Source organism: Eschrichtius robustus, chromosome 5, assembly GCF_028021215.1.
Source record: "Eschrichtius robustus isolate mEscRob2 chromosome 5, mEscRob2.pri, whole genome shotgun sequence".
Taxonomy (NCBI): Eukaryota; Metazoa; Chordata; class Mammalia; order Artiodactyla; family Eschrichtiidae; genus Eschrichtius; species Eschrichtius robustus.
The window spans coordinates 49,076,088-49,652,803 of NC_090828.1; the positions used below are offsets into that span (position 1 = coordinate 49,076,088).

Consider the following 576,716-nt stretch of genomic DNA (forward strand, 5'->3'; position numbering starts at 1 on the left):
TTCAATTTGAGCCCTGATCAGTGATTCAAAACTGACCCACACAGATGGGCAACCATGTGGTGCCCCAGTGCATATTAATCAGAAGATTCCTATACTCCAGAAAGGAATAGATTGGACGTTTGAAAAGAAACTGTGTGAGGACAACATGTAGAAAGCTTGAGTGATGTGCCAAACAATTCTGAGACACTTTGCATATTGACTCTTCACTCTGTGGCGCCCTTTTGCCTCTAGGGAGTCAAGACCTTAAATCATTTTTCTGTGTGTGAAAGGAACAATCAAGGAATAAACATTTGGTTCAAATGATTCACAGAGATATTAGCTCTATAGAATACAAGACTTGGAGTTCCCTGGTGGTCTAGTGGTTAGGATCTGACGCTTTCACTGCTGTGGCTGGGTTCAATCCCTGGTTGGGGAACTGAGATCTTGCAAGCCACATGGAGCAAAAAAAAAAAAAAAAAAAAAAAATACAAGACATACTAACTTTCTATTTTTTGATTTTTTTATAGTGAATATAGTTAGTTTTTAGTTATTCATTTATTTTGTGCCTGACCTTCTTGATGTCTTAGGGGTATGGCGAACTGGAAGTGTGAAGTAATCAAAGCATGGATATATGTGACTTTGAGAATTCTATTTCATTTTGAATCCAAATTTAATAATGTCTACATTGGTTTAAGAAACTTATGTCTTTTTCATTATCTAATTTCGGATATCTGAAAATGGTTCCTATTTTCTCAATATGCTTTGATAAAAACAACTCTGTGTAAACCCAAACAAATGATAGATATAACTGATAATATAAAGTACAGTAAAAGTTACTTGAATATTTTCTATTCTCATATATTCTTTTATTTCCTCAATAGATACATTTATAAGAAAAGAAATAACTTGAATAATTTTATGACCAAAATTACCCAATAAGAAGAAAAAGACTGTCATATCTTCACATTATGAATAGAAAATATAATAAAACAAATACTGATTTTAAAAACTCACTTAACAGTGAGTATCTGATTCTCAGATTCTGACAATCCCTCACATTTAGACAGAACTTCCTTAAAAATGTCTTATTTGGATAATTTAAATGAGCTTTAGAGAGCAACTTTACTCTTCCTTTAATAACCAAATCAACCTTATCAAATCTTTGCCACTTTTTAATCATTTCTCTGCAACAACAACAAAACAAAGCAGCATTCTTAAATGTAAATTTTCAACCACTTTAATAAAACCTAGAATTTCTGACTTGGTATTCTATCCTGGACTTTTTTTTTCTTGTTATACCCCTTTGTTACAAGTGCAGAATCTGAGGCTAACCAGGTTTCAATAACTTGCCTACCATCACACAGCTAATCAGTAGCAGAGCTGGGATTCTAAGGTTCATATATATCTCTATACGATCTAGATAAATCTCACTCAAAAGGTCCTAGTCTTACCATCACATTAGTGTATGCAGATACAGACCATCTTTCTTAATAATGACTTCTCTCTGTCATAACTATCTAATCAATTACCAAGCCTCACTCTTTCTTCCTTCTTTAAAGCATATTTTCATCTTATTTTCTCTTTTTTAATGTCCATTTATCCAATAAGTATTTTATCTCGATAGACAGGTAACTGATTTTTTTTGCTTTATTTTTCTCTCTGATAATATAGCCAAACACAAGCACTAGTTTTAATCACTTAAAATACTTTCATTTTTGTTTTAAAACATAATTTTCAGCATAGTGTGTCTTTACACAGGGGTTCCAAATTGTACTCCATCTATGCATAGTGGTTTTCCTGGAGTGTGGTGAGGGGTAGGGCCTGAGGAGGCACAGATATAATTCCTTCATCCCCCAATTTTAACAGAATAGATCTGCTTTTGTCAGTTTCATATATTGGTTTTTTCTCTGTTTTAATTTGAAGAAAGGATTCCTTTATTGTCATTAGCACCTCTAGCAGTAGCAGTAGAGAAGTAGTAGCAGTTGCAGTAGTAATAATAGAAATATGTATATTTTAGTTACCCTAATACTTCATAATGCAAACTTTGAGCCAAAGGCTACATTTTAAAATATCAAAGTCATCATTTAAATCATATACATTCTCAAGATTTTAGGATCATTAAATCTGAGCAGATGTCATAAAAACCTATTATTTAACATAGCTCAAATGCAAGGACGCTGAGCAGTCTAAATTCCCTCTACTCACCTAACTTGTATTTTTCCTGAACTGCAAGTTTGGATTGTGTTGTTTTGGTGGTAGGTGCTATTAAAATGGATTCTCCAAGCCCTTGGTGCATTCCCAGGCCCAAATGTAAAACCCTGATAAGCTTCAAGAGTTCTTTTGATTATCTCCCAGCCTCCTTTTCCCTCTTTGCTCTTTGAGAGGTAATATGGAGAAGGGTTAATATTTAGATTTTCTTTAAATATTATGAGGAAAGTCATAATAAACATATTTAATTCTCTAATTTGAGGATGATTTTGATTATAACATAGGATGAGTTATTAAAAAACCAAACCTTTAAACTGGCATATAATACTTGATCACACCAGCATACAGTATGGTAGATAATACTATTTTCAATTTGCATCTTTAATCAAAGTAAAGCATTTAATAATAATTTGTCCCACTTTTCTGTGTGGGATTTTGGAATAGAGAAGCTAATTGTACATACAATAAACTCTGATGTAACATATAATAGACTTGGAAAAGAAAGATTAAGAAAAACCTTCATTGCTCAGACAGGTTAGAGTAGGTTAGATAAGGAAAATGCAGCAAAAGTGGAGAAGTGTTGTTAAAAGACTCCTTCTTGTCACCAGCTGAAAACTGCCATATTTGGACTACACTTACTCAGAATATGCACTAAAACAACAATCACCAGTAAACACTACCATGCTTTTGATATATCAGGCTGACTAATCACAGCAAGTCTGTGAGGAGAAAGTTCAAAGCAGGTCTATTGGAGCCTATTGTCACTTTTTAAAAAATGTAATGCCTTATAATTGGAATTTTTCTTGTAACTTTTTATTGTGAAATAATTATCAATTCACAAGAAATTGCAAAGAAATCTACATGGAGGTCTTATTCACCACCCTCCTCCAGCCATGTTTTCCTCTTGTGTAACTACAGTGCAATCATCAAAACTAGGAGATTGATGTTGGTATAAATCACAGAGGTTATTCAGATTTCACAAATTTTTCATGCACTCATTTGTGTACCTGTGTCTCTGTGTGTATAGCTCTATGTAAGTTTATCATTTTATCACAAGTGTAGTTTCATGTAACCACCACCACAGTCAAGATTCTTAACTGTACCATCATCACAAGACTCCCTGTGTTGTCTTAATAACCATATCCTACCCTCCATTCCATCCCTAACCCCTGCAATCACTAATTTGTTCTCCATGTTTATAATTATTTTGTTTCACAAATGTTAGATAAGTAGAGTCATGTAATACCTGTCCTTTTGTGACTGCCTTCAGCATAATATCCTTAAGATTCATTGAAGTTATGTGTATAAATAGTCCATTCCTTTTAATAGCAGAGTATTATTTCATGCTATGGATGCATCACAGTTTTTTTAACCATTTACCAATGAAAAATATTTGGGGAGTTTACAGTTTTTGGTTATTACAAATAAAGCTGCTTTAAGTATTCATGTGCAATTTTTGTGTGAAAATAGATCTTCATTTCTCTGAGTTATATGCTCAAGAGTGCAATTGCTGGGTCATTTGGTAAGTCCATTTTTAGTTTAAAGAGGAATTACCAACCATTTTCCAGAAGTCTGTACTTATATAAAACTTCTAAGAAAATAGAAAATTTGGGGAACTCAGGGCTAGGCAAAGAATTAACACCAAAAGAAAGATCAAATAAAAGTAAAAATACATAAATTGGACCTCATCACAATTAAAAACTTTTACTCTGTGAAAGATCCTGAGAAGAGAATGAAAAGACAAACTATAGGACTGAGAAAATCTTTGCTAATCATATAACTGATCAAGACCTTGCATATAAAATATATACAGAATCCTTAAAACTCAGCATTGTTTTTTTTTTAATCCTTGAGCCACACAAGTGCTTTCCTTGAGGTTCTCCAGAGGGTACAGGGTGTGACGAGCATACAGTTACACAGTACCATAGCATGGGCTGCCCTCTACTGAATTTATCAGTAAACTTATCTGTTTTAATTAGGCTATGATAAATATAATGGTATATTTATATACTTATATACATAAAATATGTATGATAAATAAAATATGATCAATAGCATAAAATAGGAATGATCACAGTGTTGTGAGATCACTTGCATGCTCTCTTGCCTCTTACTAATTCTAATCTTTAGGAAATTTTCTACTTGCTTCCTAAGGAACCTACTTATATACCACAAACTGGGGCATAGACTGCAAATGACAATGAAATATCTAAGCAGAAATATTAAGTGCAGAATTTGAAAAAAGAATCCAGTTTGAGAAATATATACTGAATTAGAGATAAAAAGTGATGTGGGAATTCACTGCATAGATCTAAAGGGAGATTAGATCAGGATAAGAAAATTAATAAAAATCAAGAGGAAAAAAGTCATCAAGGCTGAAAAGAATGACATAAAAAGGTTTTAGATAATTCATATTATGTAAATTATCCAATTTAATCATATATTTGTGTGTGTTGGTAATTTATGACATTATCAAGTAATTCTTGTGAATCTTTTCATGGATCTTTTTTTCAACGTTATGCTGTAATCAAAGTTCTTTGGCAGATGGTGAGCAGGGGAGAGAGCTGGCAGAAGGGAGTATATTTTCCGTCATGCAAACCATTGTGTATGCAGACAGCCAAATAATTTGCCTCCATATAAGTCCAGAACTTCAAGGAAATAAGTTACTTTTAAACCATTAAGTCAAATTATCTTACTAGAATAAAATTACTAACACAAATCACTAACAGAGAGAATGAAACAGCATGAACTAAAGTCTCTTTATAAAACTTCTAAATGGTATTTTTTTTTCACTTGTATACATACTCCCATAAATTGGTCTTTTCGAAATGACTTTCTTTTTTCAATATTCTTTACCTATTTTTCACTAAATTTCATTAGAGCATACTGACTGTATAGATAAGTTCCATATTTCCTTTGACTAATTTTCTTACATTCTAAAAAAATGCCATTAAAAACCATGAAATTGCTTGCCATATTAAAGTTATCCTAAGTAAATATTCCTCAATCAGTTTCACTTTTAGCTTTTTATGTGAGTTTGTACGAGAGTAAAACATATCACACAGTGGTGCAAATATCAATTTTCTCCCACTCAATGACTTTTTGTCTACTCATCTATAATTTATTTAAAGAATTTCATTCTGGCATAGAAACGATTCATCTGTTCTCTTAACAGTGGCTGAAGATACTCAACAAAATCAACAGATTGGGATTATTCTCCAAATTGTGAACTTTAAAATGCATGCAGAAAACTATATCAGAGATAATACTGTTCATTTGATGGTAATTTATGTAATTCTTCATAAATTTGCTTATTCTTCAATTATTTCACATTTGATATTGAATCACTCTAAATGACTACATCTTTTCAAAAATTACTGAGGGCACTTAAAGGATAAATCAATGGATAGGTTTAGTGAGTTAAGAATAAATAAAACACTTCCATTATCCTCACATTTCTAAAAATAAGCTACAAACTTCTTTTTAAGGCAATTTGTTAACAGCTCACATAATTGAAAGGATCATATATTTGACAGAGCAATTCAACTTCTAAAAATGTATCCTATAGATATATTCAAACATATATGCAAGACATGCAAATTAATAGATAGGAGATAGACTTATATAGACCTACAAGTATGAATGTTAAAATAAATTTTCCCAACAAAACAAATATATTTAAAAAATGTATGTATAACATTGTAGTGAGTTATCGTTGAAAAATTCACATTTTATATTTAATATTCAAAACATCTATATTCCTTCTGCATCTCCCACCTGTCACTCCTACACACCCCTCTTTACAAATTCATTGTTAATTACTTTCTTCTTACTAATCATTTTGTCCTGCTTCCATTCAGATATAGGTACAGGTATAGGTATAGATATAGTTACAGTTATAGATACATCCTTCTCAATTTTACACACAACAGCAGTTTTATCATTACTTTTCATTATTACATATAAAGCATCTCCTTTGAAACCAACTTTGAAACTGAACATTGCCAATGTATAATTATTTATCATCTCTTTCAGATTATTTAAACATATTTATTCTTTATATGCTCAAATCATATTTCAGCTTAGGAATGATGACTATTTTCCTACAATAAAGGTCTTCATATTCATTTTTTTGTATAGCAATGCTCTAACTTAGATGGACACCAGATTTTGGAAACCTCAATAGTTAGTGGAGAGGACTTCCAGAAAGGTGGTAAGAAGAGATTGGTGGGCACTTTCCCCAGCAAAACAATTACTGGTGAAACAAATTATCTGGTGCAAATTATTAAAACAATCTTATAGAAGGTAGACATTTCACTAATGGCAAGCAGTAAATGGAGAAATATTTATTCAAGAATATATACTAATTCTCATTAAAATAAGTGAGAGTCTGTGGCATTTGAGCCACAGCCCACTTACATTTCCTATTCTCCCCTTCCCCTCAGCAGCTCTTCACTGATCAAATGTAACCAACGGACCGGACTCCCTTTCTCCACGAACTCCTATTCTAGGGCTATAGTTTCAGTCTAGAGCTACAGTTCTACACTGGGAGGGCCAGGGTGCCAATTCTTATCCCCAACTCTGAATTGCAGGAGCTCTATCCCTAGTAAATGTCGCTAAGAAGACTGTGGTTCCCTTAACCCACCTTCAAGAACTCATAGGGCAAGAGCTCTATCCAAAACAGGCTGAGAATACTGGGCCCAGATTGCCCTTCCTACAGGTTGCTCACAAGGTAGAGGTTCCATATTGGGAGGAACCTCTGCTTGCATCACATTTGGTAATGTCTCATTAATCACACTGCTTTAAAAATTTGAATTTGTTTCCACATATTTTGATGTTGTTTTGCTACTCAGACTATTCATATGTACATTAGAGTTTGAGAAGAATTATTTAAGCTTATTAACATAAAAGTGCTTATCTACTTAAAGCTTTTTGATTTGTAGTTAATATAAGAACTGATGCTATAACCATTTATTTTATAAGGAAAGCTATAAATGTGTAATACATTGAGTGGGAAAAATGTGAAATTTTAGCATGAAATTTTACAATATACTCAATCATTACAAATTTAAAAGTGTAATATATAAAGTTTATTGTTCAAGAATATTTAATATAAATTAATATTGAGTTAATTAATATTCAAAATATACAATAAAAAAGACACTCTACAAAGATGCTTCATTACATTATACATTTTAAAAGCACTACCTGAGGGAGGAGAGAAGATGGCGGAAGAGTAAGACGCGGAGATCACCTTCCTTCCCACAGATACAGTAGAAGTACATCTACACGTGGAACTGCTCCTACAGAACACCCACTGAACGCTGGCAGAAAACGTCCGACCTCCAAAAAGGCAAGAAACTCCCCCCGTAATTGGGTAGGGCAAAAGAAAAAAGAAATAACAGAGACAAAAGAATAGGGACGGCACCTGCGCCAGTGGGAGGGAGCTGTGAAGGAGGAAAGATCTCCACGCACTAGGAAGCCCCTTCGCGGGCAGAGACTGCGGGTGGCAGAGGGGGGAAGCTTCGGAGCCACGGAGGAGAGCGCAGCCACAGGGGTGCGGAGGGCAAAGCGGAGAGGTTCCCGCACGGAGGAGCGGTGCCGACCAGCACTCTCCAGCCCGAGAGGATTCTCTGCTCCCCCGCCGGGGCGGGCGGGGCTGGGAGCTGAGGCTCGGGCTTCGGTCAGATAGCAGGGAGAGGACTGGGGCTGGCGGCGTGAACACAGCCTGAAGGGGTTAGTGCACCACAGCTAGCCGGGAGGGAGCCCGGGAACAAGTCTGCAGCTGCCGAAGAGGCAAGAGACTTTTTCTTCCCTCTTTGTTTCCTGGTGCGCGAGGAGAGGGGATTCAGAGCGCCGCCTAAACGAACTTCAGAGACGGGCGCGAGCCGCAGCTAACAGCGCGGATCCCACAGCAACAGGGGCGCAGAGGAAAAAGCGGAGAGACTCCCGCACAGAGGCTCGGCGCCGAGCAGCGCTCACCAGCCCGAGAGGCTTGTCTGCTCCCCCGCCGGGGCAGGCGGGGCTGGGAGCTGAGGCTCAGCTTCGGTCGGATCGAAGGGAGAGGACTGGGGCTGGCAGCGTGAACACAGCCTGAAGGGGTTAGCGCACCACAGCTGGCTGGGAGGGAGACCGGGAAAAAGTCTGCAGCTGCCGAAGAGGCAAGAGACTTTTATCTTGCCTCTTTGTTTCGCTGCGCGCAAGGAGAGGGGATTCAGAGCGCCGCCTAAACGAACTCCAGAGAAGGGCGCGAGCCACGGCGATCAGCGCGGACCCCAGAGACGGGCGTGAGACGCTGGGGCTGCTGCTGCCACCTCCAAAAAGCCTGTGTGTGAGCACAGGTCACTCTCCACACCGCCCCTCCCGGGAGCCGGTGCAGCCCGCCACTGCCAGGGTCCCATGATCCAGGGACAAATTCCCCGGGAGAACGCACTGCACGCCTCAGGCTGGTGCAACGTCACGCCGGCCTCTGACGCCACAGGCTCGCCCCGCCTCCTCTGTACCCCTCCCTCCCCGCGGCCTGAGTGAGCCAGCGCCCCCGAAGCAGCGGCTTCTTTAACCCCGTTCTGTCTGGGCGGGGAATAGACGCCCTCAGGCGACCTACACGCAGAGGCGGGTCCAAATCCAAAGCTGAACCCCAGGAGCTGTGTGAACAGGGAAGAGAAGGGGAAACCTCTCCCAGCAGCCTCAGAAGCAGCGGATTAAAACTCCACAAACAAGTTGATGTGCCTGCATCGGTTGAATACCTGAATAGACAACGAATCATCCCAAATTCAGGAGGTGGACTTTGGGAGCAGGATATATTAATTTTTCCCCTTTTCCTTTTTTTTTTTGTGAGTGTATATGTATATGCTTCTGGGTGAGATTTTGTCTGTATAGCTTTGCTTTACAATAGCTTTATTTTACTTCACTATATTATAGCCTCTTTCTTTCTTTCTTTCTATTTTTTCTCCCTTTTACTCTGAGCCGTGTGGACGAAAGGCTCTTGGTGCTCCAGCCAGGCATCAGGGCCGTGCCTCTGAGGTGGGAGAGCCAACTTCAGGACACTGGTCCACAAGAGAACTCCCAGCTCCACGTAATACCAAACGGCAAAAATCTCTCAGAGATCTCCATCTCAACATCAAGACCCAGCATCACTCAATGACCAGCAAGCTACAGTGCTGAACACCCTATGCCAAACAACTAGCAAGACAGGAACACAGCCCCATCCATTAGCAGAGAGGCTGCCTAAAATCATAATAAGGCCACAGACACCCCAAAATACACCACCAGACGTGGATGTGCCCACCAGAAAGACAAGATCCAGCCTCATCCACCAGAGCTCAGGCACTAGTTCCCTACACCAGGAAGCCTACACAACCCACTGAACCAACCTTAGCCACTGGGGACAGATACCAAAAACAACGGGAACTACAAACCTGCAGCCTGTGAAAAGGAGACCCCAAACACAGTAAGATAAGCAAAATGAGACGACACAAAAACACACAGCAGATGAAGGGGCAGGGTCAAAGCACACTAGACTTAACAAATGAAGAGGAAATAGGTAGTCTACCTGAAAAAGAATTCAGAATAATGATAGTAAGGATGATCCAAAATCTTGGAAATAGAATAGACAAAATGCAAGAAACATTTAACAAGGACGTAGAAGAACTAAAGAGGAACCAAGCAATGATGAAAAACACAATAAATGAAATTAAAAATACTCTAGATGGGATCAATAGCAGAATAACTGAGGCAGAAGAAAGGATAAGTGACCTGGAAGATAAAATGGTGGAAATAACTACTACAGAGCAGGATAAAGAAAAAAGAATGAAAAGAACTGAGGACAGTCTCAGAGACCTCTGGGACAACATTAAAAGCACCAACATTCGAATTATAGGGGTCCCAGAAGAAGAAGAGAAAAAGAAAGGGACTGAGAAAATATTTGAAGAGATTATAGTTGAAAACTTCCCTAATATGGGAAAGGAAATAATTAATCAAGTCCTGGAAGCACAGAGAGTCCCATACAGGATAAACCCAACGAGAAACACGCCAAGACACATATTAATCAAACTGTCAAAAATTAAATATAAGGAAAACATATTAAAGGCAGCAAGGGAAAAAAAAACAAATAACATACAAGGGAATCCCCATAAGGTTAACATCTGATCTTTCAGCAGAAACTCTGCAAGCCAGAAGGGAGTGGCAGGATATACTTAAAGTGATGAAGGAGAAAAACCTACAACCAAGATTACTCTACCCAGCAAGGATCTCATTCAGATTCGATGGAGAAATTAAAATCTTTACAGACAAGCAAAAGCTGAGAGAGTTCAGCACCACCAAACCAGCTTTACAACAAATGCTAAAGGAACTTCTCTAGGCAAGAAACACAAGAGAAGGAAAACACCTACAATAACAAACCCAAAACATTTAAGAAAATGGGAATAGGAACATACATATCGATAATTACCTTGAATGTAAATGGATTAAATGCTCCCACCAAAAGACACAGGCTGGCTGAATGGATACAAAAACAAGACCCATATATATGCTGTCTACAAGAGACCCACTTCAGACCTAGAGACACATACAGACTGAAAGTGAGGGGATGGAAAAAGATATTCCATGCAAATGGAAATCAAAAGAAAGCTGGAGTAGCAATTCTCATATCAGACAAAATAGACTTTAAAATAAAGACTATTACAAGAGACAAAGAAGGACACTATATAATGATCAAGGGATCGATCCAAGAGGAAGCTATAACAATTGTAAATATTTATGCACCAAACATAGGAGCACCTCAATACATAAGGCAAATACTAACAGCCATAAAAGGGGAAATCGACAGCAACATAATCATAGTAGGGGACTTTAACACCCCACTTTCACCAATGGACAGATCATCCAAAATGAAAATAAATAAGGAAACACAAGCTTTAAATGATACATTAAACAAGATGGACTTAATTGATATTTATAGGAGATTCCACCCAAAAACAACAGAATACACATTCTTCTCAAGTGCTCATGGAACATTCTCCAGGATAGATCATATCTTGGGTCACAAATCAAGCCTTGGTAAATTTAAGAAAATTGAAATCGTATCAAGTATCTTTTCCGACCACAACGCTATGAGACTAGATATCAATTACAGGAAAAGATCTGTAAAAAATACAAACACATGGAGGCTACACAATACATTACTTAATAACGAAGTGATTACTGAAGAAATCAAAGGGGAAATCAAAAAATACCTAGAAACAAATGACAATGGAGATACGACGACCCAAAACCTATGAGACGCAGCAAAAGCAGTGCTAAGAGGGAAGTTTATAGCAATACAAGCCTACCTCAAGAAACAGGAAACATCTCGAATAAGCAACCTAAACTTGCACCTGAAGCAATTAGAGAAAGAAGAACAAAAAAACCCCAAAGCCAGCAGAAGGAAAGAAATTATAAAGATCAGGTCAGAAATAAATGAAAAAGAAATGAAGGAAACAATAGCAAAAATCAATGAAACTAAAAGCTGGTTCTTTGAGAAGATAAACAAAATTGATAAACCATTAGCCAGACTCATCAAGAGAAAAAGGGAGAAGACTCAGATCAATAGAATTAGAAATGAAAAAGGAGAAGTAACCACTGACACTGCAGAAATACAAAAGATCATGAGAGATTACTACAAGCAACTCTATGCCAATAAAATGGACAACCTGGAAGAAATGGACAGATTCTTAGAAATGCACAAACTGCCGAGACTGAACCAGGAAGAAATAGAAAATATGAACAGACCAATCACAAGCACTGAAATTGAAACTGTGATTAAAAACCTTCCAACAAACAAAAGCCCAGGACCAGATGGCTTCACAGGTGAATTCTATCAAACATTTAGAGAAGAGCTAACACCTATCCTTCTCAAACTCTTCCAAAATATTGCAGCGGGAGGAACACTCCCAAACTCATTCTACGAGGCCACCATCACCCTGATACCAAAACCAGACAAAGATGTCACAAAGAAAGAAAACTACAGGCCAATATCACTGATGAACATAGATGCAAAAATCCTCAACAAAATACTAGCAAACAGAATCCAACAGCACATTAAAAGGATCATACACCATGATCAAGTGGGGTTTATCCCAGGAATGCAAGGATTCTTCAACATACGCAAATCAATCAATGTGATACACCATATTAACAAATTGAAGGAGAAAAACCATATGATCATCTCAATAGACGCAGAGAAAGCTTTCGACAAAATTCAACACCCATTTATGATAAAAGCCCTGCAGAAAGTAGGCATAGAGGGAACTTTCCTCAACATAATAAAGGCCATATATGACAAACCCACAGCCAACATTGTCCTCAATGGTGAAAAACTGAAACCATTTCCACTAAGATCAGGAACAAGACAAGGTTGCCCACTCTCACCACTATTATTCAACATAGTTTTGGAAGTGTTAGCCACAGCAATCAGAGAAGACAAAGAAATAAAAGGAATCCAAATTGGAAGAGAAGAAGTAAAGCTGTCACTATTTGCAGATGACATGATACTATACATAGAGAATCCTAAAGATGCTACCAGAAAACTCCTAGAGCTAATCAATGAATTTGGTAAAGTAGCAGGATACAAAATAAATGCACAGAAATCTCTTGCATTTCTATACACTAATGACGAAAAATCTGAAAGTGAAATTAAGAAAACACTCCCATTTACCATTGCAACAAAAAGAATAAAATATCTAGAATAAACCTGCCTAAGGAGACAAAAGACCTGTATGCAGAAAATTATAAGACACTGATGAAAGAAATTAAAGATGATACAGGGGCTTCCCTGGTGGCTCAGTGGTTGAGAGTCTGCCTGCTAATGCAGGGGACACGGGTTCGAGCCCTGGTCTGGGAGGATCCCACGTGCCGCGGAGCGGTTGGGCCCGTGAGCCACAAGTGCTGAGCCTGCGCGTCTGGAGCCTGTGCTCCACAACAAGAGAGGCCACGATGGTGAGGGGCCCACGCACCGCGATGAGGAGTGGCCCCCGCTTGCCGTAACTAGAGGAAGCCCTCGCACAGAAACGAAGACCCAACACAGCCAAAAAATAAATAAATAAATAAATAATAATTAAAGGTGCTAATAATTTAAAAAAAAAAAAAAAAGATGATACAAATAGATGGAGAGATATACCATGTTCCTGGATTGGAAGAATCAACATTGTGAAAATGACTCTACTACCCAAAGCAATCTACAGATTCAATGCAATCCCTATCAAACTACCTCTGGCATTTTTCACAGAACTAGAACAAAAAATTTCACAATTTGTATGGAAACACAAAAGACCCCGAATAGCCAAAGCAATCTTGAGAACGAAAAATGGAGCTGGGGGAATCAGGCTCCCTGACTTCAGACTATATTACAAAGCTTCAGTAATCAAGACAGTTTGGTACTGGCACAAAAACAGAAATATAGATCAATGGAACAGGATAGAAAGCCCAGAGATAAACCCACGCACATATGGTCACCTTATCTTTGATAAAGGAGGCAAGCATATACAGTGGAGAAAAGACAGCCTCTTCAATAAGTGGTGCTGGGAAAATTGGACAGGTACATGTAAAAGTATGAAATTAGAACACTCCCTGACACCATGCACAAAAATAAACTCAAAATGGATTAAAGACCTAAGTGTAAGGGCAGACACTATCAAACTCTTAGAGGAAAACATAGGCAGAACACTCTATGACATACATCACAGGAAGATTCTTTTTGACCCAGCTCCCAGAGAAATGGAAATAAGAACACAAATAAACAAATGGGACCTAATGAAACTTAAAAGCTTTTGCACAGCAAAGGAAACCATAAACAAGACCAAAAGACAACCATCAGAATGTGAGAAAATATTTGCAAATGAAGCAACTGACAAAGGATTAATCTCCAAGATTTACAAGCAGCTCATGCAGCTCAATAACAAAAAAACCAACAACCCAATCCAAAAATGGGCAGAAGACCTAAATAGATATTTCTCCAAAGAAGATATACAGATGGCCTACAGACACATGAAAGAATGCTCAACATCATTAATCATTAGAGAAATACAAATCAAAACTACAATGAGATATCATCTCACACCGGTCAGAATGGCCATCATCAAAAAATCTAGAAACAATAAATGCTGGAGAGGGTGTGGAGGAAAGGGAACACTTTTGCACTGTTGGTGGGAATGTAAATTGATACAGCCACTATGGAGAACAGTATGGAGGTTCCTGAAAAAACTACAAATAGAACTACCATACGACCCAGCAATCCCAATACTGGGCATATACCCTGAGAAAACCATAGGTCAAAAAGAGTCATGTACCAAAATGTTCATTGCAGCTCTATTTACAATAGCCAGGACATGGAAGCAACCTAAATGTCCATGGACAGATGAATGGATAAAGAAGATGTGGCACATATATACAATGGAATATTACTCAGCCATAAAAAGAAATGAAATGGAGGTATTTGTAATGCGGTGGATGGAGTTAGATTCTGTCATACAGAGTGAAGTAAGTCAGAAAGAGAAAAACAAATACAGTATGCTAACACATATATACGGAATCTAAGGGGAAAAAAAAAAAAAAAAAAAGCCATGAAGAACCTAGTGGCAAGACGGGAATAAAGACACAGACCTACTAGAGAATGGACTTGAGGATATGGGGAGGGGGTGGGATGAGATGTGACAGGGTAAGAGAGTGTCATGGACATATATACACTACCAAATGTAAAATAGATAACTAGTGGGAAGCAGCCGCATAGCACAGGGAGATCAGCTCGGTGCTTTGTGACCACCTAGAGGGGTGGGATGGGGAGGGTGGGAGGGAGGGAGATGCAAGAGGGAAGAGAAATGGGAACATATTGTATATGTATAACTGATTCACTTTGTTATAAAGCAGAAGCTAACACACCATTGTAAGGCAATTATACTTCAATAAAGATGTTAAAAAAAATAAAAAATAAAAAAAATAAAAGCACTACCTGATTTATGATCAAGTTAAGCACACTTGATTATTGAAGTATTTCTCTACTATTTTTTCGATCCCACTGCCATCTTTCCAGACCAATTTTTCATTACTACTCACATAAACCATTTTAATTATGTTTATCTAATTTCTCAGTATCTGGAATCAACTTTGAGATCATAGTTCCAGTGCCTTTCTCAGTCTCCAAACAGTTTCTGGGTGATGGCAATGGTTTTTGCATTCCTCTAAATGCCCACCCCTCCAAAATTTTAATCCCTAACCAGATTGCTTCCTTGGGTATCAAAAGCACAACCCAGTGCATTTTGCACATTTTAACTCAAAGTCAAACCGTTCATTACCAAATTCATTTCCCCCCATTCATCTTCCCTAGCAAGTGCCCTGACTGCCTTCCTCTTCCTCACTGGAATAAACATATTCCTTCGATATATATTAATCACAAATATTTCTTTATTACATTATTTTGCCATTATCCCTTTCTTTTCCCTTCTACACGATAGGAGAGAAGCTGTTTACATATTCGTTAAAACAATACATATTTTTAGTATATAGTATATATTAAAGGTGCTTGCATTATCTTACACATTTTATATCTTCAGTATCAAATACTATACATTTAGTTAAAACTGAATAGAGACGTGGGATAGGGAGGATGGGAGGGAAGCTCAAGAGGGAGGGGATATGGGGATATATGTATGCATATGGCTGATTCACTTTGTTGTACAACAGAAACTAACACAGTATTGTGAAGCAATTATACTCCAATAAAGATCTATTTTTAAAAAAACCTGAATAGAGCATACATGCACCTACACAATTCAAAACTCAAAAACCTTACTGGTTTTGAAGTGCCAGCTGAATAAATTATATACTTTTCTGCCTGTTTTTCTGAATTTTCATGATCTGGTTAAAACCTGTTATTACTTTATACGTTCTATTTATTTTCACTCAATCGTAATTAAAGTAACTTACTAGCGGTTTTCTCTCTATCTTGTTTTCTTTTCTTTATGCCTCATCCATTTTGTTTCCTTGTAATGTGTTCTCTATCTCCCATGTCCTATTCTCTCTTAGGATCTTAGTTCCCCAACTAGGGATCAAACCCATGCCCCCTGCAGTGGAAGCGTGGAGTCTTAACTGCTGGACGGCCAGGGAAGTCCCTCACTCACTTTTAATCTTAGTAGGAATTTGAAGATTCATCTTTTAACCAGCTTACTTTCTAATATACATGCTAAATCTACCCATGAGTGACAGTTGAAACGTTATGAGGCCTTTTTTTCTCTCTGTAGAAAGTGTCACACCATTCTTCCCTGTGTTTCTCTTTGAAACGTGTTTATTTTGATTAGGCGTATATCAGCAATGAGTTTTGCAAGTTTCTTATATTTTAACATATCTGGATCTCTTCATTTTTGTTCATTTCTAAGTCTCTACTTAGTATCAATTTTTTTTCTTTAATCTTCCTTATAACACAGATCTGTTGGCAATGAATCCTCTGTTTTCATATGGCTGAAAGTCTTTTCTTCCTTCATTTTTCAAGATATTTTTGCACAGTATAGAGTTCTGAGTTGAGAATTTTTTTTCTTTCAAAATTTTAAAGAAGTCATTCCATTGTCTTATGTTCCCACAGTTTCAAAATGTAAGCCTGACTTCTTTATTATTTATGCATGAAATATGTCTTTTTTGGTCTGGATACCTTCAATACTTTCTTTAAATCTTTAATTTTAGCAGTTTAAACATGAAATGTCTAGGTGCTGTGTGTGCGTGCGTGTGTGTGTGTTGTTCATCTTGTTTGGGTTTCACTGTGATTCTTGGATCTGAAGTTTGATGTCTTTTTCTTTACTCTTGGGAAATTTTTGGCCCTTACCTCTTTAAATATTTCTTCTTTCCCATTTTCTCTCTCTTCTCTTCCGGGATTCCAATTGTGTACATTATTTTTTAATTGTTCCACAATTTCTGAATGCTCTCTTCTATTTTTTTTCTACAATCCTTCTTCTCTGTGTAGTTCAGTATGGGTAGTTTCTAATGACCTATCTTCAAGTTTCCTGATTCTTTCCTCAACTGTGATGAGTCCACTCATGGGCTTTACAAAATAATTCTTCATCTTGGTTTCAATAGTTTCAATTTCCAGCATTTCTATGTGACTTTTATTATTTCCATTGCTTTCTGAAATTCCCCATTAGGCTATGCACATTTTCCCTAAGTCCCACTAGAGACTTTAATGCATGTGTTACACATTATACATTGTATACAGTGTAAGAGTTATTTAAATTCCCTATGTGGTTGTTCGAACAACTGGACCCATATCTGAGTCTGGTTTTATTGTTTGCTTTATCTTTTAAAAGTGGATTGACAGTTTTTCTTCTTTTTTTATAATCTTATTTGAGTGTTGGACATTGAATTCTGCATATAGAGCAGCAGAGACTGAGGTAAATAGCATTCATGCCTGGAAAAAGGCATACTTTTTTGCTGATGGATATTTCTGGGATTTAGTCAGTCTAGTCCAGAGTTGAGATGGGTTTGATTTTGTTTAGTTTTGTTTTGTTTTCCTATGGTTACTTTTAATACCTTAGTGGCATAAAATTCCTCTAGAATTACCTTGTGCAGCTAGAGATCCTAAAATATTTTTTAAATTAATATTTCCATTCCACCCTGAATGTTCAGTCTTCCGTTTACAACTTTGGCCCAGAGTGGGTTTCTGTCTCTGCCTGTGAAGTTCTCTCTGGGGTAGAGTGTGATTTCTTGTGACTCTGTTCTTAATAATTTATTGATTAGCCATAGCTGGAATTTTGTGCTGTCCACTTTCATCCTCTGTTTTAGGCAGGTCCTGTTTCCCAGCCCAAATGATTATCCAAAGTCAAAATTAAATGCAAAATTTTCCCCATGAAGATCTTTTTTTCCTTCCTTCAGATGAATTTCTACTTTCCCTTCTTAAATCCCCATAGAACTTAATTTATTCCTCTTATTGGTGATTTACACTTTTTATTTTGTGATATATATGCATACATTTATCTCTCCTATGAGGTGTTGAGACTTTAAGTCTTTGCAATGTCCTATAAGTCTTGAAATTCCTAAAGTAGGTAGAACACAGTGAGTTATCAATATTCAAAGAATAAAACCACCTTGTAATATAACCCAAAGTGTGATGCATGTTTGGAGTGTATGCATGTAGAGCTCAGTATCAACATCTTATAGTTTAAAATAATCATTCTAAAATGAACATTTTCATGTATAAAAAGAACAAAAATATTAGATGGAAAGGGGTCTGAAGATAGAATCACAGACATCCCTCCTAAGTTGCTGGCTTCATGTGTCAGGTTAATTATTTCACTAATTAAAACTTCTGGGTTATTCATGGTAGGATAAGGATCTAATTTTTTAAAAGGTATAGCCTCACAAAGTTTTGCTGACTCTGCAATGCTAATATATTTTATTTCTTTAAAGTACATTCTGTTCAATGAAAATAAAAGATGATCTAGTGGAGCTACTGGATTGATATTGAAGGGGCACTGGAACTCCCATAATAGTAAGAGCTGAGCACTTTCATTATGGCATAATGCCAGGATTCTGCATAATATATTAGAAATTATGTCTACTCTCTTAGCTCCTTTCCATTAGCATTCATATGCTATTACATTATTCATCATATAGGAAATTTAACTTTTAATTGACAGTGAAGGAATTTTTGGATTATGCAAAAACTGCTTATAATTCTTTCACAGTCAATTTTACAAGTCTGCATTATTATACTAGGTAATTCTCTCTGCTTTGAAATGCTATGGTGGTTTGAAAAATATTAAATATACTTTCTTTTTGTGGAAATTGACAGAGAAAGTCCCATGCTTAGAATATTTTCAAAATTAAAACGAGATCATTATAAAATAAGAACCAAAATATTTAAAGTAGTCAATTTATAGAATATTATTCTGTTTATTTCTTATGCAAAGTAAATGTATTCCTGGGAAATAAAATGAATGATTCTAATAAAAGATTGGTATACATACTAATTGTGATAAAAGATGAACTAATTCCTTTCCAAGACACATGAAAGACAATCTTTTGTGTGAATTTCTCAAGAGAATTTTTAGAAGACTTACAAAATAAATTATAAATTATACATAAATTATATTAATTTATACAATCTTTTATCTAACTGAAGTTATATGGAGTGTTTACTTCCAAAAAGTTATTTATATGAACCCTCAAACACACTATTTCCCTGAAGAAATGCACACATTTCCTTTTCCCTTTCTCACTATTAAAATATTTACTATAATTATTGGAGTTGCCCCATGTGGAAAGATACCATCATTGTATAACAACTACAACCATAACTTTAATGTTATTTTATATGTATAAATTTAGTTTTAATTTCTCCTGCACTTGTTCATCTGTACGTATGCTTCACAAATCCCTTTCAGTTCAAGATTGATATGTAGACCCAGCAATCCCACTACTAGGCATATACCCAGAGAAAACCATAATTCAAAAAGACACATGCACCCCAATGTTTGTTGCAGCACTATTTACAATAGCCGGGTCATGGAGGTAACCTAAATGCCCATCGACAGATGAATGGACAAAGAAGATGTGGTACATATATACAATGGAATATTAGTCAGCCATAAAAAGGAATGAAATTGGGTCATTTGTAGAGACGTGGATGGACCTAGAGGTTGTCATACAGAGTGAAGTAAGTCAGAATGAGAAAAACAAATATCATATATTAATGCATATATGTGGAATCTAGAAAAATGGTACAGATGAACTCGTTTGCAAGGCAGAAATAGAGACACAGATGTAGAGAACAAAAGTATGGACACCAAGGTAGGACAGTGGTGGTGGGGGGTGGTGGTGGTGTGATGAACTGGGAGATTGGGATTGACATGTATACATTAATATGTATAAAATAGATAACTAACAAGAACCTGCTGTATAGAAAAATAAAATAAAATTCAAAAAAAAGATTGATATGCAAATTATTTCAACATCTTGGATAAGCTAAAATGTCTCCATCATGTCTTTCTTTAGGGCACTACTTCAAGTAGATTAGATGGCATCATTATCTGTGACAATATAGTAGTGACTGTGAGTTTCCTATAGATGCAGCAGCAGTTGGTGAAATATATAATCTGCTCTTTTGTAGTTATTATTCCTTGGCATTTTTGCCCTGATGAAATGGTCCAACTAATTTATGAATAGGCAGTTTGCCACTCAGACAGATGGCTCTGACTGCAGCCCAGAGACAATGTATAGTCCAAAAATGTTGCTGTTGACAGGATTTTCAGGCACAAAAAATCAAGTGTCTGTCAGTCTCTTCTTAAGATGTGTCATCACTAATCCACTATTTATTGCATTATGTTCTAATACAAATTTTTTTCATTTTCATCAGGAGAGACTATAAAAAGAAGTATTTTAATGGGAAATTCAGAGTAGAGCTTCCTGTTCCAAACAACAACAACAAAAAAACATTTCTTCTTCACCTTCATCTTCAAAGAGTAATAAAGTATAATTCTATTCCATGACTTTTATTCTACTGGACCAAATCTGGCCATGCCACTAAAATAAATAGGCTTATTGACTTGAAGATAAAAATTTCATCATAGCCTCAATAGTTATTTGTTATGATTTTATCAACATCAACAGAACTACTAAGCTTATTTTCTGATCAATCTTCAGTTGAAGCTAAAGCATATCAATCACACACTGATACTATCGATATTATCAAACAGTATTTATAGTGAGTCATATAGACTTAAATGTCTATGTTATGGTACATAGAGATACTGATCTTATCTATCATGTTATCTTGATATAAAATATTTTGCTAAAAATATCCCTGTTGTGATGTTTGACATGGGTAACAACATTAGACACAAAATTTTATTTTGTCATAGAGTTTTCTTTAAAAAAACTTTTTGTCATGTAATGTTCTGGTGAATTTAGAGGAAATAGCTGTTTTATGGTGCAGAGAAAAAGTTACTCCATCTTAATATTGCCCCATTTAAATCCCAGACTCACTTGCAAAGTCATTTGGTACTGTTTAAGCAGTCACTTCTTCTTGGTCTTTTTAAAGCTTGATTGAAAACAAAGAGGGGTTAAATAAAATATATATATAACTTATTTTATATATATATATATTAACAATAATTATTTGCAATTTCACTACTAGTTGAACAAAACAAAGAGGACTGAATCCTGGCAAATTTTGAAGTCACACGGTAAGGTTATCAGCATTTATAGACTTGCAGCTTTAGAATAATCATACTAACAGGCAGCAGTTACAGTGACTTCTTTTAAGTAATCACAGTTTGCAGTCTTCTCCAAGAAGCCAAATTGCCAATATGGGCCAGCTTGGGGTTCTTTAGCAAGAACTGTAACATAAAGATAGATGGCTATTTGGTTAGTGATTTACGGATATTCCCACATCATCACTGTGCAGAACCCTGTGTGAGAGGAAAATGATAAATCATAGATCTTATTCTTTAGAAGTTCAATATACAATTTACGAGACAGGGCACATATCAAAATGAAGATGTAATAGAACCCAAGTGAAAAAGATGTAATATAAAGAGTTTGATAAGAGTTGTATCAAAATAACAGATTGATTAAAACCCAGGTATAAGAAGAAAGGAAATTCAAATAGCTTATGAAAAGAAAATATTAAAAGATAATTTTTTAGAATTGGCAGTTTACAAACAGTTGTTTAATGTGAGAATGATAAAATTCTTATTTGCAAAAGCAAAATTTCTTTTTTTTTTAATTTATTTTTTTATTTTTGGCTGCGTTGGGTTTTCGATGCCGCGCGCAGGCTTTCTCTAGTTGCGGTGAGTCTGGGCTACTCTTTGTTGCGGTGCGTGGGCTTCTCATTGAGGTGGCTTCTCTTGTTGTGGAGCACGGGCTTTAGGCGCATGGGCTTCAGTAGTTATGGCACGCGGGCTCAGTAGTTGTGGTGCATGGGCTTAGTTGCTCCACGGCATGTGGGATCTTCCCGGACCAGTGATCGGACCCTTGTCCCCTGGATTGGCAGGGGGACTCTCAACCACTGCACCACCTGGGCAGTCCCAAAAGCAAAATTTCTGAAAATATCTTTGATACTTCCTTTTCATTCCTCATAATATCATGTTACCATTCTTTTTTTTTTTTAATTGGAAACTGTTTCAATCTCACAGCAGAGTATAATTATGTAATATAGATGTACATATTAACTAAGATTTCAAAGAGCATGCAAATCCTACCTAAAAATTCAAGATCAAGAAGGAACCATCTTATAGCTTGTGGGAAAAAGTGGCCTCAGAGACCAATCTTCTGGATGCAATTCCATGCAATGGTAAATCTCAGAAAACTACCAGCCAGCAAGAAACATGCTTACTGAATAAAATGTGCATTATCTAAGGTAGGAAAACAGATACCTTCTTTGCATAAGTTGATTTGGGGAGTGGGGTGAGTAGAGCTGTGCCAGTTCTCCACAGACTTGATGGGATTCAAATTATTCCAGGAAACAAAGTTACATAAGAACATAGACAGACCATACTTGCAGAAAGTAGTAAAAGTTGTGACTTCTGATAACCCTTTGCTTTGTAAAACCTATCATAATGCCCGGTGATACGACTCCCTCCCAAAATGGGATATTCTAGCAAATAACTGATTCAGAAAAATCCAACTAATTCAGTAAAAGGTAATGATGAAAGGAACTAGCATAGCATCGTGTACAGATTCAATAATTTAAAAAGTGAGCTAAAGAGCATCAAAGACTACTAATAGATAAAGAATATTTACCAGAGGAAATACACCCATCTAACAAATGAGTGTTATGGTTAAACATTTCTCATAAATTCGAATTGATCAATGGAATTATAATCAATTATGCTTCCATATATGTTGGCAGGTGCCAGATTCACTTTACTGCAAAAAGAGCTATAAAAAACTTGATAGGGCTTCCCTAGTGGCGCAGTGGTTAAGAATCTGCTTGCCAATGCAGGGGACAAAGGTTCAAGCCCTGGTCGGGAAGATCCTATATGCCACAGAGCACTAAACCCGTGTGCCACAACTACTGAGCCTGCGCTCTAGAGCCCATGAGCCACAACTACTGAGCCCACGTGCCACAACTACTGAAGACCTTGCAGCTAGAGCCTGTGCTCTGCAACAAGAGAAGCCACCGCAGTGAGAAGCCCAGATGCCGCAACAAAGACTAGCCAGCACTCCCCGCAAGTAGAGAAAGCCCGTGCGCAGCAACAAAGACCCAATGCAGCCAAAAATAAATAAATAAAATAAATAAATTTATTTATAAAAAGACTTGATAAATTACTAAAACAATAACAACAAATCCAATATAAAACAACAACAAAAACAAAGGACAACTTGAAAGAAAAACCCAATCTATTTGAAGACATTAGAGAACAACCAAAAAAGTCAGGAGTTGAGAAGCCAGCTTAATTAACAAAAGAGAATCACACTGAAATGTGCTGGGTATATTCATAGCCTTCCTCTCTTTTCCTCCAGAGGAAAGAGAATATACCCATTTGTGAGGCATTCCACAGACTGTTGGGCTGCGCCCCTCAGCCCTGCAGTCTTTGCAACTGCCCAGCCACAAGACCAAAGAAAAAACCTGGAGTCAGTGGCAAAGACATCAGTGATTTATTGGACAGAGACTCTTACGGGTCAGAGGCAAAGGTCCTGGAGCAACACCCCACCATATATGGACAAAGGCAGGCAAGACAGAGCAGCAGTCTTCGCTGCACAGGGGAGGAAGAGGCTACCAGTTATAGGGGGCGTGACATCCGAAGGGCTCCTTTGTTGCCAGGGGACTGCAGGAACTCGACCACCACAGCTCTTTGGGTTTCCAACCATTGGGACGGCCGCTGTTTCCTGTTGATGACTGAACATACTGGGGCCGTTCTGGTCTGAGGGCTAGAACAATCGTTTGCCGGGGGTCAGGCCAATCATACAGGCAGCTCTGATTAAACTTTAAGCTTAGGAGAGGGAGGCAATCATGTGCATAAGAGCCAGGTCAGGCAGGGGATGTCCAGAGAGCAAGGGAGCAGCCATCTTATGGGGCCTGACCATACACTTCACCCCTCCATACCCTGTGTGACTCTCACAATCGATCTGCCTTTCTTCTGCAATATCCCTGGGGTCAGGCATGTAGAGGAATACTGCAATCAGATGCCACAAACACAATACGGACAGCAGCAGCTAAAGAGTATTAACAGTAAGATGTCAAATATATTGAAAAGAGTTATTCTCCAAGAGGTGGATAAATGTTGTAGCTAGGCACTGATGGGGTTGATTGAGATGGAGTCTATGACGGTGATGTGCCCGTCTAGGGCTTTCATAGCAGAGGAAATATTGTGAGAATTATCGAGTATATGCACACAGCATTGGGCTTTGACAAGGGCACAACTACCACCTTGTGCCTCTGTTAACGTGTCTAGGGCCATCTGGTTTTGTAGAGCAACTTGCCTCATTTGGGTAGTTTCTTTAGATGAAAGGGTGATTGCATGTCTGGTGGTATTGAAGGCAGCAGCGGTGTGTTTATCCAGCACCTCCACTTGCCATTCCACATCTATAGCAGCAGGCTGGGGAGCAAAAATAGGCCACAGGTAAAACCAACAAGAGGTGCAATATCCATAGGTGTCCACCCTATATTATGTTGGATGTCATTAGAGAAAGACCCATTATGTATCTCTAAACAATAGGCAGTTGGTTCTATTGGCTGAACTTGGGTCATCAGGAGGCAGCCAATCCCATTCCAGACAGCATAACCTAGTGGAGTTGTGTTTACAGTCTTCCAGGTCAGCCAGAGGCGGTGTTATACAGTTTCAGACAGCGGGGAAAGTCCTTCAGTGATGGATGAGATGGCAGGACACGCCCTTCCCCCAGGTTACCAGTCGTTACCACATGGCTGGGTTAATCTTCCAGGGAAGTCCAGAGGAAGATGACCGTGGTATCTCATTGCAGCCGCAGCAGTTGGATTTATTCTGCAGAGATGCCACAGTTGGTTGCTCAATCCACAAACAGGTTTTCTCTGCCTAACACAAGGATGAAAAGTGAGGTGTTTAACAGGCACTAAACAAGGGAGTTCATGGCCATTAAGTAAAGTACATGCAGTCCCTGAGTTTTGAGATAATACCACACCGGCCTATGGTTTTTGTCTGGGTCTACAATACCAAATTGTTTGCCTGCCTTTGGTACCTATGGCAGGTGCTGAGTACTGTAGGGATAGTTTTACAACAGACCACAATGTCAATATAATGGTGTTTTTTGTGAGTAGGGGGCCAGGGTTGGTTAGTTTGGTGGTCTCAAACAGAGTAGGATAGAAAACTGGAGAGACCTATGTGTTTCTTTTTAACTTTATTCCCCACAGGGTGGCAAAGCTAAACCACTGGGGACCCACTTATTAGTCCCAGAGCCATCTTATGATTTGTTCCCCTGGGGGCAGGTCCTGTGGAAAGGGCAAGGGCAGATATTGTCCTGACCTAGAGTGGGCAATGATCCTTCTGTGGTTAGCAATTGAAGATGGAGAGTGTTGACCAGTTGCCGTTGTTAACGTGGTATAGGCACTAGGACGGCTGCTACATGGATGTTCATTAATGGCTTGTAGGGCTTGTGTTAATCTTGGGCTCCACAGGCTGAGAGAGCGGGTTTCTTGTCTCAGGTGTTGTTTTAGTAGTCCATTCATTCTCTGTCAGGCCGGCAGTCGTAGGGTTACACAACAGCTGGAAATGCCAGTGTATGTCATGTTCATCTGTCCATTCCTGAGCTTCATGGGCAGTGAAGTGGGTTCATTGATCACTGTCAATGTCTGTGGGGGTTCCACATGGCATGCACGGTTGTTCTAACCCCCGAATAGCTGTTTTCTGTGTTGTCTACCAACTAGGATAGGCTTGTCGCAAGCCCATATGTGTGTCTACACGGGTGAGGGCAAACTTGCATCCATCGGATAGAGGCAAGGGCCCAATGTAACCCACTTGCCAGTGACAGGCAGGAGCAGAGCCCCATAGAATATGTCCAGTTGATCTAGGAAGAGGGCAGGGTCTTTCTTAATAGCATGTGGGACATTGTTTGCAAACACTGACAATATCTGAGTATTGCAGAGGCAGGGCCCATTCCTTTGTCAGCTGCTATAATGTTCATTGTCCTCTACGGCCAGATTTTGTATGTAGCCATACTGCCATGTCCTCCATGGGCACTTCTTTTAGGAGGTGGATTCTGGCCAGTTCATCTGCTTGTTGGTTCCCAGGAAGGGAGTATGCGTGATTAGCATCCACATGATGCACTCTGATGGTCATCTCTCTGATTCGGGTTAGAATGTCACACAACAAATCCTTTCACCAGAGGGGATGCCCTGCCACCATACAGTTCTGGGCTTCACATGGCAGGAGCCACATAGTTAAGCCTTTAAAGATAGCCCTGCTATCCATGCACAGAACATGAGATCAGGCTCATGGGTCAGCATCATCCGTACAGCCCCTAATTCAGCCCATTGGATGCTCTACCTGGTACCTGTGTCCATCCAGATGCTGTCTGTCAAGGGCTGAATGGCTACTGCAGTCCATCAGCAAGGATTGCCCGGGGCTGATCCATCCGTGTACCAGGCTTTCATAGGAATGGGGCCAGTTCCTTCCTTGACAGACGATGGTATCTCAGGGGTATCTGCTATTTCAATTAAGCTGGTGGGCTCAGCAGTGACATAAATCACAGGGTCCAGGATAGCATGCAACTTTGCCCTCAGAGGGCTAGTAGACAGGGTGCTATGTTGACTGAAATAGGCATGCCATTTGGTGACAGTTTGGAGCTGTGCATGGCCTGACTTAGGTTTCTGGAAGGTATCCATTAGCCATCCTGCTATGGGATATTGGGTGCACACTGTCACTGGGGTGCTTTTTGTGATGTCTTCTTCTTGGTGTAATGCATTATACACAGTGCACAGCTGTTGTTCCATGACACTATATCGTTGTTCCACCCCCTTCCATAATTGGGACCAAGACCCCAGTGGCACTCTCTTATTACATTGCCATTGCCATAGACCCCAGTCAAACCCTTCCAGGTAATTGGCCACACCCAATTCATAAGCCTGTCCTTGACTTAGGACCCCGAAAGCCTGTATTTGTTTTATAACCGCTTTGGCGTGGGTGAAGTTGTCTTCTCCGTGTGCCCAATCCCAGTGGGCTACCTTTTTACTGGTCTATACTGGGATTCATAAAGTTTGGGCTAAATGTGGGGTAAATGTTGTCCGGTAACCTAAGTGCCCAAGACAAGTTTGCAACTGCTTGGGAGTAGTGGGCCTCAGATAAGCCTGTACTTTATCAACCACTGCTCAGGGCACCACCTTTGTCTTACCTGACCAAATAACACCTAAATATTTGACAGACAAGCCAGGTCCTTGTGTCTTGTCTGAATTTCTTAGCCATCCTTGCACCATCAGGCCACTAATGGGGGAGTGGCTTCTCTTAGGCTGAAAAGAAACTCTGAGGTTAGCATGATATCAACAGTGTAATGGAAGAGGAAAACATTGTAAGGAGGGTCCCACATAGCCAGATCCACAGCTACTAGGCCATGACAAATTGTGGCCTGTGTAGATAGCCCTAGGGGAGCACAATGAATGTCCATTCTTTCCCCTCCCAAGTGAAAGCAAACTGGTCTTGGCATTCAGGGGCCAGTGGGATGCTAAAGAAGGCATTGGCAAGGTGAATAACAAAATGATACATCCCTGAATGTTCATCATCTGGGCTAGTAAAGAGGCAATGTTAGGCATAGCTGCATGTAAGGGCAGGGTTACTTTATTTAATCCCCTGTAGTCTACAGTCATTCTCCAGGAGCCATCTGGTTTCCCTACTGGCCACACATGGCTGTTAAAGGGGCTGAGAGAGCGCCCATGTTGCTTACCTGTGCTAGTTCTTTTATGGTGCCAGTGATTTCCTTCTTTCCTCTTGGAAGTCTATATTGTTTTAAGGCCACCACTCTTTGTGGCTGGGGTAGCTTGACCGTTGTCCAGTTGGCAAGGCCTCTTTTGATTTGTTTTATCAGGTATACTCCTAGGCCGAATTCTCCCACCATTGTTTATAAGACAAGGCCTGCTACCACATCCATTCCCAGAATGTATTTTGGAATTGGAGTTATGAACACGGCATATTCCCTGGGGGGTAGTTTTCCAAACTGTAACACCAAGGATATTTTATTTACTCTTACCCTTCCACCCCTGTACCCATCAATGACAGAGAGGGAGGCCTCAGAAGTGGTGTACATTGCCATAAATTAGGGTGCATTCTGCCTGGTATCTACCAAGGCTAGACAGCCTGTTTATTCTTCGGGGACCAATGAATGGTTAGTTCTATATGAGGCCTCCAGTCCCTGGAAACCCACATCACTGCTGCCCAGGCGGTATCCTGGGACCTTGGTTTCACTCCTAATCCACTGATAGGGGATACTGCCATATCCTTTGGGGTGGTGGGTACATCTCCTTCACTAGGCCAGACAGCACGGTATGCAGCCATTGTACAAGAGAGAAGAGAAATTACTTTTTCTTCATTAATGGCCCGTATAAGTGCTGCCACAGCACTGGGTGACCAGTCATAGAGGCCATTTTAGACATTTCTTGGCCCATGAGCATGACACACTTTCCTCTGATATCCCATATGTGGAGCAGCCATGTCGCTATCGATTCCCTTCCTTTTTTTTTTTTAATTTATTGCTTACTTTTTCCAATCTTGTTGAGGTACAGTCCCCCATGGCAGTTAAACATTTCCACTGGGAGAGGGGTGGGAGCTGATCCTCATTCATTCCCTGTGGTCTGGGTGGGTCTGATTTGTATTTAGCTGTTCACCCAGGTCAGCCCTCTGGGTGAACAGAGGGCCCTGAGGGGCCCGGGACTATTATGACTTCATTCTACTCCTCCTCTTCTTTTTCACCAGTGCTCTCAGTGGGGTCCCATTCCTTGAGGTCCCAACTGGGACAGGCCATAACCATTTTGACCCTCTGCCTAAGACATTACTGTCCCTTTAGCTGCACTGCATGACAGGACAAGGTCTCTGATTTCTCATCTTGCTCCTACAGTCTAGTCACTAACATTTCAGTACATTCAGTTTGGGCCAGCTGATTTCTCCTAAGTTTTAGATTTTTTAAAAATATCAAAACAGCCACAGAATGAAAGCCACACTAGAAATAAAACAATAGGAGACAATAGCTATGTAATAAAATGAGGGGACACATAAAGGTTAGAAAAAGAGAATGAGAAAAATAGATAAAACGTTTTAACAAAAAAAAAATCATAAAACATTTCATAAAAAAATTAATAGATAAGAAAAAGGCCTAAAATAAATCCTGACTATGTATTAATATTACTTTCTGGTAAAAGAAAACCAAAACAAATAAGGCATAATTTATGGAATGTTCTCTAAAATTGAAGGCTTGAATTTACATATTAAAATGCCACTTCTCCTGTGAAAAGACATTCAGACATTGAAAATTGGGAAATAAAAAACACACTACTAGTGGATTTCAAAGTTAAACAAAAGAAGCAGTTGTGAACAAATACATTTCGGATAGCTATGCAGATGTAAATATAAAATCACTTAAAAGGAAACAGTCTTGTGTCTCAGATTTATCCCTGGAATCATTTATCACCAGAAATTGCATTATAAAGGGAAGAGAGCGTAACTTGAGAATTTTGTATTTTACATCCAGTTAATGCGTTCTTAGTGTATAAAGGCATCAAAGCTATGATAATATATTCTTGTCAAAGTTAAAATAATAGCATTCTCCTATGTTGCTGGAGGGAATCAAATTTGGTACCAACACATTAGAAAGTAATTGGGCATTATCTATCAGAATTACAAACAGTTATGCCCCTTAACCCTTTACTAATTCCTAGAAATAAATCCTACAGTCTTTTCTAATAAAAGGTAGGCCAACATAACATAAATTGCTTAAACTCAATTGTTATTAGGGAAATTTCAGAATAACACAGAAGGCATTGTGGTTCACACGCAAGCATGTTAACTTTTTGTGCAATCAGGAACCAGCAGCTGAATGCCAAATATTCTCTGATGACTGAACACGTCTAGTCCCAAAGAAACACAGAATTAAACACAATGCCCATTTATTCTGGATCCTTCCTCTTGTTTCATTTTGTATAGTACATGTCTAATTTGCAATTTTTGCTGATTTTGCCCATTTATTCTTGTCTCAGTAACTGAACAGCCTCAATTCTTTCTTACACTCCTTCCCATTTTTCTAACTTTTTCTATATTTTAATAGGTAAGGTTATCAATTTACCATTTCCTAATTAGAGTTTTTAAAACTTCTAAATTGTATTAATATGTGGATTGTTGTTTTTAATCTTACACTTTAGATAAGAAGTTGAGTCATTTTTGAGTGGTTTGTCCTTAAAGCTGTTTTTCCCGTAAGCCCTGTTACTTTCAGTGTGCAAAGCTGTAGAACACCAGGTTCTTCAAGAGTCATACATTGCATCACAACAAAAATAGTTCTAGTTTTAAATGTGTGAAATTATGTAAATAAAATTTTATCATTTTTTTCCCAATACAGTAATCATAAATATGGGTCAGCTTAAGTCAATTTGGTTGCCCCCAAGAAAGAAACATCATACCACTGATAAAATGAGCAAGCAAAGCCCTACAATTCAATAGCAGGAAAAAGAAATCTAGTGAAAAATGGGAAAAGGTTCTAAATAGACATTTCTCCAAAGAAGACATGCAGGTGGCCAACAGGTATGTAAAAAGGTGCTCAACGTCACTAATCATTGGGGAAATGCAAATCAAGCCCATAATGAGACATCATCTCACATCTGTTAGGATGATTATTATTTAAAAAGAAAAAAGATAAATGCTGGTGAGAATGTAGAGAAAATGGGACCTTTGCACACTGTTGGTGGGAATATAAAATGGTGCAGCAGCTATGAAAGCAGTATGGAGAGTCCTCAAAAAATTAAAACTAGAGCTGCCATATGATCTAGCAAGCCCACCTCTGGGTATATATCCAAAGGAACTAAAATCAGGATATCAAAGAGAGAGCTGCACTCTCATGTTCACCGTAGCACTATTCATAATAGCCAAGACATGGAAGCAACCTAAATGTCCATTTATGGATGAATGGATAAAGAAGATGTGGTACTTCTACATAATGGAATACTATTCAGCCTTGAAGAAGAGGGTTACCCTGCCATTTGCAACAACATAGATGAAATTGGAGGACATTATGCTAAATGAGATGTCAGTCATACCTCAAAAATGTGTTTCTTTAAAGAAAAAAATGTATGTACTTATAAAAACAATATCTTTAAGCTGTATTTTAATTGATAAATGTTAATTGAGGGACAGCACGTATATCATGTGCCTATATGTCGCATGTGAAAAAAAAAATATATATATATAGCTAAACCTTTTCAAGAAAGACACAGGAGAAAGCAATATGCCAAACTATGCCAAAAACCAAATAAACATTTAAAAAATAAACTAAGTTCAAATATTAGCATTAATCATCTCTTAAAGATTTGAATTTTTAGCTTTGAGATTTTCATTGTTGCTCTGTGCTTTTATAATGTGAAATACTACAACATACCATTTAAAAGAAATAAAGTTGAGATTAGTCAGAGTTGAATTCTTAAAGGACTCTCAAATTTGAAATCCCAAGCTTAGACCAGGGATCTCTTCTTGTATATAGTATGCATTCTCATGCTGCATAATTCTAAATTGGAAAGAGTGTGCAATATCTCTTCATGTATGAATTGTACCCTCTTCACTCCTCCATCCCCATATGATCAGTCCTCTATGCTTTCTTGTATTGTTTCAAGCTAGAGACATTTTTTTTCAATCCCACTTCAATTAAAACCGTCAGGTCATGTCTCTTTCTCCCGGGGTTTTGTTCTAGTCTATCTAACCTTTGAAACAGTTTGTAAAAGTTCTCTCACAATTCAAAAATATTCAAAAAGCAATGAAATCCAGAAGTCTGAGGTTGGGGCACGTTTCTGGGCAGATGTATCACTTTACTTCAAATCTCTGTATTTGGACTGTACTACTTCCTGCATTGTCATTTATATTAATTCCCAAAAAGCATGCTTAGTCAAATGTGAGGAAGAAATATGGCAACTAGCTTTTGGCTAAATTTCTCTTTGTTCACATTTAGAAATTCTACTTAATCAGGAAAGGCAAACTTTCTCAGTGTGAGGTCCAATTTTGCACTAAGGAAGCTGGGCAACGTAATAGTTTAATTCAAACAGTGACATACAAATGTTGAAGGACAACCAAGCACATAATAGTACATTAACTTAGATGTATTGATAGACAGGGAAAGATATTTTTATACTTTAGCACTTAATTTTACTGTAATTAATGTTGACTTCCTTTGTGTTGCTTTGAATCTTTTAATTCTTCAGTTATGCACTCAAATTCTTGCATTTAAAATTGTGTCAAAAACACAAAAAAGACTGATTACCACCAGTGGATAATCAGCATCTTCCTGTTTGAATGTGAATTCTGAGAACATGATTAAGAATTTATTTGAAATCTCCAGACCAATTCCATATTGTTTGGATAATTAAACTCTCAATAGCTGTGGAATATCAAAAGCCCTGGGCATCTGTGATTTAGGTTCTTAATATGGGGTTATAAGCCTTTTCCTGATATCCACACCAGCAAAATGCCACTATCACGAAAAGTAAATCTGCCTGCTTTTATCATTGTTCTAATGACTTTGAAAACTTTTCTAACAAAAATGTCATTGGATGGTAAAGAGGGCAATTAACCAAAGTCCCTATAGCTGTGAACACAGTTAGATATATTCCAAGACTCCAATAGTAAAAAGAATCCCTATTTATATGTACTCTTGGTTACTCATCAATTAGTTTATTATACCACATTATGCTTTGGTTGACATTTGTATAAACTTCTGGTGCTCATAAGCACATTTCCTCTGCTTTTGTGGCTATGACCTCATTTATATTTTCAGCAGTACAGAATGGATACTGACTGAAACTTCTCTCTCACTCTAAGATATCCTTAGCAAAAGTTACACATATCTCATATATGTCCCCTACTCCTATCACATTATGTATGTAGAACATTTCTAACGTTCTAATGTAAATCATTTCTAATGATGCATGTATCCTGCTACCAAAACAGTGCTATTGAGATTCTATTGTCTATGTGATTTATCTTTTATTTAGGCCATTCTCATAACTGATATTCCCTTATTCTTTTTATTTTTCACAAAGATGAAAAATGTTTGGAAAAGTTGCATCTTGTCTGAGCTATTAAGTTTTACAATCATGTGAAAAAACAGCTTTTGACTTTGAGTCAAACTTTCATGTATTAACTTTTAATAGAATTATAAAGAATTTAAAGTAAACTGTATTTAACTTGCTTTTTAATGTGGTTTCACATTTTCTCTGAAAAACAGAAATTTAAAAGAACACATGTCAAATGTTTTTCAAAGGTAGGCATTTTATCATGCTTCTTGAATAAGATTAATAGTACTATGTTCTGCCTAGTGTGACTTCATGTTAAAGATAATATTAAATGTGTAAAAATATTCAGATTAATTCCCTGTCAATAGTGATTATGTTTTCAGAATTCCCAAAAGGTTACATAATCTTTTATGAACCCCACTGTAACTCAGATAGTTTTATAAATCTACAATATACATGATAATACCCAAATGCATGAGGTGAAAACAAAACACTTCAAATTTATCTAGGGATGTTATGAGAGTTTTTGAACAATATGGAAACACCAATTTATTATATTTCTGTAGGTATTTTAGTCAAGGACTTCAGTATAACATATTTGACAAATATTACGAGGGCTAATGTTATTCTGCTGTTATACTTAAGCATATGCCACCGTTCATGTATTATTTTAAAGTAAAGGGACTTCCCTAGCTGTGCAGTGGTTAAGACTCCATGCTTCCAGTGCAGGGGGTATGGGTTCAATCCCTAGTCCAGGAATTAAGATCCCACATGCCCCACGCAGTGTGGCCAAAAAAATAATAATAATAAAATAAAATACACTTAAATGTGTACAAACACACACAGTAAGTAAACTAAAAGTTGTTGAGCCTAACTAATTGCTGATTATATTTTTAAGGTGATAATTTGGAAATAAAATCCCAGAGGATATCAAAATAAAAATAAGTAGGGCAAAGGGGAAATACATTTCTAAAAATGTTAGTGTTCTTGACTAGTGTTTATATGTAGTGAGGAAACACACACACACACATACATACACACACATCTTGACTAATTCTAGAGATCATTAAAGAAACAAAACTTAAAATGTCTTAAAGTGTTAAATACAACTAACAAAAAAGTAGAAATAACATACATTACTTTCAACTACTTAAGGAAAACAACAGTACATAAACAAACAAAGCTAAGTCAATCCAGTGAAAAGTATTTTAAGAAAAGAGTCTAGAAAAATAAAAACATAAGAGTGAGAGCAAAATTAAACTGAAATATACCGGTAACATACAATGAATATGGATGAGTTAAATTTGTCACTTAAATATAGAGGCTTTAGTTTATATAAAATAAGAAAATCAATATGCTAATTTCAAGAGAAATTCTGAAACCAATAGAAAGGTAATGTAATAAAGATAACTATGAAAATGCAACAAAAAGAAATCAGTTCTAATTCTAATAACTAATCGTAGTAATCCAAATATCAGACATGATATTATTTGATTCTACTTATTCAAATATTTCTAATATCATACAGAATAGTAGTAACTGTAACATCAGATAGAATAGAATTCAAGGTTAAAAAACTGTCAAAGAGCAAAATATAGATATTAAACTTTGGTAAATATAACGGCTGAAATAGGGGAAATTATAAAACCGATGATAAAAATTTAGGACACTAATAAGAATAGGTACAGTGCACAAGTAGATACAAATAACTAATAAATATTCAATATAATCTTTGGTAATAAAAACAACACAATTAGATTGAAGCTTAGCATAGGTAGATTTGTTTGTTTTCTTATTAAAAACTTGGCAAAGTGAATTAGCTAACATAAACGATTAGTCAACGTACAGCCTACTCCATTACTTCAACTGTAAAATATAGTAATTGCACCCACTGAATGCAGAATAATCATGGTTAATATGTTAAGCACTAGAATGTTTCATTAAGTGGTATGCTTATCAGTGGTCAGAATATTTTATCTCAAATACACATGGAAATGGTATACATTGATTAACGATTATATTAGCAGTGATCTATAACTGAGGTAAGAGAGCTTTGTAGCTTTGTTTCTATGAAAACTGAGTTAAATTCTGATTAATTTTTTAAAGGTTTTGAACAAGATTTGGTCAGAAGAATTGTGAAGATTTTACAATAAAATTCAAATTATTCTAAAACTAAGATTGCTTCAAATGTATATTCAAGTGTTAACTCCACTGGGGAGAAAATGTAACTGGAAATTGTAGGTAATGTATTTAGGATATTTTTATGGAAGGTAGACAAACAAAACTATAATCATAGATCAGGTAATTGCCTGAACCATATTAAAATATTGGTGAATAATGATTATTAAATTTCTGGAAAAATAGACAAGATATAAATATTATATTTCTATGATTTTTCACTTTAAATTACGTTTAAATTAACTAACAAACCATACCATTTGAATGAGTGTTTTTATTATAATAATACTCATTGCTGAAAACAATGTAGATGATTTCTTAATATTTATAGGATTGCTGATGAGAAACACACAGGAATAACACATGTAGAAATTAACTTAGTAATATATCCCCAGAAACTTTATGTGATGTGTCGTTTGTTCTAATGCTATCCTTCTTAGAATCTATTCCTAGGAAAGTATTATGAACTTTAGACCAAATCTCATGAGTAAAGTGGTAAAACATAAAAATTAAAAACAACTTAACCTCCATAATTTGGGAAATAACTAGATAAATTCTAGATGGTAAAATAAGATGCAGTCAAATTAAACATATTTATGAAAATACACATGATATAATTCCATTTAATAAAAAAAAAAAAGAAAAAGAAAGAATTGAATGTACAGTAGCAGTTGACAAACTTTTTCTGTAAAGAACCAGATAATAAAAATGTTATGCTTTGCAGGCCGTGCAGTATGTTTTGCAACTACTCAACTTTACTGTTGTATTACAAAATTAGCCAAAAATAATACATAAACACATGGTACAGCTGTGTTCTAATAAAACTTTAGTAACAGAAAAAAAGTCAGTGACTGGATTTAGCTCCAGTCCATAGTTTGCTATCCTCTGATGACGATTATTATTTATACTATAAAAAAATTCATAGAAAAACACCGATTATCAATTGTGACTGTTCTGAGCTGTGAAGTTAGTATTGATTATTTAAACGTGTATTGACATGTAATACACATTTTTAAATGTGCACTTATCATAAGTACACAGCTTGATAAATTCACAAGCTAAATACATCTATATAATCAATTAATACCCAGATCAAGAAACAGAATGGATCAATATTTATTGTTTATATTTGCAGAACTTTCCAAAATTTACATATTGTGCATGTATTGCCCATGTATGATGCAAAATAAAATAAGAAAAATAAATATACTTTTAAAATTTCCCTACTAAATTACGTAATATTTCTATTATTCATTCCCTCAACATTTTTTTCTTTTTTTAGACTGGAAGATATTCTAATGAGAATTAATGGCATTTTTTTCAGAGAATGTATTAGTAAATAGCCTCAGTATCATAAGATGGATTTGGGTGACTTCTGTATTTCCTGGACACTGCAAAATCAAATATATTCTCTATGTGTAAAATCTTTCAAATTTGGCTACCAACACTACAAACTTGCCTATACTTAAACCCACCCTGCTGTCTCCTGTAATGACAATAACTTCATATCTATTTCCTGTAATTTTTTTCATGGCTTCTCAGAAACCTTAAATTAACAAATAATCTCTTATTCCACTTGAATATTCAAAATCTCTCTTAATTGCATCTTTCTCATTAGCTCTTAAGCACGACTAATTCTCTCCTGAATTAAATAAAATATTTATCTTGATCCAACCCCTAACCCAACCTACCTTACAGATACCACCTTATTTCTTGCATTCTATTCGAAACATTTTCCTACAGCTGTCTCAGAGAGGTATAACTTGTTCATTCACTAATTCAGATTTAGAAAATGGGCTATTCTTTATTTTTAGAACTGACTTCTAATGTCTGACTGAGTCCCCAGCCTGTCTAATGACAGATAACTTAACAGCTTTCAGTTAAATTTAGTCCAATCCAGTGATTAATGAACCAATTTGAGATGTATAAATTAGTCACAGTCTAGTTAAAAATTTCCATTTTTATTCTCTTCCTCAGGTTCTGGGTTTTATATTCAGGAGGTGGGAAGGGAAGTCATGCACCCACTGCTGACAACAGCACAGTGTCTGAGTAGTGTTTGGCCCATTTTATACGCTATAATTTATTATTGACGTCATCCTCTTCCAAAAACAGAAAAAGCTCTAAGGCATCTGTAGAGTATCGAGTCCCATGTCGTCTTCTGGTCAAGGTCATCTCACAGAAATGCATACTACTCCTTGTCCCTGCCAGCTAACCCTGTTACGTGATCTTTTAACTTAGAAGACCTCTTGAGCCCATGGAGACTTCTCAATTGCTCTCCCGGCACCAGAGCCCTCTGATGACTAAGTACACCATGCCAACATCTCTTGTATTTCCTTCATCTACTAATGTGCTATGCATATAATAGTTACTGTTTTCTAATTGCTACCTGAAAAATAGTGGCAGTGCGGGGGAGAGGGATTCCTTTTAGTTCAGAGATTCTAAATTTGGAAAGCAGGTGTGTGGAAAAAATCAAATCAATCCTCTGTTTATCTTTTTTCTAAAATTGTGCTCTGCTTTCCCCAGCCAGAAAGTGGGGAATAGGCATTGAAATAAAATCCATTCTTCTGGCTAATATAAGATATACAGTCTTCCTGTCTATCATCTCAAAGTCAACATGTTAGCATCTTTGTTTTCTGGTCTTTAGCAAGTATACATGCCAACTCATGCACATGGTGAACATATATCTTGTGCTCTGCATGGATAATGGTTACAGGAATAAAAGCAATTTAAGGCACATTCCTGAAGTGCCATGTTGCCTCATTTATCTCCTCCTTCTTTCTTTTTTTTCCTTTACCATTTGCATCTTATTAACTTGAAATGCAGCCACTGCTCTATTACATAACTGCTATAAGATGACATGAAATACGGTGCATACATTTCAGTGTCCCTGAATATATTTCGGTTGAACTTTCATCACCCCCTCTTCCATATTTTCAACTTTTATTATGGAAAATTTCCAACATATGCAAAAATATGGTAGTATAACAAATCTTCTATTATCCAGCTTCAACAATTACCAACTCATGGTCAGTCTTGTTTCATATATATCCTCAATGCTATCTCCCTCCACTGTCTTATTTTAAAGCAAATTGCAGACATCATATAATTTTAGCAGTAAATATTTTCACATATATCTCTAGAACAAAAAGACTCCTTCTGTAAACATAACTACAAAATTCTTATATTATAAATTTTTAAGATTTCTTTTGAATCAGAAGCCAAGAAAGGGACCTATTTTTCAGTTTGTTGATCCATCCCTTAAGTTTTTATTAATCTATATGTTCTCTTGTCTTTAAATTTTCTTTTGCAGTTTATTTATTGCGGAAACTGGTCACCTTCCCTCCATTTTTAAGCAATATTTTTCCTTAGATTCTTGGCACATTAGTCATTTGGGTTTCCTCCTATTTTCTGGCCACTCCTTCTCTTTGCAATCTTAGTATTTTTCCACTTAGGCTTATAGGACATTACTATTGGTGTAGTTAAAGGGGTTGCAATCATATCCAGGATCCAGGTAACAAAAAGTTGAATATGCATGTAAATGAAGCAAAAAATGCAGGCTACTCAGCAACCATGAGCCCAGGCACGAAGAAAAACAAATGGTTTGGTGGACAAATCAGCAGCATTCACTGTCTCTGCCAAATTTCAGCCAAGACTATCTCTACATACCTCTCTTCTCACACACAGATGACAAAATAGAAAAATATATGTGTGCCTCACAATGTTTATATTTCTTCTCCAAGAACAATTAAAAATAAAAAGCAAAAATGTGTGGTGTATAGATGAGTGCAATGGAGAAAAATAATTCAGGACAAATATAGAAATGACAGTGGGGAGAGAAGGTCTCACAGAGAATTTGGCATTTGAGTAGAAACAGGTGAGAGAGCGAGACAGTGTAAATCTACATAAACTGTATTCCAGCCAGAAAGTAAGACCACACTGGGCATGTTTAAAGAATAACAAGGTGGCCAACCTGATAGTAAACAATTAATGAGGAGGAAAGTCTTGGGATAAGAGATCCAAGAGGTAATTAATAGAGCAGATTTTAGGGAGAAAAAGCAGGTTCTGGATTTTGATACTAAGTTCAGGATGTCTATTAGATATCCAAGTGAATAAATCAAGTAGGCAATTGGATTTTTCTTGGCTGCAGATATCAGTTTGGAAGCTGTCAGCATATAGATGTTATTTAGAGCCAAGAAACTGGTCAAGATCACAAATAAATTGGGGGGAGAAAGGAGAAGAGGTCTAATGACTTATTCCCAGGGTAGTGCCGTGGCTGAAAGGCCTGAGAGATAAAGAAGAAACAGCAAAGAATACCGAGGAATAATTAAATAAGAAGAAAAATTAAAAATCGCTTTGCTCTGGAGGCAAAAAGGAAGAAAAAACGTTTCAAAGCACTCGCGCATGCAAGATAAATACAGAGAGAGAAGCCGATCCCCTGTGTCAAATGCTGTTGTGAATTATCCTGACTAGAGTACTGAGAATTGACTATGTGGTTTAGCAATATGGAGATTTATTTTTTTAAGACATTAAGAACAATTTCAGCAGCTTCATGCATGAGTGTGAATGGCTATTTGGAGTGGGTTCAAGTGAAAGTAGAAAAGGAATAGAAAAGCGTGAATACAGAAAATTCCTTTGAAGAGTTTTTTTCTATAAACAGAATTGAGAAATAGAGTAGTAGTTACAGAAACTGGTGGGATGAAGTGGCTTTTCATTTTAAGTCAAGAGTTTATTGTATAATAATAATATGAAAGCTCTAGTGGAGAGGGAAAAGTTGATGATTCAAAAGAGAAAAGTCATAAAATTTTTGTTCAAGTCCTTGAGTAAATGATAAAGAATGGTTTCTAGTAACCAAATGAAAGGTTTGGCATCAGTTTTGAGCACAGAGAGTTCATCCATAGTAATAGAAGAGAAAGCAGAACTTCCATGCAAGTGGGCTGATAGATCTGGTGGAGGAAATGATTCAAAATTCTTTTCTGATTGTTTTTATTTTCAGAGTGAAATAAGTCAAGAGGTGAACAGAAGTTTGAGGAATTTGGAAAACATATGTAAAAGTTATCCAAGAGTGACAAAGTGAACGGACTAGAGGAATAGAATATGATTGTGAGTCATCATGAAAGATCCACCTGAAATTAGGGGTCACAGAATAATGTGTAAGCAGTTAGTACAGTTGTACAGTTTTGTCCAGCTTGGTCAGCTACATAGTTCAAGTGTAGATAAAGGCAGAGTTGGATAATTACAACTGTAGTTTTCAAGCTAATTCTGAAAGCAAAGAAGCAATACATGGATACAAAGAAGTTCAGGGCACCCTCAGTACGTGAGTACAATTGACCACAAATATTTAACCTGGGAAAGAAAGAAAAATATGGCATAAGGGAAGTGGAGGATTGTATAAAAGCAAGAAGATTAATGTGTTGTAAGTCCCAATGAAATGGAAAGACTGTTAGATACTAAAGCAAGGACTCATTGAGAAAGTTGATTAGTAATTGAGATTATACAGAGGTTATGATGATAAATTTTAGGGCAAACTGTCAAAAAGTACTTTCTATAATGATGGAAATGCTCTATATCTGTGGTGCCCAATACATTAGCCATTAGCCATATATGACTACTGAAAATTGAAATATGCAATATCAATTTTTAAAACCAAATGTAGGGACTCTCTTTGGCCCCTTATTCAATGGCTTTGCACATGATGAAACCTGTCCTAGAACAGCTTTCCTTCTTTTTCTACACACTTTCAGAGTAAGTCTCAAGCTTTATCACAGGCACAACTTTGATTTCTCTTCTTCCCTTTTTCACAAGTGAGTTACCTGCTTTTCCATTGTGCTCACAAGGCATCTGTAAACTGCACTGTGTTTTACCCATCATTTGTCTCTCTCCTCAACTGGGCTGAAGTTCTTGGAAAGAGAGGTTCTATTTCAATCACAATGTACATATCATGGTGCCTTATACCTAGGAAGATTTATATATATATATATATATATATATATATATATATATATATATATATATACAATAAGATATATATTTTATAATATATATATGGAAGAAAGACAAAAGAAAGAATAAAAGAAGGAAGAGGGAAGGATGGAAAAATGGAGGGAAGGAGGAAGGAAGGAAGGAGGGAAGAAATAAAAGAGGAAAGGAAGGAAGGAAAAATGTAAAAATGTTAGTGCTGGGGAAGAAAAGGAAAAATAAGGGAAGGAAATTATGGGCACTTCATTATAAAAAAGAAATATCTTTTGAAAATCAGAATGTGTCAACACATAGACTAGACTGTTCTGTGAAGGAGTAGTTTGGTCACTGACTAAGGTATTTAAAAAGAAAGTGTGTGAGTGACTGTGAAGAATATATAAAAGATAGTTCTGCACTAGGCGATAGGCTTAACTGAATAAATTCCAAGGTCCTGGAAGACTCAATATGTCATAATTCCTTTTTGAAAGTTGCCCATTTTGAATGAGAGGTTATTATGCAAATTAAGAAATTCTTAGAAAATCTATTGCTCTTTTTTTTTACTTTCCTATTTTGCTACCCATGAAGGTGATGTACATTCTTATTTATCAATGACCAGCTCTAAGAGTGTAGTTAAAACTGCTAATTGGTAAAATGATAATTTAAGCTTCACTGGTATGGATTTTAATAAATGACATGAAGTAATAGAAAAATAAGTGCATATAACTTTTCTGGGTATGAAATATTAAAATATTTTAATACACCTATAAGATAACTTTTCACCATTAGAATTTAGCTAAATTTCTGATATTAAGTTTCTTATGACTCATAAATAAGTGGTTCTACACAGCTACTGTCAGTCAAACATTTAAGTCATTGGAAATTATTGAGTAGAATGCCAAGGAAAAGGAATTTTTATAAAGGTTGATGATTACACTAATTTTAACATCAGAATGACAGGCATTGGAACATTTGCACTCACAAAATAGCTGAAATGTCAGAAAAACATGTGCATAGACACAACAGAGGGATCAAGTAGGAAGAGCAGCTCTAAACAAAGCTGAGAATTTATAAGGAACAGGGTAACCTCTATTAAAATCTTCTAAGCTTCATAAGTTTGTAGCAAGCAATATTCTCTTTAGTGCAGTGAGATATTGAAAAGGGTGTTTACTGAAGACAATAGGTTTTAATATGATAGTTTTACATTTGTCATTAAATTTAATGCTACTGACCTATTCATGATGGAGACTAAAATTACTTTTTGAACAGAGGGAATGGAACTGCCCCAAACACTCTACGTTCACCTTGTCATTCTTCTTATAATTATTGGAATATGTTTGTGATAGATTCTGGAAAAGGTAAAAGTGACACAAAATGGAAAACCGAAAGACCAGTTAAACCCATTACTGTGGCATTATCAATGGCATGTTTTCACCGACGTGTGTGTGTGAGATCATATAATCATGTAGTTTTAAGATGTATGTGTATATATTAAATTAGCATTAAGTGAAAATGCTGAGTATTGTCTCAGGGTTTTATCATAACATACATGCATTCTAATACCTTTCATTCTGAGAGCCACTACTGATATCAGAACTTTGTGCTCCATCAGCATGTGATTATAGGGTGAAAAGTACTCTTAGAACCAGGGTGCGTTTGGGAGCAAAGCATGAACCAGGATGTTAGCAGGGAAGATAGTCCAGGTAAGTCAGATCCTGGAAATCATCTGAAGTTTGAGCCATTGAGAGTTGCTGATGGATTGAATGTAATGTGTTAGAGAAAGTGAGAAAACAAGAATAAATCCAATATATTAGGCCCTTGTAATGATAACTTTAAAAAAGTGCTATTCAAAGAGTTACCATTATCAAAAATAATAAAGAAACCCAGTCTAAATAAACATTTTGAATGTTGACTTACTGAACATGTTCTCAGAAAATATCCTTAAATGAAGTCCAATATAATTCTTATTCTTGTTCTATAGGTAAGGGTTTTTTGTTTTTTTATTTGTTGTTTCCCTCTATCTTCTTCCCAGATATTCTTTTTGTCCTTGGTACTCTAAAGTTTGAATATGATATGCCTAGTGTAGTTTTTTGTTATTTATGCTCCTTGTTCACTGAGTTTCCTGGATCTGTGGTTTGGTGTCTAACATTAATTTTGGAAAATTCTTGGCCTTTAGTATTTCAACTATTTCTTCTGCTTTTTTCTCTCTTTCTTCTCTCTGTATTCCAAATACATATAGGTTATACCTTTTAAAATTTTCCCATAGTTTCTTTTTTTTCTTTGCCTTTCATTTTCCTAAGTACCTATTGACATCTTCAAGTTCACTGATTCATTTCTCATTCATGTCCAGTGTACTGATGAGGCCATTAAAGACATTTTAAATTTCAGTTACAGTGTTGTTGTTTTTTTTTTTCCTAGCTTTTTCTTTTGATTCTTTCTTAGAGTTTCCACCTCTCTGCTTAAAATATCCATATGTTTTTTGTATGTTTTCTACTTTTTCAATTAAAGGTCTTATCATAATCATAATTATTTTCAACTCCCTATCTGATTGTCCCAAAATCTGTGTCACATCTGTGTCTGGTTCTGATCCATGTTTGCCTCTTCCAACTGTGTTTTTTCTTTGCCTTTTAACATGCCTTGTTTTGCTTTGTTTTGTATCATTTCATTTTATAAGCCAAACATGATGTCTTGGGTATAGGAACCAGAGAGAATGAGCCTTTAGTGTAAGGTTTTATGTTCATATCACTAGCAGTTAGCTGTTTAAAGTTCTTTGTAACTCTAGGTGCCAGAGACTTCAACTTTCTCTCCTGTCCTAGGTTTTATCTCTCCTACTGTCTTTGGCCTTTGTGAAGAACCCTTACTTAGAATCTGAATCATATAGAACTTTCAGCTTTACTCCACTGTTTTATTGGATCCTCTTTTTGTGGGGTACTGTGTAGGGAGGAGAGCTTTCTGTAATATTATGATTAAATAGTATTTTTTAAATGAAGTGGTGTCCCTGGGCAGTGATTGCCACAAATTTTCTCAGGTTATTTTCGCCCCTTAGATGAGATAACAAGGCTGGAGGGGACTGGAGTCAGGAAAATGCTCTTCCTTCAGGTGAGATAAGGCCCTGGTAAAGGGTTTTTTTTTGGGGGGGGGGTGCTTTTTCCTTTTCTTCCCCTGGAGAATTGGCCTTTTTTATGGAGAACATTCTGGGTCTATTTCAACTACATTCTCTCTTCACCTGTCACAGCCACGAGGGGATCTCATTGGCATTTCACCATGAGAACCTAGCGTGCGTGGTTCCTGGATATAAAAGCCATTAAAGTGTGCCACGTTACCCATCCTTTTCCCACTCCCTCCCATCGTAAGACTGCAGCCCCTGTTCCTGGTGAATTTAAGGTTCTTGCCCCGTGGAGAAAGAATTCCAGACAGGTGAGGGGCCGCTGCCCTGGTTTTCTTTGGCAAGCCGGTTATGAGGGGCATACAAACGAAGGGGCGGAATATTCATTGAGGAAGGAGGAGTTTGGGGGTTTGATTTTGATTTTCATCCCAGCTCCATCTTCCTGAGGGGAGGAGGGATTTTTGTCCTTATTTAACTTAGATCAGAAATGTCATGGCATCGGTGCATGCTGGGTACTTCTTATCTGCAAGGCTAACTGTATTGTAATGACACCATAATGAGCAATGGGTTGCATTAGGACTCAGGAGATTCCCACCTTTCCTCACCTTTCTTTGTGTGCCTCCAGGACACTTATCACCCAAAGTGTGGTTTCCTGTCCATCTGGAGGTTCCTGTTTTCTTTGCCCATGGACCCAGCTGTTTACAAGATGTGTGATTTCCTGCCACCTGGCCCCTGTCTCCATTTCTCTGCTCATATCTGGCTACCTGCCTGCTGTAACACCCCCAGAATTTATCACTCTCATGCCAGTCCACACTCAGCCTCCAGCAATTTGTCACAACTAACACGTAATTTTTTTACCAGTTTATGGCTCTAGCAGCTTCTGTTACAGGTAAGCATATATCAGCTGTGACTCTCCAGCTTTACATGTCTCTCCTGACTTCAGAGTGCTCTGCTCTGCAACCTGAGTTCCCTGAGATATCCTAGAAAAGTTGTTAATTTTCAGTTTGTCCTGCTTTATTCCTGTTCTAAGACTGGGAGGGATGGCTTCCAAGCTCTTTACATGTTGGAGCTGAGTCAGGAAGTCTGTGCAAACTATTACATCCAGTATTTCCAAATCCAGGAATTTATCTTTAGAACATCAATGTAGGGGTATACAAACATGCAGGTAAGCAATTTATATTGTGGTATTATTTAAAATAGAGATAAATAGGAAATAATCTAAAGACCAAGAAAGGGATGTGAAGCCCCTGCAATACAAATATGACATACTATGTATCAGTTAGCATCAAATATGTGTGATAAAGTTCATTATATCCTGTTAATGCTTTAAAAAGTCACTTATAAAACAATATTTTTAATGTCATATTATTTGCCTTAAAAAAGTATGAGTGGTCCAAAAAAAAAAGTACAAATGAACTTATTTACAAAACAAAAGTAGAGTCATGGATGTAGAAAACAAACTTATGGTTACCAGGGGATAGGGGGTGAGGAGGGATAAATTGGGAGATTGGAACTGACATATACACACTACCATATATAAAATAGATAACTAATAAGAACCTGCTGTATAGCACAGGGAACTCTACTCAGTACTCTGTAATGACCTATTTGGGAAGAGAATCTAAAAAAAAAAAAAAGAGTGGATATATGTATATGTATTTTCATATAGGTATATGATTATATGAGTGGATATATGTATATGATTCACTTTGCTGTACACCTGAAACTAACACAACATTGTGTCGACTTAAAAAAATGCACAATGTGAGAGTTGCAAGTTAAGTTTTATTTGGGGCAAAATGAGGACTGCAGCCTGGGAGACAGCATTCCAGAGAGCTCTGAGAAACTGCTCCAAAGAGGCAAGGTGGGAAGGTCAGTATATATGTGATCATGGTGAAGGGGGGAGTACATGCAATCAAGCACATATTTTTTCACAGAAGGTTTCTGCTAGTCTCATGCAGGTTACTCCTAGTTACAAGGAGTAGACGTCACCATGAAGGATTTTAGTGCTTTTCTAGATATGAGAAGATACAAGAATTGGGCTCATAAAATCGGCTCCCGAAAATATCTAACTATCTGAAGACCTGTTCTGCCAGTTTTTCCCAGAGCACAGAGTGCCTCATTTCTGCTCTCCACCTAAATTCCTTTCAGGGGGTGTTGACAGTCAGCAGCTGCAGCAGCACATGATTTAATCCTTGTAGAGGTAGCTGGCAAGTGACAATGGAAAATGCCAATTTGTAGTTGACAATTGTAAGTCAACTATACTCCAATAAAAAAAAAGAAAAAAAGACAGGAAGGGCATTCCTGAATAGAAGTTGTTTTTTTTTTTTTTGATTGTTTTTTATGCTTTTCTATTCCACTAGCTTGTTAAGTATTAAACATGGTTTTTTTTTTTTTTTGGAAATTAGGAAAATAGAATGATTAAAAATTGAATTAGTATGGAACTCAGGAAGATTGCATTACATTCAATAGTTCATTTAGGCCATATATTAATTTTCCTTTCCAAAATCATGTTTTTAAAATAATTTAGAGCTCCCAGTGTAGGTGTCCTTTCATCTTATCCAATATAAGTCATAAAACAAATTATTGGTTCAAGAATAAGTAGAAGATATAATAAAACTATATATTATTTCTCAAGATACAATGAATTGAAATTTTACATATGAATAGTAAATAAAATTTCAGTTAAGCTGGTTTTGAAATAAAAGGCCATTAAACTTTCTAATAAATCTTTTCCATTCATATGGCTCATAATAATTTAAGGACATATAGATAATTTTCACCCTACATATTTTATAATTTTCTTAGCTATGAAATGGTACTTGAATACTTCAGTGTCTGAGGGAAATCATTCATTGCCTTGATTATTTTTTTAAATTAATTAATTAATTTATTTTTGGCTGCATTGGGTCTTCGTTGCTGGGCACGGGCTTATTCTAGTTGCGGGGAGCGGGGGTTACTCTTCATTGCGGTGCACCGGCTTCTCACTGCAGTGGCTTCTCTTGTTGAGGAGCAAGGGCTTCAGTAGTTGTGGTACACGGGCTCTGTAGTTGTGGCCTGCGAGCTCTAGAGCGCAGGCTCAGTAGTTGTGGTGCACGGGCTTAGTTGCTCCGCGGCATGTGGGATCTTCCCGGACCAGGGCTCGAACCCGTGTCCCCTGCATTGGCAGGCGGATTCTTAACCACTGCGCCACCAGGGAAGTCCCATGGCCTTGATTATTATTCCTCAAATTATCATCACGACCATCATCATAAACATTCCTTTTTTTTTTTTAATCAAGTCAGTTAATAATATAGGACCATTTTCCCCAAACTAGTACAGTTGTAATTCACATCAACATAATATTAGTAAATTGATCACTCATCATGGTAGCCATTTAATACACTACAAAAGATGTTATTTTTAAAACTATCATGATAATCAAAGTTAGATTTCTTTTCTTTCTTTTTCTTAAATTGAAATTAAGTATTGAAGACCTCGGCATTTTTGTTTTATCTGTTCTTTTTGCATTTATAGGTAAAATAAGGCACTGAAATATTTCAAAGACCAAGTTTTATATAAGTTTACTTAAATATTTTCAATTCAGAGGACAGAAACCCTCTAGCTAAAATTCAGTGTTTATACATTCTATGGACATATTTATGCAAACATTTGCAAAGCACAAGCATTAGAAAATAATTTACTGTTAGTGAACTTTTGGTGAGGCATATTACAATCACTGTTTTCATTTTTAGACCATTATTGCAAGAGTAATTTAACTAAGGAAATTTTTTTCTAGTGGCCTGAAGGAGTGAAAAGCTAATGGAGTAATGAAGGCTTACAAAATAAACAGTAAGACTTTTACCATCTTCTTCAACCAGTATGTGGTAAATTAACAGGTAACAATGTTTGCATATAATATGCATTCACATGTCAATAAGCTATATTAAGGAATTACTTTGACAGCATGATTAATTGAACTGTATGGTTTCTGTGCAACTAACCAAGCAAAAAATATTGGACAGGCAAGAATTAACACCGTTATACCACTACTCTCTACATAGTTATTTCATGACACAGGCATGTATTTCACATCATGTGAGGTGAAGCTGGGAATATGTGACAAAGTCATGGAAGGAGAGGAAACCTGAGGTTAAAAGGAAGGAGAGATCAGAGACCAAAAGGGTGTTAGTTCAAGACCTGTGCTGATAACACTTCAGGCTCAAACATCAGCTAGTTTAAACTTGGACTTAATATCACAAAAACTCTACAGGATACAGCAAAAACTAGAATCTAAAGTGTTAAGGTTTAGCCAGAGAAGCAAAATGTTCTTGCTTTATATAGCTATATAGCAATTTGTAGCCCTTAAAGATATAGGGTCCCAATTAAGTCTCTTGGAAGGCTTGGGAGAGATATATTAGTAAAAGCTCTTAGGTGGGTAGTTTTTTTTAAAGGCTGCCCTAGCAAGAGTGCTTATATAATTGTATTAATAGTGACTTTTGAATCTGAAGGATACTGAAAGACCAAGAATCAGTGACCTGCAGGGTAACTGTTAAATTCTGTGTTAAATTAGAACATATAGACCAAAAAAAAAAAAAAAAAAAAAAAAGGACATATAGACAAGACTTGGATAAACTGGAGAAGATGATGAGATCTGGATGGGATGGCATTGGCCCCTTGGTTAATTCCAAGGGCATTAGAAAGGGGCAATGTCATATTTTTGTCTAAAAGATGGCTATGGGGTCTCATTGTATGTGGACTTTGGGTCACCACAGATCAAGCCCAAAGGTAAATCTTACTATTGGTTTACATAGTAAAATTATAAATTTAATATATGGTACAATAGTTTCTATAGGAGAAATTTTTGTTTTGGTTACAATGCTAGCCTACTCTTTTTGAGTTTTTATGTGTTAGATTCTTATACAGAGACTATTACTAATTAATATATAATGAAAAGAGAAGAAGAAGAAATCATGAGGATTTTGAAAGTGTTTAGGAATCTGGAATGCCGTGTTTTCAAAGAAGAAAGTTGTGAAAAGTTTGTGTGTGAAAAAGAGCTATTTTCTTTTTTAATTTAAATATATTAGATTGTGTTTTATGTAAGAAAGACCAGAGAAATAAACGAACAAAAGTATTCTTATCCATTCTCCTGTTTCTAATGATAAATAAAACAACTAAGAAGGAATAAAGAATCTATGTGGAACAGGTCTCAACTTCTCATGATATAAGGGAGAGCAAACATCATATACAGACTGATCCAGGGTTGCATGATCCTGCTTGTTCAGATGGTACTTTCAGTCCCAGCACAACTCTATGTTTTCTTCTATATTCCATATTCACAGAGAAGCACCACTGTAGTATATACATCACAATCTATACTTATCTAGAGACAGGATACCCAGGCAGGAGGATATTCCAGGCTAGAACCAAGGAATGTAGATTAGGTGGAGTGCATGGTTGCTGCCTTTACTTTTTCCTTTACGCTATGCACTCTCGATATGTTAAACTTTGTCTTAACAGCCTACATTTTCAATGCACTTTATTTGATGAGCCCATATAGATGGCCAAGGAAGAGTAAGATAAAGTTTATTCCCCAAAATTTATATTTAGACTACTCTGTTCCCATCCATACATATTTATATTTAATCCACTCAGCAGTTCTATAAGGTAAGCACAAGAACTAGTTCTGTTTAGCTAAGGACACTGAGGATTAGAGAATTTAAGTAACTTACCCATGTCCCAACTAACTAATAGTAGATCTGGGATTTGAAGTCAGCCTTGTGCCTCTGTGCTCTTAACATTTGGTTTATTGCCCTTTTATTAATTAATTCACTCACTTGTGAAGTCATGTGAAAGCCAGAAAAATAAAAATAGCACTCAGGTATTGTTCAAGACACAAAAGTGGACTAGAAATAAACACATTCTAAGAGAAGCATGAAGACTCATTGAGGATAAACGTGGATTGTCTAATGATGTGGGAGGGCAAAAAAAAAAAAGAAACATTTCACGTTGTTACAAACTGATTTATAATGTGTTAATGCAAATTAATATGCAGAATATTAAATAATTTAAATAATATGTTGTCAATTACTTAAGAGAGCATCAAGATTTTTTTTTAAAACACAGGTGGTAATGATACACATTGGTTTTTAGAGCTACAAAATTGAAAATAAGTAGTCTTCAGAAATGTAAAATGCATTTTTCTGTAATTAAATCAAAAGCCCCTATTAATTAGTATTCTTTTCTTACATTTCTGGAAATGAACTATTGCACTGGTATCCATTATTTATATTTGCAAAATAGACTATACATTTAGAAGTACCTTAGAAATCTTTGTGCCCAGTCTGACACAATGTACGAGTGACTTCTACAATACCCCAGAAGTATGTCCTTGGGGAGGTAAGGGAAGATAAGGTTTGTGAGTAGGAGCTGTCATTCCATCTGTTTCTTAATAACATAAACTTGAAATCTTCAAATGAAAACTGATTACAATCTCAGTCATAAAATTGCAAAAAGTTCTTTTTCATGATGAACCAAAAAATGTTTCTGTGAAACTTATAACCATTGGCCCTTATTCTGCCCTTTGGAGTTAAAAAAACAATCTAATCCCTCTTCACATGGTTCTAATAAAAGTATTTATTAAAAAGTGGGAAATTTTTATTTTCTTGTAATATAAGGGAATAGAGAGAAGAGCCCAAGGGAATTTCTTTCAGTTGTTTGCCTGCATTCAAACACAGACTGCTTTAAAAACTGTGCTGTAATATGGTCAGGGATCAATGTAATGAATACTGCCGCTATAAAAATGACTAGTACACAGGAAACACAAAATAAAGTGCAGAGGAAATTATCTGGGGAATTCAAACTAAAAGGAATTCTGGCTACTGAAGAAAATTTAAGATTTCTTCAGGGGATTCATACAAAATTTCTCTTACTTTTTCAGAGACAGAAAATCAGGGAAAGTTTTTAAGAAAAATTTATCAGGGGTCATTTTTGAAAAATCACTGAAACAAAATAAATCTAAATAGTTACTGAAAAATCTGTGTAGATATAACTTACCTGGGTTGTAAGTAATATTTTTAATGTTTTATTTGAAGTATCACCAATTATAGGAAAAGTACACAAAACCAGAAGACAATAACATGCAAATATGAAATATCTAGATGTGATTAATATTAACATTTTGTCACATTTGCTTAATATTAGGAGTACAATATTGTGAATACAGTTTACTTCCCATGGTATTCTGCTATCATCTTACTTCACTTCCTTCCCCCAAAGTAACCAAAAACAAGTACTTTGAAGTTTGTTATAATTATTCAAAAGCATATTATTACATGTTATTTGTATATTTACATGTCTATTAAAATGCACATTTTGAGGACTTCCCTGGTGGCACAGTGGTTAAGAATCCGCCTGCCAATGCAGAGAACACGGGTTCGATCCCATGGAGCAACTAAGCGCATGTGCCAGAACTACTGAGCCTGTGCTCTAGAGCCCACAAGCCACAACTACTGAGCCCGCATGCCACAAATACTGAAGCCTGTGTGTCTAGAGCCTGTGCTCCGCAACAAGAGAAGCCATCGCAATGAGAAGCTCGCGTTTAGCAATGAAGACCCAATGCAGCCATAAATAAATAAATAAAAATTTAAAAATGCATATTTTGACATCTTAATTGAGTGGTATCAAAGGCACTATCTTTATTCAATATTCTCTTTGCATGATTTATGAATATTGATACATTTTGCTCTAGTTCATTTATTTTCACTATCCCACATAATTATAATAAACAGATTTTTTATCCATCTATTTTGTTATGCATGGACAATTGTTTCTAAAATATTGCCACTACAGATAAGGCTGCGATAAAATTTTTCTAGGTTATATATTCATATTAATCAATAAATTTCTTAATATAGAATTTTTTTTACAAAACATTTCTTGTAGTTTTTAACATGAGTTAGGTAATATGCACTATAAAAGATATGGTTATAAATTTATTTGCACAGAAATGATTATATTAATACTTTTATAAAATATTCTATACAATATGGAAATTTTTATCTAGGCAAGATAAACCTTCAACAACCCTAATTATCCTGATTTTGTGGTTATGAAATTGTAGTATGTTAGTAATTCTCACATGCCTTTTGCATAGAGTCTTCTACTTCTACATTTTATGCATACTAGATTACCAAGTTCATTTTATCCTATATGTTAATCTAGACCATGAACAGAGAAGTGAATGGATTTTATGTAACTGAGGACAAAAGCAGCATGATTTGAGAAATGTTCGTCCTCATTTTTGGTGATTTCTGGCCTTGAACCTCTGCATCTGGCACAATCTGGGACATGAACCAGGCAAATCCACTTAGAATAGCTTATGGGCTAGGTTCCCTGGAGCAACATAAATAGCTTGAAGTGAGTTGGAGGGAAATAGACCTTGTAGTTGATGAAGCAGAAGGTATAGCATAATCTTTGAAGTCAATTATTTCATTGTTCAAATTATGGCCCTAGCAATTATTCATCGTGTGACCTGGGGTAAATCATTTAATCTCAAACTTTTAGTTTCCTTATATATGAAATAGGGATAAGAGTTTCAAGTTTAGCTCATTGGTAAATTGTGGTGATGGAGAACATATATTGAAAGTTCATTTGTTCCAGGCACTGTAATATATGCTTCTAATGCAAATATTCATTTAGTGCTCTTGTAACTCGATGAAGTAAATGCATCTAAAGTCCCCATTTAACATATAAGGGAAAGGAAATACATACAAATGAAATAAATTGGAGAAAGTTACAAAGCAACTATATGGCAGAGGTGAGATATGACCCAAGTCATTTTGGATTCATGGCCATCACTCTTAACCCACTGAGGAATGTTACCTCTTAACTTGTACCTTGAATTTCATTCTCTATATTGAAATAAATTGTCTCCAGCTGCTGTCTGCAGAAATCTCAAAAGTAGAGGTCTGCAAAGTATGTTTTAGTTATTCAAATAACATTGGGAAAATTTTTATTTTGGTAGTCGTAAACCAGGTGTTAGCCTCAGGATTGCTCTAATTCACGGAGGCCTTGAGAAATCTTAGCATTTGTGAACCTCAGATTTCCTCATTTATAAAAAGCACAAGTTGAAAATTTCTACTTTCAAGCTACCTTAAAAGTGTTCAATAAAGTTATATGTATTTTCATAAAAATATGTACTCTTTGCGGTCTTTCTGTTGTGTTTTTTAAAAACCCTCATAATTGTGTTTTTTAAAACCCTCACAAACATACAGGCAACAAAAATCAACATTATTATATATATTTTGAAAATTATAAGTTTTATATGACACATATAAAATTTTTATCAATTTCTTTCTCAAAACAATCATTTGTCTTATGTGAACAAATTCCATTTATAAAAAGGTCTTTATACTGAGATGTTAAAAAATGAAAAGCTTTTTTTTTTTTAAAGTATATAGATAAAGAATGTGAGATTAGTTTAATATTTTCTATATTATGCTGTTTATTATGAAGGATTTTGCTCACCTCTTTACTGCTCCAGATTTGACAAGTTCTCTGACACTGAGGTACGGATATTCAAGAAAGATAACAACCTCAGCATTCTTGGCCTGAAGTTCTACTCTCAGACATACATACTTGATGCTCATCTATGGTCTTTTGGATGCCTGTACATGAATACCATCTGTTAAGTGATAACATATTAAACAAAATGAATTTATATTTTGGCAATTTACACAGCACCAGGAGTAACATTTTGAAACAAGCTTTAAGTGTTCTATAATATTGAAGTCATATTTTTTTAATTTGATGACATCTGCAGATTCTGAAGAACATGATGCTTTACAGTTGGAGAAAAAGAAAGATGTGATTTGGTTGCCAGAAAACAGGTTATAAATATGCATAAAATTGTTAAAGTTGCATAAAGTGTCAAATAACAAGAGCATAATAAATCAAATTTTTAAAACATGTAACTTGGGTGAATTCCTAAAATTGGGACTTCTAACTAAATAATAAAAACAAAATAAATCTAAATGCATGATAAAAGGAAATAAAAATAAGGAAATCTTTTAACAAGAACCACATATTTTGAAGCAGAGATGTTTTGGCATTATAAAAATATCATCACTTTGGGAGACATCACCAAAATGGCAGAATAGAATACTCTTGACTTTTCCTCCTTCCATGGAGGTACCAGATATACAGCTACACATGAATCAATTCCCTCTGAAAGTAACCCAGAAACTAGTTGAGTTACTTCTACACATTGGGCAACTGAGAAAATAGACCAAAACAGGTAAGAAAGGATGAGACACAGTCTTATAAACACCATCCCCAGCACTGTGCCTTACAATCAGGAAGGAATCCTGGTCTCCCAGTTTTCCCCTGAGGAGCAAAGGATTTATATCACACATCTAGCACCTGAATTTTTGAGGCTGCCACCCAAAGAACAGGCCCCCAGATCACCTAAATCTGAGAGGCAGCTGAGCTCAGTATTCATGAGTTCCACAGAACCATAGTAAGCAAAGAAATAGTTTTTTAAAATAGGTGTGTGAACATTTCCCATAGCTCTCCCCTCCAGACTCATACTTGCCAATAATTACTTTAAATGTAAATGAACTAAACTCTCTAATCAAGAACACAGAGCAGCTTCATGGATAAAAGACAAAACAAGACCCAACACTCTACTGCCTACAGGAAACTCACTTCAGTTTTGGGAAAACACATAGCCTAAATTTAAGGGATGTAAAATATATTCTGTGCAAATATAAACCAAAAGAAAGCAGAGGGAGCTATACTTATATCAGTCAAAGAGACTTTAAGCCAAAAATATGTAACAAGAGACAAAGAAGGTTATTATATAATGATAAAGGAATCAATTAATCAAGAAAATATAGCATTTGTAAATATTTGTGCACCCAACATCAGAGCATCTAAATATATAAATTAAATATCAATATGTATGAAGGAAGAAATAGACAGCAATACAATAATGGTAGAAGATTTCATTACCCCACGTTTAACAATAGATTGAACATCCAGACAGAAAATCAATATGGAAATATTTCACTTAAACTACACGTTAGACCATATGGACCTAACAGACAAATATAGAAAATCTTACCCAACAGTAACAGAATACACATTCTTCTCAAGTACAGATGAAAATTCTCCAGGATAGATCATACGTTTGGCCACAAATCAAGTCTTAACAAATTTAAGAAGATTGAAATTATATCAAGCATCTTTCTGACCACAGTGGTATAAAATTAGAAATTAATTACAAGAGAAAAACTAGAAAATTTACAAATGTGTGTAAATTAAGCAAAGAATCAAAGAATAAACAAAAAGGCAAATCAAAAAAAAACTTGAAATAAATGGAAACACAATAACAAAACATTATGAGAAATAATGAAGATTAAAAGAAATAATGTGTGTAAAGCTCTTCAGCACTTAGTAGGTGTTCCATAAATATTATTTTCCTTTTCAGTTAAAAAACCACTCTACAATTTGAAATTTTTACCTCAGAAGAGTTAGACATCCGGTGTATTAATGTACATCTTTCTAGCCAAACAGAGAATAACTTCAAAGACGACATAGGGTGGCTGTCAGCGAGCAAAGAAGTGCCAGGCTTGTGCAGAAAGGGTACCCCCTTCCTGATGCAAAGACTGAAAATATACAAAATGCATCAGTAAACATGAGGCCACCTCTGACTGGCAACTACTCCTGCAGCATAGGTCTCCTGCCCAAATCCCAGAAACATCAAACATCATGATTGTGTTTGATTTTTACCTTAAAGAATCTTTATAACTAAACAAAGTATTAAGGCATGAGAACTAAGGTAGAACTTCCAAATTCTCAGAAAACTGAGAGGGTCTGCTTAGAAATGGACAGATGATTCAGTCTCTCTCAGTGGAGTTCCCTAGCAGAGAAAATGGTTCAAGGGAGATGTAAGACAATGTACTGCTGGGGAGCTGTTTCTACCACTGGTTAACAATGAAAATGGAAAGTTATTATAACTACTGAGTGTGTGACTATAAAGATTTTTTAAAACATCATAAATGCACTTGGGTACTCTCAAAATTTCTAAACATTGTCACGTTCCTGTTTTATGTGAGGAGTAATTTTCTATCATAAAGGGTGTCAAAACCAGATATACACTAATGGAAAAATACTTCCAAAAATAAACGAGTGACAAAAATAAAAATAAAAAACATTATGAGATATAGCAAAAGCAGTTTTACAAGGGAAGTTGATAGCAATAAATGCCTACATGAGGAAAAAAGAACTCAAATAAATGACAAATTTACACCTCAAGGAACCAGAAGGAGAAAAAAAACTAAGCTGAAAATTAGTAGAAGTAAATAAATAAAATCAGAGTGAAAATACATGAAATAGAGAAAGACAATACAAAAGATAAATAAAATTAAGAGCTTTTAAAGAAATGATAAATAAAATTGACGAATCTTTAGCTAGAGTGACTCAGATAAATAAAATCAGAAATGAAAGAGGAGACATTACAAATGATACTACAGAATACAAAATATTATAAAAATTATTATGAACAATTACATGGCAACAACATGGATAACTAGAAGTTGATAAATTTCAATAAACATATAAGCTAAAAAGACTGAGTCATGAAGAAGTAGAAAATTGAACAAACCAATGAGTAAGAAGATTTAAGCAGTAATCAAAAACCTCCCAACAAAGAAAAGCCCAGGACCAGATGGCTGCACTGGTCAATTCCACCAACCTTTAAAAAGGAATTAATATCAATCCTTCTCAAACTTTTCCCAAAAATTGAAGAGGGAGGAACAATTCCAAACTCATTTTACAAGATCAGCATTACTCTGATACCAAGACCAGACAAGGACTCTACAAGAAAAGAAAATTATCAGCCAAGATCCTTAATGAACATAGGTGCAAAAATCCTCAACAAAACATTAACAATGACAACAAAAAAATTAACAGCACATTAAAAGGATAATACACCATGATCAAGTGGGATTTTATCCTGGGGTGCAGGATAGTTCAACATACACAAATCAATAAATGTGATACATCACATTAACAGAATTGGGAAACAAATCATGGGATCATTTCAAGAGATGCAAAAAAGGCACTTGAAAAAATTCAACAACTTTTCATGATAAAAACTCTTAATAAATTTGGTACAAGTGAAATGTAACTCAGCCATAATAAAGGCCACGTATGACAAGCCAGCAGCTAGCAACATATTCAACAGTGAAAAGTTTCTAACATCAGGAAGATCAGAAAAAAAGATAAGGATGCCCACTCTTGCCACTTCAATTCAACATAGTACTAAAAGACCTAGGCAGAGCAATTAGGCAGAAAAAAGAAAAGGCACCCAAATCAAAAAGGAAGGAAAAATATTGTCTCTGTTTGCAGATGGCATGATCTTATATATAGAAAACCCTAAAGACTCCACCAAAAAAACTGGTAAAACTAATAAATAAATTCAGTAAAATTGTGGGAAATAAAATAAATTATACAAACATCAGCTGTGTTTCTATACAGTAACAATGACCTATGGAAAGAGAAAATAAAAGAACAATCCCACTTAGAATGCATCAAAAAGAAAAAATAGAGTAAATTTAGCCAAGGAAGTGAAAGATCTATTCACTGAAAACTATAAACCATTGATGAAAGAAATTGGAGAAGACAAAAATAAATGGAAAGATAGCCCATGTTCATGGATTGAAAGAATTAGTATTATTAAAATGTCCATACTACCCAAAGTGATCTACAGATTCTGTATCTTTATCTATATCTAGATCTAGATGTAGATCTAGATATAATAGAATATTATTCAATCTTAAAAAAGAAGGAAATCCTGCCTTTTGTGACAACATAGATGAATGTGGAGAGTCAAACAGAGAAAGACAAATACTGCATGGTATTATATATATGTGGAATTAAAATTTAAAAAGTCAAACTCATAGAAACAGAGAGTATAATCACGGTTGCCAGGGGCAAGGGAGTGGGGAAAATGCGGAGGCAGTAAAAGGTACAAATTTTCAGTTATAAGATGAATAAGTTATAAAGATCTAATGTATAGCTATAGTTGACAATATTGTATTGTATGATTGAAATTTGCTGAGAGAGTGGATATTAAACATTCTCACCAACAAAAAAAAATAGTTAACTATGTGAGGTGATGGATGTTTATCAATTTGTGCAAATCTTTTCACAATGTATACTTATATCAAAGTATCACATTGTACACTTTAAATATAGTACAATTTTATTTGTCTATTTTACCTCAATAAAACTGGAGAAAAATATGTAAAAATTTTACATATATATTCAAATTCATTTATTTCTGGCTTATTTTTTTCTGATCAGTCTCGTGATCCATGGGTAAATCACCACCATATTAAGCTATACCGAAGTGTTAGTTTTTGAAGTAATACGTCCTGTTGCTCTAAGGAAAAATTGCTATCCAATATATCCATCAACAAGTTGATAATATATTTTTTAGCTATATTTGGTGACTAGTCGGAATTCACATTTTATGATGCCAGAAATATAACAAGAAAGTGTGAAAATCAGTTTATATTATTACCATATGCTTATGATATCATAACTACTCTTGATGGGTTTTAGTTTTATTTACAAATATTAAGATAAGTAAAGGTGCAGTGAGCGTGATTCAATAATTGCTAACAGATTGTATAAAATTCAATGTTTCTTATGATTCAAATATTTGGAAAACTTCAACAGCTGTAAATTATGCTTCTTTTAGTTTTATATAGTCAGTATTAATTAAACATGCTAATGTATTTTCCCCTAGATAACCATTTTGGAATGTATAATTGGTTAATTGTCTTTATTAAGAGATATTAGTATAATCATTGCTACAGTAAAATCATAATCAAGGAGACACCACTACCTTTCCTTTGCAGATGGCCTTATTTTCGGACTCTCTTCAAACATGTCACTTCATAAATTTAATTTCAAAACCAGTCTGACCAGTATGAAATCATTTGGTAATATTTTTATAACCAGTGTGAAGCCCTTAGTACATGTGCATGTGTGAGAAATTACATCAAAAAGCTAATCATATTCTATCTTTCCAAATGCTTCAGGACATATTAAGAATGACCACAGGTTTCTGGGATGTATTATTTCAAACTGGATATTAAAAAATTGAATAAGGAATATAACTTTGCCTCATTCTTTACTGTTTTTTTTAAATCTAAGTTAACTTCAACTGTGGGAATGTTGATAGAATCAGAATCATCTGTAAATTTTTTTCCACAATAAGCCAGTGGTTCTCACAATTGTTTCCAGACCAGCAACATCTCCATCACTTGGGAACTGGCTGGAAAAGCAAATTTTGGGGCCCTAACCCCAACCCTTCTGAATCAGAATGTCTGGAAATGGATTCAGCAATCTATGCTTTAACAAGCACTGTATATATATTTCTTATGTCTGTTTAAGAATCACTGCCCTATTCAATTCCCTAACCTCAGAGATAACAATTTTCAAAAGGGGACCTCTCCAGTGATTTTGATATACTAATCTATGAAATAGAAATGTTATACAAATATCTTAGTTTTGCTACTCATTTTCATAAAAAGAGGATCATTTTTCCTTATTTTATATTTATTAACACATTTAAGGGTATATGTATGAAAATTTGAACTTTGTGTCTGTTTACTTTCAAATCAGAGTTCTTTCTGAATACAGGTCCTATTAGATAATACTAAAACCATGAATACTGCACTTAAGAAAGTGAAATATGACAATTTATGGTCATTCAGGTGATATCTGAAAACTCTCAGCATAAGACAACTTTAATTAGGAGTTTGAACAGATATGGCTGAGAATATTTTCTACAGACACATGCTGTAAATCGAACACTCAGGATCATTGCTCTGTCCTCCTTTTCTTCCAATCACGTTTTTATCAACTGAAAAAAAAATTTTCCTCCAAAGTAGCCTGACCAGTTAATTTCACACCTGGCCACATAGAAAATGCAAAAATAATAGAGAGGATCTCTTTAAACAGTAAGTACAACAACTATAACCATACTGGCAATTGGTGTCATTTTCCTTAGCCAGAAGAAATGGAACATAACTTTGCAAGAAAAATTTGAGTTAATTGTCATTTATATAACATGGTACCATAACCTGGGGTATGTAAAAAATTAATAAACAGAAACCCCAAATAGATAGAATCAGTAGACAAGAAGGGGGAGCTCTCACAGGGCATGATAGCAGAGCCCACAAGGACTAAGCCAATAAAAAGCCACAAACCCTTTGTTTACTACAACTCCCCAACTTCCTTTTTCCCTCTATAAAAGAGTTCTCCTTCCCTTGCCCTGCAGGGACTTACAGGTGGCTCACCATGGTTGCAGACACCAAATTGCCATTCTCCGCTGATCCCAACTAAACCCATCTTTGCTGGAGAAATATCTGGCAGTCAATTTTTTTAGGTTAACAGTTTGTAACACCAATGATGAGGCAATGAACATTGAAGATGAATGGCAAGTGTAGTTTAGCTAGCCATATGTGAAAGCATTATTTTTCCAATAAATCTGAAAGATTGATTAAGCCAAATGTGAACATCTATTTCTTATGTCACACATGTTAATGGTTAAGTATATTAATAGAGAATACATCCTCATTATTAAAATAAATGGAGAATATTTTAAATATTGAGTGTATTCAGGAATATCTAATAATGTTTTAGAAATCATTTGCTTTAGCTCTAGTCACAACAGTGACTATATCACCCTGTATGTATACACATAAAATAGGAATGAAAATTCAAGAGGCTATAAAATACTTGCAAGTCATTCACATCTGTGTTGGGATGAAATTCACCCTAGAGAAGAACACACATGAATTGGATTGCCCTTGCCTCCCATTCTCATCACTTGCTTGATCAGCCACTGGATGTTGCCCACAGTAATCCATGGAAACACACTCTTACTAAGTACTTCATTTCACTACAAGTGATGTAAGTGAAAAGAAAACTCCTAGCAGATGTCACAAAATGACTTAAAACCGTAATTCAGAATACTTGATATTCTTGACATGACAGATTTTAGGATGGTAAGGAAGTAAGCAAAAATGTTAGACAAGTTTCTTCTAACAGTGTATGAACCTCTAAACAGTTATGTGAAGAAGGATTTCTAATCAACAGAAGAAAGTAATGACAATGGTATACACTGACAAAATATACATATACTTGAAAAAATAGAATATGCTTGAATTTATAAAGAATTTTGTAATGCCTAAGTCATTTGTTTTGTGCTCAGAAAAATCAATTACCTTATAAGCTATTCATAATTTTTAGTCACTGAAAAATAGTGTAATCATACAGACAAATCAAAATCACTGGCAATGCACTTTTAAAAGGAAAATGTAACATAGTGGAATTACTTTTATTTTTCTGCCCTTGGTATGGCAGTCTGCTTATGAAATCAGAATTAATACATCAATGTGTTATTTATTCAAAAATTTCTTGACATATGGAAACAAAGCCTGGGTGAAAATGCATTTCAGTCACCTGGAGAGAAGTCTATGAGCTAATAGAATAATCTGTTAATTAAAATCTCTAAAATGTCTAGCAAAGCTATTTAGATCTAAATTATTTAGTTTCTAGAATTGAGCAACATTCTAAATGCAGTATTATTAGAAATTCTCTTTATTTAGTGTCTCAGTTGTTTCTGAACACAATTTGACAAGTATCCCAGGAGTTACTCTTCCAGCAGATGCTCTCTGTACCATCTCTATCAGCTGTCCAGAGCTCCAAAAAATGAAGATAAAACAATTTCACACTTGTCCTTAAGAATCTCAGACACAAAGTTCTATTGAATTATTTTCAAATGTAGGTTATTATTTTCATGAAACAGATGTTGTTCTAATAAAAATATATACATATATGAATAATTGCATAGGGTGTCAAAGACTGTATTATTGCTTTTAAGAAAGTCTTTAAAAATCTATAAGGTTTTTGGTATCTTTCCTCTAACTTTAATATGTACACTTTTCTAAACGTAATATCATGAAGAATACTAATCTACTGAGCAAATTAAATTGCTCCAAGAAATAAGTTTCATTTTCTACTCTGAAACAACCCATTAAACAACCCATAATTTACTAAAGTAAATGCAGGAAAATTGCTACATTTTGCTGGAAACACTTTAATAATCTTGAACATGAACATGAATATCTTAAACTGTAGTCATACTGGTTTAGTTTTACTTTAGTAGACACAATAATGAGAGTGGTATTAAGAAGACGTCTTGAATTTTTCTATAATTCTCAGTTAATACAGAGCAATAGCTTATGTTTTCCCATAGGCAGTATGTAGGGGGTGAGGGTAATTTTCAGGGAAGGTAGACAGGATTTCAAGTTGAAGGAAACAAAAAAGTCTTCATAAAATGCAATCAAATCTTCAGCAATTTAAAAATGCTTTTAGTAAAGGCATACTTAACATTCAATCCACATTATAGATTAAAACTACATATTGAAAGAGCAGGAATAATATCAGTTATTGCATTTTTTGTTAAATATCTTACTTTAATAGGAAATTAACCAACTTCTACTAGACAACCAAATCTAATTACCCATCTCTTTATACTTCTTCTCATTCTACTCTCATCCTTAATTCAATATTTCAGACAGCAAAATATGTAAATAAATATGATTGGACTTTACAAGTTGAATTGGCCATGTAAATACTTAAATATAGCGTTTACAGTAAAAAGTTCTGCTGAGCCTTCAACATCCTCTCTTTTCCTGTCTTCATAAATATATTCTTCTCAAGCTCAGAACATTTTCAGAGCATAGCAGCTCAGAAAATCAATGCTGTTCAGCATATGGACACACAAAATGTTAATTTAATCATTGAAGGGGAAAGAATAAAGCATGATTTTGTTTGCATTAGAAATTCTTTTATTTTGATTTAAAATATTTTCAAAAATTTCTATTCGATGTTTCTATATTGATGAACTATCTTTTTTTTCAGTTATGAAGGGTACCAATAATTGAATATAATGATCAAAGAAAACGTAAGCCTAATATTTTCTTCATATATTCTTAACATATATATTCAAATATGATATATTCTTAAACAGTAGTGTAATATATTACTTACTATCTTTGTTTGCTTTCCCTCAGAATATACCCAGAGGCAAGGTTTCCAGTGAAAGCAGTTTGTATGGATGATCATAGGAGAAACTAGTAGAAGAATAGGAAGTGTCAGTAAAGAGTAGATTATCAAACAAGTATACCTGTAGACGACTAGAACTTAATCCCACTCAGGAACTGAGAACCACCATAGGATACAGACCTTAGAGTTAGTTTGCCTAGGCTACTAGAGAGCTGTGGTACTTTCCACCAACACTCATTCATCATTGGTTGAGGACTGTTAATCCCCTGGCTCTGCCAGCCTGGCCCACAAGTGCACAGAGTATCCTCTTTCCACCAGAGAAAGCCCTCTGTTAAGGCTTTTTTGATATGTCAACTTAACTAGGCCATAGTCCCTGGTTATTCAGTCAAACATTAATCTAAGTACTGCTATTAAGAGATTTTGCAGGCATGATTAAAGTCCCTCTCAGTTGACTTGTAAAGATTATCCTGGATAATCTGGCTGGTCCTGACTCAGTCTGTTGAAAGGCTTGGGCCTGAGACTTCTCTGAGAGACAGAAGAAATTCTTCCTGTGTATAAGATCTTTGATCCTTGCTCATGGGTTTCAGCCTAGCATGTTCTTCCCTTCCTGACTCTGCCTGCCCTATGGATTTCAGACTTGCTTAGCCAATTCCTGCAATTATGTAAACTAAGCCAATGTTTTCATATATGTGTGTGTGTGTATTCTGCTTCTGCTTCTCTGGTTGAAACCTGACTGCTATGTCCCTAAGACGCAGTGTCTGGCAATGGAAAATAGACCTGATGTGCATGGAAAGGATGTGTCACGCTGATAATGGCAGGGAACTGCCCAGATACGTTCACAGTCCCTGTTAAATTCATTCCCTCTTATCACTGATTTCCCAAGGTGACTGCTAATGACATTATGTAAAAAACAGATTTACATTAGGGGGTTTAGTAGAATGAATTACAGTAGCTGCTCCTGATTTGGTCCTGAGGATGCAATTGATATTTATCATCTCCCTCTTCTATTATCTGTTCCAGGTATTCCTCATCTTTAAGTCGATTGCCAACTTCAGTTGTTTGCCATGAGATTCTACACACCTGCTATACAAATTAATTAAGCCTACATTCAACATATGAAACCCAAGTATGTATATGATGCTTGTGTATGGTATGAACATCAATAATACTTTGTTATAGTAATAATCTTGAATCAGTGTAAGACATCCTGTTACAAAAACACAGTCATGTGTAATATTTGTGTTTTAATGTATTTAACTATAATCCAGTTATTACAAATTTACTAATAAATTAGATATAATTTCTTTTAACTACAGTCCATAAATGTTTTCTTTCTTTTTTTAAAATTTAATTTAATTTATTTGTTTTGTATAAGCAGGTCCTTATTAGTTATCTATTTTATACATATTAGTGTACTTATGTCAATCCCAATATCCCAATTCATCCCTCCACCCACCCACCCCCACTTTCCTCCCTTGGTATCCATACGTTTGTTCTCTACAACTGTGTCTCTATTTCTGCCTTGCAAACCGGTTCATCTATACCATTTTTCTAGATTCCACATATATGCATTAATATACGATATTTGTTTTTCTCTTTCTGACTTACTTCACTCTGTATGACAGTCTCTAGGTCCATCCACGTCTCTACAAATGACCCAATTTCGTTCCTTTTTATGGCTGAGTAATATTCCATTGTATATATATGTACCACATCTTCATTATCCATTCATCTGTCAATGGGCATTAAGGTTGCTTCCATGACCTAGCTATTGTAAATAGTGCTGCAATGAACATTGGGGTGCATGTGTCTTTTTGAATTATGGTTTTCTTGGGTATATGCCCAATAGTGGGATTGCTGGGTCATATGGTAATTCTACTTTTAGTTTTTTAAGGAACATCCATACTGTTCTCCATAGTGGCTGTGTCAATTTACATTCCCACCAACAGTGCAAGAGGGTTCCCTTTTCTCCACACCCTCTCCAGCATCTGTTATTTGTAGATTTTCTGATGATGCCCATTCTAACTGGTGTGAGGTGATACCTCATTGTAGTTTTGATTTGCATTTCTCTAATAATTAGTGCTGTTCAATATCTTGTCATGTGCCTCTTGCCCATATGTATGTCTTCTTTGGTGAATGTCTACTTAGGTCTTCTGCCCATCTTTTGATTGGGTTATTTGTTTTTTTTAATATTGAGCTGCATGAGCTGTTTATATATTTTGGAGATTAATCCTTTGTCCGTTGCTTCGTTTGCAAATATTTTCTCCCATTCTGAGTGTTGTCTTTTCATCTTGTTTATAGTTCACTTTGCTGTGCAAAAGCTTTTAAGTTTCATTAGGTCCCATGTGTTTATTTTTGTTTTTACTTCCATTACTCTAGGAAATGGGTCAAAAAAGATCTTTCTGTGATCTATGCCAAAGAGTTTTCTTCCTATGTTTTCCTCTAAGAGTTTTATAGTGTCTGGTCTTACATTTAAGTCTTTAATCCATTTTGAGTTTATTTTTGTGTATGGTGTTAGGACGTGTTCTAATTTCATTTTTTTACATGTAGCTGTCCAGTTTTCCCAGCACCACTTATTGAAGAGGCTGTCTTTTCTCCATTGTATATCCTGGCTCCTTTGTCATAGATTAGTTGACCATAGGTGTGTGGGTTTATCTCTGGGCTTTCTATCTTCTTCCATTGATCTATATTTCTGTTTTTGTGCCAGTACCATATTGTCTTGATTACTGTAGCTTTGTAGTATAGTCTGAAGTCAGGGAGTCTGATTCCTCCAGCTCCATTTTTTTCCCTCAAGCTTGCTTTGTCTATTCGGGGTCTTTTTTGTCTCCGTACAAATTTTAAGATTTTTTTGTTCTAGTTCAGTAAAAAATGCCATTGGTAATTTGATAGGGATTGCATTGAATCTGTAGATTGTTTTGCGTAGTATAGTCATTTTCACAATATTGATTCTTCCAATCCAAGAACATGGTATATCTCTCCATCTGTTTCTGTCATCTTTGATTTCTTTCATCAGTGTCTTATAGTTTTCTGAGTACATGATTGCATTGCTAAAAACTTCCCTCTTTGAACTGCTTTTGCTGCATCCCATAGGTTTTGGATCATGGTGTTTTCATTGTCATTTGTCTCTAGATATTTTTTGATTTCCTCTTTGATTTCTTCAGTGCTCTCTTGGTTATTTAGTAAGGTATTGTTTAGCCTCCATGTGTTTGTGTTTTTTATGGTTTTTTTCCCTGTAATTTATTTCTAAGTTAGGTTTATTAATCTCTTAGGTAGGTTTATTCCTAGAAATTTTATTCTTTTTGTTGCAATGGTGAATGGGATCATTTGCTTAATTTCTCTTTCTGATCTTTCATTGTTAGTGTATAGGAATGCAAGAGATTTCTTTGTATCCTGCAACTTTACCAAATTCATTGATTAGCTCTAAAAAATTTAATGGTGGCATCTTTTATGATTATCTATGTATAGTATCATGTCATCTGCAAACAGTGACAGTTTTATTTCTTTTCCAACTTGGATTCTTTTATTTCTTTTTCTTCTCTGATTGCCGTGGCTAGGACTTCCAAAACTATGTTGAATAATAGTGGTGAGAGTGGACATCCTTGTCTTGTTCCTGATCTTAGAGGAAATGCTTTCAGTTTTTCATCATTGAGAATGCTGTTTCCTGTTGGTTTGTCATATATGGCCTTTATTATGTTGAGGTAGGTTCCCTCTCTGCCTACTTTATGGAGAGTTTTTACCATAAATGCGTGTTGAATTTTGTTGAAAGCTTTTTCTGCATCTATTGAGATGATCATATGGTTTTTATCCTTCAATTTGTTAATATGGTGTACCACATTGATTGATTTGTGTATATTGAAGAATCCTTGCATTCCTGGGATAAACCCCACTTGATCATGGTGTATGATCCTTTTAATGTGTTGTTGGATTCTGTTTGCTAGTATTTTGTTGAGGATTTTTGCATCTATATTCATCAGTAATATTGGTCTGTAATTTTCTTTTTTTATAGTATCTCTGTCTGGTTTTGGTATCAGGGTGATGGTGGCCTCGTAGAAGCACTTTGGGGGTGTTCCTTCCTCTTCAATTGTAGTAGTCTCTTATGATACTTTGTATTTCTGCGGTGTCCATTGTAACTTCTTCTTTTTCATTTCTAATTTTATTGATTTGAGTCCTCTCCCTCTTTTTCTTGATGAGTCTGGCTAATGGCTTATCAATTTTGTTTGTCTTCTCAAAGAACCAGCTTTTAGTTTTATTGACCTTTGCTATTGTTTTCTTTGTTTCTATTTCATTTATTTCTGCTCTAATTTTATGATTTCTTTCCTTCTATTAACTTTGGGTTTTGTTTGTTCTTCTTTTTCCACTTCCTTTAGGTGTAAGGTTAGGTTGTTTATTTGCCGTGTTTCTTGTTTCTTGCGGTAGGATTGTATTGCTATAAACTACCCTCCTCTTAAAACTGCTTTTGTTGCATGCCATAGGTTTTGGATCATCTTGTTTACATTGTCATTTTTCTCTAGGTATTTTTTGATTTCCTCTTTGATTTCTTCAGTGATCTCTTGCTTATTTAGTAAGGTATTGTTTAGCCTCCACGTGTTTGTATTTTTTTCATTTTTTTTCCCCTGTAATTTATTTCTAATCTCATAGTGTGTGGCCAGAAAAGATGCTTGATATAATTTCAATTTTCTTAAATTTACTGAGGCTTGATTTGTGACCCAAGATGTGATTTATCCTACAGAATGTTTCATGTGCCCTTGAGAAGAAAGTGTAATCTGCTGTTTTCGGATGGAATGTCTTGTAAATATCAATTAAATCTATCTGGTCTATTGTGTCATTTAAAGCTTCTGTTTCCTTATTAAGTTTCTGTCTGGATGATTTTGTCCATTGGTGTAGGTGAGGTGTTAAAGGCCCCCACTATTATTGTGTTACTGTCGATTTCCTCTTTTATAGCCTTTAGCATTTGCCTTATGTATTGAGGTGTTCCTATGTTGGGTGTATATATATTTATAATTGTTATATCTTCTTCTTGGATTGATCCCTTGATCATTATGTAGTGTCCTTCCTTGTCTCTTGTAACAGTCTTTATTTTAAAGTCTGTTTTATCTGATAAGAGTATTGCTACTCCAGCTTTCTTTTGATTTCCATTTGCATGGAGTATCTTTTTCCATCCCCTTACTTTCAGTCTGTATGTGTCCCTAGGTCTGAAGTGAGTGTCTTGTAGACAGCTTATATACAGGTGTGTTTTTGTATCCATTCAGCAAGCTTGTATCTTTTGGTTGGAGCTTTAATCCATTCACATTTAAGGTAATTATCCATATGTATGTCCTTGTTACCAGTTTCTTAATTGTTTTGGGTTTGTTTTTGTAGGTCCTTTTCTTCTCTTGTGTTTCCCACTTAGAGAAGTTCCTTTAGCATTTGTTGTAGAGCTGGTTTAGTGGTGCTGACTTCTCTTAGCTTTTGCTTGTCTGTAAAGCTTTTGATTTCTCTGTCGAATCTGAATGAGATCCTTGCTGAGTAGAGTAATCTTGGTTGTATGTTCTTCCCTTTTATCACTTTAAATATATCATGCCACTCCCTTCTGGCTTGTAGCGTTTCTGCTGAGAAATCAGCTTTTAACGTTATGGGAGTTCCCTTGTATGTTATTTGTCGTTTTTCCCTTGTTGGTTTTAATAATTTTTCTTTGTCTTTAATTTTTGTCAATTTGATTACTATGTGTCTCAGCATGTTTCTCCTTGGGTTTATCCTGCCTGGGACTCTCTGCACTTCCTGGACTTCGGTGGCTATTTGCTTTCCCATGTTAGGGAAGTTTTCGACTATAATCTCTTCAAATATTTTCTCGGGTCCTTTCTCTCTCTCTTCTCCTTCTGGGACCCCTATAATGCAAATGTTCTTGCATTTAATATTGTCCAAGAGGTAGCATAAGCTGTCTTCATTTCTTTTCATTCTTTTTTCTTTATTCTGTCCCACAGCAGTGAATTCCACCATTCTGTCTTCCAGGTCACTTATGCGTTTTTCTACCTCAGTTATTCTACTGATTCCTTCTAGTGTATTTTTAATTTCAGTTATTGTATTATTTATCTGTGTTTGTTTGTCCTTTAATTCTTCTAGGTTTTTGTTTAACATTTCTTGCATCTTCTCGATCTTTGCCTCCATTATTTTTCTGACGTCCTGGATCATCTTCACTATCATTATTCTGAATTCTTTTTCTGGAAGGTTGCCTATCTCCACTTCATTTACTTGTTTTTCTGGGGTTTCATCTTGTTCCTTCATCTGGTACATAGTCCTCTGCCTTTTCATTTTGTCTATCTTTCTGTGAATGTGGTTTTTGTTCCACAGGCTGCAGAATGTAGTTCTTCTTTCTTCTGCTGTCTGCCCTCTGGTGGATGAGGCTATCTAAGAGGCTTGTGCAAGTTCCCTGATGGGAGGGACTGGTGGTGGATAGAGCTGGGTGTTGCTCTGGTGGGCAGAGTTCAGTAAAACTTTAATCCACTTGTCTGCTGATGGGTGGGTCTGGGTTCCCTCCCTGTTGGTTGTTTGACCTGAGGTGACACAGCACTGGAGCCTACCTGGCTCTTTGGTGGGGCTAATGGTGGACTCTGGGAGGGCTCATGCCAAGGAGTACTTCCCAGAATTTCTGATGTGAGTGTCCTTGTCCCCGTAGTGAGCCACAGCCACCCCCCACCTCTGCAGGAGAAGCTCCAACACTAGCAGGTAGGTCTCATTCAGTCTCCTATGGGGTCACTGCTCTTTCCCCTAGGGTCCTCGTGTGCACACTACTTTGTGTGTGCCCTCTAACAGTGGAGTCTCTGTTTCCCCCAGTCCTGTCAATGTCCTGCAATCAAATCCCGCTAGCCTTCAAAGACTGATTCTCTGGGAATTCCTCCTCCTGTTTCTGGACCCTGAGGTTGGGAAGCCTGATGTGGGGCTCAGAACCTTCACTCCAGTGGGTGGACTTCTGTGGAATAATTTTTCTCCAGTTTGTGAGTCACCCACCCAGCAGTTATGGGATTTGATTTTATTGTGATTGTGCTCCTCTTACAGTTTCACTGCAGCTTCTCCTTTGTCTTTGGATGTGGGGTATCTTTTTTAGTGAGTTCCAGTGTCTTCCTGTTGTTGATTGTTCAGCAGTTAGTTGTGATTCTGGTTCTCTCACAAGAGGGAGTGAGTGCACATCCTTCTAATCTGCCATCTTGAACCAATCCCCTAAATATTTTATTTCTTTGAAATGATTTTTATTTTGTTACATTTGTGGGAGTTTTAAAAAAGTTTTCTTTCACAAATCATCTTTTATTTGAGCTAATTCATGGAACAATTTGAATAAGTCAGCACACTTAATGATATCAAGATGTCAAATAACTGAGATGTTTAGTGAATGATGAGTTTCTTGAAAAGCATTATAGCATAAGATAGAATGGTTTAGATTATTCAATTCTATGCTATTACTTAATATAGCTATGTGAAAAATATTGTCAAAAGCTGAATCTTCTGAAACAGTAAACACTCAGAAATGGCTACATAAATCCATTAGATTTACAGCTCTAAAATGTAGAAAAATTTAGTGAAATGAATTTTTATCACATTTCCTCCAAACAGCAAATATAAATAATTGTGGGTCAAAAATTAGTGCCCAACTAGCAGATAATGCAATATTATTATCACTAGTTATCTTAAATTAATATCATTTGATAATAATCTAAGTGAAATAAACAGACTAGTATAAATCTATAGAAAAATGAGTTTTATACTCCATATTGCATATAAAAATACTTTCTGATTATTTATAAATGCCTGATTTTTAAAAATTGTAACATTATGGAAAAAATATAAAGACATTTTAAAAAGTCACCTATTCATAGAATCGAAAAGACAAGTTTTAAGCAAAATACCCATAGAAAAAAATGCCATTTAAGTTGTTCTAAAAAATAAAAACTAAGTTATTATAAGACAAAGAATTGGTAGAACTGATATTAAATATACACTTTGAGCTGTGCAATATGCTCCAAGTTCTTACATAGCTGGTGGTAGTTAATAAATACCTCAATCATGACTAACAAATAGTCTCAATCATGACTAACATAGTCTCAATCATGACTAACAAATTTTTAAAAAATAGTCTAATGGAATTAAAACAAAATTGAAACTCATGTGATTGAACCAAGACCTGGAATTGTCTTGTCATTGTAATTGCAGAATACACTAAGTTATTTGAAGGATGAAATAATTCTAAGAAGTTGTGACTCATTCTATCTGGAAACAAATATAAATTAACATTGAGATTCCAGATAAAATTTATAATTGCCTTAGTATCTGCAACAAAAATATGTTGTCAAAAGAAAAATAGTTTTTTCTCTAATTTAAAAGGAAAATTGAATAAATATATATTATTAAATATTAGCTATCCAAATATTATAATAATTATAAATGAAAACTTGGTTATATTTTCACATGTAATAAAAAATGCAATAATGAAAGTTTAGAATTAGGTAGTCTTCATCAGGGATTTGGTAACTTTTTTTTAAAGGCAAATCTACTTTATCCTGAAGTACAAATAACAGGCTCTAATGACAGCTAGTCAGCATGTTATTGAATAAATACATGATTGGCCTTTAAGAGGCACTCGAGCCTTCTCTTTCTCTTCCCCCACTCTTCATAAATTGCCCCCGCTCTAATTCATCCCCAGTGAAGATCAAAGGCAAATCCTCTCCATTTCAAAATAGAAGTGAAGAATAATTAACTTTGATCAATTTGATTCAAGCACACAGGGTTGAACCAATTTTTTAAGAGAGATCTTGAATTTGTTACAAAGTCAACATATATTAGTAACACATCTTTTCTTCCCTCCCTTCCGTCAATGTGTCCATGATAAAAGATCTTGGTTCAGGCCCAGATGATTTTTCCCCCCTTCTTTGGGTTTTGTGTCATTCCAGGAGCTACTGGGGTATGCCTTCTGCATATACTTGGTTGAAGATTGGTGCTGATATCTTAGTTATTCATTTGGAAACATTAAAACTACTACATGTCCACTCATTCTTCCCCTACCTCTTTCTGATTTCACTGCCTTTTTATTAATAGGCATGCTTTTTTTCATTGAATAAGTTTTAAGTCTCATGTTTGGACTTAGGAAAATCTATAAATTGGGGAATTGTACTACTTTTATTTTTAGGACATGCAAACTGATTAAGTTAGCTAAGTAAGGTTTTCTTGAAATGGCCTATAAAAGTTTACAGTGTTCTGGAATTGGATTATGAGGCCAGGAGCAAACCAGTAATATAGTGTTCTTTGACTTGTTTTGCCATTGTTCTCATATCTATATGTTCCTTTAATTGTAGAAAGAGGGGGACATGACTGAAATCACATTAGGAATGTATCCTGAATTCTTGCAAATATTTAGGAATAACTATATAAATATTTTACTGGAACACAATAAATAATATTTATAGGGAAAAGTGATATTTATCACTGATTTTCAGAAACGTATTGAGCATTTACTACATTTAAAGTACTGTTCTAAGACAAATAATACAAGCAGTATAAGAGAAGTACTGTTTTTATAGATCACAATTATGAAGATGAGGTAATAAGAAATAAGTAAAATAGAAAGTGATAAATGTTTATACATACCTCTATTATCAGTGCTTTATGTTCACAGTGAAGGCTCAAGACCCTTAAAGATCACATAGAATATTCTGAATTATAGAAAGATGATATAATCCTTAAGATAATTTTAATAGTCAGATTATTTTATGTAAAGTGATGATTATTTGTTTTCCATGCAAGAATGTTATAAAAACTCTCTAGTCTCCAAAATACTACCATTCACCAGGTTTGAAGAATAATAAGAGACTCAAATTTTAAAAACAGAGAACAAGACAGCTATAACACTGCCAATGATGGAAGAAAGGGAACATGAGAAATAAAACTAAGGCTAGAAATCCAGTATTGAAGGAGAAGCACCAGTGAGACTCTGACCTAGGAAATAGCATAAGGGGAAAACAGAATTTCTTTTAATGCAGTCATAAAATTTTAGCTGAACTTTTCAATAAATGTCTTTATTGAGTAAGGCATTACTTAAAATGATGTATTTGTTTTACTGATATGTAATCTTCTCAATTTGAAAATAAGGTTGTTTCATTATAGCTCTTAATATTATATTATTTAAATAAGACCAATAATGTATTTAACACAATGAAATACTTCTTAACGCTGTTAATTCATTTTAAAATTTAATTTTAAACAAGGACTTTTCATCCTTTTCTTTCTCTCCTTCTCAGCATCCAGAGTGAAAATGAACGATCCTACCTCTTCTAGTTTTAAAAATTCTTTCAAGGCATGCAATATAGTGCTTACAACTGCATGCCAGGCATACAGAATCCAGAGAGCTTCCATAGTCTATAAGCCCCAGCCAGTAAGGCAATGATTTAAAACAATTAATCGGTCTGAGCCAAGGGACATTGGCTGCAGTGGAACCAGGGAAGACTAATGCTTTCTTGGCCTCGCTCTCCTTATATCTAAAATGAAGAAGTTCATAACTTAAATAGCTTGCTTCATAAAGAAGGTATTGGTGGATTCTCCTCACTGTAACGTAGGAAGGCTATGATTTCTGTTTCACCCCTTTTGCTATTACATCAAACTAGATTTTCCCCCTTAGGATTTACTACACTATACGTTTCCCCTCATAGCAAATACTTTAAGAGAAATAATTGATACAATGAATAGTTATGAAAATTTAGATAGCATATGACAGTAAAATTAAAAAGGTGGCGTAAAATTGGCAATTTTGTGAAGTTATTCAGAACATCTTAAAGGGAGTTCAGCAGATGCTGTGCTTGCTCATGGTCTACAAGAACCAGACATTATGGAAGATGGTCTTCCGTGTTGAAACAAGAAAAATAGCTTGAACAGTTGATTTTCCTAATTTATTTTAGTGATGTATATGTTGTCTTTTGAATGCTGAAGTGTTAAGAAAGAGAGAGAGAAAGGTATAATGTAGAATCTCTTAAATTAAAGGAAATGTTGGGATAATCAATGAGAATTTATCTCAAAATTCTTGTTGCAAAAATTTTAGTTCACCAGGAGTCATTATTTAATGCTACTTATTACTTATAATTTCGAGAAAATATGAATGGGTTCAGATAAAATGCAAATTAAAACTAACACATAAAATATTCAGCCAAAGAAAATATATTTGTTAATATGTGGGATGTGATATTTAGCTATTTTAAAAGATTTAGAGATATCTGACCTTTGCTCCCTCAGTGTGCATATCTGAGGCATTCAATGAAATGCGTTATTTTGATAAATGAAAACTTGCTTATTTCCACAGGGTATCAAGATCACAGGGTATCTTCCCACACAACTTCATTTCCACATTGCTCACCATCCCCGGCATCCCAAACCATCCATTCTTTTCCTGGGAACTGAAGAGTTTGTCATACATACATAAGATAAATATTACCCTGAGTATCCATTAAAACCAACCAATATTGGAGTTGAGCTCTCAGCAGGGGAATTAAATTCTGAAATTTAAGGATTTAGACATATGTTTGAACAAAAACAGGAAAGAATTCTCTGGGACTAACACAATAACTAATTAAAGGGCAGCATCTTTGGCTGTAGGGAAAACTATAACTCACTCCGAAGATAAATGTTTAAGGGGCTTTAGAAAGGGAAAAACTGCTAAAACCTGTCATAATGCATCAAGATATCAAGCCTGGGGCTTCCCTGGTGGCGCAGTGGTTGGGAATCTGCCTGCCAATGCAGGGGACACGGGTTCGAGCCTTGGTCTGGGAGGATCCCACATGCCGCGGAGCAACTAGGCCCGTGAGCCACAATTACTGAGCCTGCGCGTCTGGAGCCTGTGCTCCGCAACAAGAGAGGCCGCGATAATGAGAGGCCCGCGCACCGCGATGAAGAGTGGCCTCCACTTGCCACAACTAGAGAAAGCCCTCGCACAGAAACGAAGACCCAACACAGCCATTAACTAATTAATTAATTTAAAAAAAAAAAAGAAATCATAAAAAAATTAAAAAAAAAAAAAAGAAATCAAGCCTGTCTTAGCCAATTTGTTGTACTGGATCCATGAGGAGAAAAGGTGCCAATATAACAAATTATACTGAACTTGTACTCTCTTACCTCTTATCAGGCTACCCTCACTTTACCTGGAATAAGACCCAGATTAATATTCTAAATCATGAATTTTATCATTCCCAATCCATTCTAACCTCTTTGTAAGTAACACAGTAATGTTTAAAAAAAATAGAGAGTCTGATTAATCTTGTAATTAGTATCCCATCTGTTAGCAGATATAATATTTGGAGCTGGTTCTATTTGCAAATCCCCCAACATACATGTTGTAGAAATGGTTTCCACACTACCTCTTTTCTATCAAGGCAGAAAAGTCATAAAAATATATGTTTAATATTTTTCCTTACATTCAGATTTAAAGTTGCTAGTTAAGGAGTCTAGTTACTTTAACTTTCCATTTATTCCTGAAAGTCACCATCAGGAAATGATCAATTATATATTCCCTAGAAAGTCTAACCCTGACTGGACTTGTAAAGAATTGGTAGCATCATAGAGATGTTCAAATCCTTCTCCTTGAAGAGAATTATCACTCTAGAAAAGAGAAAAAAATGAAAACAATCTCAATTTTTCCCCTTTTCACACTGGTAATTAAAATAAGTATAATTAGATTACCCAAACATTTAAATAACATGGAAACAAGCACCATATAAATGGATCTTTGATTAAAATTGTCAAAATGAACATATTTACCTATAGTTTATTCTATGTATATATTGGAATGACATTTGTGACTGTGATCACTCTAGCAAAGTAATTAATGTAGCTGCAAGTAAAAGCATTAATCTTGCCATAAAGTCGTTTTTCCTCACTTTAGAAACTTTAAACTTGCACACTATATTAATCTGATACCCAGCTGTCAAAAAATGTTTTTCCCCCTCAGATTTATAAGTACATTCCACATGTTTATTCAAGTAGAGTATTTAAGAATATTTTGACCTGTTCCTGAGTTTAATGCAAACTTTTACTTAGCATTCCGGTTTGTAATAGAAATATAAAGCACTCCAGGACTTGCTAGGCCACATGGAAGACATGTACTGTGAGGAAGTACTTCTGCCTCCCTTCCCTCTGTGAAGCCAAGAGCTACAGGACGACAGAAAAAGAAAGAAAGAAAGAAAGAAAGAAAGAAAGAAAGAAAGAAAGAAAGAAAGAAAGAAAGAAAGAAAGAAGGAAGGAAGGAAGGAAGGAAGGAAGGAAGGAAGGAAGGAAGGAGGAAGGAAGGAAGGAAGGAAGGAAAGAAGGAAGGAAGAAAGAAAGAAAGGAAGGAGGAAAAAAGGAAGGAAGGAAGAAAGGAAGGAAAGAAGGAAGGAAGGAAGGAAAGAAATCTCTATAATATTGTATGGTCCAGAATGTTAGTGTTATAAAAGTGCTGAAAAGCAACAGTACTGGTGAGAACTGGAGTAGTTGGTAAAGAAAACTTGGAAGGTGTAAGTCTTTGGAAGGGAAATAAGGTGGGGAAAAGTATTCTAATCGTGGAAGCATAATGAAGAAAGCTAATTTGGCAGTAGTTGAAAATCAGGCAAATAAATGTAGGTTAGATGTTGGTAGAAATTAATAGTGACTTTTTAAAGCCAGTGAATTGCATGGCTAAAGCCTAATATTAAGATTCTCAATATGGCTATGGGACATAGGATGAGTTGTAGAAAAGACAGATTCAAAATTTCTTTTCCAAGTGTGTTACTCTTAAGGGCAATTCTGGAGTTAATCTGACAGTTCTGAGTCTACAATTTGTTTGCTGGAATGTTTTTATTTGAAAAAGTCAAATGATAAGTAAAATAGCATATTTATCATTACTTATGTTTATTTGAAAATATTCAGAATAGACATTTAAAAAAAGTAAGATCATGCAACACCTCTGCTCAAAACCCTCAATTATTTCCGATTTTATTAATAGTAAAAGTCCTTAAAAATCTGCACAAAGTCCTACATATACTCTTCCCTTCCTATCCTCTCTGACAACATCTCCTATTTCTTCACTCTGTTTCATTCTGTTCCAAAAATGAGCTTCGTTGTTGTTCTTCAAACACACAAAGTATGCTCTTGTCTCAGGGCCTTGGAACTATGCACCAGGCCTGGTAAATTCTCCCAATAGTTATGTGGTTTTCTTCATTGCCTTTTTCTGCAGGTCTCTAATCAAAGAACGTGTTCTCCAATTATTCTATTTAAACCAGCACTCTTCTTTCAAACCAAAAATACCTATCCTCTCTTGGTTATAGGACAGTAAAAACATAACTTGAAAATATGGTTCGGAGTATTTCCAGTAGGTTTCCAGTCATCAAGACTGAGATACTTTGACCGTAGAGCTGTAAACTAGTCAAATTCTCCTAGATAAATCAATGTTCTCTCATATCCACAGGTCGAAAACAGAAGATATTATTCTTCTAAAAGTTACTAAGAAGAAAAATGGTCCTTCAGAGCGTGGGCTATGCTTTCCAAGAATTTAAACATGTTTTCATACACTAGAAATCAAATTGTACAAAGTAGAGTATGCCATTTTTTGGTTATCTGTAATTAATCTAAGTTTCCTCTTTTTTTTGAAGTCCGACTAAAAACCTAGGGGCTAGAGAGGATGGACAAGAAAGGAGGGATAGATTGAGAAGAAATTTAAATTTACTAGCAATCTATCACAATCTCTTCTAATGTAAAACTACTTTCTAGGCTTGTTTATTTTTTCCTTCAACACTGCCTCTACCCCACAAGTGCCTGGGTAGAGCAGAAATCTTGTGTTGTTTTTTTTTTAACATCTTTATTGGAGTATAATTGCTTTACAATGTTGTGTTACTTTCTGCTGTATAACAAAATGAATCAGCTATACATGTACATATATCCCCATATCTCCTCCCTCTTGTGTCTCCCTCCCACCCTCCCTATCCCACCCCTCTAGGTGGACACAAAGCATAGAGCTGATCTCCCTGTGCTATGCGGCTGCTTCCCACTAGCTATCTATTTTACATTTGGTAGTGTATATATGTCCATGCCACTCTCTCACTTCGTCCCAGCTTACCCCTCCCCTTCCCTGTGTCCTCAAGTCCATTCTCTACATGTGTGTCTTTATTACTGTCCTGCCCCCTAGGTTCTTCAGAATCTTTTTTTTTTTTTTAGATTCTATATATATGTGTTAGCATACGGTATTTGTTTTTCTCTTTCTGACTTATTTCACTCTGTATGACAGACTCTAGGTCCATTCACCTCACTACAAATAACTCAATTTTGTTTCTTTTTATGGCTGAGTAATATTCCATTGTATATATGTGCCACATCTTCTTTATCCATTCATCTGTCGATGGACACTTAGGTTGCTTCCATGTCCTGGCTATTGCAAATAGTGCTGCAATGAACATTGTGGTACATGACTCTTTGAATTATGGTTTTCTCAGGGTATATGCCCAGTAGTGGGATTGCTGGGTCATATGGTAGTTCTATTTTTAGTTTTTTAAGGAACCTCCATACTGTTCTCCATAGTGACTGTATCAATTTACATTCCCACCAGCAGTGCAAGAGGGTTCCCTTGCACTGCTGGTGGGAATGTAAGAAATTCCCACATTTAAGAGCAGAAATGGGAAGAAATTCCCACACTTAAGAGCAGAAATCTTAAATGTCTTCGTGGTAAATAGGAAAAGGATTTGTCTGAGATCTGTATTATGAGATATATACATACAGGTCTATACTTGTTTAGATAGATAGATGATAGATAGATAGATAGATAGATAGATAGATAGATAATTGTTTCTGGTACAAGTCAAGGCATGTTCTCTCCATAATGCTTCCAGGGATCTTGGTCATCTTCCCGAGCTGGTTAGGTTCTCCTGCAATTCTGTAGGCCCATGGGTCTTTTTAAAGTCCTAGTATGACATACATCCAACTCCTGTGCCCCAAATTAAACCTGGGACAGAAGCCTCTCACGTTTTGCTTTTCATTTTCTCTTTTTGTTTTTCCTCCCTAAGAGTCACATCCTCCAGGTTCAATGCCACAGTAAAAGGGCTGTGAGAGAAAAGAGGAAATTTTTAATTTTAATTAAAATTAAATATTTTTAATTCTTTACTTTCTTCCACTCCAAAGGATCTCCTTCTTCCCCTTCCAATTTTGGATTAACTCTGATTGCTCTTTAGTTAGATATGGTACTAGGTTATATCCATTTTCTCTGGTGACACTAAGCCTCATGTCTCATTCCAAATGATAGGCAGGTAAACAGGAATGATATCTATGGTGAAGGTGAGTGAAAAATACAAAGCTAAAAATTTTCAAACTACAATACTCATTATTTTATAAAATAATATAATTGACAGATTATTCAAATTATTTACAATTCTTTATTGCTACTTGATTTTAAATTATATTTTAGCATCAATTTCTATGTCTTGCTAGTTTTCAGTTTCTATACTCAAGAATAATCATTGAGAAATCCCACCCTTCAAATATACTCCTTCTTCTTTTTTTATAATTAATGAATATATTGTTATTTGAACTTTGTTAGAACCCAACCCTTTTTTTTAGATTCTTTTCTTATTCTGTTTCTTTCATATTACTAAAGCCTCATATGGATTAACATCAACTTAAATCTTTGCTGCAGTTCAATAACTACACCTCTGTTAAGTCCACATAAATCCTGTCTGCTATTAAGGTGCCAAAAAACAACTGCTTGTTTATCCTAAGATTTCCAATTTTTTTATATTTGATTTTTAATCATTATCTTCTCAAATTTAGTGAGTTCTCTTCAGGCACTCTTCTTGAGAAGCAGTCAAGCTATTATTTAGGTGAATGGACAGCAAATTTAAAGTATTTCTTAATTATAACTATGCACATTTGATACATTATAAAATTCCCACACTCTTTAACATGGTGTAAGTTGGGGAATACAAATGCTGGTAAGGTAAATGGTTTCTGAACAAGAATGACTTAAAGATATACTCATTGTATTAGTCAAGGCTCTTCAGAGAAAGAGAACCAACAGGATGTGTTTTAATAGAGAGATTTATTTTAAGGAATTGGCTGCTCATATAACTGTGGAGGTACAGGTCTAAAATCTTCAGGGTACAATGGCAGTCTTGAGACCCAAGGAAGAGCTCCAGTCTGAGTCCAAAGGCATTTTGCAGGCAGAATTCCCTCTTGTTTGGGAGAGAGCAGTCTTTATTCTATTAAGGGCTTCATCTGATTGGATGAGGCCCACCCACACTATGGAAGCTAATATCCTTTATTCAAGGTCCACCTATTTAAATGTTAATCTCACTTGCAAACACTTTCACAGCAACATCCAGAATAATGTTTGATCAAATATTTGGCAACATAGCCCAGGTAAGTTGACATATGAAATTAACCATCACACTCACACTCTTCTGAAACACTTTATCTTAAATATGAACTGTGTAGATAATTACGTAAATATGGCAATCATGTGTATCTACACACATTAGTTATTCAAATATTGTGAATTATAAGACATAACCAAATAGTTCATCTTTACAATCTTAAAATGACAAAGACCCTTTGTTCACAGTCACACCAGGCACCACTTACACCACTTAGTGTGTTAGACTGCAGGCTATATTGGATGACCAGGTAATAGGTAACATCACAAGTAGAAGATTGTAGAGAACTACACTGCTGCCTTCTCTGTCTCTTCGCATGAAAATGGCCCAAACATAAGCATCTGCTATTTGAAAGCTTAGGAAATGAATACCACTGAAAGCTTAGGAAATGTATACCATTAGAATCTACATTGTGATGGCATTTGATAAATTGTTACTACTTTATTTTTTTCAATAACCATCAGGATTCAACCTAGGTGAAGGTATAAGAAGTAATGTGATTGAACAATCATCAAGATAATTGATAGGAATGGTCTCAGGTAAAACCACGACTTAGAAGTTTCAAGAAAAAAACAAAATATCATTATGTAATACTGCTGTTTTGATATATATTTCTTATACATTGCCATATATACCTACTGCCTAGATGGTTCTTATTTAAATCATCAAGTTATATTGTTGATGTCAATGGATTTCAGTGATTTTCACTGAGTTTTTTTCACTCAGTGAAAAAGCTGAGTGGTTTCATTGAGGTTTTCACTGAGTGGTTTTCTCTTGACACTGTAAATTCTGTATCCCAGGAAACCACTCAGTCCTGGGCAAACAAGAGGGTTTGTCACCATAGGACCAGTGACTGATTAAGACAGTGACTCTCGATATGAAAGGTGTTTATAGGAGTGGGGAGAACATTGAGCTGTAGTACCCAACCTTAAGTTTCATAGCTTTTGAAAAACAGATTAAAAGATTGAGCGTGGCCTTTCTTTAGAATTTTACCATGTAAGATTACAAAAACAAGCAAAAACCTATACAGTTATTTCCACTATCACTCAATAATAGAAATCAGAGTTTAAATTTTAAATATAGCAAAATATAATCTCAGATTAAAAGACAACCTTAAGATTGAGAACGCTGTATTATTTTATCACAGGAGGCTAAAAAAATTCCCCCACTGGCATTATTGACCTATATTGGTGAATTCTGCCTTACGTAACTAGTAAGCGCTCTCTCCTCCTTTCCATCAGATGAGCCCGCTCATTCCCCTCAAGAATATATGTCACATCTATTTTTTTTTTCTTGTTTGAAAATACAAGTAACTTTTCTCTAATTTGAAAGAATAAGAAACAACAAGGTGAGCGGTCCTTAATACTTGGAGGATGGTAGGGTATGAGACAGTAATACTTATTTGGGGGCATCTTAATACTTTGGGATGCATGTAATTCAAGAGAATCTACTCCTTCTGAAAAACAAAAATGGATGTATGTACATACACACAAAATATTACCTATAATTTCAGGAGCTTCACAGAGCCTCTGGAGCCCAGGGACCCTGGGACCAGAAATCTTGTTCAAACTTGGCTGACAAATGTTTAATTATCTTCTAGTCAAATACATTCAAATGGCTTCCTTGTGCCTTACAACAGTAGTGACGAGAAAACGCACGTGCTTCTCTGAGGTCTCCGCTGACATATCCCTGAGATCTGCCACATCAAATACACCAGCCAGATTAAGCTCATAATACCACAAGATAAGACAGAGGGAATGAGGCAACTGGCCTGTATAGATTTTGTCACAGGGCAGCATTACAACGAAGAGACTTTAAAACACTTAAGTTTCAAACAAATATTAGTCTTAGGCATACAGAGGCTTTACATGTGGGTTAACAGAGCTTTGCTTTCCGTGAGAAAGTTTCTGGTAGGTATTTGCTATTTAAATCTTTTCAGGTAATTAGTCCCTGTGGTGCCTTCCATTTCAGGCTCCAGCTGTTCATGCTAATGAGATGTCACTTGGTGTCAGGAATTCCCATCCTCCAGCATTAGGCAGTTAACCAATAATGGGGTGCTTGAGAAGCTGCACACATAAAAGGAGGTGATGAACAGCTTAAACTTAATTATCACTGCTTTTATCCACCAAAAAAAAAAAAAGGCAAGTGATATCTACAGTATTAGTATTAGTAGAAAGTCCCTCTCTGACGAAGCATACTTCAAAGAGAAGAAGAGGGAAAAGGTTAACATTTCAGCCATAATCAGAGACAAGTTATTTCTTTAGATGTACAACCTGATTTCTGAAAATATCAAACCCACAAAAATGATCAAATGTTTATCAAACATCACCTCTTATCTCTCACATTTACAATATTTACGTGAAAAGTTCTAGTTGGCCAACATAAAGATAACGTAAGTTAGGAGTTCCACATTTTTGTACATTGTACCTTCGCAACATTGTTTTGCCTGACTTGGCATAGGATTGAGTGCATCTTAGCTTTAGAAATTGATTATCTATGTAAAAAGTCTTGAATTTGATATTTAATTTATAATTTAAAGATAATGCACTGTCACAAAGACACATTTAGTAAGTTCCAAATAAACATGTGGCAGAGAACATTCTGATCAAAATGTGATAAGAAGTGAAGTTCACTTTAAAGATATATGAAAAAATGAACATCATTGTTCTAAAATAGTTTCTAAATGAAAGAATAAATCAAAAGTAAAAACACAAAAAGAAAGTTGGAAATTATAGTGCCTTAAATCTAATTTATGGATGTCGTGAGAACTGTTTTTATTACTAAACAATAACATTTAAATAAATTCATTAAGTTTTAAATGAAAGAAATAAAAAGAAAAATCAAAGTTTATGAAACTAATTAATACAAAAGAAAAACTAGCAAATTACAATATATAGAAAAATTGGCAAAAAAGACAGAGATAGAGATCCTCAAATGTGGTCGTAAAAAGATACAGATGTTACCAAACTCAAGTTCGTGTGCCCAATGCACAGTGAGGCCAAACAAACCAAAACTTAGGCCTTTGGAACAGAGAAAGGTTTATTGCAGGGTCAAGCAAAGAGAGCGGGTGGCTCCTGCTCAAAAACCCCCAAACTCCATGATGGTTTTGGGGAACAATTTTTTATAGGCAAAATTTGGGGTGAGGGCTGCAGGGTGTGTGACTCTCTTCTGATTGGTTGGTGGTGAGGTAACAAGGCAATGCTCCAGGAATCTTGAGCTCAGCCTGAAGTTACCCTCCTCCACCTGGGTGGGGGCCTTAGTTCTGGCAGAAGAACTCAAAGATATTGTTATGTATATCCCTTCAAGAGGAAGCAGGATCCTGCTTCACTCTCTGCACTAACGTTTCTTGATTGTTCCTCCTTTGTTTCTGCATTCCCTATTTCCCTGATCAGTAGGTGTTTGACTCTGCCCTTTGGAATTCAGGGAAGGTCTAGGAGGCTGAAGTCTTTATCCTGAAAATAAGAAATGGGGGACATAGAAAGGCTTTTGTGCCCAAGAAAGCCTCAGAAGGTCCTGCTAAATTTCACAGAGATTACATTGAAAAGAACATTACTTCTTAGAAAGCATTACCAATGAAAGAAAAGAAAGAGAGAGAGAGAGAAGACAAATTACCTAAGGCTAGAGAATGGGATTAAACTACATATATAGGTAAAAATAAAATATTTACAAAGAAAGTAGATGAGAAAATTTTGTCAGTAAATTAAAAATGTAAATAAGTTATAAAAAAGTTACAAAGTATGAAAAGATATTTGCTGTAAAATTAAATATGATAAACATTTGTAGACCAGCGTACTATTAATTAAATAATGCAGTTTTGTGTGGAGATTGTATATATGTATATGCATGTCTTGTATATATGAAGGTACAGATATAGATATATATGCACAAAAACAATACAAAATAATCTTAAATACTTGACATGTGGTAGGTTTTGATAGGGAGGAGATTTGACCGTTACATTTTATTTTCTATTTTAAATGGAAAATGTATTTTAATTTTAATTTTTAATTTTTTTATTTTTTAATTCATAAAAAGCCACATTAACAACAAAATGTAAATCTAAAAATTGTAGCGAAATTACTCAGCTACATTTTATATGCTTGGAGGTGTTACTTCTAATTATTATTAATATTATTATTATTTTATAGTTAATATACTGCATATAGAATCACTAGCAAAAACCTCTAAAACAAATTAGAAAATCTTTACAATGACAGTATAATTTAGGAAAGAAGTATATAGTAAAATTATAGGCATCTCACTATTTCTTAAGTATCCAGAGGAAACTCCATTTTTAAAAAAATCAACTTATTTTTCTAAGTGATAGATCTAACTAATATCATTATGATGTTTGCTATAGAAATCTGTAGTTCATTCACAAAGTAAATTCTACAAAATACTCTTATTCAAAACTCTTTCAAACGCAAGAAACTCACCTGCTGAATATGAGGCCAAGAGCCAAACAAAAAGATTCATGTCTTACAGGAAAACATTCAGATGTTTACTAATAGGTAATTGATTTATAGCTGTCCATTTATTAAAAACAAAACAAAAGAAACAAACCGTATAGTTGGAAAATTCTGTCTTTGGGAACTGCAGCATCACCGTTCTATCTACCTGTCCTCTTTTGGTTGTATTCTAACGTAGAGGTTCTCAATCCACATTGCATATTAGAATTATATGGGCAAAGTGTAAAAAAATTACTTAGTCAAATCATATGAGGATTTTACGATTTCAGTAAAATTGAGTACTCAATGTCTACAGTAGCCCATCAGTCCTAGAAATTCCCTTAGTTGTTATTGGTTTTGGATAATTTTGAATAGCCAGTGCTCTTTAACTAATGTACCATCTTTAACTAATGTACCTTCTGCCGTGAAGGGGAGATTAGCTGGAGATTGAGTTAATGATTGATCATGGGTACATGATGAAGCCTCCATAAAAATCCCGTAAGAATGGGGTTCAGAGAGCTTTTGAGTTGGTGAACACATCTACTTGTCGGAGGGTTAGTGCACCCCAATTCCATGGGTACAGAAGCTCCTGTGTTCAGGACCCTTCTGAACTTCACACTGTGTATCTCTTCATCTGATTCTTCGTTCATATCCTTTAATATCCTTTATCGTAAATGGTAATCTAATAAGTAGACTGTTTTCCTGAGTTTTATGAGCCACTCTAGCAAATTAATCGAACCCAAGTAGGGAGTTGTGGGAACCTCTGATTTATAACCAGTCTGTCAGAAACACAGATAAAAACCTGGACTTGCAATTGGCATCCGAAGTGGTGGTGGTAGGGGGGCAGTCTTAGAGGTCCTCACTAACTCCAGTTAGTGTCAGAACTGAATTGTATTATAAGACACCAGGCTGGTGTTTGAGACTTGGTCGGTGTGGGAATAAACCCACACATTTGGTGATGAGAGGTGAAGTAGTGTTGAGTGTACAGAAGTATTCTGTGAGTAGTGAGTAAATGAGAAGCAGGGAGTTTTTCCTACACAGTAGGTTTTGTGCCATTATACCTCTGTGTTTTATTTTTCTAATATAGGGTATTGGCTCTTCCTGAGGCCCTTTCCTTGCAATATTTGCAAGTCCCTTAGCAGGAGATGTTTTTTTCTAGAAAGATGATCCTTTGATATTGTTTCTACTTAAGAGTTGTTTTTCTGTTGTCCAGAGTTTGATTTTGTTCTTAGTTTGTCAGTTTTCTAAACCCCTCTGAAAATATTTGGCTTTATGAGAGAGACTGATTATTTAATTCTGAACATTTCCATTCCAATTCATTTTTCTGTTAAATACATAATTTCTGGTCTTGGTCCATTTATGAAAACAGAGGACAGTGATTATTTTTACATCAGCTGTCAGAGACACTTTAAATATTTTTTTGAAAGTCTTTTGAAGCCAGTCACTAAAATGGGATCATTCTGTAAAAAATCTTGAGTAAAAGAGTTGTTCCCATATGTATTTAGGAGAGTAGAAGGGACGTAAGCTATATAAATAGGTGAAGTTAAAGTAGGGTATAGAACTTGGAACACAAGAGAGACATGTTCCAGATGATTTAAAGGGTAGTGGTTTCTTTTCTTTGGTCTTTACTAGAAAGTCTTTGAGGGAAGATATTCTGGAATCAGAATTTCATTTTAAGGCCTCAGCATAATAATAAAAAAATTATTTATTGTTGGATATTTGCCCTCCCTTCTTTTCTAGGGCTTCTGTTAGATATTATATGTAAGATGCCAAAAGCTTCCCAGGATGGCCACTGAAATTTTAATTTATTCTTGTGCCATGTGGCAAGATAATTACTGAATCTGGATTACAGTGAGAAAACATCTTGGAGTGGACATTCTGTAGGAGTAGGAGAATGCCTATAAGTTAGAGACAAAAAGAATCACTTTCTCACACACCCGTGCACACATCATGACAGCCCGTTTCTGCTAATATTTTATGAAACAGCATCTTGGAATCTTGATTATTTCTATCAAGACTGTATGGCTAATAACCCAGAAACTATTAATCTACAAGATATTGAAATGGAGAAGAAAAACCTCCTATGTTAAACAGAGTAAACTTTCTCTGGACAGCGAAGGCAGAGAATTTCCTCATTAGATTTTGTAAGGGACCCAAGTAACGTTTATAAATCATTATTACACGTATTTATAATGTTTGTAATTCATTATTATATATGTGATAACTTCTTATCATAGGAAACCTCTTAATATTAAAAAACACAAATTTCTTTTTTTTTAAAGGTTATTTTCACAACACTGCCCTAGCATCAAGTGCACAGCAGAACGACCCAGTCATTCTTTCTTCAAATCACACTCCATTGTAGGTCATCACAAGATATTGAGTACAATTTCCTGTACTATACAGGAAATCCCACGCCACCCATCCACCCTAGGTACAGTAGTCTACATCTGTCAATCCCACACTCCCAATCTGTCCCTCCCTCCTTCCCACTCCCCCTTAACAACCACAAGACTGCCCTCCACGTCTCCAAGTCCACCCTGGACCAGTACACACATTCATGTTTATCATTCCTAGACCACACACACACAAGCAACATCACACAACCTGCATCCCTCTCTGTCTGACCTACCTCACCAAGCAAATACCCTCCAGGTCCATACATGCCGCTGCAAACAGCAATACCCCATTCCTTCTCATGGCCGAGTAACATTCCACTGTACACGCACACCACATCCTCCCCAGCAAATCATCTGCTGACGAGCACCTGGGCTGCGCCCATGCCTCAGCCACTGCAAACAGTACCACAGGGCGCATGCATTCCCTCGAAGTAGAGTCCTTGTTCCTTCGGGATATAGACCAAGGAGTGGGACTGCAGGCCACATAGCAGCTCCACCTTCAGTCTTCTAAGGAACCTCCACACTGCCCTCCACAGTGACCGCACCAGTTCTCACCCCCACCAGCAGTGCACGACCTCCCCCCCATCCTCCCCAGCACCTATCATCTGTAGACCCTTAGATGACAGCGACCCTGACCTCTGCGAGGCAATACCCCACGGGGGCCCCAATATGAACTTCTCCAAAAATCATCAACGCCGAGCATTCCCCCATGTACCTGCCGGCCGTCCTCACGTACCCGCCCTCCCAGAAAAATGCCCACCTGGATCCCCCGCCCACCCTCCAACCAGGCTGTCTGCCCCTTTGCCACAGAGCGACACAACACAACAGGTTCATACATTCTCGACACCAAGCCCCTGCCAGTGGCACAGCCCTCATTCTCTCCCTCTCTGCAGACCACCCCTCGTGGGGGTGGGGATGGGATACACAATTTTCTTTATTTTAAAATGGTCACCAGAGAATATCTAATTACTAGACTGATAATAAAAGTAATGAGATGACAAAAAAGTCTAAGAAACAGCTGGTTTTTAGACGTACAATAGAAATTTGGTATAAATGTAAAGGGAACAGTGAAAAATTTAGCAATGGCATAAAAGTCCATTGCTTACTCTGTCAGCAATTAAGGAAAAGTAATTTGTGAAACTATTCAACAAAATAGCCAGTGACAAGAAATAAAACGTGTGAAAATTGATAAATAGATGATTCTCAACAGAATTGTCAAGGTAGGTATGGATTTATACGAACATGCCGACTTTCACAAATTTAGAGAGTCTCAATTATTTCTTCCCATACATACCTTTCATAAATGTTTATGTCTAGCTATGAATAAATATTGATCAGATGTTGTGAGCATGACTTCTTTCTTTCTTTCTTTATAGTGGATACAGCAGCAAGGAACATTGTTAAACATGTTATCCACAGGAGAAGAGGTATTTAAAAACATCTGATTTTAACACTGAAAAACCAGAATTATGGTTAAAATATAGTAATGGGGAGGGGGAAAAATATATGAAAGAAATAATATAATATTCCTTTATATATAATCTAATAATTTCATATAATGGTGACTTTCAAATCAGGAATTATGTAATGATTACATTATCGTTTCCCTGAACTTATCCTTTAGGAACTACTTCATCCTCATGATACATTGTCTCAATGAGGGTACAATCAGGAGACATAAATCACAAATTCATATGGGGATAGTTTAATATGAAAAATTATTAGCTATAGTGAGAGTTGACTATGAAGTTTCTGTAGGGGTCTAATGAACAGCCTAGAAATGCCAGAGAGTACTCTAGAAAGGTCCCATTGGAGAAGTGTGGCTGCAACCCACTGAAAGCTCTCTGAGTTGTTCCAGGTAAGAGCTGGTGTGCAGTCATCAAGCAAGCAGGAAATATCCCTCCAGGATGCAGTTGGGTCAAGGCTAGTGGACAGGAAACTGATTGGAAAATAGGAAACAACTTTCAGGGTATAGGTGGATCGTTGCTGGGATGCAAGTGGGGAGGAGATTGATGGCTAAGACTGGCAAGGAGAAAACACTTCCAGGCTGGAGGGCAAGCCAAGGTTGGAGGGCAGATGCAGGAAAGAAATAGAAGCATCAAGAGCTCATGTGCTGGCTGAGTAGTTTAGGTGTGTGGTGTCCGTTCAGGGACAGCTTCATTGACATTGTCACTGAGCTAAGACTGAGGCTGTAAGCTCACTGAGGGGCTACTTTCTCCAGGCTTCTAGCTGGGCAGAATGTAACTGAATGTTCCCCAGCACACAATACTGGCAGCCGTGAGAGGAGCAGAGAAAATAAAAATGGAACTACACTGGAATGGGAAGAGATGCCCTTTTCTCTAGTTCTATATCTACATCACCCCGTGCTGAAAAAGTAAACATCTTGCTCTCTGCCAAGGAAAAGTGCTCAGAATCCAGCTCCATTATTGCAGAACAGGGAAAATAAACCCCACTGGATTTGAAGCTGAGATAATAATTTGATAGTTACATGCACATGGTCCTTTTGGGATGCCAAATATCATGCTTTACTTCCCATTCTACTGCGATAGCAGAAAGAAATCCCTGACTATGGTTTTTGAGACAATGACTCCAGTCAAGCCTGATATAAGCTTAGCCCTGGGACTTCCAAGTCATATGAGTAATATTGACCTTTGGTTCTAGCTAACTGAGTTGTCTTTTTACAATTTGTACCTGAAAAACTCCTGATTGGTACAAAAATGCCCTCAAAAACAAATGTACAAAACAGAAAGAAAGATGCTTTCTTTAATAAGTACATCTAGGTATAAGATTTCTTCACAATCTTTCGCATTGTAATTATTTAGATGCTTCATTGCTTGTATATAATTTCTTCATGAGTTATTGGGTATAGTTTCATCATTCGTAAACAGAACTGAGATTAAAACACCCTTTTACAGACTTCTGGCTTGAGCTCCATCATTTAAAAGTTGGAAATTCTTGTGGTTTGATGACCATCTTTAGCGTTGGGTTCGGGTTGCTTTTACTTTCCTGTGTGTGTATCATCACTCTCATCCTCAGAACAAGATGAAAATTGAGCAAACCCAAAATCACAGACTTTGTCTATATCCTCCAGGGAATTGAGGCCACAGGACAAACGGCCTTCCAGAAATCTAGAGAGAGAGGCAGATAAAGACAATCACAGCCATCATCAGGATCGGTTTACCTGGAGCTGGAGCAACTGAGGCCGTTAACTGGTAGGAATATACTTAAAGAGTCATTTCGATGAATTTCCGCCGGCTGAGTGTGCACTAGCTTGACAGTAGCTTGACTAAAATCTCCTGGGAGCCCAACCTTAGAGGGGTCACCCTGAATTTTCATGAATTTTACCTACAGCAACCCCACCAGGTGCCCACTGTAAAAATTGTGCGGAGAAGGAGAAAAGTACCCATTTTGAAATACACCTAGAAAATAAGAAAGCATTGGAAATAGGCCCAGAGCTGTCTCTATAACAAAAGTTTGCCCTTCAGGGGAAACGACTTTACCAGAGCATTATCTAACCAGGGGGCAGAGCAATTAGACAGCTCCTGACTCCCTATCCATTATATCTTATGCTTGGGGGTTAAAAAAAAGGTTATGAAATGTTTCTGAATCACAGCCCAGTGACTCAGGCCAACTAAAACTGAGATTTAACTGTAAGACATTTGAGTGCTTCCCTTCCCCCATATCTTAACACCACATCAGCAGGCATCAGAATAATAACAGTAGATTATAACTGAAAGAGCTGCAAGACACAGACTCGATTAAGTTCTTAAAGAAACCCAAAAAAACGGGGGAGAAAAAAATACAAATGAGGAAACTGAAGCCTCTGGCATCTATATCTATAGAAAATATTATACACAGTCCAGCACCAAGCCAGATTAACATAAAACCTCACATTACGTGATATATCATGCCCAGTTTTCAACAATAACAGCAAAAACAAAATATAACACATGCTAAAAGACGTGAGACAAAGCATCAGAACCAGAGTGAGATATGAAACTGATTTTAGAATGAATTTAGAGAATTTTAAATCACTATGATTAATATGATAAATGTGCTCATGCAAAAAGTAGGCAACATGCAAACAGATGGGTAATGTAAGCAGAGAGATGGAACCACAAAGCAAAAATCAGAAGGAAATGCTAAAAAATCAAAAAAAACTTTAGCAGAAATGAAAAATGACATTGATAAGCACATTAGCAGGCTGGATGTGGCCAAAGAGAGTATCACTGAGCTTGAAAACTTGTCAATAGAAAATTTCCAACCTGAATTGCAAACAGATAAAAGATGAAAAAAAAAAAAAAATGAAGATTATATCCAAGAACTGTGGGACAATTATGTAAAATAAAGTAGGTACCATCATACTTAAGGTGAGAAACTAGGTGCTTTTGCCCTGAGATCAGGCACAAGGCAAGGATGCCCCCTCTTAGTACTCTTATTCAACATTGTACTAGTAGTCCTAGTAAATATAATAAGGCAAGGAGAGGAAGTTAAGGTATGAAGCTTGGGGAAGAAGAAATAAAACTTTTTATTCACAAATGACATGATTGTGCATGTAGAAAATCCTTAACAATCACAAAGAATTCCTGGTTCTAATAAATGATTGTAGCAAGGTTGTGGTGTACAATGTTAGTATATAAAAGTCAATTGCTTTTCTAAATACCAGCAATGAATAATTGGAATTTGAAATTAAGAACACACCACCATTGTATTAGGCTGCTCAGGCCTCTGTAATAAAATACCACACACAGCGTGGCTTAAACAACAGAAATGTATTTTCTTACAGTTTTGGAGGCTGTAAGTCCAAGATCAAGGTGCCGGGAGGGTTGGTTTCTCCTGAGAACTCTCTCCTTGCCTAGCAAACAGCTGTCTTCTCCTTGTGTCTTCACATGGCCTTTTCTCTTTGTGTACACACTCCTGGTGTTTCTTCCTTTTTTAATAAGGACATCAATTCTATTGGATTAGGACCCAATCCTTATAACCTCATTTAACCTTAGTTATTTCCTTAAAGGCCCCATCTCCAAATACAGTCACAGTGGGAGTTAGGGCTTCAACCTATGAATTTTGGAGAGACAATAACAGCCACTTACATCAGCACAATAAAAATTGAAATATTTATGTATAAATCTAACAAATAAATACAGGATTTATAGATGGGAATTACAAAGCCCAGTTGAAAAAAGCAAAGGTGGTCTAAATAAATAGATTTTTTTATGTTCATGGGTAGGAAGACAAAATATTATTAAGATGCCAATTTTCCCACCTTGATCTATAGTTTCAACACCTTGCAATCAAAATCCCAGCAAGCTGTTTTGTGAGTATTGACAAACTTATTCTAAATTTTATATGGAAAGCAAAAGATCCAGGAGAGTCAGCACAATCCTGAAGAAGAAAAGAGTTGGAAGACTGACACTACTTGACTTTAAGACTTACTATAAAGCTGTGATAATCTAGATAGTGTGATACTGGCGAAAGAACAGATAAATAGATCAATAGAACAGAATAGAGAGTCAATTGAATTGAAAACCTATGTTTATACAAAAACCTCCACATCAATGCTTATAGCAGCTCTATTCATAATCACCAAAAGCAGGAAGCAACTAATATGCCCTTAAATACATAAACAGACTGTGGTATATTCAAATAATGGACTGTAATTGAGTATTAAAAAGAATGCGCTATCAAGCCACAGAAATACACTAATGAAACTTAAATGCACATGGGTCTGTGAAGAAACCAGTATTGAAAAGCCACATACTGTATGCTTCCAATTATGTGACATTCTGGAAAAGGCAAAACTGTATTGAAAGTAAAAAGATCAGTTGTTGTCAGTGGTTCAGAGGGAGAGAGGAAGGGATCAATAGATAAAAATGGGATCTTTAGAGCACTGAAAATATTATGTATATACTGTAATGGTGATTACATGGTATTTTGCATTTGTCAAAGTCCATCGAATTGTACAATACAGAGAATGAACCTTATTATAAACTATGGACTTTAGTTAATGATGGTGTGTCAATATTGATTCATCAGTTGTAACAAATATACCACACTAATGCAAGATGTTAATAATAGGGAAATTGCGTGATAGGGAAGGGATGTATGCGAGAACTCTCTGAATTACCTGCTCAATATTTCTGTAATTATTTAACTGTTTTATAAAAAGTCCATTAATTAAGTACATACAAACACACACCCCTCTACACACGCATCTTTTACTACTTATTTAGCATGTGGTCTTGGACAAATACTCCCTTAACTGTGGTTTACTTGTCAATAAAATGGGATTATTAAAACAGATTTCATATGAGGATTAATTTAAAATGTAAGAATGCTAAATGTATCAATGTAATAGAATATAAAATTACTGAGCTTCAGTTAATGTAAATTCACTCCATACATGTCCATATACTTATTACACAGATTTAACTCTATCAAGGAGGATTTCATTCAACTGAAAGTTACCATAAATAAAAAACTCAATTTCATAAGATACAAACAATAAGGAAGATTTATTATCTCATAAAGCAGAGTTTACATGGATAAGAAGTGGCCACCTTAAAAAAATGGCTATTGGATAGACATCCAGGAAGTGTCCTATAATAATTTTTGTTTTATCCAACATTTTGGTGTTATGTGAAATATGGTCTTATCACCATAATTTGTTTTAAAACTGGCTCAAGAATGAATATATTTTGCCCCTTGCTTGACAACTTTGTAGAGTCACAATGTCTATAATGCTCTTTATTTTAATCTCCTCATCTATTTTTGCCACCAGAGAAAGAACAGTGTTTTTGTTGACACACAGTAGTACCTGATTTTCAGTCATATTATTTCTGCAATATCTCATTTGGGGGTGCTAGAGATTTATGGCAAAGGAAGAACACTATTATTAAATCCATTCTACTTTTCTAAGAACATCATGAGACTGAAGCTAAAAAGAATAAAGGTTATATTGCTTTTCTTATAAACATTCATTTTTCTAAGTGATTACGACCAATGCTATTATTCCCATTCATTCATAATATATTTTTATGTCCAGACTAACTGTCAAGGTACAAAATTGCTTCAGGTCAAAGTTAATAAATTAGAATTTTGGAAAACATATTTATATTTCAGATGAACTGAACCATTGTTAAATTCTATATTTATAATTTATAAACTATAATGGTCAACAAAGAATCACTTAATACCTACTCTGGACAAGTAATCAGTGCATAAATCATCTAAGGTACCCCATATTTTGAATCTGGAGGGTACCGGAATGTAATACATATTATATACTAGTTATTTTTCCAGACATATGTTCTCTTCAATCAATTATTTTAAATTGAGTACGATTTAAAATTTCTTATTAAGCGTTCCAGAACCGGGACATACAGTGATGGATGGAGATATAATTTAGAACAAATAATGTAATTCCTTACCAAATATGGTCATTCATTTAATTAAAGATTATTTAATTCAGCTTCCTAATTATAATGGGGGAAATCTCTAAATCACTGGACGATGTCCTTGTTAAAGATCGTGTTCCAAATTACTGTAATAGCTAGAAAATAAACATTATGCTCTGACCAACACCCAAGTTAGGTTTTTGTTTCCCTACAAGAAGATTGTCTTCTTGTAGTGTACTATCTTCTTGTACATGTTAGTTTGTGTACATGTTAGTTTGTGGTCAGTAAAGGAACTTTATTGTAAAGGAACTTTCCAAACATCTCAAGTGCTTTGCCCTTTCTTTCATCATTTTTATGTGCTATTTCCTCTTTCTGTCTGTCTCTGTTCTAATTGTCTTTATCGTAATTTTAAAAATGAGAGCTCCCCAATAGGTTTCAGAAGCAATGGTTACAGAAGAGGCTCTATACACAACCTGTTCTGACATGTCTGCAAACCTCTATGTAGTAGTGGACACCAAGGTCTTATTCATCTACATGGATCAATACCTTTGCTGTGACCTCAACATTCCTTAACACCTTGGAATTATTATTCCTGTTACGTATAAACATATAAATACCATTAAAGAAAAAAGTTACATTCAATAAACAAAGTTATTTTTGTAAGTTTTTCTCCTGTTGTGAGTAAGCAATGTATTCTAAGACATAGAACTAATTTTTGTTCAGATATTTTAGGTTAATATTTTCTTTATTTTAATTGTACTTTATTCATGGAAAAGGAGCAAAGATGATTAGAGAAATTAACTAAAATAAAAAAGATTAATGTAAACCAACAATATAATATTTTATATGAAATCCTTTCAGTCAAGGGCTGTGATGGGTCTGAGATTTAACCTACTTAAAAAATAACAGGTTAGCCTGCCACGGGTTCATGGATTCTGGTAGAAGACATGAGAGTCTTAGGTTAGAGATGAAGGACAATGCTTCTTATTCAGGACAGTAACATTAGCCCGAGTATCAGCATTTTGGTGCAAGCTCTCTTACCCCCATTTCTGGCTGGTTCATGTGAAAAGAACCAGGTGACATCTGCACATAGTTGGTTGCATTAGAGAGCCCAATTTTCTCTTAATGATGGACATTAAGCGTGCTTACCCTTTCTTCCAGAGAGAGAAACTATCATTCTTTTCCAAGGCTGTTCACTATTCAAACATTATTAAAAATAATTCAGAACCAAAAGCAGTCAGTGCCTCACTTATAAGGCATATAGAAATGTGAGAGACACTTGGAGAATTGTCTTTCAACACCTTCTACCTTATAAGAATGTTTTCTTAATATCTCCTTCTAAGGTAGAAGAATTTTTTGTAACTTTCGGAGGTGGAGAGGGGAAAAGTCAAAGAAATCCCATTTGAAAACAAGAGTGTTATATGATTCTAATGAGGTAAGCTACAAAAGAAAAAAAGTCAGTGTTGCAGACACTGGGATTTCTTCTTTTACTCTTTGTGTGTACCAGTCCCCTGGCTTCTCTGTAATTTCATTTCTAAAGGTCTGCACTAGCAACTGTCTTCAGAGAACTTCCCTTGGGATACTGATGCCACTTTGCCTACACTTGCAGAGTTGCAAGAAGCTGAGAGTTTATGTTTCTTGATGGCTGTTCTTAGCCAGTGATTGATTGGCGCTTGAATTGATAGCTCACTGTGTTTCTATTCAAGAAAAACACTGCAGTGAAGCTTACACTTCCAAGTTTCCCTGAGGGATCAGCTATATTTACCCTCCGTTCGACTTTCTGGAAATAATATTCTTTTTAACTTCTGTTTCCTCTTCTGTTTTCCCTATTACCTTCGTAGGTTCTCCTGAAAGCACTTTTTTAGTAAATCATTTTCACAAAAATTCTTGTTTCAGATTCTGCTTCTCATTAACTATGCAGAAACAGGCAGGAAAGATTAAAGAAAATGATAGCTACCACTATTGCCTGCTTATTATATTCCAACACTGTGTAAGCCCTTGATTTCATCCTCATAACAACTCTGTGAGGTAGGTATTGTTATTCCATTTTAGTTAGGAGAAAGAGAGGTTCAAAGAGGTTAATTAATTTGCCCAAGTCCTATTGATAGTAAGTGGCAGAGCTCAGTTCTGGCACCATCACCAGCCAAAGACTACGTGTCTAAATACTACAGAGATTAAGAAATCTAGTTTAACTTTTACTCTTCTGAACTTAACTCTTGAACTAAAAAAGCAGCTCTGAAGAATATTTTCATGAACCTTTTCGTTAAAATGTTAACAGTCAAGAATATGCCCATGGAGGTATTTAAGCAGTGACCATGTACATGGATAAAGCTTCCCAGATGCTACTGAGGTCACACTATTCTATAGTTGCATACTCCAGCTAAAAGTAAGTTTGTAATCCATGTTCCTCAAATGTTAGGGTGAACGAAAATGTAAGAATTCTCAGGTCCACAGAGGTAGGAATTCTCGAGTCAAGCTTATAGAAAATCCAGATCCACTGGTGTCAAATCCAGAGGTTGTTTGTTTGTTTGTTTGTTTACCATTTTTATTGGAGTATAATTGCTTTACAATGGTGTGTTAGTTTCTGCTTTATAACAAAGTGAATAAGTTATACGTATACATATATCCCCATATCTCTTCCTTCTTGCATCTCCCTCCCTCCCACCTTCCCTATCCCACCCTTCTAGCTGGTCACAAAGCACTGAGCTGATCTCCCTGTGCTATGCGACTGCTTCCCACTAGCTATGTATTTTACATTTGGTAGTGTATATATGTCCATATATACACTACCACTCTCTCACTTTGTCCCAGCTTACCCTTCCCCCTCCCCGTGTCCTCAAGTCCATTCTCTAGTAGGTCTGTGTCTTTATTCCTGTCTTGCCCCTAGGTTCTTCATGACCTTTTTTTTTAGATTCCATATATATGTGTTAGCATACTGTATTTGTTTTTCTCTTTCTGACTTACTTCATTCTGTATGACAGACTCTAGGTCCATCCACTTCACTACAAATAACTCAATTTCGTTCCTTTTTATGGCTAATATTCCATTGTATATATGTGCCACATGATGTAATGAGTCTGCTATACAGCTCAGGCAACTGTAATTGCATTATGGAACTGAATTATGGAAAGTCAAAGGAGGTGAAAGAGAACTACAATTAATACTTAAAAATAGACATTAATTCATCCTAACGTAGTGATGTACTGTCAAATATTTGTAAATTCAGTTTTAGTATTCCAATAGTGTTCTTTTTTTCTTTTGCTCTATATTCACATTGTCTTTTTTTTTCTTTTTCCCTTATTTCCAGTGTAGATACACTTCAGTTGGGGGTGCAAGAGCTCATCCTTAGAAAATGTTAGATTACCTAACCTATGATATTCGAAAGCCTCTAATGAGGCTCCCAACTTTCCTGCATAGGCTGCAATAGATGTACCTCTGTGAATAGAAGCTACAGAGACGAGCCATTGTAAAGTGTCCAAGAACACAGACTTTGAGCCCAGGGGATGCTGTGAGCATATATTCGTATCTCTAAATTAGTATGTAGGGAATATAAATTGCAAATAATTAATTGACTAATTGTCAAATTTTCATGTATTTACCATAGTCTTGGACTTAGTCTTTTATAAAATTTAAAACTATTTTTATAGTCTTTACAACCATAGTTGCATCTTTTTTTGTACCTCATAGATATTCTAAAAAAGTTTGCTTACACTTTCTTGCCCATGATTCTCTCTTAAACTCAGTGAAATGTGGCTTCTAGGCTCACCTTTCTAGTAAAATTACTATATCAAAATTGATAAACAAAAATGATTTAGGTCATTAAATGAAAAATGAATAGTTCTTGTTTACTTAACTACCTTATGATATTGACAACTCAGCATACTCTTTTTACTTAAAACTATCTCTTGCCATTATTTCCATGGTACTATAATTCTCTAGTTTATACTCTAGCTCTATGGAAACTTCTCTGTGTCCTCCATAATTTCTTTCTCCTCTTTCCAAGCTTAAATATTGCTAGTATTTTTAGGATCCATTTCTCTCTATATACATTCTCCCTGGGGTTTATCTCAAGCCTTCCAAGATTTTAATTAAAATGATCAGGGTGATTATTTCAGGATAATTTTTTTCAGTATATATCTCTTTTGAACTTTAGACCTGTGCAGTAGTTTCTCTTTCAAAAGATCTGTATTTCCATCTCAGAGTGATTAAATTCTTATTTTCTATGAAACTGAAGCCCAAGGCATAATGTGAAATTACTGAGCTATTATGTGTGATGCCATTGTAGTTATCTTCACTGCAGTTAATAATTTGCTGCCAAGATTCAAATTTGTTTGTTCTCAAATCACTTTGTGCATGTTGCATTTATTACAAGTACATAATTTAATTAAATGTTAAGTCAAGTGATGAAATATGAGTACCAGGAGATCAAGTTTATTCCTACAACAATTAAGATTAATGCTTTAGAAATTCTAAACTAGGTTGAGTTGCTAAATAAATGATGTCAACTATGGCATGGGTATGGCAACAAAGTAAGACTGGAGAAAAATAAATAAGTAAAAAAATTTTTTGATTTGTTCAGTAGTGTACTTTAAATTAATGTCTGGAAGTCATAGATTATTTGAGTGCAGATTATATAAGAAAAGATGACTAACAACTTCAATGGGTAAACAGATATTCAAAGAAAAGGCCTTGGGCTTATAGCACAATATTGGTAAATTTAATACACAATAAGATAATGAGTTAATATACAATGTTTAGACTGTCCCATTGTGCATACGTGCCATGATGTGTGCTGTCTCACTTTATTCAAATAACTAACAACAAACCAGTTCTGACTGTTTCAGATAAGAGAATTTTTACTACATATTCATGTATTTGCAAGACAGCTCTATTTGGATATATTCTAGGTGCCTCAAATTTAATGTATCAAAAAATTGAACATATTATCTTCCATTCCCCTAAACTTTCCAACTTTTATAAACTTTCTTCCACTCTTGTCTTCTGTCTTTTCATTATTGGTAAATAATCACATTGGCCAAATGGACCAGGCCTGAAACTCAAATTTCATTTTTAAATCCTCTCTTACTGTCTTCAAAAACTTTTCCTATAAAGTCCACTCTTAAATAGCCCTAGATTATCTAACTTCTAGATTATCAAACCAACATTATATTTATTTGCTTGCTGCTGCTTGAAACTCTTTTTATTTCTCTGACATCCTCAACACTCTTAAACAAATGCACATATACTAGTTAATTCTTCCTTATGTAATCCTAGTGATATTTCTAATCTGCAACTCTGATAAAGGCCAGTCATCTCACTATTTAAAAACTGTTAATGACTATCATCCTAACTATAAAGTCCTAATGATCTGCTTTTGTCTTGTTTATCTCTCAGCCTCATCTATCAAAAAGAACCCTTTTTACTCTTTGTTTCCTTAATGTGGCATATTCTCTTTCATAACATATTTTTTATCACATTTATTATGTTATGCAGCCCATCATATTAAAATTGCCAATTTAATTATCTATTTCCTCCCAATTCTAAACTTATTATTGATAGGTTTTATTTCTAGCTCTGTCTCTCCAGAGCCTAGTAGAGACCTGGAACATAGTAGACATAAATGATCATAAGAGACAAGTTTGCCTAAATAAGTTAATAAATTGAAGGGGTCTCTCAAAATGAGAATAGTGTAGTCATAGCCTGAAATTATATTATTAGCCATAAATTGTTTATTCAGTCCTCTCATTGCTGATCAAAACTGAGGACAAGCACCTCACTAGCCAGTTATTCAATAATTTACTAGAATAGTTATCATGGCATTTTCCATGCAAGACCTAAAGAAATATGAGATTTATTGATGACATGGAAAAGGAAGGCATCTTACAATTTTCCAAGCAGTTAAGAAAATTTTTTCACATCTTCGACTATATGTACCTGAGAATATATCCCATTCCACCTCCTGACTGTGACTGTGGAGAGACAGAGGGTAACATCTTGCTTAGGGAAAAACATCCAGGAATTCCAGGCAGCAACAATTAGGCAGTTCTTGGAAGGGGTGTGTGTGTGTGTGTGTGTGTGTCTGTGTGTGTGTGTGTGTGTGTGTGTATGTGTTCCACAAAGTATATCTGGAGAGACAAAACTCATTCTGCAGACTTGGAATTTGGAATACCAATGCCTCAGTCTCTGTGTTCTGGTGGAATTAGGAGTGATGACCAGCTGAAAACGGTCTGCCAGTACCCTCCCCGGGTGCTAATCTTAACTGAATGATTTGGGCTTCAGAGAACGTATTATTTGCTGAAGCAAGAACGACAGTATCTCTCAAAATAGGATGAAGATTTGAAGGGAGTTGGAGAGGGACGTAGCACATCTGAGTGCAAAGAGCCCGATTAGGTACTAAAACATTCACTTCTTGTGAAGGCTGAATTTATTACCAAGGAAAGTCTGTATTCAGCGCCTGATTTTTAACGTTTACATTCTCACTTTGTAATCCCTCCACCCCCCTCAAAATGTCCCAGTACTTCCATTCAGAAAGTTCCCTGTGTTCTTGGAAGGCATTATGGGACATTATGACATAGAAGCAGTGTGGCCTGTTCCACTCATCCTCTTGACTGTGACTGTAAAGAGAGAGCAGCATTGTGAAAGGGACAATGTCCAGGACTTCCAGGCAGTGACTAGCATGCAGCACACTGAGACTGGGCCTTGGGAGGGAAGGGAAAACCATTCAGTACAGTACTGTAAATAGCTTCCAAGTTTCCAAGTAACGACACAGGAGATGAAAAAACAAAAACAAAAACACTTTCCCTCACTAAGCTCTGAGCTTACTGTTTATAGGTGGATTCAATTTAAATTTGTGTATGGAAATACTATAATGTATTATTTTTCATGTAGAGAGAGTATTATATTTCTATTCCATCTAAAACTCTATATTCATAGCCATTTTAAAAAAATCTTTACTGTCAGTAAAGTATCATTGCAGTCAAAATGCATAACCCAGTTCTTAACATAGATGGGGACTCCAACAATTTGACAGTACAACTATAATGAGTTTTAATAGTTACCTCCAATTGTAGCTAGATTTATTGGTATAATGGATTTCTGTAGACTCCTTTCTATGCTGGCACGTTTAGGCAAAGGTTATTTATATGAAAGAATAATGTTATATGAATACTGGAGAAACACTGATTCTCAATTTTACAAATAAATCTTTGTTTAGCAATTGAAAAAGATCGTGTCGAACTATTATTACATATTAGAATAGCAGATAAGCAAGCACCCTGGCAATCTTTGGATATGCAAAATGCAATTATAATTGCTAATGTCTAAAATGTATTTAAAATATTACATTATGTTTCACACTACCTAACAAATGTTATGGCTTCACAAAGGTCATGGTCAGGACCGCTGCACTTCAGGACAGAAAATAGATTTCTCATCTCAGTAGGACATATTAATATTTCTATCACTTTTGTTTCAGTTCAACTGTTCTGGAGGTAGAAGCCATTTAACAAAATCTATACTTAGTTTTAGGCTTACTAGTTTAATGTGAAGATTAATGACTTACCAACTTTATATAAGTTAAAGTAAGAGCCACTTGTAAAATCATTTAGATTAAAAATAGTTGAAAAAGATAAGCAGATTACCTGAAATTCAAAGCATTAATTTGAAACTTAGTTGTTTTCAGTAGTGTGTGGGAAATTTAATACAGTCCACAATAGTAAGGCAACTGAAATGTTGGATTTTTAAAAACTCACTCTCCTTGAATTTAGAATGTTACAACTTGGGCAGGCTCAGACCAGGGATATAATAGGAATTTGTCACAAAGAAGGGAACATGTCATGTAAGTCAATAAGCATTTTGGGCCCACATAATTAACTCAAGTACAGAGGTTAGCTTCAACAAGTACAACTAGGAGGATCAAGACACAGTGTCCAGGTAGCAAGTTTAGGCAACAATGAAATGTTGAATTAATTGGTGCAACAGAAAAGGGGAAACACCAGAACACAATGTAGTGCTGACAAGAGCTAGGAAGGAGGTGAGATCTAGTTTTGTCCTAAAGGAGATCGTGGACTAAGTAGGGTAACCAAGGAGTTTATGCATTGAGAGGGTTTTCCGGTTAGAAGCCCAGCTGTTGAACTAAGGCTGTGAAGCAAGATGAAATGGGCTATTTAGATAAGCATTACATCCTAGTTCTTGTAGGTAAAATGAAAATTTAGTTCTGGGTATATATAATTCTTGGTTATAGGAATTAAGTAGTGAAGAGAATAGGAGAACCTTTTGGAGAAGCCTGAAGGGTTAATGTAAGTATGTCATCAAAGATCCTTTACTTAGGACTTCCCTAGTGGCGCAGTGGTTGAGAATCTGCCTGCCAATGCAGGGGACACGGGTTCGAGCCCTGGTCTGGGAAGATCCCACATGCCGCGAAGCAACTGGGCCCGTGAGCCACAACTACTGAGGCTGCGTGTCTGGAGCCTGTGCTCCGCAACAAGAGAGGCCGCGATAGTGAGAGGCCCGCGCACCGCGGTGAAGAATGGCCCCCGCTTGCCACAACTAGAGAAAGCCCTCACGCAGAAACGAAGCCCCGGCACAGCCAAAATTAAATAAATAAATTTAAAGTCTCTTTAGAAAAAAAGAGAAAAAAAAAAAATCCTTTACTTAATATGTGGGCACTTCCCAAAAACTTATGCTTTCTGCCTGTACCATCAATAAATATACTGAGGAATGAAGTGAAATTAATATTCAATGAGGGAATTAAAATAGTCTTAGAGACCATCAATACAAGCTAGATATGGAAGGTAATAATACTAAACTACAAAGTATGATAAATTCCACTGAATATTATGAGACCTGTTTCTTAAAATTAAAATATATAATATAATATTCTAAATAGTATAAAGATAGTAAATACATAGAAAATATACCCCACAAAAATGTTAGGAAGTAATTTATAAAAAGTTAAAATGTACCAGTTAAAGCCAGAATCCTAAAAAAAGGAAATATTAGTAAAATATGCAAATAATATATTCAAAATATTACCACAAAAAGGTAAAAAAATTAAAAATAATTCAGTTATTTAAAAATAAGATTTTAGGAGACTAAAAGAAAAGAAAAAGCTTGTTATGCTTAGAGTTTTCTACCAGGAGCTTCCAGTTCAAGTAGATTCCATATCCTATGTTACCAAGCATTGAAAGCTCAGGGCAGGTGCTAGTCTGTAAGATGCCTCTACGAATAAATAAAAGGATATTGCTCTAGGCATTTGGCTTAGTGAGCAATGGTGCCTTTGAGCAAAGGAAAAATAGTTGCTTTCTCTGTACCAATGTAGCCTATGCTGGGTCTGGGGGAGGGGGACACAATCCACAGGGCTGCCAGATGGTGAGCTAGATTTCAGTCATACTCAGCAACTCAGAACAAATTGCATAGCATTTCACTGCAGGCTTTAAATCAACACTTGAACCTCAACTGATAATATAAGTAAGCTTTAAGCCTTTATCATCTTATTTGTGAGAGAAAGTAAACAACTTATTGGAAAGCATCCCTGGTGGCAACTTTCACTCCCAAGGACAGTGGCTTAGCTAGGCAAATAAATGGAGGGGAAAAAAAAATAGAAACAAGAATGAGAAATGGAGACTATGGTAGTGTGGGAAAAAAAGACATTGGTGAATATAAATCAATACATAATGAAAGAGCAAACATAAGCTAAACATAAGATTTTGGATGTCTGCCTCTTTTACTGGACTTGAATATCTGAGTAGTAGGTGTGTTCTATTCATTCATTTATCCCAATATCTAGTTTAATGTCAGACAATGTCAGACACATAACATGCTAATGTTTGGTGACAAGTACTAATAGAAAGATGAAAAATAGATGATAGATAGATAGACAGATAGACAGATGATAGATAGGAGCTTGTGCTTTTCTCCAAGGGCAGGGGAAAGGGTTCAAATCATGCTTTGATGATTGATTGCTCACTAAGCTCTATTTTATTTTATTGTATTTTTTTATAAATTTATTTACTTATTTATTTTTGGCTGCGTTGGGTCTTCGTTGCCGCACATGGGCTTTCTCTAGTTATGGCGAGTGGGGGCTACTCTTCGTTGCGGTGTGTGGGCTTCTCATTGCGGTGGCTTCTCTTGTTGCAGAGCATGGGCTCTAGGCACACGGGCTTCAGTAGTTGTGGCTTGCGGGCTTAGTAGTTGTGGCTCATGGGCTCAGTAGTTGTGGCTTGCAGGCTCTAGAGTGCAGGCTCAGTAGTTGTGGTGCACGGGCTTAGTTGCTCTGTGGCATGTGAGATCTTCCCGGACCAGGGCTCAAACCCATGCGCCCTGCATTGACAGGTGGATTCTTAACCACTGTGCCACTAGGGAAGTCCCCCACTGAGTTCTATTTTAAATAATTCATAATTCCATTAAAAAATAAGTTATTCATGCTAAATGGTGTTTTGAAGCCCTAATTATTTTGGAAAATTACATATTTTTTCAGACTGATTTAGAACAAGTTTGGAGTAAAAATGGATAACAGTTCTGGAACTTTGTAATACAATCTGCATAGTTTTTAATTACATTTTCCTAACTCATTCTATCTTCTCATTTAACAAATTTATTGAGTGTTTACTATGCATCAAATGGTACTTTGACTCAAGGAGCTCTTAATTTAGTGAGTTTGAAGAACAAGACAATATATTCAACACAGAGAATACTTCATAACAATATTTGAGCACAGTATTCCAGGTGAAAATAGAGGACAGGAAGCTAACATCTGGAGACAGAGGGAATCTGGGTTAGAATTCCTAAAAAAAAAACTGACATAAGTTGAATTGTGACTCATTAGTAGTTAGTCAAGTGAAGAAACATAGGGAGGAAAGCATTGCGGGATTACAGAACATGCTCACATAAACTTGAAGATGACTGTAAGTAGATTAGAGTGATTGGCCTAGAGAAATTCTGGAATGGATGGTCCTGACTAGGGAGGCTGGCATCTACTTCACCATAGATTTTCCATGACTTGCTAAGGACTTTGATGTTTATCTTGAGAATAATTGAGTACCCGTAATAGGCTTTAAAGTAGAGGAGTGTCATAATAAGGTTACATTTAAAAAATGGAGCCCTGGCAGCAGTGGGGAGGATAGAGTGTATGAATTGGGAATTGGGAAAAGAGACATTAATTTATAACAGCAACTCAGCAATTCAGATTATTAACTACTAGGACTAGAACTATATAGAGTATACTGGTGAGAAATATCTGAGAAAAACTTAAGGAAATAGAGCCAAAAGTGTTCATTGATTAATTTTTATGTGGGCATAATACCCTGGCTTCTGACTTGGAACAGTTAAAAAAATTTTTTTTTGTTATTATAATGACATTCACAGAGCTTTGAAACAAAGGACAAATAATAGGTTTCAGTGGTACCTATAAAGAAAGATCAGAGATTTCAGTTTTGGGTTCAAAATACATAGTGGATATCTAGGTTGAGATGTCCTGTGGACAGTTTATACAGGGTTTCAACACATGAAAGGACTTGGATATACATATATATATGAGAGAGAGAGAAGGGAGAGAGAGAGAGAGAAGTTGAAGTAGTAGTAGATGAGTTTCCTTGTTTCCTTCCTGTCATCCAATGTGAGTTCCTTTGTTACTCGGCTACAGTAGTTACTTGTTACTTTCTACATTCAGGTTTTATTCTATATTCCAAATCACTCAGATTTACAATAACAAATCTATATCAATGCCTATAACTAGCAGACCAGAGATGGTGGGTAAGAGATAGTGTTAGAATCACTTAAATTCCCCAATTATATAGAATGTACAATAATTTACATCCGGATGGGACTGGGATTTTAGCTCCAGGACTTATGGACAAGCCATTAGCCATCCCCAAACCTACTTCCAGTGTATGACTGCTACACTGGCCTGACTCCTGCTGCCACTAATATGAGTTTGACTGGTGGTCCTCTCACAGCCTCATTGCTTGATGAGTCCACCCTGACTTACCTGTCTAATTGCTCTGCTTATTATTGATCTTCAGCCCATCGGCCTGATTCCCTTGATTCTGGAGTTGGTGTTATCAGAATAGATGAACAAGTGTGTCATCATACATTCATTTTAAGTCCCGAACTTATAACAGATGCCCAGACTACGTGAGCAATATCTTATCAAAGATATCAAGTATCTAAATGAATTGTTTGTAATAAGAATGGCTTCGACATACTCAGCTAACAGTCTTTTCTTGTCCAGCCACTGGTATCCACAAAAACCAATCAATTTATCTACCAAGCTGAGTTTCAACTACTCTTAACTGAGAACTTTCCTCCTCAAACTTTCTAGAAATTTCTATTATATAGTTACTAAGCAAGTATATTCTGCTACAACTAAAAAGTTAAGCATACCTAAATGCATTATTTTAACAAAAATAAATGTAGGAGAGCAACAGAATTGAAGACAAAATAAAAGGAATGACAGCATGGAGAAAGAAGCAGAGGATACACACAAATGATGTATACAGTGAAATTAAGAAGGAAGAGATCAGGGGAAAAAGGAATTAAAGGATAAGAACAAGAGGTAAGAGGTGAACATGTGGGATGATAGTCAGAAGATGACAAAAAAAGAGGGAAAATCTGCATATTTTAAAGTGAAACACTTGGTTTGATTTTAAACAGCAGAAACAATCCTGCTCTGACATTAAAAACAAACTGGATCAGCATTCCTCAGTGGATATTCCCACCTATATTATCTTCAAAGATAGTTTCAAATATTTTGCTTGGGGAAAAATCACCCATTCCAATTTTAGTTACCATTTTTGGAACATGTTATCTTAGAGTGTTTGAAATAAAATTTCTTCTTTTATTATTTTTTCTTCTTATTTGTCAATCATGCAGTCTTTCACAACCATTTTTCAGGAAAACCTTTAAATCAATGATTATTATGGCACATAATCAAGAAAGTAAACAACATAGATATTTTCCCCTTATTACTCTACTTAAAGTAGAATTCAATATACTATTCTGCTATGGGAATATATGCTTATGCTCAATATTTTTAGGGTAACTCAGTTCTTACAGTAAGCTTATGAAATAGCATTTCTTCAATACAGCATCACTTAAAAGTTGCTCTTCCTTTAGAAGGACTCAGTTGGCCTCTCTTTTGCCTGGATTCAATGCTAGGCTACCATAATCCTTTATCATTTGCACATGGTGAGTTGAATCCTCTCCACCAGGCATGCAGACTTTGTCTTAACCAGTGGCATGGACTGAGGCAGTTACACATTAGAAACTCTTGTGGAAAGTGTGATGTTCCCTAGTTTTCTATTAAATAATTATATTCTTTAGTACACATAGAAGCAGCACTTGAGTGAACAAGAATGCAAAGGTCATTAAAAATATAGCAGAATCTGGAAGGGTGATATGGATGGAGACTTTCTAATTGTTCCTGCGTGATTTGGAAATATGACAGAAACATGACTACTAGAAAGATTTGCAGAAGGAACAGCTATTTATTCACTCTCTTTCCCACTTCCAGATTCTCAGTTAAGAGTATATCCAGATTGTGTTTATGCCATTCTTCCCAAGATGTTATATAATGGTTAGTGATTAATTAATTAAACCTATTCCTTAATCCATGCCAACATTCTTATATACGTATATTCTCCACAACAATTGAAAATAAACACAATACATTTGATAATTTTGACATACAAAAATGTTGTAAGAACTTATATTGGTTACTTGCTATTTCTTATCTACTAGTACTGTTTAATAGTTCCCGGAATGACGCTAAATACTTTGCACGTTTTGTAGTTATTCACCCCCTCACCGCACCAAATGCCAGCATTACTTTAACAAGAATTTCCATGGTTTATTATTTAGAGGGCCAAGTGTTCAAGAAATATAGTAAACTTTGAGTATAGGCAACATTATGACAAATAGAAAAGCAAATGGACTTGTTAAACTTATTCTGAACGATAGTATTATAGTTTAAGTATTGACAGAGCGCCAAAGATATTTTGCTGATCCTCTGAGGTTCAGAGATGCCAATAAACAGAAGAAACAATATAAATTCAAAACCTATTGTTACTATACAGTCTCAAAATAGTGAAAACCAACTAAAAGCAAGGGTTTGATTTACTTAAATATTTAACAAAAATTTATTGCAAGAGAGATTTTTCACTGAATTTACAGTTTCAAGGAACATGGTACAAAACATAGTGCCATCAGCTTTGTCTAAACATTAAATAGGTGCAAATACACAAAGATTAAAAAAAAACAGAGAGCATACTTTACAACGTAAATTACAGTACTATAAATATATTTTATATACATTATACATACTCTTAAGACATCATTTTAATATACAGCGTATATTATATTGATTTGCAAACTATTCAGTGCCTTACTAATATTATATATCAGAAGCTTAAGAATTTATTTGCATCATTACACTTATAGTAAATGATTTCATATCAATGAGGCCATATTTTGCCTAGTTTATTTCCACCATTTAAATAGGCAATTATCCACTTAGATGCGCATTAACGTGTATAGCAATAGTTTTCACATGAATATTTTCTTTCCCTTTCATAGTGATGACTAAAAGAGGGGCTGCAGCGGGATGACCGAAGCGTGGGGGGACAGCAGTGAAGGAAAGAGTGCATGGGGTAAAGGTGAGAAAGCCAGATGGCTAGGATGAAGAACTGAAGCTGGAATGATTGGCATCTGAGGGGGAGTAACAAAAGTTGGCTGATTCCCAGGACAAAGCCTTGGTCCTACTGGTCCTACTGAGATCTGAGGTAACGATGTTCTGTTGAGAGCTGGGACTTGGGACAGAAACTGTTGGTGTGGTTGAAGCACTTTAAAGGTTCCTGCAGCTGCAGCTGCTGCCGCGGCTGCAGCAGCTGCTGCATGCTGCTGCAAAACAGTATGGTGGATAGCGGTTACAGAGGTAGAACACAAGGGCTGCTGCAAAGGCAAAGGCTGCAGAGGTGTGCTAGTGGGTGGGAGGGCAGCTGGAGGAAAAGTGAATTTGACCTTGTTGGCCAGCATGCTCGGCGGAATGATGTGCTGGTAGACTTCACATGGTAGATTTTTGAACTTGTCATGGTTTTCTATTGGAATCAATAATGCTTGTTCTGGTAAAGCTAACGGAGCCAGGATCTGCTCCGTTGTTACAAAGGTATGGCCACTGACATGTGCTTCTTTGAATGGTAATGGTGGTTGTGCATTAAGGATTCCTGAATTAAAATACAGCCACTCAGTTGATGCCTCATTCATCTTTCCTTGTGGAAGGGCCTCAGCCAGTTCGTAACGACAAAGGTATGATTTAGGTTGTGACTGTCTAAAGTTCCTTTCAATACTAGGCACCTTGAAAGGAATTTGCTTCTCGTTAATATTTGTATTCTCACTTCTTTCTTTGTGTTCAAGCAAGGTACTGTCCATTTCTTCTTTTGTTGGGGCACTAGCTCCGTAGACTGATGTGGTGGGTTCACTGGAAATCTCTGACAATTCACCAGAAGTGGTCTCCATTACGACCTGCTCAGTTTCACCATTGGTTTCAGAAGGAAGGGGACAGCTAGCGGGCAGAGCCAGTTTATTTTCTACTTGGTCCATTTGTTCTGAGTTCCTTTTGACGTTTGCAGTTTCTTGTGGTTTTATTTCCTCTTTTCTGTCTTCACTTATTATTTCATCCTGGTGATGTAAGGAAGAATTACCTTTCCTGGGATAATCTGTCTTCTCTTTGAGTTCCAAAGCTTCAAAACTGGTGTGGAATCTCCTCTGTTTCCTTTTAGGCTTACAAGGAGCAGAAGTGCGGGGTGGCCTGAAAAATTCTTCTGGTAGATAATTCTGTTGATCTAAACTTTCATCTGAAGAATAAGAATATGAATGTTGTCTACGTTTTTGATGGCATCTTTCTGATTCATTAATGAGAGAATTATAACCTCTTTTAACTGCCTGGTTCTGACTCATGCATTTCATTTCATTTTGAAGAACTAGGCAGCTGTGATCTTGACTACAGCTGGACGTTTTGGCTTTCCAACTACAGAAAGTTCTGGAGTATGTTAAATTATGTTTCACAGAATGTATCATTGTTGAATTGGATTGTCCATTTAAAACAACTGAGCTCTTTTTACAGTGGTTTTTAGAACTGATAATAATATTCTTATTATTATTGTATTCAGTGTTCTGGGTTTTCCACATTTCTTCATTTTCACTTAAGTATATGGATGCTGATTTGGGCCTTTTATCAGGTAATTGCTGTGAGTCCAATAATTGCTCTGTAGCTAAATACTGTTTTTCTGAAATTGTTTCCAGTAGATTTTTCCTAGTTTTATCAGTGTAACTATTTTCTCTTTCCATTTTGAAATAAGTTTCTGATTCTTTGATTTTCTTTCCATAATTATGGCGACATAACTTTCTTCTTTTTTTCTTTCTTCTACTTTTATGGAACCAGGGTTCATGAGTATCTTTCAATCTTATTTTGTTGTATTTGCCACCAAGAGCATCCTGTTTTATCTGATTTTTAGTAAAAGCATATATTTTTGTTTTTCTGATCCTACAGGAAATATTTTTATACCTCTGACTCATACTCTCATTTTTTCCAGAATCACAGCTATTGGAGAGCGTATCATCAGCCAAAAGTGGAGTGACTTGGGTATATCCATTTCTGCTACCTCCAATTTCATGATCAGTAAGTCCTGTCACAGATGTGTCCTTGCAATCTAAAACTGGTCTCTTGCAAATGTCTTCTCCCTTCTGATGAGAAGAAAGATCACTTAAGGGCAGCTTATTTTTATCTAGATTGTTGTTTAATTTAGTGGACTTGAAGTCAAAACAGAGAGGATTACAGCTATAGGAAACTGATGGTTGAGTAGTTGTGTAAATCAGCATTTCTGATGGCCACTGAAGAACTGTGGATCCATCCTTGTTAAGTACGGGTACAAATGGCTCACATGGTCTTTTATATAAATCCATTTTTTTATGTAGGGTTATATTATCCTCTTCAGAATTTAAAGGGGCCAACATGTCAGGGCTGTGATTTTTACATTCAGCTTCAATCGTGGATGCATCATTGTCCTTAACACTTTCCTCTACGGTAGCTTGCAAAGACAAGCAGTCATTAGCCATATCAAGAATTATAGATTTATTTCCTAGCAAGTCAGAAGTGTTACCACTTACAGGTATGTCTTCATTAATAATAACATCTTCCAGTGGAATTTGATCTGCTAAAGGGACTGAATTTTGACAATTATCTGCATCAGATGATGAAGGGAGTTGAAACTGGCAAAATGGAGGTAATAGTAATGTATCTTTTTCACTAGAAACTTCTCTCATCTCTTGAGTTTGAGCAGTTTCTCTGTCAGTGCACCTTCCTTCTGGTGGATGAAAAGAATTAGCTTTCTCCTCATAACTCAAAAGCCCATCTGTTGGTGAAGAGAGTTGAAGATGACAAGCACTGGGGACAAATCTACTTTTTCTGCTAAATCCTTTTGCCACAGAGGCATCATCGTTGCATTCAGAGAAGGCTGCAGCTGAGGACTCCAGCTTCACGGATGCTTTCTTTGGAAATGCAAAAGAAAAGCCAATTTTGTGTCTGTGAATCCCCTGGGCTTGATCTCCAAGTTGGCTCTTTTTGGCGGTATAAGTTTTCACGCTTTCTGGATCTGTAGCAACAGTGGTAACACCTTTAGCATTCTCTTGGCTATGAATCAAAGTACATTTGAAATCTTCCTGGTTATTAACTGAATCCACAACAACTCTTTGGGAAATTTCATTACAATTTTCTCTCACAGTAACAGTTGTTGACTTGAACATAGGGCCACTTCCAGGAGCACTACAAAAAGAAACAAAAGTGTGTTTTCAGAAAGGACACTTGAGGAAAAATACTCAAACACTTACAACTTAGAGATGTCAGCGTAAGACTTTTTTCAAGTTTTAAAATCTTTGTAAGATAATTACTTTCATGTAGTGCAATTGCCTTCCATAGAACTGCAATTTAATTTAGTTATTGGATATTGTTTGGGATAACTTGGAGATGATGTCTTGAAGTTACTTTTATAGCTATTAACAGCAACGGTCAAAGACATTTCTATGCTCTCAACCAGTGTTTCCAGACCAAGAATTTTTTTACCTCCATGGCCTCTTCAGTGACATTTTAGAATACAGAAGTCTCTAAAATAAAATTACTTTTAATTCACAAATACTCAACATCATTGATCCTATATGGAGAATATGAAGGAAGTTAAAGAAAAACTCTCAGTCATGATGTAAGCAGGGCTGGGAATTCAGTTCAACAATTCAATTAAACCAGTGTTCACTGAGTATCTACCACAGGCCTGGTGATATGCTCAGTGAGAGCTCTGAGTCTTTTGGATTGGCTGTTCTTAATATTTAAAAATTATCCTGAAGTTATCCATTATATCATTATATAGAGTAAATATAGGAAAAGACTATACTTACGATGTGGTTTCCATTTATTTGGAATTACAGTATACCAAGAAGAGTGAGCTCTTATTAAAAGAAAGATACTGTCCAGCACATAAACAAATAACTACCTAAGTATCATCTTTACCCCAAAAGAATTATGCTGTTCAGAATTTTCCATGCTTTTCTGAAAAGTTAGTTTCTCAGAAGTTATAAATGGTCCAAATTTTTTTAATCAAATAATTTCTTCAATATCTAACACAGTGGACTGTTTTATTACCTTGTTTGATATTAGGAAGCAACACTACTTAATTTACACCTCATTAGAGGCACCAAATTACTGGGAAAATCATGTGCCTGGGGGAGCAGTGTAATGTGAAATATTTATGTGTGCTAAGAAAAGTAATTTAGATAAGACGTTTTGCTTCTTTTGTACATATCTTATTATCAGCTCTACTTCTCTTAATATATTAGACTTTACATTTGCAAATGAATTAAATTACATAGGTCCGAGATAATATGAAATGTAAACTTGCACTTGTATAATTTTTCATTTTTTACTACACAGAATAAAAATATATGGTTGGTATAATTCAACAGAGATTCTGTTTGATATTAACAGTTCACTATAGGATTCCAGATATATTTAAATTTTATTTTGACTTTTCTAAAGCTGACATCTCAAACAATGTTTTGATATGTCAATATCCCCTAACATTATTCTGTATAAAATAAATTTGGCATAAAATAGCTTTGTTTTAAATAATAATCAGAGAGGCTTACTTAATGGGGGGGGGTACCCTAAGGGTGGTTGTCTTTTCATAACATTGTCCTGGCCTGAATTTTTAAGTTCTGATTTATAACATTATAGCTGCTCTCTGTTAGAAGCAGGTCCAAGTGTAAGAGTTGTAAAGTTTTAATAGTCCAGTTAGAGTTCATTCACAGCGAAACTAATTTCAACCTACCTCTGACATGCATAGGGCCCTCCTGACCTTTATATATTAAGAATACATATGGAGCAAGGAACCTCTCTTTTTCGCTCCATATGTGTTCTAAAGATCATTGCAAATAAAAGTTCTCCAAATTTTCAATGAAAAAATAAGTTCCTCCTAAAACTCCATTTATAGCAAAGGCTATGAGATGGTGCTTTGGTCTCTTCTTCAATCAAATGTTTTGAATTTCGCCAAGAAATAGAATAGCTTTCAACTAAGACAGCTTAAAGAGAAGAATAATGTAAAATTAATTTTTTTACAAACTAAAATTATAGTAATTTGGCTTTTTATTGAAATGTGCATTAAACAGGTGTTTGCATAAAACTCAAATTCAATTTACTGTTTACAGCCCACAGAAAGCCATGAAAATGTGAGCGTCTTATTCTGGGTACAGAAATAGATAGATTTGTGCCCTTTATTCAGTTCCTTTTTTTTGTTGTCATGTTTTAAGAAAACTTAACATTTTACTGTAGACTCACCATACAGTTTCCTTTCTTAGCTCGGCCAGCTTGTGCAGGCGTTGGAGTGCCTTTTCCTGTTTTCTTTCATCTTTCCTGGATTTAGATGCTACATTTCGAGCAAATTCCCTTTGTTTTAGTTCTTTGAGTCTCTATTAAAAAATACAAAAATAATTAACAGTATTTAGGTCTATGGCAATGTCAAAGTTACTATTGTTGTTGTTGGAATTTTCCAGTACATCATCTTTGATCTCATCTAAGGAAAACACAGCATTTGTGACCATCCACTTCTAACAAAATATTTTCTTGCACTTTTGCCTTGTAAAAAATGCCAAAACATATTATTACACTGTATCAAAAGATATGCCTATACCCTGGTAAATTGGAAAGGAAAAATTTCTTCTTTACTTATTGATTGTTTCCTGCCAAGATTCTCTGCCTAATTTAGATGAAGTGTTGGAGTCTTATAAACCCTTAATTTTTAAATAAATTCAATTAAGCTTGTGTATTTCAGTTATATATGATAAATTCCATCATATTTTGATGTGCTCTATATTAGAAAGGTGTCTGATCCTTTTCATATTTTTTTAAGAAGAGTAAATGTCTTATGTTAATCCATAAGGCAAATGCCCTCTACTAATGTGATTTAAAATAATCCCTCCCCTCAAATACCAGGCATATTTACCAAGTAATTCAAGATCTGGGAAGAAAATTAAGTGTCTTTGTGTAAATTCTTTTTATATTGAGCATATGTTTCATCTGTATTAAAGGAGCTCAGTTTGGGGGCTGAAGGCCAGAAAAAGAACATGTCAACTTGAATCGAATTGATAAATAGCCATGTATGTAGCATGATTTAAGAGACCCCAAAGTGGTCCCATGCTCCAAATATTTTCACTATAGTCTTTCACAGAGACAGTATATAGTCATTAAAAATGATTAAAGTACTGTTTTTTCTCATGGAGCTCATGTTGTTATGCAATCGTGATACGCCAGAGTCTTAGAATAGGACTTTATGAGAATAAAACATATACTGATCACATTTTTATGAAGTGGTTGAACAAAATCTTAATAAATGCCTTATGTGCATACACTGATGTATGCCAGGGTCTTAGAACAATGCCTGATCTATAAAAGACCTACTCAATAAATATTTGTTGATTTATGTAGAATCACTTAGATCCTCCAAGTTAGGTATTTTCCTACTTCAAAAAAAGTTATGCTAGGGAATTCCCTGGTGGTCCAGTGGTTAGGACTCTATGCTTTCACTGACAAGGGCTCTGGTTCAATATCTGGTCAGGGAACTAAGATCCTGCAAGCTGTGCAGTGCAGCCAAAAAAAAAAAGTCATGCTAATGAAATAATATTAGATTCTTGGTCACCCTAGATTGTATCTGCTCAATTTCTCCTACATAGAACCATAACTTAAACTTCAAATAATCTCTAATACTTTAATTAATGGGATTTATATAAGGTATATATACATATATATGCATATATATGTATGAGATTACTCTAGAATATTTATTTTAACATAACACAAAGATATTTTGAGATCATTTACATTGACATATTTGTGAAGGAGTTTATTTAGAGTTGAATTTAAATAAAAGATTAACCATGTCATAAATATCTAAATTGTACTAGTATTTCATAGAAAGTAAAACTTTGATATATATCATTGCACTGATATAACAACTAAATGTAGCTACAATTTTATAATACATATTAAATTATTTGTTATTAAAAATATGTAGAATTAGAGATACTAGGGCAAAAAGTTTTAATTCTAGATTTTAAATATTCATAGTCTTGGTCATCTCTATTTCCTAAAATCTTGAAGTCATATCAAGACTCATTCAACAATTTATTGATCACCAGCAACGGTCATTCTGTTAAATGGCTGGGATATTTTTCAGAGAGTAAAGAAAATGTTTTTACTTTTATCTGGTGTGTGTCTCTGTGTCTGTGACTATATGTGTGGGCAAGTGTGTGTGAGTGTATGTTTATACGCATTTTACAGAAATAGGGAGAAAAGACACACAGGAAGAGATAATGGCAATCAGTGGTTGAGGTATTCTTATTGTCCCATACGAGGACAGAACAGGGGTGCCCCAACAATCCCCAGGTAGGCTACCTGGGAAAAGTCACATCTGATCTGGGTCTTGAATGATATAAAAGAGCATGAAGAAGAAGGGTTGGATGTTGGAAGTGAGAGGATATTTTGGGGAAAAAAAAACAACAGTTTTGTATGAACATAGAAATAAAAGCATGCATACTCTAAAAGAAAAATGCACGATGTAAAGAAGGATGGCTAGAGCAGAGTGTATTTGTGGAAATAATGAGAATTGATGAATTATGGGGTCCAACCAAATCATGGGGAACCCTGTCTATCATATGACTAAATGTGACTGTAGGAAACATTGAAGGAGTTAAACAATGCAGTGCCACAGTAGGACTTTCATTTTATTAAGATTCTTTTGACGTCAGTATGCATGAAACTTTGCCATAGAACAAGATTAAAGACAAAGCAACCAATAAATAGAATATTACCATGAACCAGGTAAGAAACAATAAAAGCCTTTCCTAAGGGAGTTGCAGTGGAGAGGAAAAGTAAAATTAGTGATTTATTGGATGTGCATAATTGAGTGACCTAAAGGATATGCACTACCTTTACTGAGACATACCACCTGCCACTGTAAGAAAGAGATATTCAGTCAAGAGAGGGTTTGGGTTAGGAGGAGGATGCTAACAGAGAATTTGAAAGAAAATAGAAGATAAGTTCTCTAAAATAAACATTTAAAAGAATCAAAGTGCCAAGTAAAATAAAGCAAGAAATTTGCAATACCAATAAAAGAACCAACATTCAAAGATGTTTTAAAAATTCTATTTATAAATAGTGATATTTTAAGAAGCAGACATAATGTTTTTTCCTACTAGATTCTTTGGGTAACTGGAGACAACAATTAAGAAAGATAGACTTGATTATTTTTAATAAAGTTTTTAGAATAAATGTTAATTTCTATTATATAAATATGCATATATATGCAAGTAAAAGTACAGTGCTTCTAAAAAAAGTTAAGCTTTTCTAAAGCAAGTATATGAAACGCCAAGAATTTCACTATTTACTGTTTCAAATTAACCATTATGATTTGACCTAATCCATTTCCACAGACATAATAGTTAAAAAGCAAGGATTCTGTCAATTACCAAATGCCAGTAGTGTTGTATTATCTGTGATATAACTGAGTGATTGATATGGCTATGATTTAGGGAACTGTGTACATTTATTTATTTTTATTGGAGTATAGTCAACTTACAATGTTGTGTTAGTTTCAGGTGTACAGCAAAGTGAAGAATGCAAATGTTGTTTTTTCTTGTAGAGGTTGTCAAGGAGCACCAAACTACATTCAAGTGTTCCTATTGATCTCAATCTCCCTCTATGTACACATAATTTTCTTATCTCAGTGACAGACTTCCTGATAAGGTAAATAAACTTGACTAACATTTAGGGACTATTTAGTTGCAGAGATTATAGGCCTCGTCAAATACTCTGGTCAGTTTTAGGATAAAATTTATCAGTCTTTATATCCTTTCTTGAATTTTTCTGCAGAAAAATAAAGTCCTACATCATATTTTATATCAAGTAGAGTAATTTTGACAGGCAAACAATAGAAACCAAGTAAATTCTTTTGAGAATGCCAAATGGAAAGAAAACTTAAGTTCCACACAAATGAATATACAAGATAATACCTGTGAGGCTTATGGAAATATCAATGCTATTTCAAAATCTTCTTCAACAATTTACTGAGAATCACTCAAAAGAAATTCTTAGTGATAAATGTCAGGACAGGAATGACAGTCAGCAAGAATTAGAAAATTAAAAGTATGCTAAAAGGACATTGTGTGGCCTAGCTACTGCATTGCAAAACAAATTATAATGTACGCTTACATATAATTCAATGTATACTTTGAAAATATGCAATAAGGAATGAAAAAACAAAGAATCAATATTCTTTGGTTATGATACCATCTCAGAGGGTCTACTCTACTTTCCCACCGATTTACTTCTCTTAGTCTATAGAGAAACAGAATGTCACAAGGGCAACACAGGTCATTAGTCCTCAGATGTGGTCTCAGGAAAACCCATTGAGTAGGATGGTTGGGAAAGTTATAATGATCCTAGCCTCAGGTTAATGGTGGTGTTCAGACAGTGGCAAAAGGTTTCTTCAATGTGAGAAAGAGAGAGAAAAAGAGAGAGAGAAAGATACCATTTAAATAACACATCAGTTTGTGTTTAAACATTTAGGTAAATTACATCGTTTTACAATTGCAAACAAAACTTTTATGAACATTCTTTTTTTTTTTTTAAAGAAATTCACGTTCTTTAATTTATTTATTTATTTATTTATTTATTTATGACTGTGTTGAGTCTTCGTTTCTGTGCGAGGGCTTTCTCCAGTTGCGGCAAGCGGGGACCACTCCTCATCGCGGTGCGCGGGCCTCTCACTATCACGGCCTCTCTTGTTGCAGAGCACAGGCTCCAGACGCGCAGGCTCAGTAACTGTGGCTCACGGGCCCAGTTGCTCCGTGGCATGTGGGATCTTCCCAGACCAGGGCTCGAACCCGTGTCCCCTGCATTGGCAGGCAGATTCTCAACCACTGCGCCACCAGGGAAGCCCTATGAACATTCTTATATCTATATATTGTACACCTGTCTAGTCTAATTACACCCAAAAGACAGGTTCCTACAAGAAAAACTGCTAGAATAAAAGATAAACATGCACTTTTTTGAGGTTTTCCAAACTGCTATTCATAGCTTTATACCATCATTTCACTCTTCCCAACAGTATATTGGGAATATACACAATATTGGGTAGCATCCCTACTAAATTTGTTTAATTGACAGTCAATACATGATATATCATTAATGTTTTGCCTATAATTCATTTGTTTACTAGGAAGCAGAAATATTTTTACATATATATTGGCCACCTGTATTTCTTCATTTAGAATTAATATTGTTCCTTAAAATTTATTAAGCAACATTATATACATTACTTTGACTCTGAAAATAAGCATGTGAGCAAACAGGTCTAGCATTATTGTCCATACTCAGAGACGACAAAACTGAAGCTAAGCAAGTTTTAGACTTGTTCAGAGTTGCGTACAAGTGGTAGAACCAGACTGGAATCAGGATTTCCAGGAACACTTCCTGTGACTTATCTCCTATATTTACTCTTCTATACGTTATTCAAGCATTCTAACACTTTAGGACAGGCTTATTGGGATGTGATACAGATTTTCATTTGTCTTTCAGCAAATACTCCTTGAGTGTCCATTACTTGTCAGCTGCTATTCTAAGCACAGTTGATATATCTGTGACAAAGGAGGAAAAAAGCTCTGTGTGTTTCATGAAATTTTCACCATAGTTGAGAGAAAGGGACATTAAAACATATAAATAAGTTGTATAGTATAGTAGATAGTGAAAAGTGCTGTGGATGAAATGAATTTAAGCTGAGGGTGCAGGAAGTAAGGGGAGGGATAGCAATTTCAAATAGAGTGATTAGGTAAGGTTTTCTATTAGGCTTATTTTCTATTTCTGTTTAACAAATTACCATAAACTTAGCAGCTTTCAACAGCACACATTATTATCTCAGAGTTTCTGTAAGTCAGTATGCCTATTCTTTGCTCAGTCAAGGTGTTGGCCAGGATGTTTTCTCATCTGGAGGCTTCTCTTGGAAAAAATAATCTCACAAGCTCCCTAAGGTTGCTGGTAGAGTTTATTTCCTTCTGGTTATAGGACTGAGAGCCCCAGCTTCCTACTGATTGTCAGCCAGGACTACTCTCTGAGTGCCCAATCTGCCAGCAACAGAAATCAACACTGAGCTCCCAATATGGCGCCATTCCCAGGTGTGATAAGCCATTGCCTGGTGGCAGGTTGATTACTTTGGACAGCTTCCTTGAAAAAAGAAAAAAAAAAAGGCAGTGTTTTGTTCTTCCTGCAATAGACGTTTACTCTGGATGTGAACTTAACTCCCCTCCATGCAACACTTCTATCAAAACTACAATCTATGGACTTACAGAATGCCATTTCTACCATCATGATACTCCACATTTATGATCACTGTTCTGATCAAGGAACTCACTTCACAGCAAAAAAAGAAAAATGTGGAAATGGGCCCATTCTCATGGAATTCACTGGTCTTACCATGTTCTCCATCATCCTGAAGTAGCTGGTTTGATAAAATGGTAGAATGACCTTTGGAAGACTCAGTTATATCTCCAACTAGGTGGCAATACCTAGCAGGGCTGGAGCAATGTTCTCTAGGAGGCTGTATATGCTCTGAATTAGTGTCCAATATATGATGCTATTTTTCTCATAACCAGGATTTAAGGGTTCAAACATCCAGGGGTGGAAATTGAGGTGGCACCACTCACTATTACCCCTAGTGGTCCACTAGCAAAATTTTTGCTTTCTGTACCCACAACCTCATGCTTTTCTGACCTAGAATTCTTAGTTCCAAATTGCAGAACAATTCCTCCAGGAGACACATCAAGTATTCCACTGAGTTGGAAGTTGTATCTGCTACCTTGCTGCTTTGGGTTTCTTATGCCACTGAGTCAACAGGCAATGAAGGGAGGTGCTGTGCTAGATGAGATGATTGATCCTGATTACCAAGGAAACAATGAACTGCTAGCCACAGTGGAGGTAAGGAAGATTATGTCTGGAATACAGGAGATCCCTTTGGTGTCTCTTAGAGTTATCATGCCCTGTGATTAAAGTCAATGGAAAAACTACAACCCAACTCAGGCAGTGTCACTAATGGCCCAGACCCCTCAGGAATGAAGGTTTGAGTCACTCCATCATGGAAAGAACCATGACCAGCTAAGGTGCTTGCTGAGGGCAAAGGGAATGAGTAGTGGAATAAAGCAGTTATAAATACCAACTATGCCCACAACTAGTTATAGAAATGGGAACTGTAATTGTCATGGGTATTTCTTCCTCATTTAATTATGAAAAAATATATATATATTTTCTTTCATCTCTTATTCTCTTATCATATACGATATGTTGAATTTACATCATAGTATTTAAGTGACAGGATATCAAGGAGAAGAGAGAACATCATGCAAAAACTTTGTATCCTTTTCTGGGGAGCAAGTCAGTGCATTTTCAGTTGTATACAGGATAGTTGTATCATGTTAGGAAGCATATCGCCTGTTGTCTTTTTTTGGAGATTGAGTATAGTTTAAGGAGATATCTATGGGTGCCAAATTGATGAGAGATAGACTTATGATGGTTAACTGTATGTGTCAACTTGCCTAGGCCACAATACCCAGATATTTGGTCAAACACCAGACTACATGTCACTGTAAAGGAATTTTTTAGATGAGACTAATATTTAAATCAGTAGATTTTAGATGCTAATCTCATCTAAGATCATTTTTAGATGAGACTAGCATTAAATCAGATGAGTAATCAGATTTACTCCTTAAATCCTAGTAAAGCAGATTACTCTCCATAATGTGGGTGGGCCTCATTCAATCTGTTGAAGGTCTTAACAGATGAGACAAGTCCCCCAGGAAAAAAGAATTATACCTCCAGGCAGCCTTTAGACTTGAGACTGCAACATCAACTCTTTCTTGGGTTTCCAATCCGGCAGTCTGCCCTGCAGATTTTGGACTTGTCAGCTCCCACAATGTGTGAGCCAATTCTTGAAAACAAGTCAACAGATAGAGAGATAGACAGACAGATTGATAGACAGATAAATAGATAAATAAATATTCTATTATCTCTGTTTCTCTGGAGAACTCTGATTAATACAGGTTTTCACCAGAAGATGGGTATATAGTTATGATGTTTGTGGTGAACAATGCAAATTGCCTTCACATTATCAATTACATCCTTCTAATTCATTAGCAGAATTCCAGTTTGCGGGGGGGATGGGGGGTGGGCAGAAAGATATTCAATTAAAATAATAAAAATTTCAGCCTCCCTGTAATAAGAGTGGATATGTGACACAGGCCTCACTAATTGAATTGTAAACAGGTGCCTCTGAGGAGGATATGCCTAAAAAAATAAGCCTCATTAAAGAAAAATTCTTTATGTTTTTTTAACCATGTTTTTCATTTCCTACCCATGTGTAATTGGTAGTCTTAGGTGGGAAGCAACCATCTTTCAATCGCAAGGTTGTCAGCTTGGCAGAGAAGGCCTAGATGCTAAAGATAGCAGAGCAAAAAATGAAAAGATCCCCATCCCCTAGTAGCATCATTGAATTACTGCATTATTCTAGGACTGATTACCTATGTAGTTTGGAAAAAAATAAATAAAAGCCAACTTTATCTGAATTTATTTTCATTTGCTGCTGCATGTAATCTTGGCTTATGTACCTACTTACTAGATGTGTGACTGGATAATTAATATCAAATTCTTAGACCTTTGTTTGCTCAGATGAAGATGCTGATGATATCTAAAGTTCCTTCTAGTTTTTGCATCCTAAGATTGATGTTTTCAATGTCATCTTTTAAGATGGAGTTAGTTTTTACTAAATAAAATATGTATCTAGAACATTAATAATAATTACCTTGTTAAATGTTTTCTCTACTACAAGTAAATCCATTACTCCTTTGAATTGGTCCAATACTTCTGTTCCTATTTTCATATATCTTAGTAAGTTAATATGTTACCCACTATTACTGTTTCCACAGGCTAAAAATTTCCTTTAAATTCCCAATAGTTGTTTCTATCAAGAACTGCTTTCAGTGATTTTTGAAAAATCTAAGTATGCTTTCTATCTTACATAGAGCAATACCTTCAAAGAATTACAACTAAATCACCATCTCTATTACCTGAATCAATTTAACTCTCTTGGAAGACAATATGCACTGGGTTCTATTAGAATGTTAGCAAATATATTTCTTCAGGGAAGGTTGTTATTCAAGTGAATGGTATTACACTTCAATGTGTAATTTCCTTCTAGTCATTATTTAATCAGTGGCTTTATGCTGAGTGAACCTGTGGAAGATTCTTTTTTAAATTTCTTTTCCCATTACTATCATGAATGTGTATCATTTGGACTTTTCTCTTGGCAGCTTTAAAAGCATCTAATTCTCTTAATGGCATATCAGATCTGAACAATATCTTTCCCCAAGGCCTCTCATTCTTTAGATTCCATTAACTCAAGTTTCTCTTTGTGGACAAAAAACTCATTCTAGTTCTAATATAAAAGTCTTTGCAATCTGTATGTGTTATGTCTAAAACTGATTTTCCAGCCATTCAGTTCATTTTCTTAAGTGCTGGATCAGAAGTGTCTCATGCATTTTAAGTGCTCATGAATGCTTCTCAAATTGAATTGGCACAGGACAGCAGTGATTAACTTCTTCATACAATAGGAAGCTTTGAAAATTTGCTAACAAAAATCTCACTCAGATCTTTGGTATACAGGGAAAGCAATGGAAACTTGAGTCTAAGAAATATTGACACTTTTATTTTAAAAAATATACAAACAACTTGAGTGGCCCAAAGTGAAGAATAGTTAAGAATTATGGTTCAATTTTATAAGGAAATACTACGCAGCTACTACCAATAATGCTAAGAGTTTAAAATATTAGGAATATTGTTGTATTATAATGCTAGTTTTAAAAATAGCATGCTAATAATTTTATAATATAATTAAATGTATCTGCATCTATAGAGATAGACTAAAAATGCTAGAAAATACACAAATGTCAATGAATATTTCTCTTTGTAAGGTAAAATCAGAAGAATTATACTTTTGTTTTCCATTATATGGTAGTTTTCCATTTTTTTCTTACTAGCATGTTTTACTTTGAGAAGAGATTTTTAAATTTCAATTTGAAATATAAAAATTAGATATATTTTAAAACTAAAACAAAAATTACCATTGATGGCTCTTCCTATCATACATTCATATTTATGGCCTAATAAATAACTAGACTGTTCCAAATACTTCCAAGCTCTCTAAACATGTATAAGTAAATCCTTATACCCAATACAAAAGGATAAAATAAATCTGGTGAATTTTTTCACACATGATCTTTAACAACATGGAATGATTGTAGGTTGGTTAATATTTTAATCATCTTTTTGGCATAAGTATAGTGGGAAAATAATATATAGGGACAATAGTAGTCAAAGTCTGTGAGAAATATAATATCACATTATATAGAAATAGATATATACTTTTTCTTTTTCTCTCTCAAAATTATCTCTATATATGTAATTATGAATGATTTATCATGTATATGTAATAAAGAAATAATGAGTAAAGGGTTAGCAAACATCTTCTCTATAGAGTAATTTAACCTTGGTGTAACTTACAGCTGTTTCTTAGGCATGTAATAAAGATGGAATATTAGTTGTGTTATTAGGCAATTTTGCTTATGATTGAAAATAACTCCTCTTTTGCAAACTGCATTTGGGCTGGGAAGAGTGTGAAGGATTTATTAATACTTGGTGGGAAGTCCTAACTGGTGACTTCCCTGAATGCAAACTAGGTTTGTCCCTTGCCAGGACCAAAGAAGTTATACCCACAGAACATTTTGCAAGATATAATTGCTCCTATTTGTGAGATAGGACAAACTTCTAAGCCACAGTGGCTCCCACATCCATCCATGTGATCTCGTCTCTTGGCAACTAAATTGTAACTTGAAATGCCAAGGGAAAGAGCCCCCGAACTGCTGTGGGAACGTAAGAAGGACTCCTGCTGGAGAGAAAAAAACCTGGTGTGTGTGATGCTGGCCTATAACTTTCTAAGTGAATCTAATGTTGAATAATCATTCAGAGATGCACATGTGGCAGGAAGGGCCAGGTCAAGGTAAGCTGTGTCCTCTAGGCACTGAGACCAGAACTGAGCATGGTGACGATGCAGACCTTCATCCTGGAGGCTGCTGGAACTCTGCTTCACACCTTGAGAGCATGGAGATCTTGACACAGGCAGCCAAGAGCCAGAAGAGCAAACATGAATGTGATATTTGAGCATTTGGGATGAAATCAGCTTCGGGAGTCTGAAGGGGAGGGATCTATGAAACCAGAAATGAGCACTGGCCACAATTAGATCATCAGAAGAAACATTACAGGAATGTGATGCTGGGAATCTAAAATTACATGGCTACATGAAGATATCAAATGTTTAGAAACTATTATTGTGTGATGTCAGTGAAAGTGGCAGAGTAGAGAGTTCCAAGAACCTGACCCTACACAGAAACAGAAAAATAAGTAAAAATTATCAGAATCAACTTGATAAAACTCTGGAAAATAATCAAGGGTTTATAGCAACCAAGCAATTGCTGAATCAAGGAAAAGATGACTTAAACACAGTAGGAGAGCTTTGTGGCACTTTAATTCACCCTTGTCTTTCCCACTTAACTGGGGAAAAAACAAACTGTCAATCAAGAATACTATAACTGGCAAAACTATATTTCAGAAACAAAGAGTAAAATTAAGATATTACCAAATAAACAAAAGCTAAGGGAGTTGTTGCCAGTAGACTTGTCTTATAAGAATTGCTAAAGGGAGCCCTTCAGGCTAAAATTAAAGGACACTTGAGAGTAACCTGAAGCCATACAAAGAAATAAAGTACACTGGTAAAGGTAACTCCATAGGTAAATATAAAAGTCAGTATTACTGTATTTTGCTTTGTAGCTCCTCTTTTACTCCTATGTGATTTAAAACATAAATGTATCATTCAATAATTATAAATCTATGCATTGTGCATAAATGTACAAAAATGTAATTTATAACAATAACTACATGAAGGGTAAGGCACAAAGGTATATCAGGGCAGAGTTTTCAATACAACAAAAGTTAAGTTTGCAAAAGAGTATTGTCAGACACCCAACACTAATAAAAATTAGTTCAATATGTATCAAAAACTAAATAGAAAAGCTAAATCTACAAAACTCTGAGGGGAATCATAGGGCTAAATCTTCACAACCACAGATTTGGCAATGGTTTTTGCATATGACACCAAAAGCATGAGCAACAAAAGAAAAAATAGATAAATGGGAATTCATTAAAATTAAATAATTGTGTGCATCTGAGTAAGTGAAAAGATAAACTACAGTATAGGATATAATATCTGCAAATAAAATATCTTATAAGGGTCAAGTATCCAATTATATGTGGAATCTAAAAATACAACAAACTAGTGAATATAACAAAAAAGAAGACTCAGATATAGAGAACAAATTAGTGGTTACCAGTGGGGAGCAGTGGAGGGATGACATAGGGTGCGGAGAATGGAAGGCACAAACTATTGGGTGTAAGGTAGGCTCAAAGATGTATTGTACAACACATATAGCCAATATTTTGTAATAACTGTAAAATTTCAACAACCAAATTTTTAAAAATGGACAAAATGTTTGAACAGACATTTCTCCAAAGAAGATATACAAATGGCAAACAAGGACAAGAAAGTATGCTTAGTACAATGAGATGCCATTTCATACTTACTAGGATGGCTAATTTTTTTTAAAGGAAAATAACATATGTTGGCAAGGATATGGAGAAATTGGAACTCATGTTAATTGCTGTTGGCAATGTAAAATGGACAGCTGTTATTGAACATAGTTTGGCAGATGCTCAAAAATTAAACACATAATTACCATATAACCTAGCAATTCCATTCCTAGGTATATACCCAAAGTGTTTGAAAACAAATAGTCAAACAAATACTTGTACACAAATGAACATAGAAGTACTATTTGCAATAGCCCAAAGATGAAAACAATCCAAATGTCCATCAATAATAAACGGACAAACTATGGTATAGCCATACAATGGAATATTATTCAGCCATGAAAAGGAATGTGCAACATAGATGTACTTCAAAAATATTATGCAAAGTGAAATAAGCCAGACATAAAAGGTCACATATTGTATGATTCCATTTATATGAAATATTTAGAATAGCAAAATCGGTAGATATAGAAAGCAGAGTGGCTTCGGGTTAGGGTAGGGAGAAATGGGGAGTGACTCTATAAAGGGTATGGGGTCTCTTTCTGGGTGATGAAAATGTTGTGGAGCTAGATAGAGATGGTAGTTTCACAACATTGTGAATGTATTAAATGCCACTGAATCACTCACTTTACTATGGTGAATTTTATGTTATGTGAATTTCACCTTAAAAAGTAAAATATGCATCGATTTTTCTCATATTTTCTAATATAATCAGCATTTTATCCAAGATTTTCTTTAATTGGTTAAAACAAAATGAGTTAGTTTTGAGACCCTCAAGCAAAATTGCCAGTTGGGAGAATGTAGACGTATGAGGGGCAAAAGATGTGAGAAAGTAATAATAGACATAAAATAAAAATGTTTTTGGCTTACACATTTAGTTGAATCTGACCTGCTTAAAATCATTGACATTAAAACTACTACATTGTTTTCTTTCTCTCTTTTTAATAAATAAGTATTGGCATTCCAAAGAATTGCTTTTGACTGGCCTATGGCCAGTGTAGTTTAAAATGCCTATGATAATATCTAACCTAATAACTATAGATATTCCTCAGTGGTTTTCAGAAGACTCCTAAGAGCTACAGACATATTTTAGGGTCTTTCTTTCCTGCCACTTTGTCCTCAGGAATATGTGGGATATCTCCAGGAGGCTAGATTTTCAGTATTTTTGTATATTACTATCCCAAATAAAACTGGAATTGAAGGTATATCCAGAAAATTTCCCAAATTCTACACTCCATGGTAATATGTTGACATTAGTTTCCACTAAAAACTTATGTCATTAAAATTAAACCTATAGGAAGACAGTGTTTATAATGGACAAACTATGAATTTGGGAACACTTCAAGAGATGAAATTTGACTCCACCATTTGCTGTCTGTGTGACCCTTAGGGATCCTTCCCCCATTTGTAAAATGGGGAAGAAAACAATGATTTAAAGCACATATACTTCCTTCTACTCAGTAAATATCGGTTTCTTTCTCTTCCTTATTCTAACCCAAAAGATAAAAGGTAGAAGCTTATGTATTGTATACAGATCCCACTTGAGAGTGAATTCACTGACTCAGAGGCTACTTTATCTTGTAAGCCTAGCCAAAAGCCCTCTTTTTCAAAAATGCTAATTAATCAAGAGACATAATTGTGTAAAGAAATAAATATCAGAAACATTTTGATTTAATACAGTTTAATGTGTAAATAAATATGTTTTATTAATAAATATGATGACATTTCATTTGTGTAGCACACAGATACTAAATAATTTCTGAGGGCTGGAAGACATTTTAGAATGCACTTTATATCTTATATTTTAGAAAATCAACATCATATTTCATTTGTGTTAATTTGTCAATTTGATTCTTATATATATTTTTGCAGCAATGATTCATACAGGTAGGTTCTAAGAAATTAAAAATAAATTTATTTTTAAAATGCATATAATATTTTCTGTTGCCTATCCATATAAATCATTATAAATAAATAAATGCTCTCAGTAACTACCTATAAAGTATTTAATTTTTCTTCTTAATTTAGCTGGTAGTTTTGCTACATTTTCTTAATGAAACCAACTGGGATTGAGCCAGTATTACTTCACTGATGTTTTCTGTTGAAAACAGACTTGTGGTGATAGAACAGTATTTAATTGTTCACAGATGAGTTCTAAAAATCTCTAATTAAAAGATAGCAGTTTATATTTTAATCAGTTTGAGCATTTTCCAAAGGAATTATCATATAAAAATTTCAAATTATAGAATTGTAAGTATGAAAAATATGGTGATGACATTTCACCTCCAAAAACTAAAATTAGCTGTAAACTTGCTCAGTTATAGAACAAAGGCAAGTGATGTTTTTTACCTTTATTTTTATGACTCCGATGCTAATCTGACCTCTTTTATTGGATATTTATTTTAAAATATTCACTTTAGGGACTTCCCTGGCAGTCTAGTGGTTAAGACCTCGCCTTCCAATGCAGGGGGTGTGGGTTCAATCCCTGGTCAGGGAGCTAAGATCCCACATGCCTCGCGGCCAAAAAACCAAAACATGAAACAGAAGCAGTATTGTAGCAAATTCAATAAAGACTAAAAATGGTCCACATCAAAAAAATCTTTTAAAAAAAATATTCACTTTAAATTCAAACAAAAGAGTGGCAACTTGCATTCTGTTTGTAACCCAATTTTGTGCCATGATGGAAAAATTGTAAAGAGCTGTTTATTAGAAACATGAATTATACTAGGTAAACAAAGCTCATTCAATAAAGTAAATTTTCTATACTTTTCTACTGTTTCTCTTTAACTATAACACGTGAAACTGTTTAAATTTAGTGGTTTTAGTAAAGAACTGTCTTTCTAAAGTCTGCTAATCTTAATACTAGATAAAACCTATTGATATAGCTCTCTTAGAGTTCTAAGCAAAGGTATATGTGATAGAAAGAAAACTGGTTCCCCTGAAGTGTTTATGTCTTAATCCCCAGAAGCTGCAGATATATTACCTTGCATGGCAAAGGGACTTTGCAAATGTCCTTAACCTAAGGACCCTGGCGGGGGGGATATGTTCCTGGATCAGCCAGGTAGGGCCAGATGTGATCACAAGCATCCTTATAAATTAAAGAGGGAGCAGGAGAGTCAGTCAGAGGAGATGTGATGACAGAAGCAGAGGTGACAGAGAGGGAGGGGGAGAGAGAAAGAGAGAGAAAGGGAGAAATTTAAAGATGCTGTACTGTTGCTGACTTTGAAGATGAGGGAAGGGGTTATGAGCCAAAGAATGAAGGCAGCTTCTTAAAGCTGGAAAAGGCAAGAAAACTGATTCTCTCCCATAGCCTCCAGAAGAAACACAGCCCTGCTGACACCTTGTTTTTAGGACTCCTGACATTCAGAACTATAAGATAAATTTGCGTTGTTTTAAGCTACTAAATTTATAGTAATTTGTTACAGCAGCAATAGAAAATTAATACAGTACCTAAGAAATAATTATTTTCTAGCAGAAACTTACCATAACAGGGGAGTACATGATGTTTTGGGAAAAGATTAGATTTAAGTTACAAGATAGATTGGGAGTATATGATTCATTAACAGTTATCTGTGTAACTTTATAAATCGTATTATAAAAAAGTTTGTGTCCTCAGCTATTAAATATGAACTTCCTACCTTTTATAATTTTTTAGAAAATCAAAATAATAACATGATAATGTTTTTCAAACTACAAAATGTTATATATGACATAATATTGCTGTTTTATTATTTAGATGATGAAACCTCTGATAATTTGAATCTGAAAGCCTAAACCTCTATCATCATTCATTTATTTTAGAGTCAACAATATGATATTTTCTATTAAAGTCTTTCATCTATTTGAAGGAGTATGTTTAGTTTGTTACAGTGTTTGTCCCTGGAGGGTCACAATTTAATTTAACAATATAGTTTGCTTACTTTCTAGGCATAAGACACTGTTGAAAGTGCTATGCAAGCAAAGTGATGGACAAAGGAATGCCTCCTGCTCTCAGCAATATAAAATTTGGCAGAATAAAATATATCATATATGAGATACAAAGTAATATTTTTTCAGAATAGGGAGATACCATGTTTCCCAAAAAGAATTTATGAAGAATTGTAAGTAAGCTTTCGATAATTGTCAAAAACAAAACAAAAAAACCCCAAAACAATGAACAAAAAACTTTAAGATATAGAAGAAAGGATGTTACAGGTAGTTTTCAGTCAGAAACAAAGACATGAAGACACAGAAGAAATGTTTAGAGTTCATCATAACAAATGTAGAATGGTGAGAGAATGTACCAATATTAGTTTTCTATTTCTGCCTAAAAAATCACACAAACTAAGGGATTAAAATGATACACATTTGTTTGTTATGGATCCTTTGGTCAAAAGTCAGACACAGTGGCTGTGTTCTCTGCTCTGGGTAGATAAAGCTGAAATCAGGGTGTCAGTTAGAGTTGAGTTTTCATGCAGAGACTCTGGGGAAAAAATCTGCTTCCAAGTTAATTCTTGTTGTTGGCAAAATTCAATTCCTTGTGGTTGTAGGACTGATATAACTGTTTCCTTGCTGGCTGTCACCCAGAGACCTCTGTGAGCTATTAGAGGCTGCTGCATTCCTTGCCATAGAGCTCCCTACACCTTCAAAGCCGGTAACTGAGAACCTCTCACATGCCAAATTCCCCTTATTGTTTGCATCTATGACTTCTTCTTAGCCAAGCCAAAGAAAACTGTTTTTAAAGGGCTTATGAGATTAGGTTAAGCCTAATGAGATCATCTTAAAGTCAACTAATTTGGGATCCTAATCGCATCTGCAAAATTACTTCACAGTAGAACAGAGATTAAATCATGATTGAATAACAGGGAGAAGATGTGTGTGCATAAGGGGCCAGGAATCTTGAGGGTCATTATAGAATCCTACCTATCACAGGAATAAAGAAAAGATGATATTGAAAAGGAATGCCTTATTCTTAAGGACAGAAAGTCTTGAATATTACGTTAAAATGCTTGGATTGTATTCTATAATTACACAAAATTGGGGGCAACAAACCACCTATATAGTATTTTATGAAGTTTTTAAAGAAAACCAGCGATTTCAAATAAGTTGAAAAGTGTCTGATCCAGCAAATATTTTCTTTCCTTTTCTTTCCAGTGATCAAATAAGATTACAAAACATAATTAAGAAAAAAGAAGAATAATAAATGTTCTCTAAACCAAGAAAATGAGACAGAAGTGGACCTGAATGTTTGAAGAAATCCAGACTATAAGGCCAATGAGATTGGATTGACAGGAAATACAGATAAGGAACATGGCAGCTCAGAACACTGAGGTAATTGTGGCTATTCCAGAGGGAAATCCTGAGAATCTGCAAGCTGGTGCACAAATAGAAAAGTGATGAATGGACCTTGATGTAATTATTAGACTAATTTAAAAACTGGACTCTGAATAGCTAGACCAGTGGGTTTCATCCAGCAAAATAAGGACATCCTACTTCTGCAGTGAAAGAGGGGCCCATCTCCTCTAGCTAGACTTTCACCATAAAATCACCCTGGATGGAAACATGCCTATAAGCATCCTTTGCCAATAAACACGAAGCCCAGAATCTGCACTCAGCTCTCTGTACTGATCATCCTAATCCTTCCTGAGAAAAAAAGTAACACATTACCTATAAAGTGAGACTGAAACTGACACTGAATGACAGAAAACCAAAAACCAAAAACCAAAAAAAAAAAAAAAAAAAGCTACTAATTCAAATTTCTAAGGGGAAATTATTTGAATCCAGAATTTTATACACTCAGGCAAATGTTGAAAGAAAAAAAAAAATACTTTCAAACATGCCAGAGCAAAAAAATTGTTACCTGATTATCATAAATATGATCTTTTGTCAGGATAAACCACAGTAAAAGAAAAAGAAATACCTAAGAAAGGACAACTTGAAATATAAGAATCAGCAGCAGTTGAGTATTATCAAAAAGAATCAAAGAAAGCTCACAAGAAGTTAAAAGTAGCCCTTTGAGTCTTTCTGCTTGTTACCACTCCTAGAGGCAAGACGAGCATCACGCAAAATTAGCTCTGCCTCTGCTGGCTCATCTTTCATGATGCACAACTTGGCTCGCTTCCGCAGCTGGATGATCTCGGCTTCGGCCTCGGCCCGCGCGGCCCCGGCCGCCACCCCGCCTGCGCCCCGCCGTTCCCGCTCCTGCTCCGCCGGGGCGGGCCTCGAGGACCAGTCGAGCGCTGCCAGCAGCGGCAGCAGGCTCGGGCCCCGGCCGCGCGGCGCCCGGCCTCCCGCCGGCCCCGTCAGCAAGCGCGCAGGGCGGCCCCGGCCCCTCCGCCCGCAGGAGGCCAAGAGCCAGGCCCGCGCCCAGGAGCCGGTACATGGCCGCCCGCGTCCTCTGCGCACTGTGGCCAATAATTTTTAAATAGTTAAATTCGGTTATCTCTTGGGTCTGGGAATGAGATGAACAGATAAGGACAGGATTTTTATATATAATTCTGGACCATTCTATATGCTGTAACTATTTGTACATATTCTATTAAACCTTTTTTTTTTTAAATTTTTATTTATTTATTTATTTATGGCTGTGTTGGGTCTTCGTTCCTGTGCGAGGGCTTTCTCTAGTTGTGGCAAGCGGGGGCCACTCTTCATCGCGGTGCGCGGGCCTCTCACTATCGCGGCCTCTCCCGTTGCGGAGCACAGGCTCCAGACGCGCAGGCTCAGTAGTTGTGGCTCACGGGCCTAGCCGCTCCGCGGCATGTGGGAGCCTCCCAGACCAGGGCTCGAACCCGTGTCCCCTGCATTAGCAGGCAGATTCTCAACCACTGCGCCACCAGGGAAGCTCCCTATTAAACCTTTAAAACCTGTTTTACATTGAAAAAATCACTCACAAACTTAAATGGTCAGGAAAAACTATAGCTAGTGGTAGTCGACAACTCCTACGAAAATAGTTCCTAATGGCAGGAATTCCTTCTTTGTATGGCTGGATAATATTCTATTGTATTGATATATATACTACATTTTCTTTGTCCATTCACTTGTCAATGGACCCTTAGGTTGTTTCCCCATCTTGGCTATTGTGAATAATGCTGCAGTGAACACGGAGTACAGATATCTCTGAAAGACTGATTTCATTTCCTTTGTATATATACTCAGGAGTGGAATTGCTGGGTCATATGGTAGTTCTATTTTTAGTTTTTGAGGGACCTCCATATTGTTTTCCGTAAAGGCTGTATCAATTTACATTTCCACCAACAGTGTACAAGGGTTCCCTTTACACTGCACCCTCTCCAACACTTGTCATCTCTTGCCTTTTTGATAATAGTTGTCCTCACAGGTATGAGATGATATCTCATCGTGGTTTTGATTTGCATTTCCCTGATGACAGTGCCATTTGCAACAGTATGGATGAACCTGGAGAACATTATGCTAAGCGAAGTAACTCAAACACAGAAAGACAAATACTGTATGATCTTACTTCTATGTGAAATCTAAAAGAGTTTAACTCATAAAAGCAGAGTGGAATGTTGGTTTCTAGGGGCTGGGGCGGGATGCGTGAGGGAAATGTGGAGATGTTGGTCAAAGTGTACAAACATTCAGTTACGTAGGGTGAATATGTTCTGAGGATCTAATGTACAGCACAACTATAGATAATAATACTGTAATACTATATTGTATACTTGAAGTTTGCTAAGAGAGTAGATCTTAAATGTTCTCACCACAAAAAAAGTAATTGTGAGATGATGTATGTGATAATTAACTTGGTAATCATTTCCAGTGTATAACTACATTAAATCATCATGTTATATACCTTAAAAACACCATGTTGCAGAACCTCAATATACACAACTTTTGTTTGTCAATAATACTTCAATAAACCTAATGAAGGACCCCTGACTTGTTTCTAGAGAATACTGCTCACTGCATGGGGGCAAGTAAGACATAAGAACAACACCAAAACAAAACAATATGTGTTCAGAGACTAGGGGACCAAATCTGTATAAGTCACATTCTGATACTGTCTTTAAGTGCACTTGGGGGAAAAAGGGTAGCCAAATGTGTATATAATTTGGAGATATTTAATAAATCAATATATTATACAAATGGAAAATAAGCTAAAGTGTCATGCAATATTGCGTGCGTGTGCGTTCACACACACACACACGGATAAATTACCTCAAATCTCACTTCTAATTTGAAAATATGGCATTAGAAACATAACAAGTTCCAAGACAAAGATTTGTAGCGAACAAAGCATAAAAAAGAAAAAAAACTAATACGAGAAAGAAAACTCATTACTTCCATGATTATTCATGGGTATGAACAGTTTACTAGAGTTTATGATAATATTTAGAGTAAAATAGTCATTGATAGTTTATTAAGTCACAAAAGTCTTTCATACCATAACCTATTGATGCCTTTCGAGATTAGTACCCAGAATGATAGCCATGAAAATTCACCATTCAGTTGTCCTGCTGAGGAGAGCATAATTGATCAATGGCCCCAGCTGCTTGCCATGATGATCACCATGTTCATGCAGAGACTCTGCTTCCTATCAGCTTCTTCTTTTTTTTTTCTATCAGCTTCTTTAAGTCCGTTACTGAGCATGGCATCAGTACTAATGCAGGCCCATTCCTGTAAGACCTGGGACTTCTGTAACACCTAAATTTGACTTAAAGTTCCCACATAAGCCTGGCCAAAGCTTTCATTATATCCTGCTCCAGTCTTAGACTCTATCCACACAATTAGTCTTCCTTTCCCCCCATCCTTACAGGTTTCAGATTTTCTATGTGGCCTGAAGTTTCCTCCTACCTTCTCTGGTTCCCTCTTCTTTATCATTTATAGTCACTTGTTCCAAAAAATATCTTGAAGGTCTAATCCTGTCTTATAGTGAGCTTCATAGAAAACCCAAACAAGAACAAGTCATGCCAGGAGTGGTCTGAGAAAACAGATGGTAAGATGGAGTGTTCTAACTGGTTCAAGCACTGATTGGTGGTGGGTAAGTAGCGTGGGAGGTACAGATACTTCTCGGCACAAGGTGAGAGCTTCATTGCTAAAGGTGTCCTTCCTGATTAAGTGGAATGCCCTTAAGCAGTACAATGGTTCAAGCACTTGAAGATATGGAGTGAATAATCCCTACAAGGACAGCATCATTGCTAGTTAAACTAAGTTATATTGAAGTTCTACAGAGGGATAAAGAAAAACTGACATACATTAACAAAAGTTAAAGACAAAGTATAAGAGCCAAGATGCCTTTATCTCCTACAGTGGAAGAGCTGACAGAGCTGAGAAGCAGAGGATCTGATGGACTCTTCTAACACAATCTTTTTTCCTTTTGTTCCTGTCTCTTTCACAGGTGCTAGACCTGCATCACAGTCTGAAAGGCTTCCCCGGCCTTCTCTGGCTCCATGCTTTATATCCTTCATGGTATTTACCCCAGTAAACATTTATTTATTCTCCCCAATTAAACATTTATTTTCATTTGGCCTCTGGTTTTTGGAGACTCACTACACCCACGATTTGAGGAAATAGCAAGTAATTGTTTGAACTATTAAAAAAGTAGAGGGGCAGTAGTTGCTATTACAGTGAACATTTCTGAACACCTATCTAGCATCTACTTTTTCCCTGCCAAATTGTATGACAGGTCCAAGGTTTTGATAGGCTTTACCCCAGCCCTTACACTTGGAGTGTGCCCTAAATGGCGTCGGCCAACTAGCCTCCTCACTCCTACATACTTTTCAATCCAGGGATTAAAAAAAGCCATTGATTTACAGCATTCCTACAACATAATGCTCAAGGTGAGCATCGGACCTAAATACATCCAATGATGTGAAACATGTTTTTTTAACCCCCCAAAGAGGAGGAAATAGTATTTTCCACCACATATTAATAAAAAAGCCTGCAGGTATGAGGAAAGTTAGCAGGATTAACTAGCCGCAATGAAAGGACAGAGATTCGCAAAGAATCAGAGCTGGTGCCTGATCAAAGAGAACTTGAAGTTCACCCACTCCATCTGACATTTCCTCTCATGGAAAAATTTCTTCCCACATTCTATTTTTAATTTAAGTATATTTTTCTCTCAGTTCTTCCCAAAAGTTTCTTAAACAACCTAAGCACATTGTTGTATTTCCTGCTTTAAGACACAGGTCAAATAGCAAATATAAATAAAAATAGTTGAATTTAGCTTATAACAATGTATCTTATTTAAAGAAAAATCCAATTTAAGTATACTGTAAAAATATCACAATCTCAAGCGTATGCACTGAAACACCATGATTCAATATTTTCACTGAACTTTCATAAACAATGTATTATGTGATTTCTTCATATTCACTTTAAATGGAAAAAATATTAAAATTTTAAATGAAAAGTAATACGTATGAAAGAATATTTATGTTTTAAATATTACTCTTAACCTTTGAAGTTATTTTTCTCAATGTATTTTAGAATGAACTAGACTGAAGTAAAAGAGGATTCAATATGCAAATATATTTTTCTTTCTACTTTTTGATTGTAGAGCATAGTTTCACCTAAAGTGTTCCAACAAATATTCCCTACTTTAAACACACACACACACATTTTTAATCCTCCAGAACCTGTCCATCTGCATTAGGACACCCATGAAAAACACCATGCTTTTGGAAAAGAAATAGGACTAATCTATTCACAAACTCCTTGTTTGGATTTAACAAGAAACACAAATAGGAATTTTATTTTTATTTTTACCTAACCTATAAAAAAGAAATTTTAGAAATAACAGATACACTTATACGCTTTTAAAATCTGTGGGACTCATAATGACTTCAATGAGTGATCTCTGTATATTATGTCAACTGAAAAGGCAACATTTGATTCCTACAAATAGTCACACACACACATACACACACATGCTTTATAATTAAATGTACATAAAAAGATTGTTATGAAGTGAAAATTGCAAATAGATTAATTAGAATACAAAGTGGAATTCCATTTAAAATGATTAATATTCACAATGTATTCAATAAAGTCTTTTGACATGATTTACCTTATATAAAAATATTGAGTAACCTTAATTTCACAACTATAAACAATGATTATCTAAAAGATATAAAATTAAACACCTACCAATATTTAGTTAAAAAAGTGTAGTGTTTAACCACATTTATAAACACTAGGTCAATTAATTACATTAAAATTACCACTAATAATAGACATGTAAATAGGTATGCAATCAGAACTTTACCATCTTTTATATATGTAAAAAATGTATAAAGGAGAAAATTTTACATTTATAAAGCTGGAAATGACTCTCAACATTGAAGTATTTTCCGTAAGTATTTCTCGCTTTGGGAGAAATAAGAAGAGTTAGGCTATGAGAAAATAATAAAAATTAAATGTTCTTACTATACCTAAGAATCTTATACCCTATATAAAAGTAAACTATCAGTATTTTCAAATTCCATCTTTACAAGCCACTTAAATTCAATCTGAAATAAGGTGAAATAAAAACAAATTGAACAAGTTTTTCATATGCTTCTTCAGTCTCTTCATGCTCTAAAGATTTCTTACACCATGTGAGAAATTTTCTATTGAATATGAATCCTTTATCATCTCTCCAGGTCCAGTTTAGGTATGACCTGGAAAGATAGTTTGTATTAAAAACAATGTTATTTTGGAGCTGGTAATCTATCTTCCTTAAAGAGGTGGTAGAGCAAATTTTCAACACAGATTTCAAACCAAAGAGCTATTGAACTGGAAGAGAGTAACAACACAAAAGTCTTCACTATTCATCACTGCTTTATCCACTATTAGTGTAGCTTCATATTCTTTTTGCAGAATATGTGAAGTGTGAGAATATAATTAACCTATATTCAAATATCTTTGCAAAGCATTCCCATAGCAAAATTCGGTGGCTTCCTTATGCTCTCTAACCTTCTTTATTATCTGTGTATTACTAATGCTCATTAACCATAGCATAACACAGAGTTAAGCATTTTCAGCTATAAACACAGACTTTTTTTATAATACATTAAAATAATAAAACATTTAGCTTACGATTTGTTTCCAAAATATACAATAAATTGTTAAACCTCTACATGAAGAAAACGAACAAATGAATTTAAAAATGGGCAAATGATCTGAAAACACATCTCACCAAAAAGATACTATGAATGATGAACAAGGATGTGAAAATTGCTCAACATTATTTACCATTAGGGATTTGCAAAATAAACAACAGTGAGACACCACTACACACCATTTAGAAATGCTAAAATACTAAAAACTGACAATACCAAATATTGGCAAGGATATAGAACAACAAAACCTCTTTTTTTACTGCTGGTGGGAATTTACAATGGTGCAGCCACTTTGGAAGGCAGTTTAGTGGTTTCTTATAACACTAAAGACGCTCTTACCATACAATCCAGCAATTGTGTTCCTTGGTATTTAGCCAAAAGACTTGGAACTCTTATTCACTGCTGATGGGAATGCACAATTGTACAGCCACTTTGGAATATAGTTTGCAGTTTCTTAGAGAGTTAAACATAGTCTTACTTTACAATTCAGCAATCACACTCCGAGGTATTTAACAAATTCAATTGCAATATATGTCCACATAAAAATCTGCACACAGATATTTGTAAGGAACTTTACTCATAAGTGCCAAAAACTGGAAGCAACCAAAATGCCCTTCTCTAGCTGGATGGATGAAAAACTCTGTTATGTCCATACAACAGAATATTATTTTGCAATAAAAAGAAATGAGTCATCAGGTCACTAAAAAATATGGAGTAAACTTAAATGTATATTGGTAAGTGAAAGAAGTCAGTTGGAAAAGGCTATATACTGTTTGATTCCAATTATATGACATGTAAAAGATAAAACTACAGAGATAGTAAAAAAAAATCAGTGGTCACCAGGCATTCAAGGGGAGGAGGAGAGGGATGAATAGTTGGCACACAGGGGATTTTTAGTGCAATGAACTATTCTGTGTGATACTATAACGGTGGATACATGACATTGTGTATTTTCTAAAACCCATAGAACATTACAACATAAAGAGTAAACCTTAACATATGCAAATTTAAAATAATCATTTGGGAAGTTAGAGATATTATAGAAGAATACAGACTGTGATAAGAAAATCTAATTGTATTATAAATATATGAAACAATCTCACTGAAGGGGTGTGGGAAAAGGTGCTGACCTAAATAACTTTGATAACTAATGAAGTCTGTAAGCCTAAAGGTAAAAGAAACTGCATAAGTACTGTATTCTAGTTAATAGAGTTACCCACGGAGTATGAGTTAGCAATTCTGACACTGCCACACTTGTATTTTGGAATTGAGCAATTACATAAATAGATTACAGATAATGGGGACCAAGTTTCTCAATGGGGAGTGGGAATATACAGATAAACAAGAGGAATAGTCTAGAATAATCTACATCTTAATAGATCGTAATTGGAGAGCAGCATAAACATATATTCAGCTTAACATAAATACAGATGGTTATATAAAGAGAGTATGGTACAGATGAACTTATTTGCAGGGCAGGAATAGAAGCGCAGCCGTAGAAAACAGACGTGTGGACACAGCGGGGGAAGGGGAGGGTGGGATGAACTGGGAGATTAGGTTTGACATAAATACACTGCCATGTGTAAAATAGATAGCTAGTGGGAACCTGCTGTAGAGCACAGGGAGCTCAGCTTGGTGCTCTGTGACGACCTAGATGGGTGGGATTGGGGTGGGGGGAGGTCCAAGAAGAAGGGGATATAGGTATACATATAGCTGATTCACTTCATTGTACAGCAGAAACTAACACAACATTGTAAAGCAATTATACTCTAATAAAAAAAAATTTTTTTTAAGGGTATGAAAAAGTAGAGGAATTTATACTTATGTAAATAAACATGGGTTACTATGTACATACATATCTCCTTGCTCTGTCAGCTGAAAAGGCTAGGAGCATTGACACTCATCTGGCAAGGAGCAGAACAAGAGCCCAGACCTTGCTTTCTGATGCTATTCCCCCATAAAAGTAATCAGGGCCCCTTGGGGCAAATGGTTGATTCTACGTCTGGGGCAGTAAATATAAAAGAAAAGCATGGACCATTAGAAGGTTAGGTAGTGCTAAAAACAAAGGAAGAAACACACGAAAAAATAAAAAAACAAAGAAGGGAGCATGGGGGTATGTGAGCGGAACACAAGAGCCAACGGAAAGAGTTCCTAATCGCCAAAGCTGGAATAACCTGAGCGAGAACATAAGATAGTATTAGATTACAACCCAAAGTATAAAACTAATATCCATACTGATGTAAATACATGACTGAATAAATGAATGTGGAAGAAGGCTCAAGTGTCCCAACCTGTAAAATTCCAAAATAATTTATGTAGATACTTTCTCCAAGGAGGTGGATCATAATACCTCATTCATTAGATGTGAGCTGCACAGATTGATTCCATCCAAAAAATATACGGTATAGGAAGGGGAAAAAGCAGAGTAAATTTACATTGGAGAAACCTGACAAACCTCACTCAGGTGATCAAGTCAAAATCAACTCATGATAATTTATGATGATAGTATGTACCCTTGAAATGATGTAACAAAAATGACACTTTTCCTCTGTTATATGCCCCTCCCAAACATAACCCAGTGTAATCATGAAAAAAAGAATAAGGCAAATCCCAGTGGAGGGGCATTATACAAAATACCTAATCAGTACTCTTCAAAACTATAAAGATCATCATAAACAAGGAAAGTCTAACAAACTGTCACAGCCAAGTGATGCCTAGGAGACATGACAATTAAATGTAACGTGGTATCTTGGATTTCCAAGACCCTGGAACAGAAAAATGACATTAGGTGAAAACTAAAGAAATATGAATAAACTAGCATATCCAGTGCCCAGATTTTTAGTTAATAACAATACACCAACATTGGTTCATTAATTGTAGCAAATGTACCATACCAATGTAAGATGTTAATAATAGGAGAAATTGTGAGAATAATGTATGTATATGGGAATACACTGTACTATCTGCTCAATTTTCTTTGTAAATCTAAAACTGTGTTATGAATAAAATATATTAATAACAGATGAGGGAAAAGATAACCAGAAGAAAATATATCATGTACAGAAATTGCAAAACATATAAATAACTTATAAAATTTAAAAAATAATTTTATTAGAAAATATTCAGAAATGAAATGAAAATGCTATGTAACAAGTAGCCAAATCTACAGTATGAAGCAAAAACAGAAAGATAGTTTTTTTACCTAAATGTCTATATTAAAACTGATAAAGGCTAAAACTTTCTAAGAATTTTCTAGGAAAGTGGTAAAAGGTAAAGAAAGTAAATTCAAGAAAACAGAAGAAAGAAAATAGTAAGTATGTAGGAAGAAATTAAAGATGCAGCATACAATCATACAGTAGTGGCGGGTGGTGGGGAGGTGTTGTCAGAGAAGCCAAAACTGGTTCTTTGAAAGGCCTAATGAACTGACAAACATGGTAAGCTTGTCAAAACGAGAGTGATAATTCATAAGAAAAATGTTACAAACAGCTCTACAGGTGAAATGTATACAAAATGGACACATTTCAGGCAATGCCACTTAAACTAACCTGGGGCAAATAAATGTTTGAACAGATCTATAACCATTCAACATATTGAGTAGGTAATTAAAATTCCCTCCCTGACGTTCACAAACATGAAAAACCATAAACAAATAAAACAAATAAGTTAATAAACAAACAGTATATTTTTAAAGTCCAAATATCAAAGGAACAAACAATTCCAATCTTGCACAATTATTCTGGAGTACAGACAAAGAGGGACCATTTCCCATCCCCGTCCTAAAACCTGTCTAGATCAGTTTGGGGAAGGAAATTACAAGCTAATCATATGCATAAACATAGCTGAAAATATCTTAAAAAATGTTTACTAGCATATATTAAAAATAATACAACATGAATAATTTTAGTTATTCTAGGATTTCAAGTTAGAATTAACATAAAGCAATTAATTAATAAAACTCAGTACATTTAGAAATTAGTTGAGATAAATAATAATCATCTCAGCAAATATGAAGTGCAGATAAAATTTACCAGCCATTTTTAATAAAACTCTTAGCCAAAAAGGAATTAAAGAATACTTCCTTAGTCTGATAAAGGGTATTAAATGCAAACTAATAGCAAACATCAGATGTAATGGTGAATTTAGATGTTTCTCCTGTATTTTATGAGTAAGGGTTACTTTTATTCCACACTGCACTCTATTAACTAGCTAGACTGATAAGCAAAAAAAAAAAAAAAAGCATTTTTTCAAGAAAAAATGAAAACTGTCATTGATGGATCATATCTTGTCTATGTGGTAAATAAATGGTTAAGTGGTAGGTTTTCAGAATAAAGGAACTTGTGACCCAGACAAATCTTCTTATAAACATGTTAATAATAGACCTCTTGGCAAACAAGCTCGCAGTATTTATTAGTAGTAGAGTTCTTATTTACAGAATGCTTTTAGCAGGATATACCTGATTGTCTAGTATCGGTTATGGCAAATAAAGCAGGAATCTATTGATTTAAGAGTAATGACTCTCTGGAAAATGTCAGGTAAGGTCTGTCACTATCTGAGTACAACATGAAGATGTTTCATGACCTGAATGGTCCTTTATGTGTAAGTGATGTGAATCGCTCATATTACTTAGACCTCATGTATAAATTGGGGACATGGATGCATCTTGACATGTAAATAGAGGACCTGGGAAGCTGTGTTTCGGGCCCCAGACCTCTCTCTGCTTCATCTATTGTACATGAGTATTTGTATTCCTGAAATTATTAGTAGTGATGTATACTACGTAAGACTTCTGTTTTGTGTGAATCTGATTTGACAATCCAGTCATTTTTAGTATCTCAAACACTCAAAATTCTGCATAAAACTTAGGAAAATTAATAAGATATTGCAAATGGCATTGCACAATATCTCATTTTTAATAGACTATAGTTCTTCGGTATTCTAATCATATGTGCTCATAGTAGTAATAACTCAATGCATTTTTATATTATCACAATGTATATTTCTAATCAACTTTTCTTACATTCCTAAAGAATAGAGAATTACAGATTTTAAAGAAGAGGGATTTAATGTCCATATAGACTAAAGTGTATAGTAAAAACATATATACTTTGTGAAGAGGATGTTTATTAAGGAATTGAACTGAAGATGAAATTTAAGATTTACTTGCTTTTTCATAATGAGATTACTGAACACTTTAAAATTGGACACAAGAAAATGAAGGTGTAAGTTAAGTTGCATGGTGTTTCTTTGTGAGAGTTGAAAACTTTAAGAACATTTCCTTCTCCTAGTTCAGAATCATTTTAATAAATGGCCTGAGAGCTTTCTGGGAAAGGTTAGCTGCAGAAATTAAAACTGCTTTTAGACTAGTATTGGGTGAGAAAACAGTCAGCAAAATTCTCTTTGAATGAATCTATCTTGCTGTTTATATCTGTTTCTGTTTTAATGAACACCTAGCTGCATAACTTTTTTTAGTAATCTCTCTGATTTTGCTAATGATTCAGTATTCAATATGAACATCTCACTGGGATGTTCAAACTTAACAAACCTCTGCAAATGATTTAGTAGTATTTTTAGCTCATCATTATTGCTACGTGTCAAACATAGCATCTGGAAAGATTGCTTAATTCTAATTTTAATCATGTTTCTGTTTAGTTTGATGTTATTTTAAAAACTCAAATGAAATCATATTTTATCCACATTAAGACTCTACAAAAGGAAATGGGGGTCATTACCAGGGTAGAAGAGATTCTGTGTGAATAGGAAATTAGCTAAATCCAATATGTATTTACATGAATCCTTTTATTTTAAAAGTTAGGTAAGAGGTACTCTGGTACGAGACAGAAGGAAAAAAAATGATCTGCATTTTTAATACCAGATTATTAATTTTTTTTACTACAGTCACCATACTGTACATTACATCTCCAGGACTCCTTTGTTTTATAACTGGAAGAAACTTTTGAGATATTTAATGGTCTAGTGAATTAATGAAGAAAAAGAGGTAATTAAAAACCACATTATAAAAAATTATGGAAATAATTTGAAAGAGTTGATTTCAGAGGTTTGCATAAATATTTTGATCAGTTCATAGGTTAAAGAAGGATAAACAATGGAAGACTTTAGAAAACAGCAAGTTAACACATATAATTGAATCGATTGTTATGTGTTAAATGTAAGGTTCTCTTTTAGCTTAGTTGACTCGTCAGAATACTTCTCAGTGTCATGATAGAGAGGCAGGATCAAGACTGTGTAGTAGGAAGACCCAGAGCTCACATGCTCCCATGAACGCGCAAAAACTACAACATAGGGCTTCCCTGGTGGCGCAGTGGTTGAGAATCTGCCTGCCAATGCAGGGGACACGGGTTCGAGCCCTGGTCTGGGAGGATCCCACATGCGGCGGAGCAACTAGGCCCGTGAGCCACAATTACTGAGCCTGCGCTCGGCAACAAGAGAGGCCGCGACAGTGAGAGGCCCGCGCACCGCGATGAAGAGTGGCCCCCGCTTGCCGCAAGTAGAGAAAGCCCTCGCACAGAAACGAAGACCCAGCACAGCCATAAATAAATAAATAAATAAATAAAATTAAAAAACAAAAAACAAAAACCTCAAACCTTAAACATTAAAAAAAATAAAAAAACTACAACATACAGAATAACTCTCACTCAGAACGATCTAAAGATTAGCAGAATGGCTCTTCTACAACTGAGGGTATAAAGAAAATAACACACCCAGACGGGTAGGAGGGGAAGAGAAGCAATCTAGTCAGGACCCACAACCCCAGCAGGCAACCCAAAAGAGGACGGGAAATCACAAACTCAGAGATCCTCCCTAAGAAGTGAGAAGTTCGAGCCCCACATTGGGCACCTGGCATCCAGCACTGTGAAGGTGAATTCCCTTAACTGGTTTTGAAAACTAGCAGGGCTTAGGACCTGGAGAACAGAAGGGCTTGTAGGAAACTGAGTCTCTACTCTTAAAGGGCACATGCACAAATCTACTTCCTGCAAGTCCCAGCACAGACACAGCAGATTGAAAAGCCCCTGGTGCTCTAGCCAAGGCTGCCCCCAGCAGTCCTCAGCCTTTACCAGGCTCCAGCTCCAACTCCACCTCCCCCGAGCAAGGAGGCAGCCCTCCAGGCCCCAGGAAAAGCTTCACCCCACACCTGTCTCTGGCTCCACCCCACCCACCTTCAAGGCAGCTGCTACCAGTGTACCTTGGGAGAAGCCCTGGCCAGTGCTGGGCTCCAGTTGTCCCTCTGGCTCCAGCCCCACCACTCCCCAGGAAGCAGCTGCCAACATGCCCCAGGAGAAGTCCCCACCGGGCCAAGCTCTGGCTCCAACCCCTCCAGTTCCATCCCCACCCGCTCCAAGCACTCCAAGGGGACAACCTTGGCACATTCTGCAAAAAGCCCCGGCCTGTGCTCACTCCAGCTCCAGCCCACCTGAGAAAACCACTTTGCACACACAGACTGCATAGGGACCCTCCTACACAAGGTAACAGTTTTGGCTAATTTCATTCAAACAAAGTCAGTCAAAAAAAATCAGAAAACAGAGAATTATGAAAGAACAAGGTAAAATTCCATAAAAAACCTAACGAAACAGAGATAAGTAATTTACCAGATAATTTATAATTTTCTTGAAATGCATTATAAATAATAGAGAGCTCTTGTTTTGTAAAACCTTCATCCTATTTATTCATGCTCAAAATGATGGATGAAACGAGAGAAAAATCACATCCCAGATCATAGTACTTAATAATAAATGATGTATAATCTTTTTTTTTCTTTTTTTTGCTACGCATATCATGTGATGAAATGGCTTAATTTTAATTAGGGGCTATAAAATTACTGTGTCCTATAATCAAAGTTTTGCTGTGATCTCAACTATGAATCTTGGTGGGTAGAAAACAGTCAGTCCAAACTTCAAATATTTGGAATATTTATATTAGTTTCAATAAAATTCTACACAGAGTACTTTTTCAATATTGAGTCCACTAAACAGACAAATATAAAGAGAATGAGTAGCTTAACACATTAACTCACTTGATAATAAGTAAAGAATAAAATATTTTAGTCTAAGAAGTAGTTGCAAATGATAAAGCCTAAATGATAGCTTTATTTGTATTGTAAAATATTTTTAAGATACTCTCCCAAAATTTTGATTAACACAAATTGTCTCTAATCCTTATTCCTTAGTCTCCATTTTAGCTAATTGTTCAAGCTGTGAATGAAACAGTTCAATGATTTCAAGAGATTAAAATGACCAATATCATCTTTTGTAAATTAGCTTTATAAAGCCAACTCTAAAATTAATTAATTACCCCATAATCTAAACAAACATGATATAATGAAAGGCTTTCCAAATGTCTACTCTAGATCTGTATTTCATTTATTTCTCTGCTCTAAAGCCCTTTTTTTTTTTTTTTTGGTATGCATGGTTAATACTGAATACTTTTCCCCCTAAATGGATAAAATAATAAATCTAATATCTAAAATATTTTGAATTAAATTATTTCCCAAATTAAATTAATAAATTTATTCCTTTTTTCATGATAATTAAATTCACCCCAAAAAGTTCATTAGAAACATGTTAATAGCAAAATAATCAAAGCTACTGTCTGATAATACTAAACAATAACATGAAGCAAAACATAATGAAAGAAAAAAGGGTGGGGATAAGAGGAAGGAGGGAGGAAAAGAGGAAGAGAGAGGAAGGAAGAAAGGAAGGAAGGTTAAAGAATAAACTTTTGTCTAATGGATGAATCCTATGGACACAGTATTATGGACTGTAGTTAACCACCCTGAAACTACTGCAGTTTCATAATCAAAGATTACTCAACCTTTTGGAAACATGAAGGATTATAGAATTAGTCACCATCAGTTAGACACTACTCCAGGGAATAAAATAAACTACATTGAAGACATCTTATAAATGACAAAAAATTATCATCATAATATTAAATAATTGGTACATTCTCATTAAATGACATTTCAAATTAATGTTTATAAAGGCTCATACAATATACTATCACCAATTCAACACTTCTTTTAATGGCTTATAAGTCAAAGGAATCTTCAAACATTTTATCTGTTATCATTTAGTTGTTTTAAAATAAAACTGTAATGAAGTTATTAGATGGTCAAGAATATCTTTTATTGGTAAAACTTATTCCCTTGGGGTTCTTATAAGCCATGTTGGACAAAGGTTTAGAAGAGTATGAGCTTATAAATAATGTGCATTTGAAAATTTAACATGATACATGTTATGCTTTTAGACGAGTTCTAGGATTTAACTCATCTCAGCAATTTATAGACAATAAAAACAATTATATGGTATAACTATAATTTCAGTGTTTGAAAAGTTAGGGTGTAAGTTAAGAAATGCTTTTAAATAATCTAAACATTTAAACTATAACACTAACAACTGAGTATGTAAGTAAGTAGCAAGTAACTTTGAGTACATTATTTCTAATGTTAAATCATGTTACATTATTGCCAAATTTTTCACATATTCTGGAACAAACACATATTATCCTCAGACAAATATATTTATTTATTATTTTACAACATGTAGTATTATAGTAGATTATTTTAAGATAATAATTGTTGATAGTGTCCCTTACATATTAAATTGAAAACAAATTAAAAATGAAAATGTATCCTCAACTGCCTATTGGGGCATTTTAAAAAAGTGTTTCTGAACATTAAACTAGGTATGAAAAGTTATATTTAGTAAAGCTACAGTTATCAAGACAGTGTGGTATTGGTGAAAGAATAGACAAATAGATCAATAATACATAATAGAGAGCCCAGAAATAGAGCCTTCTAAACATAGTCAACTGATCCTTGAAAAAGAATAAAGGCAGTATGTTGGAACAAAGATAATCTTTTCAACAAATGATGCTGGAACAACTGGACATTCACATGTTTAAAAAAAACAACAACAACAACTCTAGACACACCTTTTACAAAAATTTACCCAAAATGAAACATACAGCTAAATGTAAAATGCAAAATATAAAACTCCTAGAAGATAACAAGAGAAAACGTAGATTACCTTGGGTATGGTAATGCCTTTTTAGATACAACATCAAAGACACGATGTATGAAAGAAATAATTGATAAGCTGAACTTTATTAAAATGAAAATCTTTTGCTCTGCAAAAAGACAATATCAAGAGTATTAGAAAGCAAATCACATACTGGGAGAAAATATTTGCAAAAGACACATCTGATAAAGGACTGTTATCCAACATACACAAAGAATTCTTAAAACTCAACAATATGCAAAAATGGGCAGAAGACCTAAATAGACATTTCTCCAAAGAAGATATACAGATGGCCAGCAGACACATGAAAGAATGCTCAACATCATTAATCATTAGAGAAATGCAAATCAAAACTACAATGAGGTATCATCTCACACCGGTCAGAATGGCCATCATCAAAAAATCTACAAACAATAAATGCTGGAGAGGGTGTGGAGAAAAGGGAACACTCTTGCACTGTTGGTGGGAATGTAAATTGATACAGCCACTATGGAGAACAGTATGGAGGTTCCTTAAAAAACTAAAAATAGAACTACCATATGACCCAGCAATCCCACTACTGGGCATATATCCTGAGAAAACCATAATTCAAAAAGAGTCATGTACCAAAATGTTCATTGCAGCTCTATTTACAATAGCGAGGACATGGAAGCAACCTAAGTGTCCATCATTGGATGAATGGATAAAGAAGATGTGGCACATATATACAATGGAATATTACTCAGCCATGAAAAGAAATGAAATGGAGGTATTTGTAATGAGGTGGATGGAGTTAGAGTCTGTCATACAGAGTGAAGTAAGTCAGAAAGAGAAAAACAAATACAGTATGCTAACACATATATATGGAATCTAAGGAAAAAAAAAAAAAGGTCATGAAGAACCTAGTGGCAAGATGGGAATAAAGACACAGACCTACTAAAGAATGGACTTGAGGATATGGGGAGGGGGAGGGGTGAGATGTGACAGGGTGAGAGAGTGTCATGGACATATATACACTACCAAATGTAAAATAGATAGCTAGTGGGAAGCAGCTGCATAGCACAGGGAGATCAGCTCGGTGCTTTGTGACCGCCTGGGGGGGTGGGATGGGGAGGGTGGGAGGGAGGGAGATGCGGGAGGGAGGAGATATGGGAACGTGTGTATATGTGTAGCTGATTTGCTTTGTTATAAAGCAGAGGCTAACACACCATTGTGAAGCAATTATACTTCAATAAAGATGTTTAAAAACAAACAAACAAACAAACAAAAACAAAAAACAAAAAACAAAAAAAAAAACTATATGAATACAACCAATCAACTGAAGAGTTTAACAGACACCCCACCAAAGGTATATAGATGGCAGATAAGCATATGAAAAGATGCTCTACATCATATGTCATCATGGCAATACAAACTAAAATGAGATACCACTACATAACTATTAGAATGGCCAAAACCCAAAACACTGACAACTCCAAAAGGTGGTGAGGATGTGGAGCAACAGGAACTCTCATTCACTGCTGGTGGGAATGCAACATGGTACAGCCACTTTGGAAGACAGTTTGCTAGTTTCCTACAAAACTAAACATATTCTTACCATACAATCCAGCAATCACACTCTGTATTATTTACTCAAAGGAGTTGAAAACTTATATCCACACAAAAATGTGCCAACACATGTTTATAGCTGTTTTATCATAATTGCTGAAACTTGGAAGTAACCAAGATGTCTTTCAGTGAGTGAATGGATAAATAAACTGTAATACATCCAGACAATGGAATATTATTCAATGCTGAAAAGAAATGAGCTATCAAGCCATGAAAAGACATGGAGGAATCATAAATGCATATTACCAAGTGAAAGAAGCCTATCTGAGAAGGCTTCATAATGTATGATTCAAACTATATGACATTCTGGAAAAAGCAAAATTATTGAGACAGTAAAAAGATAAATAGTTGTTAGGAATGGGGTGAGAGGAGACTAGGCAGAGCAAAGAGAAATTTTAGGGCAGTGAAAATATTCTATATGATATTATAAGGATGAATATGTGTCATTACACTTTTTTCCAAACCCATAGAATGCATAACACCAATAGTAAACCCTAATGTATAAATTATGGACTTTGGGTGATTACGATGTATCAATCCTTGGTAGAAGATGTACCATTGTGAGTAATGTTGATATAGGGAAGGCTATGCATGTGTGTGGGCAGCAATACCTGAGAAATCTCTGTACCTTCCTCTCAGTTTTATTGTAAACCTAAAACTGCTCTAATGAAAATAGTCTTAAAAATTATATTTATTCAATCAAAATGAAAAATAATATGCTAGTGGTTTTAACTCAATAGGTTTGTCTGTAGCCTTCCTGTTGGTCATTTTTACTCTAAAAAGAAACAATGAAACCATCATTATTGATTACAACACAGGCAATAGTGAATTAAATATAATCAGAAATATAACTAGGTAGAATCAAAGTCCTCTTATAATTGCAGGCAAATATATGAGACAAGAATTCCAGGTTTGTTTGTTTGTTTTCAAAGAAACAATATGAGAAGCAGAAGGTGGAGAAAAAAATTCTTATGGCATCTTTCCTCTTCCATCATTTCGCATCCTCTTTCATTCAGTTCGTACAGCTTTTCAATCAACAAAGAACTGTACATTAACCTTGTCTTTCTCTGACTCTGGCTACTGGCACACCATGTGGCTTGGCTCCACTAATTGTAATGTGATGGAAATTTGAGAGAAAATGCCCTTATATGTCAAATGTCAATATTCTTTGCAATAGAATCCCATTAAAAAACAAAATTTATGTAAAAATATTGCTTTGATGTCCAAAACTAATGAAAACTGATGAAAAGAAGTAAAGAAGTTCCTTCAGAGAAAGATGACCTGCCGAGATTTCACGAGTAATCTGTCAAATATTGTGTTTGTTTTTTCTCTTTCTGTTATGTCCAGAATTTCAGCAAATTTTTCATCTGTTAGCAGTTTGAGTTTTCCTAGGCGTATCGATTTCAAGTTATTTTTTGTTTTAAGAAAAACACTGCAATGTGCCATGTGTTTTGTCAAGGTCATACAATTTATAATTTTGAATTAGTGAGCTTCTAGACAACAAAAAGGATACTACTCTGCATATCAATGTATATTGTTAATCTTAGTTATACCTTTGCAGGTTGTTAAGTATATGTAGAATCTGAATAGAACTAATAAATAAGAAGAAAATTTCCAACCATATAGTTTCAGTACCCTAGATTCTAGATACAAAGAACATGGGAAAATGCCTTGAAATTAGAGAAAGAAAATGGAACCCTTACCTGAAAATAGAGTCCAAGAAAAAAAAATAACAATAGAAGGTCTCCTACAGAGGAGAATGACTTATAGACATCAGGAATTATGTGTCAGATAGACATATGAGAACTCAAAATATGGCTTATTTTACTCTATCCAAGGCTAAAAGTGAAGTCTAAAACTGCACTGAAACTTCTAAAATCTCTTTGTGTTTTCATTCTCTCTCTTTACTGCTAATATATTCTCCATGCCATTCAGTTCTAAGAAGCATTTGCTTCTGAACAGCAGAAACTGAACTTAATTTCTTTTATATATTCCTACTTAAACCTACTGTAGTCAGGTATTCGTCTTCAACCATTCCACAAAACCTCTCTTGTCAAGTTTTCCACATTTCCAAATCCAAAATCAAGTAATCATCTCTCTTTGATTCAATTGTTCATCCCTACTCCTTGACTGTCTTATTTTCCTTTGGCCTCACTGCCACATTTGTTCAAGCCCCAGAGCGAGGTCCTCTTCATTTTCTCAACTTCTAAATCTGTACTAAGGGCTCATTCCTCTCACCACATCTCCCTACATCACCATCAGTTTTATGGTTTTAAACTCAAGGTTACTATGTCTAACTACATAATCATCATCCCAATTTAGATGCTTAGTAGGCATCTCAAACCTAACCGTCCACAATGGAATGCCTGACTCTAACCCCACACACATTTTTTTTGGTCAGGTTTCTTTAGCACCATTCACTTCAATGCTCTCACAAGAACCTTAAGCCTTTCTTGAACTCTTTCTTTCTTTTACACCCAAAATCTAATCCATCAACATATCTCCTGGCACTTCCATGCCATTCAAATATTCAGATTCTGACAACTTCCCACCGTGAGTACCATTATTCCCTAACTCAAGCAACTGTTATCTGTACCCTGACTTGCAGCATTAGCCTCCCACTGGTTTCCTTTCTACCTTTTTTTCAAAAAAGCAAATCACATGATCTGACTTTCCAGATGGAAAACTTTTCATCATTCTACAGCATTTAGAATAAATCCCATAATCTGGGATTGGCCTACCAAAATTTTTTTTCTTTTTTTTAAATTGATTTTTTATTGGAGCATAGTTGATTCACAATGTTGTGTTAGTTTCTGCTGTACAGCAAAGTGATCAGTTATACATATATATATCCACTCTTTTTAAAACTCTTTTCCCATATAGGTCATTTGTGGAGTATTGAGTAGAGTTCCCCGTGCTATACAGTAGGTTCTTATTTGTTATTTATTTTACATATATAGTAGTGTGTATATGTTAATCCCAATCTCCCAATTTATCCTCCCCCTTTCCCCCTTGGTAACCATATATTTGTTTTCTACATCTGTGACTCCATTTCTGTTTTGTAAGTAAGTTCATTTGTATCATTTTTTTTAGATTCCACATAGAAGTGATATCATATGATATTTGTCTTTCTCTGTCTGACTTCACTCAGTATGGCAATCTCTAGGTCCATCCATGTAGCTGCAAATGGCCTACCAAAATTTACCTAATCTGGCCCTAAGCATCTTTTCCAAATTCATCTCCTATAGATTTCCTTAGCTTACACTTTTGCCAGTCACATAGCTTCCTTTTTTCTTGAAAGAATCCAAACACAATCCTGCCCCAGTGTATTTTGGTTAGTATTCCCACAGATATCTCTATTACCTGTTCACTCAATTTAAATTTCTGCTTAACTGCCACCTCCTCAGAGAGGCCTTTACTCACTTTCTTATCTAAAATAACAGCTGCTTCTCATTTAACTTCTTTTTATTTTTCTTCCAAGATGTAAATATCTAAACTTAATTATTGAGTTTTGAGTCTGCTTACTGATTCACCAAAATTAAGTTCTGTGAAAGGAAAATCTTTTTTTTTCACTATTGATATTCACCTAGATTAGTTCCTCATGTGTATGTATACTTACAATCTGAACCATTTATGATTAAATCATTGCATAGTTCCTTTTTTCCCTCTGCCAGTTACTTTTATAATTTCAGGAAATGCATATAATCAATATAATTACAATAAATTTATTAGATACATGCATTGTATTTAGAGCAATAAATTAAATAAAATCCTATATAAATTATATTTCCTTCTCTCTTCTTCCCCAATGACAGTCTTAATATTATTGTTCTTACATGAAAGAAAAATAAAAGACAATTCCCTTAACAGTTGTCACAGTGTAAAATTATTATAAAAGCTCAATTTCAAAAAGAAGTTTCCTGAATTACAGCACAGCTTTCACTACACTGGAGCTTTGTGATATGTTACTGATCTGAGAGACATTGCACATACCATGAGTGAGGAGCATTTTAAAAACTCACAGTAAATTTTTTCTTCAATTACTTGAAAAGCCTATAATGTGGATGTTAATGTCACTCTTGCACTCAGTTATAATTTTCAAAACTGGGAAATAGTCAAAAGAGTGTACAGTATTTTCAGTTAAGTGTTGGTCATTATCTAGGAAACCTTCCAGGAATAATCTGATGTATCTACAAGGGTGGTCATCTATGTTTTTGTTTCCATTGATAAGGCTATTTTAGAGCTCAGGAAATTAAGCTGTAGAAAATGGAGAGTAATGTCAATTATTATTGTCCACTGAAATGAAAATATATTTTATCCATAGAGATACAATTGATGTTTGTCCTTTAAAAAATATAACCCAAAATATTATATTTTATTGTCCTACAGGGTATAAACCAGTTTAGATGTATTAAAATATTAATATCAGCATTCCTGACTAACTATATAGCATTCAACTATATAGAAAAACTATATAGTTGTTCTTAAAATGATCCTTTGAACCAATCTCAGTTTCTTATTGCTTTCTTAATTAATTAGCTGAATAAAATGTTTAAACATATCATGTTATGTTTTATGATGGTCATGATTTTACTTTTTGAGGGAAAGAAGGTAACAGATATCCATATCTATATACACATATACATGCATATGTTAATTTATGTATGACACTTCCAAAATAAAATTTTTGTAATTTTGTTTGCTATATTTCTTTGTCTTAACTCTCTAAAAACATTGTGACCAACGATAAGCTAAATAAATACAGTGTGGTATTTTCTTTAAAATATTTCGTCCTGACACTTTTTGACAAAATGCCATATTTTTTTCTTTATCTTTCCCCTTATGTGAATCACACTTGCATTGCAACACTGATAATAACGTTTCTTACAGATTTAAGGGCAGAAGAGCCTCTGTAGCGCACAGAAATATTTGGGGTGAAAATAAAATTGGGGATAATATCTGGCATATCTTCTTTTATCAGACATGTCACTTAAGCTTTTAGCACACATCTTTGTTGATGTAAGACAACAGTGACATATTTTTATATTAAAAAACACACTGATCTGCTGAGTAAAGCAGTTTTTCATATTGTGTAGAGGATTTTGTTAACAGATTTTGTGACATGAATCATGCTTCCCTGGTTGGAAAACATCATGCTGATGGTTTGAACATTACCTTTGGTTGCCTTAGGGAATATCAATAAGAGGTGTCAAATGTTTCCCCATTAATATTCCTGTTTATCCTACAAAGATAAGTAAGTTGTCTCTGAGTACATAGGCAGAATCTTCCAAATTGCTACAAATACACTGAGGTAAACAGGAGTAAAGTTGAGGGGGTATTGTACCATATCACATCAAAGTTTCCTAAAGAGTAAAATCTGTATGAAGAAAATAATTTTTGGATTAATATATTTATTTTGACAGATTTTTGAATTAAATGTATTTTATATACATTATACTGCATATTGGGTACAACGTACTTAGTTAGGCATGAAACTGAATATGAAGCAATATTAAATAATAGTGACAATGGTTTGCCCATCAAAACAAAAAAACAAAACATACATACAGATATATGTATTTGTGTGTGTGCACCTTTAGTATACATTGATATATATCTGTACTTAAATATAAAAATATATATGCATATCAGAATACATATCTTTAATACTTTAATTAATATATTAAATATCTTTATTTAATATAAAGATACAAATGCTGTAGAATACAAAACTGTATCTATCTAAAAATATGCATACACATGAAGAAAGTTAGGAAAAAATCATTTTGTTACTAGGGTAAACAAATGTGGGAATTTTTTCCATATCTCAAAATGTGTATATATGTATATACGGTATTGATCTCTTTTTGTAAGGCAGCTATTAGAACCTGTAAGAAGCTCTGGACTCCATGATTCTGACACAGTGCTGTTAATCTTTAAAGCAACACAGCACAGGTTAAAGTTAACCTCTTGAAAATTTGTGTACCTCATTTTGGATCTAGGTAATTCTGAGCTTATGCTCAGAATACACATCAACCAACAGAAAAGCAGAGAATCAACAAACAGAAAAGTTGAACAAAAGACTTGAAAGAGCAGGTTGTTGTAGTGGGGCTAGGAGCATAGCAGACCGTATCTTAAAAATGGGTTCTGCATAAGAAATTATGTATTTGCTATTCAACAATTGGGCAGGAGATGGAGATGAGAGGTAGGATATAGGGGGGAGGTTGGGGGGAAATCCATGAATAGTTTTATTTGAAATTCTGCTTTACTTAGAGCAAATTTCAGCATTACTTTTATGTACTAATTATCATAATGTAATGTTAAATAATGGTATCTGGATATATTCCAAGGTACATTCTATGCAGAACTATCTTTACATAGCATCAACTATTTTTAAATTGTCCTTAGACAATCTTTTACATCCTAGGAAAAAGATTTTGAATACTATTGATTACACTCAGAGAAACCAAGGCAAAGCCATAGTGACACACGTAGCACAGAGCAAGGAGGTGTTAAAAAAAATCATTCTCTCCCACTAGGAACAGAATATCATCATTAGGGAAAAGTGCTATTTTCAAGTAGATTAGATAATATTGAAATTAGAAGGAGGAATATTGGAAAATAGAAAGTGTTAAAATACCCAATCATTAGCTTTGTGTGTTTTAGAAGGAAAAGTTCTACTTAAGTGCTTAGGATAAAATGGCGAGAAAATGCCTAGAACCCTGTTTTATGGAATATGAAAAGAGTGACTACTATGTGCAAGTCATAGTCATTTGAAAGTTGCTAGCATTCTGAGATACAATCATGGAAAATCTATATTATTTTAAGCCTGTTTCTTGCCTTTCTTAGAATAAACATTTCTATTAGTGTCACTGTAAGGTTTACATAACGATATTGTGATAATCGTACATGACATCTCAGAAGTTGTCTGTCCACAGCATAATGATCACAGTGACACAATAGAATTTCAGCATATGAAGAACTGATGATACCAGGTTACACAATAACTTGTGTTAGCCAATGTTATGACTTCGCCAAAGTCCATATTTTTTAAAAAAAAAGGTGTCATAATTTTGGCAACTTGAAAAAGCAGAGATGATCCAAATATGCATTAAAAGGAAGAGCCATTTATTTCAAAAAAGGAAATATTTCTTAGAGATGAGGTTGCAAACATCACCACGTTCTGCTCTCAGAAGGTGTGAGCAAAATAAAGAAACCAATCTTACAAAAATTCAGTGAATTAAAGATTGCCAGAATTCTTCTCTGTCAAAGCTGCTCATAGAGATTTAATTACTTATAGGGATACCAACCTCAAATAAACAAGACAGCAAATATTTATATTCCTGGATAAGAGAAGAATGCAGAGGAATTGAAATATATATATAATAACCATTTATATACACATATATATGTATATATATATACATTTTTTGCCTCTCTCATCTTATTCGCTATTTTGAGTTATCCACAAGACATTATTGTCTATTTGTGCAACTATAGAAATAATTTGTTCTTATACAAATTATCCAGATTATTGAACTTGACTTATGTTTAAGGTACTAGCTGGTGACTTCTAAATGTAATAGTCCATTTTATTCTTTTTTCTTTTTTTAACATCTTTATTGGAGTATAAGTGCTTTACAATGTTGTGTTAGTTTCTGCTGTATAAAAAAGTGAATCAACTATATGTATATATGTATATACATATATCCTCATATCCCCTCCCTCTTGTGTCTCCCTCCCACCCTCCCTATCCCACCCCTCTAGATGGTCACAAAGCACGGAGCTGATCTTCCTGTGCTATGCGGCTGCTTCCCACTAGCTATCTATTTTACATTTGGTAGTGTATATATGTCAATGCCACTCTCTCACTTCGTCCCAGGTTACCCTTTCCCCTCCCAGTGTCCTCAAGTCAACTCTCTTTGTCTGCATCTTTATTCCTGTCCTGCCCCGACCTTCTTCACAACCTTTTTTTTTTTTTTTTTAGATTCCATAAATATGTGTTAGCCTATGGTATTCGTTTTTCTTGCTCTGAGTTACTTCACTCTGTATGACAGACTCTAGGTCCATCCACCTCACTACAAATAACTCCATTTCGTTTCTTTTTATGGCTGAGTAATATTCCGTTGTATTTATGTGCCACAGCTTCTGTAACCATTCATCTGTCCGTGGACACTTACATTGCTTCCAAGTCCTGGCTATTGTAAATAGAGCTGCAATGAACATTGTGGTACATGACTCTTTTTGAATTATGGTTTTCTCAGGGAATATGCCCAGTAGTGAGATTGCTGGGTCGTATGGTAGTTCTATTTTTAGTTTTTTAAGGAACCTAAATACTGTTCTCCTCAGTGGCTGTATCAATTTACATTCCCACCAACAGTGCAAGAGGGTTCCCTTTACTCCACACCCCCTCTAGCATTTATTGTTTGTAGATTTTTTGATGATGGCCATTCTGACTGGTTTGAGGTGATACCACATTGTAGTTTTGATTTGCATTTCTCTAATGATTAATGATGTTGAGCATCCTTTCATGTGTTTGTTGGCAATCTGTATATCTTCTTTGTCTATTTAGGTCTTCTGCCCATTTTTGGATTGGGTTGCTTCTTTTTTTAATATTGCACTGCATGAGCTGCTTGTATATTTTGGAGATTAATCCTTTTTCAGTTGCTGAGGTCTCTGAGACTGTCCTCAATTCTTTTCTTTTTTTTTTTTTTTTTCTTTATTCTGCTCTGCAGTAGTTAGTTCCACTATTTTATCTTTCAGGTCACTTATCCCTTCTTCTGCCTCAGTTATTCTGTTATTGATCCCTTCTAGAGAGTTTTTAATTTCATTTGTTGTGTTGTTCATGATTGTTTGTTTGCTCTTTAGTTCTTCTGGGTCCTTGTTAAACGTTTCTTGTATTTTCTCCATTCTATTTCCAAGATTTTGGATCATCTTTACTATCATTATTCTGAATTCTTTTTCAGGTAGACTGCTTATTTCCTCTTCATTTGTTAGGTCTGGTAGGTTTTTACCTTGCTCCTTCAACTGCTGTGTGTTTCTCTGTCTTCTCATTTTGCTTAACTCACTGTGTTTGGGGTCTCCTTTTCACAGGCTGCCGGTTCGTAGTTCCTGTTGTTTTGGGCGTCTGCCCCCAGTGGGTAAGGTTGGTTCAGTGGGTTGTGTAGCCCTCCTGGTGCAGGGGACTGGTGCCTGTGTTCTGGTGCATGAGGCTGGATGTTGTCTTTCTGGTGGGCCTGACCACGTCCAGTGGTGTGTTTTGGGGTGCCTATGAACTAATTATGATTTTAGGCAGTGTCTCTGCTAATCGGTGAGGTTGTGTTCCTGTGTTTCTAGTTGTTTGGCATAGGGTGTCCAGCACTGGAGCTTGCTGGTCATTGAGTAGAGCTGGGTCTTAGCATTTAGATGGAGATCTCTGGAAGAGCTCTCGCCAATTGATATTACTTGTGGCCGGGAGGTCTCTGGTGGTCCAATGTCCTGAACTCGGCTCTCCCACCTCAGCGGCTTAGGCCTGACACCTGGCTGGAGCACCAGGACCCTGTCAGCAACACCGCCAGGTACGTGAGGAGTTTCTTGCCTTTTGGGAAGTCTGAGGTCTTCTGACAGCTTTCAGTAGGTTTTCTGTAGGAGTTGTTCCACATGTAGATGTGTTTTTGATGTATTTGTGGGTAAGAAGGTGATCTCCATGTCTTACTCCTCCGCCATCTTGAAGGTCTTCCTATTCTAAAATATATATAAATACGAAAGCTTTCTCTCATATTAGGTGCATTTCTCTACTGTACCTTACTTTTTAAATTCTTTTTTGGCATAATTATATGTAGATAACATGGAATAAAACCCTTTGCTTAAAGCTGTAGTATTTTTCACTTCCCCTGAACATTAATTGACTCAATAGACAGCCATCAACCTAATAGATGTTGGAAGATGGGAGGGAAGGAGACCAACTCCACTGGGGAAAGCTTAGGACAATGGCATGAGTTCAGATACTAGAAATGAATATTTTATCCAGTCTGGCTCAGACTCAAGAATGGACAAAACCTTCATTTTAATTCTATTCAAATCATGGTTTGAATATGAAATGTCAAAGCAGCACAGTTCATTGAAGATGAAGACATATGTGTGTGCTTCTCTTGGAGCAGTCATTTGGGGAAATTTTTAAGTTTTCCCCTTGTTCTGACCCCCCAAATGGTTAAAAAAAAAACACACACACAGCAAAACAGTACAGTTAGATGAATACACACCCCAGGAAAAATCCCAGGAAGGATGTTTGAAATGGACTGAATCATCAATTGCTTTACCTGTATCTCATATTTTCTTATTAACCTTTAAATATTATTTTGCAGATGAAAATTTACACCCAAATATCAGGAAGTGATTTCTTTCTCAAGTATCACTTTACTGCACAGAAGCTTAAATGATTAGGAAATGTTCAAATTTGAGAATAAATCTGCTCCATATCTATAGCACTACAAGTCCCTGCAGGACAGCAAATTCCAACAACCTGGCCTGACAGTGACTTCCTCTGGAGCAGAACAAAACAGCATGCCATAAAGTACAGAATCTTGACTTGCTGGGTTAAGGTCACTTCGGTGCCTTTTGGGAGATATTTCAGCCACACTGAAACTGCTAAAGTAAAAAACAAAATGTTTGAGGGGCAGCAACAATAAGGCAATCATTCCCTTTTCTATCTTTTCATAGTATCAGCGTGACAAATCTCTTACAGTGAAAATAACTCTGAATTGCCCATAGGCTACCAGGTGAGAAGACAGACACGGTGTGGCTTTGGTTCAGGGCAGATGTACAGGTAAAAGGGTTTACAGGAAAATCTTTTCTTTTTCCTGACAGTGAGTTTCCCACTTAAAAAAAAAAAAATCTCAATGACTAGAATTCAGAATGACAACTTCACTGGAAAATATTCTAATAATCTTTTTACATGAGAGAATCACTTAGAAAATGTGGAATTGAGAATGAAGTACGTATGACTATTTATGACGAACACATAAGCTTTAACCTGTGTTATACTTGATGATATAGAATCCTTAAAATTTAGACCCAGATAGGCCAATGAAGTCATCTGGTCTAAACTCTCTGTATATAGATGCGGAAATAGAGCTCTGGGAAGGCGAAGATAAAACGTCTTGCCCTTAAAAGAAGTTTGTGATAGAGCCTGCCTGGTCTCTTGACTCTTAAGTGCATTTGCTACACAATGAAATGTATGTTTACATAGTTTCCTCAAGCAAAAAATGTATATAAGTATGTGATTTTTTTTAGACTTTTTAAAAAGTTCCCTTTGACATTTCTAAGTTTGGGTAAATATATAACTTACATGAAGGATCAGGCTTACTATGCCATTTCCCTTAAACTTTCATCTTTCTAAAATGTAGCAAAAAATGTTGCTGTTTTTCAATAAACATATCTATTGCAACCATGTTATTTATTACTTAAATAAGGACTCTATTAATAATTAAACCAGGATGATGGATATAAAGTGAGACTGTCCTAGGATATTGGGATGTATAGTTATCCTTAAAATACTGTATTTTCTGTTATGAAAAACTAATTCTATATTTTTAAAATAATAAATTAACTATTATTTTGTATGTTTATGTAGGTTAAAATAATGATTTGCATTTAAACTGTCACTTGTCTGCATATAATTAGATTTTATGCATGTTAATAAAATACTGTGCTTCTCTGGGCTTTTGAATAAAGAGTTCTATAAAAACATAAATATGATAAAAAATTGTGCACTTCTTACGTTAATATTAAGGGCTCATCTGGTCAAATGATAATAAGAGAGAAAGAGCAATGGAAATGAATCTCTACCTTTTTTATATTTTCCTGGAAAAATTTATTTTCCCATAATGGTTGAAGTTTAACAAACAAGATGATCCTGATAAACAGGGGAGATGTGCTTTCTTAAAAAAATGGTGAAATATTTGAATGGCACATGGAAAAGCTAACAATAACTTCAATTATAATTCTCCATTTAATATTGAATTACTACTTCACTGCAATTAAGACAGCTTCTATAACTATGATGGAATAGTTTCAGAGACTTTGAGAACATATTTATTTGACTATGGTATTTCTTTGTTTAATGATTCAGTCCATAGTATTTTATATGTGCAATAGTATGAAGCATTATATTACATTGACTAACCCTGACCCCATTCTCTAGTTTAAGAATTAGAACATATTTCATATACTCATGTGATCCTTTGGTATCACATCACCCTACTTCACTCCTTGAAGTAACCACCATCTTGAGTTTCATATTCACCATTTTCCATTTCCTAAAGAGGGGTAGATCACATGTTTATAATCTTAAAAACAATAGCATTAAGTTTTTTTTTCTGGACAAAATAAAAAGTGTGCAGTCTTTCACAACTTTTTGTTCAATCAATATTACATTTCTAAGATTCTTTCACATTATATTTACCTAGAGTTAGTTTATTTGAACTACAGAATAATTTTGCATTGTGTGAATACATCACAATTTATTTTCAAATTTTGTTGTTCATAGCTATTATTATTAAGAGGCTTTTGTTTTGTTTCAGTATGTTAATATATAAATTTGTAAGATTGTTTTCCTGAGTTGCCAGATCAATTCATACTTTCACAAATGATGTGTAAGATTTTCCATTGATACACATCATTATCACCTGAGATCATCAAATTTTATTTTTTCCAATTTGGTGGGTACAAAATTATTGCTCATTTTTGACCAATTTGTAATATATTTATGGGTCTTTAGTGTTTCTTCTTTTGTAAATTTCCGCCTTATTTTGGTCCAGTTTTCTACTGGGTTGTTTTTATTTTTCTCATGAATTCATATTTGTAATAAGATCTGAACACAAAGTCTTTCTTGGTATATATATTACAAATATATTTTCCCAATTTCTGGCTTGTGGTTTTACTTTCTTTACTGAAAATTTCTTGTGATAAAATATTATTTTTGATGTAGTTAAATTTACCAATCTTTTCTACAATGCTTTGTGCTTTTAATGCCTTATTTAACATATACTTGTATATTACTCTGAGGTCATAAAAATATTTTCCACAATACTGTTCTAAATTTTTACAAGTTTTTATTTTTATTTTAAACTCTTTAATTCATCTGACATTGATATTACTTGAATGTTCGTTTATTGTGTGAAGAAGGAGTCAATCTCTTTTTTAAAAAAATATAGATAACTAATCATCACATATTATTGTCTGGAAAGTGTATCTTTTTACCACTGAGGTGCTTTCTGCCTCTGTTATTTAACAAATTTCTAAACATAAGTGGATTTTTATGTCACAGCTCTAGATTCTGTTCCATTAATCAATCTGTCCAAGTCTGTGGCAATAGAGCTATATATAATAGTCTTGGCATCCAGCAGGACAAATCTTCCCACTTTTAGTTGCCTTTTTAGAATTGTATTCATTCTTACATATAAATTGTGCAATCAGTTTGTAAAGTTCAATATTAAAAAATATTGAGATTTTGATTAGAGTTTTTGATCTTTGATTATGATCCCTGATTTTGTTAATCACATTCAATGGAAAATCTAAATCAAGGTTGCTTTTTTTTCAAGAGTAATCTGTATAGGTTTCAGTCAAGCACTAGGGGCAATATTCATTTTAATCCAGAAGTCTTAGTCAAAGTTTACCAACCGCTGACCATGGTTTATTTCCAAACTACAAAGCTTATAGTGTGATTTACTCTTCATTCAGTTCCACATTTTGTAGTTTATTATTACTGCATGCCCAGGTTTTAGCCAGTAGCTTTGCACTCCTCAGCACTTCCCCACCCCATGGTCTTTAGAGATATCACCCTTCCTAGAAACTCAGCAATTCAATTAAAACTTTGTATTGTAGAGGATCTATTTGTTTTATAGTACAAGGGTCCTTTGGAGCATCTTGTGTGCTACCCTACTGAAAGTGAAACCTCTGAGGTAGTTCTAAAAGTGCTATTCGCTTATAATAATTTTCTCACATAAAAAAATACTCACAATACAGATCAAAATACACGGATGTTAAAAAGATACGAAACACTTTTAAGAATACACATAATATATGCTATTCAAATTGTTGCTATATTATAATCAGTAACACTACTTTATAAAGGAAAAATACTCATGAATGTGGAAGCGTTCAAAATACTCGTCCAACTTATAACAGTCATTCCATCCTCATAAATAATATTCTCCTTACAATTAGTTTCATCTAAGTATAAATCTATAAAGAAATAATTTTATTCTTTTGAAACTCTTTCCTACCTCGAAGCTGCCGTTTATTACAAAACCTCAAAAGGAATTTGACTCTGGCCTTTTTACATTTATTTATATGGGAAGCATTGATTTGGTGTGTAAACTGTGAAAAATGCTGCACTAGATGTTGTGAGGGATGAAGACATAAAGGAAACAATCCTTGTCATTAAAAGGTTACAATCCAAAGGCTTTCAAGTTTTAAGGTAAAAAGAAAATATTGCAAAAATGAAGTCTAAATTGTGAACTACTGTGATCACCTCCATACACCTGAGCCCCCTCGTCTTTTTAACTCTCTGTTAGCAAGTCTTAGTGATAAAAGCGCAAGAGAGATTCTGAAGTTATCCAAGGAGCATGTGGATGAGAGAAACAGATTTTTCTTTGAAACTTAGAATTCAAATGCAACACATACTCTGCCATACACGAATTTGCAAAGATACATGAGGCAGGCAAAACAGCACATAGGTCAAGATTATCTGTCTACGTTTCAGACTCCATTAGCCTCTTTGAAGTAAAAATAGATACTTTGGGGAAGCCTACATAAAGGAAGTCTCAGAGGCAAACTGTCAGTGTCCCAAACATTTTAGGAGAAAAATTTTAGTATGTAGTATAATAAAAACGAATTAAACACTGAACTTTTACTATTTTTTTACACTTTGCAAAGTGTGTTCATGTGCATTCTCTCATTTATTCCTCCTAAGAATGAATAATAGAATTGCATGAGCCTTTGCTCATTTTACCCAAGGGAAGTAGTGGCAGGACTAGGGTTCATTCCACCGGTAACCCCCCCTCCCTTTTGCCCTGTATCAAGTGGCCCTTAGAATCATATCTCTGGAGGTAAAGAATGTATGAGACGAGTGGTCTCTTTGTCTTTTTCTAATTCCATGCAAGAAGTGTCCTAATCACAAGTAGGTTTTCTTACCTGAAAGCTAAGTTATATGGACTTTGAGTATAAATATTTCTTCTGTAGGCGTTTTCTATAGGAGACCAAAAACGTTGCTTTGCTACTGAGATAGGTTAGTATTTTACTAAGAGTTTATTTTTGTTTTGCTTTTTAGGTCACAGGTAAAAAGAAGTATTAAGCTAGGGTTTGGTTTTATTTTTCCTTTTAAGTTCATTTATTAATACGAAGTTGAAATATCTCTCAGAATCCAAGGAAAGGATCTGCATGTCAGTTAATGGAAATACTGCTTATTTTTCTGAAAGCCATTCAAAATCGAAATTCCTATTTCCATACTGTTTCCTTCAATTGTTACATGGCCACATAGATCTCATTTTCTGTGTGCTTGTTTTCTCCTCTATTTAAGCAAACCAGTTTTCTCAACTTTTCAATGCATTTAGCCACAGCAGAAGATTACATATGTAAAGTGTTAGGTTCAGACATAATCAGAGAGTAGACAGGTTTCTTTTGTTTTTGTTTTGTTTTTTTAACATCTTTATTGGAGTAAAATTGCTTTACAATGTTGTGTAAGTTTCTGCTTTAAAACAAAGTGAATCAGCTATACATATACATATATCCCCATATCTCCTCCCTCTTGTGTCTCCCTCCCACCCTCCCTAACCCACCCCTCTAGGTGGTCACAAAGCACTGAGCTGATCTCCCTGTGCTATGTGGCTGCTTCCCACCAGCTATTAATTTTACATTTGGTAGTGTATGTATGTCCATGACACTCTCTCACTTTGTCCCAGCTTACCCTTTCCCCTCCTGGTGTACTCAAGCCCATTTTCTACATCTGCATCTTTATTCCTGTTGTGCCCCTAGGCTCTTCAGAAGCATTTTTCTTTTTTTTTTTTTTTAGATTCCATATATATGCGTTAGCATACAGTATTTGTTTTTCACTATCTGACTTACTTCACTCTGTATGACAGACTCTAGGTCCATCCACCTCACTACAAATAACTCCATTTCGTTTCTTTTTATGGCTGAGTAATATTCCATTGTATGTATGTGCCACATCTTCTTTATCCATTCATGTGTTGATGGACACTTAGGTTGCTTCCATGTCCTGGTGATTGTAAATAGTGCTGCAATGAACATTGTGGTACATGTCTCTTTTTGAATTATGGTTTTCTCAGGGTATATGCCCAGTAGTGGGATTGCTGGATCGTATGGTAGTTCTACTTTTAGTTTTTTAAGGAACCTCCATACTGTTCTCCATAGTGGCTGTATCAATTTACATTCCCACGAACAGTGCAAGAGGGTTCCCTTTTCCCCACACCCTATCTAGCATTTACTGTTTGTAGATTTTTTGATGATGGCCATTCTGACCAGTTTGAGGTGATACCTCATTGTAGTTTTGATTTGCATTTCTCTGATGATTAGTGATGTTGAGCATCCTTTCATGTGTTTGTTGGCAATCTGTATATCTTCTTTGTCTATTTAGGTCTTCTGCCCATTTTTGGATTGGGTTGTTTGTTTTTTTTGATATTGCACTGCATGAGCTGCTTGTATATTTTGGAGATTAATCCTTTGCCAGTTACTTCATTTGCAAATATTTGCTACCATTCTGAGGGTTGTCTTTTCATCTTGTTTAAGTTTTCCTTTGCTGTGTAAAAGCTTTTAAGTTTCATTCGGTCCCATTTGTTTATTTTTCTTTTTATTTCCATTTCTCTAGGAGGTGGGTCAAAAAGGATCTTGCTGTGATTTATGTCATAGAGTGGTCTGCCTATGTTTTCCTCTAAGAGTATTATAGTGTCTGGCCTTACATTTAGATCTTTAATACATTTTAAGTTTATTTTTGTGTATGGTGCTAGGGAGTGTTCTAATTTCATTCTTTTACATGTAGCTGTCCACTTTTCCCAGCATGACTTATTGAAGTGGCTGTCTTTTCTCCATTGTATATTCTTGCCCTCTTTATCAAAAATAAGGTGACCATATGTGCATGGGTTGGTCTTTGGGCTTTCTATCCTGTTCCATTGATCTATGTTTCTGTTTTTGTGCCAGTACCATACTGTCTTGACTACTGTAGCTTTGTAGTATAGTCTGAAGTCAGGGAACCTGATTCCTCCAGCCCCATATTTCTTTCTCAAGATTCCTTTGGCTATATGGGGTCTTTTGTGTTTCCATCCAAATTGTGAAATTTTTGTTCCAGTTCTGTGAAAAATGCCATTGGTAGTTTGATAGGGATTGCATTGAATCTGCAGATTGCTTTGGGTAATATAGTCATTTTCACAATGTTGATTCTTCCAATCCAAGAACATGGAATATCTCTCCATCTATTTGTATCATCTTTAATTTCTTTCATCAGTGTGTTATAGTTTTATGCATACAGGTCTTCTGTCTCCTTAGGTAGGTTTATTCCTAGGTTATTTTATTGTTATTGTTGCAATGGTAAATGGGAGAGTTTCTTAATTTTTCTTTCAGATTTTTCGTCATTAGTGTATGGGAATGCAAGAGATTTCTGTGCATTAATTTTGTATCCTTCTACTTTACCAAATTCATTGATTAGCTCTAGTAGTTTTCTGGTAGCATCTTTAGGATTCTCTATGTGTAGTATCATGTCATCTGCAAACAGTGACAGCGTTACTTCATCTTTTCCAATTTGGATTCCTTTTATTTCTTTTTCTTCTCTGGTTGCCGGGGCTAAAACTTCCAAAACTATGCTGAATAGTAGTTGTGAGAATGGACAAGCTTGTCTTGTTCCTGATCTTAGAGGAAATGGTTTCAGTTTTTCATCATTGAGAACGATATTGGGTGTGGGTTTGTCATATGTGGCCTTTATTATGTTGAGGTAAGTTCCCTCTACACTTACTTTCTGGAGGGTTTTTATCATAAATGGGTGTTGAATTTTGTCAAAAGCTTTTTCTGCATCTATTGAGATGATCATATGGTTTTTCTCCTTCAATTTGTTAATATGGTTTATCATATTGATTGATTTGCGTATACTGAAGAATCCTTGCATTCCTGGGACAAACCCCACTTGATCATGGTGTGTGATTCTTTTAATGTGCTGTCGGATTCTGTTTGCTAGTATCTTGTTGAGGATTTTTGCATCTATGTTCATCAGTGCTATTGGCCTGTAGTTTTCTTTCTTTGTGACATCGTTATCTGGTTTTGGTATCAAGGTGATGGTGGTGTCGCAGAATGAGTTTGGGAGTGTCCCTCCCTCTGCTGTATTTTGGAAGAGTTTGAGAAGGATAGCTGTTAGCTCTTCTCTAAATGTTTGATAGAATTCGCCTGTGAATTCTTCTGGTCCTGGGCTTTTGTTTGTTGGAAGATTTTTAATCACAGTCTCAATTTCAGTGCTTGTGATTTGTCTCTTTATATTTTCTATTTCTTCCTGGTTCTGTCTCGGAAGGTTGTGCTTTTCTAAGAATTTGTCCATTTCTTTCAGGTTGTCCATTTTATTGGCAAATAGTTGCTTGTAGTAATCTCTCATGATCCTTTGTATTTCTGCAATGTCACTTGTTACTTCTCCTTTTTCATTTCTAATTCTATTGATTTGAATCTTCTCCCTTTTTTTCTTGATGAGTCTGGCTAATGGTTAATCAATTTTGTTTATCTTCCCAAAGAACCTGCTTTTAGTTTTATTGATCTTTGCTCTTGTTTCTTTCATGTCTTTTTCATTTACTTCTGATCTGACCTTTATGATTTCTTTTCTTATACTAAATTTGGGGGTTTTTTGTTCTTCTTTCTCTAACTGCTTTAGGTGTAAGGTTAGGTTGTTTATTTGAGATGCTTCTTGTTTCTTGAGGTAGGATTGTATTGCTATAAACTTGCATCTTAGAACTGCTTTTCCTGCATCCCATAGGGTTTGGGTCGTCATGTTTTCATTGTATTTGTTTCTACGTATGTTTTGATTTCCTCTTTGATTCCTTCAGTGATCTCTTGGTCATTAAGTAGTGTATTGTTTAGCCTTCATGTGTTTGTATTTTTTACAGATTTTTTCCTGTAATTGATATCTAGTCTCATAGTGTTGTGGTCAGAAAAGATACTTGATACGATTTTAATTTTCTTAAATTTACCAAGGCTTGATGTGTGACCCAAGATATGATCTATCCTGGAGAATGTTCCATGAGCACTTGAGAAGAAAGTGTATTCTCTTGTTTTTGGATGAAATGGCCTATAAATATCAATTAAGTCCATCTTGTTTAATGTGCCATTTCAAACGTGTTTCCTTATTTATTTTCATTTTGGATGATCTGTCCATTGGTGAAAGTGGGGTGTTAAAGTCCCCTACTATTGTTGTGTTACTGTCAATTTCCCCTTTTATGGCTGTTAGCATTTGCCTTATGTATTGAGGTGCTCTTATGTTGGGTGCATAAATATTTGCAATTGTTATAGCTTCTTCTTGGATTGATCCCTTGATCATTATGTAGTGTCCTTCTTTGTCTCTTTTAATAGTCTTTATTTTAAAGTCTATTTTGTCTGATATGAGAATTGCTCCTCCAGCTGTATTTTGAATTCCATTTGCATGGAATATCTTTTTCCATCCCCTCACTTTCAGTTTGTATGTGTCCCTAGATCTGAAGTGGGTCTCTTGCAGACAGCATATATATGGGTCTTGTTTTTGTATCCATTCAGCCAGTCTATGTCTTTTGCTTGGAGCATTTAATCCATTTACATTTAACGTAGTTATCGATAGGTATGTTTCTATTACCATTTTCTTGATCATTTTGGGTTTGTTATTGTAGGTCTTTTCCTTCTCTTGTGTTTCTTGCCTAGAGAAGTTCCTTTAGCACTTTTTGTAAAGCTGGTTTGGTGGTGCTGAATTCTCTTAGCTGTTGCATCTCTGTAATGGTTTTAATTTCTCCGTCAAATCTGAATGAGATCCTTGCTGGGTACAGCAATCTTGGTTGTAGGTTCTTCCCTTTCATCACTTTAAATATGTCCTGCCACTCCCTTCTGGCTTGCAGAGTTTCTGCTGAGAGATCAGCTGTTAGCCTTATGGAGATTCCCTTGTATGTTATTTTTTTGTTTTTCCCTTACTGCTTTTAATATTTTGTCTTTGTATTTAATTTTTGATAGTTTGATTAATATGTGTCTTGGTGTGTTTCTCCTTGGATTTATCCTGTATGGGGCTCTATGTTCTTCTGGGACTTGACTATTTCCTTTCCCATATTAGGGAAGTTTTCAACTATAGTCTCTTCAAATATTTTCTCAGTCCCTTTCTTTTCCTCTTCTTCTTCTGGGACCCCTATAATTCGAATGTTGGTGCATTTAATGATGTTCCAGGGGTCTCTGAGACTGTCCTCAATTCTTTTCATTCTTTTTTCTTTATTCTGCTCTGTGATAGTTATTTCCACTATTTTATCTTTCAGGTCAGTTATTCCTTCTTCTGCCTCAGTTATTCTGCTATTGATTCCTTCTAGAGAATTTTAAATTTCATTTATTGTTTTGTTCATGATTGTTTGCTGTTTAGTTCTTCTAGGTCCTTGTTAAACATTTCATGTATTTTCTCCATTCTATTTCCAAGATTTTGGATCATCTTAACTATGATTACTCTGAATTCTTTTTCAGGTAGACTGCCTATTTCCTCTTCATTTGTTTTGTCTGCTGGGTTTTTACCTTGCTCCTTCATCTGCTGTGTGTTTCTCTGTCTTCTCATTTTGCTTAACTTACTGTGTTTGGGGTCTCCCTTTCGCAGGCTGCCTGTTCGTAGTTCCCGTTGTTTTTGGTGTCTGCCCCCAGTGGGTAAGGTTGGTTCAGTGGGTTGTGTAGCCCTCCTGGTGCAGGGGACTGGTGCCTGTGTTCTGGTGGATGAGCCTGGATCTTGTCCTTCTGGTGGGCAGGACCGCATCTGGTGGTGTGTTTTGGGGTGTCTGTGACCTTAGTATGATTTTAGGCAGCCTCTCTGCTATGGGGGGGTTGTGCTCCTGTCTTTATAGTTGTTTGACATAGGGTGCCCAGCACTGTAGCTTGCTGTTCATTGAGTGAAACTGGGTCTTAGCATTGAGATGGAGATCTCTGGGAAAGCTTTCACTGTTTGATATTATGTGGTGCTGGGAGATCTCTGGTAGATCAATGTCCTGAACTCGGCTCTCCCACCTCAGAGGCACAGGCCTGACACCTGCCTGGAGCACCAAGACCCTGTCAGCCACACGGCTCAGAAGAAAAGGGAGAAAAAAGGAAAGAAAGAACAAAAGGAAGGAAGGAAGGAAGGAAGAAAGAAAGAAAGAAAGAAAGAAAGAAAGAAAGAAAGAAAGAAAGAAAGAAAGAAAGAAGGAAAGAAAGAAAGAAAAAATAAAATAAAGTTATTAAAATAAAAAATAATTATTAAAAATAAAAAAATAAAAAGTAATTGAAAAAAGAGAAATAAAAGAAAGAAAGAAGAAATCTACCAAACCATAAAACAAATCCACCAATGATAACAAGCATTAAAAACAATACTTAAAAAAAAGAGAAAAAAAAGGACAGTTAGAACCCTAGGACAAATGGTAAAAGCAAAGCTATATAGACAAAATCACACAAAGAAGCATACACATACACACTCACAAAAAGAGAAAAAGGAAAAAAATATATATATCTATATATATTTTTTAAAAAAAGTAAGAGAGCAACCAAATCAATAAACAAATCTACCAATGATAATAAACTCTAAATACTAAACTGAGATAAACATAAAACCAGAAACAAATTAGGTACATAAAGCAAACCCCAAATCTACAGTTGCTCCCAAAGTCCACCACCTCAATTTTGGAATGATTCGTTGTCTATTCGGGTATTCCACGGATGCAGGGTACATCAAGGTGATTGTGGAGATTTAATCTGCTGCTCCTCAGGCTGCTTGGAGAAATTTCCCTTTCTCTTCTTTGTTGGCACAGCTCCCGGGGTTGAGCTTTGGATTTGGCCCTGCCTCTGCATGTAGGTCGCCTGAGGGCGTCTGTTCTTCGCTCAGACAGGACAGGGTTAAAATAGCAGCGATTAGGGGGCTCTGCTCACTCAGGCCGGGCAGAGGGAGGGGTACGGAATGCGGGGCGAGCCTGTGGTGGCAGAGGCTGATGTGACGTTGCACCAGCCTGAGGCATGCTGTATGTTCTCCCGGGGAAGCCCTCTGTGGATCACGAGACCCTGGCAGTGGTGGGCTGCACAGGCTCCTGGGTGGGGAGGTGTGGATAGTGACCTGTGCTTGCACACAGGTTTCTTGGTGGCTGCAGCAGCAGCCTTAGCGTTTCATGCCCGTCTCTGGTGTCCGCACTGATAGCCATGGCTCGCGCCCATCTCTGGAGCTCGTTTAGGCGTTGCTCTGAATCCCCTCCCCTCACGCACTCTGAAACAATGGCTTCTTGCCTCTTAGGCAGTTCCAGACTTTTTCCTGGACTCCCTCCCGGCTAGCTGTGGTGCACCAGCCCCCTTCAGACTGTGTTCACGCAGCCAACCCCAGTCCTCTCTCTGGGATCTGACCTCTGAAGCCTGAGCCTCAGCTCCCAGTCCCCACCCACCCAGGCGGGTGAGCAGACAAGCCTCTCAGGTTGGTGAGTGGTGGGCGGCACCAATCCTCTGTGCGGGAATCTCTCCGCTTTGCTGTCTGCACCCCTGTTGCGGCGATCTCCTCCGTGGCTCCAAAGATTCCCTCCACCACCCCCCGTCTCTGCTAGTGAAGGGGCTTCCTAGTGTGTGGAAACTTTACCCCGTCACAGCTCCCTCCTAGAGGTGTAGGTCCCGTCCCTATGCTTTTGTTTCTGTTTTTTCTTTTCTTTTGCCCTACCCAAGGTACGTGGGGAGTTTCTTGCATTTTGGGAAGTCTGAGGTCTTCTGCCAGTGTTCAGTAGGTGTTCTGATGTATTTCTGATGTATTTGTTGGGGGGAAGGTGATCTCCACGTCTTACTCCTCCGCCATCTTGAAGGTCTTGTGCGATAGGTATTTTTTGGTTTGTATTTTGTTTGTTTACCTTGGTTCCAGTTCTCAGGAGAAAAATATCTGAATTGCCCACCTCCAAATTTTGTTCCCCTCTACTTAATTCGAAGTGGCCAAGGTTTGGGAATCCTGTGGTAAAAACAGAGCTAACTGTCATTGGGATAAAGTGTCTGTTCAGAAAAGGGAGTGAATTCTTTAGGAAGACAGTCTCAAACATATGCCACAATCCTATGGAGAGGGAATACAATGATCATATAGATTTTAAGTACTTTCAGCTACTGTAACATAGTCTCATGTTAAATTAATCAGTTAAGATTCTGCTATTTACCAGAATTCATGGCCATTTAGATAGTCTGTCTCCAGAGCCTGATGCCCCTGAGTAGTATCAAGTGACCAGACCTTCCTTCAAAAGAACAAACCAAATTTACCCTGAATTCCCTTAGCTTATCTGTGTACAGTATATAGTATCTTAACTTCACTTAGAATATGGAAATGGAAAGGTCCTCTGATAATCTAAGTGAATTTGATCCTCCAGACAACCTATGGTTGAACAAAGCACTCTTTGGCAAAGGACATTAAGATGTAGCTGGTAAGATATTCTTAAAATACACGTATACATATACACACACATTTCCAAATACCTAGTTTACACCATGAAACATACATATGTTTGTTTTTAGTTGCTAATAGGAAATGTTTATTCATGAGTGAAGCCAAAAAGAAATTATAAATGCATTTTAATACCTTGCTGATAAAATAACACTCCATCTTTGCACTCTTGTAAGGAATACAGGAAGATATTAGGGAAAATCAGAGGAACAACTTTCTTAGAGTTACCACATCGGGAAGAGCATTCCAGAATCTTTTTATAAAACACATGCAAGTTACCATAGAATGAAATCAATACTATTTCCTGATGGACTTAATGTTCAAATCAAGCAATGATATACTTATATGAATGTGTTTTTATGTAAGAAAAGGAATGATATTTCCATCAAAACCTTTTCATTAACTGGTGTGCCTGTGGATCTACTACCAGGAAAAGAAAGGCAAGGGCAGATCATTAAATTTAGTCAGCATTAATCAGTGACATATGTAAGCAGAGGGTAATGTTCTCCCTGCAACAGCCTCCCCAAGCACAGTTTTGTTCAGTTTTGTTTGTATGAGAGAATGGAAAAACTGACAACAAAAGAAAATACATGTCATTGGTCCATAAGTAATTAATGTAATCATTTCCCCCTACTCTTTCATACTTATGGTAAATGTTAATGGAAACTTAGTGTAAGTTCATGGGTAAAAAATGTACCTTTTATTAATACCAAAATGACATTTGGATGATATTTGTGAGTGATGGCTAAAAAGGAAAGTATTTATAAGTTGACAATAACTAAGCGTACTGAATCATGTCAAGTAAGCCAAACAATGTATGCAGTTGCATTGATATAAGTAAAGCATATGAGAAAAACAGAATCTATATTATTAATGTCACTTCTGATGTCACTATTTTAAACTAATCTTTACATACAGTGTTGAAAAAAATCAATCTTGGATTTTCAGTCAATAGGGAAATGAAATAGTATTAAAATAAACTAAATCATATACATATTATTTATTTAACCAGTAACCCTAGATTGGTTTTACCATACCAAAACTTGTTTCTCATACGTTTATGGTAGTTTAAATGGGAAATGCCTTCCATAAAGAACTATGAATAAATTCATTTATATTTGGTAAATACCTTTAGTTGATTAACATATTTTGAAATTAATAAATTTGAAATATAGAGGATCACCACCTGAAGAATGCAATTTTCAAATTACTGTCAGTTACTAAAAGGCAACTGAATGGTATTTCTTTATATTGGTTATTTATTTCTGACTTTACTTTTGGTGCTTTTTAAAAAATGTCTTTCATTGTAAGTCATCAAATTATGACCCCAGATTGACATCTTTAAAAACTGCACAGCAAATAAAAAATATTATATTCATACAGTCTACACAATTCAAATTATTACAAAAGTTCAGAAATATTAGAGGTTTTTTGACACCTCTTTCTTACCTGCTTGTGGGCATGGTCATATGAATTAATGTGATTGTCAAACTCCTGATGCTTATAGTACTGCTTGTCACAGAGTTCACAGTAAAAATTGGCCTTCAGATCTTCCAGAGCTTTTGCTATGCTGTTCTTCTTCTCAGCATAATCCTGCAAAATAAAATTTCAAGGAAGGAAGCAATTAGTTTTCCTCTGAGTTTCCTTTCTTCTGACAGTTGACAACTTTAGTATAGTAATTAGAATTAAAAATAATATAACCGAGAAAGAGAAAAACAAAGCAAATAGCAGCAAACCAAATTAGGAGAAATTATCAGTTAAAGAACATTAAAGATTAACAGAAGAAGTCAAAATAAATGATGAAAGAATAGTAGAAATATGGAGAGGAAAAACAAATCACAGAAAGAAATAGAAGCCCTTGCTTAAACAAGTTCCTATGCTATGTTAGCATAGAAAAAAATATGAAACTCATATAGCTGTTGATTCAACTGTTGATTTCTGGCAATGACTTAGCTAACATAAAATTTTAAAATTCTGAACAACATTTAAAATATGTCTTTTATGAAGAGGTCCATATTGGTGTGCAAATATTCAAGATTGGTTTTTTTGTTTGCTTGTTTGCAACTTACTCATCCCAAGTAGCTTTCATTTGACTAATGTTTTCATCTTGACCCACATCAATTTAGGTTGAACTTTTAAAAATTCTCTAGTCTTTGGAAAATGAGATTCTTTTCTGCAAGTTATTTACCTAAACTGAAAAGACTTAAACTGTATAACAGATGGCTTTCATCATGCTGATAGTAAATAAAGATGACTATACAATCAAACTCCTGAAAATATGAAAAATGCAGTGAGTTACCATTAGCTTTCATTTACAAAGCATAAAATAGCAAAATGTTTGTAGGTCTTAGGTTTTCTTAAATCTAAATTTACTTGCTATTTCATGCTTCCTTAAATGTTGATGTTACCAGACATGAATAAACATTACATGTTGAAACACTGCCCAAGTCTTTCACTGAAATGCTGATATAAAGAAGACCTAAACTTCGATCCCTACCTTAGAATATATTACGTTTCTAATTTACATATTGTCTCATGCTCAACTTCTTTAAAATTCAAAATAACTACATATTCAGGCCTCTTATGTGCTACCGTAAGACACTCACTTGTTCAGGCACAAGGATTTGGAGATGAAACGGCACAGTCTTCTCTATGTCAATGACAATCGTCCTCTCACTAAATATACAGGCTAGAAAGAACTCAGTTTGAATGTCTAAATTGCTTCCACAAAATTTGAAAGTGGTTTACTAATTGTAATTTAATAAATGATTAATACTTTCCTTACTTTATTGTGCTATATATTTGTGTACACATCATATCATAATGTACACCATCATTCATATGTATAACTTGTAGTATACCTTGTAGTAATGCATAATTCATTTGCCATAGTCTGTATATACATAGCCCTCTTTCTCACTTTAAAGACAGTGATTCGTCATTATCTTTGATTAGTTTTATCAACTGCACAGCAAGAGGTGATAAATTGCAAAATCATTCAAATTGTTCATATATGAGCTGTCAATTTGAAAAATTTACCATTTCTCAGCAGATTTGTGAAATATTCCCCATTATTCTTTTTGATTGCATCCAATATGTTTTAAAAAAAAGTTAGCTTAAAAAGATGAAAATGAGTCTCATAGATCTAAACTGCTTACTGAATTTTTACAAAATCTTCAAAATAATACTTTGTGGATTATCCAATTTAAATGAAACAATAATTAAGTACTATGATTTCATGGCTAAAGCATACAGAGCAGAGATAAAATTCTAATCAATGTGAGTTTATTATAATGGCAACAGTCTTTGGTTCAAAGCAGAATTAGCTTTCAAAACAATATTTTAGAATAGTAATTTCTTTGCAAACTAGTTGATTCTCCCCATTAATTATAATTACAGTTAAGCTACTTCTTCTCTCTAAATTTTTGGTTATTTCTTATTTTGGTGTAAGGGTTTTTTTTTTTGTTTTTTTTGTTTTTTTGGGGTTTATTTTGTCTTCCTAAGATTGATATTCCTCCAGAGAAGCAATAATTATTTCTTAATTTTTCATTCCACAAAAGTGGGAAAATTTTGAGTAAAGCAAACTGAGATTCTTAGGTAAATTGCATTCTTCAAAAGCATTAGACTTAGCATAGATTTGAAAGAGAAAAACAAATCTAAAAATAATAGCTGACATTTATTCAGTGCTTGTTTAGGGTCAGTCACCGATTAAGAGTTTGTATGTATTAACTCATTCAATCATGATTAAAATAATAGAGATGTGTATTCTAGACATTTCCTCATTTTACAGGTGAGATTACTAAAACACAGGAAAGTTCAATATCTAGTTCAAGGATATATAACGAATAAATGTGCAGCTCATATTTGAACCCAAATAATCTGATCCATAGCACTTCATTATGTTTAAATTTTTAAGCAGAAAACAAAGTAGAGAGAACAGTATAATAACTCCCTCATACCCATCACTCAGCTTCAACAATTATCACCTTAGGGTCAACTTTCTTTCATTTTATCCTCTCCTACCTCATATCCTTTCCCCTGCCTCAGATAATTTTTAAAGACTTTCCTAAGTTCATACAATGTCATCTGTACATCTTTCAGTATGTATCTCTAAAACAGAAGAACTTTTTAAAAACATCATCATGAAATCAGCATCAGACCTAAACAAACAAAGTCCCACAATCATTCCTTACTATCATCAAATATCCAGTCAGTGTGTTCAAATAACTCTAATTGTCTAATATTTTAAAATAGTTTGTTCAAATAAGGCCCATATGTTACCATCATCTCATATGACTCTTAGGCTCTTTTGTGCTATAGGTCTTCCCTCTCTTTGTTTTAATCCTCATTGTATTTTAGTTTTCTGAATTTTTCTGATTATACCTCACATTCTGAAAAATGTTCAGAACTATAGAAACTTTACAAGAAGATGACAATAAACTCTTATAAAGCCTTCACTTTAATGAAATCATTGTTAATATTTTGGCATGTGTTTGCCCTCTTGCTTTATCTCTGTATCTTCCTCTAAGATATTAAAAGAAACATGGCATAATTGAAGTTAAGGTTGCAAATAATTTCACAGTAAGAATCATTTTTAGGCTAGAACTTTCAACTTGATATAAACTGCAGGAAGAAGTAAGGGCTGTGTTCTAGAAAACATTAGTAGAATAGAAGGACTGGTTATTGAATGTGTCATAAGGAAAAGAGTCATATGTACTGTCACTGATTATACACTTAAAAAAAGTTTGTAAACTGGAGGATCCTGGAAGATGAGGAAAGGGTAGCTGTTGTGTGTGTGAAGGGGGAGAAGGGGCTTAGGAACGAAGGCTTTCAATGCCAAGAAAAACATTTTTAAAGTTTGTATGCAGACAAAATTAGCCCTCGCTAGGCTGACATGCCCAGTGTCCCCTGGCCCCTCTCCTTCTGCACTGTGGATGGTGTTGAAAGAAGCATGGCCTGGTATTGTAAAGCACAATATACACATATTCAACACAGCCATCCCCCTGCAGAAGGTAAGAAATGCATTTGAATAAGATGAAAGAGGAACACAGCTGCTCATATATCCTCCTCAACCTCAAATTTTCCCCCTCTATCAGGCAAACGCATTCTGTTCAATTATGTACACACTTCCGAATGCTCCACTGAGTATGATGGCAGAGAGTGAAGAAGGGGTGAACTTCTTGTAGCTGGTCAAGTCATCCAAACCCATCACATTTTACATATATCTAAAAACAGTAAAGTTTGAATCCTTCTCTTCAGGAAAGCAGTATGTAATTCCAAAGTTATAAAGTCAAGAATCTTTCAATATGCAACCTTAGCAACTGTGCAGTGCAATAATTTTTGCAGAACAGCAAATTGAAACGGAAGTTAATGGTTTATCCACAGTCACAGGGCCATTCCATCTACCCTATATTTAAAATGAATAGTATCAAAGTAGAACTTTGAAGGGAGAAAACTTTCTTTTACAAAATGATACATTTCACGTTGGCATCAGCGTAACATATAGCGTCAAATGATGGTCAGCCTCTCTTAAAAGTCAACCATATCTCGGTGCCATTGAGTAACCTTCCCTGAGGACGGTGAGCTCCAGGAGGGCAGCGATTCACACCTGCTTTGCTGACTGTGATATCTCCAGAGCTTTTAACAGAGCTCAGCACTGGCAGACACTTGACAAATAATAAAAAATAAAGAATATTAGCACTGCCCTTTCTGCTTTGCATGTGTATGAAAAACAAATATAACAGAAACCAGCAGCACTAGAGATACACTATTATTAAAGTAGCTGTGCTCATGTTTGGGCTTGTGGTACCCAGTCATTTGGGGGACATCTTTAGAGCTAATACCAAATTACATATAAATTATCATTGCTAAATAGTAGTTGTAATCATATATTACAACCAATATTTCTGCTAGAAATACTCTATTTAAAGTAGCTAAAATTGCAAAGATATAAATAGCTTGGGCACTGTTAGTATATAATTATTTTCAATGTTAAAAAATATTTGTATGTAATTAACACTTAAAATACTTTGGAAAATCTCTTTTCTCCTTCTGCCTCTGTCTCTGTCTCTCCTATTGCTCCATCAAGAATAAAAGCATCCTTGTGATTTATAAGCAGGATAAATTTCATTATAGTTTCTCTAAAGAGAGAAAGCGAAAAAAAAAAGGCTTTGTTAAAATTTGATTGTAATGAAAAGATTAATCAAGGAAGAGATCACAAAACTGTTCTCTTCTAAGAGGATATCTAGATAGAAGACAGTTCATCTGGAAATCCATAGTCTACACATTCTATAAAATACTGCACATCTTCTGGGCTGTATCTCTTGTTCCAGTTATTACCGAAGTGACAGGTTCTGAGACATTCTCCAGCAGCCTCATGTGGTACCACTTGACTGCAGTTTGCCCCAGGCTGTGTTGAGGCATCTTTCCCTTACCATCCAGGGGCTTCTCTGACTCATGATATGGGAGCTTGTGGATTCCCACTCAGCACTAATAAATGTACCACCCAGGAATGCTGAGGAGTTAATACCATTTAGGTCCACCCTCGGCCACTGTGGAGGGTAAGAACTCAAGGATAAATTATTTCCCCTTTTATCTACCAGGCAGACACTTCTGAGACACATTTCTAAGATTCCACAGAGATTCCCAGTGAGAAGGAACACCAGTTACTTGCACTAGTGGCAAACAGTAAGTATATCCTTATATTAGCTTTTCTTATCTGTTCTACTTTTCTGGAACTTCAGTTCTGCTCCCTGGGATCATGCCCCAAATAAATAAACTACTTGTATAGTCGTCTTTGTCCTGGACTTGACTTTTAAGATGAACTGGGAGAAGATTACCAGTTTTTCTGGTATTTTCTATGAATGTCTTTCTGACAAGATACATTTTCTAGAATAATTTTAGATGATATCATTTTTCAGTTCAAAATTCTCTAATAGTACATCATCATTATCAGAATAAATATTTTTACAATGACCTACAAGTCCTACTCTACGTGTTACTCACACTACATCTCTGTCGTCATCTTCTATCATTCTCTCTCTCTCACTTTACTTTAGCCACCTTTATTTCCTTAAAGTTTTTGAAACTTTCTTAATTATACACTCACTTTGACCCTTGGACTTGTTACTTACTTTCCCTGGAATGTTCTTATACCAGATGTTTGCATGAAACACTCATTCATTCCTGGCAGATCTCTACTAAAATGTTCTTTCCTCAAAGATAACTTCCCTTATCATCCTTCTAGAAGAGAAACACGTTATTCTGTATTCTTTCCCTCTTTTATCTTTCTTTTTAATGTTAAGAAGAGAAAGTTTATTCAGGAAGAAAACAGCTATAGAACACCTTTGGGCCCTGGAGTCTGAAAGCTATATTAACAATAAGGGAGAGATAGGTTACAAATGAAGCATGTGGAAAAACTGTTGTTATTATTATCTGGTTTAAATCCTTTCCCTATTAGGCAAGAGGGCAACCACTTTCTGGGTGATAAAACTCTATGCTATTGTCTCAAACTATATGTCATTCTGTTCTGAAGGGCTAGGCTCTATTACCTCAAAGGCTAAGGAATGGATAACAAGACAATTCTAAGGAATAGAGAGACAACTAAGGGTTGAGTCAGAAAGTCACAATTTTATCAAAAGTCACAGGTGCAATGAACAGAATTATAGTTTAAAATGTGCATTTAAATGTAAGGTTTTTCCAAGGATTCCGCAGAAATGGAAACTCATCTATACCACCATCAAAGGTGAAGGCAGAGACTGACTACTAAAAAGGCTGTGTATTGAACAGCATATCCCTAGAGACAGCTCTGGTGAGCTAATTCAAGTACAACCTAATAGCAAGGACAATGTATACTTTAATGTCCACGTTTATAAGAATGGGAGCAAATAAAACTGTTTTTCGAAATTGACAACTTCTTTCAGAATTACAATAGTTTCAAGGCAAGAGGGTTCATTCATAAAGTTTTATCTACTTCCATGCTGTGATTATTTAGCTGGTAACAACCACTGGATAAACAGTATGATTTCTAACCTTAGAACCTGTTCAGGTAAAAGAAGTATGGATCCCCAAGCCACAGTCAAAGTATAATCTTATCTATCTCACTTGGCTATCCTCCTCCTCATCAAGACAATGTCTCTTTGGAGGCATCTGTTTCTTTTCCATCCATGGATCCCACTGGAAGCCCTGGCCTATGGCTAGTACTTTTTAGACCCTCTGGTTAATTTAAGCTAGTATTTAGTACAACTTGAGACAATACCAGAAGACTGAGTTAGAATTTTCTATTCATATTTGGAGAAATCTGAGGGACAGCATGTTTCAATAGTTGGCTGAAAGTTAACATCTCTCTGCTGTCTCCCTGTGCAGAAAGCAAGGCTGTGGGGGATCTCATTTCGAGGCAGAAAATGTGTATCAGGTGTACCAAAGCTGAACGCTAGCTGAGGTGCATAGTACTCTAGTTCAAATATAGATATATAGATAGATATATATAATGTCATTCATATATATAAAATTCCAACAAGGGACTTCTATATCAGTAGATTCCACAAAGGGTCCCAGTGTAGAATATGAGTGGTAGTAATTTAGAGTACTTGGTTCAGTTTAGAAATCTCTTGAATTGACAGGCAACGGCCATTTTCTCTGAGAGGTAGAAGAAAGACATGGAATGGTGGTCTGGTGCATATGTTACGTCTCAGTTGTGAGAGTAATCTAAAGGAAGATAGAGCAGTTTCTCTAGTAAATTGTCCCAGTGATTTTCCTAACTTAGGTTCTCCCAGAAATAGACACCGAGACAAAGAGGTGAGATCAAGCGGTTTATTTGAGATCTCAGGAAACAATAGTAGAAGTTGATAAAGATTTCTGGTTTCAGCTCTGACACATACAGAGCTTGAAAGTCATCGCTCTTGTCCTCACAACAAGAATAATCTATGGAAAATGAAAATCAATTATTTTTCTTGGAACTGTCAAAGAACAGAAGCCACAGGGCAAAATACCACTTCGAAATCTGAAGAGACAGGCACATTCAGAGATAGAGCAACTAGCATCTGCTTACTTGGCTCAGAAGCTGCTGAGCCATGAGCTGCTAGGAACTCTTAAATGTTAACTTTGATGAATTTCCATGGGCCGATTATACAGTGTGTGAGACAGAAACCTGGTGTGAGAAAGAAACTCTTGGAGGCTGCAATCTTATAGGGATCCCCAAAAAGGCTTTCCTTTCATGAACTCCACCAGGTTTTCATGATGGTAATTTGAGAAAGCGTCCCTTGTGTCCCTGGAAGGTGAATGGGAAGAATAACTGTTGTGAAATAAGCCAAGAACCTTCTCTATAACTGAAGACTACTCCCAAAGGACAGAGTATTTCCACATCTCAATTGAAAGACCTTATTCCATCCAAGGAAGGAATGTACTCTCCCTACAATCTTTCTGTCTCACATAAGTTGTAGGGGAACCATTGTCAACACAGGTCATGGCTTTGAGAAAACAGAGTGAGAATTCTATAGCCGAAAGATGGAGTGGGGGGCCTGGGGTGAGAGAAAAAAAAGAAGATTTACCACAGGAGAACCACATATGATGGTCACAGCTCTGAGACACAGACACCTTAAAGGATTAATGTCTAATCAAAAGGTTTAGGAATACTCCCTGTCTCTCACACTTCACCAACCCAGCTATAGGGCTCCAGTGTAATAGTGGATTAGCTCTGAAAAGATGGCAGGATACTCTCTCTGAGGAGGTGTATACAGAAGAGTAGAAAATTAAACAGGCACATACAATCACGGGCAGTGGAAGAACTTCAGGCCTCTTGGGCTTATAACTACAGAAAACAGACACAGTCCAACGCTTAGACAGATTAATAGAAATATTCACAATAAAGGTCTATTTATCTCAGGACCTATTACTTGATACATGTCTAGCTTTCAATAAAAAATTACAAATCATCTTAAAAGATAAGAAAAAACAGTCTGAAGGGAAAAAACAAGCACTAGAACAAGCCTCGGATCTCAGATTCTACCTAGATGTTGCAATTATTGGGGAATTCAAAAGAACTCTGATTAATGCGTTAAGGTCTCTAATGGAAAAGTAGACAACATGCAAGAGTAGGTGGGTTATGTAAACAAAGAAATGGGAATTCTGCGAAAGAATCAAAGGAAAATGCTAGAAATAAAAAACACTCTAAATCTGCTATATTTAAAAAAATAAACACTCTAACTGAAATGAAGAATACTTTCAGTGGACTCTTCAGTAGACATGGTACAGCTGAGGAAAGTGAACTTGAAAATGTGCCAATATAATCTTACCAAATTGAAATGAAAAGAGGAAGGAAGGAAAGAAGAAACCAGAACAGAAGGACATCCAAGAACTATGGGATAATATCACAAGGTATAACATAAGTGTATTTGAAATACCAGAAGGAGAAGAGAGAGAGAATGGAGCAGAAGAAATATTTGAAGCAAAAATGGGTGAAATTTTTCCTAATTAATAGCAGATGCCAAATTACAGATCTAGGAAGCTCAGAGAACACCAAAAGGATGTAAGTAACAATACAACAACAAACACCTAGACATACATATTTATACAGCAGAAAGATGAAGAGAAAATCTTCAGATTTTGCCTTTATCAGATAAACAAAAACCCATCAAATTCATCATCAACAAATCTTCCCTGTAAGAAACATTGAAGGGAGTACTTCAGGAAGAAAAGTATATAGGAAAAGTATTATAGAAGGAATAAATTAAGGTAAAATGGATATATCTAAATTTATTTAAAAGTTAACTTTGTTTTTAAAACAATAATACCCAAACTGAATTGGGTAGTTATAGCATATAAATAAGTAAAATGAATCACAGCAATGTCAGAAAGGACAGGGGAATAGGAATACTCTCTTAAAAGGCACGTGCACTACATGTGAAATGGTATAGTGATATGTAAAGGTGGACTTAGATTAGTAAATATGTATGTTATAAACTCCAGATAGACTACTAAAAAAGTATTAAAATGAAGTATATTTGATACACTGAGAGGAGATAAAATTGGATCATATACATTGTTCAATTAAAACCTGAAAAGGCAGAAAAAGAGAGAGAAACAAAGAACAAATTTAACAAATAGAAAACGATGACAAACATGGTAGTTATTACATCAATTATATCAATAATCACTTTAATTACATCGATTATAAGACAAAAACTGTCACAGTGGATGAAAAAACAGGCTATGTATCGTCTACAAGAAAGCTGCTTTAAATATAAAGACTCAGGATAAAAGTTAAGGAGTGGAAGTCAGTAAAGATTGTGTTATGAAGGAGGTTGCTACAGAGGGAAATGAAGCTTGTTCATGTTGGAAACTCTGGACCCTAGTGGAAACACAAACCTCAGAGTTTTGTATTCATGGAGTCAGGGAGCTATGCTATTTATCTAACAAATCCCTTTGAGTACTGGCCATTGGCAGTTTCCAGAGGGCATTTACACCCGGCACTATATATATATAACACTATACATGTATTACAAACATACATATGCATATACATACATTTATATATATATATTCATTACTTGTAATTACATTATATATCTGTTGTAATTTTTCACCATCATACATTCTATGAAGGCAGGATCTTTATATTCTTTGTGCATTGCCATATCCCCAATGCCTAAAAGAATACCTAGGACAAACAGGTGTTTAAAAAACATTTGTTTAATAAATGAATGAATAAACTATATTTTTGGAGGTTGTACATATCATTTATTGTTTATAGTCTTGAACCATGTTAGTGGTGTGCACTATTTGACTGGATAGAAAAAAAAACATGTTTGAAATACCCAAAACACACATATTAGTTTTCTACTGTGATTAATACTCATAATCCTTGCTATCTAAGCACCTGTGCAAAATTCAGTGCATTCTATACAATAATTTTCTGAAGGATGATTTGTAACACTGTGATATAAATCAACACCGTCAATTCTACATGAAGTTATGGCTCATTCTTTGGTCTTTTGCAATAGAGAGAAGAAATGATGCACCCAGAGGTACAAATATCTGCCCTTCATGATTAGCAAAAACTAGTTTCAGGTAGTGTAAAACATAAGTCCCTTCATTCAACAATTATTTATGGAGTGCCTATAGGTATTATGTACATCCTAGAGACACAATATGTGTAAAAGAAATCTGTTTTCTATTAACACCATTATGATGAAGATGCAAAAGAAGGACAGCTTTTGTTTATTATGATATACATATATATGTTTTACAATAATTTAGACTTCTAAAGAAGGTTATTGTGGGTGCACAGTGGTAGGCAAATTCCTCCACTGAGGGCATAAGTAGAGTCTTTCAAATAATGCCTAATTCATTGAAAACTGAATAGGTGTCAGTGGATGAAAGAAGGATGCAGTGTATTATATATTCCAGAAAAATAATTATATATAGAGCCATGAAATATTAGAATTTTGAAAAATTGCAAGCCACTTGGTGTGGCTGGAGAATTTGGTGCATGGTGCACAGCAGGAACTATAATTGGTGGCAACAATAGAAAGGTGAGGCAGAGGTCAGATCATGAAGACATCTTGCTTCTATGTATGCTAAGAAGTCTGAATGTTTATAAAGGCTGATGGGAAGTTAGTAAAGATTTTTAAGCAAGGAAATAAGCTGATCAGATGTGCATTTAGGAAACAGATATGACTACAAAGTAGAGAATGAAAGAAGTATGAAGTTAAGACTGGATGTTAGGATAGTATTTTCCAGAGGGGAAAAGGTAAAATCCTTAACAAAAAGAGCAGCAACCGGGGCAGAGATGATGTGAAGGCACTGAAAGATGTGAGACGGCACCACAAGAGATTTTGACTGATGATATGAAGGATACAGAAGAGAATGGTTCCAGCTGGGTGATGGAGATGGAAGCCAAGTTCTTCCACAACAATGAGTGACTGGAAGGTAAGAAGTAGATGTTCTGAGTCTCTTTCTTTAAAAGGGAAAGAGACTAGCTCCTCATTTCTGAGATGACCATTTTGTTGAATCATTGGAATTGTTCTCGAGTTTTTCACCAAGGCAAATTCCCTAGAGCCTAGATATGAGTTATTTAATATTTTCTGTTACTCAGATTTAATTTCTTTCAATTATAATGTTTTCCTATAGGTCAGGTTTTTTTCTGTTTTCATTGTTAGCTACTTTAAACATAGCATTATACAATAGATCAAAAAGTTCAGAACTATGGTTTTATTATTACATAATAATAAAATTGAAAGGAAATAATAAACATTTTAAAATTCAAAGTACCCTGAAGCTTGTAATACCCATTCAGTAAAGATAGCCAGTCTCCCTCTAGTAACTTGAACTGGAAGGGTCCATGACTAAATTCAACAAGACTACTTAGAGGCCAAGATGATATTATGAATTCTTTTGGATTAGATGAGAAATTTGTACATTTTCTAATTTGTACAAATTCTAATTGTACTGCATTTTGGGAATGGAAGACCTAAGAAGTTTTGCATATTTGTTAAAAGATACATTACTTTAAAAGATGGTCACATGGAAAAGAGGAAATAAGAAGAGCTCCTAAGAGTGTATGTATATGTGTATATTGCATACAGATATGTATAAACCGCAGATTTCAAAAAATGAAAAAGATGGATACTTAATTCATTTGAGACTAGTTCTACTTCTTCCTAAAGTCATACAGTTCTTTCTTTCCTTTTTTTTTCATTTCCTGGCTACAAAATGAAACTGCCTTGCTGAGAACAAAATAAGGGAAAATAATAGTCTTCGAAACTTTTAGCCTTATGCATTTTTAGAAAATATTTTCTCAAAAAGCAAGCATGACACTGTAGGTGTCCCATCAGAGGAGTTCCCCAGATGCCTTGCAAAGATCATAATGCAACCATAGCCTCCATAATAAGAGGAACAATATATGGAGACCTGCTGTCCCTCCCATTAGCGCCAGCGGCCTCTGCCCCTGTGGTTAATTCTGCTTTGTCTTGAACTCCAAATGGGAGTGATATTCTGTGGATTTGATACATTGTTAGCACAGCAGGGAAAGCCCATTTGAAAATAATCGTATGTTCCAGGTATCCAAAAGAAAAGGGACATTTTGCAAAGAGCAGCATTTTAACTTGAAAAACTTACAACTAAAATCTGGGTGGAGAAGGGAAGGACATTAACATGTATTGATTGCCTCAAATGAGCACTACACTCAGATTATCTCAGGCCTGACAATATTAATCCTCAGGGGAATATTATTAGCCCCATTTTACATATGATGAAAACAAGACTAGAAGGGTAAGGAGAATTGGCCTGCGATCTTATACCATGCAGTGGTGAGTCTGACTTTGTTGGCTCTTGCTGAGCTACCCACGAACTTTCTTTCCATGCCTGACATTGTTTTCTGTTAGGAGGAACCAATAGTGGCCTAAAAGAATTAAAACAGCAAAAAGATATATGTGAAACACAAATTTTAAAAGAAATTAAAAGTGTAAGAAGAGGGGCTTCCCTGGTGGCGCAGTGGTTGAGAATCCGCCTGCTGATGCAGGGAACACGGGTTCAAGCCCTGCTCCAGGAAGATCCCACATGCCGCGGAGCAACTAGGCCCGTGAGCCACAATTACTGAGCCTGCGCGTCTGGAGCCTGTGCTCCCCAACAAGAGAGGCCGCGATAGTGAGAGGCCCGCGCACCGCGATGAAGAGTGGCCCCTGCTTGTCGCAACTAGAGAAAGCCCTCGCACAGAAACGAAGACCCAACACAACCAAAAATAAATAAATAAATAAAATTAAAAAAAAAAAAAGTGTAAGAAGAAAGTATATTTTGTTAAAATACAAATTTAATTAAAATTTAAACATATGATAATGCAAAACATTTAATACTACTTGAATTATTGAGCGAGCATATATACTTAAAATATGAGAATGCTAGTTTGAATTACAAAATGAGAAGGATATGATTCTTCAATGATCAATGCTCTGAACAATGTAAGAAATGGCGAAGGAAGTGACCATGTAACCTACATAAAACCTTAAGCCAGGTGGATTCATCACTCACTGGGTAAAGTTTATACTCTAGTTTTCTAATATAGGGGGAAAAAACTATGAAAACAATGTTTTTGATATATTCAATTTCTAGAAAATATAATATGAGTGCATTTTAAGAACAAATAGTGAATTCCCTAATCAATATTGAAATTTTTCTACCATTGAGATAATGCCTCTGTTTTTTATTTTAAAAATCCCATGCTGCTGTTTATGGCTGTAATTTGATAAAGGTGTCTGTAGGGTTCATACTCATGCTAGGACAAGCCATTTGAATAAGGCAAAGAGAAAGAATATCAAAATGTTATAAATTATATTTAATGAGAATATGAACTTATATATTCCAGGATAGTCTATCCTTTGATATGACTTTGTGGAAGAAAAATTCAATTAACAAAATAGAGAAACTTTCCAGAGATATCTTCAGAATAAATAATCACACTACTAATAACCGTGAATATTTCTATATTACTTACTGCATGCCAGGCTCACTTCAGGGTACTTCGTACATATCACATCATGTAATTCTCACAACTTAATGTGCTTGGTCCTATTATTATTACTGACTCACAGATGAAGGCACTGGGACACAGAATTTAAGAACCTGCCCAAGGTCATACAGTTAGTGGGTGGCAAAATCTGAATTTGAACATAGGCAGATTGATTGATCTATGTGCAATCAATTTGAACATAGGCAAACTGGCTCCAGTGTTGTGCTATAATGATGGAAGCTGATGACAATGAGTTATAATAACAAAAAGCAGCACAATTCATGATTGCCCAAATGACTGTACTCTAGGACTAAAAATGGGATAAGAACAGTAATAAAAAAGTATTTTTGTTTTAAACTCCTACCTGCTAAGCCTCCTAAGGCTATTTCGGTAGCCTTGACTCCCTGGAAATGCCCCCATAGAGGACCTCCTGTGTGCTCATGCACGCTCTTTTTCTCCACTACCCAGTCCTGCCTCCAGAAATGTCTGCTGCTAGGGCTCCGCTGCCCACGGAGCCGTGTGCCCAGCTTTTTCCTGCTGTTCTTCCCCGGGCAAGCTCCCAAAGGCCCCGGTGAGCATACTAAGGCTAATAACTCCCATCATGACCAACGCCACTGTGGAGGCCTCTGTTGCTGTGATTAGAGCAGAGTCAGATGTCCCAGGCACCCCATAAATGTACAAATGTTTTTATATCTTGTAAAATATGCTCTGAGCTTTTATCTACAACCTTTTTTTTTTTTTTAATGCATAGATGACATTCAAATACAAGTAAGAATTTACAAGGAAATTCTACATGAAAAGTACATAACATAATATTTTTCTTCAGACCATTTTTGTTTTTTCTAATTTACAACATTTTAGAATATTAAATCTTTCTGTAGAAAATTGCTATCAACCTAGCTCTCTCTGTCTCTGTCTCTCTCTGTCTTTAGGAACAGTCACTACTAGGATTATATCTTTTATTATATTAGTATGTGCCACAAACGATTTTAACCTTCTCTTTTTAAATACCAAGACTATCAGACTGAAAAATCATAGAAGTCTGAAAAAAAAATATGAGAATGGTAGTCAATAAGAAATGTGAAGTGAATACTATTTCTAAAAGAAAATAAATTACTATATCTGATGTAACCATAAGAAATATTAAAATAAGTCAAACTAAGGCTGGAAAATACGGTATAATTTGGAGACTGAATTAGGTAATGTTTTACCTCATGAGCTATATTATTCAGGACACAGAGGTGATCACCCAGTTCTGTGCTTGACCTACTGTTTACCAAGGAGTATGCTAGATTCTTGCTTACGAAGAAGGATAAACAGGGTTCCTGGAATAGAGGAATATGAGAGCTAGTGAGCTAGAGGGCCACATAAAGAGATGGTGTCAACCTAGTAACATTAAGTGCTATGGTAAAGATTTCACAGGATCCTTTGGAGTACTTCAGGGTCAAGGGAGACTTCTGGAGAAGGTGACAACTGAACCGAGCTGCAAAGAAGCAGTAGCAATTATCTAAGAAAAGAAATGTCTGAACAGGTTCCCCACAAAAAGAGATACAATGTACATAGTCACAGAGGCTTGAACAAACTTGCTGAGGTCAGGGAACAAAAGCAGGACGACATTATTAGGGTTTAAAGTACTAGGCAGACTGTATTAAAAAAAAAGGACGGAGAGGGAGGTAAAAGCATGATCACAAAGTGTGTGGCACACTAAGGAGTTGGCAGTTGTTTGGGTTACTTATGATAATTAAGAAGAGAGATTGGGAATAGGGAAGCTTGTTAAAACACTTTTACAATTGCTCAAGCAGAGGTGGTGACAGCGTGTGTCACAAAACCTATAGGTTAAAAAAAAACTGTTCGATTCTAAGATCAAAAGTCACATTGATTTTAATAACACAATTCTATCATATATTTATACTTAAAAAATTTATAAAGAATGAGTTTATCAAAACTTACTTTGAGGACTCCGTCTAAAAGTTCTATAGAATTAATGTATATAGTCACTGATTTTAACCATAAAGCCCCACTATAAATCAACTCTACTTATTACTTTTCTCTCTGAAGCACTGACTCTACATGTTGCCCACCATGAGTTATTCCCCAGTGTCTGTAACTGGACGTGTGCACAAGCAGCTCCCCCAGCTTTGTGAACATGGATGGATTTCTGGCCTGGGTGACTGCCCTTGCTTAGGAAGCTCCTTGTTTTCAGTAACAGGCATCCCATGAAGACCAGCCTCTGCCACACTGTCACTCATTGTCTGTCCTTGTTTTCTTTCCCCAGGAGATCTTTCACTGTTATTAAACAACTACAGCGTGCTAAGAACCATGGTAGGCATTTCTGAATTATTCCTTGTGAAAATCCTCCAGGATAGGTATTCTTATTCCTAATTTATAGATTAGGGGAAGGAGACACAAAGAGATTAAGCAGCTCTTCCAAATTTCAGAGGTACTGGGTAGCAACATTAAGATTTAAAACCACATGTGGTTATCCCAGCTTTGAAGCCCCGACCATTAATTTATAAACCTGAAGGTATGCGGTTCAATTTAACACCAAAAAAAAACTGAGTACCTGCTATGTGTTAAGAACAAAAGAAGGTGTGGAATGCAAACCTGAAAACCAAATTGTTCCTTTCTCAGCAAACGAGTAGGGTAGGAGAAAATCCGGGGAGATGGTTATAATGCCATGCCATAACTACTATCAGACCACAAATGAGAGAGAAATCATTCATGTAACTCAACAAAGCAAAAAAAAAAAAAAAAAAAAAAAAAATCAGGGAAGAATGAAAAGAGATGGCAGCAAGTGGAACTTTAAAGTGGAACTCCAACTCAGGAGGAGAACATTTGTCAGAAGGAATAGTAGGAATTAAGACATGAAGCTGAAAATTCCTGGAGTGTGCTGGGAATGGCAAGTTGTTGAGAGCTGCAGAGAGCTTGTGAAGAAATACTCAGAAAACAAAACTGGGGAGACCACCCCGGTCTGAGGCTGGGAAGGCTTGTATGTCATGATAATATAGAAGATCTTTGTTCTATAGACAATGGGAAGCCATCAGAAGTTTTAAACTGGAAAAAGAAATTGAAATTGATCAGAGCCATCTGGGCAGGTAATATATAATAACTCCCTCAACACTTCTTTCTTCAAGGTAATTTTTAAAATGAAAATGTATCCTTAAGATAATTCAATATATATATGTGAAAATCATTTTTTTGACAATGGTTTCAAACTTAATTCATTCTATTGTCAATGGACAGAAAATGTGTCATAATAATTACAGTTCAAGGGAGGGGAAGTAACAGAGAGGAGCTAACTGCTTCCTCATCTTAGGGTTCAGTTGCATCCACCTTTTTTTTGCAAGCAGAATGAATGGATAGCTCATATGCTTAAGTTTTATTTTTCTTTTATATCAATGCATCATCTTCAAAAAATTTCATCATGTGTCTTCCTCAGTAGAGCATGATTTTACAGTTTTATGTTTTTAAATTAGAAGGGAAAAACACTGAAAGCAATTCTTTGACGAGCAAATCATTAAGTAATGTTACTATTATATGACCCAATCTCTTTATTTTAAAGAGGAAGACATAAATCTAGAGACGTAAAAGGATTTTTCAAAGGTCATTATGTCTCTCTAGTTACACAGCTCCAAAGGGCTCTCAGTTATTCATTCACTAAACAAATATTTGCTAAATGCCTATACTATGAGGTACTCTCCTCTTCAACAGCATCCCTGAATATTTTCCAACAACCACAAGTAATACATTTTCCTCTTAAAGTGAGGCAGAGAGAACCAATAAACTTTGCCTCTTTTCAACTTACTAGAAAAGTAAACAAGAACACAATGCTTTTGTCAAGGCAATAGACTATATAACATAATAGTTATGAAGAAGTTTTAAAGAAGAGAAAATAGTTATAAAGCAGAAAGAAGGTATGAAATGCCTGAAAATTTCCTGATAAAGGTACTTGTTTTTCTTTTTACTTTTTTTTTTTTTAAGAAATTCTGCTAGTTTGTTTGCTAGGCTTCCATCTTAGAAAAATAGGACACTTACCCCAGAATGTCCCCAGTGAGTTAAGAGAGCTGTGATTGTGTTACAAAAACTCACAATTTCTGACCTGTGTAATGGAAGGGTCAGAACTTCTTCCCATTTTGACTACAGGGACTGAATTGCGAGGTATAGGTAACCTTTTCTCTTTGCCTGCTTTTGCTTACCAAGCAGCAATGAGATATTGAGACCCCAAACTATCAGAGGTCTGGAAGAAGATGAGTTAAGAAATATTGCTTAGTATTACATTTGTTGTGAAGAAAAGAGCAATGAAATCTTTTACTCCAGTCTATTCCTTAGTATTTTGAATTTTCCTCTCACTGAAATGATGAAAAATGGAGAAAAAGTTATATGTGGTCCTTGTCTTCATGGAGCTTACAATCTGGTGGGGTTGGATGAACAATAAAGAAGAAAATAAGCACAAAATTACAAGGATATAAAATAATTACAAACCATGCTATGTTTTCTAAAGAAAAAACAAGAGGCTGTAAGGGAGAAAAATGTTAAACCAGACAGAGATGAGGAAACAGCAAAGATTAATGCAGAATTAAGTAAACAGAAAACAGATAAATCATAGACAAAATCCAAAAAAAAAATTAGTTCTTTGAAAAAAATATCAATGAAATTGGCAAACTTTTAGCTAGCTTTACCAAGAAAATGGAGAAGAGGATCAAATTACTAAATCGGGAATGAAAGAGAAGACATCACTATCAGTTTACAGAAATATTAAAGTTTACAAAGTCATACAATACGTCAACATGTTAGGTAACTTTGCTGAAATGGACAAATCTCGTGAAGACACAAACTGCTACAACTCACTCAAGAAGAAATAGAAAATTTGGATATATGTAAAACATATAAAGATATATATGGATATATGTAAACATATAAAGAGATTAATTAGTAATTTTCAAACAATGAACAAAGAAAAGCCCAGACTCCGATGGTTCTCCTGGTGAAGCCTACCAAACATTGAAAGAATTAACACCACTTCTTCACAAACTCTTCCAGAAAATAGAAGAGAAGTGAAAACTTCCCAACTTATTGCATGAGGCCAGTATCACTCAGATCCTATACCAGACAAAGACATCAAAGGAAAGTGCAGACCAATATTTCTTAGGAATATAGATGTAAAATTCCCCAACAAACTATAAGTAAACAGAATCAAGTAACATATAAAATGTATTGGACACTATGACCAATTATTAGGATATATCTCAGGAATGTAAGAGTGGTTTATCATCATAAAACCAATCAGTGTAATACATCATTTTAACAAAATAAATGACAAAAAGCACAAGATCATCTCAATAAATGCAGAACAAGTATTTGACAAAATTCCATACTTCTTCATCATAAGTACACTACCCAGACTAAGAATAGAGGGAGACCTCCTTACCTTGATTTTCTACAAGGGTGCAAAAACAATTCAGTGGAGAAAAAAAGTTTTTTCAAGAAACCGATCTACCAGATATTCACGTGCAAATCAGTGAAGTCGTACCGCTACCTTACATCATACACAACAATTAACTAAAAATAGATCATAGACCATAATGTAAGAGCTAAAACTATAAAGTCTTAGAAGAAAACAGAAGAATAAATCTCTATGACCTTGATTAAAGCCTTCTTAGGTAGAACACTAAAAACTCAAGTAACAAGAAAAAGATAGGTAAGCTGAACATCAACAGAATTTTTAAAAATTCATTTTTATTACAAAAATGTTAACATAAGTAAAAATGTGAGAAGAGACCCTACAGAATGGGAGAAAATGTTTGCTAAGCAAAATAAGTCAGTCATAAAAAAACAACATATTGTACAATTCCATTTATATGACAAGTCTAGAATAGACAAATCTACAGAGAAAGAAAGTGGGTTGTGATTGCCTAGGGCTGGGTAACTGGTGGGAGGGAATACCTGCTAATATGATTTCTTTTTTGGAGGTAAATCAAAAGTTATAAAATTAGATTATGGTGATGGTTGTACAACATTGTGAATATACTAAAAACTACTCAATATAAACTATAAATGTGTGGATTGTATGGTATACAAAGTGTAACTCAATGAAACTATTAAAATGACAACATAACTTTAAAGTATCACTTTGGTTCTACTGTTAGAAACTTTATTGTGTAAGATGAAAATCAAAGTATAGCCAAATATTATCTTGGATTGTGTAGGAATCTAGTTTCATTCAGAGGTAATTTATAAGTTCATGTAAATAGAACCTCTTACAAGAAAAATTTATATAGGAGAATTGAGATCAAAACCTCTATTTCTTTGAATGAGATTATCAAATTATTAGGGCTAATGCTTCCACTGGAAATGAACTTAAAAGTTGGATAAAATATCAAAACCTCCTCTCAAAAGCATTGCAAAGGTGATAAGATGGTAAGAAATCTACAGAAAAATAAGTAAAGTAGCAAAAGAACCCAGAGAGGAAATAAATGCAAAAAGCAACTTTTGCCGTGAGTGCTTTTTGGATATTTCACAAACTTAGATTTAGTCTCTGACCCCTTAGTAAGATGTGCAGGTAGAAATCACAGCTCTGGGTCTGCCCAATTGAAAGTCTCACAGGTTACCCTCCACCCACAAAGACTGGATTGAAAAAACTTTTATTATCAGGGTCAGAGTAAACCAGAGGTGATCTCAGTCTTGACACCAACAACAAAAAAAGATTCCTTAACAGGACTGGAATTTAAAATTTTCCTTAGAAATTTTAATGACAAACCTGCCTTCAGAGATCCTAGATTCACGGTGCCCCTGAGCTCCTCACAAAGCAAACACAAGTCTTCTTTGGAGATAGCTGCCTTTATATAAGGCCTCAAATAAATTCTACAGATTATTTTAAAATGAAATGGAGCAGCTCACATGAAAAATGATTAAGAAAATAGGTAAGACTCGATTGAACCCTCTTTGCTGGGTATTGGACTAGAATTGAATATATCTGTATGAACTCAAAAGAGTGATAGAGAGCTAGAGATAGAGAGATCAGAGAGAAAGAGAAAAAGAGAGAGAATGTATTTTCTAGCTCTGTTTACTGAGACAGCTTAGAAGCAGTGGCATCCAGTAGGAAACAACACACTTAGCTCCCAGATCTTTGTGCCTTTATCAATCACCAGGGCATCTTGGGTAAATGGATAATTCTAGGGTTAAGGGCAGAAAAGGAAAGGTAAGCCTCACATTGTGCCGGCCAGAGAGGAACTGCCTGAAGAATTACGGAACATGTCAGAATAAACAGAAGCCAGATTGAACAGTCATCCACTGGCCAAATACTGGACACGTTTAGCATTAAGTAAGTAATGAAATTTAATAGAAAGCATTGGATAAAATAGGAATCCATGAATATATATTAATATAAATAGGTATATGAGTAAAAAAAAGTTGGAGAAGAAAAAACCTTTTTTAATAGTATGATGCAAACTACTAAATGAAGAAATGATTTTGGAATCAGGAAAATCACCATTTCACAAACATCACAGTAATAATTGGTTTAGGCATGAATCATTAATAGATAATAAAATAAGGGGATGAAAGGTTAACGAAAAACAGAAGTTTATGTGGTTTCAAAATATTTCCCCACAAGACACTTATTACTTACATAAGGAACTATACAGAGATTTCAGTATAGAAGCCTGGCAGACATCACTTTCTCATGTGATCAGAGTCAGGAAAAGCAGTAATGAGACAAACTGGTCTAAGCTTAATCATTTCTAGCTTTTGATTTAAAGTGAGAGACATGTAACTCTTTATTTGAACACTTAGAGGCCATTGTAGGGTTATTCATTGGCCTAATTTCAATATTGTTGTTTCTCAGGGAATAGGGAGGTCAAAGGAGAGGGAAAGAGATGAGGGAGATTGTCAGTGGAACAGCCAGAACACAGACATTTATCAATTAATTTTGCCATCTTATATGGACGCTGTTCGTAGAGCCCCAAAACAATAGTAACATCAAAGATCACTGATCATAGACAAACATAACAAATATAATAATGAACAAGTTTGAAATACTGTAAGAATAACCAAAATGTGACACAGAAACATGAAGCGAGCAAACGCTGTTGGAAAAATGTTGCTGTTAGACCTGCTTGATGCTGGGTTGCCACAAACCTTCAATTTGTAAAAAATGCAATGTCTGCAGAGTGCAATAAAATAAGGTATGCAATGTACCTTTACTGTACGGCACATGTATATTTAAGAACATTCATTAAACGAGTAAGAATAGATGACTTTTTGGAATGAGAATCAAGGATGAAAAAACAGAGCAAAACAGAGTGAGGTCTTACATAAGTGAACGATAATGATGTGCTCTGAACTAGGAGTATGATTAACTCATTTACTGACATCTAGTCTCAAAATAAAACAAGAAAATAACTAGATCCAATATTGAGGCCAAAGCCTTTTTAAAGATTAAACAACCTACATTTTTATCTGCATTAACTGATTTTATTATAATTTGTGGTCACAATAAAAAGAAAAAGTATTTGTTTTACTGGAGGAAATGTGCAGTAAAAATAAGCATTTAAATAACATGGTATAATAACTTCTGGAAAGAACTTGACATTTCTCTAAGCTAAATTCTAATTATAATTTCCCTACTTATCTTTTGTACCGTACAGACTTAAAATAGGGTTGAATCCTAAAGGAGCCAAGTAAGTCTGCTTTTTTTTTTTTTTTTCAAGCACAGAGCCAAGTCCTGCTGTGTCAATAATTGCCCAAACAGGAGCCCTTTGGATATCCAGGACCCCCCACTGACCAAAGTACCAATTTGTGATAGACTCTCAATAATTTCTTATGGACTGAAGGAATGGATGCATGATTATGGTGCGGATAACAGAGAGGGACAAATCGCATAATTAATTGGCATAGTCCAGTATACTTTGATGAATTTATAGGTCATCGAAATGAGAGAAGCTGCATAAAAGCCCTAAGAGTATAATGAATCCTTGATTGACTTTGTATCCTTGAAACTGGTTATTTTTCTGTATATGATAAGATTAAAAATCTGAGGTTTCTCTCCAGTCAAGTGTAGCCGTCAATGTTAAAAGTTTAGAAAGACTTATTGACTTCTACAATGAGACATTCAGGATTCCACCTTTGTTCATGGTATTATTCAGGAATCTGAAACTGATAGAATATTATCAGTGGGAAGTAAAACTGTTTCAAAAATGGATTCTTCCCATCCCCCTCAATGTCTTTTTGCTGGTGCGGTGGTTGTTTTGTTTTGTGTTTCAGTGACGCCAACTTCACACATGAAGATATTCCTTTTCATCAGTTACCAGAGTTGTTAAACCAGCTAGAGACTATTGAATATGTGTGTTTCAAATCTGAATAGTATGCATTCGAATCACCTGTCAAAGTGCAGACTCTGATTCAGTAGGTTTTGGCTGGGGCCTGAGATTCTGAATTTTTAAGACATTCTCAAGCAACATTAATGTGACTGTAATGCAATCTGAGTGGAAATTTAAATCACTCAAAAATCTAATCTTTTAAATATTTTTATTTTTTCAAAAGGGTCAGAAAATAATATAAAGCATCAATATCTTCCTTAGTTGCAACTGCTGATAGCGTAACCAATAATCAGTTCCATTCAGAGAAAGAACAATTAAATCAAATATTCAGATGATGCTTATTCTAAATTTTAAAAAGTATAGCACAGTAAAATATTTTAAAATTCATATTATTCCCAAAATCCAAATAAGAGGGCTTATTAGCATTAACACTAACCAGTAAGCTGAGTACAAGTTTACTTGTCAATAATATGCATACACAAATACACAGGTATATAAATAAGTGGTGCTGTACCTTTAAAGGAAAATCTGGTTTTTCTCCTCTCAGCTTTTAAATCCAAATACGCCCCATAGTCCTTTTTCATTCTGAAAGTAGCTTTCAAAAATGTGTGAAATGTACCACCTTTTTTTCTGTCAGTATACTCTGAATGATTGTAAAACATACTTTGTAGCAGAGTTTTATTGTAGCAGAATATCTACATATTTGCTTCTTTACCCCCTAACTTACTCCTACAAATTAAGGCTACAGTTAAAGATAATTTATATTTTATTGTGTCATGTAAGTTTTTCAGGAGTATCTGGTAAAAACTATAGCCATTTGTCCACCCAAGCTGGATTCCATTCTGTCTAGTAAAATGCTTCATTCTGATGGAAATCTTTTCAGTGCCTCAGAGAACCAATTTAGTTGGTTCTTTAGTTCTTTTAGGAGAGGATGGAAGGTGACTCTCCATGAAACATTGATATTCAAGTTTTGGTGACTACATACTGCAAGGTGCTCTCAATTGTGTACTAACAGTTTTCTTTTTAAATCCATTCACCACTCATGAATTGCCAGATAGATCAGAGTTATTTGACTACTAACTAAAACAGGAGTCCTATCTCAGCATTCCACAACATCACTGATGTACATACATTCCTCACCTTAATCACCTCACAAAGAAAGAGATCTGTCTCAAATGACGAAATATTCAAGTAAACATCAATGTAATAACTTCTATCTTTAATCATTATAACAGTTAAAGCCTGGAACCAACACTATGTCAAAAGAATCCTCAGGCTTCACCCCTGAAAAAAAATCTCTCTCTGTTATTAAACTTTGGACTTGTGAGTTAAGCAAACAGATGACATATTTCTCCAGGTACACATTTGGTTTATAATACTTTAAAGCTTGTTTCAAGATAGAATTCTCACAATAAAAAAATAGGCAGATTACAAAATTTACCTATTAAATAGATACAAAATCATTAACTGTCACATTTTATCAGTAAGTGGAATCTGAAAATAAATATATATTTGCTCCACAGTACTTATAATTACACTTTACATAATTAATATTTGCAAAATATAATATTTTGTCAAGTGGATTAAAAAAGAAGTTTATTTTCTTATTTTGTAAGTTTAAAAATGAGAAAAATTCTAATCAGTTGGCTCTCGGAGTTTAAAAGACAATCTATGAATTGCCTATAAAACTAATAATTTCAGTAAAATAATTTATGTCCCCTAAAACTTATTTGTCTATGTCAGATATTATACTTCTAGATTTTCTTTTGCTTGCAATTTGAATGGTAGCCAAATGAAATTCTTTTGGAAGCAAACCAAAAATAAGTATTATCTTTGAAGGGAGAGTAGATATTTTGTAAGGCACTGTCCCAGCTGTCTCAGGAAAGGCCCTCTGATAGACAGAATATGTTCCTTGAAAAATCCAATATGACAGTTCTTATACTTTTATCTTAAAAATACAGTGATACGGTCAGTAGGAAATTCAAAAGGTGATTTAAAGACTCTATGTCTATTAATATGAGAATTTTATGATATTTAAATCCTTTAAAAATGCTTTATTTTAAAATATTTTTCTGGAAATATTATAAAAAGGATTTTAATTTTATTGTAGCTACTTAATTATATCACAAGTCATGGACACATATAATGTAAAGTGAAATAAAATACTATGTTACATATGTGGAATTTATATAGCTTCCCTATTATATATATATTATAGTATATATAATATATAATTTTATGCACAATATGTTTAGAACTAATGAACTCAAGTTTTATTCTCATTATTTTTGCATTCAAATATTTCTTTATGACAAAATTAGTCACTGAATTTTGTTTTACAGGCAGTATGTATAGAAAGTATATTGTGATAGTTAAGTGCATAAGTTGTACAATTGATAAAATTTAAGAAAAGCAAATTCATTTGAATCTAATATTTGCATTGATTCTCCTTTAAGAAACACAGTTTTAACGACCTAAGATTGTATTTTCATTTTTTACAGGACCATTACTTGGTTCAGTAATAACTATTTTCATAATAACAATAATAAATGCTATTTGTTGATAATAAACTTTTAGATTCAAATTATAAGTAATGAGAACAAGATGTTACTATAGTCCCAGAACAGAATATAAATATACTAAGGTCTAACCATATAAATGTAGAGCTGATAAAGTTGATAAACTCTAATTTCACCATTAATTATGGTTTATGTAATTTTTATACTATTCTTGGCAAGCCATTAAATGAAATAGAGGATATGGTAATATGCTGAATTATCTGAATACAAATTATTTTAATGTGATTAGGCACTTTGAAGGGAAGAAACAAAAATAGTATTAGATATTGGGAATAACAAGCAGATGTAGGTTTAGATGCATTAGAAATCTAGTTAATTCAATTTAACAGGAAAAAAAAATTGGACTAAATAAAATCACATCATTGCCATAGATATATTTGTTGATCAGTATTATTTTGAATTTCACTTTCTTTTGGGAAATGGAATTTTCACACAATGTCACTAACTGACACAAAATGAGAAATTAGAACATTTATATACTCACTTACATACGAGATGATTTGCACAAAGTGTGTGTGTGTGCTTGTGTGTGTATACAACATGTACACACACACACAAATATTGTACTATCATATATCATTACCAGTGAATAGATACATTTATTGTGGTATTTTCATACAGTGGGCTATCACTCAATCATAAGAAGGAACAGACAGCTGATTCATTCAACAATGTGAATGAATTTCACATATATCGTATTGAGTGAAAGATAGTGAAAACAGATTAGTAAACATTATCTGATTAAAGTACATGAACATCTACAGCATGCAAACTAATCCAGTTATTGGTCACCTGGAGTGAATGGTCAGGGGACAGTGGGAAGATTGACTGCAAAAAGTGTGAATAAATTTTCTGGAGAGAGATTAATATTCTATATTAAAATTGGAGAGACATTTACACAGGTGTATGTATTTGTCAAAAGTCATGAAAAATTAAAATATGTTAGGATTATGGTATATAAGTTGTACCTACATGTTGATTTAAAAAGGAAATATTATGTGTGTGGGGGGGACAGTGCTTTCTATATAAAAATATAGCTAGACTTTTCACATTTAACATTATATAATATTGTCTATTCCCATGAAGAGACATTATAGTCTTATATATCTCATTTATAATAAACTGGATCATTTACTTTTCTATAGTTTAATAAAACTAATCCTTCACTCTTTGTCAAACACATTGACCATTTTCAGGTTGAACACTTGATTAGGACATTTGCTGTAGAAATTGGCTTAATCTTTAACAGTTTAAAGATATTTAGACAGCTTAACTAGTATATTTTCTTAGATGAATTGATTGAATCCTTGTCAGTAGGACAAAATTATATGAACAACGAGATTTTGTGTACACTTATGAAGATTAAGTAAAAAGTATATAAAGTTAAAAGTCTTCTGAAATTTTCATGGTGGGAACTTAATTGTTTCCTAGGTAGTGTCATTTATCATTTTTCAACAGATTTGTTTCAATGTTGTTGCCAAGTAAAAACATGAACTTGGTGTGAAAGAATACAGGAATAAACAATCACAGCAGGCTTTGATGACATAGTGCTTTTTATAGGTTTTTCTGAATTTCTTCAGTTCATAAGATAAGTTTCAAATAAATAATCAGCTGGGAATCCAGTACTTATTAATAAACTTTCAAGGATCTATTAAAAATAAAAATACAACTCTCACTTTGGATAAAGTCAATTAATGAAAAGCAATCTCACAATTATCCCTTTTTGCTTGTTTGAAGTTTTAAGAATTAGCTAAGAAGGAAGCCATGGAAATGCAACAATTTTGATAATTTTTAAGGACTCCACAAATATAAAGAAAATAATATTCTGGTTCACTAATTTCCATATAATTTAAGGAGAAAATGCATTCCTTACAAGGAAAGAAATTTCATGTTCACAAATGGAATAGTAAGACTATCTTAAAGTCTATCTTTAGAAAGTCTTTTTCTCCTAACACAACAGGGACACATTAAATAAGCTCATTTAATTCCATAATGCTTAACTATGTTTATCTTCTCAGTTATAATAGTTTTCAAAGAAGAAACTGCTGAATATGTAAATAACTATGTGGTTTTGAAATGTATTATATCAGTAGCACTCAGCTATTAAAGAAATAAATAAGGCAAGGATACACACATACACATACATACATACATGTGCAGATATGTAATATGTATCCTACCTATTAATTTATTTTGAAAATACAAATCTGTGTCAACTCCCCCAGTCCTGAACCCTTACTCTTCCTAATAGAACCATAACCTTTGAACATAACATTCCCTGGGTCTAAAATGCCATTGAACCTCCTCTTCACCTGACTTAGCTGGATAAGAATCCCTTGCTCAAAGAAGCTTTTTATAACACCTTTGACAATTTTGAGATACAATAATATGCTGGTCCTTTCTCTTAGAGCCCTGGTATCAAATCTGTTTGAGAAACACACTGTTTTTTTTTTAATTTGAGTAAGTCTGTCTCTTTCAATGAACTATAAGGTACAAGAAAGCAGAAAGTGTGACATTTTCATTGTTGTTATTGCTCACCAGTGGATCCCCTGTGCCTAGCAAGAAAAGAATGAAAACAATCACAGTCACATTCTGATCTATAAACTGCTCTCTTTTACTATTATAGGCATATCAAACTGCTATTCTGGTATTTCTACCAAAAATATTTATATCTCACCATGTTTTCTTCACATATAATGATTAATAAACTTTATCGAGGTATACTTTTAAATTCGGCTTGACTGCCTCACTTCACATTTTAGTGACCATCCAAAGATAAGCCCTTTAAATGTTTAACAAGTTGAAATTGTACAATAAATGGGATGTGAATTATCTACTGGTAAGTCACGTAGTCAAACAACATGAATTTGTCCTCATTTTTATTTAGAATCCATTTGCACTGTGGCATTGAATGTAACCAGATATATCTCATTTCTGTTTGTTTTTTTGTTATAGGCTGCTACATGTTCGAAAAGAAGACAGCCACAAAGTGGGGGACATCCTCTTTTCACACTGGGAGAACATGCCAAGCATGTCTGTCAAACTTTGTCAAGAGTTCATTAAAAATGAAATCTTGAAATGGGGGAAAAGAAACTGCTCACATTTAAAAAAAGCTATCTTATATTTTATAAGTTAATATACCTGTAAGAAAATAAAATGTGTTATGCTCTTTAATATTTTAATGTAATGCTTGAAAGGCAATTTATATGAATTTTTCTTACCTGCAGGATGTATTGAAGACAATAAATTTCAGATATGTACTCATCTAATTTAATACACTTTTGCATTGTTTTTAATTTATTTTTTATTATGGAGAATGTTTTTAAAAATATAAGGAAAATGTTTTTTGGTTACTAATTACTTATAAGATAACACAGGAAAGAGTAAATTTCACTGGAAAGGAAAACATATATTAAAGGTAATGGATTAATCACTTATGAGGTAGAATGAAGGTTTTAACAGAAAAAGTAGTAAAAACTGTGATTACAACAATTAGTTAAGGATACAAAAATAAAAAGATGTAAAATGTGACATCAGAAAGATACATGAGGTGGTAGAAAAATGTTGCACTTTAGAATGGGATCAAAATCACATTGTTATCAACTTAAAATAGACTGTTAGAGATATGTCATTATATGTAAGGCCCATGGTAACCACAAAGCAAAACTCTAAATACATAAAAGATGAAAAGAAAGAAATCTAAACACACCACAAAAGAAAGTCATCAGACCACAAAGAAAGAGAGCAAGAGAAAAGAAAGGAACAGAGAGAAACTACAAAAACAGCCAGAAAATAATTAACAAAATGATAATAAAGTACATACCTGCCAAAAATTACTTTAAAAGTAAATAATGGCTTGAACTCTCCAATCAAAGGACATAGAATGGCTGAATGGATAAAAAAATATAAGACACATTTATGTGCTGTCTACAAGAGACTCACTTTACATGGAAGGACACATGTAGACCGAAAATAAAGAGGTGAAAAAAGATATTCCATGTAAATGGAAATCAGAAGAAAGCTGGAGTAGCTATACTTATATCAGACAAAATAAACTTTAAAACAAAGACTGCAATAAGAGACAAGGATGAGTATTACATAATGATAAAGGGGTCAGTCCAACAAGAAGTTACAACATTTGTAAATATTTATTTATCCAACATAGGAGCACCTAAATCTATAAAGCAAATATCAATAAACCTAAAGGGAGAAATGAACAGCAACACAAGAAGAGTAGGGGACCTTAACACCCTCCTGACATCAATGGATACATCATCCAGATAGAAAATCAATAAGGAAACATAGGCCTTAAATGACATATTAGACCAGATGACATAAAGAACATGCTATCTAAAAGCAACAGAATACACATCCTTCCCAAATGTCCCATAAAACATTTTCCAAGATAGATCATATGGTAGACCACTAAAAAGGTCTTAATAAATTTAAGAAGATTGAAATACCAAGCATCTTTTCCAACCACAATAGTCTGAACTAAAAATTAATTACATGAAGAAAACTAGAAAATTCACAAATATGTGGAGATTTAACAACATGCTACTGAACAACTAATGGGTCAAAGAAGAAATTAAAAGAGAAATTAAAAAAAATACCTTGAGACAAATGAAAATCGAAATACAATATATCAAAATTTGTGGGATACGACAAAAGCAGTTCTAAGAGGGAAGTTCACAGTGACAAGAAACAAGTAAAGTCTCAAATAAACAACCTAACTTTGCGCTTTAAGGAGCTTTACACTAAATAGAACAAATGAAGCCCAAAGTTAGTAGAAGAAAGAAAATAACAAAGATTAGGGCAGAAATATGAAATAGAGAAAAAAAGATAAGAGGGAAGGTCCATGAAACTAAAAGCTGGTTCTTTGAAAAGATAAATAAAATTGACAAGAAAATAGCTAGACTCAGCAAGAAAACAGGAGAAAAAAACTCAAATAAATAAAATCAGAAATGAAAAAGGAGATATTACAACTGAAATCACAGAAATACAAAGGATCATAAGAGACTACAATGAACAATTACATGCCAACAAATTGGCTAACCTAGAAGAAATGGATAAACTCCTAGAAACATACAACCTACCTAGACTAAATCATGATGACATAGAACATCTGAACAGATCAATTCCTAGTAATGAAATCAAATCAGCAATGAAAAAACTCCCGAAGTCCAGGACCAGAACAATTCACAGGGGAATTCTACTAAACATCCAAAGAATTAATAGTGATCCTTCTTAAAAATAGAAGAGGAGGAACTCTTCTGAACTCATTTTATGAGGCCAGCATTACCCTGATACCAAAACCAGAAAAGGATACTATAAAAAAAGAGAATTATAGGCCAATATCATTGATGAACATAGATGCAAAAATCCTCAACAAAATGTTAGCAGACCAAATTCAATAATACATTAAAAGATCATACACCATGATCAAGTGGGATTTATTCCAGGGATGCAAAGGTGGTTCAACATCCATAAATCAGTCAATGTGATACATCACATTAACAAAATGAAGAATAAAAATTATATAATAACTTCAATAGATGCAGAAAAAGCATTTGATGATTCAACACCCATTTGTGATAAAAACCAATAAAGTGGCTAAAGAAGAAACATACCTCAATATAATAAAGGCCATACATGACAAACTCACAGCTTATATCATGCTCAGTGGTGAAAAACTGAAGGCTATTCCTCTAAAATCAGGAACAAGACAAGGATGCCCACTTCCACCATTCTTATTCAACATGGTATTGGAAGTCCAGGTCAGAGTAATTAGACAAGAAAAAGAAATAAAAGGCATCCAAATTGGAAAGGAAGAGTTAAAACTGTTACCATTTGCTGATGACATCATACTATATATAGAAAACCCTAAAGACTCCATTAAAAAACTGTTAGAACTAATAAACAAATTCAGTAAATTTGCAGGATACAAAATTAATATACAAAAATCTATTACATTTCCATACACTAATAACAGGCCATCAGAAAGACAAATTAAGAAAATGGTCCCATTTACAATTGCATCAAAAGAATAAAATACCCAAGAATAAATTTAACCAAGGAGGTGAAAGAATTGTGTATTGAAAAGTACAAGACATTAATGACAGAAATTGAAGAAGGCACAAATAAACGGAAAGATATTCCATGCTTATGGATAGAAAGAACAAATACTATTAAAATGTCCATACCATCCAAAGCAATCTATAGGGTCAATGCAATTCCTACCAAAATCCCAATGGCATTTTTCACAGAAATAGAACAAATAATCCTAAAATTTGTGTGGAACCACAAAAGACCCTGAATAGCCAAAGCAATACTGAGAGGGAAGAATAAAGCTGGAGGCATCACATGTCCTGATTTCAAACTATTTTACAAAGCTATAGTAATTGAAACAGTATGGTATTGGCATAAAAACAGACACATAGGTAAATGGAACAGAATAGAGAGCCAAGATACAAAGTCACAGATATATGGTCAATTAATTTATGACAAAGGAGCCAAAAATATGCAATGGGGAAAGGACAGTCTCTTTAATAAACGATGTTAGGAAAATTGGACACCACATGCAAAAGAATAAAACTGGGCCATATCTTAAACCACACACAAAAAATTAACTCAAAATGGATTAAAGAGTTGAATGTAAGACCTTAAACCATAAAACTCCTAGAAGAAAACATAGGCAGTAAGCTCCTTGACATAGGTCTTGGCAATAATTTTTTGAATCTGATACCAAAAGCAAAAGAAGCAAAAGCAACAATAAACAAGTGGGACTATATCAAACTAAAAAGCTTTTGCACAGCAAAGGAAACCATCAACAAAATTAAAAGGGAATCTACTGAAAGGAGAAAATATTTGCAAATCATATATCTGATAAAGGGCTACTATCTGAAATACATAAGAAACTCAAGTCAATACCAAAACAACGAACAATCTGATTAAAAAATGGGCAGAAGATCTAAATAGACATTTTTTCAAAGAAGACATACAGATGGACAACAGGTACATGAAAAGATGATCAACATCATTAATTATCAGGGAAATGTAAATCAAAACCACAATGAGACATTACCTCTCACCTGTTAGAAGGGCTATTATCAAAAAGACAAGAAATAACAAGTGTTTGCAAGGATGTGGAGAAAAGGGAATCCTTCTGCACTGTTCTTGGGAATGTAACTTGGTAAAGCCACTGTAGAAAACAGTATGGAAGTTCCTCCAAAAAATAAAAAATAGAACTACCATATGATCTAGCAATTCCATTTCTGGGCATTTACTTGAAGAAAAACAAAAACACTAACTCTAAAGATATATACAACCCCATGTTTACGAAACCTTATTTACAATAGTGAAGATATGGAAATTACCTAAGTGTCCAATGAGGAAAAAATGGATAAAATAAATTGTGATATATAATACTATTTATATAATGAAATCTTGCCATTTGTGACAACACTGATGGACCTTGAGGGCATTATGCTAAGTGAAGTACGTCAGACAGAGAAAGACAAATACCATATGATCTCTTTTATATGTGGAATCCAAAAAAAAGAAAGAAAGAAAGAAAAAAAGGAAAAGAAAAAGAAAGAAAGAAAGCTCATAGTTACAGAGACCAGATTACGGTTGTCAGAGGCAGGAATTGAGGGGTGGGAGAAATGGGTGAAGGGAGGGATTCAAAAGTAAAAATAATAATAATAAATTTATAAATTTAAAAAATAGTAACAGTAGTTGTAATAACAATTGTTGCTTTTGTTATTATTATTACAAAAATCATAATGATACCACAAATATATTTATTGGGTATATAGTATTCTAGTGGGTATGTCATAATTAATATCTCCATTTCTTTATGACAGCATTTAGATTTTGCCAATCTTTTATTTTTAATTAATATATAATTAATAGATTTATGCATATATCTTCCCCATTGGGTTAAGCTTATTGAATACTATTTGATAAAAGAGTGGAAATCTGCATTAAAAGAAAAAGACAACAACTAAAGATTTTCTAGATATGCTTTAATACACACATACTTAATTGCTTAATGGGAAAACAAATGTTTATTTCTTATTGCCATACTCTTTAACATGATTTTAATATCAAGAATTAAAAGTGTTGATTTATGATTTACATGTTTCAAGCAATGTATATCTTAATGATCTAATTTTTATTAACATCCAGCTTAACATTCCAATTATAAATCTTAGAAATTAATAAAAATAACAAGCCATTAGAAATGCTTCCAAGTCTACCTTAAACATGTTTTATCTCATAAGAGGCATGATTACAAGAAAGGACCGCTTCCCTTCAAGTATGCCACCAATGGTGAATTCAGAAATAGATATATCCAGAAGACCAAGGAAATAGTGCACCAGAGGGAAAATACAGTGTGTTTCCTTCCTCTCATTCTTTCAAAGGCTGTTTATCCAATAACAAAAGAACAAAAATACTTTGCCTGCAACAATATCCCATTAAGATGTGATATATATATATTTGGACAAAAGGATTTAATAAACATGGGTAATAAATCACATGTTACAGACTAATGTTTTCTCTTTGGCTATACCCTACATGTCAATGATTCTGGGACATATCAATGGTTTTGGTTCAGGTGCTAGAATAATCAGCATCGGGTAATCAGAAACTCCTAACTTTGAGAATCATGGCTCTCTGATCAGAAGACTTCAATTACTATTTCTATTATTTTGCTCTTCTAAAACACAGGTATTCTTCTCATGTGAACTACTAGAACACTCACACACTTACACTTACTTTGGATCGAGCTGAATTATCTTAAACAATCTTTATGAATAGAAATATTACTGTGACTTTAGGGTAATCTGAGATATAATGGTTGGTTGAAGCAGTAATGAATTTATTTATCATTAAATGCACAAGTATATCTAGTTGCTTGATAAATATTTAGGCTTCTATGTTCCACAAGACTATTAAATATAAATGCTACTAACTAGAATTTATCACCTTCCTTCACCCAAATATCTATCCCATCCTCTAAAATAGGTTTTTAGTGAAAATCCACAACATCTGCCCAAGAGTTTAAGCAAGAATCAAGAGGTAATCCTAGCTACTACTCTTTCACTTACCTCTTTGAGTCTGATTTCATATATTCAACCTACTTAATCTCTCTCCATTCAACTTCCTCGTTTCCCTCCCTACTTGCCATGGCCACTTTTCCACTTCTCTCTTGGATTAATTGGTTTTATAAGCTCTCCTTTTTCTTCCAAACACAGTATTGACAATGTTGACAGTGCCCTTTCTTAACTACAAATCTTAATTATTCACTGCTCTTTATAACTTTTTAGTTATCCAAAATATTAAAAATAAATTTCAAGGTCATTGGTTTATCATGAAAATAGTTATAATCTCACCCCTCCTGGTCTGAACTCCCCCTCTAAACACTAACTACTTATGTTCCAATGACAAGAATGTACTTGTAGCTACTCAAGCTGATTCATGCATCCATGATGCCCTCATCCAAGTAGAAGACTGAGGGAGAGATTGTAAAAATGAAACAAAACAAAAAACAAGAAAACACAGGACACAGCATGGGGAGACAATATTTTCAAAAGTTTAGTAAAAGATTGGTAAAATAGTAACACTGGGAATCTAAGGAGGGCTTGACTGATAAATGAGACAAATCTGAGCACATTTAGATCTGGCATAATTTAATCAATTTAAAGATCAAATTCTAGAGAAGTCATGAAGAATTTAAGAAGGAACACATTTGCCAGTATGCAACCATGTTAAGTGATGGTTTTGTGCATCGAAGACTGAATAATTGAAAAATACATAGTCAGAAAAGGAGAAATTTCTGAACTTATGAGAGAACATTATATTATTATGTTTTCACAATCTTACAAGTACATAAACAGAACTCACTTCTCTCTCTTTATTTTTTTACATTTTTCGGTACAGCTTTTTGTGCGAATACCTGTCTTCTTTTTTTTTAATTAATTATTTTTTTATTTGTTTATATTTTTTTGGCTGTGTTGGGTCTTCATTGCTGTGCGCGGGCTTTCTCTAGTTGCAGCGAGTGGGGGGACAGCTACTCTTCGTTGTGGTGTGCGGGGTTCTCATTGCAGTGGTTTCTCTTGTTGCAGAGCATGGGTTCTAGGCACACGGGCTTCAGTAGTTGAGGCACATGGACTCAGTAGTTGTGGCTCGCAGGCTCAGTAGTTGTGGCCCACGGGCTTCAGTAGTTGAGGCACATGGACTCAGTAGTTGTGGCTCGCAGGCTCAGTAGTTGTGGCCCACGGGCTTAGTTGCTCCGTGGCATGTGGGATCTTCCCAGACCATGGATCAAACCCGTGTCCCCTGCATTGGCAGGTGGATTCTGTACCACTGTGCCACCAGGGAAGTCCCAGAACTCACTTCTCTTACGTCGTGAAATTCTCTGGAGAAGGTGCCAAACTACAGCTGCTGCCTCTCCAAGGGCAGAACTATAACACAGGACTGATAGCCCAATTCCCTGTGTAAAAGGCAATTCGATCTTAAAAGAGACATCAAACAGTCATTTGGGGGAATTAGGTATCATTGCTGCCTGGTGGCTTGCTGAATCCATCTGGGAACAATTTCCATGTTCTTTGTTTAAGCTAATAAGGTTGTGACCTAATGTTGTATTCCATTAAGGAATCTCTAGAGTCTTTTATTGCCTGAGGGGACCTAGAATCAGCAGTGAGGAAAATGGGATGGTGAAAGATGTTATGTTCCTGGATCTGTGTTCACAATGCATTTGTCAAATGACAGCTTGTGTACTGTACTTGTATATTTTTAAATGACATTTTAGAGATTTAAGGCACTTGGTATTCATATGTATGAAAACAAGAAAAGTTGACAAGGGGCCATAAACTAACATGCTATAGTGACACAACAACAAAAATCAAAAGTCTGGCTTTCTTTTATATGCACCCAGATCTCATTTCCTCATCTTGGTAAAGTCAGTGTGACAGCACTTCATTCATTGTAAGGTGTTGGCTACCTGGATTATATGGTATAATTACTTTAAGATTAGATTAATTCTATACAGCAGACACTGTTATGGTTTCTGTCCCTGAGAATTATCACTGTATCCTGATGTTCTGGACACTAGCAAATTGAAAATGAGTAAATTAATGACTGCTTTAAAATGAGCAAATTAATAATTGCTTTTACATTGGATATTAGATAATAAACTACCATACACACTGATTTTATAACCTATCCTTATTTTAGAAATATTTTTGAAAATATGAACTGTGAAAATAAGATCAAGTAGCAATACAGGCATACTTTGTTTTACTGTACTTCGCTATTCTGCACTTTGCAGATACTGTGTTTCTTACAGATTGAAGGTGTGTGGTAACCCTGCATCAAGCAAGTTTATTGGTGCAATTTTCCAAGAGCATTTGCTCACTTCCTGTCTCTGTGTCACATTTAGTAATTCTTGCAATATTTCAAACCCTCCACCAGCAAAAAGATTATGACTCACTGAAGGATCAGATGATGGTTAGCATTTTTAAGCAATAAAGTATTTTTAATGAAGGTATGTACCTTGTTTTTTGGACAGAATGTTATTGCATACTTCATAGACTACAGTATATTGTAAACAGAACTTTTTTTTTTTTCTTGTGTGAATTTTTTTTTTAACATCTTTATTGGAGTATAACTGCTTTACAATGGTGTGTTACTTTCTGCTTTATAACAAAGTGAATCAGTTATACATATACATATATCCCCATATCTCTTCCCTCTTGCATCTCCCTCCCTCCGACCCTCCCTATCCCACCCCTCTAAAGGGTCACAAAGCACCGAGCTGATCTCCCTGTGCTATGCAGCTGCTTCCCACTAGCTATCTATTTTACATTTGGTAGTGTATATATGTCCAGGCCACTCTCTCACTTTGTCCCAGCTTACCCTTCCCCTTCCCCATATCCTCAAGTCCATTCTCTAGTAGGTCTGCGTCCTTATTCCCATCTTGCCCCTAGGTTCTTCATGACCATTTTTTTTTCTTAGACTCCATATATATGAGTTAGCATATGGTATTTGTTTTTCTCTTTCTGACTTACTTCACTCTGTATGACAGACTCTAGGTCCATCCACCTCACTACAAATAACTCAATTTCGTTTCTTTTTATGGCTGAGTAATATTCCATTGTATATATGTGCCACATCTTCTTTATCCATTCATCTGTTGATGGACATTTAGGTTGCTTCCATGTCTTGGCTATTGTAAATAGAGCTGCAGTGAACATTGTGGTACATGACTCTTTTTGAATTGTGGTTTTCTCAGGGTATATGCCCAGTAGTGGGATTGCTGGGTCGTATGGTAGTTCTATTTTTAGCTTTTTAAGGAACCTCCATACTGTTCTCCCCAGTGGCTGTATCAATTTACATTCCCTCCAACAGTGCAAGAGGGTTCCCTTTTCTCCACACCCTCTCCAGCATTTATTGTTTGTAGATTTTTTGATGATGGCCATTCTGACTGGTGTGAGATGATATCTCATTGTAGTTTTGATTTGCATTTCTATAATGACTAATGATGTTGAGCATTCTTTCATGTGTTTGCTGGCAATCTGTATATCTTCTTTGGAGAAATGTCTATTTAGGTCTTCTGCTCATTTTTGGATTTGGTTGTTTGTTTTTCTGATATTGAGCTGCATTAGTTGCTTGTATATTTTGGAGATTAATCCTTTGCCAGTTGCTTCATTTGCAAATATTTTCTCCCATTCTGAGGGTTGTCTTTTCGTCTTGTTTATGGTTTCCTTTGCTGTGCAAAAGCTTTTAAGTTTCATTAGGTCCCATTTGTTTATTTATGTTTTTATTTCCATTTCTCTAGGAGGTGGATCAAAAAGGATCTTGCTGTGATTTTTGTCATGGAGTGTTCTGCTTATGTTTTCCTCAAAGAGTTTAATAGTGTGCATTAATTTTGTATCCTGCTACTTTACCAAATTCATTGATTAGCTCTAGTAGTTTTCTGGTAGCACCTTTAGGATTCTCTATGTATAGTATCATGTCATCTGCAAACAGTGACAGCTTTACTTCTTCTTTTATGCATTGGGAAACCAAAGAAATTTGTGTAAATTGCTTTATTGCGATACTCGCTTTACTGCAGTGTTCTGTGACCAAACCCACGAAATCTCCGAGGTATGCCTGTATGTTATATTCTTATTTTGATAACACATTATTGCCATAATATCATAATCTGTAATTATGTTTTATTCTAATAGATAATAAAATGCATATAATTATGAACATAGCAAGATACCATCATTATTTACTTTTCTCAGGAACTCAATAGTTTAAAATAAAATAACGACTACCTCGGAGTAGCAAACATTTTGTATGCTCCAAATGAGGGTTTTACTGTTAACATGTACAATTTGAGAAAATATTAGATGACAAGATCTAATATGGATTTAATAATTATAAAGTAATTTGCTATTTTTTTAACAGCATCTATAGATATCTAAAAAAAGATGAATTTAGATAATTATTTTGTCTGTGGATTATATGGATTTCCAGACTTCTTACAATAACTGCATTGTGCCACTGACTTTTAAATTCTATTAGTTGGTAACCACTAATCACAACACTAACATTTGTACCAAAATACTTTAAAATATTACATTGTTTGGATTGGAAAATTTCTTCTTTAAGCATAATTTTAATTTTGTAAAAAGAACCTCCTATACCTCTCAAAGTAGAGCTCAGGGCTGAGACTAATAAATATCTGTCCTTGGCAGTAATGATTTGGTGTAGACAGGCACTACAGGACGTTAAAATGTCAGGTCCTCAATAGAAGAGATTATCCCTTATACTCAAAATTCTACCTAAACTAAAGAAATGCTCAAAGCCATGCCTATTAAACCAACAGATATGCAAGAGCAACTACCCAGGTGAAGGGGATCTCATTTACATATGTCAAATTAAGTCCCCATGTTCCAAAAAAGATGCCAGAAGTTTAAGTGAGTTTTAAATAGGTCAGAAAAATCTACTCAAGTTTAGAAGGGTCTCTTAGCTACTAGAGAAGTGATTATATCCCAGGCAGCACTTGAAAGCCAGAAACTGCCATGCTGTGCTGAATAAATTCTCCTCAATGACCTTTCCATGACAACTTTCTCATTTCCTATAATGTGGAGACAATTAGGTATTAAATTACGTGTTTGTGGAGCAAAGAAGCAACCTTTGAAGCAGAGGTTCTGCTGAAGAATGTATTGCGTGAACGTGTAAAAATAGCTCCTAACAAGTAATGTAGTTGTACAATGTCCAGTTCCTTAATTTAACAAATGAGAAAACTGATGTGCAAATCACTTCACTGACTTGATGAGTGTAACTCAGCAATTTTGAGTCAGAATAGTACTAGAACTCACAATTAGATTCTCAAGCTAGTGATCTTTCCATCAAAATGTTAGTTTTGTACTTTTAAATGATTCAAGTTAGCTATTTGTCTTTCTAATCATTCATCCACTTAACAGCAATTTATTGATGTTTGTGAGACACACCTCAAAGAAAGAAACCTATGGAACTGCATGGCAGTTTCTAGCTTTCCAGAGATTAATAAAACACACTCCCTACCCACAAGGAGGTCACAGTCATTACTCAATACATAGAATTTTGAGAAATTTCTATGTTTAAGTACTGTTTTATGTGCTGGGCATACAGCAGTGCACAAGACAAAAAGTCTACCTTTCTTATTGAGCATAACCAATAATTACAAGGGTGTAAAACATGCTATAATTAAAGTGTACAATAAGTGTTTCAAGCACATAGAAGTAAAGAACCCTAATGCATATACTTCAGCATCTGAGAAGGGAAAGGGTCAGAGTAAAGCTTCGTCTTGGTGGGACCAATAGTAGAGGCTAAATGAAGAAAATAACCTAAACAAAAGCAAAGCCAGGAAGAAGATAAAGTATGATTTGGGACTTACTACATGTTTTGGATGGTTAGCATTGGAGAAAGTAGAGGATTCTGGGAGACAGACCTGTAGAGTTAGGCAGGTGTCATTTAACATTAAATTTTGCTTGAAAAAATCCTTACAGATGGTTAAATAAAAAATGATAAGTGACAAAGTAAAACTATATATTTTCATTCACTTCATAAACTCATATTTCAATGTGAATAAAAAAGATCTTTGCTCAGTCCTTTAATTTTACCCCTAGTACTTTTTTTTTTCTTCAGGAGGACTCAAGGAAATACAAAACCATAGGACTCTCAGTATCTGAGGTAGACATCCATGCGATTAATAGAGAACATAGACAAATACAAGATAATTGAGGTTTTGCCTAAAATTATCCTATGACTTTCTATCTCCAAGCCCTAAAATGTAACCCTAGCTCTTGCATATACATGTGAATTTACCAATGTGATTATTTAACTCATTATAGTTTTGTGTTGCATTTTATTTAGATGAATACAGTTATTCATTCTTTCAGTTCATTAGCCAGAATAATGCTATGTAGCTTAACACAACAAACGTTTATTTCCCACTGATAGTTCATATCTACCATGGGTCGGTGGGAGTTATGCTTCACATGGTTACTCGGGACCCAGGCTGGCAGAAAGTCTACCATCTCGAAGCTATACCATCTGGAATATTTGGCATATGCAGTCACTTTAGTAGGGAAGAAAAGAGCTGCTTTGTCATGTCCTGCTGGCTCTACAATGCTTTGTCCCAGAAAGGATATGAAACACTTTGAGTCATAGCCCTTTGGCCAAGAATTTTACCCCTAGTACTTTTTACTACCTTATTGAAAATAAAACAAACTTTCAATTTAGGCAAAATCTACTAGAAGGTGGCCAACTAAAATTTGTTACAATGTTTCTCCTTCCATAAACATGCTATTTTCTATTAAGTTCTACCAAACTTTCAACACCCAACTCAAATCCTAATTTTCCCAAGAATTCCTGATCTCACCATTCAGAAATGAGCATTTGACAGTTTTGTTACAGGCCTTTTCATATTGGTTATCTTTACTTCCCCAAATAAATTATAAGCACCTGGAAATCAGAGGCTAATATTACACTTTTTTTTTTTTTTGCATTCTCATAGAAGCTACCAGAGTGTCCTAGAATGGTTAAAAAGTAAAAATAAAAAACAAGTAATTCTCTATAAATAATTTGCTGGCTAAAATGAACATGGAAATATAGTAAAACCCAGCAATAATGTGATTTCGGATGTTATTCCCTGTCAGTTGACTCTCAGACTTCTGGGTCTTTCATCTAGCTTCACTGATGTTTTTCACCTCACAATAACACAAACATGAAGTTTACATGATTGAATATTTATATTAGGGCTCACTTATATATTGCTGGCAAGGTGAGTTGCTCGGTATAAACACTAGTGCCTCATTTTACGTTACTATTTTTATTATTTATTTATTTCTATTTATTATTCCACCAATGATAGTAAACATAATAAATCAATGCTGCTTGCATTTTCTGGAGAATGGGAGAAACAAAATAGCCCCCAGTATAGTCAGGGCAAAGCCTCATAATCAACGATACTCTTCTTAGTTTTTGTTAATCATGTTTTACCTCTTCTTCCTAGGAAAAAAAATACCATAGAATGACAAGGACAGACCCACCTCCAGAAAGTAAAACCATGGGCTTGCCCTGATTTTGGATGATACTGCTAGAAATTGTATTCCCTTTGTTCCTTATCAGTGAAGGCTTTGCTGGCTACTGCCTACATACTTTCCTAAAGAGTATCCTTCCTCCACGCTTTCCCTCGTGATAGCCCAAGGTCAAATCTGACACAGAGAGCTGTCAGAGAAGAGAAGGGGAAAAAAATTCACTCCATTGTGTTTTTTTTTTTTTTTTTTTTCCTGGTTGGATCTCATTTCCCCAACCAGGGATCAAACCGGCACCTCCTGCAGTGGAAATGTCTTAACCACTGGACTGCCAGGGAAGTGCCTCCATTGTGTATTTTTTCTTCATCTGAGCTAGAAGTATTAAGAGGGAAGGGGATTATTTTGTTCTTTTTTTTTTTTGGCTGAGTAATATTCCATTGTATATATGAACCACATCTTCTTTATCCATTCCTCTGTTGATGGACATTTAGGTTGCTTCCATGACCTGGCTATTGTAAATAGTGCTGCAATGAACATTGGGGTGCATGTATCTTTACGAATTATGGTTTTCTTTGGATTTTGCCCAGAAGTGGGATTGCTGGATCATATGGTGGCTCTAGTTTTAGTTTTTTAAGGAACCTCCATACTGTTCTCCATAGTGGCTGTATCAATTTACATTCCCACCAACAGTGTAGGAAGGTTCCCTTTTCTCCACACCCTCTCCAGCATTTATTGTTTGTAGATTTTTTGATGATGGCCATTCTGACTGGTGTGAGGTGATACCTCATTGTAGTTTTGATTTGCATTTCTCTGATAATTAGTGATGTTGAGCATCTTTTCATGTGCTTTTTAGCCATCTGTATGTCTTCTTTGGAGAAATGTCTATTTAGATCCTCTGCCATTTTTTGATTGGGTTGTTTGGTTTTTTGATATTGAGCTGCATGAGTTGTTTGTATATTTTGGAGATTAATCCCTTGTTGGTTGCTTCATTTGCAAATATTTTCTCCCATCCTGAGGGTTGTCATTTTGTTTATGGTTTCCTTTGCTCTGCAAAACTTTTAAGTTTAATTAGGCCCCATTTGTTTATTTTTGTTTTTATTTTCACTACTCTAGGACGTGAATCAAAAAAGATCTTGCTGCGACATGGATGGAGCTAGAGATTATCATACTGAAGTATTGATAAGTTAGACATAGAAAGACAAACATCATATGATATCGCTTATATGTGGAATCTAAAAAAAGTGTACAAATGAACTTATCTACAAAACAGAAATAGAGTTACAGGTGTAGAAATAAAAACTTATGGTTACCGGGGGGTAAGGGGAGGAAGGGATAAATTGGAAGTTTGGAATTGACATATACACACTACTATATATAAAAGAGATAACTAATAAGGACCTACTGTATAGCACAGGGAACTCTATTCAGTATTGTGTAATGGCCTATATGGGAAGAGAATCTAAAAAAGAGTGGATATATGTATATGTATAACTGATTCACTTTGCTGTACACCTGAAACTAACACATTGTAAATCAACTATACTCCAATAAATATCAAAAAATAAATAAATTTAAAAAGGGGGGGGGGGGAAGGTAAAGACTTGTTTTCTGTTTTATATGACTTCTTCCTCACGACCCAGAGGCCCTCTACTTTCTCCTCTCTCAGTATCCAACCAGATTCCACAGAAACTGTCAACTCTGACAGTGTGCGGCTGGAGCATTAGGGTCAGCAGAACTAGAATATTGTAATGGTTTAATCACACTGCCATTTTCCCTTATAGTTAGATATTAGCTATTCTCAGAAATATTATGCAGCTTGTGGGGCCAGGCAGCTGATAAATCTACATGCAAGTGAATTTAGAACAGGTTTCCTATACACACATTTAAAAAAAATTGAATATCTTAAAGGTTTGTGGCTAGTACTATTAGAATTCAGAGGTCTTGATTTGCATTTTATTTAGATATTGGGATAAGCTATGGATGACTCAAACTACATAAAACAACTGATAACTTGGCCCAAGTTTGAGTGATTCCATGGTGATGGGTGATTATATTCTCAACTTTTCTAAAAGAATAACAACCTAATTGTAATGCTTTTTTGTAACTCTCTGATGAATTATTCTGCAAAGCTAGAAAACAAATTCTTAAGATGATTATTTTGACTGCTATGTTGTAATTTTTTTTAATTGAAGTATAGTTGATTTACAATGTTAGTTTCAGGTGTACAACATAGTGATTCAATATTTTTATAGATTATACTCCATTTAAAGTTATTAGAAAATTTTGGCTATATTCCCTGTGCTGTAAAATATATATCCTCATAGCTTATTTATTTTATACATAGTAGTCTGTACCTCTTAATTTCCTACCCCTATCTTGCTCCTCCTCCCTTCCTTCTCCCAACTGGTAACTACTAGTTTGTTCTCTATATGTGTGAATCTGTTTCTATTTTGTTATATACATTCATTTGTCTTATTTTTTAAGATTCCACATATGTGATATCATACAGTATTTGTCTTTTTCTGTCTGACTTATTTCACTAAGCGTAATGTTGTGTAGGTCCATCCACATTGTTGCAAATGGCAGGATTTCATTCTTTTTATGGCTGAGTAATATTCCATTGTATATACATACCACATCTTCTTTATTCATTCATCTTTTGGTGGACACTGGGTTTCTTCAATATCTTGGCTATTATAAATAGTGCTGTTATGAACATTGGGGTGCATGTATCTTTTCAAATTAGTGTTTTTATTTTCCTTGGATATATACAGGAGTGGAATTGCTGGATCATATGGTAGTTCTATTTTTAGTTTTCTGAGGACCCTCCATACTGTTTTCCATAGTGGCTGAGCCAATTTACATTCCCACCAACTAGGGTTCCCCTTTCTCTACATCCTGCTATATTTTGCATATTTTTTATTTTTTATATTTGTTAAATATACAGATTCAGTTATACTAAATTTGGTTAGTTAATTTCTAATATAATCATGGTACTACAATGTATATATTATTATGCTCTATAAATCACAATAAAATAAAAGGGAAAGGAAGGAAGTTGGTTGTAGATTAGGTATCTAGAAAATCATGATACTCATATACCCAGCAATATATATATTTGACCAGTTTATTAAAAAGCTGAAAAGAGATGGTTATCATTTGCTCTTGATCCAATTTACTAATAAATTGAATTAAATAAGTGATTTTATTGGTGAACAACATAGAAAGCAAATTACTATGTGAGGTTACTGACAATATAAAGGAATAAAGAGCATGACATTGGTATGCAGTACAGCTGATGCTAATGTGTCCTTTTCTTGTCAACGATTTTGATTCTATACAACTGATGGGCTGGCTGAATCCTGGCATTTAATTGTAATCATAATTTGCCACCTCTATAGTATGCCATCCTTAAAATGGAACATCCAACAAATGAAAAAGCAGATTTTTTACTGCAAATTTGTAACACCTCAATGCCTATCATTGGGAAATTCATCTGCAAATCCAGTATCTTATTATTCTCTAATTTGAAAGAGTCTAGGAAAAAATAACATCGTGTGAGGAAAGAATTATATTGTAAAGAAAGTATTAGTAACATTTGAAACTTAATGAAAGTTTCCTTTACATATGAAGACACATTTCAGAGATTTTTTTGCAAATAAACACTATTTCTACATTTCTTATTGTGGTAGAAATTTATATAGTGGAATGGTTTTCAGTATATTTGATCAACTTTATGGGAAAAGAACGTTTCCAATTTTAGGGAAAACTAGTGATAATGACTATTATCATAATGAAATAGTTATATGTCTGCCTAGATTGAGTGTTAAATTAAAAAAAAATAGAGCTTGTTTGTGTTGATGTGACTGTGTGACTATGTATATGAATGTGTACACTGAGTACAAGAAACAGCTGTGAACATACATAATTGACTTGTTAATAACGTAAAAACCGGATGAATCTTACAACCCTGTATGATAATCATCTGTAGCAGAGGCTGGCAAGCTCTGTAAAAATAGTAAGCGTTTAGACTTTATGGACCATATGGTATTTGTTGCAACTCCTCAACTCTGTTATTGTCGGGGGAAGATCACTCATAGGCAATACAGAGACAAATGGGTATGGCTGTGCTTTAGTAAGATTTTATTTACCCAAACAGTTGGCAGGTTGGATTTGGCTCATGAGCCAAAGTTTGCCCATTTTTGATCTATGAACAAAAAAACTAATACATGTTTGACTTAACAAATGACTCAAGCTGAATGCTTATGAGAACCAATTGCCTTAATCCATTTCACTATTTTAATTCACTGGGGAAGTTAATGGGAGATTTATCAAAAATCAAAACGTTTATATTTTGCAAAGAAATTTTGGGTTTATATAGTACTCCTGACACGTAAAGTAAAAAATATAAAAGAGTACCTGAGGGCTTCCCTGGTGGCGCAGTGGTTGAGAATCTGCCTGCCAATGCAGGAGACACGGGTTCGAGCCCTGGTCTGGGAAGATCCCACATGCCGCGGAGCAAATGGGCCCGTGAGCCACAACTACTGAGCCTGCGTGTTTGGAGCTTGTGCTCCGCAACAAGAGAGGCCGCGATAGTGAGAGGCCCGCGCACCGCGATGAAGAGTGGCCCCCGCTTGCTACAACTAGAGAAAGCCCTCGCACAGGAACGAAGATCCAACACAGCCATAAATAAACAAATAAATAAATTAAAAAAAAAAAAAAACTTTAAAAAAAAAAAAAGTGTACCTGAAGAATCAAAGTATTGATGTTATTTGAATAGTTTATATACTGTATATATAAATAAGTATATATACATATAAATACAAATTCACACACATATATATATACATGTGGATGATTTTATTAGCATACTTTTAACCTCTACCTTAAAAACTAAACACTCAATTAACTATATTACTATGAATATAGTATATGTATTAAATACATATATATTTTTAAAAGGCCCCACCATAATATTTACAAGTATAATATTGACTTAAAAAAGAGAACTAAGTGACTATATCTTGATATTTGTAGAATACTTTAAGTGTGTCTTTTAAGTTACTAAAAGGTATCTAAGACAATATTTTATAATCCCATAAAAGAGTCAAACTTCAGGAATCCAGAGTACTATTGTTTTTCCAGAGAAAAACACATGTCTAGAGTGGACTGTGTTAAGGGACATGCTTATAAACACATACGCCAGAGGTGGAAAATAAAAATTGACTATTATAAATAATGTTTTAAACGTTAAAAGTCATTGTGTTGTATTTTGTAAAGCATTTTATTAAATTTTAATGTTTATTTCTGGATTTTAGAACAAGTTTCTACTAGATATGTAGGCTTCACATTTCTACTTAACTCTTCAAATATTGCATTTGAATAAAGTATTATATTCAAATATTTAGTATTTAATGCCCATTCAGCCATAAAAATGTATTAATGCACAAAATGTGAGTTTTAAGGTATAATCTGCTTAAATAATTTGAAAACAAACCATATATGCTTTAGCACTAAGCTACAATCCACAGTTTCATACCTGCATTACTCTATACATGAATATTAAATTCAAGTTTATATCTTGCTTTAAATATATGGGTTTCATATTTTTCCTTCTTCAAATTTTAATTATTTAGCATCACTTCTGCCAGAAAAAAGAAAATGTGGATTTGTGCACATATCAATTCAATCTCTCAACGAATAAAAATTAGACAAAAAATAAGATGGTTTTTTTTTTTTTAAATAAAAGTTTTAGCTATCAGTGAGCAGAGGAAATATATATATTTAAATGATTCCAAAGCATACTATAAAATAAAAATATAACCTACATTATAAAATAAAATATTGTAGAAAAATATGAGATTATATATAATAAACTGATAATATATATTCACTTACATTAACAATTCTGTAATATTTAAATAAATTAAAAGAACTGAACTACCTGATAGCCTCATATTATCTGTAAACATTAGTATTGATTTAAACTCTTCCCATAGAGTTAAGGTTTTATTTGGTAATTCTGCAATTTAAATGCATTTTTCACACATTTAGATATATATAATTATAAAATATAAATTTTCAATTTTAAATGAAAATATAGAGGAATGAAAAAACAATAATAATCCCAAATTCATACTTGCATTCTAAATCTAATATTGAATTCAAGTCTATTTCTTTCCCTTTCTCACTAAGTAATATTGATCTCTGCACAAATATTCAAGGCCAGAAGAAGCAGCTGGAAAATTGAATAATTTAATAAGTGTTTTTCCTAGGCTGCACTGTTATACTGGATACTTAATTACAAACAACACAAGTTATATTCTACAAAGACAATCCTACTCATCGATCACTGAAACAGACTGAAAAAAAAAAAAGAATCTGTGGGATCTTTTTCCTCTTTAATTTTAAAAGTAGAAATATACAATATCAAGGTAGCTGTCTTGCACTTTTTATTTAGCATTTTCTGAGCTTTCCTTCAAGCTGTGAAGGTAATTAGGTACTTTTTTTCCTGATTGTGAAGACAATAAGAAATCTAAGTTCAACAAACTAGATTTCATTTGTCCTATATTCATGCTGAGAATTATTTTTTCATCTCATTTTGATAGAAGGAGGCCTTTACAAGTATCTTTCAAACATGCAGCTTTACCCACCCCTCATCTCCCCCTCCTTTTCTTTCACTCAAAATAAATGGTGAGCAATTAAACCAGGTTGCTATATTTGGTGCATCTAAACTTCAGGAATTGATAGCATAATGATTTTAATAACTACTTTAAGTGTAACATGGTGACAAGTTGACACCTGACGTTTGTGTCCTGCAATTTTATTTTCCAGTATTCTATTGTTACACTACAGGAATAGTAATATGATTAGAATGAATATTACAATGTTTTTTTTACCTCTGATTTAGATCTGATATACATATGTTGCATACATTTTTTTAGGACAGACAAGGTAAAGCATGCACTAAATTGTAAGGGGACTATCTGGAAAGAACACAGGTAATATTTTGTTATAAAACTACTCAAACTACTGTTTCCTCAGCATTGAAAGCAAAACATATAAACATATGATGTCCTTCATGATTTTGATTTCATTAGAATTTCATTCAAACACAAAATGCAATTTTGTTCTATTTAAATAAAGGCTTTAATATATTTGACCTTTACTTTCCTTTTTAGTCATTAATAATCCTAGAGGCAAATTTGATTTTTCACTGAGAAAAAAATATTTTTAACCATCTTAGAACTCAGGCTTGGTACAATAAGCTTGTTTTCTTAATACCTTAAAAAAATAAAAATAGCAATTTTGCCTAAATGTACATCAACTATAAAGACGGTATATAACATATACATATATGTTAAATTACATATACAACATAAATTTAAAAATATATCTGCTATTATTACATATATGTCATGGCAATTTGTCCTATTTTTTAATCTTGTTTGAAAATCCTTTCTCATCATCCTGATCATGATCATATATTAGTAGCACTTATCAAAACATCAGTAAAAGTATTCCTATGTGAAATATAATTTTTAAAAATCTTTTTAAAATGTTGATAAATTCCATCCCCATTAAATATATACACACATGCTTATTTATTTCACTAAACTTGTGTGCATTAAAGGGATAATAATATTAAATTTCAATATTTCTATTAATAATTCCCCATTAGAGAGAAATGAACTCATGAAAATAAAAGGGGCTTATGAATGGATAAAAGCAGCAGTGGCCTTACAAGTGTTTCTTTTTTGTATTGTGTTGGAGAACTCATTCTATTCTGAATTGCTCAGAAATTGCCTACTTACTCATTCAATGACATTTATTAAGTGTCTTCTAAACTCAGTAGTGATAGATACACAAAATAATTACTGTAAATATTCCAGGGAACCAAGGTGGACATTTTCTAATTCCCTTTGATATGAATGTATCGTCTATGTTTGTTTGGTTCAGAAATGATTAAACATTTTCAAAGTCTTTGTTCAGCTTCTTGATTCTCTATAGAACTGTAGATGATATATGCAAATACTAAAAACCTAATTATTGATATACTTCTATATATTGGTCAGAAACATAATTTCTTATAAGAGACATTTATTTCCTAGATGTTTTAGAGAGAACAAATTCCTTGGCTTAAAAATTCACTGACTCAGTGTTTTTTAAATCCCTGTTCCAAATGTGAATAAATGTCAAAATTTCAAATTCAACAAATATTTGCACATCTCTCCTTAGTTCAATTGCTAACGGCTTCTTATTTTGAGGTCTGAACTATCTTTACTGAAATAAAGGCTAAAACCTTTTTGAAAAACACAATGTCTTATTGATTTCACAACAATTCAAATATTTTGACCAAAATAATAAAGTGCCTACATTTTTCCCCCTGAGATCTCTTCAACTTTCTATTAGTGACATCTTTGAAGGAGGTTCTGAAATATTTAGAAAACATCTGGAAATATATCTCTGAAGGCTTGAATTATCTGCTATGGCTAACTAAACTATGGTAGGTGATTTAAGATTATATTCAGTAACATTCGACAGTCCAAGGCTAGGTCTCCAGATATAAGTATCTGACAATACCATTTAAGCATTTACCATGACATTATGACAATTTTTAAAATGAAAGACAGAAAGCACTGTGGAACTATTAACAATTTTAAGATTGCTCAAGAAAGTTATAACTTTATAAGCCCAGATAATCTACATCTAAACTTTGCTTTCATTTCTACAACCACCAATTTCTCTTATAAGTAGGGAAAAATACTGATATGTTATATCTTGTTTAAAAGGAATCTGAGAAGAAGGAGGCAATTGAGGAAATTTGGAACTCAAGAACCTTAGATGTTTTTTCTTTCTAAGCATATCTATCTAAATGCTCTAAGTAACTCTAAGGAGAAGTTTTTTAAGTGTGGTCCCTGCACCAGCAGCATCAACTTGTCCTGGGACCATTTAGAACGGAAACTTCTGGGGCCTGCTCCATGTCTACTAAATCAGAAACTCTGAGAGTACACATCAAAATATCTGTTTTACCAAGACCTCCCGGTGGTTCTGATGCACTCCAGATCTGAATGGAGTTAAAGATGTAGCTGACCCCAGCAAAGTGTACTGCTTTATTTATAGGATGGTTTTCTTATTCTTGTATAACTCAGTTGATCAAGTTTTCCTTCTTCTGTAGATTGCCTGAGTTCTGTGCTGTGAATTCATTAAACTACTCACCTTCCTTTGCTTTTCAGTCTGTGTAAATTGCCTGTCACTTACTTTCATAAAACTTGTAACACTTATCTTCTTATGGTTTCTAATTTATATAGCTCCCAAATTTCTCTGTTTATCTAGTTTCTGTTCCACTCTTTTCTACATCATGACTTCTCGAACTTGATTGTACATAGGAAACAAGTAAAGATCTTGTTAACATGCAGATTTAATTCAATTACATGAGTGTGGGACCTGAGATTCTGCATTTCTAAAGTGTTCCTGGAGGATGTTCATGCTGCTGACACAGAGACCAGACTTAGAATAGCAGAGCAGTTATTTCTAATACATCTAGACAAAATTCAGCAAGTGTTTAAACAGTGACACCAGTGATAGTAATGATACTATCTATAGTGGATTGAGTGGTAGTCCCCCATAAGATACGTCCATCAGCAACCTGTGAATTGACCTTATTTGGAAAAAGGGTCTTTGCAGATGTAATTAAGTTACTTATCACAAGTTGAGATCATCTAGAATTACCCAGGTAGGACCTAAATCCGATATAAGAGACAGAAAGGAAGACATAAACACAAAGAAGAAAGCTACATGAAGACAGAGGCAGAGTCTGGAGTTATGAAGGCCCAAACAAGGAATGCCTGAAGCCACTAGAAGGTGGAAGAGGCAAGAAAGAATTTTCCTCTTTGGAGGAGTGTGATCCTGCCGACACCTTGATTTTGGACATCTGGCCTCCATAACCGAAAATAAATTGTTGTTATTTTAAGCCACCAAGTTTGTAGCAATTTGTTATGGCAGCCCTAGGAAACTAAAACATTATCACATGCCCACATTCTGCAAAGGAATGCTTCTTTCTTATGCAATTATTAGACAGCAGTTTTCAAACTTTTAAGAAGTTACTGAGCACATACAATAGATAAGATATTGTTCTGGAAAATATTTAGAGAATTTTAGACAATACAGACAACCCCATACTCACTGAATTTAAATAAAGAGGGAAGAGTTAGAAAAAAATCACAAATAAATAATATACAGTGTTAGAAGAAAATAATGCTATGGGAAAATAGAACAAGGTCAAGAGTGTAATAGAGGGTGGTGGATGTTGGTTGCAATTTTAAATATAATAAAATGATACATCATGACTAAGTAGGATTTATTCCAGGTATGAAAGGCTGGCTTGACATTCAAAAATCAATCAGTGAACCCCACTATATCAATAGGCTAAGAAAGAAAAATAAACTTATTGTAGCAATCGATGCCAAAAACGTATTTGAAAAAACCCAACAGAATTCATGTTAAAAACTCTCACCAAACTAGGAATACAGGAGAATTTCCTCACTTTGATAAATATCATCTACAAAAATTCCTGTGGCTATCATACACAATGGAGAAAAACTGGATGCTTTCCCTCTAAGGTTGGTAACATAGCAAGAATATTCACTCTCACCACTCATATTCAATATTGTATTGAAAATCATAGTGCAAAAATACAAGAAAAGGAATTAAAAGGTAGGCAAATTGGAGAAGGAGGAAATAAAACTGTCTTTTTTCTCAGATGACATGATTGTCTACATAGGAAAACACAAATAATCAACTGAAAGTATCCCGGAACTAATAAGTGAGTATAGCAAGGTCACATGATACAAGATCAATATACAAAGGTCAATTGTTTTATTATTTACTAGCATGAAAATTAGAATATCAAATTAAGAAAGCAGTACCATTTACAATAGCACACACACAAAATGAGATATTTAAGTATAAATCTAACAAAGTATACTCTGAATCTATATGCAGGAAATTATAAACACTGATTAAACACCCAAAAAGATATAAACAAATAGAGAAATATTTCATGCTCACGAGTTGGAAGGCTCACAATTGTTAAGATTTCAATGACTGCAAATTTGTCAATTACTGATTAGATTCAGCAAAATCTCTTTTAAAATTAGAGCAAACAATTGTTTAGGTTTCAACAAGCTCATCAGGTGTCTATGTGGAAAAGCAGAAGAATGAGAATAGCCATCTTATTACTGAAGATGAAGAGCAAAGTTGGAGAACACATATTGCCTGATTTTTATACTCACCATAAAAGTAAAGTAATCAAGATAACATGGTATTAGTAAATTTCTATATGTTTATATGTATTTATATATGTAAAATTATATATAGAGAGAGAACATAATAGAACAGAAATAAAGGCAAACAAAAATATAGTCATTTCAACTTTGTTAAAGGAGCAAAGACAATTCAATGGAGTAGGATAGTGATGTATGTCTTAACTAGATGAGACGAATCTTTTCACAATGTATATGTATATCAAATAATCATGATTTAATGAATCATGATGAATGATAAAATCTTAAAATTGTATTTGTCAATTATACTTCAATAAAGCTTAAAAAATGGAGGATAGACTTTTCAACAAATAGTGCTGGAACAACTGGATAAGCATATGAAACTAGATGAAGACTTTATATATTTTTCTCAAAGTGGATCAACACCAAAAAGCAAAATGCAAAACTATCAAAATTCTTGAAGAAAATGTAAGAAAACTTAGATGTCCTTGGGTATTGCAATGAGTTTTTGGACACCACATCAAAAGCATAATACAACTAGAAAAAGAGGTGAGTTGGGCTTTATTAAAATTAAAAATTTCTGCTCTGTCAAACAAAGGTAGAGACTCAAAGGACAAGCCACAGATTTTGAGGAATATTCACAAAACACTTGTCTTATAAAAAGATTTGTGACCACATTATGCAAAGAACTCTTAAAATTGAACAATAAAAAACAATTTAAAAATGTCCAAAGGACCAGTACAGATCGCTCACCAAAGAACATATACAGATGGCAAATAAGCATATGAAAAGATCCTCAACATTATTTGTTATTAGGAAATTACAAAGTAAAACAACAATGAGCTACCACTATACCTCCACTAGAATGGCTGAAATCCTAATCACAGACAATATCAATTACTGCGAGGATGCAGAGAAAGAAGAACTCTCACCATTACTAGTGGAAATAAAAAATGGTACAGCAACTTTAAAAATCAGTTTGGCACACAATGATCTTTTACATATAATCTTTTTTTTAAAATAAATTTATTTATTTTTGGCTGCATTGGGTCTTCGTTGCTGTGCGCGGGCTTTCTCTAGTTGCGGCGAGTGGGGTCTACTCTTCGTTGTGGTGCGCAGGCTTCTCATTGCGGTGGCTTGGCTTTGTTGCAGAACATGGGCTCTAGGCACGTGGGCTTCAGTGGTTGCAGCATGCAGGCTCAGTAGTTGTGGCTCGTGGGCTCTAGAGCACAGGCTCAGTAGTTGTGGCGCACGGGCTTAGTTGCTCCCTGGCATGTGGGATCTTCCCAAACCAGGGTTCAAACCCATGTCCCCTGCATTAGCAGGTGGGTTCTTAACCACTGTGCCACCAGGGAAGTCCCTTTTACATATAATCTTAAGATGTGATACAGAAATCATATTCCCAGATATCTACCCAACGGATTTGAAAATTTATGTCCACTAAAACCCTGCATATGGATGTTAATAGAAGCTTAATTCATAATAGCTCCAACCTGAAGCAATCAAGATGTCCTTCAATAGGTAAATGGATAAGCAAATTTTGGTGCACCCACACAATGGAATAGTATTAAGCAATAAAAGTAAATGAACTATTAAGCCACAAAAAGTCATGGAGGAACCTTAAGCACACATTGCTAGGTGAAAACAGTGAGTCTTGTAAAATCTTTTACCATTTGATTCCAATTAAATGACAGTCTGGAAATGGCAAGACTATAGGGGCAATAGAAAGAGCAGTAATTTCCAGTGATTCCAGGTAAAGGGTGAAAGTTGAATAGATGAAATATAGAGGAATATTTAGAGCACTAGAATTATTCTGTATGATAGCATAACTGTGGATATATAGCCATATGCATTTGTCTAAACTCATATAATTGTACAGCACAAAGAGTGAACTTTAATGTGTGTTATTAAAAATTTTAATTGGGAGCATGAGAGAAAGTGTAGAATGTCAAATGTAAAAAAAAAAAAACAATTTAAATGTAATACAAATATATGAAACAACCACGGTGAAGGGGGTAGGAGGAGAGGTGTCATGTGACTTTTGAGTGCAGTCTTTTGGACTAAAAGCAAAAGAAATTGTACATATGCACTATACTTAATAAGATTTTTTCGACTGGGGTATAGGTTAACAACTCTGATTCTGCTATACATATTTATTGAAGTTGCACAATTAAGTAAATGGATCACAGATAGTGGGAGTCAAGCTTCTCACTGATGAAGTAGGAGGAGGTTTAAATGACCATGTGGTAATGGATTAGAGAGAGACCTCAGTATGAACTCATGTTTAGCTTAATACAGACATAGACTGCCACTTATATAAATATATATATATACATATATATATATATATATATATACATACAAGTTAGTATACACACATATATTTTCTTGCTCTGTCAGCTTAGAAGACCAAGAAGCAATGACAACCCAAGAGCAACACATACACCTAGATCCCAGATCTTGGCTTCTAATGCCATTTTCCAATAAAAGGAACCAGGGCTCCTTTAAAAAAATAGCTGATTCTAGGATGGTAGAGGAAATATATAAAATGAGCTTTGACCATACTGTAGTGACAGAAAGTAAGGAAGTGCTTAAAAACAAACAAAAGGGGCTTCCCTGGTGGCGCAGTGGTTGAGAGTCTGCCTGTCAATGCAGGGGACACGGGTTCGAGCCCTGGTCTGGGAGGATTCCCACATGCCACGGAGCAACTAAGCCCGTGAGCCACAACTACTTAGCCTGCGCGTCTGGAGCCTGTGCTCCGCAACAAGAGAGGCCGCAATAGTGAGAGGCCTGCGCACTGCGATGAAGAGTGGCCCCCGCTCGCTGCAACTAGAGAAAGCCCTCACACAGAAACAAAGACCCAACACAGCCAAAAATAAATAAATAAATAAATTTATAAAAAAAATAAAACAAAACAAAAAAAAGAACCCCACAATGATATAGGTATATCAGAGACATTCAGAACCCAATTGAAAGAATTCCCATGGTAAAGGTACAATAATTTGAGCAACAAAATAAAGAAAGAAGTATTGACTATAACCCAAAGCATAAAATAAGTATTGATGAGCCTATGCTGCTATAAATAAGTGATTAAATAAATAATTGGGGGAGAAGAGGCAAATCTCCTATGCTGAACAATTCCAAATATTTTATGTAGATACTTGACCCTCCAGGAGGTAGACTATAACTACACAGTCTTTAAGCATGTACCGTGCATAGTAATTTTTTCTACAATATTGAATAGCAGAAGATGAGGAAATGTACAGTAGAGAAACTTGACAATCATTACTTGAGCCAGTTGACCAAGGAATATATCAACAGAGGTGTCATGATAACAGCACGTAGCCTTGTGCTGATGTGATGAAAATGGCACTTTACCTTGGTGGTATTCCTCCCGCAAAACCATAACCCCAGTCTAATCATGAGGAAAGCATCACACTAATTCCAACTGAGGTGCATTCTACAAATGGATAAATAAATGTAATACATTATCCTGGATGATATCTTGGGATAAAAGAAGTACATTAAGTAAAGGCTGAGGAAACTTGAATAAAGAGTGGACTTTAGTCAATAACGATGCATCAATATTGGTTCATTTGCTGTGCTCATATGGACCATGTTAATGTTGGATAATAGCTGAAATTAGTTGTGAGGTATTTAAGAACTCTCTGTACTCTCACTGAAATTTTTCTCTCAATCTAAAACTATTCTAAAAATAGTTAATTAAATAAATACATTAAAAATATGACCAGGTTTGTAAGTACCTAGGATGCAGATAGTTCAACATACAAAAATCAATAAATGTGCTTCACCACATCAACAAAATGAAGAATGGAACTAGATAGAGATTATCATACTAAGTGAAGTAAGACAAATAAAGACAAATATCATATGATATCACTTATATGTGGAATCTAAAAAAAATAATACAAATGAACTTATATACAAAACAGAAATAGACCCACAGACATAGAAAACAAACTTACAGTTACCAAAGGGGAAGGCGGGGGGAGGATAAATTAGGAGATTAGGATTAACATATACACACTACTATATATAATATAGATAATCAACAAGGACCTTCTGTATAGCACAGGGAACTATAATCAATATTTTGTAATAACTTATAAGGGAAAAGAATCTGAAAAAATATACATATGTATGTATAACTGAATCACTTTGAAGTATACCTGAAACTAACACAACATTGTAAATCAACTCTACTTCAATGAAAAAAAACCCACAAAAGTTAATGTAGAACTTAAAGTAAAAGAGTAGACTGTCTTCATTTGAAATTTTAATAAAATGTTAATACATTTTATTTCTCCATAATAATGAGACCCAATGGTGTGAATGATAAATGTGGTTTTAACAAATGAAAAGTTATAGTTATTTTGGGCACATTACACTATCCAAATGTGGTGGTTAGATTTCATTAGTACTTAGTTACATTAATTGCACTTAAGAGCACTTAAAATAATAAGAGTATTCAGACTTGGAAAGCTCTTTTGAGTCTTAAAATAAATTACTATTAATTTATGAAGATTGGTGTATCAAATAGTTTATGGCATATTACTGGTCCAGGAACTATATTCCTGATAAACTTAGACAAGTAAATTAGTAAATAGGGGATAAGGAGGTTGTAGGGTCAATTGTAGATATTTGAGAATATAGGTACTGAATGGTTGTGTCCCTGCCAAGATTCATATTCCAAAGCCCTAACCCCCCAAAGTGATCATATTTGGAGGTGGGGCCTTTGGGAGGTAATTGTGGTTAGATTAGGTCATGAAAGTGGGAGCCTTATGGGAGGATTAGGGCTTTTACAAAAAGAGGAGGAGGCCCTAGACCTCCCTCTGTGCAAACAAAGCAGCATGGCAATCATCTACAAACTAGGAAGAGGGTCCTCACCAGAATTCGACCATGCTGGCACTCTGATCTTGGATTATCAGTTTCTAGAAATGTGAAAAATAAATTTCTAATGTTTAAGCCATATAGTCTATGGTGTTTTGCTGTGGCAGCCTGAGCTAACTAAGACAGGGAGTTTTGTTTATAAGGAAAGAAACTCTAAGAAGGCACCCTTGTAGGGATACCAGCCCAATGATACATGGACTTTTATGAGCAATACAAATCTTTATGTGAGAACATACTTTTACATATGTAACATATGTATAATAAAGGTAGCAAAGGCAGGGAGACAGGCAGGGTCATGACAATGAACAGATAATGAAGCCCACATCACCAGCAGCTTGATTTTGGAGGCAGTGGGAAAGCTCCTACCTAACACCCAGGTCCAAGTTTATCCACCATTGATGGAGGTATTGGATTCTACTTTCTTAGAACTTATGGTATTGCTGTTTTTGAAATGTAGATATTCCTGGGATGGGTCATATTTAAGCAGAAATTTGTTACAAGTGGTAAGCTAAGAAACTGAAAATAAATTCCAATCATTTCAGAGATAAAAACCTGACAACATGTGTCTCAGGAGGGCAAAATTTAGAGCTAAATACAACAGGTTCACAAAAGTGGAAAACTGGGATGCTGAGAAACTTTCTCTTACTCTACATTTTTTGCCTGCTTCCAACTTAGAATCACAAGGGCATGCTACCATGTTGGGACAATAGATTTTCTTACAAGTTGTTACAACACAGAGTTTCAGTTGCTGAGAGTGAAACCTATCCCCCACAACCATGAATATTTGAAAAAAAGACTTTTCAGAGATCACAATGGCGAATGAAATAAAGGGCAATGAAGTGTGTGCACAGTAGAACTTCAAGGAGAATGTTCCACATTTTTATTATAAATGTAATACACAATATAATATATATTCCTATAGTGGGATATAAATAGATATTAATGTCTGTTTATCTAAGATTTCATGCAGCAAAAATCTTTTGCTGCTAAAAAGAAGTTTGAAACCCAATATATTTTTGGAATTACCATCTTAGGCCACTCAGGTTAAAACTGTCTTCAATGCTTAAAAGACAATGTGTAATAGCTCACCTTTCCAAAACTGTATTGAGCCACTTGGAAGTATTTATAACGAGCACCTTGTCATTTGTGTTTCTTTGTGAATCTGTATAATAGTAACCTTCTGATAACCAAACTGGATATTTTCATAATGAGAATTTCACTCGTAAACATGATTTTGAAAGAAAACTAGAAAAACGATGCCCTAGTTCTGGCAATAACGTGAAAAAACACTTAATGCTTTATTCCATCTAAATGAAGCAGTTGCCTTAACATTATTTATTAAGGCAGTATGATACTGCTGAAGAGGAAACCTGCTGTTTTAGAAACTGACAAAACACGTCCTGAAATTTCAACAGGGACAGACAGCTCCGTGCCTAAAGAGAGGAAGAGCAATAGTGAAGTGGACTCTTGAGGACCCACATGTGGAAAATAAATGAGAGACTCTGACTCCCAGAGCTGAGACATGCTCTGGTGAGGACACTGTGGGAGAGGTGGCTCTCCCAGAGTAAAAGAGATGCTCAAATTTTAAGGCGGGATTTTATTGACTTACAAGGAAAAACAGAGAAGCTGACTCATGAGAAGATTTCCTATTCAGAGATATCAGAAACTCCTAGGGGAGAAACAGCAGAAGATGGAAAAGAGAAAAGAAATGGAAAGGGAGAGAGACTGGTTACCAAATTTAAGTGCATTTATTATGTAACAAGAACCTGTAACTCTGTAGACCTACCTCACAGTCTGAAAGGGAGGGAAATAGAAATAACAAAACTAACAATTTATTTTATAATGATTGTTCAGTGTATCATAAGTCTTCTATTGCTTTTCTAAAAATATTCCCTAGAAATGTATTATCTTTAATTGTCATGGTGATCACATTTTAAAGGATACTTAAGATTTAACATATAGGATAAAAACATGACCATTTAACATTAAAAACTTGGAAGGTTGTGGTAGTCGCTGACCTCATGTATTTTTATATGGATTTCCTGAACTTTAGGGCCATGGTATTTTTCTGACCCATCTTGTTCCCAAGCCCCACACTCTACCACTCACTGTGGAAGTTTACCTACTTACAGTGTAGGATTCTCCACCTTTAAAAATGTATTACCTTAAAAAAATCACTCTTCTTACAGAACATATTTTTTTAAACATGGAATAAGTCATTATATATTGTTAAAAAGTTTTTTAAAGATTTTGGACACAAATATCACACTCGGGGGAAAAAATCCAGTACTACTATAAAAACAAATTTGAACAAAAAAAATAGAGTGGGGTAGGTGGAGAGCATGCTAGGTTGTCTACAAGGTAATCAATGCAATTCAAATTTTTATGCTTATTCTAAACTTGAGACCAAGACTAGAAAGAAGGAGAAGGGCCCAGGAAAAAAAAAAATTTCTTTATTGTAAAACTAAATGTCAAAGGCTTATTGTAGAAGAATTCTGTTATACGCTAACTTGTGTGGCCTCCCCAATTCATATGTTGAAGTTCTAACCCCTATGCCTCAAAATGTGACTATTTGAAGACAGAGCCTTTAAGGAAGTTATTAAAGTTAAATGATTCAAAAAGAGACATGTACCACAATGTTCATTGCAGCACTGTTTACAGTAGCCAGGACATGGGAAGCAACCTTAAGTGTCCATCGACAGATGAATGGATAAAGAAGATGTGGCACATATATACAATGGAATATTACTCAGCAATAAAAAGAAATGAAATTGAGTTATTTGTAGTGAGGTGGATGGACCTAGAGTCTGTCATACAGAGTGAAGTAAGTCAGAAAGAGAAAAACAAATACTGTATGATAACACATATATATGGAATTAAAAAAAAATGGTTCTCATGAACCTAGGGGCAGGACAGGAATAAAGACACAGAGAATGGACTTGAGGACACGGAGTGGGGTGGGAAGGGGAAGCTGGGACGAAGTGAGAGAGTAGCGTTGACATATATACACTACCAAATGTAAAATAGATAGCTAGTGGGAAGCAGCTGATAGCACAGGGAGATCAGCTCGGTGCTCTGTGACCACCTAGAGGGGTGCAATAGGGAGGGTGGGAGGGAGATGCAAGAGGGAGGGGATATGGGGATATATGTATTCATATAGCTGATTCACTTTGTTATACAGCAGACACTAACACAACATTGTAAAGCAATTATACTCCAATGAAGATGTAAAAAAATAAATAAAATAAAATAAAATAAAGTTAAATGAGTTCATTGGTGTGGGCCCTAATCCAATATGACTGGTGTCCTTATAAGAAGAGAACAGAATACGGACATGCACAAAGTGAAGCTGCTGTGAAGATACAGGGAGAAGATGGCCATGTATACACTAAGAGAGAGGCCTCAGAAAAAACAACCCTGCTGACATCTTGATCTTGGACTTTAAACTTCCAGAACTGTGAGGAAATACATTTCTACTGTTTAAGCCATCCAGTCTGTACTTTGTTTTGGCAGCCCTAGAAAACTAATACAAGTTCTTTCATGTTTCTTATCTCTCTGTTCTGATTATGAAAAGGGAACATTTCAGAAAGATTTCTCTTGCACAAAGATGATACGAGGAAGCAGAATTTAGAGTGAGCTAAAGCCCTTTTTAAACTTATCACTGTGTAGTCACTGATGAGCTTAGTTTGACAGGGAAAGTAGAGTCAGTAATAGAAAACCTCTCAACTCCAGGCAGCCAAGGTGTAGTGTGGTACCCACAGAAATGTAGATAACGCAAATGTCCAGAGAATATTTTAAAATTTTTCCTTAAAGCAGAATGAGTACTTAAACCAGTGTGGTATTATCAGAGATCATTAATAGTTGAAATTTACTGAAGTGGTACTTTATCTATTTTTTAAGGTGCAAAAAATTTTGTAGGAAAATGTAAACAAATTAAGTATGTGTTAAATATTATTTAACAGTTACTCCCTCCTAAGGAAAAGCATAGCCAGTTGTCCCTTACTGCCCAAGTGAGGTATCCTATGACATAGGCATAGCGTCCCAGAGAAAATAAAGCAGCATTTACCTGGACCATTACAAAATCAAAATATAATAGAAATTGCCCAAGTTATTAAGATAAATTAGTGCACAATCATATGCATGGGTTCATTTCCTGTAATTACGTTTCTATTTTCTCAAAATCCTTAGAATTCTGGAGGGAACAAAATGCATATTTTGATGGTCAAGATCTAACTATCTGTGAGCAGGGCTTCCACTAATCTCCAAGGATGAGTGGTTGTACATTTCCTAGACTCTCATGAAGAGAAGGCCAAGGACATAGAAAACACCTACCCAATCAAACTTCACGGAATTTATGTTTTTCATCTCCTACCTTTACCTGAAAAGAGCATAGGCTACTGAAATTTCCGAATTTCAGAACACCAGCCCTCTCCTAGGGCGGAATTTGAGATGCAAGGAATGAAAAATATTGATAGTTCGTGTTTGAGAGAAGGCCAGAGCTGTGATTGAAATCTCTACCTTTTAGCTCTCTTTTCATTATATTACCTTTGCACTTAAGCCACTGTTTAAGAGAATTTTTAAAGCATATCAGAGTTTTAAGACCTGGATTCCTGGTTTCATGATTACTGGGGAAGGGCATAGTTTCTCCACTACAGCAGGCTTTTCTTAGTTCCACTTCAGTCAGTACAAGAAGCTCTGGTGTTAAAACCTTGCCCAGAGTTTGCCTTGGCCCCTATCAATGTTTAACCTCTGAATTTTGAGTCATTTTTTGCTTTCCTTTGATTCCATTACCTCATCTATTATTAAGCTTTAATTTTGCTCTGGAAAGCAATAAGCACAAATAGAAAATAAAATAAAACCAGGAACCACTCTCCTGAATTCTTCTTCAAGTTTTTCACATTTAAAACAGAGGTAATAATTTCCAACCTCATCATCATCCAAGTCTATTTTAGTTAAATAAAAATGTTTTAAAATGCAGTATATAAACTATTGCCTGCTAATTCCACTAAGAATTAAATCCTTTCAGTGATGATTTAGCCTTGGCTTTGTCAGCAACTTTGATTAGTCCATACCTTTGATGGTATCAACATGACTTTTGGCGTGAAATTTTTGCTCGGATACCACATAATATAACAAGTTCTTCTAAAACTTGACACACTGTGTGGGAACCCTTTACTGGGCTTGTTCTTAATCAGGATTAAACTCGATTTTGTCGAGTTTAATGGAGATGTCACAGCCTAAGCTATACGCACACTGTGAACACATCCACATTTGGGGATGTCTAGAATGGTAAAGCATGAACCTATGGAGGCTTATTTGCCTGGGGAACCACTGTATCTAATGGGAAAAATTACTGCAAAATTTATTTATACTGAAGACTGCTTCTCAGAATTAAGACCCTTGAAACCTTTGGTACTGCATTGGTTTCCTATCTGCTGCTGTAACTAATTACCATAAATTTAGTAGCTTAAGGCAACACAAGTGTATTATCTTACAGCTCTAGAGGTCAGAAGTCCAAAATGGGTCTCACCAGACTAAAATCAAGGTGTCTGCAGGGCTGTGTTCTTTTGTTGAAGCTCTAACAGAGAGTCTAATTTCCCGTCTTTTCCAGTTTCTAGAGGCTCCCTGCATTCCTTGGCTGTGGCTGCATTCCTTCAAAGATAGCAATGGCTGTTCAAGTATTTCTCACTTTGCATCACTCTGACACTGACTCTTCTCCCTCTTCCATATTTAAGGACCCTTGTGATTATAATGAACTCACCTGGATAATACAAGCTAATCTCCCTATCTAAATGTCAGCTAATTAGCAACCTAATTCCGTCTGCTACCTTAATTTCCCTTTGCCAGGTAACCTAACGTATTCACAGGTTCTTGGAATTAAGATGTAGGCATCATGGGGAGTCATTCTTCCTCAAACTTGCGGAAGAATCTCAGTAAAAAGAGAACAAACACAACAAATAAATAAATAAATCAGTAGCTATGAGACTAAACATTTTGCTTGAAAAAAAACCAGAAATGAAAACAAAGAGTGTTAGTGGAAGTTGTCTGTGGCCCAGTAACCACAGATGAAAGGCCAATCTGACTTCAGAGCCACACAGGTTGTCATGTCAACACCAGGAAAGCCTGCCTATACAACTCCCATTTGCAGCTTCAGAATATGACATTCTAGTGACCTGAAAACCACCAGGATATTTTTGGAAGAGCAGCAGAAAGAAGAATGATGTCTTATGGTAGCCCTAGGAACTACAAGTGAGAAACACCAGTGAAATTGTGTTGGTAGATGTTGAAATTTACTATTTTATTCCTCTCCTGGTTATTCATTCTTAACTCTGACTCCACACCAAAATAACCTACAGGGACTTTGAAATGTAGAAGACTTAACCCCTTTCCCAAAGATGCTGATTCAGTAGTCCTGGGATGCTGAGATGTACATGCCAACTTTGTGAAGCTCTGTCCAAACTGTTCAGTCCCTGAGCTTCCTAAGTTTAAGGTTTATATTGTTTTCCTCTGTACTTCAGCATCAATCACAGTGCCCAGCACATTACACATACCAAGGAATGTTTGTGCAATGACTATATGTAGAAGCACATTATTATAGAAAGTCTCGTGTGGCCTTAGAAGCAGGTTTCACTTTGAAAGGTAATTTCTGGCCATAGTGTTTCTCATTAACTAGCAGGGATCCTAGCTATTAGCAAAGACTCTTGCCAATTCTGAGATTTTTAAAAAATGGTGTCAGAATTATGAAGGTGGTACAAACAGCAGGTGTTCCCTGGCACTCCATCTACAGTAACACCCATAAGCTAGTCTCTCTCATTCCATTTTTCTGCTCTATTTTATCTTATAAACATCTGACACATATGAGTTAGTTGATGGACTTTCTCTCATCACTACAATGTAAGCCCAACAGAAGGTGGGATATTATTAGTCTTCTTTACTACAATTTTCTTAGCCTCTAGAACAGTGCCTCCTGGAAGTTATGTGCTCAATAATATTTATCAAATGAGAAAATTATATAATGTGAAAGTAACAAATCATTATAACAAAAAGAATCCACCACTCATTTATTCATGTCAAAAGCTTTTTATCTGAAGGCAAAGCAAGAACATACTCAGGAGTCATGGGAGATTTAACATAGTTGCTTGGCAGCATAATGCTAGAATTAGTCGGAAGCAAGGGGTGCATATTTTTTATTCGAATGTAGATTCCTCCAAACTGCAGGGGAAAAGTCACGCTAGAGAAGCTAAAATAATCCTTTAAAACACAGGACTTTGATTATAATTTTGTAAATGAATTATTAATCACATATACCACAATATGTTGTTCAGTCTATTGTATTTTAATGCTCACTGAATATACTCAAAGATTTTAGCTACTATTTTAATCAACTCATCAACAACATTTTTAGGGAAATGACTGGATGAGATTTTGAAAATATTTATTTTTCAAAGGGAAATTTTAAAAAGAAGTGGGTATCAGTTTTTCCTAAAATTAGATACTCTCCTCCGCCAAATTAGAGAAAACTAATTTTATTGTAAGTTTACATATTTTATTTTGTGACGCTTTAACGGAGTTTTGCAGCTAATGTTGAATATTTAAGTTCTGTGAGGTTAAGGTTTGCAGTTCTGAAGTTGAATTAGAGTTATCAGTGTGATTTACACTGTATTTAATTTTCAAAAAGAAACCAAATAAAACATATTTGCTAACTCTGCCCATTTAAAAGCCTAGAAACATTTTAAAAAATATCCAGTAGCAATCAGCAACACTGAAGTCCCAGACTGTGGTCTCTAAACGTTATTTCCATTAATAATAACCTCAAAATGAATCTGTAGTATACTAGAATAGCAGAAAGCAGGAAAGCTGTCAAATACTACTAGGGTCATGTCAAAAAAACTCAGCACCCATTTTAAAGAGCCTCCAACTGGCCAGAGATTTTTTAAATGAGCGTAAAAACTTCAGTGGATTTAAACATATCAAATATGTACAAATTCATGAGTTCATAATGACACACACACACACACACACACACACAGCCCCATCATCCCCTTTGAAGGATGCAAGGGAACCAAATGATAACTCTGGAAACTGGTAAATAAAGGGGGAAAATGTTGCATTTATTCCGCCTTTCCTATATGAACTGCCTCTAGGTAACAAAACAGCTAGTGAAGAAAGTTTACTTTTTAAAAGTATTCCAAATAATAAATGAGGAAGTGATGGTAAAACTAGAGTATTACCATTTTGAAACCTCTAGTTAATTGGTATATTTAGACAGTCATCATGAATGGGTAAGACAACACAGAAAGACAGACACCATCCAGGTGTCTCCTAATGGAAGACACATCAATGAAGTAGTCTTGAACTGCAAGCCTTCACATCCAATTTGCAACACAGTGAACAGGGGACCACGTTAAACAACACCACAGAAACATAGGAAGGCATTCAAAAATAAAGAAAAAAGATGATGGGAAACTCTGTACGACAAATAACTCAAAGATAAAATATGTTTTATGAAATTATTCAACAAATAAACTGTAATGAAAAGGGAAAGATGGAGAGTGAAACTATAGATTAAAACAAACTTTAGAAACATATAAACAAATACATGGCTCTTATTTGGATTCTCGTCTAATCAAATAAGTTAATTATAGTTGTATGAGGTTGTTTTTTTAAAATTTTTGTTTTGTTTTTAAACTAGGGCTTACATAGCAGTAAAGAAAGTGAATACATAATTATTTTGGATTAGGATCTTGTTGGCTGGTATGGGGCAAAGATACAAGTTCAAGGAAGGGAATTAAGGTGATTGTGAGAAAGCAGTTCAGACACTTCATCAAGTCATTTCAACCATGTAGACAAAGACAACACAGCAGAAAGGGTAAAAGAGAGTCAATAATCTAGAAGGAAAATATTAAGGTGTCGAAGTCTTTCTGAGGTTCAAAAACAGGTACAGTGGCACTATAAACTGAGACTATGAAGGATAAGAACTTGTTATCAGATATTAGAATGAATGACTTTAAGATTTCTGAGTTAGTACATCTGTGAGTCCAGTTGGCTATTATGTGAATGGGTGACTGAGAATGCAGAAGCAGACTTTATTACAGTTTAGGGGATGAAGGAACTAGGAGGTGCCTTTTGGGTAATGAGGATGTCCCATGAAATCAGACAGCAAATGGAATGAAAATGAAAACATTTTTTACAAACATGCTGGAATAATTCTTAGATCAGAGAAGTTCTCCGCTTTCTCTTACATCAGGATAAGAAAGGAAGGAGAGAGCTATGGATACTGTTGACATAGCAACCAAGATTTAGTTGTGTCTCACATATCAAAATGTAATTTTTAAAAAGTTAAAACCATCAATCCAACTCCAATATAAAATAAACGTGTCAAAGAATTTTTCTACTCATTAATTAATCAGGGAAACAGATGTTAAAAACAGCCCAAACAGCATTTACAAAGCTAGGCAATTTTAGAATAACTGGGTAATGTCCAATAGAGCCATAAACTCTAATCTCTGGGGTTATCAGTTCGATCTGGAGCAATACGCAAATTAGTATACAGCTTCACTAAGTCTGGAGCCTTTAATCAATAGTAATAATGAGTGAAATAATTACATTTTCCTAGATAATCCTCAGGTGACTTTTGCTCCTTTTTATGACATTGGAAGGTGTGTATCTCAAATATACCTTATTTCAAGAGGTATGAATAATTTTTTTGACAAATGGAGAAAATAATTACTCATTCTGAAGAACTAGCTTTTATATAGAGGTTTAAAAAAATAATGAGGTTTACATAAAACGGCCAACAAAACCTGGACCTCAAAAGTGTCATCTATTCACTCAGAATGACAAGAGCTTGTTAATAGAACAAAATTACGAACAAAATTTTTAGACTGTCTTCATCTCTGCTACTCCAAGCTACTATTAACTCATTCTATATTGGTTCTTCTTCCCATTCCAATACTTGTTCAAGGCCTGATTCCTTATCCCTCTCTCAAATAAATCTTTCGTGAACTATTATGTATCCACTAGGCACTTTCTATCACAGAACCCTGTTTCATTTTATTTATTGCACATATTACCGTATATTTCCCCATTTGTGTGTATATTTATTTACTTATTGTTTAACTGTTCTCCTCACCCCCCCAAAAGTAAACCACTTTGGAGCATAAACATATTTTCTCTTTATTTTCCTACTGTATTTTCAGTGTTGTCTAAAATAGTACCTGGCACAGAGAAGATGATTAATAAATATTTGTAGAGAAAAGAACAATCCTAGTTCTATCAATTTTGTAAACACCATCAATATTTATGATGAGATGCAATAATATTTCCAAACAAATTATTCTGGAGGGTTGTTAAAGTTTTACAATTTTTTCATTTGATGACTCATCCATGAAATACTAATATCTAGTTAAGTAAAGATTTGCTCTCATATCCAAACATCTATCCATGCCATTTACCCATCTTCATTTTTGGTAATGAGAATTAGTGCAATTTTCTCTTGCTTCATGGCTAAGAATTGCTTTAGCAGTACAAATCCTTCACCATGTCGTTATAAATAACCAAGCATTCAAGCTTCTGTGGGCAATTAAATTGTAGAGAATAGCATCAGCGAAGTTATCTGAGAATATGGAAAGGAGAACAATTTGTTTTTTACCAATATTCCTAACTCCCAAAGAAGAGAAGTTCCTTGTACAAACATTTACAAAACCAACTCAGGAGTTGGTGATCGTACGACATTCATATAGGATAACACTGTTTTCTCTAAAGTAGGAGTTTAGGACCCAAGAATGTCAGCCTCCACTGTACAGCCTCATAGCTGGCAGTTAAGATTAATGTGGAGAATAACATGGTTTCACTATCTAAGCTGTGACATTACTTCCAAATGACTGTCACTACACTTGGCCCTATTTTATGAAAATTAGAGTCTCTGCTTTCTTAGTGGTTATCATGGTTTCATATCATGGCTTTCCAAATTGGGTAGATAACCTGTCTTTCTTAAGACAATCATAACCAACTTGATTTTCAAAAGAATCTATGAGTTCTCAGTGAGCTGTTTATAAGTTTGAACGATATTTTAGAAATTTTGCCTAAATACATATTTAGAGTTCATAAAGGCTCAAAAATGATTTTAGAGACTTCTGAGGAAATTGTACACATTAAACATGCTCATAATTACATATTTACATAATTTTTTACAATAGATCAGAAGGAAATATTCGGAAGTGCAGATTAAAATAACTCTCTCAAAATCATTCTTTCCCAGATAGTAAGGCAATTCTGTTGTAAAACAAATAAATAGATTTTATTTTGCTTTTATTTTGTTTTCATGTAGAATGTAAAAACATAAAATCTGGTATTAAGGAGAAAAAGAGAGAGAGTAATCAATCCCTTACCTCATAGTGTGTAGTCACTTTCTTTTTGATTATAGGTCATGTTTAAGGATCACTAATGATATTATTGACATCCAGCAGGCACATGCTGCACGCTTTAACTCTCTCACTCTTTGATTTTCTCCACACATCTTTATACTCACTGACCCTTTTCTCTTTCATTACCACCACCTCAAATGAGGCAAAAATGTATTGCTGAGATCAGATGTAAGATCTGCCCTTAGAGCAAGTATTTTGAATAAAGGAATTAAAATAGAACTTATCCTTCTTCAAAAAAACTTCATAAATGATGAAATGATATGCGCTGTTTATTCATCCTAACATGCAAACTACCTTCATGAACTGCAGGAATGAACCTGGAGAGAGGTATCAATATAAAAGAGTACATTTTGCCACAGATGGGTTAAAGAAGAATAGATGTGCTGAAGTCCAAGCATGTGTTAAGGAGGAAAGATTCCCTTTCACAATCTCTGACCAAACCAATAAAGCAAAAACTTTAAAAGTTCTACTTTCTCCACTTCTATTCTGGCAAGGTTTTTTTTTCTCTTATCCCTGAGAACTATCCACAAATAAAGAAATATTTTCAAAACACAATCCTATATACTCCCAGTAAAAAAAGCATATTGTAACATTATATGTTCTTCCTTTATGTCCACAAGAGCAAGACATATGTGTATATATGATTTTCATTTGCTAACCTTGACATTAGTTGCCACTGCATTATATATTTTACAAATTACTTTGTGGTAGATGTTAATTATGTATATTTTTATTATATTTAAGATTCATGAGCAAAAAACAGTTTAGCTATCACCAGCAAAGCCACAGAATTAAATTTTGTGTATTCTTCATAGCATTTACTTTAAGAAAAAGTAGTCAGTACTTTCCTAACATTTACCTAATACCCAAATTACATCAGAGCAGCAAGGTTTCAGAAAAGCTGATTGCACGGAGAGCTCTGAATAAATATCTATGAACTATGGTAGACCATGTAAGTATTTTCCTCACTTCTATTGATACAGCTTTCTATACAGATTCAATATGTACATATGAACTGAATGATCAATATTTCCCTAAATTCTGCCATTTTCCTCGGACTTTGTGTTAACATTTAATACTAAACTCAGATAAGGTGTTTTCTGCTTGCTTGCAGACTACATTGTTACAGTTATAAGTCTTGATCAGTTACTTGGTTTCCCCTCCTGATTATTACTAGGTGATAGGTAATGATGTAGGTACCAGTTCCCTCTCTGTCTCTGTCTCTTTCTTTTTCTCATCTCTTTCTCTCCTCTCTCTCTCCTCTCTCTCTCTCACACACATACCCACGCACATCTCTATCTCTAGCTCTAGCTCTATCTCTATGTCTATGTCTATGTCTATCTCTATCTATCTATCTCTATATCTATCTCTACTTCTCTGTTTTGCCGGAGCATCAATTGGAATAGAGACCAGGGGCAATGATTCACCAAGATTTCCATTTGAATTAGTGTATTCACTTTGCACAGGCGAGATAATGTTGTTGGCTGTTGTAAGGAGAATTGATGGCACAGCCAAGATGAACTGAAATAACTGCTTTACGTCCATACGGACTGGGTCAGAGGAATTGTAATTTTCTATTCCTCTGCACATCATAGTGCAGCACCACCAACACTTTTTAAAATAACCTGTTAAATAAAAGCACACAGAGGAGTAGATAAATCACAGGGTATAGCTCAATGAATTTTCACTTAGTAAACACATCCATATAAAAAAAATTATCAGTCGTAAGGGTAATGCAAATTAAAACCACAATGAGAGTCACTTCACACCCACTAGAATGGTTATAACCAAAAAGACAGATAATAACAAATGTTGTCAAGGATATGGAGAAATTGCAACCCTTGCATATTGCTGGTGGGAATGCAAAATGATGCAGCCACTTTGGAAATGGTATGACAGTTCCTCAGAAGTTCAAACATAGCTTTACTATTTGACTCAGAAATTCCACTTCTAGCAAAATACCCAAGAAAAATACGTCTACACACACACCAAACTTGTACATAAATGTTATTGCAGCATTATTCATAATAGCCCCGAAGAGGAAACAACACAAATATCTACCAGCTGATAATACATAAACAAATCTGATATATCCATTTAATGTAATATTATTATATGTAAATATGATATTTATTATATTGAAGGAATGGTGGTCTGATAAATACTACAGCCTGGATGAACCTTGAAAACACTAAACGAAGTGATAGAAGCAAATCACCAAAGGCAATATATTATATAATTCAATTAACATGAAAAGTCCAGAATCGGCAAATCTATAGAGAGAAAATAGAATAGTGGTACCTAAGAGCTGGGGTGAGAGAGGAAAAAGAATGATTGCTTCTGGGTATGCATTTTTTTGAGGGGGTGATGAAAATGTTCTAAAATTGACTGTGGTTATGACTGCACAAATCTGTGAATACTAGGTGAGTTACATCTCAATAAACTGTTATTTAAAAAACCAAAGTTACGTTTTGAAGTAATTATAATACCTTGTATTTTTATACAATAAAGGAAAATAACAAAAAACATCAAGAAATAGAACATCTCATCGAGCAGACAGACCCTAAGGTGTCTCCCAATGATTTTATCTCCTTGTGTTCACACTTCTGTGTATCCCACCTCCTCTGGAAAGTGAGTGAGACATTTGGCTTGCTGATAACCAATAGAATAGGACAAAGGACATGGGACATGATTCGCAATTTGGTTACATGTTATGGCTTATATGATGAGGTATCACTCCACTGATTATATCATGTTATATAAGACTCTATCTTGTTAAAGTTGTCTCATTTTCTATAGGCTCTGTAGGAGCTGAGGGGCTCAGTCCTACAACTGTAAACTACTGAACACTGCCAATTTGAGTGGGCTTGAGAGTAGACTCTTCCCCAGTTGATCCTACAAATGAGAATTCAGTTCAGCTGACACCTTGATTGCAGCCTGGTGACATCCTGAAGCAGAGAATGCAACTAAACCCTGCCAGACTCCTGACTCACAGAAACTGAGATATTTAATATGCGTTTTTGTTTTTTTTTTAAGACACTTAAGTTTGTGGTGGTTTGTTATATAGCAACAGATCACTAATAACACCATTATCTGAGAAGATTCCTTTTTCCCCTCCCAGGCACTACAGCCCCATTCCCAAAGGTAACCAGTATCTTCATTTCTAACATGTTGAAATAGTACTGCCTATTTTAAATATATATAATTGGAATCAGAGTATAAATAACCTTGCGCCTGGTTTCCCATGCCCAACATCTTGGTTGTGTGGCATTTTCTTGTGTGTAGCATTACCTTGTTCATCTTCATTACTGTATAGTGTTCCACTATGTGAATATACCATAATTTATCTACTTTTTTTTTTTATTTAAATGAGAGCTGTTTCCAGTGTTCGAGTTATCCTGCTCTGAGCATTCTTATTCAGATACATGTCTTTGGATGTAATACACACAAACACACATATATTTCTATTGAGTATACCTACAGATGGGATTTTTGGGTCACAGAACATAGAGTATTCATATATTCAGAATTTTAGACACTGCTGAACAGTTTTCCACAGTAGTTATACTCTCACCATGAGAGTCAAAAACTTTCAGTTGCTTTACCTTTTTTTTTCCCCAGATAAGCTCAATTTTAGATATTTGGCAATGGGAATCTATAGTTCCTACTAAATAACTTGTTATCACATTATACTACTTTAATTCTCTGACATTTTTCATATTAACTTATTATTTATCTTCCTCTACTGAAAATAATATATGCTTCTTGAGATAGTAATTTTGTCTGCTTTTTTTACACCTATATACTTAGCATCTCTCATACAATGGCTTCAGAAACAACATAAATTTTATTAAATAAGTAAACTACTCACACAGTCATTTTCCCTCCCCATGTACTTTTTAAAAAGTACTTCTAAAGGGAGAACAACAACAGCATACTAATGCCATTGCAACTAAGTTTACTGAAATTATTTCTCACCAATTTGTGAAAATCTTATAACCCATTCTATCTCATAAAATTTTAAATTTAGATCAATAGTTTATCAAATTATACCAGAATATGTGTTTCATAGTACTCTTGGCAGTTTGTGTTTGAGAAGTAGTTGCATTCTAAATATGAAAGAAAAAGGAAGTATAAAAACTACCACGTACTTTATTATTGTAGCTTTCCTAAATCCTCAAGCAAGTGGGTCACACATTTCTTAGTCATAAAATTAATAGATAGTCCTTAAACCAGATGGTAGCAGTGTGTTCATTCCTTAAAGGAAGAAGACAAGAGCCTTGCAATGAGAATGTGCGCAAATAGTTTAGGTCATTCCCTGCTAGGCACTTAGCAATTGGAAGGAACATTTAGTGACTGTGAAGCAGAGGCAATGTGATGGGAGAAATATCCCTACAGTCTACTCAAGGCATGGAAGTACTATAAATATTTTCATAAAAGCATGTTCAGAATAAGAATACAATAGCTGAAATCTGATACATCAAACCTAGATACAGCATATTCCTCATTCTGTAAATCATGGTGATGATTTGATTCTTGTTTATATGCATGCAGTTAAAAGAAGGTCATTAATTAAAATGACGTAGACTACAGGATACATTAATTAGTGCACTATATGCTTTTTATCATCATTTAGGAAACATTTGATCTGTATAAAATGCTGTTATAATTACTAAATTCATGTGTAAATATAAAGATAACGGTAGTACGAGAATTGTAGTATTTTAATTCTATAAGATATATTCCAATTTTCATGACTAAAAAACTACCTCTTAAGATTCCTCCATATATTCTCTGACAGTGGCTCTCAAAATGTGGTCCCTAGACCAGCAGCATTGGCATCACTTGGAAATTTCTTAGAAATACAGACCTACTGAAACATAAATTGTGTTGGCCCAGTAATCTGTGCTTTAACAAGCTCTCCAGATGACTCGCAATATAATACCCTAATGTTTACAAACCACTATTTTTTGAAATTGAATTTCACCTTCCTTAATATGTGCCAAAATCTCAACTACAGACCTTCAAAGGATGTATTTTCAATATTTTATAGAATCCATTGGTTTTATATTAGGTGTGATTAAAATGTATTGCATAGTAACACCGATTACTTTGTGCCAGTTCTATATTTGTTTAATATTTATGTGGCTATGATTACTAGAAAATAACTTTAAAAAAATTGTTCTTGATATACAATAGCTTATAATGCATGCCAAAAGGAGTTGAAAAGACACTTTAGTAGTGAACACATTTGAAACCACTTTTAAGTGCCTTATTTGCAACAATTGGATTACTTAGAATTACCATTTGCTTTTTTCCCCTTTGGTTTTCTGTAAGGTTTGAACTTTTGGACAAGGTGGACTCCTTACAGTTCCTTACATTTCAAATAAAGTGTTTTTGACTCCTTATGACTTAAATTATCATTTCTCTTTTAAATTTCAAAAGTAAAAATGAAAACTATTTTAATGAGATCTTCATCTTACAGCATGGCATTGCTATAAAGGGAACGTTTTTTCTTTGATTTTTAAAATTACGGCAAATACACATAGAATTTTGGTGGAACACAATTCAGTCCATTACTGGACACTTCCATCACTTGGTTATTGTGAATAATACAGCTATGAATATGAGTTTGCAAATATCTCTTCAATTCTTTTAAAGTTATTATTTAATTCTTTCCGACACATGGTCAGAAGTGGAACTGCTGGATCATATGGTAACTCTATTTTCAATTTTTTGAGGAACTTCTATACTGTTTTCATTTTTTTACATTCCCACCAACAGTGCACAAGGGCTCCAATATTCTACATCCTCACCAACACTTGTTGCTTTCTGCTTTTGTTTTTGTTTCTTGATATTAGCCATCCTAATAGATGTGAGGTGATATCTTATTATGGTTTTGATTTGCATTTCCCTAATAAAGTATTTGAAAAATAGTTTTTATTGAACTTTAAGTGAAAAAGAGTGATTGACGTCACTGTCAAACAAAGATAATTGTTCCGAATTAAAATTCAGTATTTTATGCAACTCACTATGGATTGATTTCATCAGACAGTACAAGTGGTGAATTCAATATAAACTCTGTTGTGAGCATGACACATCTAGAAGAATGCCTTCAGCAAACTTCAATTTTCAACCTCCACTGAATCCATACCATTAATATCTTGTTTCTTATAATTAGATTACCAAGAAGTTTTACTAGTCCCTGGACTTTTTTCCTCTGGATTGAGATGGAAGCAAAACTCTTGTTACTTCAAAATAGACTTTATATTCTGCTTCTCATCTTAAATAGATATTGATTTCTGTAGAACTTCAGAATTTTGAGTTACAATTAAGCAGAATGAGTCTGTTAACATAACAGACCATGTCTCACCTATCGGCCATATTATAAAATAGTTTTATTGAACTTTAAGTGAAAAAGAGTGATTGATTGAAGACTGAATTATTAAATATCAATTTCTAATTTGATAATTAAGAATCCATAGACTACTGTATAATCTGTGTTAAAATGTCATCTTTTAGTGAATTGATAATTTACATAGAAATTTTAATTGCAATATAATTTAAAATATGTAGATCTAATTACTGCATTTTATGCTATTTAAGCATGTTATAAAGTTTTTGATATATATTTGAATTATCTTTCCCCCAAAGGTGATTTGTAATTATAATAACATTTATTTGAGAAAAGAAATAGTGGATTGACCTACAGAAAAAAGTCAGAGATATAATTTTTTTTTATTTAGTTAGTCGATAAAGATAATTCATATAATAAAGGAAGTGAAAGGAGTGGCAGCAACAAATAATGATGAATTTTATGTTTTTCTCACTTTCAGTTACCATAATACCGTATCTAATTATGTATCTTTCGATTTCATGTGTGTGTGTGTGTGTGTGTGTGTGTGTGTGTGTGTGTATGGTATGTGAAGACTGAGACTACAGGTAAAATTGACTTTATTACTCCACTTAATTAAAGAACAATTAACACATTTATAGGATATGTATGGCAGCTATAGTCAAAACCCACTTCAGTCTTTGTTTAGGACCCTTTTTCTAATTACATTTTGTTACTCATGTTTTTGAGCATACATACTGTTCTTCTAGGATTTTGCTTCACTTTATAAAATTCTTCAGTTTCCAAATAGCCATCATGGCCTGTCTTAGATTAGTTGTTTTTTCCTTTTTCACCAGTTATTCAGAAGTGCTCTAACTACAAATCATAGAAATATCTGCAAGGCTGCCTGGCATTAAGATAGAGTATGTTTTCTCTGAATATAATTAAATTTCCATGGCAATGAAGACAAGGTTGCTCAGGTATCATTTTATAGCCACTATATGATGCATTTAGTTGGATAAACTTACTAGTTCCCAAGTACTCCAAGGCAAGATTAAGCACTCACTTTGAAACTGAAGCTTTGATTAGCCTATTCAATATTTATATATTTCCTAATCAAAAATCATATCAGAAAAAAATAATCTTAAAAACCTTTTTGGGTATATTTACAGTTTTTGATCTGTGTTTAGTCCTAGAATCAAGGGATTATCATCTAAGTGATATAATGATTCTATTGATATATAAAGGTTTCAGGGTGTTAACTGTATTATCTATTAAGATTCAAAACCTCTAAATAGCCATCTTATAACCAAAAGGTGATTTGGTATTAAACTAGAAAAATGATTTACCAATGAATGATTTTGACCTACCAACATAGGAATTCCAGTAAAGTGAACTTAACAGTAAGTTAATAAACAAATTTATATGTATAAATCCTTTTTAAGTGATATATTGTATATTGATATGTATTTTGGAGGAAAAATAATGGCCCACTTTCCTTTAAATTGGAAACATGACCTTATTTCATTTCTACAAGAAGAATTTTGTTTTGCTGCTTTAGACAAATAACACAGAGGCAAGTGTTACATTGATTTTTCTAAGTAATGTTTCAGTAGAAAATACAACAGATATATAACTCTACTCGAAAGTGGTAAATACACAGAGACCTATGGGCACTATTATTGGTGGGAAATATTTTAGGGTCTCCTCGATAGTACGAGAAAGTGATGGAAGTGTAAGAATTGACTCCTTTTTCAGGTTTGGTCTCTAATGTGGCAGTGTGGCTCAGCAGTGTTCCAGTTTAGTCCTGTTTGCTTGTTCCACCAAGTCAGTTATTCACATGCTACTGAGGTAAGAGATAAAATTGGCTTATTCACAACCGTTTCATGATCCTCTACAAAAAATTTTCAGAAAGCAATGACATCAACAAAACTATATTGTTATAAATATGTTGATAACAGACAATTCTAAACCTGGCTTAAGATCACTTACTTATACACTTGTAAGAATTTTCAAAATCAAATTCAACTTACAGACATTTTCTTAAAGCAAGAACATTTTTTTGACAGTTTTGTTTTCCTTAAATAAAAATGTTACCAATTTACTTTAGTAGCTTTAAAATTTCCTTGGAAATGTTATATTATAAATGACTATCATAACTTATATAAATTATAGAATTCAGAAATTTGAATTAAACACACCTTTTTAAAATAAATTATTACATTGATTTAATTTCAACTCATTTATAACTGACAAGTGTCAAGGGAATGTTTTGATGCTATGAAAACAGCTTTATTGTCTTATGCTTCTATATTGTACATAGTCTATTTATAGATGTGACATTTCTGACTGGCAATGCAGATGTACCTATATAAATTGTGGTTGTGGCTCTTTTCTAAAAGGAAGTGAAAAATCATGCATGTGGATCATACAACAAATAGCTAACGAATGCTCTCGGATTCATGGAAGGTTCAAAGCCCAGTTGCTGGCCAGTTTCTTAATGTCCAGTTTAAACCTTGAAAATCAAGTCACAATTTTTCCTAAGACTGTGTTTGATGGTTAATGGCTCAAGAAAATAAAGGTGGCATGTTCATAATGAGAAAATGAGAAATGCAGTACAAAACACTAAAATTCCTTGGGTTGATTTTATGAGTCTTTTAATTCAAATCATCAATTTAGACAAACTTTTGGCTACACCTAATGAGCCAATTAATCAAAACGCTCTCTCACGTAACCCCAACTAAAGATAGTTTAATGATTATTTTAGCAAGAATACCTTCAGTGTGACCAGAAAAATGAAAAAAATAACATGGCTTTTATGTTTTTATTTATTCAAAAGGTGTTTTGATTTTAACAATAGCTTCCATATTTAATTGGGTTTTATACCACAGATTCACTGAACTATTCAAAAAATAATTGCGCATTGATTATGGGTTTCAGGGATAGATTCAGAGTAGCGAAAAACAAATCCCAGTTTTTGTGGGAGGGGACAAATATGAATTAGAGATATACAAAATTAAAGGCAAAAGTTCTTTGAAGAAAAAAAGTAAAGTGATAGTGACGTAGAGGTACCTTATATTAAGTATTCAGGAAAGGTAATTAATGAGCTTAATAAGTGGTGGGTTTGGCTGGGAAAAGCCTGATTTTAGAGGGCGTGGAGAGAATGAGAGGGGAGAAAGGCATAAGAGTGATGTTTAGAGAAAATGTGCTTCACAGGAAAGCAGTGAAATACAATAATTAAGGAGATGTATTGAGTCAGGGTGGTAAGCCTTGTGTTCTTCATTTTTTCCCTCATTAATAATATGGCATTGACCAGAATACAGGGTTTTAAAATAAACTATAACCACTAAGAAAACAAGTATAAGTTTAAACATTAATTGCCATTTAAGTCATTTAATTGACAAATTTAATTAAAAAGTTGCCATTTCTTTTTTTTTGTACATCCTACTTGAAAGTTGTTTAACTTAGTTATATACAATTTTATAATTTACCTATTCTGTATGTTTTTAACTTCTACTTTGGTTAGACACAGTATGCTTACATTTATGGTTTAGTTAAATTGTTATTCAATATTATATTATTTTTGGATAGTTAACATGTACATCTACAGTATGTATTTTTAAAACATTACCATAACTATAAAAAGAAACATTATTATAAATACTTTTGAAATGGTGTTATTAATTTTACTACTTCATCTACTTGATAATAAGTTATGAGAAATAATTTGTCAACTACATATCCTCAAGCAGTTTTACTCTAATTACCAAAAAGTTTTAGTAGCTTTACTCTTTTTCCATCTGGATTGAGACCCTACATCCTATACTTCTTAGTAAATATGTGGACTATATCCTGACTATATCCTGACTTCTTGGTAAATCGTATATCCTGCTTCTCATCTTAACTATATATATTGTTAATTACTCTAGATTTTCAGAAAATTTCAAGAATTTTAAAAAATTTTATAGGAGTGTTTGTTTCTATTTTTAAACTCAATTCAATCTTGCTAAGTCTTGCCTGACATCTTAATTGAAAACAGATCTTATAAAATTATAGCTTTATGAGCAATCATTTTTTATTCCCCTGTTTCTCTGTCTACTTTGGGCAATTCAGAATATACTGTATATATTTACTGTATATATTTACTGTATATATAAATTGTTTCCTAAGAAGATATTAAAGGTCATATGCAATATACACCATTTAGTAACTATTATATTGTTATCACATTTTCCCAAACTGAAAACCAACAGCTAGCACTATTCAAATATGAAAAATAAATTTTAGTCTTGAGTATTATTACCTTATTTTTAGTGATTTGCTTGCTATATTTCAAGTTCAACATATCTTTTAAATGCCCACAACTTGAATATTTGCAGTCAAAAAGAATCCAGCTTCTCCAGATACCAAACTATTGTTTAATATATGAGAATTCCTTAATTTCAAAATGCATTTCCTTTCTGGAAGTCATTTACTAAACATATTTGATTTTAAAGAGAATTATTGTTATATTATATATATGGTATAAATAGTATTATGCTGCATTTTATACTAGCAAAATAAACTATTTATCTAAACTAAATGGCTAATATAAGAAGTAAACTTATGATAATGTGATTTTGTCATTTGTTTATTAAATAGATAATTCAGATATCCCCAGGATATATACCCTGTAAAAGGCAAATATGTCCCTGCCTTCATCTAACTCAGAATCAGTGAGGGAAAAAGATTAATAAAAAGTTGCAATAAAATGTGATAAATGTAAGATGCGTAGATTCCTAATTGGAATTCAGAAGAAAGTTACCTAATTCAGGCTAGGAGAGCAGAAAGGAGTCTGCATACGCAGTGGATTCTGCATAGCATAGTACTACTGGGCAATATTGCTTTGGCAATCTATGTGAATGCTGCTCCTAGGGATATGCATGGCACAGCCTTATAATAGTACCTGGCAGTCAAGTATCGCATTAATCCAAGTTAGAAACAGTGATGGCCTGATGGCTTATCTGATAGTTTCCTAGAGCTGCTGTAACAGAATACAATAACCTGTTAAAACAACAGAAAAGTCTTGTCTATGGAATCCTTTCTTGCCTTTTCCCAGCTTCTCGTGATGGGCAGCAATCCTTGGTGTTTCTTCGCTTGTAGCTGCATCAATCCAACCTCGGCCTCTGTCATCCCATGGTGGTCTTTACATTGTCTTCCCACTGTGTGTCTGGCTCCACTTTTTTTTTTAATAGATCTTTACTGGGGTATAATTGCTTCACAATACTCTATTAATTTCTGTTGTACAACAAAGTGAATCAGCCATATGCATACATATGTCCCCATATCCCCTCCCTCTTGAGCCTCCCTCCCACCCTCCCTATCCCACCCCTCTAGGTCATCACAAAGCACCAAGCTGATCTCCCTGTGCTATGCTGCTGCTTCCCACTAGCTAACTTTACATTCGGTAGTGTATATATGTCGATGCTACTCTCACTTCGCCCCAGCTTCCCCCTCCCACCCTGTGTCCTCAAGTCCATTCTCTATGTCTACATCTTTATTCCATATATATATGTTAGCATATGGTATTTGTTTTTCTCTTTCTGACTTACTTCACTCTGTATGACAGACTCTAGGTCCATCCACCTCACTACAAATAACTCAATTTTGTTTCTTTTTATGGCTGAGTAATATTCCATTGTATATATGTGCCACATCTTCCTTAGCCATTCATCTGTTGATGGACATTTAGGTTGATTCCATGTCCTGGCTATTGTAAATAGTGCTGCAATGAACATTGTGGTACATGTCTCTTTTTGAGTTACGGTTTTCTCAAGGTATGCCCAGTAGTGGGATTGCTGGGCAGAAGACCTAAATAGACATTTCACCCAAGGAAGACATACAGATGGCCAAGAGGCACATGAAAAGATGCTCAACGTCACTAATTATTAGAGAAATGCAAATCAAAACTACAATGAGGTATCACCTCACGCTGGTCAGAATGGCCATTATCAAAAAATCTAGAAACAATAATGCTGGAAAGGGTGTGGTGAAAGGGAACCCTCCAGCATGGGAATGTAAATTGATACAACCACTATGGAAAACAGTATGTAGGTTCCTTAAAAATCTAAAAATAGAACTACCATATGTCTCCAGTTTTTATATGGACTCTAGTCACATTGAAATAAGACCCACCCTCATGCCCTCCTTTTAACTTGAGAACCTCTCTAAAAACCCTATTTCCAAATAAGGTTACAATCTGAAGTACTGGGGGCTAGGACTTCAACCTATCTTTTTTGGAGGACACAATTTAACCCCTAGCAACTTAGATCTAGATAGCAGGCATAAGAATTGAGATAAATGGAAAGATTTGAGAAATACTTAGCCAGAAGGCATAATTTCATACACATTTTAAAAAGACAACACTTTAACTTATATGACATAATAAAATTTTAACATACTCTAATGATTCAACAGCTAAAAATAACATTTCTGATTGAAAAAGAGCAAAAAATGTCTGGACTCCCTTCACAGCAATTTAACAGCTAAACAGATGCGCTTGCCACTTGCTCCCTTGCAACTGTGAGCTTTTGACTCATTCTTATATTATTATTACGTTGTGAATATTCATTTGCGATTTCATTCCCTTCTTGGTTAGAAAAAAACTGGAATTTGGAATTGAAAGATCATGATTAATAACAAATTAACATAAACAAATACTTGTTATACTCAATGGATCACTGCCTTCCTTTAGCGTTTGATAGAATTTAGAACACATACACATATTTCCAAAATTTTATGTATAATTTAGGAAGGACATCTTACAGACCATTCACTAATCTCATATGTATAACACATTTATGAGTTCACTGGCTTGCATCAATGTATGGAGACTATTTAGTTGTAAGTGACTGAGACCATTCCAAAAGGCAATTTTTTTAGTAGAAAAAAAATCCTTTAGATTGTAATTTCGAGAGACTCAAACATTCTATGATTCTTTTTAAAAGACGAATATACATTTGACTTGAACTAAAACAGTTAAATACCACCACCTATAAGTCACTGACTCTTTCTTAAATGAGACCTCAAAGAAGCAGAGACATTTCAGAAATTTTTCTCAAAAGTGGCAGTGTGGCGTAGGAAACCCCAGCAGCAGTGTCAAGTGTCCTGCAGCTGTACTGTCCAAAAGCTTCTTGGCAGCATGGTCATGTGCAGCCTGATAACTAGACGTTTAGGCTCATTTTTCCTTCATTCCTGCCAGTTTTCTAGCCTCTTCTTTATTCCAAGTCTATTAGCTACCTCTTGTATTCCCATTAATTTCCTTTTCCTGCTTAGGTTAGAATCAGTTTTTATTGCTTATAAATAAGAACTCTGATTGGTGCAGATAAAATTTCAATATTTGAGCCTTCATCTATTCCTGTTAAATGTTCATTTATTTTCTGCTCTCTAAAAACCAACCTCTTTCTCCTCCTGCACAGGAAGCTTTCAAATACTTGATATAATTATTTGGTCTTCTTTTAGTTTTCTCTTGTTTAACATTCTCAGACACCCTCAGTCACTCCCCTTACTATCTCCTCACAGTTTGAAAATTCAATGATTTGTTGGTATTCTTAAAATGTGATATTACAGAAGTCTCAAATTGTCTTTTTCCCTGCCAACAGAAAAAAATCATTCTTTAAGTCTAGATTTATGTACCAATTTATTTCTTCAAAGGTTTTCTTTAAAAACACCTCAGATCAAAATAATTTCCTTCTTTGCATGTACGCTCATTTTAATTCATATTAATTTACTTATATTGTATAAATACTTTATTCATAAGTTTCTCTCTCCCAGTAGATGACAAAATTATTTGGTAAGAATCATACCTCACTTTTCCTCTGTCATCCAGCCCTAGTGTTTTATGAAGGGATCATCTCTAAAAGATCTTTGATAAACAAGATGTTTCAGATGTAGTCTGAAAATTAAGCAATTTATCAGTCAAATAAATGAACATCATTTTAGCTATGATTAGGGTCTTCCACATGTTTCTTTACTACAACTATACACATCTTTTTGCATTCCTTGCTTTCTGGGGATCAGCCAGGGATATTCAGCTAAAGGACCTATCTTCCAGTTAATTCTAAGTCTTTCTCCCCTCTAATTATGCCATTTCCCTGGGGATTACCTACATCTTGCCTAATATATTTATAGTTTTAAAAGTATGGCTCTTTCATTAAACTATAGCCATTTATGTGAAGTATTAATATTTTTTTAGGCAGTTTCTATGGGGCTCACAAAACAATTCATAAAAGGAAACTGAGGCATCCAACACAAAAGCCTAGTCCTGTCTTTAAATGGTCATGTCCTTAAGCAGTCATGTCTAATACAAAAGCTAATAAATAAGCAGACAAATAAATGATTGAATAAATTAATTGTTCTTGGAAATAAGACTTTTTAGACTTGTTGGCAGTAGATGATACCCTGTGAAATAGAGTATCAGTGAGAAAAGAAAATCAGACCCCGTTCCTTGACTTTTTTTTTTCTTTGTAACTTGTATTACCTTATAAGATGTATTCTTTTAAACCCAGAAGTGTAAAGAGTTTTTGTATGTTTTGTATGCCATTGTATTCCTAGCACTGAGAACAATGCTCAGCAAATAGTAGGTGCTCAATAAAAATTTGTTGGACGAATGAAGAAGACTGTGGGCAAAGTTAGCATTACAACAACACTGTTCTCCAAGGGAGGGAGGGAGGGAGGGAGGGGGGCGGGACTCTCTCTCAAGAGACTGAGAATGCTGAAGGAGACAATGTGAAAAAAGGAAGAGACATCATGGAATGTAATAGAAATATTTCTTCTAAGCATCTAATAAGCTGTATATCGACAGTTTGAGGAGTAACACCTGCAGAATATGCTTCCATTGGGTCTCAAGGATTGAGGATACAGTCTTCCTGAGAAAGGCATGTCAGAAGCTTAGTCTCATAATTCCAATCTCAGAATCTCACTGGGGCCCAAGATAACTAGCAGCCAGAAACACTGTCAGATGCACACAAGATCCCCGAAGTCCATCTCATGTTCTGGTTAACAGATATGACCTTGACACCCTTGAGCAACCTCAGATAATTCTCTTGTATATGTTTTGTGCATAAACACATTTTCATTGTGGCATTTAAAAATATTAGCCCAAATTTATTTGCCCATCTTTGATGATATATGGAGAGTTGAGAACTTGTTTTCATTTTGTCCAATTATGTTGTTATTTCCTATTTGCCTTTCCTATTTGCCTTCCTCTTACACAGTGACTAACATGCAAAGAACTCAATAAACAATTGCCGGATTGATTTTCCCATTGCATTGAAAAATATGTACCTGAATAGACCATTATTAGTAGTAAACTGTATTCCCAGTATTGCCTTGAAAACTCACAATGCTCATTTAATCACTTTCTGTACAACAAACTAACATATGAAAGTGCCTAAAAAACCATCCTTAAACCTTTAAGATTCTGGTTTGAGCATTATCTGGCTGAGCACAGTTTGATTTACAAATGTATCCTGACATTCAAAGAAAGAGATAACAAAACTAGGGAAAAGCAAACTTTTTTTTCATAAAGCCTCACTACACTTTTTAAAATGCAAACTTGACAGACTGAAAATACCCCAACTGTGCTTGCCTGTATGCATAATGGTTTTATGCCCCTTTTATGTTTGGCAAAATTTCTATAGAAATCACAAACCAGCTTTATCTCTTGACTTTCAAACATACCTCAAGCAAAATGTGCTGAAGTAGTAAACTTAATTTAACTTCTGCGAAAAGTATTTCCAGTTAAGAACTCAAAAAGGAAAACATTATTTAGCTCAATAAAGCTTACTAACAGCTCTGATACTAACAAAAATAAAAAACCAGTTTAATTCATATGACAAAGAGAAAAGTAAATGAAATGGAAGTTTATAACAATCGCTAACATTTGTCAAATTTGCCATATGCTCATCTGTGAAGTCAAGCCCTTCACAGATGAGAACACTGAAGCTGGCAGAGTAAAAGGTCTCACACATTTGATGAGACCATGGGGTTTGAAGTCAAGACAATCAACATGGTATACTGAGAGAAAAAAAAACATCAGAGAAACTCAAAAAAAAAACAACAAAACACGAAAACAGAAAACTAAACGGCAGGGAAAAACCCTGCTGAGGCCTTATTATAGCATCCATTTAGCCTCAGTCATCTCTCATTTCCAAGCATGTAGCCAAATGCAGCCAACCTGTGGTGGAATGTCTTTCAGTCTGTTGAGGCAGGAGAGGGAGACGGGGGCTTTGAGATACCTTTGTATGACCCAATGTTAAAGAAATGTTATAATGTTTGGCCAGTATAAGATATAGCACCTTAAAATTCATACATGCCCACCTAAACTCTGCCATAAACATACATTATGACTTTCTAAAACTCTTCCCAATAGAGACACAGTACAGAAATTAATCTTTTTCAAGATGAAAATATCTGAGATTTAATTTAGTTCAACTATATTATCTCAATAGAAATTTCTATATTTTTTAATAAAAAACATATATATATATAATTTTGAACATATATACATATGACTCTTTTGGGCATTATGTACAGTCATAACTTACTGATTTTTTATTTCAACTTTACATGATATATAATATTATTCATAGAGCATGAATACAAATATTGCTTAATATTTCTATTGGGTCAAGTTATTTATATCTTTTATCTTTCCCAACCATAGGTAGATTCACTATTTAGTATTTAGTATTTATGTAATGTTTCCTTTAAACTTGTTTTTTTGGTTCAGAATAATTGTACATTTACAGAATAGAGATAAAGGTAGTATGCAGAGTATCCATGTACTCTTCACACGTTTTCTTTAATAACTTCCACAATCATAGTACATTTGAGAAAGCTAAGTATTTAATATTAATACATTACTATTAACTAAACTACAGACTTTACCTGGATTTCATCAGTTTTTCCACTAATGTCCTTACTTTGTCTACAGTTCAATCTGGGGTACATTGCATTTAGCACACTATGCTTTTTATTTGTTCTATAGATTTATAATATAATATTTTGTTAGTTGTTCATATTTTATTTTCAATTACAAATACTATTGTTAATAATTAGTTCCCAAAGGACATTATAAGAATAACAATACCTTCATATGTATTATTGCATATTATTGTACATTTTTCTGGGTATAGCTTACATATTGTATGTTATATATAATCTATTGTATATAACTAATATATAGCTTAAATATTTTATATATATGTTACATGTGTAAGAACTATAGCACTAACATATACATATAAAATATTGTGTATATATATATATATTTTATACACATGTATAATAATACATGCGTGTGTCTGAGTTAGTATTCCCTGCCAACTAAGATGGAAAAAATTGCATACTACAGTACTCTCTTGCAGAGACACAATTTAAATAAGCATCAATAGACAGGCTAAGCAGTCAAATAGTTAAACATTTTTAATTTCGTAAAATTCATAGTTCCTTTTACCTAAGTTCAATTTTTAAGTTGTAAATATAAATATTTAGTTTGTGGTCATAAGTTACAATGAAGTGACAACCTTCTATTTTAATAATATATTGTATCATATCATTGTTTATGTCATAATACAGAGGCATGTGAATAAGTTTAAATCCCTTTTTAAATTTTTAAATCATTTAAAGTGAATGAGAGCATTATTTGAAGATGCTCTCATAAAATATTAGATTAGATTAAAAGATAATTACTTGTAACTTTGTGATTAGTTTCATGTATACAAGGGCTGACAATCTGTTTGGAATAGCAGCATTATCATCTAAAAGTAACCTTGGGATTGTCATACTGAGTGAAGTAAGTCAGACAGAGAAAGAGAAATATCGTATGATATCCCTTATATGCGGAATCTAAAAAGAAGTGATACAAATGAGCTTATTTACAAAACAGAAACAGACTCACAGACTTAGAGAATGAACTTATGGTTACCAGGGGGGAAGGGTGGGAAGAAGGGATAGTTAGGGAGTTTGAGACTGACGTGTACACACTGCTATATTTAAAATGTACAACCAACAAGGACCTACTGTACAGCACAGGGAACTCTGCTCAATGTTACGTGGTAGCCTGGATGGGAGGGGACTTTGGGGGACAATGGATACATGTATATGTATGGCTGAGTCCCTTTGCTGTGCAATTGAAACTATCACAACATTGTTAATCGGCTATACTCCAATATAAAACAGAAGGTTAAAAAAAAAAAAAGGAACCTTGGGAAAATTAATCTCTTTAAGCCTTGGTCTCCTTACCTGTATAATTGAGTTCATTATAGTGTTATCTACTTTATAGGATTATTGGAAGGATTAGAACAGTGAATTTATATGACACTAAAATCATGACCTGTAAATAATAGATACTCTTAGTTATCATTTTTATATATCAATTTTATATATAAATACTATTAATGATCAGTTTTTTTGATCATCAGAACACTCCCATATTATATTTGCTATCTCAAATGATATACTCTTTTTCATTTCTATGTCATAAAACTAAATGCAAGTTAAATTGACATATTTAACTGATGCTTAATATTTATTTTCATGCGATTCTTTAATAATACCCAGAAATAAGTAGCAATATACAAAAACAGATTTCAAATTTCCAAATAGTAGTGATTAAAAGGACTCATTACAATTCTTTCTTTAAAAATTCTCAATTATAATAAATAGCTCTTCCTGTACAATGCTAAGCAGTGATGCATTTCAGACTTTGCAATGTTAGAGTCAACAAAATAAAAGAAGGCTACACAGTAGGGAGAGTCTTCAAGAAGTTTCTAAATTTGTATAATTCTCTTCAAGAAATCATGGAAACCTTTAACAGAAAGAGACACACATGTGTTTTTATTTGTATTCTAGAGAGATCAAAAATTCACCCTCCTTACAATAGTTTTTCAGTTTGTTAATTTTGCTCTTTTCCCACCTTTACAAATAGTCATTTTGAAACTCATGGTAAGAATGGAAGAATAAGTAGGACATCCTCTGAGAACATTTTCTTACACAAATTCAAGATAACTTCAGAACAGGCCTAGTTTTTTTTTAAGATTAACATTCCACTCTTCAAACTACGAAAAACATCTTATTGGATAACAACTTTTCCAATCATTTGATTGCAGAGTGTCACCATTTTCCATGAAAACATAAGGCATTTAAATGTAAAATGTAAAAATAAAAGGTCTTTATTTTTTAATTAATTTTTATTGGACTGTAGTTGATTTACAATGTTCTGTTGGTTTTTGCTATACAGCAAAGTGATCAGTTATACATATACATATATCCACTCTTTTTTAGATTCTTTTCCCATATAGGCCATTACAGAGTACTGAGTAGAGTTCCCTGTGCTATACAGTAGGTTCTTCTTAGTTATCTATTTTATATATAGTAATGTGTATATGTCAACGCCAACTGCCCAATTTATCTCTCCTCTCCATTCCCCCTTGGTGACCATAAGTTTGTTTTCTGCATCTGTGACTCTATTTCTGTTTCGTAAATCGGTTCATTTGTACCATGTTTTTTAGATTCCACATATAAGCTATATCATATACTTGTCTTTCTCTGTCTGACTTACTTGACTCAGTATGACAATCTCTAGATTCATCCATGTTGCTGCAAATGGCATTATTTGGTCCCATTCTTCAATATACATAAATCAACGTGATACACCACATTAATAAACTGAAGAATAAAAACCATATTATCATCTCAATAGATGCAGAAAAAGATTTAGACAAAATTCAACTCCCATTTATAATAGAAACACTCCAGAAAGTGGGCATAGAGGGAACATACCTCAACATAATAGGCCATATACGACAAACCCACAGCAAACATATTCGCAATGGTGAGAAACTGAAAGCATTTCCTCTAAGATCAGGAAGAAGAAAAGGATGTCCACTCTCTCCACTCTTATTCAACATAGTTTTGGAAGTCTTAGCCATGACAATCAGAGAAGAAAAAGAAATAAAAGGAAACCAGATTGGAAAGGAAGAAGTAAAACTGTCACTGTTAGCAGATGACATGACACTATACATAGAAAATCCTAAAGATGCTACCAGAAAACTAATAGAGCTAATCAATGAATTTGGTAAAGTTGCAGGATGCAAAATGAATACACTGAAATCTCTTGCATTCCTATGCACTAACAACAAAAGATCAGAAAGAGAAATTAAGGAAATAATCCCATTTACCATCACATCAGAAAGAATAAAATACCTAGGAATAAAGCTACCTAAAGAAGCAAAAGACCTGTATTCAGAAAACTATAAAATACTGATGAAAGAAATCAAAGATGACACAAACAGATGGAGATATATACCATGTTCTTGGATTGGAAGAATCAATACTGTCAAAATGACTATATGACCCAAAGTAATCTACAGATTCAGTACAAGCCCTATCAAATTACCAGTAGCATTTTTCACAGAATTAGAACAAAAAATTTTACAATTTGCATGGAAACACAAAAGACCCCAAAGAGCCAAAGCAATCTTGAGAAAGAAAAACAGAATGGGAGGAATCAGGCTCCCTGACTTCAGACTATACTACAAAGCTACAGTAATCAAGACAGTATGGTACTGGCACAAAAACAGAAATACCAATCAATGGAACAGGATAGAAAGTCCAGAGATAAACCCACGCACCTATGGTCACTTAATATATGACAAAGGAGGCAAGAATATACAATGGAGAAATGACAGTCTCTTCAATAAGCGGTGGTGGGAAAACTGGACAGCTACATGTAAATGAATGAAATTAGAACATTCTCTAACACCATACACAAAAATAAACTCAAAATGGATTAAAGACCTAAACATAAGACCAGACACTACAAAACTCCTGGAGGAGAACATAGGCAGAACACTCTGTGACATAAATCACAGCAAGATCTTTTTTGATCCACCTCCTAGAGTAATGAAAATAAAAACAAAAATAAACAAATGGGAACTACTTAAACTTAAAAGCTTTTGCACAGCAAAGGAAACCATAAACAAAACGAAAAAACATAAACACAATGAATGGGAGAAAATATCTGCAAATGAAGCAACCGACAAGGGATTAATCTCCAAAATATACAAACAGCACATGCAGCTCAATATAAAAAAACAAACAACCTAATCAAATAATGGGCAGAAGGTATAAATAGACATTTCTCCAAACAAGACATACAGATGGCCAAGAGACACATGAAAATATGCTCAACATCACTAATTATCGGAGAAATGCAAATCAAAACTACAATGAGGTATCACCTCACACCAGTCAGAATGGCCATCATCAAAAAAGCTACAAACAATAAGTGCTGGAGAAGGTGTGGAGAAAAGGGAACCCTCCTACACTGTTGGTGGGAATGTAAATTGGTACAGCCACTATGGAGAAAAGTATGGAGGTTCTTTAAAAAAATAAAAACAGAGCTACCATATGATCCAGCAATCTCACTCCTGGGCATATATCCAGAGAAAACCATAATTGGAAAAGACACATGTACCCCAATGTTCATTGCAGCACTATTTACAATAGCCAGGACATGGAAGAAACATAAATGTCCATTGATGGAAGAATGGATAAAGATGTGGATATATATACAATGGAATATTACTCAGCCATAATAAAGAATGAAATAATGTCATTTGCAGATTATCTGATCTTTAAATAAAAGGCCACAGTTAAAAATCACTGGTAATACAGAACACTGATTTGAGAGAAACAGATCTCTGAAGGAATCAGAAAGACCAATGTGGAGGTCATTGCAATAACTCAGGCAGAAGGCGATGAAGGAATTTCAGTGTGTTTAAGAGGTATGACTTGATGACTAGAATTGGTACAGTGTAGGATAAAGAAAAATACAGACTGCGTGAAAGGATTCATGTGTGATTTTACCTTTGATCCAGGGAACAAAACCTGGAGTTGATACTGACATGAATTGCAGTGATCCTCTGAAGGTCACTTTCCTGATTCTCCACTATATTATGAGATTAGGAAGTTGTGTTTACAATATTTAAGGATGTGGATGTGTATTCAGATGATGGGATTGTATACTTTTGAATTTCAAAGAGTTTGTAGTGAAAGAGGAAGCAAGATGTGGGCTCAGGACCAGGGTGCAAGAATTTAGAAAGGGACTTGAGAGCTGTTGAATATCTAGACTAGACTTTGAAGGAAACTGGAGACGTTGTTTATTAAACCTATATAAAAGGACTGTTAAGAAAGACTAAAGACAGAAATAAGTTTTAAATTCCTAAATTTTAAGGCACTAAGCTATTCAATTTTCTAGTTTTCTCTAGTGTGTTCAACATATCAATTACAAAAGCAGAGGAAAAAAATTAAGAATTGTGTTCAGCAAAAATACAAAGTTAGAAATATATAAAAGAGGTGCTTTACACACACATATACATATATACACATATATATTTAAATACTTATGTACATATATACACACATTCAAATCACTCAGTCATTTTCTGGAGTATTATTTAAAATGTACACATGAAATAATCCATAGACATTTTAACCTTGTTTTCCAAGTTAAGCAGTCTTTTATGGATATTAGATATTTAGAATCATATTGTCTTTCCAAAAATTATTGAATAAAAGTAGCATTGTTCTACAAACCTGGAAATTTTATACTTAAAATGAAAAAAGAAAATCTTAAGGGACAAGGGCCTATATTAAAATATTCTGTAAGTATATCAATCTGATATAAGTGAAAGCTCAAAATATCATAATCACAGATACATAGTCACTATATCAAATTTATCAAAATATTTTATTAAATAATGAATACACAGCTTCAACCAAGAAGTAAAAATTATAGTACAAAAACCTGTTGAATTAGAAGGCAGGACTAGGAAATGAATACTCATAAGCACTGGGAACTATATTTCCCTGGGCCTTACAGTAAAAATGTGCTTACGTTTACTCAGTTTGTTTTTTGTAAAGGGTAAATAAATACAATCAAACAAACTAATCTTTCATTAAACATCAAATAAATGATTTATATGCTATGAAGAAATTGTAAATATTTTAATTTTTATAATGGCAAAATTTAAATAAATGGCATGATGTTTCAAATATAATCTCTCCTTTTCTAAGGGCAACTTCAAAAAAAAAGTATGTTAAAGCATTGTAGGCCATTCTAAAACACAGCAACTAATCAGGAATGCATTTGAAGTGAATAAAGTCAGAGGAGGTACACAAATCTTTTTCAAATGCATCCAGAATTGGTTATTTTACATTAATACATGCTTTTAAAATATTCATTGCTAAGAATTAGGTGTTAAGATTCACTTTATCTACAAATCTGTAGCTACCTATCAATAAATCTTTAAATCACAGCACTACATCTCTCAATATTATTTTAAGAACACTATAAGAGTAATGAACCCATTTTTATTGCCTTCTAGAATCTACCAGTTATATTCAAGAAAGAAAAAAAAAAATACAGGAAGCATAGGGTTCATCCCACAGCCTCATAAATATATAGAGAACACAGTACAAAAATCACAAACAGGCAAAGAAATATAAAATATGAACATGTTGCCTCAGGCGCAGAGTTCGTTGCATTGCTGGAGTTACGTGAGGCTCCTGTGAACTATGGAAGGGAAATAGACAGAGACAAGCACCCAGTTCACAGGAAGGATTCCAATTATAGAAAGTTGGCCAAAATTGACTCTATATTCTAAGGACAAGCCTTGATATTTTCCAGTAGGTCAACAATATTTGCCAGTATTAAACTTCTATGGATCATGCTCATACATTACGGATCTACAGATCATAGTTCGTATTCCCCAGAGAAGGAAGGGCCATTTTGTGCGTGAGGAAGCCAACCTCAAAGACCAGGTTTGGCTGATCTTTCAAATTTGTCCTATTATAAAGTGAGGGTCCTCTTTAACATTGAGATAATTCTGCTATTAATTGTTTCTATTGGCATTTCCACAGCTATGTTATTATTTCTAAGATATTATGCTAAGGGAAAATTAGACTTAAAACGTAAACAAATAGTAGAAATAGAGAATGCTTTGAAATTTATTTCTTCTAAAGATCCATGAATAAGTGACCATGAATGACAGATACTGGAAGGGACAATGTGCAGAAGGAAGGCACTAGACACTTGAAAGAGAAAAAATGACAAAAGGGTTATATAAAGGTTATATGAGTTCAGATATAAGTACAAATTTTTCTAATCATAAACTTTTTTACAGTTGGTATTTTCTAATCCCTCATGTTTCACACGTTGGTATTGGCCTATAAGTGAATGAAATTATTGCTAAGCATAAATATGCTAGGTTGAAACATTACAACTGAGCTGTAAGATACCCACCAAGGCTATTTTCCCACTGTTTAGCAGAGAAGGAGCACCTAACTTTGCTTAGATAAACCATGGACACAAACTGGGTACAGGACATAAGATAAAGTGTACTGAGGATACCCTTAAACCATGACAGTTTATGTCTCAAGTAAGGCTGCCAGTTAGAATATAGACTGCTAAATTAAATTTCATTCAGACATGTATCTACACATATACATATATATACATATATATATATATATCTGATATCTATATTGACATCTACCAGTATCAATATAGATATAGATATCAATGTAGTGTGTGCATGGTGTGCCACGTGCACTATTTTGGATATACTTATACTAAAAATTATGTTCATCTACATTTCAAGTTTAACTGGGTATCTTGTATTTTAATTTGATAATCTGGCAAATCTAGTCCCAGAATACTTGGCAAGGAAGAAAATTAAAATTTTATCCTTCCTCCATATGGTAGCTTAAGACTTACTTCCTTCATGAAGACTTTGTATAGTATCCCTCTAAGCATCTTCTCCTTTTTAAAAATTTCTGTCAAAATAAGGCTGGAGATTACTGAACTGGATTTAGGATGATATTCAAAGAGAAGTTGCTAACATTGCTGAGTTATCACACGAATAGTCCACGACAGGCTTCCACTGCCACAGGTAAAACTGGACTGTCAAGACACCTCTCTGCCATGTATTAGACTTCAACCAGAGAATACAGAGTGGCAGTGGTGGAGTATCACATGCCATTTGAGAAAGGCAATCTTAGCCCTAGAAGATAATATATAGCTGCTTTCATCACATTTTTAAAAATGATGGACAGAGCTACATTTTCTAAGTTAATAAGAGGGTTGATATTGCATAGACTAAGAGACTTGTGCTAGATGCATACTCATGCCATTCAGCATTGTTTTCTAGATTATATGTATGGTTATGTTTAAATTCTGCTGTCATTTTAGGAGGCCATGGAAGGAGGAACCCTCCAACCTACTGCCTTCAGAATCAAACTTCACCAGATTCATTCCCTAAATTTATAATAAGCATCAAAGTTTAAAATATTTTTCTTGAAATAAGAAAATACGATATTAAACAAGTATGAAACGATAAGGGCAAATATCAGAACCCCAATCAAATCATTTCATCGGTTAATCTTCTGTCCCAGATTTCAGAATCATGGAATCATTACTTCTACCTAATCAACACGACATGGAATCCTTCTTTGTGGTCCTCTCCATCCATCTTTTTTTTACCCCAGTTTAGGCCATCATTACCTTATACCATGATTTATATTATTGGCTCTGGGAATTAACTCTCCTGATCATGTCTCCAATAGCAATTCATCACAAATAAAACCCAATTAACCACTGGCATTTTTCACAGAACTAGAACAAAACATTTCACAATTTGTATGGAAACACAAAAGACCCCGAATAGCCAAAGCAATATTGAGAACGAAAAATGGAGCTGGAGGAATCAGGCTCCCTGACTTCAGATTATATTACAAAGCTACAGTAATCAAGACAGTTTGGTACTGGCACAAAAACAGAAACATAGATCAATGGAACAGGATAGAAAGCCCAGAGATAAACCCACGCACATATGGTCACCTTATCTTTGATAAAGGAGGCAAGCATATACAGTGGAGAAAAGACAGCCTCTTCAATAAGTGGTGCTGGGAAAATTGGACAGGTACATGTAAAAGTATGAAATTATAACACTCCCTGACACCATACACAAAAACAAACTCAAAATGGATTAAAGACCTAAGTGTAAGGCCAGACACTATCAAACTCTTAGAGGAAAACATAGGCAGAACACTCTATGACATAAATCACAGCAAGATCCTTTTTGACCCAGCTCCTAGAGAAATGGAAATAAAAACACAAATAAACAAATGGGACCTAATGAAACTTAAAAGCTTTTGCACAGCAAAGGAAACCATAAACAAGACCAAAAGACAACCATCAGAATGGGAGAAAATATTTGCAAATGAAGCAACTGACAAAGGATTAATCTCCAAGATTTACAAGCAGCTCATGCAGCTCAGTAACAAAAAAACAAACAACCCAATCCAAAAATGGGCAGAAGACCTAAATAGACATTTCTCCAAAGAAGATATACAGATTGCCAACAGACACATGAAAGAATGCTCAACATCGTTAATCATTAGAGAAATGCAAATCAAAACTACAATGAGATACCATCTCACACCGGTCAGAATGGCCATCATCAAAAAATCTAGAAACAATAAATGCTGGAGAGGGTGTGGAGGAAAGGGAACACTCTTGCACTGTTGGTGGGAATGTAAATTGATACAGTCACTATGGAGAACAGTATGGAGGTTCCTTAAAAAACTACAAATAGAACTACCATACGACCCAGCAATCCCACTACTGGGCATATACCCTGAGAAAACCATAATTCAAAAAGAGTCATGTACCAAAATGTTCATTGCAGCTCTATTTACAATAGCCAGGACATGGAAGCAACCTAAGTGTCCATCATCGGATGAATGGATAAAGAAGATGTGGCACATATATACAATGGAATATTACTCAGCCATAAAAAGAAATGAAATGGAGGTATTTGTAGTGAGGTAGATGGAGTTAGAGTCTGTCATACAGAGTGAAGTAAGTCAGAAAGAGAAAAACAAATACAGTATGCTAACACATATATATGGACTCTAAGGGAAAATAAAGGTCATGAGGAACCTAGTGGCAAGACGGGAATAAAGACACAGACCTACTAGAGAATGGACTTGAGGATATGGGGAGGTGGAGGGGTAAGATGTGACAGGGTGAGAGAGTGGCATAGACATATATACACTACCAAAGGTAAAATAGATAGCTAGTGGGAAGCAGCCGCATAGCATAGGGAGATCAGCTCCGTGCTCTATGACCACCTAGAGGGGTGGGATAGGGAGGGTGGGAGGGAGGGAGATGCAAGAGGGAAGAGATATGGGAACATATGTATATGTATACAGAAACTTTGTTATAAAGCAGAAACTAACACACCATTGTAAAGCAATTATACTCCAATAAAGATGTTTAAAAAAAAAAAAACCCAATTAGTTTTTCAAAATGAAGCATAATGTAGTGATTTTCATAGTGCAGGACATACTACTGGAAAAATAATTTTTTTCACTATAAGACAAATAATTTTCATTGCTAAGGTGAGCCCAGCCACACAACTATGCACAGTTGTGAATAAGATCATTTTCTTTGTCATTATCATTTATCCACATTAGTTTACAGAATCATTTAAAGAAATTAATAAGGATAAGTTATCAGTAATGACATATATACTTTACCAAATGTAAAATAGATAGCTAGTGGGAAGCAGCTGCATAGCACAGGGAGATCAGCTTGGTGCTTTGCGACCACCTCAAGGGGTGGGATAAAGAGGGTGAGAGGGAGACGCAAGAGGGAGGGGATATGGTGATATAAGTATGCATGCAGCTGATTCACTTTGTTACACAGCAGAAACTAACCATTGTAAAGCCATTATACTCCAATAAAGATGTTAAAAAAATACAAACAAGTATAAAACATTAAAATTTAATAAAAAGAAAGAACAGCCCATTCTATACAGTCTCAAACTTTTGTAATCACCAAACTCAAACTTGAACTTAACCATCATGTATTAGAAATAATTTAAGGACTAAGAAATTGTATAAATATTCATTACCTTTGTAAAAATCCTAGTAAAACTCTTTGACAACCATGAGAATTAACATCTTCTTTATACTTTTATGGGACCTTAAATCTTTTGCAAGAGTTACTTAGTATTAAAATAATCAATGAGTGATAATCTCAAGTGAAAGCTAAATACATGAAAAATCAATAAGTTTTATTTGAATACAATGTTACTTAACTTCAGCGGAACCTATGAAACAAATGAAATACAAGAAATGCCATAAACTCAAAAAGAGGCTGGTCTATTCCAAAGGTTAGTAATAAATAATTAGAATTGTGAGCTATACTTATATATTAGCTTCTTAAAATATAACAGATATAATTTATTTAAATGTAGCTATTAATAACAAGAGCAGTATGCAGTTGTAGACAAGTTCCTAAGTAAATTAGTGGTATTCAGTATTTGATATGGAAATATTTTGTGCTTAAAATAAATAAGAATTTATATATTAAATTTAAACCTATTTTTAAACATTCCCTTTTTCCATTTCTACTTATGTTAGATAAAAGAACATTAAGCTGTTCACTAAATATGTAAAGATATGATTATTTTATTTCATATGTAAAAAGTTATTCTAAACATAAAATTTAAACACATATTATAAACTTGCTTCTTTTTATATGTTTCAAAAGGTGAAAGAAAATTATTCTATTTTGAAAGCATTTACATATTTAAAAGTGTTTCTCTATTCAAACATTATATATGTGTATTTCTAATTAGTTTCCTATGTATTTAATTCTTCACAGATGCAAGCAGAAAGGGCTGGACAGTGAAACTTTTCCACTCTTTAAAAAGTCTAACTAAATTTTAATAATGTTACTGCTGAACTAGTTTTAAAAAAATGCTAACAAAGGAAAGTTACTGAAAATATCTTGAAGGCTATAAAAAAAAAGATTCCTGTGTGATTCTGGTAGAGGGATTTGGGTTTATTCAGACAAGCTTTCAGTAACCTTGTAATCCTTTGTGTGCTTGTCTGAAATGTAATAAAAAACCTTTTCAGGTCGATTCATCAAAAATACAGTTTTTTGGATTCATGATCTTTATTGGAAAAAAACTGATTCACAAAAGCATAAGAACAAATCTTTTATTTAATAATGTCAGAGTTTCTTGTATTTGTGACAGAAAAAAATACATATATTCTTTGAATAATTCATACACCATTTGATATTTTATATGATATAAATTGATTTTATTCCTTGTTATAATTTATTTTTTCAATAAACATGTTACATTAACTACTCTGTCCCAGGTATTATGCCCAGTGACAAAGAAAAAAAACATGGTTAAGTCATGATCTTGCCCATGAGGAGTTATAATCCCAGTAAACGATTTGTTTCTGATATTGGCTCCACATTGTGCTAAGTAAATGAAACATTCTAACAATGGGCTATTTGCTAATGCCTAGAGAAAAGAAGAAAAACTAAATATTCATGAGTTTATGTTCTGTTTGTAAGTACATTTGGTTGGAGGACATTTTTTTCATATAAATAACACTTTAGGCTTTTGTTCTTGATATCTCAACACAAATAAGGTACTTTAAATATGATCCCTGAAGGATAGTGATAATTTTGCATCCTTGAATAAACATGTCAGTAGAACTTTGACTTAAATAAGAATATTAAAACAAGTAAATACTTGTTTTTGAAAAAATTATTGAATCTTCAAATTTCTCTCTATACTGAGAACTTTAGCTAGTGTACATGGTAAATAGTACAGCCAAACTCATATTTATGGTATATCCATCCATATGATTGCCCCAATCTCATCATTTGGATCAAATTTACTTTTTCTTTTAATATAAGGCATAATCTCAGATTGAATAGTTTTACTTTCTATATTGAATAGTTTTGAGCAAATACTATGCATATGTTATCTTTTTTGTATTACCCCAGCATATAAAACAGCTATAATATACTAGGCATACTTTTATGCAGCAGACACAATGAAGTAATATAAATTGTTACATAAAAATTCATTTAACCTTTAAAAATATATAAAGGTACATAAAACAGCTATAATATACTAGGCATACTTTTATGCAGCAGACACAATGAAGTAATATAAAATGTTACATAAAAATTCATTTAACCTTTAAAATAACAAAGCAAAAAAATATGTTTATCATCTCCATTGAATATATTTGTAAATAACTTGCCTACAGTCAACAACCACTTAAATAGCAGACACAAGATTATAATCCAGTGCTTTCTTAGTGTATTGACTGAGCTATTAACAATTTTATTTTTCTTCCTCCAGATGATTATTTAAGCTTGGGATCAGGTAGGGAAAATCTACCTGAAAAAAATAATGGGAGTTGATTTTTAAAAAATAACTATGTGTATTTATGCAAACATCTGTTTGGTGGATAGGTAATGCTGGGAATAAAATGTTAGTTTCATATTTGTAATTACTTAATTCAATTTTATACATTCTTGTAAATTAATGCTGACTTTGGTTGTTAGTACTTCTTCGAGGAAGCCATTTTACCATATTTGAAAATATTCTATAATACCTTACATTTGCAATTGCACTGCACTTAATAAAAGTAATTGTAATGTGTTAGTTTTGGTCTTTGCAATAATCTGTAATCTACAAAGGGCAGATATGACTAGCCCTAATTAGTAGATAAAGAAAATGAAGACTGGAGAGGAAAAGACATTCGTCTAGGCTCACATGACTAGGAAGTGGTAAAGCAGAAACAGAAAAAGTTGTCTACTTCCTGTTATTTTTACCCATTAACAAGTGAATGTTTCAAGCATCATTAAATAAATTCACTAGCATATTTATTCATAATTATATGTTACTATATAATTTTGACATTAGTACTGGCAGCTGAGTTCTGTAGGGTCTATTTCACTCTGGCCATTTATGTTCTTGGCACATTCCAGAACTAGTATACAGATGCCAGAATAATGATGACCACACATTACTTATAGGATTCCCCAGGCAACTAATCATGCTGCTAAATTCCCTTCACCTTAGACTTTTATAATCCATGCCTATTTTGAATGTTGCTACTCTTGTTTCTCAAAATACTCTTATCAAATTTGCAGCATTTCCTATTTTATTCTACTATAAATTAGCAGAAATCTCATTAAGAATAAACTAAGGAGAGATATATACATAATATGCTATCCTTAAATATTAATATTCTGTGGGTTGGAAGCCTCTTATTTCTCTCATTTTAATATTTTATTTAATATATATTATACATAGATATATAATATTTACTTATATATAGATTTAATAATTAAATTATTAAATTTAATAATTTATATAATTTTAATAACTTTGAATTTCACAAATTCAAAATTGTGAAACATATTTTATATTTGATATTGATCCTATTAAATATGGTGCCATACATTGGATTCCAGAGATACAATTTTATTTTTAATTTTAAAGTATTATCTTTGCTTTTAACTTTCTCCATCTTTCATCTATTTCAAATATTACTGCACTTCAAGAAAAACATTAATATAATAGTAGTGTCACTTAGAAAGCTCCCAAGAAAGAATCTAGGTTGTAACTGTTTCCAGTTATCAAAATTAATGCCTAAGCAACCATAGCTCAATGAGACATTGGCTATGAAAAATATAAAGAAGTAAGTCAGGAACGCCATTTCTGTTAGAGATAAATAAAAACAAATAGATGCATTCAGGAAACCCTGCTGATTCATTGGATATGTCGAGTGATGGAAAGATAAGAATTAAGGATAATTTAGAAACTGTAGACTTGAACAATTGGGTCAATACTGGTGCTCCTTACTGAGCTAGGGAAAGTTGGAAAACATTCAAATTTGATGATATGGAGAGGAGAAAGAGAGGCAGATATAAAGTTCTACCCTAGGTCATGTTAAGATCAGGTAATTATTAGTGAATATGACCAAAAAACCCCATATCTGTCAACCATAGCTCATAGATCCAAACTACATGGCAAAGACAGGTACTAGAAATTGTCAGTGCCTGAAAGAGAAAAGCTTTCAAACAGAAAAAGACTCAGTATTAGACCGACTGGTGGATAGTAATATCTATGAATCTGAAACTGGGAGCTATAGAATATTTTTTATTTGTATACAACTTGGCTCACTTTCACCAGATTGTTTGAAATTTGCTCCAATGAGACTCATGTCCTGGAAGTTGGAAACTATATCTATAGTCTTTACCACTAGATTTCAAGGACCTAGTAGATTCTGATCAATAAATGTTCAGAAATGTTTATTGACCAAGTAGTTGCCAAGCATGTTCAGAGGCAGTTAAATTCAATGTGGAAAAAAAAAAAAAAAAAAAAAAAAACCCTTAAAAAACAAAGTAGTTTTACTGCAAATTCATGCTATTTTTATAAAAGTACCATGTAATATGCAAAAATATTTTGTTTTTTCTTAACACATGATAGGTTGTCAGAATCAGCTTTGTTCTAGCCTTTTTTCAGTCCCACCCTACACTTGTCTCTTTTCAAATGCCTACAAAACATATTCAAAAGCAGCTGTCAGGTATTTTAGATTGAATACAAAAAATAAAATTGAATACAAGAAAGGGAATATATTACCTTAAAATTTTAAGGCATAAAATTTTTCAGAATTATGGTAATTGAAACACTTGCACAGGTTTAACAATGCAGCATAAGAAACAGAACAGCTTTTACGTCTTTAAGCTTATTATCATAATGATTGAAATGAATGCACAAAAATACTTTATAGTTACACACCATATCTGAGACTAACTGATTAAAACGAAAGGTTACTTCTTTCAAAATGATATGTAAATTTGTACTTTGCATTTATGCCAACAGTGCTACTTTTTTAAAAGCACAGTCTGCATCTTATTGATAAAAATCAGTACCTAAAACTCAACATAGACAGACTAAAAAAATAAAGACTAGACAACATGTAAATTAAAATGCTAATATGTTTATTATACATAAGCACAAAATGGTGACTATATTCCTCATCTGTAATTTGAAAAGTGTCACTTGCTATCCAGAGGGCAAATAAAATTCTACTTAGTTGTAAGCCAAAACAAAAACTATTTTAATGCAATTAACATTTTGCTTCTAAAAATATTACCAGTTTACCTCAATGCAAAACCTATGATAAACTTTACACTATTAACTCTTTTACAGAATGGACAGCTGCAATTCCTACCTCTAGTTAGTCTATACATTTGAATTGCTCTTTGAAATACTGATATTAGCAATCAGAAAGTCAATAGTGTATAGTTAAGAATTATCCTTGCCCAAAGAGATATCTGGCCTTTATCTTCAGCTCCTGAGAGGCAGTCTCTAAATTCTTGGAATGTCTTGCTGGATTAAAGTAACTTTGTTTAGCTAAGGGCCTGAGGTCATGCTAGATAATCTACTGAAGTGATTTATGATGGAGAGTTCAGGTCTTGCAGTATTAGTTCTACCTCCAGATGGGCTGGAGACTGAAGTTAGCTACATGTGTAGTCAACCATGTTTACATGACAGTGAAGGGTCTGGAAATCAAGGCTCCAGTGAGCTATCCTGGTTGGCAATATTGTTAGTGTTGTCAAACATCATTGCCAGGAAAGTTAGTGTTGTCCATGACTCTATGGGGAGAGGACAACTGGAAGCTCTACTTGCATATACGTTACTTTCCTGGACTCTGCCTCAGACACCTCTTCTCTTGGCTGATTTTTAACCTGTATCCTTCCACTGAAATAAACTGTAACTGTGAGTACCACAGCTTTCAGTCAGTTCAATGAGTCCTTCTGGCAAATTATTAAAATCAAGGGTGGTTTTGGGAACCCCTCAAGTTGCATTTTGTGTCAGAAGTGGTGGTCCTGAGGACCCCTGAATTTGCAGTGGGTATCAGAAGTGAGGATGGTATTGTAAATTGTTTCCTAATTTCACAAATAATAAAAGTACTTTAATCCTCATATTTATAATCTTATAACTAATATTTATTAACTACATCCATTGGTCATTTAATCCTTGCAATATACTGCTGAATTAAGTATTATTATTAAGCCCATTTTACTGATGAAGCAACTGAAGTGGCCAAGTAATTTTTTTTGTGGCTGAAATCCCCCATACCAACTTAATGACATTATTCTATTCGGGTAATAAAAATTCTTGAGTTAGGAACAAGTAGAATATAAGACATAGAATATTACTGAAGTTTTTTTAAAAATAGAATATTACTGAATTTTTAAATTTACAAACAAAAATAAAACATTTTAATATAGAAATTCCTCTCTTTTGCCCTAATAAAGCAATGAACATGCGACTCAACTCTGCTTTTAAAAGCTATCATTTTTAAAGTAAGTTTTCTGAGGTTTTACTTAATCATAAGGGAATAGAATTTCGAGAAAAAAATAAAACTTTGGTGTTATGCTTGGGAAACAAAAGATTTGGCTTCTGAAATATTCCGTGTATTGAGACCTGTTCTCCAGAGTCATCAGAAAGTCAGAGTGCAGTCTTTGGGTAGTACTCAATAAACATATAATATAAGCACTATCAAGATGCATGTGCTTCTTAACATCCTCACAACTCCTGCATCTCCCTTGCTTATAGTGATCTTGTGAATCAACTGGGTATATCTAGAAAACATTCACCTGGTGTTAATCACATTGCGTATCTCTAGCAGAATGCACATGAGCCCTATTCTGAAAGAAGGTAGCCAGGGGAGTCCTAAGAATATATACTACATATGAAATATCACTTAAGATTTGACTGAGAATTACTAATCATGACACTACTGTGGCAACAGTTTGAGCCTACAAGCCCCTTGAAAAATTGACATGAAAAAAATATTGAATGAATGTCAGAATTCATTTCCCAAGATATGAACACAATTATTACAGAGTGTTGGCTAAATAAGGGAAAAATAACAGTGATATATTTTAGAAGAGAATTGTCTTTCACCTCCTAGTTCAACTAATTCAACAACTGAGTTAATGTTCTAAAGGAAAACTGTATTTGAATATGGCAATGGATGTTGGAGAATGTCTTCACTGACTCTAATAGTATTCTGATTTCCATTATTTGATTATGCTTGACTTAGAAAGGACTGAGGCATTCAGAGAGAGACAAAAAGGCTAAAACATACAAAGATTATAAAGTAGGAGAGATGAAGTAGGGACATTGAGTGGGGGAGATTGGCTATTGTATTTCTATACTTGACAATACTTTGGTGCAAAGAATATTTAGGAAATAGTATATTTTATTGGTAATCACACAACAGAAGGCAATTAATAGCAAATAATCTTAATGTCTAAGCCTTTCAAATCAGCATATAACTACAGTACAGAGTAAACTGTTATTCTTATTTGGTGAATGAATAAATGGTTGTTTTTTCACTGAGTGTGTAATTAATTATGTAAGTCGTGTATACAATCAAGGACAAAATCAACCTAAGTAAAATGAAAAAAAATTTTAATTTTCTTTTAATACAACTATTTTCCGTGTTAATCATGTTAGCTAAAATAAGATCTCAAGCTTTGAATATAGTAAGCACAATAAAAAGTTTACTGTATCAAATTCTTATTGTTTATACTATAATCAAATTGGAGAATCATGTGTGAAATTTTAGACACATATTTATTCCTGAATTTTTACTAATGATCCTCCAAACTAGAGATAATAAATAAATGGAGTGTTTTGATAACATGTTAATTGAATTTCAATTAACAATTATTTTCATTGTTCTTTCTCTGTAGAAATTTGTCTCGCATGTTATATCTGCAAAACATACATAAAATTATAACGAACTCAGGTCTCTCTTTTTCCTGCCCATAGTGGTTTTTAAAAAGTGTTGCTTCAATTTTTTTTTTTTTTATCACACAGTTCCCCACATTGTGTTTGCCAAATTTTGTATGGACAAATCATTTTAAAGGTACTTTGGAGTCCTAGATTGTATTTCTTCCTGAGCTCCACTTGCTATTTTGATAAATCTTTGGGGTACTTGCAAAGGTAGGATCCTTGGAATCACCAGTCCTTCAGATGCACAGAGGAAAGTAAATGCAGCAAATGGAGCATAAAAGGACAAAAAATAATACATTAAAGCTAAGTTGATCAAGGGGTGCATAATGAAGTATGTTCTGATTTACTACAATGCCACAATGCCTTTGTATAGTAACCATTTCATTATCCTTAGGTAATCTAATTTACCTATAGAAGGACATCAGAGATAATTTTAGGTCAACATAGTCCATGAATTTTCAGTTCTCCAAAGTTCCTAAAAACTTCTACAATCACTCCTGAATCTGGACAACCTAGATAGATAAATCCAAGCTTTTACCTTTAGAGTCTTCAACTTGAGTGATGCCCATCCATCAATTTCTCAAAGTCTAGTTTACCCTTCTTTCAACTTTCTTTGCTATGGATCTCTATTGCTTATTTTCCCAATATAACTTTCACTTTATTATCTTTCATTCCTTTTTGGATCTAATTTTCTTGTTTTTGAAAAAATATATTTGCTCTTCTCAAAAACAATTCCAGTCCCTTACCCAGTAAATACTAATTCAGGTCAAGAAATCCATTTATCTAGGCTAAGCAAATGGACTTAATCACTCTGGAGGCCCAAGTTTTGTGAGTAAATACTTGCTACACCTTAGTATTTAGATACGCCGTGGACCAATAAAATTTGAAGTAAATATTAGAAAGAAAAATGGACATATTTATTAATTAAAATCAAGTCTACACTTGGGTAATCAAAGCATATATTTATTCAATTTAGTTTTTAGAGTTATTAATGATGATCATATAAAAATGTGGTTAAAATCACAAAGTAATTTTCTATGTCAGAAAAAAAACTATCATTGTAATTTACTGCATTGATAAAGAAGAAAACAATACAATTTATCAGTTGTTACAGAAAACTCACATGACAAAGTTTAATACCATTTAATAATTTTTTTAAAAAATAGCTAACCTAGGGGTAAATGGGACTTTTTACAATTTGATATAAGTAATACCAAAACATATAACAAACCTTAGGCTTAATGAATAAATGTTTAATACATTCTCTTTAAAACTGAGCAAAAGACAAAGATGTTCATTAACACCACAGCTGTTTAATATAATAATGGGGGTGCTGGCCATCACTACGGAAAAACAAAAAGAAATAAGGGGTCTAAATATTAGAAGGGAAGAGATAGCTCTTATGATTTGTAACTGATAAAAGCACCTTACTAGAAAATGAATTAATCAATATTGATTTAAAAATACAAAGACACACTAGAACACTAAGTATTATTACTTATACTATAAGCAATAATAGTATCAGTATATTACTTATACTGTATTAGAATATTAATTATACTAAGTAGAATACAAAGTATATTCTAGTACTAGAATATTAAGTATTATTTTATGAAAATATGGAGGTAATAGATAATAAGCATTATTATCTATTACCTCCATATTTTCATAAAAAAAGATTGGTCCTTTTAATTTCAAAACTAGCAAGGATAAAATATCATAAAAAATATTATCAAGAAAGGGCAGCTAGCAAGATTGTCTCCCCCTCACTATACTAGGAAATTCGTAAGGTTGGGATTACATCTAAATCACCTCTGTTGCCTTGGGCTGTGTTTTTCATCCTGTAAGTAATCAATAAAAAGCTGAAGCATAGCCTAGACATCAAGGGGCAAATGCATGTGTTGGAATCAATTGGAGGGGAGAATGAGCATCAGAACAGCAAGACGTGAAAAGTCCTACATAATCAGTCAGCCAAGCTTTCACTCAGAATCTGGTACATTTCCCAGCTTGCAGGCTATTTATATCTCATAAGATTGCAATGAACTACAATGACATAGACAAGAGTAGGAATGTTTATCCATACCACTCTCTGTCCCTGTGCCTGGGTAGTGGTAGAGGCTAAAAGCATACAAAGAAATTTTTTTAAGTCTTTTGCTTCATTATTTCTCACAAACTTCTTCCATATTGTAGGTTCTGCCAGTAATAATATGTATATATATTCTTGTTACTTTCCTCATTTTAATTAATTTGCTTAGAAAAGGAAACATGAATGAGCACTAACCTGAAGACTGCCTTAAGAGCACTTTCTCCAGTCAATCTTCAAATACCATTATATTTTACCTTCAACTCTGAGAACTACAAAATTTACTTAATAATATGTGTATAAGTCATAAAATTTATTTTTGTGGATAACATAAATATTCCTTTTACTGACCAGGCTGTTAATTGTATTTAAAGCCTAATTTTGGACCTATAGGAGAAAGAAAAAGAATGATTTTTTAAAATGCATTTTAAAGTAACCCAGTTAAGGAAAACTATCTTTTCTAGTCAGTTACATAGAAAACAGTTTAAGCTTCCGGAACTATAAACTTCTTAAAATGAGTAACCAAAATAATTCCTGAAGTTTAACTGAATCTTGACATCAAGATTTTCAGGAGTTTGGGCAAGTAAAGGTAACCATGTTGGTAGTTACATTAATAGTACTAGTTACTATTTATAAGCCAGGTCCAATGGTAGTAATTTCCATGAAATATCTTAATTGCATTAGTATTTAAGACAAACATGTGAAGAGAAAGTCACATCATCAAAATCTAATAATAACATCCAATGTCTGATTATGCACGGTGATTTATTTTTGTGTTTGCTTTTCAATAACTTCAATGCCATATGGTTTTCCTATAGGTTTGGCCAGAAAATATAGTGTTTTATATTGGCATGGCACATTTGTTAAGATGTCTAGACACTATAGTAATAAGTGCTATATAAATACATAGAGTTGAGGAAAAAAATGTGCCAGTAATAAAGTGATTTCTACATTCTACATTCAATTAAGCATCTCATTTCCATCAGACAAGTAAATCTGATTTTTTTCAGTTTTGTATTCAATAATTTGCACAGCAACATGATTTTTTGATTAGTTGAGCTTTATAAATTGGCTTACAAAGAATATAATTGAGAAAATTAAAATACTTTAAAAATAATTTTGAAAACAAGAAGCTGAGAGATGAACTGAACCAACTGAATGATTTGAAATCATGGATTCCATTTCAAATGTACTATTTTTAAAGATGGTTTCATTATTGACATTTACTAATATGTCTTTTATGGGAGATCATCAAGTACTGCTTCCTAGGCTGAGGTCCTCATTCCATACAGTAACATCCTTCCAAAGGGAAGCAAAGGAGATTAACACATTGTGATTATTTTCTATTTTTCTTAAGCAAGCTAATAAAGATCTCTATGCCTCTTTCCAAGAACTCAGAGGTACAAAGAAAGCATTAGCCACTTAACTTACTCAATTCCTTTTTGGAAATTATGCTGGCTTATTTTTCATGTTTCTATTGCAAAATAGAAAAACTTTTCTTTCCGTGTCACAAAGGAAATAAGAGAGTCATGACAGTTATCTACATGGTTCAGACTTCTGCACTGAAGGATCAGAACAACACCCATCTTTGGAAAGTAGTTTGTCATACAGAAGAAATCTCCAGGTACAAAGTCCTGGCAGTTTTTTTTTTCAGTTTTATTGAGATATAATTGATATACAGCATTGTATAAGTTTAAGGTGTACAACATAATGACTGGACAGCATCCAGACTGCCTGACTAGGAAGCCTAACTGGAAATCTGGGCAGCCACAGAACCCATCCTACAGCTGTGCTTGGGCAGGGAACCAGAAGTCCTTGCACTTTTTTATTCCCCACTCTGAAATAACAGCCTTAAAGCTGGAAGCAGAATGCATATTTCCTATCATTGGGAACTAGTTTGATAGGCCATACAAGCAATAATACATATTGACTGATCTCTATCATATAGTGATTTGAGTTTTCCCTGTTATTGCAATTAAAAGCATCCAACTATGGCATAGCTTCAAGTGGGGAATCAGCTTTAAATTTTGTGTATCCCCACATAACACTTTATTAATATTGGCATCACAGATGCCTATTCATACTGGTATTGAGAAAAATTTGTTGAGTTATTTATATTTCTGGTGGTTTCATGTATCATGTGTTTCCTTTCCATAAGAGCAGTATATTTAAATACATTCCTAAATTCATCTCTTTTTTAAAATGACTATTTATTTTATTTGAGGACTCTATTCAAAAGCTTTACTCAGGCAGCATAGTTTTAGGTATGGGAATTCTGACTGCTATATATTGGTTATTTCCTGTCATAGTATTTGATGATCATCCAAGGTTATTTTTACTATATTCTCAATTCACAGATTGTGTTTGTTATCGACTAGTTGCATGTTCTTGGGTAAGTTATTCTCTGTTTCATTTGCAAATGCCCATCATAACAATACCAAAAGATATTCTGAATATAAACTATCTAGCATGAGGTATGGCACATTGCAGATGTTCACAAACTGATTACTCCTGTCATCATATTTGACTGTAAGCAAAACTCTTTAGTGTAATTACAAAACAGCATTTGGCATTCAAATAGATACTATAAAATCATAAAGCATTGCATGCAATAATTTTTTTCTGAAAATTATTAATATCATGGTATATAAAATCATTTCTATTTATGCTTAAAATATTTCCTCTGGCATATTATCATAGTAGATCTGTAAAGCAATTCTAAAATAAATAGTGACTTAGAAATGAGTTATCAACTATAGACACAATAGAAGAGTAATATAAAGTTCACAGTATCTTATGCACAGGTACTTGGAATAAATTCAGCATCATGATTTAGTACAAAAATGATGAGACGTAATAAAAGTTCAGATGAGTAGTTGAAGTAGGAGTCTATTTCATTCCTGAAGGAAAAGTTCAGCAATATTTGATGACTGTAATATGTCTAGCTATATATTAACACCTTTGACTTTAATTGCTTTGATTAAATTTTAGTACTCAGACAATTCTTTCATATTGCTTCTACTATTTACTTAATGAATAATACATTCTCCTGGAAGAATATATCTTCTGTGTCATATGAAGCTCTGTTAGAAAGGTTAATGCGATATTTTATAATGCTTAAGACGTGTGAGGTAGTGAAATTCTATTCAGACAAGCAGAAATGCCAGGGCATTTTTAATAAGACCCTAAAGGAAATGTTAACATATGTTCTGAAAAAAATTAAAAAGAATTCCTTTTAAGAAAATGCAAAGGAAATGTTATGGGTTTTGTGTGTGTGTGTGTGTGCTATTTCAGTTACAGATAGGATTTACTTTGGTTAAATTACCAAGGAAACTATTTTCCAGTGCCACATAATTTCTCAATGTTAGTAATGCTAGAGAACCTAAATTCTGAGTTTTACTCTGTATCTGATATTATGTTATACTAACATATTTTTTACTAAAAACAATTGTTCTTTTAATATATTTTGCACATAGACTGTTTTTTTAAATTTAGGGAATATGAAGCTGAGACCATTAGACTTCTTAACTGTTACTAGGCATATAAGACTTGAGACAGTCATACACAAGGAACACAACTGTATTTTTTCAAAAGTATTCTTTTTTCAGAACTATATTTAGGTAATGAATGTAAGTTCTCGGGATGGTACAGCAGGAAGATGGATAACAGACGTGATTTGTATTATTATTTTCAATAATGACTGTTGAAGGTGTACAACATGATGAGTTGGTATACATATACATAGTTAAATGATTACTAAAGTCAAGCTAATTAACATACCCATCTCTTCACATAGTCACTATGTTTTGTGTGTAGTGGGAACACCTGAAATCTATCCTCTTAGCAAATTTCCGGTATCCACTATAGTATTATTAACTATAATCATCATGCTGAACATTATATCTTTAGATTTATTCATCCTAAGTAATTGCAAATTTGTACTCTTTGACCAGCATCTCCCCATTTCCTCCACCTTCTCGCCCTTGGCGATCACCATCTACTACATTTGCTTCTATGTTTGACTTTTTTTATATAGATTCCACATATAAGTGAGATAAGTTCATCTTTTTTTTTCCTTTGGTGAATGCGTTTCTTGAAAATCATTGATAAAATTATGTATATTCTCATGGGAATGTGGAATGTTTTTTTCACTCTAGTCCCAATGTCTGGTTTGAGTCTCAACCAACTTGAAATAGATTTTTTTTCCTTGTATTTCTTCAGTTGCCTAATAACTTATAGCAAAATTAACTCTTTTTTTCCCAAACTTCAATTCCATACTTTACTTTAGAAAGACAAAGAATTTATTACTTATTTAGAAATATGTTTCTATGAAAATGAATATTATCTTCTGATAGAAAATATATTAAGACCATAATGAGGTATCAGTAAACATCTATTAGAACAGTTAAAATAAAACAATCGTGACAATATTAAATGTTGGTGAGGATGTGAAAAGACTGTCATATATTGCTGGTGTGAATGTAAAATAGTATAAGCACTCTAAAAAATAATTTGACAAATTCTTAAAACTCTAAAAATATACATTTCATACAATCTTGCAATTGCACTTCGAGGCATTTATGAAAATTATGTCCCCATGAAACATGTAAATGACTGTTCACTACAGTTTCATTTGTGATAGCCCCCAAACTAGAAAGAATCAAAACGTCCTATAATAGGTGAGTGGTTAAGCAAACTGTAGTACATCCATACCATGGAATACTACTCAGTAAAGAAAGCTATGCACTATTGATAAACACCGACAACTTTAGTAAATCTCAGAGGCATTATGCTGAATGAAAAAGCCAATATCAAAAGGTCACATAATATATGATTTCATTTATATAACATTCTTGAAATAAATGATAGGGATGGAAAATGCATTATTGGTTTCCAAGAATTAGGGATAGTGGGTGAGGGAGGGGGTGAGTGTGACTATAAAGGAGCAGCATGAGGGAGATCTTTTGGTGACTGAATAATACTACATACTGATTGCGGTGGTGGTTACACACATTTACCCACATGTGGTAAAATGACACAGAACTGTACATTATATCTTTGTCATATTCTGGTTTTAATATCATACTATGGTTATGGAAGATGCAACTAATGAGGTTAAATGGGTGAAGAGTACACAGGAAATCTCTGTAATGGTTTTGTAACTTCCTGTGAATCTATAAATATTTAAAAATAAAAATTTTCCCAAAATTCTAATTAAAAAATGTTGGGCAGTGGAAGATTATGCCTGTAGGTAGGAGAAGTTTACTTAAATTGATGTCAGTGTTGTTAGATTTATACTCATTTTACTCCCCTGGGTAATAAAAATCTTATCATGCATAATGATGAGCACAGTATATTTAACTTTTATTAAAGAATAGAGAGGATAATACTGATGCTTGCAGACACAGAATTATGTTTTCAACATCTTCCTCACAATAATAATAACAAGCTAATAGTTATATCTTAACATTTATCAATTCTTACATACTCCAATGGCACTTTTTATGTATACTTATAGCAAATTTATGGGTAAGTACTGTTATTTCTATTTTACAGAAGATGAAAGTGAATTTAGAAAAGCTAAGAAATTTCCAAAAGTCATTCTATTTTTAACAGGCAAATCTAGAATTGAAATGTAAGACTGTCTGATTCCAAAGTCCTAGCAGCTAACCACTGTGTGTTATTTCTATGTTGGTGATGAACATTTTAATCCTTAAAAAATTCTAAATGTTCCTAGGAAAAATTCCATGTATTCAAAAATTTTAAAAGTTATCTGTATAGAGAAATGTGACTGTTTCACTTTATTCTTATCTTATAATCTAGGCTTTAGCCTAGTGTCCTAAAACCACCACATTGTATATTTCTCTAACTAAACCTTTTCAAATATTGTTATTCCTGCTTGTAAAATTACTTTCCTATCTTTCTGACAAACTCTCATCCATCTTTCCACCCCTTCTTTATCTATGCTGTCCCTGTACAAAGTACACATTTCCAGTATTGCTCTAACTGTATTGTAATTCATTTATTCACATGCCCTCTATGAGTAGATAGTGAGCTCCCTTAGGGGTAGAATCACTTCTTATTCACATTTTTACAATCTGCACCAGGTATGTATTTAGCAAGAGATTTGGTGAATAACACAGTGACTGTTACTCAGTTGACCACTGAAGGGGTTCACAACGAACCTTCTCAACATGTGCCACTTTGGCATATGGATTACTTTGAACTAAAGGCAATTGAGACCAGCAGGCTCCAGAGAAACTTCTGCCCGTCCCTTAATTACCTAGAAGAATTTAAATTGGAAGTCTTTCCCAGAATGAAAATTATTTCCAGAGATAAATTTGACCTGAGTGGCCCATCTGTGTGGCAGGGAAAACATCCAGTTATGAAACATCTGCTCTTATTCTTATTGCTCTGTGAATTGCCCTCCTCCCGTTTGAAGCCCCAGGCCCCTTTCCATTCAGTGTGGCATACAGATACCTCATTTTACCTTTCTGGCTTTGAATCTGTTATGTATGTGGGGTTCCTATACATACAAAATTAAATGTGAATTTCTTCTGTTACTCTGCTTCATATTGATTTCATCAGACCAGCCAAAAGAACCTTTAAAGGGTAGAGGAAAATTCTTTCTCTCCAATACCAATGTCAGTGTTAGTACCTCTTTTTAATTTGAGTTGTTTCCCAGGTGATTTTATTTAACACGCATCCTCCTAAATTTTCTCTTGCTTTTATGTAGCACTGTATTAGGAGATTCTCTGCTTATTTGCCTGATTTCCATTATTGTATAATCCCATCAGACCCATAATGCCCTCTTCCGCTTTCTAGGACACTTACCATGATTTCAAACTCATAAATATCATTTTAAATTGTAGCAACTGTAATTTCCTCTCCACTTAAAACAAATAAATGTGCATAGAGCATTACATGCATATATTCTATATACTTCGTGTACTTATATAAAGTAATAAATGTAATTCTCAGTCATTTCTTGTTCCATCTTTAAGAATTTATGAACATCATTTATTAGTATGTTTCTTTTACTGCAAGCTGCTTGAGGCAAGATTATAATGGCCTTTTCCTGGTACATAGCCTAGCAAAAATTTAATTTACATAAAAGTGTTGAGAGATTTTGAGAAGGAGAAGTAAAACTAGAACAAGAAGAATAAACATATATGTATGAGGGATATAAGACAACTGCCAAAAGTATGTTGAACCTCACAAGTTCAATATTATACAAAGATTTTGTCAATTTGTAATACTACACAGTGATTTATGTTCATTTTCAAGACAATGTGCCAATTAATCATTTTGCAGAATAAAAGAACTAAAAAATCTATCTATCCATCCATTCATCTAGTCTATCATTTATAAATATTTGAACAAAAGCAAAACAATTTCTTGAATATAGAAATCTTCAAACTTCTAGTCCATTACAAGCCACCCTAGTGCACAAAATATTATTGGAAAACACTGAAAGTATTAATGCTAATCACTGCAGTTTTTCTGTGCATTGTATAAACTGCCACTTAACTATGGAAAGCAGCTGTTGTTTTCATAGTGATTAAAATGTGCATTTAACAGAGTAGTATGTGAGCTGAAAGCAATAAGGAAGACGTGTTTGAAATAAACAGCTTACTTAAAGAAATATCCTCATAAAAGTATATCAGGGTTTTTACAATTTCAAATCAAAATACTAAAGTGTACTGTTGAGAGGTAAGGTGTCTATAAAATAATGAGACTGATATTCATGCAAGATTATAGTCCCAATACTTGTAGTTATACTATGCCTAAAGTAACTTTTATAATCTATGTAAAATAAAATGAGCTTTTAATCCAAGTATACCTGTTTTAATTTCTTCTTTGCAGATAGGTTTTATCTTTAAACATTTTTGAAAATCATTTTATGGAAATATCGAACTATAAAATGACTATTTCTTCTGTAGGGAAGAAAAAATAAATTTCCCTCTACACTTCTAGGTTCTTGGCTGAGAATAAAAGACAGATTAACAGGAGAAAAACAAACAGAAGTTTTACAATATGTATACCTCCTGTATACATGGGAGATACCCAAAACTGAGTACAGTCATACCTCAGAGATAATGTGGGCTGGGTTCCAGACCACTGCAATAAAATGCATAATGAAATAAGGAGAGTCACACAAATTTTTTTGTTTCCCAGTGCATATAAAATTTATGTTTACACTATACTGTAGTCTATTAATGTGCAATAGCATTGTCTAAAAAAAAAAAAGTACATAACTTCATTAAAAATACTTTATTGCTAAAAAATGCTAACCTTCATCGGAGTCTTCAGTGAGTCATGGTAGTAACAAATGGTCCAAGCCATCACCTTAAGTACCATCTCCTCCTAAAGATGGAAGAAGATGTTGTGGAGGGTGGGGAACCAGTTATGGGAAGTTATAGGAAAAGCATAGCACAGTAAACAAGGATAAGGTTGTTAAGCAGATTTAGGTCTGCTGCCCTCTCCACTGATGAGAGTTTCTAGAGATCTAGTCATCCTCCTCTTCTTGGTACTGAGAGGGAGACACCTTTGCAAATGGATATTTTCCTTATAAAAGTAAATTTATCTTACAAAAGGGTAATTTCTACTGATTTTTCAGAGCTTCTCCTGCATCTGCTGTTTCTTCAAAAATAACCAGCTCAAGATAATCCTTAAGAGGCATATTTTGGGGTGGTATATTCTGCTACCCTTCAGTTCCTTTTGGAGAATACCCTCATCTGCCAATTACAGTGAAATATGCAGGTATGTTGCTAAGCATGTAATATATGTCAGAAAATACAGTTTTAAAAAATTCCTATCATGTAGACCATTTTCCACTTAAATGTATGTAAACATAGTTTTAGAATGAGTTTTTATTTAAAAAGAAGAAATATTCTTTAATGTGCTTTTGTGCCTACTTCCTGGGCTTGTGATAATTTTTAATATTGAACAGGGTTATTTAACAGATTATCCATGTTATTTTATAATTTCTCTAAAAATCCATAGTAAAACCAATTATGCCCTCTAGATTCTGTATTATGCCAGATGGTGTCTTCAAAGTAATATGTTCTTAAATTGGATGATTACTTTAATAGCATAGCAAAGTTATGCTGTTTTGAATGGTTGCACACTGTAAATGAAGCCTAAACTTTCCTGTAGGGTAAATACTATTAACATGAAGCAGTTTTACAACTATTTTATGATGTCTCTCAATGCCAAAGTTTCGCACTCTGATGAAACTTTTTTGAGGGAGAGTTATTTTTGTAGCATTGATGATCACATGTAGGAAAGACAAAGCAGCATTTCACCTTAATTATCTGTATAGAGCTATACAAACCAAAAGTGATAATTTTTAATGTTAAAGTATTTCAATGACATTATTTGACTTTCAGAATTTATGTTTAATCATTTCATGATCAGTAGTGAGTAAAGCATGCTCACTTTAAATTCTCTGGAAGGTAATTCTGAGCAATTCTGAAATAATTATAAATATAATTGGTAAATTAAATATACTCCAGTTTAGTTATAAATGTGAAAATTCAGAACCTAGCTTCAGTTTTTGGGAACATTTACAGTAGCTTCTATTATGCATTCAAATTTTCTAAATAACCAACGTTAACACAAAATTCCTAAAACCTAAACTTTTCAGATGGAACGTTTCTGTATGCACCATTTATTTTCCAGTCATTTAAAACAAAGCACATGTACAGAAGAAAATTTAAGCTTCTCTGAGGGTTCATTTATACTGTCCTAAGTATTAATTACAATGCAGCGTTTAAATTCGTTGCTGCAGAGATAGACCCACAAATAGGTTACAGTTGACCCTCCTTATACATGAGTTCTGCATCCCCCAATTCAACCGATGCAGATTGAAAATATTCAAAAAATTCCAGAAAAGTCCAAAAAGCAAAACTTGAATTTGCCACACCAACAACACTGGCAACTATTTACATAGCATTTACACTGTATCAGGTATTATAAGTAATCTAGAGGTGATTTAAGGTAAACAGGAGGATGGGGGTGGGTTGTATGCAAATACCAGGCTATTTCACATAAGAGACTTGATCATCCATGGATTTTGGTACCTGTGTAGTGGGGTGGGTCCTGGAACCAATCTCCCTCAGATACCAAGGAATGATTGTACTTAAGCATAGGATGACTGGGACAGCTGTGGTGAGCCTGGGTTTACTTTCACACAGCATTTTGATGGCAAATTGACTTTTGAACAGCTCTTTTCTCTGAAATTTAAAATTAACTGTTGTACACCAAAGCGGCCATATTTTACTATCTAGAAAAGATCATCTTTACCTTTGCTGTCAATATCTCTCTAGTTTCTCAACTTATTAATAAATACATATAATTAAGAAAAAGGACCATAGGTTTCTTTGACACCTTATATGTAAGGTGATAGCACCTTTTCACCAGTTTCTGGGATGTAGGGCAGCAAAAGAGAATCTTACTTGTGTGAATTCACAGTCTCTCTCTTCTCTCCCATATCATTCTCTTGGGGCCTGGACATTTACTGTGAAGAATTTGACAATTGAATGAGGTGAAACTCTGAGATACCATAAAAGGACCCTGACTTACTTATTTTGGAAAGCCAGTACAGGGTTACTGGTGAAAACAACAACAAAAAGATCTAGAAGGAAAGGGATATGGAGAAAGATCAGAGAATTCAAAATAATAGAGATCTACTATACACCATAGTGCCTATAGTTATCAATACTGTGTTGTATACTTAAACATTTGCTAAGGGGTTATAGTTTATGTTAAGAGAAATTATCACAAAAAATAAAATGAAGAGGGCAGGAGGAAAATATAATTATCGGATGAAATTTAGGAATTTGCAGATAAATAAAAAGATTCCATGGCAGCTGAAGGACAAGAAAGCTCTTGAGAGAGATAAATATAAAAACTCATTTTAAGAATCTTTATAGGGACTACCCTGGCGGTCCAGTGGTTAAGACTTCGCCTTCCAATGCAGGAGGTGTAGGTTTGATCCCTGGTTGGGGAGCTAGGATCCCACATGCCTTGCAGCCAAAAACACAAGGCATAAAACAGAGGTAGTGAAAAAGAAGACCCCACCTGACCAACGCAGGTGAATGGGGCGTGAATGGTCATGTCTCAAGTTGCAGCCGTGTGGCTGACAGGGTCTTGGTGCTCCGGCTGGGTATCAGACCTGAGCCTCTGAGATGGGAGAGCCAAGTTCAAAACATTGGTCCACCAGAGACCTCGCAGCTCCATGTAATATCAAACAGTGAAAGCTCTGTAAGAGATCTTCATCTCAATGCTAAAATCCAGCTCCACTCAACGACCAGCAACTACAGTGCTGGACACCCTATGCTAAACAACTAGCAAGACAGGAATACAACCCCATCCATTAGCAGAGAGGTTGCCTAAAATCAAAATAAGATCACAGGCACCCCTAAACACACCACCGGACGTGGTCCTGCCCACCAGAAAGACAAGAACCAGCCAAATCCACCAGAACACAGGCACTAGTCCCCTCCACCAGGAAGCCTACACAACCCACAGAACCAACCTTAGCCACTGGGGGCAGACACCAAAAACAACAGGAACTACGAACTTGCAGCCTGTGAAAAGGAGACGCCAAATACAGTAGTTAAGCAAAATGAGAAGACAGAGAAACACACAGCAGATTTAGGAGCAAGGTAAAAACCCAGCAAACCAAACAAATGAAAAGGAAATAGGCAGTCTACCTGAAAAAGAATTCAGCGTAATGATAGTAAAGATGATCCAAAATCTTGGAAACAGAATGGAGAAAATACAAGAAACGTTTAACAAGGACCTAGAAGAACTAAAGAGCAAACAAACAATGATGAACAACACAATAAATGATATTAAAAATTCTCTGGAAGGAATCAATAGCACAATGACTGAGGCAGAAGAATGGATAAGTGACTTGGAAGATAAAATAGTGGAAATAACTACCACAGAGTAGAATAAAGAAAAAAGAATGAAAAGAATTGAGGACAGTCTTAGACCTCTGGGACAACATTAAATGCACCAACATTCAAATTATAGAGGGTCCCAGAAGAAGAAGAGAAAGAAAGGGACTGAGAAAATACTTGAAGAGATTATAGTTGAAAACTTCCCTAATATGGGAAAGGAAATAGTCAAACAAGTCCCGGAAGCCCAGAGAGTCCCATACAGGACAAATCCAAGGAGAAACACTGCAAGATACATATTAATCAAACTATCAAAAAATAAATGCCAAGAAAAAATATTAACAGCAGCAAGGGAAAAACAACAAATAACATACAAGGGAATCCCCATAAGGTTAACAGCTGATCTTTCAGCAGAAACTCTGCAAGCCAGAAGGGAGTGGCAGGACATATATAAAGTGATGAAAGGGAAGAACCTACAACCAAGATTACTCTATTCCACAAGGATCTCATTCAGATTTGACAGAGAAATTAAAAACTTTACAGACAAGAAAAAGATAAGAGAATTCAGCACCACCCAACCAGATTTACAACAAATGCTAACGGAAATTCTCTAGGCAGGAAATGCAAGAGAAGGAAAAGACCTACAATAACAAACCCAAAACAATTAAGAAAATGGTAAGAGGAACATACATATCAATAACTACCTTAAATGTAAATGGATTAAATGCTCCAACCAAAAGACATAGACTGGCTGAATGGATACAAAAACAAGACCCATATATATGCTGTCTACAAGAGACCCACTTCAGATCTAGGGACAAATACAGACTGAAAGTGAGGGGATGGAAAAAGATATTCCATGCAAATGGAAATCAAAAGAAACCTGGAGTAGCAATTCTCATACCAGACAAAATAGACTTTAAAATAAAGACTATTACAAGAGACAAAGAAGGACACTACAAAACGATCAAGGGATCAATCCAAGAAGAAGATATAACAATTGTAAATATCTATGCACCCAACATAGGAGCACTTCATTACCTAAGGCAAATGCTAACAGCCATAAAAGGGGAAATTGACAGTAACACAATGAGAGTAGGGGACTTTAACACCCCACTTTCACCAATGGACACATCATCCAAAATGAAAATAAATAAGGAAACACAAGCTTTAAATGATACATTAAACAAGACGGACTTAATTGATATTTACAGGACATTCCAACCGAAAACAACACAATACACTTTCTTCTCAAGTGCTCATGGAACATCCTCCAGGATAGATCATATCTCAGGTCCCAAATCAAGACTTGGTAAATTTAAGAAAACTGAAATCATATCAAGTATCTTTTCCGACCACAATGCTATGAGACTAGATATCAATTACAGGAAAAAAATCTGTAAAAAATACAAACACGTGGAAGCTAAACAATACACTACTAAATAACCAAGAGATCACTGAAGAAATCAAAGGGGAAATCCACAAATATCTAGAAACAAATGACAATGAAAACATGATGACCCAAAACCTATGGGATGCAGCAAAAGCAGTTCTAAGAGGGAAGTTTATAGCAATACAATCCAACCTCAAGAAACAAGAAACATCTCAAATAAACAAACTAACCTTACACCTAAAGCAATTAGAGAAAGAACACAAAAACTCCAAAGTTACCAGAAGGAAAGAAATCATAAAGATCAGATCAGAAATAAATGAAAAAGAAATAAAGGAAACAATAGCAAAGATCAATAAAACTAAAAGCTGGTTCTTTGAGAAGATAAACAAAATTGATAAACCATTAGCCAGACTCCTCAAGAAAAAAAGGGAGAAGACTCAAATCAATAGAGTTAGAAATGAAAAATGAGAAGTCACAACTGACATTGCAGAAATACAAAGGATCATGAGAGATTACTACAAGCAACTCTATGCTAATAAAATGGACAACCTGGAAGAAATGGACAAATTCTTAGAAAAGCACAACCTTCCGAGACTGAACCAGGAAGAAATAGAAAATATAAATAGACCAATCACAAGCACTGAAATTGAGACTGTGATTAAAAATCTTCCAACAAACAAAAGCCCAGGACCAGATGGCTACACAGGCGAATTCCATCAAACATTTAGAGAAGAGCTAACACCTAGCCTTCTCAAACTCTTCCAAAATATAGCAGCTGGAGGAGCATTCCCCAACTCATTTTACGAGGCCACCATGACCCTGATACCAAAACCAGACAAAGACGTCACAAAAAAAAAAAAAACTACAGGCCAATATCACTGATGAACATAGATGCAAAACTCCTTAACAAAATACTAGCAAACAGAATCCAACAGCACATGAAATGGATCATACACCATGAGCAAGTGGGGTTTATCCCAGGAATGCAAGGATTCTTCAGTATATGCAAATCAATCAATGTGATAAACCATATTAACAAACTGAAGGAGAAAAACCATATGATCATCTCAATAGATGCAGAAAAAGCTTTTGACAAAATTCAACACCCATTTATGATAAAAAGTCTCCAGAAAGTAGGCATAGAGGGAACTTACTGCAACATAGTAAAGGCCATATATGACAAGCCCAGAGACAACATCGTTCTCAGTGGTGAAAAACTGAAACCATTTCCTCTAAGATCAGGAACAAGACAAGGTTGCCCACTCTCACCACTATTACTCAACATAGTTTTGGAAGTTTTAGCCACAGCAGTCAGAAAAGAAAAAGAAATAAAAGGAATCCAAATTGGAAAAGAAGAACTAAAACTGTCACTGTTTGCAGATGACATGATACTACAAAAAAAGAATCCTAAAGATGCTACCAGAAAACTACTAGAGCTAATCAATCAATTTGGTAAAGTAGCAGGATACAAAATTAATGCACAGAAATCTCTTGCAGTCCTATACACTAATGATGAAAAATCTGAAAGAGAAATTAAGGAAACACTCCCATTTACCATTGCAACAAAAAGAATAAAATACCTAGGAATAAACCTCCCTAAGGAGACAAAAACCTGTATGCAGACAACTATAAGACACTGATGAAAGAAATCAAAGACGATACAAACAGATGGAGAAATATGCCATGTTCTTGGATTGGAAGAATCAACATTGTGAAAATGACTATACTACCCAAAGCAATCTACAGATTCATTGCAATCCCTATCAAACTACCAATGGCATTTTTCACAGAACTAGAACAAAAAATTTCACAATTTGTATGGAAACACAAAAGACCCCGAATAGCCAAAGCATTCTTGAGAATGAAAAACGGAGACGGAGGAATCAGGCTCCTGGACTTCAGACTCTACTACAAAGCTACAGTAATCAAGACAGTATGGTACTGGCACAAAAACAGAAATATAGATCAATGGAACAGGATAGAAAGCCCAGAGATAAACCCACACACATATGGTCACCTTATTTTGGATAAAGGAGGCAAGAATGTACAATGGAGAAAAGACAGCCTCTTCAATAAGTGGTGCTGGGAAAACTGGACAGCTACATGTAAAAGAATGAAATTAGAACACTCCCTAACATCATGCATAGAAATAAACTCAAAATGGATTAAAGACCTAAATGTAAGGCCAGACACTATAAAACTCTTAGAGGAAAACATAGACAGAACACTCTATGACATAAATCATAGCAAGATCCTTTTTGACCCACCTCCTAGAGAGATGGAAATAAAAAGAAAAATAAACCAATGGGACCGAATGAAATTTAAAAGCTTTTGCACAGCAAAGGAAAACATAAGCAAGATGAAAAGACAACCCTCAGAATCAGAGAAAATATTTGCAAGTGAAGCAACTGACAAAAGATTAATCTCCAAAATTTACAAGCAGCTCATGCAGCTCAATATCAAAAAACCAAACAAACCAATCCAAAAATGGGCAGAAGACCTAAATAGACATTTCTCCAAAGAAGATATACAGATTGCCAACAAACACATGAAAGAATGTTCAACATCACTAATCATTAGAGAAATGCAAATCAAAACTACAATGAGGTATCACCTCACACTGGTCAAAATGGCCATCATCAAAAAATCTACAAATAATAAATGCTGGAGAGGGTGTGGAGAAAAGGGAACCCTCTTGCACTGTTGGTGGGAATGTAAATTGATACAGCCACTATGGAGAACAGTATGGAGGTTCCATAAAAAACTAAAAATAGAACTACCATACGACCCAGCAATCCCATTACTGGGCATATTCCCTGAGAAAACCGTAATTCAAAAAGAGTCATGTACCACAATGTTCACTGCAGCTCTATTTACAATAGCCAGGACATGGAAGCAACCTAAGTGTCCATCGACAGATGAATGGGTAAAGAAGATGTGGCACATATATACAATGGAATATTACTCAGCCATAAAAAGAAACGAAACTGAGTTATTTGTAGTGAGGTGGATGGACCTAGAGACTCTCATACAGAATGAAGTAACCCAGAGAGAGAAAAACGAATACCGTATGCTGACACATATATATGGAATCTTAAAAAAAAAAAAAAAAAAAGGTTGTGAAGAAGGTAGGGGCAGGACAGGAATAAAGACACAGACGTAGAGAATGGACTTGAGGACATGGGGAGTGGGAAGGGTAAGCTTGGACGAAGTGAGAGAGTGTCATGGACTGATACATACTACCAAATGTAAAATAGATAGCTAGTGGGAAGGAGCCGCATAGCACAGGGAGATCAGTTCGGTACTTTGTGACCATCTAGAGGGGTGGGTTAGGGAGGGTGGGAGGGAGACACAAGAAGGAGGAGATATGTGGAAATATGTATATGTATAGCTGATTCACTTTGTTATAAAGCAGAAACTAACACACCATTGTAAAGCAATTATACTCCAATAAACATGTTAGAAAAAAAAACAAAACAGAGGCAGTATTGTGACCAATTCAATAAAGACAAAAAAAAAAAAGGTCTACATCAAAAAAAAAAATCTTTAAAAAATCAAAAAGAACCTTTATAGTAGTATATGAATAGATTTTTTGGGTAATTTTTCAGCAAGTTACAGTAAACTGTTATTCACATTATTTCACGATGTCTAATTGTTTTGTCTTTAAGTGTGACACCCTGACACGCTGAGATGCCTGCAGTGTTTGGGGTTTACGTGTTATGATTTTAGAGGAGTTATGGTAGCCTTTCCACATAGGTTCTTCCAGAGTGTCCCATACTATGGTCAGAAGAGGACAGTTGTGGGGGTAGAAATTTTACTAACATACATAAAACACAAAGGATCACACCTGACTTTTCTAGTCACTTAACAATTATTCCCCTCTCTCCATTTATACTAGTTACACCACTCAATATTTTTGCATGCATATGCACACACACACACATACACACACATGCACGCAGCAGCCACAACTTTTTTTAAATCCACTTCTTCTGGGTGAGATTTTTTCGAGTCTAGTAATAGAATATGGGCAACTGAAGGTGAGTGGCTCCAATCTCCACACATCTAAATATCCAATAACTCATTTGCTTTAAAACTACATGATATCTTTACCTAACAACTAAGATCTTTATGCAATTCTGCCTTTTTATATTATGAACCTTTATTTTTATTGATTGTAATCTTTAGTGATTTTACTGCTCCATCAATCATGAGGTATTATGTAACTATTACATTGATTATTCAGGTATCATAGCATTATTAAAAGAAAATGTAACATGATTAAAATGCTTGTATTAAATGTTAGCTGGAAAAAACAGAATATGAAATACTATTTGCAAAACCATCACAACAATGTAAAAGCACTGCCTGGGGAAAATGCGTGAGGAAATACTCTCAAATATTAATAATTGTGAACAACAGTAAGGTATATGAAAATATGGTTTTATTCCTCAGTTAAATGTCTAGTGACTCCAGAGGTGTAGTATTTCTTTGGCTTTTGAAGTAATTATTTCCCCATTTACTAAAATTAACAGTTAAATAATACTTTCTGATAATTATGTCAAAGTGAAGTGACTTAAATTAAACACACAATTCACTACTTATAAGTTACAAAGCTTAAAGGCATCATGGAATTTTAATGGGTTGTTCACAACAATGTAACCCTCAGATTCATTAGTCCTACTGGCATAAAACAAAGTTTGAGCTCCTGCTTGAAACCTGTATTCTTTAAATGAATGCCTATTATAGGCCAGTATCTATGCAAGGCAAAGCAGATTCAGTGAAGAACTACCAATATAAAAATCTTCTGATAGCCCAGATTCAATCTATACACAGTTTTTCTTTTATAAATACAATTAAATATTTATTAAAATGACTATAAAATATTGATGAACTTATAGAAATATTTCTATAAGTATTTCTAAAAGTATTGTGCTTATGTCATTTATTCCTCTTTATAGTAGGTATAAAGAACTACAAAGCTCAGTTCCAAACTGGGGCATATTTTCATATAGGTGGACACTTTACACTTTCAACAGCTTGGGTGCTCGACCACATTGCCTTTGTCACCTAGTTCCATTGCCCAATAATAATATGTTCTCCAGTTTCCACTCTTAGTACAGAACATTCAGTCTAGCAGAAGCATTAGCATTTGAGGCCTCAAACATTTTTGACTATTAGGGGCTAGAAAAACTTTTCCTCTGGAGACTTTTGTAATTTTGCTTAAAAAATGTCCAAAGTTTTCCTTAGCCCACTCCATCTGGGCATTGGTCATATAACAGGCCCTTAGTCTGGCTACTAGTCTTATATGGAAGCATGCCAAAGCCAGAGAGATGTATTTAGTGACTCTGACCCCTTCCAACACTCATCATTCAATATTTCCTTCATTTTAGTATAAAGAAGGCACAGAAGAGAGCAAATAATGCTGCTTTATCTATGTTCTTTATAAAATGTATCCAAACTTGGTTTATCTTCCAGATGAAGACATATTTACCTGCATCTTCTTACTATAAAAGTTGAATGGGCCTTATTATTTCTTTCACAGCTCATCCTTAACACCACAGCCGCAAACCCACTCTTCACATTCACTTTTTTTTTCAGGGTTACAGATATTTATCCTGCAGTGTCATCATCTATAAAATAAAACTCTAGAAAGCAAGGATCATTAAGATCTATTTAAAAATGAAAAATTTTGAGGCTATACAAAACAGTAATGTATCTATTATTTTATCTCAGAGTAAGTTGTTCTTTCCCAAGAACGCCATGGAAAAACTCAAATTAAAAAACAAAAAGATTCAAATTCAGATAGACCAGAATATGAACCACTTATTGTCTTAACAAAAAGAAAAAAAATAGAAAGGGTTTATGGTCCTGTTGGCATGCTTTGATGATTCTAATAGATAACAGGTAGAACTTGTGATTTCTGTTTGTGTTTAAATAAATGATGACATGGAGGACATTCAATTTTCTATGAACAGCTTTGTTATCAATTTTGGTGTATGTGGGGGCGGTCTTTACTGAATGTACCCCCTCAGCTCTTTGGAACAGTTCACAAGTTGCGGAAGTCATCTTTGAAAATGTGCAGTGTTAGCTTTTTTTTGTTCAAACTTAAATGTGTTTTAACATACAAAATAAAACAAAATACGGCAACAATTATAAAACTTAGCTATGTAGCTTCTAGACATACAAATGCTAATGCATATTTAATAATTCACAAACATTAAAATATAATAGAGAAATTTAAATGTTGTCAGTAAGGGAATAGTGTATACATGTGCCTGTGACTTTGCTTTTGCTAATTTGAGACTGTCAGAGAGAATGAGATAAACAGTAAGTGATGAAGAAAGAAGACATCTGAATCTTTCTGGATGGCTTTTATATTTTAAGTCCAACAAGGCAACCATCAGAACAGATAACCCATTTTCTGACAGGATTTAATAATAAACCATGACACAGTGTACAAGGAATTCTAGTTAATCAGACGTATTTAGAGTTAAAATATTAAAATACAATGGAATAATTTATTATGCCTTTTAAAGATATCCATTAAATCGCTACTCCGGTGTTTTCTAAAAATCTTATTGCTTAGCTTATTCTATAGTAAATGTCTGTACATCACTAAAATGTCTCAAACTGACCTTATTTAATTCCTCATGTGTATTAACTTAAATATGCAATAACCCAAGTAAAGAATTAATTTCCATATCAAAAGGCACATGAGTTCCTCTTTTGCATTAAGGACAACTTTTCATTACCTTGCCCTGAATATGAATATATATATATATATATATATATATGGAAGAACAATAACAGTATAAAGGAAATATTTACTAGTTGATTATTATAAATAATACCTTTCACAATAAAATAAGAAAAATGCATCATTAACACTTTCATTGTCTAGGATTTTAGTAATACTCCTGCAAAGTAATCTATTTATACTTTCCTCTCAAAATATTATCCAAATATGAGAAATAGATACTGTAAGGTATACAGAGGTATATGGCACATAGTTACTGTTTTGAGGAGTTTATGATATAGAGGGGAAAATATGAAATACCAGGATGGCTATGTAGAAAAGTTTCATTAAGGTGCCATACACAATCTACTACCATTCATAGAAAAAAGACGGTTTTTGAGAAGTTTCATCAAGAGAGATTCCTACATAATTATGGGACTTGAAGGATGGGTTGAATCCTTTTATCAGATAAGCTTAAGTTTCAGAGAATAAAATCCAACCTAGCTTATTAAGCAAATGGGGCTTCTAACGGAGGGAAGTAGAGGCACATATAGTCAGTGGAGAGTATGGAAAACGGGCTTGTCCAGGAGTGGTTCCTAGAACAGCATACACAGTTGGCACATAAAGAAACAGCAATCTTTATCACAATCAAAAAGCTAGGAAATCAAGAAGTGGTACCCTAGCTACTGGCACAACCATACCACCTCAGAGCCTAAGAAGACCACTCTGAAGGTAATAACATAAAGATTCTTCCACTGTGTTACGAAAAAGATGATTTTTGGTAGACTGAGATTATTTACTAAAACTATTGAAATACATACATAAACTATGCCTGGCTTGCTGCCAAGATATACATGTAGTTCTAGTTCCATTTTGTAAGGAACTTTAGTAAATGTATAGTAGTAATGGGGCATATTTTCCACAAAAGTTCCAAATACTTAAACACATACAGGACTCAGTGACATACACAAAGTTGGATATTGTGTATACCAGATATCCCACAGACACTGGGCGCAGAATACAAACAAAATTATTTCAGTACATCTCTGTGACAAGATACATGGTCCGATACTTAGCTCTAAAATACAGCAGTCCTGCTGGTCAGGTGTTACAAAAGATAGGAGATAATCATTGAAGTCTCCCTGGGATCTCACTGATATTATCAGGCCAGGCAACTCTCAGTCATCTACAAGTCATTAAAGCCAGATGCTCAGTTATCTGACTCAGCAAGCCACAAAGCTGGGCATGCACAGCAGCCCTACAACATGAAATGAAAGTGGTACATATGAGAGAGGCCCAAGGAGTCCCTGAAGGCACAAGTAAATTACATGAATCACATGACGAAGTGGCCCAAATGCCCGTGGTCTGTGTTCCTGCTCTACTATCTTCTCTCTCCCAGCCTGAACCTATGGTCTCCTGGAAAGTTCTGTCTGATCAGTTGACAAAGGAAGAGAAGACTTGGGTCTGCTTTACAGATGGTTCTTCACGAGACGCAAGCATTATATGAAAGTGGACAGCTGTACAACAGTCTTTTTCTGGAGCATCCCTGAAGGGCAGTGGTGAAGTGAAATCCTCCCAATGGATAAAACTTTGAGCAAAGAACCTGGCTGTTCATTTTGCATGGATGGAGAAAGGGCCCGACATCTGATTATATACCAATTCATGGATTGTGGCCAATGGTTTGACTGGATGGTCAGGGATTTGGAAGAAAGATGATTGGAAAATTGGTGACAAGGAAGTCTGGGGAAAACATATGTGGATAGGCGTCTCCAATTGGATGAAAAATGTGAAGATATTTGTGTTCCGCATACATGCTCACCAAAGGATCACCTCAGCAGATGAGGATTTTAATAATGAAGTGGATACGATGACCCGTTCTGTGAATACCAGTCTGCCTCTTTCCCCAGCCATCCCTGTCATTGCCCAACAGGCTCATGAACAAAGTGGCCATGTTGGCAGGAATGGAGGTTATGGCAGTTATCAGTTTGTTGTTCAGCTAATATCTATGCAATAATAGCCATTATTTTCTGTTTTTACGCCCTGAACCATATTTACTTCCACCCCAACACATGAAATATCCACATGTCAAAATGCATGGTTATTGTGTGTGGGGGTGGGGTGGAGATTTATTTTTGTATAAAAAATTCCATGGAAACTCTGAAATGGCCTTTTGATCACCTAGCATAATCTTACATTTCTTTCTGGGAAACAGAAATAATAGATATCATTGTTCTTTGGGAGAAAAAGTCATTCCCTGACCCCTTAGGTTACTTCAAAAATGATTAAGGTTGTAACTGTAGTTGTACTCTGAGATAGGAAGCAGAAAATATATTTACTAAACGTGAAAATCAGAATATATTCTACATTATCTGTTTAGCTACACTTTCTATATGCATGGTTAGACAATCTTTACCAATTAAATCAATGCATTTTGAATTCTCTGTCTAAGCATATTTACCATTAAAACCTGCTCAGAAAAAAAAAGTGAACAACAACAAAAATCATTTCCTATGCAAGTGGTGTTACCATTCAAATCAGTCTAAGAAATGTGATACCATGTTTTTTGCCTTTTATCATCCCACATCCAGTCACCTGCTAAGCCCTGATATATTTTTTTTTCCTATATTTTCTTAGAGTCATTCTTTTATTCCCACTCCAAATACTACTATGCTAATGAAAGTCTTTGCTATGTTTACCTAAACTATTTAAATTTTTTTCTAATTGGGCATCCTGTCTTTAATATATTTTTCTTAATTATGTTTTCATGCAAGTTTTTCTAAAACATCACTGTATCAGAAACCTCCTAAACATTTCTATGCATCACTTGCTTCTAGTTCCAACTCTGCTTAGCCTCTGATCAACCTCATATAGATGCAATCTGACATTGCCTCAATTTTTTGTCCAATTTACAATTCAAAAGAGCAGGGGTATTAACTATTCATGGGGTGAATGTTTAACCAATGTAACTTGAGAAGAAACGGTTAAATTATTCTTACTTTCTCCTTTCTCTCCATGAGGAAGTCCTGACACAGTTTATATGGCTTCTTGGGGGACCCTATCAAGGACTGAGCATCAGTCACATTTCGAAGTGACCAACTTAGTTCCTGCTCTTTCTCCTCCCCAGCTTCAATCCCTTGTCCCTCACTTCTGTCCTTTGAGATGTATTTTCTAAGAAAAGAGGAACATATAAGCTTATGCTTCAGGATCTGCTTTCTTAGGAACCCAGGCTAAGACACTAGATTTGGGCTTTTCATTCTCTCTTAAAAAAAAACCAAAACTTTATTAACAAAAATCCAAACCCCTTAAGTCTTTAATTCAAAGGATTTCACCAACTGAAGACTTTTGACATTTCTGATATACTTTTCCACATAAACTTAACCTGCACTATTAGTTTGAGCATCTTTCCAATACCCTCTATATTATTCTACCCTCTCAATGTCTTTCCTGTCTCTTTCTTCTTTGGAAATCTTACCTATCCTTCAGGACTCATTTGCACCTCTTTTATGAAGACTTCCTGAAACTCAGTCTGCAAGTGTTCTCTCTCTTCTCTATATTCCAATAAATACTGTAAACTCACTTATCAACTGGGATCTTATCTTGAATGTATTAACACTGGGGGAGATGTCACCCCTATATGTCTCTTTAAGGTCCTTAATGTGATGAATCGTAGTTCATATTTTTTCACATTTTTGAAATAAAACAAGTAGTTTATACTGAAAATTGTGTGATTTTGAAACAAGCATGAGCTTCTGAGTCTTATCATGATGATTCCCTGGTTTTTTTGGAATCAACAAATTTATCTTCAAAAAGCACTATTCCAGATTTTATATAAACATTATTTTAAATTTGGCATTTCCTTCCGTAAGGTAAATGCACACCTGATCGCTCTACATTGTACCATTCATTCAAAATATACAGCTCCTGTTTGGAAGCGATTCTTCTACTAATATACTTCATGCAAAGAGATTTTAATTCTAATGATTTTTAACTATAGCTACATTGTATATGTTCATTATGAATATTTTATGTAACAGTACTTAGTGATATGTTGTTTACGGTTGTGTTTATTTTAAATGAGACATTAACGGATCTCATTCATATCAGGTAGGTTCTCAACATATCAGGTTGGTTCTCAACAGTAAATAAGACAATACAGAAGCTACTTTTTACCTACAGTGATTATTGTTCTGAAAAAATATATATGACACTCAGAATTTTAATAGTAAATAGTAGAATTTTCCCCTTAAAAGTATTTATGTTGTAAGCTCTTCATGAACATGTAATAAAAAGAAGTTATCATGGTAAGTTGTAATGTTTATGCAACAGTCTAATTGCTCATAATCAAACAGAAACAACTGTGAAAAGAAAAAGAGCCAGACAGAATATTCTGATACTTATATTATGACATAAGCATAGCAATTAAAAACCCCAGAGATTCAAATAATGTTCACCAAGATATTACATATCAATATGTTTATAAAATTGGCTGGCAAAAGGGGAAGGGACAAAATTGCCATTACTTAATAAATTTCTTTAAAAAATATATCTGTATCTATATAAATATACATATAGGTAAAGCAAGTAATTAATGGATCTAAATATGAATCCACAGATAAGTCAAATAATTGTGCCTCAAATATTAACCACTTCAAATACTATGTAAATTGTTACTTCTCTAAGTTTTTCTAGTCAGTATAATAGATGAGATGGCTTTTTTTACATATCCAAAAGACTGTGAAGAAAAATAATATTAAATTTATTGCTAAGCAAGCTAATGTCTTTCTTAATAAGCAGAACAATTCTGAAATCAGTTTCAAGTATATAATTACTGTTTTGTTCAGCATACACTTCATCATACTGATTTCATAAACACATAAGTAAAGAAGGGTAAGTAAAAAATATATAGACGAATAGAGAATGTAAGGAATAGCGAATAAAGCAGAAGACAGGATTGGAGACTTGAATCGGCAGAACCAGAGGAACTAAAGGGATACTAGGCTTCAAAATCAGAACCTGAAGAGTACGTTTGAGAAATTACACGCCAAGGGATGGCTGCTGAAAGAGCTAAAATATGAATTGCCCCTAACTTCCATCCTAATACTAGCTTCAATTGTCATTATATCTCCTTCAGCCTGAATCCAAATACCAGTGTTTCTTAATGTTATTGACATTTTCAGCGGAAGCGTTCTTTGTTGAGTGAGAATGTCGTGAACCTTGTGGGTCTTTCACTTACCCAGTCCTTCCCACTAAATGTCTGCAGTAGCCCCCAATCACTGAAGACCTCAAACATGCCCATTTCCAGATGCTATCTTAGGGATGGTACAGTCTCTAGTTGAGAACCATTGCCAATAAAAAGCACTTCTCATATGTCAACTACATAGCTAATCCAGATTTCTGAACTTTTTTGTTTCTCCATGGCAATATCTATGTCGTTAGAGTAGGGAAACAGTGGAGAAGTGTATAACTCCCACTATTGGCAAGTGACTTAGAACTGAAGAAAAAATTTCTGAAAACTTTTTTAAAGAATGACTATTTCAAATATATATATGTATAAAATATGTACACGGACAAACACCTGTAGATATATTATATATATAATATATCTGTGTGTGTATATCTGTATATACACACAAACATATTTATCACAATGATGCTAATGATAGTAAATACATACCTATTAGAACTTTTTGTTGAATTTTCTAATTACCATCAGATTGCACATTTACACCAGAATGATAGCCTGCACCTTTTAGAGTCAACACAGATTTTTTGAGTATGTATACACAATGCAGTGTTGTTCAAACTCTTTAATTCAGTGTGGTACTACATGGACTCCATAATATATCTAATCCAGATACAAATAATTTTTCACCTGTAGACCCCCAAAGATCTGGTGGTTCAGCCACTCAGCCTCTTCCTTTTTCCTTGAAAAGTGGGCTCCAGCAGCACTTAGCAGGAGCCACAAAAAACAAAAACAAAACAAAAAAAAAACCAAAAAACAATTTCAAAGTACCAGTCTAGATTAGATCTTTGAAGCAAAAGTAACATGGTTCACTTTCTTCTATGAATAAAAGTGAAATTACAACACACAGATACATGACAGTATGAAATATTTGAATACATTAAAGTTGTATTTTTTTCCAGTCTCTTATCATTTTGGACTCCTTAAAAACCCTGGTGTCTCTCCATACTCTGTTTTATACTGTACTCTGTTTCTAAAGCAACCTTTCTAAAATACACACTTGTCATTCCACAGCTTAAATATCACAACAGCTTTTTCAGCACGTACAGAATAAAGGCCAACATCTTTAGCATTCCATACTGGGACTCTGATGATCAATGACCTCTCTACTTTCCCAGCTTTAGCTCCCATTTGTCTCTTCCATATATCTTATCATGCAGCCAAGAAACACTATTAAAATACAGTTTAGGTGTCTTCACTCTCAAAACGCATTTCGTGTTGCTGCCAATCAGGGTGAGGTGTGCCTTCTCTACTTATGACTCTGATTATATCACAGTCATGGACATACTACACTGTAATCATCATTATATCTTTATATCCTCCAATAGATTATAAGCTAATTAAGGGCAGGGGGTGCCATATATACATATACCTGTCTCACATATAGTAGGTACAAAATTTATTAAATTAATTATTTACCTTCTATAAATTTTGGTAATGTTTTTTAATTGGAAAAAGCCATTTTTTATCCAACACATTATACTCTTTATTTAAATTGAATTTATGATAGCCTAAGTCATAAAACTAATTTATTGAAGCAAAATACTGTACCTTATATTTATTCTTGTTAAAGTTTACCATATTGAGTTTTTTTTGTTGCTGTTGTTGTCTTTAGAGATACTCTTTGATTCTAACTCTGTCATCTCTTGTACAATTCTTCCTGAAAAGTTTGGTGAAAATTGATTCTAGGTCTTTATCTAAGTTATTACTTAAGAATTTCAAATTTTAAGGATAGTTCCAAAGACTTAGATTTGAGAAGCTACCAAGTACCATAAGATAAATTATTTTAAAAATAATAATCTAAGTTTTAAAGAATTTTAAAGAATTTCTTGAAAGAAATTTTAAAGTATTATAAAGAATTATTGTTTTCTCTAAGATTTTTGTAATTCTGCACTAACTTTAGTTCAGTATAAATTTCATTGTTGAAGGTTTAGCTAAAATGAGTTAAATACTAAATATTTATATCTATCTCTATCTCCTTAGAGATATATAGATGGATAGATAGGGAAAGATAGAGAGAGAAATAAAGTGAGAGCATTGTATGAACTTTAGAGAGCTCTCACTCTCCTTTTATCCTCATTGGAGCCTAGAAATATCTTGATTTCTGTAGTACTTCTGATTTGTTCCTGACTACTTCAGTTTCTTGCCTATAAATTCATATTTCTATGTTATGTAACAGTTTTTAAGCAGTTTTACTTCAATTATCTCATCAAATCAAACTTGACTAAGACTCTTGAATGAGATTATGATGGATTAAGGGTCCATACAATTCTTAATTATAATAAAAATATATTGATACATATGGATTTCTGCAGACATATCAGAGCGAAGAATTCAAGATTCTTTTTTAAAAGCACAGTTTTTATTCTACAACTAGCTTATAAAGAGTGATTTTCCTTATATGTCTTATTTAAAGATAGAAATGTAGTTGAATTTCCCGGAGGACCTATAATTGCTCTAGATTTACAAGAGTCTAAACTCTGAAGAACTCCTTCTTACACCAAATCACCTTATCAAATGAATAATCATTAAATATCTTTCTTTATTCACGCAGAGAGTCTTAAGATTAATGTAAGGAACACAAATTCCGGGTTCAAATAACTTTAGTGAGGTAGAGTGGCCTTACAATGCCACTCAGGTAACTCTAATTACAGTAATTTGTTCGTGGTTAGCAATTCTGCACTAATAGTATTTTCCCAGGGAGATTGTTCTATGAATTTATAACATTTCATTTGCCTTTAGATTTTTATGAATTAAATTAGAGGAAAAAAATGAACCTGATTTCTCAGAAAATCAAGCTGCTAATGCCACTTGATTATTCTAGAAATCCAGTGGCACTAAGTCTTTTTTTTCCCCTTTAGATAAAATGTTTCTAAGGTGTAATAAAATGACTGAAAGGTATGGCAGGCAAAGTAGCTAACCTCATTTGAATCAAGCTAGGTGTTAATTTACCCTCTTACCAATGATTTCATGCAACAATATAAAATAACTAAAATACAATTTGAAGGAGAACAGCATACATTCAAATTATTTTGGAAAAGTTTTGTAATTGAGAGAAATAGAACATTTATTTTAGCAGAATGTAAAGGGCTCTGTTGCTTTTCTATATTGTCTTGTAAGATACGTTTCTAGTTATTCCCTAAAATTTTACCCTAGAAATGCTGCATGTCTTTGACTGTATTCTGCTGTACTATCATTTTTGTGACTGATGGCGTTTTATTCACTATAAAACTGTTAATTTTAGGAGGATTTAATCATTGTTTTACCTTATTATATATGCCAGTATAAAAGTGCAAACACTGAGAAAACATTCCCTTCATTATCTCCCTTTTAAACAGTGACCAAGGTTCCTTTTCCAATGCACACACACATTCACCTACTGTTTAGGATAATTACAGGTTCTTTGCTCATGAAATTCTGACTTGGTACAGACAATGCCCCATGTCAAGTGGGAATTTACCCTTTCTCAAGCCCAATACATTTCCAACGGCAGTTCAGTCTTTTTGTTGATTTTGTTTTCCAGAAATTGCTGTCTTCAGGTTGCCTGTATGTCATCTAAGGCTGCCTTTGGAGGGATTTACAGGCAGACCTCAGAGATATTGCAGGTTCAATTCCAGGTCACCGCAATAAAGCAAATATCACAATAAAGCAAATCACAATTTTTTTTGGTTTTCCAGTGCCTATAAAAGTTATGTTTACATTATACTGTACTCTGTTAAGTGTGCAATAGCATTGTCTTAAAAAACGTACATACTTTAATTAAAATATACTTTGTTGCTAAAAAATTCTAACCATCAACTGAGCCTTCAGATAGTCCTTGTAGAAACACCAAAGATCACTGATCAGAGATCACCACAGCAAATAAAGTTTGAAATATTGCAAGAATTACTGAAACGTGACACAGAGACAGAAAGTGAGCAAATGCTTTTGGAAAAATGGCACGATAGACTTGCTCAATGCAGGCTTGCCACAAACCTTCAATTTGTAAAAAACGTAGTATCTACAAAGTGCGGTAAAGGGAAGCACAATATAATGAGGTAAGACTGAAACTTGTGGCTACTCTGATGTCATTTCTTAAGTCTTTCCTTCATGATTTAAGCCTATATCAAATGTGTGTTGTTTATTATTTTGCTGTCAACCACTTTAACTTTTATCACCTTAAAATGGACTTCATATGATTCTTAATATTTTATTTTGGTTACAGGTGGCTCTCTGTATCCACGGGATTCTGCATCTGCAGATTCAACAAATTGCAGACGAAAAAATACTAGAAAAAAAATCCAGAAGTTCCAAAAAGCAACACTTGAAATTGCCACGCACCAGTATATATTTACATAGCATTTTCATTGTATTTACCACTGTTTACATAGCATTTTCATTGTATTTACAACTATTTATATAGCATTTACTTTGCATTAGGTATTAAAAATAATCTAGAGATGATTTAAAGTATACAGAAGGATGTGCATAGGTTATATGCAAATAATATGCCATCTTTTAATATGCCATTTTATATGTGACTTGAGTGTCTTCAGATTTTGGTATCTGCAGGGGGTCCTGGAACCAATCCCCTACAAATACCAAGAGGTTACTGTATAGGCTGCCTAGAACTTTGGAATGCTTATGGCCTTATATAAGTTCCAAGTATCCTGAAAATCAGTTTTTGTACAGAAAATATTTTTCAGTAATACAAGGAAAATGTAGGACTGACAGAAGTATTTCTACCAATCTATTAAGTTAAATTTATTTACTCATTCAGTCATTCATGCATTTAAGAACACTTTTTTATTCATTAGGCCAACTGTACATCTAGTAAAGACATTGGATGTTATTTTTAGGAGAAAAAATTGACCCAGATTTAAAATAAGTTTGTAAATTTGATTTTGGAATTCTGGTGTTATTCTTATGAAATTACACCAAATGCATTTCCAGATTCCCTAAGTACTATGTAATCTGGAAATGAATGGAAGCAACATGGTCTTAAAAGATTTCACAGTGATATAAATAAGCACATACTATACTGCAAACAGAAAAATAAGTCACTATTTAAATGATATACTAAAATAATTTATATACATTCATTTTATATCTTCTAGAATGATAAAATATTTAAAATTTGCCAAATCCTTTCTTAAGTCTATAAATGCCTTTTTCTTCTCAGCAATAAAGCCAGTTTTTCATATTAAAGTTATATATTTCTTCCCTCTTATAGCTCTATTAGAAAAGAGGCTATAGTACTAGCAGGATAGCATAAAATTTAATAGTACGTGGGCTCTGGTGCCATGTTGCTTGGGTGGTATTACCAGCTCTGCTACTTACTAAACACATGACTTTCCCATCCTTTCTATGACTCACTGGTTTTCTCAGCTATGAAATGAGGGTGACAACAATAATAACAGCACCTGCCTTCTATATTTGTTACAGAACTTTAGTTCACTTAAAATATTGCCTGGCACCACACAATAAGGATTCAATAAATATTGTCTACCATTGCTTAAAATTGTCTATTTTATACCTTACTGGCTCTCATCCAATCTGCTCAGTTAAATTATTTTGTATGATCATGGCAACATTAGCTTCATTTTCAGGACTACATTTTTGGTTTCCTGACATGCCACTCAGTGTCATACAGGGTTCCCTGCTAGCACTACTTAAGTAATGGTAACACAAGAGCTGGCTCAAGCCTTCAAGTCCTCAAAGACAGGGAAAGTCTGCAGTTTGGCGAAGGCTTTCGTCATTATCTATGCCAATTTCCTGAGGTCATTTGCTTACTTGGATTCAGCACTTAATTTTCTCTCTAATCGATGCATCATTAAGCATCATGATGCCTAAATATTTAACTCATTGAAAGTATTCAGATTAGTATTACCAATGCAAATCTGTTCTGTTATTTTTAAGCTGATTTCTAACAAAGGTTTAAACGGTTAGAGAAGGCTTGGGTAGGAATGCCTAGAGTGGTATTTGAGAACTCTATTCAAATTCAGATTAGTTTTACTTTGTCTGATCTCATTACCATTAATAATTGCTGACTATACACATAGCCTATGTTGTGAGCATTGGGTAGTGGACATGGATATTTGCCTAATCATCATCCATTCCTGCTCCCTCTTTAGTCATAGATTCCCAATTTTATCCAGGTGGCCACCCCCATGCGCCATGCACACAATTATACATTTCATGGTAAAGTGAACCTATATGCAGTCCCAAGAGAGGGCATAGTTGGCTCAGTTCATCTTCCTTGCTATTGATTGGTACAAGAATATTCATGTGAGCCAACTCTAATCCATCAGACATGATAGCAAGTCAGCTGGATTGCCTCTACAAAAACATTCATATATTCTATGAGAAACTCATAGGAAGTTAAAAATTTTTCCCTCTCTCTATCTATGGACATCCCTGGGTCTGGATATAATGCTAGAACTTCTTTAGACATCTTGAATGTCTTAAAAAATGTCATCAACCCTGAGAGTACTAGACTGAAATGGAAAGATCTTGGGTCATACAAGACATACTTGAACTGCTGAATCAATAAACCTCAGAGTCTACCATATCTCTGCAATTTCTATACGTGTGGTAATAAATTTCCTCATAGATTAAACCAGTTCAAACGAGCATTTCCTGCCATTTGCAGGGCAAAGCATCCTAAACGATACAGGATAGAAAGGATTATTTTATATTAATTAATCCTTGCCTCACAAAACAGTTGAAGGTACAAAGATTCTGGCAGGGCAGTTTAACTCAGCCAAAAACTTACTATTTTTAGGCTGCTGAGTGATTATATGTTTTAAATGGTAGTAGTGATATATTTCTCTTCCAGTAATTAGATTGAAACATTTTTTTTAGCTTTAAAGGAGAAGTTATCAAGGTTATAATGTCCCAATCCACAGAAATGAATTCTGAGGATTAAAATTTAACATAAAAATTTTAGGAATATTACTTTTTTTTACATCTTTATTGGACTATCATTGCTTTACAATGTTGTGTTAGTTTCCGCTGTATAACAAATTGAATCAGCTATATGTATATATATATCCCTATATCCCCTCCCTCTTGCGCCTCCCTCCCACCCTCCCTCCCTATCCCACCCCTCTAGGTGGACACAAAGCACCAAGCTGATCTCCCTGTGCTATGCAGCTGCTTCCCACTAGCTATCTGTTTTACATTTGGTAGTGTATATATGTCAATGCTACTCTCTCACTTCCTCCCAGCTTCCCATTCCGCACCCGCTCCATATCCTAAAGTCCATTCTCTATATCTGCATCTTTATTCCTGTCCTGCCCCTAGGTTCATCAGAACCATTTATTTTTTTTTAGATTCCATATATATGTGTTAGCAGAGGGTATTTGTTTTTCTTTTTCTGACTTACTTCATTCTGTATGACAGACTCGAGGTCCATCCACCTCACTCCAAATAACTCAATTTCGTTTCTCTTTATGGCTCAGTAATATTCCATTGTATATATGTGCCATATCTTCTTCTTTTTTTTTTTTAATAAGGTTTCTTTTATTTCTTTATTTATGGCTGTGTTGTGTCTTCGTTTCTGTGCGAGGGCTTTCTCTAGTTGTGGCAAGCGGGGGCCACTTTTCATCGTGATGTGCGGGCCTCTCACTATCGCGGCCTCTCTTGTTGCGGAGCACAGGCTCCAGACGCGCAGGCTCATTAATTGTGGCTCACAGGCCTAGCTGCTCTGCGGCATGTGGGATCTTCCCAGACCAGGGCTCGAACCCGTGTCCCCTGCATTGGCAGGCAGATTCTCAACCACTGCGCCACCAGGGAAGCCCACCATATCTTCTTTATCCATTCATCTGTCGATGGACACTTAGGTTGCTTCCATGTCCTGGCTATTGTAAATAGTGCTGGAATGAACACTGGGATGCATGTCTCTTTTTGAATTATGGTTTTCTCAGGGTATATGCCCAAGTGAGATTGCTGGGTCATATGGTAGTTCTATTTTTAGTTTTTTAACGAACCTCCATACAGTTCTTCATAGTGGCTGTAGTAATTTACATTCCCACCAACAGGGCAAGAGGGTTCCCTTTTCTCCACACCTCTCCAGCATTTACTGTTTGTAGATTTTTTTGATGATGCCCATTCTAACCAGTGTGAGGTGATACCTCATTGTGGTTTTGATTTGCATTTCTCTGATGATTAGTGATGTTCAGCATCCTTTCACGTGTTTGTTGGCAATCTGTATATCTTCTTTGGAGAAATGTCTATTTAGGTCTTCCACTCATTTTTGGATTGGGTTGTTTGTTTTTTGATATTGAGCTGCATGAGCTGCTTGTATATTTTGGAGATTAATTCTTTGTCACTTGCTTCATTTGCAAATATTTACTCCCACTCTGAGGGTTGGCTTTTCGTATTGTTTATGGTTTCCTTTGCTGTGTAAAACCTTTTAAGTTTCATTTGGTCCCATTTGTTTATTTTTGTTTTTATTTCCATTTCTCTAGGAGGTGGGTCAAAAAGGATCTTGCTGTCATTTATGTCATAGAGTGTTCTGCCTACATTTTCCTCTAAGGGTTTTATAGTGTCTGGCCTTACATTTAGGTCTTTAATCCATTTTGAGTTTATTTTTGTGTATGGTGTTAGGGAGTGTTCTACTTTCATTCTCTTACATGTAGCTGTCCAGTTTTCCCAGCACCACTTATTGAAGAGGCTGTCTTTTCTCCATTGTGTATCCTTCCAGCCTCTGTCAAAGATAAGGTGATCATACATGCATGGGTTTATCTCTGGATTTCTATCCTGTTCCATTGATCTATATTTCTGTTTTTCTGCTAGTACCATACTGTCTTGATTACTGTAGCTTTATAGTATAATCTGTAGTCAGGAAGCCTGATTCCTCCAGCTCCATTTTTCTTTCTCAAGATTGCTTTGGCTATTTGGGGTCTTGTGTGTTCCCATACAAATTGTAAAATTTTTTGTTCTGGTTCTGTGAAAAATGCCATTGGTACTTTGATAGCGATTGCATTGAATCTGTAGATTGCTTTGGGTAATATAGTCATTTTCACAATGTTGATTCTTCCAATCCAAGTACATGGCATATCTCTCCATCTGTTTGTATTGTCTTTGATTTCTTTCATCAGTGTCTTATAGTTTTCTGCATACAGGTCTTTTGTCTCCTTAGGTAGGTTTATTCCTAGGTATTTTATTCTTTTTGTTGCAATGGTAAATGGGAGTGTTTCCTTAATTTCTCTTTCTGATTTTTCATCATTAGTGTATAGGACTGCAAGAGATTTCTGTGCATTAATTTTGTATCCTGCTACTTTACCAAATTCATTGATTAGCTCTAGCAGTTTTCTGGTAGCACCTTTAGGATTCTCTATGTATAGTATCATGTTATCTGCAAACAGTGAGTTTTAGTTCTTCCTTTCCAATTTGGATTCCTTTTATTTCTTTTTCTTCTCTGATTGCCAGGGCTAAAACTTCCAAAACTACATTGAATAATAGCAGTGAGAGTTGGTAACCTTGTCTTGTTCCTGATCTTAGAGGAAATGGCTTCAGTTTTTCACCACTGAGAATGATGTTGGCTGCGGGTTTCTCATCTATGCCCTTTATTATGCTGAGGTAGGTTCCCTCTATGCCCACTTTATCATAAATGGGTGCTGAATTTTGTCAAAAGCTTTTTCTGCATCTATTGAGATGATCATATGGTTTTTATCCTTCAATTTGTTAATATGCTGTATCACATGGATTGATTTGCATCTATTGAAGAATCTTTGCACTCCTGGGATAAGTCCTACTTGATCATGGTGTATGATCCTTTTAATGTGCTGTTGGATTCTGTTTACTAGTGTTTTGTTGAGGATTTTTGCATCTATGTTAATCAGTGATATTAGCCTGTAGCTTTCTTTTTTGTGACATCTTTGTTGGCTTTTGGTATCAGGGTGATCGTTGCCTCGTAGAATGAGTTTGGGAGTGTTCCTCCCTCCGCTATATTTTGGAAGAGTTTGAGAAGGATAGGTGTTAGCTCTTCTCTAAATGTTTGATAGAATTCAATTGTGAGGTCTTTTGGTCCTGGGCTTTTGTTTGTTAGAAGATTTTTAATCACAGTTTCAATTTCAGTGCTTGTGATTATTCTGTTCATATTTTCTATTTCTTTCTGGTTCAGTCTTGGAAGGTTGTGCTTTTCTAAGAATTTGTCCATTCCTTCCAGCTTGTCCATTTTATTGGCATATAGTTGCTTGTAGTCTCTCATGATTCTTTGTATTTCTACAGTGTCAGTTGTTACTTCTCCTTTTTCATTTCTAATTTTGTTGATTTGAGTCTTCTCCATTTTTTTTTCTTGATGAGTCTGGCTAATGGTTTATCAATTTTCTTTATTTTCTCAAAGAACCAGCTTTTAATCTTATTGATCTTTGTTATTCTTTCCTTCACTTCTTTTTCATTTATTTCTGATCTGATCTTTATGATTTCTTTCCTTCTGCTAACTTTGGGGGTTTTTTTGTTCTTCTTTCTCTGATTGCTTTACGTGTAAAGTTAGGTTGTCTGAGATTTTTCTTGTTTCTTGAGGTAGGATTGTATTGCTATAAACTTCCCTCTTAGAACTGCTTTTGCTGCATCCCATAGGTTTTGGGTCGTCATGTTTTCATTGTCATTTTTTTCTAGGTATTTTTTGATTTCCTCTTTGATTTCTTTAGTGATCTTTTGGTTATTTAGTAATATATTGTTTAGCCTCCATGTGTTTGTATTTTTTACAGTTTTTTTTTTTTTTTTTTTTTTACTGTAATTGATATCAAGTCTCATAGGGTTGTGGTCGGAAAAGATACTTGAAACGATTTCAATTTTCTTAAATTTACTAAGGCTTGATTTGTGACCCAAGGTATGAACTATCCTGGAGAATGTTCCATGTGCACTTGAGAAGAAAGTGTATTCTGTTGTTTTGGGATGGAATGTCCTATAAATATCAATTACATAGATGTGCTTTGGTTCAAGTGGGAGCAGAGGACCTAGAGCCACTCAGTAAATATCAACATCATACTCTGATGTCTCTTTTGTGAAATCTGTATGCTCTACTAAGGATAATTTAAAAACCTCTGAACTAGATAGATGATCTCTAAGCCCTTTTTTAGCTCTTAAATTATAAGATTCTATAAATCCAATGGAAAATTAAGTTTTAAAATATTAGAAATACAATGCATGTTGATGATTTTTTATGTGTGTTTGAGTTATTTTTCTAATGATAACTTCTCAAATTATTTAACTTTAGAAGAACTAGACACTCAATTTTGGTAAGTAATAATTCTTTGAATTACTGTTTCTGATCAGTGTTTTTTTCCATGAGACCATCTCCTACAGATGATATTCTGTGGCTCTAACACTGAACTTACATTTATACATTAGTGTATTATATACAGTTATAGAATTAGCAATATATTTTGATTTTCTAACATTTTTAATATAAATAGTGGTTGTTAATCTTCTGGGATATCAAACTCAGGAATTCATTTGTATTTTTTGTTTCATACAGAGTCCATGAACCGAAACAAAGGTGAGACATACAGAGGGAGACTCAACTCTTCATGTTATAGAAAACAGTTTTCTTGAGCTTCATCATTCCCTTCACAAATCTCATAGGTTCTTTTGATGACCCCTTAACTCAATAGTATGTGCTGTTTAGTTCTTTATCTTGTAAAAATAATAGCTAGAATTTTAAAAATAAAACTTGTTTTAACAGAATTTAAAATACAGTTCACTCTTTCATACATGAAGAGATCATCATAATATTTTTTCATTGTAAAAATGAAGTTGATTTCGAATTATTGGACTCACTATTTATTTTTAAAATCTTGAAAAATAATAAACAACCTGAAATACTAAAATAGCAATAGTTGTTATTTTTAGGTTCTGGTTTATATTTCTTCATTATGTTTGTTTCTGTGGGTTTACTTTATATTACTTGCAATACGCAAATGTTTATTTAAAATCAGGAAGAACAGATGTTTTAATCAGCATATTTAATTTTATATACACCATTTGATTACAGTTATGTAAAAATAATATAGACAGCAAGAAGTCAGGAAGAGAGTAAAAAAGGGTTAATAACTGTTGCCTTGGAGTGATTAACTAAAAGCGAAATTCTTCCTGCACATTTTCATAGTTCAAATTCTTATAGAGAAAAGTTAATTTTATAATAAATTAATATTGTCAAACTACTTAACAGATCAGTTACTTGATTTATTTAAATAATACAAAAGTATTATTTTGATGAGAAGAATGATGAATGATATTGCATTTCCTGAAATACTAAGCATTTTATAACAATTTCTATGTAATGAGGCGTCCCTTTAAGTTCTGTTCCTTTGAAGCAAGCTGCAGAAATTCAATACAGGTAAGTCCCAGACATATGTAAACCTCCCAATGATGACCCTACACTTTCATAATTTATTTCTAACCTGCCCTCACCTTTGTACTTTGTTTCCTCTAGATTCCATACTTGATTCTATGTACTGAGGCTTCAATCTTAGCTTGAACTTGATGTTGTTTCCTGTTTCTATCATTTGAAATCAATCATTTTCTAACATAATTCATTTGGTCTTCTTTTGCTTTCCTTAACCCAATCTTGCCTTTGTTGTAAAGTATTCTTTGACCTGTTTTTAGCAGCTTAGATACTATTTTGTCCTTTGACCAGGCAGGTGTCGCTTGGCACAGAAGAACCATAAATGTAGCATATTCTGGTAAAAGCTGAAATATCTTTGAAATTAACATTATATAAGTAGTACAGAGATGAACTTTCTCCATCAGTAGTAACATAACAACCCAACAGATATTATAATGTAATTGGTTACTCCAGTTAGAACTCTTACATAGGGTTTTATACAAATTTCAACTGATTTAGAGAGTATAACTCTTGGGAACAGATAATAAACTAGTCATCTCACTCTGTTAAACAAATCATGCAATCTAAGTTTTGTAAGAATAATAAGCAGAGGATGCAACTGTCTTAATTATGAGTAAAAGCTATTAAAATCCTAAAAGACAAAGAAATGATACTATGTAAAACAGGAACAAGCCTAAATCCACCTTTTAATTATGAGATGCCTTAGATGTCTGCTATAAGAAGGTATTCCTTATGCTTTCTTGATAATCAAATTCCATTTGATAGGATAAACCTAGGTATTTTAATAGCAAGGAAGATGAGGTACTTTTGTAGGTATATATGCCTGAACCCATAAACATGTCTGTATTTAATGTGATTGCTGACTACTAACCAATCAAAGCTACCACTTTCTCTGGATAATTGCCCTTGTTGAAATGAGAGTTACCCATCCAGGAGGTTAGTTCCCCCCTAATCCCACCTCTGTCTGCACAGCCTGTGGCCACTAACTGAGCAATGCTGGTAGAAAAGGTCAGCCCCAGTGTGGGACCAACTTCATAGTGTAATTCATACCTCCTATAGAATCAGCACTGTCCAAAAACTCAAGCTGAAGCTTGGATCCAACTGACACCACACCTTTGCTTAGCTCCTTCCTTTGCCCCATCTTTCTTTACTCCCTGTCTCTTAAGTAGGGTCATCAGATTAAAAAAAAGGACTCATATAAATTTGAATTTTAAAGAAAGAATGAATATTATTTTAGTATAAGTATGCCCTGAATATTTCAAACAAATATTCACTGTTTATCTGAAATTCAAATTTCATTAGGCATGCCATGTTTTTATTTGCTAAATCTCATACTCCTATTCCTGGGAGCATTTCTTCAATAAATTATGTGCACTTGAAATCTTGCTTCAGAATCTGCTTCCAGGAAATCCAACCTTAGATAATGCCAATTATATAGTGATAGGTTATTAAACATATATTTCAAAACTATATAACTCTCTCTATATCGCATATATGTATGTATATATATATATATACTGATCAATGTAAAATATGTGTGTGTTATGTAACAATAGTAATGAATATAAAGAATACATGCATTATACAATAAATTATTCCTGGAATGGTGAACACTAGCCTCTAAAAGAAGTTACCCATGAACAAGAGAACAGGATTTGTGAAAGAACTTTTTGTGGTAATCTCCACTTTACACTGAAATTCTCATATTATTTGCAGTTTACAACCAAATGTTATAATTCCAGTATACAATAATAAAGATAAAGTTCGTTGTATCATTGACTTTTGTCCCCATAGCAGTTGAACACTCATGAGATTTCTTTTTCTTATTTGGTTTTCCTGTTGATATCCACTGACTCCAAGCTGACATCATATGTAGCAAAGTGAGAAGGGGTTGAGGAAGATTAAAAAGGTGTAGGAAAATAACTTATCAATAGGAAAACAATGCTAGCTACACGCACATTTCAAAAAGAAAGAAAAATGAAAACAGAAAAAGCAATCATAGACATAGATGGGAACTATTGTTTTTTAAGTAGGCTTAAAATTAAATATACGTCAGAGCTAAGGCGTAAGCTTACTGGAAGTCAATATAAGGCAAAGTTGAATTTTCCTCCTAGGAATATAGGTAAGTAACAGCAGCCAACTGTAATGTATCCTGCACGTATGAATATTTATTGTGAAATTAGGCTTCAGAGAAAACAGCATGTGAATGCAACAACGAAAAATGATAAATTATGAGTGTGGGGTTACAAAATACAAGTAGAAATAACCTTGGACTAAGAGGCAAAAGGGTATGAGATCTAACTCTCATATTATTAACATTAGCTTACCTTGGACAAGCCATTATGGGCATTTGTTTTTTTTATAAAATGAAGTGTATGTAATATATGATTTTTAAAAGCTCTCCAATTCATACATTCTATGACCCTTTAAAAAAGATAGTTGAGACTGCCTTATTCTAATAAATTATTTTAATCTCATATTTCACTCTAGCAATAAAAGGAATATAATAATACAAAGAAATAAGAACCCTACATTTTAGTAAACACGTTTGGACGATAAGCAGAAATAATATGTGTTCTGACTTTGCAGTGAATTATTATTGTACTGCCTCCTTTAATCTTGTGTGATCATACTTTTTCTAAGACTTGTAATATCAATCTGAAGATTTCCACTCCTATAAGTGTATTTTCCTTTATTAATATTTATACGTATGTCAAAAAGGCATACAGTTTTATAATACTTTAATATTTAAACTATTAATTCTTTGTACGGTGATAGCTATGCATATATTTCACTGTTTGTCTGAAAGCATACTTATTTTAGATCTTTATATGCACTATAGGATAGAGAATCACAGTACTGGGTACTTGCTGGCTAAATGCCATGAAACATTCTATTATTAGAATGATATTGGTAAATCTTTAATGTGAACTTAATTGGTTAAAAATAGATGAGATTGTTAAACGGATCCTTCACTGAATAATTAAATACACTTATGGGAAAATCAATAAACTAGACACATCTATGGTACCAGCATCCTTCAGCTTTCTTTCAAACTGTAAAAACTCAGGCTCTACTGTGAGACATTGAAAAGACATATGAGATTACACATAAATCCCAGGGGCTGCCACAAAACCAGAGTCAAGTGTCAGAAACTATACACCTCCAGCATCACTGACTAGTAATAATGCATATTATTTTTAATACACTGCTATTATTATTGAATTATTTCCAATGGATAATTTCTTGCCTTTGTGCTCACAGTGAAGGCCAAACAGACAGTTATGGGTGGTTGGCAGTAAATCTACATCTGTGAATAAACTCTCCTGGGACCCTATGAAAGACTGTAATGAATTCAACACATGGTGCTAATCCTAGAGGCAGACACATTCACATGGAGAGAGAAGACAGTTAGGGTTTTCTAATAAAAATTAAGCTCCAAATCAGTCTGTGTGAACACTGCTGCTATTAACTGCTGTGCCCTGGATTGAAACACACACTCACACACACACACACACACCAGTTAAAGTATATGAAGACACACACTGTTAAACAACTGTTACTTGTCTGCTGCTTTTGTCTCCAAAAATATATGTCTCTGCCCAGTTATTTTTTTCCAGACAAAACCTACATAATCGAATATCAACTTTTAGTAGGCTATGTAGTTCAATCGCCTTTTTAAAAGAAGTAACATCGAAAATATACCTTTAGAAACTATTTTTCACTTATAAATCAATTTACCTGCAGGTTATCTAATGAGGAAACTGTAAAAGATTTCTCACTGTTTCTCTCATCAGAAAGCATGGATCATTTCTCTGAGTTCTATTCTGTTATATTTCCTCCAACTGTTATTTCCAAGAGTATAGGGGTAACTATGCTCGCACTTACAGTTCCTGGAGAGATACAGCTATCCTTTGGTATTTGCGGGGAATTGTTTCTGGGATGCCCCCCTGCGGATACCAAAATCTCCCCGATGCTCAAGTCCCTTACACAAAATCTATAGTAGAATATTAAAACATGTATACTGAAAAATAAAATAAGTTGAAAATAAAATAACTAATAAAATAGAAATATGCAGCCTTTAATTATGCTATACCTCCTTAGCCTATATTGAGAGACAAAAATAAGTGCTGTTTCAAAATAGCATAGTCAGATTAAAAGTGAAAGTTCATGTAAATGTTATATCCAAATCAGATTACTGCAATTTGTTTTTAGAAACACTAGATATTTCACATAGAAGTATAAGTTTTTGATTATATTTACATATGTTTATATGTAGACTCACATTTGTAAATTAATTTGTAGAAATAGAGAAGACATTTCGTAAATAAAAATGTAAAAGTAAATACAATCTAACTATATGTACCTTAACTCTTAACATTTAGAATATATCTTTTTGTATATGGTTTTATATCTCAGGGCAATTAACTCAGAACAAAGGGAGCATGAATCCTGTAGTACATTAGCTTATTCTAGTATTGGTAATTTTTTTCCCAGCTTACTATGAACAGTGGTACTTCTGGTAAAAAGAGATAGGCAATGCTTTTGAGGATTCTGTGCTGAGCAAATTGAAAGATCAGAATGAATGTCTCTTCCCCTGTCCTTTGACATAAACCTGTAGATACTAACATAGGCCCTAAATATCACACAGAAAGAGTGAATCTCACTAAATATATCTTACTTTAACAAATTATTCTCACTAAATATATCTTACTTATAAGATTGTACTCATTAAATGTATCTTACATTAACAAATTACTAAGGGGTTTTTTTGGTATACAAAATAGGTATTATATATTTCCATGAATTATTTTCAAAGATTTGGTAGAATCTGTTTTTATATGTCTGATTATACAATGTAGTTTAACATGTATGGTTATAGAAGTAAATACAGAAGAAAATGCAGAGTTTTGGGTTTGTTATTGTAAGTCTTTTCCTTCTCTTGCGTTTCCTGCCTAGAGAAGTTCCTTTAGCATTTGTTGTACAGCTGGTTTGATGGTGCTGAATTCCTTAGTTTTTCCTTGTCTATAAAGGTTTTAATTTTCCGTCAAATCTGAATGAGATCCTTGCTGGGTAGAGTAATCTTGGTTGTAGGTTTTTCCCTTTCATCACTTTAAATATGTACTGCCACTCCCTTCTAGCATGCAAAGTTTCTGCTGAAAGATCAGTTGTTAACCTTATGGGGATTCCCTTGTATGTTATTTGTTGTTTTTCTCTTGCTGCTCTTAATATTTTTTCTTTGTATTTAATTTTTGATAGTTTGATTAATATGTGTCTTGGCATGTTTCTCCTTGGATTTATCCTGTATGGGACTCTCTGCGCTTCCTGGACTTGATTGACTATTTCCTTCCCATATTAGGGAGTTTCCAACTATAATCTCTTCAAATATTTTCTCAGTCCCTTTTTTTTCTCTTCTTCTTCTGGGACCCCTATAATTCGAATATTCATGCATTTAATGTTGTCCCAGAGGTCTCTGATATTGTCCTCAATTCTTTTCATTCTTTTTTCTTTATTGTGCTCTGTGATAGTTATTTCCACTATTTTATCTTCCAGGTCACTTATCCCTTCTTCTGCCTCAGTTATTCTGCTATTGATTCCTTCTAGAGAATTTTTAATTTCATTTATTGTGTTGTTCATCATTGTTTGTTTGCTCTTTAGTTCTTCTAGGTCCTTGTTAAACATTTCTTGTATTTTCTCCATTCTATTTCCAAGATTTTAGATCATCTTTACTATCATTACTATGAATTGTTTTTCAGGTAGACTGCCTATTTCCACTTCATTTGTTTGGTCTGGTGGGTTTTTACCTTGCTCCTTCATCTTCTGTGTATTTCTCTGTCTTCTCATTTTGCTTAACTTACTGTGTTTGGGGTCTCCTTTTCACAGGCTGCAGGTTCATAGTTCCCATTGTTTTTGGTGTCTGCCCCCAGTGGCTAAGGTTGGTTCAGTGGGTTGTGTAGGCTTCCTGGTGGAGGGGAATAGTGCCTCTGTTCTGGTGGATGAGGCTGGATCTTATCTTTCTGGTGGGCTGACCACATCGAGTGGTGTATTTTTGGGTGTCTGTGGTCTTATTATGATTTTAGGCAGCCTCTCTGCTAATGGGTGGCATTGTGTTCCTGTCTTGCTAGTTGTTTGGCATAAGGTGTCCAGCACTGTAGCTTGCTGGTTGTTGAGTGGAGCTGAGTTTTAGCATTGAGATGGAGATCTCTGGGAGAGCTTTCACTGTTTGATATTATATGGGGCCGGGAGGTCTCTAGTGGACTAATGTCCTGTACTCTGCTCTCCGACCTCGGAGACTCAGGCCTGACACCCGGCCGGAGCACCAAGACCCTGTCAGTCACACGGCTCAGAAGAAAAGGAGGAAAAAAAAGAAAGAAAGAAAAAATAAATTAATAAACAAAATAAAATAAAGTTATTAAAATAGAAAAAATTTATTAAAAATAAACAGATTTAAAAGTAATAAAAAACGAGAGAAAGAAAGAAGAGAGCAACGAAACCAAAAAACAAATCCACCAATGATAATGAGTGCTAAAAACTACACTAAAAACAAAAACAAAAATAACGGACAGTCAGAACCCTAGGACAAATGGGAAAAGCAAAGCTATACAGACAAAATCACACTAAGAAGCATACACATACACACAAAAAGAGAAAAAGGAAAAAAAAAAAAATATATATATATATATAAAAAGGAAGAGAGCAACCAAATCAATAAACAAACCTACCAATGATAATAAGCTCTAAATACTAAACTAAGATAAACATAAAACCAGAAACAAATTAGATGCAGGAAGCACACTCCAAGTCTACAGTTACACCCAAAGTCCCCTGCCTCATTTTTGGGATGATTTGTTGTCTTTTCAGGTATTCCACAGATGCAGGTACATCAAGTTGATGGCGGAGAGTTAATCTGCTGCTCCTGTGGCTGCTGGGAAAAATTTCCCTTTCTCATCTTTGTTCGCACAGCTCCTGGGGTTCAGGTTTGGATTTGGCCCCATCTCTGCATGCAGGTCGCCTGAGGGCGTCTGTTCCTCGCCCAGACAGGACAGGGTAAAGGAGCGGCTGATTAGGGGCCTCTGGCTCAGTCAGGCTGGGGGGAGGGAGGGGTACAGAATGTTGGGTGAGCCTGCAGCAGCAGAGGCCAGCGTGACGTTGCACCAGCCTGAGGCGTACTGTGTGTTCTCCCGGTGAAGTTGTCCCCGGATCACGGGACCCCGGCAGTGGCGGGCTGCACAGGCTCCTGTGAGGGGAAGTGTGAATAGTGACCTGTGTTTGCACACAGGCTTCTTGGTGGCTGCAGCAGCAGCCTTAGCGTCTCATGCCCGTCTCTGGTGTCTGCGCTGATAGCTGCGGCTCATGCCCATCTCTAGAGCTCTTTTAGGCAGTGCTCTGAATCCCCTCTCCTCGCGCACCCTGAAACATTGGTCTCTTGCCTCTTAGGCAGTTCCAGACTTTTTCCTGGACTCCCTCCCTGGTAGCTGTGGCACACTAGCCCCCTTCAGGCTGTGTTTTTGCAGCCAACCCCAGTTCTCTCTCTGGGGTCTGACCTCCGAAGCCCAAGCCTCATTTCCCTGCCCCCACCCACCTCAGCAGGTGAGCAGACTAGCTTCTCAGGCTGGTGGGTGCTGGTCAGCACCGATCCTCTGTGCAGGAATCTCTCCACTTTGCCCTCTGCACCCCTGTTGCTGAGCTCTCCTCCGGGGCTCCAAAGCTTCCCCCCCCCACCCACCCCCTATCTCCACCAGTGAAGGGACTTCCTAGTGTGTGAAACTTTTCCTCCTTCACAGCTCCCTCCCAGAGGTGCAGGTCCCGTTCCTAATCTTTTGTCTCTATTTTTCTCTTTTCTTTTGCCTTACCCAGGTACATGGGGAGTTTCTTGCCTTTTGGGAAGTCTGAGGTCTTCTGCCAGCGTTCAGTAGGTGTTCTGTAGGAGTTGTTTCACATGTAGATGTAGTTTTGATGTATTTGTGGGGAGGAAGGTGATCTCTATGTCTTACTCCTCCATCATCTTGAAGGCCCCCTCTTGTGATTTTTGAATGTTGTTTTATAAGTAGATGAATTGTTCTTTTAGGAAAATTGTTCTGTTAATATCTGAGATATTCCATCTATATATATATTTCCAAGAAAAAGAAAAATCATGCCATCTAATGGCTAACTGCCCAATTCTTTTATTCTTATGTTACATGTTGTTTTACATACAGCCATGGGTTTTATACCACAGAGTGTATTCCAAGGCTACACAGAGAATATGAGAGAAGAAAAAGAATCTGGAAAAATTCTGAGGAGCCACCTGCACATACCAGGTTTTGTTATGGAAGTCATGTGGAAGGGCAGGTCTTTATTTCTAAACAGGATGTATAAAGAGCTGAAGATTTTATGTTTATAAAAATCTCATTAAATATATCTAATTGTATCACATATTCAAATATAGTAAAGATTAAATCACCTATCTAGAACTAAGTGATATCTTGTCCTAAACTGTGGCCCTAATGTTATGACAAAACTTTTAATATTACTCTATATTATTGCTCAACAGTAGCTTCCAAATGCATTTTCTTTTAAATTCTTTCAGCAACTTTCAGCAACTCTAGCTATTTTATTAGTATATATATTTAATAGATGCAGTAACTGTAGAGACCAAATGCATTTCCAATGGTCACATAATTATTAAAGGGTAAGACTAAAACTTGAACACCAACCTGTTAATTCCAAGTTTATTTTTATTTTATTACGAGAAAATATAGGTAAATTTTGAAAATGAATCATGTATGATAAAATTGTATAAGAAATTTCATATTTGGAGTATTGCTCAATATATGTACATTCTGAAGTGAGAGATGCTTTGACTTTGAGAATTAACATTATAAAGCAACAATCAGTTCAATGCTTGAGAGGATGGCTTACTACCTGATGCATGCCATATTCCTTATATCAATCAGTGTATACGAGTGTCTATTTGAGTTTAGTATTTGTTTATACTAAACTATTAGTTTATACTAATAGATCCATATCCATGTATACGACTCTAAATTTTTATAAATTTGTTGGTTATTAGAGACAAAAGATCTAGATCTTCCCTCCTTAAAAATTAGAAGTGGTTCAGTGGTATCAGATTTACACTGCAGTTTATAATTTACTTGTCTTCTTTAGTGTTTTCTTAGAATAGGCAGATATGTAGCATACTTCAAAGGGAGATTTTTAAAAATAGGTTTAAGAGTATCATTAAGTGCATTTTACTTGTTAACTTTTAAAATTGTTCCTTTTAGCACAAAGATGCATGATTATTTCATTTAATTGTTCACTATGCTTTATCCATTAAAATGATTTTTCCAGATACCAAAAATAATTTTACACCCCTAGGGAAGTAAACATTAAAAACAGTTTTGAAGCATTATGTATTGAGGATAATTTAAAGCACAAAATTATTAATAACAGTTAAGATACTGAAATAAGCAAGAATGACAAAGTAATCCTAATCTTCAGCTTGAGTTTTACTGATAGGTTAGGAGAAAATATGCCTGAAGAAAACAAAGAGGTTTAGTAACCTGAAAATCATTTTTGTAAAGAATTTTTGAGCTTATTATTAAAAGTAAGATGGATTATGTATACCAGGTATTAAAACATATTGTTAAATTTACTTTGGACAGAGAGGACACACACATATCTCCCAACAAAGAGTGAGAGAGAGAGAGAGAGTACTCCATTTGTACATATATTTTGCCTACAAACCCTGCCTAAAATCCTCAACATAGAAGAATAGGGGGAAAATGTACCTGATTCATCCTACCATTATATTAAAAAATATTTATTTTATATTGGATTTATGCTATGACTTAGAAGTGCTGCTTATTGAATATATATTCATAAATTTGTCTTCACATTTGTTATGCTTGTCTGAATATTTTTACTGTGCTAAAGTATGCATAAACATAAACATTTACCTTTTCAACTATCTTTAAGTATAAAATTCAGTGATATTAATTACATTCACCATGTTATACCATCATCACCAGTATATGTTTCTAAAACTTTTTCATTACCACAAGCAGAAACTTGTAACCATTAAATAATGTTTCCTATTTTCCACTCCTCCCAGTCCCTGGTATAATAGGCTGCATTTTAAAATTTCACTTTCAAAACAAGACAGTGAATTTTAATACTTGTAATAATTTCTTTAAACAAGTATGAATCACAATTCCTCAAAGACTTCAACATACAGACATCTATCAACATGCATTATTGCCTCACGTGTTATCCTGACTTGATCTTCAATAAATCTTTTACAATGATAATGAGTGCTGAATAAATCAAATATAAGTAGGTATTGATCTTTGACAACATCTAGCAATATATGTACTATCATTCTTCTTGTGTAAATACACAATATTTACTAAAAAAAAGAAGAAAATACAGACTTTATAAGTATAATGGACTTCAGAGTTTATATGGAATTTGTAAAGTCCCCAGTAAAATCATGTGGAGTTCCATTAACCCTGTACAAAATAAATTTAGCTTCAGGATTTCAATTTTCTCATATCTGTACTAACTGGATAGTTATTAACAGCGATATTCCATTTCTTCAAATTAACTCAATTTTCTACTCATATATGTTATTTATGTATCCCCGCTGCCAGGAAATGCAATATTCACATAGAAATGCAGGTTCTTTTTTCTTAAATATCAGTGTTTATGTTCAATTTTTTCTATCATCATAAGATTAAAAAACATCCTGTACAAGCTTACAAATCATAAATTGTGCCTTGGGCCAGGATGGTTGTAGAGCCACATCTTCAAAGGAAGCTACTTCCTTATCAGAAAAGAATCACTCTAGAGCCATCTGCCTGCTTATCGTTACATCTGGCCAGACTTATGTTTTAAAGGAACAGCTAACTAAATAAGGAAGAGAACATCAAGCTAATAGACATTTCTGGCAGTCAATAAAAGGTTACTGAGAAAAAATAACCACACATGCCACAAAAGCAACTGATGAGTACAGGATGTTATCTAGAGCAAAGGACAATGATGAGGCCCTAATTAGATACTACTGAAGACATTAAATGGCAAATATGATAAGAATACTGACAATTTTACAAGTGAAATGAAGTCCTTGCTATATTAACAAGAAAATTATATGATATTTTATCTAATATAATTATTTTAAAAATAATTATCTATATTCATATATCCTTGGATATACTACCATGCTTCTAAGTTCAGCATTCCATAATTTTGTTTTATTTTTTCACCCCCTCCCTACCTTGCCTCTATTTGTATACATTTTTCCATTTATCAACTCTGGTATAGGAACTGTTCTAGCCACTGAAGCTGAAGGAGAAAAAGTGATGAAGGTCAAGTTCTGAAAAATCAAAGTCTTTGGGGCAGTGATTCAGGAAAATAAATAAGTACAATAAATTGCGGAAAGGTATTGCCATGGAAGTAAGTCCAAAATGGCTGTGTTTGGGCTTATCATTTATTTGACTGCCAACATCCAGAACACATGATATAGGTGGGAAAAAAAGTACTGAAATCCCATGTGAAATTTTAGTTAATAACTTTAGCTTAAAGTTGTTGCATAGGACAACAGTTTATCTAGCATATTGAAACCTAGAGAAAACAATTTTTCATATTCCTTGGAAAACTAAATTATTTTCAAGAGTAATCACAAAGTGAAACCAAAAAAACGTGAATAAAATGTGTACATTTTGCAAGACACATTAGAGAGATTTACTCCTTCAATAAAACCATTTTGGATTTTTCTATTTGTAATTTTTTTTGTATACTTAATGTTTGGCATTGTAGCTAATTCCCCAAACCCCTTCCATGTAGATGATTGTGTACATTGCTCATTACAATCCCATTTCTCTTTTCCAAGGATTGGTTTATCCACCCAACTCTGACAAATGAGATGTGAGGGTGAGTCTGATGCTAATAGGAAAAGATGATTCCTTGTCATCCTCTAGATATTATTATTTAAATGTTGTGTTTACAATTATCACAATCAACTCCAAGAATGGCTGACTAGAAAACTAGAAGAAAATTATGTTATTGGTGATATCTCAATCAAGCATACCTGAAATCCCTCTGAGCTCTAAAATTCCTGTTATGTGAGATGATAAATCATGTATACTTTGAACCAGACTGATTTTGCATTTCTATTGGTTGTAGCCCAAATTATTGGATTGGATATATCTGGTAATAATAGAAAAATTATTTTTATTTTCTGTTTACTACATTAATAGAACCAGTGTTTAGGCAGAGGCCGTTCATTTTTATCACCTTATATTTATGCATCTAGTAAGTGTATCTGTAAACATACAAGTTTTCACTTCAATTATAAAAAGCTAACAGATGTTTAATACCGAGTGTTATAGACTTATCCCATCCTTAATACTACTGTCAAAACAATTAAGTTTAAGTACATAACTTATTTTGTTAATAAAATCAGTTATACATATATTTGTCATTAATGTTTTTTAAATGCTTTTAAAGATATTTCCAATGTTTGATCTTTAAAGTTTGAAAAAAAGTGAAGCAAATAAATTTATTCTTACTAAAGAATTCATATAATATACATTGCAGAATATTTAATAAAACGGTAACTTGACTCGATATTTTTTTCAGCATATTTTCATTAAAAACAAACTTTTAAACATTCTCAGGGGATGGAACTATATCAGCTTTAGTTTAACAAACTAAATGATTTATGAAGAATCATTATAATGGCTATAGCTAACAGGCTTTGTTTGCTTTCATGTTATTATGAAATTAATTGTATAAGTGTTATGAGTATAAGCCATAAATATACATATTGTCACTCTTTCCAGTATTTTTTACTTACTAGCTATAAAACCATCAGAATATTATTAAATTTCTCTGTACTTACTTTCTTATTCTATAAAATAAAGATTAAAATAGTAACTATCAAATGGATTGTGACTTAGTACAAGTAAAAATTAACTACAATAGTATCTGACATATAACTAAGGTTCAAAAATTTTTTAATTTTATAAACAATATCAAAAACAATGTAGGGATAAGGATAAGTGAATCCTTATCCTTTTTTTTTTTTTTTCTTTTAAATGATCTGGCCACTCCTAACTCCAACCTCGTATCCCTCATTGACTGTCCTTTAGGGACAGTATCAAGTACTTTCCTGCCCCAGAGCCATCTTGTAACCAAGCAGGGGCCTTCCTGGGGCACACCCCCCTGCCCCCGTCATGTCCTCCACCTGCTTTTTTTTTTTTTCTTTTTTTTGGCTGCATTGGATCTTCGCTGCTGTACACGGGCTCTCTCTAGTTGCGGCGAGCGAGGGCCACTCTTGGAAATTTGAAATATAAACATATTTCAAAGTGAATAAAACAAGGATACAAGAACACAGACTTAGTAAATATTATGTTTATATTTCTATAAATATAACACATCTTGGTAATTTGTCTTTTTTCTACATTTTTACCTAAGTGATTTTCTAATAACTCATCATTATTTTTGAGGAAAACAATATTTTGTATGTGTGTTGGGGTTCTTTAAAATTTAGGTTTACTAACTTCAGACATACTCTTATTCCTTCAACAAAAATTTTGCTTGAGTGAGAGTTCTAGATTGTGGAGATAGGACATGAGATAAGAATAGAAAGAGTAGTAGCAGTAATAATGTCATTAGTAATGACAGTGCCATCAGCAAATACATATTCAATGCTTTCTATATGCTAAATATCTTACATATTTTATTATATTTAGTTGTCACAATAATTATATAGGTGAGTATGATTGTTATTCCTTATTAGAGATGAGTATATTGAAGCAATGGAAACTGAATAACTTGCCAAGTTCACACAACTAGCAAGAGGTTTACTAATGTATTAATTTCAACTCAAGTATTGTGATTGTGGAGTCAGTCATTTAGTCTAAACGTCTATTTAATGAAATATCCAGAAATTAATACATTATACTTAGTTGCAACCTCATGCAGCTAAAAATGTAAATAGCACTTTTATTGCAATTAAACATATAGTTTATTAAACTTAATTAAAATAACAATGATAACTTATCACAATTATAAGTAGATTTTAAATAAATATACTATTTATATTTTTCCTTATGTATGCATGTATGTACATCATATATGTATGTGCATACAAACATACCTATAATCTCTCTCCATACATAAACACATGCATATATATATACACACATGCAAAAATATATGTATCTATCTTCTATTTATCTACCTTTTTCTATCTATCTATCTATCTATCTATCTATCTATCATCTACCCTTACATACATATATGCACATATACCCACATGTACCCATATACACACTTACACGGTTAAGATTCCTGTGCCGCTTTTACTGGGTGGGTGGGTAAGGACCACTGATGTTATTTTATTATGTTCATGACTGACTCAGCAAACATTAGATTAAAATGTATAATATTTTTTTCCTAATTTAAATTTATTTATTTATTTATTTATTTATGGCTGCATTGGGTCTTCTGTTGCTGTGCGCGGGCTTTCTCTAGTTGTGGCAAGCGGGGAATACTCTTTGCTGCGGTGCACGGGCTTCTCATTGCGGTGGCCACTCTTGTTGTGGACCATGGGCTCTAGGGCGCACAGGCTTCAGTAGTTGTGGCTCGCAGGCTCTAGAGTGCAGTCTCAGTAGTTCTGCTGCACGGGCTTAGTTGCTCCGCGGCATGTGGGATCTTCCCGGACCAGGGCTCGAACCCATATCCCGTGCACTGGCAGGCGGATTCTCAACCACTGAGCCACCAGGGAAGCCCAAAAATGTGTAAGAATTTTTTTATTCACATAATATATAAACAGTTACTGACATGTGGGATTTTATTTTTTTAACAGTGTGCACTTTCTATCTTCTTACTTAGATCTTAGCGAGGATTTTTTTAGATTCAGAATGTTTTCTATAAGTTTATGTAAATTCATGTTGGTATTCCTGTCCTTCTGGTCTCTAACTCAGGAAACACATGATTTTTAGGTTGAATCAGCATTCTCTTTCCTCCACACTTATCTTTTAATTCTCTAGTTATATCCATCCTACAGCCCATTTTATCTTCCTTGTCTCCCCCTCAGAGTCTTCATCTTATACTTGTATATAGTTAAATTATCCTGTTACTCCTCCACATCCTAAAATTAATTTCCCACAATCTCAATTTTCATTATGAGTTCCAATGCAATTTTAGTTTTCTCTTTCAAATTTAGCCTCTTTTCTCCTTTATGTTATGTTGCTTTGTAAAAAAATTATATTTCCTTTTCTTTGTGTACTCATGGTTTTCTGCTTCTGTTTCTTCATTTTCATGCCTTCATACATCGTAGTGATGCATTTTCTTCTAATTCTTGTATGCTAATTTGAAATATATGGTTTTTCTCATATGCTTCAGAATTATTGTCTTTCTACCACCTTTTGACAAAGATGAAGCCAGCCAATATAAAAAGAGCAGAATTGATAATTACATAAAAACCTAAAATTTTGACAATGTAATATTTTACTATGTATTTAAACTGTTGCTCTGAGATGCAGCAATATATAAATTAAGGGAACATACACAAAACAATAACAAAATATTGTAACTCTTCACATTTTAACAAAAAAATATGAGTTGGCAGCTTAGGATGGTGGGAGTTAAACTCTAAAGGTGTCCTCTTTGCATTCACACATAAAATTTCAGATCAGCAATGAAGAAATGAATAAAACTACAGTACTGTCAAAAGTAGGTAAAATAAATTGTGTTGATTATAATATAAAATGTCAAAGTAAAAGTATTGATTTTAGAATAGAATTCAAGTCATTCTATTACCTACTTTTCTATAAGATATTTTAATACAATCCTTTTAAATTATTTTATTTACAGTCTTTTCTTGGAGGTAGTGGCAAAAATACAGTTTTACCTAATAAAGTCATTTTATTTCCCTCCCAATTGTGGTGCTACCACTAAGTTTTCCCTTTACTCATTTTCCTTTGATAACGTCTTTTAAAGGTAGTAAAACATTAAGCAGTAAAATAAATAAATAATAAAATCAATAATGAAGGAAGAGACACACAAAGTAATACTTAATGGAATAGTCAGCTCATGAAGGCAATTCACAAGCTGTAGTAAAATGAATTCTATTTACGAAAGAAATCAATACTTATCCTAGCATCATTCCTGCTACACTGCAATTTATCAGTAAACTGGATGCTGTCACATATCATAGACCTTAGAAAACTAGTTGCTCTCACAAGCAATATTTATTCTGCATAAGTTTCACCACACCTGAATTTACTTAAGCAAAGCAAAGCTTTCCTGGCAATTAAAGAACCAGGATATGATAATACACAAATACACAAATATGATTTGTGACAAAGGTACCTGAATTAAAGACAAAAGCCATATGGAGCTATGGAGATTCTAAACATTGGGAAGGGGAAGAAATAGGCTAATTACAAAGCATAAAAATGAGCTATCAAGTGCATTTGAACACTAAACACAAGCAATGTCTTTTTTATTTGGGAAGAATGTACAAACATGAGATTTAAGTTGACTCTGAATTTTCTTGTTTCTTCTCCTGCCTTCCTTCCTTTTTTTCCCCCAGCCCATCTTTGTCTTCTTCTTTCTTTATTTGTATTTCCTCCTTCTTTTCTTTCTTCCTTCTCTATTTTTTCTATATTTTTCTTCTTTTTACTATGGTGAGATTTATAAACATCTGTAGAAGTTAAGTTTACCCTTTTGCCCATCTGGCAAATCTCCATACTTGCTTTCTGTGTCATGAAAAAAAAAAAAAACTTTATTCTTACAAAACTACTGTGCACCTGAAATTAAAGAAGTGAATTTAATAAACTTTAATGATTAGTCATCATCTCGAATCCAGATTTTCTCTAATAATAATACATTTTATGTCATTATCACAAAATAAATTATTTAAATACATTTCCATTGATGTTTCCAGGGCATCTATGTACCTCGGTGCAGGTTTATACACATTATCCTAATTTAAATGACCAACTGTTAGGACTTTAGGGCATGGAGTAATCACAGCAAGCAAGGATATTATAGAAACAGCCCAAGAGTTGCTGATTGAATTGCCATCTCTCTGAGGGAGCTCTCTATTCTCTCTTTGCCTCATTCTGGAGCCATGGTCCAATTCATCTCCAGTTTCTCATACTACTTATCTGATTTTCTGTTCTGATTCTGTTAGGACCCTAGGGCATAAAATACATGCAACAAGCAAGGATATTACAAAAGTAGCCTACATTTATCTTTATAACTGTACTCTTCCCATGCCGTTTTAGGAGTCCTAGTGTTATCACTGAGTGGGCCTTTAGAAACACTCATTTAACCTTCATTCCCATAAATAGCTCCTTGGATAATTTGAAGTTATTTTCCCCCACCTATCACAGGTGCAATATCTTAAGTTTCTCCTGCCTCGAAAATGTTAACATTGCATACATAGAGGGACTCAAGATATCAGTCACTATAATATTTTAATTTCATTTTATGAACAACTAACTTGCTCTAGGCCCCGCTCAAAGCACATAGCAATGATAGAGGAATTATTTTAGAAAACGAATAACAGCATACTATAATAAATCTCGCAAACTTGAGTTAAATATTGCAATGGACAGATATAGAAGAGAAAAACAAAGAGGTAAGTGGACCTGAATCTGCAATGAGTGAGACTACTGTTTTAGAATCAAGCAAGGGATACTGGAGAATTCCTGCAGAGAGATGGCTCATCAATCAATCAGCAGGAAAGCGGTGGCACAGTGATATTAAGATAATTCAGGACGGTCTAATAAAGGGACTGATTGCCAAGCAATGTCAAGACAGAGCAAAAAAACACGAGGGCTCCTGCTGTACCCCAGGGGAAAGCTGCTATCTCTCTAGACTCCAAGTTATGAAAAGGAACAGTGGTTACCCAAACATAGAATATAGGGTCATACAATAAAAAGTAGGTCAGTTGAGTTGAGATAAAGAGCCAATCTCTCTGCAAAACATCTCCAGTCTCTTCTGACAACTCAGGAAAGTAGCCAAAGCAATAATACCTCAGCCATTCTCTCTTTCTTCCCATTCATCTCTGGCTGGGTCTTCCCATGTCTGAACCCAGTTAGTAGTAAGAGGACATGGAAGACCACTGATAGGCTCTAAACAGTATTAGTATCCTTGAATAAGATCATAATGAGAACCATAATAGTGAATGGGGGGGCAACATAATATCTAAAAAGATGGGGAATGAAAGTGTCTGGACTCACTGACTCAAAACAAAACCTGAGGTGACATACCCCTATCCAAGAAAACAGGTGAAAAGCCTGGACTGATCACTGTTTGGGCCCTGACTTATTATATGAACCTGATCACTTTATAGAGGCTGGTGAACCAGTTCTAAGTCCATAATTAAGAGCTGAAAACTTGATCAGATACAAATCTATAATACATCTAATATTACCACAGGAAAGGATTCCCAGGTAGACAGTATAACCTGGTTTAATTGAGAACCACAGAGGGTCAGAAGAAGTCCACTAAAAATCTACCAGACAAGGAAGAAAGGAGCTGAAAGTGAAGGTGGGAGACACATACATACACACACACACACAGAGAAGAATTCAAGGTGAAGCTACAACTAGCATTCTCAAATCCAAAAATTAAAGAAAAACTAACATATAAGCAATAGCAGATGTGTTTATTCTAGAAAATATTTGAGTGCAATATAGAATGCTATAAAATAAGTAAATTTAGAGTCATCAAAGAGATAAAGTATAGCATCCATACAAATAAGAAAATACTGAATTCTATTCAACTGATATTGATTAATAAGTGGAAATGTTAAATTGCAGTAAAAATATATGTAGCCATTTAAATAACTCAATAGACATTACAATATCTAAAACAGTCACAGTCATATACGGGATTACAGAACTAAAATAGAAACTATAACCCAGAATGCAATATAAAAAAAGAAAAGAAGGAATAAAACCACGAAAGAGCCATCAAATGACATAATAGTTAATTTGGCAAACTCTAGCATGATGAAGTTCCAGAAAAAGAAAATAAAAGAAGTGATAGGGAAGCTCTTTTTTAAGAAAAAAAATTAAGATTCTCCAGGAAAATAATGACAGAGTACTCTGATTAAAGGTACACACTATGTGATGTGAAGGTAAATTAAAACAAATCAACAACTGAATGCATTGGGCTGATAACATGTAACATTCAGAATAAAGAGAAAATATAAAGCTATTTGATAGAAAAGGTACATTTATCTAAAAAGTGATAGCAAATAGGCTAACAATAGACTTCTCTTTCAATACAGACAATGCAGCATTGCAGAAAATTATGGAGTAAAACCTTCATAACACTGCACAAAACTAAATGTTAAACTAGAATTCTAACCCTGCTGAGTTATCATCCAAAAATTAGGAAAAATAAACACTTTCGTATGAACAAACAGTAGGATAGTTTAAAAGCCATAGACCTTAACTGAAATAATTAACAAAGATACAACTTAGAAGATAGGAGAAGGTGAGAAAAAAATTGTTGATCCTAGAAGTTATTCATACTTGTCACAGAGATGTAATTAACTCAAATATTTTAAAAAATCATAATTTTTTCCTTAAAAAGTTGAAATCAATTTAGAGAAACATTTTTTAAAATTCTGATTGTGTGTGTGCATGTGTGCATGCCTAGGTTGAGTACTTTATCACTAGTAGGATTGCAATTAATAACAGAATGTTCTTCACAAAATTTTGTGAATGTTAAATGAGACAACTTGTGCATTTAGAATAGTTCCTAAGATCCAACAAGAAGTGGATGATAACTTACAAATATTCCCTATTTTCTAGTTATTCAGGAAGGGTCCATTTTTTGTTGGAATGTGGGATGGAATGTATTATTCACTTAACTCAAAGTTGCTTTATTGTATTTACTTCTTTCTTACCAAGAATCATGTCCAGTTTCATTCACAAATTCCCTGATACATGAAACTAGACTTGGTAACCAAATCATCTAGTAGGATCACTGATGCATCATTTCAAGACAATATTATTTTAAAATATTTAATTATAAAATGATTTGAAAAGAACTCCCTTATTCATGTATTTATTGATCTATTCAGTTATTTTGTGACTACTCGTGCCATTTTCAATGTTTCAGTATGGATAGTGAATAGGAGAATGTTGACAAAGAAGGAAATTAGTAATCATTAGAATTACTTTTGTCAGTCATACCCTACACGTTTAAATTTAAGAAATATGTATTATTAATTCCATTCAATAGGAGAGAAAACTGAAAACTCGGATTTATTTTTAAATCAATAATTTGTCTAAGGAACTAGAGCTAGTAAGACGTAGAGTGTAATTTGAAACTATGTCTCCTTTTTTAGAACCCACACTCAGGAAAGATAGACCTATAATCAATAAACAATTATACTATGTGTAAGACCTTCATTTGTATGCACTGATTTATATGTCACTTAATCAATAAAGACCCCCCAAACCTCATGTAATTGCATTTCCAGGAAAAAAAAAAAAAAAACTGTTCCCAGTGTATCTGCATGAATATGGAAATGGTTATTTACCCTTTGGAGACTGCCGTGATTGCTAATACATGAACTGTTTTATATACAGTTGACCCTTGAACAACTGGGGCATTAATCTGTGTATAATTTATAGTTGGCCCTCTGGTATCCATGCTCCTTCCACATCCGTGGATTCAACCAACTGCAGATGGTGTAGTACTATAGTATTTACTACTGAAAAATATCCCCATATAAGTGGACCTGCACAGTTCAAACACAGTTGTTCAAGGGTCAACTGTAGTTTATTTTTTGTCTCATAATCCCCTTTTCATACAATAAAAGGGAGAGGCTATTTGTTACTTTTGTTTTCAGCAACCACCAGTAAATAACCCTCACAAGGCTCGGGAAAGTAGGTACACGCTGGAGACCAGGTATAGGGCTCAGTATCTCTTCAGCAACTGGTACCAAATAAGGAATGGTGTCCCTTAGATAGTCCACTGATCAGGAAAGAAGCTTACTTGACAAAATCCACAGTCTAATCCTAGGCTCATCAATCTTAGGGCAATAGTAATTCCAATGTTAATGACTTAAATTGAAAAATTAGACATTATTTCTATTGACATAATATATCCTCTTTTTGTCTGTAGATACATTGTTCTCTCTAGCTATTTTAAATAATAGGCAACTTCAATCAGGAAGGGAATTTGACCTTTGGTTGATCTTGTACAATCTTTTCAGTCAAGTAGTATAACTTTCCAAATAGCTCTTGAAACAAATATTTTTGCTTTCTTCAAGGACTGAAATAGCATATTTCATGATTCTTCAAACCTTCTGAGTGGCTCCTGTTGCTTCTAGCAACTAAATTTCCTGTCAAGCTTTTATTGTGAAAAAAAACAACAACCCAGAAAACCATAGGTTTTGTTTTGAAAATTGGTGGGTGAAGGAAGTAATAATGTTATTTCAATTATGTAATCAACTAAAGGTTGATGTTCTGTTTAAATGCAATTGTAAGGAAAAAGTAAACAAAATGTCACTGTATTTGATTTATAATTTATTATAAACTCATAGAAATTAATGTCTTTGAATTGCTATGGGAGCTCATAAATGTTCTAATTAACCTTCCTTAATTTACATCTGAGATAATTGGAGCTCATTTTTTCTAAAATTGATTCTTTTACCTTTTGTTAATCTTTTTTGAAGAGATAACACTAAAAATTAGTTCACATTCCAAGAGATCACATTGCCTTAAAGCAATGAGTACTGATTTTAAGACTGCTTAATCTTTCGACATTTTTAAAGACTGTTTTTGATAATTTGAAGATATTTTGAAAAGAATATTTTTTTTATTTTGGTTGGATAAATTATATGATAGCTTTTAAGAAATTTTAAAGGATTTTCATATGAAAAAAATATTTTAATGCTCAAGAGTTCTGTGATATGTGAATTAACATATGCATCCCCATATGAAAACACAGATTTATAGAGATTTGCTAACTGTATGAAGTTACAGTTAAAAACCTAAGAAGAGATCTAACTCAAATAAATTGTTGATCTTAACTCTTCAAAAGCTTTTCCTCTTCTAATATGTACATGAATGTTTGAGGGCCCTTTTGTATATGTAATCCTCCCAGAAGGCAATGCTCCTATGCAATGCACTATTATATCCTTATTGCTCTCAGGATAGTGCCTTGGACACAGTAGACCTTCATCCATAATTTCAGATGAAATAAATCATTACAGGTCAGTATGTGTGTGATGTTTTGTCAAAGATAAAAATCTAATACTGGCTAACTGGTCAAAGGAAGAATAGAGACCTAAAAAACCATGAATTACTCACTGGTGTTTCACAAATGCTGAACATCCATTGAATCAAAGAAATAATGTTACTGAAAGTTAATGAAAGTCAGTACTGTAGACCTCAATCTTGAAATGTCATGAAAAATTAGAATATTTGTTTAATAACTAAAGACAATATTAATTAATGAATAATATAAAACAAATCAATAGTATAGCCTTAAAAGGCTACATTTATTGAAAATTCAATATGTAGCACTAACATACAAATTATAGTCAAACTCTTAGATTTCCTACCTCATACTATGCATTTTAAGGTTAGCACGTTTCACAAAAGAATTCGAGTTATCTACTACTTTGGATTATTTGCCTTCCTAGACCCTCAGTGTTATAAACATTTGAAAGTTAAATGTATCATTATTACAATCACAACCAAAATTTATACGTGGTTAACAAAACCTATGTTCTATGCAATTATCTTGTGGAACTACTTCCTAGATGGCCAGTTTTCTGCAACTCAATCTGTGTTGCAATGTATTTTGTGAACAAATATTTTCTTCCAGTTAAGATACCCAAGGAAGTAAATTTTGACATTGATGCAAAGGGAATAACTAATAAATTTCACATGCACATGAACATTATGATAGACTACTGTAAATGCAAAATTAATGTGTCAAGTTAATTTCTCTCCCTCGCCTCTGGCTAATTGGCACTAATTAAATTTTATGCTAACCTACCTGAGATGATAGCATACAATCTGGAAATTTAGAATTTTTGCTGACATGAGAAAACATATTCATACAACTGCTGCAATACAAAATAACCACAAAACCATTTTACCATAGTGTTTAATTGTATTATAACATATAATTAAAATTGGGAGTGTATGGATATAATTTTTCATCTTAGATATTGATCAATTATTCATTTTTCTATTTGTACATTTTTTTCCATTGAATTTGGTTAGCTAAAAATTTAGTGTACCTGTATTTTGAATCTGGTGTAATAGATTATAATACTGTACTTGCAGATGTAACATACTTCTTAGTATTTCTGTGTTTGCTTTGGAATGACTATGTCTTCCTAGCTTCTGAAGAACGAATATATTGTGAAGTTAATTTAAAAGACCATCTATTTTGATATTTTGAAATAAATAAATAAATGAAATGTACATTCACATTCAATTATGTTTCCTTATACACTGAAATTGCTCTGTACATGTTTGTTATTGGGAACAGGAAACTTTTCAAAATAAATGAACATTTTGTATTAAACGTACAAATCTTCTTTGAAAAGTAACTGTGATAGGCAGAATTTTGGCCTCCATCATCTCCACCTCTTGGTGTAACTCCTGTTATTATATTTCATGTTACATTACAAAATGGACTTTGCAGACGTAACTAAGTACACTAACCAGCTGATCTTAAAATAAGGAAATCATTCTGTATTATTTAGGTGAGTAATTACATAAGCCCTTAAGGGTAAAAGGGGGAAGCAGAAAAGGAAACCAGAAAGATATGTGACACAGGGGGAAGTCATTAAATTCAAAGCATGAGGACTCATGATGCACCTTTTCTGAGTTGAATTATAACATTGCGGGTCTAGGAAGGCAAGTAATCTAGCCACATGAGACAAAAATGCAGGCAACTCCAGAGGCAGAGTGGCCCCTGACTGACAATCAGCAAAGAAACAGGGACCTGAGTCCAACAACCTCAAGGAACTGAATTTAACCAACAAACTGAATGAGTCTGAAAGTAGATTAATTCCTTAGATCATTCAGACAAGAGCCCAGTCCTTCTGACACCTTGATTAGACTCTTGTGAGAACCTGCACAGAGAATCCAGCCACGCCATGCCAGACTTCTGACAAACAGAGCTGTGAGATAATAAGTGTTGTTTTAAGCTTCTAAATGTGCAGTAATTTGTTACACAGAGAGAGAAAATGAATATAGTAACTCAAGTCAATATCTCCAAATCAAAATTCCCATCTTTATGAGTTCTTTCCACAGGTGAACTGCTTAGGTGAAGAGAATGGGATTTTTTTTTTTCTCAAAAGATCCTTGAGCAAATGTGGTAAAATGTTATGGATTAGAGAATCTGAGTTATGAAAGTGTTCACTGTAATACTAATGTATTCAAATGTTTTCAAAATATGTTTGGGTAAATTAATAAAATGAGTATTATATAGATTTTCTACAAATAGCATTCCAAATACCTCCCTTGAAGTTTTCAAATATTATAAGATTACAAATAAATTGAGGGACTTCCCTGGTGGCACAGTGGTTAAGAATCTGCCTGCCAATGCAGGGGACACGGGTTTGAACCCTGGTCCGGGAAGATCCCACATGCCGCAGAGCAACTAAGCCCATGCGTCACAACTACTGAGCCTGCGCTCTGGAGCCTGCAAGCCACAACTACTGAGCCCACGTGCTGCAATCACTGAGGCCCACGCGCCTAGAGCCTGTGCTCCACAACCAGAAGCCACTGCAATGAAAATCCCACGCACCGCAACAGAGAGTAGCCCCCACTCGCCGCAACTAGAGAAAGCCCGTGCACAGCAATGAAGACCCAACGCAGCCAAAATAAATAAATAAATAAAATTAATTTATTAAAAAATAAATAAATAAATTGAAAGAAAAAAGTAATGCATTATTCAAAAAGACTTGGTGGATCAAATTAAGGGTTGTCCCATGGTTAAATGGCATGAGATATCTAACATCACTTTCCATCTTTATAAAGCCCTTATTCAATTTTTTCAGAAATTGTTATGTGTCGTGATCCTGAATTATGATGTAAGTTTAAAATGATTTTCCATAGTCACATTTATTATTTACTACTCTGTATTTTCACATAACCACTAAAATTATTTTGGTATGAGCTTCAGATAAGATGAATTAAGTCTCAGCACAGATAATGATAGAAACTTCTAATGGATATTTTCTTTAATTAAAAGTGCAGTAAATGAAACATTATTAAGTATCCTAATTGTAGTGAATTCTCATCCATATATCATGCAAATATTTAACAACACTATTCAATGGATGATGCATTTCTCAAATAACCAAAATACTGTAAGGAATCAATAAGCTTTACTTCAATAACTTTATGTGGGCAAATAACAAAATTATTTAATAATTATATAGCATATCCTCAGTTGAATAATTAGGTCATTTTAGTACGTAAATCTATGTCTAAATATAAATATTTTCAGAAATATTCATATTTTCATTTCCTTTCCTCTTCTTTTTTCCTTAAGTTTAGGCTGTAAATTGGTCTTATTTCTTAATTTTATTTTTCTGTGCCTTTGAAACTTCAAGTCTCAGTACAACTTTTCTGACCAAGTTTCTCACCCCAAATTTGCAGCAAGAAATTTAGCTTGGGGAAACATACACACAAAAGCATGTAAACATCTTTTCTTGTTTGTTGAGTTTGAAATGAGAAAGAGAAAAACAGCCCCTGACATCTTGGAACTAGTGTGGCATTCACAGATGAGCCTTCTTGCTCTCCTGCTGAACATAAGCAATTTCTCAAATCATCAATACCAAGTAAGGCCACTTTATCACCATTATGGGCCAAACAAACATAAGAGCTAACTGTAATCATATCTGAACACAGACAGAATCATGTACATTGTCTAAAACACAAAATGATCAGCATCCTCCAGCTAATAGGAATCACGGCTGCTGCTTTACTAATTACAGATTTATCCTCTAATTTCCCCTTCTTCTTGATAAGATTTATAATAGCCAATCATAACAACACCCTGCTTCTTAATTTGGATAAAGACCTCTTCCTTAAGTCTTTCCCTAAATCATCTAACACAAGCCCAAATCCTATAATAAGTCGCTCTAACACTCTGTTACTAATATGCCACACAATTCCCCATGGTCAGGTGTTTCAATGAGTTGCATGAGCAATAAAGGATGCTTGTTCAAGCTCGTATGTGTTCCTGGTAGTGTTTGGCAGAAGGGCAATGACAGACAAGTTGGAAGTTCAGACAGTAAATTACTAAAAGTATTGCTTCGATGAAGTTCTGGTTTATGATAGCCAGAGACTCCCTGGAATTTTATATTTGAACAACAGCAACAACAAATGAAGAAAGGGCTACATGGGAAAGCATAATACAATATATTAAAGTTCAACAAATGAAAACAATTGGAAGTTGCAACACACGTAAATAGTCTAAGATGCAGCTTATTTTAGATTTGCTTCAATAGTGGCAATACCATTAAAAATGTGTCTATTAAGTAGTAGACACATTCTATCTTAATGAGGTACTTCTGCTTGATTGGATAAGAACCATACTAAGAAATTTTCATAGGACTCCTTCTTTTGTTTCCTTTTTGTTTCGTTTACCCATCTGTGGATTTTTCTGTGAAAATTAATTTGAGGAAAAGCATCAGTTAAAAACTGCATGAAAATGCCATTTAAACTCTATATTCAAATGGCAGTGAAAGAAAAATCTAACAATGGCATTATTAAAGCCAAACAGCAAGCTTAAGGAAACTTCACATTCAACAATGGAAATGGTTTGAAGTTTCAATTTGTTATAATTGTATAATTATAAATTATAATTTATAAATTTTATAAGTTATAAAATTTTAATTTATTATTGGCATAAATGCTGAAGGGAATCTTCTCCACTTCTCTTTTAGGTAGTGTACAGTAATTTGAACACATATCCCCCTATTATCAAGAGGTGAATATTATGTTAAAAAATTTAAAAATCAGAAAAGAACAATACTTTTGCCTCCAACTGCATCTCCAAGAGGTTAAACCACAAGAAAAAAATCTAATAAAAAATAATCAATGCCATCTGATTAAGGTGGCTTTCAATTCAGTAAAATGAGCAGTCCTGCATTAGGCAAGACTTGTGCTTTATTTGTGGCAAAGTAAGTTTTGTGTATGTGTGTGTGTGAAAATAAAGGCATCATATAAAGAAAATCTGTATCACTTGTAGTACTGTAAATATGACTCTATTTCATGTGCTGTGAAATTAAACGTGAAATTTAATATTTATTTTTATATAACTTTAATAACCAGGAATATCTTACTACCTTGGAAAGTATTGTTTATTTTAGCATCATCACCCAAGATCAGTTTTCTCGCCAGAAAATATTTATCAATTTATAAGTTTAATTTTAAGTTGTGAAATCTAACACTTATTTGGAAGTGTATTTTATTAACTGGGATGGAAATACCTTATTATATTGAAAAGGACTATTGCTTCTTTTAGCATCATCACCTACAGTTAGTTTTTATCACCAGAAAACATGTATCTTCTTTGTAAGTTTAAGTTTGCACTACATCTAGAAAATGTGTTCTCCTGGTTTACAAATATTGAGATAACTTTTACTGGTAGTCCATTATTGATACTGGAAGCTACTTAAGATAGGAGTGATTAGTGGATATTTGGTCGTGTTCCACATTCCAGTGCTCTTTAAGTGTTAAAATGGAGAAATATGTTACTACTTCTTAAAATTCCTGATGTCCCTTTAAAAATAAAGACAAAAACAAACATACAAAAGCCCTTTCCATCAAACTTCCCTTATCTGGATTTGAGAATATAAATCATTGATAAAAAAGCTTTCTCGAATGTTTGATCATTTAAAATATTTTTTCTCTGTGTTCTTCAGTTATTTGTATGTATTGGTAAATAAAATGAAGCATAAAGAATTGAACAAATTTTAAAGAGAAGAAATGATAAAAACTAAGTCTTATTTTATTGAAAAATACCAGCTAAGTCTTTTGTCATGGAAAGATAGGTAAATATGAGACTCTAATTTATATATATATATATATATATATATATATATATATACGCTAAAATACATATAAAAGATGAAGGCAAGTTTAGCTTAGAGAAAATAAATGTCCTGTGAAAGTGTTCAATACAGAATGGATTCATTTTATAAAACGTTTTGAATCCCTTGATAAAAAGGAAAAAGACATGACGTCATTGAAACAGAAGACAAAAGGCTCAGACGAAAGAAAAGAAAAAGACAAAGGAAATGGGACTCAGATAATATTTAAAATATAATTGGGGATTAAAATGCAGCTAGATGCACAAGAACTGTGGAAATGTAGAAGAAAAAGAATAATTTAAAATAATGATTATATATATATTATAATATATAAGTAAAACCACACCAATAAAAATAGAAATAAAGTCCAAAATCATAAAGATAATTTTCTTTTTTTTAAAATTAATTAATTTATTTATTTTGGCCACTCCACGTGGCTTGTGGGATTTTAGTTCCTTAACCAGGGATCGAACCTGGGTGCTGGCAGCAAGAGCAAGGAGTCCTAACCACTGGACAATCAGGGTATTCCCTGAAGATAATTTTCTGATCAAAAAAGAGACTTGAAATGGAAAATGATAAAGGTATACTGTGTTCCCAGCAAAATAGTTAAAAAAAAAAAAAACAACAACAACAACAAACTTCCAGCAAGCAGCAAGCATTTGGAAAGTTAAATAATTCTGACATCAAACATATTAGATAATTTAGAAACAGTAATTTTATTCTTCAACCCCAGAATATATTGATTATTGGGTGGAAGAAAGGAAAACCTTGGGGATGGGATAAAAGCACAATAAATTCACCACCTTACACAGGGAGACAATTGAAGATATCTTTTTTTGTAACTTAAATGATTGGGACATAGAAACTGAATCACATCTTTTGTAAAGTTGCAAGGCAATTACTATCAGGAATATTTTAAAGATTTTTACTTTCAAAAATATTGAATAAATTAAAACAGTAAAATAAGAAAACATTATATGGCAAATGAAAGACTAAAACAGCATATACAAATATAATAAAATACTAAGATAATACTATGATCAGCAAAATAAGAACAAAAATTAACAGTTCTGTAAATTTATAAAAATATGTAAAACTCCCAAATGAAAATAAAGAGATGTTTACATTGAGTTTTTAAAAGAGAGTTAAATAGCCCTTGTCTGTCGTATCATTTGCAAATATTTTCTCCCATTCCGTAGGCTGTCTTTTCATTTTTTTTATGGTTTCCTTTGCTGTGCAAAAACTTGTAAGTTTGATTAGGTCCCATTTGTTTATTTTTGTTTTTATTTCTATTGCTTTGGGAGACTGACCTAAGAAAATATTGGTACGACTTACATCACATAATATTTTGCCTATGCTCTCTTCTAGGAGTTTTATGGTGTCATGTCTTATGTTTAAGTCTTTAAGCCATTTTGAGTTTATTTTTGTGCATGGTGTGAGGGTGTGTTCTCACATGATTTACATGTAGCTGTCCAACCTTCCCAGCACCACTTGCTGAAGAGACTGTCTTTTTCCCATTTTATATTCTTGCCTCCTTTGTCAAAGATTAATTGACCGTAGGTGTGTGGGTTTATTTCTGGGCTCTCTATTCTTTTCCATTGATCCGTATGTCTGTTTTTGTACCAATACCCCACTGTTTTTGTTACTGTAGCTTTGTAGTATTGTCTGAAGTCTGGGAGAGTTAAGCCTCCTGCATTGTTTTTTTTCTCCTCAGGATTGTTTCGGCAATTCTGAGTCTTTTATGGTTCCATGTAAATTTTTGGATTATTTGTTCTAGTTCTGTGAAAATGTCATGGGTATTTTGACAGGGATAGCATTAAATCTGTAGATTGTTTTGGGCAGTATTGCCATTTTAACAATATTAATTCTTCCAATCCAAGAGCATGGGATATCTTTCCATTTCTTTGAATCCCCTTTAATTCCCTTTATTAATGTTTTATACTTCTCAGTGTATAACTCTTTCACTTCCTTGGCCAGGTTTACTCCTAAATTTTTTTTTTTGGCTATTTTAAAAGGTATTGATTTTTTTTAATATTCCCTTTCTGATATTTCATTGTTTGTGAAGAGAAATGCAACCGACTTTTGAATGTTTATCTTAATCTCCAAAATATACAAACAGCTCATACAACTCAACAATAACAAAACAAACAACCTAATCAAAAAATGGGCAGAAGACCTTAATAGACATTTCTCCAAAGAAGACATACAGATGGCCAGTAGGCACATGAAAGGATGCTCAACATCACTAATTATTAGAGAAATGCAAATCAAAACTACAATGAGGTACCACATCACACCGGTCAGAATGGCCATCACTAAAAACTCTACAAATAAGAAATGCTGGAGAGGGTGTGGAGAAAAGGGAACCCTCCTACACTGTTGGTGGGAATGTAAGTTGGTGCAGCCACTATGGAAAACAGTATGGAGGTTCCTCAGATAGCTAAAAATAGAATTACCATATGATCCAGCAATCCCACTCCTGGGCATATACCCGGACAAAACTATAATTCAAAAAGCTACACGTGCAGAGGGCAGACAGCAGAAACAAGAAGAACTACAATCCTGCAGCCTGTGGAACAAAAACCACATTCATAGAAACATAGACAAGATGAAAAGGCAGAGGGCTATATACCAGATGAAGGAACAAGATAAAACCCCAGAAAAACAACTAAATGAAGTGGAGATAGGCAACCATACAGATAAAAAATTCAGAATAATGATAGTGAAGATGATCCAGGACCTCGGAATAAGAATGGAGGCAAAGATCGAGAAGATGAAAGGAATGTTTAACAAAACTTAGAAAAATTAAAGAACAAACAAACAGAGATGAACAATACAATAACTGAAATGAAAACTACACTAGAAAGAATCAATAGCAGAATAACTGGGGCAGAAGAATGGATAAGTGACCTGGAAGACAGAATGGTGGAATTCACTGCTGCGGAACAGACTAAAGAAAAAAGAATGAAAAGAAATGAAGACAGCCTAAGAGACCTCTGGGACAACATTAAACGTAACAACATTCGCATTATAGGGGTCCCAGAAGGAGAAGAGAGAGAGAAATGACCCAAGAAAATATTTGAAGAGTTATAGTCGAAAACTTCCCTAACATGGGAAAGGAAATAGCCACCCAAGTTCAGGAAGCACAGAGAGTCCCATACATGATAAACCCAAGGAGAAACACACCAAGACACATAGTAATCAAACTGCAAAAAATCAAAGAAAAAGAAAAATTATTGAAAGCAGCAAGGGAAAAATGACAAATAATATACAAGGGAAATCCCATAAGGTTAACAGCTGATTTCTCAGCAGAAACTCTACAAGCCAGAAGGGAGTGGCATGATATACTTAAAGTGATGAAAGGGAAGAACCTAAAACCAAGATTACTCTACCTGGCAAGGATCTCATTCAGATTCAATGGAGAAATCAAAAGCTTTACAGACAAGCAAAAGCTAAGAGAATTCAGCACCACAAAACCAGCTCTACAACAAATGCAAAAGGAACTTCTCTAAGTGGAAAACACAAGAGAAGAAAAGGACCTACAAAAACAAACCCAAAACAATTAAGAAAATGGTCATAGGAACGTACATATCTATAATTACCTTAAACGTGAATGGATTAAATGCTCCAACCAAAAGACACAGGCTTGCAGAATGGATACAAAAACAAGACCCATATATATGCTGTCTACAAGAGACCCACTTCAGACCTAGGGACACATACAGACTGAAAGTGAGGGGATGGAAAAAGATATTCCATGCAAATGGAAATCAAAAGAAAGCTGGAGCAGCAATACTCATATCAGATGAAATAGACTCTAAAATAAAGAATGTTACAAGAGACAAGGAAGGACACTACATAATGATCAAGGTATCAATCCAAGAAGAAGATATAACAATTATAAATATATATGCACCCAACATAGGAGCACCTCAATACATAAGGCAACTGCTAACAGCTATAAAAGAGGAAATCGAAGGTAACACAATAATAGTTGGGGATTTTAACACCTCACTTACACCAATGGACACATCATATAAAATGAAAATAAACAAGGAAACAGAAGCTTTAAATGACACAATAGACCAGGTATATTTAATTGATATTTATAGGACATTCCATCCAAAAACAGCAGATTACACTTTCCTCTCAAGTGCACACGGAACATTCTCAAGGATAGATCACATCTTGTGTCACAAATCAAGCCTCAGTAAATTTAAGAAAATTGAAATCATGTCAAGCATCTTTTCTGATCACAACACTATGAGATTAGAAATGAATTACAGGGAAAAAAACGTAAAAAACACAAACACAAGGAGGCTAAACAATACGTTACTAAATAACCAAGAGATCACTGAAGAAATCAAAGAGGAAATCAAAAAATACCTAGAGACACATGAGACAATGAAAACACGATGATCCAAAACCTATGGGATGCAGCAAAAGCAGTTCTAAGAGGGAAGTTTATAGCTATACAAGCCTACCTCAAGAAACAAGAAACATCTCAAATAAACAATCGAACCTTACACCTAAAGGAACTAGAGAAAGAAGAGCAAACAAAACCCACAGTTAGCAGAAGGAAAGAAATCATAAAGATCAGAGCAGAAATAAATGAAATAGAAACAAAGAAAACAATAGCAAAGATCAATAAAACTAAAAGCTGGTTCTTTAAGAAGATAAACAAAATTGATAAACCACTAGCCAGACTCATCAAGAAAAAGAGGGAGAGGACTCAAATCAATAAAATTAGAAATGAAAAAGGAGAAGTTACAACAGTCACCGCAGAAATACAAAGCATCCTAAGAGACTACTACAAGCAACTGTATGCCAATAAAATGGACAACCTGGAAGAAATGGACAAATTCTTAGAAAGGTATAACTTTCCAAGACTGAACCAGGAAGAAATGCAAAATATGAACAGACCAATCACAAGTAATGAAATTGAAACTGTGATTAAAAATCTTCCAACAAACAAAAGTCCAGGACCAGATGGCTTCACAGGTGAATTCTATCAAACATTTAGAGAGGAGCTAACACCCATCCTTCTCAAACTCTTCCAAAAATTGCAGAGAAAGGAACATTCACAAACTCATTCTATGAGGCCACCAACACCCTGATACCAAAACCAGACAAAGATACTACAAAAAGAGAAAATTACAGACTAATATCACTGATGAATATAGATGCAAAAATCCTCAACAAAATACTAGCAAACAGAATCCAACAACACATTAAAAGGATCATACACCATGATCAAGTGGCATTTATCCCAGGGATGCAAGGATTCTTCAATATATGCAAATCAATCAATGTGATACACCATATTAACAAATTGAAGAATAAAAACCATATGATCATCTCAATAGATGCAGAAAAAGCTTTTGACAACATTCAACACCCGTTTATGATAAAAACTCTCCAGACAGTGGGCATAGAGGGAACCTACCTCAATATAATAAAGGCCATATACAACAAACCCACAGCAAACATCATTCTCAATGATGAAAAACTGAAAGCATTTCCTCTAAGATCAGGAACAAGGCAAGGATGTCCACTCTCACCACTATTATTCAACATAGTTTTGGAAGTCCTAGCCACGTCAATCAGAGAAGAAAAACAAATAAAAGGAATACAAATTGGAAAAGAAGAAGTAAAACTGTCACTGTTTGCAGATGACATGATAGTATACATAGAGAATCCTAAAGATGCCACCAGAAAACTACTAGAGCTAATCAATGAATTTGGTAAAGTTTCAGGATACAAAATTAATGCACAGAAATCTCTTGCATTCCTATACACTGATGATGAAAAATCTGAAAGAGAAATTAAGAAAACACTCCCATCTACCATTGCAACAAAAAGAATAAAATACCTAGGAATAAACTTTCATAGGGAGACAAAAGACCTGTATGCAGAAAAAACTATAAGACACTGATGAAAGAAATTAAAGATGATACCAACAGATGGAGAGATATACCATGTTCTTGGATTGGAAGAATCAATATTCTGAAAATGACTATACTACCCAAAGCAATCTACAGATTCAATGCAATCCCTATCAAATTACCAATGGCATTTTTTATGGAACTAGAACAAAAAATCTTAAAATCTGTATGGAGACACAAAAGACCCTGAATAGCCAAAGCAGTCTTGAGGGAAAAAAACAGAGCTGGAGGAATCAGAGTCCCTGACTTCAGACTATACTACAAAGCTACATTAATCAAGACAATATGGTACTGGCACAAAAACAGAAACGTAGATCAATGGAACAAGATAGAAAGCGCAGAGACAAACCCATGCACCTAGGTCAACTAATCTATGACAAAGGAGGCAAGGATATACAATGGAGAAAAGACGGTCTCTTCAATAAGTGGTGCTGGGAAAACTGGACAGCTACATGTGAAAGAATGAAATTAGAACACTCCCTAACACCATACACAAAAATAAACCCAAAATGGATTCGAGACCTAAATGTAAGACCAGACACTATAAAACTCTTAGAGGAAAACATAGGAAAAACACTCTTTGACATAAATCACAGCAAGATCTTTTTTGATCCACCTCCTAGAGTAATGGAAATAAAAACAAAAATAAACAAATGGGACCTAATGAAACTTCAAAGCTTTTGCACAGCAAAGGAAACCATAAACAAGACAAAAAGACAACCCTCAGAATGGGAGAAAATATTTGCAAACAAATCAACGGACAAAGGATTAATCTCCAAAATATATAAACAGCTCATGCAGCTCAATATTAAAAAATAAACAACCCAATTCAAAAATGGGCAGAAGACCTAAACAGACATTTCTCCAAAGAAGACATACAGATGGCCAAGAAGCACATGAAAAGCTGCTCAACCTCACTAACTATTAGAGAAATGCAAATCAAAACTACAATGAGTTGTCACCTCACACCAGTTAGAATGGGCATCATCAGAAAATCTACAAACAACAAATGCTGGAGAGGGTGTGGAGAAACTGGAACCCTCTTGCACTGTTGGTGGGAATGTAAATTGATACAGCCATTATGGAGAACAGTATGGAGGTTCCTTGAAAAACTAAAAATAGAACTACCATACGACCCAGCAATCCCACTACTGGGCATATACCCTGAGAAAACCATAATTCAAAAAGAGTCATGTATTGGGCTTCCCTGGTGGCGCAGTGGTTGAGAATCTGCCTGCCAATGCAGGGCACATGGGTTCGAGCCCTGGTCTGGGAAGATCCCACATGCCGCAGAGTAACTGGGCCCGTGAGCCACGATTGCTGAGCCTGCGCATCTGGAGCCTGTGCTCCGCAACAAGAGAGGCCGCGACGGTGAGAAGCCTGCGCACCGCGATGAAGAGTGGCCCCCGCTTGCCCCAACTAGAGAAAGCCCTCGCACAGAAACGAAGACCCAACACAGTCATAAATAAATAAATAAATAAATAAAAAAGAACGTGAATTTCTAAAAAAAAAAAAGGTTTAAATATAGTTTATTAAATGATGTTAGTGTCTTGCTGTCACAGTTTGTAACACTCCCTATCTGTTATGCCCCTTTAATGTCATAAGCATTTCTTTTTAATTTCAGTGTAAAGCCTTTTTTTCCAACTATTTTACCAAAAGAACTTATTTTTTAAAGAATATATACAGCTATATCTAAGAAATGAATATTTTAAAACAATAATAGTCTTCGTCTGTGAAAAATTAAAGGTCACTTTAATTATCTTGCTAATAAACCAGCTTTCCTGGGTCATCACATCCTTAGCAATAAACCAGAGACAACCAAATATCTTCAATATAAGATTTCAATGTAAAATTACGTATCATGCCAATAAGTATCACTGGCGTTAAGAAAAGTATATTTGGAGCTAACATATTCCACATGGATAGTATTGCTTTAATACATGAAATGTTGATAGAGGAGACAGAAACAAAAGACTCAGATTAATATAATCTCATTAATATAACGATTGTGGCCTTAGATCTCTTTTCTTTAAACCCTCCAGTTACTGACAGAGCACACACACACACACACAAATACAATTGGCATTTTATTTGAAAGCAAAAGAATACGTAATATGTATATCGGAGAAAGATATGAATTGTTTTAACAGAAATGAAAATGCAGAAATCATGCAGAAAGTAGTAAACATGAAAATATCGCAACCACAGTGATGCCTTTCATCGTTAGTTTTAAAATAAATATTCAAGAGATATATTTAATGTGCTTATATCATGTACAGGATTTTAGAGAATGATCTGGTACACAAAATTCTTTGATGAATAAAGGATGTCTCTGTATTAGCTTCTCACAATTAAACTACAAACAGGTAATCATTTTGAAGCCAAATACATTAAGAAAAAAATGTAAATTTCCCATTACTCTTTTAAATCAAAGCCAAACACCAGGTACTTGTGATAGACTTTTATTTAAGAAAACTAATCTTGCCATCTGCTGCCCCAGTGTGGTGCAACGTTACACATCAGGGACTGGAATAGAATAAGAAGAAAAATATCTGCCCAGCACATTTCCCTGACACAGTTCTCTCAATAATTTAAGAAATGAAGAGCAAGTTGAGAAGTTAAGTTTTATAGATTTTTGAGAAGTCTGCATCTTGTCTATCTTTACAGAGTATTGAAACTCTTTCATATAATGAGAGTGTTTACATAACAGATTAAAAGGGAACATTTCCTATATCAGATGAAAAAGTTAAATATTAGTATAGGATTTAATGAATACATTATTATAGGACATAAAATGTATTTAGAGATTTTTTTCTGAAAAATATAAAATTTGATATTATTTGCCAGACATATACTTGTAGATTTTACTATTTTATAAAGCAAGATGAATTTGTATGCCTTTTAATATTTTACTTTGCAATCAGTTCATCTACACTTAGGAATCAAAAGACTGGTTAACAAAATACTTGCTAAAACACAAGAAGGTAAATTTATATACACACAAACATTTTTATTTATGCATTAGTACAGATTATAAGTGATATTTAAATAATCTATTTATTCCTTTCAAAATGCAATTGATCATGTGATGTGTTTATTATAAACTTTTTAGTTGTATTGCAATTTTCACATCCCTCCTTGGTTCTTGCCTTTCTGCCAATGATTATCATAATACCTCTAACCCTGACAGTTAAATTTCTGTATATTTACTTCACTATTTCTTTTTCTGAAAGTAGGACAAGGGGTTCCTAATGCCTTACTCCACTCCCTCCACTAAAAACAAATAAGTGTATTAACATGATTCACTTTAAAGGCACTTTAAGATGTTTTGAGAATTTTATGGTAAAATATTTTTAGAATCATGCTAATAATGGAAGCTATTTTGCATGGGCTATTCTTGACTCCAGGGAACCTATACTGTTGTAACAGAGAACAAACCTGAATCCCTGTTGGACCTATTCCTATAGCTGGCTCTGCACCTTTGTTTTCCTCAATAAGTAAAAGAATGTTGCTTATAACCTGAAATATACATAACAGTCCTTTCTCAAGGCTCTGCCTCCCAGGCCTGACCTTTAAAGCCATAACACTTTTCATTCACATAGAGATAAAAAGTTGCAGAACAGAAAATAACAATTTTCTTGTTGGAAGTTTACAGGAATGTCCTCACCAGACCTTTGTGGACAGCTGCAAGAACAAAGGATTATCACATCCCCTCCAGGCAGGGTCTGGCCAACACCAAGAAGTTTGCAACCACCAGCCACAACACCTCCCCTTTTAGTATAAAAGAAGCCTGAATTCTAACTTGGGTAAGATGGTTCTTTGGGACAGTTGTCCACCATCTTCTCAGTCTGCTGGCTTTCTGAATAAAGTTGCTATGCCTTGCCCCAACACCTCATCTCTTTATTGCCCTGTCATGCGGAGAGCAGTATAACCTTCAACGTTGTTAGTTAGATTGTACTCAGTTTCCCAATGCTTCCTTTTCCATGTGTTGTTTATATTTTACTTCAACATACATGCTTACTTTCTACAAGATTAGTCACTTTCTCAATAAGCAATATTAAAATTAGAAGAATTGGAAATAACATGATTCTTCTTGGTGCTATGTTCTTCATTATGGGAAGAGCCAGAAAATTCATAAATAGAATTTTATTTGAAGTTTTAGTAAAATATGCTTATTACACCTGAGTAATTCATCACAAATATATTATAAAAATAAGGTAAAATCAGAAAAGTAAATTACACCTGAGTAATTTATCACAAATATATTATAAAAATAAGATAAAATCAGAAAAGTAATGGTACCTAAAATGTGTATATCTCCTAGTTATTCAAAGCAAACTTATGGAGTATATTTTACGTTCTATATAAATTCACTGTGAGAAAAAGGCTGCTAGCAAGTATTTGAATTTTCATTTATAAAAGAGAAAGTTCAAAGTTCATAATATTTAGATGACTTGACCAAAATCATGACAAAACAGAACTAACACCTAGGTTTTATTCTTTCTACTTCACTATTCCCTGTATACTAACATGCTGCACTTCATCATAGAAAGAAAAGAAGTAAAAAAGAAAAGTATTCAATGCTTAAAGGAAAATAAACAAGGCCTTAAGTGATATTTTCAACTGGGATATCATCCTCTACGCTATGTCAGAAGAAATGGATAGATGTGTTTTTCTAATGTGAAGTTCTGTGTCTATGATTTTTCATCTGGTATTACCATTCTAGATAAATATGATGCTCATTATAGAAAGAGTAAACCAATAAAACAGAACTATACTTGTTTTTATATTTATTTTAATATCAGACAAGGTAAATTCTCTTAAACATATCACACCATCATCAACTATTGTATCAAGAAAATGTGAAGGCCATCATTCTACAAGATCTTGATTTTAACACGCTAAGAATCCAGCTTTATAAGATATAGGAACAAGAATTGAGAGTGTGCTCTCAGGTATGAACCCTTCAGACTTCTTCCATCTTTGGCACACAAGAGCTTCTATAATTATTATGCCTAAGTTGCATGTATAGGGCTCGGGTAGTAAGAAGAATGAGTTGGGGATGTTGCCAGATTCACTAATGAAACTTGGCTCCCTAAGCAACTGGCTGCCATATGCCTACACAAGATAATGTAGAAAGAGGGGAAAAAAAGAAAACAGAAAAGAGGGGCAAAGAAGTAAATATATTATCTGATTTCTACAGTTCTTTTTCCTGTTATATCTTAAGTAATGTGTTTTGAAAACTATTAGTTTAAGTAAACATTGGCCTAAAGAACCAAGCAAACCTTATCTTTAAAAAGGATATTTAAATGCAGATATGAAGCATCATCCTGTTATGGAGAATAGTAATATACCCTTAGCTAGTGTGTTTTAGATTCAATAAATATGAAAATATTCTTTGAAAGGGAAGTAAAAATAATGGAGGGGAGAGGCTTTGGGTGTATGGCAAGAATGTTAAATGATGGGCACTTGAGGACAGATTAAGAACAAACTAAAATAAAAATAAAGGAAACACTGTTTCTCCTAAGTAATGAAGTTAGAGAAACCATTATAACAGTTTAATACCATAAAAAAATCAGTAAGAAAAATAAAATAATGGTATGGGATTACATAATTAAACTTAGTATCGAGAAAAAGCAACAGTGCCTTCAAACATTGCAATGTGTAGGTTGTTTGAGGCCATTCTGCACTGGAAGAGAAACCCTAGCCACATGAATGAAAAGCATATCAAGAGTGTGTGTGTGCATGGGTGTGTGTGTGTGTCTACATATTGAAAAGACAGACATTAAGAGTTAAAGGGTTAAAGGAGATGACATCTCAGATTATAAGATCAATCAGAGAGAACTGTGACTTTGATTTATTCTTTCAGCGTTCTGTTTTACCCCAACAAATTTGTTGGCGTAAAAGATCTAATTTACATTAATACAGAATATTTGATTTCTAATCCTAGGCAATCAACAAAGGCAGAAAACATAATACAAAGAGCTTATCTATAATGAAGGAAAATATCCTCACTTACTGCATATGTTGCAATTAAAGTCTAGAAAAGTAATGTGAAATACTATAAAGATAAGACACATACTGGAAGTTTTCATGGTAGAATTACAAATCCCTAATATTTAAGAAACAATTGGCTATGCTCTTTAAGAAATAATTTGTTATTAAATACAATGATATACATTTTCTATACCATAATAAGACAATGTACTTTCTTTTTAAAAATAAACATTTTGAGGTATAACTTACATATGATAAAACGTACTCGGTTCAAGTATATGTGTTTATGAGTTTGACAAATGTATACATCCACTTGATGGTGACCACAATCAAAATATAAAACATCTCCGTAACTCTAAAAAGCTCCTTTTTTTCTCTTCCTAGTCAACTCTACCCCTGGCCTCAGGCAAAAACTGATCTGCTTTCTGTCACTATACATTATACTTCTTTGTCTAGATGCTTTTGTCAGCATAATATTTTGAGATCTATGCCTGCTGTTCCATGTATCTGTTGTTTATAATTTGTTACCAAGTAGTACAACACTGACTAAAAGTCAGTGGACATTCTTGTCTTATTCTCAAACTTAGAAGGAAACAAGTCAGACTTTCATCTGTGTGGATGATGTTAACTGTGGATTGTTCATAGATGTCCTTTTCAGGATAGGGAATTTCCTTTTAGTTTGTTCAGAGCCATTATCACACATGAATACTGAACTTCATCCAAATCTTTTTCTACATCTATAATAATAATCATATGTAATCGTATGTTTTTTCTAATAAAGTGAATTAAATGATTTTTATTTGTTAAATCAATCTCACATTCCCAGGATAAAACCCACTTAGTCACAGTCATGATGTATTATCCTTTTTATTTATTGATTTATTCAACTGCTAGTATTTTGTTAAAAATATTTGTATCCATGTTCATGAGAAAGATTGGGCTGTACTTATCTTGTATTGTTTCTGCCTAGTTTTGATATCAAGACAACACTGGCTACCAAAAATAAGTTGAGAAGCATTTACTCCTTTACTTAATGAAAGAAACTGTGTGGTGTTGGTACTATTTCTTTCTTAAATATTTGTAGAATTCACCAATGAAGCTACCTATAAGTCACTTTTTAAAAAAACTGGACACCCTGAACCAAAGCACTTTATGTAAAAATGTAATTTTTTAATAATGACATATGAAATAAAGGTTATCATCTCTTTTCTTCTTTGTAGAAAATGTTAATGATGTTCATTTCTTAGAAATGTGTTCATTTATTTGTATTTTGACACATACTTGAGTTCAGATCTATGAAATTACCAAGGCCAAATGTATATGCTTACTCAGTTACTTTGAACTCTCCTTTTTCTCTCCTCTCCCAAAATAAAAATCTAAGAACTTCAAAACTTAAAATACAGATGAATTTTAAATGTGTCAAATCTGACAATTTTTTATTATTTGTAAAATATCTCCTGCCGTGTCCTTTTTCATCCACTCACTTAAAAGCATTTCTTGATAACTGTGATAGTTGCCAGAAATCTAAAAATAAATTCAACAACTACTCAGTATGCAAGAATACCAATATCCAATGGAGCAAGAAAATTAAAGAACCATAAAACTATATATTAAGATTACTGATAGAGGGCTTCCCTGGTGGCGCAGTGGTTGAGAGTCTGCCTGCCAATGCAGGGGACACGGGTTCGAGCCCTGGTCTGGGAGGCTCCCACATGCCGTGGAGCAACGGGGCCCGTGAGCCACAATTGCTGAGCCTGCACGTCTGGAGCCTGTGCTCCGCAACAAGAGAGGCCGCGATAGTGAGAGGGCCGCGCACCGCGATGAAGAGTGGCCCCCACTTGCCGCAACTAGAGAAAGCCCTCGCACAGAAACGAAGACCCAACACAGCCATAAATTAATTAATTAATTAATTTAAAAGCAAAAAAGAGTTTTAAAAAGTATATTTTGGTGTTACTGAGGAGGTTCATCTCATGAACCTTCAAAATTTAAAAAGACTTTCTAGAGAAGATGATGCCTGTGCTGAGTTCTGAAAGATACCAAACAAACAGGTAAAAGCAAAGTTTGTGTGTGTTTCAATGAGAAAGAACAATATAAACAAGACCATGAAGAAAAAGAACAACACGAGGTAGGTACACAAAGAACTACAAAAAGTGTTAACATACTTATGGTTCAGAGTTTCCTAAAGATCTTTCAAAACAGTGTTAGAGAAGCTCTGCCCTATAGAAGCATCATACTTCCTTAGGGTTAGGTTACACTTCAAGAATAGATGACTCAATCTCCTCAGCCTTGGGGATTCCTCAGGAGGCTGTCATGGCTGAAGCCCCATATTTAGTCACTTAGTGCAGTAAGCATCTGTTATCCAAGGATGCAGTTAAATATTACTTCATGTAAATTTATACAAAAAGTGACTAGAATCCTGTAAAGATGAAATATGAAGGTGGGAAAGGGAAGAAGTGGGTCTAAAGAGATAACAGTTTCGAAATCATTGGAGACCACATTACAGAACCTGGGCTTAGTCCTCCTAGTGACAGTGAAAATGGAAGACATACCTGAGTTTCAGATCAAACACTCTTTCAGCTGGGAAAGGCTAGAAGCAGGGGTGCTATTTAGACCATCTTCTTTCTAGGAAATGACAAGCAGTACAATTTCCTCATACACAACTCAACTATGAACATATCATGTTTTACTGTTTGGAGAACATAGAACATGAGTTGCAGTTGTGTGACATTTATTCCACTTAAAGCACTACATCTTCTAAAGATCTTAACCTTAAAAAAGTGCATATTAAAAGTGCAATCTTCCAAGTTAAGTAATGCAGGTGACATTATTATTCATCATTCCCCAGTTTTTCTTAAAGCACATTTTTATATAACATAAGATTTTCAAACATCACCATGAAAGAGTTCCTTTGGTCCATTAGTACTTGTAAAATTTAAATATTTGATTATGATGAAGAAATATCCTGTCAAGAAATGGAACTTATTAGAGAGAAACACGTTTTGAAATATAAAAATGAAATAATGATTCTAGCATCAGATCACTCAATCGACTACTAAGATTCCCTTTCTTAGAAAGTCTATATTCAAACAGTATAAACTATAACTTAAAAGTGGAATTTGATGTCTATGATTAAATCTTCTTGTTCTGAATTGACCTTGCTGGAATTAAGGACTCATGAAGAAGAGTAGACAAAGATAATTGTGAGCATGTAGACTTTGGGTATATGTATGGTGGATGGTAAGCAGTAATGATGATATGAAGGTAGAAATATCAATCATTTTTATACCTTTGTAGCATCCATTCTTCTTTCTTTTCACAAAACAATAAGAAAAATGGAGGCAGAAAATTGGAAATAGTGACTTTTATCTATCACATTCAGTGGTAATAGATAAAATAAATCCCCCTTAGTTTATAAACATCAAATCTATTAGGTTCTATAGTGTGACCAAATTTATATACTCAGCAATTATGTAAATGTAACTAAAATATGATAGAAATTATTTTGAACTTCAAATTTTGAAGTTTGTACTGATTTTAAGGAATACCCACAAAATGATCAAAAACATATCCAAAGATCTAACATATTTTGTACACTACTCATTATGATGTCTCTGTGAACTGAGGACCCAGAATAGGAACCTCAACTTTGCAGCCCTCAAAATTTTTGTACATAACTGTTGGGTCCTGGGTAGACCAATGGACCCTGATGTAAACTTCATCCACCTACAAAATCTGCTTGTCATCAGATAGGAGTGATTTTTGAAGCACCAAGTCTATCATTCAGATTGTTCCTTAATCATACTTCAAGGGATTCACATCCATGAGTGGAGGGGATGAAATAAATAATAAGATGAAGAGTTGTGTTGTCAAAATCCCTGTGAGACCTGAACAAATCTAGCAGCCCTATACAGCTGGGCAGGAAGAAGCAGACAACATTTGACTGCCAGGGAGACAATAATTAGCACACAGCAACAGGGAGCAATGGCAAGTTCTACAGGATGCAGGGCATCTATACAGCCAATTCTAGACAAGGAAGATCCTTAACAGGCTCTTTCCAATACTCACAAGCCTAACTGTCTAGGAGGGCACATGACCATCACTGGAAGTGGTAGAGAAGGACACCATTCTCTGGTTTCCCATGGGTCAGGAATTAAATGGTATGGAGTAGGATGGAGGAGTACGGATTTCTTAACTTTTTGTGTGAGTACTAGATTAGAAAATTTGTTTGATTCCTGCTTTTATGATTTTGTTGCATCCTTAGGTTACTGTGTCCCAGAAAAACATTGGTTACAACTTTGTAAAAGTTATATTAAAATGGTTAGTTCAAACTAAATAGCTTAATTATTGTTAAGCACAATAATTCTGAAATTCATTAAAAATGTTATGTTCTAAAAATACATGGAAGAATGTGTTATGCCTACAGAATATTTTGTAACATATTAATTCTGGGTAGAAATGTACATAACATACATCTATTTTAAGTTACTGCATTGTTCCCTGCTTTAAACAAAATTATTAGCACATTAGACCTGACTATAACTCATTTCAGTTGGTAATACTATATTCCGTGTTTTATATATGAAATATAGTAATAAAATGTTAACTAGTTATTAAACAGAAACAATCTTTTTCAGAAAATATGGAAACAGTTTAAATATAATCATTAGGACTTTACTGGAAATGCTCTCCTCAGTCTCTTTCTCCAGAAAGTCTCAAGTTATCATTGTAAACATTATGCATTTTTCAGTGTAGTACTAAATTTCCTTCTGCTTAAAATATCTTCCAAGGTTGGGGAAAATACTTCATGAAATAATTCACATCTTAGCCTCTCCTCATTTACTATATAATTATCATGGGTTCCAAAATAACCACCTACAGCAGATTAAAACTGGTCTCTTAAAAGTGAAAAATGCCCCAAGTTCTAAAAGTAGTTTTAATTTTAAACTCCATCCACTGCAATTAAAACTGAAATAAGACACACTTGAATAACTTGCAGGTTAAAAAACTGATATTGTTTCAGAAACTATTGAAATCACAGGGTTACATCATTATGAAGCAATTTTAAAATATTTTACACATTATTTTAAAATGCCATTGAATTCAAATAACAATAGTATATGTGAGTATGTGTGTGTATATATATATATATATATATATATATATATATATATACACACACTTAGCTATAAATATAAAATGATTCTGACTTGATTTATCATAACTTCTAAAAAAGTAATATCCTAAAAAATAAAACCCATTGTTAAGTAAGATGTTTCTTTACATCTCAATAGCCCAAAGTATTTCAGGACTTGATTTTGATAATTAAAACTTTCATAATCAGAAGCATTAAGTTACTTGAATACAGAAAAGGGTATTGAAAAAATTAATAGAAAAGAGAATAGGTGGAGTGGAAAGACCTCTTTGGAAAAGTTTGCATTATGACTGAGGAAACAAACACACACTACACCATACACACACACACACCACACACATTGAGTCCATCTCCCACACTCTGTCCTAGCCCAAGCACTTTGTCTGTAGAGAAAATTAAAATATTTACCACATTCATATCTAAAGACCTTTATAGTTTTCTGATACTTTCACACATGCAAGATAATTTCAGTGTTAAATTAAGAATGAAAATGCATAATAACATGACATAATTTCTAGTAAGAACAACACTAGTAAAAACAGGTAAGGTTAAAAAGTAAATCAGAGTAGACAAATGAAAATGGAATTAACTGGAGTCGAATTGTCTTTTATAAAATTGACCTTTAAGTACCAAACTAGTGCCATTAAAATGCGTGATTAAAAAAAGAAAAAACACCTTGGACACTAAAAGTTCAAGGTTCTTGTTGCTAGAAACAGTAGGGCAAATGAGGGGAAGAAAAAAAATTAAAAAGTGAAGATAAGTTATTTAACCCCTGGTGTCATATTATTGTGTACCTCTGATTCCTTACAATCCACTGGAGCCCTTGAACTTACAATCTGACACAAGGTGTACTATGGCAAAGTAGAAAATCCTGGTTTACTGAAAAAAAAGTCAATGTTCCCAATTAGGAAAATATTCTAATTTGCCGCCAAATGTTTGTTTGATCTTGCTCAATAATATAATAAATATTGAGGATATAAATTCCCTAATCTCATCAAGGAGGTAAGAAAAAAAAAAAACTAAATTTCCTCTACTTTAAGAGGATTAAGATCAAAAACAAAAACAAAAACAATACATTGTAGACAAATATTCTTCTTCTTTTCCCAATTAATTATAATTAGACAGTAAATTTTAAGAAAATATAAAAGAAATCTGATGTTCCTTTTGCTCCTCATACATTCCAATTAAAACAGAATGTCTTGAAGTGAGAGCCTGGCATCTTTATTTTTAAAGATCCCTAGACAATTCCAATGTGCAGCAAATTTTGGGGCCCACTGAGTTCACGGATTTCTACTTTTTAAAATGGTTTTTAATTTAGTATTGTCAATACTTTGTTTTGAGGCTCTATTTATCACAGGTTTAGTCAGCGTGAATCCTTAAACTGGCCCCTGTGTCCTTGTCACATGCTGCCATCATTTTTTTTTAACACTTTGTTACTTCTTTTCATAATAAAATATTCCAGACTCATCGTGTATTTTTCCTGAGCCAGCTCTGGAATCAGTAATTTTTCTGACGTGTCCCAGTTCCTTTTAGCGGGAAATGGTATTAAAAACCAGGACCTGGCCAGTATGTGTGCGTATTGTTACTGGGGTGTCTTTGTTTCTAGGCTCCTTCACTAGGGATTAAATGTTCAGAACAGGCACAGTGTGGTCTACCACTCTAAACATCCACTTCCATGATTAACAACCTCCAGGCCACAGAGAAATATTCTTCCTCAATTCTTGTTCTTTGTCCTTAAAAAAAAGATGATTGCATGCAAATGCCATTTTGTTCAGATGTTGCCAACATCAGTGGCAGAACTGGGCTGAAATAATATATATAGGTAAAAGATAACATAATTAATTTGTCAAATTCATGATTTCAGAGAGGATGAATAGATTCTTCCATAAAGAAGTATTGTTTCCTGGGAGTGTTTTGTCCATGCTTCCATATTCAACAAAGATGAGAAAAACTAAACATAGAATGTTTGTTATTCTTAAAAGAATATTATATGTCCAATTGCAATGCATAATAATGCTTTTCATGAATTATTAGCAAACTATTTATAGAAAAAAGTGGAAATTTTCTAAGTTCAGTAGAAATAACTTTGAAACTTTATGCTAGAATAGCTGTACATGTAGACTGAATACAAAAATAATGATCATAAGCAAGAATGGTGAATTCAAAGACAGTGATTAATTTAAGGAGTAATAAAATGAGAGAAAGTACCATATGTTAACATGGAAAAGCAAATATGTATTAAATTATATGCACTAGGGTAAAAATTATGTTGAACAACACATACACACACACACCCAGAAAAAGAAGAAAAAGAAATTAAAATTAATGAATATTTCACTAGCATAGTATTTATTTAGTTTTAATGAAAGAACCATTGAAATAAAATTCCAGGCATTGAGTTAATGAACATTTAAATAGAAATTTATAATTTTTCAGTCTTAACTAATGCTCACCAAAACAATTTGTTTTCCTTCTATGTGATTTATGCAGTGAGTGTATGTGTCCATGCATATACAAAACCTGAGACCTATTTTGAAATATTAAGACAATTTTCACTTACTTCAAGCTTTATTTAATAACCCATATTAGAATTATAAAACCAAGTGAGGAAGAGAAAATAATTTAAAATACAAATATGAGAGTTCCAATGTTTTTAAATACAGTGAAATTTCAGAAAAAAAGTGTTCTTTTTTTCTTTTATTTCTGATCAAGCACAGTAATTGAAAACTAATAATGTTTCTTAGTATTTCCTTCACGTATCATTATCTACCAACTATTTCAATAAGTGTATGCTACTAAATCTGTGACCTTAAATAACCCATTTTAGGTGGTGGTTTGTTTAAAAACTATCATGCAAGACAACAAAGTCAGGGCAGGAGGATGAAATGGCATTATGATTCACACTAAGAAAACTCTTGCACACTTTTACTCTGGGCATTTTGATAAAGCTAATAGGATATATACAAAAATTTTAATTGTGCTCGAATATTTCAGCAATTAAGAATGAGATACTGACTTGTTAAATTAATCAACACCCATTGAGCTCAACTTATTATAAACTAATTCAGATTTAGTTAATTTACTAAAGTATAAAAGGTAAGACTGTGGAGAACATATTTTATTTGCTTTCTTTAATAATACTTTCGCCATATACAATTCATTATTATTATCTCCCATACTTGACTCTCTATGCAAGGTGATTATAGTACCTCAAACAGTGGTAGTTAGTTACTTTGCTGTAGTGCTTAATGACTTCTAAATAAAAACAAGTAGACAGGTTTATAACGTTACTGATAAGCTACTCCTTATTCTTGAAGTGGAGCATCTGGTGTGACTTAATTGCTAAACTTCTATAGGAAGTCCTTTCCAGTGTTAGATAAACAATATGTGGTTGTTTTAGATAAGAAAGTGGTTGTATTGTCAAAGAAGAGAAACTCTCTTGTTGAATGTGTATATAGTTATCTTCCCAACAGGTATATAAAATTAAAGAAGAAAATGAATTGCAAAAGCTCTACAGGTCTCTGCCAAAGTACTTCTTAAAGTATAAAAATCTATGATAAACAGAACACTATATTTAATTATTTCAAAAGAAGAAAATGATGCTGTAAAATTTAACCACTTTTCTATGCAAGGGAAGATCCACTTTCTGTTGGTCTCATGTTTACACAGCATTTCTTTTTTCTTTAAAGAAAAAGAATAGAAAATGACTAATAAACTTCAAACAAAGTGGATATTAGTCTTCAGAAGAACATAAACAATAACTGAAATTTAATGCTGACAAATACCACAAATATTTTCTTTCAATTTTTATTAGTTTCCTGTTGCTGCTGCAACAAATTACCACAACCTTAGTTGCTTGAAACAACACAAATGTATTACCTCACAATTCTGGAAGTCAGAAGTCCAAAGTAGGTTTATTTAGCTTATATCAAAGTGTTGGCACAGCTGTGTTCTTTCCAAAAGCTTGGGGAGAACCCATTTCCTTGTGTTTTCCTGTTTCTAGAGGAAACAGGCCACCTGAACCTCTTGCCTCCATCTTTAAAACCAGCAGTTCAGCATCTTCAATTCTCTCTCTGTCTCTGTCTGTCTCTCTCTCTTTCACTCACATCTGCTTGTGTCATCTTATCTCCTTCTCTGCCTCTGATTCTCCTGTCTCCTTTTCCTATAAGGACCCTTGTGATCACATTGGGCCCATCCAGATATTCCAGGACAATCTCCCATCTGAAGATCATTAATTTAATCACATATGTAAAGTCACTTTTCTCATACAAGGTAATATATTCACAGGTTTCAGGGATTAATATGTGGACATCTGTGAGGCTATTATCATTCCTAACACACAGATTAAATGTTCTCTTTCTCTTCCACCAGATTAAGGGTGTTCTATTGTAACTGAATTTGGGTATGATCGATAATTGTTTAAAATATACAAAATTTATCAGAAATAAGGAATAATTTAAATGAATTAAAGAGTAATTAAAATGAATACAAAAGAGTAATTAAAGTTAATTTGTGAATTATTGCTACATTGTGTTGAACTACACAATTCTGTAAGCAATTTTTTTTTTTTTGGCTGTGTTGGGTCTTCATTTCTGTGCGAGGGCTTTCTCTAGTTGTGGCAAGCGGGGGCCACTCTTCATCGCGGTGCGCAGGCCTCTCACTATGGCGGCCTCTCTTGTTGCGGAGCACAGGCTCCAGACGCGCAGGCTCAGTAGTTGTGGCACACGGGCTTAGTTGCTCCGCAGCATGTGGGATCCTCCCAGACCAGGGCTCGAACCCGTGTCCCCTGCATTGGCAGGCAGATTCTCAGCCACTGCGCCACCAGGGAAGCCCCTGTAAGCAATTTATTCTTATCAACTGACTTATTGAAGAATTTGAAATTTGGGGAATATCACTTTTATAATTTCAATACTTTATCCTCAGTCCATTTCGCTATTATTGATGATTTTTCATGTTGTTTTTTCTAGAACCATCAGACTTTACACAGCACAAGAAATGTCAGATATACTAAGGTACTACCTATATTTTGGGGAAGTTGAAAATGAAAAATAGTCTTAACCAACTGCAGTTAAATAGTTTACTATTGCAAATTTTACAAACATATGGCTATATGAACACATTGCTAGGGTCCATCCTAGAGCTTGGATGGGACACATTCAAATGGGGATGAGGGGGTAATTCCAAAGTTTGGAGTAAAGCTAACTTCAACTCATCCTCTCATATTAAACATTCAGGTTATTTTTACTTTACATTATTTTATTTTACTTGTTTTGTTTCTACAAAAAAAATGTGTTAAAATGTATAGATTTGTTTCAATGTCTTTGTGTACATGTGTGGTTATATTCTTAGGTTAGGTTGCAAGAGTAGTATCAGGATGAGTAGGATTTTTAGTCCTCAAAACAAGAAACATAACAACCTTATAATCTGAAGTATAACCAACATTTACGGCTACATATAGCCATTCAAGGCCCTACTTGAATAAGTTTATTTTATTATTCAAACCCACATTTACCCCTTTCCATTCATCCAGTTTATCTAAATGAAGAACTGAGGAAGGGAGGAAGTGTTGTGGTCTCCTATGCCTGGTAGGAAATATTGTAATCCTAATGAGGGGATCCCCAACTAGCTCTTCTGTAGCCTCTCACTTTAAGGAAAAATCCCAAAAGAATCACTTACACAGATCGGGGATATTTGCTAGATGGAAGAACTGACACTCTCTTCCCAGGTGAGAATTCTGCTTAAGCAGTAGAACCATTTATTTGCCCCTGATTACAGAAAGTAGAGTTAAGAAAGGTAGCAGGATAGAAACGGGGCGGAACAGACGTAGTTTTACAAGCTTACTGTTGGGAATAGCAATGCAGGATAAGTTTCCTGTTAGTCCAGTAGACACCATGGAAGGAAATGGGACTTGAGCCACCTTTCTGAAGCTTTACCCAAGAAGGTTGTCTATAGGAAGATGTTTCAGGAAGGGCTCCAGGTAAGCAAAGCTGAGGTCAGGCAAAAAAGGTTAAGCTTCCTTTGGATGTCCTATATCAGAGGATCATGCAATAAAACAACCAAACATTATCTTTCTAAGAGTTCAGTCCCAATATCCAGTGTATCTGCTACACAGAGGCATGTTATAGGTAGTCAATGTTAAGACTGAAAAGAGTCATATATGACTAAAAGGCTACAATTTTGGCCAGACAAGGAAAGGGATACTTATCTCTTTTCTTTTCCCCTTCCCTTCTCCTACTCAATTGAATTGGATCTGCTGAGGTTTAGTAAGATGAAATAAGGTAGTCTGGAGATTATATGTGAATGTAAGATTGACAATAAAAACTAAATGATATTTAGTATAACTAAAAGTTACCAAACGTAGTAGAATCTGCCAACGTAGTCATTAAAGGGGAGTGAAGACTAATACAGCAGAATATAGTTGAACTCACTGATTAAAAATATGAAACTATGTAATATTTATACCTTGCTAGAGAATACTAGTCAAAATTTGTTACAAATAGAATTACTGTAGTAAAGTGTATGAACATTTAACATTTTTGATAGATACTTCCTTATTTGATTGCAAAAATGATGTATCATTATATATTCCTACTAACCACTTGTAAAAGTATCCAGTTTCTAACACCAGTGTGGATATTTAACTGTCTTGTCAAGTCTGATATTCTATTATTACTTAGTAATGTTTCTAAGGCAAGCAGTGAGCTTTTGTATCTTTATATTTTACTCGACTTTATATGCCTGCTTCTATATGCTAGCGCTTCATCTACTTCAATCCTTTTCATAGGAATCAATTTTCTTGATCTAAATAACTTTATATCTATATTCTCCAAATCCAAGTGTCCTGCCTCAGAGGGTTAACAAGTTAAATTCTTGCTAGTTTAATATACTATTTGCCTTTATTTCAATACAGAAAACTGTTTTGTTTTGGTTTGGTTTTGGTTTTTTGTTTCATAAGCCAAAATTATCCATTTTTTGGATGGGAAAAATAGAAACCTGTAGATTAAAATTCAACTTATCAATTTAACAATGTGATTACTGTTTCCCAAGTTTCATTTAATTTATCTGGAAAAATGTGGATAAATCTCTACCTTCAACCTTGATATTAACTATGTACCAAGCATAGGTTATAATGCTCACCATATCTATTTTATTTGACCAGTGACAGTGTTATCCTAATTGTTCAATATATTGAAAGAGCCCCCAAATTTAGCATTAAATAAGTCTTATTAAATAATGCAGAATCAGTTATAGTTAAAGTGGCTGTTAATATTATTACCTAGAATAATGTACTAATGAAGCAGGCACCATATTTTGCACTTTAACATATTTACAGTTTTGAAAGCTAGTGCAATAATGGGTAACTCCAAAGCCCCTATATTTAGTTTGGAATATATTCCTGATGTTTGTTTGCCAGTATTGTTTTGTTTTCCCTGGGAGACAGGGCAGTGGAAGGAGGTGCAGACTCCTTCCACGCTCTGCTTAGATAAATAGTTTGTTTTCACTGCCTAAAGACACAATATTTCACAGAAATCCAGCCATGTACAAGGCTTACAGGTTGGTTTGAGATACTTGGATGGCTGCTAATATTTTTAAAATATATATTCAATATATTAACATACAATCCAGCACTACTTTTAAAAATGATCTAAGGTCATATCAAATTTCAGTATGTTTTAATTCAACAGTGATACAGTTATTAGAATGTTTCCAAAGGCTAAAAATATATCTTCACAACATTGTATCACATATTTCTTAAATCTAATTTGTAAAGAATACCATAAAATACTTCTCTTTCATGTTTTAATTAATTTTAGTCAAACATTTTAAAAATTATTTTTAAATGGCTTATTTCATTTATGTATTCTGTGTTTTAAAATGTACTTATAAATTCCTCAATAGCTCTTGAAAATTGTAAAGACTTTATTTCTCGCACTTTCCAACTTTAAAGTACTTTATTTTAATACAATAGCCTCATTCCAGTCCCTTGGATCTTGAGGCATTTAGCAGCCTAATATACTGGAAGTAGATTTTCAAAATGATGAATGGATCATTAGTTGCACTGCTTCCACTATAAGTGATAGATGAGTAGACTAAACCTTGGATTTTTATATCTTTAGAACTTTCTTTTAATATTACTTTTGTGTAGGGTTGCATTTAAAACCAATTGTTTTATAATGGAAAGAATTTTGGATCACTTTTTTTTTTTTTTAACCTGGAACAGAAAACACATAAAGGGTTGTATTACACCTTCCTATATTTCTATACATTATTCCTTTGAAGAAGTAAGAGGTTAAAGAAAGTGTCTGGCATCAAGACGTTCTTGTAAATAATCAGGAGGAGGTGTTTAGCTTAGTGTTCTTACCCATACTAAAATGGAGAATGGAGAGTTCCTCCTTCTATGACTTAATAGCTAATGACTTTGGACAAGTCACACCCTCTCTCTGGACCTCAGTATTCAAATTTCTGAATAGAAGTTGAATAAATTATCCTAGGATCTTGTTTAGTTGTAAAAAAAAAAAAAAAAAAAAAACTATAAATCTAGGAGAAGTAGAAAAATCCCTTAGGAATGTAACATACCAGTCCTTATCAGTCACTTAGATTTTATCTTGAGTTCACTGGCACCTGCTGCAGTGCAGAGAACCTGATAGTTAAAAATGAGAGACTGAAAGAACCACTAAGCAATAAAGAAGTGATTCAAAAAAGACTAAATGGGTCCTGAAAGACCAACACGGCTTTTCAGTCATTATTTTAGCCAGAAATTGCTTGAAAACATTTTTTAATATATTGATTTCAGACCAAATATTATTCCTATTTTGTGACTGCTTCCTACTTGTAAATTCCTTAAGAGATAATTTACCCTCATATCCACAGCACCCAGCATAATGCCGCCATCATAAATGTTCAGTAAACCAAAACTAATAATCACACTACACACCCTACACATATTCTTTCCTTCTGTGCTCAAAAGAACACACATATTCAGTAAAGTCATTTGATATTCAGTCCAAGAAGCAACTTCAGAATATTCAATGCAATTACTATCAACAGACATATTAGAGATTAATGCCCTGAATTTATTTTTTTTAATATTGATGCTTTGAATAATATTATAATAGTTTATAGCAATTATGATTAATGGACATCAATAGGTTTTCCATATTAATGGTACATAAAATTGAAATTGTACTTTGAAGTAAGAGTTTTATAATTTTATGCAACTCTTTTCTATTTTTTGCTCATCTAACAACTCCCAGTATCCTGAATTCATTTCTTTTGGTCATCTATTTATTTTAAAATTTCAACATATAGTTTTGAAAATGAAGGAAATTTTCCCTAGATCTTTAATTTTGGAAATTTGATTTTATGAGTTGGCCTGAAGACCATATATTATAGAAATGATAGCTGGCTCACATGTAAAATTATGCTACATCATCATATAAATTTGTAAGCTAACCAATTTAGAATAGATGTTTATAATTCTATGTGGATATTTAATAAAACAGTAAATCTTGATTAAGTTTCTCTTGATTTAGACATAACATGCTAAGGTTGTCTTGATTATAAGAACAGAATAAAAATACATGAAGCATGCTGTAAAAGCATACACAATTTCACCACGCCAACATAAATATTTTCACTCCTTTTTGTTTTCTTCTTGTCAGTTCATATGCAAGCATATCTTACATTTAAAATGTTTCCTCTTTCCTAAATATTATATTACTAACATTATATAACTGTTCAGGTTGCTACATATTCGTTACACATATAATTTTCATGGCTAAATTTAAATTTGATGTGTTAAGGGATACTTAATAAAATCCCTGGCATACAGATTCTTTTTCAGGTATGCTAATATAGTTAATACTACACCTATGTTTATGCATAAAATTTAATGTTTTGAATTCTTTACTTCTGAAAAGTTCTTGCAAGTGAGATCCTTAGGTTAACAAATTATAAAATTATTAATTTAAATGAACTGATATGCATTGGAAATTAAGGTTTTGAAAATAATTCTCGTTCAATTTTTTCCCATAACATGACATATGGTTCAAAAAGAAAAGTATTTAGTGCAAATTATATAATTTAGCATGAGACTAATTATTTTGATTTTGCTATTTATTTTATTCCTCACAATTTATTTGGCAATTTATTTTGTGGACAATTTTAATGGTTAGTCTCTTAAGTACAACCTATTGCGGTGGCTTCAGTAACTTATATTTTTAAATTTTCTAAGTATCTCGTTGCCATAGTGATCATGTAATGTAAGTTAGTATAGTAAAAAGAACAAAATATCGGACCAAATTTTTAAAAGTCAGTGCTTAAATTGTTTCTCTAAATTCACGTTTCTCTGGACCTGGGGAAAAACTTCAAGAATCACCCTATAATTTGCAAAGAGAAAATCAATTTTCTCAAAAAATGGATTAAATTTTAAAATTTTGTTTTCAATAACAATGTCTACATCACGTATTTTTTTAAATGTTTATTTGTAGGTTTGATACATGCAATAAGTGTAAGCATACAACTGAAACAGGAAAAGTCTAGTATAAAAATTTTAGATAGTGGAATTTATGTTATAATTTCTGTTATAGGAAAATATATATTTAGAGATTAATGTTAATTACTGGCTGAGGTAACTAATACACTGGATAAAATTTTTTAAATTGGAAATAATTTTAAATTCAGTGATGAATTACCATGAACATAAAGACAATAAAGAGATCAAAAAATTGGAAACCAGGTACCCAGGAAGTAAGCAAGTACCAATGCCAGCATTCTCACTGAGTGTTTTCTACAAAACCTAAGATCTTGAGCCACAGCTTTAACACCATATAGATTACAGAAGACAGGAACTGTAGCACCTAAGGTGTGGAACATAACAAGAAATTTTCAGTTGAGCTGGAACATACTTAGTTTATTTTATATTTAGTTTAGTCCAGCTGGACTAAAACAAACAAACAAGGGAGGACAAGAAGTAGAATATTCCTTTCCCAACCCTTCTCAAACTGACATTTCTAAATGTTGACAGACTGGAATACTGCCAATATCTGTCTTGATATTGCACGAAGGGGAAAAGAAAAATTATATGTATCATTTGAAACTTTAATCCTCCAAAAGTGTCAATATTCACTTTACAGGGCATGTTCCAAAACTAAGCTATTTGAAAGAATTTAATTTAAAATTGTCCCAAGTTGGCAGACAGAAGCAAACACCATACGAATTCAACTTCAACTCAGGACATAAAAAATGCCAATAAATGAAGTTCAAAAGAAAATTAGTACCTCATTATAATAGGAAACAAATCAACAGAGAAAAAAAAATACCTTCATACATATACACACATGCACACAAATAGAGAAGGCACCATGCATAAAAATTAATATAAACAACAGCAGAAATAGACACACAAAGATTTCAACTACTGCAATTATTAAAAACAAATTTAATAAAAATAAACAGATTTTTTTCTAAAGAAATAAAAGCAAAATTTCAAAACAACTGCAATTTCTATATCTTTAAATTATAACTAGATTTTTTTAACGGATAGATGAAGCAGTAGTTTACATAGAACTGATGAACGAATCAGTGAACTGGAAAAATGACCCAAAGAAATTATTTATATTTCTGCCTAGACATATAAAGACAGACTACATTACATTGAAGAAATAGTGAGAAGTCTTAACATACATCTAAACAGAGCTCTGGAAGGCAATAACAAGGCAATATTCAAAGAGATAATAGCTGAATGCTTTCCAGAAAATTTGAAAGATGTCAATCAGATCTGGGAGTCATTCATTCCCAATCAGGCTAATTAATGAGAAATCCACATCTAGACATACCATAGTGAAATGGCAGAAAAGCAGAGGCAAAGAGACATTAAGAAAAGCCAATAAGAAAATATAAAGCAGCTTCAAAGAGAAAGTAATTAAACTGGCCAGTGATTTGTCACTAGGAACAACAGAAGGTAGAAGACATTGAAGAAATATCCTTAATGAGATGAGGTAAACAACTGCCAATCAAAAATCTTTACATAGCAAAACTACCTTTATGGATGACTTAAATATAAAGATATTTTCAGACAAAAATGGAAAAACTAGAGTTTAATTAAACAATATACTCACTAAAGTAAATTTTAAGAAGCATTTTTCAGGAAGAGAAAAACTGGCCACAAGTTAAGCTATTAAACGCAAGAAGAAATCTTGAGTTAACAGATAGGAAAATGTGTCTGTAAATAATTTAAACAATCATTTATTTTATGAAGCAATACTCATGTCTAATTTGGAGAAGCAGGTTAGAACTTAAATCCTAGACAGCAATAACAGACAATCTAGATGGGGGCCAGGATGAGGGCTAAAGGGCAAAGTTAAATGATTCTAAGACCCTTTTATTATCTGAGATGAAGAAAAACCATTAGTTACATTTGGATGTGTTAAGTAAAATCAGGGTATAATGTACCTAGAAAAACCAACAAAATAATAAAAGAAATACATAACTTCTACATAATTAAATAATATAAAAATAAATTTAAAAAACTTATCCAATTCAAAACAAAGCAAGAGGAAGTAGGAGGAGGACCAGAAAAAGTTTAGAAAAGAAATAGCACATTATAAGATTATAGAAATAAGTTCAAATATAACATTAGTCACCCTAAATGTAAGTGGACAAACATAATTTCTATTGGAATGTTGAAAAAATGCTGTTTCAGGTCCAAGAAACAGACTAGAAAGGAAAAATTTTAACGCAATAATGGTCTTTAAACGCGCACGCACGCGCGCGCGCACGCACGCACGCACACACACACACACAGCAACTACCAAAAATATATTTTATGCTGAAGTCAAAGTCTTTTATATTTGTTCTCTCACAACCGTTTTTGAACATGACTGACAGTCCTAAGGAGTGAGCTATATACAGATTCAATGAAGTTCCAATCACATAACTGTGAAGGCAAAAAATAAATAAAACAAAAGAAAATTTAATTCTGACAAGATAGAATAAAACGGCTCTGCTCAATAGAATTTTTTTGTGGTAATGGAAATATTCTAATTTACTCTGCTCAATATGGTAACCACTAACCACAGGCTACTAGGCACTTGAAATGTGGCTAGTGCTACTAAGAATTGATATTCCACTTTAGTTTATTTAAATTTAAATTTAAGTAGTTACATATGCTAGCGGTTACCATATTAGAAAATGCAGACATGGAAGACTCTACTACTTCTGGTTAGGGAATAATTTTTCAATCAACTTGCAGAAAGCAAGAAATACAAGAAAAATATTGGTAAATATAAGCACAATAAAGCAAATAATAATGCCTAAATTAGTGAATTTATTTTCAACACATAAAATCAACAAAGAATTATAACATGAGCATTTAAAGGATGCCTCTAAGTCAACAGCAACAAGACATAACTCAATATGGCAATGAACACGTGAATAATATCAATAGGCAAAATACATTTATTTTCACAAATTAGGAACACTCAAATATACAATAAATATAAATGTCAAACAATCAAGATAATGTAAATATGGGAAAGGAAAATTAAAACCAAGATGGGATTCCAATCCACATATACCAAATAAGGAAAAATTCAAATATATAACAAGTGTTAGTAGATATATAACACCACAAAGACTCCAACCTACTGTAGTTTAGAGAGTAGCTAGTATAGTCTCTTTGGAAAACACTCCCTGATAAACTTGAATGTGTACATACCCTGCACTGAGCCATTATATTTCTAGGTATACACCAAAAAGAAACTCATGTGTATGTACCACCAACATGCAATAGAAATGCCACAATTCTGTACCATTAATTCTAAATGAGATGAACTGGACTAAGAGGACATTGAAAATAGGATTATCAAAGATACATATTTACCATTAAAATACAAATATTAACAATAATGTTCCCATTGAAAATTAATTTTGAGTAAGAGGCTAAAATTAATCTATTAGAAGAAGAGTTTCACTTATTTTGATCAGGATTCAAAAGTCTGTTTTCCAGATTTGAAAAGTTTGAGTTTGGCATATGATAACAGTTTTTTGAAAATTTTGAGGTTTAGACAAATACTTTAAGTTATTAATATTTATACTTTTCCTTAAGTGCTTTTCAAAAATAAATATTTTATGTAATTATGTGAGCATCTACTAGGTCAACCTTAAAATTGTGTTCTTTAAATCTTTTATATACCTACTAACTTTTTTGTTGTTGTTGCTTGATTTATCAGTTTCTGAATGAAACATGTTTAAAATGCCCACTGTGATTGTCCAGCTCACCAATTTCTTCTTTAATTTTCAGCTTTATGTGACTATCTTGTTAGATGAAATTGTATTAATGATTATTGTTGGTGTTTTGTTACTTTCATCATTAGTAATGTAGCCTTAAATACTATTTTGTATGATAACAATATTGATATATGAGTTACTTTTGGTTATGTTTGCCTGAAGTAGCTTTTTTCTGTCCTTTGTTTTCAATACTTCTACTGACATTATTTCAGGTGTAGCTAAACTATTATACATTTTAAAAAATTAAAACTGTGGCTTTACTTATGAGTTACTTTTACAATTAATGGAATTACTAATATACTTCTTGTATTTCTACCACTTTATTTGTAGTGCTCATGTAGTAACTATGCTTGATTTACATTTTCTTTCTTGCCTTCCATTGGTTTTGTTACATCTACCTACCTACCTACATACTTATATAAATACCTCCTTACCTATGTAAGTATTCCCCTTTGCTTATTTGAAATTTATTTGAAATAAAATGCCTATTTTTCTCTATGTAATATGCATACTCGGCTATTTTATTTTTCTGCACATTTTAGAATAATTCTGTACACTACTAGAAAACAAACTAAACAAGTTACAATATTTTAACTAGGCTTGGAACTTGCTTATTGTTCTATTGTGTTGTGTTACACAATTTTAAGCAAAACTCCAATATCTGAACATAAAACTTAATTAAATTTACCAAGGTATTAATTCCTTAAGTTTATTAATTTTATTTTCTTTTTGCATTCTACTCCTTTGATCTAGATACCTTTTTCCCACATTTTTTTAGAAGTAAAAATAGCTTTCTTCCTTGAAACCTAAGGAATGACGTACATGGAAACATGGGGTAAAATCAAGAATTTGCCAAATTTACTGGATCCTTCTACATAATCCACTACTTTTGCCACCTTCAAACACTATGCAAAAACAAAACAAAACAAATAAAGCTACTATTTTGAGACAAATCAAAGTATTTATAACATAGTAAACTCAGATTAGTCCTCTTTCAGTGTTGATTGTCTCAGGTCACAGGCACTGCTATACACAGGAAATAATGAAAATCATCCTTGACACCTTTTCCACCTTTACTCTCCAGTTCTAGTTATCCCCCAGTCATGATGACTACCCCTATCCCCGAATTCATGGTCTTCTCTCCATCTTGAACATCCTTACTCAAGTTCAAACTTCCCTCATTATGGGTCTGAACTACTGCAATAGTTTTATATATAGCCAAATCACATACACTGAATATCTTCTATTCTTTATTCCGTAGCGAGAAAGAACTTTTAAAAACACAAATATAGTGGTTTCATAATCATGCCCATAACCATTCAGAACTGGCTTATATGAGCACATTGCTTTTAGTGAAAAGTAAAATTTTGTATAGTCCTTTGTGAATAGTTTTGCATATCTGGTTCTTAACCTATTTTGGGGATTTCATATTAAACAAAACTCTTCATTTAATTCAGCTATATATGTCTTTTTCAGGCTTCTCAAATAAACCATGCTCTCTTTCTGATATGGGATATTCAGTGATACTCTGCCCCACCCCCAATCCTTCACTCCACTTTAAGTTAACTACTACTTATCCTTATGCTATTATCTAAAGTGTATCTCGAAGAGAATTTCATTATGTCCCTGCTACAGCAAATCCTATTAGAGGTTCTCATAGCACAAAGCTCTTCTCTTATAAAGCTCTTATAACAACAGCAATGCTAGATTTGCTTTTGTAACTGTTTGGATTAGTGCCTAATTCAGCAGGTGCAAGTTCCATGAAGTAAAAAGAGGGGCTATTTGTGTTCACCATTTTTTCCAGAGCCTGTGACAAGCATATGTGGGAAACTCCATGTTGAATAAATATTGAATGAACCAGTTCTCCTTTCTCTGTTTATATTCCCTCTAAACTCTGCTGGGAAGTTGAAGGTCACTTCACTACCATATTGGTTTAATGAATTCAGAATTCCAAGTCTGGCAGTTCTCAAGAACTGGGCTTTTGACCCAGCTGAAACAATAACTTGAACAGCTTCCTAGAATGAATCCATCCCTAATCTCTTTTAGTTATCTAGGAAATTTAAACAATGCTTAATAATCAGAGCAAACTTTGAAATCATAATACAAATTATTTAAATTCCTTATTTTCCCCTTCCTTATACATGTAAGATTTATATTGTCTATTTATTCATATGTTCAATAATATCTAACAAATGTCAAGCTCACACTAATTATTAGACTGGTTCAATGTGGGAATGTTGTAGATGCAATTCATTTCAAGGCAAGATCTCTGAAAAATAATACAATTTGTTTAGGGAAAAATGGAACACAGATGTGAAAGTTTTCAGTAAAAATGTAAAGTGTTTAAGTAACAAAATGTTTCTGTGTAACAAAACAGCTCTCAAAAGCAAATTAATTAGAGAGATATATAATTAAAATGAAATATAAATTCATCTTCATTCTAGATAGCAATGGGTCAACATATTTACTCTTTCTAGAAAAGGCACAAATAAAAAATTTTGATATACTGATTAAATTCAATTGTATTATGATTCACTTTCATGCAGTAACTAGAGTAGTCAAGATAGATCATCTTAATGATCAGAGTTGACAATAAAATGGTAAACAGAGCAGAATTAATGAATTTCCTATTTAGGCTTCTCTGCCACTGGCATTATACCAGACTAGATTGCTAGCATTAAGCACCATCTTAAAGCACGTGTTTTGTTTAGCTGAATGTTTATTCATTGTAATTGGGGCTAAATTAGACACTGGGAGAGATTTCAAGTAGAGACCCATCTGAGATACTATAACTTTATCTATTGATAAAGAAGTATGCATTTATTGTTAATGGGTTTTAATTCTCATCTTCTGATGTTACATAACACAGATATATGATTGTATTTGAATGTCTTGTTTTTCTGCTGATATTCATCTTAATTTTTACAACATAAAACTCTTTATTTGTATAAATGACCAATTGAAGGAAAGAAAAATAACTCCTATTAGTATAGTTTCTTTCTATCAAAATACTTTGAAGGTACACTAGTTTAATTCTACATTGTGGATCTGTTTACAAATGACCTTTTGGTAATCAGATACAGTGGCTAGGGTCTATGCTCTCATTTTCAGTCATAAAGACATCATTTCCAGATTTGTGACACTACAAAAAACTGTAAAGAGAACAGCATTAATAGATAAACATAATCATTTCTTAACTGTTGAGTACATATTCTGAACATTGGAGGTACTCTATTTCTATGCAATTCAGATGCAGAAATAATTTTTATGGTAAAATGTATATATCTTTTCACATGGCTAAAGAAAAGCTATTTTCCAAGCTTATTAAGTTTAGGATGAAACTGTGGATTTTAAGTTATATCAGGTATTAAGTATCCGAAATAGCTTTAAAAAATTCTAAAAGCACAAATTCACTCAGTAGTTTTTATAGTCTTTAATAGAGTTTAAAACAGAAGAATGGCATGTAGAGATCTGTTAAATGAACATTTTTACTTCATCTACAATGCTGGCAATACACTACTGAAGATGAACTCAAAATACAACTTAATCACTACAACAGAAACTAGGCCATTATAAACAAAAAGACTGTAAAACTATTCTGCCCTCCAAGTATTGTATATTAAGAAATCCTCATTGTTAGGAGATCTGCTGTTGTTTAGCTGTATGAAAATTCAAATAAAATAAGTTGTGGTTAATTTTTAAATTCATCTTAAGGAATAATAGTAATGGTAAATACTAGCAATATTACTCAAAATACATTGATGCAAGATTATACATATTACTAACTGATAAAATGGTAATAAAATAATATCATATACATTAACTTATTCCACTCAACCCTATACTATAAAAGCTAAATAGTTTGAAACAAGTTTTATGAAAATCTGTTCACCTTAAAATTGTGCCTTTTTATCTAGCTATTTATCTACTTCTACATCCATCTGTGTGTTCCATTTTTCATTACAAATAACAACTTATTTATGTTGTATTCATCTTTATGTAACAAGAATAATAAGTCACTTTCTAGGTTATCTTGATAAGATCCAGATGATAACTGTTCTTTATCAACCTGAATGTAAAATATTATATTATATAGTAATTTTAAAGCTTCAAGTTTACTATACTTTTCCAATGAATTTTAACACATAGAATCTCTTGTGGAAGAAAGAAAAGTAGAAAAGCAATAATAAGCGCTTAACGACTTTTTTATAATCTGGCAACTGACATTTTTATAAAATATAAATTTAAAAATTATATTCCTTACACTGTATTATTACAATTGACACACGTTTATTATTATGTCTGTCTTCCCACCCCATCAGCTTGATCCTTAAGAGTTTCATCTGGATGGTCTTGAATTAAAAACTCAGACATCTAAAAGATTGAATTGTTCTGCTAATACCATAAGTATCATTTGCCATAATAAAAGTATCCTGCTTATTTAAATGACTAGAAGCAATAGGAGAACATTCCCAACACAGATGGAACAATCACTTAGTGCTATAAGTAATACAATACTGAAATCCAATATGCAGAAGCAGTTTGCATGCCATTCACCCACCCCCATTCACCAAAGTGGTAGATTTTTCAAACTTTACAATGCAGCATTACTTATCATTAATTAAATCAGCTGCTATTCTTCCTTGTTATAAATGTCAGAAATTATTTCTGAATGGTACCAACTTTTCTTGATGAATGTTGCATAATTAAAACAAACGGGAAGTAGATGTTTAGGAAGAAAAAGTATAGCAGTTCCTCGTAGAAGGAAAGAAATCTACTATAGAATTCTACAAGTTAGAACACTACAGATGGAGTCCCATTTTTTAATTACAACCTGGAACTTACATTATGAATAATTCAAAAACATATGAAAGTATGTGTTTTCTCCAGATTGTAAGTAATCCAAGCTGGCACATGAACTCAGTCTTTTATATTCACTGCTGGTCTCTGCAAAAATATGACACAGACTTACTACATCCCTCACATGGAAACATGTATGTATATTTTCATGGGAATACTGGAACTTAGATACTTAAGATTATATTTGTACCAAAGTGAGATGAGAAACTTCCACAGAAGGCTAGAAGCATTGTATTTACAGCTAGACTACATATTTATAGCACTTTTAGGCCTTTTATCGTGGTAAAATATACAAAACTCACAGGCATTAAATGCATTAACATTGTTGCACAACCATTCTTATAGTATTGAATAAAACGGGAGCCCAAACTGCTTTAATCTACAATTACCCAATCTGATAATTACAAATGGTCAATGGACCGGCATTATTTTAACTACTCTTGTCAATCAATTACAGGGAATCCTGACATGACTGTTAAGACTCCTGGAACAACCAGACATATCTAAGAATCCTCAGCCTGTTTGGCTGATTGTCCAAATAAACATATTGATTTCTTGATACTGTTCTGTAAGTGTCTCCTGATAATGTTTTCCCCTTAAAATCAGATTCTTTACTTAACTTTTGGGACCTAGTGGGATGTCATAATCTGAGTAATGATTTGCATTTAACCTATCCACCATTCATAATCCAACATTCATAATCTTGCTATGACATTTGCTACATATTCCATACGGGGTGTGTGTGTGTGTGTGTGTGTGTGTGTGTGTGTGTGTGTGTGTGTGTTTGTTTAAGATCATGGACACCATAATGACAATCATGCTTTCAAATGTAATGGCCTTCCACTTGTGTTAACTGATGGGTTTGGACATCATCTTTTAAAAATGTGTATTATTGGACTTCCCTGGTGGCGCAGTGGTTTAGAATCCGCCTGCCAATGCAGGGCACATGGGTTCGAGCCCTGGTCTGGGAAGATCCCACATGCCGCAGAGCAACTAAGCCTGTGTGCCACAACTACTGAGCCCGCGCTCTACAGCCCGCGAACAACAACTACTGAGCCCGCGTGCCGCAACTACTGAAGCCCGTGCGCCTAGAGCCCGTGCTCTGCAACAAGAGAAGCCACCGCAATAAGAAGCCCGTGCACCACAACAAAGAGTAGCCCCCATTCACCGCAACTAGAGAAAGTCTGAGCAGAGCAACAAAGACACAACCCAGCCAAAAATAAATAAATAAAATATTAAATTACTTTAAAAAATGTGTATTATTGTAATGCTCAGCAGGCTAAATTATGAAAACTTGGCATGGTTTTTTTGACAACCATTAATCTGATCCTAAGAAATACACAAAAGTCAATAAAACAAATGTTTCTTAGAACAACTAACATAACGAAAATAAAAAATGTGGCATGTCCTTGTTTAGAATTTACGTATATTTAGTAGAACAACACAAAATACTTGAGAAGTCCTGAATCATTTCTGGAGTTTTTCCAAATCCTGTTAACTATTCTTCTGAATACAATAGTTTTATCCAAAGCAAAATGTGTATAGTTAGGGAATATTTCTCTGTTTATTTTATATTTGAGAGCTTGTTTTTTCTTTTATGCAGGCATTAAAGTACACATTTGTTTCTTATTTCCTGTCAGGCTTTTACTTTAAAAAATTTATTTCTAACATCTTGTAACGCCCACAGTATTTCATTCTCTTAATATTTTATAAATATTAACCTTTCATTTACTTCTGAATTTTGAGTGTGAAGTCTTACATACACAATATTATATGGGTTTTGATTAAGGAACAGCTGATAATGTTTAGACATTTTCAGTTACCTCTTCCATGGCTAGAATAAAGAACAGAACACTACAAAGTACTCTCTGCTCACATACCCACTACTCACTTTTCCAGCAAATAAAGAGAATGACTTTTTCTGTCTGCCTAATAGCATATGCCTTTTAGTTTGTGTAGTACTGCTATTGATAGGGGGAACAGATTGTTCCAATTCCTGGTTTCTCAATGCAGTATCACGTATTTGTCATGTGGGTACCCCCTTCTTCAAATGCTGTTTTCTAGTTTGCTTTATAGGTAATCATTGAATGGCATTCCATTTACTAAAACTTTCCTTTAGAATATGTTTCCTAGTTCTAGATCCTTTTCCTTCCTTGGTTTTCTTTTATGCTTATTTATTTAAATTAGTCTCTAAGAATAATTTAAAGTGACTCACTCTTAGTTGATCTTAAAATACACACACAAATACACACACATCCTCTACAAATCAATTAGATCTTCCATTTATAGTGTTTTTGTGTTGTTCATATACACTTAGTATCACAGACCTGAAAAGCATCCTCCAAAGAAGATTTGTTTTTGAAAGTCACTGGTAATCTCTACAGACACAGCATAAATGAATGTCCATGGGAAGACATCATATCCCCTCTTTTAGAATTTAAGACAAAAATGAATAAGATAATAATGAATTTAAGAATTAACTGGAAAAGAAGAGTCAACTTACAACTCAAAGTGGAAAAAAATAGCAGAATTCTCTTTTCTACTGAAAACTTATAATGATGGTGGAATTAATTTCACTAAAGAAGTAAAGGTCTAGCTTTGTGTCCAAAGATTATCCAATAGTGCGCATCATAAGTCCTTTCTAAATCCCAGGCCTGGTCCTCAGGTAGAGATGGGAAAGCATAAAAAACTGGAATGAGGAGAAAATGACCAGTGACTACCAACATATATCTCCTCACCCAGGCCTTATCTGTGACCTCTAAATCTGTGTATCTAACTACATGCCTGAAATATTTGTGAAAAGTACTTCTTGTTTAAAAACACACTTATAGGGCTTCCCTGGTGGCGCAGTGGTTGAGAGTCTGCCTGCCAATGCGGGGGACACGGGTTCGAGCCCTGGTCTGGGAGGATCCCACGTGCCGCGGAGCAACTAGGCCCGTGAGCCACAATTACTGAGCCTGCGCGTCTGGAGCCTGTGCTCCACAACAAGAGAGGCCGCAATAGTGAGAGGCTCCCGCACCGCGATGAAGAGTGGCCCCCGCTTGCCGCAACTAGAGAAAGCCCTCGCACAGAAACGAAGACCCAACACAGCCATAAATAAATAAATAAATACTTTAAAAACAAAAAAAACACACTTATAATATTCATAATATTTATATCACTAGCTCTTATGCCAGTGAGTGGTATTCATACTTGTATACGCTATAAGAGAGAAATTTAGGAGCATTCTCAGCACATCTTTTGACTTCATTCCTCACATACCATTTATTATACATCCTGTTGGTTTTGTTTATTATATGTATCTTAAAGCTGTACACATCTCTCAGAACATGTTCTTTTAATCCAAGCCGTTTTAGCTTAGACTGCTGCAATTGCCCCTTAGCTGCTGTGTCTGCATCCATTACTGTACCCTCCTCATGCTATCTTTCCCAACACTGAGCTGAATCAATACTTTCAAAATGCAATTAGATCGTTTGCTCAGTTCACCTTCATAAGGAAACCCATATCTTGCTTTTTCTCGACTTATGCACTGCTATTGTCTCATCTCCACCAACTCCTCACGAAGACCTCAATCTCTAGTCATAGTGGTTTTCCTCCAGTTTCTTAAAGATGCTGAGCTTCCTCTCTCCAAAAGTCACATGCCCATTCTGTTTTCTCTGACTGAATCCCACATTCCTTACATTCCACACTAGATCCATTCCCCATTGCACATGCTCTCATTCTGCTTGTACCTTTCCTCCATGGTACTTAAGATAGTTTGCAACGATAAGTATTATGGGTTGAATTGTGTTCTCCAAAAAGATATGTTGAAGTCCTAACCCTCAGTATCTCAGAATGACCTTATTTGGAAATAGGGTCTTTGTAGATGTAATTATTTAAGACGATTAAGATGGAATAGGTTGGGCTTTTAATCCAATAATGACCTGTGTTTTCATAAGAAAAGAAGCAAAGACACCCAGGGAGAATGTCAGTTGAAGACAGAGACATATACACACAGAAACAAAGACATCACATGAAGATGAAGGCAGATATTGAAGTTCTGCTGCCACAAGCCAAGGAACGCCTGAAGCTACCATAGGCTAGAAGAGACAAGGAACAGCCGTCCCCTAGAGATTCAGAGGGAGCATGGCTTTGCCAATATCTTGATTTCCTACTTCTAGCCTCGAACTGTGATAGAATAAACTCTGTTGTTATAAGTCACCCAGTTTGTGGTTCTGTGTTATGGCAGTTCAAGGGACCTAATACAACACACTTAGCGATCAACACCTACCTTCCCTGCTAGACCGTAAGTTTTACGAGGGCAGAGAACTTGTGTGCTTTTAGTCACTATTACATTTCTAGCACCTAACCCACAATAGGTACTTATAACTTTACCCACATAAAACACTTGTCAATATTTGGTTTCAATACAAAATATATAAAATTCTCAGTGCTTTCTGAAAGCAACTTAAACACTGATTTAATAATACTTTTTGTACTATTGAAATTGATATAAAAACCAAAATAAGTTTGATATACCCCAAAGTATATAAACTATAAATCAGTTTTAATAAATAGAGTGAAATTTTACTGAATGAGGGGGGCAGGTTTTTCATTCAGCATTTTACACATAGTTTTAAATGTTATATTAATATTCAGTGCAAAGTTGAGGTTCCTATTGGTGTAGAGAATTTATCTCAATAGGTTCCATTTTTCCAGGTCCTGATGCAGTGCTCAGCACATTGTAAGGTTTAAATTTGACTCAATCTCTCATGACTATTCAAATAGCATTTCAAAAGAATACAATCAGAAAACCATAAATTAATGCTGTGGGGAAAGATGTACTTCACAAGAATAGAAAGACTGCCTATCTCATGACATAATATAAATATGCAATAATGAAAAATAGATTAAAACTACAAATAGTATACTTATTTCCAGATCTGCTATTATCACAGCACTCTATCAATAAACTTGACATGTAAGAGACAGGCTCCCATAGCGAATATGAGTTCTTGCTCTGGAGATAGATTACCTGAATTTGAATGACACTCATAAGTCAGATAAAAATCAGAATACCTTCCAAACAGGGTTGCTGTGAAGATTAAATGTGTTAATTCAAACAAATTGCTTGGAAATGTGTCTAGAACATACTATGTATAAACTGATGCTTAATTGTAAAACAACAGGGGACATCAAGTGTGTGATGTTTCAAAATGTCCAAGCCAAAAAAATTTTCAGTCTTTCTTTAAAAATTTATATTGTCCTTGGCTATAATAAAATTTTTCATTTCATTCAACTCTTTTCCTTATACTAATCCAGTCTCTGAATTTGTTTGATAGCACAATCCTATTAACAAAAGTCTTTCAAGCTAATATACCAATACAAACATGCATTTCTACATAGTATAAAACATTATAAAAACAATTTAAAATGAGATAATCACAAATATAAAGATTATTTTTCATATTTCTACTTGTTCCCTATAAAGTATATTGCACACTTTCTAGGGTGCATGCACCCCACTATAGAGACCACTGTATTAGACAGTTCTAGAAGCAAAGAACCAAGTCTTTAAATTGCCTTCCATTGTATTAATAGTGCCTAGTACAGAATCTGATACATAGAGGTAATCAATATGTATTACAGGAATACAGAAATAAATGAATACATGTACCTCAGAGAAGATAAATACTTTTTCAGGCATCACACATAATTATCCAGAAACTAAGTCTTAGTTAATTAGACAGAATAATTAGACAGGAACTTGGTCTTCAAATCCTAAATCCAATTCTCTTTGACTTATGTCAACTTGTCCATCTAGAAATATAGATGAAAGATATACAATTTATGCAAATATATGGACAATGTAATTATTAATGTAAATGCTGATAATGGAAAATAATGTGTTACTGAGATTAATATACAAATTTATAAGGTATTTTACCAGAAAATTGTCAGCATTCTAAATTTTGATCCTAAGTACCTAAATATTTTAAAAAATTATCTGATAGTGTTGTTAAAAATAGAAAGAAAACTATTTAATCTGGAAAGTAGCTTTTCTAAATGATTCTAAATAAAATTAGACATGAAATAAATGTCTGGGGAAATAGAACAAAATTTCAAGAGTATTTTATATGTGTATATATGATATTTACTTTCTAATTTTTCTAAAATTTCAAAATTGACAGAAATTAACAGCAGTGTATATTTGTCTGTTCCTTCTGTCTATGTCATTATCTATTATCTACCTACTTATGTGTCAATCATCTATTCATTGTTCTTGATAACAAGAAATTAAATTTATAGAAAAATAAAATCCATTAAAATCCAAATACTCAATTGTGAAATCAATGACAACTACCCTCTTTTTAAATATTTACTATAATTAAAAATAATAGTCTACCCTTTTCCTTGGACTCTGAAATTATAAAAATATCTGTAGGGTGTTCATGTTTGTAGCTAACGAAATTGATCGAGTAATTATGACACTTTTTATCTTACCAATAATTACAACTCTTCTCTGCAGAATGTCTATTATTATCTCTTATTTTATTTACTATTTGTTGTCTTCCATTTGAAATTCTATTTTCCTATCTCTCCACTTAAGATGTTGTCATCCTCTCCTTGAGGATGACTTTCAACTGGCTCAAGCAAGGAGAATAGGTGTGATTCCACACCCTGATGACTAAGCAACTACTAGAGAAGAAAGGGAAAATCATCAGATCGTGTTACTACCCTGCTTAATTCATATTTGATGAATAAATACATGAGTCCATTTGCCAATTTTTAATGAGAGATAATTGCTAAAATAAAAATCAAATCACTTAGCTTCCTATCTACTGGGAAAATGCAACCTTATTTTCACAGATAGTCTTCCTTCCAGTGAAAATCATAGCTTGCCCCTTTCTCCTTTTTTGTGAATCAATTTGCAAAACTAGCAATTTTTTAGCAGAAAATAAAGCAATGTATTTTCCTTTATATTTGTAGAGATCTCTGTCACACAGTTTGTCCCTCTGAATTTGTATTAAAGTTAATGAATTCTAAATTCATTGCGTGCAATATTTGGCATGCAAGATAGATATCAGGGTTTATAGACAATAGCTCAACAAATTATGATTAAATGTGATTATTCTGTTCTTCAAATGTTTCTATACAAACTGTCTTTAATAGTTTGTATAATTTAGCAGAGTAAGTATTCACTACTGATTCTCTAACAAACCTATATAATTATGTGACATAAAATTAAAATTTGTAATATAAAAGCTACAATATATGCTCCCCTGGGAATACTTGTATACTTACTTTTGGAAATGTATATTTGATTTCTAATTTGAGATATCTTTGTTATTATGTATAGATTTAATCATAAACAGTTTTAAAGGAAGAATGTAGAATATGTATTTTGCAAATAATATATAAAATTGGCATTGTATACTTAACTGACCTTTCAGTTATAGTATTCTTTGTAAAACGGAAGTGCTTATAGCATTACTGTTATAAAAATTTATATAAATAGCTACCACTTATTGTGGTTGTGACTGTAACACAACTTAAGACAAAATTAGGCTGAACCACTCATAAGCTTTCATAATCTCTGGCAAGATCACAGATTCTCTTCAATTCTTCATAAGTAAAATGGAGGTAATAATGGTACCTGCCTGATTAAAAATCATATGCTTTTTATATTACAAATACATATTTAGGGGCTTCCCTGGTGGTGCAGTGGTTGAGAGTCTGCCTGCCAATGCAGGGAACACGGGTTCTAGCCCTGGTCTGGGATGATCCCACATGCCGCGGAAACTAGGCCCGTGAGCCACAATTACTGAGCCTGCGTGTCTGGAGCCTGTGCTCCGCAACAAGAGAGGCCGCGATGGTGAGAGGCCCGCGCACCGCGATGAAGAGTGGCCCACACTTGCCGCAACTAGAGAACGCCGTCGCACAGAAACGAAGACCCAACACAGCCATAAATAAATAAATAAATAAATAAACCCAAAGTTTAAAAAAAAAAACAAAAACAAATACATATTTATATAAAATATGAACTTAAAAGAAATGTGATGTAGGGATATGCTATTATCTTGTGAGTCTCCACTCTAAGGATACTACATATTATCAGTTTTACTTCTAGCCATACAGTTTTTGTTTCTAGCTTCTGTTTTGTAATGAACTAGGTTGACTTCCTTTATTCTCTGTATCAAAAAGTTATTATAATGTTTTCTCAGCATAAAGACATTGTTAATCTTTAAAAATGTTCCTATTCTCTTCAGATCCCAGATACCCCAGAAGAGCTTATAACAACATTTAATTTGAAAACACACACACACACAGTTTAGTTAGTCTTGGACCAAACAGGTGAGGATGGAGTAGAAAGTTCTTTACAAATCATACCAAAGGGCTGCTCAGAGGCTCCTTTCTGTTCACACATCACAGGGTACTTTTCTCATTGCCCCTCCCATCCCCTGCTCCTCTCCTCTGCAGCATGCCAGCAATTAAGGGAAAATAAATTTAGAAGCACCAGCATTTCACCAAAAAATATATTAAAAGGCTTCAGATCCTTTCATTTTCTTGTACACTCCCTGAAAATAATCTTCTGATAAAGATGGGAGGATAACCTACACATTATGAACTGTCTAAAGCTGAAAGCCAACCCTCTACAAACGTGTGCTGCAAAGCCCAGCGATTAGAAAATGTACAGCTTCTCTTATCTTATTCCTATAAATGAAAAACCCAATAATACAGGCTGGAAAAGGATGGTGCTCTTTCAGCTATAAACGACTTGCAAATAACTTATTATCTGCTTTAGTTTGAGAACTTTTATTACTCTTAATAGTTCGTAAATAGAAGATTGCAAACACTAGGAATGAACAAAGCTGGGGGTAGAAATTGCAAAGTGAATTGAAAGTATAAAAAAAATCTTAAGCCCTGAATTTTACTAAAACCATATATTTTACTAAATAATCTCTTTTCTTCTGACTTTGCACGCTATATAATATATATAAAAACAAAAACATACCATCTGACACTTAAATTATTTAATCTAATTAACTAGCTTCTGTTCAGTTACCTATAAGAAGAAAAAGGAACATGAAATTGTCTTCATTGAACACAACTGATAAGCAAACAAATGGACAATAATGCAAATTAAAACAATTAGAGAGATGAAAGAAAAAAGCATTATTGAGAATAAAACTATGATATTTGGGGGAAATAGTTAAGGATTTATATATAGATTTCCTAATTCTGAATCTCTATAACTGGGCATAGTCATATATTTATTCTAGGATATGAGAATGAGGTGTTCATTATTTCTGTGCTAAACTAAATGAAATGGAATAGACATGGACATACATAAGTTAAATCTCAGTGTTCATATCCATTTAGATCTACAGTGTTCACAAGACAGCTATGAATTAAAAACAACACCAAACCAAAAGACAACCCTCAGAATGGGAGAAAATATTTGCAAATGAAGCAACTGACAAAGGATTAATCTCCAAAATTTACAAGCAGCTCATGCAGCTCAATAACAAAAAAACAAACAACCCAATCCAAAAATGGGCAGAAGACCTAAATAGACATTTCTCCAAAGAAGATATACAGATGGCCAGCAAACACATGAAAGAATGCTCAACATCATTAACCATTAGAGAAATGCAAATCAAAACTACAATGAGATACCATCTCACACCGGTCAGAATGGCCATCATCAAAACATCTAGAAACAATAAATGCTGGAGAGGGTGTGGAGAAAAGGGAACACTCTTGCACTGTTGGTGGGAATGTAAACTGATACAGCCACTGGGGAGAACAGTATGGAGGTTCCTTAAAAAACTACAAATAGAACTACCATACGACCCAGCAATCCCACTACTGGGCATATATCCTGAGAAAACCATAATTCAAAAAGAGTCATGTACCAAAATGTTCATTGCAGCTCTATTTACAATAGCCAGGACATGGAAGCAACCTAAGTGTCCATCATCAGATGAATGGATAAAGAAGATGTGGCACATATATGCAATGGAATATTACTCAGCCATAAAAAGAAACGAAATGGAGTTATTTGTAGTGAGGTGGATGGAGTTAGAGTCTGTCATACAGAGTGAAGTAAGTCAGAAAGAGAAAAACAAATATAGTATGCTAACACATATATATGGACTCTAAGGGAAAATAAAGGTCATGAGGAACCTAGTGGCAAGACGGGAATAAAGACACAGACCTACTAGAGAATGGACTTGAGGATATGGGGAGGGGGAGGGGTAAGATGTGACAGGGTGAGAGAGTGGCATAGACATATATACACTACCAAAGGTAAAATAGATAGCTAGTGGGAAGCAGCCGCATAGCACAGGGAGATCAGCTCGGTGCTTTGTGACCACCTAGAGGGGTGGGATAGGGAGGGTGGGAGGGAGGGAGATGCAAGAGGGAAGAGATATGGGAACATATGTATATGTATAACTGATTCACTTTGTTATAAAGCAGAAACTAACACACCATTGTAAAGCAATTATACTCCAATAAAGATGTTAAAAAAAAAAAAAAAGCAACACAGATGGCCTCCATAAGTTCTAAAAACTAAGTCTTCTTATTTGTAAATGGCAATTGTAATAATACCAAATTAAAGAGTTTCTGAAATAATTAAATGAAATATTTTATATAAGTTTTAGCACTGGACCTGAGAGAATAAGTGCTCAGAAATTGAAAACTTTCATTAAATGAGTTGATTTCTTCTTAGGATTTGAAAATACAATTTGAAAACATGTTTTAGATAAGATTAATCATAGATATTGAGATGATTTATCAAAACTATATTAAATAACGGACTCAATCACGCAATTGTAGAAATTGATTCTGATGGTATCATAATCACATTACAAATAAAAATTCTAAACAATGATAAACATGGATTACATGTATGAAATCCCATACATGTAAGCAATAACTTAAGAATACCTACGCAAAATTTATAAATAAAATATGTAATTGAATTTGAATCTCAAAGGTAATTGAGGTATATCATCTGATTTAATAAGAATGTAATTATGATACATGATTTTATTTATAAATCCAAGCTATCAATGTTAAATCTTTGATATACTTTTCATAAAAGTACATAGTATCACCCTGCATTTCATAAAGCTATTTACCTTTACAGCTTTTATTTTGTACCTGATGTTTATCTGTTTACTAGCTCAACCACTTGCTTTGCTACTCAACACAATGATTAAAAACACAGCATACATGGAAAACTATTAAATACTATGAAATGCATTATTACCACTACTTTCTACATGAATTAATATATTCAAAGCATGGCTGAAAAGGGAATCGGCCAAGTTAAGTAAATTGTCTCATGAGGCTGAACCTAGAACTAGAATTTTTTCTGCTTAAGAAATAAAATCTTACATTTTCATCCCATCTATAGATGTTGTACTCTATTAAATTTTAAGATTACATCCTTTAACTATTTTCTAACTAAACTTTTATTCTAATTTCATTTTCCTTTACAATGAAACAAATGCATTTTTGTTAGCTTTCCAGAGGATCTATTTGAGGGCAGGGGTGGGAGGAGGAGGAGTGTTGGCAGCGAACCTAAGAAAGGATGAGAACAGGGCCTCATCTCTCATACTAAGTATGAATGTGTGACATCCGAACATCCTTCTGGAACAAGACCATTGATACCAAGCCAGATGCAGTTTACCTTAGAACAGTGAGAGTCATCTGGTGGCTCTTAGGAAAGCTAGACTCCTGGACCCAACCATTGATATTAAGATTTAGTAGCTATGAAGTGAAGTCCAGGATTTTGTTATTTTCTAAATCTTCAGGTGATAATTATGATCATCTAGTTTGGTATCTGTATGCCAGAGAACTTCAGTTTTCCTGCATAGGATAAACTAGGCAATCCACTCATAGGCCATATATAGATGCTAAATTGTATGATCAATTCTCTGGACTGTTTTTCTTTGGAATCCCTAAAGCACCTATACTCTCTATTATTCATTTGGCATCTCTCATGTTCTGTCTGAAAAGCACAAGTCCACGTACTGGCTTTGAAAAGGAGGAAGGACAAGTCTTCTTTAAGTATCAGTAATGGTAAAAATAATAACTTTAATTATGTGCCAGTCACTGAAGTAGAGAATTCCCTTATATTATTTTATCCTTAGAGCAATCCTGTTCACATGTATCCATTTCAAAGCATTTCAGCAGAAATTATGTATAATTTATGTAATATGTTTAAAATAACACTTGGTGTATAGCAAAATGAATTACAATTTTTGTTATCTGTAGATATAGATATAGAAACAGAACCTGGGAGGTTAAATAACTGGCCCAGTTACAAAGCCAGAATTTAAACCTAGGTCTCTCTAGTTCCAGAGGCTGAACCCCTTCCATAAAAAGGAAGGAGAATGATGGGAAGCAAAGGAGAGAGTGAAACACTGTCAAAATTCTCTAGATGTAAAACCCAGCAAAATGTTTCACATCCTTGGGAAAAAAAAACTACAGTTCTACAGTTGTCCTAATTCTAGTCAGGTTTCTCAGCTAAAAATAACCAAAATTAACTCATTAAATGAAGCATAAAATACATTTATTGGAAGAGTATTAGGTAGCTGACAGATTCAAAGGTGACCCTGTTGAATGAGGCTTGTCCAGGAACCGAAACTGGCAATGCTTGGGCAAAATTCTGTCACTAAAATAGTCAACTTGGAACAATGCAGCTGGCTCTTCAGCCCCAGGAACTTTTCACTGACAAGGCTTGGCTGGTATGTGGCCAGTGGAAACTCACTGTGGCTCCCTTCACCTCTTCACTGTACTGCAGCTGCCTCAAGGGATCTCCAATGGACCCTGTGCCTTTGCATCCTCCTGCCTCTGAATATCCCTTCTTCCATGATGTGGCTAAACTCAAACTGCCAAAAGGTGGGGAGAAAGAATAACTACGTTTCTTTTATCACTGCGTATAATAGGACTTAGGGTTGTTGAAAAAATAGCAAAGTAGCACATTAAACACATCATCCGTAGATACCATTCTCATAAGAATCAACAAATTCTAAAGGAATGTAGGTTTTAAGACAGGATAGACAACAGGGAATCAATTCAGGCAGATTCCTGTCACTCTGGAGGTTTCTGTATTTAGCAGAATGCCCATATAGATTATCATCCAATCAGAATAACTCTAAGAGTTAAAGGCGGTACCATGCCAGGACAACAATCTAAACTGGGATTATCCCAGGCAAACCCGAATGTACCATCATCTAATTATTTAAATTGATATACATTCATATATTAGCCTATATTCTTCTTTACTGCTTAAGAAGAACTAATGACCTTTCTTTCCCTCTCTTCCTTCCTTCCTTTTTCCTTTCTTCCTCCCTCCCTCTCTCTCTCTCTCTCTCTCTCCTCTATTTATTTTTAATTCCTAGGATTATGGCCATACAGAGGAACTTTGACCACTGAGTTGCTTCAGATTTCTCAAAATCTTACCAGTATTATTTTCAGATCTCTGATATTATATTCAGTGGCTGAGGTAGGGGGAAGAGGAGTTCTTAATTGCTTTTCAAATAAATAATTGTTTTGCTCTCTGGACATGGCCAGGAACTATTAGTAGAATTCTATGTACTTCCTGAGAAACAAACATGCAGACAGGCTGAAACTGGAAAAACAATATGCTCTCTGATTTTCTAGACTACAGTGGGGGTGTAGCAAGAGAGTAGTTAGAGAGAAAGAGGAAGAGAAGGAAGGCGGGGAGGCGGGGGGCAGAGAGAGAGAGACAGAGAGAGAGAGAGCATACCTGTGCATCATTTTGCTGTGTGTGTACATGTCTATTTTGCCTGTGTCCAAGAATAGATATTGCACTTATTTTATGTAGGGTACTGAGAGAAAAGAGAGAAGAATTTCTCACATGACCTATAGTTTCTGTAGTTGACATAATTGTATTGGCACTTTATTAATAAGTCAAAATAGTTGGCATGTTTAATGCCTAGAAGGTGAATAATTACTCAGACTATAGCATATCTGAACTGAATTATTGATATAGTATTTTAATTACAGTAATTTAACATTATAAGTAAACAATATCTTCTGTCTCTAGTTTTTTTCTTACATCATCAAATTATGCTTACAGCTATGCTAGGCACTGTACAAAGAGGATCAATTTGTTTTGATTCATTATTATTGTTATTATTACTATTACTACTATTTACTTCACTAACCCTTTACTGTGGAATAATATGGTAACAGATTGTCTTAAATGTGGCTCTCCAGGACAGCAATATGTACCATAAAACATCTGAAATTTTATTAATATTATTCTACCTAAAAAACGTCTTGTGAGTTTTTGAGTAGTAGCATGTATCATAATATCAACTCCTCTAAGTCTGAGCCATAAAAAATTGCATCTTTCATGTTGTATCAATAATTTCACAGCGATTAGTAACACAAGCAGAACAGTTTGTGTTATTTTATGCAATGTGTGCGTTTTCCCTAAGAAATCTAATCCCAATTTCTGTGGATGAAATTCCATAAAATTTTAATAAAACTGGGAAATTTGAGTCTCAGATATTTTTTAACTATTCTGCAGTATCACATGGGGCAATTATGAAAATAAGGTTTAGATTTCACAATTTCACATATTTTTTATTTTGTGTTATTCTTGTTTTAACAAATGGTCATCACCATCCACTTTTATTTTGCTTAATAATGTAGTCCATGAAAATGTCAATCAAATTTAATTATAAATTAACTATGACAATTAATTATAAAATAACTATGACATAAATTGGGCATCAAGAATCATAAATCTAGTATGTTGAAGGTACTCAGAAGAAACCAAAAATATCCACTTCAAGAGTGAAAACTGACACTTTTACAGCCAAGAGTGATAAGCTAGTAAGGCATGGTTTCACACCAACTCTATGCTACCTCCGTATTACTATACGTATCACATGTGACTGAGGTAGAGAATGGCCAAGAATAATTACTTGGGGAAGTACACAAATAAAGTATATAGCAAATACATCACATCTATTTTGCATTTCCATATTGACTTCTTGGTCAGTAAAATTTTAAAGTGACTTTTAGTTAGTAAAACTGTGGTAACCCTATGGTTGACAAATTTATTAATGCATGATTATTTACTATACCTGTGTATACGAGAGCTAGAGGAAATGTTATGCCGCCCCCTAGTGTAAATATTAATTTTGTAATACCAGAACTGCAGTGATCCAAGACATTGCAAGGGAATCACAGCTACTGAAATCATTCTTGAAGAGAATTAAAAGAAATTTTAAGCTCTCCTAAAGAGCCAGCTTCCTAGGAGTACAGAGCATAGCTCCACGAACTTTATGAGAAAAAAGAATGTCTTATATCTTATGGTTTCCATAAGATTTTCATTTCTTTATCTACTGTAATATCTAGGGCCCAATCCCTCCTCTAAGGGAGGAGATTTTATGAATCTTGGGTGGAGATAAATATGTAAGGAGTGCCATGGGTAAACAGGAAAAAAAAAAGGAAACATTGATATTATGCAATACTAAAAGTGTCCAAATTATATAAATTTATACATATTGAATTGAATAGATGAGATTCTAGATATGAATGTTCCAGTATGAAATGTTGCCAATAGCTACCCTCATTTATTGGGAGTTTATTAGGTTCAAACCTTGTGCAAATTACTTTACTTGCACATCTCATTTGATGGGCAAAACTGTTTTCTAGGTAGGTATTATTTATCACCTCTATTTAAGGATAATATAACTGATAGAAAGGTGAACTTGACCAAGGTCATAAAGCTAGTGACCAGCTGTGGTAGACTTCTCTTGTCTGATCAGTTACCTCTTTCTCTTACTAACATAACACTGATTTTATTGAGCTTAGCAATGTGCCTGGCTTAATTAATCATGTTCCCATTCTTCCCTGCACTTAGGAGTGGTCCTATGACACAACTCCAGCAGAAGAGATATAAGCAACACTGTTGAGTGGGACTTCTTAAAAAAAAAAAGAACATTCAACTTTTTGTCCTTCCTCTTTACGCATTTTTTCTAGCTTAGAATGTAGATGTGGTGGCTGGAGCACTAACCACCTTACAACTGTAGGAAAAATACAAATAAAATCAGAGTCTTTAGTCTTGACATTATCGAGCCACTTAATGTCAAAAAATATCTAGTTGCATATTTCTGTTACGCTAAAAATTTGATATAAAATACTATATAGGTACAGAGTTGATATTTGGGATGCTGGTTACGAAAAGTTTTACTCACTATTGATATAGAGGTCTATTTAGGATTTGGGCTCAGGTCCATCTGGTTATAAAGTGTGCTTTCAATCACTGTGTAAGTATGACAGTAAATATTTTGACAAAGGCATGCTAAACTGGATGCAAGAACACAATCTTGGAGTGAAAGTAGTCATTCTCTTCCCTACTATGAAGGAACTTTGTCTCATTTCAGCAAAGAGAGGTGATTTGCTAAATATCAGGTTTTGAAGGAAGTACCACAAAGATTACTGTATTTCCGCTGACACTTCCTTGGAGGCCACTAGACCATGTCACTTGAGACCTTTCATTAAACAAGGAGAGAATCCATATTTTATCCCATCTTTCTGTCCTTGACCACTTGTAAGTAAAATCATTTAGTTCAAACCGCTCATCATTAAATCCCTTCCTTCTTTGTAACTGGTCTCACTTCCTCCTCAGTTACTTATTGTCCAAAACGTCCCTACTTTCCATAATCCAAAGTGGTTGGCAATTTCCTAAATTCTCTCCAAACAAAATTTGCTTGCTCCACATCAAATTCTTTAGGTGTTTCCTATCTGAATGACACAAACAAGGCAATTTGGATGGGTTAACCTGTGTATCACTGTTAATACACTGACCTTCCCCACCTGCCCCCTGCCCCCAGGGGCTGAATATGGGAGGAAATCTGTGCACTAGAGCTAACCATGCCCCTCTGGCATGATAATTCAGCAAGGGTCAGGAGAAAGCTCTCAGGCTCACAATAGGGCTGTGCATAATTCAGTCCCATAGGAGGCGTCTAAGATGACCCCGAGAACTCTGAGCGCTCCCCAATAGAGTGAGCCTGCACTCTAGAGCCCATGAGACACAACTACTGAGCCCGCGTGCCACAACTACTGAGCCTGCACTCTAGAGACTCCTCCTCTCTGTCGTGGTTCACCACTCCACTGCTACCACTGCCTGCACTGGGATTATCGGAACCAGTTTTATCCTACCCTGTATCCCCAGTAATGTCAGTTGCCACAGGAAGTACAGAATTCCCAAATTTTTCTTCATTTTCTGGACTTCAATCTCCATGAGATTATGTTACAACCTCTTTTATACAAAATTCTCTATATTCCTACATGTCCTAAAACACTTGGGCTGTGTCTTGAATTCAGAAGTGTCCCTTATCAATGAAATCTCTATAGCTTTAGACTTTTCGTTGAAGTTTTACTTCAGCATTTTGCGCCAACTGAAGTTTGTCTCTCTTGAAAAGCCTTTCCCCTGTATCTCTCTCAAGAGAGGGGGGACTGTTTTATCTCCCCAGAGTCCTCATAAGAATGTGCCAGTGCAGGGCACATGTCCTCCACGCTCCACCTTGGTAATCTTCAACCATTCTCCTTCCCTCCCTCATCCTTAATACTCCCCAGCTTTGGGTCTCATTTCCTTGAAATTCTCTGATGGGCTTGCCTCCCTTTTCTTTGCAACCATCCGTGTCATATCTGAGAAAGAAAAAAGCAGCCCCTGGGAACTGTCAGCTATGAACTTGTCTAGATCAAAAAGTAAGGTATGGGGCTTCCCTGGTGGCGCAGTGGGTAAGAATCCGCCTGCCAATGCAGGGGACACGGGTTCGAGCCCTGGTCCGGGAAGATCTCACATGTCACGGAGCAACGAAGCCTCTGCGCCACAACTATTGAAGTCCGCACGCCTAGAGCCCATGAGCCACAACTACTGAGTCCGTGTGCCACAACTACTAAGCCTGCACTCTAGAGCCCATGAGACACAACTACTGAGCCCGTGTGCCACAACTACTAAGCCTGCACTCTAGAGCCCGTGAGCCACAACTACTGAAGCCTGCGAGCCTAGAGTCCGTGCTCTGCGACAAGAGAAGCCACCGCAATGAGAAGCCCACACACCGCGACGGAGAGTAGTCCCCGCTCACCGCAACTAGAGAAAGCCCGTGTGCAGCAATGCAGACCCAATGTAGCCAAAAATAAAATAAATAAATAAATAGAAAAAAAAAGTAAGGTATGGCTCTGTTATCAAAGATAAACAGTTTCACAGTCCCCTAACATCAGACAAGGTCATTGATGAGCATGAAGGAAGCAGGAAAAAACAAGACCACTTCACAATCATGTTTGGGGACAGACAAAAACAAACCTACTGTTTTTGTTATGAAACATCCCCATCTGCCAGACAACATGAGCAAAAGCTGCTTCTCTACCAACTACAGCTTTGCCCCCACTCCGTTCCTCTTGCCTCCTAGAGAAAAAGCACTAAAATAACCAATTGTAGAATGGCCCTTCTTTCTCACAGGATAATCCAGAATAAAACAATGTTTCAATAAACTCCACAAAATCACCTTACACAATCCCAAAACCTATAAAACTCTCCTTTATTTCCTCTTCATGAGATGCATCAAGGTTCCCCATGGTGTGCAGTTTATCTTGTTCCAACAAGTACCAATAGGTCCAACTTGGTTCAACTAGAGCTCTGTTCCTGGTGGTTTCTGGCTGGTGGTTACTGACACCATTCTGTGTATTTTTCATGAAAACATTTTTGTTTTGTAAAATTTAAGTCCTTCATTTTACATAGCCACCCATTAAAGCCAACTTTCTTAAATTTGGGTTACCAAATTGTACACTTTTGATATTAAGTTTAAAAATATTTTCTCTCATTTAAAGATAGCCTGATTTTCTTCAAGTACAATAAATGTATGTATGATTAGCTATTGGCGCTGAACAGATAAGAATAACTATATTTTACAGTTTTATAAAAGTTTTTTGGGGAGGAACCAGGGAGATTGATTGAGAGATACATAGTAATCCAGGCAAATATTTAAAATAAAGTTATTATACATTCCTTTATAAAACAACAAAAACATTCCACATTAAGGTCTATCAATTTTAACCCTAGTTTAACAACGTCAATTTCACCTATTTCCAATTAAATCCAATTGGAATTAGATATGATTTATATTTCAAATACTGAGTTGTCTTATCGTAAAAGAGATGTAATAACTGATCCTCAGTGTACTGTTTGGGGTCTAGATCAACAGAACCAACAGGAGAGATGGAGAGAGAATTGGGGAGGTGCGGGGGGGGGGGGCGGGTGGAATACATGGAGAGGAAGGGGAGAGAGGGAGGAAAAGAGAGCTTTAAGGAACTGGGGATTGACTCTGATTGTGGGTTTGTGGGGCTTCTGTAGGACAGGTCAGTAGGCTAGAAACTCAGGGCAGGGTTTGATGCTGCAGTCATGAGGCAGAATTTCTTCTTCACCAAGGAATCTCAGCTTTTGCTCTTACAGTCTTTCAACTGATAGCATGAGATCCATCCACTTTATAGACGGTAATCTCCTTTACTTGATGTCAACTGATTACAGACATTAACTATATCTACAAAATACCTTCAGAGCACCTAGATTAGTGTTCGTTTAAATAACTGGCTACTATTCTGGTTGACACATAAAACCAGTCATCACACTCAGCATAGCTCATTTTTCTAAAGCTATGTAAGTAAAAAGCGTTTTCTTATAATTTGAATATGGCACTGTCATCATAAATATTTAAAACATTAAATGTACTTACATTTAGAAATGTACATAACTTTCTTCTAATGGTGCCAAACCATTATGAAAGAGTCCAGAGTACTACATCAGGTAATGGACTTTGTTATTTTGACAACTAGGATTGAGTTTTAATTATTTACTACCCCACTTTATCTTATACTGTGCTAGGAAGTGTACTGTAATACATTTATAAAATTAATGAAAACTTGCTAGTTGAAAACAACATCATAATATTGTATATATGTTAATAATTTTCTCAGAGGCAAAGGATAATTTGATGAGATAAAACAGATCAAATGGTTTCAGGCTAAGATTTTTAGAGAATACAATTAATAAAATTATTACTATTGTAGTTTGCAATATAAAAAAGTGAAAAATAAATATAAAAATTTCTATATGAATTTTGGCTGCAGTATACCACAGATTAAAACTGCTATTTTTTTCTCTCTGGAAGGATTACTCAAACTCCTAATTACAACAATTGCATAAAATAGTAATATCTCAGTTAAACAGGATCGCTGAGAAAATTATTTCAACACTGTATTATGATTACATTTATTAAAAAGTATGATTTCCCCTATGTATAATACTTTCAAAAAACTATTTTCTAAGTATGTTACATGAACTAAACATGTTTACCAAAAGTATAAAGACTAAAATTACATTCAAAAAGACCAAAAACAACAAGAAATTACTAAAAACACCTGTGGTCTGAGCGAAAGTCTGCAATTTTAAAATGCAAAAATGCATCATCCTCAAATCCACGTTTCTATATTATAATTATTATGATAGGTCATAATATCCTAGATATATGATCTGGAAAATACTGTTGAGCAGTTCAACCAATACATAATAAACAGTATAGAAACATACAAACATGCAGAAAACTTTTTGGAAGACTACTGTCTATCTAAAAGTTGGTACCATGAAGGGTAGAATGACGAAAATGTTTCTGTCTCCCCGTACATAAAATTTGGTTCTCGGACTAAACAAGAAGTGGAAAATTCAAGTGCCTTCATTGGTCAGGAAGGTATTATACATAAGTGAAAACTTATATAACAGTAAAAAATAGTATAGACAGTAGCAAACTGTGAAGTGTATTCCCCTTTGAATGGCATTTAAGCCCAAATACTGTAAAACACAGTGCACACTAAACTAACTACTTCTGCAGACTGAATTTGGTCCTGAATACAAATACAACTATATGAAACCTTTGGATTAGTGGTCTCCAACGCTCTTGTTGATCTGTATTTTCAGCAAAAACGTAATAGCAGTCATCAATAAACTAGAAAATACTGGTGCATAATTGAAAAGGAAAGACAAGATAGTATGTCACTATTTGACTTTCAACTATCAAAAATAACTTAAATAATATTTGATAAACTAAAAAAGATATGTTAGAATCACGGATGTTACTTGACAACATTTGCCTTAAAATACTGCTTACATTTTTGAGTAGGTCATAATATCAGTATTTCAATCTTATTTTCCTTACTCCAATAATGTGTTCTGAAAACACACATGTTGTAAAGTTTTGCTAGAATAAAAAACAAGAATAGCAAATAATATATGTCACCTTAGGTTTAGGAAAGTGAGACACAAGATGGTCTTTAATACTGAATGTATAATAATGTAAAAGAAACTTGGAAAAGTATATAACTGATTACATGACCAAATTTATAAAGTGGGGAAATTTAGCCATATATTATTCACCCTAACCCACCCTCACCCCTGACCTTTCTTGAGGATATTAATCTAACAATGATAACATTTCAGCAGCACTAATTCAACAACTTGTTTCTTTAGTCTTATGCACAACCCTAAATGTGCCACATAAATGGGTTTTAGTGAGTGGAGAAACCTTTTAAATTATATACTGTAGGAGATAAAGAAATATGTAAGGGAATGACATGAAAAATACTGTTATATTAGATAATGATAATTAGAACAAAAGTCCATATAGTATATTTCAAAGGCCTACCTAATTTTAGTGAGTTCCTGGATACACAAGGGAAAAAACCCAGAATTTTTTCATACTTTCAAAATGAATACATATGAAAATATCTTGAGTGACAAGAAACCTGCAAACTTGTCAAAATCTGTGAATATTTTTTCAACATATTCAAAATGAACGGAGCATCCATGAATACATCTTAACATAATATTTAGTGCGCAATACTTAGCACAAAGCCTGTGGTGCCTAGAATAGTGCTTTGCAATTAAAGCATCTCAATAAATCTGAATGAACTAAATAACAAATATGTTGACAACTGATTAATAAATCAATACCTCTTTTCTTGCCAAACCTGGTACTTAATATTTTGGAAATGGAGGACAGCCTTCAGGAACAGGGCTTAGGCAAGACAAAAATTATTGATGTTCGCATATTGGAGGATAAGAAATAAAATAAACTTGAATTCAAATTATTCTGTGAGTCTGGCACTGTTTCTCCACACCTAAAGGCAAGTGGCAAAGTAGAGTGCCTTCAAACAATAGATGACGCCAATACCATCTCTTTATCAGTATCTATATTATCATACCAATTTCTATGGATTCCCTAATTTAGTATATAAATTGTAAAGGAAATATGGCTAGAGTCAGGAAATCTGCATTATAATACTGAGTCACTGCCTGACCTCAAATCAGCACTCCTTCTTTTTGAATTTCATAGTCTTTAAACACATAATACTCTTGTGAAATATAAAAATGCTGACCAACTAACAGAAGTAATAAACAAATTAGTAATGATTTCCAAAGTTCCACAAACTCCAAATTCCATATTAAAAGTGGTTAAATATATATTTAAATTCTGCATTAAAGTATATATAAAACATTTTAATATTTTGTATTAAAACTTTAAAAATATATAATTAGGGCAAAAAAACTTTTGTGGCTCAACTGCAAAACATAAATATAACAAAATGTCTCTATCTAATAAACAGATGCATACACAATGGTGGTTTGGGATAATCTAAGGAAAAACAATAAGAATACACGGATTGTAAACTTTATTCATTGTCATTAAACCACGTAACTTATTCAGACATATTCTGGAGCACTAATAAAATATTAGCTTATTTCTTATTCCATGGAATTAAAGCTATATCACACATATGATGCTATTTATAACAGAAATCATCGCAAGTAGAGTGAACTTTCTCTTTGATGGTAAGACCTTGCAAAATGGAGATTTGCGTATTTTCAGTTAAAATTGTGAAAAGGAATATATTTAAAAGCCCAGGAATAGGATCAAGATTAACAATAGGCTTAATCTTTAAGTATCCTTAAAATTTTATTGTGTGAGTGACATAATATGATCTATGGAAAGGTCTGTACATTTTGATAATATCCTCAGTATGAGTAGCAGGACTACATTCTGGATTTAGGACGAAAGCGATTAACCAAGGTCAGTAAACAATGAGTTTTATTCTGTAAGTAAATTTATTCTATAGGTAACTTCTAATTCTTGAAAGAACACTGTATTAACAGTTACAGCCTATCTTAAATCAGTTCAATAATTTTAAAGACTAGAAAATGTTTTAAAAATATGAATTTTAAAAATGTTCAGAATATCCATTAGTTATCCAGTGGTTGAAAACTAATTGGAATTTCTTTGGAAAAATCCCTCAATGGATGTTATGTTTTAAGTTGTGCTCTCCTGAAATAAGAAAAAAAAAAAAAAACACTCACTAAAATTCTTTTAACTTAATACACATTTCAAAATGCAAAAATGTGATGATGTCTTCAAAGGCAAAGTTCACAATATGTCAAAATCAAATAGACAAGAAAGTAAAAAAGATCTCATAATTACTACTCTATAAAACTGGGATTAAAAACATGACAACCATAAATCCTTACTTGAAAATATTCAAATTGTGGAATATATATATTTTTAAGATAATATTTGTGTTTCTTATTAAGGTTGCTATTTCTGAGAAGTTTCAGGTTCAGCTTTCTGTTTTTAGCTTATAGTAAGTTTTAGCTTATAATAAATCTTCATAGCATCCTACTTGCTGTAAAAAATACATTTTTAGATAAGTATAGAAAATTATTTAATTAAAAAATTCATTTATGAATATATTTAGAATTTCTTCTGTTATAGACAGGCATAAATCTCATTCTCTTCAATAACAAAATCATCAAAAGACATAGAAAACCCACACATGACATATATTACTTTTTAAAGTAATAGTCTCAAATACCGTGGAACCATATATGAAAAATCTACATCATTTCAGTCAGTGTAAATCTCTTGCACAGGAAACACTAACTTGGGCAGTTTGTAAACACAATCTTGAAGGATTAGCTACGAAGTCCCTATAAGTCCTTTTACCATAAATAAAATATGATAGGAACTATTTCTAAGACTTTTTATCCCAGTTTGTTGCTTCTGACATTTGCATATATTTAGATTTATTCATCTCATTTAGGTAGCTGCTCTTTAACACCTATTTTAATTTGAAGATTAAACTGGCAGATCTACAGTTTAACCTACCTTTTGTCAATATGAGTGATAAAGAACTAATCAACTTCAAACAGACAACAAACATCCTTAAGCAAGTTCAATGATTTATGGAAGCCCAAGGTTGACTTAAGAATCAAGATTACCAGAATTTTAACAAGTTGAGGTTTGGCAAATAAACATTTTTTTTCTATGAACTTTATTCTGTGGCTTTATTACCTACACCATCATTATAACTATGGAGATGAGATCTTGTTCAGTCAATAAGTTTGCCTTTTCTCATAAGTGAAACTTGATTTAAAAAAACAAACCAGTGCACACTTTTTTCAAAATGAAGCGTTTCCCCTCCCCCAAATTACCTTCACATATAGTTGACTTCTCTAAGTCTAGCCAGAACATTTTCCATAATTACCTTAGCCTGTGCCTATTGCTCTGTATAGTACTCCACTAAGGAAGACCACAGAAGAGTATTTTCTTTGATCAACAACAACAGTAAACAATCTTATCCAGGACAATAATAAAAGCGATAAATTAACCCTACTTCTTTGAGTCTTAAATGAGCTGAGAGGAGGATGTCCAAGAGATTCAAGGGAAAAAAGAAAATAATCAAATGAATCACATCAATGTCAGAATTCACTTAAAACTTCAGAAGAGAACTTTTCATTCTTGGAAGACAAATGCACAGCACATTTAGAAAAAAATTTATGTAGAATCATATTTTAAGATATATAAAGAAAATAGATTAAGAATACTGTATTTACTTTTGGACTAATTGAGTCTGTCCTTAAACTTCTACTCTACCTATTCAGAGCTCGGTAATCACTTTGTTAAAAAGGGGGGACGGGGTGCTGCTTGCTAATAGACCCAGACTTTAGTGATGCATACATTTGCATATTACCACCTTACTCGGCTCTACTCTGTTTGCAGTACTTAGCCTAATGAGCCTTCTCTCTACTTCCCTTTTTCGTTATTGGGTGTATAGTGCTCAGGAGATACCAAGACTTGGGAGTCAGTTCTGCAGGGAGGTTTTGTAGCTAAGAGGGGGTATGAAAGAAAAAGTAAGGGCCATCACCCTGTACTATCTCAATGCTCAGCACACCTCTCACCAATCAGGAGTCCTTTTCCTACTAGAACGCTGAAAGAGAAGCTCGGTGGTCCAGTGAGAACCTCCCAGGACCGCACGGGCTCTGTTTGTCTAGCACGTTTTTCCTTGTGGCTCTGACTGTGTCAGAGTGCCCACCCGTCACACTTACCTCCAACCTCTTTTGAGTGAATAGCTTAAAGCTGACGGCATGGGGTTCTGGAGTCACTCAGTTAAGCTTTGTACCGACAACTTCTCACTAGAGAAGTTTGCTGCCAGCCCTTCCGGAGACAGCCGGAACACAAACTCCTTCTGAGACCATCACTCAGTCCCGCCACTTGCCCCGCACCACCAGTCACATGGCCCCCCGCCTCCACGAGAGACACCCACACATCCTCATTACCTTCAGCTTCCTAAAGCGACAGAGGCTATAGGGTCACTTGGGGTTAGGGTTATTTTCTTTTCTTTCTTAAGATGAGTTCCTGTTGACATAATTTGTTTCAAATAAAGAGAAACCGTGGTAATCTTCACCAGGACGGAGTGAGGTGGAGGGTCCCGAGCGTTGGAAAAGTGTCAACCAAAGCCATGGATCTCAGCTTCCCTGAGATTCCTGCCTTTTCCTACACCAAATTCTCACCCCACGCCCACAAGACAAATAAATGAATATATTATAAACCAAATTGAATTGTGACACCCCCAAACCCTCACAGTAACCTCAATCCTCCAAATGTCCCCTTAAACAGGAGACAGAGAGAGAGACAGAGAGAGAGAGAGAGAGGAAAACAGAAGCGATTACCAGAGTTTTGTTCCCGTTCTTGCTGAGAGGGCCCCGGAAAACTCCCTTTATGTTGCGAAAGTGTCCGTTGCTGAGATGCGTGGAGCTGATGACAATGTAGTAACACTCCATGGAGCAGCCGCCGCCTCCTCCACCGCAGCCGCCGCTTCCAGGCACCCCGCGCCCGCAGCCGCAGCGCGCCGGGGCCCGGGGAGGGTGGGCTAGGAACCGGCCGCGAGGGCGAACCACCGCCTCTCTCGCACGCCCGCCGGAGACAGGCTCACTACGCGCCTCTGCCGTGCGCGCCGAGGTTCCTCCGCCTCCGCATGCTCGCCGCGCTGTCCGTCTCAGGCTCTGTTTCTCTCCTAATTCGCCTTAGGGCGATTCGCCCCGCGGGAGGATCCCGGGCTGGGAGGGGCCGGCCAGGCAGCGGGGAGCGGAGCGCCAGTCAATGCCGGCGGCGCGGCCGAGCGGAGCCGGGCAGCGGGAGTCGCCCGAGCGGCAGCGGCGGTGGCGGCGGCGGAGGCAGCAGCATCCCCCGCTCTCGGTGCCAGCACTCGGAGTTGCTGCTGCTGGCAGGCATGAGTGTTATTATATTGAGCGGCGTTGCCGGTCCATTGCACTGAGCCAATGGCAGGGAGCCACTGGGCTGATACTGAGAGCTGTCAGAGGAGTACATCTGTCACCCGCGGCCTCCCTCCGCCCTCCCCCGCCGCCGCCGGGACCCACGGCAGCGCCGGTCTGGGCGCGAGTGGGAGCGCGCGGCGAGCGGGACGCCCCCCAGCGCAGCGCCGCGGCGGCAGAGGGCCAGGGACTCGAAGGCCACCGCGGGCGAGCGGCAGAGCGGCCCGAGACCGAGAAGTGGGAGACTCCTGTAAGGTGGGGGCGGAGGGGAAAATGTAGAGACACGGAGATTTCTTGCCTAGCAGTCGGGGAAGGGGGAGGGGACGATGGGGGGTAAATAAATTAATAATTCAGCACGAAAAGCCAAGCGCTTGCAACTGCCGCGTATCCAGGCAGGTGCCAGCAGCTGCTTCTCTCTTGAGATAGTTACTACCCATTGCGTTTAGCTTATTGGATCTTATTTGTTTTTAATGTGGTTTTAGTATGGAGGCTGGATCCTGTTCCGAATCTTAGAGGAAGAAAATGTCCCTCCACCCACCACCCATTTGTAGAGATCATAAAGGTTTGTGTTGATAGTTTGGGGGGCGGGGAGGGGTAGTTGTGGGGATACAAGTGAAATGGATAGAAGGTAAAAACAGAGATTCTTGGCTTATGTGTTCCTCGAGCCAGAGTTCCCCTCACCCACGTCCCCTGAGAACCTAGGTTCCTGCTAAATTGCCAAAGCTGAACGGAAAGGGATGCTTTGCCGCAAAGAAGCTGCTGCCACGAGCTTGCTTTGCGTTTCTCTACAGTTCTTTTCCCACCACAGAGAGTGGTAGCGAACAAAAGCGTTTGCCCTAGAAGCGACCTGAAAGGAAAATCTCCCGCAAAGGAACTAATGGGCTCGTTAGGAAAGTAGGGGATGGGGTCTGCTGCGTTCACTGAAGAGAAACCATCGCGCTGGGTTTTAAGGGGCCAAGGTAGCCATCGGCCTAGATGTGCCCTGCCACCCTCCCTCTCACCCAGTTGATTCTTTGTGTAAGTTTAACTCCTCGGAGGTGGTAGGGTGAGAGCATCCCATCAGGTGTATATACGACTCATTAGTCCGCACTTAAAAAGATCGATAACAGGCAGTGGGAGGCTGGGAGATGGTGGCTTCAATGGATTTACTGAAGGCTTTATTTTCCTCTTGCCTTGAATGGCTTAATTGGTTAAAGCAGATTCCAGGCATTCTGCTGCTCCTGCGTCAGAGCATACTGCACTTTGATATAAATTGTGTTGATCTTTTTTATTTGAAGGTCAGGATTTCAAGACAGTCCATTCTGGGTGTCCCATATATATGATTTTACATAGCAGTGACTCTGCAAACCACAATATGGTCCTTAAATGAATCTGCCAGTTCGATTTCACTCTGAAAGAGGAAGAACAGAAAGAGAAAAAGAGTATTTATAAGAGGCAATAGTCATGTGAGTAATTTGTAACTTACAGGGGTGAAAGAGGGAAGTGCTAGATTCATCTAAGGGAAATTCTCCATGTGTCTTGCTTCAATTCAAACAAAGAAAGAAAGTTGGTATGGATTTATCAAAGCTCATTATGAAGTGTCAGAGTTATTTAGAGGTACTTGGCTAAATTTCTCAGATATCCACTTGGGGGAGTCTGGAAGTCTTGGGAGAAAGAGAAAGCAAGAATTTACAAAACTTCTATACTCTGTGGAACAGATCACCTAGTAATTTGTTACAATTCAGTATGAACACAATCTTATTAGAAAAAAAAATTTAAGTGATCTCCACCAAATACTGTGTGCAAATCAAATCCATTTTGGCTCCTTTCATTAGAGTTATTTTTAATTTATATTTTGAGACTGTAGTGATTCTCTGTACATATCACCTTGGGAACAACTCATGACCTGTACGATTTTCATTATGTCTTTTGAAGTTTTGGAAACTTGCAATTATTAGACAGGAGATACAATCTTCATTTTTACTGAACCAAACCAAGGAATCTCCTAAGGAAATGGAAGATGGCCCATATGTGAAAGAATCAGATAATATAGATTTCTTGTGTGTATAAGTCACAATAATCTAAGCTAGGTTTTTTGCAATATTTTTCTTTCAAAATACTTCTGACAAAATGTTCAGATCTGTATGTACATCATGAAGCTCAATTTCCAGTTCAGGAAACAGGAACCACAGTTACTTGAATTATCCCATGGAACAGAATATCGTCTATATGGGATGCCATATTGTGTTTCTACTGGCAAAGTTGATATATAATATATACCATATATATGATATACATACATGTATATGATGATGTATACATCCTAAAAACCAACTTTAGTGAAATAATCTCCGTAAAGATTCACTTTACTGTCAGAATAGTCTACCTTTGCCACTTACAAGCTTTATGATATGATGGGGTAGCTTATGACTGCAGTATCTAAACCTGTGTATAAATGGTAGTAAACACATCATAGGTCTGTTGCTAATACATTAAGGATGCTGACAGTTAAAAAAGGAATGTAAATTTTTTTACATAAAATTTATCCTCATTGTTTCACTACACATGAAGTAATCTATCTCAACATTACCTAATGCTGAGTGTAATCAGCAAGATTCTATACCTACACCTTGAACTTGCACAGACGTATATCAGAAGAGAATGCAGATTCCTTTTGTTTACCCTCATTTCAATTGAGTAGCCATATCTATACTGTAACGGTCATTCAAATAAAACTACTAATCACACTATATGATATTCATTATGCCATTACCAATGAGCTCTGTTGCTAGTGGACTCTTCATTACATCAACCTTAAAATTCAAGAGAAAAATAAGCCACCACCATGTGCGTTCTGGCTTCTAATTACAACAAACAACTCCTAGGCATAATGGAATTCCTCTATTAAAATATGAAATAATTTTTTTCATTTGAATTTTGCTAAAAATTAAGAGAGAAGTCAAGTAGGAAATCAGGACTTCCCCATCATCTCAGAGAGAAATCATACCTTTCTGTGGCAATAAATTAAAATCAGTAAACAGTGACAAATTATTGTGACCTCCCATCTTGCTGTTCCCATGTCTTTCCTTTTGTCATGGTGCAAAGGAAGTAAGTACATAAGTAAGCATCTTCAAATTTCCTATTGTGTTACAATATCTTTGATATCCATGGTCTGTTCCCATTATTTCAAACAATTCTGATTTATGTTATTAGTAGCCATTTTGGCATTGATTATTTCTATAGAACAATGCCACTCTTAATTTAAAAAATAAAAGATTTCCCTTTCAAAGACTTAGAAAATTTATATTAGGTTAAACATCTAACTGCTATTGTAAACATGCAGAATCAATATTTCTTAATCATAAAATTTTTAAAAATATTTTATGGGATCATTATAGATCACTTGGGTTTAATTACCAACTTACCAGCTGAAAAAATTACAATGAATAAATTAAACATAAACGTTTTAAGTAACTGACATTACTCTAAAAAAAAAAATTGCAGTTCTTTTTTTGCCACCACTACACTTCAATTTTCCCTTTCTACTGGTGCAGTTTCCCCTTCAATTTTCCCCTTTCTACCATTGTGATTCAAATCAAGATCCCGTATGCTCTGTGCTTATACTAATTTACCTCACACCTTGTTCCTCATTTCACTTTGGTTAGCCCAAAGCTGGGTACCAGGTTTCTGCACAGCAACTGAGCATTGTTCCTGACCTGTTACTGGCTCACGCAGAATTTCAGGATAAAGTTATTGCCATGAAATGTAAAACCAAGGTCCTGCCTTCTTTCCCAGACCAGCAGCTGGACCCCTCCATCCTGAATCCCTGCTGTGATTCTCTCTGTCCAGTTCTTCCAGAGGGAAGTAAAACTTCCCTGAGTTTGCCTACTGATGTTTGAGACAATACGTTGCTACCTTCGCATGACTGGACTTCCTACTTCCTGTCATTACAATCTCTGAATGCTTTTACTCTATCTGGATAACTTCCCATTGCTAAAGTGAACTATCCACAAATCAACTTCTGGGTCCCAGAAACTCAGCCTTACCTGAGCTTCTGAGCTTCTGTGAACCAAGTTCCCGTTCTTATATCATTTGAAAAAAAAAAAAAAAGCATATTCCAGTGTTATTCAACTGTGTCTGTGATGTAATCTTAGCGGTTACAGAGTATATTATTGGGATTCAGAACTTTCCTTTTTTTTACTATAATGATCTAACAATAATCTGTAACTCAGTTCTGTCACTATGTATCTCTTGTGTTTGCATTCATGTTTGTGATCACATTGGTGTCAAGTATTATTTATTGCTTTTATTGTTTTGGACTAATGAGGAAAAATCTAGGAACTTAACATAAATGTTTTGTTTATTTTAAAATGTGTTCAAATGATGTCATGACATGCTGTATGAACAAAGGTGTGGCATAAAATGGAGAAAAGTGGTGGGAGAACTATATCACCATACAGTACCCATATCATTATAATCATCAGGTATACTTAGATCAGTATTGACACAAATACTCATAAACACATTCATGTTTTGAGATAGGATTTGGTTTCAGCAAAGCAACATCATCTGTTGTATTAAATTAAGATTGCAAATTTGGATATTTTGTCTGTTGTATTTTTGTTTGATTTCTGTTTTTTGTTTTGTATTTACATAAGGGTTATAAGCATATGGGGTTTTATAATTAGTTTGATGTTAACATATTTCAGTATGTCACTAGTGAACTTAATTTATGCTAGAGAATCTTTAAAAAGGATCTATATGTTATTCAGGTATGAGAAAACTGGCATATGCTAGTCATGGGATAAGTATTGAATAACCATTACTGACCTTATCTGAAGCTGATACTATTATGGTATGATTTGAAAAGAGATGGTGGCTTTTTAAGGTAATTATTAGTTAATTATTACCTAAAAGTAGTCCAATCTCCCTATTCCTGTTTCTGTATCTCAGATCTGCTGGATTTAAATGTGGGGCCTGTTAAAAACAAATATTGTATTTTGAGAAATCTGATATCCTGTCAATTGTAAGATATATTCTCTTTATCGCCACTATAAATAAAACACACTGCCAATTAACTGTAAGAAGCCACTGATTATAAGACATCTGAATTACAGAGTTGTTAAAAACAAAAAGGCACCTAATAATCGATATATTGAACCTAAATTTGGTAGACACTATCACAGTTAATACCTAACTAGAAACCACTTTAAGATATGTCCAACTAAAGCAACCATGGAATATGGTCAAGTAGTGATTCAACTTCCTTAACTTCAGTTATTTCACCTCTAAAAGAAAGGGAATAAGCCAAATATGATCTTATGTATTTTCAAGCTTTAATTTCTCTGATTCTTTGGCAACCTCTCTAGAGCTGATATTGATCAGCCTTGGCAGAACAGAGCACCATTTTAATTTCCTACTTCAGGATGTATGTCTTAAATAGCTGGGGGACATGCAGAAATTGTGGAAATTGATACAAATGTAAACAATCAGAAAGAACTTTTATAATTTTGCTTGGGTTTAACCCTAGGAAGTAAATTAAACAATTTATATTATGCAGTTCTTTCACATGTATTAAAATAATGGTAGGTCACCTATTGACCAGTCTATTTATCTGATACTGATAATGGATTTTACCTTTTTATTCCTTTACTTTTCAATTCTAATAAGTAAAATTGGGATAGATGCCAGAAAAATGCTAATTTTAGAGTCAAAGCCACATTTCTAATATGTTGCCAAAGAAATTAATATAACTGGATACTATACATCTAATTTACCAGAAGGAATAACATTAAGATATATTACTGTAAGTCAAGAAAAAGTTGAGCAATTATTACATTCCTATGTTTTACAGTCTTTTTGGAAAGCAATCTGGCAACATCTATTAACATTAAAATTGCATATAACTTTTGACCTAGCCATTGCATTCCTGGGACTCTCTACATAGAATAAAAGATATTCACAAGAATACTTAATGCAACATTGTTTAATTACTCATAGTTATTAAAAACACTGGAAACAAAGGAAATAATCATTAGTCAGGGTAGACTTTGTGTCTAATAATATAATAAACTGTATCTGTACCCATTGATTTGGTATTATTACCTAGTTGTTTTAATGTATAAGAAATGTAGCATACAAATGAAAGAACAGTATTAAATAGGATCTGGTTTTGTATTATAAAAACAAGAATGTGTATATATTTGTAAAATAAGCAGACATGAATATAGGTAAGGGTATATGTAGGTTGTTAACATACTTGAATGTCAGGTATGAGGGAGAAGAAAGAATTAGAAGAGAAGGAAAAATCTAGGGAAGTAGAAGAAAAAAGAAGACTTATATGCATACACATACACACATCTGGGTAAGAAAACAGAAAAAAAAAAAAAAAAAGAAAAGAAAAGAAAAAGAAAAAAGGAAAGAACGAAGAAAAAGAGGGAGGAAGATACAAATATCACCTAGTTAGTATGTGAAGAATTATAAGAGATAGATGAAAGCAGGGGGAATATTGGGAAGATACCAAAATGAAAGCAATTTGTCTACAATGGTGAGCAGTGATGGGGATGAGGGAATGAATTTGGGAAATGCTTTGAAACTTTAATTGACAAGATTTACTGATAGGTTGGATGTGGGGTGATGAAAAGACTAATACAGAATAACTGAGAATTTGATCTGAGCAAATGAAGGTTACTGGTGCATTTTATTGAGATGGGGAGATCTAGAGAGAAGAAGGTTAGGGGAAATGCTAAAATTTAGATTAATTTTTAACAAGTTTGAGATGACTTTTAGATGTACAAGTGGAAAGAATAGAGGTGGCCAGGTATAGAGTCTGGAGTCAGGATCCGATATTCATTTAAGAATGGCATATTGGTGCCATTTACAGGCATGGGACTGTATAAGATCACATGAGAGCACATGTAGATAGATAGATAGAGGGCTCCAGGACAGGTCAGAGTTGACTCTATGAAAAGCAGTTTTAACAGGAGACAGGGAATGAGCTGCCAACGGTGCTCAAACCAAGTGAACATGATGCCTTGGAAGCTCTTCCTTACAGAAAAAAAAAAAAAAAAAAGTCGAATTTAAGGCGAGATTGATCAACTATGAGGAATACTGTTGATAGCTCAGGTAAGATGAGATCAGAGAGGTGATCTTAAGTTGGACACGTTGAAAGTCATTGGTGACCTTGAAAAAGCAGTTTCTGGAATATACCAAAAAGACTGTAAAGAATTTACAAAAAATAAATTCTGCAACCAAGCTAAGAAACCAGGCATGTGTGCTATTTGTATGAGAGAAATTTTGTGGAAATATTGCTGTATATAGAACAGATGTGAACAAATTTAAGAATATAATAGAAGATCAAGACTCAATACTGTTCCTCAACACAACTTATATATACTTGAACTCCCCTCTTCTCTAGCAAACCTTTCGTTAATAAGAGGAAGAGGATGTGGACATTTTCACTGAGGTTTCAAGTTTACATATGGTCATATTGATTTAGAACCAAATAAACATAAATTTAAACTATATGCATTTTATTAACTTACCTAATTGATTTATAAATAAATATTTCACACGGATTATGAGGTGATGGTAAAATGGAGACTTCATATAATTCAGATGGGAATATTAGTAGTATAATATTCATGAAAATAAATTTGAAAATATGTATCATAAACCTCACCCCCATTCACCATCTACAAAGCTTTAACTTGTCTATCAAACGACCTACTTCTCTACTAAAGTTGATTGTTCCATGGTGGGCCCCTGAACCACGCAAGTCCAAGAGTCTCATACTAAGTTTCATGATGGGCCAGTAATATTTTGTGTGCCTGGACTCTAAGAAGCTTAGGAAGAAGTGGTGGACATTATTGCCACAATGTACCTTTCTTCTATAGAGATTAAGAATGGGGAATATTCCTACAGACCTATTCTTAAGATCTGCTTGCTTTCACATGTTTCTATGTGACAACTCAGAACCCGTGTGATAAAATTAGTTATTTAAGTTCAGTTAGTATGAATTGGATTTTTATAACTAACAGAATCCACAACATTCAATTTTTAAACATGTACATGAAGATCCTGAATTCTAGTTAGAAATCTTAAGGAAGAAATCAGATATTTGTTTTTCAATTATGTGTGATAGACAAATACCATAAACAACATAAAATGTAAACAATGCAAAAATGGTTAAACAATACAAGTAATCCAAAAGATATATTATTGCAAATATTATATTTTAATGTCATAAAAATATGACAATGAAGGTAATGTTATAAAAATGGCAGATATAAAATTGCATCTATATATATACAAAAGAATAGCCCTATGCACACAAAAATATGTACAAAAATGTGACCTCATGATATTACAACAATGTGTTAATAGAGAAATCTCTCAATAGTAAAACTATGATTATTTTTATGTAAATATTTTTGCAGATGTTCATATTTTAAGTGATAATTTTCCTTTACATGAAGGAAAAAAGATATCTTTACTGATTATTAAGTTCTAGGAAAATATATTAAATTTTTTCACTCTAGAAAATGTAAAGGTGAGAAAACATAAAAATATAACAAATAACAAGAAAAGAAGAAACATTAGGCATCTGACAAACATTTATGTTTTCACAATGAATGGGAATAATTTAAATCATCCTAAGAAAGGTGAAGATTTTCAGATTATAAATTCTAACAAGCAACATGTCTAAATCTAAAGTGATAGAGAATTTGAAAGTAAAGAGATGGATGAATATAAATAAGCAAATGCAAACAGAAAGAAACCACTTCTAACCTATGAAATAGTATTTAAGGCCATAAACATTGAAGAGTACAACTGATGAAGAAAATATTACATTCACAAACATTTATGCACCAAATAACATAAGAGCAAAATTTATAAAGCAAAAAGTCTTAGGGAAATAAGCAAAATATATAAAGGAATAATTCACAAAAGAAATATGAATAAACATGAGATGTTGTTGACTCACGTTTTCTATCAGACCATTCAAAATAAAAATAGATTGATAGCATTTACTAGTCTTTTAAGGTTAGTTGTAATATAAATTGGTACAACTGTTTGAAGTGTAATTTGGTTTTGTTCATAAAGCTGTAAAAAGTACATGTTGCATGACTCAGCCATTCTACTTCTTGCAGACTATTACACAGAAATAATATCATAAGAGATAAAAATATAAGCACAAAGTCTTCCCTGCAGAATATTTGTAATACCTAAAATTTAAAAACAATCCATATATTTATAAAGGAGCATAAATAGCAGAAATTAATAAAAATGCTTGCAATGGTATATTAGAGAACAATTCTTAAAAAATAGTTATGTCTCTATTATGTAGGATTTTCATCCAAGAACATCAAGACTAATAACTACAGTGCAGTTTCATTTTGGTATAAATAAATTAGCATATGTATTTTTACAGACAAATAAACAGATGGCTATTGATAAGCATAGGAGAAAGGCAGAAAGACTGGATATGCAACAGAAACTTAATACTGATTAACACTGTCAATATTAAGTTGAATGATTTGGGGGCAAGAGTCAGGAAGATTGGGTGAAGGCAGCCTTCATTTCTTAAAAGATAATATTTTTAATGATTACAAGTGGAGATGTAATAATGTTTGGGTTTTTTTAGAATTTTAGAAGAAATTAAGAAAACTTTCTGCCTATTTAAATTAACCTCTGCAATTAATTTATTTATCTGTTTACCTTTTCAGTCCTCCAGCAATATCAATGCACCTTAAAAGGAGCAACTTTGTCTGGTTTGCTCACTGTTGCGTCCCCAGGGCCTTGAAAAGTACCTTGAGCTTAGAATGTGCTCAGTACTTACCGTCGACTGAGTTACAGGAGTGGAGGAAGTATTTGGACAAGTATTTGAAAAAGCAAATGCATTAAAATAATGCTTCTCCCTATGGTAAAATCTCTTCATTTTTATTTTATATCAACAAATGTGTTGCCTTTCTATTTATGAACGTTAGAACATGAGGTAAATTAGGTTTCCCTAGTGTATTAGTGAGAATAAACATCAGATCTCTAAAAAGACCCCAGAAAGACAAAAATTTAAGCAAAATAATTTATTTCTCTCATTCATGGTAGTCAGTGTATGAGTTGTCCAGGACAAACAGTGTCAGTGACTCAGGATCTTCTGCCTTGGTGTTCTGCCATGCTACACATGCAGCTTCCATGTTGTAATCTAGGATGACTGCTCTTGCTTCCATCATTGCATACATGTTTCAGCAAATTCAAAGGTGAGAAGGGCAAATGGAGAGCATTGCCCTTCCCTTTAAGAGAATGGCTCTTAACATATGATGCTTCTCTTCTCATATTTAATTGGCTATAATTTTGTCATATAGTCACACAAAGCTGCAACAGGAGGTTTGAGAATGTAGTGCTTGGCTATATACCTAACTAAAATTCAAGAGCTGTATTATTAAAGAAGGAAAAGAGAATTAGAATTGGTATCGCAAAATCAAATTCCTAAAATCGATGGAGCAATTTATTTTAGAGATATGTAATTGCGAGGAACTGATTTTTTTTTTAAATTCTCCTATGACTTATGCTAATGTGTGGGTTTCATGATTGACTAATAGAAACAATTTACCCATTCATCTTCCCCCTTTCATAAGAGTAAGTGTAATATAGCAAATGAATTTAAGCCTTGAAAACTTATATCCTAATATCACTGATTTGATTTTAATATTTTAACTTTTAGGGATACTATTCTGATGGGAATTTGTTTTGTGGCAGAGATGTTTGTTGGATCCAGCTATCTTTGACTGCAAGCCCTACTGGGAAGATTTCTCACTACTATTGCCCAACCTTAATCATAAGTCACTAAAAAAAAAAAAAAAAGAGTATCTGAAGTATACTAAGCTATATGAAACATTTGTCTTAATTTTAATAATCAGTGTTTTAGCATTAACTAAGGGCCACTACTCTTTGCAATAATTTGTTTTACTTTGACTCATAGCCTCAGAGCTGAGACTAAAAGCTATACTCCGAACTCTGTAGATTAGTGGTTCTCAAACTTTAACCTGCATCAGAATCACCTGGAGGACTTGTGAAAACACAGATTTCTGGATCCAACCACAGAGTTTCTGATTCAGTAGGTAGGTCCTAGGTAAGGCTCAATAATTTGCATTTCTAGCAGGTTCCCAGATGATGCTGAGGCTGCTGAGTCCTGGTCTGGGGAGCACATTTTGATAACCTTACATCTGCATAGCCAGAGTTCTGACCGCAGCAGATTCTTTCTCTGAACAGAGCTACAGTGTCTAAGAACTCTGCAACTGAAGTCATAACCATAGTCTTTTCAAGCAGAGCAAAGAGATTTTGATTGTTGTCACCACTCCATAATACACACATGGCATAGTATCCCCTGATCATTTAAGCTCACTTTCTCGCCTTTTGGTCAAATAATGATGATCGTTAGACAACTTAAGTAAACTGTTTCAAATTTTATCTTAAGTTATACAAAATTAGCCTACAAGAGTACAGGATCTTAAGTAGATAATAATAATGAGAGGACTCATTATAAGGATACTGATCAACAGTATGGTGTCAAATCAAAATACTATAATATAAATGCTGTTTTAAAATTCAATATCAAAATATCTGACACATATGTACAATTACACAAAAACTTCATTTAAATTTAAGAAAACGATCACAGTGATGATACAAAAGACTTAGGTAGGTATAAAAGTAAGCATTAAGGCCAAGTTCAGAATTTATGGAGAAAGCACTTAAATAGTCAAATAAACAAGTTTTAAAAAGATAAATGTTTGTAATAACTACCAATAATAAATGAAGAAAGTAGATTGAAAAGCATGAAAGAAAATAAGGTATTTTAGATACTCGTTTTGCGGAGTATTTTCACTGTGTTTGTTATTAATGGAAAGAAGCCATTAAGCCATTCTTTGCAGCATTCATTTTCTCTGACCAGTTGTGAGAAAAAAAGAAAGCTATTAAGTTTTCCAGATGATTAAGAAATTGTTTTATACGTTTTGCTTTTATTTTAAGGCATTTTTTTCTTTTACATTAACTTGTACATGCAAATCTAAAACAGTGTATAAGTTACGTTGGGCGTTGCCTACATGATAATTATAGGACAATAGTGTAGCAAACACATTAGGTAAGAATTTGAAACTAATCAGTGTTTGCTTTATTTTAATTAATATACTTCATTTTTTAGAGTAGTTTTACGTTTACAGAAAAAGCGAGCAAAAAGTACAGAGTTCTCATCAAACCTTCCCCACCACCCCGTGTCCCTGCACAGAGTTTCCCTATTAGAATATTTTGCATTAGTGTAGTTTATTTGTTGGAACTGATGAACCAATATTGATGCATTATTATTAACTAAGTCTCCATTTATATTAAGGTTCACTCTGTGTTGTATAGTTCTATGTGTTTTGTCAAATGCATGATGCCATATACCCGTGATTACAGTATCATATAGAATAGTTCCACTCCCCAAAACACTCCCTGTGCTCCACCTATTTACCCCTTCCTCCTTACCTTCAAGACCCTAGAGACCCCTATTTTTTTACTGCCTTTATAGTTTTTTTGACTTTTCCAGAATATCACATAGTTGAAATCATATAGTATATAGCCTTTCAGACAGGCATCTTTCACTTAGCAATATGCACTTAAGGTTCCTCCATGTCTTTTTATGGCTAGGTGGCTCATTTCTTTTTTTTAATTACTGAATAATATTCCATTGTAGTGATATATCACAGTTTGTTTATCCATTCAACTACTGAAGGACATCTTGGTTGCTTTCAAGTTTTGGCAATTTTGAATAAAGCAGCTATAAACATTTGTGTGCAAGTTTTTTTGTGTGGACATTAGTTTTCAACTCTTTTGGGTAAATGCCTAGGGGCATGATTGTTGGATCACATGCTAAGACTATATTTAGTTTTCATAAGAAACTGCCGAACTGTCTTATTCCCAGTAACAGTGAATGAGATTTCCTGTTGTTCCACATCCTTGCCAGTGTTTATTGTTGTAATATTTTGGATTTCAGCCATTTTGATAGGTGTATAGGGGTATCTCTTTTTAAAATTATTGGTTCCCTAATTACATATGATATGGAGTGTCTTTTCATATGCTTATTTATTAACTGCAAAACTTCTTTGGGGAGGTGTCCAGAGCATATTATTATCTGAACCATAACTTTAATGAACAAATGAAAAGTTTATTGTCTTTAAATTATTATTTTCCTCTCATGTGATCTCAGTGGAAACTCTCAAATTCAGCGTATTATTGCATCTACTTCCTAAGATTATTCGTTCAAAATATCAAACAAAAATACTTGCAAAATTATCTACTTAAAATAAAATTTAAAAAGGAGTATGTTTTGCTAACAATCAATTACTTTATAGAGAATTTCTGAAATGCTCCTGCAAAAATTGAAATAAAGTTTGTTAAGAGATTAAGTTCCAATAACAAAATCATCCTCATGTTCTAATCAATTTTTCATTTGTAATACATATATAATATATATAGTATATATATTCTGTGTGGAGATAAATGTAATATATTTGTGTAAACTTCCCTAGATTTATTTCTATAATTGTATAGAAAAAATGAAATTATTAATCTCTCTCATCTTATGGGAAATTCAGTCATCTCCTAATAGAAATATATATTTAATGAAATTATATTATTTTAATTGATGCACCTATGTGCTGCTATTGGCATTTGTTTTGCTAATAAAATTAAACTTTATTCATTCCAGAAAATGACTGGGAGGCAATTTTAACAATATATTTTTGTGGACAACTGAGAATTTTGTTCATATAAAACACTCTGTGTTTTACAATGTTTTACAACCAGGTAACCAGCTAGTCATATTGCACTTTCTAAGTCTCTGCTAATAATTTATCCGTATATAATACTTGAAGACAATGAAGAAAGTTATCATTTAAATATCTGCTTCATCAATAACAATTATTAGCTTAAAGTGAAGTTATAAAAATCACATGAACTACTGATCCTTTCTATTAGGAAAATTTTGTTGGGTAATTAACTGGACAGGGACATATTTGTCAGGTGCTATGAAATAATATACCTCCCTCAATGACTGATGCTATTCATCCTTCATATGTATTCATAGCTACATATTTACATTGTTGCTGTTCAGCTCTCTTGTAAAGAAAAGGCTGGAACACTGTCACAATCTCCTATCCCATGTCGAATTTAAAATATAAGAAAACATATACCCTTTCAAATAGCCATGGTGAAAAAATTATAATAAAATAAAGCTTGGCTTTCAATGAAACTCACTTTCAATAAGTCTAGATCAGAAAGTCAGACTTAATACCAACACCAAACACAGTGAAGCCAGTGCTAGAACCCAATTTGGTATTCTAAGGCCATAGGTATACTCTAAGTAAATAGGTACATGAGTATGAATGCAAAGACCTTTACAACTATGGACCTAGGAAACACTTCCATGTCTCATCCTTCATGAAATGTGACATTGAGAGGAATGATTGCCAACTGGCAGAAGATACATTCATACAAGCAGCAGCTGACAGAGATAGGAGTGATGGTTAGCAAGGGAATGAGGCTGGGGAGAGCAAGAGGTTCTTTGAGACCACTTCTTCCCTCAGCTTTTAGTATGGCACTTTGTTCAAGCATCTGGCTTTTTCAGCTCTACCAGGCAGCTGCAGGAGTATCGGCAGCAATTGAGATAAATACACAATAGAGTGGCAATTGAGATAGCTGTCCACTGATCAGCACTTGTAGTTTAGTCTGAAAGAGTGAATTGGAGTTACTTGTGCTACTCTAAGCAGCAGCAGTTGAACTAAAAAGGAATTATTATTCATAAAAGTATATTAACAAACCTGGGGATTCATAGAAATAGGTAGACTTGTGACACCTGCAAAATACTGGAATGCTTGTTAGCAAGTGGGAGATTGCTTGTACTACCATTTGGACAGAAATATAAATGTGACCTCCTTCTGCCAATGAACCAGTGAAGCATAGGGAGATATAAATGAAATATATATCATAGAGACCCAAGCCTTTTATCACATTGCACCTCCCCTCTCTATGGTTTATATATATATATCATTCTGAAGTGACTGGCCTCTTGGTAATTCTATGAAAGAACAGATAGTATTAATAGTAAAAATGATGGTACTAATTATGTTATGTTTGGATGCTTACTATGTAATATACACTGTGCCTAAACCTACATATGCATTATCTCATTTAATTTTCACAATAACACTAAGAATTAACATTACTATTTGTATTTTATAAGTAGAAAACACTGATATTCAAATAACTGGTATAGTTAAGATTGATAGCCTGGAGTTCAAACTCTCAAGTACTGCTACGATCATATCTCAGAAATGATGTTAATATCACAAAATATTAATATGCTTGATAATTTTTGTTTGGCAATAATTGATTAATTTTATTAGTCTTCATGTCAATAGCATACTTTTCCCAATACATGTAATTGTGCTCGATCATAGTGGATTATCATTACAGAAGGTCACATAAGTAAATATGTTACTCCAGACTAGCACATATATATACATACATACTGGATTAATTTAGTCCATTAATATAAAATCATACTTGAGAAAATGTACATGAATACACAGTATTATAACTGAATCAAATGGTTAGTTCATTTTAATTGATTCTTACAGTTGCTTTTCTGATCACATAAAAAGTGAGAAACCCGTATGATTTTGCAGTTACTCTATTAATTCACAATAATGTGAACAATCTCTATGTTAAAAATTGAACAGGAATGAATTAAAATGAAACAGCCACATTAAGTGTTAATCAACTAAAAGTACCACAGTTGATGTGAAATAAATTTAATGTCCTTACTTTAGATCCTACAGCAAAATTAATTATACTTATGTTAGCATATTTTATACACTGAAAATCTGAAATGCCACTAAAATACAGAATGACACACAAAAAAGAGCAACTGATATTGGCTACACAGATTAATTGTTTCAATTGAAACCAAAATACTTTACACTGTAAGTATTAATTTGGATATTTCTAGTGTAATAAGATTTTTACATAGCTAGAAATGAACAGACAAGTTTACTACATTGTCTCAGTTTCAAATTTTCTAGGTTACCGATTCTATCCAGCTGCTTATAAAAGAAAACATCTTAGTGACTATATAGGGGGCTTAATTGTGCTATCAGAGTACAAATAGAGAATTGCATGTTCACAGCATGTCATAAGTAATAATAGGATTAGGCAAGTCAGAGGATACAAAGGCTGGGAGACTATTTAGACAAGAGGAATTCAAAGGGATATCACAAATATAAGTAGTCAGCAGGTTTGAAGTCAAAGTTCTAGATCCAGGAAATGCAGGAAATTTGATCAGCCATAATATGAATTAGGAAGGCATGGTAGTTTGGGGTTTAAATCCAAAGGCTAGAAATCCATCAATATAGAATAGATAGGTCAGGAATGTATAGTTAGGTGAGTGCAGATAGATGAGCATTAGAATAATTATGGGGTAGGAGGGTAAGAAGGGAGGGGGGAGGAAAAATGCCTCAATATCAGGGAGTCTAGACAAAGAATTTCTTTCTGCTGAGTAGAACTGAGGTTCTTTCCTGATAGGTACAACAATATTATTAAAAATGCAAAGGCAATAAAGGCCTCACAGGTTTATAACCAAGGGTTATATAAAGATGCTAGATCCTTGCCAGCTTGTATAAATTTTCAAAGCTCTCAAGTAAAATAGGATGAAATACACAATATATGCCTTCCTCATGTGGTGTAGAAGTAACTCGCGTTTTCACTCTAATGAAATACACGTGGAGTAGAGTGTGATGGGTGTTATTTATCTTCCCATTTGTGATTGTGTTACACTGAAACAGAGATGTTATTTACAAGTAAACTCTGTTACAATTGATAGGTTAAATGACTAATCTGTCATATTTCCAATAAATACTTGAGGAATTTTTCAAGTGTCTGGTTTAACGCTGTCTATTTGACAATTTGAGCATGATAGAAGAGGCTTTATTTTCAGCTGCAAAACACTTGGTTGAAATGAAGCCTTATGCTATGTAAGCTAATCCAGTTGAAGCTTGGAGTTAGCACCCAGAGCTCCTCCAAGTAAAGGCTCAGCATTCTACAAAGCCCATTTTAAAGTCCACTGGTCTAAGAAATACAGAGGATCATCAAGAAATTGTTGCTGAATTGAAAAAGCTCATGCAATCGAAAGTCTTAAGAGGTCTGAATATTCACCAAGAGTTAAAAGTAAAACATTCAGTCAAAACAATATTTATCACAATGTCTTATTATTTTTGTTTGTTTGTATTATTTGTTTTATTTATTTTTATTGTCTTTTAAAATTGGTGGCCTCTTTCTAAACTGAGGCAGCAATATACTGAAATGGTATCCAGGTTTTTAAAAAATGTTGAAACTGAAATTTTTCAAAATTATAAGAAAAATATTGCTAAAGGACTGAGAAAGGTGTCCAAAGGATCAAAGGTAGTACTGAATATTAAGATACTTTAATCAAAAACAATTTAATTCTTCAACATAAGTAAAAAATAAAAAATCACCAATAATGACACACCTGTGATTGTGGCTTATTTGATGCCATTATACAGTATAGAGTTGCTGATATTAGTGAGGAAGAATGTTAGAATAGCACATGTCTGAGCTGTCATACTGTTTATTGAAAAGATAAAAAATATGGAAGTATTCTAATAAAAAATTAAATAAAAACTAAGGCTAATTAAAATAATGTTGGTCAAATCTCACACACATACAGAATAAAAAGCAGTAGACAGAATAAAAAGCAGGAGGAAGCTTCAAGCTAGGACAGGAGAGGTAGCTGAAAACCAACCTGCATTTTCCATGCAAATGTAATAGATGCAAATGCTGTGGAGAAAAGTCATGCATTCGCCAGAAGATCTATGGCAGGTTTGATGGCTTCTAGGTCATGAAAGAAACTGATAATGAAGGAGCCAAGATCCAAAGATAGGGCTTTGAAGAGTCAGCCTACAAAATTCTATTTTAGAGAAACAAAGTAGTAGATCAATGTGGATATTCAAAGTAGTACAAAATTAACACTCATTGTCATATTAGCTGTGCTTGAATATGCCTCTCCAACTTCTCATTAAAACTCACAAAATAAGAACAATAAAGAACAAATTGATTCAAACTAGCAAATGCACCAAATATTGAGTCATAAAGCTGACCAGGAAGGTATGAAAGCGCTCATTTTACACCCTCGAATTATGTTAAAAAACATACAGATTGCCTGTGATACAGGCTAAATTCATAAAGTAACCTACAATTAAACAATCGTGAATGACATTTCAAAATTTTCGGGATGAAGAAAGAAAGCATCACAAATATCTTCCAGTGAATATCACTCTACAGAGAAGGAGGAAAAAGGTTTTCCTCAAGTTTTCCATTGCAATGTTACATAAACCCTTCGGAAGTTATTGTTTTCTTAAAAGAGAAAACTTTTTGACATAATATTTCCATACGAAGATAAAATAGTCATGCAAAATGGCAATAGAAACTCATTTTAATTTATGCAAGAGCATAATAGTCCATTTATTAATCCAGAAATGCAAGACAGTTTAATATTAGGAATCAAACGATGTATTGTATCAAAAGGTCAAATGAGAGTATACGTTTTATACAATGCAGCTTCGTCCCTAGGAGATTTGTTAATGGAAACATCATTTATATATAATCTAATTGCTGTTATGGAATTCAGGACATATAATTTACCATATAGTTAAGAAATAATTTACCTGCAACCATTAGGGATTTAAGTGTTCTAGTTAATTCTCAATACCCTTAAAATTTTTAAAACTCATTAATTTTAAATATGTTACATACTTCACTGACTTAGTAAACAGCGTATTCTAATACAATTTGGTATCTTAATAAATTTAGGATTGTCATTATGAATATCAATTATTATGCTCTATTACAATGACAGCTTTGGGCTGTTTGTTCAAGACCTAATTGTGAGCTGCTCTGTAAGATAAACACAGTCTAGCAGAAGAATGAGAAATAGATATTTGATGCTGGATGTCCGTATCCTTTCTCTTTATTTTGCTCTCTTTAGTCCACTGCTAATTCAAAAGTGTATCTTTATATTGCTTCCTCTGTTTTACTCAAATCTGTTGATCTCTAGTTTTAAGAGAAAAAAAACTAATGGCTTTCATAGGCAAACAGAAAACTGTTATAAATTTTAAATAAACTCTAATTTTAAAGTTGATCATCATTTACAGAAAAATTGTGAAAATACTATAGAGTTTCCATATACCACATATCTAGCTTCTTTTACTATTAAAACCTTACATTATATGGTCTTTGTGTCACAATTAATGAACAAATATTGATACATTATTATTAAATAAAATTATAAAGAATGATTTCCTAAAAAATCCCCTGTGCTTTATGTAGTCAACTCTTCTCCCAGCAAACCCTTGGAAACCATTGAACTGTTTATTATCTCTATAGTTTTACCTTTTCCAGAATTTCAGGTGAATTGAATGATACAGCGTATATAGCCTTTTCAGGCTAGTTTCTTTCACTTAGCAATATGTATTTAAGATTCATCCATGTCCCTGAATGGCTTGATAGTTCATTCTCTGTTTTCACCTAATAATATTCTATTGTATGGGTGTATCACAATTTGTTTATCCATGTACCCACTGAAAGACATTTTGGTTGTTTCCAGTCTTTGGCAATTATAAATAAAGCTGTTATAAACATTCTTAGGCAGGTTTTTATGTGGACATACATTTTCAAATCAACTGGACAAATAGCTAGGATTATTCCATAAATGGCAATTCATTCAAGTTGATTGATATTGTTGTTCCAGACTTCTGTATCCTTACTGATTTTCCATCAGCTTGATCTATCAATTATTAAAGGATGGGTTTTGAAGTCTCCAACTATAAGCATGGATTTGTTTATTTCGCCTTCAGTTGTATCAGTTTGCTTCACATATTTTGACACTGATATTAGTTGCATATATGTTTAGGGTTTTTTTGTATTCTTGGATGATATATTCCTTCATCATGTGCCTTTTTTAAATGCTTGATAATTTTTCTTGATCTGAAGACCGTTTTGTCTGAAATTAATAGAGATATACCAAATTTCTTTTGACTTGTGTTATCATGTTATCTCTCTCTCTTTACTTTCAACCTATCAGACTATATACTTGAAAGTATGTTTATTCTAAACAACATATAGTATATTCTTGCTTTTTTAATGCACTGAAAATTTGTTTTTCTTTTTAATTTATTTTTTAAAATTGAAGTATAATTGCTCTACAATATTATGTAAGTTACAGGGGTACAATATAGTCATTCTCAATTTTTAAAGGTTATACTCCATTTATAGTTATTATAAAATATTGGCTATATTGCCAGTGTTGTACAATATATTCTTGTAGCTTATTTTATACCCAATGGTTTGTACCTCTTACTCCCTATATTGTCCCTCACCCCTTCCCTCTCCCCACTGGTAACCTCTAGTTTGTTCTCTATATCTGTGAGTTTGCTTCTTTTTTGTTATATTCACTAGTTTGTTGTCTATTTTAGGTTCCACATATAAGTGATATCATACAGTATTTGTCTTTCTTTGTCTGACTTATTTCTCTTAGCGTAATGCCCTCCAAGTCCACACAATTTGTTTTTCAATTCGCATACTTGGATCATTATATTTAAAATTATTTTTCACATACCCGGGTTAATATCCAACACCACGGTTAATGTTTTTCCTATATCCCATTTATTTCTTGTTTATTTTTCTTACTCATTTTCTTCCTTCTCTGATTGTAACTAACGTTTTAAATGATTACGTTTTATCTTCTCTCATTATATGAAGTATATTTCTTTCTAAATTTTTTTCCAGTAATTACGACTCCAGTGGTAAAATTTTCTTTATATAGATCCATTTCTGACTATGACATATTTCTTCTGCCTGAAAACCTCTTTTACCATTTCTTTCAGGGAAGGTCTGCTGGCAGTGAAGTCCCATAAGTTTTGTATGTCTCAGAAAGTTTTTACTACTCTTTTATACTTTGAAGAATACTTTTACTGTGTATAGTATTCTACATTAGTGGTCTTCTTTCACTTCATTTTCCTGTTTTTGCCTAATTTTTCTTGAGAATTTGCTATAATTCTTATTCTTGTACATCTATAAATAACCCCCCCCCCTTGACTTCTTTCAAAATATTTTTTGTCAATGGCTTATTGGAGTTTGCATATAATATGCCTAAGTTTGTTTATTGGTATTTATTCTACTTGGTTATGTTCTCTGAGATTCAGACACCTGAGGTTTGGTTTGGTGTCTGTCATTAATTTTGGAAAGTTTTCAGTCATTATTACTTCAAACATTTCTTATGTTCTTTTCTCTTGTTGCTCTCTTTCATTGTTGCAATTACATGTACTTTACATCTTTTGATCTACAGTTCTTGGATGTTTTATATACTTTTTCATTCTATTTTTCTATATGCATTTTAGCTTGGTGTGGAGATATTATAGTTATTTTAAATCCCCTGCCAGTTTATTTCAACATCTGTGTTAAATTTAAGTATGTTTCTGATGATTGCTTTGTTTTTTCAGAATATGTTTTTTCCCCTTGCTTTTTTGGCACACCTTCTGATTTTGTTGTTGTTGTTAAAATCTAGGCATGTTGTAATGTCCTGTAATAGGCAATGTCAGGTAATAGGACTTGAGGTAAATAGGCCTCTAGCATGAGCATTTATGTTAATTGAGTCCTGAGTTGGACTGTGTGTAATGTTTGCTGTAGCTATGGGTGCCTAAGGAGACACTATTCCTCTAGTGCTCTTGGTTTTATCTGCCTCCTCATTTTAGGCTTCCCTAAGTATTCCTCCTCAAAGAAAGTCTGTATCTTGCAGGTCTTTTAGCTATAATCTCTTGTTCTTGTGCTAGAGCACTCACTGTTGGTATGGTGGTAAGGTGAGTCGGAGGAAAAGACTATAATGTTTTAATTACATCTCCATCCTTTAGTAGACCCATGTCTCAGCATTCTGATCTTCACAAGTGTTTCTCCAGTGATATAGGTTTATTTTCTCTTTCCCCCACTCCCTTACTAGGCAACAGTGTTCCCAATCTATTTTCCTAAAACCCTAACCCTTGTGAACTATTCCCCGCCCCTTATGTGATATTAGAAGGGTGGAGGGAGGTGGAGTGAGAAAAGTGCTCTTCTCTGGCTGGCATAAGGCTCTAGTAAATTATTTTCCCTTAGAGAGTGGGCTTTTGTTACAGAGAAGTCTCTGGGTGTATTTCACAATTATTACTCCTTTTCTTCCCATGCACATTCCATAAGGAACTCTTTCTCAGATCTTCATCATGAGAAACTAGTGGGGTTATTGGAGATAAGGCCCACAGACATATGAGGGCCCACTGACGACTGCAGGCCCTCAGAAGTTTCTCATTCTTAAGCTAGTCTACTCTGTCACACTTCAGTGGTTTATGACAATTACTATTTATATGTTCCTGTCAGTTTATGGCTCAAGTGGTTTTTTCTCCAAATAAGCAGATCTCAGCTGTGACTCTCTGAAGGCATCTCTCTCTCTCCAGTTTTCAGGGTGATGATTTGTCCTGCAGTCTCATTTCTCTGATGGGTCCAAGAAAAGTCAGTTTATTTTTTTTTTAGCTTAACCTTGTTGTACAAATGGATGCATCAACTTCCACACTCTTTACTTATTGGAAATGAAGCAAGAAATTTGTTACTTTTTTAAGATTCAATACCATTTTACTTGAGTGGCTAAGGTATGTGTATTGTGTGTATGGGGATGAGTTAGGGCATGGCAGGAACGGGAACCGGTGTTAGTACTTATTTTTGTTGACTTTTAAATTTTTTTGATGTCACTTTTAGATAATAGCCATTCTGGAATAATGAGGAATTCTGAAGTCTAGTCATCAAAAGCGAATAATTATACATAAAAATTTTACCTGCAGGGGCTTCCCTGGTGGCGCAGTGGTTAAGAATCTGCCTGCCAATGCAGGGGACACGGGTTTGAGCCCTGGTCTGGGAAGATCCCACATGCCGCGGATTAACTGGGCCCCTGAACCACAACTACTGAGCCTGCGCGTCTGGAGCCTGTGCTCCGCAACAAGAGAGGCCGCGATAGTGAGAGGCCCGCGCACCGCGATGAAGAGTGGCCCCCGCTCGCCGCAACTGGAGAAAACCCTTGCACAGAAACGAAGACCCAACACAGCCAAAAATAAATAAATAAATTTATTAAAAAAAAAAAAAAAAAATTTTACCTGCAAAGAAACCACACAGAAAAAATTAAAAACCCACAAACGTTTTTTGTTTGTTTGTTTGTTTTGTTTTTTATTTTTCTAATAAGGCCATGAATATCTCCAGGGATATGAAAAGCCACTGGATGAAAGTGGCACATCTTCCTTGAGTATTAGTAATACTGGAAGGTTTGGTAAAAATCTCCTTAGTAAAACATGATAAATATTACCTACTAAAAGAATGCAAAAATTAATGTAAACATTAAAAATAAGACATGAGCCTGGGTAAACTGTTCACTTTGAGTTGTGCTCCCCAGATCCTCAGTATATACTTTACTCTCTTTGTTATTAAGGACACTTTGACAAAAATTTTGCGGACTATTAGTTTACAAAATTAAAATAGAAAAGTTTTTGAGAGGAGATTATTTTTCAGATGAAGTTTCTTAAGTGTTTCTAATTACCTTCTCCCTCCCTTTCTGAAAACATGCATTATTGTTTTTACTCTAGAAGAGAGTGGGATATATAGAATTATTTTAGAATCATGCTTTTTAAAAGTAAAAATATGCATCCATAACACCCTTTGCTTTTTTGCCAGTTATTCCTCTTGAAAGCCTTTTGACCAAATATTTTGTTTAGCGGTTCAATTCATAACAGAATCTTAAACAGGTAAAATAGAATTTTTTTTTTTACTTTTCTATTTTTTTGGGTCTCAATACAACACCTCAGAGGCATAAGATACTATATCCAGTGACACTCCAGTTGAGATGTTACTCATTTGCCCTGTTATGAAAATGTGTTCCCATCTGTTTGAGATCACTAGCAGAAGTCTTGCTTTCTACAAAGATGTGGTAAAGACGTTCTTGAATTTTATCTACTAAGGAATGAAAGTAAATATTTTAATGACAAGAACAAGACACTCTTTTCCCAGTAATTTTGTGCATTTCAAAAAAGACTCAATTTTTGAACTTTTCCTACTTAATAAAAAGAGATATGTGACTTATTTGTCTTTTAGTTATTTTTTGTTCCTTATTATTCACAAAATATAGGGAAGGAGCACTCTATCAGTATCTTCATATCCAAGCCTTCAAAAAAATTAGGAATTATATTGGCTTTTATAAACCTGTATATATTTTATAGTTTATGTAATTTTCTTCTTATGTTTTCACTTAACCTATATGTTAATCTTTAAAAAGTGTAATAAGGCAATTTTTAGGTCTAAATAATGGTCTCTTTAAACATTCTGGAATACTTATAGGCTTGATATTAAAAATTTACAGCACTGTTTGTATACAAGATACATTCCTTTTGCAGAATAAACATTTTTCTTTATTATTTTAGATACATTTAACAGAAGTTGTAGTCTTTCACAAATTACTTGGCCTGGCAGTCCTAGGAGTGGATAAGCATCTCTGAAATGGAGTTCTAGAAGAAGAAAGTTTCTACCATAAACCCTTGGTAAAAAGAGATTGAAGCTCTTTTGCGGTTGTTTAGAAGTCATAAATACTGGTGTTTCATAATAACAAAATTTAACCCTTGAGTTTTACATGTGAGTATCAAGGATACAAATAAACAATTGTTAAATTCTGCTTCTTCTGCATTTTATTGAAACTAGGGACTTTCTCTAAGGCTATAATAGGTATGATGCTAAAAGGCTCTTTTAGTAAATTAGGCCAATGTTTAGTAGAGAGTAAATTAAGATAAAGCATCATTATTTGCAGTTAAGTGGTTTTGAGAGATATCTAGCAATAACATATGAAAAGTGTGACTGCATCTAAACTGAATCTCCACCATCTAAATGATGCATTAGAACGGTGAAAAATAGTACAATTCTGGAATTCTTTCCTAAAAGTAGAAAAGAATTGCATCAAAGAAATGAGATTTTTTTTTCTGAATATAGAGTTGTTATTTTAATCTTTACGTTGATTTCAAAGGAGTGCTAAACCTGTGATAGTATTTGGATGTTTCAACTAGGCTAGTCTATAGTTCTCAGTTATCCAAACACTAATCTAGGTGTTGATGTGAAGGTATTTTGTCAATGTGATTAGAGTGCATTCTCAGTTGATGTTAAGTAAGGGAGATTATTTTAGGTTACCTGGTGGGCCTGATCTTCCAGCTGAAAAGCCTAAAGAGGTGAGGCTTCCCTGATATAGGAAAAATTCTGCCCATGGACAGCAACTTCAGCCTACGACTGAGAGTTCTAGCCAGCCCTTCTTGACAGCCTGCTCTCTGGATTTTGAATTTACAAAACCAGCTCCACAATTGCTTACACCAATTCCATGCACTAAATCTCTTAACATGTATCCTCTTCTGGGTCTCTTCTGAACCCTGAATAATATACTACCAAAACAAAAAATATAAATTACAAACACATAGTAAATATCAATTTAACTTAAATTTTGTAGTTAATAATCAGTGTAATTCTTGAATAAACTTTTTACTATGACCTCTAAGATAAACATTGTAAAATAACAAAGATTTTTTTTGTTTTAAAATTCTTTCACTGAGTTATAATGCTTATAGAGTATATTCACTCTTTTCTGTGTCTGTACAGTTCTACAACATTTGAGAAATGAATGAAGTAGTGTAATCACCACCACAATCAAGATATAAAATTGTCACATCCCCAAATTTCCCCTTGCTCTTCCTTAATCAACCACCACCCGCACTATCAGCCTGTAAAAACCATTGATTTGTTTTCTGTTCTTATAATTTTGTCTTTTCAAGAAACGTTATAAAAGACATCATACAATATGTAGCATTTGTGCTGCATTCATATTTTTGTGTATATTAGTTCTTTCCATTTTATTGTAGAGTAGTATTCAATTACATGGGTGCACCACAGTTTGTTTAGACATTCTCCAGTTGAAAGATATTTTACTTGTTTCACATTTTTTGTGTAATTATAAATGAAGACTTACAGGATATTTTTCATTGCCTCTTGAATGTATTCATTTAAAAGATATTTACCAAACTCCTATTTTGTGAATGGGTTTATGGCACTCCAAATAAGATAATATATAAAGTAGTCATAGTTTCAGCTCTACAAGTTTATAAAATTGTGATAAAAATGAATAATTAAGCAATGACTTTGAGAGTAGTAGATACATCTGTGCATGAAGATCACACAGCTATAGCACGTAGTGTAGTTCGTGGAATCAGGGAATAATTTCTAAATTTTGTGATCATTAACTTGGTGCCTAAAGAATCCAGACATGATTCCTAAAATCAAGAGACCATAGTTTAATCCTTGGCCCTACCAGATCTTATTTTGTCTAGTCCTGAAAACTGACTGGATCTTAGATTTCTCATCTGTAAAAGGAGAACACTGAATAAGATTAATTCTATAGTGCCTTTAATAGCATTAATTTTTAAAAAAAAATTATAAATCTATTATGCAAGCAATAAATTAAATGAATGTGAATTCAAAACCTTTTGTCAACAAGAAAAATAAAAGTAGTATAAATTTTGTAGAACCTAAAAAGTATGTTATTAAAGTTCCAAAAACACTAGAAAATTAATGTTTTCCAAGAAAATTAATGTTTTAGTGTGTTGTTACGTATCTTTGAACCCAGTTCAACTTTTAAATCTCTGCCTCCTGAGTTGGTTCATTGATTACTTGATCTATAGATGAACACATGCAACTATTTTGGGGTAATTGGTTTTCTAGATTTTTTAAAATGTCTTTCCAGGGAAAGAAAAATTAGTAGAACCTTAAAATGCACTCTGAACCAAATATTTGACGTAAACAAATTAAGTGCAGAGGTTCTGGCTATAGGAAATAGAGATAATATCTATTTTATCTGTGTGGAGAATCACGTTGTCAAAGATTGTCTTTGCCATAAGCTAATGTGTGGAGGCAGTCCATTCAAAACAATTCTGGTATGGCCTTCAAATTACTATGTATGAGCCAAAGAAAAGAAAATACTTTTCAGGAGCAATTATTTCTTGCCTAGTGATTTTCATCCTGCTAGAATAACTTTTTTTCCTGATATCTCTCTGACAAAAGTAGTTTGCCAATAGCTTCAGACACATTCTTTTCAAGCTAGGCCTCAAGGGGAGAATTTTAGATAGAAGAAAAGGAAACTCCATCACTTATAGTTTAATATGTCTAGGAGGGTATATGCAAATCGCCTAATAGACTTTACTAATATATCTCAATTTCATTAAAAGATTGCTGGTGTAAAATTTAAAATTAATTATGTATATTGTAATTTCTGGATATAATAAATTTAAAATTGAAAGTTATTATGAATTAAAAATGTATGTTTAATCTATATTTTAAAAATAACTCAAATATGTATAGGCAATTAGAATGCATTTTTCCAGACTGGAATTTATAGCATTCATCAGACAATAATTGGATTTTTAATTAAAATCCTCAAGGTCCAAATTACGCATTTCTTCCCAACATTTTTCATGGCCTGTGTTTAAATGTCTATTTTAAAATATTTGTTTAGAACCTGAAACCCGTTTTCACTTGGAAACTATGTTATACTTGTTAAAAAGAAAATAAATGGTGTCTGACAAAAACATTTGAGCCATAACATTCATTTATTCTTTTCATAAATATTTAGTATTCCATGTAGTATTTTATATTAAGCACTGAAAATAAAAGAGTGAACAATATCATGTCTTCCTTGAAGAAACTCATACTTGAATGAGAGAAAGTATCCTAATCTGAGAATCTCTTTAATTTTTCTCCATTCAAAGATATTCAGCACTATATCAGTTAAATTTTCAGTTCTATGTCTCTTAGGTACAATTTGGTATATTTGTCAGGAAAGTATAAGTTTCAGAGGATGTGTACTTGCCAAAGATATAGCCTCTCCTCATTTCTGTGAAAGCAACTCCTCTTCCATTAAACAACAAGGTGATGGTTCATTTCACTCTCCTAAGACAGTTACTCAAATGGAAAAGCCACTTTTTTCTTGTATTTCACATTACTACACCTCACTGTTACTGGCCTTTAACTAGGATTGGGTTTCAGCATGACTTAGGGAGACAATGGGAGCAAGATATTTCCCCAATTTCTGAATGTCTAGTTACAATAGCTATCATAAGAAACTGAATCTTTACTTTGACTCTGACGCATGGAGAGAAAGCTATTACGGTAAGAACAGCAAAGTGGAAGAAAATTGAGTTTCTCCTCTTTGCCAAATAAGATACCAATAAACAGTGCAATATCCCTCAGGGAATAACAGAGAATAGCACTACATTTAAAATTTTGAAAGGCACAGAAGTGACAATACATGTTAAATTTCTCTTTTATTCCCCCGCTTGTTAATGGTAAAAGTGAATGCATCTGGATATCAAAGTAGGTTAATGTAAACTAAGATGTGATATAGTCTTCTTACGAGTAATTCAATACAATACTTGGCCCCCTTGTATGTGGATGTTAAACTGGACAATGTTTACCTTTGCACCAGTAAAATTTGATGTACCTACTAACATATCTTCAAAATATGAAAAACAAAATAAAAATTGACAGAACCAAAGGGCAAAATAGACCCAAAATCATAGTTAAAGTGTTTAATACAAATTGTTTAGTGCTTGAAAGAGCAGAAAAATAAATAATATAGATTTGAAGAACACAGTTAACTACCTTGAGTTAATTAAATATATATACTTGTGTTTTTGTGAGTGTGTGTGTATAGTCGTTGGGAAAACAACTGCAGAACACACATGGTTTTCATTTCAAAGAACGTCCATAATATAAACTTAATTTGCTCAATGGATTTAAATGAATTATAATAACAGAAAACAAGAAATCAATAACATAAAGATGATTAGATAATCCTCAAATGTTTGGAAATTAAGCATCCCAGTATCCCCGAGTATGTCAGTCATTGAGCTTAAAACTTAACATGTGAGTGTCTAATTTAGTTCTCACAACATCTCTATGAGAAAATTTTTATTATCCCTATTCTACATAGAATAAGACTGAGGTTGTGATATTATAAATGACTGCTAATGTCATACAGCCAGTAAATGGTAGAGCTTGGGTTTGAACTCTGGGATACTAGGCTTAACTGCAAGTGGAGAGCCTCCCATGTAGATTCCACTTCTAGCAAAGTATTTTAAATAATTGTTTACATGTTTGTGTGGCCTGCAATGTTTGTGAAGTATACAAAACCAACATCCACATCTTCCTCATGTTTCTCATATAACCTCTACATAATGTCTTGCCACATGGTAACTGCTTAACAAATATTAGCTGAATTGAGTATAATCTGTGGTTCAACAGCAGACAATCCAGCATCTGAAGCTACCTATACCTATTCTTCCAAGGCAAAGCATTCATCAAACATCTACTATGTGTTTTCCTATGACAAAATGATTCTACAATAGTAACAAGCAATTGGATAAATATACAGATATGTTTTTTTCTATTAATGGACTGATATGTTGATGATATTTTACAGCTGGCACAATTAAGTAATTTCCTTCAACTCAAGAACTAAGCCTTAATAAACCAGGAAACCAAAGTCAATTTAATGACTTATTTAAATAGATCAAGTAAAGAGTAAAATGTCAAATTTATAGTGAAACAAACACACATACAAACAAAAATATATTTTTAAAGTTACCGATAATTGATAGTGTTGGCTCTAACATGACCTCTCAAGACTCCTTAACCATGAATATTGATGGTGGGTATTTTATTATATTAAAACAACTCTTTATAACTAGAACCTGAATCTTTAATTTTTAGTACTCTTTAAACATCTACTTTAATTACTGTGTAATTATCTTTTATCATTTTCTCTCCCTTGATTATTTGAGTATTCCTCATGTATATGCCATGTATCCACAATGATATATCTGAAGATCTGCATGTGGGTGATGTCATATAACATATGCAGTATAAGGGACCTAGAAAATACCAGTGAAAACTTTGTCCTGTAATAGTTCAATGATTGCCTTTAAAAGAAAACTTATTGCCTAATAGTACTGCCTAATAGTTTTAAATAGATGAAACAATAGTCATTGACTGAGGAATAAACTAAGATCTTCTACTTCGTGGAGTTTAATAATATTAAAATAAAAAAACAGATTTCTGTTTTAATCCATTTAATTTCTTATAAGACAAAAGGGATGTTAAGTTCCCCAAACAGTGATTTAAATCATAAATTTCCAAATGTCTGAAGATTGTAATCAGTATATTTTAACAATTATAAATCCTCTTTAGTTGCAGAGTGTAAATCTGGTGAATTAAATGACTATATAACATTTTGCTGTTACTGTTACTTTTACACATTCATCTTTAGTTAATGAAATCCTTGCTTTTTTCTATCTCTTATAGTATTATTTTATGTATGAAAATTATCCTAAAGAGAAAAATATGGAACATGTTTATAAAAATACTACTCCCTCGCCTTTACTTTTAAACTACATATAAAAGGAACAGATAGTACTCAAGGGCTTTTGAATAGAAGAATTATCCTGAAAATTGCACCAAGTGCCTCATGTATGTGCAGTAAAGAATTTTACCCATTTAATGGATGGCAAGAGGGAAAGGAATTCCCAAATTTATTTTTAGCATGTTTTAGTGTCAATGGGTTATGTGAAATTGTGAATCATGCTTCATATCCCATTTGTATGGTGCCGAATCTGTTCAGATATTAAAGTTAGCTCTCTGAGGCATCCTGAAAATGTTTACCCTATAGCTCAGATTGTGTCCATATGCTAGTAAAGTACTGTTTAAATTGGTAGCGAACATAACCTTTCCATCTACAACAAAAATATGCAACTAAAAAAAATCCTCAGTAAAATGTTAAAAAAGTGATAGCTTTTAATGTTAGCTTTCTGTTCCCTCTTCATTCTAAAATTTTGTGTTACTATATTTTACTACCATGAAACTTTATGTCCTTGAAATCCAAATTCTGTAGTTAACGCTATAAACCAAGATCCAGAGACTACCGAGCAAGTTCCTGAAGCTAAAATATCAGATCATTTGGTTCAAACAACTGTCATTATTATAATTTTTTTAAGAAAAATATGCTTTTGAGATCATGCTTACAGAACATACTCATGATTTCAATCCCACACAATACTTTAATTCCATAAGGTGTGTGGGTGGCTATTTCAAATTGACATAGTTTTGTGTTATTTTTTACATGCAAAATTATTATCAGATGGGAGGGAAATTAAATATTCTGAATGTGATAAAAAACCTCAGTGTTCTTGACTTAAATCACCAACTGCTAACTACTGCTAAAATTTATCCATTTTTGGAAAATGAACAACCCTGACAACACCAGTAGTCTTAACAAAAAATAAAAATAGAACATTGTCAAAATATCTGAACAAAATTCTTGTTGAAATGGCTGGATGTATAAAGATGAGAAAAATTGATAAATGATCCATACTTTACCACATCATTTACTGATACTTACTAAAATATTTTCCAAAATGTAATCATTGACATTAATATGAATATTTTTAGACTGACTTTATGAAATATTTTATGATATACATTTTAATAACAGAATAAATATAACACTTTACAGAAAATTCTATCCCTGTTTTTCGGTCACTGGATATTTCAGCTGATAGGAAATTAAGCCTCTTTTGTCAAATAAGGACATCACAATATGCTTACCAATGATGTAATATAATGTAGGATCAATTCAATAACCTCAGTAATCCATATTATAAGGCAAATGAAATATATTATGTCAGTTATTTTGGCAGGTTATCATGGATATATACATAAGTTTTTGAATATTAGCGGATTTATGAAATAATGAGGTTTATAAACTAACATTATAAGCACTTTTATGAAAGAATTTGCATGGCATCGTAGGCAGAAATGGTAGCTGCATGTTCGCTGTGCTCCTCCATGTTAGAGGTTTTTGATTTTTTTTCCTAATCTAATATGGGAAAATATAGCATATCATTAGTGCTTTATTTTTCATTTTCCCTGAATTCTAATGTGAAGGGAATGGGTTCCTTGACGTCCAGTATTTTGGAATTTGTTTGCAAAGCTTACTTTTGTTCTTTCTTCTCTGAATATTCCTCTTATATCTCTAATGTGATTTTCCATTAACTTGTTTTATCACTACATTGTATTCTTGCTATATTACTGATTTTAACTCCTTGTCTGTCAACATTATCCAGCTTTAGAATAATTGTTTTTCAGTCTGTTACTGTGATAAACAGCAAGCAAAACAGAGCAGTTCACCTCCCTGTGCATGGAGAACTCTTACTAGTCAGCTAAATCACACCGTAATACATCTACTTTAAGATGCTTTCTGGGCAGCAATGCCACCAGAGATCCTAGCTCCAAGTACCCTTGGAGATATGAGAGTCCTCTAAGCCCTCAGGTTATCTATTATCTCCTCAACCTCTCTCCACCAAAAAAACCTATCTGTAGCTGCATCTTCAAGAAGGAGGAAGGTATGGTCCAAATTTCAAATCTCCAAAGTACCTTACAAGATGACCAGCCATCTTTGATCTAGTGGCTAAATTGCTCCCCCTGAAAGTTGATAGATCTCAGTAAGATGTACTCAGATCATCATCTTTATCGAAACCCCCATCATCTTTATTATTTTAAAAATAAATTTAAATTGTTGCTGTACAAAACAAGACAAAAGATTAAATCCTTTCTTTTCACAATTACCCAATGAATGTATCTCATATTACATTATTAAACCTAAATCAGCTTTCAGGACTGAAGCATATATTCCCTCCGGGAGTGTCAGTTGCCTGCACCTCTCAGCTAAGTCCTTTTCTTTTAATTAACCTTTGGTGAAGAAATCCATTTTGTCTATGCTTATGTCTAATCCTAGGGTCAGTTTACCTTCAATGGCCAGTGGATGTGGGGCCCCATTTCAGTATAACACTGAACCATCAAAGCCTCAAGACTCCCCATGGGATTGGCTGAGGACTTTGTTGTGATTACTTTGCACCCCAACTTCCTTCTTTGCCCAGTCCTATTTGTAACTCCTCCTCACATGTATTGATATTGAGATCACTTCCCAGTGAATTCCTGAACTCAAATCTCTACCTCAGTCTATTTCTTGGAAACACAGTTGCATATTGCCCATTACCAATCTTAAAATACACTAACATATCTTACAAACTTTACAGAAAGAACCATAATCACACTTTATAACCTAGTTGGGAGTGAAATAGCTAATTGGCATTGTTGTGAAACCACAGATAGAAGGAGAATTCAAGGCTACATTTTAAACAATGATTTATCCAAATACCCTAAAACAAGACCTGACCACAAGGAATAAAACCCTTATCATCTGGAAGATGATTCTTTATATGGCTCCTCAAACTGTAATAAAATTCAAATTAGGCATACACAATTTTTAGTAATACTAACAAAACAAAATGAAAGGATCATTATGACAGCACTGTGGGTGATATAACACTGACCTACCTGGTCTAAAAGAATTCATGGTTTAAGGAGTCGATAAAGTGTTTCCAAATCATAAAATGTACGTGAAAGTCACGGGGGATTAAAAAGTCTCTGACTTAGCAAGTATAACTTTGAAAAATTAAGCAATTACAAATTAATTACAAATGTTATTTTAAAAAACTTAATCTCCTGAGAGAAGCAATGAGTCCCAGACCCTGACCAAAATTCATTGACTTGATAATCCATATCCTATAAAGCTGACTGTTCTGAGGTGGTTACCTTTTTTTTGTTGCTTTTATAGGATCACAACAAACCAAAGTATCAATTAAATGTCTTTATAAACCTAAGAATCTTCATAAACCCATTCAAAATTGTCATATATAATATCAAATTGAATTGTAAATAACTTAAGATGAGCTAAGTGTTTAAAGTTCATATTTATAAAAATTAATTTTTGAATTTTATTATACTGATAACATTTACATTTAATAAATTCTACATTAGAAAGCATTAAACATAGGATTGTAAGGGATTTTCTCCAAGTACATAACTTCTTATTTATTAAAGAGAAGAACAGAAAACTCTTGAATCTTTTTATAAATTCTCTGTATGTTCACATTATTAGCACCAGTTTGCATAGCAATTATTATAATACTAATATCATAATAGGAATTTTTTTTTTCAAAGTCCACTTTTAAATGTTGCACAGAGAGAAACTTCATACCCTGTAGTAATGCTGAGTAATGTAGTCCTCATGTGAATTGGAGGTACTCATTCATTAGTCCCACCACATACTGTGACAACTCTTGTCCAAGAACTGCATCCATTTTTTCTGATATTCAGTGTCTAAGACATGATAATCAGAGCTAACTGAACAATCTCCCATTTAGCTGTTGCCAAAACTCACCCCTCTCTCATTTTTATATTTGCTATAGAAATGAAAGGATTACCAGTTTGCTTTTAAATGAGTGCTTTACCATCAGGCACATTACAATGTACGAGTATATTGGGATATTTTTTTTTAAATGAAAAGAGTATAAGCACACCTTTTTTTTTCATATAACAATGCAGCCACAGCTTATGAGCTAAAAATAAGTTCTAATTCAGACAGAGCTTTATAAGACTTTATTTATTCTTTATTACATCCTGTTAACATCATGCTCATTCCTGTCTCTCTAACAGAGATAACTATATTTTATCCTAACTCTCTATCACTGGTATTTCATGAATCATGCTATCTATATTTTGTCAAAGAGGCTGTCCTGTTTTTGGAGAAATATAATATCATAGTTTATAGTTAAACTGATGCTTTAATTAAAGTAAAATTCTGGTATTTTAAGTATTGAAATGCAATCCTAACTAAATTATTTTCATTCCAAGTAACCTTGATTGCTGAAATCTATTCCTCTTAGAGTCGATCTCCTGGGCATTGCCCTAATCAGTCACACATGTTGTCAGCCTCCCTCCCCCAACTCATGGGCAGTTCTGCCCAATAAAATCATTAGTGTATTTGATTTTAAAGGCAGGTGACTTCAAAAGCTTTTTTAAGAAAAGGCAATCTCTTTTAAGAAACACAATGCAGATAACATGTTTGGAGCCGGAAGGCATTAATTTGAATCCTGGCTTTAACCTCTATCACTTTAGACAAATTACTAAACAAATTACTAAATATCTTGGCCTTAAGATATTTCCTTAGAATGGGAAATATAATAATAATAGCTAACATATATTAGGCACTTAGTCTCTTTTGGGAAATCCTCTGAACAATTTACATGCTTGTATCATTTAAACGCACAACAACCATATAAGATTGGCATTATTAAATCCCCATTTTCCAAATAAGTAAACTGGAGATAATAATACTTGTCTCTCTTTTTCTTTAGGGTTGCAGAGAAGATAAATTTGGTTAATGTAAATGAGAATGTCTCCTGATAAAAGTTACTGTTACCTCCTGCCCCCTTCTCTGTTCTAGACCACCTGTCCTCTTCATGAATTTATTGATATATACATTTATCTGCTTAACCTGTGAAACTACTTCAGTCTTCAGAGAGTCACACGATCAAGGTATCTTAGCAGCACAATTTTGCAAAACAATCCTGGAACTTAAGAGAAAGTGAAAAAAATTGGGGGAAGGAATAGCTTGAGCACTCCAGAAGAAGGTGAATATAGAGTTCTTCAGGTTGTGGGAGTGAAGGGAGCAGAGATATATACCAGTGCGACTCTTCTCAGAGACACCCCATCCTTCATAGTGACAGTAAAAAGACTGTTTAAGGTGAGACTTTAATATGTGATATTTTTATTTATTATATATATATGTATATATATATACACATATATAAGATTATTCAGATGACCAAATTATATTTCTCATGTATATTTGGTCTTCATCCATGGTGTCTCACTCACAGCCCTGAAATCCACTGGAAATTCCTAAGTGTTGAGAGTGATAAAAATGTCTTTTGTTAATGAGGTAACTTTATGTTAATGAGGTAACTTTTGGAAAACACCTATGCCTGGGGGCTCGTTTCCAATGGTTGTGATTAGAGAGTTGGAACTTTCAGTCTCACCGGGACCTCAGAGAGGGGAAAGGGCCTGGTGGTTGAATTCAATGATTTAATCAAGTGTGCCCTTGTGATGAAGTAAAAATCCAAAACAGGGACTTCCCTGGAGGTCCAGTGACTAAGACACTCCCAAATGCAAGGGGCCTGCGTTCAACCACTGGTCAGGGAACTAGATACCGCACGCTGCAACGAAGATTCCACGTGCCTCAACTAAGACCCGGCACAGCCAAATAAATAAATAAATAAATATCTTTTAAAAATCCAAAACCTTTGTTTTGGATCTGGAGAGCTTCTGGGTTGGTGAACTTGTGGAGAAAGCAGTGCACCTGGAGAGAGCACAGCAGCTCCTTGCCCTGTGCATCTCTTCCATCTGGCTATTCCTGAGTTCTATCCTTTTATAATACACCAGTGATCTAGTAAGTAAAATGTTTCTCTGAGTTTTATGAGCTCTAGAAAATTAATTGAACCTGAGGAAGAAGTCAGTCAATCAGAAGTATGGGTAGCAATTCGGCCAGCCTAATGACTGGAGTTTGAAGTCCAGGAATCATGGGAACCTTCAGCCTGTAGTCAGTGGGTCAGAAGCACACGTAACAACCTTGGCTTGTAACTGGCATCTGAAGTAGGTAGGGAGATGGTCTTATAGAACTGAACCCTTAACCTGTGGAATCTGATGCTATCTCTGGGTAGACAGTGTGAGAATTGAGTTATATTGTAGACAAGTAGGTGGTGTCATGAAGACCTGCTTGGTGGTGTGGGGGACCCCCCCCCAATAGTGCAATTGGGTCCAGAACCCTTTTAAATACTATTGCGAGCAGATAGAAATTATAGCAAAATGTATATATTTGAATTCCTTCCAAGTGAACATATTGACTGTAACCCAAAATAATGGTGTTTTATTTGCCATCATCTTAATTTTCAATGAATATGTTTTTACAGCACACATACACTGCAGATAAGAACAATTCCTCCACTTCAGATAGTCTGAGGGGCACGTAGCTTTTAATAAATGAGAGGATTAATAAAGAAATTGTTTATTATTAGAAAGCATCTTCAGCAGAAATTCCTAACAGTTCAGCTTCTAAGATAATTTGCCTTAACTAGTGCTAAAGAGATTCAGTAGTTGTGTCAAAACACTTTCATCAAACTATACCAATGGTGTTCGTAAGCCAGGATACTGCACTTAAAAGTTTAAAAGTACAATTTTATACCATTTTTCTCCTAAGAAATTTCGAAGTCACCGACAGATTGGTACACTAATGTAATATGTTAAAACTAGATTTACAAGAAATCAATATGACCAATATTCATTCATTCACCACCTGTTTACAGAGTCATTATCTGTGTCAAGCCTTTTTCTGGGTGTTAGGAAAATAAACTTGAGTATGTCACCTTCCTGGCTTCAGGGAGCTCCAAGTCTAGTGGAGGAGGCAAATATAAAAACAGAAAATACAAAATAAGGAGGAAGAAAGCAAAGTAGAAGTATGTACAGTCTGTGATAAAATATTTTTGTAACCATGACTGAGGGTATGCAGTTGATGTTAGGAAAGGCACCATAAAGTTTCTCTGTATGCTGCATCAAAGGATGTTTGTGATTTAGGCAGGTGAGGTCTGCAGAGGATGTAGAGTAGGGCAAGAAGTGCAGTGGATGTAGAGACAAGAAAATGACTCTGTATATGGAATTATAAAAATAATGATAAAGTATGAAGCAGGGGAGTGGTGACACTCAGTGCCTATAAGGTAATTGTATAATCCCTTAACATTGCTGAAAAGGTCTTTTAGGGTCTGTTATGATCTACCATCCAGCCTCCTTTACCTTGCTGCCCTTAGCCCTTTTACTCCAATCTCACCAGTTATATTGTTTCTCCTTCTCTCCACAGGGTTTGTGCCCACTGTGTTCTCTCTATCTAGAAACATTCCCAACACTTAACATATATCGTCCTTCAGATCTCAGCTCAAGTGCCAATTTCACAGTGAATATTCAGATGATTCTCTCCCCATTTTAAGTCAGATTTCTTACTCAGTTATTCATCAGTTTATACCTGAATACTTATTTGTAAGTTTATTGGATTAAAGAATGTTTCCCTCACTTGACTGTTCCCTAAGAATAGGAACTGAGTCTGATTTTTGCTTTTCAGTGCTTAGTCTAGGGCCAAAACTCAGTAGGTAGCCAACAAATACTTGTATAATGAATAAAATTATAATTTGTGATATAGTATTAATACCTGGTATAGTTCACATGGACACATAAGGCATAATATATAACATAAAATACATAATGTTAACTATTTAATATATTTAATATGTATATACCATTTAATATGCAAAAGGAAGAGATTGCTGACTACCTGCCTGATAGACATTTGTCTTTCAATTTAATGACAAAAACTCCAATTTTATTCAGGGCAGTGATTGTCTGATTAAAAGATTTTATTGCCCTGAATCTCTCACAGTTAGTTGTGACCAATGAGATAGAAGTAGATGTATTCTCTGAGATTTTCTGGAAAATTTCCTAAAGAGAGCTGACTCAACTGAGTAGTATCTGTATTTTTCTGACTCCATGTGCTTTTTTTTTTTTTAGAGCTGCTTAAAACTTGAACAAGATGCTTTGAGATAAGCTGGACTTTGAAGTGACCTTAAGGATGGAAGGCATGGGTTACAATTAGGTATCAGAAAGATACAAGGAAGTTGGGTCCACTAATCAGTCTACTTTGTAATTTTTTCTTTACCTGAGAAACAAAATTATACTATATATGATAATAAATATATTACTTGGTAAACTTATTGTAGTTGCAATGAATAGATATTCTGTAACAGGGGAAAAGTGGAGGAGTAACTAGTCAGGGATTATTTGAATTGTCAACTAGTAAAGTAATGATGCGCTAACTGCAAATCTATTGTGAAGAAATGATAATACGGGAATGTAAATTGGTGCAGTCACCATGGAAAACAGTATGGAGTTTCCTCAAAACAAAAATAGAACTATCATATGATCCAACAATTTCACTCCTGGGTATATATCTGAAGAAAACAAAAAACACTAATTTGAAAAGATACATGTACCCCAGTGTTCATAGCAGCATTATCTACAAAAGTCAAGATATGGAAGCAAACTAAGTGTCCATCAACAGATGAATGGATAAAGAAGATGTAATATATACATCTATCTATCTATCTATATACAGTGGAATATTATTCAGCCATAAAAAATGAAATTCTGCCATTCACAACAACATGGATGGACCTAGAGAGTATTATGCTAAGTGAAATAAGTCAGATAAAGACAAATACTGTATGTTATCACTTCTATGTAGAATCTGAAAAAATAAGACAAATGAATATATATACAAAACAGAAACAGACTCACAGATATAGAGAGCAAACTAGTTGTTACCAGAGGGGAGAGCAATGGGGGAAGGGGCAAGATAGGGGTAGGGGATTAAGAGATACAAACTACTATGTATAGAACAGATAAACTACAAGGATATATTGTACAGCACAGGGAAATACAGTCATTGTTTTATAATAACTGTAAATGGATTATAATCTCTAAAATTATTGAGTCACTATGTTGTACACCTGAAACTAGTATAATACTGTAAATCAACTATACTTCAATAAAAACGGAAGTGATCGATAATAAACTGTGATTGAATTTGGCAAAAGGGAGACATTACATTGTTTTCTAGGAGAATGATTGCAACAACAGAAATTTCTGAGGATGTGTACTTTTAGGTAAATATGAGATTTTAAAAAGATATGTTGAAATTAAGCTAATGGGATGACAGGTTAAGGTATTTAATGTGTACAACTGGAATGCTAGAACTCACTGAATATGACACATCAGTTTATGAAAATATTTCCCAAATATTTTTGGCAGGGTACTTGGAGGGAATTTAGTTCCTGTAAATACTCTGTTCACCAGGGTATTTATATAAACAGGTATTATATAAATGGGTATTTATATAAACAGGGTATTTATATATTCCTATAAACAGTGCTCACCAGCCCAGTCTGGAAATTGTTCCTTCATTTTTTTCTTTTTCTTTTTCTTTAGAGGAAATTCATATAACATAAAATTAACCATTTAACGCAAACAATTCAGTGGTGTTTAGTACATTCACAGTGTTATGCAATCACCACTTCTATCTAGTTCCAAAAGGCTTTCATCACCCCCAAATAAAACCCCATACTCATTGAGCAGTTGCTCCCCATTTTCCCCTTCTCCTGACCACAAGTCTGCTTCTGTCTCTATGGACTTATCTTTTCTAGATATTTCATATGAATGGAGTAATGTAATATGTGACTTTTTGTGTCTTCTTTCACTTAGCATAATATTTTTGAGGTTCATCCTCATTGTAGCATATATTAGTACTCCATTCCTTTTTATGGCTGCCTGTTTCTTATTCTGTAAACTCTTTTTTTTTATATGTGGGATAATGTTTTAGTTTTCCTTAAAGTGATTTTATGTTCCCTATTTCACCTAGATCCACCAGGTTCCCTGCTGCCCTAGAAATAAACCATGCTTGTCTCCAACTTTGTCTTTGCTAGTGCAGTTCCAATTACTAAAGCTCTCTTCCTCCCCTACCCCATATATTCAAATTCTTATGTCGCCTAGCCAACTCCTATCCTACTTTATCCATTAAATTCACTTACTATCCCTCAGAAGAAAAGTTCCTTGGAAATTAGTCTTATAATAACTTGTTTTGTCAATTAAATGTTATTGAGAATATGTCAATCGCCATGTAGATTGAAAGCTTAAGGGCAGAAATCATATAATTTATTTCTACATCATACTATACAGAGTCTCCAATGTATTGCAAATGATTGAAAGAAAAGGTACAATTTATAGACTTAAAAACATTAAAGTTGCATTGTCATTGTACTTTCCTATTTACAAGGTGGTTGCTTATACATTACCTCAGTTTACTTGTAGAGGACCCAGCTTCCTGGATATCAAGAGTAGAGGTTACTAATCCTGATTTTTGGACTAAACATTTTCTCCCAAAGACTCATTTACTATAATTAATTGGCAGGGCAGAGCCTGAAAAATAAGCTTTTAACTATAGAGTGGGCATGTATCTCAGTCTAAAAAATTGGGGTAGAAGATACATAATTTTCTTTATTTTTTTATAACTGAATTTACTTTGAAGCCTATTTGGCCTGAATGCTATAAACTTAATTAAGTTGAGATCAGTGGGGTTTGTCTAGTGACAAGATGTATATGGTGGTAGTGGTGAATTGCTCCTTGTCCTCAATTTCACGACCATGATTACAGCTGCAGTGACTTCCATCATTTTATTGATGGGCTCCAAAAACTGTTGCTTAATTATTCTCATTCCTATTGACAAAGTTTCTTTCAATTCCCATGGTTCTGTCTGTGATAAGTGATTTTTTCATTCTTGGAAAACTGTGACCTTTTTGGTGCCCACAGCATGCAGCAGCACAGAGAAGATTTTGCAAGCACCTCAGTTGCCTGTATATCTGATGTGGCCAATTTTCTTTCAGTGTCTTACAGCCTTGATTGAATTTGCCTAGTAACGTGGGGAAAGGATTTCTCCTCTGAGAGTTCATAAACTTACAAAAAAAAAAATCAGCTTTTATTGAGGTATAATTGACATATAAAATTAGATATTTAAAGTATACATTGTGGTGAGTTAACACAGATATATTTTGTGAAAGGATTCACACTCGCATGACTGACCTTCCTATATATTGTGCCCCAGCCCCAACTAATAATTGTTCTAACCTTTAGATCAGAACATCTTCACCTGGATAGCATATCAAAGGGGCAGTGAGAGGCCTTCTCCTCTGCCAGTTTCCCTGGTAACTCATGAGCCAACCTGACTTCAATTCCCCCTATAACTGCTAACCTCCCACTCCTCCCCGGATGTGAAGCCTGCCGCCACGTCTTTCTCACCGTCTGCTGCACAGAGTCGGGTGTTGCTCCAGAACCTCACTTCAGACAGGTAAGCGCCCCCTGTCCATTAAACCATTGATGTCTCTGTTGCTGACTCCGGGCTCTTTCTTCGGTCTTGAAGCTGGGCACGTATGGGGCTTGCAGGCCTGCGGGGTGCAGCCAAACAACTGTCAGAGCAGCCAGGAGACAGAGGAAACTCCCGTGAGCTCCAAGATGTCGGGAAATAAGGATGGGAATGGAAAGTTGTGGGAGCCGTCCACTAACATGTGAAAGTTATGGGTGTAATCCTGGGGTGGCGGTCCACTAAAGTGGGGCCCAAAAGTTGTGGGAGTAATCCTGAAAGTTGCGGGGGAAATCCCCAGGTGGCCGTCCACTCATATCTGGGGCCCTGCGGTGGCTGTTCTTGATGAATGGGGGCCTCCAAGAGAGTACGGGGAACTCATAGACACCCCTAAGGCTGTTGCAGAAATATTGGCCACTGTTACAATGGGGGAAAAGAAGTTAGACAATAAGGCAGTAGCCGCAGCTGGGGACTGGTTGTTGCTTTTTGTATTAAGAAAGGCCACAGAGGCTGAGCTAACAGCTGAGGCGAGGTTAACTTGAATGCTGATTCCTGTTCCTCTGAAAGTGAGGCATGTGACTGTGAGTGGATGATATGTAGTATTGTCTATTACAGTTATTTGTTTAAACTGAATTTGCTATTTAGAAACTGAGAAAAGTATTTCCTGAAAATGGCCAAAATTGGAATCTTTTGACATTATAAAACTGGTTTTGCATACGCCCTTAGAGGAAGTTAGCTTTCTAGAAGGAATTGTTATTTCTCTTCTTGTGCCTTTAAGATGTAAATGATCTACCTGCGCTCTCAGGAACTTTAATCCCTGAGAGTGAAGAGGAAAAAAAGGCCTTAAACTTTAGTAGGAAAACTGTGAGATCTCTGTGTCTATATAGATATATGCATGTCTATGTGTAATTTATAAATATGAGGTGTCTTTGCCTCCAAATGGCATTGTCAAGATTGGTTTGTAGATGAGCTCTGTTTAATTGGCTTAAAAGAAATTATGTGCTTATATGAATTCTCAGAAATATAAAAGAATGAATTTCAGGTTAATGTGATTTGGGAAATATTTAGTACTGAATCAGTATCTGGTATTGTAGCTACTTAAGCTCCTTGGTTTGATTAATATAGACATGTGTTTAGAGTCATCAATATTAAGTATAATACTTTTGTTGTACCTAGGTTTACTGGAAATCAAATTAGACATTATTATATCTGTTGCAAATTTGTCACAGGGAAAATAACTTGACATGATGAAACTAAGTAAATGTAAATGAGATAAGACCTTTTAGGTAAACTCTATAGGAATAATTATGTTTTGGGAATGTCTGTCTAAAATAGTCTCTCCATATTTTGGTAACTTGAAACTAAACTAAGTTAAATCAAGAGAATTCATTGACTATCTGGGTCACTTCAAATTGGATAAAATATTGGAACATTAATTGCTGGGCGGGTCTAAGTTTACCCACCTTTGTCTTCTTAGGAGAGGAAGACTAAAGCATAAGTTCCAATCAGGAAATGCTGATATGACAAACAGTTCACAATTGTTTGCTTCTTGGTTTTTGCCAGAGATTAAGGTTTTTAAGTGTTAAGATTATAATCGGTCATAATTCTGGTTATTGTAACCAAGTTTCTTTATCAATTACATTGTGATCAGGTGCTTACCATGACTGTTTAAGTTTTCTGTCATTTATAGACAGTTACTGTTGTGCTCTGATGCTTTTGCAAAAGTGCTTCACCTTCAAGAAGATTCATAGGAAGGACCTTTAGACAAATACAGGTGTCTGATAAATTTCAGATCATACACTAACCATTCAGTATGAAGATAGTTGTAGGATTTTGTAAATGTCCTTTATAAAGTTGAAGAAATTTCCCTGTATTCCTAGTTTGCTGAGAGTTTTTACCATGAATAGATGTTGGATATTTTTCAAATGATTTTCTGCATCATTTGAGATGATATATTTTTATTTATCCTGTTGATGTGGCATACATTGATATTTCAAATGTTAAACCAACCTTGCCTACCTGAGGATCTGACATTAATTGTCCTTGGTTGTGATGTATAACTCTTATATACATTGTTGGATTCAATTTGCTGTTATTTTGGGGGGATATTTCATTGATGGTAATAAGATATATATAGGTCTGCAGCTTTCCTGTAATGTTGGCTTCAATTTGCTATTATTTTGGGGAGTATTTCATTGATGGTAATAAGATATATAATAAGTCTGCAGCTTTCCTCTCTTGTATTTTTTCTGTTTTAGTATTAAGATAATTCTGGTGTTATTGAATTATTTAGGAAATGTTCTCTCTGCTTCTATTTTCTGGAAGAGATTGTAGATAATTAGCATCATTTCTTAAATATTTGGGAAAATGACCAGTAAAACCATTGGACTGCATTATGTTTTTAGAATTTTGTTAATCATTAATACAATGTTCCAGTAGATAGAGCCATTCAGATTATCTACTACCCCTGTGTGAGTCTTCGTAGTTTGTGTCTTTCAAGTTATTGGTTTATTTCATCTAAGTGCATATAGTTTTGTGGGCATATAGTTTTCATAGCATTTCTTATTATCCTTCCCTTCTAATATTCATGGGATCAGTAGTGATGTCCCTCTTTCATTTCAGAAAGAGTAAATATTGGTAATATGTGTCTTCTCTCCATTTCTTGGTTAGCCTTGGTTATTTAGTTTTAATAATATTTTTGAAAGACCAGTTTTTGGTTTCATTAATATTCAACATTGTTTTCTCAATCTTAACTTTATTGATTTCTGCTGAAATTATTTCATTTCTTCAGCTTTCTTTTTGCTTAAATTTTCTTTCTCTAGTTTCCTAAGATGGAAGCTTCGGACACTTAATTAATATTTCCCTTCTATTCTAATGTATGCTTTATAAACTTCCCTCTAAACATTGCTTTCACTGCATCTAATTTTGATAAACTATATGTCTAAATTTATTTAGCTCAAAATATTTGTAAATTTCTCTTGAGACTTTTTCTTTGGTTCATATGCTATTTAGAAGTGTTCATTCTGCAAATATTTAGAAATTTTCTATCTTTCTTCCTGGTTTTGATTTCAGTTTAATTACCTTATAGTCTGAGAACATATATAGTATTTCTATTATTTTAAATTTATTAAAGTGTTTTGACCCAAAAAATGTATCTTTTGCTAACTATTCCATATAAGCTTGAGAAGAATGTGCATTCTCTTGTTGGGTGAAGTATTCCACAAATGTCAATTAGATCAAGTTGAATGCTATTCATGTCAAATATATCCTTACTGATTTTCTGCTTTCTAGATAATTACTGACAGACGGGTGTTGAAGTCTCCACTTATAATAGTGGATTTGTTTATTTCTCCATTAAGTTTTATTAGTTTTGCTTCATGTATTTTGACTCTCGGTTGTTAGCTGCATATATATATATATTACATTTTCTTAGATAATTGATCCCTTTGTCATTATGTAATGCTCCTTTTTATTTAATTTTAACAAATAATAAAGTCTATGTTAGCTACATTGACTATTTTTAGAATAAAGACTGATATTTTCTTTCAGTATTATTAGCATTTTAAATACATTAAATTAATGTAAGCAAGCTAGGCTAATTATATCATTCATTATTTCAACATCATTTTTTTTTCTCCAAAGAATTTTATGACTCAATATCATAATTACTTCACTCCCATCTTTACTTAAATTCCTGTTGTAGGCATCCTCAAAAAAAAAAATACTGGATGCTTCTTATTTTCCATGCCTTGCTAAAATATGTTTTTATAGAAATAAAACCTCTAAATATGTAGCTTTCTAACAATGCATATTCTAACAGTTAGAACATAGCCTTAGAAGTGGGCTAATATTCCAATTTACATTAATTTCCCTAATTAGGGAGTCCAGAGACCCCTAATATCTCAACAGTTAGTATGAAAAAGGCTGACAATGGATAGATAGCAAGACACACTGGTGATATGTGAGTACTGATGTGTGATGCCTCCGGCTATCTTATTCCTTCACAAGATTACTTTGACAACTCGGGGTGTTTTTTAATTCCATATGAATTTTAGGATTTTTTTTCTATTTCTGTGAAATATGCCATGGAATTTTGATAGATGACTTTGGGTAGTATGAACATTTTAACAGTATTCCATTCTATGAACACAGAATATACTTCCATTGATTTACGTCTTCAATTTTTTTTCATCAATGTTGTATAGTTTTCAGTGTATAGATTTTTCACCTCCTTGGTTAAATTTATTCCTAAGTGTTTTATTCTTTTTAATGTTATTGCAAGTGAGATTGTTCTCTTAAATTTTGGGGGGGATCATCCATCGGTAGTGTATAAAAATGCAACTGATTTTTCTATGTTGATTTTGATCCTACAACTTTAATACATTTATTTTAAGTTTTTTAGTGGAGTCTTTAGGATTTTCTATGTATAAGATATTGTCATCTGCAAACAGACAATTTTATTTCTTTTTTATTTGGATGCCTTTTATTTCTTTTTCTTGCCTAATTGCTCTGGCTAGAACTTCCAGTGCTATATTGGACTTTTATTTCAAGTCATAGTTATTCATACAGTTTAATTATATGCCCTGTCCGCCCTTTCATATCCACTCTGCACTAAGCTCAACCCTGCTTTGACTGATGAGCAAACTCCATGGTCTGAATTATCCAGATTTCTGTTTCTCTCTGCTTTCAATTCTGTTGGCCTTCTCAGAAATTTTTTAAAAGTACTTAGTTTTTTTAAAACATTCTCTATATATTTCAACTTGAAGAAGTTAAATATCTGTTTGAGCACTTAACGTGTTCCTGAAATATGCTTTACATAAATTTAAGTTATGCAGTTGGCAATTTGGGGGGTTACCTTGTATCCTATTACAGATGCGAGTTGACTTCTCATTATTTATTCATTCAAAATATTATTGACCATGTACTGTGTGCCAGGTGAGGTTCTAGTCAAGAGTATAAAAGACGCCCTCAATAATATAAAATATAATTGTATGAGGTTCTCTTTTTATGAAACACCAAAAAACATTAATATTTCAGAAATGAATCCTCAAGTCAATGGCTATAAGATAACTGGCATCACAGACCTATTTAAACAATAAACAGTAATGGGAAACTTTCCCAGAGACAAGCTAAATATCCATTCTACTAGTGATATCTAAATTTCTCTGAAAAATCAATTTATGTCAGTTTATAATTCTGTATTTCCAATTCCCTGAAGAAATGACTGTTTTGAATTTTAACAGTATTATTACCTCTGCTTTATTTTTGGAGTGGAGAAACTTTAAATATATTGTCTTAGAGGACATTAGTATCTTCTGTAAGACATAGATTGAAGGCTTCTTTTTACTTCTCTGACATGTCTCATATATTGGCCAAGTAATTATTTGTATAGTTTAGTTTCAAAGATTTGTTTTCTTTATCTGTGAATTTTACCCTTTCTTTTAAATTAAACTCTATAAATTGCATCACTTCTCCCACCCCCAGGGGATATCAAGAGCTTAGAGATGAATTTAAAGTTAAATATAATAGGATTCATTAGCTACTCTTGTTTACTTATGTTTTTAATCTTTTAAATAAAATCTGTTTTATTGCTTATGTGATTATTTGCAAGTGTTAAGGAACACTTGCCAGCTTTTCTTTTGTAAAAATATTTATTGTCATGTATCAAGTTTGAAAAAAACATGGATTGGTATTAGAATAAATGATATTTATAAAATTATCAATTCTGTGCATCTAGGATACCAGTTCTAGTATTTGAAAAATTGGGACAAAATCAACATAAACAAGAAAAATATAGTTGAGGCTTAGGGACCTGCTAATGGTTAAAAATAAGATGCTGAAATCTCTGTTCACTTTTTACTCCTAATAGTGGTATCTTCTGCTATACTCACTTACTCTACATTAGGGTACAGAGTAAGCTTTTAATACCTTTCATAGAAATACCACATACAAAAAGAAAAAGAAGGTGAACAGAGTTTAAGCATTCTAGCTTAAGAATAAAAGTAAAAGTTAACTAAACTACAAGTTGTTACGTGTTTAAAGTTTCCAATTTTTCCTCCAAAGAGGCAAAAATTTGAGACATTTATTAGATTTCTTCATATTAAACTAACACTATAAATAGGAATGATTGATATCTGCTTTTCCTACCAAAGAGCTATGGACCTAAATTATGACATTGCATCTGTTATAAGGAAATTTCCAAGGAATTTTGAGATTCAAGAAAGTCTAAAGAGCAGTAAAATATTTCATAAATGTACTGAAGTAGGTTCCATACTGCCACTAAACCAATGAGAACATTCAAGAACACAAGACTTTATGCTCACATAATTTTAAAATTGAGATAGATCTTATAAATCATAGTCGAGTTGTAATGTACATGTCATTTTGGTCCCTTCTGCCCTCTACAAAGAACAATCTAATCTCGCACAATCCTTTTATGAAACTATTCTTACATTTTCTGGATGCTAACTGAAGCATATGGCCACCGCTTCTCCTTTCCCTTCTTCAGGGGAAGACTTATGAATCAGATCTGATTAACCAATACTGTGCCTATCCCTTGGCTAATTGGAATATATATATTCTAAGATATTATAATAGATTGTTATAAAATATATATATACATTCCAATATATTTTATAAATATAAATATATATACACATATACACACATTCCAATATATTATGTATTTATAAAACATTGGAATGTGTTTATATATGTATGTGTATATATGTGTGTGTGTGTGTATATATATATATATATATATATATAAAATCAATGATAGAGAAGTCCTTTGGTATATATAGGTTAATGATAACTTCCTGGTATTGTAAAATTTTGGAAATGTTTGTAGTTTATCTGCAGTATGAGATAATAAGGTGGACACCAAATGAATCAAGTGATTAGGTAGACCAACCTGATGATAATATCTAAGTCTTTGGATCAGTTTGTTTCACATTAGGTCTTCTTAGTTATACGAACAATACATTTCTTTTGCCCAAGGCAATTGGACTTCAAGTTCACTAACTTTTGGTTAAATAAACAAATTTTTCTTCTGATTATTTTAAGCAGTAGAGTCCCTACCCTTTTTCTTTTCTAAAAATATGTTACCCAGGACTCGTTCACCATTCATTTATTTCATTCTTACAGGACAAGAGTCTTTCAGGTAACTTGGCAAAGTCCCATCTAAGTTTGGATATTGGGTGCTTAAACATTATTTGTTCATTTTAAAATAAAGTGACATCTAAGTCAATTTTTATTTCTCCAAGGACCTGGGAAGAATTTTCTGGTTAGAGGGAATAATGAGGGTAAGTGTTCTGAAACAGTATGTTTGACTAAGAGCTAGGTGGCCAATGATGCTTTTGTGGAGGAGGGAAGGAGAGGGTGGTAAAAGTTGAGGTAAGTTTTGAGGGCCCTGAATTTGGTTCTTACTCTGTGTGAGCTGGGAATCCAACCCAGGCTTTTGATCAGAGTCCTAACATATTCTGACTTATATTTTGAAAGGACCACCTTGATAGTTTCAGCAAATATAAAGTGTGGAAAATAATACTATTAATAACTAAAACATGTGCTTACTATGTGCCAGGTACTATCTAAGTGGTTTCTATTTGTTAGTTCACATAATCCTCACAATATAACTATCAAGTAGATGGCTTGCTGTTATCCCATTTTACAGATGAGGAAACTAAGGCATAGAGAGGTTAAATAACTTCCCTAGAGTTGCACAGCTAATAGCTGGTAGGCAATATAGCTGCCAAGCCATGTCTTACCAACTATAATATGTTGTTGAGCATATAATATTTATTGAACAGTCTGTAGGGTTGTTCGGGGGAATGCCTGAGATAACCCACATACAAGACTAGAAGAAAGTTTTGGCACATAGAACTCAAGAAATGTTAGCTATTATCTCCTTTGTTCCATCTGGTCATTCTCACTTTATCTTCTGTATGTAAGCCATATAGCACCTACTGCAGTTGCTTTAGTATTTATGCTTTCCCTCATTCTTGGGTCTTTGCAAACAATATTCCATCTTTAATTTCCTTTTTACCTAGGTAAAGTTTAGTATTCCTTGGTAAATGTTCTAAGATATGAAACTCCCAAACCTGCTCAAAGAACATATAATTCTGTGTGTATCAATTTAGGCCCATATACTTGGTTTATCATAATATTTATCAAAGTTTATTTAAATATCTTTTAAAATTGTATGAATTCTGCACTAGTGGTAAGTTACCCTCTGAAACAAAAGCAGTGCCTATAAGTCATTTTGAATATTTTAGACATCTAATGAGAATGGAATTTGATCAGTTCTTCTTGAAATAACAAATGAGTTTGTGATAAAATTACTTACCTATTAAGTAGTTAGTATTAAGAACTTCCCTAGCAGTCCAATGGTTAGGACTCCATGCTTCCATTGCAGAGGTCCTGGGTTTGAGCCCTGGTCGGGGAACTAAGATCCCACAAGCTGCATGGTGTGGCCAAAAAAACAAAAAAAAAGTATTAATGTTAAGTTCAGATTTACTTGTCTATACATTTATTTATTTACATATGTGGTTTCCCTAAAAATTTAATCAAAATGAGAAATTGTGCAAAAATATTACAGAAAGTGTGAGACAATATATTTTTAAAACATCAAAATTAACAATTTTTCTTCAGTTTCCCAAAAAATAAATTAGACTAAGAAAATCAGCATGATGCAACAAATATATAACTAAATTTTAAGTCAATCATTTGAGATTTACATTATCACACTACCACTTATCTTCAGAAGTCACTTAATTATCCTATGCTGAGGTTTTATTCAAGTGAACCTATCTCTTTTGAACATGACCTCCATCAACTACTTCATAATATTTGTAAAAATCAAATAGTGTAATATGATTTAAAGTGCCTTGAGCATTTAGGCAAATGTAAATTCTCATTTACACTAAAGAGCTGATGCATATTTGCATGTCTCACCATTCAATTATTGTTGTCATTATAACCAGAGACAAACATATACATACAATATGCAAATTGAAAAAATATGAAATATATCACATTTATGTACAAGAAACATTTTTATCTCCTTTAGAGTGATAATTTTTGAAAGCAGGGATTATCACTAGCATTAACTTACTTTAAGTTAGACCTCCTTATTTACATTTTCATTTTATACTATTTGCCCCCTTTTAACACTCATCACATTTAATATGTGTCTTCCTGGCTGTACTGTAAGGTCTATTTGGGAGGTCAGTGCTATTTAACATAGTGTCCTAGCACTAAACAGAGGGCCTGGCTCATAGCAGATCCTTCATAAATGCATTGAGTAAGTGTACAAATGAAAATATATACCATTGTTATGACATGAACTGTGTGCCCCCTCAAATTCATATTTTGCCATCCTAGCCCTTAATGTGACTGTATTTGGAGATAGGACCTTTATGTAGGTAGTTAAGATTAAAAGAGGTCATAAGGGTGGGGCATAATCCAATAGGGCATGTATCCTTATAGGAAGAGGAAGAGATACCAGGTCCCTCTCCCTCTGCCTCTCCTTCCTCTCCTTCCTCTCCGTGAATGCACAGAGAAAAAGTCATGTGACAACACAGTGAGGTGGCAATCTACAAACCAGGAAGAGAGGGCTCACCAGAAAACAACTCTGATCTTGATCTTGGACTTCTAGCCTCCAGAACAGTGAGAAAATAGATAAATAAATATCTGTTGTTCAAGCCACGCAGTCTGTGGTATTTTTTATGAAGAAGAATAATAAAGCCATCCTCAACATATAATACATATCTTTTTTAATCCTTAGGAATCATATTATTCTTAGTGTATAAGGTTAAGGACATCATAATTTTTTAAATATCTATATATATGTATATATATTTTTTATGTATTAGGTATGTTCACATTTGCCTAGAATTTATAAACAAAATTGCTATAAAAACAATATGAATGACAATAACACTTCTCCAAATACTTTGAATACTCATTAAACCGTTCTCAAAAAATTCCTAAAAATTCCTAAGCATTACTATTTAATAAGAACTTTGGTTACTTGAAGCCGGTGTAACAGACAATGACCCAGGCTATAAGGAAAAACAAAAACAATAGTTAATCTTTTTATTTTGTGTTGCTTGTAACCTCTAGTTTTATTTTCTTTCTGAACTGCAATGGGCCATAAACTAAAAGGGAGTAATATTTTCTAAAAATGGACTGCAATATGATATAGCAAGTTTATGCTAAAATCCCAAGAGACCTACAGATAAAAGTAACGATTTTCACATAATAAAATGGAATTTATATGAAACAATCACCAAACCTCTTGTATTTTTTAAAAATGTATTTCACATTTGAATAACAAAACCCTCAGTAATCATGACAGTTAAAAAGCAAAATGTTGCTCTCGAACAATGAAGTAATTCTCAGAATGAGTTTAGGCCAAGAGCATGTGAGTAAAGTTTATTGCTCTAGGGATACAAAAAGAATATTATTTTATTCCACTTTTATAGAAAGGCCATTTTCTATTGAAATATTTGCCATGGCTGTTAGAGCTGAAAAATCTTAGTTATTTGTATTTTTTCCCTAAAAGAAAAAAAAAATCAACAAAATCAATGGCCCATTTTATGTTTACTAAGTAGATCACCAAAAATCGACTTTAGACTTTTATGGCCATTGGATGTAAGGGTATATATTTCACCTGGATGATTTTCACTCTGGTGCTGCTAAGCCTGGTGCCCCTTGAAATGAAACCACGTTTAGAATGTGTGTGTGCCTGTGTGTGGGTGTTTAAGATCCTTTCTATTCAATAAAGAAATCTCTTCATCATGTAACCATAAAATCCTTATTGGTTATAGAAATGATATTCTTCAATTTTGAGTGAGTCACGTTTAACCAATAAAGTGTCCTATTTTACATATGTTATGATTCTGCTACCTACCATATAACATCTGAACCAGTTTACACATATCTCAAATCTCTACCAAAAATGGACAGGGTAGGAGTTATCCTCATTGCACACATAAGGCCACTGGGGTAATATACTCAGGCTGGAAACCTGTTTAGCTGTTGAACTGAGATTAGAACTATGTGTATACCATATCATAGTAATTATCACAAGATGGTAAACATTAATATGTTACCTCACATTTCAGTTGAAGATTTATCATCATGATCAGTAGGTAAACCTAGAATTTCTTCAAAATTAAATAACTTATTTTATATATTTTAAAAATAAGCACAAACATCTCAAACTACTCCTATTCTACATGCACATTTTGATTTTTTTTTCCTGTCTTGAATTTCCTTCTTATTATGGCAAATACAAGGGTAAGTGCTCTACCTCCTTTTAATTTTCATATGTATTCTTTGTTATTTTACTACATATACCCATGCATGTTTGTGTGCATTTATCATTTATAATTGAGTATAAATTCAGTAAAAAAATTTCACATTTATAGGACATTAGTCAAAAAAATGAGTTGTGTAAAATATAATAAGCTGGTTGTATTGCTAAGCAGAACTAAGATTTTTCTTTCACTTGAACTATTCCCCCAGGCTGCTTTGACATTATTAAACACTGCTTAGATCCTGGAAAGATGTGAGGATTTAAATATTTTAACAGATGAGAACATATTTTGGGAACTTAGTTTGTATTAATAATTTCTTCCATTTAAAAATCTATGTTATTTTGTTCCTCTGGTTTCTTAATAGATTGCCTGGAATTTAGAAAAGGCTTTGCTTTTGTAATGATGCTTCAAAATGAAAAACTTCCTTGTTAACAGTGCAATCACACCATGTGGGCATGCCTTTTTGCCATTTTCATTTCCTGTCTCTAGGGTAACCACATTTGAATATAGGCATTTTGAAGGATTTATTTAATGTCTCTGGTTTAAAAAAAAAAAAAAAAAGCATACTTTAAAAGTCCAGTTGGAAATATAATTGCATTGATCCATAATTTTCTATGTCTGACTTATAAATTATAGCATCCTTGAAAATACATTAAAAACCTAACATCCCCAAATATTTTTTATCAATTTAAAATATTTTAGTCTAGAGGTATTATAGCAGTGCAAATCATAGTTATCTAAAATAGCTGTTTCCACCAGAAGCTGAACTTGTTCCTAATGCCATAAGAGTCTTAGGAGTCTTAGATATCTGTTCCTTAGATGACAACCTGTGACATCCAGTGAATCATTTTGATGTCTTTAATTTGGAATTTAAATTTGGATTTTTTTTTTTTCTCCTGATGATGGCTATGTTATTTCCTGGACATCATCCAGGAGAGGCTACAGAATATTAGTCTCTAGCGTCTTAGTCATTTGGCACAGAAACTTAGCCCAGTGTTTTTTTTGTTTGTTTTTTTTTATAAGATAGAAGTTTTACTATCCAGAACATTCAGAAAATGAAAGACCTCAATAATACTGAAACTTCATTCTACAACAGAAACCTTTCATTAAGCAAATATTCATTGATGCCTACTCTACCAAAAAGCCTGGGCTCTAGAGATAAAATAATGAAAATAAACATTCACGAACCCTGCTTCCATTGAGTTTATGATATACTGAGAAAAACAGACATTAATCAATTAACAAAAAATGCATCAAAACTGAAGTGCTCTGAAATGATTTAATAACTTCTAAACTTTAGTATAATTGGAGAGACTAAGAACATATAATAAATAGCAAACTACAGATTGATTAAATAATGAAAATATTTCTTCTACAAATATGTATTTTCTTCTGTTAAAGAAAGCTGATCTAATTTTACTAAGTTCACACACCATGCAATTCTGTATCTATGTAATATATAGCCAAACATTTTCTTTCATGAAACCACCTTATTTTTGCCATGGACATGTGCTTTTGTGTGTGTGTGTGTGCACACACTTGTGCATTCTTAGATGCATATAATTTTGAAAACAATATTTTGTGTTGGTTAATTTTATGATTTTATCCAACTTGTTTTAAAGTCCCTAGTTTGTTAGTAGTAATATTCATAAAAAATGTGCTTTAGAGAATCACCTAATGAAATTATAGAGAAATTTTAAAGTTTCTTACTTTGAATGTTCAATTTTTGAATGGTTAGCAACTTGCATAAGCAATAAAGTGATTTATGTTGATTAGCAAGAGAATTGCCAAGGAAGAAGTCATCTTAAGTAAATGTCTTAGAAAAGGCATAAAGCAATTGTTTTGCGTCTCCTCTCATTTGGTCATTTTATCAAAGTGAATGCACTTACCATAGTAAAAGACATCTGTTTGCACAATCTGACAACTGTGGTGCTCAATTCATATCATTGTCAACAATAGTTTTACACAAAAAACATGTTTATTTTGTTATGGGGCTAATAATACAAACTAATATAGGTTGTATCAGTTTTCCGTGACAGCTGAAATTAAAGACAACAAATGTAGTGACTTAAAACAACACAAGTTTACTACAGTTCAGGAGGTCAGCAATCTGAGATAGGTCTCAGTGGGCTAAAATCAGGTTGGTGTCAGGGCTGCATTCCTTCCGCAGGTTCTAACAGAGACTCCAATTCCCGCCCCCTTTCAGCTTGCAGTCCGCTCACATGCCCTAATGGCAGCCTTCCTCAATCCAATCAGCTTCCTCCAGCTGGTTGCCCTCGCATTGAATCATCGTGACTCTAACTCTTCCATCTACCTCCTTCTTCCACTTTAAGGACCATTGTGATTACACTGGGTCCACCTGGGTAATTCAGGATAATTTCCCTGTTTTAAGGTCTGCTGATAAGCAGCCTTGATTTGCTCTGCCTTAATTCCCCTTTGCCATGTAGCCTAACATATTCACAGATCCAGGGGATTAAGAGGTGGACATCTTTGAGGATATTTATTGTTCCTACCAAATAGAGTAGCTGTTAAATCCTGAATGAATTATTCATATTAATTCAGTGTATTGATCAGTTAACTATTTATTGGTCTAATGATGTGTCTAGTTATATGATAGATAATAAAGCAAATTAAGAGTTTGATAACCTACCTATTGATATTTAGGTGTGTTCCACATGGTAAAAGAAATTAAGAGAGTTCTGATTTTGTAGGATTTGTGGCCCAAATAAAGCCATTTTCAAAATGGACACATAAAATCCATAGCACATTTGTAGAGGACTTTTCAAGATTTTCAAGTTATTTTAACATTCTTCTGTTGAACATTCTTCTGTTGGTTTAGTTCTTGAAAAATGTAAAATGGACTAGCAAGAGAAAGTATCACTATCTCATATTATAGATAAGGAAAAGAAACAGAGTTTAAAGAACTGACAATATTATAGAGGTAAGATTTAATCTTCCAGACCTTCAACAAAACTCATTCTGTTAAAAGCTAGGTCTGGTAAATACTTGGCTGGTCTTACTGTCACTTTAATCTCTTAGAAGCCAGAGAGAATGATGATAGGAATTGCTATTCTGTACTTAATTCCAACCAATAAGAAGTAACTGACTGGCACAGAAGTTGAAGTGACAGAAAACCTGGAAGAGATTCAGTTTGAACTCTTAGAATTTATTATTGTCAAGGCTGGTTACTTGAGTCTAGTCAAATATACACCCTTCAAAAGGGAAAGTTTTTTTTTTTTTTTTTTTAATTATAAGAAAACGATAACAAAAACATTGAAGTTTTAGCATTTACAGGGTAATATAGGATTCATTAACAGGAAACATAATAATGGATTGCTTTCAGAAATAAATTCTGAAGATACAGTCACAAATGATCTAAGAGAGGAGAAATTAGTAAATGTATCTGAAGAGTTCAGTTATTGAAATTAAATCTATCAAAGAATAGAGAACAAGACAATGTAATTATAACAAATTGACATGAACTTGTAAAGATAGATTTTTAAAGCAAAATTAGTATGAAATGATCCTTGTGAGAAAATATTAAGTGGTCATAAAATGATCTTTTAAATTATATTACTATGAAACAAAAAATACTGAAAAGAAAGCCCAGGTTACTTTAAGATAATGGTTTATTGCTAATGTATGAGTAAAAACTTACTCCAGTTTTTAGCTTTCTCTGGCCAGATGGATGGCCACCCAGACAATAAAAGGCAGACTCTACATTGGTAAAAGTGATATGAAGCCTAAGACAGAAGAGAAGGTTTTAAAAAGGATATTTTTAGAAAACACTTAGTTGCTCTATAAAAATGCAAATCTCTTGGCCTGGATGACATCCATTCAAAAGTGGTGAGAAAGAAATTGAAGATGAAATCTCTGAATAGCTGTCACTTTTCTTGGAAATATTGAGAAGATAAAGAGAAGGGCTGGGAGACAGGATAAAATGATGTCACAACTTTCAAACAGAAATAAGGTGACTTTTCCTAAATTATAGAATGTGATGTAGGTTAGTGTAACATACTAAAGTATTCATTTAGAAAACCACATTTCTTTGAAAGACAAACTTTGAATTAGTAACAGAAAATAAAGATTAACTACATACTCTTTAGGGGTAATCCACTCAAAATAAAATAATGCAGAAGTGTGGGGAAAGAGATGGTAATAAATATACCATGAAAAAAACTAACACAAATAATACACATTGGTGTACCAATATGACTATTGGGTAAAACAGAGTACAAGTCAGAAGGTATTCCATGGGAAAAAGTGGTATAAAAAGCACAATTCAAATACATGTCTTTAATTTTTCATTCTATATGCCTCTAGTTGAATTGTGCCACTTACCATTTATTCATGTTTAGTTATTTAAAATAAAGGAAAAAGAAAAATGGCAGAAAGTATCACAGTAAAATATTTAATAAAATACAGTGATTAATTCTGTATTATTCTGGCGCTAGAAAAGGCAAAGAAATAATTACAAAACTGCAAATAATGAAATGTGCCATATTAATATAAGAATGTCATTTGAAATCAGTGGAGATATTGTGATCATTCAAAAAATAGTGTTTGAAATACTGGTTATGTATTTAGAAAAAAGTACTTAGCTACTTCTCAAATACCACACCAAAATCACATTCTAGATTTGTTAAGATGTTAATGTACATTGAATGAATAAATATTAGTTGCAAAATAAAATACACATGAATATTTTTATTGTTGGAAGAGGGGAGATTTTTCTAAAATGACAGTAAAAGTAGAAGTAGCATTTGTATCTATAGGAAATAAGTTTTGCTACATTCCTGCGATTAATTGTCTGGGCAACCTCAGAGGTGCTCCTGCTTTCGGCTTTTACGTATAGCTGGGGTGTTCTGCCCTCCAGAGGGTACCTTTGGTCTCATGTCCCTTCTCTGTGCTATGGGCGTCTAAGAGGTCAGGAGACTGGCAAGGAAAAACTCAAGACTATAGTCAAGGGGTGGGATAGGGGGATTAGAAGGAAGAGGAGAAGCTCCCCATCACATCCGCCTGCACGTGTGGCAACCGCCCAGAGCTTTCCCAGCGCTGAAGCTCCCCAAGAAATCAGCTTAATATCCTGTCCTTGGGGACTCTAAGATAAAAGAGACTGGATCTACAGATGGAGACTTTCCGACTGTCCTTCCATCTCTGAAATTGTAGTTACTGTGAGATTTTATAAATGTTCTGTACCAACTCAGAGGATGTCTCAGGAACCTAAGTGACCAGTACGCTTCAAAGTCCCTGGCTGAATACATCCAGCTGTCTTCTGCTGCGAAGTAAAGCAGTCAGCTCCTACACCAAGACCTGGGGCCATGTGACTGACAGGGTCTTGGTGCTCTGGCTGGGTGTCAGGCCTGTGCCTCTGAGGTGGGAGAGCCGAGTTTGGGACATTGGTCCACCAGAGACCTCCCGGCTCCACATAATATCAAATGGGGAAAGCTCTGCCAGAGATCTCCATCTCAGTGCTAAGACCCAGCTCCACCCAACGACCAGGAAGCTACAGTGCTTGCTACACTGGCACCCTATGCCAAACAACTAGCAAGACAGGAACACAACCCCACCCATTAGCAGAGAGGCTGCCTAAAATCATAATAAGGTCACAGACACCCCAAAACACACCACCAGACACGGTCCTGCCCACCAGAAAGGCAAGATCCAGCCTCATCCACCAGAACACAGGCACCAGTCCCCTCAATCAGGAAGCCTACACAACCCACTGAACCAACCTTAGCCACTGGGAGCAGACACCAAAAACAATGGGAACTATGAACCTGCAGCCTGCGAAAAGAAGACCCCAAACACAGTAAGTTAAGCAAAATGAGAAGACAGAAACACACAGCAGATGAAGGAGAAAGGTAAAAACCCACCAGACCAAACAAATGATGAGGAAATAAGCAGTCTACTTGAAAAATAATTCAGAGTAATGATAGTAAAGATGATCCAAAATATTGGAAGTAGAATGGAGAAAATACAAGAAATGTTTAACAAGGACCTAGAAGAACTAAACAGCAAACAATCATGAACAACACAATAAATGAAATTTAAAATTCTCTAGAAGGAATCAATAGCAGAATAACTGAGGCAGAAGAATGGATAAGTGACCTGGAAGATAAAATAGTGGAAATAACTACCGCAGAGCAGAATAAAGAAAAAAGAGTGAAAAGAATTGAGGACAGTCTCAGAGACCTCTGGGACAACATTAAACGCAACAACATTCGCATTATAGGGGTCCCAGAAGAAGAAGAGAAAAAGAAAGGGACTGAGAAAATATTTGAAGAGATTATAGTTGAAAACTTCCCTAATATGGGAAAGAAAATAGTCAATCAAGTCCAGGAAGCACAGAGGGTCCCATACAGGATAAATCCAAGGAGAAACATGCCAAGACACATATTAATCAAACTATCAAAAATTAAATACAAAGAAAAAATATTAAAAGCAGCAAGGGAAAAGCAACAAATAACATACAAGGGAATCCCCATAAGGTTAACAGCTGATCTTTCAGCAGAAACTCTGCAAGCCAGAAGGGAGAGGCAGGACATATTTAAAGTGATGAAAGGGAAGAACCTACAACCAAGATTACTCTACCCAGCAAAGATCTCATTAAGATTTGATGGAGAAATTAAAACCTTTACAGACAAGCAAAAGCTAAGAGAATTCGGCACCAACAAACCAGCTTTCAACAAATACTAAAGGAACTTCTCTAGGCAGGAAACACAGGAGAATGAAAAGACCTACAATAACAAACCCCAAACAATTAAGAAAATGGTAATAGGAACAGACATATCAATAACTACCTTAAATGTAAATGGATTAAATGCTCCAACCAAAATACATAGACTGGCTGAATGGATACAAAAACAAGACCTGTATATATGCTGTCTACAACAGACCTAGGGCCACATACAGACTGAAAGTGAGGGAATGGAAAAAGATATTCCATGCAAATGGAAATCAAAAGAAAGCTGGAGTAGCAATTCTCATATCAGACAAAACAGACTTTAAAATAAAGACTCTAACAAGAGACAAAGAAGGACACCACTTAATGATCAAGGGATCAGTCCAAGAAGAAGATGTAACAGTTGTAAATATTTATGCACCCAACATAGGAGCACCTCAATACATAAGGCAAATGCTAACAGCCATAAAAGGGGAAATTGACAGTAACACAATAATAGTAGGGGACTTTAACACCCCACTTTCACCAATGGACAGTCATCCAAAATGAAAATAAATGAGGAAGCACAAGCTTTAAATGATACATTAAACAAGATGGACTTAATTGATATTTAGAGGACATTCCATACAAAAACAACAGAATACACTTTCTTCTCAAGTGCTCATGGAACATTCTCCAAGATAAATCATATCTTGGCTCACAAATCAAGCCTTGGTAAATTTAAGAAAGTTGAGATCATATAAAGTATCTCTTCTGACCACCATGCTATGAGACTAGATATCAATTACAGGAAAAAAATCTGTGAAAAATACAAACACATGGAGGCTAAACAACACACTACTTAATAACCAAGAGATCACTGAAGAAATCAAAGAGGAAATCAAAAAATACCTAGAAACAAATGACAATGAAAACACGACAACCCAAAACCTATGGGATGCAACAAAAGCAATTCTAAGAAAGACGTTTATAGCAGTACAATCCTACCTGAGGAAACAAGAAACATTTCAAATAAACAACCTAACCTTACACCTAAAGCAATTAGAGAAAGAAGAGCAAAAAAACCTCAAAGTTAGCAGAAAGAAAGAAATCATAAAGATCAGATCAGAAATAAATGAAAAAGGAATGAAGGAAACAATAGCAAAGATCAGTAAAACTAAAAGCTGGTTCTTTGAGAAGATAAACAAAATTGATAAACCATTAGCCAGACGCATCAAGAAAAAAAGGGAAAAGACTCAATTCAATAGAACTAGAAATGAAAAAGGAGAAGTAACAACTGACACTACAGAAATACAAAGGATCATGAGAGGTTACTACAAGAAACTATATCCCAGTAAAATGGACAACCTGGAAGAAGTGGACACATTTTAAGAAAAGCACAATCTTCTGAGACTGAACGAGGAAGAAATAGAAAATATAAACAGACCAATCACAAGCACTGAAATTGAGACTGTGATTAAAAGTCTTCCAACAAACAAAAGCCCAGGACCAGATGGCTTCACAAACAAATTCTATCCAACATTTAGAGAAGAGCTAACACCTATCCTCAAACTCTTCCAAAATATAGGAGAGGGAGGAACACTCCCAAACTCATTCTACAAGACCACCATCACCTTGATACCAAAGCCAGACAATGATGTCACAAAGAAAACTACAGGCCAATATCACTGATGAACATAGATGCAAAAATCCTCAGCAAGATACTAGCAAACAGAATCCGGCAGCACATTAAAAGGGTCATACACCATGATCAAGTGGGGTTTATCCCAGGAATGCAAGGATTCTTCAATATACACAAATCAATCAATGTGATACACCATATTAACAAACTGAAGGAGAAAAACCATATGATCATCTCAATAGATGCAGAAAAAGCTGTGACAAAAGTAAATACCGATTTATATAGTATAGGAGGGTTCCTTTTTCTCCACACCCTCTCCAGCATTATTATTTGTAGACATTTTGATAATGGCCATTCTGACTGGTGTGAGGTGATACCTCATTGTAGTTTTGATTTGCATTTCTCTAAGAATTAGCAATGTTGAGCATATTTGCATGTGCCTTTTGGCCATCTGTACATCTTCTCTGAGAAATGTCTTTTTAGATCTTCTGACCATTTTTTGATTGGTTTGTTTGTTTTTTTGATATTGAGCTGCATGAGCTGTTTGTATATTTTGGAGATTCATCCCTCATTGGTTGTTTAATTTGCAAATATTTTCTCCCATTCTGTGGGTTGTCTTTTCATTTTGTCTCTGGTTTCCTTTGCTCTGCAAAAACTTTTAAGTTTAATTAGTTCCTATTTATTTTTGTTTTTAATTTTCCATTATTCTAGAAGATGGTTTCAAAGATATTGCTGTGATTTATGTCAAAGAGTGTTCTGTCTGCCTATGTTTTCCTCTAGGGGTTTTATAGTATTCTGTTTTATATTTAGGTCTTTAATCCATTGGGGGGTTATTTATGTGTATGATGTAAGAGAACGTTCTAATTTCATTCTTTTACATATAGCTGTCCAGTTTTCCCAGCACCACTTATTGAAGAGACTGTCTTTTCTCCATTGTATATTCTTGCCTCCTTTGTCGCAGGCTAATTGTACATAGATGTGTGGGTTTATTTCCGGGCTGCCTATTCTGTTCCATTGATCTATGTCTATTTTTGTTCCAGAACCATACTGTCTTGATTACTGTAGCTTTGTAGTATAGTCTGAAGTCAGGGAACCTGATTCCTCCAGCTCCGTTTTTCTTTCTCAAGATTGCTTTGTCTATTTGGGGTCTTTTATGTTTCCATACAAAGTTTACAATTTTTTGTTCAAGTTCTGTGTAAAATGCCATTGGTAATTTGATAGGGATTGCATTGAATCTGTAGATTGCCTGGGGTAATACAGTCACTTTGACAATGTTGATTCTTCCAATCCAAGAACACAGTATATCTTTCTATCCGTTTGTGTCCTCTTTGATTTCTTTTATCAGCATCTTATAGGTTTTGGTGTACAGTTTTTTGCCTCCTTAGTTTTATTCTTAGGTGTTTTATTATTTTTTATGCAATCATAGATGGGATTGTTTCCTTTATTTCTCTTTCTGATCTTTCATTGTTAGTATATAGAAATGCAACAGATTTCTGTGTATTAATTTCTTTTTTTAATTTCTTTTTGGCTGAGTTGGGTCTTCATTGCTGCATATGGGCTTTCTCTGTTTGCGGCAAGCAGAGGCTCATTGCAGTGCCTGGGCTTCTCATTGCGGTGGCTTCTCTTTGTTGCAGAGCATGGGCTTTAGGCATGTGGCCTTCAGTTGTTGTGGCACATGGGCTCAGTAGTTGTGGCTCGTGGGATCTAGAGCGCAGGCTCAGTAGTTGTGGCGCACAGGCTTAGTTGTTCCGTGGCATGTGGGATCTTCCTGGACCAGGGCTTGAACCCATGTCCCCTGCATTGGCAGGCAGATTCTTAACCACTGCGCCACCAGGGAAGTCCTGTGTATTAATTTTGTATCCTGCAACTGTACTGAATTCATTGAGTTCTAGTAGTTTTCTGTTAGGGTCTTTAGGATTTTCTATGTATAGTATCTGTCACCTGCAAACAGTGACAGCTTTGCTTCTTCTTTTCCAATTTGGATTCCTTTTAGTTCTTTTTCTTCTCTGATTGCTGTGCCTAGGATTTCCAAAACTGTGTTGAATAAAAGTGGTGAGAGTGGACATCCTTGTCTTGTTCTTGATCTTAGAAGAAATACTTTCAGCCTATCACCATTGAGTATGATGTTAGCTGTGGGTTTGTCATATATGGCCTTTATTATGTTGAGGTAAGTTCCCTCTATGCCCACTTTCTGGAGAGTTTTTATCATAAATGGATGTTGAATTTTGTCAAAAGCTTTTTCTGCATCTATTGAGATGATCATAGGTTTTTATTCTTCAATTTGTTGATGTGGCATATCGCAATGATTGATTTGTGGATATTGTAAAAATCCTTGCATCCCTGGGATAAATCCCAATTGATCATGGTGTATGATCCCTTTAAAGTATTGTTAGATTTGATTTGCTAGTAATTTGTTGAGGATATGTTTGCATCTATGTTCATCAGTGGTATTGGCCTGTAATTTTCTTTTTTTGTGGTATCATTTTCAGGTTTTGGTATCAGAGTGGTGATGGTGGCCTCATAGAATAAGTTTCAAAGTGTTCCTACCTCTACAATTTTTTGGAATAGTTTCAGAAGGACAGGTGTTAACTCTTCTCTAAATGTCTGGTAGAATTCACATGTGAAGCCATCTGGTCCTAGACTTTTGTCCAGCACTGGAGACTATAGGCTGTTGGGTGGGACCAGGTCTTGGTGTCAAGGACCCAAGCAAGATGTCTGCTTCAGCCAGATTTCAAGTAGATGAACATTCCCCGATATTTCCACCACCAGTTTTTATAACCCCAGAGAGAGACAACACAGCTGGCCCCTGCCTCCACAGGAGACCCTTCAATACCAGCAAGTAATTCCGGCCCAGGTTCATATGAAGTCACTGCTTTTGCCCTGGGTCCCGGTGTACATGAGACATTTTGTGCACCCTCCAAGAGTGGAATCTCTGTTTCCCCCAGTTCCATGGGGCTCATGCAATCAAGCCCCACTGGCCTTCAAAGCCAAATGCTCTGAGGGATCCTCCTCCTGATGCCAGAACCCCCCAAGGCTGGGGGCCTGACACGGGGCTCAGAACTCTCCCTCCTGTGGGAGAACTTGTGTGATATAATTATTCTCCAGTTTGTGGGTCACTTCACAAACTGGAGAATAATTGGGTTTGGTTATATCATGAGTGCACCCCTGCTACCGTCTGGCTGGGTTTCTTCTTTATGTCTTTGGATGTAGAATATTTCTTGATAGGTTCCAGGCTTTTTTTTATCAATGGTTGTTCAGCAGTTAGTTGTGATTTTTTTATCAATGGTTGTTCAGCAGTTAGTTGTGTTCTTGTGAGAGGAGGTGAGCTCAGGGTCCTTCTACTCTGCCACCTTGCCTCTCATCCAGATATTTACTTTAAAACATGAGATTTTTCAACCTGCTTTTTTGCTAAATGTTTACATCATCTTTTACTTAATATGTTAACTTTTAATATTAACAAGGTACAATGATTTATAATTCAAAAATAACAACAAAGCTTAAGATTGAAGATAGCTATTTTCTGCCTTTCCTAACACTGACCCAAAATCCCTCTTCCCAGGCACAAGCACTTTTATCTCCTCAACTATTACTGGTAGTAGTTAATTCCATTTATCTAGTAGCATCATTATATATCCCTTAATTACATTTCATTTTTATATATTATTGTTCAACTTCCCATATTGTACATAAAGCTATGTAACTTATATACCGCCCCTGTACACACATTCTCTCTCTCTCACAGTTTACATTCCATAACTTCCTTCCCAATTATGACAATATAAATATTTTGTGAAGCTGTACCAGAAGGTAAACTGCCTTCATTTTTTTAAAAAAATTTTAAATTGAAACTTTCATTGATACAGCTGTATGTTACATGCAGCTATCAGAAATAATACAAAGACATCTCATATAAACTTTGCCCAGTTTTCCCCAATGGTAACATTTTGCAAATCTATAGTATCTTACCATAAACTGTAAATTGACCTGGGTATAATCCACCCAGCTTATTCAGGTTTCCCCAGTGTGTAATTCTTAGTGTATAGTTCTTGAGCCAGTCAGCTCACTTCTTGCTTGCTCCCTATCCTATGATCAGATAAATCAGTTAGTACTTGTTCACATGCTTTCTAACTTGTAACATTTTAATAAAGGTCTTGTTTGTGTGTTTTGGTCTGATGAATTGACACCATTCTTGATCCTTTACAATTAATGTAGGATGTTACAAGGAGTAGAGAGAAAGGTGTACATTCAATTCTGTGTAACCAGAAGTTATCTGCTATTTTTGTGGAATCCGCATTGTACATTGAGAATTATAAATCATCTTTTGTTATAAAATATAGACTTTCATGCCCTATTTCATGTATCTTGATCTTGGTTACTGCATGGTGCCACTAACTGCTAGGTAACATTTAAGTTTCAGTTTTAATATCAAGATTCCAAAGATATTTCCAGTAATTGAAGTTAAGGGTATCTGGTTTGTTTTGTTTTTTATTTACTTATTTTAAGTCATTTGAGAAAAAGCTTAGAACAAGAAGCAACCAATATGATATTCTGCAATTGCTAGCAAGTCACTCTTCAGATTGACAGATTTAAGGAAAAGCATGTTTTCATAATGCTAAGATCTATTTGAAAAATGTGTGGACAAGGCAAAACTCTAGAGACAGTAAAAAGATCAGCGGTTACCAGGGGATGGGATGGGAGGGGAGGAATGAGTCGGCAGAGCACAGAGGATTTTTAGAGCAGTGAAAATACTCTGTATGATATTATAATGATGGATACATTTGTCCAAACCCATAGAATATACAACACCAACAGCAATCCCTTGGTAAAGTATGGATTCTGGGTGCTTTTGATGTATCAGTGTAACTTCATCAATTGTAACAAATGTACCACTCTGATGGGGAATGTTGATAGTGGGGGAGACTGTGCATGTGGGGCAGCATGGAGCATAAGGGAAATCTCTGTAACTTCCTCTTAATTTTACTGTGAACCTAAAACTACTCTAAAAATATTCTTTTAAATGTATGGACAGTGAACCAAAAGGGCAGATTAATAATACGTCCCTAGTTTTCTTCCTGCTTGAACTTCTAAAAATAACAAAAAGAATATAGAATTAAAGATTAAATCCATAACAGTATTAGATATCCAGAACAGATGATATTAGAAGGCCAGACATTTGGAAAATTTCTGAAATATTAAAAAATGATTAAATCGAAGAGTTAGAGGAAGCCAGAGACCAAACCTAACCCAGAAGAGAATTTCCATTGAGTTAGAGCATAGGGAGCCAGTTATGAGAGTGCTGAAAGCCTAAAGTAATGATCAACAGGAGATCAACAGGTCAACCTCTCCCTTTGCTATATTGAGCAGCCAAATCATACAAAATCCTGGCTGGCTTAGAGAACATGAGGAGTGATAGAATCCTGCCTCCTCTGAACCTTAGGAGACAAATTGCTGAGACTACATGCCTGGCAACACATCCTGTTTCTCTTCTGTGGGAGACACATGCTATAATATGAATCGCATTCCAGATACACACCAACCAAATACGATTCTGAACAACCAACACATCAGTGTAAAGATTTAGCATCTAGAATATTAAAGTAACTTTTATGAATCTTTTAGAAAACTAAAAAAAGGAAGAAGAAAGAATTAACATAGGCAAAAGTCTGGAAAAGGTGTTTCAAAAAAGAGAAAGCCAGAATGACCATAGATATAAGATGTTTCACTTTATTAGTAACCAGAAATATAAAGTAATATCTATCATCTGTAAGTTGAAGAAAATTTAAAAATTTGACAGTCTTAAGCATAAGAATGGATTTGCAGAAAAGAGGAATTTCATATACAAATGGTGAGAAAGTAAACTGTTACAATCACTCTTTTTTTTAGAAGAGAATTTAATATTTATTAGACCAGTAAATAAATAAATGCTGAATTTCTTTAATACAGGCTGCCCCCCCCACACACAAAATTCTATAAATTAGATTTTCATTTTCTTGTTTTCATTCTGATTATGAAGTCAGATTAAATCTACTGAATGAGACCCTGTTTTACCTGTATAAATCAAACTAGAAATTTGATTCCTTGGGAACTTGATATAATTTAGTGATAGTACCATATCAGCTCAAGTATTAAGGAATGAAACATCAGAACACACTGGCAGCATTTATGAGAAACACCATGCTTTTTACAATCACTCTTGAGAGCTGTGAAACACCTAGTAAACCAGTAGATGTACATACGGTGCAATATAGCAATTCTATTAAGGACATGCCCTAGAGGAACTCTTATACCTGTGAACATGAATACAAGCTTCATGATGTCCTCTGTAGGATTGTTTTTTCATAGCAAACCTATTGAGAACAACTTTTAATTATTAATTACATGTAGTAACGATCAACATACAGATACTGAAAACATAGTGATGAGTTGAAAAAGCAAGTTACACTTGGCTCTGTAGAATAACTTAAAAACACATAAAAATATGCAGTATTATCAATGCTCACATATATGAAAAAGTATAAACCCTTGAGCAGGAATAATGGTGCTATCTGGGAAAAGAAGGGCAATGGTATTAGGATAGGATAAAAATAGTACTTCAACTAGTTCTATTACATTTATTTCTTTAAAATTTTTTTTCTGAAAAAAATGTGGCAAATACTGACATTTATCAAATAAGTATGGTGGCTACATGGGTGTTTAAAATTATTTTCTGTTCTCTATATTTGATATATTTCCTAGTAAAATTACATTAGAAATTTAAAAGATGTCCACACAAAAACTTTCACAAGGACATTTATAGCAGCTTTATGCATAATTTCCAGAGATATTTGTACATCCATATTCATAGTAGCTTTATTTACAATAGCCAGAAGGTAGAAGCAAACCAAATGTCCATCATCAGGTAAACAGATAAAAAAATGTGATATACACATATAATGGAATATTATTTAGCTTTAAAAAGGAAGGTAATCCTATCACATTCTGCAGCATGGATGAACACTGAGGACATTATGCTAAATTAAATAAACCAACCACAAAAAGACAAATGCTGTATGATTCCACTTATATGACATATCTATAGTAGTCAAATTCATAGAAACAGCAAGCAGAATGTTGGTACCCAGGGGCTTAAGGTAAGGAGGAAATGGGAAGATGTTGTTTAATCGGTATAGAGTTCAGTTTTTCAGGATGTGAAAGTTCTGGAGATCTGTTACACGACAATGTGAATATACTTACTACTGAACTGCATGCTTAAAAATGTTTAAGAAAGTAAATTTTACATTACATACTTTTTACTACATTAGTGAAAAAATTAGATACCAAAATGAGTTTCTTGAGTTGGTATAAAGCTCTTTGTATCTCACTAAAATGGCAGTTCCTTCTTTTAGGTAATTTTTATATTTACACTAAATAAGCAGTATGTAGCTTTCTATTTTAAATAGTTTTTTTCTAGCATATTAAATATATTTTATTTAATTCTTTGTTTCTTAAGTAAAAATATTTGTAAAATATCTCTACTTATTTTTCTACCCTTTCTGTGTAATGTGAAGAGCGGTTATTTTTGCCAAAGCAATTTTGCAGAAGAATTCATTGCTTTTTTGGACATATGTTTGTTCTTAGTTAATTATTTCTATCCCTCTGGCATAATTCATAAGAAAACGAGCTTCATCATGTCAGGTGTTTACCTAGTGAAGCTCATTTCCCTCACTCTTCCCTAACTGCAGCAGAGATAATTCAACACCAGGAGTTTGAAATTTGCACTGCACAGAAAAGATAAAGGAAAAAATCTCCCTCTTATGAAAGAAGGTATCACTACAAATTAAAAAAGCAAGAGTCCTATAGAACTTGACTGGGTTTGGATTTACAACAGCTGCTGTAGTTAACAATAACAAGTCCTTGACCCAAGGCTAAATGGGAGATTAAGTAATATAAACCCCTAGGATTTTATGATTTATTTCTAAGATTTGTTTGTTACATAGATTTAATTTTAAGATTACAAACAAATATTATTCATATCATGCAATCTCTCTTTTAGACTACTCACTTGATATCCTCTTCTACTCAATTAGTTTGTCAAGTCATAAATGGGAAGCACTGTAGACTCCAGGAAATAAGAATGTTTGGATAAGTGAACGGATAACTGTAAAAGATGGTACTTCCTTTTCTTCTTGCCTTAAATTTCAAAGAACTTTTAAATTACATTTCTCAATAGAACATTATATATGATTAAGCTATTTTCCCTCAACAAGAATTTTCTCTTCCTGCCTTCTTCATTGCTTTTCTCATTAACAGAATAAGAAAAGACAGTGTAGAAATAGATGCTTTTGTTCCTGAGAAAGTTGTACATATCACTAAAGATCCATACAGATAGAATTAATGCCAGACTAAGGTGGAGACAAAGCCTTTGAATTTGGACTACTCTTATGGAACCAAAGGGAGTAGGAAGCTTTATTAGTATTAAATATGGTCATTAACAAGTTAGTACTTATTAAAGCAGCACAGCCCCATTAGGAAACAGTTGAAATTTTATAATCGAATGTAATTGAAATTTAGCTGCAATTTTATGAAAAAATACCTATAGAATTATGGTGTTGGTTTGAACATTTAATTGGAAAGCTGATTTGTACTTTAATGGGGAAATTCCACAAAAGTTAACATCTTTTTTCATAGGTCCAAGCAGGCAGTGGAAGGGTTGGGATAGTAGAGGGTGACCTGAGATAAAAATAAGTGCTAGAGCAGGGAGAGTAGAAAAAATGATCACAAAATAATGAAATTGTATAATTTTCCAGTGAGTGTCTCCAAATTCTTGTCACCATTTTTTTCAATGTCCAAACAAAAATTATCTTAGAATCTATATGTTAACTTCTTTGTTCCTCAGAAAAAGGGCATTAGCTTTAATTATTCTCTAAAGCTTACCTCTCAAGTTTAACTTAATATAAAAATATGATTTTTATGGCTCTCAATGATAATCATAGGTACCATTCACAGGTATTTCCCAACTGTACATCTCTCCCCAAGGAAATCACTCTTCCATTATGGTTTGGGAAAACATTTTTTTTCTTTACAGTTGCGAGTCTGCTTTTTGTCTCCTTCTTTCATCAAGTTCAGGGTCTCAACCATGGTCTTTATTCCACTACTAGTGAAAAAAAAATGTATTTTCAAAATATAATAATCATTTTAGAATTGCATGCTGCCCTCAATGGTGACAGCTTATTACTTGATTAAACATATTAATTAACAAACATTTAAGTATGTATGGTAGGATTATTCCCCAAGTTCAGGATTTGACAAAGGTTAATGAGTAGCTCCTAGCCTTATATTTACAAAACTAAAATGGTTCATAGATGTATAGATGTGGCATCTCTTGTCAAAGCAAATTTAAGCCTCCACTATAGAATATACAAAATATATAAATATACATAGACATAATTACTCTCATTGCTATCCCTGAGAAGCAGGATAAAAATATTTCACAGAATATTCCAAAGAAGTGAACATGTTAAAAAAAAAAAAAATTTAGGAAAGCAGTAAGTTCAAAAGAGCATAATATAATCACTCATAAAGCATGATCTCTAAATCAACAGGTTCTGTGATGACTTGATTAAAAATTCATTGAAGTCATCTGAAAAATAAAATTATTTAAAAAAAGAAACAGAAAGCTTAGGCTTTTGGGAAAGACATGTGTTCAAAATTTCTGTACCTATGTCTTATTAAAATGGGTAACAATGATTACTCTTTTTTCAACATCATGTGAAGTGATTCAGTTTGCTTCTCTTTATTTATTGCAAAAACTTTGTCAGGTACTTTTTTAAATGTGAGAAAGAGATTTAGTCTCCAGTGTGTGGCTTTCAACTTATTCATTCTTGCAGGGACCTACTTCAGGGAAGTCTGGGTTTGACCAGGACCCACTAGTCCCAAGGTCAGGAGTAGCAGCAGCAGGTACAGGGGCAATAATAGGTAGGCTCTGGACTTAGACCATGCCTGGAGACATTTGGACTTAGTCGCTGATGCAAAGACTCCTCTCTTCTGCTCTATTGGTTTTTGTTCCCTGAGTCCTTTGACTTACACTGCACTCATTCCCACTTGACTCCCCTTTCTGGAGTGCTCATTCCAATGTTCATGCTCTTCCTGTTCAATTACTTGTTTCTCCCAGTCCTAGGAACACTACATACAGCTTGTTTGGTGTAAATATAAAAAATACCTAAAAGAAAGAACTGCCATCTTAGTGAGATACAAAGAGCTCTACACCAATTCAAGAAATCTCATTTTGTTGAAAGGATAAAGGAAATCACTCTAGTGGTTAGGGAATTGAGAATGAAATACTAGGGACTCAAGTTTTAAAAGATAGTTGGAAAAACAGAAACCCTGGAAGAAATGAAGATAGTACGTGTTTCTATTATTCTATCTCTAGATTGGGATTCCATCTCAGTATTACAAGAGAATGGTGTATGAATTCACTGTAATTAAATATTTTGTAAGACAAAAGTGATTTTTTTAAAAAGGCATTTGAAATGTGGTTATAAAATCTAAGGTCATGGTTAATTATTCAAAGGGTGAGCGAATCTGAGGTAAGCTAAAACACTGAATGCCATTTTAAGAATACTTCCTCTAGCTGAGTCTTAGTTTTATTTAAAACTCAGGAAGGAAAACAGGAACTAATACAAAGTGGTGATTCTTTGAAGAAAACCAATTAAAAATATACATTAAAATAAAATTAGAAGTAAACCTATAAAACTCTAACAGGTTTACATAATATGCTAGCATTTTGATAAATAACTGACTTCCCATCTTACTTCTTCAGGTGATAACCGTTTTGTACTTTTTTTAAAAAATATATTTTATAAAGTACTTTGACTCATAGTGATGTCTGTGATGAATATAAGAGCTAATGAAGAGAAGGGGTATATGAACTCCCTTGCTTAAATCTAGCTTAATTGAAAACAATTAATAGTCAAAACAAGAAAATTAAGTAAAAATGACTGTGAGATGAGACCATGAGGATTGTTGAAAGAGCAGAGGGGGAAGAAGAAGCATCAATAGTTGCAGAAATATTCAAGCTGTATTCATATTAATCTATAAAGCTGCACTTCTGAGATCATTATTTGTAAAATAGTGCTATGTGTGAATAATTCCAGTTCCTTAACTTGAGCTACTCTTGTTGGGCACAATTTTGGGCATACTTTTTACAAAATTGAGGATAAAATTTAATTTTTTAAAAGTTTCATGTCTGTTTTTACAAATACCTTCTAAAATGCATACCCCATTAAGAAATGTGAACAGTTGGGGATTGTACTCTCTTCATTCCCCTCTTCACATAAGTGCATTTTCCCAAGGCAGCGACTCACATCAACTACTATTACAATGTATTTCATAAAATAAGACTCACTTGGTGTAGTTTTTCTCGTTCATTCAGAAAGCACTGACAGTTGCTCATCATGTGCCAGATACTAAGAATGCAGAGATGAAAGAGCAAGATCTAAAGGCATGTGAGACTGTGACTATATGAATTGCAATAAAGTGTTTGGTTGTAAACCAATATAATCATAGCGTCAGTATGGACCTCTGATTTACCTTCCTCTGGAAAATGGTTATGAGTATTATTGTTTCAAATTCAACTCTCCATTCTTTTAAGGGATCCAATTTTAATTGGGTAATGTACTAAAAAACAAATATATGACAATATGGTCTATGGGTTTTTCAGTACCCTTGTAGAAAAGCTGTGAAGCTGAGCTGAGACTGCTGATAACTGATTCTAAGAGTAGTATGTAGGCTGTGACTAGGATTCTTAGGAATCTCTTTAGATAGATAGATGATAGATAATAGACACAAATCTTATGAGTGTGAAATTTTTTCACCTACCTATTGCTTATAAGAGACACATTTAAAACATTAAAAACAGAAAATATTGAGTATAAAATTATGGGAAAGTTTATACAAAACAAATATTAATCAATAAAACCTAGTGGCTACATCAGTATCAGAAGAAATAGACTTTAGGAAAAACTAAATGTGAAAAATCAATCAACATATAACAAAATCTTAGTAATTAGAGAAATACAAACTAAAACCACAGTGAAATTTGTACTCAACACCACCCCTCGCACACACACATCACCCAACATTAAGGTAGCAAAGTAATAAGGTCTGATAACACCACTTATTTGTGAAGATGCAGAGCAGCCGAGTTGTAGCAGGAAAAGAAATTGATACCACTTCAGAAAATAACGGGGAATTATTAAGTAAAGTAGAAAATGAACATACCCATGTCTCATCAATTCTATTTATTCTAGAGAACTCCTTGTACTTGTGCAATACTAGACATGTAAATACCATATCCTGTGTTGTTCATAATAGCAACAGCTCTTAAGCCCCCAAATACCCAAATGTCCGTTTGACAGAGTAGATAAATACACTGTAACTTTTTTGTGCTTGTACTATATGGGATATCCTGCAGCAGTGAAAATAAAGGTGAGGTACAGGTATCCCTTTGGAGGAGCAGGAATTTAATTATTAATCTACAAGCAAACTGTGAAAAATACAAAGTTATTCCCTACATGTATGTTAAAAAAAATTAAATACTGTATATGTGAAAGTATAATAAAATTTTGAGTAAAGGAAAGGAATAATAAAAAGTTTATATTGGTTACTTTTGGAGAGGAGGGAGGATGGGGGTGAAAATGGAGACTAGCACATGGTAACTATGGTAAACTGATATAATAATATTTACAATGTTCACTTTCCCATGTGAAATGTTGACTAGAAATACGTTAGTTTTCTTATTCTTAAATCATTCATATATGTATAGGCTCTTTTATATGTTCAACATATTCCATAATAAACATTCTACAAAGAGTTAATAAATATATAGATGCTGAATAACTAAAAGAGAGTCTGACCAGTTAGAGTGTTGATGGAAGGATGTGTTTCAAACTCTGTCCTCAAGAAAGTTAACACTATTTCTCCAGTCTGGGCTCTGGGAAGACTTAAAATCCTTTCCTAATTGGTATATCCTGGCTTTGATAGTATGTCTCTCGCATACAAATGTCTATTCTTAATACAGTATTGAAATCCATTTTGCTCTTGTAGAATGTTGGTGGTGATGCCTCTTTTTCCTACAGCCAGACCACTGTCTCCATGCTGACTATCATGTATCCAGTCTTGAAAAGTCCCAGTGAAATCTGACAGATTAAAACCAACATTAACAAAAACAAAGTAATAGCAAAGTTGAAAATCGTTATAACCTTTGAATATCTGTGACAGAAATACACATGTTAAAAATACAGAGTTTTATAAAACCTCCTTAGAAAAATAAATTGCTTTTGGCAATTCAAACAAGCAATGATCTTGCAAAATAAAACTTTATAGTGACATTTGAAAGGGGTTCTCCAAATAGAACTTCTCTTTTACAAGTGGCTAATTGTAGTTTTGGATGGACAGTTTGGCATTTAAAATTGAAGGTAAATTAGTTTATGAAACCAATTACACCCACAATTTTTTTTAATGGACAGTTTTACTCTAGTAAGTGATTTAGAGGATATAAAGAGCTTATAAACAACAAATATACATAAAAATTCTAATAAAGCAAGATTCCTGTGGGCGCAAGAGTACTGTGGGCCTCCCATGTCTGTCATACATAGCTACTGCTAAAAAATTGCAAGGACACAGTGAGATGTTTTTCTCTTTTTTCCACTTTGATGTTATACTTAAATATACAGTGGTTTCTTAATCTCTACCACAACTTTCACATTTAACTATACCGATACAAGATAAGTTACTACGTTGACAAATTAGATATAACTTTTTATTGACCTGGTAGCCAAACTTCAATACTTAAATTGAAGAAAATGGACAATTTTGAGGATTTTTAGATGGAATAGTTCCTTAAGAATGCTATCATATATTCATTCATCTCCATATAACTCTGGGAACTAACATCGTTCCCTTCCTTCTGGCAGGTACTTAATAAAGATTTATTAGAGTATTTTAAGTTGAAAAAAATAAAATCATTTACACACTTACCCATGATACGGTTATTTTATATAAATTCACTTCACTCTGACTAGAACATCAATACAAACATAAAATTAAAATCATAATTTACTTCAAATAAGTGAAGAGTTGGAGGAGAGAGGGTCAGAAAACCGAAACCCATTACTGTTTTGGCATGAACCTAAATACCTGTTTCCTTTAACATTTACTTGTTAAGAACTTACTGCATTAGGTGTCAAGAAAATCACAGAGATAGATAATATAAAGTCCTTGGCCTTAATGTGTTTTCTATTTAGAGAGAGAGAAAAAATGAGAATACGTAAATATATGTGAATATATATAAAATACGTACAATGAACTGTGTCAACATCTCCACACTTTAAATCATGGTGAAACTAAGCTAAATTCTTTTCCTTGGGCTTCCATTCATTCAGGCTTTTGCAGAGGTGGTTCCATCTGTTTATGAGGGCCTCATCCTCTTGCACAATCACCTGGTAAACAGCTCCCCATCCAATCAAAGTCCTCTGGAGAAGACTGCATTATTTCCTAGGTAGTCTTATATGCTCTGCATGTTCCCACTGCACTTTGCATATCCTTCCCTTATTGCAGTTGTTTCTATTCCTGTATGATGATTGCAAACATGGATTGAGTATGTATACTTTTTATATCCTCCAGCAATTAATGGGCATTTAAAAACAACGTGAATAACTTAGTCAATTGTATAAAGACCTAAATTTCTAATAAAATAACCTCTGCTGGATTTTAAATTAATCACAGAAATAAAATTAAATACCTGTTTGGATAAAGGGGATTTCTACAAGTTTATGAGTTGAGGCAGATTTGACCTTACAGAATTTAATAAAAAGCAGCCTATAATAACAGACAAAATCCTTGGATTCAAAAGAAAAACTGGATTCAAGGTTAAAATTCACACATTACTCCCTGTCTGATCCTGGACAATGTTCTAATCTAAGTGTTCATTTCCTAAAGGGTAAAATGGAATAGATTTCTGACCTACTTATGATAGGATTATTGTGATAAAAGAGAAATATGGTGCAGTCACTGGGCAAATAAAGAGAATTATACAAATGCAGACTATTAATAAATTATGAAAATGGAAATTTAATATAGTATGGATATATCAAACAAAGAAATGGCCTGGTGTCTCAGATTTCTTAAGAAAAAATTTGGAAAATATAAATGGAATGCATGAAGATAGGGAAGAATGGATGCATTTTTAACTACATAGCAGTAAAATGGAATTTTCCTAAGCATTAAATTTGGAGTTACAATGAATGTTTTATAAGTCATTTTGTGAAATTTTTGCTTTGCATAAGTTTTAGAAAAACATTTCTAGGTGTATTAACTATTTTTAAAACCAGAAAATCCTCTCCTAGTAGCTAGCACCCATCACCTAGTGGAAAACATAGATCTCTTACATAACTATAATGCTCATTTGTTAAAAGTCACTTGGGTTCTTCAGAATAGCAGGTTGCCTCAATAGATAATAGTCTTACCAAGGAACAACCAGGCCTCCATAAATATTTATTTTTTAAAACTTAGTTATTATACATTGTACACAAACTTTTAATAAACACCTTCACTGCAACCAATTTGAAATAATTTAGGACCACATATAAGTGAATAAAGATATAAAAGAATCAGGAACATAATGGAATATCCACATATTGTAAGTAAGTATGACACTAAAATTTAACTAGCAGTCATCAAAATCTTTTATTTACTGTTTAGTCTCTAGAATCTGATATTTTACAAATGTTTTTATTTTGAAGTCAGAAAACATAAATTGATTATTTAAAAATAAAATTTGATTTTAATGATACATGAATCAAATACCAATGGTAATATTTGTCATAGGAACACATTTTAACACGCTGTCTAGCTGACAACAGTAAGTATAACTTGTTATCTACAAATTATTTTAACATTTTTGCCTTTCCCTTTGGCAACCAAAGTGAAAAGATTAGTTGTGCTTACTTTTGGCAGGGTTAGGGAGGTGAAATAAAGTGCGATTTAAGCATCAAATTATCATTAAAAATTCCATGTACCAATGTACCATTAACAAATTATACCAACTAAATTGATGTTGCTCTATGATATCTACCTGGCACCTAATACACATATTCAGAAGACCTGGGCTTGAGTTTCTGCTGAACCAATATTGTGATTTTGGGTAAAAGCTTTGATGTTTCTGAACCAGAAATGTCTCACCTAAAAGAAAGGTAAAATACACACCTTAAAGAGTTATATTAAAACAGGTAATGCATGCATGTGTGCGCACGTGCACACATACACACACACCACCCCCAAGACAAAATTAACTTAGAACGTGTTTTAGTAACTTAGAAAAATGCTTTTGTTATTAAGAATTTTTAAAACTTCTGTGCTTATTTCTGGTTGATGCTTTTAAGACAGTGATGCCATATTTGATGCCTTAAAAGTTATCCTGAACTTTTCCGGGAATCATCTGGAAAAATGAATGGAATTGCTTTAGAAGTTATTTTCTTGACTGCTTTTCCTGGTTATGCATTATCAGCTTTTATTTCTATATTCACATTCAGCATCTCCCCACTATGTTTTGTTCAATTAATCATTAATTAGGATATACTGTGTGCCAGGAAATATTCTAGGTCCTGGAGAATATTGAGAAAGTGAAAGACAAAAAAAGAAAACATAATGCCTAACCTCCTAAAAATTATAGAACCGTGAGGGAGACAACCATTAATTACAGAAACAAACAAATGTTGAATTGCAACTATAATCAATATATGGCTATAACTATTAAGTAAAATCTTATTTCTAATGAATCTTACCTGGTTAGAAAGATTAGAGAATTCCAGAGGCTAGACTATTAGAGCTGAGATTTAAATGATGTACAGCAATCACATAGGTGAAAAGGAATGGACGGTAAAGAGAAGAGTATTACAAATAGAAAGAACAGCACATACAGGCTTCCTCAGCCTGGGAAAGCTGTGTGTTTGATGAACTGAAAGGTCACTGTGGCAGGGGTGTGACAAGCAAAGGGAAGAATACTACAAAGGGAGAATGTTTTATTCTATTACAGTCCTTTATACTATTCCAACTCAACACCTGTAATTTCTAGGCCACTAAGTTCTGCCTGTCATTCACTTTTTTTTTTTTTTTTAATTTTATTTATTTATTTATTTATTTATGGCTGTGTTGGGTCTTCGTTTCTGTGCGAGGGCTTTCTCTAGTTGCAGCAAGCGGGGGCCACTCTTCATCGCGATGCACGGGCCTCTCACTATCACGGCCTCTCTTGTTGCGGAGCACAGGCTCCAGACGCGCAGGCTCAGCAACTGTGGCTCACGGGCCTAGTTGCTCCGTGGCATGTGGGATCTTCCCAGACCAGGGCTCGAACCCGTGTCCCCTGCATTGGCAGGCAGATTCTCAACCACTGCGCCACCAGGGAAGCCCCTGTCATTCACTTTTCATCCTTGCTTGGCTTCGTTTCCTGGCACAATGGTTCAATCATGTTTGATTTATGCCATATTCCAGTCACAGCCCAATATTAGACCTTCTATATTGGGTGCCTTCTCTAAATTTTGGATCAAGAAGGGAAACAAGTCTCTTCTCCCCTCCACTACCCCAACACATGCCAGTGCACATACTCCGTGTAGGATTTCCTTAGGCTTACATCATGATAGTACCAGTACATTTTTACCAAACTCATTTCTTAAAATGCAATAAAGTTTATCTGCCTGTCTCTTTAAAGAACAGATGCCAAAGATGTCAAACTTGTCTCTTCAAGAAAAGAATGCACACTTTTTCTTACACTCACATCAGGTGATCAAAGAGCACCCTTTGTCTTTATATAGACATGGTCTATCTGAAAAGCTCTTATGTCCTACAGACTTCTATTTTTAGTAAATTTGATTAGATCCTAGGAACCCACTAGTTCTCAGTGAAGGCCAGTAGATATCTGTTATCCACAGAAGTAATGTTCTCTTTCTCACTATAGGAATAGAATGAGAGAGGATAGTTTTACACTTGTATACTTGCATATTAACTTCACCTGCTGGAAGAGTATGACAATGATTCTAAGAGTTCTAGTAGGTTTGTGAGGTCTTGCTAATTGGAAAACAGCCAACTGTATCATCCTTGGCGATTTTCCATTGAAGTCCATTCTCTGTTTTCCTGGTTATGACTCGGCATACTTTTAAGTTACACTTTTTTAACTTCAAACCAGGCCAGGAATGGCATTCCAGATTAGATCTGTACCTGGAACAGAATTTATTTTAGACAAAATGGTAAAGTACAAAAAGTTCTTCTTCGGTGACCCTATAATCCAACATCTGCAGAATTTAGATTTTCGATGGTAATCTTTTTCTTTCTCCGAAGCCCTAGCATGGATTCTGTTCCTTATTAAAACTCTTTTCATGAGGTGACTTTTGAATTCCATCCTTTTTTCTAGATTTATTGACTGAATATCTTCTGTAAGGAAAAGCTTTCTCTTGATTAATTTGTTTCAGAATGGTCTCACTGATTCTTATTTTAGTCAATGAGTTATAATTTTTCACTAGTATTATTTTGATGCTCAGATTGCCCCAAATTTGGCCAGTGGAGTCCCTTTAAATGGCTTCTGTGTTCGTTGACATGCCTTCATTAATCTCTAAGTGCTACCTTGCTTTCTGTCACTACAAAGATATTCCAGGCATATCTTTTACTTTTCCTGCCCTTGGTCTAAAATCACTTGGTTCTCATAATAATTGATTTAGGCAATAGTCACTAATGGATGTTAAATATAGTGCTGAACGTTTGAAGAGTAATCAGATATTTACATAGTCTCAAAGTTCCTCCCACAGCATCCTACCACAAGATGCTTTTAATTACAATGAGAAAAATAGTCATTTTACAATGAAGAAAACTAGCAAACGCCATCTTAATCAAATGATCAAAGCTGGACCATCACCAATAAGTGATAAAACGAAATCATGTTCCTCCTGATATGATGCACATAAAAGGAACCGGCACTGGGAATGTGGTACTTTTCAAAACTATATATAAGCATAATCTAAACATCAAACCCTGCCTAAGGGATACTCTGCAAAATAACTGACCTACTCTTTAAGAAGTCGGTCTCATGATACACAAAAAAAGAGAAACTGTTGTAGATTAAAGAGACTAAAAAGACATGACAACTGAATTTAATTCATAGTCTGGGATTTTCTTTTCTATAAAAATATTATTGAGACAATTATCAAACTGTCAAATCTCATTAAATACTGAAGATTATATATTATCTTCAATGTTAATTTTGATTATGATAACTGGTCTGAATTTATCTTAAAGTGTGTCTTGGTTTTAGAAAATATACAACAAAGCATTTAGGAATAAATAGGCACCTTGCCTGCAACTTCCTTTCAAATGATTCAGAAAAAAATACTATCTTAAGAGTAAATATGATAAAACTATGAACATTTGGGAAATCTGGGTAAAGAGATACAGAAATTCTTTGTGCTACTCTTGTAACTTTTTGTAAGTCTGAAATTGAATATTGTGCTACTATAATCAAAGAAAAATACAAAGGAAACTAATGTCAACATCTTGAAATTTACATAGTCTCAAAATTCCTCCCACAGCATACTACCATCTTGAAAGAGTGTGATTGCTACTTGGAATGACATGTACTGTGGTGCTGGGCATCCCAGAAGTGAGCTTTGTTTTTTTCCTTCCTTTAAATAAGTAACAATCCCCAAAGGTAGCTAATCATTAATTTATTTAATATTAAAAAATTCTATTAATCATAGTAACTCATTTAAATTTTATGTTTTAATTGGAACAATATTGGAATATCAGAGAGATTTTAAAAAAGAGAAGTTTCACAAACTCAGAAAAAGTAATTGGACTAGGTGACGAATTAAAAATGAAGGAAACAGAGGAAATCACTGCCTCCTAACTGATTCTAGCATCTTACTGACATTAGCAGAAAGAAGAACTCAGAAGGACTTTTTCTATTAATTATTCACAGCCCAAGACTGCAAAGCTTTAAAAAAGGAACTTAAGATCAACTTAAATCAGGTCATATTTCTCATTAGGCTTTCTTCCTCCACTAATGATGGGGTGTATGTTTTTTTTCTACTTACCTTCTATCTCTACATTTGTTGGGACCTAAGGGTCCCTGATGATTTTCTCCAGAGTAATCTGGCAAAAAAAAAAAAAAAAAAAAAATTGCTGAACTTTAACAAATGATTTACTACATTTTTTTAACATAGAAAAATATCTAACTCATTTATGTTTTTTCCTTTGTTTTTGAATATTTCTATAAGCATTGCCAGTCATGAAATAAACACACCCTAGTATTTTGTACTTTGATATATAATTAGAGGATTTTTCCACCTACCATTTGGTATATAGTAAAATATGAGAGGTTTTTTTTTTAATTCTTAGAAAATATATGGAATTTAAAAAAAATCAGCCAATATGGTTCCAAAAGTAATTATATAATAGCACATCTATTACTAAAATTAAATTTGAAAATATTATATACTACCTATAATGGCCCAAAATAGGCTTATTTCCTCTGGTGGCTATGTGTGCAATAAATATTAATATATTCTCTGTTTATTTCGTTATTGTTCCTTGGCTATTTTTCTCCTGTACAAATTTAAATATTAACTAATTCTAATCTCTTTAGAATACAACTGATAAGTATGTTCTGAAATTATACTACCATGACTTTTCCTAAGATTTATGTAAATTGAAACCACTTTCCAGCACCTTGGCTCCATTTATTTAGCTTTATATATTTTTTAAAATTTTGTTTTAATTTTTAAACAGATGTCAGTTTGGGATATAATTAAAAGCACACTACATTCTTATGGAATTTAGTGTTCAAATTCAAATATGTTCCTATGCATTTTGTATTCTACCCTACAAATTCAATGGAATGAAATTTTGGTCAGGTGCTTTTCTTAAGTTATTTCCTAGTTCCCTTCTAATTTGGCCAAGTTGGGCCAAACTGTTTCATAGTACACCCCGTGAGGAAATGCTCTGTTTTCCCAGTATTCTTTGTCTTCATCTTACTGTTTGGCACAATTCCATCTTCATAATCACGCTTTTTTTTTTTTAGGTTTTAGTTGCCTGGGGATCCTATAGTTATCCAGCCAACCTATAAGAATTGTTTTATAGTGTCAATCAAGCCAATGTTAGCTTATGACACAGAACATACTGTCGGCTCCTACTCAGTTAGATTAGGGCTTACTGATACAATTGCTCTGTAAATAATAGCAAAAGATGGATAATGGAACTTTAGGTGGACAAAGAAGGACATAAGCCAGAATGGTCAGAGTAAAAAATATAAATCAGTGGAATCGATATTGGCTGTTTCCAGAAGGTCTAAATAGTGTTAAAGTAAAGATATTAAAGAGAGTAAGTTACAGGGAAAGAGACTGGAAAATGAAGTTGGAAAATTGGGACTTTAGAAGTGGTACAGTAAGTTCTAGTAGCAGTAATTTTCAGGGTTCGGCCGTGGGAGAAGGTAACTAACTGACAGTGGTAAACAAGCTTTTGAAAAATGCGGTAGTCATACACAGTAAGTTTAAGATGTTCTACAGGTCATGGGAATCTGATGTTCTTGAGTCTTAAGAGAAAGCAACACTGAAAGAATAACTGTGAGTCAGGAAAAAGATGATCGGCTTGTTGAGGTTTTATAAGTGGAAGTCCCTTGTCCGTGGCACCCCCCACAGTCCCAGGCAAATTGGAACAGTTGGTCACCTTAGGTGAATGAGTGTGAGACCAGGAGTGAAGAAGGTAGCAGTTGCATAAGGAGCAAAAATTTTGTAGGAAAAAGAAGGTATGACTGCCAGGAAGTGGCAATGAAAGCGAGGAGGGAATCTTCTCTCTCTTGATATGTAACACTTGGGAGGAAAAAAAGCAAACCAATGTTGAGAAGGCAGTGAAGGAGTTTTTGCAGAGGATAATGTGATTTAGGTAAGACAAGGCTATCTAGGGATACACTGTGATGGTGTTGAAGAAAAAGTGATTGTGCTAAGAGCAGAAGTTGATGAGCCTATAGCGCAAAGGTAGTGGAGAGAGAGAAAGGAATGGAGGACAAGGAGACACCACATAAATGAATTTATGGAAAATTGTGGGGTTTAGATCAGATGACATATAATGGGCAAAATGATAAATGATGACTTTTATGGTGACTGAGATACCTAGGGAGAAGCAATGGAATCAATTATTATAGACTCTTTAGAAAAATAGGCCATAAAACTATGGTCTGGAATGTTTTATTTGGTAGTATGTTGACTTCTGGGCCTCTACCCCTTGAGCTGCACAAGATGATATTTCAGCATAATAGGAGTTTCTTCCAACTTCCCTAGATGGTGTGATTAAGATGCTAGGGGCTGCTTCCCAAGTCTGCTGTTCCAAGGTGTAGGGAGGAAGCGGCTGCCTCAGTTTTGCTGCAGAAGTTCATTCTTGCTCTGACCTATGTCTACTAGTTGGGCTAAAGCAGGTACCCGTGATGTACTTCCTTGCCTGGAATTAAGCATAGGGCTAATAGTGGATTCCCGCTGTTGTACTCTGCTCACTCCCTTTGTTTGAATCTCTAGGATCTGATCCACAAGAAGTTGCTATGTATAGATACTTTTCTGTTTTCTTTGTCCAGCTGATGTTGGAAACAACAGAAATAAGCGACCCATGTTACAGTTTGCTCTTTAAAATATAATTTTATACAGTAGAGATCTCACACAGTTTAAATTTGGGAGAATAATTGAGAAAGGCTTGGCCTTCAAACACTTAAAATGACTTTTATATGTGTATTTCCACCATTCATCTAAATGCCATAAGGGAAACCATTGCTGTTTTATGGTTGGTTCAGCTTTTAACAGCTTTGGATTTTGTTTTGAAAATGAGTGCTAGGGAAATCACTTCCGTTAACTACTGCGTATTTAACGATATTGATTTTCACGGTGCAGACACAATAGGTAAAAACAGTGCTTGTTGGTCTAGCTGCTTCCAGAGCATTATTATAAATTCCTTCTCACATTAGCTTGAATTAATGCTTGGTATCCACACTTGACATTTCCTGGAAATTTAAATGTTATCTTCTTCTTATTAGATGTATTAGATGTAGTCAGATAACACAAAATCATTTGCTAATAAAATTAAGTAGATAGATTTTTCCACTAGCTGAGGATAAGATTAAGGAGCAATTGTTCAATAACAGGCAATAGAAATTACTTGAGTCATCACCTTTTTATTTTTATTTTCCTAAATAGAACAAGTCCCTGGTAGACACTAGATTGAGAGAGAGCTTAATATAATTATGTACCTGTGAAATTATTACCAGCACTTGAAAGAAATGCCTCTGAGAAATTTAATAACTCAATGTCAAGGGATCTTATATGCCTTTTATAAGCAGAGAAAAATCCAGGAAAGAAAATCTGTGCACATTAATATCTTTGCATTTGATATAAATATGGGCAACATATAAAAGATGCTTATTGTTACTATTATTAGGGAAATACAAATCAAAACCATAGTGAGATACCATTTCATACCCATTAGGTTAGCTATTATTGAGATAATAGAAAATAACAAGTGATGGTGAGGATGTGGAGAAATTGGAACCCTTGTGCAACTCCTGGTGGGAATGTCAAATGGTGCAGCCCCTATGGAAAACAGTATGGTGGTTTCTCAAAGAATTAAAAATACAATTACCATATGGTACAGCAATTCCACTTCTGGGTTTATGCAAAAAAAACAAACAAACCTGAAAGCAGGGACTCTAATAGATATTTGTACATCCATGCTCATAGCAGTATTTTTCACAATAGCCAGAAGATGGACTTAACCCAAGTATTGATCACTGGATGAAGGGATAAACAAATGTGGTCTATCTATACAGTGGAGTGTTATTCAGACTTAAAAAGGAAGGAAATTCTTTCACATGCTACAACATGGACGAATCTTCAAGACACTGTGCTAAGTGAAATAAGTCAGTTCCAAAAAGACAAATACTATCTGATTCCTCTTACATAAGGTACCTAGAGTAGGCCACTTCATAGAGACAGAAACTAAATTGTGGTTATCAGAGGTTGGAGGAGTGAAAAATGGGGAGTTATTGTTTAATAAGTACAGAGTTTCAGTCTGGGATGACGAAAACGTTCTGGAGATGGATAGTGGTGATGATTGCACAACAATGTGAACTTAATTGTACTGAATTGTACACTTAAAAATAGTTAATATAGTAAACTTTGTGATGTATATTTTACCACAATTAAAAAAAAAGAATGGCAAAAATAAATAAATAAATAAAATAAAATTACTAACATATTAATGTTTCTCCTGAAGCCATGATAGGATACACACACACACGTGTGTGTGTGTATATATATGTATATACATACATATGTACAGAGTACATGAATAAAGCATAGATTTTAAAAGAACTATGTGTGGAAATTTAAAGAACATGATTGGTTAAGACAGTGAAATCAAAGAGCAATTGACTGTCTCTCAAAAAGGTTACATCTATTTCCTGGGTGAAGTTTGTATGGCCCAGAGTTTGGACATGACCGTTAAAGTTTCTGAAGTGTGACTGTCTCAGCTCTTTGAGAGTTGATGCAGTTTTCAAAGATGGACATGACTTAACCAATGCAAGATACTGATGTGGATGACTAGAACAACATTTAAAAAATAGCACAAAATATGGACAGTAATCCTTATAAGAATATGGTCAAAAATGTTCTACCTAACACAGTGAAGTTGTATGGATAACAGTTTATAATACAAAATCACAATTTATATGGTTAAATTAATAAATTTAACTGTTACCGGAACCAGGATATCTGTGTATATATGATGAATGTATATTCTTCCTATGGTTTGTAGTCTCCCATGGGGAGCCAATTCACAATCTAAATGTAGATTGAGGACTGAGAAATCAGAACAATGGGAGTGTCAGATAAACTACATGTGCCCAGGATAACACAGTTGATTGAGTCCCTCTCTCTAGAGAGGTGGCCTTACTAGTAGAAGGTAAGTCTACTGAGAAAGGCCCCCTCCCTTCTGGACCTTGGTGGTAGTCATTATCAGCATTGGTTTTGAAGATCTTTCATTTCTACAAGACTGAGACTCACCACCCCTCCTCTTGAGGGACATAGTCTCTCTTTTGATAGACATTGAATATGGTTAGAGTTTAATCTTAAGAATGTTGAAGTTATTTTAACCTCTTATTGACTTTCTGTATATTAAACCAAGGTTTTTCAGATTCAGTACTACTGACATATGGGGCTGGATTATTCTTTGTTGTGAGAGATTCTGTGCATTGTGGGATGTTTAGCAGCCTCCCTGGACCCTACTAGATGCCTGTAGCACCCCCTCCCCACTTGTGACATCAAAACTGCCTCTCGACATTGTCAGATGTCCCATGGTGGGGCCAATGCATCTCTGGTTGAGGACTGCTTATTTAGTCTAATGTATTATGTGTTTGTTTCTAAGTTTAGAAAGCAAAAAGAAACCCAATTTCCAATTTTTTCGACTTACAATTATCTTATAGTTGCCATATACTAACAGCACATGTGTGATGGCCTTTTCTAAACTGTGTGGTTTTGTTTTAGCACAAAAGTTGCTCTATACTTCTATGAAAGAGAAATTTGTGGCATCTAGTTGTTAAGATGACTTCTTTAAAAAGCCATTTCCTACACTGATTACCAGAAAGACACTTTAAAATAAGCTATTAATTTCCCCTTAATGTTTTTTTTTTTCTTGTCCCTACTCCCCCCTCCAGCTACTGGCCCATTCCTCTACCAGCTCTTAATGTAAAATTGCTTCAGGCACTTTTCCTTATTTGCTGTCTTCAGTTTCTTTCCTCCCAGTTTCTGGCCAGGCTTTTGCTCTTATTATTTCACTAAAAATGCTCTAAATCATCAGTCATCTCCAATGTCAGTTTTTCTATTCTCAACTCACTTGACTCATCAGCAGTGTAGAACACACATAAATTTTCGTATTCATAAAACAATCTCTTTGTTTTCCTGGATATTTGCTTGGTTTTCCTTCCTCACAGCCCTCTTCTTACTTTCCTTTGCCTCTACCTCCAAATTCCCCAGACCGCTTCTCCTGCACCAAAGTCTCAGTCCTCGGACATCTCTCTCTCTTTTTTTAATCCATGATCCTTTGTTAATGATCCCTTTTATTATCCTCACATCAAAATAAAATTGACTCTCAAACATAAATATTTAGCCAGGCATCTCTTCTAAACTTCAAACATGGAATTTAAATGCTTAATGCATTTAAATGCTTAACTTCACTTGGATATCTAAAAAATATTTCAAACTTCACCTAGCCAAAGTTAAATTCCTGAAGAGCTCCCCACCGCACACCAATCATCCTCTGTCTGTCTCTCTCTCTTCAAATCAATAGATAAGAACTCTAGGCATCTACTTACTCAGGAGGAAAAAAGAAAAGGGAATTAATTTTGATTCTTCTCTTTTTCTCACACCTCACTTCTAAGGTGATTGGCAGATTCTGTCATTTTTAATTCCAAAATATATTAAGGTTATATCCATTTACCAAAATCTGCACTGCTCTCAGTTTGCTGCAATTTACCCTAATCTCTTCTAGAATATTGGAATAGGTTCCCATTAGGTTTCTTTGCTTTAGCCTCTAAGTCTGTGCAGTCTAGTTTCAACAGAGAAGTCAGAGTGATCCTGTTAAGTATAGATCACTGCATTTCACTCATTAAAAAAAAAATTTTCCTAGGACCTATAAGACCTAAGAGATTTGACATCCAATTAACCTTCTGACCTAAGCCCCCAAACACTCATTCTCCCCAAATTCTCTCAAGCAAAAACACTTCCTCACTGTTTCTCAAACACCCTGAACATGCCTCTGCTTCAGGCTTGTGGCATTTTGCTGTTCTCTCTACCTTGAATGAACTTTCCCTGATAAATTGGTATATTTACAGGGCCCGTTCTCTCATTTCCTTGAGGTCAATCCTTAAATATCATCTTTTCAATGAATCCTATCAGGCCACTTTATCTGAAATTTCAACAGCCTCCTACCCACTCACCAGCACATCGTACCTCTTCTCTGCTTTATTTTACCTCTTTGCGCTATTTAACATACAAAATGTTATACATATTAATCATGTTTATTGACTGTATTCCTCACTAGAATATAAAATCCACGAGGTCAGGAATTTTGTATCTCTTGTTTACTGCTAGGAAAACTGTGCTTAAGATAATAATCTTTGGCACATAGTTGACCCTTGGACAACATGAGCTTTGAACTGTGCAGGTCCACTTACACATAGATTTTTTTCATTAGTAAATACTACAGTACTGCACGATCTACATGTGGTTGGTTGAATGCAAGGATATGGAACCGGGTATACAGAGGGCCAACTATAATTTATGCTCAGATTGTTGACTATGCAAAGGGTTGGTACCCCTAATCCTTGAGTTGTCATGGGTCAACTGTATATGATTTAATGAGTGAACAAATGGAGACTACATTAATGATTGAATGACTAAATGAATTTTCAAACAGTGTTAGAAAATTGTTCCAGTCTTATTTTTAATTCTCTTAGTACCTGTAGTTACTTTCACGTTACATATCTTTTTCTATTTCTTTTTTCTAGACTAGAATTTCCAGATATATTTTATTTTATAGGTCTTTTGAAACATTTTGTTTGTGTATCACCTTGTATGACCGGAAGCTTGTTGATATTTGTGTTAGTTTGCAGAGAAGCAGACACCAAAACCAGGTTAGCAGTGCAAGAGATTATAAAGCCTGTGAAGGGAAATGGGAGGAAGTCGGGAGTCTGGGAGAACCATTAGACCATGATGCAGTTTTTTAATCCTAAGTGAAGGAGAAAATGAGAGGAAGGTTGGGTGGAAGTATCTTAGACTGCAATGCAATTCTAAGGAAAGTACTGCAAGATTATCAGAGTTCTTGAGCCAAAGTCACCCCTCAGAGGAGTGCCACCTCCCTCAGAAAGAGACCTTAGGATCCCTGGTCACACTGGGGCATTGGTTAGGAGCAGCTCCTGTGAAGTGTAGCTTCAGACTGAACACAGTTCGGGATTTCAAAGAGCAGCAATTCAGCCATTGGGAATTACACTCCTGGCAGGGATTCAGAAATCATTAAGGCACATTTTCATGACCACAATGTATTGGTTTTCTATTACAGTGTATTTTGCTTTTTAAAAATCAATAGATTTCTTCAAATTTCCTTAAATTTATTTTATTGTTATTTTCCTATGTATTTGAGTTAACATCTTAGAATTGAAGGTGAAAAGTTGTCACATCACATTACTGTAGGTCTCTGAAAGGTTCCTCTTTTGAATAAAAAATAAGCTAAGACAGGTTGCTCAACTGCCACCCTCAAACAGCTCTACACTGCTTTCCTGGCTCTTTGCCCCTTCTCCGTATCCTGTCAAGTCTCGAGGTCCCAGTTAGAACTCTGTGTCTGCTGTGTGCTGGTGGATGTCTAGCCTGTGCAGTGTAGCCTCCACTTTCTGACCACAAAACCCCACTGCCATCTGGATGACTCAGCTCCTATACTGTCCCTTTTCCCAGCTCACACTGGCATGGCACTGCCAGTAGCTGCTGGAGCCACCAAGTTACTCCCCAGTTCATTGCTGCTCTCTGTCTGGGGACAGCAATTGAACCTTTGAGCCTATTGTGAGAGTCTTTCCTCAGCCCCTACAATGGGAGGCAGTGTGATGTCGTGGAACCAGCATTGACTTTGAAGCCAGATGAGCTTGTATTCTACTATGTCTTAGCAAATGCTTTAACCTCTCTATTCAACTTCCTTACATTGGAGATTCAGGCTAAAATCTTCAATACTTACCTCACAGGGTTGCTGAGAGGATCAAATGAGATAATCTAGGAGAAAGAACTTTATAAACAAAGCTAAATATTCTTAATATGTGCATAACATTATGATAAGGGATCTGACCCATGGAAAATTATGGTCTCTTAAGATGTTTATTATATAATCTCATTGGGGAACAGAGCAATGCACATGAAATAACAAAAGGTTGATAAGGAAGAGCCTGTTCACTGTCTATCCAAAGCCATCTCCTTGCTTTCCTGCTAACAGCGGCCCTATATATACTACAGACATCTCTTGGTCTCAGAGAACAATGCTAGCCCAAGGAGGATATGTTTGAGATTTATACGTTTTTTTGGTCAGGCTCTGACTCCAGCTTTAATTGCTGCATTTTTAACTCAACAACATACTAGGGTTTATCAAAGGTTCAGGAATAAAAAGTAGAACAAAAAAAATCATCATATGCTATTTACATATACTGATAACCCCACTGTGTTTAGATATTGGATAGATTCATTAATGTATTAGGGTTCCCCAGAGAAATAGAACCAACAGTTTGTTGTTATGGAAATGTATTATAGTCATTGGCTCATGGGATTATGGAGGCCCACGATCTGCTGCCTGCAAGCTGGAGGATCAGGAAAGCCAGTGGTCCAAAGGCCCAGGAGTGGGGGTGAGGGGAGGTGGGTATTGGTTTAAGTCCTGGTTCGAGTAGAAAGGCCCAAGAACCATGGGTGCTGATTTCCAAGGGCAGAAGAAGATGAATGCCCAAGCTCAAGCAGATGGCAAATTTGACCTTTTTCTACTATCTGTTCTATTTAGGCCCTCAAAGGATTGGGTGATGCCCACTCGTATTGATGAGGGTGATCTTCTTTATTCAGCCTGTAAATTCAAATTATAATCTCTTCTATAAACACCCTCACAAACACACTCAGAAATAATGTTTTATCAGTTATCTGGGCATCCCTTAGCCCAGCCAAGTTGATATATAAAATTAACCATCACAATTAACAATATCACTTCAACTAATTTTTCAGGAAAATGCATCAGAGTCACTATACAGTAAAAATTGATGATTTGCTAGATTTTCTGGGTCAGGATCATATCCATCCATATACGCTAGAAAACCAAGTTCACATGTTGTTGTTTACCTTTTAATAAATTCATTGTAGGCTGTATTTTTTTCTCTGTTTACTGTTTCCTCTGTTTACTAATACTTGGATGCAACTAATTCTCAGTTTTTGTCTTTTTCACATAATTTAATGTTCTTTTATTTCCTTTATAGTAAAATAACTATTTAAACATATGCATTACAATTTCCAAATTAAGGTTTTTTTAATGGAGGTAGGAGAGTTAAAAATTTTGTTTGTAACTTTTATTTTACTGCATTATTGTCAGATAACATGGATACTATGATTGCTGCTTTGTAAAAAGTAATATATTGTTATGGCATATTACACTGGTAATTTGTGTGAAAATCCCATGCATTTTTGGAGACAATATTGCTTCCATTGTTCACCGGACATACGGTTTAAAATACGTGAGGTGGATATGAATCTCAGGCGGTAAAAGTCAAGTGTGCAAGAAATGTCATTTTACTTATTAACTGCGACAGCTGGATTTTGGATTGAAGTTCCTGTTCTGTCAGGCTAGAGTAGAAATATCAATCTCTAGTTTGGTGTTTTTCTCCCCCACCTCTAGGTCTTGTGAACTTAGCTGCTACCAAGATATTGGCCGTATAGAGTGGGGACGACGGTCCTTTGTTCGTTGGTTGTTAATATAAACAGAGGGGATGCCTGTCGTTCCATTTCAGGACTGTGGTCCCCACACCCTTGCATGTGACACAAAGGAAGTAAGAATGTGAGGGTGACAATGCTCCCGTGTAGCCATTTCTCTGGCAACTTGTTGGTTCAGTCTCCTCTACTTCAGGACCCAAAGAGGTGTCCTACTTCTCCTCCACTCCTGCATCCCTTCATCCTGTGTAATACTCTGAATTGTCTGGGTGAAGAAATTTACCGTCTGCTAGAGCAGGGGATGGAGGAGAATAAGAACATATAAGGAATAAAACGTAAAGATTAACACCTCACGATATTATGTCACATAACCCCTACTAAGTTCATATTCCTGCAGAAAGAAATTTATATGTTTTCCAGATGCAGCTAACCACCAAAATATCTTATGCAATGTATCAACCTTCTTACACTCTCCGTCAAAGATAAGACACAAAATTGGCCTCATAGAAATTTCACTAAGACAGATGAAATCTAAAAAGTGTTTTGGGGGAAGGAAAAGTTACCCGGTTTAAAGACAGCCAGATGGAGTCAATTACTGTAGTAAACGTAGTCTGATTACCTCCCCGGTGTTCTAACCCCTATTTAGACAGTCTTTAGTCATCACAGTTCAGATGGTTGCCCCTGAACAAGTGTGGCCATGCTAGATGATAGATCAGTAGAACGGTCACTAGACTGTATTGGTGACCAGCCGTCACACTCAATCTTGTGTTTGCAGCTGGCATGTGAGAAGAAATGGAAGCCTATGAACTATTGTGGGTCCACAAGCACTTCACTCCTCATTGCTCTCTGATCCGACAAGACTCTTTAAATGTGGCCTAACCTGTGCATTTACAGTCTGTAGATTATTTCCCAGTGCTTTCAGTCCATCATGACATTTGCATTTTTCACAGAAGCATGGCAAAAGAGAACATGTGATTTTCAAAATTCCTAATGGGGAAGAACTGTTTCATTCTGATGAAGGCAATCCACTTTCCAGAGCTGCTGTAAAGTTGGGTTTCTTTTTCTAAGAGTCAGTTTCTCTTTTTGGACCTAAGAATGGCATATGGGAGACATAACGAGGGGAGTGAGTGGTGACTGGTTGGCATTTTGGAGTTCCTTCAATTTCAGATCTGATTCTCGAAGCCATTTGGCTCCCCCGAAGTCTGCAAAGTTTTGGTCAGGATTTCTAATTCCTGAAACAAATCTCTGTCTGTCTCAGCCATTGCTGCTGCAATACCTCCATCTGTTCCTAGCTTCTCTTGTTAATGGAGCTAAGAAATCAACCCAGCTTTATTCCTTTCTTTACTCAGTCACTGAGAAAAATCTGTGTGGGTTGTGCTTGTTTAGGTTAAGCTCAAAGCGGAGCTTGCCAAAGCCTATTCTGAATGGTTCAGATCCAGGCATCATGAGTCAAAAGCTCCTCAGATAAGTGTCCTGGCCACTCCAGAAAAGCATTTAGTTCTTTTGGAAATCATTGAGAAACCGACCTTAAAATTCACCTTCTACATCAGTGTCTTTCCAGATATTCTGCCAGGAATAAGAAAAACTATCTTAGCTACCCCAGCAGGGCTGTGATTTTTTTTTTTCCCCTCTTCTTTTCATTTTTGCCAAACCCTGCTTCACCTGCTCAGGAGGTTTAAAATATTTACCAGTATTCATTCACAGTCATTCTCATAACAATCCCCTAGATTCATCAAAAGTAGCAGTGACTTAAAGATTCGACCTCGGAGCTGGGTTTTGTTTTCTTTTCTTTTTTTTTATCTTCTCAAGTAATCTCTTTTATTATTATTATTTTTTAGTAGGAAGCTCATTCACATTTGATGCAACCGTTAACAAAATTGATTTTATTCATATTATCCTCTTTTATGGTTACTTATTTTATATATTTTTCTTTTCCCTTCTATTAGCTTGTTTGGTCAATGTGTTAGTCATCCCCTTTTGCTTTCTTTTCTTTCTTTTCCTCTTTTTTTTTTTTTTAAGTTGGGAGTTCTACTGTACTTTCCCATTCCTCCACTGATACCATCTTAAAAGATGAAAACTTTGAAGTTTTTTACTTTCCCATTCTCACTGCACACTAACAAATACCAGTGAAGCATTTAAATTTCCCTTATGAGTCATTTTTCTCTCTTCAATTACACTTTCTCTTCCATGCTAACATAATCCACTTAAAGTAAACTACAAATAGTTATAAATTTTGTTTCCTTTCCTTTGTGTCAGTTTAGTCAGATTCATTCTCAAGTCTCTTTCTCAGAAAGGATATGAGAGAAATATATTTTAGAATCCTCATATTTACCCACAGAACTTTCTTTCATCTGAATGGAAGAATAATAGCTTAGCTGGGTATGAGATCCCTGCATTGCTATAGTATTCCCTCTAATCTATGGATTTTTCCCCGTCTCATCACTTCACTTTCAATTTAGAAATAAAATATCTAATGCTGGTCTGATTCCTTTATTTAAGTAACATGTTATGAAATCCTAAATGGTTGTGAAAAAAAGAAACCCACTCTTTTTGTTCTTGGAATTTATGAATTACACCATTATATACATATATCATATCCAGGTATGAGCATATATATCTTTAAGTTGGTGAACATTTGCTTTCTATTAATTTAAATCTTTTTTTGAGTGCAGGAAATTTTCTTCTAGTATAATATTTTTTATTCTTTATTTAATTAGCAACTTGATTAGCATGACTTACTTATCTCAATGTGTTATTTCCTTTTTTGAAACTACTGTTATTGTTGTCCTAGATCTGTTTTCAAGTGCACATATGTTTGCCCTTGCACTATATTTTAAGTAATTTTATTTTGTCTTCCAGTTTGCTAATTCAAGTTAACTATAACCTTCCTCCATGTCGGCCAAAATGCTAAATACTAAATTTTTATAGATCATAAATAGTTCGAGTTCCAGAAAGTCTTTGCTTGTGTGTGTACATTACTGCAGTCTCCTGAATTCTCATATCTGATCAAAGTATCATTGTCTAATGATAGCAGTTTATTTCTTATTAACAAGCTCTTCTGTGTGGTCAATTTGATCTTTCTGTCTGTGGCTGATGAATCCCAAAGATGAATTTTTTCCTTAATTCCGCCTCCCTGGGACCAGATTTTTCTGCTAAGAGTACCTTATGTCTGAGCAGTTTGGGAAACACAGCGTCTCTGCCTATATAGGTCAACAGTGCTCCAGATGGTAAGATGTGGTCTCCCATCTAAGCATTTGTATTTCTCCACTAAAAATGCTTCAAAGTCTATATATCAGTCAGGATCCAATCAGTAAAATAGAATTCATACTGGCTATTTCAAAATAAGGGATTTAATACACCAAATTTATTGACTGATAATAGAAGGCTGAAAGACCCACAAGACAGTGGGATAGTTCAGAGTGGGGACTTTGGAGATGGAGCGGCTGGCTGGGATGGCTGAGTAGGCGTTTTTCTTACAGCAGAACATGGGGAGCTAAATAGTACTGAATCTTTAGATGTCTGTTACTAATGTGAAAAGGAATTGCAAATAGGAATAGAGTAACTCTCCTCTTCTTCAAACTTCTAGTATCTGACCAGTGCCTTACAATGGCTAAACACACCTGAAAGCAAGCTGGCAAGGGAGTCTATAGTTAGCAATTTGCCAGTTTCAATACTTTAAGCCAGTGTAGAAAAGTAGGCTTGGTACTAAGAGACAAGAAATTAATTAATTGTATGTACTCATCTTTCCCACTCTTCGTCTCAGATAACCAAGGAGGTAAAAAGGATTTTTTGGTGTCTTACTCTTAGACAAATATGAAGAATGGTGATAACTCCTTTTCTAACATGCATACCTGGAAGCCCTTTTAATTTGTAAGAATGGTTTGTACTGGAGTTTATGAAAAATCTCAAGATAACTGACAACTGCTATTTGCTTTTGCTGTTTGCTGATCGCTTACATGTCATTTTTATAGTTTGCATAGTTCAGCAATAGTTCTAATATTATATTTTAAAATTATTTTATATATGAATTATTAGTGTAAACCAATATCTGGTGCTCCTCAGGGGGAATGGATGAATGAATAGATGAACAGATTAAAAAAAATACATGCTAGAGTAAATTCAGTGCATTTTTCAAGTAGCTAAAATTCTACTCTGGGGAAATTTAAAGACTAAAAGGGCATCGCAGCCTAAAAAGACTTCTTAACAATCTGATTATTTCAACTTGACCTCTTTTAAAACCTATTTTAGTATAATTCAGCTTAAAATATTAGTCTAAAATTTGATCAGAAACTGCTGATTAAAAAGAACCACTTTAATCATTTGTATTAAGCAAACCACTTTAATCATTGTATTAAGCAAACAATACATGTTCATTGAAATTACCTATTTTGTGAATATAAAGGCAACACTTACTTTTACAAAAAATTAACCATTATAATGTGCTAAGGTAAAGATTTTTAAAATTCCTTATTTCACAACCCTGAGCTAAACATTGCTTTCAATTCGGCAAACATGTCTATACATGTACATGTATGTTGCATACATGTTTCTGTATGCAAACTTGTATGTGTATTGCAATATTTATATTATGTATCCATGATATATGAACTCCTGATATACATGTATCAAATATTTATTTCATTCTGTTTATATGCCATGGCTTTCTTTCTGTACCTGTTAAAGGATATAGATTATTTTCTAATGTCTGTACAGCGCTCTATTGTGTATATTTTATCATGATTTTAATAAGTATTCCCATATTCAGATAGTCACTTTGCAGTGTTTAGCAATATTATATGCAATGCTGTGATGAACAAATCGACACATAATTTTTAAGTTCTTGTTCAGTTATATGCTTATAATAATTTCTAGAAGTAAAACTAGAAAATCAGGCCATCATCCAAATATCTACAAACAATAAATGCTGGAGAGGGTGTGGAGAAAAGGGAATCCTCTTGCACTGTTGGTGGGAATGTAAACTGATACAGCCACTATGGAGAACAGTATGGAGGTTCCTTAAAAAACTAAAAATAGAACTACCATATGACCCAGTAATTCCACTACTGGGCATATACCCTGAGAAAACCATAATTCATAAAGACTGATGTACCACAATGTTCATTGCAGCCCTATTTACAATAGCCAGGACATGGAAGCAACCTAAGTGTCCATCAGCAGATGAATGGATAAAGAAGATGTGACACATATGTACAGGGGAATATTACTAAAAAGAAGTATTATTAAAAAGATATGAAATTGAGTTATCTGTAGTGAGGTGGATAGACAGAGTCTGTCATACAGAGTGAAGTAAGTCAGAAAGAAAAACAAATACTGTATGTTAACACATACATATGGAATCTGAAAAAAAAAAAAAAAAAAAAGAAAGGTTCTGAAGAACCTAGGGGCAGGACAGGAATAAACACTCAGACATAGAGAATGAACTTGAGGACACGGGGAGGGGGAAGGGTAAACTGAGGTGAAGTGAGAGAGTGGCACTGACATATATCCACTACCACATGTAAAATAGATAGCTAGTGGGAAGCAGCCACATAGCACAGGGAGATCAGCTCGGTGCTTTGTGACCACCTAGAGGGGTGGGATAGGGAGGGTGGGAGGGAGACACGCAAGAGGGAGGGGATATGGGGATATAAGTATACATATAGCTGATTCAGTTTGTTATACAGCAGCAACTAACACAGCAATGTAAAGCAATTATACTCCAATAAAGATGTTTAAAAAAAAAAAATCAGGTATATGTACAACTGTTGATAGCATGTCATTAAACTATTTTAAGGAAGAGTTTTACAAGTTTAATAATTAGAAAATGGTACATGAAATGCTCATTTCACTCAACCCTCAACAATATTCACTATGGTTAATTCTTAAAACCAGGTTTCCTCAATCTGGACACTATTGATATTTTGGACCAGATAATTCTTTATTATAACTTGGAGAAAAGCATGCAGATATTTTAAACTTGTCTGTGGTAACTTTTATCAGTTTTTCTTACTTTTCTATGATTATCTTTTCATATACATATATAAATACACACATATATAGCTCAAAATTATAAAAATATCATGTATTTTATAATATTTAATGGTTTTACTTGTTTCAGTAGCACTGACATATTTGGAGTTTTCTTTTTGGTAAGGACAATATTTAAGTATCCCAATATACTTTATTGACATACCAAAAATCTAGTCAGTTGAACCAATATTTATTGAAGAAGTATTATTCTCAATCATGATTGAAAATGGAAATACAATCACATTCCATATATTTAGGACTATATTTTAACTACATACTCGTATTCATTAAATTGTTTGCCTATTCTGGCAGAACTACTGAAGCTTTTCATTTATTAAAAATTTAACATTTTACTGATAGATTTATATGTTTTATTATCTATTTTGAGATTTTGCTTACTGGAAGATAATTTATTCAACTCGTATTGGTTTAACCCCCATTCTTATAGAGAAAAGAGGATTATTTCCATTTTCCATATATGTGGGTGTATACAGTTTTGATTACATTATATGTTGATGTTGGAAAGAGCTTACTTATTGTTACAGAAAGATAATTGCAAAATATCAAGAGTTTAAATAGTATTTTATTTTGCTGTGCATTCAAGAAAGAACACTTTTTTAATATAGCAGTCTGAAAAAAGAAAACAAAAGTAGAAAGACAATAAATTTTCTTCACACTAGGCTAATAATTTTGGTGAAAGGTCAGAAACAAGAATGTCATCTACCCAAGGGAAAAAGTATCTGGATAAACCAAAAGAGGAAGACAAGAAGTCTGATTTTAAATGTAATTTTGGAGGAAGAATTTTGGAGACAGTTTTCAGAATTTATAAAGTAATTGAATAGCTTAGAGACCTAAGATAGTAGTACTGAAATTTAATTATCACAAATTAAGAAATTATAAAATAATGATGATATGGATGCAAAATAATAAATTCATAATTTGATATGCTTAGTACCCTGTCATCAGGCATTTGCAGATTTGAGAATGTATATGTTGCCAGGAATCACTGATTTATTTAATTAGAATGGATGCCCTCCTCATGAGGGAAAATGTTTATAATCACACAACTTTTTCAATTTCTAAGTAGTCAAATTGATGAATGATAAAAAGCTGTCAGCATGAATACTTTTTAAAGTTTTAAAACTTTCAAAAGATACAGATTCTTCTATCTATATTCTAATTGCATCGAAACATATATGTATATATATAATTTTAAATAATTATATATTGTTGATAGAGAAAAAGTGAACTTGATTAACATGACTAGCATATTCATTATTCCCACATATTTACATATCTCTCAAGCACTTGTTTTCCAGAACTGTTTCTTCTTCAGGAAAATCTATACACTAAAAATACAAACTATAATCTCAAAATTTACTCGTTCTAGATTTAACTTTTTATGGATATATCTGTACCAGCATATTTGCCTTTTACTTTCACCAAAATATATCTATATTTGTATCTATGATGCTTGTATATAAATTAACAAAACGTATATATTTTTTAACATCTTTATTGGAGTATAATTGCTTTACGATGGTGTGTTAGTTTCTGTTTATAACAAAGTGAATCAGCTGTACATATACATATATCCCCATATCTCCTCCCTCTGGCGTCTCCCTCCCACCCTCCCTATCCCACCCCTCTAGGTGGTCACAAAGCACCGAGCTGATCTCCCTGTGCTATGCGGCTGCTTCCCACTAGCTATCTATTTTACATGTGGTAGTGTATATATGTCCATGCCACTCTCTCACTTCGTCCCAGCTTCCCCTTCCCCTTCCCCGTGTCCTCAAGTCCATTCTTTACATCTGCGTCTTTATCAAAACATATATTTTGATAATGTGAAAAATGTTCCTCAATATTAAATTTAGGACTGTGGCTCTCTTTTGAAGATTCTTTATCTTTGGTTTTGAGCATATTATATGCCTAAGGGTGTGTGTGTGTGTGTGTGTGTGTGTGTGTGTATACATGTGAGTATGTGTGTATGTTTTGATCTTTATTCTGCTAGACATGCTCTGAGCTTCCTAAATCTGAGATTTGGTATCTGTCATTAACTATAGAAAGTCCTCAACCATTATTACTTCAATTATTTCTTCTGCTCCATTCAATCTTTCTTTTCCTGCTAATATTCCATTTACACATGAGACCTTTTTATATTGTCCCACATTTCTCAAAAATGCTGTTTCATTATTTTTTATTCTTTTTAGACTTTGCATTTCATTTTGGGGAGCTTTTATTGACCTACCTGCAAGTTCACTCTTAACGTTCCTTGGCTGTGTTGAATCTACATGAGCTCACCAGACAGTCTTTCTTTCTGTGACTTTGTTTTTCATTTCTAGCATTTCCTTTTTATATTCTCTTAGTGTTTCTGTCTCACTGCTTATATTATGTATCTGTTCTCCTGTGTTGTCTACTGTTTGCATTAGAGCCCTTAACCTATTTTTTTTTTTCACACACACACACACTGTATTTTATTTTTACAAGAGATAAATAGACTGACACCAAGCATTGTACATGGATGACCACAACAAAAGCAACGATGATTGCAATTACCAAACATGAAACACACTCATACTATGTCATAATATTGACATTCAGTCCAGTAATCCTCCACTGTAACAGCTCCTTTACTTTGCAGTGAAAATTGATTTGTATATTCTTTGCCTCTGAGTCCTTGTGGGATTTTTTTTTTTTTTTTAATTCAGACAGAAAGTCAGAAAAATTATACTCATCCTCATCAGTTCACTCAGTCCCATGTAATTAATTTTTTTTTTTCATCTTGATCTTTTGTTAGCACTTTTATGAGTTCATCAGTTTTTCATTAGAGTTCTGAAAATGCTTATTCATTCAGTTCAGCAGTACAGTCAGTTACCAGAAACCTGTACTCATCAGAGTCTTTTCCATGAATTTCTTGAAGATGGAACCCTTTTATAGGAACATATTTGCAAAATCATCAGAGTACACCCAGAACTGTCTGTAAATGACAAAAGACTTAAAAATGACCACGGTTAAAGATTTGATGAAAGTTCATAATAATGCAGTTGAAAAGAAAATTAATTATTTCTGAGATATACATTTTAAAGTAATAACTAGGATTATTACTTATAACATTATACCAGAACATATAAGATTTTTAGAAATTTCATGTAATGTCTGAAACATTTATATTAACATATTTCCATACATATTTCCATACAAATACAAATATAAGATTTTTAGAAATTTCATGTAATGTCTGAAACATTTATATTAACATATTTCCATACATATTTCCATACAAATACAAATATAAGATTTTTAGAAATTTCATGTAATGTCTGAAACATTTATATTAACATATTTCCATACAAATAACCCAATGAAAGTTTAGTATTAGTTGTTTTGTTTGTTTTTTTATACTGCAGGTTCTTATTAGGCATCAATTTTATACACATCAGTGTATACATGTCAATCCCAATCGCCCAATTCAGCACACCACCATCCCCACCTCACCGCAGTTTTCCCCCCTTGGTGTCCATATGTCCATTCTCTACATCTGTGTCTCAACTTCTGCCCTGCAAACTGGCTCATCTGTACCATTTTTCTAGGTTCCACATACATGCATTAATATACGATATTTGTTTTTCTCTTTCTGACTTACTTCACTCTGTATGACAGTCTCTAGATCCATCCACGTCTCAACAAATGACTCAATTTCGTTCCTTTTTATGGCTGAGTAATATTCCATTGTATATATGTACCACACCTTCTTTAGCCATTCGTCTGCTGATGGGCATTTAGGTTGCTTCCATGACCTGGCTATTGTAAATAGTGCTGCAATGAACATTCGGGTGCATGTGTCTTTTTGAATTACGGTTTTCTCTGGGTATATGCCCAGTAGTGGGATTGCTGGGTCATATGGTAATTCTATTTTTAGTTTTTTAAGGAACCTCCATATTGTTCTCCATAGTGGCTGTATCAATTTACATTCCCACCAACAGTGCAAGAGGGTTCCCTTTTCTCCACACCCTCTCCAGCATTTGTTGTTTGTAGATTTTCTGATGATGCCCATTCTAACAGGAGTGAGGTGATACCTCATTGTAGTTTTGATTTGCATTTCTCTAATAATTAGTGATGTTCAGCATCTTTTCATGTGCTTCGTGGCCGTCTGTATGTCTTCTTTGGAGAAATGTCTATTTAGGTCTTCTGCCCATTTTTGGATTGGGGTGTTTGCTTCTTTGATATTGAGCTGAATGAGCTGTTTATATATTTTGGAGATTAATCCTTTGTCCGTTGATTCGTTTGCAAATATTTTCTCCCATTCTGAGGGTTGTCTTTTTGTCTTGTTTATGGTTTCCTTTGCTGTGCAAAAGCTTTGAAGTTTCATTAGGTCCCACTTGTTTATTTTTGTTTTTATTTCCATTACTCTAGGAGGTGGATCAAAAAAGATCTTGCTGTGATTTATGTCAAAGAGTGTTCTTCCTATGTTTTCCTCTAAGAGTTTTATAGTGTCCAGTCTTATATTTAGGTCTCTAATCCATTTTGAGTTTATTTTTGTGTATGGTGTTAGGGAGTATTCTAATTTCATTCTTTTACATGTAGCTGTCCAGTTTTCCCAGCACCACTTATTGAAGAGACTGTCTTTTCTCCATTGTATATCTTTGCCTCCTTTGTCATAGATTAGTTGACCATAGGTGCGTGGGTTAATCTCTGGGCTTTCTATCTGGTTCCATTGATCTATGTTTCTGTTTTTGTGCCAGTACCATATTGTCTTGATTACTGTAGCTTTGTAGTATAGTCTGAAGTCAGGGAGTCTGATTCCTCCAGCTCCATTTTTTTCCCTCAAGACTGCTTTGGCTATTCGGGGTCTTTTGTGTCTCCATACAAATTTTAAGATGATTTGTTCTAGCTCCGTAAAAACTGCCATTGGTAATTTGATAGGGATTGCATTGAATCTGTAGATTGCTTTGGGTAGTATACTCATTTTCACAATGTTGATTCTTCCAATCCAAGAACATGGTATATCTCTCCATCTGTTGGTATCATCTTTAATTTCTTTCATCAGTGTCTTATAGTTTTCTGCATACAGGTCTTTTGTCTCCCTAGGTAGGTTTATTCCTAGGTATTTTATTCTTTTTGTTGCAATGGTAAATGGGAGTGTTTCCTTAATTTCTCTTTCAGATTTTTCATCATTAGTGTATAGGAATGCAAGAGATTTCTGTGCATTCATTTTGTATCCTGCAACTTTACCATATTCATTCATTAGCTCTAGCAGTTTTCTGGTGGCAGTTTTAGGATTCTCTATGTATAGTATCATGTCATCCGCAAACAGTGACAGTTTTACTTCTTCTTTTCCAATTTGTATTCCTTTTATTTCTTTTTCTTCTCTGATTGCCGTGGCTAGGACTTCCAGAACTATGTTGAATAATAGTGGTGAGAGTGGACATCCTTGTCTCGTTCCTGATCTTAGAGGAAATGCTTTCAGTTTTTCACCATTGAGAATGATGTTTGCTGTGGGTTTGTCATATATGGCCTTTATTATGTTGAGGTAGGTTCCCTCTATACCCACTTTCTGGAGAGTTTTTATCAAAAATGGGTGTTGAATTTTGTCAAAAGCTTTTTCTGCATCTATTGAGATGATCATATGGATTTTATTCTTCAATTTGTTAATATGGTGTATCACATTGATTGATTTGCGCATATTGAAGAATCCTTGCATCCCTGGGATAAATCCCACTTGATCGTGGTGTATAATCCTTTTAATGTGTTGTTGGATTCTGTTTGCTAGTATTTTGTTGAGGATTTTTGCATCTATATTCATCAGTGATATTGGTCTGTAATTTTCTTTTTTTGTAGTGTCTTTGTCTGGTATTGGTATCAGGGTGATGGTGGCCTCATAGAATGAGTTTGGGAGTGTTCCTTCCTCTGCAATTTTTTGCAAGAGTTTGAGAAGGATAGGTGTTAGCTCTTCTCTAAATGTTTGATAGAATTCACCTGTGAAGCCATCTGGTCCTGGACTTTTGTTTGTTGGAAGATTTTTAATCACAGTTTCAATTTCATTACTTGTGATTGGTCTGTTCATATTTTCTATGTCTTCCTGATTCAGTCTTGGAAGGTTACACCTTTCTAAGAATTTGTCCATTTCTTCCAGGTTGTCCATTTTATTGGCATAAAGTTGCTTGTAGTAGTCTCTTAGGATGCTTTGTATTTCTGCGGTGTCTGTTGTAACTTCTCCTTTTTCATTTCTGATTTTATTGATTTGAGTCCTCTCCCTCTTTTTCTTGATGAGTCTGGCTAATGGCTTATCAATTTTGTTTATCTTCTCAAAGAACCAACTTTTAGTTTTATTGATCTTTGCTATTGTTTTCTTTGTTTCTATTTCATTTATTTCTGCTCTGATCTTTATGATTTCTTTCCTTCTGCTAACTTTGGGTTTTGTTTGTTCTTCTTTCTCTAGTTTCTTTAGGTGTAAGGTTAGATTGTTTACTTGAGATTTTTCTTGTTTCTTGAGGTAGGCTTGTATAGCTATAAACTTCCCTCTTAGAACCGCTTTCGCTGTATCCCATAGGTTTTGGGTCGTCGTGTTTTCATTGTCATTTGTCTCTAGGTATTTTTTTATTTCCTCTTTGATTTCTTCAGTGATCTCTTGGTTATTTAATAACGTATTGTTTAGCCTCCATGTGTTTGTCTTTTTTACGTTTTTTTTCCCTGTAATTCATTTCTAATCTCATAGCGTTGTGGTCAGAAAAGATGCTTGATATGATTTCAATTTTCTTAAATTTACCGAGGCTTGATTTGTGACCCAAGATGTGATCTATCCTTGAGAATGTTCCATGTGCACTTGAGAAGAACGTGTGATCTGCTGTTTTTGGATGGAATGTCCTATATATATCAATTAAATCTATCTGGTCTATTGTGTCATTTAAAGCTTCTGTTTCCTTATTTATTTTCATTTTGGATGATCTGTCCATTGGTGTAAGTGAGGTGTTAAAGTCCCCCACTATGATTGTGTTACTGTCGATTTCCTCTTTTATAGCTGTTAGCAGTTGCCTTATGTATTGAGGTGCTCCTATGTTGGGTGCATATATATTTATAATTGTTATATCTTCTTCTTGGATTGATCCCTGGATCATTATGTAGTGTCCTTCCTTGTCTCTTGTAACATTCTTTATTTTAAAGTCTATTTTATCTGATATGAGTATAGCTACTCCAGCTTTCTTTTGCTTTCCATTTGCATGGAATATCTTTTTCCATCCCCTCACTTTCAGTCTGTATGTGTCCCTAGGTCTAAAGTGGGTCTCTTGTAGACAGCATATATATGGGTCTTGTTTTTGTATCCATTCAGCCAGTCTATGTCTTTTGGTTGGGGCATTTAATCCATTCACGTTTAAGGTAATTATCGATATGAATGTTCCCATGACCATTTTCTTAATTGTTTTTGGGTTTGTTTTTGTAGGTCCTTTTCTTCTCTTGTGTTTCCCGCTTAGAGAAGTTCCTTTAGCATTTGTTGTAGAGCTGGTTTGGTGGTGCTGAATTCTCTTAGCTTTTGCTTGTCTGTAAAGCTTTTGATTTCTCCATCAAATCTAAATGAGATCCTTGCCGGGTAGAGTAATCTTGGTTGTAGGTTCTTCCCTTTCATCACTTTAAGTATATCATGCCACTCCCTTCTGGCTTGCAGAGTTTCTGCTGAGAAATCAGCTGTTAACCTTATGGGAGTTCCCTTCTTTGTTATTTGTCTTTTTTCCCTTGCTGCTTTCAATAATTTTTCTTTGTCTTTAAATTTTGCCACTTTGATTGCTATGTGTCTCGGCGTGTTTCTCCTTGGGTTTATCCTGTATGGGACTCTCTGCGCTTCCTGGAGTTGGGTGGCTATTTCCTTTCCCATGTTAGGGAAGTTTTCGACTATAATCTCTTCAAATATTTTCTCTGGTCCTTTCTCTCTCTCTTCTCCTTCTGGGACCCCTATAATGCGAATGTTGTTGCGTTTAATGTTGTCCCAGAGGTCTCTTAGGCTGTCTTCATTTCTTTTCATTCTTTTTTCTTTAGTCTGTTCTGCAGCAGTGAATTCCACCATTCTGTCTTCCAGGTCACTTATCCGTTCTTCTGCCTCAGTTATTCTGCTATTGATTCCTTCTAGTGTAGTTTTCATTTCAGTTATTGTATTGGTCATCTCTGTTTGTTTGTTCTTTAATTCTTCTAGGTCTTTGTTAATCATTTCTTGCATCTTCTCAATCTTTGCCTCCATTCTTATTCCGAGGTCCTGGATCATCTTCACTATCATTATTCTGAATTCTTTTTCTGGAAGGTTGCCTATCTCCACTTCATTTAGTTGTTTTTCTGGGGGTTTTTCTTGTTCCTTCATCTGGTACATAGCCCTCTGCCTTTTCATCTTCTCTATCTTTCTGTAACTGTGGTTTTTGGTCCACAGGCTGCAGGATTGTAGTTTTTCTTGCTTCTGTTGTCTGCCCTCTGGTGGTTGAGGCTATCTAAGAGGCTTGATGGGAGGCTCTGGTGGTGGGTAGAGCTGACTGTTGCTGTGGGGGTCAGAGCTCAGTAAAACCTTAATCCACTTGACTGTTGATGGGTGGGGCTGGGTTCCCTCCCTGTTGGTTGTTTTGCCTGAGGCAACCCAACACTGGAGCCTACCCGTGCTGTTTGGTGGGGTTAATGGCAGACTCTGGGAGGGCTCACGCCAAGGAGAACTTCCCAGAACCTCTGCTGCCAGTGTCCTTATCCCCACGGTGAAACAGAGCCACCACTCGCCTCTGCAGGAGGCCCCCCAACACCAGCAGGTAGGCCTGGTTCAGTCTCCCCCAGGGTCACTGCTCCTTCCCCTGGGTCCCAATGCACACATTACTTTGTGTGTGCCCTCCAAGGGTGGGGTCTCTGTTTCCCCCAGTCCTGTCAAAGTCCTGCAATCATTTCCCACTAGGCTTCAAAGTCTGATTCTCTAGGAATTCCTCCTCCCGTAGCTGGACCCCCAGGTTGGGAAGCCTGACGTGGGGCTCAGAACCTTCACTCCAGTGGGTGGACTTCTGTGGTATAAGTGTTCGCCAGTCTGTTATCCACCCACCCAGCAGTTATGGGATTTGATTTTACTCTGATTGCGCCCCTCCTACCGTCTCACTGTGGCTTCTCCTCTGTCCTTGGACGTGGGGTATCCTCCTTGGTGAAGTCCCGGGTCTTCCTGTCAATGATTGTCCAGCAGCCAGTTGTGATTCTGGTGCTCTCGCAAGAGGGAGTGAGAGCACGTCCTTCTACTCCGCCATCTTGGTTAAGCCTCAGAGCCCTTAACCTATTAATCATAGTTATTTTAAATGACCTGTCTGATAATTCTAGCATTTGTGTCATATCTAATTCTGGTTCCAATGATTGTTTTGTCTCTTCAGAGTGTGTTTTTCCTTGTCTTCTGACATGCTTTATAATTTTTTTGTTGAAAGCCAGGCATGTATTGGGTAATATATACTGAATTAAATAGACCTTAGTGTGAAGATTGATATTAATCTGGCTAGGAATTGGGCTGTGTGTAATGTTTGTTGTAGCTATAGGTTTCAGAGACTTCTACTTCCTTTGGTGTCCTTGCTTGTCTGTGCTTGACTTTAAACTCCCCTATTGACACCCCTTAGAGAGATTCTGTGTCTTGCAGCTCAGTCATCTAAAATGCACTGCTATTGTATTAGTTCCCTGTTGGTACGGTGGTAAAGTGTAAGAAAGGGTGAGCATTTTATAGTCTTCTGGTTAAATGACAGTCTTTTAATGGGTCTGCATCTCAGGGCTGTGACCTTAAGTGTTTCTCCAGTGGCATAGCTTATTTTCCCCTGACCTCTACTCCTGGTTCCAAATTCCTAATATGCTTCCTTGAAGGTCTGCTCCTGTTGACTGCTTCACAACCACATTATGTAAGACAGAAAGTAAAGATGGGGTTGGACTGGGGAGGAATTCCCTTTCCCCAGCTGGCAAAAGTTTCAGAATTTAGCTCTGGTGAAGTCCTTTTCCCTGAAATATAGGCCTATATCACTATAATATTCCTCTGCCTAGCCAGAGCCACAGAGAATTTTTCTCAGAGCCTCATTGTGAGAACATGGTAGAGCTGATGGGAGAAAAGCCCATGAAATTGTTGGGGTTCCCACTAAGATTGCAGCCCATGGTAGTTTTTCTCTCACACACTAGTCTGCACTCAGACTCCAGCAATTCATAGGGGTTACCAGTTAAATGTTCATACCCTTTCATGGCCTCAGTGGCTTCTGCTCCAGGTAAGCAGATCTTAGCTGTAACTCTGCATTTCTAGTCTCTCTGGATTCAGGTTGTATACAATTTGCCCTACAACCTCATTTCTCTGATGGGTCCACGAAAAGTTATGGATTTTCATAGCTTTTTCTTATTGTTAGTATAGAAGTAATGACTCCCAAGCTCTTTACACCTGAAAGCTGAAAATGTAGACCTCTTTTTGGAGGCCTTTGACTCTTTTGATAATTTGATAAATTAAAGTAGTCTTGGGCAAAAATACCCATATGATAAATTTTTCTGTAAACCTGAAACTGCTCTAAAAATTTATTAAATTGAAAACAAATTGTAAATATATATCACATGTTTCCAATAAGAATTAAAATATTACTTTCATACAGATTACTGAATAGAGTTTATTAGCAAAATAAAACATTTTGCATGTAATGCAACTAAGGTATGTAGGTAATGTAGGGCATTTTAGATACTCATTTCTGACAAACACACAGCTAACATCACACGCAACAGTGAAAAGCTGAAAAACTTTCCTCTAAATTCAGGAACAAGACAATGATGCCCACTCTTGCCACTTCTATTAACACAGTATTGGAAATCCTAGCTACAGCAATCAGACAAGAAAAATAAATAAAAGGCATCAAAATTGTAAGGGAAGAAGTAAAACTGTCACTGTTTCCAGATGACATGATACTATATATAGAAAACCCTAAAGTCCCCACCAAAAAACCTATTAAAACTAATAAATGAATTCAGTAAAGTTGTAGGATACAAGATTAATATGCAGAAGTCTGTTGCATTTTTATAGACTAATAATGAACTATCAGAAAGAGAAAGCAAAAAAAAAAAAAAAACCTCATTTAAAGTCACATCAAAAAGAATAAAATACCTAGGAAAAAACTTAATCAAGGAGGTGAAAGATCTATATTCTGAAAATTATAAAACATTGAAGGAAATTGAAGATGATACAAAGAAATAGAAAGATATACTGTGCTCTTGCACTGGAAGAATTAATATTGTAAAAATGACCATACTACAGATTTAATGCAATCCCTATCAAAAAAACCCATGACATTTTTCACAGACCTAGAACAAATAATCCTAAAATTCATATGGAACCACAGAAGACCCCGAATAGCTAAAGCAGTCTTGAGAGAAAAGAATGAAGCTGGAGATATCACATTCCCTGGTTTCAGACAATACTACAAAGATACAGTAATCAAAACAGCATGGTACTGGCACAAAAACAGATGCATAGATAAATGGAAAAGAATAAAGAGCTCAGAAAGAAACCCACACACCTGTGATAAATTAATTTATGAGAGAGGAGGTGAGAATATACAATGGAGAAAAGACTTCAATAAATCGTTCTGAGAAAACCAGACAGCTACACATAAAAGAAAGGGATTAGAACATTTCTTTACACCATATACAAAAATAAACTCAAAATGGATTAAGAGCCTAAATATAAGACCTGAAACTAAAAAACTCCTAGAAGAGAACATAGGCAGAACACTCTTTGACATAAATTGTAGCACTATTTTTTTGGATCTGTCTCCTTTGACAAAAAAAATAAAAGCAAAAATAAAGTGGGCCTAATTAAACTTAAAATCTTTTGCAGTGCAACGGAAACAATTGACAAAATTAAATGACAGCCTTCTGAACGGGAGAAAATATTTGCCAATGATATGACTGACAAGGGGTTAATATCCAAAATATATAACTAGCTCATACAACTCAATATCAAAAAAACAACCCAATCAAAAAATGGGCAGAAGACCTGAATAGACATTTTTCCAAAGAAGATATACAGATGGCTAACAGGCACATGAAAAGGTGCTCTACATCTCTCTGATTATTAGAGAAATGCAAATCAAAACTATAATAAAGTATCATTACATACCAGTCAGAGTAGCTATCCTCAAAAAGTCTACAAATAATAAATGCTGGAGCAGGTGTGGAGAAAGGGGAAACTTCACACACTATTGGTGGGAATTAAATTGGTGCAATCACTCTGGAACATAGTATGGCGATTCCTTAAAAAAATAAAAATAGAGCTACCATATGATCCAGTAATCCCACTTCTGGGCCTATACCTGGAAAAGATGAAAACTCTAATTCAAAAAGATACATGCACCCCAGTGTTCATAGCAGCATTATTAACAATAGCAAAGACATGGAAACAACCCAAGTGCCCATCAACAGACAATTGGTTTATAGAAGAAGTAATATATATATACAACATGGACTATTACTCAGCCATAAAAAAAGAATGAAATCAACAGACAAATTGATAAAGAAGTTGTAATATATATATAATATATTATATATATAAATTATATATATAAATTATATATATAATTTGTAATATATAATATGTATAATATATTAATATGCAATATGTATATTAATATGTAATATGTACAATATTGTAATATATAATATGTAATATATATTATATATATATACTATATATGTAATATGCATATATATATATATAGTATAATGGAATATTTCTCAGCCATAACAAAGAGTGAAATGCTGCCATTTGCAGCAATATGGATGGTCCTAAAGAATATTATGCTTAGTGAAATAAGTCGGACAGAGAAAGACAAATCCTCTATGATATCACTTATTTGTGTAATCTAAGAAAATAAAAGAATGTATATAGCAAAACAAACAGACTTACAGATATAGAAAACAAAATAGCTGTTATCAATGGGGAAAGGAAAGTGGGGAGGGGCAAGACAGGGCTATGTGATTAAGAGATACAAATGCCTTTAGTTTTTCATATACTATTCAATTGGTATGCAAAGTTTATTTAACTATTTTTATTGTTGGGAATGTATGAATTATTTCTGTCATAAATAACTTGAATTTTTGTATATATAATATTAATTTATATATACATATATACATAATGTATACATAATATAATTTTTGTATGTATATCATATATACAAAATCAATGAAGTTAATTATACTTATATATGTGTATATACATATATATAAATTCTTACATGCATTTATTTTATTCTATTCACCTTGACAATTGTCATACAACCTACAAAATGTACAAAAGCCTAATCCATTTTTCAATACCAGGTCAGAGCCAAGTTGCAGAAAGGAACTGTACAGGAGATTATAAGAAGAGTTTGGGTGTTCTGTACAAATCATACTGCCTGTCACATGATGTATTTAAAGCTGAAATACTGCCACAGGAGAATCTCTTGTCTTTGCAATGGCCACACAGTTCCTGACAATGAGGTCTCCTTAGATTGATGTGTCTTTTCTTTTGAGGACAGGAGCAACAAGACTTTGAACAGATCTGGCATTGGATTGCTTCTACTCAATAAGGGTTAAAAGTCTTTGGCATTTACAAGAGAGTTTGAAATAAACCTTATTAGTTCCAAAAATGCACCACGCATAATCTAATCACTCTCCCATCTGGTCTTTATATATATGTAAAATTATTTACGTGGTACAGAGTCTCCAAGTGAGAATATTAAAGCAAATGGAACATATATTTTGATATATTCTCAAATTTTTTCCTGAAGTTTCTATTTATAACGCTACATGCAACATATGTCAATTTTAGATAAAATATATATGCATAAAAATTAGCATATTAAAATGTTTCAAATTTGATGCATAACAGGTAAGATATAGTGTGTATACCCACACACCCTCCCCTCAAGGGGGACAATTAAAAGTCTCATCCACTAAGTAAATCCTGCTCAAAGCCAAGGTTGCCTGTGTAAATTTGCCTGGGCAAGGTTGGATCAGGCTTCTCAAGGTTGAGAGACCTAAAAGGAAAACGATCAATATTCTGTTCTCCTGCTTTCCCCATGCTCCCTTTCTGACACATACATAACCAATGGAAATAGAAGCACAGTGAATGTCCTTCTTGTCCAGAAATATAAACATTTACTCTAATTTTTTGCTTATCTTCACAGTAAGTTTTTAAAAAAATAGTATTAAAAAAGAAAAGTTGTTTTTTTACTCATAAAATTTAATGGACAGAGTTCATCTCACTGGACTACAGGATCTTTTGAGGCTGTGGGCTGCGTTTTGAAGCTCTCTCATTTCTCAGCATTGGGGAGAATATTTTGTCCTGATTCTCCTACTTCTCTGAGACTATAGCTTAGTCATCATGGTGCATTCTTCTTTCAATATCAGCCAGTGGGTTTTCCAGGATTTTGTTCTCATTTCTCTTTTCTTCACATTCAAGGATTTTTCTGGCTCAAACTACAATCTGTATGCTAATGATTCTCAAATCTGTAACTTCAGGTCTCCTGTGTACAATGGATTATTGGACATAGCTACTTGAAAATCACAATAGTGGCTCAAAATGGAACATGATTAAAATTTTAAAACTGCACAAGTGTCTTTTAAGCTGCTTCTTATCCTGTCATCCTTTCCGTATCCCCAGCCCCACTCCTAGTCACCATCTGCTCTACCTGCTTATTCTTCTACATTCCCAGCATGGTAAATGACTTAACAATTCACCTTGTCTATCAAGTCAGAGACTTGGAAGTCAGTCTCAATGATCATTTTCCCCTATATGACTATATTCAGTTAGGTATATTTTTTATCATTTCTATTTCCTACGTATCTCTTGTTCTGCTCTGACCAGCACCAATAGCTAAAATTTAGGTGTTAGTTTTTCTCTTGGCTAATTGTCACAGTATCTTAAACTGTCTTTTTGTCTACATTTTTTATTCTCTTTCCTACCCATCCTAATTCTACATGGGCAAGTCTAAAAAATTCCAACTTAATCAAGCTATATTTTGTCTGCCTGAAATTCTTTAATATATTCAAGCACATATATAACTTACTTTTCTCTGACCCTTTTATCTTTTTCTCTAAATATATCTTTATTCCAGATACATCCTGCAAAATGCCCAACTCCTGGACCATTCAAAATCTTTTTCTGGATTTTTGCACATGGTTTATTCTGTTTAAAATGTCCAATCTGATCCCATCCATCTCATTAATTCCTGTTCTTCAAGACACAGTTAATGCATTACTATCCTGCTATCCTGTAAACATTACTCTGAAGCCTGTACCCAATTTCCAACTTGGTTTAGCTTCTGTATTAGTCTGTGTGTGTGTGTGTGTGTGTGTGTGTGTGTGTGTGTGTGTGTGTGTGTAGGGAAGGAGGGAAAAAAATAGAGAGATTGATTTAGCTAAAGGAATTGACTCATGTGATTGTGAGGGTGCATGTCCAAAATTTTCAGGTTAGACCAGCAGGCTTGAGACCCAGGGAAGAGTCCAAAGAAGTTGACTGGCAGAATTCTTTCTTTCTCAGGGGACGTCAATCTTTGTTGTATCAAGGCCTTCAATTTATTGGATGAAACCCAACCACATTATGAAGGGCAGTCAGCTTTAGTCAAAGGCCATTGATTTAAATGTTAATCTCATCCAAAAACACCTTCAAAGAAACATCCAAAATAATGTTTGACCAAATATCTGGGCACCCGAGCCCATCCATGTTGACACATAAAATTATCCATCACAAGTCCGCATTTCTGTGCTTCTATTTTATAATTCTATAAGACTCTGGCTAATTTTTAAAAGATAGATGATTTTATTTAATAAAAGAAATCCACAAGCATAGCATAAAAATCAAATCATACATAGAGGCTTATAATGAAGAACAAGAGTCTTCCATCCTTTCCTTCCCTTCTTCTTGGTCCAATGCCCTAGAGAAAGCCACTTTTACTCTTTTCTGCTCGTAGTACTTCTCGTAGTAACTTGCATATTCCAAACAGTATTTTGTATAGCTCTTTCTTGTATTGTCAGCTTTAGATATTGTCTCTCTGTTTTCACACTTAGAGCAACCCCAATACAAATTGGCCTGTCTCCAAAGATAATTTTAGATCCTCTTTATCTTTACTTGTAATTAAAACAATATGCTTAGGATTTTACGTATTGGCTTTGTGATTACCTACTTTATAAGATGAGGATATTTGTACATTTTCCTTCTCTGTACTATTTCCTTTTTAATATCTCCCCATGTCTATTAAATATCATATTATTGTTGCATTGTAAAATTGTCATAAACTATTCATTTTTTTCTTTAAACATAAAAAAACCTGTAATGTACTTTCCACATGAGTATATTATATACTCACTTAGAGAGCCAGGCAGAAGTTATATTATATTTGTGATGTAGCTGCAGAGGTTATATGTTGGGTTTGCCAAAAGGTTCGTTCGTTTTTTTCTGTGAGATGGCTCTAGTAGCACTTAGCTGTCTTTAACTTCTTTCGAAACCATTTTGTTAGATTGTACGTGACAGCTGTCATATCAGCGTGCCTTTAAAAAAAGACATCAAAATTAATGAATTTTTGTGTAGCCATTTTAATAGGGAAAATTTTAAAAAAAAGCAACATTTTTGGCATATTATGCTTTACTATTTCAAGAAAGGTAAAAACGCAACTGAAATGCAAAAAAAAAAAAGATTTGTGCAGTGTATGGAGAAGGTGCCGTGACTGATCGAATGTGTCAAAATTGGTTTGAGAAGTTTCGTGCTGGAGATTTCTTGCTGGACGATGCTCCACCGTCAGGTAGACCAGTTGAAGTTGATAGCGATCAAATCAAGACATTAACTGAGAACAATCAGTGTTATACCATGAGGGAGACAGCCAACATACTCAAAATATCCAAATCAAGCGTTGAAAATCATTTGCACCAGCTTGGTTATGTGAATTGCTTTGATGTTTGGGTTCCACCTAAGTTAAGCAAAAAAAACCTTCCTGACCGTATTTCTGCATGCCATCCTCTACTGAGACATAATGAAAATGTTCGTTTTTAAAACAAATTGTGACGGGCAATGAAAGTGGATACTGTACAATAATGTGGAATGGAAGAGATTGTGGGGCAAGCAAAATGAACCACCAAAGGCTGGTCTTCATCCAAAGAAGGTGATGTTGTGTGTATGGTGGGATTGGAAGGGAGTCCTCTATTATAAGCTCCTTCTGGAAAAACAATTCCAACAAGTACTGCTCCCAGTTAGACCAAGTGAAAGCAGCACTCGACAAAAAGCATCCAGAATTAGTCAACAGAGAACGCATAATCTTCCATCAGGATAATGCAAGACTGCATGTTTCTTTGATGACCAGGCAAAAACTGTCACAGCTTGGCTGGGAAGTTCTGATTCATCTGCCATATTCACCAGACATTGCCTTCGGATTTCCATTTATTTAGGTCTTTACAAAATTCTCTTAATGGAAAAAATTTCAATTCCCTGGAAGACTGTAAAAAGCACCTGGAACAGTTCTTTGCTCCAAAAGATAAAAAGTTTTGGGAAGATGGAATTATGAAGTTGCCTGAAAAATAGCAGAAGGTAGTGGAACAAAAGGGTGAATATGTTGTTCAATAAAGATCTTGATGAAAATGAAAAATGTCTTTTATTTTTACTTAAAAATTGAAGGCACTTTTTGGCCAATCCAATAGCATTAGTTCTGCCATGTTCTATTCATAAATAGTGGATCATTAGGCCTAACCCACATTCAAGGAAAGGGAAAATATTCATCACCTTTTGAAGGGGGAATATCAAATAATTACAGGCATATTTTAAAATTATTCTGCTTTCCTTACAATATTACAAGAGTTTTATTCTATTGTAGTATTTAATTCATATCACAGTAATGAATCTTAATTGTTTTCTAATTGCATTTTATTATTTCCCCTATGGTAGACTTAATATATGAGGCAGATTCATTGCTAATGGCCATTCACACACTATTCTCCCAAACCTCCTTTCTTAACATTTTTCAAGTTTGGTCCTTCCAATCTCCTGAGCAACCAGCAAAGACTTCTGGCGCTGCGTTTGAGTTCACATATATCCTCTTTTGAGTCATTCTCTCTCCACAGAGAGTTGATAACCAGATACACTACCTACAGCTGCAATCATTGGAGAAATATTTCTTCTCACCATTGTATTTTAGGGTCAATACTGAGTGTGTCTCTACTGCAGGAGTAGTTCATTTTCAGCTTTTATTTACATAACAAATTGACACATTCATGATGTGTTTCATTTCCTATTAACTAGTTCTAGGAAACCACCCGTAAGGCCTTTTGTGTTACTAGATTTAAAGACTTAAGTGTAACAGTGATAGTGACATGTGGTTTGTGTCAGTGGTTAGTATAGCTTCTCTATGCCTTCTAGATATCCTGGTGTCCAATGCTGAATGTGACACTTACATTTTAGGATAGATTGTTGTTGGGTCCCTTTTATCTGGGTCTGGCAGTATCCAGTTCATGATGTTCTTGGTCAGAAGCTCAGTATTTACTGGGACCCTTTATATGCTAAAAGCTGCTTTGCGAATGGTAAAAAGTTCTTTGCTGCAGGGATCATGGCTTTGCTACTGAATGTTAGGAGTCTGCACTTCAGCTTTCCTATTGGAGCTTGCCAGAGATTCCACATCTTTCTCTCCCACAGATACCTCTATTAGCTTGGGATCTGTTGAGTCATATGCTGTAGAGTTTTTTGTACCTTAACCTGGACCTGCTGGAATACACCTCCTTGAAGCTGTCTCCAAATTAATGGATCACAGTATAACCTCTAAGAGCAGAATATGCAGCCATCAAAACCCAAAAGGTGTTATGCTGCTTTCTTTTTTTCTCTAGGATGTGATAGTGTAATAAATTGTCGTGTACTTTGTGGGGAGTTTTCTGATATGTCTCAGACCACTAGAACCTCAAAACGTCACCAGTGGGGGAGTCTCTGAATCTCTTTAGGGTAATCTCCCACCGACTGGAGCACATTTGTCTTGCCAAGTCGTCAAGAACACTTACCATGTGTCATTTTGTGCTTATAAGGCCCTATTAACAAGTCATCAATATAGGGGAACTGTAAGATGTTCTGCATAATGCCCTTTGCTCTTCTGGGATTTTATCATCTGCATTGTTACTGGGAAGCCAGTTCCATACCTGGATAACCTACAGTCAACCCCAGCCTATAAATGGCAGCCCTCATTGAGATTCTCAGTGAGGATTGTGCGCTACTCTCCCTCAGTCCCCTAACCCTATCAGACTATACCTTATTATCCAGCTAAACAAAGTGTCCTCTAGACCGCTCAGAAGAGGCAGTTGCTCTGTTTCTTTGCTTTGTGTGGTAAATCAATTTTATCACACTGAACTCTCAGTCTATTTAGCAGTTTTGGCTTCTCTACTTAATCTGTTGTGGGCTATTGCTTTTCCAAGCTTACTAGGGCCTTCCCAGAAGCATATCAGGACTGACTGAGGGCTCTTACCTCATGTCAAATGAGAGAGTCCTCGTATTAACAAACTCTCCTATATCCAGTTTTGTAATAGTTTAAGATGAGTGCAGAAATAATGGAAGATAAAAATACACATTTAATAAATAAAGGATAAAACTCTGTAAGGTCTTATATATTAGGGGAAGTAATAAATTAGATGGTGGTTTGAAGAGAGATTACCTAAATTCAAAAAGTGTACATTTTTAGTTCTCTTAATGATATACATTTTTAGCTTATGACACATAGACCTTTTAGTCTAGTTTTTAGGCCACTTTTTATTATCTGCAGTATTTAGTATATTCATAATTAAATAAAATTGATATTGTATCTTCCATTTCTTACTCAACTAATGGTTATTCTGGCTTTATTAGAAAAAAGTAATTCTGCTACCCAATAAAAGGAGGAGTGCTTATTGAAATGGTCAGTATCACCTAATTGTAGATATTATATATAATCAGGATGCATCCTTTCCTGATAATGTAATTTAAGTTATATATTCATAATGAAAGACTCCATGGTACAAATTGTTTTTATTCAATTTGATAAGGCCTTTAATGTTGGGTCTCTTTAATTTTCAAAGATCTGTTCACTAATGCATGGCTGGGGAATGGCTCAGATAATAAGAGTCTAGGATGTATGGGTAATCAAGATTATGCTTATCCTCCTGATGTTTAATTATGGCAGGATACCAATTTCTTCAATTATATTGTCATACTAACAACCAGGTACTTAGGTAGCCATCATTAACTATTTAATAGTTTACTGCTGTTGTCTCAGGAAGTTAGGAAATAAACAGTGGGTGGCTGGAGGCCAACTAAAGAAATGGAAATAAACTAGAAGAAGGGTGAAACTGCCGGAATCAAGCATATGGGTGTAAGTATTTAAGTAATAGAGATCAATTAACCTAAGTCTTAATCTTTTCCTTTTTTACCTTTATGCAACATCTATTTTTTTTTACTGAAGTATAGTTGATTTAAATATTATATTAGTTTCAAGTGTACAGCATAGTGGTTTGTTAATTTTATAGATTATATTCCTTTAAAAGTTATTACAAAATAATAGCTACAGTTCCTCATGCTCTACAGTATGTCCTTGCTGTCTATTTATTTTGTACCTAGTAGTTTGTATCTCTTGATCACTAGCCCTGTCTTGCCCCTCCCCACTTCACTTTCCCCACTGCTAACCATTAGTTTGTTTTCCATATCTGTGAGTCTCTTTTTGTTTTGCTATATACATTTATTTGTTTTATTTTCTTAGATTCCACAAATAAGTGATATCATAGAGTATTTGTCTTACTTATTTAACTAAGCATAATATTCTCTAGGTCCATCCACATTGCTGCAAATTGCAACATTTCACTCTTTGTTATGGCTGAGTAATATCCCATTATATATATTTTATATATATATGTAATATATAATCACATCTTCTTTATCCATTTGCCTGTTGATTTCATTCTTTTTTTTTTTAATATAACAAATGCTTACATATATACTTGCTCTTCTTTCTTTCCTCAGCTTTTTTTTTTCCACACACACACACTGTACTTTATTTTTACAAGAGATAAATAGACTGACACCAAGCATTGTACATGGATGACCACAACAAACGCAACAATGATTGCAATTACCAAACATGAAACACACTCATACTATGTCATAATATTGACATTCAGTCCAGTAATCCTCCACTGTAACAGCTCCTTTACTTTGCAGTGAAAATTGATTTGTATATTCTTTGCCTCTGAGTCCTTGTGGGATTTTTTTTTTTTTTAATTCAGACAGAAAGTCACAAAAATTATACTCATCCTCATCAGTTCACTCAGTCCCATGTAATTAATTTTTTTTTTCATCTTGATCTTTTGTTAGCACTTTTATGAGTTCATCAGTTTTTCATTAGAGTTCTGAAAATGCTTATTCATTCAGTTCAGCAGTACAGTCACTTACCAGAAACCTGTACTTGTCAGAGTCTTTTCCATGAATTTCTTGAAGATGAAACCCTTTAATAGGAACATATTTGCAAAAGCATCAGAGTACACCCAGAACTGTCTGTCAATGACAAAAGACTTAAAAATGACCACAGTTAAAGATTTGATGGAAGTTCATAATAATGCAGTTGACAAGAAAATTAGTTATTTCTGAGATATACATTTTAAAGTAGTAACTAGAATTATTACTTATAACATTATACCAGAACATATAAGATTCTTAGAAATTTCATGTAATGTCTGAAACATTTATGTTAATGTATTTCCATACATATTTCCATACAAATACAAATATAAGATTTTTAGAAATTTCATGTAATGTCTGAAACATTTATATTAACATATTTCCATACATATTTCCATACAAATACAAATATAAGATTTTTAGAAATTTCATGTAATGTCTGAAACATTTATATTAACATATTTCCATACAAATAACCCAATGAAAGTTTAGTATTAGTTGTTTTGTTTGTTTGTTTTTTTATACTGCAGGTTCTTATTAGGCATCAATTTTATACACATCAGTGTATACATGTCAATCCCAATCGCCCAATTCAGCACACCACCATCCCCACCCCACTGCAGTTTTCCCCCCTTGGTGTCCATATGTCCATTCTCTACATCTGTGTCTCAACTTCTGCCCTGCAAACCGGCTCATCTGTACCATTTTTCTAGGTTCCACATACATGCATTAATATACGATATTTGTTTTTCTCTTTCTGACTTACTTCACTCTGTATGACAGTCTCTAGATCCATCCACGTCTCAACAAATGACTCAATTTCGTTCCTTTTTATGGCTGAGTAATATTCCATTGTATATATGTACCACACCTTCTTTAGCCATTCGTCTGCTGATGGGCATTTAGGTTGCTTCCATGACCTGGCTATTGTAAATAGTGCTGCAATGAACATTCGGGTGCATGTGTCTTTTTGAATTACGGTTTTCTCTGGGTATATGCCCAGTAGTGGGATTGCTGGGTCATATGGTAATTCTATTTTTACTTTTTTAAGGAACCTCCATATTGTTCTCCATAGTGGCTGTATCAATTTACATTCCCACCAACAGTGCAAGAGGGTTCCCTTTTCTCCACACCCTCTCCAGCATTTGTTGTTTGTAGATTTTCTGATGATGCCCATTCTAACAGGAGTGAGGTGATACCTCATTGTAGTTTTGATTTGCATTTCTCTAATAATTAGTGATGTTCAGCATCTTTTCATGTGCTTCGTGGCCGTCTGTATGTCTTCTTTGGAGAAATGTCTATTTAGGTCTTCTGCCCATTTTTGGATTGGGGTGTTTGTTTCTTTAATATTGAGCTGAATGAGCTGTTTATATATTTTGGAGATTAATCCTTTGTCCATTGATTCGTTTGCAAATATTTTCTCCCATTCTGAGGGTTGTCTTTTCGTCTTGTTTATGGTTTCCTTTGTGGTGCAAAAGCTTTGAAGTTTCATTAGGTCCCATTTGTTTATTTTTCTTTTTATTTCCATTACTCTAGGAGGTGGATCAAAAAAGATCTTGCTGTGATTTATGTCAAAGAGTGTTCTTCCTATGTTTTCCTCTCAGAGTTTTATAGTGTCCAGTCTTATATTTAGGTCTCTAATCCATTTTGAGTTTATTTTTGTGTATGGTGTTAGGGAATGCTCTAATTTCATTCTTTTACGTGTAGCTGTCCAGTTTTCCCAGCACCACTTATTGAAGAGACTGTCTTTTCTCCATTGTATATCTTTGCCTCCTTTGTCATAGATTAGTTGACCATAGGTGTGTGGGTTAATCTCTGGGCTTTCTATCTTGTTCCATTGATCTATGTTTCTGTTTTTGTGCCAGTTCCATATTGTCTTGATTACTGTAGCTTTGTAGTAGAGTCTGAAGTCAGGGAGTCTGATTCCTCCAGCTCCATTTTTTTCCCTCAGGACTGCTTTGGCTATTCGGGGTCTTTTGTGTCTTCATACAAATTTTAAGATGATTTGTTCTAGCTCCGTAAAAACTGCCATTGGTAATTTGATAGGGATTGCATTGAATCTGTAGATTGCTCTGGGTAGTATAGTCATTTTCACAATGTTGATTCTTCCAATCCAAGAACATGGTATATCTCTCCATCTGTTGGTATCATCTTTAATTTCTTTCATCAGTGTCTTATAGTTTTCTGCATACAGGTCTTTTGTCTCCCTAGGTAGGTTTATTCCTAGGTATTTTATTCTTTTTGTTGCAATGGTAAATGGGAGTGTTTCCTTAATTTCTCTTTCAGATTTTTCATCATTAGTGTATAGGAATGCAAGAGATTTCTGTGCATTCATTTTGTATCCTGCAACTTTACCATATTCATTCATTAGCTCTAGCAGTTTTCTGGTGGCAGTTTTAGGATTCTCTATGTATAGTATCATGTCATCCGCAAACAGTGACAGTTTTACTTCTTCTTTTCCAATTTGTATTCCTTTTATTTCTTTTTCTTCTCTGATTGCCGTGGCTAGGACTTCCAGAACTATGTTGAATAATAGTGGTGAGAGTGGACATCCTTGTCTCGTTCCTGATCTTAGAGGAAATGCTTTCAGTTTTTCACCATTGAGAATGATGTTTGCTGTGGGTTTGTCATATATGGCCTTTATTATGTTGAGGTAGGTTCCCTCTATACCCACTTTCTGGAGAGTTTTTATCGAAAATGGGTGTTGAATTTTATCAAAAGCTTTTTCTGCATCTATTGAGATGATCATATGGTTTTTATTCTTCCATTTGTTAATATGGTGTATCACATTGATTGATTTACGTATATTGAAGAATCCTTGCATCCCTGGGATAAATCCCACTTGATCATGGTGTATGATCCTTTTAATGTGTTGTTGGATTCTGTTTGCTAGTATTTTGTTGAGGATTTTTGCATCTATATTCATCAGTGATATTGGTCTGTAATTTTCTTTTTTTGTAGTGTCTTTGTCTGGTATTGGTATCAGGGTGATGGTGGCCTCATAGAATGAGTTTGGGAGTGTTCCTTCCTCTGCAATTTTTTGCAAGAGTTTGAGAAGGATAGGTGTTAGCTCTTCTCTAAATGTTTGATAGAATTCGCCTGTGAAGCCATCTGGTCCTGGACTTTTGTTTGTTGGAAGATTTTTAATCACAGTTTCAATTTCATTACTTGTGATTGGTCTGTTCATATTTTCTGTTTCTTCCTGGTTCAGTCTTGGAAGGTTATACCTTTCTAAAAATTTGTCCATTTCTTCCAGGTTGTCCATTTTATTGGCATAAAGTTGCTTGTAGTAGTCTCTTAGGATGCTTTGTATTTCTGCGGTGTCTGTTGTAACTTCTCCTTTTTCATTTCTGATTTTATTGATTTGAGTCCTCTCCCTCTTTTTCTTGATGAGTCTGGCTAATGGCTTATCAATTTTGTTTATCTTCTCAAAGAACCAACTTTTAGTTTTGTTGATCTTTGCTATTGTTTTCTTTGTTTCTATTTCATTTATTTCTGCTCTGATCTTTATGATTTCTTTCCTTCTGCTAACTTTGGGTTTTGTTTGTTCTTCTTTCTCTAGTTTCTTTAGGTGTAAGGTTAGATTGTTTACTTGAGATTTTTCTTGTTTCTTTAGGTAGGCTTGTATAGCTATAAACTTCCCTCTTAGAACTGCTTTCGCTGTATCCCATAGGTTTTGGGTCGTCGTGTTTTCATTGTCATTTGTCTCTAGGTATTTTTTTATTTCCTCTTTGATTTCTTCAGTGATCTCTTGGTTATTTAGTATCGTATTGTTTAGCCTCCATGTGTTTGTCTTTTTTACGTTTTTTTCCCTGTAATTCATTTCTAATCTCATAGCGCTGTGGTCAGAAAAGATGCTTGATATGATTTCAATTTTCTTAAATTTACTGAGGCTTGATTTGTGACCCAAGATGTGATCTATCCTGGAGAATGTTCCATGTGCACTTGAGAAGAACGTGTGATCTGCTGTTTTTGGATGGAATGTCCTATATATATCAATTATATCTATCTGGTCTATTGTGTCATTTAAAGCTTCTGTTTCCTTATTTATTTTCATTTTGGATGATCTGTCCATTGGTGTAAGTGAGGTGTTAAAGTCCCCCACTATGATTGTGTTACTGTCGATTTCCTCTTTTAGAGCTGTTAGCAGTTGCCTTATGTATTGAGGTGCTCCTATGTTGGGTGCATATATATTTATAATTGTTATATCTTCTTCTTGGATTGATCCCTGGATCATTATGTAGTGTCCTTCCTTGTCTCTTGTAACATTCTTTATTTTAAAGTCTATTTTGTCTGATATGAGTATAGCTACTCCAGCTTTCTTTTGCTTTCCATTTGCATGGAATATCTTTTTCCATCCCCTCACTTTCAGTCTGTATGTGTCCCTAGGTCTAAAGTGGGTCTCTTGTAGACAGCATATATATGGGTCTTGTTTTTGTATCCATTCAGCCAGTCTATGTCTTTTGGTTGGGGCATTTAATCCATTCACGTTTAAGGAAATTATCGATATGTATGATGTTCCTATGACCATTTTCTTAATTGTTTTGGGTTTGTTTTTGTAGGTCCTTTTCTTCTCTTGTGTTTCCCACTTAGAGAAGTTCCTTTAGCATTTGTTGTAGAGCTGGTTTGGTGGTGCTGGCTTCTCGTAGCTTTTGCTTGTCTGTAAAGCTTTTGATTTCTCCATCAAATCTAAATGAGATCCTTGCCGGGTAGAGTAATCTTGGTTGTAGGTTCTTCCCTTTCATCACTTTAAGTATATCATGCCACTCCCTTCTGGCTTGCAGAGTTTCTGCTGAGAAATCAGCTGTTAACCTTATGGGAGTTCCCTTCTTTGTTATTTGTCGTTTTTCCCTTGCTGCTTTCAATAATTTTTCTTTGTCTTTAATTTTTGCCACTTTGATTGCTATGTGTCTCGGCGTGTTTCTCCTTGGGTTTATCCTGTATGGGACTCTCTGTGCTTCCTGGAGTTGGGTGGCTATTTCCTTTCCCATGTTAGGGAAGTTTTCGACTATAATCTCTTCAAATATTTTCTCTGGCCCTTTCTCTCTCTCTTCTCCTTCTGGGACCCCTATAATGCGAATGTTGTTGCGTTTAATGTTGTCCCAGAGGTCTCTTAGGCTGTCTTTATTTCTTTTCATTCTTTTTTCTTTAGTCTGTTCTGCAGCAGTGAATTCCACCATTCTGTCTTCCAGGTCACTTATCTGTTCTTCTGCCTCAGTTATTCTGCTATTGATTCCTTCTAGTGTAGTTTTCATTTCAGTTATTGTATTGGTCATCTCTGTTTGTTTGTTCTTTAATTCTTCTAGGTCTTTGTTAATCATTTCTTGCATCTTCTCAATCTTTGCCTCCATTCTTATTCCGAGGTCCTGGATCATCCTCACTATCATTATTCTGAATTCTTTTTCTGGAAGGTTGCCTATCTCCACTTCATTTAGTTGTTTTTCTGGGGTTTTTTCTTGTTCCTTCATCTGGTACATAGCCCTCTGCATTTTCGTCTTGTCTATCTTTCTGTAACTGTGGTTTTTGGTCCACAGGCTGCAGGATTGTAGTTTTTCTTGCTTCTGCTCTCTGCCCTCTGGTGGTTGAGGCTACCTAAGAGGCTTGATGGGAGGCTCTGGTGGTGGGTAGAGCTGACTGTTTCTGTGGTGGTCAGAGCTCAGTAAAACTTTAATCTCATTCTTTTTTATGGCTGAGTAATATACCATGTTATATATATACCACATCTTCTTAAACCAATTGTCCATTAATGGGCACTTGGGTTGTTTTCATGTCTTTGCTATTGTAAATAGTGCTGCTGTGAACATTAGGGTGCATGTATCTTTTTAAATTAGAGTTTTTGTGTTTTTTGGATATACACCCAGGAGTGGAATTGCTGGATCATATGGCAGTCTTAGTTTTAGGTTTTTGAGAAACCTCTATGCTGTTTTCCACAATGGCTGCACCAATTTACGTTCCCACCAACAGTATACGAGGGTTCCCTTTTCTCCACATCCTCACCAACATTTGTTATTTGTGTTCTTTTTGATGATACCCATTCTGACAGGTGTGAAGTCAGATCTCACTGAGGTTTTGATTGCATTTCCAATAAATACTAATTAACTGAATCAAAGGAAGGATGATAAAATTTTTTGCTCATCTTGGGAAAAGATATAACATGAATTATAAAACAACATTTTATGAGATAAAATTCTCCTTTCAAAGTTCTTAGATAAACTAAAAACATCATAACCACTATTACAATAGATTTAATTATGATTATATACTATATTTAAAATCTTTGATTTTTAGTTATAAGGAAATCATACTCCATTGAAGATATATTTGGTTATTTAAATACTCTGAAGTTTGCAGCAATTTTATTAGAAATGACTTGAAATTCAGTCTTTGTTACAGACTTAGTAAATACTTATGCAAGTTAAACGTTCAACCTTATTTAAAATTTTCTTTACCGATAACATCATTCCCTACTTTAATGAAAGATGAAAAATGAAATGCATAAATTTCTGGCCACCTGGATTTCTGGTTTTACAATTGCTTACTGCATAAATAAATTTTCTGCAACTTATATATACATTTTCACTTAATTGCCAATAATATACTAATCTTCTAGATCTTTAAACTTTATTACCAGAAAAATTGGAGTGCTTACATCATCCTTAGCAATTCATAGGAAATAGTAAACATATAACATCTCAAGGTCATCCATTTCAAAAATTAGAAACTGTAGAGCATGGTGGCTATACTTAATAATACTGTATTGCAAATTTGAATTATGTTAAGAGAGTAGGTATTAAAAGTCATCATTACAAGAAAAAAAATTTTTTTTAACCATGTATGATGACGAATGTTAACCAGACTTATCGTTGTGATCATTTTGCGATATGTACAAATGTCAAATCATTATGTTCTACACCGGAAACTAATATAATGTTTTATGTCAACTATACCTCAATAAAAAAATTAGGAACAAATAAAAAAAAGAGAATGTAATTTGGTACAGACATCTGGAGAAAATTTGGCAATAACTACTAAATTTGAAAATGTTTATACTCTAAGAGTGAGTTTACCGCTAAGCACATTTCCTAGAGTTCTTGTATGTGCACTTAATATTATTACAATAGAGCTACATGTAACAATAAAAATAAATATCAAAATATTTGGGTGAAAATTAAGTTGAAAAAAGGCATGTTTACTATTGTGTTATTTATGAAATTGTAGAGAAATTATGCAATGATATTTACATATATCTGTAAATACATACAGTGATGTTTAAACATTTTAATGAATAATTAATAGTTACTTTAAGTGGTAACTAAACTCTAGGAAAAAAGTTCTAGTAAAGAATCCATCATCTTCTACAATGATCCTATACCTTACCCCCATGATGCCTCTCCTGAATTTATCCTATATATGATACTTTCTTAACTTAGCTGCCCAAGCCAGAGATCAGGGTATCATGTCAGATCACTATTTCCCTTTAAAGCTCATATCTTGTCAATCCCTATATTCTGTTGATCCTGCCTCTTAAATAATTCTCATTTTAGGCTCCCATCTCTATTACCATGGGCACCTGTATATAGTTCATGACCTTGCCCATTTGTCATTATATATTTGAAATATATATGGAAAAATGTTAAGCTATACTGATCATTGAAGCATTAAGAATGTCTCTTTTTAAAATTAATTTTCCTTTTTGGTATATTTCACAAACTGTATAAACAAAGTAATGTAACATTGCATGTATTTAAATATAGTAAAAAGGACAAAACTAGGGACATCTAATTTTCATACTTTGGCATGTTTCTATGTGGTCTACTTCTGTGTGATGTGTGAAATTCAAATTAAATATACTAAGAGTATCTTTGACATTTCCCTCTTTTTGGTATAAAGCTACATCAGAAATATTTACAAGTGTAGGATATACAGGCAGTGACTCAGATATTAAAGGTGCTTCTTTTCCTTTCATGTAAGGACATGTGATCACGTTTTGCTCTTTGATATTTAGTAGCTACATTAATTGGACTTAGTGTTGGAAAACTAATAAAGTGCATGCTATTTGGCCTGGATTCCCAACAGTTTCCACTGTACTTAGAACACTGCCTGGCATACAGCAAGGGTCTAAATATATAAATATATAAATTAATATCTTGATGTCGTCTCAGAGCTGGTACAAATCACATATTTAGAGATCTTCACTGCCAAAAAGCATCTATTTCTGTTCTTTAATAAAGAAAAGTTTGAGAGATCAACAGCCAAAATATTCATGCAAGTTATTACAGAGTAAAAGGGGGCAACTGCAGATTAGTGGTGAAAAGGGAGAAACTGTGCAGCAATCTGATTTATTATCCAGCTTATGACATGGGATTTAATATAGGGTATAAACAAAGGAAAGAGAGATAACTGGATAAATAGAAAATAGAAGTAGTTACTCAGGGATGACAGGATATGTTTTACGTTTCTGCCACGTTTAGTTTCATATGGTGTCCCATTTCATGGGAAAAAATTACAGTGTGTCAGTTTCCCAAATGATACCATCATATGCCTGATATATTTGCAGCACTTGATGTCTATATGAGTCACTGTATAAATGGTTTTAACCTTTACTTATTATAAGATATGGTTATTTTGGGTTGCATATATTAACTTTTTATCTTTTTTGGGACATAGTAACATAGAAAAGGAGACAGTGACTTATATGCTTTAAAAATAAGCACATGAAAGAATGGATAGGGAGACAATCAGAACATACTGAGATTTTACCAGAGTGAATTGCAGTTGAACATTTTTAAACTGGAGCATAACCTCAAGTTAAATTTCATGACCATCATCTGGCATTCATTTTTCTTAAGGAAAGAGTATCTAATTAATGATTTCTATTTGTCTTTTTATATTTTATTTTATTGCTACTGATAATTTATTGAAAAGACAGCACAGCGCATTTGGCCTTTTAAGCTATTTTAGTACAAAATTGAAGAGTAGGTCTTCAATCTAATGCCCCTATTCTAGTTAGTAACTTTCACTAACATGCTACTGTTCTCCAAATGTATATTTTCTGTGCAATTGTATGTGTGTGTGTGTGTGTGTTTGTGTGTGAGTGAGTGTTTGGGTACAGCTGGGGAAGGGAGAAATCCACTTTTGACAAGAAAGAAACAGCCAGCTACATTTGCTAAGTTCTGTTTCTATAAAAAGAATACCTGCTAGCCTGCTGACATGATGCAGACTAAACTGCAGTGTTGAATGATTACGGCCAGCTGGTGTTTTTCCAGTTGATTTGCATTTCTGGAGTTCAAGGTGATCCCCCTTTATTTTCACTGATGTTCATGACTCAAAAAGTTGGCATCTTATGAGGATAGTAAAGTGACTTCTGTTAAAGACATAAGAAGTGAAGGCTGAAAAACACAAATAGAAATGATTAACATCAAAGTGGCTAATTTGCAATAATTTCTATATGAATGTTTACCTTGTTGATTAAATCTAACTATTCATAAATGGCCTAAGTGTAATCTGTATTATGAAGTTGTGTGGGAAGCGTGCAGGAAATGTAGAGAAAAAAATTATGTCCCTGTGTTGGAAGGAAACTTTCCAATTAAATATAAATGAAATTTGCAATAAAAATTGGATTGGATTCAAGGAAGAACTAGCTCTGCAAATCTATTAGGCAAAACATAATCTTAATGTCATATCTTATATACAATAAAGACAATTATTTCCCGCTCCCTTCATATTTACCTCCCTCCCCGTTACCACCACCGCCACTTTTAGGCCTTAACTCCTCTCTTAATTTTCCCAGATCTTATTTAACTTCACAATTCCAGGCTAATGTATTCTGAGAGATGGGTATGATTTTTCAATATTCATGTATTTATAGAGGCTATTAGCTGTATGGCTGACCTGTACTTAACCGTATTTTCTTACCGTATTTTCTTACTGTATGTTGTTATTATCTAGTGACATAAAGTGAACATTTGTAAAGTTTTAATTACGTTTATTTTACTCAAGTATGAGTCTTATATCTTCTTCACATAAAATCTATAAAGCATTAAAAACATTTCAATCTTAAGCTGTGGATTGAAAAACTCAAATTAGATCAATATTAACAATTTACACATAAAAATAAAAACTGCTTAAAAGGATTTTTAAAGAAAAACAATTTCTGTAAGTAGTGTAAAGAATCTTATCTTAAACATCAAAAGCATAGACCTGGGGTAACATTAACTAAATTGATTTATACTTACTTTATTGGGGTAATGTACCTAGCTACCAAAATTATGCTTATCTAATATTCTGTGATTCCTAGTTAGGAAAACATAGAATGAATTTTCTATTTACTGTGAACATGTTTAATTAAATAATTTAAAAGTGGAAAATATGTTAGTGGCAATTTTACTATAGAAACCAGGTAGAAAAAGACATCAGTTAAATTTTATTTCTTCCTATTATACATTTCATAATTTGGTTTTGTCAAGTAATACTCTTGTGCCTAATGTTTTAAGTACTTAAAAGCAAAGTGAGGCACAGGAGAATTAGTCTTGAGCCACAACTTAGTGTTGGACTACCAAAACATATATTGTTTGTGCAGAGAATATTTTTTGCTTGCAACTGGGGAATTTACTTTTCCCATCTGTTTGTCAGGTGTCTTATCTATGCATGGGGTGCTTTTGTCTCTTAGATGCAAAATCTTATGAAGTCATTAAATTCCATGATTCCAACAAATGTACGACATACTTTCTATATAAATTCTGCCTTGGAAATAAAGCCAGCTCATTGAAAATGCTATAAAAGTATTTTGCCAGCCACCTATCCCCATGAACACAGGTACCTTCAAGTTGTAAATTATTTTTAGGCCGAAAGACCAAAGAAACATTGGCAAGGCACATACAATGAACTTCTTTAAAAAATTTGATGTGAAATATAATTATAATGGATGAAGTACTTTAAAAATAATCGTAAATGGAATAATACTCTAAAAACTTTGCTGAACAGATAAGCATGGCTTTATCTTTGAAAGCAGTGTTTCAAGTACAACAGATTTATAAATTCAAGAAATGATAAGTACCTACTATGTGCTTAGCTCCATAGATACAATAAAGGATAAAACTGGCAGCTCTTCTTATAATTCATGGTTTTATATGATTTAAGGTCACTTTAAGGAATAGAGTGGTTAAAACAACTTAACAATAACACAGCAAACTTAATGTCAGACACTGGAATAATTACTTTATTTAGTTTGGAGATTGTGTCTTGTTAGAGTAAATCTGTATTCACTTGTTTCAAGAATATTAAATTAAAAAGTGAAAAAAATTTCTTGATTCTAGTAATTATTTAGTCTACGTAAGAACTTTCATTCCATGCATGTAACGTCTGTTAGATACCTATATACTGATAAACTGAATGTCGTCTCAAAAAAATGCTAGAATTAATTAAATTAATTTATGATAAAAGTGAAGATGGAACAGATGAATTTACCCAGAAATGTTTTGTGATTTAGCTTTGAATAATCATATATTTTTGTGGATTCACAAAAATTATATCTGAAATATTAATAAGATGCTTGAAGTCTTCTTAAAAGTAGCCTTGTGATAATCTCAAAATAGAATTATCTGAAGATCTGGGACTATTTACTCTGAAGGAAAGCAACTTTAAAATACAACACTGAGTCTATAATGTTCCTTAGTTATAACTGGAAATTCATTATGCACATAATAAAACCATGACTTTCTGCAGTATAAAATTTAGCCAAGTAATCATGTGAGTATTTTATGTACTAATGACTATTTAAAATTGAATATATGTAAATATGTATTAAGGGATGCATAAAAGTGAAAAGATTGCTGAGAAAAGAGACTTTAATTGCTATTAAGAAACCATTTTTGTTTATTAGGTAAATATAGATATTAAAAATACCATTAATGTATACTGGTAAAAAGATGAAAATGAGAATATTTTGTAGCACTCTGGTGTAATGGAAACATGGGCAAGATAGTCTGACTTAGTTTTGAATTTAAGTTCCTCAAATTGCCAACTATAAGCCTAGAGACATTACACATTCCTGAGTTACAATTTTGTGGTCTACAATGTAGAATAATAGTATCTTCTCATAAAGTTGTGAGTGTAAAATGACATGAAATTTAAAAGTGCTTACATCACTGTTAGCAAAATAGCAGATGCTTAATAAATATTAGTTCCTAAACTAGTCAACAACATTACTTTTAATGTGGGCATTATTAAGAGTACACTGAATGAAAATTTATGATAGACTAACAGAGAGGTGGATAGGTAGTGCTGTGTAAATCTCCTTTGTCTTGCTACATCATCATACCAAAATCAGTTACAAGGTAAAATCAGAAAGAAAACAAATAGATAACTGTTGAGGATAAAAATTTATCAGACTATTCTTTTAGTCTAACATGGTTGTTATTAGATCCTGATAATCTGAGAGTGGCAAAGGGGATGCTGATAACAGTAACATAATAGAAAGTTTTGACAACATTATAATATGTTTTATCTTTGAATTCATGTTATCAAATTTTTAGAGAAGAGGATTTTCAACTTGAAACTGAAGAGTAGTTGTCCCTTTGGTTTCAAAACTGGGAGGTGTGACATTGACATTTATTTAGTAGCAGATTTATGCTACCACAAATTCAAGCTATTAATAAATACACAGAGCTTACAAATCCTCACCCTTCCTTTTAAAATTATGTGACTATATATTCCACTTTGAAGGTCTGAGAAAATTCCTGTGCTTGCCTCTTTACATTTTTTTTTTTTAATTCAGGCAAAATTTGCAAAACATTAAAATGCACAGATCTTAAGTGTAAAATTAGATAAGTTTGGAAATGTATTGACTCATATAAACAACACTCTATCCATAGTACAGAACACTTCATCACTCCAGACAGTTCCCTCATGGGACCTTCCAGCAAATCCCCATCTGCCATAGGTAAATCCTATACTGATATCTTTCATAACATATTCCATTTGTCTCAACCAATCTGCATATAAATGGAATCAAAGAATATGTACCTAATTGATATTTATAGAACTCTCTACAAAAGAACAGTAAAATAAACATTCCTTACAATTTAGTATGAAGATAGACCATAATCCTGTCTGTACAGCAAATCTTAAGTAATTTAGAAGAGTAGAAACTATATAAACTATGTCCTTGGACCATAATAGAATTAAATTGGAAATCAATAACTAAAGACATATGGAAAATCCCAAATATTTGGATATGACAGAACATATATTAAAATAACCTGTAGGTAAAAGTTGAAGTTTTAAGAAAAAGTAAAAACAATATTTTGAAATTAATTAGATTTAAATTATAGAAAAATTTATGAGATACCACTAAAATACAGCTTACAGGGAAATATGTAGCATTAAATATTTATATTAGAAAATAATAAAGGTCTCAATATTATAACCTAAACTTCTATATTATAAAAATAAAGCAATAAATTGAGGAAGAAAAACAAAATAGACACAAAGCACACAGAAGTAAAGAAATAATAGAGTGGAAATCAATGAATTTGAAAACAGAAAATATGGAAACTCAATCAAACCAAAAGCTGATTTGTTTAAAAATTATAAAAAAGTTAAAACAAATTTACCAATACTAGGAATGAAAGAGGAGCTATCACTATGGATCTAAGGAACATTAAAAGAGTAATAAGGGAATACTACAAAGAATTCTTGCCCATAAAATCCACAACTTAGAACAAATGGACCAACAATTCCTTGAAAGATATAATCAAAGTTCACTCAAGAAAAAGTAGATAATCAGATTAGTCCTATATCTATTAAAAAAGTGATTTTTAGGTCCATCTACCTCTCTACAAATGACCCAATTTCATTCCTTTTTAGGGCTGAGTAATATTCCATTGTATATGTGTACCACATCTTCTTTATCCATTCCTCTGTCGATGGACATTTAGGTTGCTTCCATGACGTGGCTATTGTAAATAGTGCTGCAATGAACATTGGGGTGCCTGACTCTTTTTGAATTATGGTTTTCTCAGGGTATATGCCCAGTAGTGGGATTGCTGGGTCATATGGTTGTTCTATTTTTAGATTTTTAAGGAACTGTCATACAGAGTGAAGTAAGTCAGAAAGAGAAAAACAAATATCGTATATTAATGCACATATGTAGAATCTAGAAAAATGATATAGATGATCTTATTTGCAAAGCAGAAATATAGACACAGACATAGAGAACAAATGTATGGATACCAAGGGGGAAAGGGTGGTGGTGGAAGGAATTGGGAGATTGGGATTGACGCATATACACTATTGATGCTATGTATAAAATGGACAACTGATGAGAACATACTGTATAGCACAGGGAACTCTACTTAATGCACTGTGGTGACCTAAATGGGAAGGAAATCCAAAAAAGAGGGTATATATGTTTATGTATAGCTGATTCATTTTGCTGTACAGTAGAAAGTAACACAACATTGTAAAGCAACTATACTCCAATAAAAATTAATAAAAAAAATTTTCTTAAAAAAATGATTTTTAAATAAAAAATATCCCAAGAAATAAACTTCCAGTCCCATTTGTTTTCACTGGAAAATTTTTACCAATGTTATGCAAAATCCTCAGCAACTGTTATTGAATAATATTCAAAACGTATAAAAAGAATAATACATCATGACAAGTGGGGTTCACTTTAGAAATGGAAGGATTGTTCAACATTCAAGAATCAATCAATGCAATTCACCATATTAACTAGAGAAAAAAGCTCAATGATTATTTTAATAAATTCATAAAGATATTTTGACAAAATTCAACACCTATTCATGATTTTAAAAAAGAAGTGGAAAATAATCTCTGCACACTAAGGATAGAGGTGTCCTAACCTGACAAAGGATATCTAAAGCAAATAATACAGCTACAGCTAACATCATATTTAATGTTGACTGACCAAATATTTCTCCCTTTAAGATTGGGAATAATATAATGAAATACTGTCCACTCCCACCACCCCTATTCAACATGGTACTGGAAGACCTAGCCAGTGCAATAATATAAGAAAAAGAAGTAAAAGGCTTAATATTGGAGCATAAAAAATGCAACTATTTATGTAGATGATATGACTTTCTACTTGGAAAACTCAAAGGACTCTGCATAAAAGATACAGAAATAATTTTCATGGGTGTATATATTTGTTAGTGCTTATCACATTTACACTTTATAAATATGTACACCATTAAACATAAATTATACCTCAATAAACTAAAAATATAAATACCATAAACTATCAAACTACAGTTAGAAATAACAGAAAAATCAGCCAAGGAGATTGACATACAGTTCTCAATAAAACAAAATGGCTCTGAAGTATATAAAAAGAATTTTGTCTTACTAAATTAATGGAATTCATTATACTATATGATTTCCATGTTAATAGACATTTTTGAAATATAGCATAATAAAGAAAAGAAAAAGAATTTTAAGTGGGACTTTGATGCATCATCAAGTAAAACAACCCCATTTAACTACCAGTCCAACCAAAAGACAGAACGTTACCAGTCTCCTGAAAGTGCCCACTTTGCCCTCTACCAAACTAACCCCTTCAGACCTTCCCAAAGGTAATGATCGTGCTGTCTTAAAACACGGTAACAAGTTTTTTCTGCTTTTGAATATTATGTACATGAATTACATAAAGGAATACTATGTATCCTTCTGTGTCTAGCTTATTTCACATATCATTATATTTGTGAGACTTACAACATTGATAGAAAAAAATGACAGTATTTATAAAAGTTCCAAATGCATAAAACCTTAGTCTCAGTAATTATACTGTGACAAATTTATCCTACAGATATCCATGCATGTATGTAAAATGATATTTTTGAAGAGTATTAGTTTTCATTGTAATGACAAAATGAAAATAGCAACAAAAAAATCTATCAGTAGAGAACTGATGCAATATTTAATGTCAGGTACATAAAGTCTAATATTATGGAGCCATTTGAAAGAGTGAGCCCATTCATTTTTTTTGAGATTTAAAAAAAATTTTTATTTTGTATTGAAATATAGTTGATTTACAATGTTGTGTTAGTTTTAGGTGTACAACAAAGTGATTCAGTTATACATATACATATATCTATTCTTTTTCAAATTCTTTTCCCATTTAGGTTATAACAGAATATTGAGTAGAGTTCCCTGTGTTATACAGTAGGTCCTTGTTGGTTATCTATTTTAAATATAGCAGTGTGTATATGTTAATCCCAACCTCCCAATTTATCCCTCCCCCCACCTTTCCCCTTTGGTATCTGTAAGTTTGTTTTTGAAGTCTGTGAGTCTGTTTTTGTTTTGTAAATAAGTTCATTTGTATTAATTTTTTTTTTAGATTCTGCATATAAGCAATATCATATGATATTTGTCTTTCTCTGTATGACTTACTTCCCTTAGTATGATAATCTCTATGTCCATCCATGTTGCTGCAAATGGCATTATTTCATTCTTTTTAATGGATGAGTAATATTCCATTGTATGTATGTACCACATCTTCTTTATCCATTCATCCATCAATGGACATTTAGTTTGCTTCCATGTCTTAGCTATTGTAAACAGCACTGCAGTGAAGGATACATTTTTTGAAAGGATACACTGGGTGCATACATTCTTTTGAACCATGATTTTCTCCAGATATATGCCCAGGAGTTGGATTGCTGGATCATATGGTAGCTGTATTTTTAGTTTTTTAAGGAACCTTCATACTGTACCATAGTGACTGTACCAATTTACATTCCCACCAACAGTGTAGGAGGATTCCCTTTTCTCCACACCCTCTCCAGGATTTATTATTCGTAGACTTTTTGTTGATGGCCATTCTCACTGGTGTATGATGATTCCTCATTGTAATTTTGATTTGCTTTTCTCTAATAATTAGTGATGCTGAGCATCTTTTCATGTGCCTCTTGGCCATCTGTATGTCTTCTTTGGAGAAAAGTTTATTTAGATCTTCTGCCCATTTTTTGATTGGGTTGTTTGTTTTTTTGATATTGAGCTCCACAAGCTGCTTGTAAATTTTGGAGATTAATCTCTTATCAGTCACATTGTTGCAAATATTTTCTCCCATTCTGTGGGTTGTCTTTTCATTTTGTTTATGGTTTACTTTGCTGTACAAAAGCTTTTAAGTTTAATTAGGTCCTATTTGTTTATTTTGGTTTTATTTCCATTACTTTAAGAGACAGATTGAAAAACATATTGCTGCAATTTATGTCAAAGAGTGTTCTGCCTATGTTTTCCTCTAGGAATTTCATAGTACTTGGCCTTACATTTAGGTCTTTAATCCATTTTGAGTTTATTTTTGTGTATGGTGTTTAAGAATGTTCTAATTTCAGTATTTTACATGTAGCTGTCCAGTTTTCCCAGCACCACTTATTGAAGAGACTATATTTTCTCCATTGTATATTCTTGCCTCATTTGCCATAGACCAATCGACGAGAGTTGCATGGGTTTATTTCTGGGCTTTCTATTCTGTTCCATTGATCTATGTTTCTGCTTATGTGCCAGTACCATACTGTTTTGATTACTGTAGCTTTGTAGTATAGTCTGAAGCTAGGGAGTCTGATTCCACCACCTCTGTTTTTCTTACTAAGGATTGCTTTAGCTATTCAGAGTCTTTTGTGTTTCCAAACAAATTTTAAAACTTTTTGTTCTAATTCTGTGAAAAAGGCCACTGGTAATTTGATGGGGATCACATTGAATCTGTAGATTGTCTTGGAAGGTATAGTCATTTTTAAAAAAGAAAAATATTTATTTATTGTGCCGCGCTGGGTCTTAGTTGTGGCATGTGGGATCTTTAGTTGTGACAGGTGGGATCTTTAGTTGTGGCATGCAGAATCTTTTAGTTGAGGCATGCAGGCTCTTAGTTGTGGCATGCGAGATCTAGTTCCCCAACCAGGGGTTGAACTTGGGTCCCCTGCATTGGGAGCGCAGAGTCTTAACCACTGGACCAGCAGGGAAGTCCCAGTATAGTCATTTTGACGATATTGATTCTTCTTATCCAAGAACGTGATATATCTATCCACCTGTTTGTGTCATCTTTGATTTCTTTCATCAGCTCTTATAGTTTTTGGAGTACAGGTCTTTTGCCTCCTTAGTTAGGTTTATCCCTTGGTATTTTATAGCTAGTTCTTTTAAAAGCCACAATTAAAATATACACGTGTTTATATATGTGTAAATTATCTCTGGAATAATTTTTAAAAAGTTGTCTCTAATTAAGGAAAATGCTTCAGAGGAAGTTGTCTCTTTAATTTACCTTTAGTTCATTTATATCTTTAATTAAATGAAATAGCTTAAAAATCACTTTTAAAACTTAGGGTATCTGTGTCTAAGAGTCCTAAGGAACACTGAGAAGTAAAATGTTAAATTGATTGCAATCTGGAAAATAGTTGCAAGTGAAAAGTAGGATTTTATTTATTGTATCTAATTAAAATGTGTATTTCTATAGCTTAACTTATTTTCTTCTTAATAGCTCTTGTTAACCATTTTATTCTTCTAGATATGCCCAAAATATAAATAATTTTAAAAATTAAAAAAGTTACATTTGGAAAAATCTTAAGTTACTCGTCAAACACTGGTATTTTGAAAACAAGGGAATATTTAAATGCTGTGTGGACACACTTCTGTTTGAATCTGAAAATGTAGATATAACAATAGTGAAATTCATATTTGATCCATTTTGTCAAGTCTATTTTGAGCACATAGTACATTCTAGTACCAATTTTGAGAGGCTATTGCTTTTTACATTATGCACAATTGTTTGAAATATCAGGGAAATATTTTGATAGCTGATATTATAGAAACAAGCTGAGGACCACTTTTCCAGGTTAGTTACTCATTTATTATTTATTTGAGTCTTATTTCCAATTGGTCACATTGAATAAGAGGGAGAATTTCTCAGTCATTTACAATGTGACGTAGAGGAGAGATGTGGATGGATTCAAGTTATTTCCTTCTTAATAAACATAGGGGGCCCTTTGAAACCCTTGTATTTTTGTCATGGCAGATACTTATTTAGTGATGTGGATAATCTCTCTTCATGAATCATTTTAGTACCTAAGAAGTGAAAGATGAAAAGATCTGATAACATATACAGTGTCCTATCAAGATCTTCCCTTATGGGAACATCTCTTACTACTCTCCCTTTGTGAGAGTTTCCTTTTTCCTGAAAGTACTAGAATGAGTATGTAGGTTTCTTTGATGTGGTTAAATTTCACCTTCCTAAAAGACAACAGTTCAGTCTATTATTGCCATCAATGATCTAATAACTTACATACAGATGTATTATTATTTTGCTCTCATTTTCACTTTGCTTCATAGTAAAGACACTACCAGTTTGTAGTAAAGACACTACCAGTTTGTAGTGAGAAGACAATTCACAGTCCCATGAAGTTGTTCTCACCACTGGAATCTGAACAGAACCGTTGTGGTATTCTATTTGCAGGTCAAGACTTTTAGGGAGTGTGTCCACTCTGCAGTTAGAAACAGATGATAATGAGGTCCCAGTGGATGGTAAAACCATGCTAGAAGGGACCCTTGTCCTTGTGACTTGTATAAGTGAAAGCCACACACCAACCATAAAAACAGTGTTGGTCCATGATTTGAATGAAAATGTATTTCTACTATAGGAAGCCACTGAAATGATGGTGGCAGCATTATACTACCTATATAATCAATCAGTCAATGTATAGATATATTGTATTAAAATAGACAAGATTTCTCGGCTGATGTCAGCATTAGAAGGAACTTTTACTGAGTATGAAAAGGAAGTTCAAATCACTTTCACAATTTACGGAAGTGTGATTAAATAAAAATAAAACTATTTACTTCTGGTTGTAACCTGAATAGAGTTGTTAATTCGTATGCAATCAAATTATGAAAAGAGCAAACGGGTTATAAACAACTTAATGCAGATGTTCAGCTAAGAATATAGCAAGGATTTAAGCTTCAATAATGTCTCAGAATATAACCTATATTTAGAATTTTGAAATAACAACCTAATTTTGTGAAGATAATTCCAGATTTCCAAGTTATATGATAAAATATGTATAGTGCTTGCCTCAGTCTCTTCAGAATTTTATTGAAATACTCAAGGGGATACAGAAGAGAATTCTGGTAAAGCATTGGAAATTAGGGAATTATATTAGAAAGAGCCCTCAAGAAAAGTATGAGATACATGTTGCCACTGAACCTGACCGAAGGAGATAATGAAAGCCAACTTATAACTTCCTTTCCTCTATAAAACTATGTGACCTGTAAAGATGTTCATGGAATCCTAGAGGATTTCAGGAGTGAAGACAGGAGGTGGAAGTAAGCACTAAGCACACCACTTGGAACTTGTTTTACATCATTGATAAGTAGAATTATACAGCAGTGGCACTCATGTATATGAGAGGGGTTTTACTGTAACTAAACAAGCAGATAGTCCTTAGGTGTGAAAGGCTTGCCCTTGATGGAAAATAAGTGTAAAAGATCTTGCGGAACTTGACTTTGTGAATGGGATGCTGGCAATCACAGTCAATGTCAGTGGAAGACCCAAATAGCCAAATTAAGGTTACAGCAACAAAATAGAGAAAAGCCTTAAAAAAGACAGAAAATAGGGGCAAGGACCCCTGGATGATACCCTGCACCCACATTGCTTTGATTTCTTTGTACCATAGCTAGTTAGGAGCATATGAATGTACTAGCATTGATGATGCCCAGGATATAGACCCTGGCTAAAATAAGAAAAGCTCAGTAGCCCAGGGGGAAAAAAAAATGCCACTGAATTATATTGAGTTGATATGACTGTCTTAAATTTTTCTTAGCCTTCTTCTTGTAAACCGTATTTCCTATGAAGTATCACCTGACTCATTTCCATTCACATTTCCTCTGTTAAAATAAATGTTCCTATATGGAAAGAACTTAAAAAAAAAAAAAAAAAAAGAAAAGCTCAAAGAGATCAGTGGCATCAAGAGGGACACCAGTCCCTGCTGTAACACTGGCATGGATAGTGGACCAAATGGAAAGTCATATTTGAAAGTTGACAGAGGGTCTACACCGGTCATCGATAAAGAAATGGCACAGTAAGGAAGTCTGTATGCTGGGATTGTCACAGTTACAGAATTCCTAGGTTAGTAATGACTGAGCTAGAGGTATAAGTTTCACAAGTTGAGCTTTTGGCTTAAGTTCTCAGAAGAGAAACAAAAACAGGAAGTTGGATAGTGAGGATAAGTAAGGAGAATTTACACAACTTTGAGAAAACTACTAGCTAGGACTCAGTCAAATATGAATAAACAAAAACATTCACAAGCCCAAACATGCACACACATGAGCACGTCTGTACACACTACATGTAGCCTTACACAGCTGCAGTATTTAAAAACAGGGAACATAATACTCAAAGCAAAGGAAAATGTGAAATATAAAAAACAGAAAATGTTATGGAATCTATTTTCCGTTTTATTAAGATTCAATAAAACCTGAAGGTCTCTACATTGAAAAAGAGATTAAAAAATGAGATTGAAATTTCAAGCAGAAATAAAACGGGAAGCTGAATGGAGTATAACCTACAAAGCTAAAGTAATTTAGTTTTGAAATAATTAAAAGGAAAGTGAACGCTGCTGAAAGTTTAAACAGAAATGGGAAGAAAAACAAAATAGCTGTATTTAGGATGAGATAAGAAGAGTCAAAGATTATAAAATGATCAGTTACCCTCCTGAAGCGATCAACAGCTATTTTATGTTTTCAAAGAAACAGTAAAAGACAGGGGACAATGATGGTCAGTTGTTTTATTTACTTTTTAATTTGATCTCATATAATTAATTACATAGTATTAGAGATTTTCTTGCAAACTATATAAATAGTACATATTAATTTCAGTAACAATATAGAGCAAAATCCAAAACTCTTCTGCTTTTACCGTTTCATCACCATTCCACCCATATAAAATAGTCATCACATATGAATGTGATACAGATAAATACAAAGATAGACAGCATTTGTTATTTATAATTTACAAATATTAAATCAAATCGTATTCATTAGTTAATACGTAACTTGCTTTTTGAGTAAAGCATTATAGATGTTTTCCAGGTCAAAACTTTATTCAAATGTTCACAAACTTGGCTGCATGTTAAAAACATGAGGACTTTTAAAAACCTCTATGTCCTTTCCAGACCCAAATCAAATCTCTGATTAAATCAGAATCTCTGGTGGTGGCATCCAAGGCTTCAGTGCTTTTAAGTTTTTTCCCAGATGATTCCAATGTGTAGATAAGGTTGAGAAAACTTGGTTTAGAGCAAATGCATGAGTTTTAAAAGCAGTAAAAAAGGTCATTCACTATGATTCATCTATTGATGAATATACTACCTTTCCATTAGGTAGCTGACTTGGTAGCATTCTCTGGTCTTTCCCTTCATTTTGCTGGCACTTTGGGTTCAGATTTTGTAACAGCTTACCTATTTTTTTAATTGTTTCTTTATATTTACACCTATATTAATAATCTATTTTTGAATTATTGTATTTTGAGCATCTCATCTGTTTTCTATATGAACCCTGACGTATATACTATGGATGAATTTCCTTTGCTCCTATAGAAGGCCAACCTTCTACTTGTACATTAGCTCCCATACCTTCTTGCCTTCCTAAGGCTATTGAGCCAACAATTGTCCCTTCTATCTGTTGCATCATCATTTTTTGCCTCCCTATTTGATATTTATTGGAGCTATGGGAACATCTATATGTAAACAGCAATAATTGCTCTGTTTTAAAGAAAATCCTTCCCTTGTTGCCATATCTCCTTTAGTTATCTTCTCATTCCTTTGCTTTCCTGTACAGCAACCCCCTCAAAACAGCAGTCTCTGTTCATTTGCTCTGATCCTCTTATATATGCTCCTTAACCCCTCCTAACCCCAAAGGGCTCTTGGGAAAGCCACCAATGACTTCCACATTACCAAATCACATACTCCATGTACAGACTTCATCTTACTTAAACCATCAAAATAACATCTTAACTGTTTCCTCCCTGAAACACTCTTCCTGGTTGGCATTTTAGGATAACTGTGTCTTTTGCTATTTCTCCCCCGTTACTCTTTCTTAATCTCCTTAACTAATATCTTCACTCACTGACTTCTAAAAGTCAGAATATCCCTGACCTCAGAACTCTTTACTATAGTTACACTTCCAGGTTATTCAAATAATCTTCATGTATTTTAATGTCACCTGTATGTGACTCTGCTCAAAACCCTCCAATGGCTTTTCATATCACAGTCAAAAGCAAAGCCTTACAGAGGTGCACAAAGCACTACAAGATCTAGGCCCAGCTACCTCCCTGACATCACCTACGATTTCTACTCCAAATGCCCATTCTTCTCCTGCCACATTGGACAAACAATCACAGTCATGTCTCAGGATCTTTACATATCTTGTTTCTTATGCTTTCTGCCAGCTATCCACATGGTTCACCCCCTCACTTATTTCAGATCCCTGATTAATATATCCTTGTTAATCTGGCCTTATCTGTATAAAATAGTGTTCCCCAACTCTGCCCTCTCTGTTCCTATCACCCTACTTAATTTTATTTCAAGACACTAATGTCTAAAACATGATACATTTAATTGTTTATTTATTTATTTTCTGCTCTTCAACCCCTCTCAGACTTGGTGAATTCAAGTGTTTTCTCTCTTTCTGCTTCCCCTGCCCCCATTTTTTTAAATCACTGCTTCATAGCTCCTAGAATAAATAGTATCTGCTACAGAGTAAGCACTTGAGAATTTTGGTAATTGAATAACTGAATGAACGTTCATTTGTATTTTCTCTTCTGTGAATTACTTGTGTGTGTTTTTAAAATTATACTTTATAATTTCATGGTATAAAAGGGATTTTAACATTTTTTCCTTGACAAATATTTTACCTTGGTTTATCATTTGCCTTTTAGTTTAGTTTATGGTATCCTTTGCCATATTACAAGCCTTTGATTTTTAATATGGATTAAATTGCCCATTACAAAATAATTATAGGATACAAGTAAAATGTGTCAGAATAAATACATTTTTATTCAGTTTCTTTCTCTCAACCCATAGAATATGAACACGTTTCCAAAATGAAAACAAAAACAAAAAAACAAGAACTTTAATTAAAAAAGAAAATATCTACAACCCCAAGTTAACATGTCTAGGATAAGATAGCATGCCGAGAAGTAACAGATACTGCCTCAGGTCTCACAAAATAAAAGTTTCCTCAAAAGTTAATGACACTTTTTGAGCAAAATTTTGTCAAACATTTATTTTATGTAAGGGAGAAGGTAAGTAATAGAGATAATATTAAGAAATATTGCGTGTGAGACCTTTTGTGATTAAAAAAAAAAAAGGGAATGAATCCTTGATGTCCAACAAGAGACTATAAAGGCAAATAGCAGCAAAATAAAAGAATATATATACATTCATATACATATATATGAATATATATATATACACACATACATATACCTATAGGTGTGTATGTGTGTGTATATTTCAGCACCCAAACTTTGATGCTCACTTAGACTTTTCATCTCCCTCCTTTATGCTCCATCAAATCTTCAAACGCTAACGTGTTTCCTAAAAATGAGCCTTATGCTTTTCATGCAGGATAATGTAAGGTATATATAACAAGCTGAGCTAGAATCGAAGTTGTTTGCTGCCTTATCATATTGATTTTTCATGGGTAAAATTGTTTAGTTTCTTTATAAAAGGTTAGTCTGGTCTAGTCCTTAAGAAATCCAATTCAAATTAGTGTTGTGACAAATTAATGTCTTCAGTTTTTTGTAGACTAAAATGTCAAAGGCAAATGATATTTCAGTAGCCCAATAGTAATGTTCTTTGTGGTACTTATGGCATTACTTGAGTTTCTTTTTTTTATTTAATTTTTGTTTTATACTGGAGTATAGTTGATTTACAATGTTGTATTAGTTTCAGGTGTACAGCAAAGTGATTCAGTTATACATATACATATATCCATTCTTTTTCAGATTCTTTACCCATATAGGTTATTACAGAATATTGAGTAGAGTTCCCTGTGCTATACAGTAGGTCCTTGTTGATTATTTTATATATAGTAATGTTTATATGTTAATCCCAAACTCCTAATTTATCCCTCCCACCCCCCACCTTTCCCCTTTGGTAACCATAAGTTTGTTTTCAAAGTCTGTGAGTCTTTCTGTTTTATAAATAAGTTCATTTGTACTATTCTTTAGATTAGATTCCATATATGAATGATATGATATTTGTCTTTGTCTGACTTACTTCACTTAGTATGATAAGCTCTAGGTCCATCCATGTTGCTGCAAATGGCATTATTTCCTTCTTTTTTATGGCTGAGTAGTATTCCATTGTATATATGTGCCACATCTTCTTTATCCATTCTTCTGTACATGAACATGTAGGTTGCTTCCATGTCTTGGCTATTGTAAACAGTGCTGCAATGAACATTGGTATTCATGTATCTTTTAGATTTATGGTTTTCTCAAGATATATGCCCAGGAGTGAGATTGCTGGATCATATGGTAGCTCCCCACTACCATAGTGGCTCCACTGTGAACCGTTCTCCACTGTTCTCCATGGTGGCTTCACCATTTACATTCCCACCAACAGTGTAGGAGGGTTCCTTTTTCCCCACACCCTCTCCAGCATTTATTATTTGTAGGCTTTTTGATGACGGCCATTCTGACTGGTATGGGGTGATAGCTCAGTATAGTTTTGATTTGCATTTCTCTAATAATTAGTGATGTTGAACATCTTTTCATATCAGAATATTCTTTGATGTAAATCTCAGCAATATCTTTTTGGATCCATCTCCTAGAGAAATGAAAATAAAAACAAAAATAAACAAATGGGACCTAATTAAACTTAAAAGCTTTTGCACAGCAAAGGAAACCACAAACAAAATGAAAAGGCAACCCACAGAATGGGAGAAAATATTTGCCAACGATGCAACTGACAAGGGATTAATTTCCAAAATATACAAACAGCTCATGCAGCTCAATATCAAAAAGAAAACAAACAACCCAATCAAAAAATGGGAAGAAGATCTAAATAGACATTTCTCCAAAACAGACATACAGTTGGCCTAAAAGCACATGAAAATGATTTACTTGAGTTTTAATGGTAAAGTTACTTATAACTTTCTGGGGGATTTTCCAAACTTTTCAATTAGGTTTCTGAATTTCATATGCAAACTTACACTATAACACATAAGAATAATTTTTAATGACTTACATCAGGCCTTTAAAATATAATGTAACCTTAAAAATTTCACTTTCTCATATTTACATTTTGGTTAAGAGATAAATATTTTTGCAGGGCAGTTTGAAGGACATGAGATTCAATTCTATTCTAAATTTTATTCATGACTCCCCTGACAAAAGTGTACATATTGAAGTTTATTTTGGTGTCATGTCCCAACTTATATAAAGGATTGCTACCAAAGCCTGCCATTGAAAAGATATTTGAAGAGATTTTTCTCTGTTTTAGAATCCCAGAATCAATTCCTGACAATGTTTTTTTTTAAACATTAAGATAAAGGCTTCTTTCCTTCGTGATCTGATAATTCCTCCTATCAGGCAACAAGAATCAAGTGTCGTATTATTTTTTTTTCCCACTTTTCTGAAAGAAGGTCAGAGCCAAATTTACAGTCATAATGTTGGAATCCTGATAGTAATATTATTCATATATGCTTAGGTTTAATAATTCTAATCATCTAGTTAAATGTATATTATTTTAAAATATGTTATTATGGAACTTAATACAAGTTTGAAATTATAATACTATTTTTAATATTTAAATATTTTAATTATTAAGATATCCCATGACTTTCAAATAATATAGGATTAATGATTACATTTTTATTGTCATATTTTCACTTTATTTTTATTTTATAATTCATGAGTATTTAATGAACTATTATAAGTTTTTTTAAAGTTTTTGTTGGAGAAACATATCTCTAGTATTTTTATATAATTGCCACAGTACATCGATATCTGTATAATCTATGGACCTTTCAAAAGAATGTTTCACATTTTTAAAAAATGAGCTTAGGCTTAAAAAAAATAATCTTGTATTACCTATAACTGGCAGATATACTAAGTATTTAAGAAGGTTAAGAAGTTCGTACAACTACAAAATAAAAGGGAAAATATCAGTTTTGTAAGAATACTGAAGAAACTTTTGTAGTGGTAGAAATATAATTCCCTCAGAGAAAAAAATTGTTCCACTTCCCATGAATCTCTTATGGTTTAGTGGTTTAAAATGAAAACAATTTGCCTTAAGCCATTTCTCATTTTAAAAAAAAGGACTGAATTTTAATTTTTTGCAACAATCTTCTCAAAGGACTAATTAAAATAAAACCTCCAATTAGTTTAATTTTTAAAAATTCCTCTTGAAGCCTTGACTCTCTTATCTACTGGCTGACATGCCAAACTTGTATAAATACATCTTTTTCTTCTTCCCAAAGTACACATTTTCTATATCCTGGAAAGATGTTGATAGCATATTTCTAAGTCAGGGTCTGGAAATTTGAAAAGTTATATAAAACTCATAAAGAATAAAAGAATATTTATTACTTTACTAAAATCTACAAGAGCCTCTCAAAAGTGATTTGCTAAAACTATTATTTATTACAGACAGTGCTAATTTCAAGACACATTGCTCCAGAAAAATAGTATATAATGTTACCTGCATATGAGTTACAGCTACATACATAGAAATAAATGTGGTCATGCTACTGACAGTGACCATTATATGTGGCTAATTAGTTGCTTGCAGCCATGCTAGTATAATTTCATAACAAGGACAGTACTCTAAAACTGGTAAGTGCTGAATCACTGCAAGTTGATTGATTGATTGATTGAGGCCAAACTTTTCTATGCAAATTAAAATATGCAACACCCAAATTAAAATGCTTGACATCTTTTAAACATCTTATTCCTAAGACATCTATTGTTTGCTTCATGAGAGTGTGGCCTATTTTGTTATGGCATATACTGAAATTCATCTGCTGGGTTACTGACAAAATGCATAAGTAAGTTTCTTCTAATATGCATCCTGTTTGCATTAAACGCTGTCATAAAAAGTTTAAACTTCCACCGGGAGCCCAGACTTTAACTTTCTTGGTACCTGAAAGAAAATGATATATGACTCAATATAATCATATTGCGGAAATGCTAGTCCAGCTAATTTGTATTAAACAGACTCTATTATCAGACTTTCTGGTTGGAAATCCAGCTATACCACTTCCAACTACATGACCTCAGAAAGTGATCCTAACATCGTTAAGCTTCTGTTGTCCTTAAAAGTAAATGATAATAATATTATCTAGTACATGAAGTTTTTATGAGCCTCACAGGATAATTTGTGAAGAGTGCTAGACTGCAGTGCAGCTCTAAGGAAGGTTTGGTAAGTGAGTTCTTGATCTAAAATGCCTGTCAGAGGAGTCCCTTACTACCCAACAACACACTTGCCTCCATGCCCTGCTATACTCAGTCATTGGCTGGGAGCAGCCTGTGGGAAGTCTGGGAAGCAAAGCAATGGATTTCAGAGTAGTCAGCTGGCGCTCTTGATCATTCAAGAGCCAGTTGCATTCCCTGGAGTCACAGGTCTGAGAGGCACATTCTCATGGCCACCCAGGTCTGTCCTTTGAGTCACACAGATCTATTTCTCCACACAGGGTTGGGAGACAACTTCTTTATGATTCCCATAGGTCCCCTCTTCCTGGAAAGACACTTAGAAGAGGAAAAGAAGTACATGGATGACTATAAGCTCCTTACTGCAGCTGTTCTCAGAGCTGCAACTGATACTCAACTTTCTTTCCACTATGTACTCTGTGTCTCAGGGCCACCACAGATGTGGCTGTAATGCAGCCATTATTGCTTTACAGTTTGCACCCACATACTTAGTGAGCCCATCTGTAAACCATAGGCAGACTTTCTCCTGCTCTTTCAGCTGGTCATACAAGACCCCTCACATGACGACAGGTGTAAGTTAGGGGAGAGAGAAACTGAAAAGTTGAATTCTTGCTGTAATATATCTTTTTGGTAATCTGGGTATTTTTCTCAATTCAGGGAGGATTTACGCATTCAATGTGTGCCTTTCTATTACTGAAATGTTAACATTGGTTGCTGAATCAAGTTCAACTTTAGCATGGATATAACCTCATCTAAATGAAGGAAGCAGAGTTGGTAGCCAGGTGATCTGATTATCACTGCTGTGTAATAAATAACCCCAAAGCTTTGTGGCTTGAAAGAATAATTTTCTTTTGCTCACAATTTTGTGGGAAGAGAATTCTGGAATGACTTGGCTGAGCAATTCTTGCTTGGGGTCTCTTCTGCTAATTCCATCCAAGATACTCAATCACATGGTTGTCAGCTGATGTTGGTTGTCAGCTGGGAACTCAGCCAAGACTGTCACCTGGAAGGCCTACACTGGTGCCTTCAGCATGGCAGTTTTAAGGTGGTTGTACCTCCTACCCACTAAATATCCCAAGCTGAGCTCCTGGGAAACCCAGAAGAAAACTGCATGCTCTACTGTGATCATGGCTAGGAAGTTATTTTCTTAGCATTTATTACTCAAGACAGTCACATGCCTGCCAGACTTAAGAAAAGGGGACAGAGACTTCACTTCTCAATAGGAAGAGTGTCAAAGATTTCGATACTATTTTTGAAAACCACCACATCAGGTTTCTTGAATAGTATATTTGCCTTTAGCTTTCCTAAAATCAGGGAAAAAATCATTAAAATAAATTAAACAGCTGTGTTAATAAATCCTATACCACTGAGTTTTATACCCCCAACTAGTTTGTATCCTGTGTCTCTCTGAATATTTTCATTTGTGAAAGTTTTGAATAACCAGATGGCAGGATGAAGAGTAAAAAAGATCCTTAGGTAAATTACAAACGAGATAATCAGCATTAATCAGTAAGTTTAGTATCTGTATTTTAAATAACTGTTCATGGTATTTCATGGAGCAGACATAATCATACTGTTATGATACTGTAACTTCATATTAGTTCTACCTTCTAACCTTTCGGAGGAGGGCAATGGTTACTGTAGAATTTCACACAGCCACATGGCTTCATTTTAAATGAGCTCACTGACCTATATATTATTTATTTCTATTATCAGTCAAGAAGATCACAGTGATACTTTCTGTACCAATATGAGATTGAAAGTCATAGCTCATTTCAAGTGACTCAACTAAAACAGGAAGAACAACACTTCATAATTTGGTGTCTGACATTATTTGTTTTATTAAAAGATTTAAATTCAGAACTTTATGAAAATGCCTTTACTTAAAAGCATAAGTGAACATTTGAAAGCTAAAGTCATCCTACACACAACTAATTTTTATATTTATAATAAATGGATCATAACTTCTTTAATTCTTTGAAACTACTGTGCCTGTCACTTTTAAAGTCTAAATTTTAAGGTATGCAATATCACTTTACACATAAGGATATATATATTGATTCTGTATATCTAACACATAATTGTAATATTGTAGATATTTTTAAGGGTTATGAAGTAAAGTCAAAGTATAAACAATGTATAGTCTTATTTTTGCTAAAGGTCATACATGGAATTCCACAAAGAAGAAAACCTTCAGTGAAATGTATTAAACTATTTGCATTTATATGATTTTTTCTTTTTTTTATTCCACAAAAAGTATTTTTTAACCTGTTTTAAACTTTCCATAGGGAATAGGTTCAACATTTAATATTAGCTTTTAGTAATATTCATGTCATAATGAATAAATTTGCATATGTTTCATGTGACAGAATTTTACATATTGGATTCTCTCTCATACCATATTTTATATATATATATATTTTTTCTTCTTTTTCTCATTCAAAAAATGTCTGCTTCTACATAATCTTCCTTTATCTTACATGCAAAGAGAAATCCCAGAGACATATAGATTAAATAAGAAAGACATTCCATAATTATCACATACTTTATACTAGTTATCTTAGTCCTGAAGTCAGTCCAATTTCTAGCTCCATTTCATGGCAGAAGTTAAGAAGTCGAACTAGTAGTGATGATGATCATGATAAACAGAGGAGTTCCTGATTAACCCTTCAGGATTGATGCAGTCTATGGAAGCAATAGATAATCATCTCATTTCTAGAAAAGTTAGGCCATGTTCCTACTGAAATAGGTATAGGCTTCTCTTAGGGTGGCTGGAGGAGTCATTATATTGGGTTAATAGATCTTTTAGCTTTCTTCCTGGAGTATTTTGTGTACCATATGATGTGTGGTAGGGTCAGAGATTCTAGGACCACTCCTCAATAAGGCAACCATACATCTGATTGCCCTTGAAAAAAGTAAAATAGGTCCAAATATAGTAAGCCTCACTTTAGCCAGTGGTGACAATGTAACATATTTTAGATATTTGATGTTTTATGATGGCATTCTTACTTTTATCAGATGTGTATTTCTTTAGGAATTATTTTCCCCTCAAATTAAATGATTTACTTTTTTACCAATAAACAAGACTCAGAATCTGGAACCTCATAATATGTAAAAACTAGCCAAAACTCAGATATTTTTATTAAAATATAAATTAGCTGAAGTTGAACAAAACAAGTAATAATAATATCTACCTTTTAGAATTATTCTGGAAATGAGATGATGGAAAGAGTAACTGCTTACTAGATCATTAAAATTGTAAGTTGTGAAATTTATATTTCACTCAATAAAGTAATATGGTACTGTCAAATCCTTTATCTATAATTAGTTAGAAAAACAATTTTTTTAAAAAAGCACTGGTGGAATGATTCTACTTTATCTTATGATTAATTTGGGTATCATTTAAAATACATTATTAAAATTAAAAAATATTAACTATATTTTTAATATTTAACTTCTAAATATGGCATATGCTAGAATTTTTTAATGGTTTGAAAATTTTGAGCAGATGGCTAAAGTCCAGGAGGCTGAGAAACAATTAAAACAAAATAACCTGCCTATAACTGGATACTAATGACCCATGTTACCTCTGAAGAAGTTTCATGGCCATTCTTAGAATGAAGTATAAGTAACATCAAGGTGTCCCAAAGTCCTGTGGAGATCAGAATACCTTTGGAATCGTTTGGTTTTTCTAAGGTCTCAATTTTGGCAAGGGTGGGCTTAAACCTGGCTGTCTTAAACATTCAACAAGTTGAAATAGGCACAGTTTTTTTTTTTTCCCACACTAGTTTTGTTCAAGCCCAATTTTGAAAAACTTGTAACAAGATATCAACCTGACTAGTCAGAATGGTGCATCAAATTAATTCTATCAAAATAGAAGGAAGAACTCTGTAGTCTGACACTCCTTACCACTGATACTTTCTTGACAAGAAACCTATCTAACTTTGCTATAAAGAGATATCAGTAAAAGATATTTTTCTCAGCAAAAATATGGATCCTTTATGTTAGAATTACACAACAAAATGCATGCTTATTTGCAGTATGAGAACATACATCTAGTCAATCCATGACCAAAGCTGTCTTCAATAATGGAAGAAGAGAGCCTCCCAGTGATATTGGAAACACTGAAACACTGGTTATCTAGGCACTGACTCACTCCATGACAGGAAAACACAATGAAGGAAAGGACTGTAATGTGTATAGCCTGACTAGATAAGTAAGGATGCTATTAAGAAAGATAGCCAAAGTTAAAACTGGTATTTGCGTAACCCAAGCATACTGTAGTTCACACATGAAACCAAAGGATCTAAAGAAGCATTAGGATCATAAAAGGAAGATTGTAAGAAGACACTAAGGAACTTCCCTGGTGGCACAGTGGTTAAGAATCCTCCTGCCAATACAGGAGACATGGGTTCAAGCCCTGGCCTGGGAAGATCCCATATGCCGTGGAGCAACTAAGCAAGTGTGCCACAACTACTGAGCCTGTGCTCTAGAGCCCGTGAGCCACAACTACTGAGCCCGTGTGCTGCAACTACTGAAGCCCATGCACCTAGAGCCCGTACTCCACAACAAGAGAAGCCACCACAATGAGAAGCCCACACACCACAATGAAGAGTAGCCCCCGCTCGCCGCAACTAGAGAAAGTCCGCACACAGCAACGAAGACCCAACGCAGCCAAAAAATAAATAAATTAATAGATAAATAAATTTATAAAAAAAAAAATAGAAGACACTAAGTCTTTAAACTTGTAGTATTGGTGATCTAAGCAGTGAGAATGACTGTAATGGTCTATTATGTTAACTCTGTGTAGATTGCTGACTTCTGGAAATTACAGGAAGAACAAAGTTTATGAGTAAGGCTATCAGAGGATTCTGCAAAAATAATTGAATTGATCAACCTGTCCATTGATTGCATACTGGAAAACAGAACTTTATTATGGAGAAAGCACATAGTTTTGTGGAGAATTTCCTAAAGAGATAACAATTAAACTGACCCACACTGTGTTAACAGTTTTTAAGGCCTTAGTACTTTAATCTCATCACCAGAGCAGGGTTAAAATGGCATCAGTATCTGTAAAGCTGCCTCAGTATGATTCTAGAAAAGCTGGAAGCACCTTGAGTGGGGACATTTTTACAGGAAGTTTGGGAGCCTTTGATGTCAGATGCTACCTACATTTGCATTTGCAGGAATCACACTGAAAGGCAAATTTAGGGAACTGGGGTTTATTTTCGTCTAACTAATGTTTAGGAAGAACTGGGTTTAATAATTGAAGCAAATCTATTCTAAAGATTTAGTGTTCAGATGAACCTGATAGGGCATAGGTCCTCTGAGCTCTCTGAACCAAGACATTACCTAAGACACAGACATTGCTCACCCTCCCTTGGGTTACCCTGTCAGAGTAACAGCATGGCTGCTGACATAATGTTGCCCTGGGGGATGACCACTGGGTTCTTAGTTTTGTAGAATTAATTTATCCACATGTTGGCTTGTCATACTTTTAACCTCTAGTTTTCTCTTGAATTTTTTTTTTTTTTTTTTTTTTTTTTTTTTGGTGCTTGCACTTAGGTCTGAAATGGACATAAGAAAAGGCTGTTTTATTTTGGATTGTCATGTGATCTTGTTCAGATGAAGTCTATAATATGAAACAAGGATTATGTCATCCGTTTTTAATTTCTAAGAGTTTTACTTATTTTTTACTTTGATTTCTTTTTAGGGATTTAATAATAGATTTTTTTTTAGTGATTAAATATGAGGCATAATATTTTTAACTTGTATTATTAAGATTAATTTTATAGGGTCATTTGAATCATTATATAACCCCTACTGAGTCATAACTAACCTGGTTCCTGGGAAAAATAATTAAGATATGAACAGAAAAATGGACAGTTTGGATCTAGGAAAGAATATGGCTTTGGATTTGTGTAAATGATATATCTGTCTAACCTATTTCAAGTATATTTGTGGGCAAAAATTAAACAAGTAAACACTGCTCCTAGAATTGAATCAGAAAATGGTAATAAAACTACTATGCTAAACTGATATTCACCTTCCCTAAAGAGTACGGCCACTGTGCTGGGGGTAGTGGATTTTTTCCTTTTTTGTTATACTAAGTAGTTAAGAAAAAAAAAAGAATAGGGGAATGTATAGAACAAACAATTTTTTTTAATTCCCTATGTTTCTGGTAATAAAATAAGACTTCCTTCTAACATGGATACACACCTAGAAAAACTACTAGGTAAGAAACCTCTTTGTTCTACCCTATCGGAGGCGTGAGGCTTTATTTAAACAGTGGAGATGTGCTATGATCACCACACAGAAACCAGATGGACCCCTCACACAAAATTTAGTTTGGATTTCAAGACTGATGATGCTAATACCCCCACGTACCAATAAGTGATGAAATTGTTTATCATTCACATAATGAGCCTTTCTTGGAAGAGCAGGGCAGGCCCCAAGCAGGACTTAAAAATGGCTTGGGAGGGTATAGGAAGTTGACTGGCTTGCATTTTTTTTGTGAGTAGGGGTAGGCTGGGATGTGGGTTCCCACATGTGGGCTGGGGCTCCCTTGGTTTGAACTTCTGGCTCCCAGAGGAAAGAGCACCTGGGTTTTCTTATCAGCTTGCCCAAATGTAGGACAGAAGAGGAAGAGGGAGTGGTAGAACTTGAAAGCTCTCAGCAGACAAACATAAAAATAAAGTCAGAATCTTTATTATAAGGTGGAAGTTAATTGTATAGGAGAAAAATTTCCTTTGAAAGAAAAAAAGGGTGAGCATATGCCATAGCAAGAAAACCAGGTGTCTGAAAGATTTGAGGTGCAATGTATCAACTATTTAAGCAAATAATTTTGAAAGACAAAATGAAAATTCTGTTTCAAAAAGATAGAGTGTGATAAAACTTTGAGTACCTAAAATATGATATTGTGAGGAAAAGAAATTTAATTCTTTAATTAAATTGGTATATGAAAAGCTTAAGCAATAGGGAAAATATTATAAAATATTATATTTTCTTTTCAGTTATTTTTCCTTTTCTCTTCTTCAGCTTTACCATTTCAGTGCAATTTTCTCAATACATTGGCTTGTTTTACTCCTCCTTTCAATCTTTTTCTTTTTTCATTTTCTTTTGGATGTATGTTGATATGTAAAAAGAAAAACACCCACAACAGATTGTAAGCATATAGCTTACTGTTTGTGATGTTTAAAGTTAATTCAGTTCCATAAAAGCCTTCATAAACAGTTTTTTCTTTTAAAATTATTAAATAATTATCTTTACTTTCTCTTTGCTCTTCTACCTTAGTTTTGATAAAGAACTATAACTCTAAGAGTTCTCTGAGGCACACAGTTTAGTGAAATGACACCATTATCCAAACTCTCCCTAGAGAAATCCCAACTTAGAGCTGTAGATTAGATTTTATATTCACAAGACTTGGTGCAAAAAAAAAATATTATTTTTGAAATACTACAGAGAAAAATGTCTTATAAGGATGTTACTGAAAATTAAAAGCTTGTTTCATTAAAACCCAGGGAGGAAATAAGTAAATGGATAAGTAAATGTAATTAGCACTGCATTTTTATGGGCTTGGGAATTCATACTTCAAATAATAAAGTTTTATTAGCAAATGAAATAAATGTACTATTTTGGTAAATTATTTTTCTTTTTTCGTATCTGTTATTTGTAAAAACACACCTCTGTTATTTAAATTGAATATACCTTTAGAAAGCCCATAGTCCACCTGTCTCATTTAATATGTCTGCAAACTGAAATGTGGTTAGAGAGCATGACTGGCCAATGTTTAACAAGTCTGATGGGAACATGCCTTCCGGAGCGTGGAGTCCGAGTAACTGAAAAAAAGATACACAGATCATCTTAAACCAATAGTACTGAGAACTTGAAATGCCTACATAATATAAATGTTATGAGACAAGAATGTGATTGTTAGAAATAGCTATTTATTTTTTTAGGCTCTTGTAATGTAAATGTTATGGGAAGAAAAATCCAAGAGGTGGCTTCATAATTCCCCTTGGGAGGGAGGATGTCTTTGGTTGACAAAAAACTTTGTGAGTCATTTTAATTGGAAAGATTATTCTCAGGGTAGCACTCAAATAAATCAAAGAACAAACCTCTCTGAGGAAAAAAAAGAATAATTTAGGGGTTAGATACCTACAAACGAGAAGACAAGGATTTGAAGAAGGTAGAGACAGCTCAGTCATATAACAGGAGGCTTGAGTCAGATCAGAAGTGATGACGACTGGAAATTCCCTAATGGAAAAGAAAGATACTTGATTTACTTCTAAGAAAAAGGAGGTCTAAATATGTCTAAATTTAATTTTGCATTATATGCTGGGCTGTAATGACTTACAGTTTTCAGTATCTCTTTTTTAAAACCAAGGTCATTGTGTGATACCTTGGAACACTAAAGAAAATAAGGCCATTTTTCTTTCACATTTGGGTTGCAGATAAAGAAATGATTATAGGAAGAAGGGCGTAAGAAAGTTCTAGAAGATAGGAGAAACCACAAAGCTGCCTCAGAAGTAACCAACTGAAATAGAAGGCCCCTAAAATCCTTGGCAGGTATTTGAAAGGATTCAAGGCTTTTAACCATACATAGGATAGAGTTGGAGCCAATTATCTTCAATAGTAAAATAAAGGATGACTAGAGATGACATCTAGTTATATATATTATAATTTCAATGAACTCTGTACTGTAATTGCAGTTTTCAAATCAGTATATGAGGTTGCAATAACTACATATTAAAGAACAGAGATAAATGTTATGGTTTATATAAAACCATTAGTTTTGGACACTAAATATTTTTATTTAAATACGTTTGCTGCATTAATAGTGCTATATTTATGGCAGACAAATATGAAATACAATTAAAATATAGAAGAGAGACTTCCCTGGTGACACAGTGGATAAGAATCCGCCTGCCAATGCAGGGGACATGGGTTCGAGCCCTGGTCTGGGAAGATCCCACATCCCGCAGAGCAACTAAGCCCACGAGCCACAACTACTGAGCCCACTTGCCACAACTACTGAAGCCCACGAGCCACAACTACTGAGCCCACATGCCACAACTACTGAAGCCAGGGTGCCTAGATCCCGTGCTCCACAACAAGCGAGGCCACCACAATGAGAAGCCTGCCCACCGCAATGAGAAGCCCACGGCACTGCAACGGAGAGTAATCCCTGCTCGCCTCAACTAGAGAAAGCCCACGTGTAGCAACGAAGACCCAGTACAGCCCAAAATAATTAAATAAATTTATTAAAAAAAAAAATAGAAAAAAAATAAACTATATGAAAGTTTACAACCTAATGAACATGATTATCATTATATGGTTTAGGTATATAATTTCATAAAAATAATATTAAATGATATATTACTATATATTCTTCCTAATACATTATAAGCTTTACCTTATAGTAAACAATTTTAAGAATTCTTTTCTTTACATAAATAGTATCACAAATTACATACTGTTGCTCTTTCACTTATACTAGATCATAAAATGATTTTATATCAGTATATGCAGATCCTATTTTATATATATATATGCAATTCATAAATTTGATTTAAAATATCCAATGTTAAAAAGTTTATAAAAATGCAAAAAAAAAAATCAGTCTGTATTTCTTGTTCCATTTCTACTTATCCCATTATTCCTGCCAGACAGATTATTTTTTATGTGACTGTGGACAATGGGTTTACCTCTCTAAGCTTTAGTCTTCCTGTCTGTAAAAAATTCTGTGGTACCAACCAAATAGAGTTGTTTTGAGAATTAAATGAGACAATATGTTTTCAGCTCTGCATGGTGTCTGGCAGACACTGGTGCTCAGTACATGTTAGCCATTACTAAACGCCTTCATCAGGACTAAATGTCAATTGTTATAAAACCTGCATTTTAGCATTTGTAAAGATAATAAAGTGGCTTTTCTTCTTTAACATATTGATATGAATCATGTTAATTCTCATCCTAGTAAATACTCATTGGGTATTTATTAACTTATCTATGTAGCTAATAGTAATTTGCATATTAGTTAACTGTATTTATGAATTTGTTTATTTCTTTTGTCTTCATTTTATTTTTTTGCATTGAGAGAGAGAAAAAGAATAAATATCATTGATAGTAGTATTATTGAAAATTGAGGCAAATATGTATAATGCTCTAATAAAATTGTTTTGAAATGGATAATTTTATTTAGAGCAAATTACTAAAATTGACTATAAAAGTAGAGAGAAGCCTAAACTGACACACAATTTTCAAAAGGGTAATTTCTAAGAAATACATTGAACCAACATGTTTACACAGTCATGACAGTCCAAAACATATACACTGCAATATATTATTAGCTAACATAGAATTTGGCTAATTTACAAAACATACTCTAAATGAAGTAGGTAGCCAGCAAGGAGATACAAAGCTAAAGGGAATTTATAGCTCTATTAATATAACAGCTCTAGCTGTCATACATCATCCTAGTTTTAGTAAAATGGTCAGCAGATATTTAATTTGTGTCCAGTAGTTAAACTGAGCTTACTCTGATATCCTTTTCTTCGATAATTCTATATCAGGCTTACTCTCATGTTCTGTTTTTCATAAATCTTTATCAGTGCCTCAGTTGTCCCTGTCAGTGTAATTAAGCAAATATGATTAGTCACATCTCATATCCTTTAACATGCCTTAGATTAAGTTTAGTTTCTCAATATATATATGTTTTACTAATGTGTGTATGTTTATATATATACACAAATATATATATACCTATATATACATACCAATATATATACAAAGTATATTTTAAATTAATGCCTTATTATTTTCTTCCTCTTGTTCTTTTTTTTTCCTAGAGCTTTCATTATTATTTTAAAAAATAAAATTAATGCCCTTAATGTTATGGATTTGGCTTTAATTTCTACTTTGGCTGCATCTATACTTTGTGATATGGAATACTATCAACACCATTATTTTCTAAACATGATGTCACTTTAGTTTTACTTGTTCTCTGATTCAAGAATAATTAGTAGAGTGTTTCTTTCAAATTGTATTAATTGACTGATTAATTAATTATCAAGTAACTTGTTTTTATTTGTGTATAGTTTTCTGAAAATGTCTGTAATATTTATATTTTAGTCAGTGAGGTGTTTTCCTTATTTTTTTCATTTTGTGTTCATTTCTTTTTTTTTTTTTGAGCCTGAGTCTGTCATTCAACTCTTTTTTTTTTTTATAAATTTATTTATTTATTTTTGGCTGTGTTGGGTCTTCGTTGTTGCACGTGGCTTTCTCTAGTTGAGGTGAGCAGGGGCTACTCTTCGTTGTGGTGTGCAGGCTTCTCATTGCAGTGGCTTCTCTTTTTGTGGAGCACGGGCTCTAGGCACGTGGGCTCAGTAGTTGTGGCTCGCGGGCTCTAGAGCACAGGCTCAGTTGTTGTGCATGGGCTTAGTTGCTCCCCAGCATGTGGGATCTTCCCGGACCAGGGCTCGAACCCATGTCCCCTGCATTGGCAGGCAGATTCTTAACCACTGCGCCACCAGGGAAGTCCCTTTATGTTCATTTCTATCTGTTTTGAGATCTACTATGTAATTATTTTTAATATGTTTCCTAAACACTTAAAGACTATTTGACACTTCATCTAAGATGTCAAGGTGGAGGATTCATTACTAGCTTAGTTAAAGGATTTATGGTTGACTGAATAGACTTGTGAAGAGGCCAAAACATGAATAAACCAAGAAGGGAAATATGGATTTTTCTCTTGTTGGGAAAGCGGTTTTGGCAAAATATTGTGCCAGACTAGGTTCAGTTGGCCTTCTTTTCTGACACTGAAACAGCTTTTCCTTTTCCATCTAACTTCACCAGACTGCCAACTACACTGTGAGAACAAATATACTCTAAATGCCTCATGCCAATCGGTGGTCCATTCTTTGGTTTATCAAATTTTACCTAATTGAGCCTAGAATTAATCTACTACCTCAGGAAGCTTTTTCTCTCAAGCAGAAGTGGCAAACTGATGGTCTAAGGTAAGGGTGATCATAAAATTAATTTGTTGTCTAAGCTGGGACACAGTCAACAGTGAAAGGGGTTCTATTAATGCTTATTCTGGGACAACTGCCTTGGGCAAATCATGAATTATGGTCTTCATAACTATGATCTAAATGTAGCCTTAGATATGTTGATGGGAAGAATATTTAAATTAGTAACAGTTAAAAATCAGGAGAGTTCACATAAGAATTCACATTGCCAGTTTTGTTTTTGTTTTTGTTCGTTTTTAATTACCATGAGGTACTATCACAGAATGTCGCAAGTTTGGTTCTCTGAAAAGCAGACTCTAAGATTAAGTTTAGTTGGTAGAATATTATTTAGGGAGTGCACTTATGATCAACATCTGTGGAAGGGAAGGAACCAAGGCAAGTTATCAGAGAGAGGCAAGCCCAATGACAGTCTTGGCTGATCCCAAGGGATACTCTAGAGATAAAATGGCCCAACACAGTTCCATATATATACTCTGCCTCAAACAGGCATTGCATATGTACCGACTGAATTGAGATTACTTTGAGGAGGCAGCTGTCTGTAATTGAGGCAATCTTTGAAGAGGTTGACTACTAAAAGCTATCTACAGAGCTGGGCCACGAAGATCTTCCTTGAAGTGCTATTTTGGTGGTGCATCAACATGTTCACCAAAATGAATTATTACACTTGAGAACAACAATCAACTAGAGATGTATGGTTGTCTCCATGTCATAGGGCAGCATTCCCAAGGTCTTCTAATTGCCCAAGTCACATCTTCCTATTACCTGCTTCGCCTCTGTGTGCATTTGAGCCAGTGACATCTAATCTAGAGCAGTATCTCCTGCTTTTGCTGTTGGCACTACAGAGGATACATTTTGTTCCTTAGCCTTTTCTGGGCTCCTGCCTTTGCCAACATTGATGTCTTTTAGTTCTGCAGAACAGTGACAAAAGCAGTGGCTCACACGCAGACACACACAATGCCCCAATTTTTAAACAAATATTTTATGATTCCCCTGACTATCCTGAATTAAATTCAGAATTACGACTACATACATTTCAAAAAGCCAATACTGTGCCCTAAATGTAATATAAAAGTGAATAAAAGGAACATAATTTATAATGAAATAACACATTAATATATAAAAACTTGGAGATGACTGTATCAGTAAAAATACTGAAGGAATCAGATGCTTGTATCTGAATGCAGAATCATAGTGAATGCAGTGGCTACAAATGTAGACTGAAACAATTATATAACATAGGCCACTCAAATATGACAAGAAACAATTTTCCAAAATGAGGAACGACTCATTCCCTCCCCTGAAAGTTATGATCTTTTCTTGATCTACACAGTAATGGTACTACTGAGAAATTCACTGAGTATCAAAACTATTCGATAATACTTTACATTTATATGTAAAAATGAAGTTATAGTTCCAGTCTCAGCTATTAATAATCCAGTTTTACCCACATGAATAATAAATGACACATTCAAAGTATGAGAGATGCAGGGTATGGGGCAGATCTTTGTTATGCAGGAATATTGTCAGCACTGCCAGATTTCTAGCATCTCTGGCGCAAAACCTGTCAAATAGATCTTTCAATAAATATTACCCCCACACTGAAACACTCATGTTGAAAACCACTGTAACAAAGGAACTTTAATTAAATTTACCAATCCACTTGTCAGTGCTTGCCCCATTTTACCTAATGCCCAGTGGTCCATCATTTCCATTGCTTTCCCATTAAGCCATACTAATACAAGAAGATGATTTATCAATCTGTCTAACCTCTGTCTATCAAAAATTCTTTCTTCATAGTTTGCGGCATTTAGAAAATCTACCCTAGTTTCCAGGGATGATACAAGGAACTCCCTTACCACATTTCCTCATTTCTTAGGATATTTCTTTTAAACTGGAAAGGAAATATTCAAACACGTGAACTCACGCCAACACATTTCTGGGAAGCTCTAAATATTTAATTCTGCAAATGGAAGCATTCATTTTGGAAAGATCTTGTTATCCTAATTTAATGTTATTTCCTTCAGGAGAAAGCATTCTCTGGGCATCTATGAAAGATAATTTTGACTTTTATTTTTCCAATATGATTACATAAACTTTGTTAAAAATGATTGGGAACTTTGGTATTATATTTAGAGTACAGCTTTAATGTCCACAATATATAATGTCTACAGTATTTAATCAATTGAACAGGCTGAGGGTGGCAGCATGATAATAAAGCACTGGCAAAAGGCTTGCATTTCAGTTTCACTTTTGTCCGTTAACTAGTTATGTGAACTTAGGTGAAATGTTTAACTTCTCTTGGCTCTGTTTTTTCATCTGTGAAATTATTGAGTTGGAAAACCTGATCTCTAAGGGCCCCTTCAGCTCAAAAATCCACTGACTCTGTTTTCATGATTACCTTTTCTACATTTTTCAGATGTCAAATTGGCAAGAAATTAGGCTTTGAGATTTTTTTTGGAAAGCTTTCAGCTCTGTTTTGCAAATGCAGATGTTTGGTTACATATAGAATTTCCCTGATGCCTAATTATATATGACCTTAGCTGCCTTCAAGGAGATTATCCATCTGCTATCTCATGTTGACTCTGAAAAGATAATTTTAAAATGTCTTCAGGAGAGTAGTTCCATGGAATATGACATATCTTGAGATACAGCCAGTCATGACCCATTTTAGCACAGATGGAAGGGATCTGGAACCTAATCTACATAGTGGTGTGGAGAAAACACCAAGGTGGCTGACCTATCTACAGCTGTTTTCCTGGGGAAAATCTACACTGGCACACAGAACATTATATCCAGAGAGTACACAATAGATGATCGGTGGTAATTAAAGTCATGCCATTGGTTTCAAAGAACTAATGTAAAATAATAGATCATATAAATCAATGTTGACTGAATTTAATATTAAAATATATTTTTATTCATTGTCTAAGTACTTATTGAGTGTCTACTATGTTCATGAATAAAAAATGTTTTAAAAAGCAGAATTCATACGCAGATATTCAGTATAATGTAAATCTTTTAGTGTGAAACAGG

At 34.4% G+C, this 576,716-nt stretch overlaps 1 protein-coding gene across 1 annotated transcript; it reads right to left on the reverse strand.

Annotated features, from left to right (window-relative positions):
• Positions 1-109,873: 109,873 nt before the first annotated feature.
• On the reverse strand, positions 109,874-412,938 carry ZNF804A (zinc finger protein 804A). Its single transcript, XM_068543868.1, has 4 exons — positions 412,828-412,938; positions 176,456-176,599; positions 115,230-115,360; positions 109,874-113,168 (listed from the first exon to the last, which is right to left on the reverse strand). Exons 1-4 carry the CDS (start codon positions 412,936-412,938, stop codon positions 109,931-109,933), a joined length of 3,624 nt encoding a protein of 1,207 aa, XP_068399969.1. The 3' UTR covers positions 109,874-109,930.
• Between the last annotated feature and the right edge of the window lie 163,778 nt (positions 412,939-576,716).

Bases quoted from the DNA above. Each gene is read 5' to 3' on its own strand.
- ZNF804A (XM_068543868.1), bottom strand. From the start codon at position 412,938: ATGGAGTGTTACTACATTGTCATCAGCTCCACGCATCTCAGCAACGGA. The intron at 176,600-412,827 runs GTAATCGCTTCT...TTTATTTTGCAG, and splicing joins AGAACGGGAACAAAACTCTG to GATTATGCTGAGAAGAAGAA. The intron at 113,169-115,229 runs GTGAGTCTACAG...TTCTTTTTGTAG, and splicing joins CTAAGAAAGGAAACTGTATG to TGCTCCTGGAAGTGGCCCTA.